The 412,241-nt window shown below is 51.1% G+C and overlaps 124 protein-coding genes across 124 annotated transcripts; 52 read left to right on the top strand and 72 right to left on the bottom strand.

Annotated features, from left to right (window-relative positions):
• Positions 1-12,654: 12,654 nt before the first annotated feature.
• Positions 12,655-14,208, top strand: N7539_006005 (uncharacterized protein; the record flags this gene model as incomplete). The annotated part of the gene is made up of 2 exons (XM_056935607.1): positions 12,655-12,848; positions 12,939-14,208. The coding sequence occupies 2 exons, from the start codon at positions 12,655-12,657 to the stop codon at positions 14,206-14,208; spliced, it is 1,464 nt and encodes a 487-aa protein (XP_056789479.1).
• Positions 14,209-14,985: 777 nt separating this feature from the next.
• On the bottom strand, positions 14,986-16,713 carry N7539_006004 (IQ calmodulin-binding motif protein; the record flags this gene model as incomplete). The annotated part of the gene is made up of 5 exons (XM_056935606.1): positions 14,986-15,226; positions 15,288-15,433; positions 15,497-16,342; positions 16,424-16,498; positions 16,588-16,713. The coding sequence occupies 5 exons, from the start codon at positions 16,711-16,713 to the stop codon at positions 14,986-14,988; spliced, it is 1,434 nt and encodes a 477-aa protein (XP_056789478.1).
• Positions 16,714-17,809: 1,096 nt separating this feature from the next.
• On the top strand, positions 17,810-21,061 carry optF (uncharacterized protein; the record flags this gene model as incomplete). Its single annotated transcript, XM_056935605.1, has 6 exons — positions 17,810-18,190; positions 18,503-18,700; positions 18,784-20,111; positions 20,182-20,396; positions 20,493-20,762; positions 20,862-21,061. The coding sequence occupies 6 exons, from the start codon at positions 17,810-17,812 to the stop codon at positions 21,059-21,061; spliced, it is 2,592 nt and encodes an 863-aa protein (XP_056789477.1).
• A 172-nt stretch (positions 21,062-21,233) lies between these two features.
• N7539_006002 (putative guanine deaminase) lies at positions 21,234-22,625 on the bottom strand (the record flags this gene model as incomplete). The annotated part of the gene is made up of 1 exon (XM_056935604.1): positions 21,234-22,625. The coding sequence occupies one exon, from the start codon at positions 22,623-22,625 to the stop codon at positions 21,234-21,236; it is 1,392 nt and encodes a 463-aa protein (XP_056789476.1).
• A 1,141-nt stretch (positions 22,626-23,766) lies between these two features.
• Positions 23,767-24,285, bottom strand: N7539_006001 (DUF1993 domain-containing protein; the record flags this gene model as incomplete). Its single annotated transcript, XM_056935603.1, has 1 exon — positions 23,767-24,285. One exon carries the CDS (start codon positions 24,283-24,285, stop codon positions 23,767-23,769), a length of 519 nt encoding a protein of 172 aa, XP_056789475.1.
• Positions 24,286-26,098: 1,813 nt separating this feature from the next.
• On the bottom strand, positions 26,099-28,564 carry N7539_006000 (putative C6 transcription factor; the record flags this gene model as incomplete). The annotated part of the gene is made up of 3 exons (XM_056935602.1): positions 26,099-26,328; positions 26,565-27,083; positions 27,139-28,564. 3 exons carry the CDS (start codon positions 28,562-28,564, stop codon positions 26,099-26,101), a joined length of 2,175 nt encoding a protein of 724 aa, XP_056789474.1.
• Positions 28,565-30,583: 2,019 nt separating this feature from the next.
• Positions 30,584-31,349, top strand: N7539_005999 (lysozyme; the record flags this gene model as incomplete). Its single annotated transcript, XM_056935601.1, has 2 exons — positions 30,584-30,708; positions 30,767-31,349. The coding sequence occupies 2 exons, from the start codon at positions 30,584-30,586 to the stop codon at positions 31,347-31,349; spliced, it is 708 nt and encodes a 235-aa protein (XP_056789473.1).
• Positions 31,350-32,933: 1,584 nt separating this feature from the next.
• Positions 32,934-33,550, top strand: N7539_005998 (CFEM domain-containing protein; the record flags this gene model as incomplete). The annotated part of the gene is made up of 3 exons (XM_056935600.1): positions 32,934-33,014; positions 33,118-33,253; positions 33,312-33,550. Coding segments are annotated over 3 exons (456 nt in total), but the record flags the coding sequence as incomplete, so codon positions are not given.
• A 2,118-nt stretch (positions 33,551-35,668) lies between these two features.
• On the top strand, positions 35,669-36,644 carry N7539_005997 (Cutinase; the record flags this gene model as incomplete). Its single annotated transcript, XM_056935599.1, has 4 exons — positions 35,669-35,974; positions 36,040-36,185; positions 36,256-36,413; positions 36,487-36,644. The coding sequence occupies 4 exons, from the start codon at positions 35,669-35,671 to the stop codon at positions 36,642-36,644; spliced, it is 768 nt and encodes a 255-aa protein (XP_056789471.1).
• Positions 36,645-39,015: 2,371 nt separating this feature from the next.
• N7539_005996 (FAD-binding oxidoreductase) lies at positions 39,016-40,710 on the bottom strand (the record flags this gene model as incomplete). Its single annotated transcript, XM_056935598.1, has 5 exons — positions 39,016-39,339; positions 39,396-39,568; positions 39,621-39,974; positions 40,041-40,247; positions 40,302-40,710. 5 exons carry the CDS (start codon positions 40,708-40,710, stop codon positions 39,016-39,018), a joined length of 1,467 nt encoding a protein of 488 aa, XP_056789470.1.
• Positions 40,711-41,592: 882 nt separating this feature from the next.
• On the bottom strand, positions 41,593-42,766 carry N7539_005995 (uncharacterized protein; the record flags this gene model as incomplete). Its single annotated transcript, XM_056935597.1, has 4 exons — positions 41,593-41,761; positions 41,804-42,017; positions 42,068-42,429; positions 42,642-42,766. The coding sequence occupies 4 exons, from the start codon at positions 42,764-42,766 to the stop codon at positions 41,593-41,595; spliced, it is 870 nt and encodes a 289-aa protein (XP_056789469.1).
• Positions 42,767-44,173: 1,407 nt separating this feature from the next.
• Positions 44,174-45,763, top strand: N7539_005994 (uncharacterized protein; the record flags this gene model as incomplete). The annotated part of the gene is made up of 2 exons (XM_056935596.1): positions 44,174-44,752; positions 44,984-45,763. 2 exons carry the CDS (start codon positions 44,174-44,176, stop codon positions 45,761-45,763), a joined length of 1,359 nt encoding a protein of 452 aa, XP_056789468.1.
• A 198-nt stretch (positions 45,764-45,961) lies between these two features.
• Positions 45,962-46,838, bottom strand: N7539_005993 (uncharacterized protein; the record flags this gene model as incomplete). The annotated part of the gene is made up of 2 exons (XM_056935595.1): positions 45,962-46,708; positions 46,773-46,838. The coding sequence occupies 2 exons, from the start codon at positions 46,836-46,838 to the stop codon at positions 45,962-45,964; spliced, it is 813 nt and encodes a 270-aa protein (XP_056789467.1).
• Positions 46,839-48,753: 1,915 nt separating this feature from the next.
• N7539_005992 (uncharacterized protein) lies at positions 48,754-50,580 on the top strand (the record flags this gene model as incomplete). The annotated part of the gene is made up of 7 exons (XM_056935594.1): positions 48,754-49,066; positions 49,126-49,178; positions 49,255-49,334; positions 49,395-49,751; positions 49,826-50,099; positions 50,164-50,351; positions 50,421-50,580. The coding sequence occupies 7 exons, from the start codon at positions 48,754-48,756 to the stop codon at positions 50,578-50,580; spliced, it is 1,425 nt and encodes a 474-aa protein (XP_056789466.1).
• A 2,593-nt stretch (positions 50,581-53,173) lies between these two features.
• Positions 53,174-56,925, top strand: N7539_005991 (uncharacterized protein; the record flags this gene model as incomplete). The annotated part of the gene is made up of 14 exons (XM_056935593.1): positions 53,174-53,395; positions 53,500-53,940; positions 54,007-54,324; positions 54,392-54,439; positions 54,497-54,532; positions 54,583-54,667; positions 54,718-54,805; positions 54,861-55,378; positions 55,439-55,478; positions 55,534-55,670; positions 55,740-56,079; positions 56,140-56,246; positions 56,295-56,708; positions 56,783-56,925. The coding sequence occupies 14 exons, from the start codon at positions 53,174-53,176 to the stop codon at positions 56,923-56,925; spliced, it is 2,937 nt and encodes a 978-aa protein (XP_056789465.1).
• Positions 56,926-57,700: 775 nt separating this feature from the next.
• Positions 57,701-59,514, bottom strand: akr1 (putative aldehyde reductase (AKR1); the record flags this gene model as incomplete). Its single annotated transcript, XM_056935592.1, has 10 exons — positions 57,701-57,774; positions 57,836-58,115; positions 58,192-58,385; positions 58,472-58,601; positions 58,664-58,736; positions 58,817-58,836; positions 58,941-59,025; positions 59,166-59,179; positions 59,290-59,377; positions 59,468-59,514. 10 exons carry the CDS (start codon positions 59,512-59,514, stop codon positions 57,701-57,703), a joined length of 1,005 nt encoding a protein of 334 aa, XP_056789464.1.
• Positions 59,515-61,425: 1,911 nt separating this feature from the next.
• On the bottom strand, positions 61,426-63,678 carry N7539_005989 (S53 family peptidase; the record flags this gene model as incomplete). The annotated part of the gene is made up of 5 exons (XM_056935591.1): positions 61,426-62,548; positions 62,635-62,755; positions 62,826-63,058; positions 63,135-63,398; positions 63,464-63,678. The coding sequence occupies 5 exons, from the start codon at positions 63,676-63,678 to the stop codon at positions 61,426-61,428; spliced, it is 1,956 nt and encodes a 651-aa protein (XP_056789463.1).
• Positions 63,679-66,340: 2,662 nt separating this feature from the next.
• Positions 66,341-68,482, bottom strand: fos-1 (sensor histidine kinase/response regulator Fos-1/TcsA; the record flags this gene model as incomplete). Its single annotated transcript, XM_056935590.1, has 1 exon — positions 66,341-68,482. The coding sequence occupies one exon, from the start codon at positions 68,480-68,482 to the stop codon at positions 66,341-66,343; it is 2,142 nt and encodes a 713-aa protein (XP_056789462.1).
• A 608-nt stretch (positions 68,483-69,090) lies between these two features.
• Positions 69,091-69,276, top strand: N7539_005987 (uncharacterized protein; the record flags this gene model as incomplete). The annotated part of the gene is made up of 1 exon (XM_056935589.1): positions 69,091-69,276. One exon carries the CDS (start codon positions 69,091-69,093, stop codon positions 69,274-69,276), a length of 186 nt encoding a protein of 61 aa, XP_056789461.1.
• A 683-nt stretch (positions 69,277-69,959) lies between these two features.
• N7539_005986 (uncharacterized protein) lies at positions 69,960-71,099 on the bottom strand (the record flags this gene model as incomplete). Its single annotated transcript, XM_056935588.1, has 2 exons — positions 69,960-70,252; positions 70,994-71,099. 2 exons carry the CDS (start codon positions 71,097-71,099, stop codon positions 69,960-69,962), a joined length of 399 nt encoding a protein of 132 aa, XP_056789460.1.
• A 3,475-nt stretch (positions 71,100-74,574) lies between these two features.
• N7539_005985 (uncharacterized protein) lies at positions 74,575-75,385 on the top strand (the record flags this gene model as incomplete). Its single annotated transcript, XM_056935587.1, has 2 exons — positions 74,575-74,986; positions 75,105-75,385. 2 exons carry the CDS (start codon positions 74,575-74,577, stop codon positions 75,383-75,385), a joined length of 693 nt encoding a protein of 230 aa, XP_056789459.1.
• A 2,685-nt stretch (positions 75,386-78,070) lies between these two features.
• N7539_005984 (D-2-hydroxyacid dehydrogenase family protein) lies at positions 78,071-79,219 on the top strand (the record flags this gene model as incomplete). The annotated part of the gene is made up of 2 exons (XM_056935586.1): positions 78,071-79,000; positions 79,115-79,219. 2 exons carry the CDS (start codon positions 78,071-78,073, stop codon positions 79,217-79,219), a joined length of 1,035 nt encoding a protein of 344 aa, XP_056789458.1.
• A 958-nt stretch (positions 79,220-80,177) lies between these two features.
• On the bottom strand, positions 80,178-80,435 carry N7539_005983 (uncharacterized protein; the record flags this gene model as incomplete). Its single annotated transcript, XM_056935585.1, has 1 exon — positions 80,178-80,435. The coding sequence occupies one exon, from the start codon at positions 80,433-80,435 to the stop codon at positions 80,178-80,180; it is 258 nt and encodes an 85-aa protein (XP_056789457.1).
• Positions 80,436-80,869: 434 nt separating this feature from the next.
• Positions 80,870-81,373, top strand: N7539_005982 (uncharacterized protein; the record flags this gene model as incomplete). The annotated part of the gene is made up of 1 exon (XM_056935584.1): positions 80,870-81,373. The coding sequence occupies one exon, from the start codon at positions 80,870-80,872 to the stop codon at positions 81,371-81,373; it is 504 nt and encodes a 167-aa protein (XP_056789456.1).
• Positions 81,374-82,066: 693 nt separating this feature from the next.
• Positions 82,067-83,999, bottom strand: N7539_005981 (PEX11 domain protein; the record flags this gene model as incomplete). Its single annotated transcript, XM_056935583.1, is given in 5 exon segments — positions 82,067-82,333; positions 83,214-83,567; positions 83,622-83,712; positions 83,728-83,776; positions 83,849-83,999. Coding segments are annotated over 5 exon segments (912 nt in total), but the record flags the coding sequence as incomplete, so codon positions are not given.
• A 660-nt stretch (positions 84,000-84,659) lies between these two features.
• Positions 84,660-86,070, bottom strand: N7539_005980 (F-actin-capping protein subunit alpha; the record flags this gene model as incomplete). Its single annotated transcript, XM_056935582.1, has 6 exons — positions 84,660-85,011; positions 85,119-85,256; positions 85,313-85,365; positions 85,440-85,529; positions 85,618-85,752; positions 86,014-86,070. The coding sequence occupies 6 exons, from the start codon at positions 86,068-86,070 to the stop codon at positions 84,660-84,662; spliced, it is 825 nt and encodes a 274-aa protein (XP_056789454.1).
• Positions 86,071-86,752: 682 nt separating this feature from the next.
• On the bottom strand, positions 86,753-88,800 carry N7539_005979 (uncharacterized protein; the record flags this gene model as incomplete). Its single annotated transcript, XM_056935581.1, has 2 exons — positions 86,753-87,562; positions 87,649-88,800. Coding segments are annotated over 2 exons (1,962 nt in total), but the record flags the coding sequence as incomplete, so codon positions are not given.
• Positions 88,801-89,854: 1,054 nt separating this feature from the next.
• Positions 89,855-91,513, bottom strand: N7539_005978 (Zn(II)2Cys6 transcription factor; the record flags this gene model as incomplete). The annotated part of the gene is made up of 1 exon (XM_056935580.1): positions 89,855-91,513. The coding sequence occupies one exon, from the start codon at positions 91,511-91,513 to the stop codon at positions 89,855-89,857; it is 1,659 nt and encodes a 552-aa protein (XP_056789452.1).
• Positions 91,514-92,300: 787 nt separating this feature from the next.
• On the bottom strand, positions 92,301-93,368 carry N7539_005977 (phosphatase PAP2 family protein; the record flags this gene model as incomplete). The annotated part of the gene is made up of 4 exons (XM_056935579.1): positions 92,301-92,601; positions 92,668-93,007; positions 93,068-93,161; positions 93,228-93,368. The coding sequence occupies 4 exons, from the start codon at positions 93,366-93,368 to the stop codon at positions 92,301-92,303; spliced, it is 876 nt and encodes a 291-aa protein (XP_056789451.1).
• Positions 93,369-93,771: 403 nt separating this feature from the next.
• On the top strand, positions 93,772-94,613 carry med7 (mediator complex subunit MED7; the record flags this gene model as incomplete). The annotated part of the gene is made up of 2 exons (XM_056935578.1): positions 93,772-94,035; positions 94,104-94,613. 2 exons carry the CDS (start codon positions 93,772-93,774, stop codon positions 94,611-94,613), a joined length of 774 nt encoding a protein of 257 aa, XP_056789450.1.
• Positions 94,614-96,140: 1,527 nt separating this feature from the next.
• N7539_005975 (putative C6 transcription factor) lies at positions 96,141-98,626 on the bottom strand (the record flags this gene model as incomplete). The annotated part of the gene is made up of 6 exons (XM_056935577.1): positions 96,141-96,435; positions 96,541-97,268; positions 97,399-98,048; positions 98,181-98,272; positions 98,346-98,455; positions 98,558-98,626. The coding sequence occupies 6 exons, from the start codon at positions 98,624-98,626 to the stop codon at positions 96,141-96,143; spliced, it is 1,944 nt and encodes a 647-aa protein (XP_056789449.1).
• A 1,734-nt stretch (positions 98,627-100,360) lies between these two features.
• Positions 100,361-104,028, bottom strand: N7539_005974 (putative importin beta-4 subunit; the record flags this gene model as incomplete). Its single annotated transcript, XM_056935576.1, has 4 exons — positions 100,361-100,539; positions 100,622-101,358; positions 101,592-103,914; positions 103,983-104,028. 4 exons carry the CDS (start codon positions 104,026-104,028, stop codon positions 100,361-100,363), a joined length of 3,285 nt encoding a protein of 1,094 aa, XP_056789448.1.
• Positions 104,029-105,082: 1,054 nt separating this feature from the next.
• Positions 105,083-109,051, bottom strand: ncr1 (sphingolipid transporter NCR1; the record flags this gene model as incomplete). The annotated part of the gene is made up of 3 exons (XM_056935575.1): positions 105,083-105,186; positions 105,242-108,686; positions 108,779-109,051. 3 exons carry the CDS (start codon positions 109,049-109,051, stop codon positions 105,083-105,085), a joined length of 3,822 nt encoding a protein of 1,273 aa, XP_056789447.1.
• Positions 109,052-109,464: 413 nt separating this feature from the next.
• On the bottom strand, positions 109,465-109,720 carry N7539_005972 (uncharacterized protein; the record flags this gene model as incomplete). Its single annotated transcript, XM_056935574.1, has 2 exons — positions 109,465-109,674; positions 109,712-109,720. The coding sequence occupies 2 exons, from the start codon at positions 109,718-109,720 to the stop codon at positions 109,465-109,467; spliced, it is 219 nt and encodes a 72-aa protein (XP_056789446.1).
• Positions 109,721-110,347: 627 nt separating this feature from the next.
• On the bottom strand, positions 110,348-111,426 carry N7539_005971 (tudor domain-containing protein; the record flags this gene model as incomplete). The annotated part of the gene is made up of 3 exons (XM_056935573.1): positions 110,348-110,436; positions 110,522-111,290; positions 111,376-111,426. 3 exons carry the CDS (start codon positions 111,424-111,426, stop codon positions 110,348-110,350), a joined length of 909 nt encoding a protein of 302 aa, XP_056789445.1.
• Positions 111,427-114,607: 3,181 nt separating this feature from the next.
• yap1 (putative bZIP transcription factor AP-1/Yap1) lies at positions 114,608-116,541 on the top strand (the record flags this gene model as incomplete). The annotated part of the gene is made up of 3 exons (XM_056935572.1): positions 114,608-115,078; positions 115,148-116,316; positions 116,391-116,541. 3 exons carry the CDS (start codon positions 114,608-114,610, stop codon positions 116,539-116,541), a joined length of 1,791 nt encoding a protein of 596 aa, XP_056789444.1.
• A 1,917-nt stretch (positions 116,542-118,458) lies between these two features.
• On the bottom strand, positions 118,459-120,864 carry N7539_005969 (uncharacterized protein; the record flags this gene model as incomplete). Its single annotated transcript, XM_056935571.1, has 4 exons — positions 118,459-120,265; positions 120,395-120,506; positions 120,565-120,718; positions 120,856-120,864. The coding sequence occupies 4 exons, from the start codon at positions 120,862-120,864 to the stop codon at positions 118,459-118,461; spliced, it is 2,082 nt and encodes a 693-aa protein (XP_056789443.1).
• Positions 120,865-121,956: 1,092 nt separating this feature from the next.
• N7539_005968 (putative glutaminase) lies at positions 121,957-124,170 on the bottom strand (the record flags this gene model as incomplete). The annotated part of the gene is made up of 2 exons (XM_056935570.1): positions 121,957-123,668; positions 123,735-124,170. 2 exons carry the CDS (start codon positions 124,168-124,170, stop codon positions 121,957-121,959), a joined length of 2,148 nt encoding a protein of 715 aa, XP_056789442.1.
• An 891-nt stretch (positions 124,171-125,061) lies between these two features.
• N7539_005967 (AATF family protein) lies at positions 125,062-126,791 on the bottom strand (the record flags this gene model as incomplete). The annotated part of the gene is made up of 3 exons (XM_056935569.1): positions 125,062-126,475; positions 126,534-126,639; positions 126,716-126,791. The coding sequence occupies 3 exons, from the start codon at positions 126,789-126,791 to the stop codon at positions 125,062-125,064; spliced, it is 1,596 nt and encodes a 531-aa protein (XP_056789441.1).
• A 256-nt stretch (positions 126,792-127,047) lies between these two features.
• N7539_005966 (Mrp/NBP35 family ATP-binding protein) lies at positions 127,048-128,384 on the top strand (the record flags this gene model as incomplete). The annotated part of the gene is made up of 4 exons (XM_056935568.1): positions 127,048-127,122; positions 127,284-127,479; positions 127,535-127,654; positions 127,726-128,384. 4 exons carry the CDS (start codon positions 127,048-127,050, stop codon positions 128,382-128,384), a joined length of 1,050 nt encoding a protein of 349 aa, XP_056789440.1.
• A 641-nt stretch (positions 128,385-129,025) lies between these two features.
• On the bottom strand, positions 129,026-132,010 carry N7539_005965 (uncharacterized protein; the record flags this gene model as incomplete). The annotated part of the gene is made up of 1 exon (XM_056935567.1): positions 129,026-132,010. The coding sequence occupies one exon, from the start codon at positions 132,008-132,010 to the stop codon at positions 129,026-129,028; it is 2,985 nt and encodes a 994-aa protein (XP_056789439.1).
• A 1,189-nt stretch (positions 132,011-133,199) lies between these two features.
• N7539_005964 (cytochrome and DOMON domain-containing protein) lies at positions 133,200-134,354 on the bottom strand (the record flags this gene model as incomplete). Its single annotated transcript, XM_056935566.1, has 1 exon — positions 133,200-134,354. One exon carries the CDS (start codon positions 134,352-134,354, stop codon positions 133,200-133,202), a length of 1,155 nt encoding a protein of 384 aa, XP_056789438.1.
• Positions 134,355-135,202: 848 nt separating this feature from the next.
• On the bottom strand, positions 135,203-136,590 carry gprD (the record flags this gene model as incomplete). Its single annotated transcript, XM_056935565.1, has 2 exons — positions 135,203-135,919; positions 136,012-136,590. The coding sequence occupies 2 exons, from the start codon at positions 136,588-136,590 to the stop codon at positions 135,203-135,205; spliced, it is 1,296 nt and encodes a 431-aa protein (XP_056789437.1).
• Positions 136,591-140,299: 3,709 nt separating this feature from the next.
• N7539_005962 (uncharacterized protein) lies at positions 140,300-140,761 on the bottom strand (the record flags this gene model as incomplete). Its single annotated transcript, XM_056935564.1, has 1 exon — positions 140,300-140,761. One exon carries the CDS (start codon positions 140,759-140,761, stop codon positions 140,300-140,302), a length of 462 nt encoding a protein of 153 aa, XP_056789436.1.
• Positions 140,762-142,333: 1,572 nt separating this feature from the next.
• N7539_005961 (anion exchange family protein) lies at positions 142,334-144,565 on the top strand (the record flags this gene model as incomplete). The annotated part of the gene is made up of 7 exons (XM_056935563.1): positions 142,334-142,569; positions 142,629-142,984; positions 143,085-143,260; positions 143,343-143,546; positions 143,608-143,751; positions 143,812-144,235; positions 144,318-144,565. 7 exons carry the CDS (start codon positions 142,334-142,336, stop codon positions 144,563-144,565), a joined length of 1,788 nt encoding a protein of 595 aa, XP_056789435.1.
• A 645-nt stretch (positions 144,566-145,210) lies between these two features.
• On the top strand, positions 145,211-147,484 carry N7539_005960 (SET domain-containing protein; the record flags this gene model as incomplete). The annotated part of the gene is made up of 7 exons (XM_056935562.1): positions 145,211-145,411; positions 145,483-145,560; positions 145,631-145,999; positions 146,058-146,102; positions 146,169-146,395; positions 146,578-147,043; positions 147,140-147,484. 7 exons carry the CDS (start codon positions 145,211-145,213, stop codon positions 147,482-147,484), a joined length of 1,731 nt encoding a protein of 576 aa, XP_056789434.1.
• A 3,445-nt stretch (positions 147,485-150,929) lies between these two features.
• On the top strand, positions 150,930-151,385 carry aspf13 (allergenic cerato-platanin Asp F13; the record flags this gene model as incomplete). Its single annotated transcript, XM_056935561.1, has 1 exon — positions 150,930-151,385. The coding sequence occupies one exon, from the start codon at positions 150,930-150,932 to the stop codon at positions 151,383-151,385; it is 456 nt and encodes a 151-aa protein (XP_056789433.1).
• Positions 151,386-151,662: 277 nt separating this feature from the next.
• Positions 151,663-153,424, bottom strand: N7539_005958 (NADPH-adrenodoxin reductase; the record flags this gene model as incomplete). Its single annotated transcript, XM_056935560.1, has 3 exons — positions 151,663-152,520; positions 152,585-153,019; positions 153,119-153,424. The coding sequence occupies 3 exons, from the start codon at positions 153,422-153,424 to the stop codon at positions 151,663-151,665; spliced, it is 1,599 nt and encodes a 532-aa protein (XP_056789432.1).
• A 357-nt stretch (positions 153,425-153,781) lies between these two features.
• N7539_005957 (uncharacterized protein) lies at positions 153,782-156,056 on the top strand (the record flags this gene model as incomplete). Its single annotated transcript, XM_056935559.1, has 3 exons — positions 153,782-153,949; positions 154,004-154,192; positions 154,251-156,056. 3 exons carry the CDS (start codon positions 153,782-153,784, stop codon positions 156,054-156,056), a joined length of 2,163 nt encoding a protein of 720 aa, XP_056789431.1.
• Positions 156,057-156,542: 486 nt separating this feature from the next.
• N7539_005956 (Lectin C-type domain protein) lies at positions 156,543-158,467 on the bottom strand (the record flags this gene model as incomplete). Its single annotated transcript, XM_056935558.1, has 2 exons — positions 156,543-158,321; positions 158,405-158,467. 2 exons carry the CDS (start codon positions 158,465-158,467, stop codon positions 156,543-156,545), a joined length of 1,842 nt encoding a protein of 613 aa, XP_056789430.1.
• Positions 158,468-158,919: 452 nt separating this feature from the next.
• N7539_005955 (Sec62 family protein translocation protein) lies at positions 158,920-160,312 on the top strand (the record flags this gene model as incomplete). Its single annotated transcript, XM_056935557.1, has 3 exons — positions 158,920-159,409; positions 159,509-160,065; positions 160,130-160,312. 3 exons carry the CDS (start codon positions 158,920-158,922, stop codon positions 160,310-160,312), a joined length of 1,230 nt encoding a protein of 409 aa, XP_056789429.1.
• Positions 160,313-161,506: 1,194 nt separating this feature from the next.
• Positions 161,507-163,801, bottom strand: N7539_005954 (peptidase family M20/M25/M40 protein; the record flags this gene model as incomplete). Its single annotated transcript, XM_056935556.1, has 1 exon — positions 161,507-163,801. One exon carries the CDS (start codon positions 163,799-163,801, stop codon positions 161,507-161,509), a length of 2,295 nt encoding a protein of 764 aa, XP_056789428.1.
• A 2,903-nt stretch (positions 163,802-166,704) lies between these two features.
• On the bottom strand, positions 166,705-167,533 carry N7539_005953 (4a-hydroxytetrahydrobiopterin dehydratase; the record flags this gene model as incomplete). Its single annotated transcript, XM_056935555.1, has 3 exons — positions 166,705-166,857; positions 166,945-167,007; positions 167,237-167,533. 3 exons carry the CDS (start codon positions 167,531-167,533, stop codon positions 166,705-166,707), a joined length of 513 nt encoding a protein of 170 aa, XP_056789427.1.
• Positions 167,534-168,949: 1,416 nt separating this feature from the next.
• Positions 168,950-170,851, bottom strand: N7539_005952 (uncharacterized protein; the record flags this gene model as incomplete). Its single annotated transcript, XM_056935554.1, has 3 exons — positions 168,950-169,245; positions 169,313-169,357; positions 169,426-170,851. The coding sequence occupies 3 exons, from the start codon at positions 170,849-170,851 to the stop codon at positions 168,950-168,952; spliced, it is 1,767 nt and encodes a 588-aa protein (XP_056789426.1).
• A 6,042-nt stretch (positions 170,852-176,893) lies between these two features.
• Positions 176,894-178,193, top strand: N7539_005951 (uncharacterized protein; the record flags this gene model as incomplete). Its single annotated transcript, XM_056935553.1, has 3 exons — positions 176,894-177,322; positions 177,479-177,917; positions 178,045-178,193. The coding sequence occupies 3 exons, from the start codon at positions 176,894-176,896 to the stop codon at positions 178,191-178,193; spliced, it is 1,017 nt and encodes a 338-aa protein (XP_056789425.1).
• Positions 178,194-179,343: 1,150 nt separating this feature from the next.
• N7539_005950 (carnitine O-acetyltransferase CAT2) lies at positions 179,344-181,704 on the bottom strand (the record flags this gene model as incomplete). The annotated part of the gene is made up of 4 exons (XM_056935552.1): positions 179,344-179,476; positions 179,595-181,257; positions 181,428-181,467; positions 181,624-181,704. The coding sequence occupies 4 exons, from the start codon at positions 181,702-181,704 to the stop codon at positions 179,344-179,346; spliced, it is 1,917 nt and encodes a 638-aa protein (XP_056789424.1).
• Positions 181,705-183,714: 2,010 nt separating this feature from the next.
• On the bottom strand, positions 183,715-187,791 carry N7539_005949 (uncharacterized protein; the record flags this gene model as incomplete). The annotated part of the gene is made up of 4 exons (XM_056935551.1): positions 183,715-184,706; positions 184,853-186,158; positions 186,247-186,527; positions 187,398-187,791. The coding sequence occupies 4 exons, from the start codon at positions 187,789-187,791 to the stop codon at positions 183,715-183,717; spliced, it is 2,973 nt and encodes a 990-aa protein (XP_056789423.1).
• Positions 187,792-189,144: 1,353 nt separating this feature from the next.
• N7539_005948 (uncharacterized protein) lies at positions 189,145-189,941 on the top strand (the record flags this gene model as incomplete). The annotated part of the gene is made up of 3 exons (XM_056935550.1): positions 189,145-189,525; positions 189,608-189,645; positions 189,695-189,941. The coding sequence occupies 3 exons, from the start codon at positions 189,145-189,147 to the stop codon at positions 189,939-189,941; spliced, it is 666 nt and encodes a 221-aa protein (XP_056789422.1).
• Positions 189,942-192,423: 2,482 nt separating this feature from the next.
• On the top strand, positions 192,424-194,811 carry N7539_005947 (putative MFS transporter; the record flags this gene model as incomplete). Its single annotated transcript, XM_056935549.1, has 7 exons — positions 192,424-192,447; positions 192,640-192,807; positions 192,918-193,108; positions 193,230-193,383; positions 193,465-193,560; positions 193,675-194,415; positions 194,497-194,811. 7 exons carry the CDS (start codon positions 192,424-192,426, stop codon positions 194,809-194,811), a joined length of 1,689 nt encoding a protein of 562 aa, XP_056789421.1.
• Positions 194,812-195,338: 527 nt separating this feature from the next.
• Positions 195,339-199,973, bottom strand: N7539_005946 (uncharacterized protein; the record flags this gene model as incomplete). Its single annotated transcript, XM_056935548.1, has 5 exons — positions 195,339-197,705; positions 197,783-197,867; positions 198,473-198,976; positions 199,049-199,796; positions 199,886-199,973. 5 exons carry the CDS (start codon positions 199,971-199,973, stop codon positions 195,339-195,341), a joined length of 3,792 nt encoding a protein of 1,263 aa, XP_056789420.1.
• Positions 199,974-200,647: 674 nt separating this feature from the next.
• On the bottom strand, positions 200,648-202,258 carry N7539_005945 (acetylornithine transaminase; the record flags this gene model as incomplete). The annotated part of the gene is made up of 3 exons (XM_056935547.1): positions 200,648-201,715; positions 201,792-202,031; positions 202,118-202,258. The coding sequence occupies 3 exons, from the start codon at positions 202,256-202,258 to the stop codon at positions 200,648-200,650; spliced, it is 1,449 nt and encodes a 482-aa protein (XP_056789419.1).
• A 420-nt stretch (positions 202,259-202,678) lies between these two features.
• Positions 202,679-203,116, top strand: N7539_005944 (succinate dehydrogenase assembly factor 4; the record flags this gene model as incomplete). The annotated part of the gene is made up of 1 exon (XM_056935546.1): positions 202,679-203,116. One exon carries the CDS (start codon positions 202,679-202,681, stop codon positions 203,114-203,116), a length of 438 nt encoding a protein of 145 aa, XP_056789418.1.
• Positions 203,117-203,696: 580 nt separating this feature from the next.
• On the bottom strand, positions 203,697-204,863 carry N7539_005943 (hydroxymethylglutaryl-CoA lyase; the record flags this gene model as incomplete). The annotated part of the gene is made up of 2 exons (XM_056935545.1): positions 203,697-204,512; positions 204,612-204,863. 2 exons carry the CDS (start codon positions 204,861-204,863, stop codon positions 203,697-203,699), a joined length of 1,068 nt encoding a protein of 355 aa, XP_056789417.1.
• Positions 204,864-205,275: 412 nt separating this feature from the next.
• dph1 (2-(3-amino-3-carboxypropyl)histidine synthase) lies at positions 205,276-206,638 on the top strand (the record flags this gene model as incomplete). The annotated part of the gene is made up of 2 exons (XM_056935544.1): positions 205,276-205,414; positions 205,482-206,638. The coding sequence occupies 2 exons, from the start codon at positions 205,276-205,278 to the stop codon at positions 206,636-206,638; spliced, it is 1,296 nt and encodes a 431-aa protein (XP_056789416.1).
• A 488-nt stretch (positions 206,639-207,126) lies between these two features.
• N7539_005941 (uncharacterized protein) lies at positions 207,127-209,565 on the bottom strand (the record flags this gene model as incomplete). The annotated part of the gene is made up of 1 exon (XM_056935543.1): positions 207,127-209,565. The coding sequence occupies one exon, from the start codon at positions 209,563-209,565 to the stop codon at positions 207,127-207,129; it is 2,439 nt and encodes an 812-aa protein (XP_056789415.1).
• A 3,626-nt stretch (positions 209,566-213,191) lies between these two features.
• N7539_005940 (uncharacterized protein) lies at positions 213,192-213,812 on the top strand (the record flags this gene model as incomplete). Its single annotated transcript, XM_056935542.1, has 4 exons — positions 213,192-213,256; positions 213,330-213,419; positions 213,528-213,676; positions 213,763-213,812. 4 exons carry the CDS (start codon positions 213,192-213,194, stop codon positions 213,810-213,812), a joined length of 354 nt encoding a protein of 117 aa, XP_056789414.1.
• Positions 213,813-213,867: 55 nt separating this feature from the next.
• On the bottom strand, positions 213,868-214,141 carry N7539_005939 (uncharacterized protein; the record flags this gene model as incomplete). The annotated part of the gene is given in 2 exon segments (XM_056935541.1): positions 213,868-213,994; positions 214,005-214,141. 2 exon segments carry the CDS (start codon positions 214,139-214,141, stop codon positions 213,868-213,870), a joined length of 264 nt encoding a protein of 87 aa, XP_056789413.1.
• A 2,465-nt stretch (positions 214,142-216,606) lies between these two features.
• Positions 216,607-220,484, top strand: N7539_005938 (uncharacterized protein; the record flags this gene model as incomplete). The annotated part of the gene is made up of 9 exons (XM_056935540.1): positions 216,607-216,730; positions 216,847-216,862; positions 217,035-217,057; positions 217,127-217,244; positions 217,340-217,439; positions 217,494-218,952; positions 219,032-219,131; positions 219,191-219,976; positions 220,070-220,484. The coding sequence occupies 9 exons, from the start codon at positions 216,607-216,609 to the stop codon at positions 220,482-220,484; spliced, it is 3,141 nt and encodes a 1,046-aa protein (XP_056789412.1).
• A 2,031-nt stretch (positions 220,485-222,515) lies between these two features.
• Positions 222,516-223,559, bottom strand: N7539_005937 (F1F0 ATP synthase subunit 5; the record flags this gene model as incomplete). The annotated part of the gene is made up of 3 exons (XM_056935539.1): positions 222,516-222,719; positions 222,800-223,114; positions 223,398-223,559. The coding sequence occupies 3 exons, from the start codon at positions 223,557-223,559 to the stop codon at positions 222,516-222,518; spliced, it is 681 nt and encodes a 226-aa protein (XP_056789411.1).
• A 687-nt stretch (positions 223,560-224,246) lies between these two features.
• On the bottom strand, positions 224,247-229,629 carry N7539_005936 (uncharacterized protein; the record flags this gene model as incomplete). The annotated part of the gene is made up of 7 exons (XM_056935538.1): positions 224,247-224,691; positions 224,757-224,850; positions 224,948-225,764; positions 226,035-226,232; positions 227,044-227,882; positions 227,956-229,026; positions 229,089-229,629. 7 exons carry the CDS (start codon positions 229,627-229,629, stop codon positions 224,247-224,249), a joined length of 4,005 nt encoding a protein of 1,334 aa, XP_056789410.1.
• A 657-nt stretch (positions 229,630-230,286) lies between these two features.
• rrg9 (mitochondrial ribosome assembly protein RRG9) lies at positions 230,287-230,958 on the bottom strand (the record flags this gene model as incomplete). Its single annotated transcript, XM_056935537.1, has 1 exon — positions 230,287-230,958. The coding sequence occupies one exon, from the start codon at positions 230,956-230,958 to the stop codon at positions 230,287-230,289; it is 672 nt and encodes a 223-aa protein (XP_056789409.1).
• Positions 230,959-232,980: 2,022 nt separating this feature from the next.
• Positions 232,981-236,238, top strand: N7539_005934 (WD40 repeat domain-containing protein; the record flags this gene model as incomplete). Its single annotated transcript, XM_056935536.1, has 1 exon — positions 232,981-236,238. One exon carries the CDS (start codon positions 232,981-232,983, stop codon positions 236,236-236,238), a length of 3,258 nt encoding a protein of 1,085 aa, XP_056789408.1.
• An 880-nt stretch (positions 236,239-237,118) lies between these two features.
• On the bottom strand, positions 237,119-239,979 carry N7539_005933 (uncharacterized protein; the record flags this gene model as incomplete). Its single annotated transcript, XM_056935535.1, has 10 exons — positions 237,119-237,625; positions 237,680-237,949; positions 238,001-238,239; positions 238,472-238,554; positions 238,604-238,767; positions 238,823-238,896; positions 238,953-239,199; positions 239,255-239,397; positions 239,560-239,613; positions 239,667-239,979. The coding sequence occupies 10 exons, from the start codon at positions 239,977-239,979 to the stop codon at positions 237,119-237,121; spliced, it is 2,094 nt and encodes a 697-aa protein (XP_056789407.1).
• A 487-nt stretch (positions 239,980-240,466) lies between these two features.
• acuM (gluconeogenesis transcription factor RDS2) lies at positions 240,467-242,429 on the bottom strand (the record flags this gene model as incomplete). Its single annotated transcript, XM_056935534.1, has 4 exons — positions 240,467-240,664; positions 240,732-241,483; positions 241,550-241,832; positions 242,115-242,429. 4 exons carry the CDS (start codon positions 242,427-242,429, stop codon positions 240,467-240,469), a joined length of 1,548 nt encoding a protein of 515 aa, XP_056789406.1.
• Positions 242,430-243,576: 1,147 nt separating this feature from the next.
• N7539_005931 (uncharacterized protein) lies at positions 243,577-244,668 on the bottom strand (the record flags this gene model as incomplete). Its single annotated transcript, XM_056935533.1, has 5 exons — positions 243,577-243,729; positions 243,808-243,915; positions 243,998-244,162; positions 244,222-244,306; positions 244,403-244,668. 5 exons carry the CDS (start codon positions 244,666-244,668, stop codon positions 243,577-243,579), a joined length of 777 nt encoding a protein of 258 aa, XP_056789405.1.
• Positions 244,669-245,763: 1,095 nt separating this feature from the next.
• N7539_005930 (basic helix-loop-helix domain-containing protein) lies at positions 245,764-247,112 on the bottom strand (the record flags this gene model as incomplete). The annotated part of the gene is made up of 2 exons (XM_056935532.1): positions 245,764-246,983; positions 247,046-247,112. The coding sequence occupies 2 exons, from the start codon at positions 247,110-247,112 to the stop codon at positions 245,764-245,766; spliced, it is 1,287 nt and encodes a 428-aa protein (XP_056789404.1).
• A 1,698-nt stretch (positions 247,113-248,810) lies between these two features.
• N7539_005929 (uncharacterized protein) lies at positions 248,811-250,654 on the top strand (the record flags this gene model as incomplete). Its single annotated transcript, XM_056935531.1, has 4 exons — positions 248,811-248,875; positions 248,980-249,091; positions 249,231-250,403; positions 250,457-250,654. The coding sequence occupies 4 exons, from the start codon at positions 248,811-248,813 to the stop codon at positions 250,652-250,654; spliced, it is 1,548 nt and encodes a 515-aa protein (XP_056789403.1).
• A 566-nt stretch (positions 250,655-251,220) lies between these two features.
• On the top strand, positions 251,221-252,077 carry N7539_005928 (cytochrome c oxidase assembly protein; the record flags this gene model as incomplete). The annotated part of the gene is made up of 4 exons (XM_056935530.1): positions 251,221-251,351; positions 251,388-251,484; positions 251,555-251,995; positions 252,018-252,077. 4 exons carry the CDS (start codon positions 251,221-251,223, stop codon positions 252,075-252,077), a joined length of 729 nt encoding a protein of 242 aa, XP_056789402.1.
• Positions 252,078-252,796: 719 nt separating this feature from the next.
• Positions 252,797-254,164, top strand: N7539_005927 (replication factor C subunit 5; the record flags this gene model as incomplete). Its single annotated transcript, XM_056935529.1, has 6 exons — positions 252,797-252,883; positions 252,945-253,567; positions 253,637-253,805; positions 253,863-253,961; positions 254,023-254,078; positions 254,137-254,164. The coding sequence occupies 6 exons, from the start codon at positions 252,797-252,799 to the stop codon at positions 254,162-254,164; spliced, it is 1,062 nt and encodes a 353-aa protein (XP_056789401.1).
• Positions 254,165-255,481: 1,317 nt separating this feature from the next.
• On the bottom strand, positions 255,482-255,979 carry N7539_005926 (mitochondrial 54S ribosomal protein uL16m; the record flags this gene model as incomplete). Its single annotated transcript, XM_056935528.1, has 2 exons — positions 255,482-255,654; positions 255,718-255,979. 2 exons carry the CDS (start codon positions 255,977-255,979, stop codon positions 255,482-255,484), a joined length of 435 nt encoding a protein of 144 aa, XP_056789400.1.
• A 632-nt stretch (positions 255,980-256,611) lies between these two features.
• Positions 256,612-260,077, top strand: N7539_005925 (replication factor C subunit 1; the record flags this gene model as incomplete). Its single annotated transcript, XM_056935527.1, has 5 exons — positions 256,612-256,689; positions 256,801-256,825; positions 256,874-256,967; positions 257,035-259,370; positions 259,470-260,077. 5 exons carry the CDS (start codon positions 256,612-256,614, stop codon positions 260,075-260,077), a joined length of 3,141 nt encoding a protein of 1,046 aa, XP_056789399.1.
• Positions 260,078-261,316: 1,239 nt separating this feature from the next.
• N7539_005924 (uncharacterized protein) lies at positions 261,317-261,769 on the top strand (the record flags this gene model as incomplete). The annotated part of the gene is made up of 1 exon (XM_056935526.1): positions 261,317-261,769. One exon carries the CDS (start codon positions 261,317-261,319, stop codon positions 261,767-261,769), a length of 453 nt encoding a protein of 150 aa, XP_056789398.1.
• Positions 261,770-262,506: 737 nt separating this feature from the next.
• On the top strand, positions 262,507-263,837 carry N7539_005923 (glycoside hydrolase family 28 protein; the record flags this gene model as incomplete). The annotated part of the gene is made up of 4 exons (XM_056935525.1): positions 262,507-262,767; positions 262,832-263,254; positions 263,313-263,442; positions 263,509-263,837. 4 exons carry the CDS (start codon positions 262,507-262,509, stop codon positions 263,835-263,837), a joined length of 1,143 nt encoding a protein of 380 aa, XP_056789397.1.
• Positions 263,838-265,147: 1,310 nt separating this feature from the next.
• Positions 265,148-267,843, top strand: N7539_005922 (Sin1 family protein; the record flags this gene model as incomplete). The annotated part of the gene is made up of 3 exons (XM_056935524.1): positions 265,148-265,154; positions 265,280-265,691; positions 265,770-267,843. The coding sequence occupies 3 exons, from the start codon at positions 265,148-265,150 to the stop codon at positions 267,841-267,843; spliced, it is 2,493 nt and encodes an 830-aa protein (XP_056789396.1).
• Positions 267,844-268,535: 692 nt separating this feature from the next.
• On the top strand, positions 268,536-269,900 carry N7539_005921 (uncharacterized protein; the record flags this gene model as incomplete). The annotated part of the gene is made up of 1 exon (XM_056935523.1): positions 268,536-269,900. One exon carries the CDS (start codon positions 268,536-268,538, stop codon positions 269,898-269,900), a length of 1,365 nt encoding a protein of 454 aa, XP_056789395.1.
• Positions 269,901-270,768: 868 nt separating this feature from the next.
• N7539_005920 (legume-like lectin family protein) lies at positions 270,769-272,150 on the bottom strand (the record flags this gene model as incomplete). Its single annotated transcript, XM_056935522.1, has 4 exons — positions 270,769-271,657; positions 271,738-271,808; positions 271,921-271,944; positions 272,049-272,150. 4 exons carry the CDS (start codon positions 272,148-272,150, stop codon positions 270,769-270,771), a joined length of 1,086 nt encoding a protein of 361 aa, XP_056789394.1.
• Positions 272,151-272,867: 717 nt separating this feature from the next.
• tim13 (protein translocase subunit TIM13) lies at positions 272,868-273,334 on the top strand (the record flags this gene model as incomplete). Its single annotated transcript, XM_056935521.1, has 2 exons — positions 272,868-272,984; positions 273,140-273,334. 2 exons carry the CDS (start codon positions 272,868-272,870, stop codon positions 273,332-273,334), a joined length of 312 nt encoding a protein of 103 aa, XP_056789393.1.
• A 696-nt stretch (positions 273,335-274,030) lies between these two features.
• Positions 274,031-275,785, bottom strand: pkaC (cAMP-dependent protein kinase catalytic subunit pkaC; the record flags this gene model as incomplete). The annotated part of the gene is made up of 4 exons (XM_056935520.1): positions 274,031-274,058; positions 274,112-274,486; positions 274,634-274,887; positions 275,051-275,785. 4 exons carry the CDS (start codon positions 275,783-275,785, stop codon positions 274,031-274,033), a joined length of 1,392 nt encoding a protein of 463 aa, XP_056789392.1.
• Positions 275,786-277,540: 1,755 nt separating this feature from the next.
• On the top strand, positions 277,541-278,402 carry N7539_005917 (uncharacterized protein; the record flags this gene model as incomplete). Its single annotated transcript, XM_056935519.1, has 4 exons — positions 277,541-277,822; positions 277,932-278,084; positions 278,180-278,190; positions 278,237-278,402. The coding sequence occupies 4 exons, from the start codon at positions 277,541-277,543 to the stop codon at positions 278,400-278,402; spliced, it is 612 nt and encodes a 203-aa protein (XP_056789391.1).
• An 806-nt stretch (positions 278,403-279,208) lies between these two features.
• Positions 279,209-280,519, top strand: N7539_005916 (PRCC domain-containing protein; the record flags this gene model as incomplete). Its single annotated transcript, XM_056935518.1, has 1 exon — positions 279,209-280,519. The coding sequence occupies one exon, from the start codon at positions 279,209-279,211 to the stop codon at positions 280,517-280,519; it is 1,311 nt and encodes a 436-aa protein (XP_056789390.1).
• Positions 280,520-280,896: 377 nt separating this feature from the next.
• On the bottom strand, positions 280,897-295,656 carry N7539_005915 (AAA family ATPase midasin; the record flags this gene model as incomplete). The annotated part of the gene is made up of 1 exon (XM_056935517.1): positions 280,897-295,656. The coding sequence occupies one exon, from the start codon at positions 295,654-295,656 to the stop codon at positions 280,897-280,899; it is 14,760 nt and encodes a 4,919-aa protein (XP_056789389.1).
• A 432-nt stretch (positions 295,657-296,088) lies between these two features.
• N7539_005914 (chloride channel protein) lies at positions 296,089-298,987 on the top strand (the record flags this gene model as incomplete). The annotated part of the gene is made up of 6 exons (XM_056935516.1): positions 296,089-296,216; positions 296,272-296,798; positions 296,883-296,986; positions 297,037-297,189; positions 297,244-297,450; positions 297,518-298,987. 6 exons carry the CDS (start codon positions 296,089-296,091, stop codon positions 298,985-298,987), a joined length of 2,589 nt encoding a protein of 862 aa, XP_056789388.1.
• A 718-nt stretch (positions 298,988-299,705) lies between these two features.
• On the top strand, positions 299,706-300,518 carry N7539_005913 (uncharacterized protein; the record flags this gene model as incomplete). Its single annotated transcript, XM_056935515.1, has 2 exons — positions 299,706-299,861; positions 299,937-300,518. 2 exons carry the CDS (start codon positions 299,706-299,708, stop codon positions 300,516-300,518), a joined length of 738 nt encoding a protein of 245 aa, XP_056789387.1.
• Positions 300,519-301,170: 652 nt separating this feature from the next.
• N7539_005912 (uncharacterized protein) lies at positions 301,171-302,288 on the top strand (the record flags this gene model as incomplete). The annotated part of the gene is made up of 2 exons (XM_056935514.1): positions 301,171-301,709; positions 301,781-302,288. The coding sequence occupies 2 exons, from the start codon at positions 301,171-301,173 to the stop codon at positions 302,286-302,288; spliced, it is 1,047 nt and encodes a 348-aa protein (XP_056789386.1).
• An 821-nt stretch (positions 302,289-303,109) lies between these two features.
• N7539_005911 (YagE family protein) lies at positions 303,110-304,642 on the top strand (the record flags this gene model as incomplete). The annotated part of the gene is made up of 1 exon (XM_056935513.1): positions 303,110-304,642. The coding sequence occupies one exon, from the start codon at positions 303,110-303,112 to the stop codon at positions 304,640-304,642; it is 1,533 nt and encodes a 510-aa protein (XP_056789385.1).
• Positions 304,643-305,857: 1,215 nt separating this feature from the next.
• Positions 305,858-306,791, bottom strand: N7539_005910 (uncharacterized protein; the record flags this gene model as incomplete). The annotated part of the gene is made up of 2 exons (XM_056935512.1): positions 305,858-306,193; positions 306,390-306,791. The coding sequence occupies 2 exons, from the start codon at positions 306,789-306,791 to the stop codon at positions 305,858-305,860; spliced, it is 738 nt and encodes a 245-aa protein (XP_056789384.1).
• A 774-nt stretch (positions 306,792-307,565) lies between these two features.
• Positions 307,566-308,851, bottom strand: N7539_005909 (putative mitochondrial phosphate transporter Pic2; the record flags this gene model as incomplete). The annotated part of the gene is made up of 4 exons (XM_056935511.1): positions 307,566-307,617; positions 307,701-307,824; positions 307,917-308,615; positions 308,761-308,851. The coding sequence occupies 4 exons, from the start codon at positions 308,849-308,851 to the stop codon at positions 307,566-307,568; spliced, it is 966 nt and encodes a 321-aa protein (XP_056789383.1).
• Positions 308,852-310,509: 1,658 nt separating this feature from the next.
• N7539_005908 (putative C6 transcription factor) lies at positions 310,510-312,425 on the bottom strand (the record flags this gene model as incomplete). The annotated part of the gene is made up of 3 exons (XM_056935510.1): positions 310,510-311,310; positions 311,432-312,235; positions 312,366-312,425. The coding sequence occupies 3 exons, from the start codon at positions 312,423-312,425 to the stop codon at positions 310,510-310,512; spliced, it is 1,665 nt and encodes a 554-aa protein (XP_056789382.1).
• A 1,574-nt stretch (positions 312,426-313,999) lies between these two features.
• Positions 314,000-316,298, bottom strand: N7539_005907 (F-box/WD repeat-containing protein; the record flags this gene model as incomplete). The annotated part of the gene is made up of 4 exons (XM_056935509.1): positions 314,000-314,200; positions 314,301-315,012; positions 315,105-315,745; positions 315,846-316,298. The coding sequence occupies 4 exons, from the start codon at positions 316,296-316,298 to the stop codon at positions 314,000-314,002; spliced, it is 2,007 nt and encodes a 668-aa protein (XP_056789381.1).
• Positions 316,299-318,460: 2,162 nt separating this feature from the next.
• Positions 318,461-319,798, bottom strand: N7539_005906 (Mn(2+) transporter ATX2; the record flags this gene model as incomplete). The annotated part of the gene is made up of 3 exons (XM_056935508.1): positions 318,461-318,644; positions 318,701-319,672; positions 319,749-319,798. The coding sequence occupies 3 exons, from the start codon at positions 319,796-319,798 to the stop codon at positions 318,461-318,463; spliced, it is 1,206 nt and encodes a 401-aa protein (XP_056789380.1).
• Positions 319,799-322,996: 3,198 nt separating this feature from the next.
• N7539_005905 (uncharacterized protein) lies at positions 322,997-324,658 on the bottom strand (the record flags this gene model as incomplete). Its single annotated transcript, XM_056935507.1, has 7 exons — positions 322,997-323,348; positions 323,424-323,806; positions 323,863-323,930; positions 324,001-324,037; positions 324,102-324,286; positions 324,342-324,477; positions 324,557-324,658. The coding sequence occupies 7 exons, from the start codon at positions 324,656-324,658 to the stop codon at positions 322,997-322,999; spliced, it is 1,263 nt and encodes a 420-aa protein (XP_056789379.1).
• Positions 324,659-329,546: 4,888 nt separating this feature from the next.
• On the bottom strand, positions 329,547-330,773 carry N7539_005904 (uncharacterized protein; the record flags this gene model as incomplete). Its single annotated transcript, XM_056935506.1, has 4 exons — positions 329,547-329,752; positions 329,788-330,085; positions 330,141-330,505; positions 330,590-330,773. 4 exons carry the CDS (start codon positions 330,771-330,773, stop codon positions 329,547-329,549), a joined length of 1,053 nt encoding a protein of 350 aa, XP_056789378.1.
• Positions 330,774-333,549: 2,776 nt separating this feature from the next.
• Positions 333,550-335,235, top strand: hat1 (histone acetyltransferase catalytic subunit HAT1; the record flags this gene model as incomplete). Its single annotated transcript, XM_056935505.1, has 5 exons — positions 333,550-333,568; positions 333,636-333,911; positions 333,982-334,246; positions 334,306-335,073; positions 335,136-335,235. 5 exons carry the CDS (start codon positions 333,550-333,552, stop codon positions 335,233-335,235), a joined length of 1,428 nt encoding a protein of 475 aa, XP_056789377.1.
• Positions 335,236-336,689: 1,454 nt separating this feature from the next.
• Positions 336,690-338,808, top strand: N7539_005902 (pentatricopeptide repeat protein; the record flags this gene model as incomplete). The annotated part of the gene is made up of 2 exons (XM_056935504.1): positions 336,690-337,346; positions 337,417-338,808. 2 exons carry the CDS (start codon positions 336,690-336,692, stop codon positions 338,806-338,808), a joined length of 2,049 nt encoding a protein of 682 aa, XP_056789376.1.
• A 2,325-nt stretch (positions 338,809-341,133) lies between these two features.
• N7539_005901 (uncharacterized protein) lies at positions 341,134-341,544 on the top strand (the record flags this gene model as incomplete). The annotated part of the gene is made up of 1 exon (XM_056935503.1): positions 341,134-341,544. The coding sequence occupies one exon, from the start codon at positions 341,134-341,136 to the stop codon at positions 341,542-341,544; it is 411 nt and encodes a 136-aa protein (XP_056789375.1).
• Positions 341,545-342,398: 854 nt separating this feature from the next.
• Positions 342,399-344,312, top strand: N7539_005900 (putative phosphatidylinositol-3,4,5-trisphosphate 3-phosphatase; the record flags this gene model as incomplete). Its single annotated transcript, XM_056935502.1, has 3 exons — positions 342,399-342,401; positions 342,483-342,567; positions 342,703-344,312. 3 exons carry the CDS (start codon positions 342,399-342,401, stop codon positions 344,310-344,312), a joined length of 1,698 nt encoding a protein of 565 aa, XP_056789374.1.
• A 648-nt stretch (positions 344,313-344,960) lies between these two features.
• On the bottom strand, positions 344,961-347,354 carry N7539_005899 (putative phospholipase A2 (PlaA); the record flags this gene model as incomplete). Its single annotated transcript, XM_056935501.1, has 1 exon — positions 344,961-347,354. The coding sequence occupies one exon, from the start codon at positions 347,352-347,354 to the stop codon at positions 344,961-344,963; it is 2,394 nt and encodes a 797-aa protein (XP_056789373.1).
• A 369-nt stretch (positions 347,355-347,723) lies between these two features.
• Positions 347,724-349,761, top strand: N7539_005898 (EXO70 family protein; the record flags this gene model as incomplete). The annotated part of the gene is made up of 3 exons (XM_056935500.1): positions 347,724-348,007; positions 348,083-348,300; positions 348,380-349,761. 3 exons carry the CDS (start codon positions 347,724-347,726, stop codon positions 349,759-349,761), a joined length of 1,884 nt encoding a protein of 627 aa, XP_056789372.1.
• A 431-nt stretch (positions 349,762-350,192) lies between these two features.
• ade13 (adenylosuccinase ADE13) lies at positions 350,193-352,327 on the top strand (the record flags this gene model as incomplete). Its single annotated transcript, XM_056935499.1, has 9 exons — positions 350,193-350,244; positions 350,346-350,432; positions 350,581-351,308; positions 351,371-351,487; positions 351,548-351,620; positions 351,710-351,788; positions 351,851-351,857; positions 351,923-351,980; positions 352,077-352,327. The coding sequence occupies 9 exons, from the start codon at positions 350,193-350,195 to the stop codon at positions 352,325-352,327; spliced, it is 1,452 nt and encodes a 483-aa protein (XP_056789371.1).
• Positions 352,328-354,947: 2,620 nt separating this feature from the next.
• On the bottom strand, positions 354,948-355,247 carry N7539_005896 (uncharacterized protein; the record flags this gene model as incomplete). The annotated part of the gene is made up of 1 exon (XM_056935498.1): positions 354,948-355,247. One exon carries the CDS (start codon positions 355,245-355,247, stop codon positions 354,948-354,950), a length of 300 nt encoding a protein of 99 aa, XP_056789370.1.
• A 719-nt stretch (positions 355,248-355,966) lies between these two features.
• On the bottom strand, positions 355,967-356,582 carry N7539_005895 (uncharacterized protein; the record flags this gene model as incomplete). The annotated part of the gene is made up of 2 exons (XM_056935497.1): positions 355,967-356,359; positions 356,496-356,582. The coding sequence occupies 2 exons, from the start codon at positions 356,580-356,582 to the stop codon at positions 355,967-355,969; spliced, it is 480 nt and encodes a 159-aa protein (XP_056789369.1).
• A 3,129-nt stretch (positions 356,583-359,711) lies between these two features.
• On the top strand, positions 359,712-362,141 carry N7539_005894 (PDK/BCKDK family protein kinase; the record flags this gene model as incomplete). The annotated part of the gene is made up of 5 exons (XM_056935496.1): positions 359,712-359,823; positions 359,983-360,131; positions 360,318-361,321; positions 361,604-361,819; positions 362,006-362,141. The coding sequence occupies 5 exons, from the start codon at positions 359,712-359,714 to the stop codon at positions 362,139-362,141; spliced, it is 1,617 nt and encodes a 538-aa protein (XP_056789368.1).
• Positions 362,142-362,751: 610 nt separating this feature from the next.
• N7539_005893 (uncharacterized protein) lies at positions 362,752-363,901 on the bottom strand (the record flags this gene model as incomplete). The annotated part of the gene is made up of 3 exons (XM_056935495.1): positions 362,752-363,162; positions 363,286-363,524; positions 363,646-363,901. The coding sequence occupies 3 exons, from the start codon at positions 363,899-363,901 to the stop codon at positions 362,752-362,754; spliced, it is 906 nt and encodes a 301-aa protein (XP_056789367.1).
• Positions 363,902-365,194: 1,293 nt separating this feature from the next.
• N7539_005892 (uncharacterized protein) lies at positions 365,195-366,351 on the bottom strand (the record flags this gene model as incomplete). Its single annotated transcript, XM_056935494.1, has 5 exons — positions 365,195-365,474; positions 365,552-365,675; positions 365,746-365,996; positions 366,096-366,203; positions 366,299-366,351. The coding sequence occupies 5 exons, from the start codon at positions 366,349-366,351 to the stop codon at positions 365,195-365,197; spliced, it is 816 nt and encodes a 271-aa protein (XP_056789366.1).
• Positions 366,352-368,426: 2,075 nt separating this feature from the next.
• On the top strand, positions 368,427-369,764 carry N7539_005891 (putative salicylate synthetase; the record flags this gene model as incomplete). Its single annotated transcript, XM_056935493.1, has 1 exon — positions 368,427-369,764. One exon carries the CDS (start codon positions 368,427-368,429, stop codon positions 369,762-369,764), a length of 1,338 nt encoding a protein of 445 aa, XP_056789365.1.
• A 754-nt stretch (positions 369,765-370,518) lies between these two features.
• Positions 370,519-372,714, bottom strand: N7539_005890 (SKN1/KRE6 family beta-glucan synthesis-associated protein; the record flags this gene model as incomplete). The annotated part of the gene is made up of 4 exons (XM_056935492.1): positions 370,519-371,601; positions 371,663-371,764; positions 371,830-372,007; positions 372,074-372,714. The coding sequence occupies 4 exons, from the start codon at positions 372,712-372,714 to the stop codon at positions 370,519-370,521; spliced, it is 2,004 nt and encodes a 667-aa protein (XP_056789364.1).
• Positions 372,715-374,397: 1,683 nt separating this feature from the next.
• On the bottom strand, positions 374,398-375,450 carry N7539_005889 (uncharacterized protein; the record flags this gene model as incomplete). Its single annotated transcript, XM_056935491.1, has 2 exons — positions 374,398-374,675; positions 374,904-375,450. The coding sequence occupies 2 exons, from the start codon at positions 375,448-375,450 to the stop codon at positions 374,398-374,400; spliced, it is 825 nt and encodes a 274-aa protein (XP_056789363.1).
• A 465-nt stretch (positions 375,451-375,915) lies between these two features.
• Positions 375,916-377,739, bottom strand: rpL3 (60S ribosomal protein uL3; the record flags this gene model as incomplete). Its single annotated transcript, XM_056935490.1, has 7 exons — positions 375,916-376,171; positions 376,255-376,928; positions 376,995-377,151; positions 377,242-377,299; positions 377,417-377,448; positions 377,520-377,528; positions 377,714-377,739. 7 exons carry the CDS (start codon positions 377,737-377,739, stop codon positions 375,916-375,918), a joined length of 1,212 nt encoding a protein of 403 aa, XP_056789362.1.
• Positions 377,740-379,281: 1,542 nt separating this feature from the next.
• cyc8 (putative transcriptional corepressor Cyc8) lies at positions 379,282-382,299 on the bottom strand (the record flags this gene model as incomplete). Its single annotated transcript, XM_056935489.1, has 5 exons — positions 379,282-381,020; positions 381,097-381,237; positions 381,500-381,680; positions 381,759-382,045; positions 382,113-382,299. The coding sequence occupies 5 exons, from the start codon at positions 382,297-382,299 to the stop codon at positions 379,282-379,284; spliced, it is 2,535 nt and encodes an 844-aa protein (XP_056789361.1).
• Positions 382,300-394,942: 12,643 nt separating this feature from the next.
• N7539_005886 (uncharacterized protein) lies at positions 394,943-395,971 on the top strand (the record flags this gene model as incomplete). The annotated part of the gene is made up of 2 exons (XM_056935488.1): positions 394,943-395,380; positions 395,462-395,971. 2 exons carry the CDS (start codon positions 394,943-394,945, stop codon positions 395,969-395,971), a joined length of 948 nt encoding a protein of 315 aa, XP_056789360.1.
• Positions 395,972-397,680: 1,709 nt separating this feature from the next.
• Positions 397,681-401,838, bottom strand: N7539_005885 (mRNA-binding protein RRP12; the record flags this gene model as incomplete). The annotated part of the gene is made up of 3 exons (XM_056935487.1): positions 397,681-399,690; positions 399,777-401,720; positions 401,776-401,838. The coding sequence occupies 3 exons, from the start codon at positions 401,836-401,838 to the stop codon at positions 397,681-397,683; spliced, it is 4,017 nt and encodes a 1,338-aa protein (XP_056789359.1).
• A 776-nt stretch (positions 401,839-402,614) lies between these two features.
• On the bottom strand, positions 402,615-403,537 carry N7539_005884 (U6 snRNA-associated Sm-like protein LSm1; the record flags this gene model as incomplete). The annotated part of the gene is made up of 4 exons (XM_056935486.1): positions 402,615-402,788; positions 402,933-403,048; positions 403,171-403,239; positions 403,324-403,537. 4 exons carry the CDS (start codon positions 403,535-403,537, stop codon positions 402,615-402,617), a joined length of 573 nt encoding a protein of 190 aa, XP_056789358.1.
• A 1,591-nt stretch (positions 403,538-405,128) lies between these two features.
• N7539_005883 (uncharacterized protein) lies at positions 405,129-406,112 on the bottom strand (the record flags this gene model as incomplete). The annotated part of the gene is made up of 1 exon (XM_056935485.1): positions 405,129-406,112. One exon carries the CDS (start codon positions 406,110-406,112, stop codon positions 405,129-405,131), a length of 984 nt encoding a protein of 327 aa, XP_056789357.1.
• A 2,184-nt stretch (positions 406,113-408,296) lies between these two features.
• Positions 408,297-409,547, bottom strand: N7539_005882 (C2H2-type zinc finger protein; the record flags this gene model as incomplete). The annotated part of the gene is made up of 1 exon (XM_056935484.1): positions 408,297-409,547. The coding sequence occupies one exon, from the start codon at positions 409,545-409,547 to the stop codon at positions 408,297-408,299; it is 1,251 nt and encodes a 416-aa protein (XP_056789356.1).
• Between the last annotated feature and the right edge of the window lie 2,694 nt (positions 409,548-412,241).

The raw sequence follows: 412,241 nt of genomic DNA, 5'->3' as shown, positions 1-412,241 counted from the left end.
TAACCCTAAACCCTAAACCCTAAACCCTAACCCTAAAAACCTAAACCCTAACCCTAACCCTAAACCCTAAAAACCCTAACCCTAAACCCTAAAGATAGACCCTTTACGGGTTAAGTTAATCCGAGAATAGCTACTACTATCTATAATTAAGAAGATCTAATCCTTCCTTAGATTTTATAACTTCTACCGCCGCTTTATCTATAACTACTCGACTATCGTAAAACCCTTTATAAACCTTACGAAAGGCCTCGAAAAAGGAAAACGACTAGGTAGGATTAAACTTAGTACCTATACGACCTAGGCTTTTTATAATTTACTCTACGCTTTCGAGTTAGTACCGATTCTACGATATTTTAATCCCGATCGTACTATCCGACTAGAAACAGATACCTTATAATAGGGAATAGCTAGGATACTATCCTAACCTGACGACGAAGGAATCTAGTATCCGGTTATATTTTAGTCTCGTAAGTTCTCTAATACCGAATCCTACTATACTACTAGAGATTAAGAGCTATATATAATTATATATAGTTTTAAGATTTAGTAGTATTATCTTAAAGGATCTCGGTACCGAATCGAAGTCTTTTCGGACTATAATAACTTAAGATCCTTTATATAAAACCCGCGATTATAAGGGCGTTAAGTATAATAGTATATAACCCTCTCTATATTTAATTTTATAATTTTATACCGCGTAGGGAAGAAAAACCCGGCGGATATATCCTTAAGGATAATAGAGCTAGCTTCGAGGAATATCTTAAATACTACTCTATTAAATCTATTATAGGCCCGAATAGTAACCGAAGAGATACCGGAATAGAGCTAGGCGGTAGTATAGTTAGTACTAACCGATCTATATTAATTTAAAAAGGAATTATTACCGGATTCGGGGATTTAAGAGCTAGATAGTACCTTAGATACCTAGAGGTAAGAGCTAGATCGTATCCGTTACTCCTACTATAAAAAAGTAGTAGCTTATTATCTTAGGTAATATATCTATATCTCGAATATAACTAGTAATCTACGAAGTATAATCCTCGAGGCCTAGCGAGATAACCCCGATACGGGAAAGATTCGTTTATTAATTAACCAGAATATCCTAACGTTAGGGTACTAGTTAGTCGATCCTAATAAATTAGTATAGTTTAAAGGACGACTATATATTCTAACTAATAAGAAACTAAAGTAAGAGCTAATAAAGCTATATTATAATAATCTAGTAATAGGGGACTATTTTAGCTAGTTACGAACGATTAAATCGATTAGTCGAAAATTCTACTAGAAAAATCTCTATAAACGAGTAGAGGAATATATAAAGTTCTACCCTATATACTAAAGAGCTATACTACCGAGATATAAGAAGTACGGCTTATTAAAGCCTCTTCTAATTCTAACCCGACCGTAGTAAGAAACCTCGATAGACTTTATTATAGGCCTCCTACCTATAATTTATAAGGGAAATAAGATCGACTCGATCCTAGTTATCGTAGATAGATTTACTAAATTCGTGAAATTTTTCCTAGTATATATAATAATTAACGCTATATAACTAGCTAAGCTATATTATAATAAGATCGAATTAGTCTACGGACTATAAGAAGGAATCGTATCCGACCGGGGTCCGGTATTTACTAGTAAATTCTAGCTTTTGCTATTTAATACCTTAAAAATAAAGCTTAGGTTTTTAACCGCGTTTTACCTATAAACCGATAGCTAAATAGAATAAATAAACTAAACCCTCGAATATTACCTAAGATACTTTATAGGGGAAGAATAAACTATATAGCTAAATTTACTATAAATAGCAGAATTCTATTATAATCTATACCAAAATAATATAACAAAATTCAGCCCCTATAAAGTACTATTCGGATATAATATATCCTTCTATATATATAACGAGGCCGCCGTAGAAAAAGAAAGGCTACTAGGAGTATAAACTAGGATCAAGAAACTATAGAGTTTATATAAGAAGTTAACGACTTACTAGCGAAAGGCTAACGAATCGATAACAAAATACTATAATACAAAAAGAACCCCTATTATATTTAAGCGTAATAATCTTATAATACTTTCTACGCAAAACTTACGAATTAAAGAGTCTAGGAAGCTCGCTCCTAGGAGAATTAGCCTATTCCGAATCCTATAAGTAATCGGAACTTAGGTATATAGACTAATACTACCCTAAAAGTATATATACCTCTATAACGTTTTCTACGTCTCCCTTCTAGAAAAATAGTATAATAATCTATCGCGAAGCGCTCCTAGAATACTCCCGCTTCCTAACCTTATCGAAGATAACTAAGAATACGAAGTCGAAGAAGTTAAAGGGAAGGCGAAGATTAATAGATAACTTTATTTCCTAGTTAAATAGAAGGACTAGCCCTCTGAATATAATAAATAGGTACCTAAAGAGAATATATAAAATATAAAATAATCTATCGCGAAGTTTAAAAATATATAGAAACGTATAAGACGAAACTAGACCGAACCCGCTATAATTTATCTTAGAAATACTCTATAAACTCTAATACTATATTCTTTATCGTAGTCGCTTCTACCCTAAGTATACTATTTATAGTTATTATAGTCTCTAAGCGCTCGGTAAAGTTAACTAGCCTAGTCTACTATAATATAAACCTAGCGTCCCCTTCTTTAAGACCGAGATACTAGTCTATACGTATTAAGAGAGGACCGAAAGCCGTAATTAGGTTCTAGTAACGTAACGCTATCTTTTCTAAATAGAAATAATAGTACCTCTATAAAGAGAATTTATTAGAATAAATTATTAAAGAATCACAGGCGATCTATACCTTTTATATATACTTCAGACCTTCGAATATATACTCTTTCTTATAGGCCTATATAACCCCTAAGAAAGTTATAGTAAGGTCCTTACTTATCTAGAATAGATCGGAATAAATACCGACCGGCTAAACCGGAATATATAATAGCCTAGGCGCTATAGTAATCTCCTAGGTACTATTAAAGATTACCTAGTAAATCTTTAAAAGAAAATAGAATATCTATATATCCTAGATTATTAATACGGGAGTCTTACGACCTATTAGTAATTCGGAAGTATTTCGGAAAAGAGTAGAAAACTTATAGTCTTATATATATTATAGTTACCCTTATAGCTATTACAGAGTACCGACCCTAAGCGATTAAACTCGTACTCTATAGCGAAAGAGACTATCGTAACTAGATAGTTATACTCTACCTTAGCCCTACCGAAATACTTTAGATACTAGAGAAAATCGGGGCTTACGGTCACGAAGTTTAGTATAGGAGACATATAGCCTATTCCGCTAGTAGCCTCGTAGCGATAACAATTCCGATAACGACGGGATATTCTAGAACTAAGCTTAAATAAGGGAAGTAGATTAAAATTAAAAATCTCCTTATCTATAGGGAAAATCGATTCTATAAATCTTCGGGGACGAATCGTTAATAAAATATCCTATCGCGAATAGATTCCTAGCTCCCCGACCGATATTAATTAGGTAAATAGGGATTAAGCGCCCTACCGCGATTTCTTTTAAATAGTATCGCCGATAGTAGTAGGAGATTACGGCTATATAATATAGTAATCCTTTATTTATATCTATATCTCCTAAATTTAAGGATATAGCGTTCCGTATACGATATACCTACGATTCCTTCCCTTAGTACCACGATAAAGTCCGGACTACGGTATTCCCTAGATAAGAATATCCCTAGTCGGGATAACTAGTATAGAAAGGGATAATAGTTATTACGGCGTACTTATACGTAGTAACTTAGGATAATTCACGATCGAATCGACCCTACGTCGCCTTAGGATAACAACCCTAAAGGCTCTATATAGGGCTATAGGGACTTAGTACACGGAATCCCTATATATATATTATATAAACTAGTAAAGTCTACTATACCCTAAGATTTAGTCTTTGAAAATCATAACCATAGACTTAGACTCTCTGCCTAGCTAATAGGTTCTCTATCCTACGATACAGACCTCCTAATATATATATATACGTAAGACTTCTATTAATAACGCGTAGGTAAATATCTGATCTTATAAACGTAAATATCGATTATATAATCTCCTCCTTAACTCCCTAAGTCTATATCTATTAACTAGCTAACTAATCTACTAGTTAATACTAACTCGCTAGTCAGCTAACTAACTAGTTAGTAAACTTACTAGTTTATAGTAACTAACTAGTTAACTTATCTAACTAACTCTATACTCTAAGTCTATTCCCGAACTAGTTAACTAACTAGCTAGTTAACTATTAACTTATTACCTATATATTATATTACCCCCTATTTAGACTCGCGACTATTCTTAGGTATAGTAATATTATAGTATATTATCGTCTAGGCGTACTAGTAGCTCCTTATTAAGAGTCTTATACTCTAACTAATAGTTAAGGTTTACTAGAGGTCTAGGACGGGATAGGTAGGTTTTATAATATTCCCGGAGTTTCGAAGCTATAGTCCGGAAATTACTAATATTATACTATATTATATTATTCTCGAATCCTATCTACTTTACTCGATACTAAAGCTTCGACTAGTTAATTCGCGAAGTAAGGATTATCTCTATATTATACTCCGGCTCTAGTATAACCTATATCGCCGGTTTAGGGATAGGCTATCCTAGAAGTAGATCTATACTTATTATACGGCGTAACTTCTTCGGATTAAAGATATTATATCGTAATAATCCTTCTAGTAGTTATAGTCGAAAAGTATACCCTATCTTCTCGATAATCCGGAAAGGCCCCTCTACTTTCGGACGGAGTTTACCTAACGGCTCTTTTACGATCTACCGATTATCCTTTATCGTAATTATAATAAGATCTCTAATATCGAAGTTTAGCTTCCTACGATATTAATTCGCCTAGATACGCTAATATTCCTACGCTTTAGCTATATTATCCTATATAAACTCGTAAACTTAGCGAATTTTATCTATCTAGTCTCGAGCTACCTCTCGGTCTAGCCTATAGAGATCCTATCCGCTACTACTAAGTTACTAATTAACTATTATTCTTAGCTTATATCTACGTTTAGTATAGTATAGTAAGATCCTAGTCGACTTATAAGGTAAAATCGCCTAAGTAAAGTCTATTATTAGTAGTAGGCTAGACTAGTTATCGGCGAACTTATCTACGAAGACGCGTAGTTATTAAGATAGTAACTAGATTATATTTTCCGACTATCTATCTATTTAAGGGTAATATAGAGTAGATAACTTCTGCTTAATCTCTATTAACTTATATAGGGTCTTCTAGAATAATATAATAAACTATAGTCCTCTATCCGATATAATTAAGTCCGGAAGTCCTATCTATCTATAATAGTATATTAACTATAACTTTACTAGATCCCTAGCTATAGTATTCTTAAATAAGGGTATATAAACTATCTACTTCGTTAATCTATAGACTACTATTAAGATATTATTATATCTATATCGGTCTTTTAGTAGATATATAAAGTCTATAGAGATATACTACTAGGGTCTATCCGGTATCGGTAATAGGTTTAGGAGTCCTAGAGTCTTTATTCGCTAGGTTTTAGTATACTTATATATTATATAGTTATCCGAAAACTAAATAATATTCTAGCGGAGAGTCTTCTACTAAAAATAGCTTACTAGGAACTTCTAAAGCTTCTTAGTACTTAGGTAGACTAAAGATAGTTAATTATAGGCTTCGGAGATTAACCGGGTTTATAGCTATCTATATACTAGGACTATAAGCTTCTTATTATAGATTAGTACCTCTTCTTATAAGTCGAATCTACTTAAGGAATTCTCCTATTTAGCTTCCTAATACTATACTTCTAGCTCTAGGTTATCCCGGTTTACTAAGAGTAACTATTTAATTAAGTTACTACTAATATAGAGTTAGTTAATTCGAATAGCCTTATACTTATTTACGATCTAGAGATCTAAGTAGGATTCCGGTAGTAATATCTAGCTCTCTGGTTCCCTTTATTATTTAACCTAGAAGTAGGATAATATATCCGTAAGAGTATTTTATTATCTTAGTCGGTAGCGGATAACGAAATAGTACTAAGAAAGTTTTAAACCCTAGCGAGCTTAATAAGTATTTAGAAGTTTTAATAATATAAAGTACTCTAACGCCCGGTAATCTATTAGGACTTTAAATCTTTCTTTATATTATAGTCCCGATAGCTTAGTCCGCTAATTATCTATACTCTCTATAATCGCTAGTATCTCCCGGTCGTAGATATCCTACTTCTACTTCCTAAGTAATATAGTCTTAGAGAAGAACCTAATAGGGTACTATAACCTATCCTACTTCTAGGATAGTACTCCTATAATAATATCCTTCGAGATATCTATTTCTAGTCTTATCTCCCTCTCCGGATAGTAGTATACTAAGATAGGCGCCGAAGAAAGAGTAGTTTTTAGTTACTAGAAGGTATTTATATAGTTCTCGCTCTATATAAATATATAGTCCTTTTTTATAAGTTAGTAAAGTAGCTTCGCGATATAATTATAGATAGTAATAAAACGACGATAGAAGTTATAGAACCTAAGGAAGGACTAAACTCCTTTAACTATTATAGGAGTTTACTACTTATAAATAGCCTTAATCTTCTTAGGGTTAGTCCTTACTCTATCTACTCCTATAATAAAACCTAAGAACTTAGTCTTAGTTCAGTCGAACTTATACTTATAGATTACTACCTAAAGTCCTATAGCTTATAATCGTTAGATTATAGCCCGAATATATTTAATATACTTCTCGGGGTTCTTACTAAAGATTAGGATATTATCTACGAATATAATAGTAACTATATCTAAGAGATCCCTAAATACCTAGTTAATATACTATTAGAAGGAGATAGATCTACTATATAACCTAAATAGTATAATCTTATACTTAAAGATCCTATATTAAGTTATAAATATTATTAGATCTTCTAAGTCCGCCGCTATTCTAAGTCGATAGAATCCCTACTATATATTAAGTTTAGTAAAGCGTCTTATATAGGCTAACCGGTCTATTATCTCGTTAATAAGTAGTAATAGGTAGATATCTTTTTCTATAACTACGTTTAGTTATCGGTAGTCTATATAGAAGCGTAGTCCGCTATCTATCTTCTTCGCTATTAGGATTAGAGAAGCGAAGGGATACCTCGACGGAATAATAAAGCCCTTTTATAAGTTCTCGAAAAGGTACTTTTAAACTATTTTAAGCTCCTTCTAGTTTATCTTATAGAGAGGATAATAGCCTAGTCTCTACTCTCTATTAAGAAGGATCTTATAGTCGAATAGGCCCTAATATAGTAGTAGAACGTCGGACTTATATTATAAGAAGAACTTCTATAGATTATAGTATATCTTAGGAATTTACTATTAAATAGACTTCTTCTCTATAACTACTTTATTCCTAGGAGCTAGTTCCGTAATTACCGCGTTAATCTTATTAAGAGTAGTAATAAATACTTCGGTATCCTTAGCCTATATATAGCGTTTAAACCCTACTCGACTAATAAAAGCTCGAGCGGGACTTAGAAATATAGTATTTAATTCTACGCGAGATAGTTAAGAAGCTAGGACTACTAGTTCTCTATTCCTAGCTATTATATAGCTAAATACCTTATAGGCTTATATATAATTACTTAAGAACTCTTTAGGAAGTTAATATTCGGCGTTATATATAGTTAAAGTAACCCGAGATCTATCGATCCGCTCCTACTCGATTAGTTACTCTATTTCCCGGTTATAGACTTCGGTATATACCTAATATTTCTAATTTATAACCCGCGGACGCGTTAATACCGGTAGGAGGATCTCTAGAGTTAGTTTCCCGACTATCTTATCTACTAGAATAACTTTAGTAGGCTACTAGATTCGGTAATTTATATAATCTAATAATACTTAATAATATATAAACTAGGCTTATCCGATAATTATATAGTAATAATCTAAACCGGTAATAAGGAATAGTATCTAATAAAACTATTATCTATCGATCTAGAGAGTTAGAACGATTATATAGGTAATAGCGTTTCTATCTTTCCTATTATATCCCTCTATTTTTACTAACTAGGGTAAAGGTATCTATAGAATATTCTAAATATCTTAGATAGTATAGGCTAATCCTTTATTAATAGCTATATAGGATATTACTCTAGTATCGAGTAAAGTAGTTATATAGATTAACTAACTATTAGATATAAGTATAATTAGAAAAGTAAATTATTCGTTATTTCCTAATACTATATATAAATCTAAAGATATAACTACTTTTATAATACTTATACCTAGAAGAGAGACTTATTCTAGGCTTAGGCTTTTCCCGTCTTAGAGGGTTTAGAGATCTCTTCTATATAACTAGGATTAGGTACTAATATCTTAGCTACTAAAGTAGTATATTTCTTACTAGGATACTTAGAAGATATATATCCGGTCTATCTATATCTAAAGTATCGTCCTTTCTTTATATAGCGGGTACGGGTCTCTCTATCTAGACTCTTAGCGTTAAGTACTAGGATTACCTTTATCCCGCGAGGCGTAGTACTAGATAATACCGGAGTTATAGTAGTAGTCTTATTATTAGACTTCTTAGAGAAATATACCTTCGACGCTCTAGATAGATCGGTACTTTTATTATTAGTAGTCTAGCTATATCGCTAAGCGGAGATCTAGCTACTTAGGTAAAGAGCGTTATACTTCTTTCTAATCTTATAGCTAAACTCGGTAAAGGATATAAGGGACTTATCGATTAAGTTAATATCGATAATCTTCCGAAGTCGGGGAGTTAAGCGGTTCTAGAGGGCGTACTTCTTCTAGCGCTTACCTATAATAAGTTCGCTAGCGTCGAAGAGATAAGAGAACTAAGATAGGAAGTCGCTAAATAACTAGCTACCCTATATCTCTAAGTTCTAGAAATCCTATTTAGAGTATATAGCTTTATTATAGTCGCCGAAGATAGATCTAAGATACTTAAAGAGGTCGTTATAGTTCTAGTATCGCTCGGAGGCTATATCTATTATATATTAATTAATATTCTATTCGGCTATACCTCTATATCGAGAGTAAGTATAGTCTAAAGCTAAGGAATCGGTAAGATCTAGTCCTATACTATATAGCTTACGCTCTATCGCGATCTTCTAGTTTTCCTAAGTTATTTTCTTTCTATTAGTAAGTAAGGATAGATTAGGGATCTTAAATTTATATATAGTATATATAGAATTAGAATAGCCTATTATAGTAATATCTATAGTAGCTTTATACTATTTATATTAGTTAGTAGGAGATATAAGGTAGCTTATTTTAATTCGATCGGCGGAGATATAGATCTACTAGAGGATTATCTATAAAAGCTTAATAGTAGTAGTATTAAGATCGGTATATTCCTCGGACTTACGGAGAAGCTTATTATTTATTATCTTCTAGTTTATTAGTTTAACTATCTTAGCGGTAGCTATAGCGAGCTATCCGCGTTATTCCTCTACTTCGTTATTAAGATAATATAAGTAGTCGACCGTTACTCGCTATATATCCCGTATTAAGTCGAATATAAACCTAGGTTTATTATATACTAAGTCGATAAAGTTCTTACGGCTAAGTTTTCTATCGCGTAAATACTCGAGTAGATTATCTAGCTAAGGCGTAATCTAAATAAAATATATATTATAGTTTTTATAGGGAAGATCGTTAGGTCTAGCTAAGAAGCTCTATCGATATATACTACGCGACTCTTCCTAACCGGGTTCTTTATTAATACCTAGGCGTACTATATTAATAGATACTATTATATCGATCGTTTAAAGGGAAAAGAGAAAAATAAGGGAAGGTAATATATAAAGACTTAATAACTTATAGTAAGCGCCGGTCTATCGTATAAAGGCAAAAAGAATATTAAAGGTCTTAGTTTTTATATATCTCCTAGGTAGTATAGCTACGAGAACCTATATATAGAAGAAGGAAGATAAAGTAACTATATCCTATATAATAAAGAAAACTAAGACGAAGGGGAAAAAGGAAAGAAAGAAATAAGAAAGATAAAGTACTACCTTAAATACCTATCGTAGGCGGGGCTATAGTAAGATAGTAGAATCCTTATAGAAAGTCCTAGATAGAAGATTCCTCTATAGAAGTAAACCGAAAGGTAAATAATCCTTAGGCTCTAGCGTATATATACGCGTAAGGCTTCTATTAATAACGTATAGGTAAATATCTGATCTTATAAACGTAAATATCGATTATATAATCTCCTCCTTAACTCCCTAAGTCTATATCTATTAACTAGCTAACTAACCTACTAGTTAATACTAACTCGCTAGTCGGCTAACTAACTAATTAGTAAACTTACTAGTTCACGGTAACTAACTAGTTAACTTATCTAACTAACTCTATACTCTAAGTCTGTTCCCGAACTAGTTAACCGACTAGCTAGTTAACTATTAACTTATTACCTATATATCATAGCTTCTGCTATATATAATCTTTAAGGATAAAGTTACTATTATAGGTTAGTTTAAGAACCTACTAAAAGACTAGCGGATTAAGGTCTTAAATAACGGCTAGACTACCGATAATATAGGCCTTCGCTAGCTATAAAAGTACTTTATCCTATATATAAATTTATATATACGAGGCCGGTTTTAGCTATTAATTCTTAATAGCTATAGGAGCTATCTTATACTATAATTCGACCGAATCTATATAGAAAATAATATTATTCCTCTTTATATACCTTTATATTCTTCGTATCTACTATAACCGCTTAATATTAGGTACTTTATAGTCCTTAAGTATATATATAGTCGCTTTATAAGTAATCTTATACGTAGAGGATATAACTATATCGATAAGTTTAATTTCTTAGATAATTACTAACGTACGCGGCTAGAGACCTTCTAATAGCTAGCTATTATTTAGAATAGCTTTATAGCTAGTAGTCTAGTACTAGTCGATATAGAAAGAGTACTTTCGAAGCTTAATATCTCTCTACGAATACCTATATTACTAAGTAGCTAGCTAATAAGTAGATCTAGCTAATTTATACTAAAAATACCTAGAACCGTAATTTAGCTATAAAAGTAAGCTTCGATACTTAAAGATCTACTAAAGTAGCGGTCGAATAGCCCTCCGAGCCTATTAAAGACTATACTAGATTAGATTATTAAGGGCTACTATATAGCGCTATATAATACCGCGCTACTAGCGTAAGAAAACGCGAATCTACGCGTAGCGAATAAGAAGATAGTAAAGAAGCGTAATCGTTTAACTAGATATATACCTTACGAAGAGGGTTTAACTATCGAAGAGGGCCTATAGCTAGTTACGTAGCTAGATTTACTAGCAGAAGTACCTACGGTAGAATCGTATAGGCAGGGCGAATTACCTATTCAGGCAGACTAACCAGCGAAGAGAGCCCCGCCTAGGTGTAGTAGGTGTAGAGAGATTAGCCACAGGATTAATTCATGTAAAAATCGCTATATTTAGCTAGATTAATAGGTGTTGGTTGAGAGAATCGATTTTGAAATTTTCTAATAAGTTTGGGTATCTCGCCTGGCCGGGTGTCTCGCTTGGCCGGGAATTACGTTACTATCTAAGATCCAAATTCTGTATCGTTAACGTGCTCTATATATTATATATACTTTATTAACCGAAAGATATAGGAGTAACGTACTATTTTGTTTTCCTTATTTATCATTATCGCTTTTACTAGCATTAGCTTTATTTATGCCCAAGTTGTTAGTGTGAAGGGCTGTAGCAGAATTGATTCAATTGTACTAGGCCAACATGCTGTTTTCAACAGTCTTAAGGAAGGAAAGAAGAAAGGATAGGAGTCGGTCGCGGTCCTCAACAGCGTCGATCCTATCTCGGGTAGGACCCCGCTCAGACCCCTTCTACCTAGGTGGTATCCGGAAGGCCATAGCATATGGTCAACCACCGGGCTCTGGCCCGTCACAGGCTCATAGACTTTTATTCAAACTTAACTGCGTGGTATCAAGAATCCTAAGAGCTGGAGAAAAGAGAACGAAGAAGAAGCTACAGTAATATCCCAAGTTTTGAGGTGGTGCGCGTGGTGTGCGTGGCACACTTGGTGGGCGTGTCCCTGTCCTCCCATGTCCTATCCTCTCTTTCATCCTGAGTCCGTCCAGTCCTGTCGTATTCGCAACAACTCTTACTATTACTCTTAGCTCTATTGGGCGCTCCGGACCTTCTAGCCTTAGCTTTACCTTACTTGTTGACAACCAGAATGTTACATCCATTTGAGTACGTTGATGCGTTTTTGGATGACCAAGGATACACTTCTTATGTATATTGCGCTACGAAAACCTTCCACTTCGTCTCGTCGGTTTTTGCGAGGATCTTGAATCTGACGATAGAAAGGCGATTGCCTTGTCGCCTCAGGTGCCGCTTGTGTGGGGATGGATGGAAGAGGCTGGGCCGTGCATTAAACCCACCCGAAAATGCGGGGTTTATACTTAGCTTATATGTGTAGGTACATCAATCGATTAGATTATCCCGTCACCTCCAAATTGTCGTGCCTCGGCCTTTCGGCAAGAGTACAATATGAGATTTGATGCTCCTTCTTCATCTTCACGTTATATTGAATTTCACCGTTGCCATACTAGCCAAGATCAAGAATTTCAAGTTCCAGAATGTCCGCCCAAGCTTCACCCAGCGATGCCTATATCCTCGGAGTGGGGCTGACTCAGTTCCTCAAGCCCCGTCGAACCAGAGAGTATCCCGAACTGGGTTATGAAGCCGCCGTGAAAGCGCTGATTGACGCCAAAGTGAATTACGATCAAGTGCAGCAAGTAATTGCATGCTATTGCTACGGCGACACGACCTGGTATGAAACCATACCGCTCTTATGACAACCATATACACTTCACAACCGTTCGAAGCGTTTCATCTAATTAGCTTTGACTTTGATTCCTAGTGGTCAGCGAATTGCCTATAGCTTGGGAATGACAGGATGTCCCGTGTTGAATGTCAACAATGCGTGTGCCACAGGCAGTACTGGTCTACACACGGCCCGCCGTCTCATCCAAGGGGGACTCGTGGACTGTGCTCTGATTGTCGGATTTGAACAAATGCGACCGGGTTCGATCAAAAGTGTATGGGATGATCGTCCCAGTCCCCTCGGACCCTCAACCAAGCTGATGGAAGATACATTTGGGAAACATGACGCACCACGAAATGCGCAATACTTCGGAAACGCCGGCCAAGAGTACACGCAAAAGTATGCCCTTTCTTCCGATCAAGCCCGCGTGAAGAATCTCATGCTTCACAGGTGGCTGACTCTTCCTTCTGCTGTTCCTAGATACGGGGCCCAACCGGACGATTTTGCCGAGATTGCTCGCATTTCCCACGAGCACTCTCAAAAGAACCCTTACGCCCAGTTCAGGCAAGCGTATTCGCTCGACGAAATCTTGAAATCGACTCCGGTGTACGGACCGCTCACCAAACTGCAGTGCTCCCCAACCAGTGACGGAGCTGCGGCGGCGGTAATGGTCTCCCAGCGCTTTCTAGACGCACGGCCATCCTTGAAATCCCAAGCAATCTTGATCGCGGGCCAGGCATTACTGACAGATGGACCCGAAGTCTATTCGGGCAGTGCAATCGACTTAGTCGGTTTTCAGATGTCGCGAGAGGCAGCGAGACTGGCGTTGCAGGAGGCGGGTGTCTGCATTCAAGACATCAAGGTCTGCGAGCTCCACGACTGCTTCTCGACGAATGAACTCCTTCTTCTAGATGCGCTCGGATTTTCCGAGCCCGGAAAGGCGCATGAGATGGTTCGCCGAGGAGACATCACATACGGAGGTAAAGGTCCTGTGGTCAATCCCTCGGGTGGGTTGATCTCGAAGGGGCACCCGCTTGGTGCTACAGGAATCGCTCAGTGTGCCGAGCTAACTTGGCAGCTTCGTGGCTGGGCCAACAACCGGCTGGTACCTGGTGTACATGTCGCACTTCAACACAACCTGGGCCTAGGAGGTGCTGTGGTAGTGACGATCTACAAGCGAGCGGACGGGAAAGTTAGTAATTCCGTTTCAGACGAGGAAGTGAAGCATGTCTCGGGACTGGGCTATAATCCGGCAGTAGAGGCACACTATATACGTCCACAGGACGGAGAGCGTGTGAGAAGTAAAAGTAAGTCTCACGACTACCCCTTGCGTGGAGTGAATGACAAGCTCGCGTCACGGCTCTGAGGGAGGAAAGAGATCAATATCTGCAGCGACTGCTTGCTTGTCATTTATTATTTGTGAAGGCACCTTTGGAATGGATACTCCATGAAATAATACACATATTGACCTAGGCAATTGCTGTAATGTTTGGTAAATCTATGGCAGCAACCAGAATGAACCGGGGGAATTTTGCCGAATCTCAATTTGAAACATTGAGATGCTGCAGATTACAGTAATCCCCCAGCGAATTCAGATTCGGTAGACATCACTTCACCTCTTGCAAGTAAGATACTGACAGCGGCGACCCTGGGAGCCGAAAACCTTCGGTGCAAATGACTTTTCAGCTGTCCATTTCTTTTGCCCATCAGTTAGAGTCGGCTTCTTTGGTGGAGTAAATGGATGCAGCAGAGACACGGGCGAGAGAACGATTCGCGGGCTTGATCGCGCACGCCGCACGTGGGTCAGTCATGCACCCGTTTTTTGTGAACGCGAGCATGCTTCTTCTCCAGCCACCGAATCCTTGCAAGATACTCATGTGGGTGACCGAAAAGCACCTTGCCGACAGGAACCAACAGGCATCGGCAATGACAGGTTTGAATAGCATAGTGATCATCCACCAACAAGGTCAAGAGGTCAAAAGCCTCCAGGACCCTGGATCATGAGCCCCTTAAACACGACCGAAAGGTATGTGCGGGTACAGGCTAGGCGGCAGATGAGCGAACAGTGGATCTGAATACCGTTTGCGTCTCCCGCCTCGAAAGGCTTCCTTGGCTTGTGATGATATCTATTCGTTTCTGGCAATCACCGAGCAGGCTCGTCCGTGGGCTTGTCCGAGCGAGCATGGGTGAGGTTTATTTTTTGCTTGGCTTCCCCCAGCTTCCTTTTCGCACCCTTGACCTTTCGTTTGGTCCGTGTCCATCCTTCGACTCCAGCTAGGATGGCATAGGATTTGGTCATCGACACTCGCGACAGATCGGCACCACGTTCGTGAAGCGAACGGTGGAACGCGCGAAAGTTGGAAAGATGAGGACGATAATGACCGCTGGATACAGTCAGATCAAATTCCCTACCACGCGTTGCAGGGTTCGGGGATATTCATTTACCTCAACGGTGCAAAGCCACGGATCTGTCCATTCCGGGTCTTGATCAAACCCGCGGCAGATATCCTTCCTCCTCGTAAAAATGAGCTGTGCTGGAAGGCTCCTGGCGCCTTAATTCCAATGTAAATTCGGAAAGAGGTATCTGCCACCTACAAATTATAACCGGTCAATAACGGGCCTTGAAAGCTGATCGAAGGGAATTAATGACTCACAAAAATCCACATGCCGTTCTTGATAGACAGTCCGCCAGCAAAATGGTCATAAACCACAGCGGGTCGGATTTTTGAGAAATTCTTCACAGCCTTGTCCAGTTCGTAATCTTCCTTGGCGGATACATTCGGGTTCTTGGTGTCTGTGTTGCTGATGACCACATCGGAGGGCGGTACGTCCGCAGAGGCTGGAGCGGGTACTGCTAGCTCGTTAGTGTGCTGAGTAGAATCCTCTTGATTGCTGGCCTCATGTTCTTCGATTCGAACCACCCCATGTAAGCTATCCTGAAACCGGCTACTGTCCGTTTCAACAAGCTCACCATTCTTCGCCCACCTCAACAAACCTGCGTCGTCGATCTCGACCAAGTAATTGAATCGCTCGCTTGGAGTCAAATAACGAACTTGGTCCTTTTCCAGTTGCTCCCGGGTGCACTGTGGAAGCTCTACATTCTTGCCCTCCCCGTGATCCAGCCAGTAGAAGAAATTTTGGTTGGATGGCGATTCCTTCCATGCGGCGTGGTAAGCTCGCAAGTTGCTGCCATGACGGTGCTTGGAATCGACCATTTCCAGGAAGTATTCCAGGCCCATCATTTTGTGCGGGCAAGCCGAGGCCTTTGCGCCTGAACGATGGGAGGCCCCATCATCTGTACCATCCGCTGCGGATTCTTCGCTTCCTGTTGCTTGTTTTGCGATGCTGATTGCCCGCTGCCAATTTTTTTGTGCGGTATTGAGATTGCCGTCGAGATCTTCGTCGGATTCAGTTTCGTCATCCTTTGTCAATCCCTCGTCTGAACTGATTTCGGGTGGTGTCGCATTATCAATGCGCTGCTGACGGGCAATATCTAGGGTCTAATGGCACATGTAATCAGTAAGATAGACAAATATTCCCCACCGGTGCAAAAGCAGGAGGATGGGGGTTTTCACACGCACCTGGAGCCATCGAGAGGGGGCAGCAATCCCACAGCCACCGAGTTCGCGACGAGTGCGGTACCCACGGTAAGTTCTCTGAAGGCACACGATAATCGATGAGTATTGCCGAGACACATATCAGAGGTATTGGGCCTTTGGTGAGAACTTCGAGGACTAGGTCGTACCTGAATCGTACGCGCTGCTTGCTCTGGGTTAGAAGCGGGCGTGACGTCAGTCGTGGCATTTTGATGCGTAGCGGGCGAGTTGTGTGGCTCTTGCTCTACTGAAGCTGGCATCATAGCTGCAGTCATGGTCGATGTGACGAGTCAGAAAGGGTTCTCGAGAAGGCTGCGACCGTAGAACCATAGGCACCTGCCATGTTAGTGCTAGAATCTGGGAGCCTACTGTTGGAGTCTAATCACCACGACGTGGGGGCCTCCTGCCGATGGAGTCATTATGCTTATCGATAACCACGGTCCTGGATAGTATTAGATCCGAGCTATGCATGTGGGCGATGACGCACAGCCACTTGTGGCGACGCATGACTTGATAGTATTGCCTTATGCACAAGGCAATCAACTCATGGCCAGGGACTATGTCAGCCTGCCAGGCGGACTACATTTGCTAGACGGTAGCTTATCTTGTTGACCCGCGATAGCGACAACAGTAAACAAGGCCTCCTCAATAAACGCACGCTCCAAATTAGGACCCGTATCAACACCCGCAATCGGACAAAAGGTTCACTGGAAGGACTGTGTAGTTATTATGTTGTTGCAGCGTGAACCTCAAGTCTTCCAATACCTGTCAAGACGCTGTACCTTGATCTCTGCTCTTGATCTGGGAGTGGTTCATTAGCAATGCCAGTGCCCCTGTACTGCAACAGATTTCGAGATTTTATCGCTCCGCTTTTTATACCCGACTAGTTCCATCCTTTTCCTGAAGACGGCCAATCCCACAGTCTGCTTCTATTCTGCTCCGTCAATCATTCCAATCTTGGCTCTCACCTGGGAGCGTGTACAACCTACATCAGCCTCATTACTTCCATGTTGGGAATTATTCGTCATATGCCACTGGTCTAGCAGACTTGCATTGCCTGTGAGCTCCGATTGATCATCCCCAGTCGGTCGCATTGCTCTTTCCACGTCCGACTGCACTCTTTGAGGGAATTATCGCCGGGCACCCGACTTGCCGGAATTGGCAGGGTTGAAGCTCCATAGCTCCATCGTGCCTTATCTTTCAGCACTCCGACTGGAGCCTTCGAGGTACAAGTGACACCAACGGGCACAAGCTTACCAGGTACCAGTGAGTCGTGACTGTACCGGAATGGCGGGACTTGGATGCACCACGTCACCGATCGGGGTTAAGCCCGGATGTCGCTGCTCCACTCCGTCACAGCTGGTGCGGCACATGCCGACAGGTGGTGCGATCCGAATGTTCTCGTGTCTCATCTTGCTACAACGTCGTGTCTGTGCTGTGCTGCGATCTTCAGCCTCCCAACCCCTCCCATACTCCCACGAGTGGTCGAGTACCACAGTCGTACCGCCTGACTCCGCGGGTCGATGCGCTCGACAGCAGCCCAAGTCGACGGTGATCGGCTTGACCCGCACGCAGACGACTGTCGCGGACGTTCTCGACGCGCGGGGGTTCCAGCGTGTTCATGCACGGAAAGCGATCGGTCGCGGGGGGATCCCTGTGGATGGGCCACAGGAGAGCCCCCATCCTACTGATCTTCAGGTGCTGTCAATCGGTCGCGAAGACAAGCCGGGAGGTGGTGCCTCACCCGTCCAGGTACGTTGGTGACATGACCGAGTCACACCTCACCGCTGCATTCTCTGGTCAAATGTGTTCTTCCGAGTCCCTCGTTGCCGTCGCCCGGCATCATGATTCATCCGGCGTAGAGCGTCTCTACTCTCGAGAGACTTTCTCGAGGAGGCACGGGTATTCCGAGCGAAGGCTTGGCAATATCGGAGATGGGACGCATGGCTCATCCCAGACGGTCGGCATGATGTCGGAATTGGCACACCGTTTCTGTTCTCCGTCCGGGTTCATATCCCCCATGCCCACCTGCACTGGTTGACTCAACATGCCTTCACATTCCAGATTCCCACCTCACACGCTGATCTCAAAGGCGAGGACGACATCACGATCTTGCGCGACGGTGATGCCGAGCGTGTTCTCCCCTACAGTGCAGATGACTCCCCGTTTCCCGAGGTTCGAGCAGTCGTCCGGCCCAAGGACGATGCCTCTGTCCCGGTCAATACTGTCCGGATGTGGGTCATTGGACTGTTATTCACGATCGTAGGTAGCCAGAGAACCTCGTTGCCCGTGGAGGAGGTCTTTCTCGGAGACCTCATCATACCTTAACTGATGCATCTCCTCAGATCGGATCCGGATTGAATCAGTTTTTCAGTCTCCGTCAGCCAAGCGTGTCCATCAATTCGTTGGTCGCCCAACTGCTGGCCTTTCCCGTCGGACGTCTCTGGGCCCGGTGGATGCCCATCGGCATCTTGAATCCGGATCGACATTTCAACATCAAAGAGCATGCCCTCATCGCCATCATGGCTAATGTCTCCTTCGGCTCGGCTGCCGCGACCCAGGTCATACAGGCCGCCGTCAAGTTCTACGGCATGCGCTCCGACGGCGGCTTTGAAGTCCTCCTCTGTGTGACAACCCAGCTGTTCGGCTTCGGACTGGCGGGACTAGCTGCACGTTGGCTGATCACCCCGGCCTCGATGATTTGGCCGCAAGTGCTGTCCAACGCGGCCCTCCTGGCCACCTTGCATTCGCGAGAGAATCTCTTGGCGGATGGGTGGCGCATCACTCGTCTTCGCTTCTTTCTCGTGGTCTTTCTCGGGGGTGCGCTCTGGTATTTTGCCCCCGGATACCTCTTCACCGGTCTCAGTACTTTCAGTTTCGTATGCTGGATTGTCCCCTCCAATGTCGTGGTCAACCAACTATTCGGCCAGGTCACTGGCCTCGGCATGTCCATCTTGACCTTTGACTGGGCGCAAATTGTGTATGCGAATGGCAGCCCACTCTTGGTGCCCTTCTGGGCAGGGCTGAATGTCATGGGCTCGTTTGCTATATTCTACTGGTTGATTTGTCCGATTCTGTACTACACCAATACCTGGTATTCGGCCTATCTACCCTTGCTCAACTCCAACACGTTCGACAACACAGGTCACGCCTACAACACTTCCCGGATCATGGGCCCTGATGGCACGGTGAACCAAACGGCATATCAAGCGTACTCGCCCATGTTTTTACCGGTGGGCTACGCCATGACCTTTGGGGTAGCCTTTGCCAACCTCACGGGGATCTTTGTGCACATCATTCTCTACCACGGCCACGACCTCTGGCGACAGTGGAAGGGAACCAACGAACGCGATATTCATGCCCGCATTATGGCCACCTATCGAAGAGTGCCCTGGTGGTGGTTTGGCGTCGTCACCGTGGTCATGTTTGTGCTGAGCGTGGTCACAAATGAAGTGTGGCGCACAGAACTTCCCATCTGGGCCGTGTTCCTGGCATTCGTACTACCCACCATCTATTTCATCCCGGTGGGAGTCATCAAAGCTTTGACCAACATTAGTAGCAACCAGCTCAATCTATTGTCCGAGTTCATAGGGGGATATGCGATGCGCGGCCATCCCATGGCGAACATGATTTTCAAATTTTACGGCTACGTTGCCATTCAACAGGGAATTGAGTATGTTACAGCTTCCCCCCTCATTCCGAGTGAAGCTCTTGTTCGGCGGCGAGTCCTGATCATGTTCCAGATTTGTTGCGGATATGAAGCTTGCTCATTACATGCACATATCTCCCCGCACCGTCTTCGCTGCTCAAGGTATCGCAGCTCTTTTGGGTGCCATTGTACAGTGTGGTGTCACCGTGTTCATGATCACGACATTCGACGAGGTCTGTACACCTGATGCCGATGGTAATTTCACTTGTCCGCACGGTCGCGTGACGTATTCGTCATCCTTGATTTGGGGTAAGTCATTCCTCCAGGGCATGAACAAGTCACGCTTGAGGCTTCTCCACATGTTCAATTGACTGACCTTGGCTTGCATTCTTTGTTTGTCTGTAGGTGCCATTGGACCAGGCCGGTTGTTCTCGCCAGGTGAGATCTACGGGAAACTCTTGTGGTTCTTTCTGGTCGGCCCTGTCCTGGTGATCATCACGTTTTGTTTGGGTCGACGGTGGACAAACGTCAACTATCTTTCGTGGCCTGTCGCTTTTGGAGCCATGAGTCTTGTGCCTCCTGCGACTGGGGTCAATTTCTCCTCTTGGTGGGCGACTAATGTGCTCTTCAACTGGTTCATTCGACGTCGCAGACCAGCTTGGTGGTCAAAATACAGTACGTCTAGACTCTTCAAAGAAAGCTGGAAGTTGACGAGAAGAAGATTCTGGCAGTGTACAATTATGTTGGCCAATTTGACTAATACAACTTGTCTAGATTACGTCTTGTCTGCCGCACTGGATTGTGGTGTCGCCGTCTCTACCGTCATCATCTTTTTTTGCATTTCACTGCCCGCTGGACCACTCAAGTGGTGGGGTAATACTGTATATACTCATACTGCCGATGGGCAAGGCACGCCGTACAAACGTCTTCCCAGTGCAGGCTACTTTGGGCCAGAAAAGGGGTCATGGAGTTGAACATGGTTTGGACGACATAATGATCACGCAAGAATGCAATCTTCTTTCCTCCACTGACTTGGCACGATTGGAGCCAAATATTGGGATCACTGCGTAACACATCTGCTCTCAGGTGAGCAGCTAGGTAACGATTTTCTATTAGCGTAAGGTAGAGAGTCGCGATGTTTCATTGTCACAGCTTCACCGAACGTCCCTGAACGTACACCTTGGCGATATTCCGATCATCGCCCGTCATCAAGAACTTCTCAAATATCACCAAGGTTGAGTCCTCCTCTTCAATGGGAGAGCTGACACTCGGAATATCCAGGTCGACCATGTGCACCTCCAGCGCGTCAAATTCTTTGCCCACCTCAAATGTGCCAATCTTGTCTTCTAGCCCACAGACCTGAGCCCCTCCTCTTGTCGCAAGGTAAAAGCCCTCCTCCAGGGACAATGGCTCATCTTCCCCCTCGGTTTGGGTGTATCGGGCAAGAGACACCACAAATGCTTGCTTCATTGCTTCAAGCATGGAGGAGGAGTGTCCACCGCCGCTATCGGTGCCGAGACCAACGTTGATACCACGACGAAGATACTCTCGGATCGGCGCGATCATGAAGTTGAGCATGGTCGTATTGGCAATGGGACAATGTGCGACACCGCAACCGAGCTGACGAAGTTGATCTATCTCGCCCTCTGCTAGATAGATGCAGTGAGCCAGAATAGTCTGGTCGGTAAGCAGGCCGAAATGTTGATACAGATCGGCTTCTGTACGGAACTGGGGAAATAATTCACGCGTGAAGCGAATCTCTCCATCCTCCTCATTGAAATGAGTCTGGATAGGCACTTTGGGATTTGCGCGGGCGATGGAACCCAGTCCGGAAAGCAGCTCGTCGTCGCACGAAATGGCGAAACGGGGCGTGATCACCGGTTTTACTAGTTGGCCCTCGGGATCCAAACGGGCGACATGTTGAATAAATGCACGCGTTGCCTCCAGGGACTCTTTCGTCGAAGCTTCCCGGTACCAGTCGGGCGCATTGCGATTCATGTTACATTTGCCGACCAACGCCCGCTGGCCTTTCTCGAGGCAGATTTCGGCGAGGACACTGGTGGCGTCACCATGGTGAGATCCATAGTACGATGCGGTTGTGATCCCCTGCTGCAGGAAACCCGAGACACACGCAGCGTATGTTCGCTTCGCATACTCGATGTCCGCAAACTTAGCTTCATGAGGAAAAGTGACTTGATTTAGCCAGTCATTCAGGGAGCGACCACGACCCACGCCGCGCTGCGTCCACTGCGGGGCGTGGTTATGTGTGTCGACAAATCCAGGACAGAGGAATTGACCCCGACGCATATGCTTGACGGGAAATACCTCGGGTGCGTAGCCTTGGTCTGCGAGAATGGTATTTATCTGGCTTGCGTCGACATTTTGCTGCAGAGCTTGAATTTTGCCAGCCTGGTCTACCACGATCAAGCAATTTTCCAAGAACTCCAGTTCCGTGAGGGTACGAGAGTGAACTGCAGTCCCGTAGAAGGCCAAGGGAAGGCCTGATGCCGGGATCGATGTGAGGTGTAAGTCATCCATGGTTGACGGCAGAAATAGCTGTAGACTCGCGGCAAAGTCGACGTGTGCCGGAATGCAAAAAATGAGACGTGTTTCACCTTTTGACGAAGCGGCGACCGATCGGATCTTGTGAACGCAGTACAGTTGTGACAAGCGTGGACCTTGGGGTTCTGCGATGTGAGTCAGGTAAACCTCAATCAAGTGCAGAAGTTGTTCCACATAGGCAACTGAAGGTGGGTGATCGCTTTCGAAACGAGTGTATTGAAGTGTTCCCAACGCTCGACTGTCGTCATGAGGGGCGATCGTTCGACCGGCTCATGCAGATCATCTTGTTTTGCAGCGGGACAGATTGATAGCCACACCTCCATTTGGTAAGACAAAAATGAGGGGTATGTTTGTTATGCACCTGCCGCCGCCGATCAAGACGACTACCTAGGTCTATTCACGTATCGCTGCTGCTTATCGTAGGGTGACTCTTTCGGTGGTTTTGTTTTCTGCTTTGATCTCGTCGCAGGAAGGTTGTCCATGGAAAGCAGATCAGTAGTTTGGATAATCCGTGTTGAGGCCCGAGGTTACGGCTACCGAGTGGAGTCAACTGAGGAGAGAACGAAGGAATTGAGCTTGTCCTTCATGCTAGACCAGCACCATCGTCCATTTGGACGGATGCAGATGGGTGTAAATCGCAGCCCTTGTAGAAATCTACGACGGCTGATACATTCTGATGGACGATGTACCGGGACGATGGGAAGAGGAGAGATTGGGGAACCAGATCGCTTGCAGAGGGCGGAATCGATCATTCTGTCACCCACGTGATCCCCGGTCTGGCGTGAATGCTTGACTGTTTACTCCGGGCATATTTACACACCACGGTGATGAAACCAGTGGCTACGTTGGAAAAAGACAGAACGGTCTGCTTCATCACTGCCAGGTGCTGGACTAGATCGCTGCGCAGGGCAGGGCACGTACGTTTGGTCAAAATTTACTTATCGAGTGACGCTTGTGGTCATTCCACTTTCCATTTTGTTGGACCAACAGTATATACATAGAAGGTATGAAGAATGCAACATGTCCGGTTCGCGGTGCAAAGAGGGACATTGTAACCGGTTTCATCATCGTCATCGCCATCATCACCGTCGTCATCACCAATCCAATTGTGTTTCAACTACTGCATGAAAGGCACCAGGTAGTCGAACTTGCCCAGCTGCACACCCTTGGCACGGAAGATGGCGTAGGCGGTGGTGATGTGGAAGTAAAAGTTGGGCAGAGCAAAGTTGGTCAAGTAATCCTGGACCTTGAATTCCAACTCGCGAGGACCAGCCATCATCTTGAACTCGTTCTTCTCCTTGCCGACGAACTGGCTGGGCTCAGCCTTCTGCAACAACTCGATGGTGCTGGCGATGCGAGCCTGCAGCTCGGCGACGGTCTTCTCCTTGTCCTCGACGGGCTGCTGCTCGTAACCGGCGATACGGGGGAGGGAGTTCTTGGCGAGGTTGCAGGCCGTCTGGACCTGGAAGGTGACAGGGAGCATGTCCTCGGTGAGCTTCCAGCCGGCGACCTCATCGACGGGGGTGCCCTGCTGCTGAGCGAAGTCGGCGGCCTTTTGGATGATGTTGGACAGGGTGCGCAGTCCCTTGATGAAGGTGGGGACGCTGTAGTCGAAGAGAGGAGCAGGAGCAGACATGATGACGGTAGTGTTCTTGAGTTGTAAACGTGTGAGAGCGTGGAGGTTATGGAAGGGGGAAGGAGAGGGAGGATATGATGTCGATGTGAGAAAGCGACGGAGTGGGTGGTTGGATGATTTTTGAAGTCTTAATCGGCAATGGACGAGGAGGGTCGTCGGCTTTAAATCACACCTGCGTCCATTACTCTTCCCACTCCCACTCTGTTCCAGACGGTCTGAAGGGTGTGGGGTTGTTCCGTTGGCTGCAGGAGCGGGCCATCTGCGAGGTTCTGTCGGTGAAGGGGGTCAGTGGCCGCGGTCCGAATGGGTCAACAAACTGCGGCCGTCGATGATGCTCCGCCAGACAAGGGGACAATCCCTCCCTGACAGCTAATCATGGGAGCCATTGGGACCCGTGCACGTCTCCGTTGTGGTGAGCAATTGTTTGATTACCAATTGGATGCAGAGAGACACTGGTAGAAGGTGTGGTCCGACTCCGATGCAGAATGCAGTAAAACACGATGAGAGAATCGGGAGTGGATACACTCTGGATAGACGGGGTCCGCTCTTCACCTGACTTACCACTACAGGTAGCAACCTTCCAGGTTCCACTATACTTGGATGACTAAGAAACCATCTCTGCGCCCAATGATGTTGATAACTTGATACTACTAGGCTGTAGCCCATAAGAGATGCTTAGGTGGGTAAACAGTATCCACCAGGCGGCAATGTATGTACATTGTAACAAGTATACATCAAGGACAGTCCAACTTAGTCACTCCACTATCAAGCCTGCTGAGTAATGCATCAAATCCTCCCCCGCAGCAGGATCCCCGAGGTGTAATCAGATTCTATCCGATTCTCCAGGGCTCTTCAAGTCTCTGTTGTTCGCTGGGGTTCGATGCTGGTGATTGGAGACACGTATACTGAAACAAACGAGGCCTTCCAAGGTGAAGTTGCCATGCTTCCATGACAGAAAGGATGACTAAGGTAAATTGCTCACCTCAGGCCATGACACTACCTGAATTTCATTGGGTGCAATTATGTGGTTCTTCCATTGAGTTGAAGCAAATTTGGACAATAATAATAATGCCTCTCAAACATCTACACGTACTTTATTACCTTTTACGTATGAACTTACGACCTAGTTCTACCTACCCACCACTTACCAACCGAACCGTCTCGGATCGACTATCTAATCACTGATAAAGATATTGATCCGGAAGAGTCAAGTTCAATCCAATTCCAGACCTCCAGATCCAACAGATAATCCTGTGCGCGGGCCGGGCATTCGCGACTCTGATCCACGTCAATTGATTCCATCCACTACTCGAGTGTCCGCTCTCTGCGTCATCCATGCAGCCGGTCTTACGCTGACCAAGCTAGGTCTTTGTTCAGGCGCTGTTCTCGATCAACGGAACGCCAAGCTCCGAAATCATGGAGGCAGTGGAATGTGAGGTGGCCGCAGGTACTTCATGGACAGATACTCAAGGCTGGATGGAGTATATTTTACTAGATAATGAAACGATAGAGAATAAAGTGAGATGGATGGATCCATGTTGAAGCGGGTTTGACTTGATCCCACGCGCACGTGCCGGTTTGGAGGCTCAGTCTCACTAGTCACAAAGGGGACAATGTCCTCCCGATTTCAGTCCGGTTGGGCGTCAGGCGCCCGTATTTTGATCCCTCAACGTCCGCCCGTCATGAGGACAATGATCGAAAAGAAAGAAAGATTGAGAACCGATGCGAAAAAAGAATAAGGAATAATTGGTCCATACATTATCATAACATATCAACAGGATCCGTGGAACTAAAAATCAAGAGACGCCAACGCTTAAAGGGTATAGTAACTCGCCATCTCCTCTTGAAACCAATTGTAAGAATAATACAGTTGCTCGGCCATTTGCGGGTCGATCATGGGCATTGCGCCACTGCCATCCACCAGCAACACATCGTCCAAGACCGGCGCCAACGGCACCGGTGGCGGTGGAGGGGGTGCCAGGGTCACGGCAAGTTGGGGGGCAGAAGCGGTGGTGGCATGTGCGGGGTGTGTCGCGGAGTTTGCTGCGAAAGATATGGTAGTTGAAGCGATGGGTGCTGCTGCTGCTGCTGTTGCTGTTGCTGTTGCTGTTGCTGTTGCTGTTGCTGTTCTTGCTGTTGTTGCTGCTGTTGCTGTTGTTGCTGCTGTTGTTGTTGTTGCTGCTGCTGCTGCTGCTGCTGCTGCCGTTGTTGTTGTTGTTGTTGTTGCTGCTGTTGTTGCTGTTGCTGTTGCTGCTGCTGCTGGCGATATGCCATCTGACTGAAGATGGTGGTGCTCTGGTGTCGAAAGGTCTCCGCCAATCGATCCACCCCGGGCCGTCGCTTGCCAAATTGCTCCAACAAAACCACAACGGCTTGAATGGCCCGGCGCATCATCTGCTCATCTGGTTGCCACATAGGGGGACGAGAATCGCGCAAACACCGCGCATTCTGCTCCAAGCACCACAGGATGGTGATTCCCGCAAAGTAGACTTGACTCAAAGTCAACCAGATCCACTTGAGTTTGCCGACGGAGTAACTGTCCCAGTACGACCGAATCACCTGGATACTGGAATCGCCGCAGCTGATGACACTGATCGTGTCGGGGTGGGGATTACGAGGACTTGGGCGGTACATCAACAGCAGGGTCGTGTAGTACAGATAGTCATAGTAGGAGGTCGAATACAGGAGAGCTGACGGGTAGACTGGCGCCGAAAAGCGCCAGTCATCGACCTCTCGACGAAACTCGGCCAGCGTGGCTGCGGCCTCTTCGGGCGGTAGCTGTGGGAGATTGCTGTATACTGAGGCGGGGTCAGCGGCCAAGCCAACTCCAGCACCACTGGACACAACACTTACAGTAGTGGTAGATCCGAGAGAAGATCCGTCGAAGTCGAATGACCTGAAGCGGGATGGTCATGATGCTGGCCCCCGGTGCCTCCATCCCATCCTCATTCAGTTCCCGGGGTAAGCCAACACTGATATCGTCATCGGAGATGCCTAATGGCCGGCCCAACGTACTGGCGATCAGACGATCCAGGTTGTACAAACTCCAAAAAGCCCGTTTAGCCATCTCTTCCTCCATGGGGGTGGGATATGGCCGAGCTTTGTGGAGGCCCATGCTGATGGCCAGTCGTAAGGTGGCTCCCAAGACATGCCAGATACTCGGACCGGACGTGGCAAACATGGAATACAGAGCCAAGCCGAGAAGTGCTCGAATCGAGGGTAGGTCTTCATTCTGGAGTGCATGCGACAGAGTTTCTTGGCTCGCCTGATAGAAGTCCGTTGCCTGGGCCGGCTCGGCCGACCCTATCAAGAGAGCAATGGCAATGATGATGTGGTAGGTATTGTGTACCTCCGGCGCGGGCACGCCGCCCTTGTAGATGTGTCGCAGATGGCCGAAGAATTCTGAACGAGGCAGGAATGGATATTGGTAACCCAGACTGTCAAAGTATTGCCCGGCAACCCGTTCGGCCTCTTCCAGTGAGGACAGACGCAGCACTCGCGGTGCCACAGCAGGTCGTGCTACCGATGGACGACGGTTCTCCAGCTGATCGCGCAGGATCTCGCCGACGTTGGGCAATTCCACCCCCACGCCCGTAGGAGGTTCTGTCGCGATCGCTGCCAGGCCCGGTGGGGTCGAAGTCGAGCTGTTCGCAAAGGGACTGAGCATGGTGGTAGGGGTCGTCGACAAGGGATGCGGCGTCGGCAGCGCAAGGGACGACCGAGTCGCGCTCGAGGCGATCATCGCAGGCACCCGACACCACCAGTCCGGGTCCGACCCTCCATCCACGCTGGAGCCTGTGGCCATGTTGGCCACGGCGATGCCCACCTTCCGGTGAACAATCTCCTCCAACCATCGCACTCGATTCTGGAGCGTCTCTAGTTGATCTCGCGGCACGGAGGCACTGGCGACCTGTGGTCCCGGCGGAGGGACGGTACATCGCACCCCTGCGCGGGTGCACGCCGAGCAGTTGGGGTAACGAAAGTCACATTTCTTCTTGCGTTTCCGGCAAAAGTCGCAGGCCGTGGAGACACGCTTGCTTCGCGTGGCCGTGGCCGTGGCCGTGGCCGTCGTCGAGTCGAGGGGCGAGAGCGAGTCGGACGGCGGTGGGGGTTGCGGTGTTGAGGAGGGCGGACGTGCCAGCGGGGAAGGAGATGGCTGGGCACGAGGGGAGGCTTTAGAGAAGGAGGTCGTGGTGGGGGACGACCAAGTCACGGGCAGCAAGGCAGGGGCCTCGAGGCGGAATTTGCCAAGCTGATCGCGAAAGTCCTTGCTCGTCATGGTGAGGGAAGAAGGGAAAGGCGGCTGGGGCCGCAAGCCATTGTTGGGTTTGGGGGGGGAGGGGGGTGGGAGGCTCCGATCCCGGCAGCAGCAGCAGAAGAACGTGTGTGTTGGAAGTTGGGGAGAAAGACAAGTGGGGGTCACTCCTCTGCGGTTGAGGCAGTGAGAACGGAGACGTCGGAGAGGGAGGCAGAGGCAGGAGCAGGACTGAAGCGCAGTTCTGGTCAACCCAGTCGCGCTTGCCCGCTTGCACGCTTGATGTCACGGACTTTCTCCGCGCGACGGAACGGAGAAGGTGACCCAGGCACCGGAATCGCAGCCTGGTCAAGTCTCGTCGTCTCTCTTTTGCTCTCGCTTCGGCCACAGAGTGTCGGCCTCATTGAACATCAGGCATTTGTTCAATGATGGGAAAGGAAGAGTGAAATGAACGTGGTCGAGGCGTAAAGCGGCAAGGTTAGTCTCGGCGATGCGGCCACGAACGGAGACGTCTCGTGATTTTCTCCCGGGTTTTGGCTACTCTCCTGTCTCCAGGCGTTGTACCTCGACTAAGTCTCTCTCTCTCTCTCTCTCTCTCTCTCTCTCCCGATGTGTCTGTCGGCACTCTGCACTCTCCACTCTCCGCTCTAACTTGTAGTGTAGCGATGACCAAACAGTAGTAGAAGGTAGGATTGCCTGATCGCCTTGTGCTGTACAAGCTGGATGGGCCATAGCCAACGTACATGAATGTACTATTTGAGTTGGGTCACGACTCACGACTCACCACTGCAGCCCTGTGGGGAGAACGGATACTGTAGTGGTACGACCAGGTACCTGAGGTACCTTACCTAAGATACCTGTACGCTCTAACAGTAAGGTACTTCGAAGTCTTCGAGTACCTGATTTGCTGCTGCTGCTGCTGCTGCTGCTACGATTGAGGACTGCCCAAGACGGACCGGGCTGGAGGGCCTTGTTACGATAGTCTTCGTACCGCCTCCCTGTTTAAAGCTTCTTCCAAAGGCCTTCGATGAGTCTTCGATGCACCGACGCTGCGGCACACTCTATCAGCCGGTCCATGCATTGTTCTGCTACACAATAAAGGTCTCCCGTCGGGGCTGGTTGCCCGGGTGGTGTCAGTGGCGGTCATTCTTCAGCGTGGATAAGCTCTGAAACGTCCGTAACGTCCGTCTGCGATCCTTCAAACTGCTCGTTGTAACTTTCCACGGACAAGAGCTCCAATCGTAGCGGGCATCTCTCTGCATATGGTTATACATCATGCACTCTCTGCAGTGGTGGGATTCGCATTTGGGGTCGGGTCAACACAGAGACAAATCTCTCTCCAGATTCCCCTCCCATGGACCGTGTACAAGTGAACATACACCACTGCCCGTTGATCCTCCGAGGCGCACCCACGATCTCAATTTCACCTTCATCGTCATCGTGGCGACATCCGTGACCACCGTGACAACCGAACATCATTCCCATGAGATTGACCCCGGCGTCATGGTGAACCGTGCGACCACGATCCTACTTTACCCAGGAGAAAGAACGAATTAGAAAGGATGACTGCATCCAACTAATCTGATCCGAGCGAAGCATCACCACGAGTGACAGGGGCCGACAGCGAGGATGTGAACAAATAACCTCCTCTGGTTCAACCGCCCAGAGCTTAGGTTCGATTCCTCTGCAGAACCACCACCCCCACCCATGGGGCGCATGGATCGGGATCAGCCTCGAGGATTACCCAAATTGGCTGCCCTCGCTCGTATCGCTTCCCTCGTGGATACCACCTTGAGGTGCACGGAGACAACAATCCCCCTCACGGTGGTCGCAAAATGGTGCAGGTTGGAGTATGATTTTGCGAGACTCGTCGACAAGCCATGTCCGTGACGAATGGTAGTAGGAAGTCGCTTGCTTCCAACGTCTACCCGTGGAGTGACAGCCTGGACAGACATATAAGAGAAGCGATTCCCCCGTCTCAACCCATTGCTCTCAGTGCCCACTGCCAACTACCGAGATACAACTTCAATTCAAACTTCAAACATGAAAGCATCTCTGCTATCTCTTCTCGTGGCCGTTGGGGTTGCGCAGGCCAGCGTGCAGGGGTTTGACATTTCCGGATATCAAAGTAATGTCGACTTTGCCGGTGCCTATTCTTCCGGGGCTCGGTTTGTCATTATCAAGGCGAGTACCGAGTCAAGTCCGGACGTTGAAAGGGACTGAAAGCATCCAAATGGACGGAACGCACGAGCTGACGACCATTGTTGTTCGACAGGCCACCGAAGGTACGACTTTCACCGACAGCACTTTCTCCAGCCACTACACCGGCGCAACGTCTGCCGGTCTCATTCGCGGGGGGTATCACTTTGCCCGTCCGGACACCAGCTCCGGGGCCACCCAGGCCAGTTTCTTCCTGGCCCACGGTGGAGGCTGGTCCAGTGATGGCATCACCCTGCCGGGCATGCTGGATATCGAGTACAACCCGTATGGGGCCACCTGCTACGGCCTCAGCGCCTCGTCCATGGTAGCCTGGATCCGAGACTTTGGGGAGACCTACAAGAGTGCAACGGGTCGCTACCCCATGATCTACACCACGGCCGACTGGTGGAACACGTGCACCGGGGGCAGCACGGCTTTCAGCCAGGACTATCCGCTGGTCCTGGCTCGGTACTCGAGCTCTGTCGGCACCATCCCTGGCGGTTGGCCATATCAGAGCTTCTGGCAGAATGCCGACTCGTACGCATATGGTGGTGACTCTGATCTCTGGAATGGAAGTGAGGCTGCCCTTCAGACTTTTGCTCGGGGTTAAGACGTGATATTGGACGGGGTTTGGGGGCTATCTGTGCTTGTTTTGTCTCCGGCAGGGGCATATCCCTCAAAGAAGCATGCTTGATCCTGTATATAAGCCGATGCCCATCTAGCTGGGTGCATGCACCCCCGTCACGATGTGCCCGAAACTCAGGTTATCGGTGGCTTGTACAAAACGCAGTGCACATTCTGCAAATATTTGACCAGGCATTGTGGTTCTCCGAGTATCTAGGATTGATGGAATGCCGTCAGGCTTGGCGAATATGGTTGATTAGCTGGCGATCTACCATAAAGCCCCCGATCACTACAAAAGTAGCCACTAGCCAGGCACTTCCAATGATGTGCCACCTCATCAACCCGACCATACACGTGCAGCTAGTAGACACGTTCAATACAATATACGGTCCAGTTTCCAAGTAAGGGACGAGCATTCGGCACAACCCTACCACACGGGAAGCTCCAGTTGTTCGGCCCCTAACGGCCTCGTATGTCCGAAAGGCCGACCGGAGCCGGACTTCTAGAACATCGCGGATTTTGCGACTTTCAAAAGCCGAGACCAAGTGTATCTTTAGGTAGTGTTAGTGTTTGATCTCTGTCCCCTACAGAAGTGTGAGCCTCTCATAGTAAAATGACGGAGTGAGGTCAACCCTGACGAATACTCTAGGCCGTAAGCACTGTAGAAGTGTGGACTGTAGAAGTGTGGACTGTAGAAGTGTGGACTGTAGAAGTGTGGACTGTGAACTGATGGGATACGGCTACTGTAGGGGCAGCAGTATCGATGTGTGAGAGGGATGAGGAGTGAGATTGCTATGGGGGAGAGATTCTACCTAAGCTATGGACTGTGGTGAGTGGCAGAATCACATGTCATACGAACACGAACTATGGACGATAGACCGTAGAGTGTAGACTACTAGACTGTAATGACGCCGGGTTTTCCTCGTCCGGAATACCAGCGGACATCTTACCCTACCTCTTGCATGGATTTAGCTGGATCAGATCTGCTTCAATCCAGATAAGCGAATCAGACGACTTGCAAGCGGGAATCCCCACGATCGGTCCTCGGCGCCGTGGTGAGATCTGAGCAGATGACGTCGTCCAAGCGGATGCTGTTGCGGATCGAGAGATCCAGTTCCCTGCTGAACCACGATCGCCGCAGATATCAAAGCCTATCAGCAGCCACCGAGCCAGCTAATGATCTGACGGGACCCGATTTTGTTAAGCCATGATTTGCTGCCCGTCGCCTTTGGCTCATCGACTTTCACACCGATGGAAATCGGTATGGAGCTTTCGGACCGGACCAATTCGTCCGTTGGCAATGCGCCGCCCCCCCCCCCCCCCCGTTGACGGTCTTTCATGCCGGAACATGATCCAATGTCCGACAGATCAGTCATTGGAAGATTTGCGGAATCAAGGGATTCCTGATATGGGCTGCTAGCCCGGACTGGCCCAGATTCTTTAATAATCGCGGCTTATCCCTTGCGAATCATTTTACTGGAGAGAAACATTCTCTACAGTGCAAATTCTACAACGCTAAACCCCGAGGCAAAAGAGGACTTATCAACAATCAACCCCTATCGAGCTCAAAATGAAGTTTTCAATCTTGGCTGCGATATCTGTTGTCGAATTCGCCCTGGCGCAGAATCTCACCCAGCTTCCGTTCTGCGCAGTACGCATTTCTCCTCTTTACGCGCAGCTATCGAAATGCAAACGCCGATGACGACCCGGCCTTTGCACTTCATAACATGGCGCTGACTTGACTTTGCCCACAGATTTCCTGCGCATTTCGAGCAATCGCTTCAGCTGGATGTAGCGTGACCGACGCAAAGTGTATATGCACCAAAGACTCGTTCTTCACAGACATCAACTCCTGTCTGACAACTTCGTGCAGTGGAGACAACAAACAAAGTGCGTCGACTTTTGGCTGATCGTAGAGGGGTATCGACTAATCACCTTTCTCACATAGAAACCATCGACTTTGCTCGCTCGTTCTGCGGCTCAGCAGGTGTCTCCATTCCAACTCCTCCGAGGTCATCCGCACCAGTGGCTGCCCCAACGAGAGCTGCTTCATCGACGACCGTCTTTTCGTCGACGGCCGTCGCGACGACCATCTCTAGTGCCACTGTCTCCGTCATTAGCAACGGCCATCCCAACGATCAATATGTCACAAACAACGTCCGGCTTCCGATCACCCATGTGCTCGTTGTGAGATCATAGTGGAGGAGGCCTGGTGGCTTGGCATTGTTGAACTCGGAATGCGACAGTCTGAGACTTCAAAGCCTCAATATACGCCGACCAAAGATTCCAGGACGAAGCCAAGTCGCAGCATCTGTCAGAACGTATGCCGGATGAGGTGGCGATGGAAGGACGAAGGGCTGCATGGGATAATCCGGATCGGCCACCGAACACTTTCTTGGGATCAGCACATCATTGTGTTTGTTTGATGGCATGCAGGATCCGCTCTACCTATGAGCCCCTGGCGGTTTGTTCTGCCATAGAGAGTTGCAGATCTCCCCGCGCGCGGGTCGCCTGGCAAGCTGAGTCACAGAATACCCTCGGGCTGTCAAGATGGGACTTCTTCACATCTACTGATTCCTTGTGCATCACCAGCGCCAATATTGCTTCTCCTCAAAGGTGCTTACACTGTGAAACTTAATAAGGTGGTTGAGCGTGCACTACGACAATCGTGTCCATAGGTGGGGATGCGAGAGGCATGGGATAGCGGTTCAGAGTTGGGCAACGCTAGATGTTCGAAAGGCAAAATGTCTTGACATCTGCGAAGGTGCACACTCTCTAGAGCAGTTCTCATTGCCACTGAATTGGATGCTTGGCCGGCCTGGCCTAGGAGGTAGTCACCTAAGCTTTCAAGTTCGTTGGTCTGGTCGTGAGACGCGCACAGCTCGCACGCAGCATGATCTCCTCACACGTGTCCCAAAAGAAGGATCTCTTCGTCCTGACGTTTGCTGGGCCGGATCTTTCACTCTCAAATCTCTTCCCACGAGTATACGTATGAAAGGGTTCTTCTTTGTCTTCGTACGTTTTGAAGATACCTGATATCGCTCAAATCATGTGAAATGAAACAAGTAAATAGTGAACACTGTCTGTCCAAGTCACGATTGTCCCCAATCGTTGCTCCACTCCGGAGTGTTGCGAATCTGGGAGGTCCGAATTCACAGATCTGGTGCTCGGGAGGTTCTCAAAGACACACACCTGGACACTTTGAACTAAGGTTCCTTATTCTCCCGAGGTTGAGATATTCTTGCCCCGTGCTCACTTTTCACTTTGAGTCATCTGCTTCAATCAGACCAGGTCAGCTTGAAAAGCATAGCACGCATCTTCTGATCCCGACCAACTGAAAAGTATGGCACGGCCTCCGAATCCTTTCATGTTCCCATGAATTCACTGAAATAATTCTGCGGGCTACTTGCCCAGTGCAGACTCTTCACGTAAATGGCATCGTGTAAAGCCTGGTCGCCGCTTTGATCACCTGAAGGTGGGGACCGCCTCATCTGTGTCCGTGTAGCCGAAATGATCGAGCTGCCGAACTGCCGAACTTTGACAATAATGACCATGTTCCTGTTTGTTTTCGGTGTCAAAGCACCTTCTGAAAGTTAAAAAAAAAATCCCACGAGCCGAATGAAACCGCGTGTTGTAGAACCACCGAGGCACAAAGGTCGGGGATTCAAGGTTCAAGAATGTCCGACAGATGACAACTCAAGGTGCGAGTAAAGACGAAGCAAGCTACTCTAGGTGCATTCCCCACGGCTCTTTGGTCGGTCTCGCATAGAACGCATCAACGGTAGTTGCAACAAATCTCCAGCGACTAACTTGATATGGGTTCTGCTCCCGTGAGAGTTTGCATGCCGCAGTGGCATCGACGCAACTCCAATGGAACCATCGACCAAATGCCGCAACCAAAACTTCAAGTGGATTCGAAAATTGGTCGAAGCATCGGAATTATCCAAATTCGTCACATTTGTCCGGGCTTTCATCAGGGAACCGACAGGCACACCACCCCCGCATTTGACCAACGAGACGAATGGCGGGGGGACATTAAGGTTGGCGGGGAAGTGGAGATGGTGACTGTTGACTTTGCGGCCTGATGAGTTTGCTCGCTTGGCGCCAAAGCCACGATAACGATTGGTCCACACAGTTTCTGCAAGCCTGGGGGTGAACTGAATGACCTCGGTGTTTTCTGGAGCACTTGAGAAACATTTGTTACATGTGAATCATGAAGAACGACTATAAGAAGAGGTGATAGTGGTAGGAAATCTCAGTAGACACTCAAGAACTTGCCTTTCAAATATCAGAGACTTGACCAAGATGAGATTCAACATTGATCGTTTGTTCTTCCTTTCTCTTGGGGTAGCAGTTTCTGCTGCCCCAGTGCAGGAATTGAATGAAAGGGATCTCGTTGAGCGAGGAGCTGGATTCAATACCTTCTTGAGCATTCTCCTCAGCAACCTTCCGGTGATCGACACGACGATCACCGAAGGTACTTCGTTGATCACCGACTTTGACAGTGTTCTCGCAGCTTTGACTGGGGCTCAAACCACCTACAATGAGCTGGGGGGGGCATGCAGAAAATACACCGTGATCTTCGCTCGTGGTACAGCAGAACCGGGCAACGTATGCATTCCAGAGATTCCATATTCGGCTATCCTGATGGACATTAACTGATCAACTCTGCTCAGGTTGGCGTTCTCGTTGGCCCTCCGCTGTTTGATGCGATGGATGACCAGTTTGGCTCCTCGGCAATCACTGTGCAAGGTGTCAATGACTATTCTGCCTCGGTTCAAGGCTATCTGGATGGTGGAGACCCTAATGGAAGTGCCGAAATGTAAGGTTTCGGATCATTATCTCAAAGACTGAAATTATAGTCCCGCTAACAAATTAACTTCATCCCATAGGGCCCGTCAGATCAAGGCGGCAAAGGCGCAATGCCCCGGTACCAAACTGATTGCATCAGGATACTCCCAAGGCTGCCAGATCGTCCACAACGCAATCAACCAACTCGACAGTGTTACTGCTAGCTGGATTTCGAGTGTCCTGCTTTTCGGAGACCCCCGTAAGTCTTTGAACAGAGATGTCTCTCATTCTTGATGGTAGATTTCGTGAACTAACTGCGGTGATAATAATAGTCAAAGGACAAGCGATGAACAGTGTCCCAGCTTCGCGCGTCTTCACTGCGTGCCATGCTGCGGATGATATCTGCAAGGATGGGATTCTTATTGGGCCTTCGCATCTCACCTATGCTGTGGACGTAGTCAACGCTGTCAATTTTGCAGCCTCCGTTTAGGCGTCACAAGTCGGATTAATGGTTCAGTGGCTTATGGCTGAAGAGTCACAAATATACCACTTCAATATTCTTCCTCTTTATCTTCTCATCGCAGTGACCTTCCAGAGGATGGAAAAGTTTGGCGTCTGATTAAGGTAGCCGTATAAGTAACATTTGAATGGATCATAAGCACCGGTTAGGCGACGGTTCAATATCGGCGGGCTGAAAGGTTTTCGTGACCGGCCACTTTTTGGCTGGCACCTCCAGCTGTAGGTGGATCGAGGGCAACCCGATCGGCTGCCATCTATAGATCCTGTGGATTTCAATTACGCGTCTCCACTGCTAATCCACCCGGACACCCGCCGTCGGCCAGGGGACGGCTCTGGCGTGAAACAGCCGGAGCCTCGGGTCAATGTTCAGAACATGCCTCATTCCCATGTCTGAGTATCGCAGCACCACAAATTCTCCCTTACAATAGTGAAACTAGACCAGGCTTTTAGCATATTCCTCCCCCTGAATGCAAGTGACCATTGCAACTTCTAGACTACAGGAACACCTAGAGAGCACTTACGGAGTTTTTCGCTCTTTCTCCATCGAGTCCCCTATTGATATTCTATCTCTGCCATTCCGCAGCGTAGAGCCTACTATCTGAGGGACGGTCTCGCTACCATTTTATTAGATGATGGCACCGTATTTTCAATAGTCACGGCTAGGTGAGTATGTTTTTAAAAATACGGTTTCGCAACTGTTTTTGAAAAGCAACAGTCTCACTTCTCATGCTGTTTTTTTAATCATAGCCGAATTATAACTATGATTTTTCAAAAATGATTTTGGCCCGCAACTTAGGAAAAATATGATGACTATCAAAATTCAAAAATGTTTAGTTTTCAAATATAGTTATCACACAGTTTGCTACGATCATATTATTATACTTATATAGGAATAATATAATTAACTCTCCGATACCGTATATAAAATAAAATCGATGATACAATAGATCATTCGAAAGGGGCTCCCTGATAAATTCGTCTGCGTCGGTGGGTTTGTGGGTCCCCGGGTGGTGAGTCGGCATAGACCTTGCCAACGAGCCAAGCGGGCCGGACTTTTAGGCTCGCGCCCGCGCGCGAGCCGAGAATTTAAGCTCGTACCCGCGAGCCTTCAAACCACGAGCTTAGAGCTCGCGGGCTCCGAGCTAATACTTACAGACTTAAGCTCGTGCTCGCGAGCTTTCGCAAGGTCTACAAACACTAACACTGAGTCTGCCTCGACAACCGCTTTTCCCGGATCAACCAGACGCAGTCCGGGTATTCTGGGGCTACGCTATATTCCGAGGGAACGAGGGGAATTTCATGAACATCAGCTTGATCTCCCCGTTGAAGAAACAATGTCCCAGTCAATCACAATCCCCTCCGTGATGCCGCGCATGACGGCAGCCCTGCAACCTAGAAATCATAGCGATCGGCCCAAGGTAGTTCCGCAGGGAATGGCGAATATGGCGCTCATCGGTCAGTTTGTGGATATTCCCGGGGAGATAGTGACAGTTGGCTACATGGTGCGTAAGGCGAAAATGGCAGTGCATCAGCTTATGGGGTCAGAGAGGCAACTTAAGAAGTCGTGGCGGCGATCGGCTGCAAAATGCCATAGCATTAAACTCCTGACGGAAGTTCTCTAACTTCTTAGTGCTATTCAATTTGTCTTTTGAGCACAGGTCACGCCGGTAGATTAGTGGCCGATTCCCGCGTCCACACAGTGATAAGCGGGTCTGACCTGTTACAGTGATAACTTCTTAACGTACAAGGAAGATTGTCGTATGGGAAGGGCTACAGCAGAATTGGATTCAATTCCACTAGGCCAACATGCCGTTTACGACAATCTTGAGGGAAGAAAGGAGGAAAGGTCAGAGTCGGTTTCAGTCCTTAAGTGCTGGTCCTGTTCGGGATAGAATCCTCTAGCACCTCGTTCTGCCAAGACGCTATTTCGAAAGGCAATGGCATACGGTTTACCGCCGGGTTTTGTCCCGTCACAATCATCACTTCAACACGCCCTGGTCATTATTGTTGAAGCTTATAGTTTCGCAACCAGGACGCACACTATGACTTGCTACGCCCACGTTTTATCACATGGACACACTACTGTCATTAAGTATTTATGAGATTTTGCAAATACAACATGCGTTGATCGATCGAAGCAAGGGACGATGGTCTTAAGTGCAGAGTACATGAAGAGATGAGAGGCTGATTACACGCTAGAGCAATGTAAAGACATCAGAGTGGTTCGACGTCTCTTGCAATGGTCACGAGCGCATTTGGATAGTCCTAGGTGGGAATAGAAGCGCAAGTATTTCAAGGATTTATGAGAGCCTTGAACTTGAGTTTGGGGTCGTATGCCTTTCTCAGTTCGACAAGTTTGTCCCAATGCTTGCCGTACGTCTGCAGGGGTGAGAAGAAATGTTAGTTGAAATCATAAGCACGGCGTTCGAAGACATGCTACTCGCCTTCTTGGGATCATGGAGCTCGTCGAGCCCTGCAGGCAGAATGGTGTAGTCCTGGTTGGATTCGCCGAAAATTTCTTCAGGGGTTTTGATTGCAACTTCACGGGCCTTTTGTTCCTGTTCGGCCGTTCCATCTGCGGGGCTTCCTGTGAGGACTAGCAGATAGTGCTTGTCATCGAGCCGGCGAGGCCAGGCGAGCCCCGCTTGACCACCAATTGGTGGACTCTACAGGCTTGTCAGCTTATCCTGTTACCACAATGTTAAATATGCGTGTGGCTTACCAGGACAAAAAACTCAAAGATCATCATAGTCCGGTCATGAATCGCTTCGTCGACAGATTTGATCTTTTCTTGCCATTTCAGCGCACGGATGATATGATCGGCGCTCACGTCAGGTATACTCATTGGTACGGCGCGGAAATTCTTCATGGTGCCTTTCAGGAACGCCGCGTTCTCTTTGAGGAATCTGTTAGCCTCTTTCCCCTATAGATCAGGTTGATCACATACGCTGCATATCGACCACACCCTTCATGTCGACTACCGTGGTCCGATCGATGGCTCCTGGAATATCGAGCGCCCAGCTAAACGCTTCCCGTCCGTGGCGCTCACCGCAGGCGTCGTAAACATGAATTGCAATCATGTCACCGTTCACAGCCTTCAGATCATGCTCATTCAGGATTGTATGCAGTAGCTGATATCGGACCGAGTACATCATCACGCTAATCTTTGGGTGCTGGGGTTTTGAGACGAACTCAGCAATTTGCTGAGCGACGGCTACCAACTCCTCCTTAGGAACCAAAATCATGCCAGTCCAAATCTTCGTCGGGTAGTAGTGGGCTCGGAGGAAGACCTTCGTCATGACTAGGGAGATATGTCATTAGTCGGTTCGCAATGTGATGTCAAAAGCAGATGGGCGACAGGACTCACTGCCAAAACCACCACCACTTCCTCGAAGAGCCCACAATAGAGAGGGCTCTTCGGATGCTTTAACTACACGGCCATCATATTTGACCACCTCTGCGTCGAGAAAGTTGATAGGGTCAGCTATGCACCCGAACTCCGAGGCCATCCAGGAATAGCCGCCATGGAGTATAGCTCCGCCGACGCCAACGCTTGGGGTTCGCGCTCCATTTACTAGACAATAACGGTCAGAGGAGTGTCCATATCCCAGAAAAGTGATTCACTCACGGACAAAGTGCGGATCAGCCTCGCGCATCTTGTGGGCGACCTCAGCCCACGTCGCCCCAACACCAACAACGGCAAGCTTGTTGACGGGATCATATTCAAAGGATTTGAACTTGAGAAGGCTGATTAAGACATCACTGGAAGATGCGGACTTGAAACCTTGGCCTCGCACGTGGAAGTCCAACTCGGAGGCATACAGGAAATTCACCATCTTTGCCAGTGATTGCGTCGAGGTAGGAACAAATACAACAGCCGGGTGAAGTTCCCTCTCCACGGAGAAGGTCATAGAATGCAGCTTATAATCGTCAGCTGTCGTAGCTAAGACTTCATCAGAGCCAAGTTCCCTGATAAGGGGTTCAAGGGCAACGAGGACCTTCTTGGCCCTATCCGTCTGGTTTTGCTCAATCGCCATTTCAAAGTTTTAGAGGACAGAGATGACCCAATTGAGAGAACGATGTTGAGGAAGTTTTGTGTAGATACAATTCACTCAAGCCTGGTAATTACGTACTTGGCCACTGATTTTATATTTTAGATTCGTTACCCACGCGGACTTAACGCACTTAAAGATACGCGCCGCGAAGCATTATCCACGCTGTCGGCCTTCATGAGTAGCGGGGCCGCGCCACAGTTCAACTCTAGTTCGGCTTCCGAGCAGACCGAGTGCCGGAAGGACAACCTCATACTCACCCTCCCGAATCCTTTTACGTAGCAAATTATGGGCCTAGAGACTAGCAAGCAACGAGCACTCATTGGGTTTCTGGTTCCACATAGAAAGATATGTACGCCTGTAGAAAAAGAGACCTTCTCTTCTCCAATCAGAGCCTGTCACAAAAATAATCCTTTCGCAAGGAGCTTGCATTATTTTTGATGCTTCCGACGATTCAAAAAGCCAGGCTAAAACTCGGTATGATGGTCCCAAAGCGGAACCAAAGAGGTAAAGACTGAATAGACAGTGTTTCAGGATGCTGTTTAGTGGGATTTCTCCCACTCCCACAATTGAGTATAACGAGCCGAGAAAAGGTTGAGGTCTAACGACCGAAGCCGAAAGCGTTTGAATGGGATTCTGAAGGTGGTGGAGGCTGTTATGACCCTGGGCATCCTGGGGCGTACTCAAAGCAAATGTCTTTCCTCATAGCCCATAGAATAAAGGCTTTTTCCAGGCCCCAGATTAACGGCGGGCAGTAGCATTCCCCTATGGTTTGGTACCCTTTCTTCAACCAATATTGACTGTTGATCTCCCTGACTACCCGAAGCATAATTCTCACTTGAGCTGACTTACCGGCAAACTTGCGCTTTAGCGCTTGCTCACACGTTCTTTAGAGTCTTTCTGAAATTCCAATTGAGTACCAGGCTTTACGGCAACCATGAAAATCTCGTGGCCTCCGTCGCAAGGAATGGATTCCGGCACGGACAAATTTCCCTTAGAGCTATGAGCATCCACGAGCGAGGCCTCGTCGGCATTCCTCCCGGCGTAGTAGCCGCTCGGTTTCCAAACGATGCCTTACACATTGGCCTTCCAGTCCTTGATACTTGCTGTGCCCACAATCTCGTCCAAGGTAGACATCTCAACTGTGAAGCCGTTTGTGCCGATCTGATCGACGATTTGAGCGTCACAATGGATCCTCTCCCCAATTTCACCAAAGGGATTGATGCCCTGGTCTTGGTAGGCACCCTTGATTACAGAGCGCAGCTCGTGCAAGATCGAGTGTGAAAAAGCCTCTGGTCCAAGGTATGGCCTGAGCTGGTAATGAGAGCCGAGGAATCCGCACCGTCCTCAACTTTATTCTTTTTGCCGACTTGTGGTGGAGTAACAAAGGACGGGGTCGCTTCGAGCTCCTTTCTCTCATTGATGAATATTTGGAGCATCTGCGCTCCCAGATAGAGATGTGCCCCGCTATTTTTGCTTGAGAAAAATGAAAATCGTGTCAAATTATTCTGCTGCACCTGATCTCGAAGGACATCTTTGGCTGAGCCGAAGATATCATGGCGCAGAAGTCGGAATGTTGAGTCAATGTATCTTTGCGAAGGATCGGGGAGAAAGTGCGGCTGAAGGAATTTCGTAGAGGGTAGATATTCTGGATTGTCGCTGACAATCTCTCCATGGGTAGGAGGATCTGGATTTGAGAGATCTCTGCAAGGTCGTTATCGTGTCTCCTACCAGTTGTTTGCATATCAGGGAAAAAGTCCAAAGTGCTGATCCAATCTCATGTGGATTTTCCTCATGCGGTCCGGGTGTAAAAGTCTGCGGTTTACGCTAGAGATAAGGCTCTGTATGATTTCTAGTCTACTTTCAAGTCCATAAGTGTCGGCCTTCGAGCATTTTTCAGTGATTTGGGAGCACACTTCGCAAATTCGGGAGATCGGTAAGGGAATTCCATCGTGGAATCAAGTGCGTCGGACTCTTGAGAAAGGTTAGTACTGGTGTACTGTTGTGAAGGTGAGCTGAGATTTCGGTTGTCCAGTGGCATTCAATTCCATGTTCCGAGGGCTGCGGCTGTTAAGAGATCGGGACGATGAAGCCTCCTTCTGTTCGAATGACCGGTGCTTCATCTCTAGTACCTCCTACGAGCCATACGGGTCCCCACAAAATTTCGAGATCTTGAACAGTACAGGAAAACTTCATGCCCGGTTTTCTCTGGCGATGTTGCTCATAGCGCAGCATGGAAGTCCCGTCATCAGTTGTTTCTTGTGTCTCATATGGCACTTCCATACTCTCTTGCATGGACGATCCATCGCTTCCATTTCCCTGATGGGGTTGGTCATTCATCTCGGCTGGCGTATGAGCCTTGCTTAGGACCCAAGCAGGTCCGCCAATGAAGTCGTTCAGACAAGCTAGCTTCCAAGGTCTGAATGCATAATCATAGGAACCGATACAGATATTTCCCATCTCTCGATTCCATAAAGTCACATCCAATCGGCACACATGAGAGCCAGAGAAAGCCAAGAGACAAATTGACAGGATCACACATAGGATACGCAACGACGCCATCCAATCATCAGCAAAAGCTCAATCCTGAGTATTCAGAATATTTTGGGTCCATGTCTTCGTCAACTCCATAATTGGTTGTTCATAGGGCGGCTCCATAATGCCTCGGAATTGATCTGAGAAAGTCTTGACCTGGTCCAAGGATATATGGCAGGCACATACGATGGCACTCTGGTCTTTATCTTCGACCAAAAAAACTCATCATAAATCCGCAAAAGCATTGAGACTGGAGATACACAAGCGCATCCTGCCAGTTTCTCAAGCATTGTAGACAGTCATCCAGAGACTCAAGTATGTGATATGATTCGTCTTTCAAGTCAAGAATCTGCGCAATCTTCAACTCCAGCTGATCTAGTTCACTGAAGTAACGAGCCGAGTCCAAGAGATGGCACATGTCCTTGGCACTCGCTATCCCAGAATCGATCGAGCAGTTTAAGTGCCATAGACTAAGTTGATACTGGTTTTTGGGTGGTTTTACAGGAATAATTAGGGTTTGCGTCATATAGCAGAAATGTCATGTGGTTTTTGACCTGTTATATAGAAACGGGTCAGTTCCAGTCGAGTATTGCAGACGTTGTTTACGTATGTTACGTTTTCAAATCGAAGATGTTATTCAATTTAATGAGGTCAGATGTGTCTCTTTTTTCGGAAACTATGACGATAGGGAAACCGTTTTCATCCCGTTACATAACCGTGACCTTACTCCATAGGGGCTCAGGTAGGTTGAGAGGGGAGGGGATTACATCGGCGGATTAGGCCCCCTATCCACGTGATGTATGATGGTCCGACACATTCAAGGCTTACAGCAGACAAACGTCAGACACAGACACAAACTTTCGTCCGTCAAATTTCAACCTCGAAAGACAGTCATCTGAAACTCTGATTCACGATGGTTCATCAGGCCCATAACATACCATGGAATGTGTTCGTCTCCAATCTCTCCTGGGGCTCGACCAAAATCAAAGGCGACAGAATCATCAACCTACATCCTCGTGGCAGAAAAGACCAAGGAAAGGAGCTCACATATTTCCTGAGAGCTTTCATTCGGACCATCCAGGAGCACACCAAATCTGAGCGTGCAAAGTATCCATCTCACATAGGCGCAAAAGAACCACATGATATCGTTCTCAATCCGGCGACAGTTCACAATATCACACCTACCGTACGCAGATGGCGAAGTTACGGGTTCCGGGGGGATTGTCCAAGCGGTGTTTGCAACACTTTTGCCGAAAAAGAATGCCGCTGCGTTCCCATTCCAGATGAGGAGAGGAGAGCTGCTGCTTTTCTCCGACCGTACGGTCAGCGGAGATGCTACGTGTTTTTACGAGACAACAAGGATGCTTTCTTCAACATTGAGATTGTAAAGACTCTTATACTGCATGGTGAAATGGAGGCCCTTCTCCAGGCCTGCGCCCTCCCAGGTGTGGAGCTCGCAAAGTGGTGGGAGGATTCTGAATGCCAATGTGAGGTGAGTCCAAAGAGATCTCCTTCGGCGTACAAGATGCACAGCAGAGGCGGGTATGAGTGGCGCTCAAGAAGGCTGCAACCCTTCTTGGTAGGTACGAGCCTGACTTTGATAAGTCGGTGTCCCAGGATCTACCTGTCTGTCGCTGTGCGCAGGGAACGTGGGGTTATGTAATTTCTTAATGGACCAAACGACGTCCACTATTGGGAAGAAGAGGATCACTAACATCAACAGTACGCCGTTCTTGGATGGGACCAAGTGTGCATCAAAGCTTTGAGAGCCTACATATGTCTCAACACAATTGACTCCCTTCCTGAACTGTGGGATAAGGCATCTGGAAGCACCGAAGAGACAGACTACCGCCGCAGCAGGTTCTATCAGTACACATTGCGAACATGTACTGGCGAAGAAGACCACATCTCAGAAGTCACCACATATCCGCATAGAGCGTTTTTTGGCATCGGTGACAACCAGTTCCGAGGCGAATATACTGTCCCTCAAATCAGACGATCTCATTGGCTTCGGTGGGAACCACAACCAAGGCTACTCTATATAAAAATGTATGATTGGCCGCGATCTAACCACTATGGTAAGGTTCCCATCGAGGAGTTCCTCACATTGGAAAATCCTGCCTATATGGGACATCCGCCGAGTCAGTCCGGCGTCGCGCTTATCCAAAGCTATCTTTTTGAGAAAGGATTACCTGCCGAATTAGTCCTAATGGTCATGGACCTGGCGGATTATAAACCGATCGGACGGTTGAGTGAGCCCCATGACCCTTTTCATCCTTCCAATCGCATGGAATTGGATCAGTACGTCACCTACTGCTGGCAGCTCCTGGTTCGTTGTGAGATGCTAGCTAGTGCTCTCGATATGAGGATTCCGTGGGAGAAACTTATTGCAGACTGTCTTGTTGAATTTTTCGCCAGTGATCGAGATGGGCAAGGTCGATTCTACTGGAATGCACGAGATGAAGAAGGTGCGATCACCCACAGAGTCTTTATTAAACCTTGAGCACCCAGCTATCCTAAGGTTGAGGAGTTTCGTTGCATGCACATAAGAAAATACCACAGAGAGATTCAAACCTCCTTCAACCCACAAATCCCCATACGAAGATGCAGTGGATTCAACAAAGACCACCAATACATTAAGAGCCCTTGAATCACGAAAAAATAAACACTCAATTAAGACCTCATACCTGACTGCCTCACTTCACTGAAACAGATAATACATGCTCAACGCATTTGCGCCTCCACAGATCTCAGCCGAGTTTCCGGGACAGGCAGTTCCACAGGCAGAAGTCAGGGAAGCCCCATTGTCAATGCTGTTTCCACAGAAGCACTGCGTACCATACTCCATACCTGCGTAGATATAGCCGTTCTGCTGGCAAATTGCCTGGCACTTCTCGACTGTGTTTCCCGCAATGTTGAAGGATTGAGCAAGAGTGCGTTTGAGAGTGGTATCAGAGTAACAGCCGACGCTTTGCCAAACAGGCACGGCCGCGTACATGCTGATGGCGTTCGATCCACCGCATACTTCGGCGGCATTCTGAGGGCAGGCAATGTTGCAATTGGACGGATCAATTACAGCGGCATTGTTCAAGATGGCGGTTCCGCAGAAGCACTGGGCACCGTACTCCATACCGGAATAGGTGAAGCCCTGAGCCTCGCAGGTAGACTGGCATGTCTCGACGGTGCCGCCCGGGTTGAGGACGGAAGTATTCAGTGCGCGCGCTGAGGTGCTATCAGAGTAACAGCCCACACTCTTCCAGGCAAGTGTGGTTGAAACTCCACAAGTCCCGTAGTTGGACTGACAGCCACTGCCGCAGTAAGCAGTGCTGCTACCGCACCAGCCAAACTGGGAACAGCAGTTGCCGAAAGCACTACCGGCACAAGTGGCAGTACCGTTGAAGGCTCCGCAGATACCGTTGGTAGATATCAAGGATCGAGGAACAAGAGCCTGGTATCAAAAGATTAAGTACGTTACTGCTGGGCAGACGCATGATGGTGGATCTTGAACATACATTCAGCCCTGTGGGAGTTGCCGATGCGAGGGCTAGACCAGCGAGAAGTATCTGGACTGATAGCATTTTGAATGAAGATACGATAAAGCCGAGTGACGGAGGCTCCAGATACGGTAATTTCTCACCTATCAAGAGGATGGGAGAGATGGTGACAAAATAAGATCTATCTCCTCACACTACTTGTCTCGATGGGATGGCTTTATAATCTTCTCAAGCTGTACCAAGGAGGTATTCAGTCAGCCACTGCTCATGGGTTTCGGCCGCAACATAGAACACGAGAACCCGAAATATTGGGCATCTTCTACCGAGTAGTGGGTGAGTCAGGAGTCAGGAGTCTCATGAGGCCGTGGAAAAGCAGTCATGCTGGATTCGATTCCTCTACTCGGAAGCAAATGCCATAAAGCGCGCCTCATTGAATCTAGAGCTCTCCAGCTCTCCCCCACACAATGATGCATTGACCGCCAGAGATGTCTTGTTGAAGGTAGGGACCAGCTTTGGGGTCTAATTGACGCTCGCGGACATCACCGACAATCACAGTAAGGCCAGTGTCGGTTTGGTTGGGCCTATGGGAAGGGTCGATTAGCGAGCTGCTCAGGATACAATCAAGCCACAACACCTGCTGGGCGTTCTTTTAGACAAAGCGAGAGTCTATTCGGGCCAGCTTTTCCCACGAGAGAAGCTTTCAGCCTCATCAGCGCTTTTCTCTGCCTTCGGAGTGTCCGAATGGGCATCAAGTCCCGAGAATTCGTCGTTAAAAAATACCGTCAGGCACACTTGAATTGTGGCTTTTAGAAATGGCCCAGGTATTACCTCACCCTCATAGAATTACATATGCATTGAATAAAATATGGATGCAGGGCAGGGTCAAATGAGGTCGTTCTGGACCGTGCAGGTTCCAGTGGCGCTCTATGCAAATTCAGACAATTTCTCCTTCGAAATGGAAGGCTTGCCAATTTGGGTAAGGCATAAGACATGCAGGGACCGCAAGACCATGTCAATTGTAGCAGCAAAATAGTGACGCGATGCGGTTACGAATTGAGATGCAGCCGCACGATGTGAGAGAGGGATGACGGTGAGATTGCTACGGAGGAGAGGTTTTATCTACTAGGCTATGGACTGTGGTGAGCGGCAGAATTGCATGCTACACAAACAAATGGGAAAGACGATTCACGTCTCGGAACACTATATCTTCATCAAGAAGGCGTTTGCTTGGATCCCAGCTGTTGGCAGACAAGATATTTCTAGTGAAAGTGCGTTTTCCGACTAAGAATCAACCAGTTCCTCCTCCGTCGGACATGTTCACCAACGGATGCGTGGCGTGGCCAATAAAGGCACGCCGCGTCATGACACAAATGACCAAGATAGCTGAAAAGAAAAACGAAAAGGGCAATGAAAAAAAAATAAACAAAAAAAAAATAAAATCCTCATGACTGGAAGAAAATAGATGTACGCCCTGGTCGACTTGCCGATGGTTTACACTTTGTTGGCCCACTTGGTGTCGGATCCTTGTCTCCCATCTGGATTGGGACATCAACAACGAAATCGGCTTCTCCAAGTCCGAGATTATCGCGAGACGCAAGTGGTGTGGCCAGATCTTTCATTGAGACCGCACCCAGTCTGGGTGTTCTCGCCTAGATTGCACTGTAAAATCAAAACCCCTGTACCATTTGCAACCTGCATGAGGAATGATCTCTTCAGCTCACTGGTTGTTCGGTGAAAAGCTTCGGAAGACAGTCAGAGCGAGGATAAACACCCAACCTTAATGGCGATACCGCTCGCTTATCTCTGATAGAGCACTACTGTTTAAGGCTCTAGGAGGTGGTTTAGTATAGTAGTGGAGAGAACCAGATCTAAGAAATCGCATTTCCCATCTTATAACCAGAATCGCATTGAAAGATTTCGCAGAATCCGGTTTCAGTCTTTGGTGATTCTACTGTGCAAAGAACCCTCAAGTTTCTCCATACTATATTAGAGACTCATCATGGAACACATCAGTAGCTCGCACAATCCATTTGCGACACCACTGGTTGCAACACCAGCTGAATCGATTCGTTCGAGGAGGCTACATTCGGGGTTGGAAGATGCGACAGGTGAGATTGACATCAAACCAACTTCGGGTATTCACTTCAATTCTCTAACCACTGTTACAGTCACCGTGACCCCAACTCGCCCGCGACGCCGGTTTAAAAGCTCTCGACTAGTTGGAGAATTTGAAAAGCCTTGGCTCCTTGAGAAGAAAAGGCAATGGAATTGGGATAGCATCATATTCTACACGTGTGTAGGAATTGCACTAGGTAAACACCAGGTCCGAACCTACTCGTCGCGGTATCGGAATACTAACGGTGGAATGAAGCCATCTCCGGCTACATTTGTTGGTCGGCCTACGCGGAAGTTCCCAAACACGAGGTGAGTTTCAGTCGGCACGTGGATGATACCTCCTCGTGAACTGTACGGTTGCTGATTTGGATCTCCGCCTCATCAGTGGTGTATGGTCCTGGATGAAGATTTTGCCACGCTTGACACCAAGATCTGGAATCATGAGGTACAGCTGAATGGGTTTGGGTATGGCTTCACAACACGCCCCTAATGTGGTGACCTGCACTGATTATTCTCCCCGTCAAGAACCGGCTCCTTCGACTGGACCACAACAGACCCGAGAAATTCCTACGTTGACGCCGAAGGACTTCACATTGTTCCCACACTCACTCTTGATGACACTCACTACACAGAAGCACAACTTTTGAACAACACCTGGCTGAATCTCACCGCTGACGGAACTTGCACATATTCCGTGCAGCGTACGTCTACACTGGCCGATTGGAGTCCATGCGAAGTGTACAGCAATACGACCTCTGGACAGATTCTCCCCCCGGTTCGCTCGGCCCGTCTCACCACGAAGGGAAAGAAGACTATCAAGTATGGTCGAGTTGAAGTGGTTGCCAAATTGGCCAAGGGGGATTGGCTGTGGCCTGCGATCTGGTAACCGCTTAGCCTCTGTCTATGGAACCGATTGAGGAACAATTCCCGAATGATACTGACAAGTCGTTCGGCAGGATGATGCCTGAAGACTCGGTCTACGGAGAATGGCCCAAAAGTGGAGAGATCGATATCATTGAGTCGCGTGGAAATGACGCACAGACCTATTCACTTGGTAACAATATTGTGACTTCGACCCTGCACTGGGGAACGACCTATCTCAACGACGCTTACTTGAAAAGTACATCCGATTGGGGCGCCCAGCGAACCAAGTATGGTGAAGGTTATCACACATACGGTCTCGAATGGACTGAGGACTATCTCTTCACTTGGTTGGATGGTCGGCTCCGAGTATGTGTCCCGCGTCCGTTCTCGTGACAAGGAATGATTATTGACCAAATTGTCAATTTTCCAGCAAGTGCTCTACTTTGACTTCACCAAGAACGTGGACATGTGGACCTACGGTGGCTTTGCCGGAAGCACTGTCAACAAGACAGTCCCCAGCAACCCATGGAGTGGTAGCACTCGCAAGAATACTCCTTTCGACCAGGAATTCTACCTGATCCTCAATGTGGCCGTTGGTGGTACAAACAACTACTTCCCGTAAGTTGGATTCTTACCTGCCTTGGACGCCGTCGCCAAGCTGGCCGCTAATGTACGGACCACGATCAGTGATAATCTCGGTGGGAAGCCTTGGGTGGATGCCAGTTCCAGCGCGATGAAAGAGTTCTACTTGGCTCAGAACGCATGGTTACCTTCGTGGGGCACCCCGGAAGAACGTGGTATGATTGTCAAGTCGGTCAAAATGTGGCAGCTCGGTCGTTGCGGGTGAAGATGGGTCATGACTTGTTCGAGGGCCTCACAGGGTCGACCTAATTTTCTTTTTTTTTTGGTGTTCTGCATTTTTCCCCATTAGCTGCGTTCTCCAGGGGACCCATCAACCCTGAGAAGCAAACCCGCATTGAGTAGTATTATAAATGTGTTGATTGATACAAAACACGCAGACTCAACCATTCTCAATTGGGAATTAGCTAGTCTATCTAAGAGCTCGGACTTGGAGACTTGCAGGGTTTGACGCCGGGGTGATCTATAGTCTAGACCTTCCGCGTCTTGCGCCACGGCCGACCCTGGTCAACAGCACCCTGGTCAACAGCACCCTGGTGATACAGTCTCCGTTAGGAGGCACCCTGACTGGATAATAGATCAGTGGATAGTAGGGTCTATATTGCATGGTCACAATATCCACATCATCATCAACTCCGCGTTGCCCATGATCACCAGTATTGGCCCTCCCGGTGGTTGAAGAAAATCAATGTTCCGGGAATCAGGGCTGAGTGGCTGGCTGGAGAGAGGTTCGATCGGCCGCTTTGTGAGCTCGAAGACGAGTACAGCCCTACTGATTGAAAGAGACGATCTAGGCTGCCGATTCCAATTCCCAATGAATACTGATGTTTCGGAGCCTCTTCCCGCATCAGCCGCCGCGTTCGTTGATGACTGTCGTTCTGGGGTCTCAAACCTGAGGTAGTCACTGGTTGGGATCAGAATCTTCCCATTTTAAGTTCGATAAATCATGTCGATACGAAGTCCTGCGACCCGAGAAGAGAATGCAGGACTTTGATTATAGTACTTCGAGGTCCATCCACGACATCACTCAGTCATGGGCTCAACTTCGCTGCGATACCTTCCTAGGGATCCATAGCCGATAGGTACTATTTTCAGCCTGTCTACCTGAGATACCTGGTCCCCTGCTGGGCGCTACTATCCCCGGCTCTACTACCTTTCACGGAAGCTTGGTCAATATGCTCTCGCCAGCCCTGGCCGCACGGTATTGCTCGAGAGGCTCATGTAGGTAGCCCCGGACGACATGTTCAATGCGAGCACGATCGCCCTCTTTCCCGAGTGCGGACTCGTGTGCGATGGTCTGAGTCATACAGGGAATGATCAAGCTGAATAACCTGTAGACGCTGTAACTGACTACTTGGAGGGAACACACTACACACTATACACTCTACAGTGATACACTGGTGAGCGTCAACTTGCAGCCAACGCTTCGCCAAGCCGGCTGCAATCAATGACGGACGGGGAAACAAAAGCTAAACACCGGTTCAATTACCCGCCCACAGGCGTAGCGAATCGGGCAGGTGCAACGTGGTCGGGTAGAAAGACTCTCCTCGGGCCTTCCCGGACACGAACCGGAGCACAGCACCTGAGCACGAGAATCTGACAGATCTGACAGCGCACGGTTGACCTCAATAACTTTAACCGTCAACACGCTACATGACTCGCACGATAAGACCGTTTGACACAGTGACCCCTCACCGAACATAAGCATGGCTAGCCCAAGTGACCGAACTTCCTCTGATGATCGACCCATATGCACCTCTCACGCTTTGCCAATGAGCTGACGCACGAGGAGGCGCCCACCGGATCCCTGGGTCCTGAGTTCTGACCCTCTTGGGTTCCTGTGAACTGGTTGAGTCTATTGACACTATGTGGCCCCTTCTCGACCCGCCCGGACTCGCCGAGCGTGCCTGAAGGACCGCACGGGGGCCTTGCTGGTCGATCCAATGGAGAAGACCAGGCTTCTGCGGCGTGCGCTTTATCTCCATATCTTCAGTCTGAAGCTTTAGCGTCGCCAGGAACTGCAGTGGCTGAATTGTCAGCGCGATGACCCTGACGGCCCAATCCCATCGCCAGCCCCAGAGCCCTAATCATTCGGTCTGGCCACCGGTTTGGGCGACTCTGAGACGTACTGGTGCCGATGGACTTCGCGACAGCGGCATAGTCTGGACTCCGAGCGGAGGCACAACGCAGGAAAGGGATTGCAGCTGGGAACAGCGTGAGCCCAGTGCTGCCGGTAGTTATCGGTGTCCCAGACTTATTCCACTCCATGAGGACCAATAATGCCAACGCCTACCAGCTGGATCCACACAGTCCTGGACATCGCCTTGAGACAACAGGGTTTAGCTCTCGCTTCAGCTGGTAGCCCCAGTATGTATTCGCGCATCGATCTAGATATCCTGTGTGAACGACTGACACTAAAGAACAATCCTTGCTCTGCTCGCGTCTTACATCTGTCTTGATCTCACAATCGCTGGTAGTGCCCACGTTCTACACTACATGCGTCGGCGATAGCCGTGCTCGGTAACTCTTACCATCGGCATTGAGATCTGGTCCATCATTCCATGTTTTCCCCCTTAGTAGTTCCTGGGGTCTCTTATCGCTTTCAGCAGGCCAGGTCTGGGCAGCGAAACGACGTGGCGATCGGTGATTTCAATACCTTCTAAACTCTCTTTTCTTTGATCCTTACGTCGACCGTGAAGCGACGACCTGCTCATTAAACCGATCCCTGCCCTTGGAAGGCACCTCTAGCAGCATTCTCGTGGGCAATCATAGATCACCACTACAACGACAGACCGGCCAAAATGGAGGAGTGTGGGCGCCGTACAGAAGACTCCCAAGAATTGGCCTCGTTACCATCGAGATCGTCCACTCCCCATCTTGACAAGGCGGAGATAGGTAGGGTTCTCTCGCCGACTATTCGGCCAGAAAGCAACCATCGGTCACGACGCAATCCTCCTTCGATTGCTCAGTCATTGGTATCTCCCTCTATATCAGAGTCAGGTGAAGCGGAGGATCCGAGCTCTGTAAGTGCCCATTTCTTTCGACTAGATGATAAGAGGGATCAATCACAAAGGGAAAAAAATGAAAAAGAAGAACAACAAGTGGTGACATCTGACAAACCGATTAGATCGCAAGATATCTCGCTCGGCGAGCCACTTTGCTTGGCTGGTTCGATGAAATTGATGAGGAAGATGGCCGAAACAGCTGGGCGTCAACGTGCATTTCTGTGCGCCAGGCAGACAATGACTACACTTTCGTTCCATATAATGTGAACCCGTCGTTGGCAGATGCAATTACTCGACTTGGCGAGACTGCAGCCATTGCCATGGCCTCTCGCTTCACATGCACTGTCATTGACTCCATAGTGCCTGGACAGAAGAGTCTTGTCGTGGAGAGTACCAGTGCCCGCATACCGGTTGTCTTCAGTCTCAGGGACGTGGGCGCCGATCTAGTCCACTACGCGCGTGCCTGTATTGTTGTACAGGAGAGGCTCGTCCTAGTGTGGTCTCACAATGCGGGTAGCATCTTGCACGTAGCGCACGATGTCGAGCGACAACTGGGCAAAAAGGTAACGTCTGGAGCTCTGCGAGTTGACTATCGAAGATCGGGTGCTGATACTCGGCTTGTCGATTAGAGCCCACGAATCTCCACTGCGACAACTCCACGCGCTTCGGGACGATCATCACCTTTCGATACGGATGTTGACCTGCCCACAGCAACGCAGATCTCGATCAAGCCTAAACTGGAAGACTTCCAAGTCCGCGGAGCCCTTGACGAGAAACATGAGATTTACAGCAAAGCTATTGCACTGGAAGAGGGCACCGCAGAGGATGACGCTCAACTAGATCTAGAGGGAAAGGTGGCGCCGAGACCAGTTCATCGAATTCACGCTGTGAAGATTAGTCTTGCTATCATGTTGGTTATTTTGACCCAGTCACTGGGTGTCTCTCGCGTGAGTGCTAGATCGGCGAACTTCCTCGTTCTTCGTTTTTGCAAATCTCCGCTAACGGTACATTCAGTTGGTCAATGAATTTGCTTGGGATGGAAGCTTTATTCGATTTGCATTGGTGAGTTCATTTACTCTCAGAGATGAGATTTGCTCGAAACATGCTGATATATCACAGGTGGTGACCATTCCGCCTCTCGCACTTTTCTCCTTGGTCAGTGATAACCCAATTGACTTACTGTGCTGTCGATTGACCGATATCAGTTCTTTTTCATCGTCCTTGTCACCAGCGCCTTCCAGCTGTTCTTGCCTGCGAGTTTCTGCCTTAAAAACTCCAAATTTCACTCTGGTTTGTTTTGCTCCCTCAACAACACTTTAAGAATACTAAGATCAAAGCAGCGATTAAGCCAAACCCGAGGCTCCACCGCGACTACGAGCTGCCTCACATCACTATACAAATGCCTGTCTATAAGGAGGGATTGAAGGGGTACGGACGTATCCTCCTTGGTTGTCTGTTGATCAGCGTCACTGATTTTAGTTAGCGTGATTGTTCCCACCATGATGAGTGTCTTAGCCGCCGTCCAGTACTACGAGGAGCAAGGCGGCACAGCTTCCGTTTTCATTAATGACGACGGTATGCAGTGCATTCAACCTGAGTTGGCAGAAGCACGCAAACAATACTATCGTGAGAACGGCATCGGCTATACTGCGCGTCTTCCGAACAGAAAGACCTCCTCTCAAAAGAAGCGTGGGTTTGGATGGTTCCGAAAGTCAAAGTCGCCCGAAGCAAAGGCCGAACCGGAGACTGAAGAAGCCTCGAACAGCCCTCAGGCTATTGCGAACAGAATCGGGTTCGAGCGAAAGGGAAAATTCAAGAAAGCTAGCAACATGAATTATGGACTAGCTTTCTCCAATAGAGTAGAAGATGAGGTGATGCGGCTAACCGACTTGGAGTGTAAGCAGCGTGGATGCTCCAATGCGGACCTGACGGTCGAAGATGACGACCGGATCTACCAGCAAGCCCTTGCAAATATGCTTGCCGAGGATGAAGGCCACACCTGTGAGTGTCATCGGGAAAATATATCTTTTGCCTTGACGAAGGACCACTGACACGCGATAGGGGCCGAGGGAAACATTCGTATTGGGGAGATAATTCTCATGTATGTGGCGTCTCATCGACATGACAACAGAAAGCTAATCATTGTTCATACGTAGTATCGACTGCGATACTCGGGTTCCAGTTGACTGTCTTCTCTATGGTGCATTGGAGATGCATGAGAGTCCCGAAGTTGCCATCATCCAACACGGGTCTGGCGTTATGCAGGTGGTGCACAACATGTTTGAGAACGGAAGTCAGTTGAAAATCTTCGATCCCAAGCACATACACCGATAGGGCACACTGGCTGACCGGCTTTCTCAAGTTACCTACTTCACTGATGTGGTTTACACCGCCATCAAATACGGTGTCGGGTCCGGCGATGTGTCACCTTTTGTTGGTCACAACGCCTTCCTCCGGTGGAAGGCCCTGCAGAGCATTCAATTCGTAGACCCTGTGGATGGACAGACCAAATGGTGGTCGGACGCGCACGTGTCGGAGGATTTTGACATCAGTCTTCGCTTGCAGATGCAGGGCATGACTGTCCGGTTGGCTACTTACCACAATGGAGGTTTTAAAGAAGGCGTGTCTCTTACGCTGTACGATGAGCTGACACGATGGGAGAAGTACGCCTACGGGTGTAACGAGCTGGTCTTTAACCCATTGTGAGTGATGAGCTGTGCCAGCCCAACGGCCTTGAGTCTCGATACTGACCAAATTGCTAGTTACCAATGGCCCTATAAGGGTCCAGTGACCAGACTTTTCCTCCGCTTCTTGTGGAGCAACATGCCCGTAACCAGCAAAGTGACAATCATTGCATATATTTTCACCTGTGAGTCTCTAATCGTTCAGTAGCCATTTCCTTTGCTAATGCCAACAGACTATGCAATTGCTTCCGGCATGTTTCTGTCGGTCGTCAATTATGTTATCGTCGGTCTCTTCAACTCTGAGATTGATCATATCTACTTGCGGTCGTGGGGAATCTGGATCTCCCTGGTGGTGGTTTTCAACGGAGTCGCCTCGGTCGCGTTTAGCATGGCTCGACACCAACTGAAAGAGATGGTGTTTTGGAAAGCCCTTGCTAAATCAGCTTTGTGGCTCCCATTCCTTGTTGTCTTCTTCGGTGGCATTTCATTGAACTGTGCAAAGGCCATTCTCTGTCATGCGTTTAGCATCAACATTGAGTGGGCATCTACTGCCAAGGAGCCTGGTCCGTCGGGTTTCTTCATTGGCCTTGATAAAATGGTCAAGCAGTTCAAGTATACTTGGGCCATTTGCTTTTTCCTGGCAGCCGGTACAGTCTCTTTCCTCTTCCGCTCTTCTTTTTCTATGCCAGAGAAACTACTAATCGATGGTTTTCAATTTCAGCGATGATTGTCATGGCTCTCGCTACTCCATGGGGCTGGCAGATCAAGCCAGGAGAGTACTCGACGGCTTCAATTGCCATTGGACCTCTTGCGATCCAAATTTGCAATGCCGCCATTCTTCCATTAATCCTGGGTCTTAATTGATTGACAATGAACAGTCTAGAGCAACAAAGCATTCCTCTCCTCATATGGGTTTTTTTTTTCGGATTCTCCTTCCTTCACTTGTCAATTTGCGATCTGCAACCTATTTTGTGATCACTCACCGTTTTTGCTGCTCATTTTCTTTGTTCGTTTCTCTTTTTTTTTTTTTTTTTTAAATACCGCGATTCTCATGCAAGATAATTTTTGATTTCCTTGTGAGCGGCTCCAATCTTTAACACGAATCGACTCATATGATTTTTTTTTCTTCGATAGCATCCAGTTGTTCTAAGTAATTCCGAAGGAAACATTCTCGATTGCACTGTAGGGCATTCCAGGTCGATTCTCACCTCAGCGATACTAGCATTCTCAGCAATTTTACGGGGAAGCTCTCTCTACATTGACCACGGGCATGCAGTTTTTTTCGACATTGCCAGTGTCAGGTACTTGATAGGTACCTGGTCGAGAATATTACGAGGTCCCACTGGCAGGGTACTAGGTCGGCCTGGTTTGGCAGGGTTCCACAACATCTATGAATTGAATTAAATACAGGCCCATGTAACCTTCACCATGTTCGTTCCTAAAGGCGAGAGAATGCTTCGATCGGTGCAACTAAAGGGCCTCATGCTTAGGCCGCTCTGACTGGCGGACTTGAAAGCAGTTGCTAGGATAGAGTCTTTTGTTCATGGCATTCTGTCAATAATCCATTATATTCTCTGTATACTCGAACTGAATGAGCACCGGAATAATTTACGTGTATATTACAGGTCCAGTCCCACGTTCACAGCTTGACCTTGTAGGTAGCAGGCGCCTCCTCGGGCTCGCCGAAGATGTTGATGTTCCAGCGAGGCTTATCTATTGAGAAAGGTCAGTCTCCCCGCGTCGAGAAAGGATCGAAGGACCGAGGAACACTTACAGTTAGGGAAAGGAAGGTTGTAACGCTTCCGGTCCTTGCCCAGGGCACTGACTTTCTCGGCCTCTTCGGAGGTGAGCTCAATTTCCTTGAAGTTGTCGCGAATGCGCGACGGAGTGACGGACTTGGGAATCACGCTGTGACCGCCAATCTGCGACCAGGCGAGGATGACATGAGCGCCAGTCACCTCCTGGCCGGTTCGCTTGGCGACGGCGTCGGCAACTTCCTTGATCTCGGGGCGGGTGATGAGCAGAGGCACTCCGACATTGTTGTTTCCAAAGGCCTGTTTAGAAGGATCGATTAGTCCGTATGATCGGAGCGAATTTCGAATATCAGGGTGAGGGTATCAGTCAGCGTACAGAATAGGCAGTGATGTGAATGCCCTTGTTCTGGCAGTATTCGACCAAGTCCTTGCTCTGAAGGACGGGATGACGTTCAATTTGATTGGCAGCGGGCACCACGCCGGTGCCTTGGATGATCGCTTCGAGGTGTTCAATGGTGTGGTTGGAGACACCCACGGCGCGAGCCTTGCTCTTGGGAAGCTTGGTCATTGCTGCAGGAATCCTTATTAGCATCAAATTCACTTGGATTGGGAGAGGATTTCCTCATCTAGCCCTTAGTTGGAAAACATGTACTTACCCTTCCAGGTATCGACAATGGAAACTTCATTGTCAATGACGACATCGCCACCTTCGACCGTGCTGCCCTCCACGCGGGGGAAATATTCATTACCCTGCTTGAATGCGACGGGCCAGTGCACCAGGTAGAGCTTGAATGTTGTTAGTCCTGGTTTCGACCCCTCCAATGGTCACATGTTGACTCGGGACGTACATCCAAGTAATCAAGCTCCAACTCGGCAAGGCATGCATCGAGTGATGCCTCGACGATTTCCGGTCGGTGTTGGCTAACTCGTGTTAGCAATGAACTGCGTTCCGAGGGATTTTGGGGGTTTGCGAGCAAGGCGAAGAAGGGAGCTGTACGTACCTGTTCCACAACTTGGAAGTCTAACATTTCAAGATGCACCCGTCAGCGTTCGAAGAGTCCTCATGACGACGAAGCCAATTATAACCTAATCACCGGTCCGATTCGCGCGTGGGCAGTAACTCACAATGAAGAGATCCTCGCGCTTCAGGCCGGGAATCTCCTTGAAAGCGCGCTTGATTCCGGTTGCAACTTCGCGCTGGTTTTGGTAGCTGCAACACCACACACACAACACCAAGTTAGCCTCGATTCCAAGCGCGCGCGTGGTTACTGACTCCCCGCGAAGGGGAGTGTTGCTCCAGGCGGGAGCATCTTGCTCTTGTATTAAGGACCGGGGGGGTGGCGTTCGTACATGGTAGCCAGATCCTGTGATATATGTTAGTGACGGGTTCTCATGTGGTGCTGTATCTATCAAGGCTGTCTTTGGAAGGCTAGGCTAGCAGGAGATCAATGTGGCCACAGTGGGAAGAGCTTACCAAATGACGATAACCGGCCTTGAGAGCCTCGTAGACTGCATTGCCGACTTCACCGGGGGCAGATTGCCAAGTACCAAAGCCCAATTGACTGGGTAGAAGAATTGATTTAGTTTCACGTTGAGTTCATGACCTCGGCGAGCATGGGCAAAGAGCAGAAATCAAGTGTACGACTACTTACGGGATCGGAGCCCCAGTGTTCAAGGTGACCTTCTTGCCGAGAGACATGATTGTAGAGTGGAGGAAGCGTGCCGAAATGGGAAGGACGATGGAAGGAGAAACGGAGACTTTGGAAAACAACGTTAACTTCGTCGCAGGGCGGAGGAATGATGGTTTGAACATTTGCAGAACCGTGCAAGTGGGCGGCGACCTGGACAGTTTAATACCAAGTGAGACGAGGTTAAAGACGACGGTGCAGTGGGCTCGGGGCCTCGAGTTCCAAGCAAAAGGGGCAATTGACTTCGTTGCAGGGTGAATTGCCCCCCACTCCAGCACTCCAGCACTCTGGACGAGCCATGATTTGACCCAGCGTTGTCATCAATAAGCAGTTTTGGGAAGAGTCTCTGTGAGGGACTACAATGACAACATTTTCCCCTCATGTGGAGCTCACACGCTTTGTCGGGTGCTTTTTCGGCATCAAAGACTCCGAGTTTGGTGGGGAAGATACCCCACCATCTTGATTATGTCATGGCCCAGTTCTGGATGGAGATTAGTTCGGTCACTTCTTACATTCGACCGACGTTTTGCATGGTCTCGAGAAGAGAAAAGGTCAGTACGGGGGTTGTATGAGTATGTGCCACTGACTCTGCGGCTGGACCTTCTCTCGGAATTCCCCATCGTCAACGTCTTCAGAGTTTCAGACCGATTCGAGCCCTCGACCGGATCACTGCGTCCGGCCGCGATGGAGCAAAGAGCTCCGTCCGGTGGCTTCCAACTGCAAAAGGTCTCGCCTCGTCTGCTACTCACTTACAGTAGGTAAGTTCTAAGTTTCTTAACTCCTTCTAGTAGTCTACCCATTCCATCCCACCAATTGTCCAAACGTGTCGGCTGGGACAGTGCTCCACTCGTGCCGGAATGGATGGCAGGAGATCGGTGATGTCAGCACTCAGCACCCATCGGGGGAGGTTTTGCCCCGGTTGGAATGCATCCTCTGAACGAATACGACGATGGCGCGTTGGGATCTGCTGCTGCTACTACTACTACTACTACTACTACTACTACTACTACTACTACTACTACTACTACTACTACTACTACTACTACTACTACTACTACTACTACTACTACTACTACTACTACTACTACTACTACTACTACTACTACTACTACTACTACTACTACTACTACGACGACGACGACGACGACGACGACGACGACGACGACGACGACGACGACGACGACGACGACGACGAAGTCAGTACTCACTACTTTGTTTGACATTCAACCTACCTAGTGTAGTAGGGAATCCGGTTGCATGTACATAGAGCAGATAGTCTGCTGAGGTGCGTGTGCCTGATGGTGGCCTTACAGTCGGGAGAGCCCGTTTGGACATGACGAGAGGGAGTCAATCAACCTGACCACCCAAGGAAGACAACAAGCAACCAAGGGATTGAACGGCTTCATGGGATCCGGGAGACCCATCGGAGAAGGGAATTAAGAGTTCAGTACAGTCTTTACAGTCGGGCTCTCTTGCATTGCAATGATACACTCCTTTTGATCTTCACCTGTGCCTCTTGACATCCTACGGATAGGTGTTGTACGGTCGGGCTGGGAGATCTCTGGACGTGCGTGCTGGTGGTTGTGGTTTGGTTCCTCTATGACTCGACCTGTCTGGTGAGATCAGACTGCCTTGAGCATTCCCCTCTATACTAGATAGCTACTCGTTTTAAGGTTGATAATAGTAGAGTACTGCCCTAACTGCCCCTCCTCTCTATGCTACCAGTAGCCTCTTCCAGTTGAATTGATAGTTGGTTCAGGTTACTATGTCTGATTTGAAGTGATCGATCGACCGTCACTTCCATGTGCCTGTTTTAGAATGCAGAAAGTTTCATCAATAGTCATCCATTTCCGTAGCATCTGCAGGTCATACTACATACATTGACCATACTCACTTTACTCAGCTCTCCTTGTATATCAGACTTACCAACCATATCCCATAAACACCTTCAATAAAGCTGGATAATTAGGGGTCCCCAGACCCGTCAACGGATCCCAGCCCTTGGCGGCACTAAATCCACTCGTTCCACAGCCCGGATTGGTGCCCTGAGTCACATCATAAAAGGCCTCTGGATGGGCATACAGCACCGGGTTGACGAATCCCACCGGCGGCCTTCCGGCGGCTAGACGCTCCTCGTTGATGCGGGTTAGGATCGCCGCGAAAACAGGGGCCGACGCCGAGGTGCCCCCGATCAAGACGGCCTTTTCCTGGTTGTAGATGACCACGTTGTCGCCAATGGCCGACACGTCCGGGTACCCACGGCCGATGCGATTGTAAATGCCTCCGTGGGCACCGAAGCTCCTGTTGTTGACAGTCTCGTAGAACGGGTAGCCCGGGTCTGCCTTGGCAAAGTACTCTGCAACCGCCAAAGCCTGGTACGAGGCGCGTGCGTAGATGTTGCTGAAGCCACCGCCGGACGGGAATCGCGACACGGCCACCTCGTGGTGCGATTGAGCCGTGGCTCCCTTGGGGATCACCGTGGCTCCCACGGTCGTGATATACGGGCAGGTGGCAGGGAATTGGGGTGCGAAGATCTTGCCGGTGTCGCCGAGACAATTGTTGGGAGTGGGATCACCACCCCGACCTTCAACGCCCGAGTCGCCGGACGAGACGACCACTGACATGCCCTGCAGACCAAGCTTCAAGAACTCATAACATTGGCGTCGCTGATAAGCAATGGGCAGATCTGCCTCCGCTCCACCGTAGGAGATGGAAAGGACGTTCGGTCTCTTATAGATACCGCACTCCAGCGAGCCCTTGTAGCCACCGGGGTTGGGATCAGGGTAGGGAGGGTCCAGTGGAGAGACCTGACTGCAGTAGGAGCCGTCGATGGAGTCGAGAAGGGTGTTGAGGAAGCCGTCGTAGGTGTAATTGTTCTCGTAGACCATATCATCCGTTTGGAACAGAATGGAGTTCTGCGGCCAGATGATCGGGTACGAGATTTGGAAATCCAGGTCGGACTCGGCGCCGGCATTTGCAGGGGTAATGGGGGCTACACCACCGTCGACCGAGTCAAGCTTCGGATGAGTTCCAACGGGGATTTCCCTTGAAATCAACACACGTCGGTCAGTATCTGAGCGAGTCGCACTTCTGGAATCGATAGGGGGGGGGGGGGGGGGAGAGAAGCGTACGGTGCAAAGGTACTGAAGAACAGATTCAGATCCTCTTGGGCATAAACATCCCCTAAGTCCTCAAAAATGGCCAATTCGTTGCCGGGAGTTGCCGAATGTCCCTTGGGGATGTTGTACATCTCTATCAGGAAAACATGGGTGGGTGAGTGAGTCTGCTCAACCGATTACTTTATCCAACAGATATTACTTACGTCTGATACACTCTGGAGTCACTGCAGTATCACACGCCTCTGGTGGTGTCTGCTTTCCTCGATATTTATCCATCAACCCCGCTTCAACAGGCTGAACTTCGATTGGAGAGCCTTGAATGCGACGCTTTTTGAGCTTCTCTTTGTTGATGGGGGTGACTCCAGTCACCTCTCGAGGTGAAATCCCCGGAGTGATGAAGTCGATATGCTCCCGGACAGAGCGAGGGACATGGTATCTGGATGGATGCTTGACGTCAGTTCGAGGTTCTCTCCTCAACAGCTCGAGTGCTTATCATCGAGGTCTTCACTGACTCGCGGCAGGCAATATGAGATCGACCGGTCTGGGGGTTGTCGTAGAGATGATACTCGGTGCGCAGAAGCTTCTCGAGCTCCTCGGTACTCGCGTCAAACTGCAGCCATTGTTTATTCACCGATTGACTGATGCGGTCTGCAGAGATTCCAGAGGACTCGAGCCAAGCCCGTAAGTCCCCAACGGCTTTGGCCCCAGGCGCGAAAAAGTCATGGACCTCGGCCTCGGTCATGTATTTGCCGTAGCTGCTAGACGACGGAGAAGACCTGGAAAAGAGAGATGACCGTCAGTTCGGAACTCGGGACAGTGGCATTTCGATGAGGCGACAGACATCTTCATCAGAAGATCATGGCCACGGTCCAGATTGGACTGGGTCAATCCAATTCGGACCGGCAGCATCATCGAGCCGTCGAGTTTCTTGCTGCTGGTCCAAGACTCGGGCTCCAGATGACGGCGCTCATGGACCTCGTACTCGTGAGTTACGGGCATGGCCATGACGGCCATTGCTGCTCCCAAGAGCAGCAATGTCGAAGATTTGACCATCATTCCAGAGACTTCCGTGAGTCTGGTAGGTGACCAGGTGTCTTCTTGGGTTGCCGAACTGGAAGACAAGCTCTGACAGGAGCTTGATGAATGGAATGGGTCTACTGTAGAGAGACCACCCCGGTAAATGACCTGCAACAATTGCAAGCAAGCCTATTCGCCTAGTATCGAAGAATCCATTTGCCTTTCTTCGGTGAATATTATCTTTATATATCGGCTGGTCTTCGACCGGAGCTCCGTCGCACATCATCCCCCCTTCCCCTCATGACAAGACCCCGGTTCGTTATTCCAGGCTACGATTCGGCCGGTGCTTTCGCATCAATTCAGTGCTTATCGTGCAAAGGAGGGGGAGGGAGGATTCAGAGTTCGGCAGCTACCGGCACTCTGGGGCTCTCGAACACTCAATTTCTTGAACTGGCATTGTTCAGCCGCGCAGCCAGACTTCCCAAGCAAATAGCTAGCGTGACGCTAGACAGCAGTGTTCGACAGAATTCTGCTCATTTACAGACGAGCGAGTGCAACCACGATCGGCGTGGCGCGCGGAGTTGAGACGGAGCAGATTGCACTCTCGCGCGTGAGGGGGAAAGAAACAGGTGCATTGGCTACGATGCCGCCGAGCGATGACCTCCCTAGCTAAGCAATTCTGCTTGCCGATCCGTGATGCTTGGGTCTCGTGATAAACGATCAGGCAGAGAAGCGTTAAGCGAGCTGATAAGACAAGGTATGTGTATCGGCAGCCCCTTCGATCTTCAGAGATCATGCCCGCGCAGAGAATTGGGGGCTAGATCGATGGACAGGAACCATGCGTGCGCCTTGGTTGTCCTGGTGGAGGAGAAGGAGAAGGACACCTTCCTCATTGGGAGAAGTGTGTCAATCTGCACACAGTTCGGTGGGGTATCGCGAGCTCGACCACCCTGCGAGTTTGCATAATGATCATGGAATCTCTAGATAGAATGTGCCAAGCTGACCTGCCACGGTGCGAACCAATGAATCCCTTCATCGGGAGGTCTGTCAATATGCAGCCAAGGCTCTCATGGGTCAAGCATCGCTTGGGACTTCACGAGGTACTTGTCAGATCTGTGAAATTGCCTCGTCTCGATGAATGAATGTCCTCTGGGACTGCGCCATCCACAACCTGGGCACATTTGAGTTTGCGCTTCGGTAGTAGTTGAACTGGCATCCTGTGTGACGAGAGTGACGATCAGTGACACTGATGATGACCAGGACAATCGGGTTTCCCCGTCTCCTGATGGTTGAAATACTGTACGTTGGGTGAAGAAAGGTGGGGAAATGTCAAGAAGACGGGTAACAACAGGTTATGGGGTCAATTCTGCCACCACCACTGGGCCCGGCTCATGACTTTATTCCTGCCGCCAAACGTCTGCAAACTTTTGGTCATGTTTGATTCGAGAACTGCCTTGAAAACACAAGACCAACAAGGTCAAAGACAGGCACGTGAGAGAAACCGGCCACTACGCATGCATGTACGAGAACGAGAGATTGACGGTAGCCCGATCTAGAGACAAGACTTGGCCGCCAGAAGCCAGGCATCCCGTATTTGCATGGCATATAATGGCACATAGTAATTTAGGGTCACTAGGGTCCGAGTATGGTAACTACCGAGTGGATGCACTGTGGTTCATCAAGTGTCCATTTCACCCAACGGGAGTGTACCTGTGGAACCAGACCCTGGCACCCATCCGCCAGGTACGGATCCAGATCCTCACGTCAAGCATAAAAAGCGATCAATTTGAGAGGCCACTTGGACCGGGTAGTCTGTGGAAATCCAAGGGGCTACATTACCGGAGTGCTCTCATCGTCTACAGCTAGTGCATAAGTACTACTAAGATGGTCTATGCAAAACAGCCGAGGCCGAGCTGAGAGCTGACGGGATATAGTAGTTTTGTTCATTCGTGACTAGCGCGGAAGATACACTCCATCGGAAGTCTTGATCGATCGGCTTCTTCTCCACGCTGGAGAGGCGACGCCCCTCGAAGCCGACTCGGATACATCGTCAAGGGAGCCATAGGAGAAGCCCGCAGGGCATATCTGAACGAGTCAGTCTCCTTCTACTTTCACTTGGCCCTCAGCACGTGGCATGTGGCATGGTCTGGTCAAGAGTGGTAGACGAATTGGTCCAAATGGCTGAATTTCGTCCAAAGCAATAGTCCCCCCCCCCCCCCCAATATGCCAAAGAGGACATTCTCCGGCAGTGGAAAAAAGCATGCTTCTTCTCGTTCCGGCACATATCAACTTGAGTCGTGAGACCCTCGTTCGGTGTCCCGAACACGGCGGGACCAGCTTTCCAGTCCAACTAGTGTCCTAGTTCAGAACGAAGCTCGCTCGGCTCAGCGCTCATCACCAGCTACGGGGTTGAGACGCGCGCGCGTCTGTCGGCGAGCGAGGGTGCGCAAGGGGGATACACGCGACCTTGCACACCCAAACGTCAAGCAGGGGCAGGGACGTCGGGTCCGAGTCGGCTCAGTGCAACGGCACAATCACCCTCGTGCTCGCAATGGGCTCAGAGGACACCATGGAAAGCAGAGACATCATCGAGAACGTAGCAGGGACGTCATTTTCCTGACCAAATTCGGTGATAATGACCGGGTTGGCAGACCAAACAAGATTGGAAATTTCGAGTTCATCAGGAAAGGGGGAGCGCGTATCAACTACCGCGACTGTTCGACCCGCACCATTTCCACAGCACATCGATGATTTGCTGGCGATGGAGCGGTTTGGCAATGTAATCGTCCATCCCCTTGGACAGGTAGTTCTCCGCGTCTCCTTTCAAAGCATGCCCGGTCAGTGCGATAATGGGCACTTTGACGTTCAATCCCCGGATCTGCTCCGTCGCAGTCAGACCATCCATCACAGGCATACTGATGTCCATGAGAATGACATGGTAGGCCAGCGGCTTCTGTTTGACCATCCTCACAGCCTCTGCACCGTCCCACGCGGCCTCCACCTTCTGGAATCCGAGAGTACCGAGCAATTTGAGCATGATGGTCTGGTTGACTTTGTTGTCTTCAACCAGTAGAATCTGCTTTTGTGCGGCGACTTTCTGCAGCAATGCTCCGGTATCCACAACGGGCGACTCGTCTGCAGATTGAAGGCTTCGGAAAATGCGTGCCACGGGTCGCTCTACGCGGCCCATCTTCGCTGTCAGCCAAAACACACTGCCCGGTCGCTCAGGATTGTTGTGGAAGCCCACAGCGCCATCCATCAGCTCGGCAAGACTCTTGCAAATCGACAGACCGAGCCCAGTGCCTTGGTACCGTCGAGTCGCCGAGTCGGCAAATCGGGTAAACGGTGTGAAGAGAGTGTTGGCGGCAGTCTCAGGCACGCCAATCCCACTGTCCTCCACTTGAATAGAGATCAGGTACGCTTGGGGGTCGCTGCTGTGGACTGTGAAGGATGCCTTCACGCGAACATACCCTTTCTCGGTAAATTTGACCGCATTCCCCACCAGATTCTGCAGGACCTGACGGAAGCGCAACGGGTCACCCTTGGTGTGTTCGGGGAATCCGGGGGCAATCACGCTCTCGAGTACGACGCCGGGTTTCAATGAGGGCTGGCAGTTGCGAATGACTGCATTGACGATGCTCGGCACGTTCAACACATCAGTTGTCAAGGAAAAAGAGCCCGACGAGAGCTTTGAATAGTCCAGAACGTCGTTGATCACCTGCAACAATATCGTGGTGGAGTCCTCCAAAATCGAGGCGTATTCTTGCTGATCTCGTGTCAGAGGGGTTTTCATCAAGGTGGTCAGGGCCAATAGCATCCCGTTCATCGGCGTGCGTAATTCGTGGGACATGTTTGCCAAGAACTCCATCTTCATCCTGGACGATTCTTCGAAGGCTTCAATGAGTCTGGCTTCCGCGCTACGGCGTTCGGTGAGGTCGCGTGTGACTTTGGCAAAGCCCAGCAGCCGATCCTGCTGGTAGACCGGAGATATCAACACATTCGCCCAAAAGCGGCTCCCGTCCTTACGGTAACGCCACCCTTCATCTTCCACTTTGCCAGTCTGCATACAAACCTCGAGTTCACGGGCGGGTTTTTGAGCTGCGCATTCATCGGCCCCGTAAAAAATGGAGAAATGTTGACCGAGAATCTCATCTGCCGTGTAACCATTAAGCCTCGCGGCACCTTCATTCCACGTGACGACACGACCCTGGGTGTCGAGCATGAAAATACCGCAAACCTTCACTGCGTCCACAAGCACTTTGTATGTCTCATTCAGATATTGCTGCTCGGTCATCTTAGGTTTGGGTTGAGAAATGCGACTCGGGTGCATCTCGAGCAGCACATAGATCAAGGAGTCTTTTTCGAAGATGGGTGTGACCCGAAGTGGGCAATCTGGCTGGTAATTCGCGATGGGGATGCCCTGCAGGACCTGGGGGGTGCGGGCTGTGATGGCGGCGGCCAGCACGCCACTAAGGGACGCTGTGTCGGGAGCGGACACCAAATGCGGGGATACATCGTAGATGCTCATGGCGAGCAAGTCCTCGCGAAGACGGTTCGCTGAAGCGAGATAACTCTCCGACACTTCCAGGATCTGCAGCGACTCGTTCAATACAATCGTCGGGGTGGGTGTGTAGCGATAGATGCGACTCATGGGTTCGACGACAGGACGAGGGTCGCTCGGACTGGGCGGCGTGTGGACGGTGCCTGGCTCGAAGCGAGACGGTTTGATCATCTTGTCGTGCGAGTCGAGTTCATTCTCCGACGGCGGCGTGATGGCCATGTCGTAGTCTTGGGGCCGACGGTCCTGTATGTTGAAGCGTACCATTTGCTGTTCGAGTACCATCTTGCTGGGGATGACCCTGCCGTGTGGCAGGGCGACGAATCGTCAAACGGAAGCGTCGAATCGAAAGGTCTCTGTTTTCTCGGTATCACCACTGGTTGACAACAGTGTAATCCCCTGGACATTGGGTGAACGGATGCGGGGGGGGGAAAGGATGGGTTGATGATTTGTTTCGTTTCTCTACTCCGGGGCGTGATCCTGTTCTTTTCTCTTCCCTTGCTCTTTTCGCGTGGCTTGGGGAGAGCGACAAAATTGCTGAGGTCTTGCAGGTCAGCGCCAGTTTTTTTTGGGTATTCGTTCACGAGTGCGGGACCGCTTCGATCGCACGACTTTGCACCCGTTGCGGAGTCGAACTGAGCACGCGGAGGGCTTTACGTCCACGTTGGGAGGCTATGTGAAAGGGCTCGCCCGTCAGCAGGGATCGGTATGGTCACGATGTAGAAAAGGCGTTCATGCGACCGTTGGTTGGATTTCTGGGGAGGGAGGAGGAGAGAGCAAAAACGCCAAACGGGCGTAATGGCGATCGGTAGAAGAGGGTCTCGAGTCTGGCCGCGTGCCGGGATTTGCAGTTTGCACCAGTGTCTTGTTCCCACCTGAAACTGCTGGCCAACATGCCAAAACCGGGCAGCAGTAAGGGAATGATGAAGTTCGTCCAAACGCCGCGTCGGGTCAGCTCAAGCGATTGGGTGGACGTCACTTCCAGCGGGCGGGTGGAGTTGCAAGGTGCAAGTCGCAACTGGGAACGCTTCTTTGGGCGGACGCCCGTGTTCAACGACAGGGCGAACAAAGGGGGCTAGACCCGATTGAGCGTCTTTGCTTGTTGGACGGGCTGGACACCGTCGATTCGATTGTTCAGGGGAACAATGCGCGGTGAGGTCAGTGTTGGGGGGAGTTGATCATATACCGCCCTGGTGATACGGAGGCTGGGAAAAGGAGAATACAGAGATACGTAAGGAGACGAGCAGGCCCTGGGCACGGTGGGCACGGTGGGCAGTAGAAAAAGGGATTGCTCAGTATCCGGTGTCTGGTTTCTGGTGCCCACCACCGCCAGCGAGTTACGAAGCAGTCGAGACCCGAAGGGCAGAACCTCCGGGGGAGGGAACCAGGGAAACTATAACCACCGGGTTGGGATCAGGACAAGAGAGGTGGAACCGAGGACAACAAGAAAGTGAAAAGGGAAACCCTGAAAACATGAAAAAAAAAAGAAAGAAAGACAGAAAGAAAGGACCGGGACAGTTGCCACGGATGAGGAACTCGGATACTTGAGACGATTTTGAATACTACTCCTCCCAGACTACCAGCGTCCCAGAACGCACGCATAGCCAGAGCACAGGCAACATCACAGTGCACGGTCATCCACACGAAGGTTGCCGAGGACGAGGGGCACGACGGTGAGGCGTGGGGAAAAAGAAAATATTAGCGAGTATCGAGTCCCAGGGACGATAAAGTTACTCGGCTGGAAATGGTGAACATCCTCCCATCAAGCTTTGTGGGACGCCTCCGCCAATTTGATTTTCCAGTCATGACGGGGCGTGCAATACTGCAATTCCATGCATCGTCCTGTACCTTTTTCCCGATCTACGGCCGGAACACCGACATCGACGACGGTGACATCCGGAACCTCGGATGGCAAGTTCAGGTCAACTGCCACTGTCCATAGTCCTGACGCATCCGCGTCAACCAAGGCCCTCTCCGTCAAAGGCATCATCTTTTGGTTGTCCTCGTCAGGGATCACACCGATCGGGGACCGATCCAGTCGTCGATCATAAACCACTACGCGCCGCAGGTTGTTGTCCAGACTCCAGACCTTTCCGGCGAATGTTGATGAGGAGTGATAAGTATGGGCCCGAGTCAAGAGGCTTCCGAAAGGACAATATCGTTGGACAAGGACGAGGGGGAGTTTCAATTGATCCGAACGTGGACAAGACAATGACCGTGTTGGAGCTCCACCGGTGGCTAAGTCGACAAGCTACTCCCTGACAATTGGACGCTGATGGGAAGATGGAGGGATGGACACTCTGTAGTTCGTAGTTCGTCCGGCATATCGGTCAACTTAAAAAAAGGTGACTTAGGTACCGTCCCTCGCATGGAAAATACTATATACTACTACATAGCAGGTCTGTGGGACGAACAAAACACCTCCTCATGTCCTCCCACATCAGGGGGTACCTGAAGTGGTGAACACCTCCGTACTCGATTTCGACCGTAGATCAAGTGATCAACACCTGTCTGACCGGGTGCATCATTGCCGGTCGGCCATATGTCGCGGAAATAGTTTGTTGATCAGCAGCAACCCTAGGCCCGGCTCGCGAGAGTCGGATTGTCCATGAATGTCGGTGACTGCTAAGTTCTACTGTAACTATCTAAGTTCTAATAGTTAATCGGTGCCAAGGTGGTACGAGGTTAGTAGGTAGTAGGTACCCTTTCTAGGAGGAAGAGTCCAAGGCTCCAAGCTACTGTACCTTGGTATGTATGCCGGTACATGCAAACCATCAATGAATTCAGAATACGCACCGAGTACTTTGACCGGTCGGATGGCCGCAATGGCGTCATATACGGGGTCTCGAGTGCTCGTATCCAGAACTGCGACTCCAGTGGTAGGGATAGCAAAGGTACACATGGTCCGCTAGATGATCATTTGCTGCTCGTAGCCTACCTCATCGATGTTGTTCTAATCCTCCGTCTGTCTGGCCTTGATCCTCGTGTTCGTTGTTCTTGAAAGTGAATGCAGTAGAGGAGACCGATCGTGGTGACCATCTTCCGATCCAAGTGGTGCTTCAAAGGTTGGCTCGAATCCCAAATCAGTCGTTTGAACGTGTGGAGAATCCCTTTATTTGTTTTTGTTTTTTTTTTTGGAGTTTGATGGGTGGAGCTGAGAGGACCCTGACGTCATTTGGAACTCGACGCGATTGGGTCAGGTGTGACAGTCCCACACAGTCCACCGGTGCAGCCTCGACTGCATCTGAATTGGATGGAAGGAATCTCCGTTAGCGACTGACTGCGTGGAGTGCTGAGTGCAGGTCCCACACACCTAAGGATTCTTGTCGTGATTCAATCATGTGATGCTGGAAGGGTACACGCTTCACGCTTCACTACTACACTACTGAACACTCAACAATCAACAGTCAACAGTCGTGGAGTCTTGACTCGTCAGTCGTGACTGTCGTCGTACGGAGACAGACACTTTTTAAAGTTTGAGTCTGCTCCACCGTAGAGTTGCACGGGCTCTGGCGGTATTTCGGGACGGAAAACATCACCAGTCGTATGAATCCCTGGAAGTGGCATGACGGACGTGGAGGTTTGATCAATCATGCGCATGAGCTACGATACCATGCCTTTGTAAAAGTCATCCTAGGATCCTACGACAGCATGTAGAAGACAGACCACCCCGCCACGTGTGGATCATTCTCGATGAACAAGCTCACCAATACAGTAGTCAAGTTGTAAACGGGAGGGCCAGACCATCGACGCGCCCGTAGCTGAGGACAAACGATCAAGCTGCATCGATTTTACCCCTTAGGTAGTCCTCCGACCGGAGGGGCTGGTAACTTAGTACATACATACCTTACACAACCGTACGTTACATGCCAGATGCAGTTGGGGACGAGCCGGGGACCATTTGAACACGGAACACTACGAACACTAACACTACTGTACTCTGTACTCTGTACTCTGTAGTGAGTCAGTATCAGCCTCCAGCTCATTCCGTTCGGGGTCAAACACGGGGCCGCGGAGGAATCAATTATGGGGATATTCATCGGCGCCGATGGGGACGAAAGGGGGGGGGGGGGGGGGGAGAGGAACCATCAACTCTCGACTGTCGTCATCCGTGGAATCAGCTCGACAAGCTCGGAAGAGTGACACGACTGACAGATCTCCCCATGAGTCCTGAGGGAGTTCTCAGTAGATTGACATTCAGGACAGTACTGACTACTGCGTAGTGAGTACTGTCCCTTGACACATTTGACACAATTGACAGCCCGTTCCTGAGACCGGGAGGTTCTGGAGGCTCGGTGGAGACTCTGGTGGCGGGGGAGCCAAGCCTTGTCCAAGGGATCAGGACTCAGGACTCCAGACTCCAGGAGTGTAGTATTGGTAATACGGTATTTTGTTTCCTCCCTCAGGAAAGCCACCGACAGCCCGCAGCCATACAGCGTCGGAATGGCAAGACCCGTCCCCGTCCGTTCCGCGCCGAGCGAAGGAATGGAATGGAATGGATGCAACAGACGGTCATCGTCATCCCCCTGACTTTTGGTCCGATTGTGATGCGATGGTGCGGTCTCCAACGGGGACCCAGGAGAATGACACCGGTGTCTCCAGCGGATGTCTCAGCTGGCGGAGATCGAAGTGATCGAGACGACCGTTGGAAAAAAATAAAATAAAAACAAACCAAAACAAACCGTGCCGAGTCCAGCCATCTATCTCCTGGTTTAGCCGAATCCGACCCGTCTGTCAATACTTAACATTAAGTAATGTATGTACTACCGATTCAATGCTGACTCGATAGCTTTCTCCGTATCCTCATGGCAAAGCTTCACTTTCCACGGCCATTTCACAGGAGTCTTTCTCTGCATCACCATGCACTTGAGATCGTCGAGGCTGGAAAATCTGGCGTGTTGATGTACTGTAGATCAACCGGTCAAATGGACAACGGCAAAGCAACCCCCCTCCTCAAGACCGCGTTGTTCCACCCGCGTTCCAAAGCACAGGTCCTCCCGTTCGAAGGCGTCTCAATCGAGAAGATCTCTCGATCGCCAGCTGAACGACCCAAGAGCTGATCCTTCGTGATGGTCTGTCATTGCGTAATGCGACAGGACCGTAGTGCCTACTTTAGCGGACGATCATAAATGTTGGTCAGCTCCACCGAGCCGAAATGTCTTACTCTTGTTTTTTCGGCAGCTTTGATCGTCTAGGTTGCCGTTCCTAGGGCGTTGCGGAGGCTCAATGCAATGACGCCAACCAGATGAATAGGCTGACTCGGAGTTCGTTACGTATCGATCGATGTGGATGCAAAGCTGGCTGCACGGGGCACATAAATCCAATTGAACGCGAGAGTCCGTTAAGTTTTGAGGTATATACCAACTTGCCGTCCGACAGTTCGTAGTCGGCACGGGAAAATCGGAGTCAGGCAAAGGTGATTTCTTTTTGCTTATCGCTGAGGTAACAGAATTGAACGGGGTGCTGGAGTGACTACTGTGTCGCCCAATGTCCACTGTCCACTGTCCAGTCTAAGCAGGTAGTCAGTAGTGACCTAATTGCCTATTGACCTCGGCATGGTCTCGATAGAGTGGTGGGGCGCCCGTCGAGAGGTGTCTTTCGGATCAACATGTCATTTGTTTGGCTCCAAACATCAACATTCTTCACCACTTCTAGCTCTTCAGACAGCTTGTGCCCGTACCTCTTGAACGTGGCTTTGAATCTAGTGGTTCTCAGGATGCAAACATGTCATGTTGGCCAGCCTGGCAGATTTGATGTCCCGCAAGATGCTCGGAACCCTTGAGCCTCGCCTCGGCTAGCCGATTGGCTTGTTCGGTAGTGGCTCATGAAGTACTTACCTATCTTCCAGGGCTGCTTGGAAAAGGAAATGCTACTAGGTAGGTGCTCAACACCCCTTCTTTGCGCAGTATTCAACTGGGCAGTACCGATTTGTAGGAACCCTTGTACCTTGGACAAAGCAGGCAGATATGTCCGATTTTTGCAGCATTGGCTCACACTTCCCACTTCCTAATAGGCAGCTGACAGCCCGACACTGCGTCGACGCGGTCAAGCGGCAGCCTTGCCGGATCCGTTCCCCGCACTCCCTCGTGGCTCCAGAGTCCAGAGCCTCAAAACATTCCACGTGTTGCTTACCCCCGGGAGCTGTCCATTCGGTCCCCCGCTATTTTGATTTGGTCTGTGTCCGACAGTGCCAACAGGTAACTAGTAGGTATTCACTACGTTCATCATGTAGACGAGGAGGGTTAGATTAGGTTGATCTATATGAGGCCCTGTTCTTGTGAGCGTTCTGACTCGAAATCTTACTTCCTCCAGACTTTCTCTCCCCCTCTCGACCCTGAATTGCAATTGAAACAAGGGCGATCCTTCTCTCCGCGATCATGGCCTTCCAGATACAGTATGCCGAGGAACACGACGCGCCAGCCCTGGCCCGAATCAACATCCTCAGCTTCGAAACGCAGGGTCTACTACAAGCCCTTTTCCCTGGAGCCGAAACTCCGGCCCTGGAATTACACAAAGCCAACAATTACATGAAGCATCTCGCCAACCGGCAGATGCACGTGGTCAAGGTCACGGATCCACTCACGGGGGAGTTGGTGGGAAATGCGCGGTGGCAGCTCCCCGAAGCGATCTGGCCGCGAGATCAAACTCCGGCTCTCAGTGAGAAGGCGCAGGAAATTGCACAGGACCCGATGCGTCTGGCACCGCGTCCGAGGAACGAGGCGCTCTTGGCGGGCTTTCGGACCATGCTTGAACATCACCGCAAGAAGTACCTAGGAGAGACAGATCTGTGTAAGTCACGAACCTAGCACTCTTCAAGGCGGGTACGCGGACGGGTACGGAGACGGGTACACCTGATCACCTCTACTACAGTGCACTGACGATGGCCAAATTTTCCCTCCTGGAGTAGTGTTGGACTTTCTCGCCACGACACCCTCCTATCAAGGTCGGGGAGTCGGCTCGGCCCTCTTACGCTGGGGCACTGCCAAAGCGGACGAGAAGCAGTTGCGCATCTACCTGGAGGCCACCGAGGCTGGTTATCCAGTCTATGTCAAGCACGGGTGGAAAGTCGTCGAGGAGGTGTTTTTTGACCGGGAACAGTTTGGTGGTCATGGTCGCGATCGATTCATTCTGATGATGAGAGATCCAAAGCCTCTTGCACAGTCAGCCACCGAGCCAGGTCGAACCTGACCTTCCGGGCTTCAATGTGCTGGCCACTCGCTAGGGGGCTGCGTGACCTCCACTGGTACATGACACTTATCGACCTTGACCGGATGTACTTAGCGGTCATGCGAGCAGGAATAAGGATATCAAATGGACAGGTCTATGACCAGGCTCGTTCGTGCTAGGAGATGTGACCGTCCCGCGCCACCTGGCCCATCACTCTGCGATGATGCGATCACCATCGCACCACGTGACCGTGTAGCGTAGGTGTACCTAGGCAGCTGACATGAGATGACAATGATACTACCCGACGAATGGGTAAGGATGGGGTTAGACCGTCAGATAGATTCATATCTAGCACATCCATCGCCGCCTCCACCTTTTCTGTTGGCCTCAATGTCCGTGACTTCCTGTCGCTAAGAGCACTCGAGCCCAGGTATCTCTTCAAAATGAGAACATGCTATATCGCTTTGTTGTTGCTTTACTCCATGTCACTGTTAGGTGCTTTTTAAATGAATGTTCCCGCGACATTTGCGATGAGTGCCTTTCGACGCAGATTCACGATGCTCCCGGCACTGGTTTTGATCTGACTCCGTCTTACGGGTGAGCGAGCGATGACATTCTTAGAAGGAATTACTCAATCAACATTCAATAAGAACGGCTCTAGTACAAGACTACAATAGGATTGTCGTCGATACTGCTTATATCCAGGGATATGCCAGATACCTGGATCTTATGAAGCGACTGTCCAGAAGTGCCCGGTCATCTACATCACGAACTAGGGAATCTCTTCATTGGCTGAATTTCTTCCCATTCTCCCTCCTCGACACGACTTCCCGGAGGGTTGCTTGGTGGCGTTGGCTTAACAAAGTACTTGGTCGCCCCGTCAAAGCTCCAAAGGACATCGAGATCATGAGCGCGTTCCTCTGTAAAATGTAGCTCTCTACCGAAATAGCAATCTCTCAGCCACTTAATAGCGTTGCATTGACAACTCCTGATATTGGTTCCATCAGATTCATGGTCAATGCCGCCCTTGAGCACTTAAATTTTGACTCTTGGGTCGGCAATAGCATTCACTACCCGAATCGCCTGCCCGAGGCCAATACTCTGTATGCAGTAAATGGCCTATTACCAAGATCTATGGATTTCCGGTGAAGTTCCTGTCGAGACCTTACCCAGTCCTTGTATTTTCTTTACCTTTTTCAGTCAACATGCCCTCTACACGAGTATTGTATTCCCGATCGGGGGCCAGGCTCTGACTTGGTTTAACTGGTTACGAGTTTGGACTGGACCATCTTCTTTAGGCAAATGGCAGCCGAGAAGATGCACTATGGCTTCGTATTCGTTCGCAGCTGTCGAGACTTCCTCAAGAGTACTCGACCGGTCTGAATCATATCCTCTCGGCTAGTGAGATTGCAATGCATCTACGCTTTCTAGACAACTTCAACGAAGTCATGGCTGAAATTATACCTATGCCGCGGGTCAATTTCGAGAACATTCCTCATCACATGGATTATGCTCCGAGGTTCAATTCCAACGAATGTAATCGCGCTGCATACCCAGAGAAGACAGGAGGTTCAAGATCACACTGTACTGAGTCTCCTCGGTGCGAAGCGCTCAAAAAGAAAGAGCGGGCGTCTTTGTCTTCAAAGGTTGACCTACGTTGAAAATGAATCGGGAGAGCAAATATTCTCTTCCCAATGGGGCAATCTGAGATCCCTCATGTGCCTGATGACTCCGTCGAGTTACAAAGACAAGTCCAAAGACTGATTATCGGAGGAGAATCGTCTCAATGCCAAAATATCGGGATGTCGTTTACAACCCTAAAGCAATTGTCACCTTGGGACGAATCCAATCCTCAAAGGACGCAGCTGATCAATGCGGAATCTTTCCCACTGGCTACTTTTGCCATGTATCTAGACTTTGTTTAGATCTTCTGCACTCGATTTCCCTGGCAGCAACCTAGGTAGTGGACAAATCAAGTACTCAAAGTGCTTTATACGACGCTATCACAGGAGCAGCGTCCCGTGAGATCCTGAGACTGTAAATTGATCGGAAGCGGGCGATATCTGGGGGAAGCAATGGAGATCCACGGAGATAGAGGCACAGACTCGTGGACGCTCAAAGAGAGTTCTAGGGAGCATTTCTTTTTTTTTTCACAAATGATGTTCAGGGATATACACATGCACTTGATGTTTTGCCGCTGTTCTGTTAATCTTCCCCCTAAACGCAGCAAGAGTCGCCATAGACAATCGTTCCGCGGCTGGAGACCGGTGGGCTGGATTCGAGAACAGGATGAGCACAGAGAATAATAAGAGTGTCAAAAAACGCTGTTGACTGATATCTCTGCTTTTCTCGAGCCGGATGTTCAGTTCACTGGAACGGGCGTATTACAATGTTGGGGTATAGTCTTTTCCCCTTCCACCCCCGCAGTTTCTTCGGATCCTCTTCTCGGCAACTATAGCCGCTGACCACTCGTCTCTCCGTTAGCATCGAGTCAGAACATAGATATTTCCGCCATCTCAGAAACTGGATTCTTGAACTTTGGAGCTTGGATCTCAAGGGTTTTCTTTTTTTTGTCCCCTTGAAGTAGAGAGCCTTGTTGTCCCCGCTGGTCTGCACCCTTTCTTTTCTCAGATCTATTGGAATTTGCCGGCTGTTGTTACAGCACAAAGTCATTCGAACGAAACAAGAGGTACCGTGAGCTTCACCATGTCGCTCAGACCCAAATTTGCCATTTTGGACGATTATCAAGGCATCGCTCGTTCACATTTCACACATCTTGACGACCGAGTCGAAATGGTCTGTTTCCCCGAGACACTGGACCCGCGTGATCCCGTTCAACAGGAGGCCCTCATCAAACGCCTAGAATCGTTCGATATCATTCTTGCCATGCGAGAGCGAACTCCATTCTCCGCATCCACCATTGCCGCTCTACCAAAATTGAAGCTTTTACTGACAACCGGCACCCGCAATCTCGCGCTCGATCTTGACGCATTCACGAAGCAAGGCGTTACAGTGGCCGGCACAGAGGGACGACCGCCGGGCGTCAACTCTACCGTTCAGCATACGTGGGCACTAATCCTCGCACTGGCACGCCATATCGCTCGAGATGACGCGGCCATCAAAGCCGGTGGATGGCAGGGATCGCTGGGTATGGGTCTTTCAGGAAAGACGCTGGGCCTCCTAGGTTTGGGGAAATTGGGCTCTCAGGTCGGCAAGATTGCGGTTCAGGCATTTGGCATGCGGGTGCTTGCCTGGTCGACGAATTTGACTCAACAGAGGGCCGATGAACTAGCACTCGCCCAAGATCTACCATCGGGCAGTTTCATCGTGGCTTCCTCCAAGGCTGAGTTCTTCACAGAATCAGATCTGATCTCGATTCATAGCGTTCTGTCAGATCGTAGTCGGGGTATCGTTGGAGCCGGGGAGCTGGCACAGATGAAGCCTCACTCGTTGATCATCAATACGTCGCGGGGACCCTTGATCGACGAGCAAGCTTTACTCGAGACTCTTCAAATGGGCGGAATTCGAGGCGCTGCGCTGGACGTGTTTGACCAGGAGCCGTTGCCCTTGAATAGTGTCTGGCGCACCACGCCCTGGGGACAGCAGGGGCGCAGCGAGGTGCTCCTATCTCCACATGTAAGTTATTGTCTGCGTCGGTTGATGGCACGGGTTTGGACTGGAGATATTTGAGAGGGGTGCGGTGTGTTGATCATATGCTTACCAATTTCTGTTTTTGAATCATGCGTACAGATGGGCTACGGAGAGGAAGACCTTTTGCATGGCTGGTATAAGGAGGTGGCCGAAAATGTGGAACGATGGCTAAACGGACAAGAGCCCTTGCGGAGGTTGAATTGAGGATTGATCCAGCAGCTCATTGATGGGGCTTGTTTTTGATGAAGGGAGGGGGGCTAATAGCCTACGTAGGCCCGACGAGGCTCGAAAGGGATGGTGAGGTTGTGGGGTGTGGGAGATTTCACCTTTGTTGGAGACTGTCAAGAATCACATGCTATCGAGCACCTAGGCATTTCGATATGCCCAAGAATTTGGGGCGACTCATTATCGATCCAAGGATGACTAGAAGATACTTTTGCGGGTCGTCGCGGACTACCTTATCACCCTTCGCTGCAGGCCAGTATGACAGAAAATGGAAGTGATAGCGATCTGGTCGGTGCTCTGTTCGAGTGTGCCTCCCGTGGGTCTCTATATCTAGGTAGTCAAGCTGGTCACTTTGGCTCTTTACACTGTACTTTCAGATGCTTTATCATAGCCTATACACTTAGACAGTGATACCGTAGCACTCGTAGTGATTTGTGTACGTACTATAGCACATAGTACATACCGACTAACTACATAGCATACCCCTGCGTACTTGTAATCGGATATCGATCAGCTTCATCGAGCCCATTCTGGAGGAGGACCGGGGGAGAAAGGCCATCACATGCTGGTTGTTGTGCAAGTGAACTGGTGACCGTCCCCTTCCCACGTGTCCCTCTTCTCATCGCCCTTTCTATCCTCTGACGTGAGTGATGAAATCATCTGCTCTAAATTCTCAATCACTACAAAACACACGAATCGTTACAGGCGGTTACTCAGTCAGCCGATGAGAATGTCATCATCTTTTCACTTCTTATTATTATTGTATCCATGCCGGTGTCCGTTGAGAGCTTCTTCGGATCTTAGATCTGATTCCCTCTCTATCCGGTTAAGTAGTTCCGGCCCACTCCTGGCCAATCACGTGCATCATGTCAACTTTCCCCTGCTTCTGTACGCTAGCGGCCGTTGTGCCTCGGTCGATCGGAGGCTCCTTGCAAGATCAGCCTCCGACCAAGGGTTGAAAGTTCTGACTTGCTGGGCATTGTCCAGGACTGTCCGAGGTCAATGTGGTGCCAATGAGCAATGGGACATCGTTCATGAAGGAGGTGATGTGTTTTGTGGTGCCTGCGTCTGTCAGAAAGAAGAGCGGAAAGCTGGCAGTGGCATGTGAAGATGTGTACATTCCATTGAGTTCGTGTACATGGTAGTAGTAGTAGTAGTAGTAGTAGTAGTAGTAGTAGTAGTAGTATGTACTCATTCTAGTAATGTACATGCATCGAGTATTTGTCGGAGGCAATGATTGACCGTACAGGCATGGGCATCATTTCCACCCCACCAGCTCCAGCCTCCCGCAGAGTCAAATCATCCCTCCTCGGTCCAACGGGGCGCAGAGACGGAAATTGACTGGAGATTGCATGAGAGTTGGAAAGGAGGCTAAGCCGAATTGCCCGTGCCAAGTCGCATGAAGAGGAAAGGTATGCTTGCTGAAACCGGCGGGGATCCCCAATTGGGACCATGTCGCCCGCGGTGACAGCATCTTTCTTTCTTTCTTTGATTTCTCCGTCCCTCGTAGTAGTATATTAAAGAACTTGACATCTCTGTCCCTTGGTTTCCCTTTCACTACTCTCCTGACCATCGACCTCTGCTTTAGTCGACGCGATCATCCACCATCGAACCCAATTTCAGTCCACAATGCCTTCGGTCGTGGAAACCACCTCCCCGGCGGAGCCCGTGCCCTCTCATCCAGACCGCATCCGCGTCAATCGCAGCACCAAAGCCTTTGGCAGCGGCGCATACTCCCTCATTGACCTGCCCGCCGGCGCAGTATTTGCCCCCATCACCGGAATCACCCCGGGAACCAAGGCCTACACCACCGTTCAAACCGGACCCGACACTCACATCGAGCTCAATTCCGACCTCGTCTACTGCAACCACTCCTGCGACCCATCCTTGGTCTTCGACATGAGTCGCATGGAGGTGCGCGTGGTGGATGACAAGCCGCTGCGGGCGGGAGACGCCCTCACTTTCTTTTACCCCAGCACCGAGTGGGAGATGGATCAACCGTTTCAGTGTACCTGCGGGGCTAGCGAGTGTCGTGGGTGGATTTCCGGAGCAAAGACCATGTCGGCGGAGGAATTGGAGGGCTACTGGCTGAATGGGTTTATTGTGGAATTGCTGAATGAGCGTCAGTCATGATCACACTAGGCCATTCAATTCAGCTCCCTTGGATAAGGTTGCTGGGAATGTAAATAGTCCGCGGGGCAGGTTCCCCGCGCGTCAACGTTTGTTTACACATCGATGGACGGGAAGGGTCCTTGTACTTGTAGTATGACAATAAATTTCATACTTCACTCCCATCTATTCCAATGCTCTGGTGATAACTCAAGAAGAAACCCTGGAATGGCATAATCCAACGTGAGTCCAATTTGAGCTTTGATCGGAAGCAACCCTTTCGGAATCTCCATGGCCTATTGAATGAGGTACGCTTCACATTGACAGGTCGTGATCAAGTCCCCGCGGGTTTGTAGGAAACAGTCCGCGGGGAAACAAGAGATCATCGACGGGCGCAACTACCCGACGCACGAGAACACCGCGTGGTCGAATAGACGGGATGCAGAAATAGCAAGATGCGTTACTTGAAGCCCACCCCGCTCTCTCGACTTCACTGAGGGAGATTTTAGTTTTCTATCACAAAGTACGGACCGAAAATACCAGATCCGAGACTACCGGATTTCCAATCCGTGACATATTTTGGATGGGATGGTCAAAGGCATACCATAGGTATTTCGGAGTCAGGGCTTGCACTCACCACCTCTCAGGTTAACTCTCCGCTTGCAAAGCAACAAGTGGCTCAATCGAGGACAACAAAGTGAAGAATAGTGAAGAAACCCTGTGAGCGGCCACCTCAAGGGAACTCCCGGAACGATCAATGCGTGCGGCTGGCAAGATCGACGTTTGTTTCTCTGCTGATCTGCGCCATATCTGCAATCCATCTTCAAGGTCCTCGAGGACCTGGGGGAGACCGATGCCACCATTGCAAACAGGTCTATGTAACCAAAAAGCCACACATCCAATATGTGCCAGGGCTTGTGGTTTAGTGGTATAATACTCCCTTAGCATGGGAGTGGTCCGGGGTTCGATTCCCCGCGAGTCCAGCTTTTTGTTGATGCGGAAAGTCAAGGAGGGTTGGAGAGCGGATCATCGAGACGTTTCAGTTGTCGACCAAATTTCATTTTGTTTTAAAGTCCGGGCCACTTTATGTCAATCAAGTTCAGCTGCGTCGGCGGATGTTCCTGGGGAAAACATGATATAGGCCAAGTCTCCCCAAGAGCGGAGGAACTGTGAAGATATGGCTTCATAACTATTGCCCAGGTAAGAATCGATGCCATGGCAAAGAGAGTGATGCTTGCGGCGTGTATGTATCTTTCAAGATGCATTCTGTCTCCTTCCAAGTGCCCGTCGAATATTATTCGAAAGCTAATCGCGATTATGTGAGGGCATGAGGGAATTCGGAGCGCAGTCTTGGTAAGGACTTGGGACCATGGGTTTGTTTGATATTGACACGAGAATGTGGATGGAACTTTACGATCATTCGAAAGGGCCCAAATTTGCTGCAAATGGGCATTGATGCAAGATTCTGGGCCCCAAGCTTTTATACCTTCCACTTCTCATCACTTCACACGGCGGAAATCGATATTGCGGTCGTGGTCCCCCGTGATTTCTTTTTGGGGAGGCTCTGCTTTGCCTGATCCAATCCTTCGACCGCTTTACCAAAGTGTAGCGTCGTTTCCCGTCAGTTGTCTTAACTTTTCCCGCAAAGACCCGCGACCGTGTAAAGGCCAGCCTCGTTCGCCAACGTGGTCGTTCACTGGACCGTTGTCCACGGTCTCAATCTGAACAGGCGGGAAAATTTTCGCTGGCCAGTAGTGTCTCACTCCAAATAGCTTTCGCTGAGGTACCGCGCCCGAGGCAAGACATTGTCTTCCACCGTTCACAGTCTTCTCCAGATCTCCACACTGGTGAGAAGGGTGCTCACGACCATGGTCAATCCCACAGTAAGGTCTCCAGTAGGATACCAACCCAAAAGCGTCACCGGCAGTATCACATCGCAGCTTTCTGCAATGATTTGGCGCACTAGCTTCGATGATCCAACGTAATTCGTTTTGGCATGAGTAGTTAGCTTCTTGTCTTGATGGCCTGGCTTCGGCTCGAGCTTGCGCTTCTCTGACTCTGAAGACTTGATCTCCGAGACCGGCTTCGCAGGTGAAGAGGAAAGCAGAGCCCATACAGCTCCAGCGATTGAAAAGGCCAAGGCGCAAAACCAGAACGTATTGGCTTCCTGCATGACTCGCGGCTCCCAGGGAACCAGGTAGACACCCATGGCATGAAGCTGTAGTTATTAGCTCCGTTCTCACTGCGTGTGAAACCAGGTAGCATCACGTACAATAGTCAAGTCTTCAAGGATAAAGTACAGTCCGAAGCACGTGTACTTGGCTAGGTCTAGAATTCCCGCCACGGTTCCCATGCCATCTTTGCTCAGCAAGTCAGACACTTGCTGAAATGAGCCGATAAAGCCAAAGAATCGAAAGAACCGACGAGCTGGATTTCTAAATGTCAGTACAGGAGCCTGATCACTTGGTTGAGGCAAGCATTGGAAATGCTTTCACCTACTCAGCGCTAGTTGTGCCTTGGCCGTGGTGAAGCGCACAGCCGAGCTGCCCACCGTAAATGCGGCCGCAATCTGCGACAATGACTGGATCAACCGAAGTGTCTTTTCCAGCCCATTGCCCGAGTTCAAGAATCGACTCAGTTGAGAGACCATGATTGAGAACGAGTCGACTATATGTGGTGAGGTCCTGTTCCGGTCTAGTCCACCTTTCTGGCTGTGGAACAGTAGTAGTAGTGTTTAACTAAATGGAAAAGGGTCAATTGCTCCACTAGTCCAGTTGACCCAATTCCCCGCGGGGCGAATGTTTGCTTATTCATCTCGGCATCTGCTTCAAAAGCCCTGTGAATATTAGGGAGATGATACTAGTACCGCCCCGCCTTTTATATTTTAGAGGAGTAGTAGACAGGTGGCAGATGAGGCGGCATGTGCAATGTGACACTTTGCGCTCTGTGTGTTGTCTCACCTTGTGCTGGGCAAAGAAGGATGCACATCGACACTGGAACCTGAACGCCTTACCCATCACGACGGGCGTCGGACCGGCGTCTCTGGACGTTCGTTAGAGTCTCATCAGCGAACACCAAGCGCTATCATTCCATGATTCTCTCTGCCCCTACGCGGCCGCATTAAAACGTAGAGGAATAGATCGAGCACCGAGTTTCACATCCAGTTTCTCGCTTTGAGGAATCGTGCGACAGTAGTATTGCAAATGAGAAAGTGGCTGGAGAAATAAAAGGGAAAAACATCTCGCAATTTATGTGCAAACGAACGGGGCCATAGAATATGTCGAATCTAAATCCACAATGCGCTCGCCCGCTATCGTCCCTTTCCTCCAGAGATATCTTGTCCCAATCGGTATCCTCCAACCTTCTCCCATTCCACCTTCTGACGGGTGATGGGCAGCTGTCGTCGGAGCCCCTTGAATGCACCCTCCGCCATCTGCACGAAGGCCCGGTTCAACTCCTCCTGGTAGTCGCGCTCGGCAGTGGCAATGCGAGAGATGATGGATTCCGCGGTGACAGAGTTGATTGACAGGTTGACAGGCTTGGTAGTGTTCATTGCAACGTTGCCATCCTCGTAGTAGTGTACATCCACGTGGATCTTGCCGGTCACGGAGGAGGACGAGTCGGAAACAGGGACTTGATAGATAGCGCGGAATCGACCGTTCCTACCAAAGAAGATGAATAATTAGATCAATGGAAAGCATGTACCCAGTCGTCTGCATCGCTTGCATGAATTCTGGATAGCCGAAGTATTGTGGTACGAGAGACGTACCAGAAATTGTTGGGGGAGTATCGGTTAGCAACCAGAAGAATAGCAACAGCAGAGTCATTCTCAATGGGATACACGCCATAGGAGCAGTTGGGATAGTGTTCCTTTGCGTGGACAGCGAGGGATTTAAGCAGTGATTTACTGGGAAATCGGTCAGCAAGAGCGAGATACCCATGGGGTATCATTGAAAAACATACATCAAATCGGCATTTTGTGACTCAAGAGGTGAAGATTGCGCATTAGAGGCGGTCTATGTACATCTGTTAGCCCGGGCTTTCCGTTGGATGAGAACTGGTTGATCGGTCAGACAAGGCGCAGGCTTACCTGGGTTGTGTGATCCATCTCAAACGAGGTTTGACTTTCTGTATCGAAATACCGATTGTCTTCCAACCGGTTGAATTCACTGACAATGACCTGATCATAAACGCCTTGTCAGTATTCCACCGCGCTTTTGAATCCATCATGCACCGCTTGTTCATCATAGGTATTCCACACCGCGCACCTCTTGACTTGACCCAGGAAGCTTCACAGTGGCAAGCTGACCCTCGTTGTATCGAGCAAAGGCGGGAGCAAGAGAGGGCAGAATGTCGTCGCCATCAGAGGTCAAAGCTTGCACATCTATAGTCAAGTATGGAGGCTCAGTACGTGTCCAGCAATGGAGATGGTTTCACGACTCTGTTCTGGAGGCGCAGTCGCAACAATTCGAACATGATCGAGACGGGGGACAAGGTTCATACCAGTGACTACATCGGCAAGCTAGAGAGATATTCCATTAGTACAAAGCAAGTACAAGTTCTGAGCATCCGCTCCAAGTCAAAGGTTCAGGGTACGATTGTCAGAGGGAAATGACAATGGAGGGGTAATGTTGAAGCTTTCTGCACGAGGATAAAGACCATACCTCGCCGGGAGGAGCACCCTCAATGAATGATGATACGAGTTCAATGGTTGAAGCCATGTTATATCAACACAGATGACGGACACTGGAAAGTTGCAGGAGATACGGGGTTGTTCGGAGGACAGTCGGATGTTTACTTGGAGCGGAGGACCCGTTGGAGCTGTCGGGAGCGGAGGGGATCCGCACGTGTTTCTGGCGGCTGGGATTTCTCCGCGTGGCTTGGCACGGCGTGCTTATCTGGCACTGCTGAACAGCATCATACTTGACAACATTCGCAAATAAGAGGCCACTTTGTAGTACACACGAAGATCGTGCAATACTTGCGAGACTATCTGAAAGATCATTAATGTGGTGGCTCAGGCACATCCTCTCAACGACTGCCTCGAAGACTGTTACAGAGTCTGTCGGCTGGGGTCCATCTGGTGTTCCACATGAAGTTGCGGTGGTCGTAGGAATAAGACTTGCTCGAAATACCCGAGTCGATTCAGAATAATTCATCACTCCGCAGCCGCGAAGAAAGAGTAAACAATGATAAGCTAATGTATCATAAGAGGTGATGAGTGATGAAATGTACACCCTTGACATTTCCGAACACTCCAACACCATGCAGAAAGAATACCAAGTCCAGCCCGGAAACTAACACTAATCTCACAAATGATGCCGCTCATACTTCATCAACAATGACGTGTAACAAATATGAAGACGCCATTTTCCAATTACTCGGGTGCGTCATGCCCTTAACTCACTCAATGCTCATGTTCATAAATCCATCACTGGCTTCAGTCATGCCCTGCAAGCCCACACGCTTCGTCGACCCTGCATGGAAGCTGGTTCGATTGGCATTGGGCGTGGTTGCAGTACCTGCCACGCCGCTGTTGCCGTTGCCATTGACTTGGTCCCCGATTGAACGTTCTGAAAAGGGCGGGCCAAGCTTAGTCGGAGGACCCCAGATATTGGGAGCGTTGGTGTCAATCGTTGACGAGTGTGTCAAGACAGGACTTCCTTGTGCGCTCACGCTGGGCGAGACCGCCCGTCTTTTGAAGAGGTTTGGATCCAGATCATCATCTCGGCGGCGTTTGCGACAGATCTCGCCAATCGCAGTCACTCCCGAGGCATACGGGGTTGAAGATTGGGAACGCTGCTTGGAGTCGGCTGCGGAGCCTAAGGTGGTGGAGGGCGTCATGTCCATTGGGATGTCATCATCCGCAGGGAACGCCGATTGTCGGCTAGGGGGCGGGGTGCGATAACGTCCATCCATGGAGTTCCAAAAATCGACTCCACCAGAGTTTTGACTCGCATGCTTACTGAAACTGTTGGCCGGCGCCGTTGACGTGCCGGGCTTCGCGGCGGCATCGATAGTGTCCATATCGAACGCGCCCGCTCCTGGCTGCGGGGGACCAGGCGATGGGACCGCACGCAACGTAGGGGAGGTGTCGGGTTCAGTGTCACGGACCTGCCGGATAACCTCTGCTTCGCGCTTCATATCACTATCGACTGGGGCGCCTTCTTCCATCAAGGCAGCCCGAATCCGTGCAAAGGTCTTTGTTTTAGGCTAGTAGATATAGCGAACATTAGTGAGCATAAGCGGGTGGATTGGAGTGCATATGTCCGAGGGCTTAGCATAGGGAATTGACTCACCAAAAGACTCCCACGACGTGTCACTGCTCTTCGAATCACGCCTAACGGGCCACCCTCCGGATGTGAGCCGCTAAGAGGACTGCCGCCTCGAAGCCCACGGTTCTCGCCATCATCGCTGAGATCCGACAGTCGCAGATCCCGAGTGCCCAGACTAAGAGACTCCCGACGAGCATTGATAGAGTGCCGGGGTGCAAAATACCCAGCTCCCGGGTTTTCCACGCTTTTCATCACCGGAGGAGAATGAGGCCCAGGACTGGGCTTGGAGCTGTTCCCACTGGCACTGCTTGAACTGTGGCGACTGCGGCCCTTGTGAATGCGGGCGCGCTGGAAGCTCATGAGACTTGCCGTGGCCTGTGAGTAATTGCCCATCCATTCGTTGCCCGGGCTGTGAGTAGGTCCGGTTGCAAAAAGGCTAGACGCGGCGCTCATCCTCGCCGCCTGCGGCGTGCTCAGCATCATGTCGTCGCGATCCCCCATCATGGCATCCTCGTCGTCCTCACTACTACTGGTGTCCGATTCCAACATGTTCACACTTGAGACCGAACTTGAGATTCCGGTGCGGTCTGCGGGGCCCGAGGCCGAGAAAGGCGGCCCAGAAGTCAAACCTGGGGAGCTGCGCCGCTGCGGAATCATCATACCTCGCCCCCCAACAGTAGGGGAGGACTCAGGAGATGATTGTGCAAGAGTTGAGTGGTGTAGGTTGGTACACGCGCGTGAGAAATCAAGGCCGCGCGAGCGGCGTGGCAGGACCGAGCCAGGCGATCCATATGCAGCCTGGGTAGGGTCGAGTTTGGGCGAAAGGGGTGCACGACTTGCAACGGTTGGGGACACGCCAGCTCTGGAGTTGAGATGCAATGAGAAGTTTGGCTGGTGCATTGTCGACCTACTCGGCGTTGCTGGTACCGATGGGATGGCGCTGTCGTCCTTACTCGGAGGTCGATTTAAGTCCCCCGAAGAGGGTTGCGCCAGAGCTGTCGGACGAGAGACATCGGAGAGAGAGCGTGCTTTAGGTGACCGTGGCATATATTCGTGTGATATTGTGACATTGTCTGGTTGACTTTGGGATTGCGATAGTTGCTGGCTGAGCTTGCTTTCGAACGCGCGCGCAGAGAGGAGCGGCGCCCGGGAACCGTAGGCCGTACTTGCGCCATTCTCCCAGACTTAGTTTGTTGTTTGCTTGGGGGAGCGCATTTTCAGCACGGATACAGCTTCAGCAATCACAATGAGATAGAAAGAAAGAGACGCGAGCACCACCAATGTCAAGTGGGGAAAGTCTGCTTGAGCAAGATGGTTGAATCTTCCTGTCGATGGATCTACGCTTGGGGCCCGACTGTTGGCGCTGTGCTAATCCGGAAGCGGAGAAAGGGCCCCCGCCCGTTGCGTCAAGGCTGGAATTCCCGCTGAAGGCTGGGAGACTGCCTTATCGTGTCATTGTCACCGTAGTCAAAGACTTTGGAGCACAGACCTGAGCTTTACTACAGGATTGTATGTTAGGTTCAGGTTTGGACATAGCACGGTCAATTAACAAGATGGCAATTCTAGAAGAGAGCTGGCTAAGGACGTGCCGTCGTATAATAGCTGATCATTCCTGGATCAATAGATCAAACGCAAGCAAACGGTGCGATTGTGGATCTTTAAGCTCCCTGTAGATTTGATCAATGTCGGGCAGTAGGTGGTCCACCACGGTATCTTAAAATCAGTATAAGCTCATTCGCCAAATTGTTGATTGCACAGGACACACTACATCTGGCGTTTATTATTGCGGCGTCTAATGTTTGAATCCACGTTCGATGGTCAGACAGACCTCACAAGGTCCCGTGGCACACACTACCTACCAGGTAGGTAAGTAGAACCATGTAGTTAACTACTTGAGGAGTGTAGCTGAGAACATCCATGGCAGAAATTCCGGGACCATAACCTTGTTGGAGGACTATGATAAATATGTAGGGAATGGCAGTTCTCGTAGAATGTAGATGATGGTATAGAAGCCACATAGACCCATGGGTCAGAGGTCACTCCATAGTCCATTGTATATCTCGGCTTGTAGTGTTCCCTGCTCACACAGAGAATGGACTTTGAAGCAACGCTCGCACAAAGGCTCTGCCTAGGAGAATGTACAGGGAACGTGGATATTATCAAGATGTCAGACTAGCCCTCCCCCAAACAAATCCATCATTGAGGGCTCTCGATCAGCAAAGGGACAAGGCTAAGCTAGACTCATAGACGAACTAACTGGAGCCACATATCTGTCCCAATCGTTCACTTCAGACTTGGGAGGTTTTAGAAGATCCTGATCACGAGCCTGCCAAACTTCAATGATGACACCCCGGGTTCGGGACACATTCGATATGCTTGAATCGGCCATCGCATCCAACGCCCGCAGAATAACAGAGCGCCCAGACACGCCCGGACCGTCGGATTCCAGATAGAGCTCATCCCGGGAAGGATCGAGTTCTACGCCCGCCACAAATATTGGCCACATCACATTCGCCATGGACCCGAAGTCGAGTAGACTCGAGACCAGGCAGAGGATCTGGTGGACATAGTCAACCACAACGGCGGTTGACGGGGCTGCTCCATGCAGAGCACAGTGTAAATACAGCAACGCAGCAAGTCGCTTCGCTTCGGCTACACAGCTCAGTATATTATCATCTCCGCCCTCAACCTCCTGCACAAGATGCTCCAGTTGACGCTGAAGCGATGCTGCACGGCTCAAAAAGAGCGGCGTCGTCTGAATGGACCCAGACAGTCGCCTTGCCCGACTCATTTCTGTGATCATGGAGAGAATGCCGGCTAGTTCAGTGCTACAGCCCATCCAGAGATCAATCTTCTGGTCCCGGGAGCTCCAATAGTCATTCCCAAACACGATCGCTTCGCCACAGGCAGTGCGGCCCATAACATCCTGGAACGCAAAGAAGCGCTCTGCGAGACGAGTCACGGGGTCAGAAGGCGTACCCACTCGCTCCCTACGCAAGCGAATCAGATCCTTGGCACCTTTCAGATGGACGGTCCACCGCTCGTCACATTTGTCCATGATTTCATACAGACAAAGCATCATCATGATCAACAAAATTTCTGGGTCGGTGTAGCTCTTGACAAGCTCCTGGGAAGCCAGACGCCGCCGCAGATCACGCAGAGTTTCCGTTTTCAGGCGAAGTCCAACCGTGCTGTATTTGGGATCGCGCTGGGCCCAATGACAGGCAGAGAGTGCCTCAATGGCCTTGAACAAGGTGGGTGTTGCTGACGTGCTGAAAGGCAAAACCACCGAGGCGAAGGGCGAGGACGAGGAGGGGCTAGCTGTCGCACGGGGGCACAGTTGACGAAAAAAGTAATCAAAGAGCTCTGGATTTTCGAGGCCCAACCGTCCCGGGAAAGCTGAGGGTGCGCTGCTAGGGCCAAGATTCCACGCACCAACGGGCATTACCTTCGCACGGCTTTTGATGCGAGGGTCAATGGCACGCTGCCGATTCAGATTGACGTCAAATCGGCGTCGATCTTCAAATGAAGCCATTCCAGTGTTGATAAAGGCCCACGACTCCACGCCAGGCAAGGAACACCATTGCCGCGTATCGTCCACCGATGAGCCAGGGGAGGAACCGGCGGAGGTAGCGGTCGAGCTCGGCGACGAGTCGCTTCGATTCTTACTCCATACTCCAGTGCGACCAAAGGCCATCCCACGGCTGACAAACTCGGATTCCCATTTCAGGACAAGGTTGGTCGAACATGGTAGGCCTTTCTCCCGACAGCGCGTGCAGATGGGCCTTTGGGCATCGCATCTGACACGACTCGCTCGGCATTCTCGACAGCCGCTGCGCGACCGGGTTTTCACCTGGCCCGCACGGTCGGCGGCTTTTCTGCGTGGCATATAGGAATAGTGCGCTGGTCAAGCGTCGTCACATCGTCTGCTCAGAGGACCCTATTCGAGGATCCATTGGATGGTGTTGAATGATCTAGGAATGTCGTGCTAGATTGCGTTCAGGAAGCCCACTATGCGGCCGATCTGTGGAATACGTAAGAATAGGTGATTCGAGTCGATAGCGCGTCAATTCCCGTACGAGATAATGGGTGGAAAAATGAATTTAGGTGGCGTCGCATTGCGGACCGTTAAAATTATTGCGACCCCGCAACCTGCCGTTCGGGCGGGAGAAATCAGCCCGGGGGGGGGGGGGGGGGGAGGCTATGATGTGGAATGTGTGGATTTGTCAGAAAACCGCGGGCTCCCATCCCATCTTGAACTTTGGATCGGACCCTCTCCGATGCGTTGGAGGCAACATTCTCGTTGATAACCGTAAGCTAAGGGCAAGGGCCGTTGAGGCTGACTGGCCCTTGGAATGAGAAACGCTTCGTGGACATAGCTGTTCGAAAGGACTCCCGAGATCGTAAGAAGACAAGGAGTGAGACGCGCGGTGCCTATTAACTCATCAAAAATCCTACAAAAGAAATCTCGAAACATGTTCAGGCAGATCGTTCAAAGCCAACCTGAAAATGACGACTATGACGGTTTGATATGATACAAAGAGGAGATATGAACAAGAAATGGGCCAACCAGCGTCGCAGGCTATCGAAGAGCTCTTGGGCAATGCTCTTCCTGCGAGGCAAGGCACGTGGCGTGGCGCGTTTGCAGTACTTAGATCAGCATGATATACAACGCTTCAGCTCGATGCCTGCTCTTCATCATTCAGCTTGCTGAATCCATCAGACCCGGGAAGATCAGCTTTGTCGTGAGGGCAGTCGCATTGTGTCGAGCGTAGAGGTGGGTAGTAACGACGATACGAGAACCAGCTGATCAGCATTCCTAAAGAGCCTCCACACGTTACATCCCAAACGTCATGACGATAGTCATCCAGACGCGATATGGCAATAAGAGCGGCACACAGAAGTGGAAAGAAGGCCACGAGACATCGGGCAAGATCGGTTCGTGGTCGAAGAACATGCATCTGGCCACATAGGAAGCTTTGGATAGAATCATAGTCAGCGGATGAACTGATTTGAATCCATAGCAATGCGATGTGATCTCACAGTGTAAGGAAGCCTAGGCCACTAAAAGCAAAGCTGCTATGACCACTGGGAAAGCTACGCCAGCCTTCTTGGAGGATGTGTTCATTCGACTCCGTACAAACAGTCCATGCGACCAGCGTATTGGCTGCCGTCCCTCGAGACGGTTTACATCGCGAGAGGAGGTCAGGGCGAGGTCGACCCGCCGCATTCTTGATCACATCGGTTAGAAAGCAAGTGAGCATCAGTGCGACCAAGAGTCCCAGCATAGTGACCTGTGTTTTATGAACTCCAGGTTGCAGTGTTGCCGACCAAATCAGAATGACGAGGAAGGGAATCACGCCAGCGTACAGGACGCACATGCCTGTAAGTATTCGATGAGCATTCTCCTTGTCAAATTGTCGGGAGAGATGGGACTACGCACCAACCGGTACCCGTTCGTGAACTGCGAATGGGTATTGTATGGCTCGATTGTCAAGCGAGAACATGCGATGGAACGGATGAATGAAGATTTGAATCTAGACGAGCAAAACTGGTCAGCCAGGTTCTTGCGAGATACGTCATGAAGATATCAATCGCCTGACCATAAGCCATCCTGTCGCCAGAAATGCCAGGGCCATATAGTCGGCCGCATAGGAGCGATGGTAGAAGCGAGCGGCCGCTCCTACTAAGCCGACACGATGGAGTATGGGCTGCGATGAAGCAGATGAGCGGCTAGAAGGCATCCTGTCCACACGATTCTACCTCAAACCCTCGGTTGCTATAGCTCAAGTGCCTATCATGAGGCTGAATCGGATCAGTGACAGCGTGAAAGGAGCAGGGGAGAGCAGAGATGTGTCTGTGAGAAAGCATTCAGGATAGCCAAAAGCATGACGGGCTACACACCCCAAAGATACCCGGCGCGGTAGGCGATTGCCCGCAAAGCACGGACCCGCTCGCGTGGGTCCGCTTGTCTTAAACATCTTCATCACCTTTCTCCGCGCCTCTTTGCTGAATACAACGCTGAGTTCTAGCGTCCGTCTTTCCTCCTTCACCATCCCTACACTATTCTCATTTCCTACAGCCTTTGAATCCCCAGGCTGTTACTACCGAGGGACTTCTGCGACTTGTGACACACCTCTAAGAGCCATGGCGGAGGCACCCGAGCAACGGGCTGTTGCGACTGCATTCGCGCCTCCACCGCCCCTGTGGAAGTACTTCACCCAAGACAATATTGACGCACTCGAGACTATCAAGAAAGAAGCGTTGAAGAAGAACGGGGATGAGGCTAGAATAGGCAAGCACTGGTTGCCCGCAGAGTTGCGCTCTCTTGACGTCCCGCCAGAGCTGCGCTTCTTGATACCCCCCGAGCTTCCCACTGAGGAATATACCGTGTTTGGGGAATCACAAACCGTAGGTTCCATGCTGCCCTGATTATGTCTCTCTTATTCTAAGCAACTCTGACACGGGAATCCTCAAAGCTTTCAACTACACTACCGTCATTGAAGGAACAAGGAATCGAGCAGCTGTACCCCGAGCCCGGAAGTGACACCGACCAAGCTTCTTCCCAACCCAATCAACCCCTGAACCATGCCTATTATCTACTCAAGATCAGCAAATCTCTATTGCTGAATTTTCTCGAATTCGTCGGCATTCTCTCAGTATCCCCCGAACAATACGAATCCAAGGTCGAGGATTTACGGAATCTCTTTATCAATGCACATCACCTGTTGAATCTGTACCGCCCTCATCAAGCACGTGAATCACTCATCATGATGATGGAAGAGCAGCTCAAACGCACAAGAGAGGAGATCACAAAAATGGATGAGGTCAAATCGGATATAGAGAATCTGATGGATCAACTGGAGGCGGAGGGCCAACAGCTCAATCGCAAAGAGAGGCTTGAAGATACTGCCGAATCGACGCCAAAGCCTGACACAATATCCGACGATACAAAATTGGTATGGCGTCTTCTGGGAAGGGTGGATTGAGCAGGCTGTGGAGGAAGATCTTCTCAACTGTATCCAATCCCGAGCTAAGATTGGCCCTGATACCCACCAAAGCTCTTCCTTTTGTGGAGAGTCGTCTTAAGACGTATACAAAACTCGCCGATAGGGCTCGATTCTTGCATGTGATGCTGCTCAGTTTACCCTTGGCGAGGCTGCACTAGGCTTGCTATATCTGACACCGGCACAAAGTTGAGAGGTCTTTAGGATGACGCCGGCCAGGTAACAGCATGATACAACAGCAGACGACATGCGGGATGTGGCCTTTGTCAAAACGACCACTCTTCATACAGGATTACCAAGCGATAAGCTCACCTCACGCTTCATGGCAACCAAACCTCGGTGCTTCGCGAAATCACAATGCAGGTCCTGAAAGCCAAGGTAATCCTAAATGTCGATACTCTTATGCCCTGACAGACTTGGATGTCTTCTACGGACTAGCTTATTGTTGAGTTCAATTCTTTACAGGGGTTGCAAGTTCATGATCATTCAGCTCTGCAATCTCGCAAGCCCATATTTAATTCAACTGAATTTCCGCCCCCGGGTCAACAAAAATACCAGACTATTAGTTCTCATTACTCACAGGTTGAACTGTTGTTCGACTCCCGAGTCAGATCCGACTCGCTCATCTAAGATCGGCGGACCGGCCCGTCTCTTTACCCGAGTCACATGATCCACGGCTTTTTAAGGCGGAATTTCATCGCAACCTGCAGGTTCGGTTATTAACTTCCAGGTGCCTCAGCACCGGCGACATCATGCGCAAACTCCGTAGACGGTAAGTCCACTTTGAATCCCTCGTCGAGCATATCTCTATCCATCTTCGAAGATGATCGATGCTTTATTTTATGTTTCAACCCCATCTGAAAGCACTATTCTTACCTCTTGTGCTCTCTGATGACAACGCGCATCTACAATCTGAGACAAGCATTCACATATAATTCAGCCCCAAGCTGAATTCGTGTCATGCTCTTATCTTATTGTCATGGCTTTTGCTCTCCGTTTCTATTGACCCAGAGAATGATGCTAATTATGACTTGAAGACTCTATTAGCCCGATCAACCCGACGCTTATGAGACCTGCAGATTGGATCCGGGGGTTACAATTTCAGACAGAGTAGATGTAAACTCAAATGTCTAGCTCAAAGAACATGATGCTTGTTTTGAAATCTCTTGGGCTTACATGCCCCAGTTTAAAAGAGTAGTTGTAATTTTCTCCTACGAGTAAATCAAAGTACCTTGGTGCGAGCTCTCTACTCCACTGGGAATGATAGCAAAATAGTATCTCACCCGGGCAGAGCATGTGTTGTCTGAGCGCTTCCATGAGGTGATTGGATGGTATGTCTTGACTCCTTGAGTATTGTCCGAGGTCTGCGCACATTGAGTGGCATGATCATTCTCAGTATCTAGTCTACTTCAACCATCCAACGGGGGCATACACTATGTACATACTGCGCGCTCACCAAATGGGCAGACAAGTCTGCTTTCATTGCGTGTCCATTGAAATGGTCGAAGTTCAACGTGCTCTTTCTTGCAGTGTCAGGTTTCCCAGCCGCGGTGTAGAGACGTGTTCCTGCCATGCCTTCTCAATGGCGCACTCTGCTAATCGCTTTAGCTCCCCTACATAGTCAGCGATCAATTTCATATGCTCAATGTCATTTTCAGAGTTGGCGTTGGAGAAAAGACGCGCCAGCATAGATGTCGCCGTCTTCAGGTGGTCCAAATCACCCCGTGAGCGAGGATCGAGTGGATTCTGAAGGATGCTGCAGAAGATGGTGAGAAGGGCGGAAAGAGGATAGAAGATCAGTATCCTAAGGTTCCACCAAGTCTCAGTCAGTCGTTTTGGAAGACTAATTGAAACTTCCTTTTCCATGGAAAAACGGTCAGGGCTGTCTGCCAGCCGAGGAAGTGCTTACCAGATGGCTTCTTGAGACAGGACATGCTCAGCCGCTTCCATATAACAGAGTGTAGATCGACTCGCTTCGACAGAGAGCGCAAGGCTGGAGCTCACACCCTCTATCAACCCGCTACCTTGCATCCAGGCTTTACAGCGACTGCTCGCTTGATGTATGATACTCATGCACAAGTAATAGTTTACTCGCAACATGACCGAGTGCATACTCATGTTGGAATCGGACGTCTCTTGAGAAAAGGACATTGTCGGGCGCCATTCAGACGGGATGGATAAGCGCCATGCCTCGAGATCGTCATCCAATTCACGAATGGACTTGAGTAGTTCGGCATCCGTCTTCTGCAAGGCGCTGAAAGAGTACAGCTCGTTGTAAGCCCGGGATTTGATGAGACTCAATCGAAGTTCATATGGAAAGACGGGTTCCACGTCGAAACTGTCATCTCGTTCGGGATTCAGGGCTGCGCGATTCATGTACCCTTCTGGCAAGGTCAAGTCGCAATTCTGGTCGGTAAGCACGGGCGGTTCACCTGTGCGAAGGGCGATGTCCTTGTCAACGGCGTAGCAAACCCAAAATACATTTCGTAATTGCTTGTGACGTTTCTCACTGCGATCGGATGACGGTGTAAGGTGGTCCTGGGAAAGGTGTGCACCAAGCATGAATATTTGTCTTGACGCGAGTGCCGTCAAGAAACTGGCGAGACGCATGTTGCCAGAGCAGAGCTCGTAAAGGATCTACGGAATGAATTGCGAGTAAGACCGCCATCAGCCTCTGACGGGCCAACGGGAAAGAAGCTCCCATGCGCTCACAAGACACATCGAAAAGCAAAATCAGGGTGGAAAGGATGTTTGCGGTGAATCTCACCAGAATGGTCGTCGCCTGCAGCGAGTCCAATGTGGCAGCGGCGTGCAAGATTTGAGTTATGAGAGATCGAGCCTTGAAGGTCAATATCTCATGGTCTACTGGAATTTCCAGTCTCAAGTCGTTGATCATGGGGACGCGACTGATGAAGGCGAGGAATGCTAAGACACACGCCCGACTGCCCATCTGCCGGGAACTGTTCTGATAATCTTGATATGCGATGTGCATAGTGACCTCGAAGAAGTCAGGATCAATCACTGGAAAGACACGTCGCATAACAGCGGTCTTCTTGTACGCCTCGAGATACGTCCGTACGATTCGTCTCTCAGGCAGCTCGAGCAGGTTTTGGTTCGTCAAACTCGTCAACAAGACCCCATTGATCTGATCGCGTTCCCGCTCCCAGGGTGGGTGCGCAGAACTGAGCTTTTCGTGTGCAAGGACCTGTCCGGTGCGCGATTGAATCCAATCCTGACCTTCCGGCAGAAGAAAGGGGATGCCCGTGAGCAGACTGATTACCCCAAGCTCTCGGCCTGCAAAATGGACACCCACGGAATGGGAGAACTGAGGGCCATTCGTGCCAGAGTTGCTCGGAGAGGGACTCGGTGTGATCATATCATCCAGAGCTTCCCCCAATTCGGCTCTGTGGTCGTCGTCTGGTTCACTGTCAGTTCATAGACCAGGACGGTCGACTTGTCCAAGCAATCCATGTCGTCAACGAGAGACTGTGTCCGGAACGGACAGTCGAAAGAGTCCCCCGACTCCAATCTCATCTTCAAAGAGCTTACCCGGGCGGTCTGAGCCTCCTAACAGATTGTTGCTGGCAAGAAGCTGTTCAATGCGGCTGATACGCTCGGATAGTCGAGCGGCTCGTGGCCGACTGAGTGGGGTTCCATTAGTCGAACGGGGCCATGGAGCCTACGTAATGAAGCAACCAGATAGAATCGACTTACCCGGCCTCGTCCTGAATTTTGCGCTTGCGCTGAGTTACTCGGTCGAATGTGCAGGGGAGACCATGGTGGCCACACCAGTTGCACTTGGGTTTGGCGGCATCGCATTTGATCTAGAGCATGCAGGGGATTAATGGCCACGTTCAAGATGCCATCGTAGCTGTACCTTCTACGAGACAGCGAAGGCTAGCCATGCGGTGGGAAGGTATCGATACCTTGCGCTTGTAGCAGGAATCACAGGCACGCGCTGTACGCTTGGAGGTGCCATCGTTTGAGGACTGCATGGCCTGCGTGGGTGGCCTGCGAGGGTGGTCGGACTTCTCTGGGCTCTCACCCGGGAAAAGGCTTGAGTGCGGGAGCTGAATACTTCTCCGGAGGAGATTCAGTGGGTCGACCGTTGCCAGTCACCTTCGAGTCAAGTACCTTTTGCAGACGAATCTCCCATTCGATTGACTTCCATCATCTCATCTGCTCCGCGGGCATCACGGCCCGGGGCAGCCTGGCGCTGAGTAAGCGATCTGGAACCGCGCCCACCTCGGGCTCCGCTTAATCCGACCGGCGACCGTCGATCTGCGCCGGTCAGTCATGGACGCTGTGAGGTCTCGAGCAGGCGATTGATAACGTTATTGTCATCACAGATTTACCTGAATCGTCTGTGACCCGTGTTCGAGACTTCACCCGAGATACCACCTATTGAACGCGGGTGAAGGAAATATTTATCAGCTACCGGGGCCTTGTATTACCTCCAATCAAAACGATTATATTCGGCAAGCTCAAATGCGCAATGATCAAGTACTGGAACCACAAACAAGGAGACAATGAGAAGAGCGACAGGGGCTGCTGGACCAGGTATCCTCAACAGCTATATGTATATGATAGCGCCACCGGTAGTCTGGCAGATGCTGCAAAAATGGATAGCATGTCAGGTCGTAGAAGAGCAAAGGCAACCGAAAACAGTACCAAGGTTGCCCCAACTAGGCGATCGCGACAGTTCAAGAATGATCTACATCACTGTGCAGATGCAGCAGTCACACTCTTCACCACCACAGTCGCACCCAAAGCATGGCTTCGTCACTGGCTTGATCGGCTTCTTGATGGAACTGCTCGAGCTGGACGAGTCGAGGACCCAATTGACGGGCGAGACGGCAGAATTACGCGAGAGCATGTCGAGAGATTCGAGAGTGAAGGTAATCGAATGGTGAGTAGGAAGCTGAAGGTTATGATTTGGATAGAGAGTTGGAGTGTCCTAGGCTACGCACGAGATCAATTAAAGGGCTCTGAGTTCCGTGGTTTGTCCATAATCTGAATTTGGTCCAACACGGTGAGGTGAACCACAAATCTTACCTTGAGCTGGACAGCTTCAGCTTGTGATGGAGCTGTGAGCCTTTTGGGAGACAAAAGCAAAGATTGATACGGTCGAAGTGGCTCTGAGGTGCACGGAAATGTAAAGGAGAGATGCTTGGGCTTCGATGCAAAGCTCAATTGAGTGCACTACTTCATCAACCGAGGAGGACAGGACTCCAAAGACGTGTTTGGGGAGAGAGTCCATGGCCGCCGATGACGCAATGGGCAGGGAGCGGTCGCAGAAGCCGCAGCAGGTTAGGCAGCCAACCAGCCCTCCACAGTTCCTGGCGGGACTGTCTTATCAGATCAACTTCCGCCATCCTGTCAGTAGCTTTGATCATAGCACCGGCCAGATTGTCTGTATAGGGGTCTACATTCCACGTTGAGTGGCGCTATCCCCAACAAGAATCCGGTTTCACTGCCCACCAGGAATTTACAAGAAGCAACGGGATTGTAGAAATGGTGAATCACAGAGATTCGTCGTCAGTCAATTCGAAGTATATACACAGCAACAACTTTTGGTAGATTCATCACTCATCGCAAGGGAGGTCTTCGCCAAGACGGGGGTATCTTCTAGTCATCTTGGGGCGAGTCCAGGTCATCGATCTATCACATTACGCATTCTCTGGCTCAAGAGAGGTCATCAAAAATTTTTTCTCCATCACCGAGCAGCCTCACAGCTGCTCGGCCCAAGGAGCAGCGCCAGGCTGCATCTGGTTCAACCACTTGACCAGCTCAATGAGCTCAGCGCGACGTTCATCATCAAGCTGGTCATCATCGCCAGTCAGGACGGCCTGGAACACAGGGAGCAGACGCGGGGTCAGTTCCCGAATGGTAGGGTCCTCAGCCTTGTCTATAAGAGAGGGCGACATGTCAGTATTATATTATCTTGGAAAAATTGAAAGGCGAGACTTCAGGGAGGAGCGGACACGTACACATTTGGCAGATCATACGGTAGAGGGGGTCGTTCTCCTCAAAGTCGTTCTTCAGCGGCAGAATGTTCACCAGAACAGGCAGAACATCCTTAGTAGGAACGTGCTCACGATGACGCAAAATCATGCGAGACACACACCCAGTAGCATTATCCTGTAGACGAGAGACGTTCATCTGGAGGCAGGACTCAAGGTGTCCGAAGATGGTGGGGAAGGCCTTCACGATCTCAGCATCTGCGTTGGACCGCTCAACAAGACGACCGACAGCATAGGCGGCGTTGGAGCGAGTCTGAGTATCCTCATCACCCAGACGGTGCAGGAGGAGCTTGAGGAAAGATCCAGTGAATGGAGTCACAGCGGCACCCATACCGTTGGTGCACTCGGCGAGAACACCGACGGCTGTGGCACGCTCCAGAGACTCGGTGCTGCTGGCATAACGAAGGATGGTCTTCTCAAAGACCTTCCAAAGCTCGGCGAAGCTTTCTCCGAGAGCGGCAGCCATGCCAGACACAACGTCCAAGGCGGTGTCGACCACAACCCAGTCAAACTCAGAGGTTTCTTCACCGGCCTCCAGGGTCTCTTCCTCAGGTCCAAACTCCATCTGGCAAGGGTGCTGCTTGGTGATGATGTCGGTCACCATCTGGATGACATTGTGCAAGACAGTCTCGTTGGCGATCAAGGAGGGACCGCAGTAGCGAAGGTTCTCAGCCATGTTGCGGTTGATATCGGCGACGGTAGCACTGTGGGGAGTTCCAGTTAGTTATTTGAACATTCGAAGCATGGTAAGATTTCAAGCGAGTGCTCAAAGCCCCAGGCAATGGTGGTTGCCATTTGTCAGATACAGAATCGCCGTTCACATCAATCACACTCTTTGGTGTGTCAAAGTGAGCTGGGTTAAGCGGATAATATCATCATGTAATGGGCAAACCAACGAGAGGCACAAAACACGAGTGGCAAAACAGAAGGTACATACCGGTCATCTTCCTCCGCCCACATCTTAATGGTGGCGGTCATCAGGATCTCACCAAACTTCTGAACCTCCTTCGCAGGCTGCACCTGGAGGGGCAAGCCAGGCTGCCACTTGGGCATCTGACCGCTCTCTTCCGCGATAGCGAAGAGCATCGCGTAGGAGCGGTGGAGAGTGCTGATGGTGCTTCGACGAACGCCCTCATAAGGATGCTCAGCGAGAGGCATCACGGTCTCAATGGTCTTCTCGAAGTAGGGTAAGAAAGAGCTGCGAGTGTGGGTGACCAGGTCACCAATTACCTCGATAGCAATTTCCTTTTCAAGGGACAAAGGAGTGGTGGCAGTGATGTCGTCCCAGGCATCATCGTCATCCTCATCAAAGTCGACATCCTCAATGTCACCATCAAGCTCGTCGTCGTCATCAGCACTGGCGACCTTGACCTTGCGACCAGCAACGGTGACTTCCTGTCCGATGAGATCCTTGGCAGCAGCACCAAGGTCAAGCTCCAGGTCGTCCTCATCCTGTTCGATGCAGTCGAAGAGACCCTTGACGACACCATCGAGGAATGGAGAGAACTGTTCGGAGTATACCTTGGCCATAGCACCCCAGAAGATATAGGTGCTCTCCTTCAGACGGGAGTGGCCAAGGTGGAGGGCTTCCTCCGTGGCGCGCATCAGAGGCTCGACATAGGGCTGGTAACGCTCAGGACCAGCGGCAGCCGCCATCTCACCCATGGCGTCAGTCACACTGGCGCGGAGGTCAAGCTCTTCCTCACTATCCTTGACGGCAGCAAACTCCTGGAGAAGATGCATAGACTCGTCGAAGAAAGAGAGGAAGGAATCACCGGCGGAAGAAGCGAGCGAGCCGAGGGCACCAGCCGCCAGACCCTTGATCTTGAAGTCGGGGTGCTTGAAGAGCTCGTGCAGAATAGGCACAAGCTCAGCCTGGTAGGGGGCAACGTCTTTCTCATCAAGGCCGTCGACGACGGCGTCGATGGCACTGATACCGGCCTTCATAATGTCCATGATGGGGCCATCCTCCTCACCCTTGTATTCCTGCATAGCGCTGGCCAGGTTCTTGAAGAGCAAGGGCATAAGACGCTCGTGCTCGGCGGTGAGATCCTCAGCGAGGTCATCAGCCAAGCGGGCGACTGCGTGCAGAGATGCCTGACGGACCTTAGGCTCGGGATCCGCAAGAAGCTGGAGAACCATGGGGAATATCTCCCTCATTTGGGTGCTAATGAAGTCAGGAGCACCCTCAACGCACATACCGAGGGCCATGATACCCGCACGGCGGTAGTTGGGGTCGGGGTTGTTGAAGTATTGGCCAAGAGTTTGAAGCAGGGGCACAACAACCTGGCTGGGAGGAAGACTCTGGGCAAGGATGTCCAGAAGGCCAAGAGCAGACCGAGGAGGGGTAATATCGTCATCGTCGGCAGGGGCCTCATCGAGCTCTGTGACAATTTGCAGAGCGGTGCGAGTCAGCTGCTCACCCAGACGCATGCCTTGAATCTTCAGCTTGCGATACTGGACACACTGCATCAAGAAGCTGATGGCCTGTGTGCGAACATCCTCGTCAGCCTGAGTGTTGGCGGCGATCTCGTTCATGAAGATGACGAGGTCTTTCAGGTGGATGGTCAGAAGGGCCGGGTCCAAGCTGAGCACGGTCTGGAAGACCTCGAAGGCCTGCATGATGCGGTCCTCCTCTGACTGATCAATGGCATCTTTGAGGACAGCAACCATGGAGGGAACCATCTCTTGGAAGGCCTTGACGGGCGCTGGGTTTTCCTCGGAATCGAGGTGGTAGGCGAGCTTGCTGAGAGCCAGCAAGGTGTTGATGCGAACCTCGGCGCTCTCAGGATCCTGAATCGTCTTGCGGAACAAGGTGAACAGGTCTTGAAACTTCTCCTCGAAACTCTCGCCGAGGGTCTCCAGGATGGTGAACAGGATGTAGATGGCAACTGCCCTCTCGTCCTGGTTACCGCCCGCGGCAGCCTGCAGAAGAATGTTCGGCAACTCCGGCCAGTCCCCGTCTTGCAAATCGATCTTAGCAATAGCGGAGATGATCCGAGCAACGGAGTGACGGACGAGAGCCGAGCTCTCGCCCATGGTAGAATGAAGCAGCTGCTCACGGACCTGGGGCTTCTGAGCCGCGGGAACCTTCAGCCAGTGCTTTTGCACAAGAGAACGAGCCTCGACAGCGGCCAGCTGACGGAGGTTGGGGTCCTCATGGCCAGTCGCAACCTGGGTCAAGATGACCAGAGATTGCGGCTTGCTATAAAACTCTTTCTGCAGAATGCCAGTGGCCTCCTTGACGTTTCCCTGGGAAGCTATACGACAAAAAAAAGTTAGAAAGGGAAGACATGGGCAGTCATAGATGCTCGAGGTGCCCACATACGATCAAGGACAATCTGCAATTGCTGCAGAAAGCGTTGCTGATCCATGGCTATGGAAATGTGATGAAAAACGTGTACAAAAAGAAAGTAAGGTAGATTCTTCTCTCCCCAAGGCAAGTGACAATATCCAGTCACCAGCCGCTGTCCCTATCTCCGGCGAGCTGGAGCGAAGGGTAGCAAATCGAGAATAAGCAACTCGTCAACACAGACAAGTGGCTTAAGGGGTATCACAAGAGCAACGAAAGCACAGAAAGAGAGTAGAAAAAGGAAAGGAAAAGAAAAATAAAAGTAGGGAGGGGATTGAGGGGTGATGAGAAGACGAAAAAAATTTTGAGGAACACGGCAGAAAAAAAAGTTTAGGGGGAGTGGGTTGGTGAGCTGCCCGATGCGGTTTAGCGCCCAATCCACCACACTCACGTAGATGGTTGCTGTTCACGAAAATCCATGATTCACATAAATTATTCATATGAATACCATTCGAGGCCGGTCAAAAAAGCATATACTACAACAAAGCTGGCATCATAATACTACCTTATTTCGTTAGGTATGAACCGTGCAGACATGCGTAGGGGCTATGGATTGTGCTCCAGCTCTGTAGATGTGCGGCTATTACCGAGGCCGGTTCAGTTCGGCATAAAACTTGAAAAAGTGTGGAACGCGATTCGATGGACCGCGTCCTGAATTCGGGTCATAGATAGTGAACACCGGGAGCTACCCCATGTCAACATACGAGTGATGTATTTGCCATTGGTGCCTTTCTAAGAGAGGGAAGCAGGTCCTATCCTCCATAATATTGATTCTTCGACAACAGCACAGACTATGGACCTACAACACAGCCCGGGCCTCTCATCTTACTTAACAGAGGCAACAATAGCCTGTCCCAAACGTCAGGGATCCCGAGCATAAAGAATGGGTGGATCTCGAGAATCTCGTGAAGACTCGATTTCCCACAAGAGCCCCGGAGCGCAGATATGATTCAAGGGTCCAAGGCTTGCCTATTCGAGGGAGTCTTCGTCAGGCACGACATCCGGTGTCAGATTATCAATAGCTACCTGAGTCAAGTTATCGTAGAAAAATTGGAAGCAGACAAGGAACAAGGAATTCAGTATTCATCAGAGTCGTAGCCATCATCGACCAGTAAGGAACGATAGCTTCGGGAAGCAAGATTTGCCTCGAGGCCACCATCGGCAGCAGGATCGAGATATCCTGTAAATGCTGTGTTAGTCTCGGCTTTGTCATGGAGAAGAAGACTCAATCATACCAGCTCCACCAAAGTAGCTTAGCGCCACTGGCAGGAAGATAAGCGCGTGTGCGGCAGCAAAGATGACCAAAGCTAACCACACGCGGAAATAATAGATCTCGAAGATCTTGCTTCGGGTGAAAGCCAGAACACAGACACCAAGAAGCTTTGTCATGGTAATGCCGGTGAAGACACTGCCGCCTACATTGACAAGTGCTGCCCAGGCGCGTGCATCCTTTCCACGAAATTTGGCAGGTGCCTTTTCAAGCAATGTCTGCGGAGGGAACATGAACGCGCGAGCGATGTGAGCGCAAAATTCGACACTGATTCCGACACAGATCACCAAATTGACAAGTGAAACAGCGTTTAGAGAGACTCCGGCAATGGCCATGGTGCCAATGATATCAACAACAGTCATCACAACAGTTGTGGTAATGACGGCACCTGTGGCGACGGACCCGAGAATGGTGGAGGTCAGAACAAAAATGATAGCAACGGCTGATCCCAGCAGGGTCCCCGTCAGTTGAACTATGGAGGTATATTGATCGAAGAAGATATAAAATTTGGAGTAAGGGAACACGTCGATTTTGTGCTCTCGAGAGATGTCATTAGCAATGCGGCGAGCTGCAATATAAGATTGGATGAAATCGCGTTGGTTCCGCAAAGGAGTATGACTGGTTCGAAAATGGCTGGCATTGACCATGGAGCTTGCCTTGTCGATTACCACTGCAGAGCTATAAGGCGCCTTACCCCCGAGAGGACATGAAGCGTCCGTTGGAGCATTGAGCCACTTCTCTGCGTAATGAATGAACTCGGGTCCGGTTGGCATTCCATGAAGAGTGATATTCCAAGGTGGAATGCGATCTTCGAAGCAAATCTTGTCGTTCTCTTTGCAGCAATCTTGTTGGGGATTGAGCCAGTAGAAAAAGTCGTCCACCCAGCTGGCTGCAGAGCCAGACAAGTAAGATACATTTGGTCGCCTGGATTCCTGCTCCAGGATGAATGGAAGAGAGAATTCTTCGCATGATGTGAAACGACCGCAGAGTTGTTGCTGATGAATTCGCTCGGTGACATTGACATTACGAGTCACAAAGTAGACAGGCGGACCGGTTCGAAAGTATGAATCAAGGTCGTCAAAATAGGGAATCAGATACGAATCACTAGGGAGTGCGAACCGCTGGTCTAGACCAAGAGCAACCTCCGGGATCAAGGCTATACCTGCCGTCAGAAGTCCCAGGAAAGCAATGACAATGGTCGCCTTCACGCGGCGGTCCAAGATAAAAGGAGCGTAGATGCAACGGATAAAGCTTTGCAAGGAGCTTTCGGCCTCGTGATCATCGAAGACTTGGTCCTCCGGCAGACCAAAGGAGTTTGCCTTTTGAACAGTCAAACAGGGGAAGCAGTCTGCACGCAAACTCTCAACTCGTCGCTGGTTGAGAGCTAGAACTGAAATGAACATGGTCACTTGTAAGATTGCATTGACGAAAACCGCGCCCGCTGCATACGCCGCGAAATTCTTTACAGCAGGCATCCCAACGAATGCACCTAGTGAGAAGGCAACAGTCTCGGTCAAGGCTGATAGGAAGACGCTGGGTCCAATCCGCCCAACTGCCCGAGCGACTCGTTCATCGATCTCTGCGTCCGGGTGACTAAAGTTCACACGCTCGAATTCGTGAACGATCAGGAAGATATTGTCGACGCCAACTGCCAAAACCAGGAAAGGGATGACCTCTGCAATGATCAAAGTGACTTTGACACCGGCAGCTGAGAATAGTCCCACCGAAGCAGAGACGGACATTAAGACAATCAAGATGCCCACAATTCCAAGGGTGAATTTTGACTGCACAAGAGCATTGGCTGGGTTTCTGAGAAGAGACCGCCATGTCACAGTCACAGATCCTAATGCCAAGGAGGCGTAGACAAACATGATGATGTAGCTGATGACAACGATTTTGGCATCTGTATTCGTGGACTTGTTGAGCTCCTGTTCCAAGCTCACTTCAGCATTGAACGAGACACGAAGACCACGTTCAGCAGCTTCTTCTTGCACAGACTCCATCGCGCGCTTGAAACTGTTCTCCCAGTCGACCGCCTTCTCTTCATCTGCCGTGCCCTGGGCGAAATTGTTGACAACCCAGGTGACGACTAATGCTTTTGCGTCCAGTACATCTCCGGTGCTTTCATAGCCACCCAGGATCATCTCCGGTCTCAACGGCTGTTGGAAATCGGGGAGGCAACTAGGGTCACCAGGTGACTCGGTACAATGACGAATTCTATCTCGCCATGTGTTTGGGTCAAGATTCGAGAAGGAGCTACCAAAGTATCCGGTCAAAGACTGAACCACACAAGCATCTCCGGTGGGTCTAAAACAAACGTCGTCCAAGCCAAGACCCTTGTCGGACGACATCATGTGTCGAATGCGGGACTCCACGTCAAACCACCAGGCGAGAGTATCGTATTCCAAAACAGGGCCGCTTTCGTTCACCAAGAATGCTTGTTCCGCTCTGAAAAATGGACCGAAATTCTCGTCGAAGAAGACCTTTTCTTGCGCAGCTGGAGACGACGGACTAACCCACAAGCGCACCGGGTCCGTTTCAATTGCGAATCGTAGCCAGCCCACGCTCAGCAAGATTACAAATATGAAACTGGTACCAATCGTGATTGCGGGAAAACGGGCACAGGCTCCTCCAATGCGGCTGAACAGTGATGACAAAACCGAGTTGGGCTTGTAGATTCCTTGTGGCTGCTCAAAGTATCCTGCACGATGAACCATTTCTCCTTCGTCCTCGTCGTCGCTTGGCGTTGGATCTTGAAGGAGACGCACACGCTCCGGTTTGCGGAAACGACGTTCTCTGACGGTTACGTAACTTGCGACACCCATCACCAGAAGAAGAAATACAGAGTAGATAACAATGACTGCAAATGATAGACATGGCAGTAGTCCGACGTGGCAGAAATCTTGAGTGGACACGGCAGGCAGCTCTGGACAGACCTCCGGACAATCAACACACGAGCATCGATATGCCTTGTCTGGATCATTGCAGGCCTTTGGTAGCATCGGGAGTGGTTTCATGCTTCTAGAACCGGGACCACTGGGTGTCGTGCGATAATTGATCTGGAACGGACTTCCGAGGAATTTCTTGTCTCCTAAGAATTTCAGGAATTGCGAGTAATTCTTGGCGCCACCTCCAATGAAATCAATGGCCTTTCCGCCAGAAGCGCCATTTTTCACATTTTTGCAGCTGTCATAGAAGCCACTCTGATATTCTTCAGACCAGATGTTCGTGATCTCGGTGACCAGTGTCTTACCAGAGCGATTCTCTTCGGTCTGCGTAACGTTGACAAAGAGCGACTGGTCTGGGGAACATGTAAAGGTACAGAATATATCAAAGAAGTTGTGTCGGCAAGCAGGACACGAGGCAATAATGCCTTCGGCTAGCTTTAAATTACTAGACAGTGCATCGATCTAGAGCAAAGGCGTCAAGACAGAATCAGCAACAGCCGCCAAAGGGCTCCCACTCAGAAGTCACCCATGGAACTCGAACCGCTCTTTCTCACCTGTTCCTCGAGACAGCAAACGGGACCCTCGTTCCACTTCGGACCGCAAAGGCCCACCAGTTTCTGGCGGACCTCATCCTCTGGCTCACGAGCTAGCCCGTTATCAGGACAGGGAAGTTCGCCGCCGAAGAACGATTGCTTTCCGCAGTGGCCTCGTATGGCACAACGGCCCTTTTCATGAATCTTCGTGGCACCTTGGGCGCCGGCGGTTTCCGGTAATGTGACAAGCGCGCCGACGCCAACGAGCGCTTTCAGTAAGCCCGCTCGTCGCATGGTGTTCGCACAACGAATTGAGCAGGAGTGACTGTCTTTGTCCGATAACGTGTTTAAGACGTCCGCCCGATCAGTTGAGAATGTCGTGGAGCTCAGCCTGCGATGGTGGGTATACTAGGTTAGTGGGCAATAGAAACGCCTTGTCAGGACCAGAGACGGAACGACGTTGACGATCGCAGTGCCCGAGCTCTGATCACTCAAAGCACCTCGGCAATCACAGGGCGGTGTGTGGCCGTTTCGTTGATAAGCGATGCCGTATCACCCACGAGAGCAGAAGCTGATTGACTCAAGCTTGCATGAGAAGACCTCGACGGTGTTTGGATATGGACTCTGGTCGGGCTTGCAGAAGGACGGCTGGGTGGAAGTTGGAGACCGCCTAGACCGGGAAATCGGAGAAGCTGTGGAAAGCAAGGTCAAGGCCGCATGACGTGAGCGGGACGGGCGGGACTGGTTGGGGCTGAGGAGAAGCGGGTCAACCCCAGGGATTCCTTCGAAGCATGCAAGATTTCAAGCCAGATCTGATTGTCCCGCTTTGGTGACGAACCACCGTTGCGCCCCTTCTCAAATCGACCTTGATGTGGAGCCTTGGGTGTAGAAGGTTTCTGAGGTGAAGCAGCCAGACGCTCGACCGTGATTGACGGATGCATTCCACTTACTTACCACCGGCATCAGCTCCACGCGAGATAGCCAGCTACGATGATTGACACAATCGTGACGAGGAATAAAGAGAACGCGGAATCAGAACCTTAGGAATAGTATGAACGCGCTGCTCTCAAGTTGACAAGGAGCCTTTAAAGTACGGTCGGTAAGGTAACTCCTTCCGAAGTACTTAGGATTTTGATGACTCAACCTTTCGTATTGCTCCATAGGGGCGCGAAGGATATGATGTTTTCAGCATTGGTCGAACTCATGTCAGGTTTGACCGACTGCAGACATAATCTTCGACTACCACGGGCAATTTGTACTTTGGAACACACATCTAGAAAGCTACTTGAAAGACGAGAACACGAGAAGGCAGAACCAGATCAGGGGTATAGATTTTTATAGACAGTGAACATCGAGAGGTTGCTGAAAGCATTGTGATCTGCGTACACAGGCTTTCCGGGGGCAACGAGAGAAAGAATGAGATGCGCGTGATCTGCATCGCTGATCCAGTTAGCGATGCAATCACAAAACAGAACGACAGCGGGAAGTGATAAATCAGGAGAGATAATCAGAAAAGAAAGAAACCCATGGTTCTTCAGCCAGTTGTTCCTGAACCCCGCTAGACCAACCGGACGCCCAGTTCTTCGACAATTAATAGCCTTCGTCCTCAGCTTGTTGATAGACGTGGCGTGTTCGCGTGGGATCTCTGCGCATTTGCTGACCCGAACCCGTAAACCCAACTATGAGGTGCAATTAGCCTTGATGCTCTGAATGTATGCCCATGCGGTGGTCGTGATGATCTCAAGTTCGATGCCAAGTACCTACCTCGAGCGCTCACCGAGTCCCCTGTACGGAACATACTGTCCTTCTTCCCGTATTTCCCCTTGGTCTTTGCTGCAAAGTTTTGCCATTTATTTTTGCCCTCTTCCAGTTCCTTGTTGGCCTTCACCTTGCGCGCGGCTTTGGCGGGCCGACCAGAGCCGTCTCCTGCTTTGCCAGGATCCTGACGGGCCTGGCTGGCAAGATTGGGATCAATATCAGCCGCTGCAGAAATCACATTGGTGTGCGACGTCGAGGGTGGAGCGGGCGACGGAGATGCTGAACTGCCTGAAGTTCCATCAGCCTTGCGCTTGCGAGTGTCACTGCCCGCGATGGGGCGGATGTCCTTGGCCGTTAAATTTTCAACAGTCCCGTAGGATTTAAATGAAACCAGATACACCGGGTTGCTCGAGGAGCCGGTGATGGAAGTGATGCGGGCCGGGTAGAATGCATTGTCGCCGGAGACCCAGCGGGCGAGGACCTGGTCGTTGACGGAGAAGGTGATGACGGGCGATGGCGCCGTGACGGTGGTGTCTTCCGCACGGGTGGAATGAGGTTGTCCCGAGCGAGCACTCGAATCTTTCGATGACCATGTATCGCGGGATGGTGCGGGGGTAGATTGAGACTTGGTTGCCGGTGCCGATGTGGATGCGGGGGGTTGAAGCTCGGCGATCGCCGTTTCGGTGAGGGTTATGAGTTCTTCAAGTTCAGTCTTGAGACTTTGCAACTCGGCATTATCGGGTTCTACTTGCAAGCCTGTTTGAACTGTCTCAAGCTGATGGAGAGAAGCAGGACAGCCGATAGTTAGTCGATCTTTCCAAGTGGGAGAGCTCTCCGTCAAGATGGAGGAAGAGACGTACCTGGACCTTGAATTCTTTGACCTCGGCCTCTAAAGACGCAACATCAGACATCGTGAATTATGGCTCGGGGGCTCTCCGGTGGTGCGAAGCAGCAGTATAGAGAAAGACAGAAACACCGGGCAAGGGCAACAAAATCACGTTCCATTTATTTGACGTCGAAGCCGACAGCGGATGCACCACATGCGGAGAACTTTTAGGGTCTTGCGGACTAGCTGGTCATGTGATCTGAGCCCTGTGGGCCAGAACGTTCACAGTCCACACGCTCATCCCATCGATGTTCGATCTCATCCGTACCTAAGAATGGGTTGACTGAAATTTATATTCGGTTGCATGGGCGTTGGGTATCGCTACGAGCTCGCCTGTCGAATTCGTACACTAATAGAATATTTGAAACGAGAGTCTCCTTCTATTTGACATCTGTACTACTCGAAGCCAGCCAGCGACTCCAGGATGTACTGTTGTTATCAGATCCGGATTCAACTCCCCAGGTGCTTCAAACCTAACTACCTGTTGAGACTGTTGCTGCAGAGATACCTGCACACACACACCAACACGCTCTGCGTCTGCCCGAATAGTCGCCCATGTGCATTGGTCATGTATAGCGAGATTTGCTGATAGGAATCTATCTCTCGCTAAAAATGATCCATACGGTCATCGCGGTGTTCCTGCAACTTCGGCACCGCGTTGTAAAAGGCACTGTAGGTTGCCTTTCTAGCCTGGTTATCTTATGTCACCGAGTGACCATGGAAATGATTTATTGCTGTCGGTCCACGACGTCATCGTGATACCACGGTAGTGGGTTGTTAATCAGTGTTCTAGGTAGGACAGTCCAGATCTGACCCAGAGACCCGTTATCTTGAGGGAAGCGAGGTTGTTCTCCAGAGTGGAAATGATGAAGACAGTTTCGGAAATTTCAAAGATTTGTACTCGCAATGCTGAACGAGCATACATAATCGTAGGAGCCTCACCCAAGGTAATTCGGCGGAGCTTGAGGGAACCGAGACTGAGAGCACCTCAAGGGAGGATCAAATGACGCGGCAATGATAGGCATCCCACGGTTTCTACAAGGTAGTATAATCAATGAGAGGACATAAAATTGGAAGGTAGACGGGATGACCACTTTAGCTCATCTAACGAAATTGGCTTTGAGTGAACTGCAACATATTACAGTGATATTATCTACCCTTCGTGTTGAATGACAGCTGTTGCCTGCGCAGGAAGGGATATGACTTCGGGTCTGCATCACGGATCCTGGAATATAAGTCGGCCTTTCGCCCAAACCGGAATGTTAGGTAAGATGCCAAGGTCTTCGTTGATTCTTGGTATGTACTTCTCGTGGAGCCGAGACAGGATCTGGTTTCTAATACAGATACCAGATACCTATCCTTTGGAAGAGCGAATCCAAATTACACTGAAAGTAAGTGCGACTCTCAGTTGACTGCTAGGTAATAGGTATGAAGGTAATAACCCCGGAATATAGAGTTTAAGTCGCTGTTACAGGAGCGCATATCAAACGACCAATTACTTGTAATAGGCGGAGGCGTTCGCATTCACATAGCATGAGTACATATTGAGTCGGTACCTAGTAGTGACTCGTGAGTAGTCGAGTACATTTCCGTCAGTATTCAATCAACTTAAGTCGCGGAACCTCCGGGGCGGAAGAAAACAACAGCCTTCGGCCAGACAGCGATCCGGTACCAGGAATAGGAGGACGGTCCTCATTTTTCTCTCTCCCTAGCGCCACGGCCTACTCGTCCAAGACACGGTGGTGCGTGATGGCGAAACTGGATCTTCCGAGCATGTCTCGGGCACCGAAAGAGGCTTACCAAAGACTCTGAACCAGGTTTCGTGCCACAACTTCCTCCCGTTGAACGATCCTGAGACGGATCCAGACGTCCACGGCCCAAAATCCGTCCGACAGCAAATCACGGTACAATCCACCGAAGAGAATCGAAGAGGTGGAGAACCTTCACGTCGTTTGATTTCTAAGCAGTTGGGGGTGGCCGTGGGTGACTGACTGACTGTCCGCCGTCTGACGGTACCGCCAGTCTGGACGAGCGGACGGGGCTCAACTGGGCGAAAGACGTGCAAAGCTGCCTGCGACATAAGGCATCACTGCTAGTGCTGCCTGAGTCACCCGCTGCCCCTCCACCGAGTCATTCTTGAACAATCTTCACGTGGGTCTGATTGGATGTGCCGGACCCGTGATCGTCTATCGCCGGATCTCGGCCCAATGAAGCAGCCGGTCGTGACCAGTGGTCCACCGCTTCCTGGTCGCCTTCTCTTTCATCATCTCCCCTCCTCCACCTCCTCCTCATTGCAACAGCCTCTGAGCCTCTCAGCCTGGTCCTACAGCCACTCAGCCCGCACTGAGCCTTCAGCCTAGTCCTACAGCCGTCTGCCTGGTCGATACTACGGGCCTGCAGCGGGGACGGCAGTGAGGAACCCTTGTATTTTGTACTTCTCCATCATCATAATCTGCAGCACTTTCTACATACTCCGTATCAAAACCTCCTGTATCGGACTACATCTTCTTCATCATTCTCTGAGATTGAGGGAGCGATCTCATCGCGACTCAAGTCGGACGATCAATTCAAGATCGTATCATCATTCTTATTCTTGTCCAGTTCTCCGCCAAGCAGCGACGCCCCCAGCCAGAACCTCAATCCGGGTGTGGTCAAACGGACCAATTGAGCTTCCATCCCCCCATTCTTAGCCTCAGGCCAGTTCTGCCTCTTTTTTTCCCTTTCGCATCCCCCTCCACCTCCGACCTCCACTTCTCACCTGCTGTTCCGTGTGCACCCACGAGGATCTTTTTCCCCTGGCTTGCTTCTCGAGGCCAGAACATCACGCCAGGTCTTCAGTGTTGTCAAGACCGAACCGAGCCCTCCGATCAGATACTACAGTATTCTCCCCATCATCAAGACTTTTCGCCACCGTCCGACATTCGACACCAGTGATACTTCGCTGTTCTCCCGCTCCCTCAAAACCACATTGCGGGCGGACGGCCCGCTCATCGCTCCCTTTGTGAGCTCTTCTCAAAATCGATCCTCTACCATTGTTCTACCTTCCAACGAAAGATTTACCCCGCCTCTTCCTCCTCAATTCTTTCGAATCAATTACACTGCGTGTTCATCATCTACTTGCTTGACTTGAGCAGTCATCAAGCCCCTTCTCCCTGCCTACCCGACGTATCAAAAAGTTCGATCTTCTTACGATATTCCCCGTCACCATGAGTGATTTCAGTCAACTCTATCAGCAGGGGCTTTATCTCTCCCCCGACCAGCAGGACCTTTTGCTGGCGGCCCTCTCCTCAAACAATCCCGCACCCAAGCAACAGTCTCAAATCATTCAGACACCCGCGGTCAAGCCCAATCACAGCCCGGACCGGTCATCGTCGTACGGCGCAAGCGCTCCGCCCTCTGGAGGCTTCGAAAGCGCCCAGCTCGGTGCATTGGCTTTTACGGAAGATGAAAGCCCCTTCCTAGATTTCAACCCTGAATTGGATTTTGAATTCCCGGACTCTGCAAACCTCATCGGTGAACTTCCTGGTACCGCTGCTTCAAATGAGTATGATGTTGGCGAGAAGCGCAAGTCGATGGATGGCAAGTCTGAGGTGGACGGGGATGAAAATGGCAAGAAGCGGCGCGAGAGCGAGGCGAAGAAGCCCGGTCGGAAGCCATTGACCTCAGAACCAACTACGGTTTGTTGCTCGTCTCTTGATTCACACTTCCCACTTGGTCGGCATGGAGATTGCTGATGAAGTACACAGAAACGCAAAGCTCAGAATCGGGCCGCTCAACGTGCCTTCCGCGAGCGAAAGGAAAAACATCTCAAGGATCTCGAAGCCAAGGTGGAAGAATTGCAGAAGACATCCGATAATGCGAACCAGGAAAATGGTCTCCTCCGTGCCCAGGTGGAGAGGCTACAAGTCGAACTGCGGGAGTATCGCAAGCGTTTGTCTTGGATGACTAGCAGTAATGGCTTGTCCGCCATGAGTGCAATTCCCAGCGCTCACTCCCAAGGTGCATACGGTCTGCAGAATAACGAATTCCTGTTCGATTTCCCCAAGTTTGGTGACCTCCCCGGATCCCACCTGTTCAATGGCCAGTCGAATAAGAATGATCAGACCCCGAACAAAAACCAGTCTGTTCGGGCGCCGGGAGTTATGGCTCGCGATACCCTCAATGGCGTGTCGACTGCCCCCACAGCCAAGTCCACCACCGATACCGAGACGACTGGACCGGGAAGCGTCAACTCCTATTATGCTGGCTCTTCTAGCACTACTCCCAGCAGCGTGCACTCGAGTAGGAACGCGTACAACAACTACTCAACTCCATCCGCCACACACCGGGAAGCCTCGAACTCAGATTCACCTTCATCTTCCTCAGACTCCCACCAGAGCCAGTTGCTCTCATCCAACGGCACCTCGCCTGAGCCTAGTTTGAGCTCTCCGCTTCAAACTAAACCCAGTGATAATGTCAACAGCTGTGAAATCCATGGCTCCACCAACGGTGAGGAAACCTTCTGTGCGAAGCTTGGCATGGCCTGCGGCAACATCAATAACCCTGTGCCAGCTGCTCGAGATCCGGCCAAGGCCCAAAGCGTCTCCCGCGAACAGTCGGAGCCTGCCCACAATAGCGACCAGGCCGCCTTTGACTGGTTGGCGCAACAGAACGGCGGTCAGTTTGATCCCGTTCTCTTCGGTGACTGGCGAGAGCCCCAGGATGCTGTGCTGTCTCAGGACTTTGGGTCATTCTTCAACGATGCTTTCCCGTTGCCTGATCTAGGTAGCCCCTCCCACAACATTACCGAGGCGGCTACGCAAGCATCACAGCAGCCCCAGAAGAGGGACCTTATCGCTCAAATCGATAGCAAGTTGGAGGAGGAAGTCGTGCCTGGAGAGGACAAGTCGCAGATGCTGAGCTGCACTAAGATTTGGTATGTCTTGCGATTAATTACCAAGGGTCATTTTTGTCTTCCGTGCCAGTTGTGTCTGACTTATCACTCTGCAGGGATCGTCTTCAATCCATGGAGAAATTCCGTAATGGTGAGATTGACGTGGACAACCTCTGCTCGGAACTTCGCACCAAAGCTCGCTGCTCGGAAGGCGGCGTCGTTGTCAATCAGCGCGATGTGGACGACATCATGGGACGTGCGAATTGATCGTGAAAAATCCTCCTCCCGTCACAAGACAAGCTCACACACCTCTTGTCTTGGCCGACCTGTCTCTTCATGATTTACGCATGCCTGCTATCATTCATTGAGCTTCGACTCGAATCTTTTTACCCTTCTTCTGCTTGGTCTTGTTTTTCATGCTTCTAAACCGCTATCATACCCAATTCCGAAATCTATCAGGAGGCCCACGGCGTCATGAAATACAAATTTGGGCCATGTCCTAAACATATGTTGGAACATGCCGTCTCTTTCGCGAGTGATCTGAAATACTCTCTGGCGCGATGTGTTTGCTCAGGCTGCCATTTATCTTTGTTTGTATGGCATTTGCTCTTCTTTTTCCTCTTCAACTTTTAAGTATATCACTCAGGTCTAAGCATTCACGTGATTTTTACCTGTTTCTGGGTTCGTGCATGTCATTGCACTGCGAACGATGGATGGCGACAGGTGCTCTGGTATGCTTCGATTGAAGGCTTTAGGGTTGTCGGCATCGAGGTCGTTGTTCAGGTCATTGGGTCCTGGCGTCCATCAGCTTTTCTGGTCTCTCCCACAGCACATCGCTCCCTCGATCTCGCTTGGCTGAAACCGTGAACCCTGTTACAAGCGGTATTTGGGATCTGTGAACGCTGGATGACTGGCGTCGAAGCGGTCTTTGATGCAAGGTCTGAGTTGCCTTTTGGTGTTTCAAGGTGGAAAAGATTGTTTGATGATCCATACACTTGTACACAATTTCCCTGGCCAAGAATGAATATTCACCAACATGGATACGTTCTTCCTTTTAGAGTCGATGACAACAACTCGCGTAAAATGTACATCCACCTGCGGGAAAAGAACGCCTCGTAGTGAATGATTATTGAAAATTTGTACCACATACACTTCACCGGTGCATTGGCGCAAGGCAAAGCAGGTTGACCCGCTAGGCCCCTGTCCATTGCTCTCGACATGCTGTCTATCTGGAGAGTATTAGGTTTGGGAGCAAGTCCATCCACGAACAAATCCTTTGGATGGGATCCGTATTTAGTCTGCGGACAGAAACATCGTGGATGACGTTCTATTGCACTCGCTTCATGGTCGAGAAGTTTCACAGACCGGCGGCATCTGTATCATCTTGAACAACTGGGCACGTTTCGGACTGCCCGCCTGGGCCAAATTCCTTTCGTCGGTCATTTTAAGACATCTGAGCTGTGGTCAAGATATGAGGTCTTATCAACATCTGCCTACACAACCACGCGAAGCAATACCGCACGTGTACTCGTTTACGGTTTGCTAATATGGAGGGCATGTTCACACCCGGAGAAGTATCAGTAGATCGAAGCTGTTAGGGTATCGATGGGCAGACCTCTCGCAAAATGTCAAGGAAACGAAAGTAAAGTACAAGATGATAGAAGCAAATCAGTAAGGGTTATGATGGTTCTTTTTCCTTTCTTTTCTCCTTTGCTCAAAGTTGTCCTTCGCTCAGGCATAGCATTGTCGGGACGTCCGGCACTGGTTTCGTCAATAAAACACCGAGTTTCGGCCTCCCAACTCCGCAAATTACCCGAAGAAGAAAGAATCACAAACAAAACAGTATGAGCTGTGTTTGCCCGAACCCCTCGAAAAATTCCGGGTACATGACGGAAGAAATTTTCAACTAAGGTTGAGAAGGCACAATGCTCAGTGTATTCCGTTCTGCTGAGAGCACAGCAACAAAAAAGGGAAGGGCGTGGAGATAAATGAGATGAGGCCACTCTGTTGGAATGTGGAATATTTTAATCTCGAATGCAAGTGACGGGGGTAGATAGTGTAGGGAAAAGAAGAGATATGACGGTGTAGAGGTCCACATGCCACGTGAAACTGGGTGAAGAAGTCAAAGCGCATTCCAAGACCAAGTGGATGGCGGGAAACAATGAAAGTGTTCAGCTCGACATCTCAAGCGTCACCACCGGACGGAGCAGGTTTGTCCCCAGAAGGCGTTGAAGCATCTGTCGAGCCGGCCTTGAAGCTACCGCCACGACCTCCTCGACCGCCACGGCCCCGGTCACCACGACCACGTCCGCGACCACCGAATCCACCACGGCGAGCTCCCTCGCCATCGCTAGCACTTTGATAGCCACGCTGGCCGGAGTTAGCGCCACCTCGAGTGCTGCTCTGCCAAGTGCCAGCATTGCCCTGTACACGAGGACGTTCCTCGAAGTACTTGAAGTTAGGCTTACGAGGACCAGAGCCAGCAGTAGGTTTCTTGTGCTCGATAGGCTGACGCTCAAGAGCAGCAGTAGCATCTTCAACGGTTGGGAAAGTCACGACGTAGTTGAACTTGCCGTACTTTTCGATCTTTATCGCTTTCGCTCTGTCCTCTTCGGGGAGGAGATCGCGAACCTTTTGCTCACTGTCGACGTTGGAGACAAATAGCCCATTGCTGGGCGTCTTCTCGCCCCGCGGAGCAGCGGACTCAACAGCCTTGTCGTGCTGGATGTGTCCGTTGGCGCCAACACCGGCAGCCTTCTCCTCACCAACGGGCTGAGCAGAGGTATTGGCTGGAGGCTGTGGGGTGGCAGCCTTAGGAATGACGGGGACTGGCGAGCCGCGAGCTGGCTGGGCCTTTGCAGGAGGCTGCTGCTGGCCGGCGGCTGCGCCACTCGTTACAGGGGGAGCCTGGCCGAATTGGGGAGCAGAGGCAGGGGGACGGCCACCAGCCCCAGTAGGAGCGGGAGAAGCGGTCGTCACAGGCAGACCTCCTGGAACAGGCTGAGCACCTCCAGGCGCAGGCTTGCCGCTGCGGTGCGCAAAGTTGAAGCCCTGAGCTCGCATCTCTGTGGCGATGCGTCCAGCTTCAATTTCCAGAACCAAGTAACCAAATGCGGCATCGGCAAGATTGAAGTTCCACATGTTCTTGAAAGCGCTCTCATCAACTTGGCCGGCGGCATTACCAGCGGCAACGGGACCACCGAAGGGGTTACCGCCATTGGCAATAGAAGGCATCTTCTGCACAACATCCAGGGCATTGTCCAAGAGAGTCTTCTGGGCTTCATTGGAGGAGATAGCTGACTCCACCTCTCCCCGAACGGTCTCCCATACGTCAGTGAATGAGGCCTTTGAGGCTGCCAGCTTGCCACGGTAGTGGTCAAGGGAAGGGTTGACGGAGAATTCGTTGTAGGATGAGCCGTAGCGGAAATGCAGACCGGCCGAAATGGAGAAGTCAGCCTTGAGGGTGACAGAGAGCTGGTTCAACATGCCTTCACGGGCAGGCGAGGCGTGCGTCACGAAGACTCGGGTCTCCGAGGGGTCGTAGACACGGTGGGCGGTGTCGATGAGCTCACCCATTTGCAAGAGAGTAGTCCACATGGTACCTTGTCCGCCTGCAATGGTTGTCTTGCCCTCGCCGTTGTCGAACAGCTTGTGCATGACTACTGCACCACCCAAGCCAAGCAGACGCAGCTTAACACCGCCAATGTCGAGCAGTCGCGAGTTCGCCTCGTCAATGATGTGGAGGTTGTTCACCTTGTATTCTCCCGAGCGGAACTTTTCCAGCACACGCACATCTTCACAGGCGCCCCAGACCGTGTAGACAGGAATGTCAAGTGTGATGCGCTTGTCCAGGAGCATGGGCAACTCCGAAAGTGGTAGTTGATCGGGTGTGAAGCGCTGCTTAATAGATTGCTGGGGAGGGACCTGTGCGATAGCTCGCTTCACGTTCTCGGGGAGAAGGGGAGAGTATTGCGCTACATGCTTAAGAGTCCTGTTCGATGGCAAATGATTGAAAAGTCAGATGAGCCCCATTGAATGACAGCGTTTTCAAATCCCAAGGGCGTTGAAGACATAGCCAAAGACCTCCGCAGGGGTATCATAACACAGAAAGTGGACTTACTTGTCTGCAATTCGCTCCAAGGAAGTATCATCGTAAAACCCAAAGTCGCCAGTGTGGATGATGTGGTCTGCACGAGCTTGCTTGGCAAGCTCATTCAGGGACTTCAGATTACCTATCCACCAGATGAATTAGCTTTTGTAGGTGTGCAAGCTCCAGCAGCTCTACCTTACCTCGGACATCAGCAATGCATAGGATGCGAGTTGGTCCATTCTGGATTAGTCGGCCGTTGTTGGGAAGTAGTGGCACAGCTCCAGGCGCGGGACCGGACGGGGCTGAACCGTTGGAGAGAGGATAGCCTTGAGCGCCGAAGTTGTGAGGGCGGGGCTTGATGTAGAAGGTCAGATGTTAGCTCAAGAAAAAAGAAAGCTTGGAGTGGGGGCTCATAGCGACCAGCAGCTAGCTGGAATCTGAGGCCGATTTGCAGGAGGGGAGATCGAAGCGCGGAGACAGGAGCGACTTACGGAAGCCATGGGATGTCAAGGTTTGTTGAACGAGAGACGTATCCAAAGCAAATTCCAGATATGAAGATGGAGGAGATGATGAGGGAAAGAGAGGTGTAGGGGGAGAAAAGTGAGGGCAGAGTGGTGAGGCGAAAGAAGATTGCTTAACTGCGCATCGATGAAGCAACCGGCAGGCGGCAGGCGTGCCCGACAATCAGATTAGGTAAGCACCCCTGGGATCGTTCCCGCTACCTTCAAACTACTGTCCTTAGTCTTACTATGTAAGGTACTAGTCGTAGGCACAAACACCCTTCCTTTCTGAGTAACTCAGGTGTTTGACAATTGTTTGTTAAGTCTCCTCTGATTATAAACACTCTGAATGCTAAACTCAGTCGTTATGTACACAACCAGTCAATTTGGATGTAGACTATGCTTTACTGGAAGGACGGATTCTCGCTTCATTTCAGTTTCAATTCTTCAGCAACTACCCTACCACGATAGCACGACTCAACTTAAGCTTATCTCAAAAATGAACAGCTCCACAGATGAATTTCTGCCCTGGTCTCTTTGATATGAGTATTGATGCCTTCTTGAACGTCATTGATATGCTTTGTGTCAATGTCGAGGAGCTGCGAATACGGAGAGAGAGAGAGAGAGAGAGAGAGAGACTGAGCCGGGCACGCGATGACCACTTGCCCCGTCTTTTCCTTGTGCATTGAGTTTGGATTTACTTCTAGCCCGCGCATGAAAGCAACCACACCTCAGCTTCCCACATGTAACATGCTATCCTTTGACATGTATGCTCGACCTACAAGTAATATCTACTGAGAAGCGCTAGGAAACGTCTACTATAGGCGACGGCTGTGCGAGGCAGTCAGCTCTCACTGGTGACCGATAGTGACGAAGGAACTGGATTTGGTAACCTGAAAAGCAGTTTCCTGATTCAAGGATTTCAGGCCAGTGCAAAAACCAGACTGATCAATCAGATCGACGAGTCCCACAACTTGTTTTCTTTAATGTAAATGTATAGCGGAGTCTAGGAGCTTTCGCCTTCGAGGGACTTGCTGGCCTCAAAGCTATAGAGAAGATTTCGAGCCTGAGCAGCGGACTCGGTTGTTCTCATCACAGCTCCTCCTGGAAGCCTGGTTCTCTGCTTCGTTGAAGTTTCTTGATTGAGTCACCTCCTGACAATGACTGAATTGTCCGCGGACCCTTCAGCGCCAGGAGAGCATAGTGGCCACCAACGGTGGGCCGAGCACGACATAGTATCGGGACCCCTGCTTCACCTCCATGAGAAGCAGTTGAGATATAGCGATCTGAAAAAGGCCAGTGGTGTTTGCCATTGGTCATGAAAGCCCACAGATCATCCACAAACTCGTCTCGCGTGTTCGGCTCAAAAGTTCCGGCAAGCCACATATTCCAGTCGGACTTTGCCCAGTCTTGTCGATTGTCTAGAGGAACCCCATACTCCCCACGCACACTGTTGAAGAATCTGCTGCCCATCAAGAATGCCTCTTCAGGGAATGTTTGTAAGTCCAAAAGAAGGTCCGGATACAGGTTGTACGGGGTCTTCCATGTACCGGAGTGACCAGGGTACTGCAGTGTGAAATGGGTCTGGTTTTCGTTCGTACCCAAACTCTGGCGGAAGAGGAGGTCTGCGTGATCATTCCCAATTTGAGAGTATGTCTGATTCCCACTTAATATCCCATACGCCTTGATGCCAATCGCGGCTTTGATCGCCAGATTGGTCTCGTTGGCGAGAGGCCCAGCAGCGTCATTGGATGAAAGTTGTTCGGCAATATCAATGCCATTGGTGACCAAATAGTCGGCGTATTTTTGGAAAACGGTCAAGTAGCGATGACTCCAGCTGTGATCTCCCGTTGCACGAACATAAGCGAGTGCCAATATGAGCAAGTTGCCACATTCTTCAATTGGCATTGGCTCGGCTCGCTGGTCATCATGACCGATTGCGTAAGGGTAGCGGGACCCGAGGTCATGTATCATGTACGGAAGCTTCCAGCGACCAGATTCCAAGTAAAGCATCACAGGATCGAGTAGCAGACGGATCCATTCGGGATCCATGACCCAATATATGGGAAAGGCGGGCATGATGACATCTATTGTATTGACATTGCCATCGCTGGACAGTTCTTTGATGAAAGCCATCACACCACTGATCGCTCGCGACTTGTCAGGTATAGTCAAGTCAATACCCCCCCACGCTTGACGAAGAGACAGAGCCACGATATCTGCGTACTTGGGTCCAGCAGCGGCTGTTGCAAAGGACGAGAGTTCTGTATCCAGCTTCTCAGATTCATGCTTGGAACCGTCAAAGTCGTCAAAAAAAAAAGAGAGCGCCTTGCCCGTCGTTGAAAATTCTGATCTGTAGAAGCCCGTGTATGGCTGATCAAGATAGTTAATGGCTTGCTCTCTTTCATAGCCAATCGCGAAGGTCACATCGACAGACTCGGAGACCTTTCCTAGGTCATGTGCAAGGGCGACAATATGACGCGGGGACCAAGAAGATTTGCTTTGATTCAGCCAGCCAGTCTCGGCAAAGGCAGTCCTCACAGCATGCGCGTCTCCAGCAAGTGCAGAAAGTTTGCTCAAGGACTGAGGCCGAGAGGCAAGAATCGCTTTGCCCCAGAGCGCCATATCGTTAGCTTCCTCGTATTTGGGGGCATCTTTCACGGACAGGGCATGGAAGATGAGCTCTCCGTTCACCTCGAGATCATGGACCGAGGCATCACTCTGTCCCGTCCATCTGCCGTCGATGTCTGAATAAACTTGAATCTCACGGCCCCATGCATTCTTCAAGCGCACGGTCATATAACCTGAGCACTATCAGTTGAGTATAGCTGAGGAGGCATGTGTCCTTAGATGTCCTAAGGTAGACTTACTAAAAGGGAGGGACTGCCGGACATAATTCGGAGGGGATACAGGGGAAAAGAAGTCCAAAGTAAGACCGACTGGGCCAGCCAAGAAATCAAAAATTGTATGGGTCGAGGTAAACTCTGCACGGAGTACTCTCGCAGGAAGAATGTGTTTAGCGTCCAAATCCGGGACTCCCATTAGGCTCCACGCTTGGCCATCAATGCGTATTATCACCGACCAACCGAGCTCTTGACCGGCCCAAAACTGTGGTTCGGCAAACGGCAGCTGCTGCACTTGATCAGACGGCATCCATGTTGAAAGGTATGGATTCCGGACTGCCAACGGATACGACGGTGGCCGAACTGGATGGTGGCTGACGGGGCCTGCCTGACGGCACAATGCAGGCAAAAGTGTCGAACAGAGCGAGCTCAGACTGAACGTCTTCTGAATGTCCAAATACATTGCTGGCTCTCTCGTGACAGACTGTCTGAAAAGCGTAACTTCAATCCTCTCCTGCTGTGTCTCGTCTTTTGAAACTGAATGTAGGAATGCTTGCAAAGGACGAGGGCAAGACAGTCGTCACGGTCTTGATTCGAAACAAAAGAGACTTACACTCGCGCTGGTGCAGCTCTTCTTGTAAAAGTGAATGGTTGAGAGATATCCCCTGGCAAAGTGCCAATCCCAGTTGCAAAAGCTGTGGCGTTGAGGGGGGTGATCGACACGAGGTGACATTCCCCGCAACTGATCTCCACCTTTTCATCTGGGGGAGGCCGAATCTGGTTCAGCGTAACAAGTCAGGTCGAGTGCTCACGAATTTGGTCTTCAAGATGAATCATACTTCTAACTGGTCATCGCCTCATCTTGAGTTGTGCAGTCTGTGAATCAGCATACTCGGCAAGCTTGAGATCCTGTGTTTGCGCAGACGATATCACTGCGTCCGGGCGAAGTTGCGACAAGGTTGGATGGCTTTGTCGTCACTCCCCCGAGTGATAAATTCATCATGTATCCGTAATTGAATTCTGACCAGCTTGCTTAATGGCATGAGCATGGAGCAACATGGGGAACAAGCTGCCCCAATAGTGGATTCCGCCCACCGCGGATTGGTTTGGGTCGGTATTAGGACACTTGCAGAGTTTTTGTACTGGAGTTATTCTACATCAAGATCAGCAGAAGGCGGCAATGCAAATCCGAGGAGTTCTGTCGCCACGGCCAAATCGTCCACTAAAATACCAGTCTCCCGGAGCAATGTCATGCCGAATCGAAGCATTTTGATTTGTAAAGGCCGACGGGCCCTATACAAGATCTCAATATAGTACAGGAGAAAGCGCGTGATTATATCCATAGACGCAAACTTCAGCCTCGGAAGAGACGCAATCCGCCTTCTTCCCGATCCTCATCCGACTCAGCCTCGCTAGCACTGTCGTCGCCTTCGCCCAATAGACCACTCGCCGATTTGCCAAGCAAGGAAGCAAAGAATTCGTCTCGGGCACGAACAGTCCACGAGCCTCGGTCTTCTGGAGCCATGAAATTCTGCAGCTTTTCGTGGACATTGAACCGCATCTTGCGGCCCTTGGAGGCCCGAGTATCCACCTCTTTGCGGTTCTTGTCGTTACGCATGCCAGTGATAGGATGGATTGGCAGACGAGATGGCATCTGCTGAAGAGTGTCGAGTCCACCAGTCATAGCCTCCGATGCCATGCGTTGCTCAACGAGGTCGCGAAGTAAAGATTGATAGAAGACAGTGTCATCATAGACAGCCTCCTGAGATTCGTCTGGGGAGTTTCCAGTTGGGGCAGTCCCCGGACGAGCACGCTTACTCGCCCTGTCGCCCATTTCGGTTGCAACGTGGGCATCGAGGACGGCCGTAATGGTCTGAGTGCCAGAAGCCGATCCCAGCAACTTGCCACGGGCGTTAGGCAGGGAGGCCGCAGGACCACGAACTTTGGAGGACCACTTGTCAAGGACAGCTCGCCGATGCAGTACGGAATCGGCCTCGAGGTCGGACATGCGTTGCCAAAGAGATTGGGCAGAAGTGGAATTTGAAACAGGATCCAAGCGCTTGCGCTTTCTGACCCCATCTTTATTGTGAGCATCAGCAAGCGCAATACGCAACCCCTCCAATGTAGACCACAGAGCAAGCGCAGCCTCCTCGGCCGACTTGATGGCTTCGGAATTTGTCTTGTCCGCATTCTCGCTTCCATTCGCCTCTTTGGTCTCCGCCACTGCGCCGGCCATCTGATTGATCGCACCCATACCCTTTTGGAGCTTGATTCTGGTGTTCAGAAGAGCATCGAACGTAGAGCGCTGCTGCTTGACTGCCTTGCCTTTCGCAGCGTCTGCTTTGGCGGCTTGAGAGATCGTCGCAGCAATAGTCTTCTGGTCAGAAGCCATGAGTCGTCGTAGCTCATCGCGATCGTCGTTAGAAGCAGCCGGGCGCTCCGCGCCATTTATTTTAGGTTTGACTGAACTGGGGCCTCTGGTGTGCGTGTCGGAGCCCTCTTCCTCACTGTCATAATCTTCGTCATCATCGTCATCCTCCTCCTCCTCATCTGAAAGCTCTTCCTGCTCATCCCCGTCAATCTCAGAATTACTGGTCTCCGCGATTGATCCAAAGTCATCCTCGTCGCTTGCGGAAGCCGATTCGTCCCCGGAATGAGCGGCAAAGGGATCGTCGTCACTCTCGGCTTCCAATTGATCTCGGCTTACTCGGGCGCCGGCATACTGTTTGCCCAAGTCGGCGGGTTCTGATTTTCGAAGCTTGCCCTTTCTACTTGAGGTCAGTCCCTGTCGCGACAGATCTGCACCATGATGATAGATTGACGAACCCAACTGATTGATAGTGTTCCCGGCCTGCAGTCACGTCTGAGGGATTTTTTGGGCCGTCATCACCGATTGAATCTACATCACGTTCAATGTCCTCGGGATCAAAGTCTAAAACGAAGTCGAGGCGTCTTGATTAGCTGCCCGCCAGCTGATGCCATAATCGGTTGCAGAACTTGGAACATACCCTTTGGTGTTGGATCCTCGAGGTCAGCTAACTGGTCTGCGAGTGACCGCGCCGGACGAGCTTTTTCAGGCGCCATGATATGTTGAGATGCGATTATGGAAACAGGACTTGTCCGATACCTTTTTTTTTGATGATCCGGATAACGGAATAACCTACTGCTTTGGGGTTAGACGAACGGGTCTCTTATCGGGGGCGGTAGCAATCAAGTCCGGCAGAATGATCGTTTACAATCAGTGTTCATGATAGGATTGGGCTTGTTGGTCTTGTTCTTTCGTCTGGTTTAACTTTTGGTATATTCCTCTTTTGCTTTTGGTATTGGTGTGGCGTGGACCATGCATCACAACTTCAGTGTTTTTAGGCGATTGTTCACAACTTCGCGTTCTTGCCTGAGCCATGACAATCCTTTAGTAAGTTGTACACTATCGCCCGTCTCCGGCTCGAAGTACATTTGCCGCAGAGATATTCCGATTTCAGCGTCGAATTCGGCCAGGGGCAGGTCTTGTTGCACTTTAATAGGTTGAATTATTTGTGTCCGAAAAGATCTCGAGACTGACGCTGTGGGTCTCAGGGTCTCCCTCGCTCCGGCACACCTCCAAGTTTTCCTCGCCGTCGTGGCTTGCCCGAAAAGCGGAGGATTCGAGATGTCAAGAAGGTAGTAGCGGTCTCCTCTGCGAAAGGTGGCGTGGGGAAATCAACCGTTGCCGGTTCGTATCATCCGAATCATCCATGCGATCAAGATAGATCAGACAAGCACTTGGTCTCTTGTACTGCTTTCTTTCCCTGAATCAGTGCTGAGTAAAGGAATTTTGATATCTGCAGTAAACCTTGCGCTTTCATTTGCTCGCCGGGGAATCAAAACAGGAATTTTGGACACTGATATTTTCGGCCCATCAATTCCAACATTACTCAATCTATCTGGCGAGCCGCGTCTTGATGAACGTAAGATGCACACCTTTCCTTCGGAGTTGATGCTGTACGTTGGCGGTTGGGCTGAACCTTCACAAACGCAGACAATTGCCTTGTCCCTCTCACAAATTATGGACTCAAGTCAATGTCCATGGGCTATCTTCTTCCTCAAACGCAAACAGATAGCACCACAGGTGAAGTACCCATGGACACAACGCCGATCACCTGGCGCGGTCTCATGGTCACCAAGGCCATGCACCAGCTCCTCCATTCGGTCTCCTGGGGGCCTCTGGATGTCCTTGTGATGGACCTTCCGCCAGGCACTGGTGACGTTCAGCTCACTATCAATCAAGAGATCATCATTGACGGAGCCGTCATCGTAACGACCCCGCAGGATATTGCTCTTCGAGACGCGGTGCGCGGTTTCGGCATGTTTGAGCGCATGAACGTCCCTGTCCTTGGCATGGTGCGGAATATGGCCTACTTTGCATGCCCCAACTGCGGCCATCAAACTCGCATTTTTTCTCACGGGGAAGACCACCATCCCCATTCGCATAGAGTGGACCGAGGAGTGTTGGCCGAGTGTAAGCGACTTGGAGTCGACTTCCTAGGCGATATTCCTCTGGATGCTCAAGTTTGTGAGGACGCGGATCGTGGAAAGCCGACTGTGGTAGCTGAGGAATCTGCTGAGCAAAGTGCTCGTCGCCAAGCTTTCCTTGATGTCGCCGAGCAAGTCGCTGGAAAGATTGGGTTGAAATGGTAGTGGTCAACTGCTGTACCGAAATACTAATTCTGTTCTGTATTTAAAATTGTACCAATATGAGCGACTACCCTGCTATTCGCGTGAACGATGTTATTGTTACTCTTTTTCCCCTAGTGACGATTGGTCTCCAAAGGTGCTTGTGATGTAAGGTGGTCCTTTCTTCTGCACTACAAATCGAAATATCTCGCAATGATGAAGGCCTTCAAAGCTCGTAGGAAAGTCACCGTGATACCGGACGCAATGGTCTAAGTGGGCTTTTAATCGACAGCGGTGTTGACTAAACTAGCAGGGTACCTAAGGTTATGATACTCGAATGTCCATGCTGAACATGATGCCGGACTGAAAGCACATATACACTCAAAGTGGGAATCCACATGGTAGACGCTATTGGGGCAGTTCAGGGGTATGAACGACGTAAATCATTGGAAAAGTTGAAGAAACTGGCGATGTGCGGAATATCACCACAAACACAAATAAAAATCACCAACACGGGCCTTCACAAGCCACTGCCGTCATGATACTTGCTTGGAGTTGACGGTGGCCTCAAGCGACAGTAAGAGGGGCTGACCTAAATCACCCAGAAGCAACGACACAGAAAGTGGACCAGTGATGGTGACGGTGGAGAGGGGGAAAGAACATGGCTAAATTGTCTCCTGGGCTGTTTTAAATACCTCTCTGTCGGGCATCTCAGGGCGCTCAGACGACCAAGGGGCACTTTCATCACCAGCAGTAGGCATGGCATCTCTGCTCAATTGACTTGTGCGTAAAGAAGTCGTTTCCCCTGATCGGCGTGGGCCATCCGCATTTCCAATCGGGTCCGCTACACCTCTAACCCCCAAAACGGCGCGGATGCTTGTATCTTCTCCAAGCTCTGACAAGAATTCGCTTTGACCAGCAACAGAGTTACCGACCGACGACGGGCGGTCCTGCACGTAAGGTAACGATGTATCCGAAGACATTGGTAAGGTCCCTGAAGCACCGAACAGCGCTCGAGTGCTAGCATTCTCCTCCATGAACTTGCGATTATCGACGCCTGGGAGAATTAGAAAAGAGCCTCCATTATTCTCTGGTATCGGACGCAAGGAGGTAGACTCGGAAGGACGGCCAACGGTGTTATCTTCGCTTCCTTCCGCTGTGTTCTCTGCGTTTGTGTCTGGATTGCGTCCAACAAAAGCAGCACCATTAGCGAAACTCGACTTGGCAGCACCAAGACGCTCATCTTGCTTGGAGTTGACCTGCTGAGAGGTCCTGAGTGGCAAGCTTGAACATGAACCCGCCTGACCAACGTCAATGGCCTTGCTGGTTGTCTTCTGGCCAGTCTTCTTGGCGTCTGTGACCTTCTCCATTGTTCGCTCGTCATGCTTGCTGCCCCAGCCACTCCATAATGCAAGGCCATGATTCTTTTTAGTGTGACGTTTAGGCAAGACTTCTGGAGCTGCTCGTCGGGCAGCCAGAGAACTGGGAGGAGGGCACTCTCCATCAAAATCTTGGAAGCCATGAGCCATTTCCTTGATGCGTTGGGTCTGAACGCGAACCTTTTCCTTAGCAAACCTGATGTCCCATTCGTTCTTGGCCTTGAGCCATTTACTGATCAAATCAGGGTTTATGGCGCCGACTTTTTCTGGGGGTATAGCCAATACAGGGTAGGCAGAAGGGGGATCCAGATGGTATAAGTGGCCCCTCTTGTCAACCCTTTGCCGAATCATGTAGTTCTCAAAGGCGGGTAAGGGATCCCCAGCTATACCAACTGAGACGCCCGCGGGGAAGGTTGGCTGACGGCCATCTAAGGAGGCTTTGGGGCTAACTGATCCATCTTCGTCACTCGATGACGTTGGAGACAGCAGATTGTGATCCATAATATCCACGTCCGTCTTTTGTGCACGAGCAAGTGCCCAAGCTCCAAATTGAGATATAGAGCGGAACATGTACTTCGCCGGCCGTGTGAAACTGAGAGTAGGGGCAACATGACACAAATCATCCCATACTTGAAGCTGGACATGCGTTGGCTCGTACTTATTCAGGACTTCACGATTTGGATCAAATTCATCAAGATAGATGTCAGCTGGAGGATATGCGGTCGGGTTCGCGGCTTTGTGAGCCACATAGAATTGCTCATCCCGAAGCATCTCACCACTGCCGCTCAGAATCTGCAGGGGCGGAAGTCCACCAAGAGAGGGCTGCAGAATGGGTGACACGAGCGGGTGGGACATTAGCTGATTTGTGGCATAAAGCTGGATCTGGTCTTTCAACTCTACTGTCTCGCCAGACAACATGACACGAATGTTGTCAGGCTCTGCATGCAGATTGTTCGGATCGGGGCTCTGTTGCATCCCCGGGTACGCGTGATTCTCCGTCCCATGCTTCTTGCCATGGCGTGTAAATCCTCGAACAGCCGTCTCCATTGTGTCTCTGTCGGCTGTGGGACCAGCAGCCTCGAGTTCATCTGCTGTGACTGTCTTTTTCTGGGAAAGTTTCTTGATTCTGAGAAGTTCATCGGCGTTCGGCGGAGGCCAGGCGACGGATGGCTTGTGTCTGAAGCCATAGGGCGGAATGTAATCGCCGGGGTTGTCTGCGACAATACTCGGGAAGGAGTGAGTAAGGTCTACCCACGGTGAGATTAGAATTGCACCGGCAGGCAGTGGGATTCCTTGGTCGCGCATGATGACCAGTAGCGACAGTGACATCCCACCACCCGCCGAATCACCAGCCAAGATAATTTCCTTTGAACTGTAGCTTTCCAACAGCCACAGGTATGCTGCCAGACAGTCTTGCAGCGCGCACGGGAATGGGTATTGGGGGGCCAGACGATAGTCGGGGGCGAATACACGCCCTTTAAGCTTGCGAGCATGCCTCTGTAACATGTAGCGATGGGTATCAATGCTGCCAAAGAAGTAAGCACCGCCATGTATATACAGCATGATTTTGTTGCAGCGCTCGTTGGCTTTTTCCCGCTCGGTATAGTGATTGCGCATCTCGATCCATTCGCCCTTGAGTTCTTCACTTGGCCCACGCCATTGCCACCATTTCTCGCCGCCCACCCGCACCAGTCCCCGTGGACCTAGTTGGTGGGCGAGAGCCGTTGCTGCCCTCGACAAGAAGTCATTGGGAATCGTGATTGCCTCCGTTCTCACCCAATGTGGACTGGGGACCCATTGGCGTGAGAACGCCTGCAGGTCCTCCACGGGGTGCTTGGAGGCATAGTAGAGAAATTGCCGAACGATTTGAATTCCCTCGTCATATGTTAAATGCACCTGGGGATGTGTGTGTCGTGCCTTGCGATGGATATACTGCCAAGAAGGAACGTAGATGTTAGCGCATGTAATTATCTCGCGACGAACCGCTAGGTCCTCGCCAAAGGAAAGCTGCTCAACAGCAGAAAGAGACCCACATGATCGATGAGAGCCTGGAGAACGGTAGGCGTGAGAGCCGCGCCTAATGCGACCGTATGCAAAGTCATGATTGTTCCATTCTCTTGAGAGAAAGGGTGTGTCGCAGGCGAACTTGGGGGAAGAAGACGATCCTTGTGTACCAATTTGGAGAAGTAGATCGATCTTCCCCCCTGGACAATGATTCGGTAGGATTGGCTGGCTGGACAGGACACCAAGGGGCTTGTGTTTTGACGTCATTTCAAAGAGTTCATGGTTCGTTTGATGTTTTCGCTCAGCCACCCCGAAACCATTGCGGCCGCTGAATGGGGGCACGGGCTAGACGAAGCGGAGCATGCCCTCCAGGGTCCAGATTGCCCCGATCTCTTCAAATTGTCGTGAGTTCTTCTGCAACTTGGCACAAAGGGAAGTGATTCATCGACATTGCGTATTCGTACGGAACACTCGAACTGAGGCTGAAGCACTAGTTCAATGTCTGGGGTAGGTTGGTAACCTTTGACATTGTTAGGTATGGACGACTCCATAGTCCATACTCACCTCCCAGTCCTAGAACCCAAGCAAAGACGTTGCGAGTGAACATTTTCAATCCTAGCAACGTGCCGATTGAGTTGATGAGCTTGTGGCTGACCGTGTATTTGCAGCATCAGTGGATCCAGGCCAGAAATTCAGTAATTGATGGGGCTGACCCGGGTGATCCGGTCAAATCGCAAACAAAGAGTGATTTGCAAGTGGCAATTGCAGGTTGACCATTACAACACGTGAGCATGTATCGCATGTCAGGAAGGCCGAGATCTCGGACGGGCGGGAACAGTTGAAAGAACCATAGCCGTCAAGTCATGGATGACTTGTGTGAGCAGTCATAGGTGCATTGCGAGGTGCTTCTGCTATTTTTTTCCTTGATTGCGGCCAACAATAAGCTTATACCTTGGTCATTGGGGCCATTCGTGCAGTATATATTAATCGGTTGAGAGGTTACGGGCTGTATGTCTCTGTCGTGTGACTCTTCGTCGATTGTTTGACGAGCCCGCCAAGTTTCTTTTTCCTTGAGATGGGCTCCAGGGGCAGTTGAAAAGAATTTCCCTTGAGATACAAGTCAAGCCATGCAATACGCGACAGGTACCTCTCGAGCACTCCTGGTCATTTTCATGATATGGATTCAGCCCGAGTAACGAATCTCTTCTTCAACCACGGGCGCTGATGGATCAAGGCTCTTCCTCGGCCACTCTTCCTTCAACGGGTTCCCAGCGAAGGGCAATCAGTCTTCAACCAATATTCGAAATAGCGACCTTATGTATAATCGCGGACACATGGGAAACAGTGTGAGATGAATTCAAGTCTGACTCCTCAGCTCTCTCCGTGACACAAGCCAATCATGCACATTCCGTGAGTCCATACTCACCTCGTTCATCCACTCACAGCTACTATAGAACTAAGAGCAGCCTCGGCGTGCTGCCTTCCCGACAATGACCACTATGTACATCAGCCCCAGCACCCCGGCGACAGTCCCATATGCAATGACCGCTCCCCTGGGTACAGCAGAAGACCCGATACCTGTCAACTCAAAGCCTAGCCCTACATTAATCACTCCCAGGATGATCATGGCTCGCCCGAGCCATCGATGAAAATAGGCAAAGGGACCCTTGCCTCCGCTTTTCTTGAAGTGGCGATGTTGCAATAGGCCCATCAGAGGCTGGAAGAGCACGAGGCAGCAGACGACCACAAAGCCGACGATGGCATGATGATGTTTGAGAATATGAACATCCTTGGCCATGGAGACTCCCAGTCCGAATCCAGCGACTGTCATTGCCAAGGTGAACAGTTGGATCGAGGCATGGATTCTCACTGTCTGGGGCGATTTGAGAAGGTGAAGTGTTAGCGCGGCAAGTGGGAAGAAGAGGACGAACGCCAGCGTCATCAGTACTGCATGGGCAGTTCTTTTCCGATCAAAGCCATTGTGATCAAAGGGTTGAGTCCACGCCTTGGTGATGGATCTTCGATCAATATTCAACAGTGGGTTGTCGTTGTCGGGGCCCGTGGCCTTGGTGAGATTGACATAAAAGACACCAAAAGCATCGTGCTCGGCAATCTTGGCCGTCAAGCTTAGTGTGCCCAACGATGCACCGAACTTGATTGCCCAGATCCAAGGACTGAACGCGTAATTGAGATTGGTGGCGCGACTCGGCGAAAGTTTGCAATTGTCACACCGGACATTGGCAGTGAGGGTACCATCATGGACTCCGGTTCCACTGATGAGCGAGGCACGGAGAGTCTTGTCATACAGCGGTTCATAGTGGCCTTTGCCTGCTCGGGGAGAAAGCGTTACATTGTCCCCCGAGGTATACACCACGAACATGCGAGAGTCGTGCATCGCTGCTCCTTGTCCCAGAGCAAACCATTCGATTGGTCGAGATGTATTCATTTGGAAATAGAGGGGACCATCACCTGAATGGGCGGTGCTTTCAGGAACTCGGATTGTATACGTGAGCTCGTCATGCTTGAAGGGGGCAAAGCCCTGATATTGGGCCTGGGTATGCAGAACCCATGAGAATGAGGAGAACAGGGCGAGAAAGTCTCTCTTGGGCATTTCGACCTTGTTGGAAATTGTCATGTGCTTTGTGGTCTCTTGGATCTGGGGTGTAATGGTAGATAAGTAATTCGAGTCTAGGGCTTCACTTCCTTTACTTGGTTACACAACCACAAATCCCCTCTGAGCAGGCATGTTCCCATTTGATAATGTCGACATCAAGACACGGAACGTCGCCTAGGACTGCAACTCTTGTCAGCCATCCGCAAATACCCAAACATGTACGGAACATGGCTGTGGCCAGGCCTAGAAATCATAGGTTCGGACCAGGTAAGTCCCAGACTCCGACACTCAATCTTCTAGACCTATCTCTGAGGCAAATAACGAGAAATGCCATGTATCGAGACAGCATGGTAGGGTTCAATGTCTAGTCCAGTGGGTTTTGCTGCACCCCTTCCATTTCAAGCGAGCCGCCTGTGGTACAGCAGCAAACTCCTCCATTTCTGATAGCAGTAGTCTTGGCCCTGTCGCAGGGGTCGGGCATAAGGTCATGGATTTGGCAGTATGTGGCGGTCCATATTAGACTCTGACAGGTTGTCAATATGTAAGAGGCTAAGAAGAGAGGTATTAATTGATGGAATTTTTGTCAATTGGATTTATCCTGGCGGTCTCCCACTCATCCGCTATGAAACCCGTCGTTGGATTGGAAGAATACTATGAGTCGTTGGTTGCCTTGTGTACTAAGGCAGACGGAAGGCAATAGAGGAGTGCCGATAACTACGGCCATGGACGTCTAATGTGTTCAAATAGCGTTAGTTCATTCATGTAAATTTTCTTTGCTATCAAGACGGCAATTTCCTACATCTGTACAGGGGAAAGCATGTTTCCACTTGACGTTCATCTCAGAATCATGACTTGATCCGTCGCAAGCCCCGGGACGTCAAATCTGTGGGAGTTGCAGGCTCGTGAGAAATCTCTATGGTGGTCTCCTGGTACACAACAGTAAAAGTGGAGAGTTCCACGTCACTTTTCGGCACAATGTCGTCTGTCGAGTCATCGAACAGATTCTTTCGACTGACCTCCTCTTGCTCCACCTCATGATTCTCCGAGCGTCGGAGCTTTGAGCTGATCTTCGAGACTAACCGAGACTGCTTTCGAGGTCGATCCTCTGGTACGGCGGTGGTGGTGATCTGGGTGTGCCATTCAGAAATTGTATTGTCATAGATCCGATCCGTCGTGTGATGCTCAGTATCGAGTAGCAGATGACGGCGGGTGAGAGCATAAACTGCCACGTCCACCACACCTGAAAGGGCCATGAAAGATCCAGCAACAGCGAAATAGGTCTTTCCAGGAGGGTGACCGCGAGCCGTGGCCATGCGGCCCGCTGCCAGAGGTAGCGACAGGACGAGATAAATGAAGGGGTAAATGACCATGTAGATGACGACACGGTTGAGTCGATGGAGACTCTCCTGTTGACCGATTCGTAGCGTCTTTGCCTGAGCCATACGACGTCGAAGACGAATGAACAGGATGGTGTAAAGGAAGACGGTGCCGAACTCGGCACTGAAAATCCAAAAGTAATGGCCCCAAAACCGGCCATGTTCATTCGCGGGGCTAAGCCAGCACTGCAGCTCGGACAAGTGGTCGTCAGATTATCTGCTCCTTCATCTTTTTTTCGCCGATATTGAGACGGAGGTTATGGATTATGATTGCTTACCCAGTTGGCTTCTGTGATGACAAACGACTGACTCCCGTGAATGCTCACGGGGATGACTCCCAGAATGAGAATAAAAGCCCACAGTCCGATCAAGAAGCATATAAACACTTTGAAAGGTAGTTGACGACCCCGTAAGACCACGGCACTGGTATGCAGCGCAATCGAGAGGACAAATAACCCACTGCCCGGGTCGGCGGTTTGAATCCACCATCCCTGCAAGTAGCACGCTATTTCTCCAAAGTGCACTCTACCTTGGCCAACCCAATATAGACAGATCACAAAGGCTATGGCTTGCTGTAGGTCGACGAGCAAAAGATTGTAGATGAGTACGACGTATTGGTTGTGCGCCAACGGGTGCTTATAGTATTGCTGCCAGAAGATGAATCGATGGGTAAGGAACGTTAAGAGGCCAATGGTCGACACTAATGAGAGAAGTGCCACGACCCCCATCATGATGAAGAGCGAACGTTCCAGACCCGTGAGCGGCGTCTCCTCGGTGAACTCCCATCGGCGGGTTACCGATGGCTGACCAGCGCCATCGAGATACAGAGCACCCAGCAGGTGCATCAGCACGACCATGGCAGGCCGGGCAGGAAAGGTGAATGCGGAAGCACTCAGGGCCGTGTCCGGACGAAAGGTGGAAGTCCTTCCATTGGAAGCCGATGAGAAAGTTCTGGAAAACCAAGTATCTCCTTTGGCGCAGTCGTGCACTTTAAGGTTATTTTCTCCCTCAACCCAAGCTCCGTCTGCGTGCTTGACAGGAGATGGGGCTGATTATTTCAAAGCCCACTAGATCCGGGATCGTCCCTGCGGTGCAAAAGTAAAAAAAGACTGGCTCAAACAGCGACGGGATGACTGGCGTCCAGAATCCTCCCGAGCACAGACGCTGATCAGTCCCCGCGGGGCGAAGGTTTTTACGAGAGTGGTCTCTCGCAAATTTCTAGATCGGTCAGAGAGCCACTTGTGAGTCGTGCGGTTCACGTGGTCTGTCAGGTCCAGTCCAGTACAGCAAAAGGTCGGAAGTCGGAGGATTCAGATCGGTGCCCCAGGGAGACGTAGAAGCCGAGCCGCTTCTCTCGCATCTCCACCGATTGTACCGCTCAAATTTGAGCAGTTGCCCGTACCACTTCTGTACGGACTAACTGGGACTACTGGTGTTTCAAGGCAAAGGAGAAGCGCAACGAGGGCTCCCTGGTGGTTTGTCCACTGTCGCCGGCATGCACCAGTCGCTCACTTTCATCGGGTAGTATACTGACATCGTCTGTCACTGTGCTGCCCAGTGAAGAGTCTAGGCCGCTCAATCCGTTCAACCTCCACCATATGAAGACCAGGGCTGTCGTGTGCGTATTTGCGAAGTTCAGCGAAAGAACACAAACGGAAAAGGAAGGTAAGTGTAAGCTGGTGATTTGCGGATGAGATAACCGCCGATGAGACATACTCCACCGGCGCTTGACACGTCTCTCCGCAACCCAAAGTACATATTTTAGTACTAAGTTAGTGACTTACTACTTGCAGTAGTATATTTCAGATCGGAGATGCCGCAGCTGAGCATACCTAGTGCATACAGCAGTACAGCAGCTGAGCGCACTGCACAGTAGTAATATGTAACTTACAGACTGGTTAACGTACAGATTATTGTACTCTAAACTCTATTCCACATTGGGGCAAGCGGATGCCCCCTTCTGGACGTGGAAATCGTGAAATGGTGGGTCTCAGCCTCGTATTCGACCCACCGGGAAATTGAGATGAGCGCCACAGCACTACTGCGCAAGCACTGAAGCAGTCCCTTGTCTCTCGGAAGATCAAACGAGCCGAGGGGTCGACGTACCGACTTGCGGTTCTCCTATCACGAGAGACAATCGCCTCTTCTACGAGAGTTCACATGATCACATCCATAAGATCGATGAGATACGGCGCTGAATTCTCCGGATTCTCCCATCTCCATCCCAGCTGCCTCAACTGACGTTCAACCCGAAATTGAATGATGATAAGGATGGTTGTGAGGATGATGAATGTGACGAGCAACAACAGCAAAGGTCGTCTTCGAGTCTCAGGCTTTGATGATGTTCATATTTGTCTTGAACTTCCAATGGGAGATCGTTTTGCACATGGTCTCGCAGATCAGGCGCAGAACTCTCAATTGACGGCAAGTGAGGGCGCTATATCACGTGTCTTCGTTGCTTCCTTGCTTGCTGTCAATGGCCGACGCGCTTTCCCCCTTCTACTTACCTGAAGCAGGTTCAACTAGACAGTTAAAGGGTGTCTATCCTGCGCCGGAAGGATTCGCCTTCTTGCTTTCCCAAACTCCTCCCTTTTGGTCTCTATTGCTTCTTTCTGCGCTTGTAGTGATTTAGGGTTGTGGGGGTTGTCTGATATAGTTTTCTGACATGGGATTCATTCTGCCACTCACCACACATCAGCTACGTCAGTGGGCTCCCAAGTACTCTATACTCTTTAGCTCTCTTCTGTTCCGTCATTGACCAATTCAGTGCGTTTTCTCCTTCTTTTCTGACTTATGCAGGCGGGGCCATATCAACATAAGTAAGAATGACTGATGTAGAAGTGCATGGATCATGTTCCGAATGTGACCAGTGATAAATCTCAATTGCGGAACATCTACAACGACTAAGAGGAAGAAAATGAGATCTATATGTCTCAGACTCTCAGTTCCCTCGTAACTGATACAATATATGATTCATTGTATCGACTAGACTTGACCCCCAATGGATAGATGCACCGTCAGTATGAGCTCGACTTCTATTCAATAAGACGGGAGAGGGTTAGATTAGTCACGCGTAAGTCACTGCCCCTTATACTCGAGTTGTTCCCATATTTCAAGCATGAGACTAACAAAGGACTGATATCTACTCAACAGGATGGCGAGGTGCCAGCCATCTGGCTAGGAGCTTTGAGAATTCCGCATCAGCTCAGCTTTTCAGAACATCTCGCAAGCGACAAGATTAGTTTCGTCTCATCTCATAACTTCTGTAACGATAATGGTTAATAATCTGGCTGTCTTGCTGGATGTCTTGCTGGATGTCTTGCTGGCTTGTTTGTCCATATCTTCTGGATTTACTTCAAAGCTCAGGTCACAGAAGAGAAATAGGCAAAGATGAAAGACAGAGGTCGTAATCGCCCGTCCGCCAACCTCAGTGTTCAACAACACGAAAGACGGCAACCAAGATTTCCGGTGAATCTTTGGTCTACTCACCCATAGTACCTCCACGGTCAAGAGGTTCAACTAAAAGGTTGCTACGGCCGTGCTTCTGGAGAGATTAGCAATGCAGCGCGTGACAGACGCTCTATTTTGAGCCGCGAGTCGAAATTGGAGAGATGCGAGAGGTCTCTTCGCGAAATCGGCTCGGTGGAACCTAGAGAGGACTTCGGTCTATTCGAAGACCTTTTGTGCGTATGAGTATTACCGCATTCAGACTTCCTTTGCCTTTAATTCCGTTGAATGAGGTTACCTCATGCTAAGCTACTTGCCTGCTCTGCTTACCTCCTACCAAACGCCTGTAGCCCCACGGATCCTGACTGCATCCCCGAAGTCCGTGGCCGCATGCGCATGATAATCGCATCACGTCGCCTCCAGCACGTTTTGGTAAAACTTTCATCAGTCATGACAACGTAAACTCCCTTTCATGTGCGCCTGGACCACTAGCCTTCGAATATGACTGGGTGAAAACGCAAAGGCGGATCGAAAAAACACCAAAGTCCACCCCGAGAGGTTACAATGAGGACTACGAGCACTTGATCCGTCGTAGTCATGAATCATATCTCTGATTTAGCGTTGGTTATTGGATTTTCTATAAAGACCCAGTGGACGGAAGCCTCGAACCGACGATGGAGTTTTGATACGGGAGTTACCCAACAAATTTCTATCTAGACTGGAGCTAGCTGTGTTGATGGCGAAGCCTAGCGAAGCTGTATACAGTACGCATCAATGATAGTGGAAAATTAGAGATCGGCCTATGATTAATTAGACGTAGACCAGCAAATTCCGCCGCTTAACTTGCTATTGAACCGACACGGACGAGCAGAATACAAACCAATTATAACGGCGCTAGAGTAAATACCTTGTAGTCTAATAGTATAGGAATAAGTGCTTTTTGCATACTTATTTCTGTCATGATACAAGTACGTTTATATTCCCGTAAATTATGGTTGCATCCAAGCAGTCTGTCCGGTGATTTTGGATCGGAACTATCCCACCTACCTACCCATGACCAAGGAGAATAGTTCGTGGTAAAAGGTCACACCCGACTCTGTGAAAGAACACTTCCCTGTGCTAGATGTGTCGTGAGTGCTCTGGATCCCAAATGATCAGTTTTAGTGGTGGTTTCGAAGGCACTAGGACACGGCGTGCTCGTGCTCGTGCTCGAAACGGTCTAATCCTGAGTCTTTGCGAGAGTCCGAGCTGGCGAGGTGCAATACGGTAGGCTATCCCGTTGTATAGGTCATTCAAGATGTACACATACAGATCATCCGACCAGTAGTAAGGTCTTTTGTTGTCTCTCGTCCACCTGAGGCCTGTCTCGGAATCAAGATCCCACAGTGCAGTTCGATAGTCTCTGACATCTTCAATAGCTACTTCTTTAAGCTCGCCATTCTTGTCTTCCACCTTCAAACTGCCCTTTTTTTCAGGATGCAAGGCCGTATCAGTTCGCTTCAACTTTACAAGCCATGCATCGTCGCAGAACAGGCGTGGGGGTTTAGCCATACTCTTGCCATCAAGATGTCCTTCGACCATTTCCAGGACACCTTCTGTTGTATGTAATGTGTAGATATATCAGCGGCTGTTCCGGTCAGGATTGGCAAGATGCACTTCATAGGTGAATTGGTCTTGCCCTGCACTCTAGCAATAGACTCGTCATTCTCAACCCTACAGTAAGTGAAGAGGTACCGTTTAGCAATGCGAGACTTCTTCGCTAAAGGATCCCTTGCATCTGCGATTGCTTGTAGACCGGCTGCAACGGGCAGTCCTCTAGACTCGGCTAGGAGGTAGCCCAGGTTTCAAGGGCGCGCCGGTGTTGGTGACAGCCGCCTTTTGTATCCGTGTTCTTGATCAGTGTTCGTATGGCATGTGATACTGCCGTCTCACCGCAGTCCATAGCCTCGATGAAATCTCTCCTGGCTACTACCGGAGGTAGTCAATCTCCCCCTCATGGCCTCATCCTCTCTCTTACATCATGTAGCTGCATCTCATCGAGAACCTTGGCCACACAATTAATGCACGCCTTCGGCTTGACTCGAGCCGCCACCAAGCCGCCTGGTCCAATCGCAAGTCACGACTGAATGTCTGCAAATCAGCTGAACTGTGTTCCAGCTCGCTTTGGCGGGGTCCGTAATACATGGTCATTTACCAAAGGGCTCGTTATCACTCCCCAAAGAGCGCAATGCTTGGTTGTATTTATATTCAAACTAATCAAGCGAGGCATGAGACGGCCGTCATGCGAGAATGCAGTCGGAATGGAGGGCAGGTTTCGCGAACCGCCATTTCACGGGAAGGTCTGGCTCCCAGAAATAATTTTTTTTTTTTTTTTTTTATTTTTTTCTCACAACACACTGTCCGATGTAGATTCATCGAAAGGTCAAGGTGAGGGCGCCCTCCCGATGACCGTACAAAAAGGAGGCTCAGGTGGCGTCGTTCGACTTCCTCCGTATCTTCTCGTGCGTCCTATTCAAGAAGCTTTCTCAGCGCTACTGAATGTCTCCCTCGCGCCGAGTCTTGTGAGTCCGGTAAGTTGAAGGTCCTACAGATGTTGAAGATGTCATGACGCCGGGGCACTTGCAATCAGCCACCTCCGTTCTCGGGTCTTCAGCGCGGGAGGGTTCTTGTTCTGCCCGGGCAGAATCACCAGCGGACCCACTCATGGCTCCGAGGGCTTATTGGCTCGATAACCATGTCTCCAAACGACTTCCCTTCCCTCAATATCATCCACGAGGTATCCCGCACTCGAAGGAAATTCAGAAATGTGAGATCAGTTTCTCTGGCGACATCGAAGCGTAAACTCCATCTGAAGTTGGCCTCGTAAGAGTCCAGGATTCGATCCTCGATTTCGGAAAATGTATGTACAGTAAAGGCTGCAAAGCGGCCCGGGGGTAAGTGAAACCAAAATTCTTCCCTCCATGAATCGAGGGCGTTCCAAGAGATTTGCGTCATAGGCCGCTGGGCCTCTGGATTCCTCTATAAATGATGCCCACTCCTTTGGTAGAACCCTAAGAAGCTCGCTGTCTCTCTCGTCTTTCTTCACGGCTTTCACCTTGTTTCCTCTTCCCTCCGGTCCTCCGGTTCTCCGGACACTCATTGCCATCCGTTACTATGTCGTCAGCGACTCCTAGTATTCCTGATGGAGACTCGCCACCTTTGACGAGAGAGAAATCCTCCATGTCCTATACGTACGACAATCTCACCGGGTGGAAGAGCGTGCGTGTTCTTCGAATCGGGAGGGGCATGTTTCATGATGTCAAGAGGCGTCTCCCTTACTATTGGAGTGACATTCGTGATGCGTGGACCTACCGGACTATTGCCAGCATCATACGAATGTATTTCGTGAAGTAAGTCACGACGAAGCCTCACGGTCGGCTCGAATAGCTCACGACTCTATCTTCTTAAGTATGCTTCCGGCTATCGCATACACGCTGGACATGAATCGCCGGACTGGCCAGTTCTATGGAATCAACGAAGCGCTCTTTTCGTCTGCGCTGGCGGCGATGGTGTTCAGTCTTCTTGCCGCACAGCCGCTGACCATTGTTGGCATCACCGGTTTGATTTCTCTCTTCAACTACACCATCTACGACATCATCATAATCTACAACCCATCTATTTATCCGCAATTCATGTGCTGGGTGGGGATCTGGGGGGCGATCTTCCACTGGATCGTTGCGTTATGCAACATGTGCGATTATATGCGTTACGTGACAGATTTCTCCAGTGAAGCATTCGGCTTTTATGTTGGCACTATCTACATCAGTAAGTCTCCCCTCAGCTGGCCCCCTCCCATCATGCTAGACTGTCCGTCGCTATGGATCTTCCCCAATCCATTAAACAAGGCCACTGACTCGGACACCAGGCAAGGGCATCGAGGAGTTGATCAGTGAGTTCACCAGCAGAGGACCTACTGCTGGATACATGAGTACTATGATTGCGATCCTCTACTTCTTGACCATCTGGGCACTGGAGGGCATTGGATCGAGCACGATCTGGCGCCCTGGTTTCCGGGGATTGCTGGCGGACTATGCATATGTGGTAGGTAATTCCGCACGACCTCGATTCCAGCATTATACTGCTGGCACTCGAACATGGATTGACACTTCTGCCTTGCGTCTAGATCGCAACGATTTTCTGGGTCGGGTTCTCGCACATCCCTGGCCCGCTTAAAGCGGCAGATGTAACTCGCGTCCCCATCAGCAAAGCTTTCTACCCCACGCAGCCGCGAAGCTGGGTCGTTCCGTTCTGGGACCTGAGCGCCAAATGGGTGTTCGCAGCCCTGCCCTTTGGATTCCTGATCATGTTGCTCTTCTACTATGACCACGTACGAGACCAATCAAGTCCATCTTGCCTGGGCCGTGTCACTGACCTGTATCATTATCCAGAACGTCAGCAGCTTGACTGCACAGGCCCGCCAATTCCCACTCAAGAAGCCCGCTGGCTTCCATTGGGACTTTTTCCTCCTCGGTTGCACAACTTTCATTTCGGGGGTTGTCGGGATCCCGTTCCCTAACGGATTAGTTCCACAGGTAATGGCGGCACTCCCGGTCCATCGCTGAGTATTCCAAGCCACTGATCACAGAAGCCAGGCACCCGTACACACCGACTCCTTGACCGTCTATGAGACGGATGTCCGTGTGATCCCCTCCGAAGAAGGCGAAGGAGCCGAGATTCGACGTCCTATCGTGAATGCAACCGCGGTCGTAGAACAACGAGTATCGCACTTTGTGATGGGGTTAGCAATCATCGGGACCATGACTGGTCCTCTCCTGATCGTGCTCCATACCATGCCCTCGGCCGTTTTTGCAGGAGTCTTTTTCATCGTCGGGTGGGGTTCCATCGGCTCCAACGGTATCATGAACAAAGCCTTGCATGTCTTACAGGAAGATCGATTCATACAGCGTGCTGAACCTCTTATGAAAGTACGAAACCGCAAGATTCTGTTGTGGATCGCTTGTCAGCTTATTGGTGTCGCCGCCTGCGTTGCGATCTCTGAAACAATCGCCGCGATCGGTATGTGACTTGTCCGTCCTTTTTTTTTTTTTTTTTTTGGTTTTCCTGAAGCCAATTCTCTAACCCATCCGACAACGTCTAGGTTTCCCCGTGTTGATCATTGCGCTCATCCCATTCAGGGTCTGGATCATCCCTAAATGGTTCTCTCAGGATGAGATCAGCGTGCTCGATGACATGACGGCCGACAACGAAGCCGTACTGAGCAGTCTAGGTGGAGCGCCCCGCTTTCCTGGGGAAGGCAGGGAAGTCCGGGAGCACGGACTTGAACGCCGGTACTCAGAGCAGAAGAGGGGCGTCAGCAGGCAAAGAGCCGGCAGCATTCACCGTTGAGCATGCATCGACATGCACCAAAAAGAGATACTCGCGGCTTGGAAAGGTTGCCGGGCGAGTCGCAGGTGTAATCCTGTCCTTATTTGTATGAGCTTTGACGTACCGCGATTGTGAAGCTACACCCCGTGAGCGGGACTGTATTGCGTCGTTGACTACTACTGTGGCGGAAGCTAGGCGGGAGCTATCTTTTGGCGTCACCAGGAATCGCCCTTTTTGGGTCCATGACACAGTACTGCAGGTTCCAATAGAGAAACTATATCCACGAAATGCTGAATTCACGTCCAGACCATCAAGTAGGCTAAGTCGAGGCTGGGAAAACGATCTACTCCGGTCAACTCCGGTCGGGCCATGATGACTTTTCCGACATTCGGGATCTATCGCATACTTACGATGGGTCGGTCCGCTCTGGATCGGGGGTCTTCAACTTTGTGCTGCATCCGATGACGTGGAGGCTGGAGTTCAAATAGCAAGGAGGCCCAAGGTTGTAAACTATGAGTTCATGATCAACCTGACGAATCCAGTGGACTCGACAGTCATTGGCTGCGCTGAGTCAGAACGGTTTTTGCTCAGGCAGACCGGTGGAGTAGTGCGCCACAGGTTGAACTTGTGGCCGCGACCTTTCTATTCTTTCTCTACCCTTCAACCATGCATCCGATCGTGCACCATCCTGTTGTGACCAAAATATCAGAGCTTTTTGGCAATGGAGACTTTGAATCTCAGCTGGGTTCTGCTCTCAGTCCACTTGGGCCGGGTGATCGTGTCTGCGTACGTATTGACGCGGTGATTTGCGTCACGAATACATTCAGCTCGAATGCAGCTGCTGATGATGGCATGTCGCTGTCACTCGTAAGAATCACCAGAGACGCTTGGGGGACTAGACATTCGGCGGGCGTGTGAATAACTCAGCTCCTCCTTAGGGATGGTTGACCGTGGAAAACAAGCAACCCTTGACGATAACACCGAGACAGGCCGCACTGCTGAGGTCTTCACTATCAGTAAGGTCCAACACGTGAACGGTCTTTCCAATGCACTTGGACGCCAACGCTGAGATGTTGTTCGAGATAGCCGGACTCTCCTTCGCAACCGGGCTGTGATGGCGGCCCAGTGACTCCTCAGTCCATATCCAACGAGTATCACAATCCGAGGCGCAAGACTGTCAGTGGGCTTCGGCTGTCAAATCCATCAGCTTTGTCGGCGACGAAAGAAAAGCCAGAGTCGGATAGTGACACAAATGCGGGACCTGGTTCACAACCATACGACGTGAGGATTCAACCTTCCGTTCGTCAGTTCCACAGCGACGCCCGCTTCCCTCAGCGCAAGAGATCTACGAAGGATGGAAGCGCACCTCCGTTGCAACCGTCTTCTATAGATAAATTTATCTTGGGCATTTGGATGCAAGTACATTCGCCAATCACTTTGAGTGTATCATTCCCGGTGCGTCTCCTTCCAGATAGGGCTCATGGGTTTGCAGGACCCCCTGACCAGATTACAGGACCGCAGACCCGGAATCAATGTCGGGACTGGTGTCAGTCGAGAAGTCAGTTCCATCTCATTCCTTGTTGATAGCGCAACTTAGCTGAAAGTTCGCTCATTGGCGCTGCAGGTCTTTCGAGTGATCAGCAGTCTGTGCAAAGAATATAATAACCAAAGCAGGTCCTCACGGGCTCTAGAAATGGTGGTCCAGGCCCATTGGGTGGAATGCTACGAAGCCCGAATCGCCTCCATTCTTCTTGAACATCCAAGCTGTACGAAATCTGAGGCTCGAATCATGGCGCTGAAAGAAGCCTGCAGCACCTTGGGCTGGCAGGAGAAGGAACTCCGGAACCGACTGTACGTTTGGTCGTCCTACAGGACTTACTCGACGCTTTTACGCTTACCTTGGGGAAGACGGACACTGACACGTCTATCATGAGCCAGGGCGATCTGGCGTGGCTATAAGGAAATCAAGGATTGGGGGGCTGGGCTAGCCTTATCTTTGCTGGCTCGGGGGTCTATCGCCTCTGCAAATATAGGATTGGCTTCAACGATGGATTGGCTGCTCGCTTGCGTAGCAATGCGTCGAGTCTCGAAGTTGCCGCCGATACGCTGCACCCTGGATGGCGGGATCTTCTCCGAATCATTGATCAGAACGAGCAACCTCGATATTCTGGTCACCCCCACGAATGGGTCATGGTCGATAGCGGACCTGCATTGCCGCTCAAAAACACATACTCTCATCTTTCGTCGCCTGCCGAGTTCCAGTTCGAGTTTGTGAACGACTGTGTGATTGACCAGACCGTCTTCGGGGCAGAGGACCCTCGCCGTGAGCCCGGTATCGATCCAGATTTCTGCCAAATATGCAAGGAACAGCAGGCTGATGACATGGCTTCCAATCACTGTTCCTGCTTCCCGACATTATTTGGGAGTGTCCGGTACCCTCCGCCGGTCCAGATATTCCACACTGCGAGTGGGAAGAACAACGGGGTGGTCGCCCGCTGTGTATGTTGCTAAAGCCCCCTCCCCCCAACGGGCCTTTTTGGCACCACTAGGATTGAGGTTTGATGATGAAATCACTAACGTCTTACACTTTGAAAGCACTTTGAAAGAGGCACGGCTATTGCTGAGTTTGTCGGATTCATTACTCGCGGGATTGACGGGGTAGACGTGATGGTGGGTGGCAACGCCGAACGACCGTACCAGATCTTTCAGGGAAAGATGGGCAATTTCACACGGTTCATCAATCACTCTTGTCGCCCCAACAGTCAGTTCCAGAGGTTTTACTGGCGTGGAACAGAACGTGTGCTGGTCGTCTCTCGCGGAGTTTCAGCTGGCAGCGAAATCACGGTTGACTATTCGGATCTTTACTGGAGAAAGCTGAGAAAGAACTGCCTGTGTGGGGAGCCAGGTTGCCGCTATGCTCATCAGGCGGACCAAGGCTAGTAGTAGGTAGTAGGGACTCGACAGCATTCATACCACCAGTCATGGGTCACGTCTGTGCCGACTACCTAACCTAGTAACATTATGATTGTTGTCAGCTTATTCATCGAGAGGATGAACTCTGTCTGGCGATTTATACCGGGACGAGTCAAAGCAGTGATGCTAGGTCGAAAAGGTTTCTCAGACGCTAGTCAATGTCGAAAGAGCATGTAATCACCAGTGCCGTCCCTCACCTGGCATGCCATTACCAGGGCTAAAGGTTCTACGTCAAGTCATCCGACAGAGTGATCGGTCTTTGCAACGGTCTCATTCTTCCTCTCTCTCCCCTCTTTCGGTAGTGCTCACTGCATGTAGTCGCTGGCTTCTTTCTGGAGATCGTTCTCGCTAGCGCACTGGGCTCAAGGTTCAAAGTCCCCTTTTTGTCTATGTCGTCTCGAACAACGCTTACCATGTTGGTACACTAGCCCGAAAAGCTCAGTGGCAATCATTCCGATCCTCCATCGTAAGAGTACTGGTACGTCTTCTGGATAAACCTGGGAAATCGCCTGTGGAATGACGATGCCTTGCAACGCAGATGGAAGATCGAGAAGTCTGCCACAACGTGGTCGGTCGTTGTTCGAGTGACGATCTCTCCTCGTTTTTTAGAGTTCGTGCCGTGCCGCCGTTGACTTTAACCCGCTCCGCGCTTTGCCCATTGGTGGCGTTTTGTTTCACGTCTCTCGCCCGTCTCCATCTTCTTGAAGCTTATAGACCAGATGCCCTCCCCCCTCAACTGAGGAAATCTAACTACACCCTTCAAAATATGAGAAGAAAGGAAAGGAAAGGAACTGACTATGGCGTCACTTTGGTCCCTCATTGTAGTCTGGGAGCCGGGAACCCATGCCAGTGAACTTTGCTGGCCGATGAGAGTTAGAGACAACGCACTCGGTGCACCCGTCCAACTTGTATCGACGGTCACCGTAATCTTAGTACACTACTGAGTAGTGACTACCATTCAGTCGCTGCATGGGATCTCGCATTAGGGGTACAATGACCCAGCGACTATGTAGTTCCCGTCTTCTTACGCAGTGCCGATCTCCAAGTTGAAGGCCTGGCTTGGCATCACTCAAGTTTCAGCAAACTCTGCACCTGCCACCCACTAGTATTGGAACCTGGGTGGAAAGGTGGAACATGCTATATGCATGACAGGGGACTGACGGATTATTGGAGGGCGTATGTCACTCTAGTTCATCATTTGATCCATGTCCGAAGATTTTTGTAGGTATGCCGCCAACATCGGTACTACCAGACATGTACCAGGTACCTAGTAGTTCAGGCCGGGGCTCCCGCTGGGTTTTCGTGGAACGCTTTCATGTAGGGACTCCATCTTCAAAGCAATTAATTCACTTGAGGGTACGCAATGGAATCATTGGTTTGTCAAATGGAAGAGAATCGTTGTGATTGGGTGGTTCCTATTTCTGTCTCATTTGGAGATCTTTGGGATTTAAGACTGCTAGTAGTGGAGCATCATAGCATGTTGGGTTAACTACCCATCGTCCACACAAGTACTACATGTGTTTCCATTGGCTTGCACATATAGTTCGAAATATATCTCTGAAGCCCGGCCGAGCGGAGCCGCTCCGGCAGAGAGCCCCGGATGGGCCACCCCCAAGGTTGCTGATTGTTTGTATCATCAGATAGCTTTTCCTATAAATCTGTGCTTAATGACCTTGTATTCTCTCTGATTGATCCTTGTTAAGATCTGTATGTAGCACCGAAACACACATACCGTGGTCAAGTTCGATTGTTCCAACTGCCCGGTGGGCTCCGCCTGCATTGAATCCATTGGAGTACTGCAAGAATGCCACAAGGCTATTGTTGCCTATGACTCAAAGCACAAACAGGCAAACTGTTAAGCGGCCCCTTACATAAATAGTAGCGAGGGTCCGTAATAAATTGAAAAATTTGTAAAGGGCCAGTTAGTGCACTATCGTACGGGCGAGTTAAGACTTGGTTTATAATTCAGATACATTGCCGTCTATTCATCACAGCACGTCTCCGTGGCGCAATTGGTTAGCGCGTCTGACTGTTAATCAGGAGGTTGGAAGTTCGAGCCTTCCCGGGGACGTTCTTTTTTTGTTTTTGACGTCGTCTGTCCTGTCGAGGCGAGATCCTTTCCGCGGGGATAGCGGTGAGCCATTGACACTTTTATATCGGACGGGGACATTTTCCACTACTCTCTTCAGTGAGAATCTGTGGTGGAAAGCGGATCCGTCACAATCCACACTATGCACTGAAACTGGATATGGATGTTGTCGTGAGACTCGTGATTGACTTATGATCCGTACAGTCCCATCTACCCATTTGTATGTCGCCTGCCGCCACGAGTCTCATACCGGGCAATCCCAGGATGAGCTTGGAATTGCACAACAGTCGTGGCTGTCGGCCCAGCATTCCTCGGGCTGTCTCGCGGGGAAACACACATGACAGCGCCTTGATGTGACATTTGCAAGACCATGAGGGTGATCCACTCAGGCTCAGGTCGACCCCTTCAGCCCCAGCAGTCTGCTTCTAAATTGGGAGAAACAATCAAGACAACACGTGGAACAGAAGAAATCAAAATCCATTGAAGCTACGGCGACGTTACCTGCGTAGGATGACTTCATGTCACTTACCCGTTACCCACTACGCCGCAACATTGCAAATGTCTCATTAGTCAAGGTGGAATGAAGGTAGGGGTACTGGTACCTCTCGTCAATCTATCTGACCTGGGCTGCCTGAGACTCGATGCAATTCTGATTCCCATCCCACCAGTCGCACACAGTCCACAAGTCCACACCTTACTACCCGCATTCTTGGCTCATACATGCGGGAGGCCTGTTTCCTCAATACGTGCATGATCGCCGGTTTGCGACCATGGCATCCCCCCCATTATCAGCTGCCCTAATCCACGAATGCTCAGATGACCATCGAATGCCCGCTTCCCGGTATGTCCAAGACCTGCATAGGGTCGTATCAATGTGCCCGTGTCTAGATTGGTGCTCTACTTCCTCTCATCAGAAGGGGGGACCGTTGCCGTGCACCGTGGGAGGCAGTCTGGTTTCAAATGGGTGGCTGTGGGATGCTTGGTCTTAGTCAAGTAGATCTTGGCAGGCGAGCTATCAGTACGGTAATGGGATGGAGAGGAGTGATGCAAGAGTCCGGGGTAAATTCCTCTTGACTTGACTCTGCGGGTGGAGAGAAGAGATATAAATGAGCTCCAGATCCCCCGTGGAAGGCCCTTCCATACTGTATTGCAGAGTTACACAGCATTGACTTGAACCATTCAATTTTCGGACTTGAAGGCCACTCGAGATCGACAATTCAGATTGCTATATCTTTCATACCTCAGTATACAAGGTAGTCAATCAGCCTAATCCACCACTAATTTTGCGAGCTCCTCAGTCACCCAACCCTACTCGTGATCACCATGAAATCTTCCATCGCAAACTTGGCTACCATGTTGGCCTCCCTCAACATCGCCGCTGCAGCAATCATACCCATCAAGTATGTTGAACGAGGAGGCTCCGCTTCACTCTCCTACGACCCTGTCTACGACAACGCAGCTTCCTCCCTCAACATTGCAGCCTGTGGCAGTGTGCTGAGTCACAAGTATGCCACCTTTGGTGACTTACCTGGCTTCCCCCATGTCGGAGGTGCACTGACCATCTCGGGCACCGGCAGTGCCAAATGCGGAACCTGCTACCAGCTGCACTTCTCTGGCAATGGGGTCGACAATACGATCACGGTTTTGGGCATCGACACGGCTCCGGCGGGATTCAATATTGGCCTTCAGGCCATGAATGATCTCACTGGTGGACAGGCAGAGCAATTGGGAAGAGTCCAGGTCACTTGGACCGAGGTGGATGTCTCGGAATGTTCATGAGCCTTTCACTGCTGGTAAACGGTGGTGGTGGTGGTGGTGGTGGTGGTCTGAGAAATCCAAATTGAGAGGTGTATATATGTCTCAGGTCCAAGACATTCGAGGATGCTTGAGAACATGTGCGAGCAGGGCTGAGATATGTCGCGGTATGAGGATTGATGAATGAATGAATGACACCGCAAAGGTATCGAAGAAGATTAATACACATGATCCTATTTTCTGTGGACAACCATCTGGGATACAATATAATATACACACATTCTATATTCGCTTCATGCAATCAGCCAAGCACCTCTAGCATCTCTTCAACACGAGAAAACTTCTCGCGATTCTTTCCGCGTTCCTGACCTCGCTGTCGTTCAGCCGCGTCGATTCGTCGCCAATCCTGCCAAGACGTCGTTCGTAGACCTTGTCCCACCGCCTCCGACTTGATACCTTCCCAACCGAGGACGGTGCTTTTGGCTGATTGATCGACCTGTCGAGTCGTCAAATCCTGCAATATCGTATCGGCTGTAGTAAAAGCATCCGCCATGGTCGACGCAATCACGCCAGTCGGTCCACGCTTGACCCACCCTGCACAGTAAAGGCCAGGCAACAGGGCGATCATCGAGCCGTCTGGCAATTCCTGGGGAGCTCCCTTTCCGGAGGGGCTTCTCACGCGTCCAAAACCGTCGTTGGGGATGATTCCTCGCTGGGCATCGAATTCAATACCCAGGTCCTCCATGCCTGGTAATGGAAGAGACTTGTAGCCCACACTGCGGAAGAATACACTGGAGTGTAAATCGACCATAGCGCATTCGCCATCAGATGAATATTTGTTAGTCACTTTGGAGCTTGGACTATATGGATCGGCCGGATCGAGTTCGTTTCGCGCGAACCTGGCATGTGTCAGACGCGATGGGTGCGTGGAAGACCAGTGAAGCGAGTCGGGAGAGAGCAAGAAGTCCAACGACCAGGACTTCGGCGATGTTGTACGATCATTAGCAGAGCCTTTGGCGAAAAGTTGCATGAGTCGCTTTTGAGCCCGTGGCAGCCTCGAGACAAAATCTTCGGGAGGAAAGATATCTTGTGGAATTGGGTCAAAAGCCACATTAGGCAGCTGGAGAAGTTCTCGAATCTCCTTTATCGTGAAAGACGCCTAAAGAAAATCCAGTGAGTCAGACAGAAGGTGCTTATGATATATTCGGACAAGACAGATTTACCTGCAATGGCCCCCGACGGCCGACCACGCGGACACGCTTGATGCGGCTTCTAGATAGTGCTTCTAGAGCATGGTCTGCAATGTCGGTGTGTTTGAGAGCATCCACACCCGAGAGAAGGATGCGGGCCACATCTAGCGCGACGTTACCCTGACCCACGATGACAGCATCTTCACCGCTAGATAGGTCAGGTGCAAGATCACGATGTTCGGGTAATCCATTGTACCACCCAACAAAGGCCCGCGCCGAATAAACGCCTCGCTGAGCGTCTTCTCCAGGAATGCCCAGCTTTTTGTCTTGAGATGCACCATAGGCGAAAAGAATGGCATCGTAATGGGGTCTCAATGCAGCGAGAGGTAGGTCAGTGCCGAGATCAATGTTCCCCACGAAATTGAAGCGGGGAGATTCCGCGACTTCTTCAAATTTGTCCTCGCAATTCTTGAGATTTCGAAATGAGCTTCCAGTACTCAAAGAACAACAGATTGACCAGTAGATTGCACTAGGCCTTGGTGTAGCTCATCGAGAGCAGCAACACACCTTTACTTCAGGATGGTCCGGAGCCACGCCATATCTAGCCAATCCGAAAGGCACGGGGAGCTTCTCGAACATGTCCACACATGTGTCCGTTCTTTTGCTCAATAGTCGCGATGCTGCATAGAAGCCGGCAGGGCCAGACCCCACAACTGCAATTCGGAATGGCCGATCAATTTGAGCCGCATGGCTGTTTGAACGGCGGAATCCAATGACAGAGGATGAAGCTACCGGCTTTAGTACGGATCTAAGCCTGTGCGCCCGGGCTCGACTCGAGGTCAAGCCAGCACAAGTCGAGAACCGCTCGAGCATTTTGATTGATTGCTTGAAAGGAGCAGCTGACAGCTTGTTTCCCCCTGCTGCCCTTGGACAATGATTAACAATTCCACCCAAGTTGAGGTGCGCGCTTTGATCTTGACTCCATCGTTATCGCAAGATGCTTATCTGATTCCGGGTCCGCACGTGACATCATAATCTCGATAAGCGGTTGTCAGGTCAACTATCTTGTTGATCTAGGCATCTCTCCACATCCTGCTGGAGCTCGTCATTGTCAGATCGCACTCTCCATGGTTCCTTCATTCCTCATCCACATTCCTTTCCCGTTACTCAAATTCCATTACCCGTACTCCACGTCTCGCGTGGCTACCACGGGAGCCTCTAGTCGCTACCATGGGAAGATCGGAACCTCCATTCATTTATGATCGTCCAGCTACGAACAGCTTCTACGGTCCAACCGATTTCAACCCCAAGGCTGTGACAGAGGCAAGCCGCCGACCTCCACCACCCAGACCTATTGTCAAGGGCCCGTTGGTGAACATCAATCGCCACCCGGATACAGTATGAGCTCTTCATCGAAAGTCTCTTGGAACACCCCCTAACAAAAGTCAATAGTGGGGAAGCCCTGAACTAAGCTCAGAATGGACCCCCATGAGCTCTCGCACGAAGAACGCAGTCGTGTATATCCGACGTGTACAGCTGGTTCTTAGGATTTTTGCTTTTACTGGAGCTTTGGGATCTCTCTTTTGCTCCATCGTGATGACGAATGTCGCGACAACCATAATTTGGATTCTCCGAGTCGCGGTACGCATCACGATCCCGGTCAATGTCAGACATGAAGGTTCTAACGAGATGATGATAGCCCGGTGTCGCAATTTTACATACACTTTACGCGATTTACCACCTTTGCCGATCTCCTATCAACCGTCCTCCTGCTTCACAGGCAAGCTACGCAGTGTTTGCTTCAACTCTGGATGCGGGCTTGGTCCCATTCTACGTCTTCACGGCGTACATGGCCCACGGGGAATGGATCACCGGAACATATCGATGGGGTAATCTTTTCAATGACGCATCTTTGACTGTAAAGCTCGCCGAGGCTACGTTCATTTGTGCCGTTGTCAGTGGAGGCTTGCACCTCATCTCGCTTTCGATCTCGGTCTTCTTGGCTGTCATGTTCCACAAGATCTCCCAGCTACCACCGGACATGAACCCACTCGAGGACAATCTCACTGCGCGTCCTCGCAAAACTCGTAAAGAGCTTGAGATTGAGGAGAAGCATCTGAGCGCGTCTACCTTCAATTCCAGCCTCGAAGATCCGCTCATCGGTCCGCCCCGCTCGATGCCTTTCATGCATACCCGCGGAGAGTCTTTTGCTAGTGATCCAAATCGAGGCTCTGTGGATGGAGTGAACATGAAGCGCCAGTCTGTGATATCGGTGCATAGCCATCGTGTGCCTTACATGGAGCCGCCTAGCCCGCACATGTCCTTTCAGCATCCAGCTAATCAGTCGTACGATCTTCTCCCAGAAACCCATGTTGCTCCAGAATATCACCACGTGCCCATGGGATCTCCAGAGATTGTGGATGCTGCGATCGGCAATCGTCGTCTTGCATCTCGGACTGCAGAGAGATCGAACTCGGTTAGCCCCGTGTCTGGCAACTGGATCGTTTACCCCGAAGACACCGAGGAGACAAATAACGGCGCGGCACCTGATGTTCGACAATCTTCTTCTGTCTACAGCCAGCGTACAATCTCCACCACCACTTCAAAGGGCGTGAATAATTTCCGTGACTGGTTCGCTTATGGCCAGAAATCTCCGAACGTTGGAATCGCTATTCCAGAAGACACACGCGGCGAGTATTCGTCTCTGGCAACGCGTGAGTACTATGGAATCGAAGACGACGAAGACAAGCGGGAGCTCGATCTCGGTGATCGGCAATTCAACATCTTTCCTGACCCAGAGGAGTATGACCACGACCGTGACCAGGACGAGGCAACCTCGCGCGATCTCCCCTTCAACCCACTTATGCTCAATCCTCCTACCCCTCAACCGATTCTGACCAACAGCGTTGAAAACACCGACCCCGTCCGTCGAGACGCATTGGTGGACTCCTCGGCTGTGCCGAACCAGACCCAGACTCCCTCGACTACGAATCCTCAGGACTCGCCGAGATCACCACGCTCCCCGACTGCTCGTGCCAGATTCTATGGCAATCTGAACGAGGAAGGCAAGCCTGGTCTTGACATGTCCCGACACGTCAGTCACCAAGAGGCGGAGCTTACTCAGAAGCCTACAAAACTGGTGAAGAAGTCGCGCAGTAAGAAAGCAACCGCCTATCAGTCTTTGAAGAAAGATGATAGCGGGGACGAGGGACAAGGCAAATCCCCCAACCTCACCGAAGGAGACCGCAAGGGACGTGTTGTGAGCAACTCTGGCGCCGACATTGGCCGACCTGTTATGGGCAACAGTGGCGGAGCTCCAATGTCCTCGTACGGAAGCTACATCGCCGGCCTAGGCGTTGGTCGGCGCCGTGACGTGAGTGGAAAAGTGGCCGAAGAAGGTCGCAGTTTGAATATGATTGATGAGTCTACGAGCCAAGCCCAGAGCTCCGATCAGAAACCAGAGTCAGCACGAGCTGCAGGTTGGGCGCGCTTTGCAGGCCTGTAAACATAGTCTACAGGGATTGGCAATCTGGGGCCGGGAATGACTTTTTACGTTAAATATTGACGGGAGTTGTGGAGTTCATCTCTTTTGCAGATTGTCGGATGTTTGATTGGGGTTTTGTATCTTCACGCAGTACATATTGGGCCAGGTTGCGTCCGCATTTGTCGATATTACCTTGTCTTGAGACCAGTCTATCCCGTCTAGTGTGTCTATTATCGAAGCACTTCCTTTAGCCAAGAACTTTTATGATCAGACTACTTATTCCTGTTGCTCGTCGCTCGTAAAGCTGACAGGTATGGACCATCCAAGCTTCTCTACAGTCACATTACAGACCCGTCGCAAGCAACTGTTGTAGACCCCCGCCGGAAAAGTACAGGGCCAATATAAGATTGAGTCTGCATCTCGCCTCAGATAGACATGACATTGATTGCTAGATGATACAGATTCGTTTTTGACGGATATTCTGTCCTCGAATTGAGGAAGCACCGGCTATGAAGGCACGCCTTCATATTCCCAGCCTCCAATCACGCGCTTTCGCCGGCGTGTATTACGTCGGTTGGCGTTGCATTTCACGAACAACGTCAGTGCGGTGATGATGACGATGATAATACCAGCAATGGCGGCAACGAGAACTGTTCGATGCTCCAGCTGCTGAGGATCGGAAGCGTAGGGGCATTTCGCCGTTGGACCCCCCGAGACCCAACAGGATGTGATGTCGATGGAGTTGAAATCGAGAAATACCTCTCGATGGGCCGGATCCAGTGACGTGGGATCGATGATGTCTTTCGGTTGATTGAGAAGATATCTGTAGAGGTAGGTATTCTCCAAGCCAGTTCGAGGAACGGCAGGACTCGATTGAGGCGGACAATGATTGGCCGCATCGTTGTACTCTGCCGTAGCGTTCGATAAAGACCACGAAAAAGGACCTGTCCCAATGCGACAGGCAGCTCGTCGATGCTGAGAACAATTTGCTGTACGCCAGTGACCCTGACTCGACACATCTAACACAGCACACCGGTCAAAGCTGGGGACGTCGTTCGTGCCACCCCCGGTAGCTGCACCGTTTGGTTGCCCGTCCACCCATGCCCAGCTAGTAGACAGAAACACATTTCGATAGTTCGCGACATTTGCGTCGGCCGTTTCACCGAAAAGAGTAGAATTCAATACGATGGATAATCCACATCCACCAATATTGGAGGTAAGCCTTGTGACGGATGCCAACGTCTCATTGCCAGATGACATGGCAGGGATCGGGAGGCTAGCGGAGAATGCCCACGATGAATTGGCTTGGGAAATTTCAGTCGCACCGGGCTTGAACAGACAGCCAGAAGACACGCTTCCGTTCGAAGTGGTGGTGATATTAATCGTGGAAGTCAAATAGCCAGGCGGAAAGATGATATCTCCGTCCAATTTGTAGTCATAGGCAGCAAGTCGTGGGTCGATCGATCCATATCCAACGAACAATCGATCAGTTTTGGCAAGCTGAACGTAGCTTGATGATGGCCATCCATCCGGGGTGCTCTGAATCCCTGCGCTGTCTGTATGAAGGGTGAAGTAATCCACGATTGGTTTGTGCTTCTCATCCACCTGGAACCAGGAATTCCCCAGGTTGCTACGGTCTGAAGCCAGTTCAGAGGGAGTATAGAGATAGCTCGCCAGGGCCTGGTCCAGCGCCGAGCCAAGTCGTTCGGAATCCGAAGCGGGCAAATTCTCAGGTGCAAGTGGCCGAGTTGAATCCGCTGATTCCAGCCCATTGGATGCAACGCGAAGATTCAGAATCAGATAGTTGGTGGATATCAGAAGTTGGGACTTTGTGTTGGTGAAGAAGCCACGAAGAATGTCAGACAACGTAGTTAAGTCCAGGTCTCTGGAACATCTGTAAGACCCCAGCTGAAGAATAGTTTCTCCATTTGAGTTTTCATAGCCCGTGGAAGAAGCTGTAGCTAGACCCGAAATCCCAGTGGCTGTGGAATAAGTGCTGCTGGCGGTGGTGACAGTCGACTTGGTCAAGTCCGCAGTTGCGGCTGATGACATTACAACACTGTCTGCGTTTGGAATCTCTGCTGGACAGAATGTCCATTTTCTTCGAGAGGTCGACCAGTAAAGGTCTACATACAGTCGTCTGTAACCGACAGCAAGAAGATTGGATATGCAGTCTCCAGCCGCCTTGGTAGCATACAAGCCATTGCCGAAACAGGCAGATGAGAGTGCTACCGCAGGATTGATCACAAAATTGATAGGGATCTGGCCAGCCACGTCGCGTTCGCTCTGGATCAAATTATCAGACAAATGTGTTGCATGATAACTGCGCGCATCTACAATTGAGATCTGTAGGCCCGAGTCAGACTCACCAGAAGCGCAGTGATCCACGTCACATTAGTGATCTCATTTCCCGCATCGTAAGAGACCGACATGCTGAGGGACAAAGCATAGCGGACCCTGACTTAAGACCCAATCTGTGGAGGAAGGCTTCAGCATTCAACTGAAAAGTTGTCCGGGCCAGTAATTTTGTTGTTGGAAGGAACGCAAACTTGGATAAGTTCAAGTGAGATCAAACTCAAAGTAAACTGAGAACGACTTGCGCGGAGGAGCTCCATCGCGCCGGGACGGGTGGACCGAAGAAGCTGCAGGGCCGCAGATCACCTGAGAGCCCGAGACGAGTCGATCTGGCCACTTCGACTCTTTCATGACATCCTCCACCACTTTATTTACTTTTATCTTTCTTTGCCCCTCCCACCTCCCCGCGGCAGAAATTCATCAGGAATCAACGTTCTGAGTTGAGAAGAGACGCTGACACCGCTCAAGTCAGACGGCGCTCCCACGTCATCAAACCATTCAACTCTGTCAACGATCGCCGCCCGTCACCATGGCCGCGCCCGGTCAACCCTCCCCCCAGCAGATGGCACAGATGGCCGCGATGCAGCAACAATTCGCTGCAGAAGCCGCCAAGCGAGGTCTTACACCGGAACAATTCGCACAGCAGCAGCGAGACCAGCTTGCCGCTGATGCTGCCAAACAAGGACTCACTCCTGAGCAATACATTGCGCAACTACGCATGCGTGCGTTCCAGGCGCACCAGCAGCAAATGGAGGCTCAGCGTCAGGCCCAGGCTCAAGGCCAAGGGTCACCTCAACCAGGACAACCGCAGCAACCAGGGCAGCCCGGACAGCCAGGACCCCAAGCACAACCTCAAGCTCAGCAGCCAGCTCAGGCCCAGCAACAGACACATCAAGTGCCCGTCCAACCTGGACAGCCCGCCGATCCTAAGGCTGTAGCTCTGGCCAATTTCCTTCGTTCGCAGAACTTGAAGACTCGGACTTGCATTCTCGACGGCCAGCGCAAGGACATGTTCAAGGGTACGTAAAACGGATTGTTTTGAGGAAGTGACACTATGCGTTGAAAACCAATCTCCTGAGTGCCAGGCGCGATTCGCTAACATTGAGCACCATTGATAGTGAAGCGAGCCATCCGAGCCATCGAGTCACCCGCTTACGCCAAAGTTGCCTCCAAAAAGAACTCTATTCTTCCTCCTGTGACTGATCGTGCGTCGGCCGAGAACGTGTTCAAGCTGCTCCCTCTTTCTTTGTTGGCCCTTCGTGTCAGCAAGGTGGATCCCCACGAGGGACATAACCATGCAAAACCCAAGAATCGGGTCAAGGGACAATGGACTGTGAAGATTGAGCAGCACCAAGACGTGGATCCCATGATGCACTATGTGTGGCTCTACGAGGGTCCTCAGTGGAAGCAAAAGGCCATGGCCGCCGCCGTTGTGGCCGGTATCTTCGCTGTCGTCCTTTTCCCGCTGTGGCCAGTCATGCTGCGCCAGGGTGTCTGGTATCTGAGCGTGGGAATGATGGGCCTACTCGGTCTCTTCTTCGCCATGTCCATCTTCCGATTGATTCTCTTCTGTATCACCGTCTTCGCCGTTCCACCCGGTCTGTGGTTGTTCCCCAACCTCTTTGAGGATGTTGGTTTCTTTGACAGTTTCAAGCCTCTGTGGGGCTGGCAAGAGGTCAGTACAAGCAAGCAAACCGATGTTTGAAAATCACATACTAATGACCAGCACCTTGATGCAGACAAAGAAGAAGAAGAGCAAGAAGTCCAAGACCGCCGCCGACGCCACGGCTACTAAGTCTGCGGAAAAATCACTGGAGAGCCATCCTGCTGCCACCACAACCTCCGCCGAGACGACAGCTACGTCCACCGCAACACCCGTGAAGCGTGATCTGGCTCCTCGAGTGGAAGAAGTGGAAGAGTGAGAGGGTGCCTCTGTTTCTTGACAATTCTTGGATATCTTTCATCTTTATCTTTCCCCCATCTTTTCTGTCGAGGTCGCTTTGCGCTCAAAGAGACGCCGACAAAATCCGGAAGCAGGTTCTTTTTTGAAATCATGAGGATGCGGAGATTTGTATCACTTTTTTTTTCTCGCTTCCTCTTCTTCGTTTTTATACGCTGCGATGGGCGTTTGTTCTCTCGAGCCTTTCTTCCTTTGGGGATACAGAAATGAATACAAAACAGTTCAGGCGAGGGTTGACAAGTCACCTAGCCAACTTACGATGGAGTAGGCTATTCACTTCTCCTTGGGGGGCTCCTTGGGGGAACTTAGAAAATTTCGTAGACTGTGGAATCGTGCCTCGTGCAGTATGCTTTCCAAAATCGGGCTGGTCCCAAGTGTAGAATTACGTTTGTTTCTAAATGCCTTTTGATCGGCCGCCGTAATCCTTCAAGAATCTGGAGAATGGATTGTGGGGCTCTATTCTGATCTATACCAAAAAGGTCATATGTAATGTTGAAGGAAAGTCAATGTACACAACGCTTCAAGATAGTGTACATGCGTGCTAGCCAGCCATCGAAGGGTGAGATTGGTTGGGTATCAAAAAGACAAGGTAGAAGTGGAAGAGGTCTCCCCGATGGAAAAGTCAAGTGTCGAATGAGCAGATACAATGTCATCGCTCTGGGCTCAATCATGAATTGGGAATGTAGAGGCTGATTGAAAATCGCTTTGAAAATGCACATAGACAGGCCATGGTAGGTATACGCTGGAAAGTCTAGGAGATGACGACACTCCGGGCATGTGATGAGCACGGGCAAAGAGTCAAAAAGGTGAACAGGTAGTAAGACAGTAGTAAGCGAAGAAGATGAGCTTGGGGTATATTCTTTCTAGATGGAGTCGGTCAGGGCTGACGGTAATTGGAATGTCTATGTTGCAAGATTGGCAACGGAGTGGCGGAGGACAGCTTCAGAAGATAAGTCGACACTGCATGCCCAAGGAGTGGAACAAAATGAATGATCATGCGTAAGCTTTTGAAGTGGGAGAAAAGAAAACAAAAGACAGTGACAAACAAGATACGTCCCCGCAACGTGCGCTCATATCAACAGTGTTTGGCAATCACGGACGCTTGCGAAAAAGACCGCTTCGAAGGCGACCTTGAGCGTGCTCGCAATGAAGTTCCTCAGGCTGATCGCCCAGCTGTGGCTGCTTGAGACATCAGGGCGGGCGGAATCTGGGGTAGGGGACAATTCGGCGGGGGCGCCACGGGAGGTCCAGCGGAGAGCCCCGGCATACTTTTGCGTCGAGGTATCGGTTGGCTGCCCTGGGCGGGACTTGCTGCCGCTGTCCGCGGACAAGAAAGAGACACTGACTCGAGAGTAGGCATCTTCATCAGCGCAGGTTCTTGGCTGGCAATATGGATGCCCAGTCCAGACCGACCAACCAAGCTCTGAGGTCGAGATGAGGGTGAGCCAACCCCAGAAGAGGGATTGTACGGCAGTCGTAAAAGATGAGCTGCATTTGGTACAGGACGGACAGCTCGTGGGAGTGTGTCCTCCGAGTTGGAAGGACGAAGTACACGTCGCCCATGTGCTTCTTGCTGCATCATCGATGAATGCGTGGTATCTGTCGGTCTATAGCTGTTGATGCTGTACGTGGGCGAATGTGGGGGCGAAGAAATGCCGGAAACATCGACATCTCCGAAGCTCTCAACCCTTTGAAAACGGGCTCCGAGGGGTGCAGGCGGGGCGACGTTGGGAGGTGGCCCTGGTCGAGTGACGAATTTCTTGCTGAAAGAAGGAACGCTGAAGTTTGGTGCGGGCGGCGATGCACAGCGCGTGAAAGATTCTGGAAGGAGAGGAGGAGTTCGGTTGAAACTAGCGGCCTCGTTCAAAGGAGCGGGAGGGCAAGCTTGCAGTTGGGAAATTGCGAAATTCGATTGACGTTTCGCGATTCTTTGATTCAAATTCGACGCATCGAATGAAGGAGTGGAATAAGTGTTGTCACCACGGCCGCCAGCGGCCGGGTGGACGGGCTCCTCAGGTGGGCAACTGGGGGCACCAGCCGCGTCGAAAGGTGGCATTTGCGCGTCGGAGCTGTGACTCGGGGTCTCTGTCCAGCATGTGGATTCCGAGCCGCGTCGTGAGCCGATCAGGGAATGGCGTTTGGTGGAAACGTACGAACTTCGGCGAGATTGCCATGCCGTTGGCCCGGCGGACCTGTCGTCTCCTTCCTCCTCGGGCGAGACCAAGCCTTGCGATTGCATGAATAGACTTGAGATCCGATGGGGGTCTTTCTTCACGATACTACGCGTGCTGGACTTGCTGCGAAGTCGAGGCACTTGGTCATCGTCCAAATGCTTTTCTTCAGTCAACTTGGGGCCTCCACGGACCTCGATCTCTTGACGGACAGCTACGAGCCAAGCGATCATGGAGTCGGGATTGTCAAAGACCAGCAAGAAGCTGCGAGCCAGGCGTCTGGCGCTCGAACGATGAAACCCAAATCGAGAGAAGCGGCTTGACCTGGAGCGTTCAGGAATTGCGGAAGAACCTCCTGGTCCCGAACTCTGGGAGACTTGCAGCACCCAGTGTTTGCCCGGTATCGCATCGCTCGCGAATGCTACGGACTGAGCGCCCAATTGCAGCATCTTCTCCGGCAATCGGTCATTCTTTCCTTCGCCGGCGTACTGAAGGATATACCCTGCGGTGACGAGAACGTAGATCTTGTCGGTCCACTCCACCTTGTTCATCGTGCCTGATAAAGTTCGCAGGTGCTTGCGCTCTTTATCCTTCTTCTTTCGAGTCGCATCGGCAACATCTTCGTCCACAATTTGTTCAGCGCTTGCATTTCCCGTTGTCGCATGCAGACGGAGAATTGCGTCCGCGGACATGGAAGGTGTTGAGAGGCAGTCATGTTTGTAGGCCTGCGGGTAGGCCTGGAACAAAGGTGGCGGTTTCCATCCGTACTGCTCTTGCAGCGGTGTTTTTGACTCAACGGCGGCCGGTCTCGTTTTGACTGTTTTCAAGGTTGATCGTGGTCGCGGAGTGGTGGGAGAGGTTAACTCCGGAGGATAAACGGCTGTCAGAGGACTCGTCACTGACGGGGAGAATGGAGGTGCTTCCGCCACTGCTGCATGGGCGATCTGGGCCGAGACATTTGGATTGATTGACGATCGATTTTCGTCAATGCCGACTAGTTTCGCATTGGAATCGCCCGCAGCTGCACGGTGCGATCGATCTCGAGTGAACAGATTGCGCAAGCTCGGTTTGGACGACTGTCGCTTGACGGGGCCGAGAAGAGGAATTGGCTGCTCGGAACCTGGAGAAGTGAGGTAGTCGGTCGGTCGAGGCCGTTGGTGTCGCGCAATGGCTGATTTCGACTGGGCTGCGGTAGGCCGACTGAAATTTGTCTGCAATGGCGCCAGCTGATGACCTCTGCGCTCGCCAAAGGATGGCGAGGGCGGTGGATGTGGCTGCATTGCGGAGAATGAACTGGTGGGATCTGAGAGATGGTCTGCTCGAGCGACCATCCGCTCACCACATCATGGCTGACGGGAGCCGACTTTCTGACGCTGATTTGGGGAAAAGGGGAAGGATCATCGGCCAGGAACGAGGAACGTGGGCGCGGCTGCACGGCCGGTGGACAACGTCATACGACCGGGACAGCAAAAGATGATCCACGACGAGCTGCAATGGCACGATGCGGGGGTCGAAGTAGTTGCCAGGGCAAAGGCCAATTGGAAGGGTCAATTGGCGATGCTCGCGAGGGTGAGAAAATGTCAACAAGAATCGTGTAGAGAGTGTACGGTTGGTCTATCAAAAAAAAAAAAAAAAGGAATGGATAATTGACGGTCGGCTGGAAATTGGGACGGAAAGAAAGAAGGGAAGAAAGGAAAGAAAAGAGGAAGTCAAAAAAGTCCAGACAAGGACCAGGATCGAGTGCAGATCAAAAATTGAACAGCGAAGAGTCAGAGACGGAGACACCAAAAAAGAGAAAGACAAAATGAGACTAGGTTCCCTCGGGACTCGAGACTTGGGGCAAGTGAAACGATGTGATGCGTGATGCATGACAAGGTGAGGCCGCTAAGGACTCGAACCAGATGGCCGCCCAGCGCGTTGGGAACGAACGCCCCCTGAAAAGGAACGTCCGCTTTGCGCCTTTGGGTCCCTCTGAGATCCTTCAAGTGGGGAGTCACGAATTCACTTTCCGACCAATCCAGTCCGTCTTTGTCTCGTCCATGTCGCCCTTGAGGTTCGATAGCATATTTTAGCAATCCACCGTATACCGTGCCAGTTTGGCGAGCACTGACTGGATTGGAAGCCAAAGCGCCAGTGGACAGAGAGGGTTGAGATTCGTGCTGGGCAAAAGATCGCCGTAGGGCCAAGGATTTTGGGCCGTTGGTTCGCCGGGTATAGTGAGATAGCAAAAGAGCATTGCAGTACTTTTGCTATGCGGTGTCGATCTCTCGTACTCTTGACTTTCCAGTGGAAATTGGGGGCCTATGCCGTGGGTTGAGAAAGCGTCGATCATCATGAAGCAGACCTGTCAGATTCAGGGAAGATGGTATACAGGAGGAGTGAGCGATTCACCGTGCGATGAGTGTAATCATCCAGTCACATGAGGTTCATGTGACTGAAAGTTACTGTAGGTCGCGTCAGACTGAGTAGGAAGTACTACTAGTTAGTACCTGTTACTACTACTAAGGTTCTCTTCAGCCTCAGGTGATTATGTACCTGCATAAGAGTGAAACATGGGCTGAAGGTGCATTTCAACAGTGATCAATTCGAGGACACGTGCAGTACTCGGTCTGTGCCAGTCGACTTTTCAGAATGGCTGACCACTCTCGTTGAGATTGACTGGAAGGGTCTCGCTGAATCGTTGATACATCCATGTCCATAGATCGGGCTCCATATGCACCTACGGTGTGTCGTCGGTGTCGGATGCCTCAGATGCCTTCACAGTTCACACGCCTCCACGGTGGTAGGTCCCGGATATTTGTGCAAAAGTACCTTGGGTTCGAATCATTCGCATGTCGTCAGCTTGGTATAGCTCATCAGACCCATAGAGCTTGATAAAATACTACCGCTCCTGAGTTTGTTAGAAAACACCACCCACGTGCCGAGGACTTACCTGCCTAATCTGGTATATTGGTCGAGGGCGGCCTGGCCAAGCTGGGGGCCGAACCACACAAGGCAATAATGACAATCCATAAAAGACTGCCTATGCCCGACAGTCACGGGTCGATTGACTGGCTAGATAGCAAGGATCGTCAGTGTCAACTTCAGCCCCGACGATCTTCGCCTCCACTTGACCGAGCTAACGAGAAACTGTTTAACGATCCGCCGGAGCGAACCATCCGCCAAGAAGTGAACGTGTGGAGTGTTGACCGGCACTGGAGATTCGAGGAAAAGAGTAGGTACTTGATGTACGACTACTGTACTACCTCTGGTGGTACCTTACGTAGGTAACCACTATTTACTACCAGGTATCAATCTGCTCAAGATACCGAAAGTGTGAAGCCAGTCAAGGTACAGCATTAACTGTCGCATCTTGAAAATGACCAAATTTTTCCAGCCGTATGGGTCATTTTGATTTCAGACGCCATTAGAGTCACGGGACTACGGGACTTGGTGCTAGTGGTGGTGGTGGTGGTGGTGGTGGTACTTCTCTAGTAGTTCTTCCCAAGAAGTCCTTAGTGACCTCAGTACGTTGTCTATGACCAACAACTTAACTACCTACTCCTACTCATCGCTTAACAGGAACCAAGGAGTAGCTTTCGGCAGTTCTTTCCCCCTTTTACTTTCTTTTCCCCAATGATGCTCATGGCCTTTCTGGGACTGGTGCTTAGTCTGAGTTTGTCTGACGCCGTTCACCCTCGGCTATTTGAAGTTTCCCTAGTATATCACTAGTCGGTGGAGTAGAATCTTTGGATCTGACCGAATCATTCAACGGAGTGGAGTAATTTGCAAGTGTACCCGATCTGACTCTAAGTGAACTGAGGGACTACCCCCCTACTTTGGATATTAACTAGTATAACTTAGGAACTATAGGTAGTACTAGCCTAGTAGGTACCAATTTGATGTTTTGAGTCCACGCAAACTTACGACAGGTATCAGATTTCAATTGGGTAATGGTAGCACTACTCCAGGTTTACAGTTAGTCATTTACGAGTAGTGCTCAATGCTCAGTGCTCCCCCGCAGTATCGGGTCCTGAGCACTCTTATGGATCCCAGACATACGGTAGTGTCAATTTGATCGCATAGATTGTGGAATCATCCGCACTCGTCCAGAGCACACCGACTAAATCATAGCTCGAATGCATACCTATGAATACAAAGACAAGACCGCCCCCCCCCCCCAGGCACTCAGCATCGCTCAAGCTCAAGGCTTCGGTCCGCACTTTGCACCCTCTCCCGACTCCACCGCACCCATCAGGACAGCCCCCTGATCGCAATGCCGAGCCAACGTGACATCCTTGATCGTGAGACCACGAGGACGATGTGTAGTCCAGTGAACGTCCACCGAACCAATGCGCTGTGACGAGTGAGCAGGGAAGGAACTGGACTGGACCCCGTCGTGGACTCTCAGGTGTATGGAGGGGAGATGATGGGCCATTCTTACCACGGTCATGGTTGGGTGATGCTTCTTGGCGGCACTTTCAGAGGCGATGAGATTTAGAAAGGACTGTGAAAGACACGTGCGAATTGTTGCATTAGTAGAGAGTCTGTCAGGCTTTGGATTTGGGACAGACGCTTGAAAGGTCGCCCTCAGTAACCTAGAGCTTATTGAAATGCTCTCCTCCCGTTGAGGTGACACGCGCACAGGCCAGATGTTCACCATAAGATCAGCGTGTGGAAGTCTGCCTCTCATTGTAGATCTAGAGGAACTTTTTTCTCTTTCCGTTTTCACATACCACAGCTTTGAAATAAGTCTTAAAATGAAAGGTCTTGGTGATTCCCATTCCATCCGCATCGAGGGCCCACCCCTGCTGTTGAAGCAAGGATTGCACATCAGGACCCAAGTGTGCCGCATCTTCGCCCTCGGCAAATCGCGGTGCGGCGGGCATATTGGAAGACAGACGCTGCGATTTCTGGTGCAGTGTTACTGCTGCTGATCGATTTCCAAAGGTTGTTCTCGGAAGGGTAGTAGCTGGCCCCTGCAATGATGTGCTGAGTCTCGCGCAGGCACGAAGGGCAGAAAAAGTGGCCATTCCTCTTTCGATCTCAACGAATCCAAGATGATCTAACCTTGGAGGTACAATGACAAGGAGAAGACAGTTGAGGTGAGACGTGGGGAAATTTCGCTCGCAGAACCGAGGTTTATGAATCTCCCAGCTTTGATGTTCGTGCTTCAAATCATAGTGATGACCGAGTTCTTGGCTTCTTTGCCCGGGGAACACTTCCGGTGCACGTGCACGGACCAAGGGGGTTGGCCATGAGCTTTCCCTCCAACCAGTTGCCCTCCAACCAGTTGCGATGGGATAGTACAGGACCTTAGTAATCGCTATCACGTTTCATTGCAGTGCAGACAGTGCAGAGTGCAGGTACAAGACTTTATATTATGCGATCACAACTCAATTAGGCAGAATTCTGTAACACGTGCTCATAAACTTCAATCAGAATCCAAGCTGTAGTCAAGGCTCTCTCTTCCTCACATCCCGGACTGAGCTCACTGGTGACCGAAGTCGACGATTGATTACTTCGCGAGTCGCCTTCCGCGTGTTACCAGGTGTATACTATTATCTTGCTCGACTACACAATCCACATGCAGCATGCAGCTCCACGAACCAAGCTCACACCAACTTTCCAGTACCTGCACTTGATCATCCCAGCCCATTACACGATTGCAGAAGACATTGTCCCTCATGCGTATACAAACTGACGCGGTCAATCTGTGCATTGGATGTTTTTCCCCCACACAAAATTGACCACATAAACAGCTTGGCCGATGTTCTACATTGCTTACAATCAGCCCAGATTTTGGAAGAGTTCATCATGAATATTTCGTTTGACTGACCAACTCAGTCCAACAACAGCCATACCAGAATAACCCTTCACAACAATTTCAAACGTAAGCAGGGGTAATCAGCGAATCCGTGAAGCTCATCATCACAAATCATAGAATCGACGCCGCCGCCCAAAAACCGTACAATGATCTCCAAAAAAAAAGAGTTCAGCGTTGTCCTGACACCAAGCGACGAAGGGAGTAGAGGCAGTCGGACGCTGACTTGAAGACGACACCCCGAAGACCTCCTCCGCTTGTAGACAAGACGCAATGAACAATCAACGTATTGGATAAAAGCCGACAACGCCCAGCGCAAAAAAACAATCAACGCGGTTCGCAAGAAGATGCGTAAAGAATGGAATCCAGTAGTATAGTAAAAACATTATAAGGATTGGACTTGCTCCAGCAAGAGCAGACCCCATTCGGAAGAGGAGTACGCTTTTGTAATCAAGTCAATGAGTAAGAGCATCATGCTAGACCTGGGTCACCGCGGAGCAAAGGAAAACATAGTAGAGAGATCATATTAGCAATGTAAGAACCCCCCCAAGTCCTGTCGTAGTGGTCGGGTTCGTTGAGGCGGTGGTGGCGGAGGGGGAGAGGTGGAAATGAGATCAGAGTGCAATCAAGCGTCGTCCCCCGCCAGGCTGGTGCGGCGGGAATTGGCGCGTGAGTTGGCGCGCGAGTTGACTCGGGAGCCAGGACGGCTGCCCATTGTTTGCCGGATGCGGAGGTCCTGCTGGGAACGGGCAGCGGAGTTGACCCGAGAAGACTCGGGAACCTTGGACAGACGACGGCCCTGAATGGCGACGTCATTGCGGGCCTCCTCCAACTGCTGAGCGAATGGAGACCGTTTGCGTAGAACTGGTCCTTTCCAGTAGATCACATAGACGGCCACGACCAATGGCACTGAGATGGCGACTGGAAAAAAAAAATGTTAGAAAATGTGTAGTGGTATGAAACAACGGATGATGGGAAAGGGACTTACACAGAATAGTCGAGGCATACTCGAGATGGTGCTTGCCACCAATGTCTATCGCAGGGAAAATGAGCATTCACACGTTTCATAGGCATAGCTGCACGTGGACCGGGTTCACTTACTTGTGAAGAAGGGAGTTGCCGGGATGGTCAGAACACCAGCCAAAAAGTCGCGCGACCAGCCGTTACCGCCAGTGGCAGAAGCGGAGTATGGACCGTAGGCGCAGATCATATAGTCGATGGTGGCCATGTAAATGGCGTAGTTGGCGATACCAATGACGGCAGCAAAGATCATGGAAGCGATCCAGTGGACCTGAGGTAAGCTGGTCCACGCGAAGCCGATCAAGCCGATGGGCAAGCAGGGAACGGTATACAGTAGCCACCACAGACGAGACTCGTACTGAGCGCGCTCACTGTCGGGGTTTTCTTTACGCTCCTTGACATTGCGGCGAATGACCGGGAACCAGGACAACCAGGCGATGAAGTAACCCACCAAGATAGGGAGGAAGGCCAGGCCCTTCTCCCAAGTGTTGAAGCCATACTGATCGTAGACCAAGGACAGAGACTGCACGAACATGAAGATCAGAGCATCACTGAAACCACTGAGCAGTGACAGGGTCAAGACAATAGGCTCAGTGAGGAACATCTTGAAGGGACGAATCCAAGTCGCCATCAACTCTCGCGGGGGGAAGCGCTCCCGGAAGGACATGCCCTCGGTGGGACCGTAGATGTTGGGGTTCTCGCCGCTCTTGCGCATATTCTTGGCAATGCGGTCCATCATCACGGTGGTTCGGGTCTCTGGGACGAGCAGGAAGTGTGCAATTTGAACAAAGCCACCAAAGATCAGCTGAATCCAGATGCACCACCGCCAGGGGAGGAATGCCTCCACGAAGCCACCGACGACCGGGCCCAGCACGGAGCCACCAACGGAAGAGAAGACGACGGCGGCCACGGCGTATTGCTGGGTATCGGCCTCCCAAAGATCGGCAATCATGCCCAGGGTCACAGAGCCCCCTGCAGAGGATAGACCACCAAGGGCGCGGCCCACCATGACCGAGGTGAAGTTGGGCGCGAGGGCCACGGGCAACTGCCAGATGTTGACCAGAAAGAGAGAGGCCTGCAAGATGGGCTTTCGACCCAATTCCTCGCTCCAAGGAGCCCACAGCTCACAGCCAAAGGCATAGAGAACCAGGAAGATCATTGCACCACATCGGGCGGCTTGCATGGAGATACCGAATTCTTCGGACATGCCTCCCAGACCGTTTGAATACAGCGAAGTGTTGAAGTTCATCGAGGTTTGAACCAAGAAGATGACGGTGATAATCAGCCACTTGCGCTTCTCACTGAAGGAATAGCCGAGCTGATCGTAGCACATGTCCTCTGTGAGAATGGTTCGACCGGGATGATCAGGATGTTCGAGCTGGGCATCCTTTTCATTCATTTTCTCATTGAAGTTGGAATCAAAGATCTCTTGCTGGGTGGCACTCGAGGCTTCCGAGGGGAATACCGCATCGCGGCCCCCGGCTTTACTTTCTGGGGTGCTCGCCATGCTGCTGAAGTCTTTGAGAATGAACGAGAACAGTCAATTCGGGCTCACGCTATGGTCGACACGGGGAGGGGAGCAAATGAGGGGAGGGGAATGGGGCAGAGCAGGTGGAAGGACATACTCGTGAGAACTGTTGCAGACCAAGGCAAGTGGTGAGTTGTATAGTTGTGGAGTACCGAGAGCAGACGTTGCAGTTGGATGAGCAGGCAGCCACGCAGTCGAGGTGGGGGAGAATGAGAAAGATGAAGACGAGAGGGAGAAGAGTGAGGGAGAAGAAAGAGGAAAGAGTAAGATTTTGAATGAACGCACCAGCGAAGGTCAGTCACCAAGTGGGGGGAAGGGACGACGGACCCAAATGGCACGCGCCGCTTTGAGAAGGGGAGCGATGCAGTTCCTAAAGGGGAAAGTCGAGAGCCGAAATGGAAATCCTCAAAATACATCAGGACCTCGTAAGAGATTCGAAAATCTTCCCCAGGTGCAGTTCCCAAAGAGGAAATCGCGTAATACCACAGGACGGACCAGGTACGACGCAACGGGGCGTCCACCGTCGAATGCGTCGAACCCGGCGGATCATTCCTGGAAAGACAGCCATTGCTCCCTCACACAAGTCTTCCCTTTTTCATCTGGAGTGATTGAAGAAAGCGCTGGAATACAATTTTAGTGACTTGGATCGTCTAGGGTAAAATGGTAGTATTGTGTCCTCATGCATTGGAAAGACTACCCCATATTATTTTTCCCCTTCCTCCCCCCCTCCCCCTCCCCCTGGGACTACGACCCTGCGACTTCTCCAGACAGGGACTTGGCTCGTATCGGTGAAACGGTGGACTTCGCGGAAGGACTTTTCCCGGGATGCCGAATGATCGTTGGGGGTGGGGGGTCGGAAATGGCGACGCCTCGTGTGGTACATGCTGCAGTACTACATCATCTTTTGGACCCGGGTCTGCGTAGAGGGCAGGTGCTCAGATCGTGCGGTTTAGCGGGGAGGAACAGAAGATCCCATTAACGTCCCCCAGATTCTGGAGTCATCGCATCGTATCTGGATAGTAGTCCCCATTCTTCCGCCTTTTCCCTTCATCCATCACACACACGATCTGTATACACTATACTGAGATCAAAGCGTCTTGAAGTTTGTCTGTCTCCCTTCCATTGCATTGCACCTTTGCCTGGTGCGGACTGGGCTTATTGTGTGGCGCGCCGCCCTGTCCACATGCGATGATCGCCCAAGCCACCCGATCGCCGAACCTGAACGAGGACGACCCAACAGCCAATCACTGCCAGTCATCGGGGGGCTGAGACTCCACCCAAGGAATCACCATGACCGCAGTGCCGCTGCCAGCATTTTGTCGGTCTAGTACAGTAAGTACTACACTGGTAACTTACACTGAATGCCACAAGTTACAGTAGCAGATACTGTCCTTCGTAAGTTCGCATAGCCTGGAGTGTACGTACCTACTGTGTCTTTCTCTCTCCCCCTCCCAACAATCTCCATAGTTCACACATTCTGTAGAGATTATAAGTCGGAGTAACCGAGCCGGCGAGTGCAAAGGGAGTGGATCCTGCATGTACTGTAGTTCGATTTAATGTGATATTGAATTTAATTTTCAGATGGTCCGATCCCGCGGCGGCCGCTTTGGGGCGGCCAGGGATGCCTGCATCGGGAAAAAGAAATCGGCTGCGTGCGGTCACGGCGGTCTGTCCTGGCGGCTTGACCCTTTCTTGTGCTCTCATTTTGTGCTTTTCCCCTCGCTGGTCGCGCGATGCATGCAACGTCGAGGCGAGACGACAATTTCATCCAGTCCAGTCTCGGCTAGTCCAGGCCAGTCTGCCGCTGAATTCAGGTGTTGATTTCTGAAGTTAACTTTATTTAATAGAGTTTCCACTGCGGGAGTTTACCTGACCTACCAGGACACTTTGAGTCGTGAGTACACTGTTTACTGTCACTACAGGAGGCCGCTCTCCGTAGGGCAGATTCAACAATAAAAAGTCAGCCAAAACTTGGGAAATTCAAAAAGTTGTAAACTCCATCAAGACAAATCTGGGGAGGAAATAGGGGCCGAGCATATGGCGCCCCGCAACGTAAGGAGCGTAAACTGCGTTGCCCCATCTCATCTACCCCGGGATCGCATGGCTTATGGAGTGATCCGTCATCCATCACCGACGGCTTACTGCATTACTATCATACGCAGAAGAAGAGACAGTTGCAGGTTTCCGCCAATCTCTGCAGGAGATAGAAGAACAGCGTCAAGGAGTCAGCACCCAGTAGAATGTAGGAGGATAGTGCACACTGCACATTGCACCATCAGTTTGTGTGGCCCCCACTTCGCAAGCTCTCCACTCCAGGTTTCTTGATCTTGAGTCCCGTCAGCCGTGTCTACCGAGTCATGGAGAGTAGAATACGAGTACGATGAGGGAGACAGAGAGAGAGAAAGAGAGAGAGAGAGCAGTCGAGCACACAACCGTAAATAGTAAGTGCAGCAGGCGACTTGACAATCAGAAGGAAGACAGGGCTGGTTCCTATTGACTGAATAGATAGCCCGAGTCCACCACCGGAGACAAGAAATGGGAATCGTCCACGAGTGATCGCCAGCATGACGTCAATGCATTACCGCAGACAACAGGACAACAGGTTGAACAGGGGGTTCTCCAGTTTTTGACAGTACCAAATTGACATTGATGGAGTCGTGTTACTACTCATGTATGACAATGGCGTATGCACTATGCAGTGACAGTGATGCACATGATTGTTTACTGTATGTACAGATCGCGATTTGTCCGGGATCCTCAGACCTCCACCGTTCGAGAGATCGACCGTCTTTGACGGCCGTCACTTGGCGTCAACGGCTGTCGTTCGCTGGACTGGAACAAACAGAAACACGCAACCGTGAAAGGACCGACCGATCACAAGGGATTGACTCTCAGTTAAGCGTCAGCAACAGCACAAGCTCTCCTCCCGTCAGGCCCAGACCGACCGCGACCACGACTCTCGCTTGTTGGATGCTGACTGCCCGGAGGGTTGCTGCACGATGATGCCGGTCAAAGACAGGCCTCCTGTTTGGTGTTGACGGGCGTGGCGCTGCGGGCGTCAGCCCTGATCGTCATCCGTGCAGGTGCCGAAGCCTTGTTCCGACGCCACTCGGCGTACTAAGTTGTCAGTAGTTAGTCAGGACTCAGTAGTCAGTACTACTACTCAGTACTGTACAGTATGTAGTTGGTCGTTTACGTTGACCTCACAAGCTTATCGTAAGTAGTCTTGTCCCTGACTGATGGGTTGTCTCGAATGGACGCTTTTTCAAGACGTGGGTTCAGCCTCATGACTCTTCTCTGATGGTTCAGAGCAAACACATGGATGCTCTTATCGAGACACCGGGTTCCGGCTCTGCGTCGGTTCAGATCGGATGTGGAGATCCTTCGTAGCAAGGGGGGAAACAGTGTTGACGGCCGCCATGTGAGATGCGATCGTACTGTAGTCCCGCGCGGTCGGACACTATGATCTACAATCATGATAGACCCCCTTGCAGGATCAGGCTACCTTTCGCTCTTGGTGCCTGTCGCACTGGATCCCGAGTCGTTTGAGATGACACCCCAAACACACCGTGCACTTGCAGTCGTGCACGGCTCATGATTTTGACACTTTGGGACAGTCATGCGAGATATCTGATCCTCTCGGGGCTCGTGCACTCAGCCCGGATCCGTCCTCTGCCCAATGCCCACACCGTGGAAGACCCCCTCCCCGTGCCACTTCTTTCGTATAAGAGTCGTATCCACTGCCGCTTGATAGGCAGGGTGTTATCCACAATGCCACGGAGAGAGTGAAAGGCATGTCTTTGGCGGAGACAACGTGATCGAACTGCTGATGGCGGCTACTTGACTGTTCCGAAAACGTCCCTTCCCGATCAACCAGGCCTAGACCCCTTTCAGCCACGACTTACACTGGGTCAATACCTACCTTACTCAGTAGTCACTGGTCAGTAAGAGAGTCAGTAACTACCTATACTGACGACTGAGTAATAAGTGCCATGCCGGGATCCACGTGATACACTCCTTGACAGGCAGAAACGGGCATCTCAACCCCTTTCTTCCATCCACTTTCTCGAATGGCTTCAGGTGCATCCACGGATCAGGCAGATCGGGGGCCTTCCATGCGGCCTGTCACCCTTACATGCACATGGTCTCGAGTCTCGAGACTCTTTTAACTTTCCTGCACCGCCAATCCCCGAGGATACTCTCTTCCCGCCCCTTGGAATGATCGACACAATTGAATTGCCGACGCCACGCGCGGGCAAGGGGGGCAAAAGAAGACGGAAGATAGAAGTACTGCTTCTAGGAGTAGTAGTCTGAGCCGTATCTGAATGCTCTCGAATCTTGAACTATGGATCCCTGCCCGATCCCGCCGGTCGACGTGATCCGGGAACCTGGTCAGGGTAGGATTGGAGGTCGGCTCGGGTTGCCAGGCCACACTGAGTCTCAAGTGCAGAGGAATGTACATAGGACATAGGGGAGTACCCTGTATGCAGTCTGTTCTTTTCTGGGCGCTTGTTTTCGGGTTGCATCTTCTCCACTATGTCCCGTGCCGTCAAGAATAAAGAACTAGCCACGGAGGAATAGGTCAATGGAACCGACCCTCGCTGGCGCAATCACAACCTCATGTGTAACAGGGAGCCATTTCTATACTAGACTATATGAAGAGAGTCTGAATGGAAAATAGAAAGCCGATCCAGTTCGTTGACTCATGCCCCTCTCACCGGAAGAACCTGATCGGACGAGGCAAAAGGCACGAGTGAGTAGAAGACGCTTCCGTCAAGTCACGAGTTCCCCGTGGGGGGAGGAGTCACGCCCGTTGGAGGATGATCATACGATATATGGAGGAGGGTTGGGGTAGGGACCGCGGAATTCAGGCTCAGGGTGACATTGCCGGAATTGGTCATGAAAGAGTCAGATACCTACCCTTGGCGTATGCTGCAGAGGGAGATTCTCTCCAGGTCATGCAATACATATCAATGGATGAGGTGATGACCCGTACCGGGCTGATATGCCGAGTCGATAAAACCAGGGAGTTATTACCCAGTACCTGGTAATTCCAGGTGGTCAAGATTCTGACCTGTGATCTTCCATTGTATCAACGTAGCGATCATTCTGTCAAATTCAACCTTGGAGGGAGGCTCTAAACATCTCAAACAAACACCTTTCATCTATGGTGGCATCGTTTACTGCACATTAAGACTCACATACATTGCACAAAGCAACCCGCCACCAGATCAGACCGGCTGGAGAAAACGGTTTCAAGATAGTACAAGATTGAAGAAAGTACCATCATCTCAACATGGTCTTGAAGGAGAGCCCCGGGCGTAATGTTGATTTGCCTTCGCGTTGAGATCCAGTAAAGAGTGAAGATGGAAAGATGTGTGTCGAACTGCAGATGGGTCTAACCAAGATATGCAATCCAGAGCCGATGCAATCCAGAGCCGATGCAACCCAGAGCCGATGCAATCCATTGCCAGAAACCACCTCTGGCGAGGTGTTAATGAGCAAGCACAAGATTTGTTGAGATAGCTTGGTGGTCAGGCGCGCCACACCAGCGTGGTGCACGCCTACGCACACTCCACCATAATAGTTTAGATAGCACCTCTCACCATATTCAAGCTCACCATTCCTTACTCCCCTCTTTTGGGTGTGCTACGTGTCCCTGTAGCTCCCTGATAAGATTAAAGGTTGGAATGGAATTCATTCCCATCCCGCCATCCCCTTACCGCCCACTGCACGATGCTCACCACCGGAGGAACTTCGGAAGAGGTGGTAGCCCCCGGTTCGCAGGTGACCCGCTGAGTCAGCCACGAGGATCCCGCGCGGCCGAACGTTGAATCGCAGAGGGAGACCCCCGCTGGATGGGTCTCCGCTGGCCGCAGTAGAAAAGAAAGCTACGATAGTCAGCTATAGAGCAAACGGCAGAACCACCGGCGTGAAGACTGACATTGCTCCATCAATTCCATTCTACATCTCAGTTCTTCGTCATCTCAACAGCAAAGACCCTTTCAAAGCTCTTGCAACATGGCACCTGACTTGAACTCCCTTCCGCCGTCGCGATCCTCCTCGACCTCATCATCTCTTCCATTCCGCCCTGCATCCACCATATCTCCGGGCACGACTTCGCCGTCTCAAGCGGCATCCCAGCAGATGGTGACTCCTCCACGGCCATCCCGAGGATCCAGCAACGGCCGCCCGTCAGTGTCAGAAAGACGACGATCTGCCGCGGGCATGCATATCAACCTGAATGATCCCTCTGTCGCAGCTTCGGGCAACATGGGAGACGGAACCCGCTCCGAGCATCGTAGCTCGATGGGCCAAGCCTTTCGCACTGCCAGCCCTATCAGTCTTGCCGGAAGCCCCATCTTTACGACCGCCGACCCTCACCATCAGCGTGCTCCATCCCTCGGAGAGCTTCACCAGGAACTCGAGCAGGAACAGGAAGCTCAAGTGGTGAGTACTCAAAGCATCGTCTGTCTGCATCTGCACTGCCGGAGACTCCATGAGAATTCCTCGATCTCTCTCTCTCTCTCTCTCTCTCTCTCTCTCTCTCTCTCTCTCGATTGACTGCTTGGCTGACTGCTTGGCTGACCAAACCTTCCAAAACAGAACCGCTTGTTACAAACCATTCGCAGCCAGCAGGCCCAGCTTGACCAATTCTATCAACAGCACCAGCAATCCCAGTCGTCCGCTTCTGGAACAATGGCCATAGACGATACCCCAACACCAGCATCAGAGCGTTCCTTCAACTTCTTCTCGTCGGTCCCTCAGTCCACCACTGCCACCAACACCGCCAATGCGCCCACCAGTCGAGTGGCGCGATCGTCTTTCTCGCTTCGTCGACCATCTCAGTCAACCAGCCAGGCCACCTCGCCACATCTTTTCCCACGAGAGCCATCGCGAGGCGCGGAGGCTTCGGAAATAGTCCCGATCTTCAGAGATGGTCTGTCCCGCCGAAGCAGCCGAGATGACGGCGCATTCTACCAAGCGGAAGCGGCTATGCTCAACCGGGAGAACCTGATGCTACGGCAACGCATCCGCGAGCTAGGTGAGTAGACATCAGCCTGACATTCCACCAAACCTTCCCCCGCCCCGTGGCTTTGTTACTTCATGACTCGGTGGAGTGCGCATGCTTGTCTTGTCTGCTGAGCTAACCGTCCTTTCTTTACCCACAGAGCGACAGATCAGCGATTTAACCTCAAGCTCCACTTCCGGTCCCACTGCACCTGTCTCTGCCACGACCGAGACGATCTCAGCGTCCGCGCCCGAAGACAATCAGGAAGCGAGTGCGCAGGTCATGCATCCCACTGACGCCAAGGACTAAACGTCGTCCCTTCCGCGCAGGCGAAACACACCAAACACTGATTTTCAAACGGATACCACCCATCACAGCCCTCATGAGTTTCTCGGCGTTCGACCTCGGCATCGAATCGTAGCAATGGATAATGGATAATGAATCACAGGAAAAAAGCTGGCATGTTTTGCACGGCTGGCAAAAGACGAGTCCTCACCCCAAGTAGACAGCAACCTGTCCAGTGTTGGGCAAAAGATGGTCATGTGAAAGTGAGACAAAATTTCGGTGCAACACAGTAGGGTGGCGGCTGAGCCACACTATGTAAACACCCTCGCTCTCAATCAGGCCAAGGATCACGAGATTCACATGTTCTCCTAAGTCCGCGACACCTCGGGATGCCTGCGATGAACGAACAGAGCACACACAAGAAAGGGATGACGGGTCCTCGTCCACCATGTTCATGCGCCGGTCATGCCTGGGACACGATATCTCTGGCGAAAACCGCTGGGAGAAGGCAGCCTCAATCACAAGGTCGCGCGTTCAAGTGTGTCTAGGATCCAGCCCAACACTTGCTGTCGCTGTTCTGGAATCAAGGCCAGACGAATGGGTTATGCGTTATATCATTTATCAGCGTGTTGATGGGCTTTCCTAGGTGGCTAATGCGAGTGCTCCGGAAGTATTCGAGGGCTAGAAGACTTCGTTACTGGAGGGCTGTCCAGAACACAACGCGTGTAATTGACACGACCACTCCATGGAATTCTGCAATGGACAAAAAATACCATTCAAGTACTGTCTCATGTACATAGATTGGAAAGGCATCAGAGATGGAGGGTTCAAAAACAATATTGTATCTATACAGGTATACATATCCAGGAAAAAATAGATGCATGTCATGTCACCAACCGGCAATGTACCCACAAAATGAGGAACCTTCATCTATAGAAAGACGCTGAGTGTAAATATTGGATCAAGCTTCATGATCCCAAATAGGACAGGCATGTCCAATGACAAAGAAAACGAGGGGGTATGGAAAGCAAGGACGACACCATGATGGCGGCATGTCACGGATTTGTAACATCACAACCCACGATGCAATCCCCAGGTATATTTCTTTCGCTCCGAACTTTGGGAAAAAAAAAAAAAGGTAACAAGTTGCAGACTGTTGTGGAAGCAAGCTTCTTTACAGCTTGGACTTCTCGGGCTGAGCGGTCAGGTCGGGAAGGAGGACGTCGCGAAGTTCGGAGGCGGCTTCGTTCAAGTAGTAGCTCATGCGGTGAGCACCGATGCGCTTGCAAACGATGTTGAAGTTGAGACTGAAGAGGAGAAGGAGAGGGAATCGTTAGTTTTGAACAATCTTTTTCTTTCTTATACATGTATATGTATATATTTGAATGCATTGACGGGAGTAGGTTAGTCAAGGAAAATGCATACCTGTTCTCGTTGATCATATAGGCAATGCCAAATCCATCATCAATGACCTGGCTCCATCCGTATCCGTTGAAGAACTCGGAGCTCAGTTGCGAGGAGGAAATGTACCAAGAGCCAGAGTATGTGAAAGCGGGATCTTCATAGATGGCAGGGAGCTTCTCGCCGGGCTGGAGCAACTTCTTCAAGCCGAAGAGATGGCGGTCGACACCGTGGCCGTCGCTGGCCTCGAGAGTGTACTTGGTATGCTGAGACAACGCGGCGCGGAACAGCTTGACGACCTCCTCGCGAGGCACGCTGGGGTCGCAGAACGCGCGGGTGAAAGCCACACTCTCGTCAGAGACAGTGCGAGTAGTCTCAGTACGGCCCTCCTGGAACTTGCGGGTGGAAGCAGACTCGTAAGTGGGACGGTTCTTGCCGTACATCTTGTAGTAGGCCAATTGGATGACCATCTGAACGTAGGCGTCGGGGCTGCACTTAAACTTCTTAATCAGGCCCTTGCCATACCCTTGGTACGCCTGAACGACAAGCTCGTGGTTGCCGATCTGCTTGCGGTGATACTGAACAGCCACATCGATCGCCTCGTTGACCTCGTCATTCAAGGCGAATCGAATGGCCTTGGGGTCGGCCAGCTGGGAGCGGACAGACTTGGCAGACAAATCGATCTTACGGCCGAAGATGAGCGCGTTGACAAAGTCGTTCAGACGGTGAGTGGGGGTGCCGTCCATCATGGAGTGCTCGCCCATGAAGCCGGCGGCACCGTTGTCGTTGATGATGAACTGCAGAGGCTTATCGAACCAGCGGTTGCAGCCATCTCCGTGCCAGTACTGGTGAGCCCGCTCCTCCAGTGTCACGGGCTTGGCGTCATCCAGGCAGATGACAAACCCGGCAGACTCGATGTCCTGCAGCGCTTGCTCGTTGGCGGGATCCGCAGCAATGAGCTTCTCGCGGGCACTCGTCCAGTGATCACGATCGGCCACCGTCAGTGCACCGACCGGCGGTGCGGGTTGGGCAATCTCGTAGATCCGCTTGAATTGTTGCTCCAATTCCGACACGTTCAAAGGCTGGCCATCCACAACGAGCAGCACCTTGAAGAATTGGTTCTTGCGAACCACGACAATGTGCTGATTCTCGGCGGCGGAGTACTTGCGGGGGAAGTCCTCGGGCTTGGCAGGGATACGGCAGCAGTTGAACATGTACTCGTAGGAGCTCATGGCCATGGGCTGACCGCGCATGTACTCGGGCTCGAGAGAACCATCGTCGACCTGACGCTTGAACTCCAAGGCGGCCGAAGTGATGGCGGCGGCACGCTTGGCGGGATCACGACGCTCGCGGTCATCGCGGTAGGAGTAGAAGTACGAGACGTAGGGAATGACGGGGTCCCGGTACGCCAGATAAGCGGCGGAGTTCCACCACTCTGAGAGCCAATTCTTGACCTTGGGATTGGCGGCGCGGTCCAGCAGGCGCTTCTGCAGAAGCTCGCCCTCACCACCGGGGCGAATGAAGGCATCGACGGCCTTTTTGGTGCGCTCGAACTCGGCCTCGGAGACCAAGGGATGCACGGACTTGAGGTAGCGCTTGCCAGTTTCCTCCAAAGAGGGCACGGGAAGGCGGGGCAAGGAGTCTTCGAAGCGGAGCATCTTGCCCTTGGAGAGGTCCTCCTTGTACCCTGGAGAGCGACATTTCGTTAGCTTTTTTCCCTCTTCCTCCCCCCCCCCCCCCTCTCTCTCTCTCTCTCAATTTGCGCACTTGTGTGCGATAACACCGGGAAGAGAACAGTTCAAGCTGCACTGAGTCTCGCGTGGTGGTTTGTGCACAGCGGACGTTTGACACACTTACCCTCGGGGACGGAGGAAGCCTTGCGAGCCATGGCGGGAGTCTACACGCTCAGTCATTAGCTTCGCTCCTTCACACACCGTGTCCTTTGATCGGTATCCTGGGAGTATTCAATCCGCCAAGATGGCTGAATTCATCGCCATGGCCACCAACAGGGTAGCTAGCGCAAAATCCCCGATTGTGAGGGTGGTTATCTTACCGAGCGGGAGAGCAGTTGTGTAGGAGGAAGCCTAGGCCGTGACAAGGTGGAGAGACGGCTTCGCGCAGAAGCAGCAAACATCCCTCTCGATGATATGGGTATAGAAGGGGTGATGAGAAGGTTGTGAAATTGAGAGCAAGAAGAGGAAGTTTTAAAAAAAAAAAAACAAAGAGAGAGAAAAGGCTATGTGTTCGGAGTCTTGAGTTCGGTTGAAGGACACACGCTCACCAAGACCGGACTGGAGGAGGAGGAGAAATGCCTCGGCTGTATGCAAAGGCACCCCCGAAAGTCGACCACTCCGGGCGGTGTCACGTTAGGAAGGCGTATGGTCACTATGGTGACGGGCCTTTTACAGGTTACAATACGGCCACGCGATACAGTTTCGGTCCCGGCCGGAGGGAAAGGCTTGGGACTGGCGTTGAAGATGAGCGGGCCTCCAGAGCCCTGAGCGGTGGTGAATTGGTGAGAGGCTGTCCGAGGAAAAAGGTCACTTATGAAAATACCGTTATTTCATATTCTGATTCTGGTCGAGACTTTGGAGTTTGGACTTATGGAAATCTATAGGATTGGAGCGTTGGGCGAGTTGCACATTGGAAATAGTAAATACTAAATACTGGTGCGTTTCCATTACACTTACAGCGCGGGCCGTAAGGTGACCAAGGTCGGCCGCGGAGCCTCGGTTGAATGTTTTGCGTGAGGCCTCCATCACGATGAATTATGGAAGAGCGATCATACATAATCATGGGGCCAAGTCTGGGGCGCTCTGCACAACACCAAAGTGGACTCGTGGAAAATACGGGGTGAGTCGTGTTACCGTGTGGAATCCTGGCTCGGCTGACCGAAAAGGAGGACCGAGACTGTGGACTTCCAAGTGGAGAGCAAATTGATGTCATCGGACGCAACAGACTGGAAAGGGGAAAGTTCAAGTGTAGACGATTCGATTGAGGCCACGCGCCTCACCATACGGCACAGAGTATGTAGCTATGTATAGTTCTTTCCCTCAACCACGTGGGCTTTGCTGGATGGACCCTGATCTCGAATACAAAAGGAATCTTTCCAGCGGCCAGAGCATACATCACTGACCAGAGAGACGCTCTGTAATGGAGGTTCACGTGGAAGAATCGAAAATTAAATGCAATTCTCGTCACCACGTCAACTCACGTATACATGTGAGGGAGAATCACTCAAGTGAGTTAGGTAGTTACCTTTAAACCTCAGGTAGGAACCTTTCAACGTCTGAATGTACTACTACTGAGTCTTACTAGTCAAGTAATGATAGTACTCGGCATCTTCGGGTGACCGATTCTCGACGCAAAACCCATATGGTAGTAGATATTTACCACGTCGATCCAGAATTGTACCAGGTAATCATAGTGAGGTACTAGTGTGACCAGGTAGCGAGTATAAGGACAGGAAATACTGTAGTACCCGATCGTACGACCCATCGACACGACCGTGAAGAGTTACGAAGCTTCACACCCCACGAGAAATGCCTGGTCGAGACAGCTGCTTCACGACGGAGCAGCCAAGAGCAGGATAGTGCCAATCCCGTCACGTCAACCATCATTTCGTAAATATTAAGTTACTATCCACAAAGAACAAAATTCACTGTCAAAGAAATCGCACAGATCGAGGTCATCCTTGCCCGGACATCAACCCGAGACGCATCCATTTCCCCTTTCCCGCTGGTCCGAGTCACCCAGGAACAAGAACACCCAAGACAGAACGCTAACACGACAAGAACGGGGGGAGGTATAGTAGATGCCATAACCGAGAATCGCTATTCGCAGGGATCAACAGACAAAACAAAAACGGACAGAAAGTGGGAGAGGACGGGCAAAGGAACATCAGATAGCCGACGTCAGCGTCTCATCAACCCATCCAAGAAGAACAAAAAGAAAAAAAAAAAGAAGAAGAGGAAAAGCAAAAACAAAGAGAGCCAAGAGTGACGAGGCAAAAAAAAGAAGGAAAAGGAAAATCCACAGTCAAACCTATCGTGAGTGAGGATGCAAGATGCACATCAAATGTCCCCAACCAAGCGTTCCCGATGGACCATCTTGACTTTGGAAATGGTCAGGTGGTGGTAAAACCTTAAGAAACGGGTTGAACGGGCGTCGGCTGCTCGACACCTTCCATCGATCGAGGAACTTGGACGCCGCGGTGTCGAAGCTCATCCATCTTGGCCATGGCCGGTCCCGTACAGATGCGACCAGTCTGCATCAGTGTGCGCAGACGCTTCCGTCGGGCTTCGCCGCTTCGCTCTTCCCCGCGTCCGACCCCTTCGTCCACCCACTCAACACGGTGGACCTTGAAACTCAACCCATCGTGTCGCCCGGTCCACTCTCGAGACTTGAGCCCAAACATGACCGTGGATTCGTATCGGTCAACTCGGGGCAAAATGAGCAGGGTGACATGAAGATCTTTGTCTCCGGGTGGGACGGGCGGGAAACGTGGGGTGCGGCCCTCCTCCTCCGTGGAGGGCGGGGGTGCGTGTTGATAAGAATCTTTGATCTCGAGATCGAGCATACTCTCATCAACGTCGTCCCCCCAAGCTCCACGAATATAACCCGAGTGGATGGCCGCCGCGACAGGATCGGAGTCGTCCGTGTAGACACCTGTTCCCCACAGAGCACGACGGGCGCAGATCTCTTCGCGCCGAGCCGCATCAACGCGGAACCGGGGCACCCGAACGGTAAAGGTGCAATTCTCCTGCTGATCGAAGCGGGGAAGAGGACGAGGGGTGGTGGTGTAACCAAACTTGGAGCTTTCGGAGGATGCCTTCACACTGGGCACGTCAATCTGCGGTTTGTATAGCGTCGATCCGAGGTGATGCCGGGGAAGGTGCGCCACGCTGGCGAGAAGAGGCTCGAGGTTCACCGTCGTCCGCGGTTCTCGGAGCGGAGATGCAGGTACAGCGGCGGCTGATCGAGCTGCATGATGGTGGTGATGGTGATGATGGTGGTGGTGACCGACTGTATTCTCTGTGGGTGCGGAGGTGCGACCGGAGGAAACGTTTGTCGAAGGTCGATGAGAACTCCCTGTGGGGGGCTTCTTCGTCTCCCTTGTGACGGTGGTGATGGTGACTAGAAATAATCTGTGAGCCGTAATTTCAATAGTAGACAAGTAGACCTGTTCAAGTCCGTGACAGAGAGGAAGGGGAAATGAAAGGAGAAGGGAGGCGGGGGAAGGTCGTACTGGTGGTGGTGATGGTGTACATGTCGAGGCCGACGGCCTGGCTTAGACGATCCTGCACCGGCTTCCTCTCCTGGAGTTTCCTCTTCGCGAGACTTGCGTGACCGGCGCTGACTTGTGGCCGAGATTGGCCGGGCAATCTTTCCATCTTCATTTTCACCGTTAACCGAGCGACTCGTGAGACTGCCCCTTTTGAATGGACTGGCGATCAGAGGTGTTGACGGGCCACTTCCAGACGAGCCAGCGGTGACGCCGCCAACACCACTGCCAATGCCAGAGAAGACACGACCAAGCTCATTCTTGATCCCTGGTTCGCCTGACGGACCGATGAAGGGAGCTTGAGCACCTTGTACAGCTTGCGGCAGCGGCGATGCACGGCCACCACGCTTGACATCTGCAAAAAGAGAAAGAAGGTTGCGATGGTGGAGCAGATCTTCACTGCCTTTACGACGACCTGATTCCTCGACGGCAGGAAGTCCAAGAGAGGGCGCTGTCGTGGCAGGGGATGCAAATGTAGTAGGACCCAAACGCGCAAGGTGTGGCTGCGATTTCGTAGAGTAAGGCGGCTCGCGCTGTGTCGGAGACAATTGCCTGGGACCTGTTTGGACAGACAAGGATGGAACCCGTGAACCCCCCGGTTGCGACCCCAAGGACTTGGTATAGCTTTGGATTGCACCAAATCCGAAACCCGGGCCCGGCTCGGGCGCCGGGAAACGCTTCGTTTCAGGTGACGACGGCTGTGAGCGAGCTTGTTCCCACGCTGACGCGGTCGGATAACGCTCAGTCGGCTCCCGTTCTCCATATAGAGGCCCAAAGGACCCTCCGAGTGGACCCTTGGAGTCCCCTTCCTGGAAGAACCGATCCCTCTCCCGTTCTTTCCCACGCTCCCTCCCCCGATCTTGATCCCTCGCGGCAGTGTCTTCTGGGCGACGGTCTCCGGCTATGTTCCCATACCGTACCGAGTTATCACGCACATGCTGGTCAAGGCCCGCGTAGGTAGGGCCGAGCCGCGGTGCCGCCTCATACCGGTCGTGGGCGAGCGTCGATGGGCGCGAATGTGGGCTATAGCCTGGTGGATGCGGAGCAAAGTCGTTGTTGGGTGGTTGGCTACTTGTTCGCCCAATCGGCCCACTGAAGCTCATGCGTCGAGCCTCGTTGTACAGCGGCTCTGACGCCGAGATTTGGGGCGATGGGTGTGTAGAATGTGGTTTCTCGGGATATTGAGAAGAGGTCGCGCGCGGTGGCAGTCCCCCGAAAGGTGCTTGCTCCACACCTCCAACAATGCTCGCTCCACCGCTTGACCCAGACCGATATGGGCGACCCATCGACGGCCGTGAGAAAGACTTGTCTGGTGTATTTGACCGGCGATACGTGGAGTGATCTAAAGAAGGTGGTCGGGAGGGGCCTGAGGGGGGGCGACATGGCGGTCACGTTGGAGGGGGCCGGGTTGCCGAAGATGGATGCGCCAACCGGGCGTGAGAAGAGAGATGGTCCAGTTTCGCGCGCTGGACGCTCGGAGTCCGATCCTAGCATGGCAGAGATAGACATGCTGCTACCGGGGCGGTGAGGTGGGACGGTCGATGGCTCGCGGGAAAGTAGGGATGAAGCGGCCGCGTTGGCAGACTGCGATCGAGGACCGTAAGCGTGCGGAGGAGAGGGAGGAGGCATCTGGCGGCTACCAAACGCGGGAATCGTTGGATGATCTTGAGGACCTATACAATCGATCCAGACCGATTAGCCGGTGTCTTTGAAGCAGTGGCGGGCATTAACACGTGAGAAAAGACAGCAGAGGCGAAGGTCGCGACTTTATCCGCGTGTCTTGGCAGCGATCTGGGCCTACTATGCAGCGCAGGTTGCAGTGAACCTGCATGGCTTGCGTCGCTGTTGTCGTCGTACTCACCGGAGGTCACGGGGCTTCCACTACTGCCTTGGGATGCGCGACGCCCATAGCCAGAAGGTGGGTGGTTCATTTTGGATCTGAAAACTCTTGAAACGCGTTCTTGAGAGTGCAGCAAAATGATGGAATTGCATCCACCCAGGGTCGAGAAAACGACCCAGAACCCGTGACTCCGGGAAGCTCGACCGCTAATCCCAGAAAGAACTAGCTCTGCCAGCACCGATCGGGACTAGCGTTCCCGGTGGATCTGCGCCACCGGGGGAAGAAAAAGCACCAGGGCGAGGGGAGGGCTCGTGCAGCTGGACGCTGGAAGAGATCAATGGGTACAGAAAAGACATGGTGGAGGGAAGAACCAAGACGCGCCAGGTCACCAGTGTCTCGTCTTGCGGGGGAAAAGAAGTCTGAGAAGCTCCGTCTGGCGCCAGAACGATGTGCTGTATGATGCAGATGCGCCCTGACGCAAGATCTTTGCGAGGAAAAAAAGTGGAGCGAGGAACCGAACGGGGGTCAGAACCACGGGACAAGTCCGACCCCGACTCGACTTTGCGGGAATCCGGGGGGGGAAAGAGACAACGCGCAAACCAAACAAATCTCGGAATAGCATCGTGATGGGTGTTGGGATCAAAATCACAAGGAGATCACGGGACAATCGAGGGGAGGAAAGAAAATGACAACGAGTACCAACCTTCTCTTAATGGTGCACTATGCGGCTGAGACTGGTTTCGGCGGTGTCTGTGAGGATTGACTCGTGGTTCATGGCTGTGATCTCGCGGGTGTTGCTGGCGTGCAGGCGCAGGCTGATTCCGCGGCGGAGAGATCGCCGGCCCAGCATTCTCACCCCCAGTCCCTTGCGTCTCCCGCACCATGCCTGCAGAGTATAGATGTGATGTCGGACTGGTGTAATCGTAACGACCGGTTGGTCGCATGTTCTCGCTTTCGGCACGACGGCGGGAGTCGGCGGTGGTCGAGAAACCACCAACAGCTTGTCGGGCGCGATCCTCGCTCGCCTCCTGAGAGCCAGCAAGTGGTGATGGCCGGGAGGGATAGGAGCTTTGATGAAAGCGACGGAAGAGATCCATGTTGGGGACGCGCCTCACTCGCACGTGGCCGGGCGCTATACACTGTGTAGTGTACAGTAGTCGCGGTAAACGGCTCGTGTCGAGGATCGGCGTCGGGCGAGGGTCAATGAAAATCCTCAGTCAGAGATGTACCTGGTCGAGGTAGAGTCCGTGGCGGTCAGGTCAGGTCAAAAGGCTTCGTTTTTGCCATGCACTGTCGATGATAGCCAAGGTTCGAGGATCAACGGTTGGTCGCGCGATTCATTACCGGTCGCAGATCTCGCACCGCTCGGGTAGAGGAATGCGGGAGACAGGCACACCCGGCCGAAATGGAGACAAGTTGATATGAAGGATTGGGGACGACTTCCAAGATCAGGCTTATTGGAGGACGAGGTCGTCCGCTGGATGTGTTGAGAGTCCCAAAAACGATGGAGAAAGGAGAATGATCCTTGGGGTCGAAAGACAGGAACAAGTCGAGACCAACACGGGTGGGTTCAGAAACAGGAGTAGGCCGGAGAGAAAAACGGTGAGTGACTTAGCGCGCGGCGATGGATGGGGCCAGAGCCCCGAGAGCCAAGACTCGAGGATGTACACTTCAGAGTTTCAGACTGTACAGATCATGTGGAGTTTCAATAATGTGATCGCCCGCCAGGAAGCAGAAAAGAAGACTGAATTTCCTGATGGAGAATATTTGGGGTGCTCATAGACGGAATTGACAACGGAGCCTTCCGTTTTTGTGTTTGCATGCGACAGCAGTCTTGCCGGTCGCAAGGTCCCAACGACATGGAGTTCAACCTTCGCGAAGGATCTTCTCATGTCTTCAAAGGGCAATCATGGTCGGTTTAATCGGCGACGTCGAGGACCAGATGTATAGCTGCATCAGTGCATCCAAGCAGTGGGGTTACTGGGGTACATCAGAACATCTGACTGCCGCCAGAAGGATGTTGCTAGTACTACCTGCTACCTGGGTGTATTGGCAGAAATTTGGTGCCTGATACTCGAATTCTCTCACTAGCCACTACAGTACTACACTACGTAACTCCATAGGTTTGTAGGTACCTTTCGTACACGCGACCTTCTCGAGCCTCGTCCATCGTCCCAAAACTATGTTGATGTGATCGACGCGGCCCGCTCTTCTCAATTTCTCGGTCGCTGTCAACGTCATGCGAATCGCCGTTTCGAGCAAGGTCCGCAGAAAAAGATACTCCTTCCCACTCCACAGGACAAGCAAGCTAGGGAATCGAGACAAGAAGTGAAGTACTATCTGATTTTTGAGTGACTCTGCAGGTCACTGTTGGGTGGTTGGGTAGCTAGGCATGCCGTGAGAATCTGCTCCCGTTCACCGTTTCTTCACTACCCGAAAAGTGTTTCGACATGCAGAGCGGAAAAGCATCACTTCGCACGAGCCTCGTGGTTGCGGATCGGACTGCGTCTCTGCGAAAGCCCTATTTCGACTATGGCCGCCGAGGTGGTACACCTACTTTTGGTACGACATGGCGTGGTACCGCTAGTTTCGTCGAAATTGGACCTTGTCGGTTGAGCACGCGCCTATCCACGTTGTCTCTTCTGGATAGGGATCGGGAACGCTACTCGAGACTGCAAGGACGGAGTCAATGCATCTACATTGGACCGTCCACCCACTCATGTATCATGTATCAAACAGTGTACCTCCATGCATATCACAGCCGCCTTTCGGAAGGTAAAGCGAACTCCAACTGGCTCTCGATGGAGGAAGAGATGCAGGATGATGATAAGGTTCGCTGATCGCTCGATGTGGTCCCTCAGGCAGACTTTCCCGGCAGATTTAAGCATTTGATGCTCTCTATGTCCGAGGCAGGAGACGTGTCTGATCAACGACCTACAGCTTAAGGAAAGGTATGATGAGAGAGGATCCATGTCTGGAACTGCCTGCTGCTGCTGCTAGGCTTCAACGACCGACTGTCGCCGACCAGATTCTACTTCCCATTGTCTTCCAGCTCATGAACTTGAATGACCAGCTTCAACAGATGACACAGTCCAAGCTCGTAGAGATCCTTGGTGACTGGGATAAGCAGAGCATTCCTCACGGACGCAAATGGCTCACACCGCACCGCACAGCAGCGAACGGGCATTCTGGTCTTCTGCCTTCCGTCGCTGGGATCACGCTGATTCTGTGCTTACTCGGTCGGTGATGGGCTGAACGCAGCGGGTGAGCAACCCCAATTAGCCCTTGCACTCCTGCTCTTCCTGCGAGCTGATCGACAAGACCACCATAAGATATTGAAACAGATTATCCCCACTGCTCCTGCTACTCTGGACACTGGCTGGAATGCCACCCTACATGTATTCAGATGATCAATCACCTTTCGCATGTTTCCATTCGAAACCGGATTCGCAGTTTCCCATCATGGCTGCTTGTTGGCAATTTTTGATATACGTGACTAAGTACATGTCCGCGCAGTGAGGGCCCCGTTCTTTATCCCGAAAGCGAGGGAGCTGGACCGGTGCTTTTTGGAATAGGAATCTTCTCCCGTATAACACATCGCAGGCAGCACGTGTCTGCACAGACGAGCAGACAAGAATCGAGAATCCGGGCTGGAAAGGGCGAGGACAGCTCGAAGATGGTTGGAAAAAAGCCATCAGGACCGTAGAGTGAGTGACGCCCAGAGAAAGACACCAAAGCTACTATTTGATAGTCGGTAGTGCCTCATAACTACGGACTACTGACAGTGGTCGGAGGTAGCTTGTGGAGACTGGGGAGTGCTCAAATCCGGGGTCGACTTCCATCATTTTATGGTTAAGTTGGTCTATGACGGAACCCCCGTCTTCCATTCATGCGGAGATGTTCGACGGGCGTATTGTCCCCGTAAAACCTTGATCGCCCGGGAGATAACTCAGGGAGCAATTGCCGAAGCCCGTGAGGTACAACTCTAATCCAGGGACCTGGACAAGGTCCGCCCTTGAGAAGGTTGAGAAGGTGAACACTTGTCACTCGGCATCAGTATCTTGTACATCAAGGATCTGACATGCTGCGGGTGATTTAGCAGATCTTGTGCGAGACCTATCTGGCTCGCTGCGTCACGATGATCAGATGAAAGGTTCGCCTTTCCATGATGACTTGGATGAATCGATTAGTCATAGCTTGTCGCTTCAGTTCGCATCCCTGCCGTGCACCCCTGGCCATGGATGCCAAGACTGAGATATAATAACCGGTCACACCTTTTCAAGTCGCGAGAGCAGAGTGTTCACTGGGGCCAGATCCACGATACAATCGTTCCCATCTGCACCCTTTCCTGGAGCTGGTAGACTGGAGGAGTCGATGCTTTTCTCCGCGTCTCCGCGTCCCCACGTCCCCGCGTCTTCCCGTCCCCGCAAGAACCCCGGAATCTCCAAGTTTTCCTCTCCCAAAAACCCACTCTTGTGGTCATTCGCCGAGTACACCTTCAAGATTGGCTTTGCGATACATCGCAAATAGAGTTAATGACGGTGGCGAAGCTTGAGGGCATCAGAATGTGTCGAGCTCTGATGCCGACTCTAATTGCCGCAGTCTGGTAGACTCGATCCTAGGACAACTCTGAAGTCACGAAGTATCTGCTGGGTGTGTATTATGATTGGGGAGACGGGGGCAGGCACCGAACAGAACAGCTATCCTGGTTCGCTCTCCTTCCCACCTGGAGACCGTGCATCGGCAGTCATCCGTCAACTGAAGTCCCGATCATCAGCCCTTTGCGGTTCGAGACGACTCACCTGTCTTCAATAGTCCCGCCTTCGCTTGTCTGGTGGCGTATTGTAGGGATCTTCCCCGCAGCTCGTCCCGGAGAGTGCATGAGTATGCCAGGGTCAAGGAAGTGCAGGAAGAAACTTGGGCGTGAATGCGAATCCTGTTGAGAGAATCTCAGATTTTATCATGATCGGGCTGTTCTTGTCCCTTGGCAGATTCACTACTGCGTGGTGAAATGCGCAATCACTTAAAGGGGCGGAGCATGTCAAGTCCGGGGCCCAGTGATCAGCGATCAGGAGCCTCGTGCACAGCAACAACAAGATGAATCGTCTCGTAAGCTTCGGTAAGCTGCTGAGAAGTGGAGACCGTTGGTAGGTTAAGTCTCGAGCGCGTTTGGCCTTAATTGCGCGGGCGAGGCCGGTGGAATGGTGAGTGATAAGCTCTTCAGGTGAAAGTAGTAGGGACGTTGTAACAGACTCAAAGTACTGTGCTTGGAGTCTTTGTCCACATACAGTTCTGACCGTGGATCCGCATCGGGTGAAACTCGTGGACTCGTGGATCAGTAGCCAAGAGACCATTCCCCCTCTTCCCAACGTGGAGACCACGCAGAACAAACACCCAAACCGGCCCAATCCTTCTCATATACTTCCAGAGGCGATAAGACCGGTATCAAACCCTTTTTATTACGTGCCATTGATTCGTTGATGCACAGCGGGCCAAGACGAAGAAGCTTCCCTGCCTCGGTCACGGCGTTCCTCAAAAAGCCTCTCCCATCCCCGAGACATACCTTAGGGTATTCTTTCGTCTCTGCTGACAAGCGGTCATTGTCCAGGTTCAGAGCACGATCCACCGGCCAAAGACTTGCTTTCAAAAGGTCACTAAGTGCAGCGATCGGTCGCAAGAGTGCTACTTTGAACCAGAAGCCTGCATTGGGCTTCCTACCTCAATTCGCAATGGAGATGAATAATGATGAAGCGGTAGGTCCCTTCCCGAGCATCGTCGCCAAAGCGTGTATAGGGATCAGGCAGAATCGCTATACCAAACAACCAACAGGCATGAGGCACAAAAGACTGATCATCTCTCGTGATTCCCCCCGCTAGACTCTTCGCCAGTACGTCAACTACGAGCTTACTTTCCGTCAATGACGAGCAGCGTGTTCCCGTCGTGAGACTAACTTCCCCTCCGCAAACAACAGACTGGAGAATGAGCTCAATGTCAAAATCTACCCTGGGACGGAGATTATGACCGATGTAGGCTCGCATCATTTCGTGAGACAATCAGACACCTCGTCCAACGTCCTGGTGCCGCAGCCATCTAATCACCCTGATGATCCCCTGGTGAGTATGGAGACCTCCAAGCCCTACCGTGCCGACGATGTTCCTGTTCTCGCCCCTTTATATCGGGGTTGGTGTGAACTCGTCCACTGACTGAAGCCTGGCGGAAACAGAACTGGAATAAATGGTGGAAGTTCACCACTTTTTTCATTGCCATGGCAAGCAATGTTATCATGGGCATTGGGCCGCTGGCTCTGGCACCCATGTTTGGCGACTTGATTGAGGCTTTTCATTCCGACTTGGCTGGTGTTGTGCAGTTCACCGGGGTCTGCATTCTCCTGTTGGGCTTTAGTAATTTCTTCTGGTGAGTATCAGTGCTTACCAGATATTGGATGGAAGCAAGATTTCGTGGTCCAGACGGTCTTTTTCTGGGCATTGCCATCATGGACAGCAAAGAGAACTAACGGAAATGACGTTGCCAAAAGGGTCCCTATCGCAGACACTTTCGGACGAAGACCCGTTCTCATCTTTTCCTCCTTGGTCTGTCTAGCGTCCATGATCTGGCGTGCCAAAGCAACCACGTACCGCAGCTTCATGGGAGCTTGTGTCTTGAATGGATTTGGAGCTGGGCCTTGTGAGGTGAGACAAAAAACGGGAGAGAAAGACAGAGATTTATTTGACCTAACTTGAGCTGAGCTGATTACCTACGTGCATCTCCAGACTCTTTGTCCCCAAGTGATTACGGACATTTTCTTCCTCCATGAGCGAGGCTTCTACAACACCATGTATTTTGCCTTTTACTTTGGCTCCCTGATGGTAAGTTACATGTGTGTCTCGTTGGACAGGCTTCGACCCAGAACGCTCCCCATCAGAGTAGGACTCTCCATCCTTGGCGAATCATACTAATCTTGTTTATTCGAGCTACATTAGGTTGGCCCCATTATTGCTGGAGTCATGGCTCTCCATGTTGGGTGGCGTAACTTTTGGTGGCTGAACGTCGCTGCCTTCGCTTTTGTTATCATTGCCGGAGTGTTCGCCTTTCCCGAGACCAAATGGCATCGCGCTCTACCCAGCGAGTTCCATCAGACAGAGGCCTCCTTGGACTCGACAGCAGACTCGACCGATGGGAAGGAGAAGACCCAGACCACTGAAAATACCTCCAAGAGTATCCCCACCCAACTGGAATATCAACAGCCAGCGGTCGAGAGTGACGCCATGGATCCGTATCTCTACAAGGGCAATCCGTCAAAGAGCCAATTCCACATTTATCAGGCCAACTCCAAGTGGGCTCGAAGCCTTCTGTTCGCTTTCTGGACTCCCTGGCGTCTCCTCGCGTTCCCCATTGTCGAATATGCCGCGTTTGTGGTGTCATGGTCGGCGAGTTGCCTACTCACGGCCAATCTGACTCAAGCTCAAGCCTTTGGCGCCCCGCCCTATAACTGGTCCAGTCAATCGATCGGATTTACCAACTTTGCCTGTCTGGCTGGCGCGATGATCGGTCTTTTGACTAACGGCCCCCTTTCGGATTGGATCTCCATGCGAGCAACGAAGAAGAATGGCGGTATTCGAGAGCCGGAGATGCGTTTGCCAGCTTTGATCCCCTACTTGATCATTGCCATCATCGGCAACTTCATCATTGCGTTTGGATACGAGTATCACTGGGATTGGCGGGTGAGTTACTCCATGAATTTCCCAAATCTCAAAGCATTTCGTTTCAGAACGCTCTTAACACACCATTCTCATTACCCTCAGATCATCGTCATCATCGGATACACCTGCGCCGGAATGCAGGTCACCGCTCTCCCCGCCATCGCAAGCACATACGCCGTCGACAGCTACAAACCAGTCGTGGGCTCCGTCTTCGTCGCCATCACCGTCAACAAGAATGTCTGGGGCTATGGATTTAGCAAGTTCATCACGCCATGGACCGAGGAGAGCGGATATATCCCGTGCATCATGTTGAACATGTGTTTGACGGTTTTGTGGGTGTCCTTTGGAGTGGTGCTGTATTTCCGGGGTAAGCATTGCCGGAAGTGGACTGCCAAGTCGAGTATTTGGAATCTTTAGACGCGGATGAGTTGAGGCTGGACAGGGAGGGTTATTGAGTTCTGCATTTTTGAGACTTTCATCGGATCCGCTGGGAGCTTATAACGTGTTATACATACTGCAATCCATTGTTAGGATCAGCCTTGATATTCGCTGCAAGAGTACGAGATTCACTAGGTGCATTCGAGACGCCAAACAGGGCGGGCTTCTTAAGCATGAGAGGCTTGATCCGCAGTAACATAGGATAATACCCTTGGCAAGTGGAAGTTCATACGCGATATGCTTGAAAGTTGTCAAGGTTCAATTTGACGGTTTGTCTTCGTGGTCAGTCATGAATGTTTTCAATTTGAAACTATCTAAGTTGAAGTAGAGCAAACACAGTCTATTTCCCGTCCCTTTCTAGGCTCTATGTGATCATCAAAACAATAAAAAGACAGCCACAACAACGCTAAGATCGTGTATCTCTTGATAAATCCTCGACCACGATCAACGGTGCAAAATGTGCGTACTAGCCCGTTCCAAGTCCATATTCACGCTCACACTCACACTCATGATCCAGGCGTCTTCGCCCCGTCACCCATCCCCATCAATCCACTTGCAAGTCCATTCATCCTCCGATCCAGAATATCTTCTTCGCTATCCAGCGAGGTGATACTTCTACTTCGACCGCGCCCCAACCCCGATCTCATTGTCGCAGGGGTCTCCGGTACACTAGTAATCCCCTCGGGAAAATCAGATTGTTCACCGTGGCCGCGACTCATCTCCAATTGCTTCAACTTGGCGCGGAATTCACGCACGTTGCGAGATTCCTGGTGTCCGAGGGTAGTCAGACCTTGGAGATGAGAAGAGGCCAAGGAGGATTTGGATCTTCTGCGACGGAGGGGTACCTCCGATACTGTTGTTGATGCTGAGGGGGATCGAGACTTGGGCCGAGACCCGTTAGGTACCCCGGGCGGAGGCATTGGGGGCAGTACCGCTGCTGGAGCATTGATCTTGCTCATACTCATTTCCAATGGGCGATCTTCGTCGGCGGATGATTCTCCAGTCAGATTTCGGTGATGGTGGTGGGCTGTTGGACCACTATTGTTCTTGTCGATGCTGTTGCCGCTTCCGTGCCCGTTGATATGAAGGCCGCGTCTGGATAGCTTCGAGCTCGACATGTTGGAGAGCTGGAGAAGGCTGTATTCATCTCTTTGTAGGTTCGTGCTGTCCAGCAAGCCCTCAATCCACTGCGCACTACGGTTGATGTACTTCCACGCCTCGGGGAAGAACCCAGCCATCTGAATGAACCCATGCGACACCCCCGGAATGAGCGAAACTTCAACGTGGTCTTTTTCATTGAACTGGCGAGTCGATTTCTCTAATCCCAATTCTTGCCGCTCGTGGAAACGCTGGAGTTTGGCTTGTCTCAATCGTCCAGCAAAGATGACGGTATCGTCCACGAGTGGATCTCGTTCGCCAGTCAAGATATAAATCTTAGGGAATTGGGCCAACAGAGCGTCTGGCGCGAGAACAGGGGACAAGTAAAAATCCGTGTTGAAATCGGGCCTATGGTGCGGACCGATATAGAGTATAATCATGGCCCGCATCATCTCAGGCGTGAGAATTCGATCGTGAACGTATGAAATCATCGACGAGACGGCCAGTCGAGTCTTGAGCGGGTTGGCGTGACGGACTGGCTCGGGGGCAGTGTCACCAGCCACCCGGTCACTCTTCTGGAATTTGTCATGCAGAGCCTTGATGGTCTCGGTCGCGATGTCACTCTCTCTCACCTCTGATTGACTTGCATGTTCCTCGGCCGGTTTCTTGCTCCCATTCGCCGTGAGAGCCGTCAGGTTCTCGACAGAATGACCGGGAGAGGTGTATGGCGTGAGCTTGCGATACTGGTCTTGCTTTCGCTGCAAGACGCTATTGTTCGTCTGCCGACAACTCTTGTCTTGGATCAGCGACATTTGCTCATCTGTCATCCAGCTTTCAACCTTCACATTCAGAGCCGGGTAAGCCAGAACAACCCCGTCGGGACGAGGTAGGACGTTGTCCCCTTGCCAGCCCTGCGTCATTGCCGACTGCAAGACCATCAGGGTCATACCAACTGCCAGATTTCCTCCCGCACTCTCTCCAGTCACCACAACGCGAGGACGCGTGGAACCGTTCAGCCCCAAACAGCGACCGTTGGTGGCCATGATGGTGTGGTAAACGTCGAAACATTCATGAAGCGCGTAGGGATAGGCATACTCAGGAGCCTTTCGATAGTCGATACTCAGAATGGGAACCTTCAATTTGCCTGCCCACGAAAGTAATTTGTCCTCTGAATGACGGGGTCCCATCGCCACGAACCCTCCTCCGGGCACATCCAAGACAACACATGTCTGGCTTTTGAGAGCACTCAGCGGTCCGTCAAAATACATCCAAGCATTGACCGGCTCGGTATACGCCGATTGCTTGGGGCGCGGGATGCGAATAGCTCGCGGACCATAGTTAGTCAGGCGCGGGCGCAGTAAGTTGGCTAGAAACCAAAGATAGGGCGTCGTAGCTTTGTTCCACGATACCCGAAGATGCTCCAGGGTGAGCGTTCCCCTGACCCGGCGAACCTTTTCATCTGCCTGCTCCGCCGCGATCAAATAGTACACTGTAAATATGAGCGATGCCAAGTCACGCAGCCATTTGGGCTTGATTTTCATAGCCGTCCAGAATCCGGCATCGAGCCCCGTCGTGATCCATGTTGCTCGGAAAAACGATCGAGAGTAAAGATTTGCCAGAGGCTCGGGGCATTCAAGACCCACGATTTTGGCAAAATTGCGGCTCACGTAAAGCCACAGAAAGATGATCACGGTGGTTTGCCAACTGGTCAGCTTCCCTGACAAGCGAGATGAGATAGAACGAACAAAGGGCGGTCCATGCTTGTCGGCCCTAAACTCCAAAAGCAAATTGACCTCAATGTTAGTCTCCAGTCTCCTCCTCGGTGGGGGGTGCCGGCTGACACGAAACGCACTTGAGCAGATAGAGAGACCAGAACGAAACGACGGCAAAAACTTGGATCTTGCGAAATCGAGTCGACGGTCTTCCTAGAACGTGATCTATTTACCGTGAAAAGATGTATCAGCCTGGGGTTCTTTGAAATATTAGGTCTCTTCTTCGCTGATCGAGGGAACTCACCTATCATCTCCGCATGGGTAACCCCAACTTTTAAGCTTTCTGACCCGCGTTTCCAAACAAAGTCGTCGCCTGCCGGGGTGAGTAATTCAGTGTCAGATCCGCGTCACTGAGGGCTAGTCATTAACGAAAAAGGAGAGAGACCAGAAGGCCATATCTTGGAAATCAACTTTTACGAAAAGAAGTAAATGAATCGGCAAGGAGGTCAGGGAATCCATTACGGGGCACGTCAGCACTCCATGCCACACCACCCAGTCTTGTCGTGACCTTACAATCACATGCAAAATCACCTGTTCATGTTTTCCCCACGTCTTGGCTGCGATCACATGCTTGTGACGCAAAAGCCACGCGACGCCTATCCGGACGAGAGAGTGGAGAAAAGTACGATGTCTGGTCAAATTACATTCTCTCAACCTTGAGCCGGCCTTGCCTTCATGTTGGTAAGAACTACCGAGTCCGCCGAAATGCTAAATTTACACCATTCCCGTCGTCAAGGCGGCTACATGTGTGAGTTTTGTATTGATTTCACGTCTGTCGACAAAAGTCCCGTCCGTGACTCACTTGCCAGCGACACAGGAGAACCTCCCATGGCATACTCAAAAAGCCGGCAATACAGATACCCGCAGAATCACTCACTGTCGTGGCACCGAGTGAGAATTCGCGATCCTGTTTAGGGACTCGGTCGGCAATCTCTGCAAAGGTATTCACATAGACCAGTCCACCCAGCAAACCTTCCCAGAATATGATCACGAACACTACATAGACGTTAGGAATGAAATCGAACATTGCGTGGACAGTCAGCAAAACAAGGTTGACGATTTGGAGGAAAGAGGGTATGTATAGATGGTGCACGCGGAAGAACGGCGTCGAAGACCTCGAGATGAACACGCCGGCTTGGTAAATGGCATTGTAGGCTGGGTAGAAGGCGCGGAAGTTTTCAAATGGCGTACGGTCCAGTGGAAAGAGTAAGGTGGGGCTGACTCCTTGGTTGATCACGTATTCGGCGACATACACGAGAAGCAATGGCAGCATGCTGAGCAAATATGAAGAATGAGTCAGTTCATAGGTCTATTGCGTTCAGAACAGTCCCAGGGGTTCATCTTACAAGGGGATGAATAGTCCCTGAAGCAGTGCAAAGTTCAAGCGAAATTGACTCCACCATGTTGTCGATCCTCTGACGTGAACAGGCTTGTAAGCATCCACCGCATGGACAGGGTCTCTCAGTGGCCTTTCTTCCTCGTCAGAATCGGCCTCGCGACCGTCTGCATGCGGAGATTCGTCCATCGTGTCCTCCTCCTGCGCTGTGGAACGGTACCCATGTGCAGCAGAGGTATCCATCTGCATAGCGCCGCCAGGCAGGACCACGAAAAAGCTGAACGCCATAAGAGCCGGAAGAATGGCAGATGCTAACAATGTAGCTTGCACGGAGAAATTGAGCGTCGAGGTCGCCAGAGCATAAGCACCCGCCCCGATCAGACCAGCAGCTCCTGTACCACTTCCCCATGCTGCTAGACTAAATGGTCCATAGAAATGGGTCAATCCGACAAAACTGAGCTCGCCGCCACCTGCGGACAGACTCGCAAGCACGATGCCAGCAATTTTCATGCCGATTGTTCCTCCATTCGTATAGCTTGGGCTTGTCGCAACGACCAGCATTCCCAAAACTGATAAAAAGACGAACACGATCACCCGTATCGAGTAGGGCACGAAATGTATAAAGTATGGGGCGATGAGCTTGGTACCGAAGGAAGGGATGATGTCTGCCAAAAGGACAACGCCCTTAGGGACATCTGGGCCAACCAGGTCCAGCGCTGCAGAGAGAAGAATCACGTATAGAACATTGTTGATCAGGCCTGAAATGTCCCAGAAGTGCGGTTAGTGACGGTACAGGATGAGAGAATATCGCCTGTCAACACCGGTGAAATAGCCGGATCATACTGACCAAATAGCCAAAAAGCTACACACACACGAGCATCAGCGCCATGGAAGATCCCGCGGAGCCAGTCGGCAAATCGAACGCCAAAAGACATCGCGATTGCGGCTCACTGGGAATACCCCAGGATATTGGATGGAAGTGCTGGAGGCTCGCGTACGACAGTCGGGAGGCTGAGATTCAGATACAAGAATCAAGGTCAACCTAGATCTCGTGCTTGGGCTGCCGCATTCATTTGGATGACAGAGTACCCATGTATTGGAATTTGAGAGCTATACAGTCGAGATAGCGCACACGAGCATCCCACACACTCATTCCAAACAGCTTTGAATCAAGTGCGGAGGAGAAGGGAGAAAGGAGGAGGTTCCGATCGAAGATCCACATGGTGGGTTTCGCATTTACCCGCCGCGTCATCGTCTCCGCGACGCTGCTTTGGAGCAAATAGAGTTTGATGGCCTGGAGCTCTTCTGTTCAATAGATTGCAATGAGCATATCTACAGTACTGAAGCGATGACTACTTTAGTCCTGAGTATTTACTGAAAACCCAGAGACAGAGGAAAGACGACGGTCAATGACGAAAATTTGCTTTTCGCACCCGCGCAAACCAACGATCTATGAAGCAATGCAATCGGGTAAAGTCCAAAGAAAGAGACGAAAATCGCTCGAGAAAGACAAGTAACTTGTGTACCAGGCACATGAAATGGAGCTCGCAAACCGCAAGCAAGACCAAAGGGGGTTTGAAGGAAGTCTCGAGGAGAAATAAAAGGGTATTCAAGCATCGGAAACAACAGAAGCCATGGCCTGCTCCAGGATGTTCAAACCGGTCTGAATCTGCTCTTCCGTGATTGTCAATGGAGGGACAAAGCGAATGCATCCTTCACCGGCAGTGATGATTAATAGTCCGCGCTCGCGAGCAGCAGTGATGATGTCGGCGGCCTTGGAGGTAAACTCGGGGGAGAGTTGCAGTCCCAGGATCAAGCCGCGGCCACGGACCTCGGAGATCGCGTTGGGGAACTTCTCTCGCAGAGCCTGGAAGCCCGCAGTGAAGACAGCCGACTTCTTCTCAACGCCCCTCTGGAGTTCAGAGTCGGCCAGGCGGGCGACGATGTGGTAAGCCGCTCGACAGGCCAACGGGTTTCCGCCAAAGGTTGTGCCATGGTCACCGGTCTTGATGTGCGACGCAACAGTCTTGCTAGCAACGATAGTAGCACCAATGGGGATTCCATTACCCAAAGCCTTGGCAGTCGTCAAGATGTCAGGGTGCGCAGCCTCCCCAGAAGCCGGGGCGAGAGATGGGTGCCCATGCGCCCAGAAGCTCCCAGTACGAGAGAGACCGCACTGGATCTCATCAAAGATAAGAACAGCTCCAACCTCGTCGCAGCGCTTACGAAGGGCAACCAAGAATTCTGGCTCGGCGACATTCACGCCACCCTCGCCCTGGATAGGCTCCACAATCACACCGCAAGTGTTTTCAGTAATAAGGGTCTGCAGCTGTTCGACGTCGTTGTAATTGCCGTATTTGAAGCCCGGAATCATGGGGGCGAAGGGCGTCTGGTACTTAGGGTTGGGGGTAGCAGAAAGCGCGCCCATTGTACGACCGTGGAAGGAATTTTGGAAGGAAACGAGTTCGTGCTTGGCACCGGAAGGATCAATAGACCGACCGACCTTACGGGCAAACTTGATTGCTGCCTCGTTGGCCTCGGTGCCGGAGTTACAAATAAACACCTGGGAGGCATCGCGCATTGCGCCAGACTCGCGGGTCAGGTTGATGAGCATCTGGCTCAGAGCGCCGGTCCAGGGATTGTGGTAGAGATTCGAAGCGTGAACCAATGTCTCGGCCTGTAGAGAATTTGAAGAATAGATCATTAGCACGAGCCGCCGTCAATGCAGTCACGCTGAAAATGTGGCCTCGCACCTGTTCCGCGACAATTTGAGCGACCTCGGGATCACAGTGGCCCAAAGAGTTGACCGCAATACCGGAGGTAAAGTCCAAATAACGTCGGTTCTCCATATCCCATAAGTAACAACCCTGTCCCTTCATCATCATGGGCGCCGGGCGAACATAGGTCGGTACCATAAATGGAGTTCGCTCATTGATGAACGACGCCGTCAGCGAGTCCGGCGCAGGATCGGGGTTAGGCAAGGTTGACTCCTTCTGTAGATGACACATGACTCTGGTCAGTGGAATTTTTCTCCGATTGACAATTTCAGGAAATGGAGAACGTGGCCATGAGTGCATACCTGCACTTGTTGTCTCACATCTTGAGCAGCGTTGGATGTCGCGGCAAAGCGACGCTGGCTCACTGATACGAGGGAAGGAAACGAGGGAGATGACCGAGCTGCGCAAGGCAGACGACGAGCGGCGACACGGAGAGCAACCATTGCGAATATACGCCGGGTAAAAGCAATGCACAAAGATGTTGAGACCCCGAGAGAAGGGCAGGTATTCTGGAAGGGGGAAAAAAAGGTCCAAGTCTCACTCAACCAATCTCACACTCATCGAATCTCACCAGTCCGTATGACTCTGCAGCATGTGGGGGATCCACTCACAAAAAGTTCCAGCCAGCGATATCGGGCATCCACCATCTCGGTGAGTCTTAGTCATCTCGGCGGTGTTTTCCCCGCGGCGCCACCCGCGAATACGCCGATGGGCGAATTCATAATTGGAGACGATTTATTGCCTCGACACTTCTTGCAGCAGCTTCCTACATCTTCCTGCGCTAATCTTTTCGCGGTGCAAGCCTCGTGCCTCAACCAATACCCTCTCGTCATATGCGTATGAGCACATTTTCATCATCCAATATGAGTGTCTCTCTCCTTCGTCTTCGTGCTCGCGCCTCGACACATGTGAACCGACTGGCTACACGATCGCTCTCCACCTCCGCCGTTCTTCGCCAGACCAAAGACAACGGCAGGCCGACATTTGGATTCAAGGACGCGCCTGCCCCTCCACGTCTGCCCAAGGAAGAACAGGATATTTTCGAAGAGCTGCAGCGTCGCTCCACGGGAGCCTTCAGCACCCCACAGGTCAACCAGTCGCCGCAATCAGATTCTCAACCTACCATCAATGCCAAGGGCAATGGCGAGGAGCTCCATCCCGATGTGCCCAAGGGCTTGAAGCCCGAATTCGAAGGCGAGAAGAATCCGAAGACGGGTGAAGTGGGCGGTCCCAAGAACGAACCCTTGCGATGGGGTGCCGGTGGCGATTGGAGTTATGGAGGCCGAGTCACCGATTTTTGAGAACCAACAACTGAGAATTTGAAGCGAATTTTGCATCGGGGGCATCCTTGGGTTTGGAGTTTCATCCGCATCTCTACTATTCCAGTCGTTGGAGGGCTGTTAGCTGAGAAGCCAGCATCGTCCCGTCCGACCACCATGTATGAATATTCTTACCTAGCAAGGAAAAAAACAGACGTCTGCCGTGTCATGGACGTCTTAATATATCAACATGTTTATATATCATATATTCACCGTTGAACCCGCGATTCCTCTGTTGGTATTGTAGTACGTAGCCAGTATCACCAACCAGCCGAGCTTTCAAGCTACCTAGGAGATAAAGACTCGTGCGCGTAAAGCCATTGATATCCGACTCACTCTGGAGGATCAGGTAAGAATGAGCTTGTATTGAGTCGGTTCCGGCAGAATAAGAGGACCCAACTTCCAACGCCATTCTTTCAAGCAACTACACCTCTACCGTAATCTCCAGGGTAGAACATGCCAAAGATTCAACATGACTGGAGTTCGATCATTGTGCCCCGAAGGAATGAAAGCAACTCGAGGGCACACAAAATGTGAATTCAGTATTTTGGATCTGCAGGTTTTACTTTGATTCCATCAGCCGCGCCATAGTTGCCTTGCCAGCTCGACTATCGTTCGCTCGGCCCAGTTCCTCGCTGATCCAAGAACCAATCCGGGACATTTCTTCAAGACTGATCCCGGTGTGCATTCCAAGGCTGTGGACCGTGTGCACGAGATCCTCCGTGGAGACATTTCCAGTGGCGCCTTTAGAGTAAGGACAGCCACCGAGCCCGCCAACACTGCTGTCAAAGATTCGAATACCGTGCTCCAGTCCGACCAAAGTGTTCACCAGAGCCTGTCCATAGGTATCGTGGAAGTGGAGAGCCAGATCGGTGTTGGCAATTCCTGCCGCTTTGAGAGCTTTCAGAAGTTCCAGGGTGCGAGGCGCTGTACCCATCCCAGTGGTGTCAGCCACTGACACCTCATCCGCTCCCATCTCAAGTAGGGTTGCGGTGATGTCGGCCACCTTTGACGGATTCACTTCGGGCCCCTCGTAGGGGCAGCCGAGTGCAACCGAGACATAGCCTCGCACACGAATGTTTTTGTTCTTCGCTAGAGCAACAATGGGTTTGATGCGCTCCAGGGACTCGGCAATGGTGCAATTGGTGTTGGCCTTGGAGAAAGACTCTGTAGCTGCAGCGAACAGGGACACTTCCGTAGTGGTTGCTGATTGCGAATTGGAGCTTGATGATTCAGCCGATACTCCCTTAGCCTCCATGATCTTCACAAGACTCTCCAATCCCTTGATGTTGGGAACCAGGTAATTGTAGGCGATTGTGCTTTGCGAAGCTGGAGGTGACGTCAAGAGATGTTCGCAAATTTCAGCCGTGCTAGCCATCTACATTTCATGGTGACCTTAGTCTTGGTTCAAGTTGTACAAAACTTGCATCGCGTCAAGTTATGCGACCCTCCTCTGATTGAGGTAGGAATTTCATACCTGTGGTACCCATTTCGCGGGGACGAAAGAGCCCGCTTCGATAGTGGTGACACCAGTCTTTGCCAGTCTTCGTATCAACTCTAGCTTTGTCTCCATTGAAATGGACTTTTTCTCGTTCTGTAGTCCATCGCGTGCACCGACTTCGACGATGCGAACGTGGTCCGAGGCTAACCGCGATTCGGTAGAGTAGCAGCGTTTGGGAAGAGGTGCTCTGAAAGCTGAGAGCGTACGCAGACGGGCGCGAGTCGCCATACTGGTAGCTTGGAGTGTCGAGAGCTGGAACGTCAGAGAAACAGAGACTTCGAATACTTCTGAGAAGCTCGAGAGAGGAGATAATCGAAGCAAAAGCGGAGGTTAGTTACCTGTGTACAGGCGCGGGGATTGGAGAAGGACCAGCTGACAGCCTGACCGACATAACCGTACAGTACGGAACGGGTCCTCGGAGTGCGGAGAGCGCCATGCCTAACCCGGACTAGTGAGGAGTTGACTGATTCCCCCCCCCCCCCCCCCCCCCCCCCCCACTTGAGAAAAAAAAAGAAGAGAGCCACAGTTGCAGCCGATGTTATCGCCTCAGTCCGATAGTGGGGTGAGTGGTAGTTTTTTGTCCGATTTCTTTGGCCCGACTGCATGCCAGCAACAGCATCATACACAGTTTGTTAAAGAGATGGAGGACACAACCAACAATCCTAGCGCTCAGCTGCGGCAACCCAAGAAGAGGTTCGTCGGTCGGCGCACAGCCGAAGCTCAGTCTCAAAAGGATACCACCAGCCAAGCAGACGTCGAGTCAACGGCTGTACAGACAGGTATGTGTACATTGCGAAGGGTTCAGAGCGTGCGCGCGCAGACTGACATCCTCGACAAACTTCCCAGCCGCTCGAAGAAGAACACCTCGCACTCTCAATCAAGTTCCCCCCGAGATCCTGGACGACCCCGAGATTCAAGCCGCAATTGAACTTCTCCCCAAAAACTACTCTTTCGAGATCCCCAAAACTATCCACCGAGTCCGATCATCTGGCGCCAAACGTGTAGCGCTACAGTTCCCCGAAGGACTCTTGATTTTTGCCACAACCATTTCCGACATCTTGACACAATTCTGCCCGGGCATTGAGACCTTGATTATGGGTGATGTGACCTATGGAGCATGCTGCATCGACGACTATACCGCGCGGGCGTTGGGTTGCGACTTGCTCGTTCACTATGCACACAGCTGCTTGATTCCTGTGGATGTGACCAAGATCAAAACACTCTATATCTTCGTCGACATTAGTATCGACACCAGCCACTTGATCGCAACTCTCGAGCGAAACTTTAAACCCGGCCAAACTATTGCCACCGTCGGCACGATCCAGTTTAATGCTACTCTCCACGGTCTTAAACCTGTCCTAGAGCGTGCAGGCTTTCGCGTCGTCGTTCCGCAGATTATGCCTCTCTCCAAGGGAGAAATCCTCGGATGCACCTCACCCCAGCTGTCCGATTCCGAGATCGACGTTCTTCTTTACCTTGGCGATGGCCGTTTCCATCTCGAGTCTGCGATGATTCACAACCCTTCTATCCCGGCATACCGCTACGATCCTTATTCGCGCACACTCACGCGCGAATCATACGACCACGACGAGATGCACACTATCCGCCGGGGCGCCATTGCCACGGCCAAAACCGCCAAGAAATGGGGCATCATCCTGGGATCACTTGGACGACAAGGTAATCCGAACACAATGGCCATGATCGAACGCCATCTGGCCGAACGTGGGATACCAGTCGTCAATCTCCTGCTGAGTGAGATCTTCCCCGGTAAGCTGGCCTCCATGTCTGATGTCGAGTGTTGGGTGCAGATTGCCTGCCCGAGACTAAGCATTGACTGGGGCTATGCGTTCTCCCGACCGTTGCTGACCCCGTACGAGGCGCTCATTGCCCTCGATGTTCGGGAGAGTTGGGACAAGGCCAACAAGGGCGTCTATCCTATGGATTTCTATGCAAAGGAAGGTCTGGGCCGCACTAAGCCCGAGCAAGCCATTCGTGCTGCGTAACGACACAGTGACAAGCTATGAAGATCTTTCGAAAAGAAGAATGATGATACCAATTGTAGATAGCATAGCTGGCAGCAGGTCTGGCCTCTTTTTGCACATCAAATACAGGTTCGAAAGAAACCACGGACCCACGATCGTTATTCCCATGATCGTGAGCTTTTGTCGCCTCCTAGTCGCATCTAAGTTCAGACTGACAGACAAAAGCGGCCAGGAGTTCGCACTTGAGTCTTTCCAGACTGTCTATCTAATCAAAGCAGAGACTGCCATTTAGAGCAGTAAGCACTCAGCACTCAGCAGTAATTGCTTGAGAGTGTTTGATCCTACTGGACTTGGTTCCATGACACTATATCACGGCAGACTACGAAGTGCTGCGGCTTGTGCGAGTAATGAGTGGTGATATTAGGGCTTCATATTCATCTTGTCTTCTCGTTGATAGATATCGAGGCTCTACCAAATACCATGGATGTGTGCCAAGCATAGCGAACATTTCACCCTTTGAGATCATCCGCACTGTCGGTGTTGAAATCGCTCACACTGCCACGACGTAAGAAGAGGATGTTCTTATTTGTCATATCGTCCGCATTCCGCTCTGCGGTACGCTCGGCCTGGCGCCAATGGGTCACTGCTTGCTCAACGTCTTCAAACATCTCGAGAGAGTCTTGGATGATACCGCCCTCGTCACCCTCGCCGGACTGAGTACTCTCACGAGATCCACGCTCGTTCATCATGGGGAAGGCGGGTCCGAACCCTCGAGCGGGAATGGGATTGTACATAATTGCGTTGGCAAACATGCGAATCAGCTCCTTCTCCAGCTGTGCTGAATTGACGATAGCCTTCGGCGGGACGAGATCCTCCGTTTTCTGCAACATGAGCACGTTGTTTTTGGATGGTGTCCCCACACCCGGTGCCGGGGACTCCCCGTCGCCAGCGGGAGTACTGACAGCCTCGGTGGCCGCGGCCACGGATTTACTGCCTTGGTGCACCGCAGACTTGATAGACTTCAGGTCCTGAGGGCGGTAGATAAGATCATGGTAGCCTGGCGCATCACGCTCGCTAATAGGTTTGGCGAAGATAGACGCCAATTTGTGAGTCGTCACATCGTTCATGATGGGGGCCGCAGTTCGGTGAAAGCCACGTGTACAAAGAACGTACTTCGTGGTGTCGATTCTGGGTTGTTCAAAGACCACGGACTCATTCTCCAAGGACTCGCTGGCGCCGCGTTTTCTCTTCGGCCTGGCCTTTGGGGTCTGATCATCTGTGACTGTCGCGGGCTCTTTGCGGCGCGTCACTGAGCGAGCCCGCTCCCGTGAGACGTCCCTGGAAGCCACAGATCTTCCTCGGCTTTGAGTGGAGGCAGAACTGATTGCTCGATTCCTGCGGGTCGAAGATAAATTTTCGATCTTTATGCTCGGCGTGGCCTGTAATTCCACCGCCGTAGCGGCTTGGCTGCGTCGAGTCGCTTTCTTTTCGCGAGGAGGCGAAATCTGCATCGCGTCGGGAGAAGGTGCGCGTTCACTAATTGGGCTCACGTCTTCCGGCCGAGGTCGTGGCGGAGACGCCGGAGACTCGGGAATGCTGAATCTGGGCGTTCGCTTCCACGGGGTACACGATCCTGGTGTATCAATGGACAATCGAGGCCGTGAATCCTTCCGTTCTGCGTAGGCCGGAATCACCACGCTTGGAGTCTGTGAGCCGTGCGATAAGCCACCATGTGCTGGGGTGTGGACAAGCGGGGTGGAGGTACCAGGGGTGCTTGGGATAGTCGAGGAGTGAGAGACTCGTGACGGCGCCCTTACAGCCCCGAGGAGAGGCACAGAGGGTGGCTTAGTGACTGCGGGGACCGTGGCTGGTGCGGCAGTAGCAGGTGACACTGCCGAGTAAGGAGAGTGTGGAGACGCTTCAAGCTGCCATTGCTGAAAGCTTGATTGAGTGGGTGTAGGGTGTTGTGAGGTAGACAGGGGTAAGTTGGGTTTGACCGAGGCGGAAGGCGTGATGATGGGACCATGAGGTCGTGGTGCAACTTGCGAAGGATGGGACGGCACCACGCGTGTCGCAACGGGAGTGGAGGGATCTGGTAGTTGCGCTCTTGGCGCAATTGGTTGCTGATGAGGATGAGCGGAGACGTCGTGAACTTTGCTGCTTTGAACGGTCACATCCTGACTAGTCGGGGCTGTGGTAGTCTGGGTTTGCTGTCGAGTTTGTTGGATCTCAGGCACCGCAACTGGTGGGCTCGGCGCGCTGGGCGGGTGAGCCAATTCCTGAGATCGAGACGGGGCTGCAGGTATAGCTGCTGGAAGGGGCTGCCTTGACTCGGCTTGACCTGCGATCGGAATCTTTTGTTGAGGAGGTTCCTGGCGGGGCGGTTCCAGCTTCACATTAACATCCAAGGACTGTTTGCGCTCGATCTTCGGAGAAGTTGGTGGTACTTCCGTTTCGCGCCAAGCCGCTGTCGCTTGCTGTGCACTCTCTTTCTGTAATTGTTCGATTTCACCCTTGATTTCGTTGTACCGCTTCTCCTCATCCCGAATCTCTTGGGTCGCCAACTCCTTGTATCGAGCGTACAGACGGGCAACCAGATCTGGAATCAAAGTCGCTTGTGAAAGCCCATCCATTGTTCCTTCTGGTCGCGGGCTCGAAATTTTGCGTTTCTTGAGATTGTTCGAGCCATGGTTGTCGGGTGAACGACCATATGCGCCGGTAGGGCAGGCTTCGCGATCAAATCCGTCGCGAAGTAGTGTCGCATATAGATCCTCCAGAGCCTCCGGGCTGAGACGCTCAGCACTGAAGGCTACATTTTGGCGCACCAAGGGATTCTCGTTCAGAGATTTGGAAATTGACGTGAAATTGGCGGGCGGCTCTTTCGAGGCAGCGAGGGTTTGGAAAAAGAGTAAAGACTCAAACGGGGTGTACGCCGACAAGGGAGGCATCCCCCATTGCCCGCCAAACCGGCCACTGGTGGTGTTCACTTGGAGAATGGGGGCCAGGGTGTTGGTGGTGGTGGTGGTGGGGAGTGGGCGCGAAATTAGACGGGCAAGGAGAGTCGCGGAGAGCGCGTGTGCCGAATGTGGTGGGTGTCCAGAATCGCGCGGACCCCAAGAAGGAGAGAGGACCAGCAGAGACGGTCGGGGCGAGAAGAGCCGAACAGAGAGGGAAGGGCCGGATTCGGAGAACGAAAGTGTTCAGACGAGGTAGTAAAGAGGGTCTTTCAGATGATTCCGATGACGACTGTGCGAACCACACGACTGGGGCGATGATTGAGCCTGAGGGTCGGAGCGAGGATGATGAAAATGGTGTCTTTTCTTCCCCTTCCAAAGGCAGTGGACATTCCCGCGCCGGAGAACGGGAGGAGTTCTCAGAAGAGAGCCGTGGGCAGCGTATAGCCGTATCCTGCGGAAAGGGTGTAACTGTAATGTATGATTGTATGGTACGTAACCATACATACAATATCAGAGACAGGATTTGCCCCCGTTGCTGCCCTGCGAATGTTCACCATGAGTTATAATGCTTGGCGCTTCTGCCCTCGGGTCAACCTTTCTTCCGGAGCCACAATACAAGATCATACAAAGGCTGTTATTTCCCCACGTGACATATGTACCCATCGCCCATCAGGCACGACTGCTCTTAAGGCCATCGTCGCATTGAATGTCTCTACAGGGGACTCTAATGGACTCGTGAATCGTTTAGCCAGGCTCTTCTGCGGGGTAGCTCGAAGTCTGCCAGAGTAACAACAACACCCTGGGCATCTGGTGTCATTGTGAAGGCATTACAATTTGGTGAATTTACTAGTACCGCGCAGGTGTTAGTGGATCACGATAGAACCTAAAAGACCTTTGAGCCTCTTACATGCGGTTTGCGGCCCCAGAGACGGCGAAAGGTCGGGAAACGGGATAAGGTTGGACAATTACCGAGAGAGTCGTCCTGAATCTGATCACTCGAGGTGTCTAATACGCTGGCAGAGCATCTGGATCAGGTACTAACTGTATCTGCAGGTGACCGATGGAAACTAGGTAGCTGGACGGTCTCCCATGGCTTCTCTTCCACAAAGGTAGCCGAGTACTTATTCACGACCCAGTCACTCGGCAGACAGAAAGTACACCGGGTCATTCCCGAGTCCCGATCTATTCTATCATGCGCATACTCCATTGCACAGTATCAGGCAAGGTCGTCAGCACGCCGTGTGAGAAGGTCAGCCTATATAGGGCCACACCTCACCCGACTCGGTCAAATATTCAGGCACTTGCCGATTGACTAGATGTGGACTCCATGATGGAGTCATTCAGCGACTTGAAGATTGCACATGAAGAGATATCCCCGAATCATATCCAGTATGAGGGACCTCCGTTGATGTACTGTGACTCAATGATGGAAAATCAGAGCACCACCAGCCTCCAGGTAGTGGTACTGTGTAAGTGTGTATGCCCTACGGCGAGCGACCTTGAGTGTCTCGCTGTCTTCTACGCCGACCAGGCTGCGAGCTAGGAACACGTATGATGATTTGATCTCGGCCTTTTACTACTGCAACCTCCAAGCCTCGGAGGAGATATACTTACTGGCTAGTCAACTGCGACCACCCGACTGCCCGTCCCTGGAATCAATAACCCTCCACATGCAGTGGTGACCAGCGTGGTGTCAGAGATCCGGCATCTGGAATGATGTACATAATTACCTCTATCCTCACTCTTCGTACACCAGACCAGTAAACCAGCGAACCCATCCTCGGCTTCCAGCTGCGATCCGTGTCCACATCAGGGGCTGCTCTCACATCCCAGTAGTTGACCAGTGCCCCTTTTCCCTTGCAGTTTGACTGGATTCAGATCATGCTGGAAAGTTCATGGTCCCACTATCTCCATGCATATTAGTCAATGCTAGTGGCAACGTCCTTGAATAGTGCAGAGCGCGGGTCTCGTGGAGCGGGTGAGCCCCTGAAAGGTGGGCAGTGGGCAGTGGGCAGTGGGCAGTGGACAGCGGGCACTGGGCACTGGGCATCTGCCCCAACTGTGACTATTGCTACTACTGAGTCCTGAGTCCCTGACTATTCGTGACTCGTGAGTCGTTACTACTAAGTAGAGCTTACTCGTAGTAGAGGTAGTAACAGGTAGTCAGTCGTGAGACTCGTGACTAACTGACAACAGTTCAACCCTGCTGTCACTAGACTCACTAGACTCACTACTGTACTGCATGCCAAATTGGTAGCTTTAGTCCCAGAAATGACCCCCGGAGCCCGCTTTGGGACCCTTTTCGGGACCCAAAAGAAGCTTTAAAATGAATCTTGGAGATCCTCTTGATCCACAGTCACAAAGCTCGTTGCTCATTCGACGTTCTGTCCCTCCCCTCCCCCTCCCCCTGCCTGTCCCATTTGACGAGACGCAAAGTGCTGAACATCTGCGACAATCGACAAGTCATTGCGCTCCCTTGTAATACCGTGACACTCTCCTTGCAGCCAGCGAGGAGATTACAATGGCGTCGGACGATGCTGAATGACCACAATTCCACACGACGACGGTAGACGCCTCACAGTTCAGCCCTGGAGGGGAGACCCATCCAACCCGAGCAATATCAACACAGCGTTCCCGACCCCGGGGATTAGCAATTCGTGACTGTTCCCCAGTTCATCCACAACGCCTGGAGATTTCGATGAGGATCGAACACTAATGGATCTCTGGCCAATCTGTATTCTGGACAGTGAAGACTACCTTAGTGAGATCTCCCATCCTGGGAGAGGCCTTGATCTCTCAGCCCGTGAAGCACTCTCAATGACGAACATGGAAAGCCAGTGAGAGAGCAGTAGTAGTGTCACAACTGCCACATCCAGGGGCAACCCCACAATATCCATCCGAGCTGTAAGTTACTGTACAAAGGTACATGACATCTGAACTTTGTAAAGACGGGGCAGTCCAAAGTCCAAACTGGACCCCCAGCCTGTACCTTTGGAATTCGGTCAGGAAGCAAGCTGGTCAGCCCTCCAGTAGTAGTAGTAGACTAGTAGTGGTTTCGTTCTTTCTCATCAAATTTCCCTCGTAATTACCCCCCGTCCGTCCGCTTCACCTTTCCTTCCTCCTCTCCTTCCCACCCAGACCCTCTATCGTCCATTGCTTGTCCCTCCCCTACACACTTCATCCGCAAAAGTTCGTGGGAGATCTTCTTGGCTTTTCAATCGTACGTGCCTTGTATACATGGTTGCTTGGTTTCGCGACTCTGTGGATGGAAACCCTTGCTTTTCTTTTTTTCGCAATGGGCCCAATCTGCGCTTATCCGTTGGCCGTCGAAGTATACCTGCCACTATGAACGTTTGGGTTGACTCGAGCTTCCTCAACAGTCTACACTATCGGAAGAGCTCCTGATTTCGCCCTCCAACTATTCTTACTATACCCAAGCGAAGCCGAATATATCGACTTCGAACTTTTCTCCGTACCCGTTCACGTTGTTTGCGACCCGGCGGTGCTTCGGTGCCCCGCCCGAGACGATCGCATCTTCAGCTACATCCCTCGCTCCGGCTCCCCTTTTCGACCGCACGAAGTGTACTTCCGCCACGAGCAACCTGTGATATTTCACAATGACTCTGTCCGATATGGAAATGGATCGAGACTGGAAGCCCACGGGCAAGGTCCGGCCACAATCGTGCGTGCGGCGGCGCTCTCCCTTCAGCCCCCTTTCTCGAACTGAGAACGGTCCGTTGACCTTGTGTGAACAGAACCATGGCGCAAGCCTTCTCTTCGGCGCTGGACAGCGCATTCATGCTGGACAGTGATGTGAATCATCTGTCACTGACCATCGATCAGAAGTGAGTTTTGTGCAACACACAGCTCCCACTAGGCGACCTTGCCGCATTGGGGTTCCTTCGAGGATCAGCCAGACCACAGTTGGGGCTAACGAGAGGGCTCCATCGTAGGAAGCAGCAAATGGCCATTCAGACTCGAGAGCTTGAGAATCTGCAAGCGCGGATTCGTGAGGCCGAGGAACGCCTCAAGGCCCAGTCTCACCACTCCGTATCGGCCTCTTCAGCAGGCCCAACTCCCGGGGAGCACGACCGGCCAAGCGGTGAGTTTGAGTGGTTATGAGTCTCCATTATGATTACTTTCCTTCACCACCACCACACTACTATTACCACCTCGACCCGGTCCCAGCCCTCTCGATCCGGACCGGGTTCTTCGATCACCACTGGGACAGCGGCTGATGTGTGTTTCTTGATCCCACCTAGATAGCCGAGAGCAATCCGGCCGCAGCGTACATCAGTACAGCGAACCGGCCCAGGCCAGTCGCTCATGATCGGTCGACCCAAACTCTTCTGTTCCGTTGAACGATTCGAGGGTCTCTTTTACTCGGGTCACGTTTTCTCGTTGGCTTCTGATGCCTAATCTATACATACCTTAATTTTCTTTTTTTTTCTGTCATATTGGAGCTAGCCTCCGGGGAAGCTGGCGCATCCAGACCTGCGGGATGGCGAACAAAGGTCACACACATTGTCACATACCCCCCATTGAAGAGATATCCCGGTCGGCGCATTCTGGTTGTTTGTTTGAGATCCTTCGTGGCTTGGGTTCTCTGCTCTCTTTTTTATTTTCGTCGTGGACACATGCGCACATGCAATTGTTTCTCCCGTGTTCCATTGGATCATGTCCTTGTTTCACACGCGTCTGATTTGATGATGTAGTAGTAGTAGTAGTTGCTTCCCTCAGACTTGAAACCGGCTTCGCCAGATACCTGCAACTTTGGAATTACTTTCCCCTTGAGCTTTGCCACTCATAATTCGCTGCCTCACTCTCTATCTGCAGGGGGATGACGGGCGCTGATCGTTGGATGAAGAAGAGGGGAGTCATCTACGCCCTAGGTCCGTTGGTAGTGTTACCGACTCTACCGAGTAGGAGGTTGACAGGCCGGCGAGCTTTCGGAGGTGACTGTCGCGGCGGGATGTCGCTTGGCATGCACGAGAGTCGATGAGATCAGCGTTGATAGAGCTAGATTTCTATTTCTCTTAAGAGGGGATTGTCCAGGAATTACCTGGGTAACGCGGGCGATATATGCGACGAAGAACTCAAGTCAGTACCTGCTTACCTACCTGATCAACTACTTTTTAGCCAGTCAGGTAGTCAGTGGTCAGTGGTCAGTGATCACAGTAGAGTGAGTAGTCAGTAGACTCACTACTGATGTTGACCATAGCGCAATCTCCTACCATACTTGACGTTCCTTCACGTGCGCAACATAACGTGATCAAGGGGCCCCGCCGACCCTTCAATCTGGATGCGTCAAAGTTCTGGTCTTGCCTTCCACCCATCTAGATCTTCCAGGTCTATCCGACGGTGAAGGACTTTCTCAGGTTCTGTACCTCGCGTAGTCGACCGTCTGGGTGGTTTTTTTCTTTCTTCCCCTTGGTGATTCTCCGCAGAGCCACAGCAGTCGAGATCCTCATCGACTCATCGACTACCGTGCAGGGGCCAATCGCCCGCCCGCACCGACCGCAGCAACGCCGAGTCTCCACTCCGTGCCGTCATCGTGTCTGCTTTTGCCTTGGCCGACATCCGCCAGGTCGCGGTGTGTCTGAGTCTCTTGTCTGCAATGGCCATACGGACTCATGGAGGGTGTTTTTTTTTATTGGGTCGGGTTGAGACAGAATTGACAATTTGACACAGATTTACAGTTCTACACACATCAATCATCCATACATACCTACATTAGTGACCTACCTCGACGTGGCCACGGGATTGGAACATGGGCACCAACTTCCGCGATCCTCTTATCACTCGGCGCTTATCGATCCTCTCCAAAGTCTTCGCCGACGGATCATCGTCATCGCTGTCCCGAAGCAACCATCTGGTCAAACACCCGACAATTACGATAGTACCTTGGGTAGTCTCGACTCACGAGTACCAAGCGATTCAATCTGATTCTGATTCTGATCTCTGCTCATAGTACTCAATGCTCGTAGGTCAATGCTCACAACTCATAGCTCAATGCTCGCTCACCAAGTTCAAACTCCTCGGGATTGTGGATCTATCACTCGGACGTGCGTTCTCCGTCCTCTCGTCGCCGTCTAGAACCCCCCCCCCTCTGCAAATCGGGAATCCGCTGCCAATCGTGGGATTTGTCGTGCACTACTTTACTTGACGCTAAGCCTCCGCGCCGAGTTTCCTGGCCCCTGTTCCCCCCCCCCCCCCCCCGTGGAGGCAAGGTCCCGATGGAAAAACTTGGTTGACCGGATGTTGGGGCTGGAACCGGAACTTGGTTGATGAGTTCTATTCGGTCACTGGGGCTCCTGGGTCTAGTCTTGGTCTGGGTCCTGGTCTTGAAAGGTTCGTGGTACATCATCAGTGAGATACCTTACTGCTGTGATCCTGGATGAGGTGCACAACAACTACACCAGCAAACGCTAAAAGTCCACAGTATCGAGCAGTACCAGTAGTAGAGTAGTCCTGTCTCTAGACTCAGTACTAAGCACTACGGTAGACATCATTGTACTCCAGTCAACGGTCTAATCCACCAATGTCAGTTAGTCCATCATACTCCAGGCTCGAGACTTTTCGTCATCAATGCTGGGAGCTGTGACTCGGGCTGATAAGCAGGTACACCCAAAGAAAATGTCAAGACGAACAAGACTAGACTGGCCCAGTTCGGTCGACGCAGAGAGAGTGAGAGAGAGAACAGCCAACAACACAACCCTCCCCCCCCCCCTCCACTTGATTCTCTTCTGCCCCTCCGCACCTTTTTTTAGCTGCTGGCACCGTCATTCCACTTTTAATTGTTCTTGCTTTCTTCTCTTCTCGCTCTTCCTCCCTTCTCCCTTCTTCTCCTTCTTTCCTTCACCCAATTGCTGCAATTTGGGGCTCCCTTCTGAACCTCCTTTGCATTCAATCGTCCGCTGTTCCTGGGATCCTTGGTGAAGAGTCGTCTTTGTAGTCGTCCCTTTCTCTCTTCATTTTTACCCTGCTGCGCGGCCGATTTCCCCGGCTCCGCATCCCGGATCCACCTCTATCATGGTGCTCATCGACAAGCAGGAATACATCACACAGGAGGAGAAGCGTCTGCAAGAAGATCGCGAGCGCACCCGTTACTGGAAGAAATGGGGTCCCTACGTGGCGGAGCGTCAATGGGCAACTGGTAAGTGTTAACCGAGAGCGATCGCTATGTGAGAGTCACGGCGAAATCGTGGGGTTTGGGTGGTGGTTGCGATTGCGGACCGTGGGCTAATGACTTCATCAATGGGGGAAACACAGTGCGCGAAGATTACTCGTAAGTCACACCGAAAACTATCAATCACAACAGGGGCCGGCGAAAAAAAAGAAACCATAAAAAAGAAAAAAAAAAAACAGAAAAAAAAACCAACAATCTTTTTTTTTCAATGTCTGGTTCGAATCATCCTCGCATAGCAACGCTAATACTAAAATTTGTTTCTTGTTTACAGCGAGGACGGTGATGCCTGGAGCTGTAAGTTGTGAACTATTCCCGGGTCTCATGACCGCCGAGGAGATGAAGCTGACCTGAGGGGTGCGCTAGATTTCACTCACGACCATGCGCGGTCGCGAGTCTTCCGTTGGGGTGAAGATGGTATTGCCGGTGTCTCCGACACCCACGGTCTCCAGAACATTGCCTTTTCGTTCTGGAACGGAGAAGAGTAAGTTGCCAAGCCCGATTCATGAGGCAAACCTACCTGTCCCTCGAAAAGCCTTTTGGTCTGAACGATCTCTAACGATTCTCCAATTCGATCAGTGACTTCCTCAAGGAACGTCTGTTCGGTCTGTCCAACCCTCAGGGTAACCATGGTGAGAGTATCAAGGAGTGCCATTTCCACGTCGACAACACCCCGACGGTACATTCAACCCCCCGACGTCCCTCCCGTGTGAGACCGTGATTCTGACCACAGTATTCTGTACAGCATTCATACATGAAATTCTTGTACAAGTATCCCCAGCGAAAATTCCCCTACCAGGACTTGGTGGATGAAAATGCCAAGCGCACCCGCTTGGAGCGCGAATATCAGCTGCTGGATACTGGTATTTTCGAGGACAACCGATACTGGGACATCTTCATTGAGACTGCCAAAGAGAGCGATAACGAGGAAGAGTTGATCTTCCGAGTCATTGCATACAACCGTGGTCCTGACCCGGCCCCTCTGCACATCATTCCCCAGGTGTGGTTCAGGAATACCTGGTCCTGGGGTGGTGACAAGACCAAGGAGAAGCCCAGCATGAAGCAGGAAGGCGAGCGTGTTGCCAAGTCCGATCATCACAAGCTGGGTGAGCGATATGCTTGCTTTGCGCCTTCGCCTCCCGTGGGATCGAGCGACGAGGATATTCAGCCCCAGTTGCTCTTCACCGACAACGAGACGAACCACAAGAAACTGTGGGGGACAGAGAATGACTCGCCCTACGTCAAGGATGGTTTCCACCGCCACATTGTGGAAGAGGAGAAGGATGCCGTGAACCCCGCCAACGAGGGTACCAAGATGGCCGCCTGGTATTCCTTCGACAAAGGCGGGGGTGTTCCTCCCGGCGAATGTGCTGTCGTGCGTTTCCGTTTCTCCCGCAACAAGGTCGAGTTTGTCGACGAGGAAGTCCTGGACGACGTGATCGAACAGCGCCGGGCCGAAGCAGACGACTTCTATTACCGTATCAGTCCCCTCCCCATGAGCGATGACTTGCGCAACATTCAGCGTCAAGCCTTTTCGGGTATGATGTGGTGCAAGCAGTACTACAACTTCATCTGGGATCAATGGAGCAACGGCGACCCAGGCATGATTCCTCCTCCTTCAGGTCGCAAGGGCATTCGCAACGAGCAATGGCGTCACTTGCACATCGATGACATATTGTCAATGCCCGACTCGTGGGAATACCCCTTCTTCGCCGCATGGGACACTGCTTTCCACTGTATCCCCTTGGCCATGATCGACCCCGACTTTGCAAAGAAGCAGTTGGATCTCCTCACTCGCGAATGGTACATGCACCCCAACGGCCAGCTTCCGGCCTACGAATGGAACTTTGGCGATGTGAACCCGCCCGTCCACGCCTGGGCCGTCTTCCGTACCTTCAAGATTGAGCGTAAGATGTACGGTCGTCAGGACTTGGACTTCCTGGAGAGAGTCTTCCAGAAACTCCTGCTGAACTTCACTTGGTGGGTCAACCGCAAGGACTCAGACGGAAAGAACGTCTTTGAAGGTGGTTTCCTGGGTCTGGATAACATTGGTCTGTTCAATCGCTCAGAGCCTCTGCCAACGGGTGGTGTCCTGGAGCAAGCCGATAGTACCGGCTGGATGGCATTCTACTGCCTGACCATGATGAACATTGCTTTGGAGCTGGCTAAGCACCGCCGCACATACGAAGATAGTGAGTCTGACTGGATGCCATTACATGCGATCGTGTGACAGTTTCTTTGCTGACAGTTTTTGTCCCCACTTCTTCACAGTTGCGTCCAAGTTCTTCGAGCATTTCATCCTCATCAGCGATGCTTTGACCTACCGCTCCGGCGAGGACAGCATCAAGTCCCTCTGGAACGAGGAAGACAAGTAAGTGGTTCTCCTCGCTCGCGAAAATTCTCTTTGTTCAACGATCCTAACCTGTGAAGCTTCTATTATGATGCCATTTCCTACGGTGGTCCCTGGACGCAGCAATTGCCCGTGCGATCCCTGGTCGGTCTCATTCCCCTGTATGCTGTGCTCACACTTGAGCCCGAGATCATCAACAAGTTCCCGTCGTTCAAGCGTCGGGTCGACTGGTTCATTGAGCACAAGTCCGACGTAGCCGAGCGCAACATTGCCAGCATGAAGACTCGCGGTAAAGATGACCGCCTTCTTTTGTCACTGGTTAGCAAGGACCGTTTGGAGAAGATTCTTCGCCGTATGTTGGATGAGACCGAGTTCTTGGCCGAGCACGGTATTCGATCCATGTCGAAGTACCACGAAGAGCACCCGTACTCTATGGATGTGAACGGGCAGACCTTCAAGGTTGGCTACGTGCCAGGTGATTCGGACAGCGCCCTGTTTGGCGGTAACAGCAACTGGCGTGGTCCGATCTGGCTGTGTGTCAATTTCCTCCTTGTGGAGTCTCTGCTTCGTTTCTACATGTTCTACGGTGACTCCTTCAAGGTCGAGTGTCCCACTGGATCCGGTGATTACATGCATCTGGGCCACGTCGCCGAGGAGCTGCAGCACCGTATGCAGCATCTCTTTGCCCGTAACGACGAGGGACGTCGTGCCATCAACGGTCAATCCGACCTGCTGGACTTTGACGAGCACTGGAAGGACTACCTGTGGTTCAACGAGTTCTTTGACGGTGATACCGGACGTGGTCTTGGTACATCCCACCAGTGTGGTTGGACTGGATTGATTGCCAAGATTATTCATGACACCGGGTAAGTGCGACAGATGTCTTTCCAATCGAGGTGAAAGATGGCGTGTGATACAGGAAACACAGTTCCGCTAACAGCCTCCCTCACTTTCAACAGTCTCAATTGCCGCCTGCCCCAGACTCCCCGCTCTCCCTTTGACGCCGCTTCGCATTACTTCGACGATATGTTCTCCCGCAGTGGCCGTCGTCGCACCCCCGATCGTCCCTTCATTCGTCGATCATCGACCACCCGATCCATCGGCAATCGGTCTATAGGCAATCGAAGCGACTTCAACTCCACTATTGCCGGAGATGCGACCCCGGCGCCTTCAGGCTACGACGACGACGATGATAGCAGGCCGATCAGTCGTCAGGGCAGCACCGTGGGACTGTCACAGAACGGCCACGACGATGAACATCTGCAGAACTATGTGACCAGCCAGCTGCAGCGCGTCCGGAGCTCAGCGTCCATTGTTGAGAATTACGAGGACGAGCTTGAGACGCAGGCTGAGAAGCAAAATGGCGACTACTGAGATGTGGTGGGGTTTCTTTTTCTGCTTTTGTGGAATGAATGAGGATATGGTCTGATCCACTTATCTCTCGATAGAAGGAAGAAGGCAGTAATTGGAGACTGCTGGGAGCCAGTTTGTGGACACACCGCGAGAGTCTGTGTGATATTGCAGGGCTTTGATATCATGTCGAGTGTAATGGAGCTGACAATAGAAGATGAGATATACAGTACTTAATAGAATCAGACTTGTCGTTGTCTGAGATCACTGCTGAGTGTCCAGGTCCACTGCCCACTAGATAGGGTACCACGTCCTTCCAAGGTTATAGTAGTAGTCAACCGATCCGAGGGCTTGTCTCGTCTTGAGAGCGGGACAGGTGACAGCTGTCAGTATTCGAGCATACGAGTGGTCCCGATCTGAAGAAAGGATGCACATCTGAGGCAGTCCCGAGTCCCTTGGGAGACGATCAGTGGAGTGGACGGACATCCACTCCTGAGCGTAAGACAAGGTTGTCGACAAAGATTTGGTAGCCCTCCAGCTTAGATATCCTTCCATGAGCGACACCCGTCCTCTCTCAGACAGTGTTCTGGGAATTTCGAATGGCCTGCCGACCTTTGAAGGGGATTGATGAGTACCTTCGTAGCTCACATATATGTACTCGTAACTCGTTTAATTACTACGATAGTATCTCAGGCTCAATCTCGTCAATGTCCATTTCAATTTCTTCGCAAGTGGAGGGGACCCCTTAACCATGGCATTGATAGACGACACAATGAATTTCTTCCCGCTATTCGTCCCACGGGACCGGCCTTGTAGAAGTCAATTTCCAATCTCGCATTTTCTCAATCGTCTAGATGGTGACGCGTCGAACAACTTTACGGTGTACAGTGTACACTGTATAGTGTACACTACAGTACTTCCCAGCTCCCTGGGTTGAACACCGCACACAATAGATGCATCAATCTGGTCGACTTACCCTCTGCTACATTATAAAAAAAAAACACCCGTCCAAATTATTGACCTGGGGGTCACTCTCGTCGCCCCGGCCCTTCCCTTCCATCCAAGCTTGACTCAATCAATTCGTTCTCGCGACCAGGAGATGAAGAGGCTGAGGTCGGTGTCTACCTACGCCCTTCCAGCATTTCGTGAACCTAGGATCAATTACCCGGACGCCGAAGTCCTTCCAAGGTCCTTGTCTCTAGTCATGACTCGCCGCTTATTCACAGGTCAATGGCTCATGGGGTCCGAATCAACACGCCTCAAGGGTTCAATGTGAAGATCCAGAACCCTAGCGACGCGATCGAACTCGGCGTTTGTGCCCAAATGGCGAGCGACTGCGAGAAGTCGCGGCCTGAGGAAGAAATAGGTTTCGTGTTGAAATAGCTGGAATTCGGTCGAGAAGGGAAATACTGGATCAGGCGCGTAACAGGGCTGGTTGGTGAAGCTAGTGTGGAGCGGGATTCAGGTGGTCCTTTTCTTTATTGTACGGTTTATTGCCTGGACTAGGACGGGATGGGTATTTTGAAGGAGGATGATTGTGATTATCAAAGTCCATCTGCTGGATCTACTGGGGTTTCCCATGATCAATGATCGTCCATTGTAGGTCTGGGAAGGAGTAAGGATAAGTCAGAGCCAATTGGCGGCCTGATAGGGTATTGTAAAGAATTTATAGAAGGATAAAGAAGATGGTGTATTGTGCCCTTCCGGACTAATCGAATCAGGTGGAAGATAATGGGAAGACTTTGACAGAGACAGATAGCAGGATAGAACAAGCTTTAGAATAGTCCGGTGGCTCAACAATTAGAAACGAAATTTCCTAGTGCTTAACCCGAATAATTCATCAATGCTTGCGTTCTAATGCGAGAGAACGGGATGATCATGCCGAGTAATATAAATCGAACCCAACTTGAGACTTGTCCCGTTCCATATCTCAAACAGAGTCTGCCTCGGGTTCTCTCTCTCTCTCTCTCTCGTTGTATTCTCTCAAAATCTGACCGCTAGTGGATGGGTAAATAGAGGGAGGGAAAAAGGGGGGTGGTGGTGGTTATTTTACATTTAGAGAGCATCGGTCAAAGCCTTGTTCATCTTGGCAATCTTGGAAGACACGCTCAGGTCGATAGTGCGGTCACCGATCTCGACGACAAGTCCACCAACAAGGTCGGGGTTGACCTTGGTGATAACCTTGAGCTTCTTGCCCTGGCTGAACTCGGACTTGGCAACGGCCTTCTCGAGACGAGAGATGGTCTTGGCATCAAGCTCCTTGAAAATCGAGCAGTTAGCATGCCGAATTATGAATGCAAAGAAACGTTTCATTCTCATTCGAGCCTAGACGGACGTACCTGAGCAGAGGTGATGTTGAGCTCAACCTCACCGCGGTGAGCACCCATCAGGGTGCCAAACTTCTCGCAAACACCCTCGAGAGAGGCGAGGCGGTTGTTCTCAGCCAGGGTTTGGAGGAAGTTCTTGAGGATGTCAGCCTTGTCGGCACCGGCGATCTTCTGGAGCTCCTTGACAATCTCCTGCTTGTCGGACTGGGAGAGAGTAGGGGCGCCGAGGATGGTAACCAGCTTGGGGTCGGCCTTGAGGGTCTGGCCGAGGGAAGCCATGGCCTTGGCGGTCTGCTCGAGAGCAGAGGACTTGGAGGAAGCAGTGTACTGATTCAAGATAGCGGGTTAACAAAACGGTTTCTCCCTGTCAAAGTTGTCTCCTGTGTAAAGAGATCGGTCCGCTCGCTTTTCTCTAAACTCCACATCCTTCCCACTCATGGCACAATAGATCCCAGACTGCTATAGAAGACAAAGGATCCAGTAGCCGGCCTCATCACAGCGCGAGCAGAGGAGGAGAGGGGGGTGGCTTCCGGCACACGGAACCCTCCACGAGCGGACAAGATCTCCAACACAAATTGACAAATTGGTGCGAACAGAGTCGAGTGCATACCAGAGCAGTAGCGTAGGTGCCGTCAACGCCGAACAGGGCAACGGGAGGGCGAACGTCCTGGGCCGGGGTGGCATAGGTGCGCAGGCCGTTGAAGGCCGGGCGAGCGACCGAGAACTGCTGAGCGGCGCGCAGGCCGGAGCGGGCGACACGAGCGGACATCATCGTGCAATTGATTATGGAGAGATCCTCGGGGGAAAAGGCGGAGCGCAAGAGCTGGAGATGGTGCGAGATGCGAGCGTCAATCGGGTTTGCTGGCGTCGTGAGTGCAGGTTGAGAGTTGCAGGTCCGACTTCTTCCCGAGTCACGTGTGTAGATGGCTGAGGTAATCCGGCCTGTTTTCGCCCACTCAACTACTAACCTTCTTCCGTTCCTACATGCCGCTTCGGCCATTATAGACACTTGGACAACCCATCGCACTATTGCTCCAAAGCACACTGCTAACCATTCAATTTGAGGCCTGAATGAATACGATCAATGATACACTGATTCGAGATTACATGACTGCAGACGATCACTCCTCTGGTCTCTATACGCAGACAAAAATAATTTTGTCGTTCACACTCCCCCGCGCTATCTCCGCGCTTTGGAGACCTAGAATTCGATTCAAAACCACTCGATTGAGTTCATGTGTGACATTGAACAACCGAAATGACCGGGACGATTGTGCCGACCGAATAATAAAAAAACGCCAATGATTGCCCATCTAAAAAAAACCCCCCAGGTTGATACAAGCCCAACGCTATGAACGCCTTCGAACTCCACGAATCAGTGCAGACTGCATTGCCGACGAACAACAGTGGCAGTCAAGCACATTCCAGACTGTAGGTTTTGTCTCGAGAAGCTTGCATCCTAGTCGCTGCGTAGCATGCTATCCACGAGGTCGCCTAGAGGGCCCCAGTAATCTTTCCCGCTCGCCAGTTTGTGCTCGTCGATGAAGAGAACGTAATGCTTGAAACTAGTATTCAAGTGTGGCTCGAGGCCCAAGTGGACCACGACGGGGTAATGGTGGCAGTAGATGTGGGCGTATACGCGATAGAGACGCTTGAAAATCTGTCTTAGAAGGCTGTGGAACGTCTTGGGAAAGGGGACACCTGTTGAAGCGAAGAAATCAGTACGTCCATGCTTGTGGTCTTCGATCGCGTTCTGCGTGGCAGTCTCACCAATGCGACTGGGAAACATTTCCTCATTGTCGACGTTACCCTGCACCCAGCTCATGAGATGCTCGATATATTCCGGAGCTGACATTTTGGTCGGTCGCTTGAACTTGTCCGAGTCTTGCCACAAGTACTCGAATCTGAAATGATCAATGAGTATGGTAGGACGAGTTGGGAAGCTAGTCGCGCAGGAGGTTGTGCGTACTCATCTGTCGCCTTCATCTCGGGACATGATTGCGGGGAGCAGAACTCGGTGATAGAACCGTAGAGAAGATTGATCTGGTTGTAAAAGTCGACCACTAGAGATTGTTGACCGCATGTTAGTCTCTGCCATTGCAATTCGGATGGACTCTGCAGCCCGGGGAGAGCCGGGGGAGGGGGGGGCGTATTGCGCACCATTCACCGCGAGCCATTCATTCAGATCTTCGCCTTCGGGCAGCTTCACAGCCTTGCGCAGACTACCGCTACCGAGAGTGGCTTCGGCAAATTGTCTCAGTTGATAGCTGCTGGTGCCCTTGGCGGCGGAGCGGGGCTTGAAGGGCGCGCGCGTTCGAGCATTGCTGGGAGGTGTCAGTCCTAGTACGCCTTGTTTGAGTGCGCGCACTGCTGGTGACAAATATGAAGGGGGTTCGAGGCCCGGAATATGGGCAGTGCGGGTGGTGTGGTACATCCCCGAGGGACTCACACTCGTCGAGGGACTGCATGTCAACGAGGACGGAGCAGCGTGCTCAACGGATGGGAAAGTGGACAGAGGGTCTGGGGTAGGGGTAGCTGGAACGGACATGGTGTTGATGAAAGAAGACATGACTTCTTTCCCGTCGATCAGGAAGGAAGATCTTCTCGGTATCCCTTGGAAACACGCTGTGGCGGGGGTGAAGCGCTGATTGCGACGTGCCTGCATTCCACCGTTAGTACGGTCTGGCGCGCATGTAGGTATTTCTTCGGGGGCAGGCCCAAGCAGGCCTGGACTCGGCCTGGCTGCCTGATGTGCTATCACGTACAAGAATTGGCGAGCGATTTCAAGTGCAAAATGCCGGGTTGCGCAGAGCGGCGGCGAGATGAGCGCAATGAGAGGGGGAAGAGGTGACAGGAGGGGAAACAGTGGGAGTGTTGCGACGAGACGGTCGGCCGAGGGCACGGCCGATGGGAAGGTGCCTGGCAACGATAGTGTGTTGATGAGGCTTGGTGTGACCTGCTGGTAACTTCGAAGTGACTTGAGACCGGGTCGAAACACCACTCTCGAGCAGGAGTGCTACTTACTACTTGGGTAGGAACTTATACTACGTTATTAAGTGGATTGTTGTGTGCCACTCGACATCGGCGGCTCCCTCCAGTCCTCCACAGACCATACACCTGGGTGATACCTTATTCCCTTGGTATGAAAGTGTCATATCCTCCCAAGACAATCAAATTTAGGCATGCAATCAACACTGCGACTCCTTGTTCAATAGACCTCCATAGGCACAGGGCAATCGAGCAGTACCTCCCAGTGGGGGTGCTGATGTTTTACACTCCAAAACTGGGCAACTTCGTCAGTCACAACTTTCTCTGGGGCCGACTGTTTATCAGCAACTCCACCTTCTAACGTTATCCCGCCTTTGATTCCATGGAACTTGAGCCGGAGCTGAGCCAGCTGAACCGGCTGAACCAAGAAAGAGCCAGCACCTGTCTCGACAAGGAACTGAACGATCCATAGTTGTAAGTTTTTGTCGTAACTGGTATCATGAGTTCATATACAAGCACAGTTGGCACATACTACCGTCCTTTGATCGACGACCTCAGCTGGTCGCAGTACTATCATCCTCGCAGGAAGCAAGACTGTACTTTGCAGTCTGCAGTCTGCACTGGGAAGTGTGAAGTGTAAGCAATTGAATCCGCTCTCAGGTTGCGTTGCCCAGACAACCACACAGCCCGGATCAGCACTCCGATTGTCTCGGTAGTAGTCTTTGGTAACTAACTATCAGCCGCCTATATATTAGTTGTAGTAGCTAGCGCCACCGACTCAAGTGGCCAATTTCTGTGATTGACCTATGTATTGAAAGGACTCCTACACATGAGATGATGAGGCCACTCTTTCTCAGATTCGTGATGGTCCGCTTGAAACTGCGGTGAGCAGAGCGCAATCCATCGGGAGAAGAAACTGGAGTGAAAGTGGGTTCTTATGGATGAGATCATGGCAAAGGGCTAATCTTCATCGTAGACCAAAGTAGCTGAAGAATCCATAGGCAGGCCTCTCCTTAAGCTGGGTGCAATCTACTGTTGTCCTGAACCTCTAAGCCCTATGTTTACTAATGTGATAGGTATCACAACAGAATTGGGTGGTTGAATCAAGAGCAGGGCTAAGGTGAGGCGCAGACAGAAATCGTGCAAATTTCAAGCTTGAGCAAGCATCCATGTTTTTTTTGTGTACAACGCGCAGAATCCCCGTCTCGGTTGATTCAAGGCTCCTAAATACTGTATCCGATATTCTCATCTGGAAATTGTTCTCGCACCGTCTCCCCGTATACGGTCAGAGGAATCGAGATTTCAAAAGATTCACATCCCAGATGCTCCGACGCATTCAAAATCTGGCCACGATTATCAGCAGAGGTTGCCTCGAGAAGTCGAGTCCCCGCCATCCCGAGGCCCGCGTCGCCGTTCAACTTCGGCGTGACGAATTCAAAGCGCAGATCCCAGTCAAGAGTCACACCACTAGTAAGGATGGTGGGTGTGGCGGAGATGGGGATTGCAGGACTAAACACAACCCGCGTTGCGAAAAGAGTGTTCTCAAACAGAGATGCGTGGATCTTGCGCGTGGTGCGGTGGATGCTTGCACTCGAACGAACTGCTATCGTCGGCGTCACTTTCTCAGATGTCTCGAGCGAAGCTCGTATTGCATAGCACGGTATGGCAGTGTCGCCAAAGTCTACGGTAGCAATCACCGTCTCTCCCAGTCTATGGACGGGACGGTTCAAGACCACGACGGCAATTCGCCGACCATCACGAGCGATCTCGAATCGGTTGGGACATCGCCGCGACTGGACCGCCTGGTTGCTGCGTAGGATAGCATAATCAATAATGTCTTTGCAGGACAAGGCATGCGCTGGAGGTCCGTCGAAACTGGACCTCCTCTGGGGAGTGGCCCCAGGCGGATAAAGCGAGTTGGAGCGCGCACGCTGCTCAAGAATTTCATCCACAAAGGAAAGAAAGTCCCCTGCTGACTGCCACACACCACCAATGCTTTGCTTCTTGGTATGGACCGGTGTGTTGGGCCCGATCTTCTGGACTTTGGCTTCATCGCGAAGAATGACATATGGTGACATTAAGTCGTGGCCGAGGATGTCTCCTCTCTCTGTTCTTCCGTCAGATTGTTCGAGACGAACGGGGCAGGGCACTCGCGTCCATGTAGCGGGGATTCATCTTACCATTGACACCACTGTAGACGCGGAATGGAATGTTTATCCGATTCACTCGCTGGGCCTCATTAGGTCCGCTAGGCCGCTGAGTGCCGATGACCAGATTATACGAGATTTTGATAGCCTTGCCCTTGTGGCTCGCGGGAAGACCCTTGGGTAGCGTGAACGAGAATGAATATGACTGCTCCTCGCCAGGGGCTAGTCGCAGATCAACAAATAGCAGGGATTGTGGTGTGGACAGTAATGGAATCGACCGTGAAGACGCCACGCCTCGCATCTCTCGCAGACCGTCGAGCTCGTTGTTCGACAGAAGTCCATTGATTGACTCTTCGATCACGTTCCACTTCAAAGCCCCCCAGAATCCTCCACTTTTACGCGAACGGTCATCACTCGCAGAACCCGGCCGGCCGGGAACACCCCCGGTGCCTGTTTGACCTCCAACAACTCCCTTGCGCTTTGTCTCGTCAAATACTGACTGGTTGACGAGAGATCCATCGACAGTAAAGGATGCGTTAATCTGCGCGTAGCCCATGAGTAGTGCCTGGCTGTTAAACGCCTTTGTAGGAGAAACGACACTTGAATAATGCCGGGCATGTCTGACTGGAGGGACAGGTCTCGCTGCTTGAGCTTGCGTGGAATATTCGGACGCTAATGTCTCGCTGGAATGATCACTGACGGAGTAAAACTCTCCACTGCTCCGGCTGCTTCCATTGACACTGGTGGCCGATATGATTCGCGCGACCTGTTGATGCGATGGTGCAGCCAGCGATCCAGAATCTTTGCCTGCTGATTTTGCAGAAGAAGGAGGTTGGTCAGGCGATCGTGGAGACGGGGAGAGGGGCGGACGAGTGCTATTGGTATCAGTTGTTGGCGACGCTGGAGGAAACTTGAAGTCAAAAGCAGGGAGCTGTGCACGTCGTTGGGCGCCGCGCGCTGGCATTGTTGACGTGACGGGGCTCGCTGTATGAGGATCTGGCCGACTCCCCCTTCTGAGTTGTGCGGTATCGACTCTAGAGCTGGGTACTGCGGACTCATTCGGTGATTCAGCGAGCGAAGGACTTCGCAAAGGTGTTCTCCCCACTATTGTGAGACCTGTTAGAATTCTTCGAGGTGTCAGAGCGTAGACTTAGGGATAGGCTCACTTTTGCGCTGGGTTTCATCATAGCTCTCATTCCTTTTCGGAACTACTTGAAGACTCGCTGAACGACCATGTCCTCGAGCCGGCCGAGCCCGTCCATGACTTTGATTTGATTGAACGTTCTCCGCAAGGCCTTCACTATCGATGGACAGAATCGACACAGATCGCTTGTGACTGTGGCCCGGCTGCCAGTTTCTCGGTGTCGACGGCGTACTGATCGGGGGGAAGCTGTTCGACGGAGGAATTGCCGAGTTCAACGAGGACGCGGTACGATGGAATGGCTTCCTCTGAGAGCTGATTGAGTAAGATCGTCTCGACGAAAACAATGCCTGCGGTGACTTCAACGAGAAGAAGGAGTCCGACCCGGAATTGGTCGGGAGATTCGCGCTGCGAGAGAGCTTCCGCTGATGGCCAGCCTCTCCTCCGTGACCCGCCTCAGAGCCACTGTCTGCCACATTTTTGAACGTGATGGTGCATTCCACGTCCTCACCGGCGAAGATGTTTTGATCCTTCCACTTCACAAACACTTGGATGTTTGACGACATGGCAATGCGACGTCAGAGGTCCGGAGACGGCTCGGGATCGAGATCGGAGTTGGGATGACTCGGGGATGCAGGTTGCGGGGAAGACGTCGAGGGGAGTGATTGCGAATTTGCGTCCCGAGCAGCATGCTCACGATCGCATATTCTTAGAGCGAACAGCGCATAGTACTTGCAGTCAATCTTTGTCGGGATTCACCAGCTGGGCCACGAGGACGTGGAGGTGACTGGACAGATTGGAATGGCGCGCGCTCCATCGATGAGATGGTGAGGTAGCTTTCCTTGCACACTAGCAGCTGAGCGACCCCATCGCGATCCGCCGCCAGGAGTGGTATTTGTTGCGGACCCACCCATCTTCTCGTAAAGGGGGCTTGCACCTGAAGGATGGGTCTCGGAGCATTTTCAATTGTCGCGTGGATGCGTAGTTGCGTACATGTCAATAAAGACTACTTGTGAAGAGTGAAAAAAAGGCTGCCTGAAACACTTCATTTCTAATCTTACAATGGAAGACATCGTCCCCGATGAACAAAAACACGGAACAGAGGGCAGGTTATGTCCCGGGTAAACAACATTAATGATGCAACATATCCATGAGCAAACAGGCCCAATTCATATGGTTGATAAGCCTCAGACTTGAATTCTCCCACCCTGGATGCTGGAAATCTAAATTCCTCTCTCTCCAGACTTGTATAGTGTGTTGGCATCGGAGTATGGACGTGACGCTTTAGTCGTGGGCCGCAGACCCAGCTCGGCCATTCGACTCCAAATCCTTTCGTGACGTTTTTCCCATCGCTTCCGACGAGCCTCTGCCTCAGTCTCGGACGGTCTCCACCGACTCTTCAATATGCGGCGAATAGCCTCCGGGGAGACTTTGAATTCCTCTGCCAGGACGGAAGTCGTGAACTGCTCGGGAGCGGTTGCGTGTAGATGACGAATCCCTTCAAGCGCATCGGGCGAGAGCCTCTTGGGAGGGTTCCAGCCTTGCGGGAACTTTTTCTCCAGGGCATCCTTTTGAGTCCGCCACGGTTCGGCTTTCTCCTGGGTCTTTGGGGTGGCTTTTGGTTTATCGGTCTTTCTGCCTTTCACATTCGTCCGCTCCGGATCACGCTTCGTTTGTTTATTATCGGTTCTCCCTTTCCTCAAGGGTTGTTGTGACTTGGTCCAACGCGACTGGGTAGATTGTGACTCCGGAGTTGTACTCGCGCTCGCACTCGCACTCGCGCTCAACTCAGCCGGGGCCGATGAGGAAGTCGCAGGAGTTGATTCATGGGTGGCAGATGGGTTTGCTGATGTCATTGTCGTTCCGGGTGACCCATTCAGATGAAGCTCACGCATCAGGGATTTGGCAGTAAAAGGTCGACCCAAGAGCTGTCTGGAGGGACGAGAGCAGCCGCGAAACGGTCGAGGTACCTGACAAGATTTAAACTCGTAGTGAAAGACACTCCGGAGAAGTGACGGCAAAGCCAGTCTGGTCGAAGCCACACATTGATGCACCATATTGTGAGGATCAGGCATCGAACACCGTTCGGGAAGAAACGAGGACAGAGTCAGTCGTGGAGCGTTATACAAGTCAGTTTGTCTTCGGAGAAGGAGAAAGCCACAGAATAAATTCCGCGGTGGCGATAAGATAAGGCCGTGATGCCTCGGCTTTCAGGCATGAGGAATCATTTCCTCTCACGTTCTGCGGATGGCAGGTAGTTCAGAACTTCAGTTACACCAAGTTACTGATGCGATCCAAAAGTCACCCGCTGTTCTCGATCTTACAGAGAGCTCCATCACCCAGACGGGCTCGATAATGACAAATGTTGGCGCCATAGCGCCAGAGGTCATGGTATATGACTATCCACTAGGCTCTGTATGCAGTAATGGGTCATCGCGAGATCGAACTATACCTATATTTTGCTTTCAATCGTCGTCGATCAATCCCACCATAACTGCCTGGCAGCCTCCAGTTCAAATGTAGAAATTGACCGGCCAGGCCTTTTCAATTCAAGTCAATAAGCCTCGAGCCAAAAACGAAAAGTAAAAAACTTGTGCCCGAGAAGACCAAAAAAGCAAACCAACCCCAAAACTAGTGTGTTTCATTGGGTCCTCCAAGTCACCGCAAATCCGCTTTTCAAGCAGGTCAGTCAGAGTTATAGATCTTCCTACATGCATGGTTGTCATCTCATAACCAGGATTCAGTTTCTCGTGAAAAGCAACCTGGGAACCCGTATCTGGTAGCCTCGATGATCCATGAGCTTGATTGTCTTGAGACAAAACGGAAGGTTGGAGATAACTACCACATGTAGCCCTGGTACATTCATTCCCAACAATTTTGACAAGTCACGAGGCACTTTCCTTGATCAAGTTCTATGATGAATGTCCTGCGATTTTGGCTTGTCTTCTCTATACCACGACCGAGAGGTGGTTCTCTCTGGAACTGTTGCCCAACTAAAACTGCTCGCATTCTTGGCCGTTTACGCATTCCTTCCACTCCACTTGCCTCACTGAGGCGGAACTGGCTCGACATATGCCTTGCCACCTGGGCTGACATACTCAATGCAGTCTGTCGACACAAGTATTTTCTTCTTCTTCGTGGGAAAGGATCTCTTCTGTCCCCGGATCGAGATCGATTTCCAGCCACTGGTCTCGTCACATCTGGCGCATGCCCACTTCAACTGGGCCGTCAAACAGCGATCCGAGGTGAACCGCACCGACTGCTGTTGTGTAAATGAAGGTCAATGCTGCTGCCCTGCTGACATGTGATGGAGACCCTCTGGCAGACCTTGGCCAGTCTAGTACTCGCCGAGCCAAGGACTCTATGTACAAGGAGAGCTCCTCGAAACGAATTCGCATACTGCGTTGTGTTGTGTTTGGAATGATCAGCGCTAGTGGAGTCTCGTGGAATGGAGCTGGAACACCTCTTTATGGTTTTCCCGTTCCGCAGCCCGGGGATCGTCTTGGACATTGGATCCATCTCAAATCCGTTGGAACTTGTGGCTGAACACCTTTCTCAATTCCTGCACCATTTGTCTTCCTGGCCTCTCGTTCAATCGCTCGAGAGCTGGCTCACCTTCGATTTGTGTCACTCATCGGCCCTGCCAAGCTCCACCCATCATCAGCTCGAAGTGCAACTGAATCGCCCAGCTCTTGATTCTAACACGAGCTCCCCACTCTTAATCCCGTTATCGCAATCCGGCGAAGCTCCGCTACCAAAGACCCGGATTGAACGATTTTGCTGCAGGTCTTCTGCGGAATAGCATCAGAGCTCCCAAGCAGACGAATACTTGCTTTGAATGCGCGCACTGTGAAATGCCAGCATTTCGCACACTCCAGGGGACTCCGACCTTTCGCCTATCCTAGTCCCCCGAGGCGATGGCCAATACTGCGCCCCTCAGCACCAAATCGAAGCTCGTCGGCCCCGGATCCTCTCTTCGAATCACACCGTCCAACTCTCCTGTCCTTCGACCGGGCGCTCGATCGCCGAGTAAACCAGCTCATGTGTCGGTGCTATCTCTTCAGACGGTCCTAGGAACAACGAGTTCCACCCCCAATGGCTTCTCCAGCCATGAGCCGAGTCGAAGATTCGCGTTATGCGCGGGGTCCGCGGCCGTGCTAGCAGAAGTCGACAACGATGGCAATGTTTCCCAACGATTTTTTCGGGCCCGCCCATCAGCGTCGAGTGTCAATCCCACAACGTCCTTCTACAACCAGTCGGCACCGCCTGCGACACCAGACCCGCGCTCCCGTTCCCTCGCCCATATCCGCTCCAATCCTCATCTAACACTCACAAACGGCTCGCCTTCGAACGATGTCAGCGATAGTGGAAGCCCACGTGTCTGGTCATCACGCGAAAGGGTCAAGGCTGTCACTTGCGTCTCAATCAGTCCCAATGGCCGTTTCCTGGCGGTTGGAGAAACCGGATATAACCCACGGGTACTGATCTTCTCGACCGCTCTGGATTCGTCGCCGGATGTGCCTCTGTCCATCATCAATGAACATACGTTTGGGGTGTGCAGTTTGGCTTTTAGTCCGGACTCGCAGTACTTGGCAACTTTGGGAAACCCCAACGATGGATTCCTCTTCATTTGGTCCATCAATTTGAAAACCGGGCTAGCAAAGCTACATTCTACCAACAAGTGCACGTCGATAGTTCGTGAGATCCGATGGGTTGGCCAGGCATTGGTCACGGTTGGAGTCCGTCATGTCAAAGTGTGGAGGCTACCGGTCGTACGGCCCGCATCGCCGACAAAGACCAGGTTGGCTCTTGAAGGAGTCCCATCGTCTAACCCGGTGCCCAAGGCACTTTCCGGCCGGAACTGTATTCTGGGTCAAATGAACGATCATACATTCGCGTGCATCAGCAGCATCTCCGAACGGGAGGCGGTGCTGGGAACCGAGTCAGGGGCGGTCTGTTTACTAGACGATCGTGAAGGTTGCCAGCGATTGACGGTCGCTAAACAGGTGGAGTTTGCAATCACATCTGTGGCGGTAGACATCGACCGAGAGTCGATATGGTTGGGAGGCCGAGAAAAGCGTGTTCAACGGCTTACATTCGAGGACTTACGATCTTCCGCGCTCAATTCTTCCTCATTTACATTTCGGACGGAGAGATCTGCAATGATCAAGAATATCAAACCCCCTGCTCTCGTGTGCATGGGCTTGATCTCGTCATACCTAGTCACAGTGGAAGCAACGAGGGAAATTCAAGTATATCCCATTGGCAGCATTCCCGAGAACGGAGAACTCGATCGTGGGACGACTCGTGTATCGGCACATCAAGATCCCGTGTTGGGTATTCGCGCACTCAGGACGCCTAACATTCTAGGCGCGGACATTTTCTCGTGGTCCCGCAATGGCTCAGTGAATTTTTGGGATTTCAGCGGCAAATGCCTCCTCACAAGGACCGTGACAGTAGGGGAAAGTGTAGCGGGGGACGAGGACGTTCAAAACGAATTGAAAGTTCTCAGAGCGACAGATGACGCGGATTGGTTTGTGGCCGGGGATAGGTACGGCGTGGTCAGGTTCGTCTCATTTCTGCTCCCCTCTAATTTTTCGATTGCGCGAGAATCGTTTCGCTCACTCGTACACTACAGACTATATCTTGGCAAAACCTGGGACTGTGTTGAAGAGACCCGTGCTCACGGAGCTGAGATCACGGATGTCGCTGTTCAGAAAGTGGATAACTGCTGGCTAGTGGTCACTGCGGGTCGGGACAGAATGGTGCAGCTTTTTCTGAAATCGGAGTCGCATTTGCAATTGAAGCAAACAATGGACGAGCATGTCGGTGCAGTGGGACAGGTCTTATTTCTCAACGATGGCCAAAAACTTCTTTCAAGCTCTGCAGATCGCACAATCGTGATCCGGGAGCGAGCGACCAGAGAGGACGAGGGCATGACCTGTTTTGCCTACCTCATCACTAGGGTTATCACTTTGAAAGCGTCACCTGTGTCCATGGCCCTAAGTCCTGACGACTCGAACACTCTCTACGTCTCTAGCATGGACCGATGCATATTTAGATTCGACATCCCTTCTGGACGCCAAGTACACAGCTTTCGCGCATCAGACTCTGAAGCAAATGATGCTGTGGTAATGAGCTCCATGACAATCTTGGACGAGATCCCCGAAAAGAGCCCCAAGCTTCTCATCGGCGTTTCCAGCACTGACAAGTCAATTCGAGTCTACGATCTCGAAAAGGACTGTTTGCTGACTGGTGAGTTTGGACACACCGAGGGGGTCACTGATGTCCTACTATACGAACAACCCAGTCGTTCTGAGAATGATCGACCTGGCAGGCGGAATCTGATCACCAGTGGACTAGACGGCCTACTGATGATCTGGGACTTATCTGTGCAGCCGTATCTACCTATCGAGTACGGCCAAGGGACACGAGACGATGAAGGACCAGTTAAAGAGTCGGCCGCGGCTAGACCACCGTTGCGAAAGGTACTTTCGCGAAGCGAGTTGGCAGGTTTTCAGCGACCTGATAATCCTAGTCCGCTGGGCACGCCCACGCCGAGTCGCGCATATTCCCCGACACTGAGTAGAAAGACATCCCGACTTTCATTGAATCCGCCAAGCGCGCAAAGAACGTCGCACCATGAGACTCCCTCGCCACCAAACACTCGTACCTCGATTTCATTGACTTCGAACGAGAACCTGCGACGATCTCCATCGCCCATCAGTCCACGAGCAAAGCCTCACACGCCTACTCCAGCCCAGTCGAAGACTGTGAGAAGCACCAATAGGCGTTCCTCCACCGATTTCCGCTCCCGAGTCAAACCATCCAGTCGTAGTGAATTTGGCAGCTTGGATATGTCTACTGACCAGCTGTGCCGGGCTCTTCGAGCATATCGCAAAAAGCTACATTGTTCGAGAAAGCAACCCCATGCCCAAAATGAGCTTGAGCGTGAACTCTTGACTACATTGCGAGCCGTGGGCACTCGTTACCAAAGCAGCGACGAGAGTGGCGAGACAGAAACAGACAGTAGCGGTAAAGAACTGGAACGGCAACCGGCTAATCAGTCCGTCTCGTCGCGCCCGCATCAGCCGCGTCACATGCCGTCCACCCCTTTGCTTCGCCAGAGAGAGGTTCGCCCCGTGTCGCGTAGTCACTCTTACGACGCCAGCTAGTCATAGCTGAGCGTTTTCTATATTTCGATTTCTCAAACGTCTGTCATGGCAGGCAAGGTTGATAAGCCCAGCCCACGCTGACTCACAAGCCCCGCGATTTTGCAGCTCCAACAACTTCACCGAGACGGAGCACGTCAACTGTCTTTCTTCTATATCTTGTTTCCTTGGCATCAAATGCTCCATCTCTTGAGATCCGATTTGATTGCATTGCCATGCCGGTCGTTCCATTTTATTTCATTTGACAATTCTTCTTGCCCATGACGGAACAAACATGGAGCTTTTTCACATCCATGTTTCCTTCTCATCTTCAATCACCTCATCCCCAATTTCGATTCTGACGATACCCACATCATTTAGCGCCTCGTCTCATGCCCACTGAGTTTGGAAACTAGCATTTCTTTCAATCTCCTGGGTAGGTCTCGATCGGGCCTTTATACAGAAGTTACAATACATCGAGCGAATTTTATTATCGTCCTGACTTTAGAATCCAAGCGGTAAACTCATTTCTTCCTGGTATCTGCTCTCGTCAGATCTTTTATGATCATGAAATCTATAGACAGTCTAGAATTAGATTGGCGCACAACAGGTTAACGTCCGAGGAAGTCAAGAGGGTGGTTGTATCTAACTTTTCAAAAAACGTTCCATTGCTTCCTGCTGCGTCTCTTTCCCTTGCTAATGAATTCAACATGATCAAATGGAAATCGTCGAAGAATGTCAAAAATGATACTGAAATGGATTCTTTATCTCATTGCGTGTGGTAAACTGTTATTGTAAACCGATTCTCGCTGGTGGTCACCCCGGGTGATAGTAATATATTGAGCCGTCATGGCTTTGATGAAGAGTGTCATATAAGTGTCTCGATGGAATCTGTTGCCGAGAGCTAGGTCTGTAACAAAATCTTCAGTCGCTCTTCAAACAAGCACTTCAGATGATCGCCCTGTGGGGTGCCCATGCGCTTTGCCAATTGCCCGGCCTTTTCAGCCCAACGCATACAGGCTTCGTCATCCTCCGCTGAGTAGAAATCCATTGCCTGGTTGAAGGTGCAGGTTGCAAGGTATTCAAGCTGCTTGACTAGATGCGATTTTGGTCTGATCGCTCGGTGGGAGGGAGCTTCTGGGGATTCAAAGGAATGCATTCTTGGCTGTTGCTGTAGGCTATCAGCTTCAGAAGCATTGGTGACCGATACAGTGAGCATCTCATCAATCGCGAATTCGGCCATTTTGTGAAAGTCTGAGGAAGATCGCGCATCCACTTCATCACGCTGTGCGGGAGTTTCTGATTTGGCAGCAGCTAGTGCATGTTGAAATAAAGGTCTCAACCACTTAGGAAGTCCCTCGGCGTAGTCGTAGGTTGTCATCAAGCACTTCCTTCCCAATGTGAGAAGTTGCTGGGTTTCGTAATTATTAGCGTCCTTGGCCAGCCAGCAGTCAGTATGACTTACATGAAGAGTACTCGCCAGTACTGTGTCAGGCATGTCGGATCGAAGAACACAATTTGCGAGTTGTGTGAAAAGCGCCACATCGAGGTAGCGTTCATTCTCGTTCAGCATCGCAGGTAGATTGTTCCATTCCTTCAAGGCAACCGAGGCTTGGAATTCATTTATGCAGAGCTTGCTTGAAGCATCATCATCAATCAAGTACCAGGTACAGTCCCTTCGCGATAACTGACGAATTGACTGAATAGCTTTGAGAACCTTTTTGTGATGCTCATGCTAGAGAGGGTCAACGCTCTGTGAGGAGCCAAATACAGAATGGAATCTTACCTGAAGTTCAACGGCCCCGAGCGACTCAATAATCTGAGTACGTATACTGACCTCAAGAAACAGAAGTTGATAGGCCACGTAGTCGATCTGTGATTTGACTGGTTCCCAAAGCTGAATCTCATTGTCTTCCAAATTGGCGCCTTCGTGACTTTCCGCTCTCATGGACTCAAATCGTTGTCGGGCGAGCTTTTGAACCTTGAACAATCGATTTAGTGAGATATCAGCCATCATAGTCAGAGCTATGTTGTCATGGAACGAACCTCTTGTGATAGTTCAAGGATTTTTGCGGACTCGTTCTGATGAGCCAGGCGCGATGTAAATAGAACCAGATTGTAAGAATCCAGGCAGGCTCCTTCCAATGATAATATCGATTGTCGCACGTCCGATCTTTCTAGCCCTTGTCTTGCACAATGTAGGACTAGTCATTTTTTAGTCCGTCTGAGCTGTTTGAAAAATTGTTGGACATAGTACCTGCGCCGGCCAAGTTGAGGACGTTCTCTCCGGCCATGGGCTTTTGATCCTCCATTTCCGTTGCGAGCCACGTCAGCGGAATTCTGTGTGTATTAGTGCTGATCATCCCTTCGACATGGACTATAATCTTACAGGTAGTCAGCCTTGCGGGAGTAGCTTTCTGAAGAGCCTAGTAAAAGCCCGCTGACTCGCGCATACTCGGCGATATCCGCTAAACTTATTGATTGGACCTTTACTACCCTGCGACGAATAAATTCCAGTTCCAACAGCTGCACTGCAGATGAGAATTCGAATTTCTTGGGGACTGGTCAGTAATAGAGTACATTCAGCAAATTACTGAATGAGACTTACTGCTTTCAGTACGGCAATTTGGCATCTGAGCTTGTGGCATGTGTCTTGACTTAGGTTGCGCAAGTAGGCCCACGCTAAAACTTGTCAGCGAGCGCGCGATATTTCCAGCTAGCACACATCGTGAACCAACCAAGCGTGTGGCGAATATGCAATTCGAGACCTGAAGAAGTCAAATCCTCGGCATCCAGCTGTTTTGACAGGTGCCAGAGTGCAAGTTCAAGCCATTTGATTGCGGTCTCAACATTCCCAGCTTCAAGCGAAATTCGTCCAATGGAGAGGTGATCAGCTAGCATATTGCTTCGATCCCTTCCAATGTCCTCTGGTGAGATCTTGGTGATGAAGTGATCAGCAATGTCAATCTGGCCTTGTTTCCAAGCCTAGGTTAGGCAAATCGTTAGTCAACGTCATTATACCCGAAAGAAGACATTTTACCAAATGCGCTCGAAGCATGTGATAGTCTGCTGTGATTGAATCCCTTTGACTTTTGTGAAGAGTCGGACCAAGTTGTTCGATAGTGTCCAGTCGCTTAGCCAAAGATCTCGAAGCTCGAAGTGCGCCTTTGAACTGTCCGCGGTCTTCACCAAAGACTTAGTCATAGTTATCTCCTGCACTTCCAACAAGACAGCTCACCTATGCAGACCCATGCAGCTTCGATAGCTAGCTTACAAGCCCTGAGAAAGCCTTTCATTCCAGCTCAGTGCTGGCCTTGGTTCCGTGACGGGTCGGACCTTACTCACCACAACGAGTGAACGACGAAGAAATATCGAGCAATGTAGCCGCAGCAGCAAGCACTGGCGATCACCTTCAGCGACCATTAAATATCCTCGTCTTATGTCTGGCTTACCCCTGCAAGCGATTTTCATTGTGTCATCGTCGTCCGAGTGGGCTCCCTGGACTCGTGCCCGACAATCGTTCCACAGCGCTACGCCAACAGAATTCAGTCTTGATCTGTTAGACTTAGGTAACCTCAGTGAATTGGGTAATTTATCCAAAGCATATTCAAGCTTTCCAAGGCTGTCCTTGATTGAGGCTGAGAAGGCTTCTGTCGGCGTTTCGTCACGCCATTGTTGCAGTAGACTGACTGAAGCTTCTGCCCGCCCGAGTAAAGTAGCTCCAGTAGAGACAGTCGTCGGAGGAAGCTTATAAGGTTTCGTCATTGATGTCAGGGTCCAAATGGGGGTGCAAGATTAAATTGAAAATGGCACGCGGGGTATCGAGGTGGTGCTGGTAGGTAATTTCCACGAGGAAGGTTGGTTCTACCAGGTAGCTACTATGAGCCGTCACATGGTCATGAAGTCACGTTCCATAAGTCCGCGGAAGACCGTGAGTCTTGGTATTGGCACCTTGCTAATTCAACTAATTCCTAGAGACATTGGGTATCATCAGTCAAAGCTATGCTATCTTTTTTTTGAAGCCCAAGACTACATTTGGGTCAATGACCCCGGTGTCATGGGGTCATTGAGCGTTCTTTTCTTCGTTTGCTGTGAGATATCGTCAATCATGGCGCATTTTGAAGCGCAATACTTGCATAATCGTCACTTGTGCGCTCGTTGTATGGGTAGGAAGTTCCCGACAATCAGAGATGGTCTGGCGAGTGTATGGATTAGTCCTCTGCTGCATCGTAGCTCATCTGTAGTTTGGTTCTTACATATTGTGATTGTCTCTTCGAATGGTGAATGAGAAACAGCATGGTATGCCTTCGCCCGTTGGGTTGCCGGGACTCTTAAGAGTGCAGCTTGTAAGCATTGCTTTTTGGGTGTTGTCAAAAGCGATAGCGCCAAACTTTTCCCAATAGCTGACTAGCTGGTCTTCTACAAAGAACTCATGAATGGCCAATTTTCCCTGACACACCATGTCTATTAGCCACAAGTCGAGACCTGATACATTAGAAGACGAGATAAAAACTTACATCTCGCAAACTCTCTATAGGTACGTCAATCAGCTGTGCCATCTCGTTGTTGCCACGGAAAATCTCGCCAGTTCGCCGCCAGCAACAAGCTGGAATGGCCATACTGGCGAAAACGCGGTCATACTCCATCAGGCTTCTCTCAAACCACATTTCCACGAGAATGAGCTCAACGTCAGTCAAACTCTGCATTCGCTCGCGGAATTTAGGACGGAATTTGTCAAGCTGGCGTAAAATCTTCTGTCGAGACGCTTGATGCATGTTCTTTTCCATGTACTGATTCAGTTTGGCATAACCTTTCACGTAATTGAACGGCTTCAACAGTCCCGCATCGTACTTCGCTTTGAGGAGCTTGTTCATTCGCTCTTCGGGTGGGTCAGAGCCAGACGGGTCTGCAGCGGTCATATAATACGTCTCACGAGCTTTGTCATTCCCCACTGTCGTTGTCGAGCGTAGAATGGATTCTCCTTGTACATCTTGGCTCTGGGTCGCTTGTGGAGGTTGTGTTGGCGCAGACAGGCTATTGAGAACTCCGGTCTGATTTGCTGACCCCATAAGGGTTGGATCTGCGTACAGACCTTGCATGGTCTGATCTTGGAACAGCGTCCCATCGTCCAGGAGACTGTTACTGAGAAAGTCGCCTAGTAAGTTGTATTCATTCGTCACCTCTGGCGCGTTGAACATATATGACGGATGAAGTGGATGCATATCCTGAAACTGATTTTGCCCACCCAGCCACTCATTATAGGCCATCACTAGTTCTTCGAGTCAGTCCTAGCACCAGCGCTACATTACTTCGGTCCGCTCGGCTCTGCACTTACACTGCTGTTGGGTCTCCAAGCTTTGGCTAGACGAGATGATGTTTGGCGGTTGGACCGACGAGGGCGCAATGCCGATTGTACCATCCGAAAGGCTTTGAGGTTTTGCAGGATCCGAGAGGTCGACGCTTGCACGCATACTTTGTACGCTGGTCAGCTCATTGTTCGACGATCCTTCCTCATCCGCGGCTGAGTGATCCGTATCTCGTCGTTTTGTGGGCTCTCGCAGTTCGTCATGGCAAAGGTGGCCAATATTGCGTTTGATACAGCGAGTGCAAGGACGTTCCTGCAGAGACCGAGGTTTGTCAGCACGAGTTTCTCCTCCAGCAGATGGACAGACCATCGCAAAATCCAGCAAATATCGGAGTTGATACGGATGTCGTACCGAGTCGCAGGTCATGTGCTGTCAACAGAACATGAAATATATACTAGTCAGCAAGATCATTCTCCGAAGGCCGCTTGCGCCACTGAAACTCAGCCAGCCAGATACTGCAATCACCGGTCCATCGCACATTGTCGCAAACCGTACGCCAATTCCGTGCAGGCATGTAGTGAACAAGAGACTCACCGAGCGGCGACAATAGACACATGCTGAAAAAATCGAGACACGTAAGCTTTCAGTCTTAGCCGGGCGAGACTGTAATCGCAGAATCCGTGTCATGTGGATGGGACAAGCAACGGACTCACCGTGATTCACCTTGCGACGCTTCTTGGGACTGGCATGATTTCCAGCGCCAGTCGACTCAGACTTGTTTGCCGGTGCTACGGGTGATTCTTTTGGGCGCGCATCTTTCCTTGCATCCCCCGTCGTGGCTTTGGACCTGGCGGATGCGGCGTTATTCTCGGACATTGCGCCCGATGTCGGCGTTCGTTTTTCCGTCATGGGATGGAGTAGTGTCAATCAATATCGTTTCTCCTTTGTCGCTTTACACATGATCGCAGTGATGAACAAAACAGGCTAGCAAGCGGATTGTTGATCTCCAGGTTTTGAGAAGTGGGGTGGTTCTTGCATTAGAACATCACGAGGTTCTTGGAGACGAAAGCGGAGCCCGGGGCGTGTCAGTCGTCAAAATCTATGGGTCCTCCGATCTTCTCCGCACTAGACAACCTTGCAGGCCCAAGGCCCAAGGCACATGCTAGATAGCCGATTACGGCGGCCGATTTGCTACATAGTACATACCACTCTACGAAACATGTAGATTACCAACGACTCACCTTATGGACTCTAGGCAAGCTCTATCTTCAGTCCTTGGGGAGGCATGTCAATTGATTATGGACTGTATGACAGATACGCTCACCATACGCACACTATGGCCAACGACCGCTAGCCGAGGACTTGTATATCCAACTCCTTCCAGCAAAAAAAAACGGCCCCAGGTCTAACTGTTCTTTTCTTGCCCTTCCATTCGTACTTTTGGAGTAAGATTGTCATGATGCCAAGAAATATGAGCCTCGTTGCTTGGCCAGCAGACTAGGATGTCTCTATTTCGACCGTAGTGCTATCTGAAAGCCCATCTAAGAACTACCTAGACAGGACCTCTTCTAAGATTCACATTCTCAGAGAAGAATTCAGGCATGAGATGTTCCTATACCATCTTTCAAGTCGATATCAAGAGCACTTGCAGTGAGGTGCAGGGCGTTGATGATAGGTGCACGTTGAGAGCAAGCCGAGACGAAGACAACCCGATGGCCATAGGGGCATTCAATGACCGAACCTAACCTGCCACTGAAAACTTCTTTGTCGGTAGATCTGAATAGTTTAGTGTATGCACTTAGCCCTCGTTGGCGATCATGCCTCGTCACCCCCGAGCAAGAAGCCTGCTTGGAGCAAGGATGATCTTCGACAGGCGCTAGCTTTGGTCGGCAACCGAGGTCACTTGAAAGCGGCGAGGTCCATCCTATAATTGCTCATCCATAAAATTCATGGTTCGTTGTTTGAAGCCGACGGGCTTGAATTGAGTGCCGATTGGCTATGGAAGAGTTCGCAGCGCAATATGTTGTTTGCAGTTGCTCACATACTGCGGCCTCTCTCAGTCACTTGAAGTAAACAGAAGGTCCAATGCGGCTTGAGATCGCATGATTGCATCACTGAGCCCATCCAAAGGTGCTGTATTCGTCTGCATTGACTGCAGATGGCCTTGGAGCTGGAGCATCAGCTTGTGTACGTCGGGATCTCCATCAAGCTTCAAGAGTTTCAGGTTAGCATGTGATGGGAATTTGAGATGGCGACGGGCTCGAATAATAGCCCGGGGTCGTCCTACCTCATCCAGAGTGACTGAATTTTGAGTATGATTGAGCACTGCAAACTGCGCACACTCTTCGAATGAAGGCCTTTGCAAGTTATCAAGTTGGCGCAATATAGGGTGTTCCTGTCATGAGCAGTGTGAGCAGGCGAGACATGAATTGCAAGTGGAAGGTTATTGCAAAGGCAATGTACGTTGAGCAGATTACCTTTTTCAAGGAGCGCTTTCGCTCCGCTTCTGCGCCTTTCGCGTTCCTTTCCATTTCCTGCAAAGATTGCTTCTCCTGTTCAAGAAGCGATTCTTCTTTTGCAATTTCTGCACGAAGGAGGTCGGCACTGTCCTTCATCGTGGCAAGACTTGCCTCAAGTGATCGCTACAATTCGTCAGCGCAGTTACATCAGAGGCTCCCGTTGACATTTTGGGGCAACATACATGTTCGTCAATTGCAGATTCGTAGTCAAAATTCGAGTCCTTCGTTATTGGAGGAAATGGCATTCGAGGCAGACGTTTTGAAAGACTGGTATGAGTGCCTTGGGTCAGCGTACGTTTCCTTGAATGACCGCAACTGATTTGACTCCTGCCTGCAAACCGAGATCCAGTAAAGAGGACGTACTTGTTAACTACCGCTCGAACTGCGCTCTGGGCTTCGATACGCTTGCGTTCATTCTGCTGACGAACAATCACAGGACGTTCAAGGGCCAAAAACAAGTCCCGGACTTTCTCCTGAACAGGCTCGGGGAGTGTGGTCCATTTGGATTTAATTGTGTTCTCGTTAATACGGCGCACGCTCGACTTCAAATAGGCGAAGCGCTTTTGCTCGTTCTCGGTATTACCATCATCCACGTTCTCGACACTCGAATGTTTTCTTTTGGAGGGCATGATGCTTGAATGGCGACAAAGATACTACGGCCACAGCAGTGATGGCGATGTACGTATGTCAAGGCAAGGCGAGTCTGGCCCGACGCGTCGACCACAAACAGAGCGGTGGGGCGTTCATGCTCGGCAGGTGGCGCTGCCCATTCACACCCGCACGAGCAACGGCACGCAGGTATACCAACCACATTGGAATGAGGGCACCGATTGCGATCATAGCAAGGAAATGGTAAGGCTGTAGGTTTGTTAGGTAATCTCTTTACATACACTCTTCCGATGGATTTCTGTGGACAGTACCCCACTACCTATCAAGTGAAATGGAAGAGAACCGAGTAGACCTCTCAATTCGCCTTTGTTTACGACACATTTAAACAACGGACCAGGGTAACCTGGAGGTAAGGTTCTCTATGCATATTCTCTGACGCATAAGTTTCATATATAGATATTCCATTGCTTCCAGATTTGGGTCTCCACATTAAAATTGAATATAACAGGCTACTATGAACCATAAGGCAGCATCGAATAGGAAAACCATCAGGCACTATGGAGACGCTGTGAACCTTAGTTATATAGGTAAGGTAAATTTGGGCGAGAAACCACCCGGCCACAAGCCCCTGTTTGAAAAAAGATAGGGCTATCGCTTGGGCAGCGAGCTCTTGTGTGGAAAACCTCGAACGTTGTGAATGGAACTCAAGAGACAATATGTTGGCTGCCGAGGCCAGGGTAGCAAGCGCCAATTTCAATAAGGAGGTTCGACCAAGACAGCCAGGTAAATAATAGAATTTATATGCATGACAAAGCTGTTTGAATCGACAGGCATTGATTTGGTTGAATTCCACCCAGCTAAAGACAACAAATAAGAGAAATCTATGTCATGCTCTGCGCTTCCGCCAGAACAAGACTAGAGCAGAAGAAAAAACAGAATGGTATCATAAATGAGACGATGAGGGCAGTGGCTCATCAAGGCCACCTGACTCCTGGGCATTAGCTGCTTGACACAGGTTCGGATGGAAAAAACAAGACCGAGAACGAAAATGATCTGGGGGACGGGTATGCGAATCTGGAAGAAAGAATTCGTGGTCACATCACAGGGGCATAGCCTCATCGAGGCATTACGAGACCATTGATACTTTTCATGTCGGTGAGCTGGCTTCGCAGGAGCTCATTGCCACGGAGAAGGTCCTCCAACCAGTCTGCAGCTTGGGTGAGCATGGCGCTTTTGCTAAAGCCACCACCCCGTAGACTTGGAACCAGAGAGCAGAGGTCGTCAAAGCCTTGACGAATGAGATTGCGTCTTTTCTGCTCCGACAGAATATGGTTGGTTCGTTTCTGCTCCTCGGACAGATTCTCACGGGTAGCTTTAGCTCCTTGAATGACTCGCGCCTTTCGAGACCCGTCGGTCGATGCACGTCGACCCTTGGCAATGCTGGACGACCGGGATTTGTTGGGTTGTGAGCCGGGTTCTTCATCTTCGGATGGCGAATCACTCTTTCCTTTGATAGTACGCTGTCGTTTCCGAGGGTGCGAGTCGTTCTCGTCGCCCGTCGAATGATGAGCTGCGCTTGTATTGTTCGATTGAGTGGTACGCTCGGGACTGGGAGCACGGGTGGTGGCCGCACTGTCCTGAGGCTCGAAACAATCAAGTTGTCCTAGTAACTCTCTCGTACGGGTTTCCATATCAGGTTGATCAGGGGGCGCAACGTAGCCTTGGTCCATGAAGCTACCGTCTGAGCCCCAGTGAAGACCCCTGGCTTTGCGCGAGGGATGTTGGTCGACAGGAATGGGATCGCGCACATCGAAAAGCATCTCAGAGGTGTGAAACCCAGTTGGGACACGTGGCCTCGAGGATGAGGAACTCGAGGCTACTGCATGTACCGGGTTTCGAGAATCCCGTCGACCATGCGCAACGCCCAAATTTAGTGGTTGGCCTGTGAAGGTATGCTGTGCCAGCGCAGGACCTAGATGACCTCCATGCGTTTCGTTGGGAAAGAGCAAGGAAGCCGCGGCGTAAATGTCGGCGTTTGTGTCTCCTCCTCCTCCCACCACGTTGGCCTTCGAGTTCGGAGTCACAAATGAGGACTGAGATAGTGAAGTTGTAGAGCCCTCAAACGTGGGTGGAAGTTCCTGGTTCCAGCCAAAGTCGAGGCCAGGAGGTTTGTCATGATGGCCTCGCAACCAGAAGTCATTTGCCAGGTTGTTTGTGTTCATGGTGCTGAAGAAATTATCCAGCATACTCGATTCATTATCGTCAAGGAGGGGAAGCCCCGGAGGCAAAGCCGGAGGCTGTTCGAACGGTGTATCCATTGGTGAAAGAAATGCGTCTAAAAACGGTAAGCCATGGTGCAAGCAGAGAATCAGTGCCAAGAGATCGATTGGCACTCACAGCCAAAAGGTCCAGTAGGTACTGGAGGAGTTTGTTCAGGTCCAACTTCCGCGGCAGATCTCTCCATGATCGGAGAGATTTGTTCACTGCGTGGAGTTCACAGGCTGAGGGGCACGCCCAGAGTTCGACTCTAATCTTGAATTGCCGCCCTGAGGTTTCCAAGAGCAGCGCAGCACAGCCGAAAATTTCATGCCTGGGTCTAGTGAGTTCGGTGTCCGACTATCGCCCGGCCTAGGACTGAACAGGTGGGCTGACTCGAAGTAGAAATACTGCCGAGCGCAGTCGACAACAAACCGGAGCGGAAGGAGCGTAAGTTGACGATTAGATATTGTTCCCAAGGGCGATCACGTATTAAAGTCGACGCAGTGCTCGAGACGCAAGAAATGGCGTTCAAAAATGGCGAAAAGCAGCCTCGAGGGCGGAGCTGTAATCTATGTTGCGGTTCGCCGTGAGGCTGTCTGCCATCGCATCGTCGGACTGCTGCTCAGGATCACATGTGAATTTTGCTAGATTTGCTGGTCGCGTGACGTAACAGCTTGTATCGTATTTGAATTACAGTACATACATCACATGACATGATGACCCTGTCGACATCCCAGGACAATGGAACACACGCTCAGCCGCTCGCTGGCAAGTTAGCATTTTGCAAGGCACCCAAATCGCTCCGGTAATGTATGTACCCCAGCGTATTTTGGTCCACGACCGCCTGCCGTGTCCATCCTCTTGTCCGGGGAAGGCCGCCCGAAAAACATGAAACTCGGCATCGCGGAGAAGGGGACCAATCCATATGCCAATTCGGGTCTTTGTGGACTGTGAAAGTGTGGAGTAATTTCAGCCACGAAGTGCAGCCTTCGGCCTCAGAGATCAGTGAGTTAAATCTTAATGTTCAGTAGTGCAAGTCGGGCCCAGAAAAATTACATTGCAAACTCTGGAGTCTGGACGTCTAATTTCCCTGCTTAACATGATCTAGCTGCAGCCCGTGCTCTACAATCCTCCGACCCATCTCCCACTCCAGCCTGAAGCTTGAACCGCTTAACCCCTTAGCTGGCCCCACCGTGCCAGCTGGTGGGTTAAGTACATGCTCTACCTACTTCGCCTGGTCAGCGTCTGAAGTCTATGCGGCTGGCGGAACGAAAACCATTCCAAGGTCAGGTTGGCCCCTAGTAAGTTGTTGGAAGCCATTGGCAGCTGTCAAGCTTAGCAAGTTGTCACCCAGCATTTGCATGTACGATTTCCAGAAATCTAGTGTGACGCAACCGCCAACAGCTCACGAAGAAAACAGGCGCGACAGTTCGCTCCCCAGCGCGATTTCGTGCCTTGATCTCGGCGGGCGATTATTGCCGGATCAAGAACCGAGGTTCACTCTGATTAGACCACCCCACAGATCTTCTCTCTGGCATTTACCAGGACAAAGCTCACAGTCGATTCGGAAGAGCTTGTCAGACTTGTCTCAGGTCGAGCTTCGTGCAGAGGTCAGCCGGGGCAAGCTTCGAGAGGATTGACCTTCTCATCCCTGCTCAAGACAGTGGCGCCGCCCTACTACTGCGACTTGAACTGCGAAGGGTGTCAAGGCGACACTTAAGCGCTCGAGTGAGCCCAGCAGAGCCCGTGTCTGTCGGTCGGCAACTAGGAACGATCCATGGGTCGGGCCATTCAAGAACGTAGAGTCTGCTCAATATAGAATTGTGGACGCATTGCACAGTTTGACCGAGTGTGATCATTGCTAGCTGTTGTGGGAGGCAGTACTCAAGACATCTGCGATACGATGGCCGCTCCAGGCTATTTATCGAGTTCTTACAATAGGCGACTTCGCTTTCGCCTCTTAAAGCCGTGAGTATCTTCATCGTGCCGCTGAGACAAGCGTTAGCTCGTGCTGCCCATGAAGCTCTCTTCTCAACTGGGACAGCTCATGCTAATCAACTTTCGCATCAAAGGGTTTTGCGTGCATATGCCTTGAGCTATCTGTCATACGTGACGCCGAAGATTTTTGCTCGCGCAAAACAGCCGAGCCAGCGGGGTTGGACAATCAGGCAGAAGATTGAAGAGGTAAGTCGTCGCTTATTACTGTTTGCCTGCCTAGTCAGTAACTCATGGCATTGTTGCGCAACGAACGCCCGAGAGTCGATGATGGAACTGCGTTCGCGTCGTCAAGACAGTTGAGGAGTCCTCTGCTGATTCGATCTAGATTCTTCGGATTTTGCTCAAGTCGCTGCGGGTTGACAGCTTTCCAACCTTCTGTGCGATCGTGGTGGGGGGCTCAACCGTTTCACCGGTGTTGTTGCAAAGAATATGCGTCTTGGCCTTAGGAGATCAATCGAAGAGTGCTTCTCATATCACACGACGCATGAGGTCTTTCATTCAGTTCTCCACGGCCCTCTTGGCAGCATATCTAGGATTTGGCCTTCTCAACAAAAACCGTACAATCTCGCGAGCAGAAGCTGAAGCCCACTTGACTGCTAAATATGGAACCCTTGACCGAGAGTCAGGGAGCGCCGCAGCTCCTCCGCTGCCAGATCTTGCCGGCCGGACAATGGATTTGACCATCTTCTCTGCCGTTCGAGCTGCGGATGTGCTGGCATGTATGGCGTGGAACCACTGGGCCCGTCGGCGAAAAGCTCAGAATAGGTGGACAAGAGTCGAGGAACTATTTCCAGGCCTGGCTGACGCTGGTGTTTTTGCCATGAGCGCTGCAGTGGTCATGTGGGCTTGGTTTTATCTTCCAAAAAGACTTCCCCGAACTTACGAAAAATGGATTGGAGAGGTTGCCAAGGTGGACATGCGCCTGATCGAGGCACTTCGGCGAGCACGTCGTGGGATCTTCATCTATGGAAGAGATACCGGGCAGGCTCCGCTTCTAATGTCCATGTGTAGAGACTTTGGCTGGCCGGAACAATGGGGAGACCCGGCGAAAACTGCACCGATTCCCTGCGAGATGGTGCATATGGGCTGTGGACCCAACTGTGAGATACACGCTCTGACACGCTTCTTTAAAACCTTCAAAGTCGCCTGTACGACGTATGTTCCGCTGCAGATTGTTTTCCGTCTGCAGAAGATCAAGGATCCAGCTGTGCTGCGCCGTGCGGTTCTTGAGGGCGCTCGGTCATCGGCATTTCTCGCCGCTTTCGTGGGTATCTTCTATTATGCTGTGTGTCTGGCCCGAACGCGTCTTGGACCGAAAATGTTCGATGAAAAAACAGTGACGCCGCAGATGTGGGATTCTGGTCTTTGCGTGGGTGCTGGATGTCTGCTATGTGGATGGAGTGTCTTGGTCGAACAACCGCGAAAGAGACAAGAACTGGCTCTGTTTGTGGCACCAAGGGCTGCTGCGACGGTGCTGCCACGTCTGTACGACAAAAAGGTTCGTCTACAAGTCAGCACATGAACTTGAACATATCCCGGCCATTCCATTAGTTTTCGGAAGGGAACCGGATGTTCATTCACCGAAGCTCCCAAATGCTGACAATCTTCTTTTCCTTACTGCCACAGTTCCAGTACCGCGAGCGAATCGCATTTGCCATCAGTGCTGCTATTCTCATTACCACTCTACGTGATAGACCTAGATTGGTGCGAGGCGTCTTTGGGAAGATCGCTGCCCGAGTTTTGAATTAGGACGATGTCCGGATTTGAGACCATGATACCCGATGCTTCTATACCTGGCGAGGACTGGGTTTCTCTGATATCATAGAATCACCTCGATTTATGAGCGACTCGGTAGGTTGTAAGCCGTGCCACACGCTTGCTCGGTACGCCGCCGCCGCTCGCTGGAACTGTGCAATAGATAATGTTGTGCCATGTTACTCCCAGATCATTTCTTTTAGTACTAGTCCGCTACTAATGCCTCGCCTTCATTCGCAATGTAATAGAGACATGGAATGCAGCAAGTAAGTACGATGCAGTGGTACTTGTGTACAATCTAGCAGCTACTCATCTGGTTCGAGTCTCCATACATTAGTGTAGCAGTTCTTGGAGATCGGACTTACGGAACGTTTGCGGGCTGGTGGCGTGCGAAGATCGGTCTTATCGATACGGACATATGCATCACGTGATATATATCATCGCATCTCAGTCCCGAAATTCAACAACCAAGCTCTTCTACAGGCGAGCTCACAAAGATGATTACGAGGACAATGTTTTCAAGGGGCAGATGCCCCCCTAAATCCATTTTTGTTCCATCCATGAGCGCACAGAGGAGTGTTTTGGCTGCGGAAAACCGCTTTTTCTCGAGGAGTGCCTTCCAACATCAACAGCATGCCTCTGCAGCGCCCTTTAATTCACCGCAATCTCAACATCGCAATACGTCAACCATGTGTGTTTACTTGCCATTGAAATATACGGATTGAAGTCACAAATTGACAACGAAGGAACCTAGGTATTACACTCTTAGTCTCATTCTCGGCACTGTTGCACTTGCTTATGGTTCAGTGCCGCTGTACAAAATGGTCCGTCTCCCGTGTCTTCCCGTCAGCACGTCACTCAAGGTTGAGAACACAAGCTGATATCTACCCACAGATCTGTACTCAAACCGGTTGGGGTGGTCAGCCTATTCTAACTCATCGCACTGGTGACGGCGATACGGCATCCCGTGTAACGCCAGTTACCGACTCTCGACGCCTCCGAATCACCTTCAACGGGTCCGTATCTGACGTGCTCCCTTGGAAGTTCACACCGCAACAACGAGAAGTCCGAGTGCTGCCTGGGGAGACAGCTCTCGCTTTTTACACTGCGACCAATAAGGGTCCTCAAGATATCATCGGAATCGCAACATACAGTGTGACACCAGGCCAGGTGGCTCCATATTTCAGCAAGATCCAGTGTTTCTGTTTTGAAGAGCAGAAGTTGAATGCCGGGGAATCGGTAGACATGCCTGTGTTCTTCTACATCGACCCCGATTTCGCGACGGATCCCAACATGAAGGGAATTGATACAATTACCTTATCGTATACTTTTTCAGTAAGTTTTCCTATCTCTCGAGGATGAGAGGCTCTACGCTGACTGCTTACAGAAGCGAAATATGACGACAATGGGGTTTTGAAACCTATTTCATCTTGATCGAGCCGCCTGCTTGGCTATTTGATCTCACTTCGCTGGCACCAGGTGCAAGTCATTGCTTGCGCTTTGACTGTTCAACTTTGGTTCCCAAGCTGAAACTCCTCACTCTTCAAGTCGCCTAGGCTTCTGCGAGCTTCGAAACTTGTCCCTGTATTATAAACCTCTGGAGTCTTATTGGGGTAAAGCTATTTACTGATTATTCGCTTCGGCCTGTCCTGTACATACCAAAAATTGGGTGGCCAAAAAGCAAGTTCCCAGCGTGAATGTTGGATCCCACCTGTCTATAGCCTGATTCAATTCGATACAAAATTGGGTTATCGCGAGATAATAAATCCTGCAGCCGTACCTGGTTGCCAATCAAGGACGATTCGCTAAGGCTATGGGGCCAATTCGGACAGGAGGGCAAGAGATCAACGGCTTAAAATCATCCATGGAGATTGCTCAATTTATACCCCAGAGTATTTCGACGCAACGAAGTAGAGCAGGCATTTGAATTGGCGACCTATAAGCCTTGGCCGGGGTGTCCCACAACTCGATGCGGCCGGCCTTGGGACACTTCCACATGCCCTGCATAGATAAAAAGATAGTGCACGGACCATCACTTAATTGAGCGCGTCTTCCCGACGCGTTCCTTCGGCCCTGAGGCTTCCAAAGATCTTCACACCGAGATACATACGCTGATACTACGCCATTTCCGAAATCATGGCTCTGCTTGTTGACAAACTCCGTCCAAGGACGCTCGATGCGCTCACATACCACCCAGAGCTATCGGATCGACTTCAATCACTGGTACGTGTTGACCATGTCCTCTTGCTCAGCACCATGCTCACCGCGCTTTTTCGAACGTTAGGCCCAAAGCGGCGATTTCCCACATCTTCTGGTCTACGGGCCCTCTGGTGCTGGGAAGAAGACGCGAATCATTGCGACACTCAAAGAATTGTTTGGTCCTGGAGTGGAGAAAATCAAAATTGATGCGCGTGTCTTCCAAACAACCAGCAATCGCAAGCTCGAATTCAACATCGTGTCGTCCGTCTATCATCTCGAGATCACACCCGCCGATGTTGGGAACTATGATCGCGTTGTGGTCCAGGAATTGCTGAAAGAAGTTGCCCAGACACAGCAGGTGGACCTATCAGCGAAACAACGCTTCAAGGTCGTCGTTATCAATGAAGCCGACCATCTCACACGCGATGCTCAAGCAGCACTCAGACGTACGATGGAAAAGTACAGTCCAAACTTGCGTTTGATTCTTCTAGCAAACAGCACCTCCAATATCATAGCGCCCATCCGTTCCCGTACCCTACTAGTTAGGGTGGCAGCTCCGAGTGAAAGCGACATTTGTTCAGCGCTACGAATTGCTGCGAGAAGGGAAGGGTGGACGGAGGCACCTGGCCTGAACAAGCGGATTGCAAAAGAAAGCGGGCGCAATTTGCGACGCGCTCTTCTTATGTTTGAGTCGATCTATGCGCAAAAGTGAGTCAATTGATGGTTCAATTCCAACCAGATACACTCAAACTCGCTCTAATGCCTCTTCACACACAGTGAGCAAGTTACAGACGGCACAGTAATTCCCCCACCAGACTGGGAGGCTCTCATCTCAGTGACAGCAGATGATATCGTACGGGAGCGAAGTCCTGCCCAGCTTTTGCAAGTGCGCGCACGACTTTATGACTTATTAACGCATTGTATCCCACCGACCACCATTTTGAAAGTGCGTACCATGATGGTCTTTGCTTCTTGTGAAGTTGGCTGACTTGACTTGTACTAGACGTTGACATTCATGCTCGTTGCGAAGGTTGACGATGTGCTCAAGCCAGATGTCATTAAATGGTCAGCCTTCTATGAGCATCGTATCAAGCTGGGCAGTGTAAGTGTGACCTCTGAAATCATGTTTCGATTATCAATGACTGATGGAATTGCTGGTACAGAAAGTTATTTTCCACCTAGAGGCCTTTGTAGCGAAGTTTATGCGCATTTACGAGAGGTCAGCTCCCTCTCCACACGACTAACTCCTGATTGGTACTGACATGATGTCGAAACAGCTGGACAATGGGAATGGACTTCGACTAGGCTCTCTCTCCAGATGAAGCCTGGCCTTCGACTTCAAAAATCTGTCGAATATTTGTCTTTTCGACTTTCCCTTGCCGCCTGGTATACATTGTCGGACTGTCTCTAGGTGACCTCGATTTCCCTTGAGTATTGACAGACTTGGCTGGCGCATCATGAAAATTTACCTTCACCACAGGCGGTGTTTCATTACTGATCACATTATACATCATTGTCGAGACCAGCCATATGCCTTCTCTAACTGCTTATGACTTTGTAGTATGCAACTATGCATGCATACTGATAGACTGTGGCTGCGTATTGGTTGAAAAGAGTAATTGCGACTGGATCGATTGAACCATCTGATCATGTGCAACATAGACCAGGAACGACCACATAAATGTTAGTATAACCATCGCTTGAGGTTGCGTCAGTACACAATTACTCCCCAGCGGGGCGCTTGTAGATTGTTAAGGCCACCTGCAAGCCTGCTCCCGCGAATGATAGAGTTACGTCATAAAGTGATAAGACCGGACTACATAAAGTCGCCGACTGCAGACCAGACCTCGTTGGACAGATCAATACAACTCTTTCCGCGAAGACAGACTTTCAAACTCAACTTTTCTTTCTCGGGACAGATCTTCAATATCTTGATACGCACTTCACCTCCAATATGTCTGATACTAGACTAGTCGATATGGAGCCCGGCGGCGAAAACACACAGTAAGGGGGTCGTCCACGGCAGAAAGCCTCTACGTCTTGATTCTTCTTTTCAATTGACACTCTGATACAGATATGAATCTATTCGTGAACACACCATACCTCCTGCGAAGCAATCCGGCCAGCTTGGTGGTAGGTTAACTCATCCAGGACCACTATCTTAAACGTCAGTGCAAGAAAGCTCAAACTTAGACGAAAAGCCGACCTGCCCCACTCGAAAAGTGAGATGAAGACCACTCTAGACTCAGCTACGAACAATGATTCGAACGTCGAAGACGCGAAATTGGCGGAGCAACTGGGGATGGGCGAAGCAGCTGCGAACACGCGTAAAGGTGAATTATTTCCGTATATCCTTTGATTGGCAACTCCGGACACGCCGAATGGGTAGCAATCTATGACGCGCACGATAACTCGAAGGAAAAAATGACAAGTGTATAATGCTGACATATAATGTACAGAACAAGGGGGCTTTGGTACCCTAGTTGATGCGGATGCTGCGAAAAGCAGGAGAGAGCAGGGTTACGGGCCTGGCTCTGGGGTCGGAGCGTAGCTTGGGCTCGAAAGAATCGCGCCCGAAGGAAGTTGACAGGCCATAATGCGAAAGCAAAAGGCGTAACAAGATCATTGAGGGGCGTCAGGGCTCGAGGACGTGGTCTTGGGAGGATTCTCAAGGCTTTCAGTGCCGAGCGGTGGATTTCGGCGGGCTCGTTTGAGAGTTTCAAGCGTGACGCCGTTGCCGAGCTTTGTAATTCCAACAACGGGCGGATCATCCTTCTTCACGAACTCCCAGAGGCCTGGTGAATTTATCTACTTAGTATGAATCGTTTGAGACAACAACCCCAGGGTTAGTGACGTACCTGGCAGCTTGTGACCAGCCAACCTAAAAGCCTCCCGAGCGACCTTCTCGTGCAGGTCACCCTTCAACTCAAAGACGACTCGACTGACGGGCAGGCGGACGGTCCAGTAGTCAAATTTACCTTTACCCTTACCCATACGCTGCTCATTTCCCTTGGTGTAGACGCCAATGTTGGCGCTAACCCGCTTGTACAGCTTGTAGTTCATGCCCCTTAGCCGCCTCTTAATCGTCTCTTCAGCAATTTTCAGAGCTGAGGCTGGCATTCGGCGGTCATGATCCTTCATACGAAGGCCAAAGTCTCCCCACACCACCGTCGTTCCTCGGGTTGACCCTCCTGTGGCAACGTGTGGCCGACCTTTGGGAGACTTCGATCGTTCGGCAAATTTAGGTGTGAGCCAGTCAAGAGCAGGCGATGTAGTAGAGAAGCATCTTGTAGCAAAAAGTGAGGTGTTTGGTGTCGACAGATCTGTTTCCCCGAATGTCAATTGAAAGGCTTTTCCACAAAATTCGTGGCCCGGGGATTACCGGGGATTCGTACAGATTTGTCGGGCGCAGCCAAGTAAGGGCCGCGATGATAACAAAGTGTTAAAATTCATCTTGATTGTAATGGGTGGTTCTGAGTCGAACAGCCCGCAGCTTCGCGATGCTTTCCGCAGGGCTACGGCACTTTTCGATGCTCGAGTTCCCTTAAAGGCGCTAGTCTAGATTTGGTCTTAAGATGCGGCACGTGCTCAGCGTGTTCCTTAGTCATCAATCACGTCCACCGTCCGTGTCGAGCGCGTCACTTATCGTAGCCTGTACGAGCCGGAGAAGCATTTTTGAGCTTTAATTGTCAGTATTTGAAATTCAGACTTGCCAGTCAGTGCTTCAGAGCCGGCTCGCATCTGTGCAAAACATGCCAGCCGATATACGAAATTTTTTTGGTGGTAAACCTGCTCAAACGTCAACAAGCGCCGCAAAGCCCGCGAAAGAGGTAAGTTCAGGGACACCCAACAATACACATGCGACATGCAATGAGAAGCAATTGTGTCCTGCGAAACAGCGAATAGACTAACTGAGGTTTACTGATTATGTACTTTACCAGGATCCACAGAGCGTCCGCAAACGACGTAGGTCACTCAAGATTGCCCTTTGCGCCCCGTACTAAAGTCCGGCAGGTAGTAGAAAGGTCGTCGATGAAAGTGATGAAGAGGAGGAGGTGCAAGTACCAGCGAGCAAGCTAACCACAGACCAAAAGCCATCGCGTCAATCGTGAGTCTCATTCTCCCGTGGACTAATGGTGTCGTTCATAAGGTCCTGATCATCTTTTCTCCCAAAGCAGGAAGAAAGAGGAACCCAAGGGCGAGCCCACAACCAGCTCCGATTACTTTGCTTCTTCGAAAAAGCGAGGCTTCTCATCCAAACCCGGCGTCGAAGTTGAAGCCGACGTTGCTCCCGCCAAAGCTACGAGGACCACGCCACGCCAGTCGGTCAAGAAGACGACCCAGGTTGTTGACGACGAGGGCCTCGGCGCGGACGACATCTTTGCTGGAAACTATAGCAAGCAAAAGGAAGACGATTATGTGCCGGCGGACAGTGATGATGACAACGATTTCGAGGTGCTCGAAGTGAAACCAGCTACTGCGTCTTCCAGGAGAACACGAGCGAAGCCATCGCTTTTGGAGGAGGAGGGTGAGGATGACGATGTTGTGATGGAAGATCTTCCCAAGGCTGCTCCTGAAACAGCACGGGCATCAAGGAAACGCAAATCCGAGGCGGTCATTGATCAGGATGAAGATGATAATCCTCCAGCGACGAAGAAGAAGCCCGTGACCCGGGCCAAACCATCCGCTTCGCCAGCTGCCAAGAAAGCTAAGTCATCACCAAAGAAGAAAGATGCTGAATCAGAGAACCCCGAGATCCAAAAGATTTTCGACAGCATTCCGACCGTCAGACCTCCATCCCCACCTCCAGACAGCGGAGAACCGAAAAAATGGCAGTACGGTGCGCAGCGCTCTCGAACCCCTCCGACTGCTGGAACGAAGGATATTCCCGTGGGCGCCGAGAATTGTCTGGCTGGGCTCTCCTTCGTTTTTACTGGAATTCTCGATACCCTGGGGAGAGAAGAAGGCCAGGAATTGGTGAAGAAATACGGAGGGAAAATCACCACCGCGCCTAGTTCCAAGACCAGCTACGTTGTCCTCGGAGGTGATGCCGGACCCAAGAAACTTCAGACAATCGCGAAGTTCAACCTCAAGACTATCAACGAAGATGGTCTTTTCGAGTTGATTCGTCGATTGCCCGCAAATGGCGGGTCTGGACAGGCCGCGGAGAAATTTGCTGCCAAGAAGAAAGCAGAGGAAGATAAAGTCAAGAAGATGGCTGCTGAGATTGATGCTGAAGAGAAGAGAAAGGAGGCCGAGAAGGCTAAGGTTCAATCCAAAGCAACGGCAAACGGAGTTAGTGCTCGTCCATCCCAAGTACCCGTTGTGGACGATCAGCTATGGACGACCAAGTATGCGCCTACGTCTATTGGCATGATATGCGGCAACAAGACTGCAGTGGAAAAACTGCAAAGCTGGCTGAGGAATTGGCATCAAAGCGCCAAGTCGAATTTCAAAAAGGCAGGAAAGGACGGCTCGGGTGTGTACCGCGCCGTAATGATTCACGGGCCGCCAGGAATTGGCAAGACAACAGCTGCTCACCTGGTCGCAAAATTGGAAGGTTACGACATCGTCGAAACTAATGCAAGCGACACGAGAAGCAAAAAGCTTGTCGAGACAGGCACATTGGGCGTCCTTGACACGACCTCGTTGCAAGGGTACTTTGCGGGAGAGGGAAAGAAGGTCCAAAGTGAGAAGCGCAATCTGGTCCTCATCATGGATGAGGTCGATGGAATGTCAGCTGGTGACCGAGGAGGTGTTGGTGCAGTCGCAGCCATCGTTAAAAAGACTAATATTCCAATTATGCTCATTTGCAATGAGCGAAGATTGCCCAAAATGAAGCCTTTCGATCACATTACCTTCGACATCCCTTTCAGACGTCCGACTCCAGACCAGATTCGCGCGCGACTGTCAACAATTTGTTTCCGTGAGAAGATGAAGATCCCCCAGCCAGTTCTGGAAGCTCTGATTGAGGGTTCGCACGCAGACATTCGACAAATTATCAACATGCTCTCTGCAGTCAAAGTGGACCAATCTCTGTTGGATGAGAGTTCTACGATTGACTTTGACAAGGGAAGACAAATGGCTAAAGCGTGGGAGAAGCACATTATTTTGAAGCCTTGGGATATTACCAGCAAGATTCTCAGTGCACAAATGTTTGCACCAAGCTCAACTTCGACCCTGAATGACAAGACCGAGCTCTATTTCAACGACCATGAGTTCAGCTATTTGATGCTTCAGGAGAACTACCTGCGCACGAAACCTTCCCTCTCCGCCAGATTTGAAGATCCGAAGGAGAAAAATCTCAAAGAACTTGAGCTTTTCGACAAGGCAGCCTCGAGTATTAGCGATGGCGATCTGGTGGATCGTATGATCCATGGAACACAGCAACAATGGAGTTTGATGCCGACCCACGCGATATTCAGCTTTGTCCGCCCGGCCAGCTTCGCATATGGCAATATGCGAGAGCGCCCACAATTCACCACTTGGCTTGGCCAAAATAGTAAGCAAGGTAAGGGTCGGAATATTGTCTCACTGATGCCGCACACAAAAGTAAGCGTGTTATTCTTCGGCCACCATCACTGACTCCTTTTCTGCTCTATCATTATAGGCAAGTTGTCACGCTTTGTCAAGGAAATCCAGGGTCATATGCGCCTTCGGACCTCAGGCAATCGAGACGAGATTCGCCAGCAGTACATGCCCATGCTCTGGGACAAGTCAGTCAAGCGTCTACAGGACGAAGGTAAAGAATGTGTGGATGAAGTCATTGACTTCATGGATGCGTACTTCCTCACACGTGACGACTTCGACGCGATGGTTGAGCTCGGACTTGGCCCAATGGACCAATCCAATGTCAAGCTTGACACACAAACCAAGGCGACTTTCACACGGCTCTACAACTCGCGCTCCCACCCACTCCCGTTCATGAAAGCCAGCAATGTCGTCGCGCCGAAGAAAGAGTCCAAGGAGAAACCTGATGTGGAAGATGTCGTTGAAGAATCAGATGAAGAAGATGTCGTTGACGAGGTCAAAGATGAGGAAGAGGATGAACTGGACCTCAAGAAAGACAAATATGTCAGTTTGCCGAAGAAGAAGGCTGCATCGGCGAAAGGGAAAAAGGGCAAGAAAGCCGCGACTGCAGATACCGACGACTTCGTTGACGACAGTGAAGAGAAGCCCAAAAAGGGCCGCAAGACGAAGGTTAAGGCTAAGGCCTGAGCGTATTTATTGCATTGCCAGCATCCGCCTGTGCGCTGTTATGCACATTCTTTTCTCGAGAGCCACCAGAAGGATGCATTTGCCATGTCGGGGAAATACGTGCTCTCCAGTGGTACATTCTTCAACTCTTTGCATCGACATCCTGCAGATGACCACACAGTGTGTTTTGAACTTGGCACATTTTCCAATTCGCGGTCTGATTGAATCAGCATGCCTTAATTTCGACCAAATACAGGCAATCCGCCAGAGAACGACAAGGTCGTCTGATGTATCATATAAGAGTGTTTTGTGTGCGAACAGGACCAGGAAATTGTTGTTTAGTGCATCGATGCATCCATTGTATTTCCAAGCACTTGAATTTCCAGCCAAAACACTGTCCATCTCTATAAAATGACACGATTGCAAACTAGACAGCGTCGTGTAGGGGCCCTGTCGCTCATCCTAAACGCTTCTTCATTGCACTCACTGCGATGACGAAGCACCCGGCTTTCTTGAGCAGATCCACGATGACCGCCGCCCTCGCGCTTTAACCTCAAATGAGCGGTTGTAGATTGCGAAGAGGCATTCTTTTATGGCTGATCAAGTCAACCTCGTTGCTGAAGGGTGGCACCTAGATTAGCTTCAGACTTATTGTACAACTGGAATTCAACTGTCATACAACGATGTCATTGATGTATCGCGAGAGGCCTAGGGACCTCCGACCTACCGGTTAGGGTTGTAAGGAAGGCATGAGGCTCGTTTTCCAATTTCCAGTCGTATTCTAGACGGGAAGTTGGTGCCAAGATGCTTCGAAGAAGAGAATCATGCGCCTTTGGGACCTGTGGCAAGTCAAGTGACCAGGGCTGGGCATGCACCTACCTAAGATCTACCTAATTGCTGTGCCTTGGTCGACGGTTCATCAATTAAGTAGAACCTACCCGCGAAGCAGTGAGGATGGAAGTTTCATTTAGCGTGTTCGACATCATCACGATACAAGCTTTATCTGTTTCGAAGCGTCGGAGGCTTATCATGATGTTTAATTTAACTTCCTTCTACGACGTCAGCAATGAGCGTCAACTGATATTGGTGGAGACGTCGGAAAGGTATGTCAAGTCTAGGTGCATTCACGACGTCTGAATGCGCTTCTTATCTGGTTCTGCTGGCCATCCATCCACGTTCCAAGAGCAAGATAGCAACACAAGTGGAGATGCATCGAAATAATTTCCGTTGTCAACTTCTTACCTGGTAGGTGTCTGGCAAATGTTCCCTGATGGCTCGTTTGATGGCGGCGCCTCGCTTCAAATCAGTCACGCGGTTCCCAGTGGCGATCTCGCAGAGAGGACAAATCAGTTTCCGGGTCCGCATCTTTCCAAATATGATCATCGTGTGTCCAGACCAACGTACTCTATTGGAGGTGGACAGTCAACTGGCACTGGCGCTTTTCGCCCGCTCCAGGCATGGCGGCACATTGATGACTCTCCGCTTGTCTCGCTTTCAAACAGCCACCCCCTGGCAGACGTTGACTCGCGACGTGTTTGGCGTGAGCCTCGGGCCAGACGGGCCTCGCCGGTGGATGTCAAGTCTCGACTGTGGACATTAAGCAGCCTTGGCAGGAGGTTGGTTAATCGAGCTTATCTCCAAAACGAGTTTAGCGAGGACCACATCGTGAAGATTCTCGAGGGAAATTCCACCAATGGCCCAGATTGGGCTTAATACTGCACGGTTTCACTTTGCATCTCAGTGAACAACAAAGAGACCGAGAGCTGGCCGTCAACAATGCCCCTCCCCCACCCCAACCTTTCTCGGCGATGCCACTCTAGCCACCCGCTCTCTTCAGAAGAGCTACTTGGGAGTCCTACAGAGTTCTCTAGCCCTCCAACAAGGCTCTGAAGCAGAAGGTCGGAATGCCGAGCGTCTCCAAAAACGCAAACCGATACGCATCACAGGCGCTGGAATGAGCCTCGCGCATTACTGCCATGATTGTTTATTGAGGAGACTCCGCGTGAGTCCGAAGCTGAGACGGCGACGGAATATCTTACCCCGTGACAGACGGATGGACGAGATGGAGGATCCTATCCTCGTCTGACTAGCCCGTGGGTCAATCGGCCAGAGTCCCACTCGAAATTAAGCAATTTGGCCCGAACGACTTTCTGCAGAATCGAATCCCAAGAGTGCCGGCTGGTCTGGGCTTGTTCGTCGGCCTCTTTTTGTGGCCAGGTGCTGTATAGCCACCTCGTGAGAGTCGTATCTACATTGAGTATGAGGCCCGTCCAGGAGTATAAAACAAGGATGTTTCCCTCCTCGACGGATCGTACACTCCCCCCGTTCGTTCATTCATTTGTTGATCAAATATATTCATTCATTCTTCATTTTCTTTTCTCACTTCCAATTTTCTATAATCTACCCATTCATTCACTATTCTCGTACACACTCGGTGCCGATTCTCCATCATGGTTTTCAGCCTCAAACTCTGCCTTGTGGGCCTGGCCAGCGCTGCCGCCGTTCAAGCCATTCCCAACACTATGCCGGAGCTCGATGTGATTGCCACTTCCTCCCTGGAGGAGCGAGCCTCTTCTTGCACCTTCTCCGGTGCCAGCGGTGCCGCGGCAGCCATCAAGGCCAAGAATACCTGTTCGACGATTGTTTTGTCGTCAGTGGCTGTTCCCGCTGGAACTACTCTTGATTTGACCGGCCTGAGACAGGGAACCACGGTATGTGCAGTTCGAGTGTGATACGAAAAAGGGCCCTGGGCCGGTTGCTAAGCTGTGCACCTAGGTCATCTTCGAGGGCACCACCACCTTCGGCTACAAGGAATGGACTGGTCCCCTTGTCTCCATATCTGGAACCGACATCACCGTCACTGGTGCTTCTGGCTCCGTGCTCGATGGAGATGGTGCACGCTGGTGGGACACCAAGGGATCCAACGGTGGCAAGAAGAAGCCCAAGTTCTTCGCTGCCCACAACCTGATCAACTCCAAGATTCAGGGTCTCACCATCAAGAACTCGCCCGTGCAGGTCTTCAGCATCAATGGCGCGCAGGCTCTGCATCTCGATAACATCACTGTCGACAATGCCGATGGTGACTCTAAAGGTGGCCACAACACTGATGCCTTTGACGTCGGTTCCAGCACTGGTGTCTACATCACCAACCCCATCGTCCACAACCAGGATGACTGCCTGGCGGTCAACTCTGGCACGGTATGAATTTTTGAACACCAGGGACGTTCCCTAAGTAGAGCACTGACAACGATACCAGGACATCCACTTCACCGGAGCCCAGTGCGTTGGTGGTCACGGTATCTCCATTGGCTCTGTCGGTGGCCGCTCTGACAACATCGTCTCCAAGGTCACTGTTCAGGGATGTACCATCAAGGACTCTGAGAACGGTACGCTTTGGGAACAATACACTTCGATCGTTCCATCACTCGAAAGCTGACTTTGATTGATGACAGGTGTTCGCATCAAGACCGTCTACGGCGCAACCGGTGCGGTCAAGGACGTCACCTACCAGGACATCACCCTGTCCAACATTAGCAAGTATGGCATTGTCGTTGAGCAGGATTACGAGAATGGCAGCCCTACCGGCAAGCCCACTGCTGGCGTTCCCATCACCGGTCTGACCCTGAACAACGTAAAGGGCTCTGTGAGCAGCAAAGCCACCAACATCTACGTTCTCTGTGCTTCGGGCGCTTGTTCCGGTTGGAATTGGAGTGGGGTGAGCGTGACTGGTGGAAAGACCAGCGCCAAGTGTCTCAACGTCCCCGGCAGCGCCAAGTGCTAGATATCATGTCCAGGCCTGGTAGGACTTGTGGATGGGCTCGAGACTTGACGGTCTTAGGGCCTCGTTCCAGGTCGTCATTGCAGCCAAGCCAGCCTCCTTGACGGAGCTGCTTGGCAGGGTTATCTTTCTTTTTCTACCTACGTAATTGTTAATTCAAACTAAGAAAATAAAATAAAAAGCGTGCCTTCTGGTACACATGTCGACGCGATCATATTCGGAGCCCACCATGCAGTCTTTCGGCATTGTTCATCAGGTAATGGAAAGTACCTGACAACGAGCTCAAGACTCCTTAGGATTCCAATCAATGTAACCCAGCTTGTCCCAAACTTCACCTTCCATACATGGAAGGAACAGGCTGGAAGTCGCGGCTACATAAGTGCACCTCGAATAGCTTCCCTCCGTAGTCAGTCAAAATAGAATTCCATCAGAGGTGAACTCGTCTTAAAGAGGGCAGAGAAGTACTGGATCTTCCAATACATCAATAGAAGGAATGCATGAAATGGCTCCAGTCCTCCCATAAACTAACTACCTATGTGCACAGGGCATCTGCTCGGTAAAGTAAGGTTACTTATGAGATTGGCTGTGAAGGTGTTTTGCAATGATTTTCTCGAAGCCTTACCTACCGTACTCCTAGGCACTGAGATACTTATTAATAAATCGGATTCAGGGTATGCGTAACGATGAAGAGTGTTGACTACTGGTAGAGTCACATGCTGTAAAAGAGACAGTACAGATGCATTGGCTCCACTTAAATAAATGTACACGACTGATCATAGCCTCCGTAGAAACGACGAATATGGATAATTTAGTTGTCAGTTGGAGTTGTGTATAGTTTGAAGCCTGCATGAGCAGCAGAAGGGGCGGTGCGGGCGGGGAACTTGGCAATGATCTGCGGAGAGAGGATGGCCGACTAACAATCATCCTGTCGTATCGTCCCTCAGCCCTCCGTGTCAAGCCCCAGATTGGCTTCGTCTATGGTCTTTGCGAGTCAACCCAGCACGTCTTTACTTCCATTCTCCCCCCCCAGGCTGGTCCTGCACTCTCATATATCCTCTCCTTATTCAACGTTTCCTCAAACGAAGCAACTCACCCCCTCCCACCCCCCCCCGTTTACGACTCGAGATCGTCTCCCCGCGCACCGTGTCGAGCTGGCCCAGGCCTCGACCTCGTCGACCTTGAGGCACGACCCTCGCACGCTCTCCAGTGATAGAGTCGGTGTTTGCCTGACTGCCTGCCAGCGTGGGCCCTCTTTCCCTGTGAGAAGCCGCTTGCTGTCTCCAAGGTGAGCGCGAGCATGTCTCTCCTCCACAATGAAGAGTGAGTTTCGAGGGACATCTGTTTACAGCGGTTGCCCCGCCCACTGCCGGACACTAGAAGACTGACCATATACTGCAGCTTCACGATCTGGCAATTACGCTCAACCTATCTCTCCACGATAAAAGATGGGATCGGTGATCGCTTGATCAACGTGAATAATTCCATTTTGAATACCCCGGGATTCCGCGCCGCGGGCTGGTCCACCGCGTCGTCGACGAATCATCTCGTGAAGCGCACGCACTCTCCTCCGATCCCGACCACCGCCGCCGTCTCCTCGGAGTACTATCGCTTGGCAGTACGTGACGCCAATGCTGCGAGAAACGAGCTCCAGGGTCTGGGGCTCGAGGACGGGGACGACGAGGAAGGTGGCTTGGTGACTGGAAAGAACAATGTAGACGTTATCGCGCGACGCCATCCCGGACGAACAGGGAAGAAAAAGAGCAAACGAGAAAGACAACAAGAGCAATCGCGCCCGGCTGAGGTGGACGATGAAGACAGCAGTGACCTCAGTGACGAAAGCGACGATGATGTATCAAGGTAGGTTGTGAAAGATGGATAGAATTGCCCCCGATACGAAGATATGTGGAGAGTGATTTGATTGCTAATGATTTGCAGTGCCGTCGACCAGATCAAGTTCTCTCGAATGCCCGTACGCCGCGATCGCGCCGGCTCTTCGCCCATTCGTTCAGCGGAACGACGCGAACGGCCCGAGGTCATGATCACATCGCCGTCGACACATAGCCTTACGGGCCATTATCGAACGGGGTCCTTGGGGACGACCGTTTCAAACAAAGAGCGAAGACCGCGGCGTGATACAACTACAAGCAGTGATATGTCTACGGATAATGAGGTTGAGGCTCCTGGGTTTAGGCCTCCCCAAGTGCAGTTTTCCAAGACGGATCAGCTGGTAGATCGTCCGCGCAGACGCAGGGAACGTACAGGCAGCCGAGGAGCCGACAGTATCATGCTTGAAGATCTACATGAGCAGACGGAGGACTCGGGTGCGGAATCGGTCGATTCCGCAATGTCATCTGACTTTGATGCCACTGCCGGCTCTGGTTCGCTTCTGTTGACCGGTGTCGGCATGACAGGTCCTCTGAATTCATCGTCTCCCATGGCACTGATGCAAAAGCTTCCCAGCACGACGGGGCCGAGTGCAAGTGCTTCGCCGCGCAAGCCCAAGGCTGCACCCGCCAATTTGCAAGAAGACCTTCCACCGGCACGACCGATCAGTACACTCCAACCCGTCAGCTTGTTGACCTCGCAGCTCAAGTCTCGCAAACGGGCACCAAGTAACCCTGTGGAGAAATTCATGGTCCTCTCTGGGAAAGGGTTGGACGATCCATTGTTCTTGAAGATCTATCTGCCATTCTCGTCGGAGCCAGATGAGCCTATGGATCTGCCGGTCAGTCGCGAATCCAAGCTTAGCCTACATCCGGCCCCAATCACAGTGGCAGAGACGATTGGTCTAGCACTGTGGAAATATGCTGAAGACTCGCGGGAACCGGCCATCACCCGCACCAAGCTGACGGTGAATCGATGGGCACTGCGCATGGTTGACGATGGAGAGGTCGAGTATGATTTCCCTGCTCTGGGACGCAATCTTCCTGTGACAGACTTTACATCAAACAACAACCAGGCTATCAAGGCACGAGGGCGGTCTCGAGGCAAGACATACGATGAATTTGCCTTGGTCGAGGCGTCTAATGCAGAATTTGAGGAGAACGAGCGACTGTTCCCTCAGTACAGCCATGTGGTCGAGGGCGAAGATGGTGACGAAGCTGCAAGTCAGCCCGCAAGTCTGCCTGCTGCGGGAGCTCCTCCGGGCCAAACGGTCATGATGAAACGGATAATGGGTCGCATCAATCCCATATTGGGTCAACCATTCTCGTCTGCTCTCAATGATAGCTCGCTGACCCCGGCGGATCGGCCTGCCGTACCAACGTCGCACGCGACTCCTCGATTGGGCGTTTCTAAGACGCTAAAGATTCGGTTCGTCAATCGTGAAGCCTCCGCCCACGTCATGACCTACAACACATCTTCTGACAGCTATATTGCCGAGATCTTGGATTCGGTGTGTAAGCGGTGGGGTCTTGACAAGGGCAATTATCTGTTGAAGGTGATGGGGTCCAATACGATTGCGCCCTTGGACCGAACTGTGGAAGCCCTCGGAAATATTACCGAGCTGGACCTCGTTCGCCGTCGGTTTGGTGTTGGTCCTCTCGCCACGGGGGGTTCGCCAGGAAGTTCGTCTCCAAATGCTCCTCTTATGGTTGACAGTAGCAACGCGCCATCCGTCAAAAAGGGCAAGAAGACCCCTTTACCATCATCCTCTCAGAAACAAGATCTCATCGGCGGCTACTATCGGCGCTACCACGTTTTTCGCAAGCAATCCATGTCATTCACGGCTTCAAATCACTGCATTCTAACCTTTGACAACGACTACATGCATATCATGTCCGGCGACACGGGCAAGACCGCCTCAAATGCCAAGACGCGCTCGATCAGTTTCAATGAAGTTGTTGGCTCCAAAGTCAGCCATCGACATCCGAAGAGTTTCCGAGTTGTGGTTCTGCGAGGGAACGATGCTACAGAGCAGAAGCGCTATGATTTTGAGGCGCGAAACGCCCTCGAAGCGATTGAGATTGTGGACGAGATTAAGAAGAACATGCAGCAATATCGTACGTAATGTGCTATGCGTTGTATTGAATTCGATCATTGAATTGGCCCCTCGTGGTCTTGTAAAGGTGTAGCGAGGAGTTTCCGACTCGTGAGGTTATCTTATCCTCCTATCTTTAAGAAATGTCTTGTTCCAGTCCATAAGCTGCGTTCTTGGATAGCCGTCATACTCAATTACAATACCCTTTCAAGTCTGACCTGTGCATCATCTGAATGGACGTTCAATCACTCATGGCATGCTACCCTTAGAGCTTCGATTCCCCGATACGATATCACCTGCGAATCTCATACTAGTAGCGTCAACCTAGCCTTGAAATATACCCGCAGTATGCGACTGCCCAGTTCAACCCACCTTTTAGCCTGTCAGATAAGATTATCGATTAAGGTAGACCGCCGATAAGCGTAACCTTCCTTCTCCGACTAGCAACGGCAAGGTACCAAAGGTTATCGATAAGTAATCGATAAGTGTACCGAGGCTCCGTCAGCCCAAGCCATCGCCCCCAATCTAAGGAAGATAGACCGAGTACATTTTCAAGAGTCCATGTCTCCATTACCGGGTCCATCCTTTTTCACAGCGTGATCTCGACCTTGAAAGTCTGCTTGGTTTCTCTTGTTCCGAAACTAGAAGCTTTTGCTTAACACCCCTTATTGGAGCCGAATTGCATGTTCCCCACTCCAAATGAGCCAAGAATTCACGAGGCAATGAGTTCTCGCACAACAAACGGCGACGAGAACCCCTCCGGGCCTATTCCCTCAGACGAATATTCACACTTCAAGAGGAGTCATGGCCGATTCAGATTCAAGTCAAGCTCGTCGCGGGGCTTGAAGCGCCGCGATAAATCCGAAGAAGACGATCCTTTCCACACTTCTTCGGGTCATTCAAAACGTCATCGTACAAGATCAATGTCGCGCACTAGTGCGCGTTCTACTTCCTCGATGAAGGGGGCTTCTTCGACATTCGGCTTTGAACAAGAGAAAACTACGAGCACAACTGCGGATATCTCTGCGACTGCCGAGAACAATGGCGGTACGAGAGGACCAACATCCGACACATCACATACCGATGAGAAACCTCCAGAGCGAGACTCACCCTCTTATTCTCGTTCACCCGAACGTCACCATAAACACCGCCATCGACACAGTCACAGTCATCGAGATCGAGACCGAGACCGAGACCGAGTCCGAGACGACCGGCATCGCTCTCGAAGATCCAAACACAAATCATCCCCCGGGGACTCCCACCGAAAGCATACCAATGAACCCTTCCCCCAACGAGGGGCCCCGCTCTCCCCCAACGCCGCCTTCCGCGAATCCCTCTTCGACGCACTCGGCGACGACGAAGGTGCCGCATACTGGGAGACCGTCTACGGACAGCCAATCCACAACTACCCGATCCCCGAGATCCCGCGGGGTCCGGATGGAGAACTCGAACAAATGACCGATGAAGAGTACGCGGCGTATGTGCGGTCTCGAATGTGGGAGCGCACGCGGGAAGGAATGTTGGAAGAGCAGGAAAGGCTGCGAGAAGAGCGTCGGAGGGCGAAACACAGGGATCGTGGGGGTGACAAGGCGCGGGAACGAGATGCGTTCGAAAGGGCGATGGAGGAAAGTCTTCGACGGGGTGCGGAGAGGAAACGGAGGAAGAATTGGGAGGCTGTTTGGAAGGATTACGTGGCTCGATGGGAGGAGATTGCGAAAGTGGTTGAGAAAACAGCAGCGACAGCAGCAGCATCAGCATCAGCATCAGCATCGACTGATCCAACAGAATCAATAACAGAACAGCCGTCAAAAGACGTGCAACCCCCTCGACTACAAGATCTACTCTTCTGGCCCGTTGAGAGCGGCAAACGGCGTGACGTGAATCCAGACTCGGTTCGAGATTTTCTCCGCCACGCGCCCTCGGGAGATCTCCTGTCTTCATTGAAAGCAGAGCGAGTACGATGGCATCCCGATAAGATCCAGCATCGGTATAGTGTACTTGGACTGGACGACGACGTGATGAAGAGCGTCACCGAGGTGTTTCAAATCGTTGATCGAATGTGGAGCGAACAAAGAGGGCCAGCGTGAATGGAACTCCTTGTAAGGCGAAGCATCAAGTCGTTCATACACCTTGGCTTTTCATCTCTTCTTTGATCACCGCCTATACGAGCAAGAGGTTCGGATCAACAAGATCGTCCTCGGAACTGCAAGATCACACCACGTTTGACGCATCAACCGCATCCGTGTTTGGCTCTTTCCCCGTGTGGCATTTTGAAAAAAATAAAAATTAGAATAGTGTCCTTATTTATATAGATATGATACCCCCTTGACGTTTGACAGACTGAGATCGATCCTCAAATTTTCAATCTGCTCCTCGGCAGAAGAATAAATTGGCACCTCTGCTTGAATTTCATGTCGAGTCGCACTCGTAAATCGGACTCGACGCACCTGAAAAAGCAGCATTACTGTAGAAGAGGCTACAACCGAAAGCTGATACAAAGACATTTACACATAGTAATAGATCGAGTAATCATCGCTGAAATTCATTTCGAAAGAAAGACGGACAAGTCGTCGTCATAAATGTATAACAATCATGAGATAGAAAGACATTCAAAGGCTATGCAAGACTACTCGTTTGACTGGGCTGACCGTTGACAGTAGAGGGCGAGAGCGAGGACGAGGGCGAGGGCAAGGGCGGAGTGAATCACAAACAAGGGACAAGATTGGAGTGCCAGGGGCTGAAGAGGCTGGGAGAGCTGGAAAATAACAATTGATCACACATCGAGGCTAAGCCCATCATTCGACTTTTCCATCAAGTTCTACTTCTTTTTTTCAGGGATTCGTGGTGATTCACATAGACCATAGTCTTGAGGAGACGGGGTTTTAGCAAGCTTCCACGAACACGAATTTCAAATTGCGAGACGATTCAAGTAAGCACGCGAATGAACGTGCTCATCTAGAACCGTGAAGCGCGGACCTTGGTGCGATAGAATGTCCAGCCAAAGTACCCACCCACGCACACTCCGATGAAGAGGATGAACTTGACGAAGAACCATGACCAGCTGCCGGAATCGTGAGGAGTCGGGTAGCTGTTACCGCCAGAATTGCGGGACTTGGGGTCGGCCTTGCTGCCTCCAGGAGTGTGACGGTTGAGGGCATACAGATTCTCCGATTTGACGGAAATAATGTCGTGGTTGTCACTGAGCTCACCGGTCTCGGCAGAAAGACCGAGATAGGCGACAGAGGGAATGGCAATCTTGGTCTGCTCGGCGTTCAGATTGAAGCAATTGGTCCAGGTATCCTCCGTCTTGTACTGCAGGTCCAAAGACAAAGACTTGTCCTGGAAGTAAGTCAGGCGCAGCTTGGTGGGGACAGGTGCGTTGCGGAGGCCTCGAGCGGAACAACCAGCCAACTCATTGGCCTTGCCATCGTGCGCCTGATCATAGGTGGTCTCGCCGTCGCCCATCATGGCCATGACATACGGGAAGGAGACGCCGGGACGGTTGTTCTTGTACGTATCGATGAAGATCCCGAGACCCTCGAAGCGATCCGTTGAACCAAAGACCGGGCCTTGCGTGGCACGCTGCTTGGTCAGCCACAGTGCAAGGCCATCGCCATGGAGATTTCCATTGCCGTGAATTTCAAATTCCACTTCAATCTGGAGAGGACGAGATTGATTAGCTTGTGCCCTCAACTTTCGCATTTCTAATGCCAGCCTCTGAAGACGCAGCGGCCTGAATTGTGCTTTCTCTTCAGATCGTACCTCCCAATTGGTTGCCGTCAGGGGCACTCGAGAAAAGACCCAACCTTGCTGAGAGGGGCGGTCCGCGGTTAAGCGAACGTACCTAAATAGAGAAGAGACCGTTGATCAGGATCATATGTTTACAAGAACCTCGGTAATCGCCGATGGGAGTCAAATTCGTACTTATCGGCTCGAATAACAGTGTCTCCTCCGAAGTCGAACCAGCGGCTTTGGAAATCCGAGTCAAGGTAGGGCTATCCAGACAGTCAACAAACAGATCAAGCTTCCCCGCACTTTTCAAAACTGAAGCTTCGCGGAACGTCTGCGTCGGCGAGCTTCAAGAAGTGCGAATGGAGAAATTCATACCGGCGTGAGACTATGAGTTCGGAGCTAAAAGAAGGCACGCCAATGATTAGATTTGGCTTGGAAAATGATGTATACGCGCTAGAGGCTATAGGTGTATGTATGCGAGGGTACGTGGTGTTTTGACTTACCGGGATAGCTTTAATGTCGGGGTTGCTGCCACTGTAGGCATTGACAGGCACCGCAGACAGACCGGCCAGACACAGCAAAGATGAGATAATTGGGATATGCATATCGTGAAAAGTCGAGCCCAAGTCCGAGACAGCGCAACGAGAGAACAAGGGTTCAGCGTGGAGGGGCGGGGAAAGGCGGAGGAAAGTAACCAAGTGAATAGGCGAAAGAAGCTCGGTGTCGCCAGGACCCGGTGAGAAGTAAGGGTCGAAGAGGATTTGAAGAATCTCCCAGAGAGGTGGAGAAGGTTAGAGATGTGAACAGCGTGGAAAGAAGAGAGCGGCAGCCAAAACAGACACGGGAGGAATGAAAGAGGTGAGGAGCAACGGGCTTGAGGAATTGAGAGTATCAAATCAGAGGAAGAGAAAGAGAGGATGATGTCGTTTCGACAAGACGAGGGTCAGTAGTAGGTGACTAACTACTAGTGGTAGTGTCCTGGCAGTTGACTAAGGAAAGTCGTGTGTCTGGAGTTGGAAGTAAGTAGAGCATGTGTACACTTCGGCGATGCGCTGCCGGCCCTCAATTGTAAGGTGTCCACTTTGTCCACGGGAGCACGCGCCACAGATGCACCAGCCACGAGAAGGTCGGAGAGCGAGCACATGCACCAGCCACAGCTCTTCCTCCGCGGTCGGATTTCCGCCCAGCTCCGTTTCGTCCATCTGCAACTTCAAAAGGTATTCTATCATCATACACCACGACCTGCCATATACTTCGGTCTCCATACACCCTTCTTTCCACGCCTTTTTCCTCACGTCTATCTCATCACACCACCACTTACAATGTCTTTCCTTGGCGGCGGCTCTTCCTCCTCCAAGTCCAATGAGGACATCAAGACGGCTTTGCTGCAGCAAGTCCAACAAGAGCAGGCGATGAACAACGCCCGCGCTCTCATCGGCGTACGTCACTTTGTTCTTTTTCTTTCCTTCCTCTTGTATCGCGCGGTCCTCACCACCACAAATATGGCGAATGCTTCGAAGGGCACACGATTCGCTCAAGTTGGCTCATACAGGCTTTTTGGCACTTGACTGACCTGACGAATTGGCCTTGTTAGAAAATCAACGAGAACTGCTTCGACGCCTGTGTGCCTGCCCCCGGCGCCTCGCTTTCTGCTAAGGAGAACGCCTGCATGTCCAGCTGCATGCAAAAGTACATCAACATGTGGAACACAGTCAGCCGCAGCTACATGCACCGTATGAACGAGGAGAGGAAGAAGATGGGTGGTGACATTGCTGGCCTGTCTATGTAAGAGGCGCAGGGCAGAGTCGTGCTGGCGAGGTCTTTTGTCCACTGTTTCTTCTTCTTCTTTTTTCATCGTTCTCGAGTCCACCTGGGTGCCAGGCCTGGAATCGCATCGGAAATCGGCCATCACATGTGCCAATGACGCAGGTTGGCGGGAGATGAAAGTGACAAATGCTGCTGTCACGAAATATTATGTACGATTAGCACAGGTGCAATGCTCATGTATACCATACTACAATGAGCTGCGGAATCCGGGTCCAGCTCGGCAAACAAAGACGGCGCAGGACCCCGTGTATACTCAAAGAAAATGATCACCACCACAATTTCGACCTCTCGAGTCAGCTCAACTATATTCCAAGCCCGTCAACCGATCATCCGTAGTCTCCCGGGACGTTCAATGGTCCATAATACTGAAGCTCCGCGAGTCAAATCTCAGCTTCAACCCACAATCTAGGGAGACGTGCTACACTGTACTCCTGAAGAAATGGCTACGAAAAAGAGCTCGGCCGGCTGGCATTCAATTCAGTTACGGGGATTTACGGAGGGGTTCTCCGTCCCTGTTTTGCTTTATATTTTGAGGAAACAGTAATACATCGTTGCAGTTCTTGTGGGACGCCCTCTTGGCATCTCCCAGCGCAAAGTTCAGACATTGCACTCATCGCACGAGCGATTTTCGTCTCGTCGTAAATTATACAAGGTCGCTCTAGAAATCGGGGAACAGATGGCCGTATCTGAAAGGGGGAAGTTAGCACAATGCCACAGCTGAAGGAAAAGGGAAACATACGGGTCTTCTCCGGTCGCGCCATAGTGTTCTGTCTCTTCGGGATACTTGTCGTACTGGCTGGCATCACCCTGTCCACCCCGAATTGGGGGAATATAGGGCGCATCGATATCCTTCCGCGCCAGTCGATCCCAAGTGACTTCGGCGAACCACGGGTGGTTCTTGACATCTGCGGGACCTCCGTGCAAGTTGCCCAACCGCTTGGTTAGATCCGCTGTGATCAGCTGGGACAAGAGGTCCACTGCGTCGTCATGCAAGTACGGCGGGTACTTGACCTTTCCCCGAAGAATATTCTCGTAAATCTTGACGGGAGATCCGCTATCCCAGAAGGGCGTGAAACCGCAGAGCATCTCGAAGATGAGGATGCCCAATGACCACCTAGGGAAATGTCAGTGAATTCTCACGGAAAGGATAAAGAAAGAAAAGAGAAAGAGAGAGCGAGAGAGAAAGAAAAGCCAAAAGAGAACAGAATGGCAAAGTATGCTCAGGGCTCGAAAGACGCCAAATGAGCAGGGGTTATCGTACCAGTCGACCGACTTGTTATAACCCTTAGAAGAGACAACCTCGGGAGCCAGATAGTCGGGTGTTCCGCACAATGTCCATGTAATATCGGGCACCTCTTTGGCGAAACCGAAATCGGTGATCTTTAAGTGACCATGGCGGTCAAGCAGAAGATTCTCTGGTTTGAGATCACGGTAGATGATTTGGTGAGCGTGCAGGTACTCCAGAGCCAATGTCACCTCTGCGGCGTAGAATTTGGCGACGGGGTTGGGGAATCGCTATGAGCCGAAAACGAAATTCGAGGAAATGAGTAAGTAGGGTGTCCGAGCAGGGTAGATAACGCTTCGATTTCAGTGGACGCGCGTCATGTGACAGCCAAAGGAGACGAGAGTGAGCATGGCTGCTCTCTCATTCACCTCTCATATGGATCCTCCAACATACCTGTGATTTACGGAGCAAGCTGAAAAGCTCACCACCTTCGACAAAGTCCATCACCATGTACAAGTTCCGCGAGTCCTGCCAGGTCCCCCACAGGGTCACGAGGAATGGATGCCGTACACGATTCAGCATGCGACGCTCGTCATTGGTGTGCTCGATCTGCTTCATTTTAACGACCTGGGCCTTTTTGAGCACCTTCATGGCGTAGAAGCGATGATTATGTTTCGACTGCACCAGATGCACTCGTCCAAAGCTACCGGTGCCGAGGGTGCGCTGCAGCAGGAAATCCTCCTGCGAGTACTTGCCCTTGGTAGTCCGTTCAGGTCTCTGCTGACCTGCTTGGGACTGCTGCTGCTGCTGAGACTGCGAATGCGAATGCGACTGTGGCTGCGGCTGCGGCTGCGATTGGGCCTGCGCATGCGCTTGGGACGGATGCTGAGGCTGGCCTTGACTCAGAGTTGAGCCCTGCATTTGACTGGCATTGTGGGCCTGGGAGCCAACTTCCGAGGGATTGTTGATGATATTGTTAATGCTGGCGGCATTGGTGGAATGGTGGGGGGACGCCTGTGCGCTCCCGGCGGGCTGCATGGAGGCGCCTTCGGAAGAGTCGTGAGATGGATGGTCCGGGTGAGAGTTGTTGTTTGATTGCGCGTCCGTCGCAGCAGCCGGGATTTCGGACGCGAGGGTTTGGGAATCCTTCGTTCGCCGCTTCTTCAAAAGACCTCCTAAACTCGGCATGGAGGATACGACGAAGACGAGAAGGCAACGGCCATAGACAGTTGGGCGAGGGGGGGGGGAGAGATAGAGAGATAGAGAGAGTGTGGGGGGGGAGGGAGACGGAGAGAAAGAGAGAGAGAGAATGAGGATGAGGGGGAGGACGAAAGCGGACGGGGGAGGAGAAGGCAGAGAGGGAATCGGAGGAGACGGAGGAGGAGGAGGAGGAGGAGGAGGAGGAGGAGGAAGAGGCGATGAGGGCGTGAGGAAGCTTCAGGAAATTGGGAGTTGGAGGGGGCCGGGAGGGGGTGGTCACTCAGTGGATAAGTGTGGATAGAACCCGTGGATAACTGGATTTGGGCGGATTTGGCAAGTCTGGGACACGACCGGGGGATGACTGCAATGACTTGCAATGACACGTTGGGCCGGAGAGAGCCACCCGAGGGTTTGAGGACGTCGGTCTTGGGGGTGTTGAAAGAGGATGGGATGGTCTGTATCTATCTGGTCCTGAATCGATGGGGTCGACGGGTTTGACTTCTTGGGTGGAGGGAGGTGGGGGGGGGGGATGAAAGACTTGAGGGAACTATGGGAATTAGAGAGATTTAAGATTTGGATTTGGCTTGAAGAGTAATTGATTGTGCAGACTCAAACGCAATGGGACTGGGGAATGGATGGGGGAGGGGAGAGGGACGAGAGTTGAAGTGGACGGAGAGGATCGAAGGGAATCGTGAGGTGAGGGATGGAAGCAGAGACGAGGTCGGAGAGGAGGGGGCGGATGAGATGACGCATTGGATTTACAGTAAGGTTGCTGTTAGACCTGACTACCTTAGTCAGGCAAGTAGTCCGTACTACTAAGTACGGTACAACTGTACTTTAGACTTCACTACGACTCCAGACTAGAGAGTACCGACCTCCTTGGGATGGTTCTCGTGCCGGCGACGTTGAGCAGAGAGGCGGGATACGGGGTACTACAATTACTATGGACAAGACGTGGGGCACGGAGGTACTGGTAGTGAAGTGATCAATGTACTCGGAAGTTGCTGAATACTAACAGTACATGTATCACTCCTGGAGCGGTACCTCCGAACCTCGTCGGCGCATAGTTGTCAAGGAGTCAGGAAGTCCTGGAGTATATAGATATCTCAATATACTGGTAGAGCAAAAGAGTTGGTAGTCTCAAATCTAAGGGGCAATCGAACCCCCGAGACGAGCAATCCGAGCATCCCACATCCTCGATCTGCGTGGCTGGAAGGGTCCCTGATTGTCGATCGAAGAATCTTACATGTGAAACGAAACACCTCCCAAAAAAGCGACAAAAAGGGCGGGCTCATCGCCAGGATCACATTGCACGGGCTGCAACGGGCATTGATCGCGATCGAGGTGCCGTCAACCGGGAGAACAAGTAGTAGATAGTAAGTTAAGGTAGTTACTAGTTTTACTAATATCCTACTACTGTAGTTAACTAGCAAGTACCAACTTTCCACCAGTCTATCACTGCTGTGGTCGTGTAGATTCGAATAGACTCAATTAAGAGTATGCTGTTGAGGGTCGACACATTGACCGAATACTCAGTGCATAGATTACCTACTTACTTGACTCATATACTGTAGCACTAGCAACAGTGTCTGTTAGTCCGGTGCTACGGTCTCCAGTACAATCAGTACAAACTACCAACGAACGTACCCAGTGCAGTAGTACATAGGTAGTAGGTAGTGCGACTGGTGACTCGTGAGTAAGAGAGTAGTCGTACCTGATTACCCGTTGTCCATCGCCAAGTCAATGAACTTTGGATTCCCCGTATCAATCATCCGTCCAGCTGAGCGGTCCTCCGAGATCGTCATCATGGAATCATCAAGTCGACTCTCATCATCTCATCATCTCTTCCGGCGTGCCAATTCCTACAGCAACAGCCTCCCGCGGTCCCAGCACCGATGCCCACTTGGACGGCGGAAGCTTACCACAGACCCGCGAGAGCTCGAGTCTCGAGCTCGGGACATTCTAGAGCCAATGGACAGTGGACAGCCATCTCGTGCTGTGCATGGTCATCCTGCCCATGCAGTGGTATGCACTGATGCAGACATTCAGAGTTGGACACGAAGGATTGCGAGTACAGTAATGATTGAGCAGGGAGGACATCCGTACCAGTTGAACGACCCACCAAGGTTGAAAGGATGCAAAGGGAGCTCCGGTGCAGCCCAGCCCCCGGCTCCACTCGGCGACACTGGAGAAACCGGATGACGCCGATGACGTTACAAGACGGACTCGAACTGTGGACCCTCCAAAGATGCTTTTTGATCCACGTGATCCGACCCCGCTTCGGGAGGTCAGTACTGCTGACCGTGCAAGGTGCAGTTGCCTTAGTCGAGACTCGAGACTACGGGACTCGGGGTCTTGACAGAGTTACTAACTACGAACTAGTTAACTAACTAGTTAGTAGTAACTACTCAATATTAGTTCACTACTCACTTCACCAAGTCATGATGATGACGACGACGAGGATGAGGATGATGATGATGGTGATGTTGACGATTCAAAGCTTCTATTGCAGCCCAAACCACAGACACGCAAAGAGATGGACAGCAACAATGGTCGAGAGGAAGAGAAAAAGAAGTTCTATACTTCGACGCTCAACAAGACATGACATGGATGGGAGAATCAAATCAAAATCAACATCCTTCCTCCTTTGGGTATGCCAGGAGGAGCTGTCAACGTGCTGATGACGTTTGCCAGTCCAAGTCTATATGAATCCTGCGTGATGGATTTGTCTTTTCGGGACTCAGTACTATTAGGGAGAATCATTGCAATGAACTTGGGGAACTACTGCTTCCCCTAGGGTCTCCCAAGCCAATTCACAATGTAGCGGAGTCTGGAGATAGGTTTGGGTGCCCTGGATATGAGGCATTTATCATCTACAACACTAGTACCACTACTAGTATGAGTGAGTTGTATTGACCGAGTAGTGTAGTACTTAGTGAGTACTGAGTACCACTCAGTAAGAGTACATCAGTCACTCAATCGGTGGGATCATTCTAGGGGGCTGCACGGCTGCAGTCAGTAGTTCGTGGAGCGCATCTTGCAGTTAGACCCTACTTGTCCCACCGACAGCAGTAGTCACCTTCAACGTTGCTATGATGGCCGGGGCATCGCTGGGCGGGCTATCCAATACTCCATCATCATGAGTGCCAGGTTGCTCAGGCTCCCCAAGTTCTAATGGGAGTTTTCTGAATGCCTGATAAACAAGGCGTGTAAGCACATGGTCCAAGGCTGTTCATCCTTAGTTCCCGTTAGTTAATCAAAGTTCCCGTCCCCACTGATAAGTGGGCAGTGGGACGTCGGACGCTGTTCAGGTGGACAAGGTGATCCCGTGATAACAGACCCTTTTCTTACTCAATCTACCAACTTTTTCTGCAGAACATACAATCCCCACTTATCCACACTCTCCTCCCAATGGCTCTCGTGGCCTACTCAGATTCAGAAACCTCCGATGTCGAGTTAGACACCACTCCCGCCGCGCCGGCCGAAAAGCCCAAGAAGCTTGATTCGGTACCCGACTTTCACGTCGACCGCGGCAACCCGCGCAGGATCCGCGTGGCTCTGCCAGATCTCAAACCCGATCCCGTCGCTGGCGGCGATGGCGAGGACGGCCCTGCACGGAAAAGGACCAAGCTAGGAGGTGGTGCGAGTGGAGGGGGAGGAGCGGGCGCGTTCTCAGGCTTCAATTCATTCCTACCTCCGCCGAAGCGTCTGGCGGAGAAGAAGGCCCCGGCCACGTCGACGCGCAAAATATTCAGTTTGAAAACGGGAGCGGAGCCGGGCTTTGACCGTAGCGCCGACGCAGAGATGAGAAACACCTTTGCACAGGAGGCCAGCTCATCAAGCCGAGCGGGCGGTGGCGCAACGACGACGAGCGTTGATCCACCGTCTCATATGGCCCCGGAGCCGCAACCTCTGATCACAGAAGCCGGCGAGGTCAAGCTGCAGGGGAACCCGATGATGTTCCGACCATTATCGGTTGCACGCAACCAAAAGAAAAAGAAACCTTCCACGGCCGCCAGCCTTTCGTCGTCAACAGCTTCATCATCGTCGTCATTAGCAAGAACCACTACAACAACAACAACAACGACGACGACAGGAACACCAGCAGCTCCTAAAATCTCCAAGTCGGCAGTTCAAACAACGGCCGACGAATCTGCGACAGTGGCGCCGACGCCTGCACCTCCAAAACCCAAAGTCAGTCTTTTCTCACTTCCCTCATCAGAAGACAGAGCCACCACAGAAGCCACACCCTCGACCTCGACAACGGCAGGTCACTATGAACCCCTAGTATACAACACCACAGCCGAAGACGAGATCTCAGCAACATCACCACCGGAAGAGCCCCTACTCGCTCTGGACACAATGCCCACAGAGCCGTCGTATTACCCCAGCAACGCCTCCGTCTCCTCATCACTCGACACCATCGCCAACGACCTCAATCTATCCAAGGCGGAGCGCCGACAACTATTCGGCCGAAATGCGCCATCGGCAGACTCTCGCATTCTCACCTTCAATACGGACAAGGAGTACGCGTCCAACCAGGCGATCAGCGAGGCAGAGATGGCTGCCACCCAACACAACCCGGTGCGTGCTATCGCACCAGGCAAGCACACTTTACAGCAACTGGTCAATGCGGCCAGCAGTCAGAAGGATGCGCTCGAGGAGAGTTTTGCTACAGGAAGGAGAAACAAGAAAGAAGCAGGGTCCAAGTATGGTTGGTAATGTGGGCATGGTATTGGCTCTTGATTTAACCTTTCAAGTCGCTGGAAAATAAAATGTGCATCAGTGGTGTTGGTTCGCGGAGGGATCCTCGGTACTGTAAATTAGTCTTGCAACACACTTGAATGAGTTCACAACTACAACGGGTACAAATTGCCGCATAGCATCCGGCTACAGATGGATAACAGTAGTGATCAAGTAACAACGTTCGTCATAGGTTCTAAATGTACAATATTGACTTCATGTACAAAGTATAAAGTTGAAAAAGGAAATCAAAGCACGCACGCCTTCCGGATACACAAGAACGCCAAAATACATGATATAACAGAAAACCCGCAACTTTTGTGTCGCATCACCCTTTTCTTATCTTTTCATCATCGTCATGAAGACACGTCCACGACCTCCGCAAACCACTGCTTGAGCGCCGTTGCTAGAACAGACGGTAGTTCACGAACATCCCGAACAACCAAGTAATAAGGGAAGGGGAAGTTCTCAAGGTATCGTTTCATCCGCAACTTCATCTCACCACCGGAGAGGGGATCAGCCTCAAAGCTTGCCTGCGAGAGGTCGAGAATCGAGCTGCCCTTGACCGCATCCACGATGATGAAGACAATCATGATCCGCTCCTCAAGAGCCTGTCGCACCAACCGACGGATCGTATCATGGTCCTCGCAGATACCGTCTGAAATGATGAGCTGGAGCTGCCAGAGATCAGCTGAGCCAGAGCCCGGTGATCGCTTCCATCGGGCCTCGCGGAAGAGAGCGATGGAGTCGGCGATAAGTTTCCGCACATTGGTTCCAGTTTGCTGGTAGCTGAAGTGTTGGAAGACTTGCGACCCGGCCTCGGACGAGAATGGCTTGCCAAACTCGTGGGCGACACGAACGTGGTCTTCATTACCGAAGCCGAGCACGCAGAGATCGCCGACTTCCAACATGGATAGACTCTTTGCGACGAGTGCCAGCGTCTCAAAGGCAAGCTGACCGGACCCACTTTCGAGCATGGACTTGCTGTCATCGACAGCGAGCATGATTTGATAGTTGCGCTTGGAAGGAATTGATCGTCGCATCCAGATCTTGTCGCGTTTGTACTGAGAAGCGATGTACGGGATAATGCGCTTGATGTTGAGACGCTTACCGGTACGGAAGTCGCCACGGAGCTTGGTGGCCATAGTTGGGGCTAGAATGAGACGCAGTTGTTCGGTGAGAGACAAGGAGAGATCGTTGGTGGCATTCTCATAGTGAGACCAGAGACGACGAGCTTCGGACTCTGGAGTGAGAGGCGGAAGGGAGGACGAGAGATGAATCGCCGCAAGTTGCGAGTCGACTTCATCCAATTCCTCATTGACATCCTCGGTGCCGGGGGCCCCATCAGCGAGATTTCCCGATGGACGGTCCCCGGGAATGAAAGCCCCGGCAGTCTCGCCATTCGTTGGTTCGGCTGCACGATCAACTTGCATGCTGTCCTGCAGTTGATTTTCCAGAGTTTGCTGCTGTTCGTCCGTAACGTCTGGAAGCGCGTCCCGATCTCCAGGCTGATTGTCAGATTCGACACCCTTGTTCTGATCGAGACCTTGCGCCTGATCCTCATTTGCTTGACCAAGGGCCTGTGTGTCGGCGACGTCGTCATCGTCCTTAAGATGCTCAAAGTCCGCATCAGCCATGTCGGTGTCCTGAGGCAGAGGCTGAGAGTCCTCTTCATCCTGTGACGGGGTCAGGACTTCCTTCTGTCGTCGGTGCCACTGCTCAAGAATATCGCCGAGCTTCTTAAAGGCTTGCATCTGAGGCTCATTGGGTGCTGAGTCCTCGGCACCGCCGGCATCTCGACTGCGTTTGCTCTCTTCGCTCTCCTTGGCAGCGCCTGTCTGTTGCTCAGCATTAGCGGTTGGGTCGCTTGAACCACTTTCCTGCTGCGCGTCGCCTGAGGCTCCCTTGTCTTCGTTCTGATCCTGATCAGCGGCGAGGCCGCCATTGACAGCGTCGCTTGGCGCCACATCGTCTCCAGCCGCTTCATTCTCATCCCGCTGGGTGAGGAATTCTTCCTGCTCAGCCTCTTCGCCTCCGGCTTCATTCTCTTCTTCTTGGCCCTCGCCTTCGTTTGTCTCCTCGCCTTCTTCACCTTCTCCGTTCTCTTCGTCGGCACCTTCTGCTTGTTCATCGAGGTTCGTCTCCATATCGTCATCCCCATCTGCATCACCTTGCTGGTCTTCTTTCTGATCTTCTTCAGGAAGAGGGCCCATGTCCGAAAGGTCGTCCATGCCATCATCGTCCTCTCCTTCTTCACCTTCGCCCACATCATCGCCATCCAGCTGCATCTCATCGGGGAGTTCCAAAGTTTCTTCTTCCTTGGCATTGGGATCGGTGACATCCATGTCTTCACGACCGATAGCTTCTCCCTCGTCATCGGGGGCTTCTTCGTCTTCTTCCTCTTCGTCATCCTCTCCCTCTCCCTCTTCACCCTTGGGGCCTTCTTCGCCGTCTTTCTTTTGCTCTTGGGCGGCAGTCTGCTGATCGTCTTCGGCCTGGCCCTTTCCTTCCTCATTCTCCGTTTCCTTCTGCTGTTCATCATTGGTGCCGTCCCAGAGCTTCTCATCCACAGCTCCAGAATCAAGACCATCAACACTACCAACTTCTTCATCAATATCATCCTCCTGATCCTCGCCATCCTCGTCTTTGTCTTCGTCCTCGCCTTCCTCCTCCTTGTGATCACCAGTCTCTCCTTCGAGCTCTTCCTGATCCATGTTGACAGCCTCAGCAGAGTCCTGCATCTCGTCTTTCTCAGCGTCCTCCTTCTGGGCTTGTTGTGCGAGTTCTGAAAGGTCTTCATCGTCGCCGACATCCTTGCTAATGTCCTCTGCGCCTTCACCCTCGCCAAGACCTGTGCCGCTCTCCATTTTGCCCTCTTTACCTTCGTCTTGGGACGCCTCGGCGGGACTGCAGAACCCTTCTGACGCGACCTGTGTGAAAGTCTTGGTCAAAATGTAGGATGTCTTGCAGATCTCCCGATGGACCGAAGTGAAGCGAACGACGAGGTTTTGGCAAATTTCGTAGAATTTAGTGGCAATGGGCAGAATGCTGGCCACAAGAGCCGCTGCCAACGGAAGAGCATCTGAGGATGCATCTTGCACATTCTGCAGACGGTCCAGAACACCAGCCAGAGAGGTGGTGATCTCCTTCAGATGGAGTGCGCGGGATGCGCGTGAGAAGAATTCATCACTCCGAGACATCAGACCATCGAAAGCGATTCCGGTGGGAACGCTCGCGAGTTTCTGCAGACCCACCAACATCTTGTCGACAGCGGCCATGAGAGCTTCGTCAAAGCGTACAACTGACAGGCTCCCACCTTCATTCACGCCAGCAGTAGGAATATGCTCGTTCTTGACCCAAGGATAGATCTGCTCCAAAGCAAAGGAGAGGTCAGGACGCTCAGAGATCCATGTTTTCACGTCATGCTCGAGCTGAGCCAGCAAGTTTCTTGCACGTGACACGAGTTCCTTCTGGTCGGAGGAAGCTATGCCCACCGGAAGGGCAGGCTGGGACTTCAGAGCAAGGCAAAGATCGTCAAGGGCGGTTCTTCTGGACTTAAGTTCCTGGGAGAGCGATGCCACGGAGGCACCCGAGAACCGTGAATGCACCTCCACCACCCTCAGTGCTAAGGCAAGGATCGGGCTTAGCCAGGAAATAAGTCGTGTCAGGCCCTGAACTTCATCGTCGCCACAGTCACCATCTTTAACAAGCTTGGAAGAGTCAACGGTCCAGAGATTACTAGCTCTGTCTAGGGTTGAGCGCATCTCACCCAATTCTGAGAGGGCCGGAGAAAGCACGCCCCTCTGACGACGAATGATGAACAGCAAGTATTCAACGGAACCCATGCTGCGAGACACCTCGACGTTGCTGAGCTCCTCGGAATAGTTTCGCGAGGCCAAACGAGCGCGAGGCAAGAGATCCAGTAACCTATGGAAATAGGAGTCGGCACTGCGAACTAATCCCTGGCCCGCGAGGGCATTGTCGAGGTCGAAAGCAGCGCTTGTGGAAAGGATCTGCGACAAAGAGGCCTGGGCTTCGATCAAACTAGTACCAGCATTACGCTTGACGCCCATTTCGAAGAGACGCTTGAGGGTATCCGCGAAGAGACGGCGTTTCTGCACCTTGAGGTGTTGTACATCGTCCTTGTTGTCCTCTGTCAAAGTCTTGGGCGTTGCAGATTTGAACTCATTGACATTCTCGATTATGGAAGTTGTGAATTCCTCGAGATCTTTGGCGATATCGAACTCCGCGGGAATAGACGAATAGAGATTCATCATATTACGTGCTGTGCCATCCGGGTTCTGGAACCGTAGAGCCCGAGATGACCACAGCTCCGAACGTGATTGACAGACAGACACAACATCGGTGAGAGTTACATGTGTAAGGGCTGGCTGAGTTGGGATCGACTCGCCCACTGCGCCGCTAAAGTCTTGCAAGCCCTGCTCAAGTACCGCCTGGATGGGCTGAGCAAGAGCCTCGCGGTACTTGCGAACAAGCTTGAAGAGCTTGACATGCGATCTTCGGGCACTTTCCTTCAAAGCCACAATATTCGTATCTTTCCAGCTAGCCAGTTGAATTTGCTCCTTGATATCCTTCTCCAGGATTGCTCGTTTGTCGTGAAGAAGCTTGTCAACCAAAGGCTCGAATGGCCGGAAATGGGAAATGAAGTTAGCCAAAGCGTTGACCAGGGGTGTCAGACAGTCATAGTCACGCGTAAACGCAACCAAGAGGGCCTGGAAGTCTGACACAAGCTGGAGACGGCGGGAGAACTGGCCGAGGGACGTAGACTGGAAGAACTGCTCCAGAGTATATATAACACCTTGGATGTGTGCGCTCATGTCCTCCTCGCCATTCTCAGCCATTTGGAGCGGCACTGCGAGAAGTGCTTCATAGGCGATGAACCACCATGAGCTTACATTTTCATCGCAGCGTTCCTTTTCAAGATCGAGTAATTTAGCCCAAGTGGTCAACTCGAGCCGTCGCCAGCCCACGGTCGTAGCCGTGATCTCATCGTATAGGGCGGCTGCTGAATACTCTCGGCTCGCAACAAGCTGCCATTCGTGGACATAAGAATGGAGCTTCTCCAATTTCGTCAGGAACTTGGCGACAGGCTCCGTGTGCTTGAACTGGAGAATCTCCGAGCAACAGTTGATGACTTCTTGAAGCACAGCGTGTTCGGGCCAGGCGGTCTGAATCTGCGCGAACCGAGATTGTACAGACAGTGTAAGATCGACCAGTTTTCTGGCTTCTGCAAGGTTGCAGTCTGTGTAGAAGTTATAGTTCTTCTTAACTTGGACCTCAGACCCAGTCTGCATGGCATCTTCTAGAAGAAGCAGCACCGCGGGAAGATGACTCTGAGGCGAGACTGGCGTAAATGAATTCCGCTTTGTCGACCACATTGAGCCGAGAAGCTGACCAGATTCCTTGACAAACTGAGGGAGTGCATCGTCTGAACGTTGAGCATTGACAATCTTAGCGTGAAGAGATGAGAGGCGCACAGCAATCGCTCGCGGGTCAATCCGACCTTGACTTTCGACTTCGGTTTGACCGTCGTCGTAAGTCGGGAAAAGCTCGCGTAGCTCAGTGTCGTTGATCTCCTCTTCATCTTCCCATGACCCTCGATAACGGTAAAGTTCGTTCTTTTCAGCCTCCTTTTCTTGGTCTTCCCGGAGTTGTGTCTTCCACAAGTAGTGGAAATCAGAAAAGATGCGACGGAGAGACTCGCGGAAATGTTTCACATCGATGATGCTGGGATCAGCGTCCTTCACAGTCCATAAGGCAGTCATCTCGTGCAAGCGCATTTCTACTGCGTGTGCTTGGCTTTTTGGCGGAGGTGCGATGGAACTGGAAGAAAGAACAGGGTGGTGACAGCCTCCCATGAGAGGTGTGCACTGGCTCAGGGATTGAATGTCTTCCATTTCACCGGCCTCTGTGTGTTGGCTTGAGACCACGAATAAGCCAAGATCGAGAAGCTGGAGGAAGCGAACGATTGGGACAGTCATGTCGTCGTAAGATCGGTAGTTCGTAGAGAGGCGAGAGCATAGCTGAACGATGTTGTCGCGGAGAAGCTTGATCATTTCTCGTGATTCCGCAATCGTCTCGGGCGATGCGACCATCATCTCCGGGCTTCGTTTCACAACAGAGTGAATCAAATTGGTGAACTCGCCATGCAGTAAGCTGAGTTCAGATTGCTCAGGGCGGGTAACAGACGAAGGTGGCGGAGCAGATCCAAGTTCTTGAGATTCTTCACCTAGCAGGACTGAACGTAGAGTGGAAGACTGTCCAGAAAATCTGCGTTCGAAGGCAAGGATAGCATTCAACTTAGCAGTGATCTCATCGAGTCGTCGTTTATGTCGCTGTCTTTGAACGACAAGGTCAAGAGAGGGATCAAATGCTTTGTCTGGCACGAACAAACGGAGGAGAACCACAGCAAGCTGGACGGTGGCACGACCAGTGGTTTGAACAGTTTGTTCGCTTGTGGCAGCGGAGATCAAGGAAGAGATCAGAGCAGGCAGAGCGTTTTGTGCTATGCTCACAAAGTAATGGTCAGGAGGCAGAGCAGAATCAGTCACCACGGGAGAGAGTGTCCGCGGATGGTCAAAATTGCCAGATTCCAATTCTTGCAAAAGTGTGACCAGTTGATCGATCGAGGCGGGATCGAAGAGATCACTGTGACAGGATACAAGTTCCAGTGTCAGACCTGCTAGCATACGAGCGAGAACTCGAGCCTGATCCGTGGCAATACATGCAGTGCTCAGTGTGAGTGCCTCGGACAACGCCTTCTTCTCGGCTTGAAGCAAATCCATTTGTCCCAACGTCGTACTATTGACCGAAGTCAATCGATCCAAAAGGGACAAAGAGAGGACTCCTCCGATGGCCAACGCGCCATGATTTCCTGCACCTGAGAACAAAGTCAGACGATTGAGCATGTTTGGGACACGACTCCGTGCGATCGAAGCGTCTAATGAGCGTGCATGGCGACCCGCAAGCAGTGGCACCACAGAATTGAGCGGTTTCTCAGAGTGGATGATTTCGAGGTCATGATACTGGCAAATAGCCTCGAATTCGTTCGCGAAGTAGGGATATTGTGCTGCATTACTACGACGCACGGCTTTGTCAAGTGCAGTGACAGTCTGCTTGATGCCATCGAGAAGCATGGCGCCGTCCGCGCCGTTTTGCAAAATGAATTTGTGCGCGGTCATGAGCGAGTTCCAAATGGCGCTTAGCTGAGACACTTCAACACGCGTCTGCAGTGCCAAGTCGGTGAAATGACGCACAGTGGCTTCCAGATCAATCAGCGAAGTCAGCTGGTCCTGCGATGACGGCGTAACATGTCTCCACGAATCCCACATTCTTTGCATGCTAAGACCGGTACTCAATGCCCAGCCCGCCTGGAACCGGGAGAGGGCATTTGACAAGGCTCTTTCCAAAGGTCGTAAGGCCGGCGATGAGTCTAGCAGAGAAGCGCAGACGCTTCGTCCAATTTGTAGATACACCTGGAATTCGCCTTCGTCGAGCGAGGTCAAGTTTGTGACCCTGTAGATGTCGTAGCAGAGGCTGAGGACCATTCGCAAAGCAGACACAAGGTCGGTGGATTCGAGACTTTCCTCACCAAGTGCACTGAAACACTCAAACAAAGCTTGACCACAATCGGACAGGAAACTCCCAACAGGCTGTGTTGAATCCTTCATGAGTGAGTGCACACGATCAGAGGCCAAGGATCTTTCCAGCCGTGTCATCTGGCTCGGTTTCAGTTGAGATGCGGACTCGTGAGACTGTACCAAGTGCTGCTTCAGACGGTAAAGCTCGAGTTTGAACTGTTGCAGGTATGCTAGTACTATGGCTTTCGCGCGAGAGCGACTGCCTCCAATGACTGAAAGCAGAGGTTCATTGACGAGAGGGTGGACAGGCTGCAATTGCCCTTTCACAGCAAGCGAAATACCTGACATGGAAACTTGTTGATTGAGAGCGACGTGAGGCTTCCAGCCTTCATTCTCCTGAATCAGCAAAACGTGTCGCTGAAGATGAGTGGACACGAAATCTTTCAAGCCGCCTGCCGTTGTGATGGGCATAATTGCGACGGGAGACCGAGAGAGATATTCGATATCATTTGGGGACAAATGATCGAAACAGATTTCCATCATATCATCCTCGCCCATTGGCGATGAACCAGATGAGAATGCCTCCGAAGACTGCCAAGTATATCGGAGTCGGTAAAGTAGGGACTCGCACGTATATGAAGGAGTTAACCTTGTGGGCAATTCGAGCTGCTGATCGGGCAGGAAGCAAATCTCTGTGCATCGATTACGCATCGCGCGAGACAACTCACCGTGCCGAGGATCCATGGTCAAGAACAGACGAAAGTTAGGGTGAGGAACGATGACTCTCGCAGATCCATCCTGAGTCCGCTGCTCATTCAAAATCAGCGTGCCATTCGGCTCAGTCAACGAATTCAGCCTGTCCAAAACTGATGGATTACAAAGGTTGGCGTTGTCAAGGATTACCCATGATCCAGTCTGAACTGCTCGCGTGAGAGCGCCTTCTGTCCACTCAAAGCCAACCTTCATCTTATCCGAGTTCTGCATGGCGTGCGTCAAGTCTTGGGCGCGCTTGTAGAAACTCTCGAGGTTCGAATTAGGGAAAGACTGGCACAAGGAAGAGAGGGATGACAAGATCTCATCCAGCGGCAGCTCAGCCAACTGAAAGTGTTGACAGACTTGCAGTGCCAAGGCCACGGACTCGGAAACGCCTCCGGAAGCAAATGAGTTGATGACCTGTGCTTGCAAGAACGTTTGAACATCGTTGACTAGAGTTTGAATCTCTCTCCTATGATCAATTTGCTCAAATCCTCCAATCAAGTCCATGGTATCAGTGTCTGCGCTTAAAGCAAGCTCCTCGAGGCTGGCTCCATTGATCGCCGCTAACTTCTTGATTAATGTTGTTTTGCCGCAACCGGTAGGTCCAACAAGAATGCTGGGCCACGAGTTATCAATGCAGAGAATTAGCGACTCGAGAATCTGCAGATCGTTTGGAAGCACTTTCATATTCGGTCGAGAGGAGCGTTGCACAAGAGGATCTCGCCTCATTATACCCAGGCCCACTTGCATGTATTCAGGTGTCAAGTTGTGGAAGTAACTCTTGGCTTCAACTTCAGAGGTATCGAATACCCGGTCATAGATTGTGGAAACTTGCGCACGATCTTCGGCGCTTCTGAACCTCTGACTAATCACGACGTCCAGGAAATGTCTGGTTGAAATCTGGAGGTGGCCTCGATCGGCTAATTGCAACCAACGCTGAATATCACGCAAGTTAACTTCCCATGGACCTCCGACTGTGCCAAGTCTGCGTTCCGTTGCAATTGCGGTATTCAAAATGGAAATGAAGTCGACGAGCTTTTCGGTCTGGGTCGAAGGGCTTCCAGGGAAGAGCTTGCCGCAAATCGTCTTCAGGTCAGCATCAGTGAAGCTGTCCGCATATACAACTGTAAAGCGATTGACGAAGGAGGCAGGAAGGCCTTTTCTTCCACCGCCCTGGTGGTGAGGGTTCTGTGCTGCGAAGAGCACGAAATCAGGGTGGCGCTTGAATGTCTGGTCTAGTTCAGCGATGTAGACCTGCTGACGGTGATCTAAACATGAATTCAGGCCCTCAAGGACAGACTGCGAGGCCAAGTTCATTTCGTCAAGAAGAACCCAGTCACCGCGCTGCATGGCCCGCAAGAATGGGGCATCACGCCATGTGAACTGTCCAACATCTCCACCTTCGACGGGAACATCAGATCCAAAGAGATCTGTCAGGTCGGTTTGCTCTGAAAGATTTATCCGAGTAAGCGGTTTGCCAAGCGCTCTAGCCAGCGCCGTTACAAGGGTCGTTTTGCCAACACCCGGGCTGCCTTCCATGAGGATAGGTTTGGAAGACTGCAGGCCACGTGCAATTCGGACTGAATTCGAGATCGTGGTCGGTGCATCCATAGTGAACTGTGGATCGGGATCCGCATCGCCAATAATCGGCAATAAAAACGGGCCAACCTTCAGGTGACCAGGTTCGAGAGACACAGTCGAGTCTTGCCAATAGATATTTGATGCATCCACGCCAAATAGCTTGCCGAGTTTCACAAGACATTTTTGACGATTGTCATTCAGATCGCTCATGGAGATTGCAAGCATGGCAGCCGGGTTTGCACCCAGTGTATCAACAAAGACCATAGCGGCACCTTGCACCACAGCAAATCGCACGTCCTGATTCTCGCAAGTATTCACGAAATCCACCCACGCAAGAAGATCACGAAGGGAAAGTGATGTGGTGGACGTGTTCTGGAAGGTGGACTTGAACCATTTGGCGAATTGAAGCATAGACCTTGCAATTCTCTCATCTCTCAAGGTCAGTCTCATCTGGAGAATCGGTAGGATGTCCTCATCTTCAGACAGCTGTGGAGCCCATATCTCTGTCATACGGTTTCGCAGGGCCGCTGAGAGCTCACGCTTGCCATAATCACCACCAGGGTTCATGGTGGACATGAACTGGAACCCTGCATCAGCCACGACCATCGAGTCGATAGGACCTTTCTCCGCCAGAAGAATCGATCGGTGAGGTTCCAGCACACTGTTGAGTCGTTCGAGGACAGAATCATCTGCAAGAGAAATCTCATCTAGCAGGAAAAACTGGCCGGTCTTCATAGCCGTGATCAAGCTTCCATCCGACCACTCAAAGAGAGCGTTGCATCGAACTAAGTTTCGCTCGATGCGGTGCATGAGGCTTTGGTCCAGCTCCTGTTTCTGCTGGCTGTCGAGGGAGGAGAACTCCTGCTTCAGCTGCTCAAGTGAGAGATCTGCAGCTTGCTGTCCGGATGAAAGACATCGGAGATCTTGTAAAAGCTGCTTCTCAATAGCAGCGCGGTTTCGGATGGGTCTTTGTGCGCCTATTAAATCTCCAGTCTCCAGGTTTATATGCGCGTTCACAATGTAAAGCTCCCGCTTGAATGCTTCTGCAACGGCCTGGCACAGTTGTGTTTTGCCACATCCAGTTTCTCCGACAAGAAGAATTGGCTCGTTGTTTTTGATAGCTCGCGAGACGAGGACGAAAAGGCGGCGCATAGCTTTGGTCCATACGATCCCAGATGGCAATTCTGCCGTTTCTGGCACGCTCTGCTTCAACTGAGACTCGCTGTAGAGTAGGTCGTCATCCAGTTTGACTTTCATGACCTCTTCAATCACACTTTTCACTGCAGCTTTCTCCGCGGGATTACGGACGCGCTCGGCAAGAAGCATGTACCCATTCACGGCAAGCTGCTCTCGGTCATCAGCATCACGGAGGGCCCAGCGGAAAAGATCACGGAGGGTGGCAAAACTGTTCTTTTGCTCAAAGAGGCGGTTTGATTGACGAAGTAGAGAAAGTCTGCGATAGACTGAGACAATTCGACTGCAGAAAGAGGGCGCAATTTGAGAGCGCTCTTTGAGAATGAATTCAAGTTCACTTTCTGGGATATCATCAAAGTGAAGCTCAAGGAAGCGATTTCGGAATGCTCGAGAAAGAACCTTCCTGCCTCCGTAGAGACCAGCGGGATTTTGCGTTGCAAACAGCATGAAGTTCGGATGCGGGTGAACTACCTCCTGGGTCTCTGGAATGAAAAGCTCTCGATTGTCGTCAAGAAGACGATTGAGCGCCTCGAGGACATCGGATGGAGCCAGGTTCAGCTCGTCAAGAACAATCCAATATCCGTTTCTCAGCGCCTCAACTAAAACACCCTCTTGATATCGTAGGCTGCCGTCGTCGGATGATATATATGAGCCTAGGTACTCCTGCAAGTCCGTGTGTTCGTGGTTATTGATACGAACAAACTTGTTGCCGGAGACTTTGGCCAAATATTCAATCATACTTGTCTTTCCTGCTGACGTAGGACCCTGCAGCAAGACGGGAAAACGACGTGTTGAGCTAGCCCTGACAAGGTTCTTGAGATTCTTCTCAATAAAAGGCGTGATAATGTAATGAGGCTGCTCCTCTGGTCTCAATGGACCACGTCGCATCCAGTAGTGTTTGAATTGGACGTAATCTTGACCATCTTCTGGGGCGCGCGGAGTACGCCCTAGGAGCGACTTCGCATTCTTTGCGTTTTCGAACACATACTTCTCCAACAAAGGCACGACAGTTTTCTCTGATTCCAAGCTGAGTACTGTGAGGAAACTCATGCTGAAGCCTTCATAAATCGCTCGCCTCAACCCATATACGTGTGCATGATCAATTACATAGATCAGAGCTCGTACGAGTGTTCGAATGCTGAAATGCGGGCGCTGCCCAGCTCCATCTGTCAGTTTGTTACTGTTGCTGAGCTTTTTGGTCTCCAGGTACAGCTGTGCAAGATCTGGACCGGCTCTTTGGTCTCCAATTGTCAATGTGCCAAGATACTTCTCGATCAGAGCGAGTAGATCGTCAAGCTCAGTATCTGGTGAATGAACGTAGAACTCGGTGAATCGAGAACGCAAGCCGGGGGGCAAATCGCGCTTTCCAGCGTCTGTGGCAGGATTCATGGCCCCAAAGATGCGAAATTCGGGATGACCGAAGACACGTTCCACGTCTCCGGCTTCTGACAGAAGGACAGACGGCATGCCTTCACTGCCGTGATTCAGAAGACTCGCGATATTCTCGAGGGTGTCGGGGGACGCCAGGTTAACCTCGTCCAAAAGCACCCACTCGCCGTTTCTCAGAGCTCTGACAATTTTTCCCTGCACAAAGGCAAAGGCAAATTTGGCGTCACCCTGAGAGACTTGAGCTTCAAAGTCTGAAAGTTGAGACTCGAAAGTTTGCCATCGTTGTCTTAACTGCTGGTATTTTGGGGATTCCAGCTTTCGCTTCTTTGCTGGCTGCTGCTCATCGTTATCGGCATTGACATTGCGTGCAGGATTGAATACTCCGCTAGCCAGGCGGACAGCCTCATGCCAGAGTGTGACAAGGCGGACCCAATTTCCAGAGGCAACGCTTTTGGAAACAGACGCAAGGAACTTCTGGTTCTTCTTGGCGGAGAACGTCAATTCGAACAGCTGAGTGAACTCGTCGAGCATGGGTACAGCCATTGTACGAATGCTGACGGGCTTGAAGCCTCCGAGAAGATCTGTGCTCTCAGATTGCTGAGACAAATTGACGACGGTAAGCTTTTGACGCATCAGAGTTGCCAACTGTTGGATAACAGTGGTTTTGCCAATTCCTGTCTCTCCCACGAGCAATACGGGCTCTGCCATCTGCACAGAGGCAGCCACCTGCTCCATGATGGAAAGCGCTGATCTTGTTGAAGCAAATCTGGATGCAGCTGCCGCCAGTCGTTGTGCTGCACCACTAGGTACTCTGATCTTTTGCAGAACCTCCCTACCGAGCACCAAGGAGTTACTTTTGTCGTTGTAGGCCGGAGCACGCTCCTCGAGGCAGAATTGCGCACGCTGAGGTGAGATCTGAAGAGCTTCCGCGACAACACCAGCCAAAGACCTTTGCATTGATTTCTCAGGAAGGTATTTGAGGAATACGTCCACCATGTCTAGCAAAATCTCATCTTCGATACTTTCTGGCGCGGCTTCGAAACCGGTCTTTGCGCCAATGAGTTGAAGTCTTCGGTGCAGTCGGTTGCATAGCTTGATCAAATCACGAAAGCCCGGCGTTCGCCCTTGTGACCCTTTAATTGCTAAGCTTCCATGGAAAGCGAAACAAACACCTTTGTAGACTTCCATGATTGTTGGCACACGAGATTCCAGCAATGGGAACTTTCGCAAGATAACATCCCTCATCTCATCAACTGACAAGGATTGGATATGAACTCTCTGCCACAGGCGACTTCCGAGCATGGAATTGTTCGGCGCAATTTCCTCCCCGGAGATGCTGTAAGAGGACTTCATGGTCGCAATTATCTTGAAGCCTTCCGCACATTTGATACGCTCTCTTCGGCTGGCAATAGTGAGCTCCCCGCGCTCGATTATTGGAAGAATGAGACCAAGAACTTCGGACGGCGCTCTGTCCAAGTCTTCAATCAGCACCCAACGACCTTCCCGGGCTGCTTTTGTGAGAACACCGGGCTGCCAAGAGAACGAGCCAGTGGCAGAGGATGTTGCGTACATTCCGAGCAAGCTTTTGGCGTCAGTCTGCTCGTTCAAATGCAAAGTGATCATCGTTTCAGCTTGGCCCATGTTGCTGGCAACGTCGTTGATCAATGTCGTCTTGCCGGAGTTAGGCAAGCCCACCAGCAAGATAGGCTTGACATCTAGCAGTGCTCGCGCAATTCGGCGGATGTTTGCCACGGTTGTCGGAGTGTTGACGACTGATGATTCTCCGGCGACCACGTCTTTCGTTCGGGGTACCAAAACGCCGCAGATATTAGCAGATCGGGTTGTGAAAGCATGTCTCATTCGATCGACTAGTCCCGTCTCCCCATCTTCAGGGGAAGATTCAGCTCTGGGCCTCCTGCGATGTTCCAAAGTCTCCCATCTCCGCTCTTCCCAGAGTCCTAGAAGACGATAGTCGATTGTGATGCCTTCCCAAGGTCCTTCGACAGGGTCCACACCGGTATTGATGCGCAACATCTTCTCAGTTGCGGCATCAGCAGCATGCATATAGAGTGCGAAACACCGAATCGCGAGGTATCGGATGACGCGGTCCTCGTGAGGAAAGAGTGACTGAAGTTGAATTGGTGACACGACCTTGGCAAATGTTTCCAAGTCGAACGACATTAGGCGGAAAAGTGCGAGAAGTATCTTGCGAATTCGGCCCGTGTCTAGCTGTCGTAGTGTCAGCTCCTTGGAGCCTGCAAGGGCCGAGAGGCCACCAGTCTGCGAAGAGGCATGTTGGCTCGCGAATGGAAGAAGGTATGCCGCAATTGGTAAAATACGGGCAAAAGCTGCCAGAACATCAATTGGGTCAGCTCCTCCATCTGGCTGAAGCCATCGGGCTCCTAGCTCTACGATGAGTGGTTCGTAAAGCCGAAACACGCTTTCTGTAAATTGGCTATTGAGTGCGCTAATGGCGAGCGCGTGAAGTTGTTGAGTCTCCGAGGCCGACTGTATCAAGCCGGCCAGCTCGGTCGGGAGTTGCTCAAGCAGCTCCGACTCTGTGAGAATCCTCTCGTAGACGGGCCTTCCATTCATTCTGAGCCCGACTGCAAAGAGATTCTCTTTGCGTAGCCAATGCAAGTTGAGAATGAGGGTAAAAACTCTCCGCAACTTTTTTTTCTGCCGCCACAAGAGCACGCCCCACTGAGATGAGATCTCAGTCACCGCCTGGCACCGTACATCCTTCCAGGCCGGTAGGTAAAGGTCCAGCCTGGCGGGCGGGCTGCCAGCCTGCTTGAACTAGATGACTAAGAGACTGGAGCCTCCCGGAGCCTGAGCCCTCCTGTCTGAGGTCCAAAGTAGGCCGAGGATCCGTTCCGCCTGGTGCGGGACCTGCGGATGCCAAGCAGCGCCCGCTCCGATAAGGAACGATAGGAAACCCAGCTTGCCTGCGGCCACGGGATCATCGTGACTCTGTGCCCATGTAGGAGATGCTTACACCCTATGGCGCGCTAATTTTTACTCAAAATGTCGCCAATCGGCCGGTCGTCGAGTCGTGGAAACCAAACCTACCAGACTGATGAAGCACCACCAGGACACGAAGCAGGTGACCCGCGATCTCAGAACCAAAATGAGGACACGGATCGGTTTAAACCGTGAGTGCGGCGTCTTTACCACAATGCGCACACGCTGACAAAAGTTCTTGTGAAGCATCTCATTCAAGCGAAAACTGAAAACGTCGTCTTCTTTCAGCCTATCCAATCTGCTCTCAAATACCGCGGGCGGTTCGAGTCGTATATTTTCCTCCCAGAGAACACGCGATCAAGCCAATGGAGACACCTCGCCCCTAGAGTCTCAGGTTTTGATCGATCACAATGGAGATTCGAATTCGAAGGATGACGGTCCACGAGACTGGTATGTTGAAGGACCGGGTCGGCGGGTAGGCTACGATGATTTTACCGCTATCGACTGGATCTATGAGTACACAAAGGAACGGCAACGGAAGCGACTTCTATACTCAACCGGCCAGGGTATACTCGGTCATTTGAGACAAATCCTCGAAGCGAGTAATGTGTGGTTTGTCTTGATCGCGACCGGCATTGCAGTAGGTCTTCTCGCTGGCGCGATAGATATCACGACGGATTGGCTAGGGGACCTCAAGACCGGTTACTGTCGAAGTGGCAGCGGTGGTGGTAAATTCTACTTAAACCGGAGTTTCTGCTGTTGGGGTCTGGACGGTAAGCACGCACCTATACTGCTATATCGAAGCCCACTTCTTTTTGTTAGCCAGAGCTAATTCCTCCTCGTGTGTCACGCAACAGACCACTCCAAGTGCATTGGCTGGACGCCCTGGAGTTCTGCGCTAAAAATTACCTCCAACGCGGGCGCCTATATCACTGAATATACTTTCTATGTCTTTTTCTCGGTACACTTCCCCAATAATTTCAGCTATGAACCACGTGTTAATATCTTCAGGTTGTTTTTGCTCTTTGCGCTTGTATTCTGGTTCGACAATTCGCGATCTATGCAAGGCATAGCGGTATTCCTGAGATCAAGACCATTCTTGGGGGAACTCTCATCCGTCATTTCATGGGTCCATGGACGCTGGCTATCAAATCTCTCGGCTTGGTATGTCTTTGGGTTTCTTGAGTCAATCCAAACGCCGCTAATCTCTGTACCAAGTGTCTGGCCGTTTCGTCCGGTCTTTGGCTCGGAAAAGAAGGCCCCCTGGTACATGTTGCATGTTGCTGTGCGAACATTATGATGAGGCCATTTGACAGCCTCGCTGGAAATGAGGCAAGAAAACGTGAGGTCCTTTCGGCCGCCGCCGCGGCCGGAATCTCCGTAGCCTTCGGCGCTCCCATCGGAGGAGTTCTCTTTAGCCTGGAGGTAAGCGCCTGCTCTTGTAACCTCGAGAAGTTTTTTTTCCTCGATAAGTCTCACTCACTCGCTCCAGCAACTATCATACTATTTTCCGGACAAAACAATGTGGCGGAGTTTTGTCTGTGCCATGGTAGCTGCGGTCACCTTGCAAGCAGTAAACCCCTTTCGTACAGGAAAGATTGTGTTATACCAGGTCACATATACCCGTGGTTGGCACCGTTTTGAAGTCATACCATTCATCATTCTCGGTATCACTGGTGGACTTTTCGGCGCATTTCTCATCCGAGTCAACACTAAGATCGCTCGGTGGCGCCGAAGCCGTTCTGCTTCGCGACCCGTGTTAGAGGTCACGATCATAGCACTCATGACTGCTTTGATCAACTTTCCAAATCATTTCATGAGGGCCCAAAACACGGAGCTGGTTCAAGCACTATTTGCGGAGTGCACAAGCGACGCTTACGACCGCTTTGGACTTTGTGTCACCGGACCAAGCGCGTTTGGTATAGTGACCATGCTCCTCCTAGCTGCCATGCTGGCTTTCCTGCTTGCATCTATGACCTTTGGTCTTGAGATACCCGCTGGAATTATATTGCCTTCAGTTGCCATTGGTGCTCTATATGGTCGTGCACTTGGGATACTCGTTCGAATGTGGCAGGAGGCCTACCCAAACATATTCCTGTTCGCCGGATGTGAGCCTGACATACCATGCGTAACGCCAGGTCTCTATGCCATTATTGGTGCAGCATCTGCTTTGGGCGGTGCTACACGCATGACGCTTTCCATTGTGGTCATCATGTTCGAACTCACCGGCGCACTCACGTATGTCATTCCCATCATGATTGCTGTGATGCTATCCAAATGGTGCGGCGACATCTTCGGAAAACGAGGAATTTATGAATCCTGGATTCAATTGAACGAGTATCCATTCCTGGACCATCGCGACGATACCATTCCCCCCGATGTTCATGCTCGGCGGGTGATGACGCAATTTGATGACTTGACTGTGATCATGGCGACTGGGCACACCATAGGGTCACTACGCATGCTCGTGGCAAACACCACGTATCGTGGATTCCCTGTTGTCACAGAGTCTTCCAGTCCTGTCCTTCTAGGATACATCAGGCGAAATGAGCTCTCTTTCGCCTTGACGCACTCTGCCTCTCCTCAAAATCGTAACCTTGCCGAGGACACGCAGGTTTTCTTCGTTCACCAGCCGTTTGCGGATCCCGTTGAAACCTTAGATCTTCGGCCTTGGATGGACCAGACTCCAATCACCCTCAACGGTAATATTAGCTTTCTCATTGTGCTTCGGATGTTTCAGCGGCTGGGCCTGGGATACGTTCTCTTTGCCAACAAGGGGGTTCTTCAGGGTCTCCTGACCAAAAAGGATGTCTGGTCTGTGCTGAATGGAGCTGAATTTCGCCGTCAAGAGGCTCTACGTGAGAGGGACCATGACGACAGCCATGAATCCGAAGAAATCGGTCTTCTCCAGAGCCAGGCGAGAAGTAGTCTCAGTGACTCGGTGCCGCAGAACTCAAGATGATCCATTAGACACCTTCGGTGCTATTCTGGGTGAAAGTGCTCTTGTACACACTCTTGATAATTTGTTGAAACAGGATCAGCACTGCTGCGTGTTATGATCATTTTTTACAACTCTACTCACGAAGCCGTAAATAGATTGGTAAAAGTGATTTGATATTGGGTTTTCACTCATGTACCTATGAGCCGTGGATGTTCTGGTCGAGCTGTTTGAAGGGATGGCAACCTTACCCGATAGGTAGCAGGTACCTGAGGTCTAGCTACGACGCTTACCAATTAGGTTGTTGACGCAAGAAAACAGCAGGTGGATAATGATATAAATTTGAGTACATGTACGGCTATGCCGTGCTTTATTGCGAGATTCATCGACGGCGACAACACCCAGTTGACTTTCGATTCTGACCCATATTACTAGTAGTGAGCTTGAAACTGGATTTAGGTTATGTTTCAGGTCCATTCGGTTTGATAGTTCTCATGTTTCAAATACGTACTTGTCGTGCCGTCCATCCACACCAATCTTACCAATGTTTTCATGGGATTGCGTACTCAGTACTGTATGTTGCTGAGGCCCCCGCCTCGGCCAGGTTGTCACCGCCTTGATGACCGCTATTGAACAGTGACCCAAAAGACGTTTTCTGAGAGATCCGCCTGTGAGACCACCTTTGCCAGCTAATTCCCGATGCTCGATTCAGATCTGCTGACAAGATCACTCGGCTGTCAAGATGGTCGATCCATTTGAGGTGCGCATGCGCTTCACGCAGCAGCTTCAACACCTCAGCGCATCTGTGACCTCGTCTCAGAAAGCCGCTCAATATGCGCTCAAACATCGCGACTGGGACGAAGACCTCCATTCATGTATCCTGGAGCAATTGGAGCGGGTAAGACTATGCACAATGCACGGCCATCCTACGCTCAAGTCAGAGACCATCAGATCTAACCAAACGCGCTCCTAGAACAACATGAACAATCGGGCAAACATAATGTCCTTTATCGAACAGTTCTGCGACATGGCTACGAAAGAAAACCACTTGCCCTATGTCCGCATGATGCAGCGCGATATTCTCCGTGTCGTGGATGCGGTCGTCCCACCCGACGGATCCGGTGCAGCCAACGTCAAGCACGTGCGCCATGTACTCGAAACTTTGCGAGCCAGAGGGATGTTATCCGCCGAGAGTGTGGCTGAGATTGACGCAGCGCTCAAAGATCGGGATGCCAACGGCGAACATTATGACCTTGAGGATGAGGAAAAAGCGAGAGGGGGAAACGGCACTTTGTCGCGGAGTGGAAGCCCTCGGCACGTCCGGCCACCCGACATGCGCTTGGACAAAAGACAAATCGAGCAACGAATCGAAGAAGACCGCGAGCGAAACAAACGTCTCCGGGAGAGCATGTGGACCGTTGGTGGTGGTGAAAAAGACGAGTTGCAGAAGACCAAGGACGATCTCAGCGACCTTGATTCAGACGACTTTGACAACACTGAAGAAGAAAAGTCCGAACGAGATCACGCATCCGCTGGCATGCGCGGTGATCTCTGACTTCGTGCTGCATTATCTATGTAAATACAAGGCGTTTGGGCATGAACCTGGGTCAAAGGATACCATTGGGTAGCATATATTCGGCGTTGGAATGCGAAATGCAAACAAGGACTAATCATATTCGCGAACACTACAGAATCGGCATAGCATTCTGGAAGCCCCTGTAAAAGGGCAATACTCATGTCTCATTGTGAGCTTTAGAAATATCCTTACTAGGTTCAATTTGCCAAGTTCCAACAAGACCCCAGAACCGAGGATGACCCAGGATACTTACTAAACGCATTTTTGGGGGTTTTCTTTCGTCACAAGTCAATGTCAAATGTCGGCTACCTCAAGATATTTGGATACTAAATTGGATTCATAACGATTCTGGGTACTAGTGACAGGAGCATAGTATCTTTCAAATCTATGCACAGTCAGTCGAGTGCTAAATTGAGAAGCCCAGGTTTGATAATGCTGGAACGGCACATAGATCACCTCGACCCAATAAGGCGTGCCAAGAAACGTGTGGAGATAGCCGGGAAATTTTAAGGCCGAGCGAGTTTTTTTGGAATCGGTACATCATGATCTAACGATCATCCACCTGAACTCTGTACAGGATCTCATAACTTTGACTTCGCATTTGCTGATCTGCAATATTTCTGCGGATTCTATGTTCTCAAGTCTTGCGACAGCAGCCAAGGGTTTCTTCACACGACAAGACGCCGACGACGTACTAGCCGATCGAACCACTGCTTCATCCGCAAACACATCCGCCATGGTTGTCGCAACCCGAAAAGGGACAGTCGCGTCTCGAGAGAAAGAAAACTTGGCGTCAAACGACGCCTCTCAGCAAGGAAAACGTAAGGCTCAGCCGGTCGCTACAGAGAAGACGGAGGACAAGCAGAGCAAGCGCAGGAAGAGGAATGCGCAGGAACTTGAGGATGAAAGTGCCGAAGACACCGCCAGTGAAAGATCAGATGAGCCATTCATGAATGGCGGCGAAGCAGAGCCCAAGAAACATTTCCGGTTTGGAAGTGAAGATGCGGAACCATCAACGACAGCTACACAATTGGAGCCGATCTCATCCCAAGGCGACCAGGACGACGATGACAGTGATAGCGACGACGATGCGCCGGAGGCATTTGACAACGCAGCGGCTCTTTTGAGAATCAAGGAACAAGCTAGAAAGCAAGAGAAGGCAAAGCAACAGTATGTTCAGCAATCCTCCGTTGAAACCTTATATCTCATCGACATGCCTACTAACATAGTATCTCTTTCAGAGAGGATCAATTGCGAAAGGACAGGCGGCGAAAGCTCGATGAAATTCGCAAGCTGCAGGCCAAGTCTAAGCCCACCGAACGCACAGCATCTAGCGAAGATCTCTTGTCCGAAAGTACCACAACCTTACTGGGAGACAACACTGAAGACGCCCGACGACGTGCCTTGCCTGCATTGCTTCCAGATGACATTCTGAATGCCGAGCCAGTGGCTCGTCCCCCGACACCACCGGCCGACAACTTCGGCTTTGCCATCCCTCGGAGATCCAACAAACTTCGATTCCTGGAAAAGTCTGAGAAGCCCCCGAAAGACCTCCAAGTCGGCGATGTCACAATCCGAGTTCTGGATGCGCCGGCCACAAAACAAAGTTCCAAGCCTGCGCTGCCCCCCAAAGCCTCCAAGAGTGGACGAGGCACCAGAGAGGGATGGCTGAAGCAGGAAAAGAGCACGGCGCACGTCAATGGTCTGCGAAGGACAGCGGGCGGCTCCACAGGTTTCAAGCGCCGATGAATTCAATCATGGGCGATTTACACAACTTGGACAGATTATATTCTACGGCGCATCACGGTTCATGGGTAATGGCTGCATTTTTATATCAACCTTGTATGGAGAGGAATTTCAACCCTTCTGACTTGCACATATTGTCAAAAAAGCTCACTCGGGAAATGCATGATACCTATTGGCAACGTAAGATATTCTGTGGATCTCAAAGCGCCAGATTCTATACCAGGCTTCTCGGTATCATTGAGGCACCGAATTATCTAAGATTGAACTAGCCTCGTTCATGTACGTCCTTCCTGGAAGACTGATAGAGCGATTCGGTAGAGGCTTCCATGAAGCACCTTAGCAATGGATTGAGACTGAGCAGCCAAAGTCAACATGACCTGGAGGCCATTGCCTGCGTACAGTACATGCGCGTGAAACGTCTCCAGTAAGTTATTTGTGACAATCTCTGGGAGTACAATGTATTGCGTGTCTAAACTACCTGACCTTACCCACCATAGGTATTGCATGGTGACAGGGCGATCGAATAGAACCTCCTCATACATTAAACTCAATATGGATCGGAGTATTTGAAATCTGAAGGTTGTACATTACATGCAGTAGTACCTCTGGTTCTCTGCAGTCGAGACTCGGTAGTCCTGCCGAAAGTAGTACTTTCGGACTTCCTGGAGCGGCTGCCGTCACCTCCAGATGATCGAGAGTGGAGACCGTCCATTCCCTTCGCAATTCACGTGGGGAGCTCTGACCTTGGAAGCTTTGAACTTTTTCCCAACGTCACTGATCAATTCCTTCAGGCGTTGATCCGTACACTCCGCGAAACCATCAGCATGTCTCCGGCCGCAGAAGAAGCGCCTTTGCTGCCCCAAGTCAATCCGGAGTCACCCAAGTCCGCCAGGGTCTCCCGGTCCGTGACGTTTAATCCACTGACGACGATCAGCACCTACGGCGGAACCACCTCCTCCGACCCGACCTTTCGCCCTCTCCAAGCGAGTTCTCCGCCGGTTCAAAACATCAATGCCACTGGAGGTCCCAGTAAACCGGGCAGTCAGCCCATGCTGTCGGCATTGAACAGCAAACTTCGACGTCGCAACAGCCACGGCGCTCCCTTCACTGCGCCGTCCACTCCCGCCTCGAAGATCGGACCGCAGCGAACTACGAAAAATGCTCAAAAGCTCAAGCTACTTCCAGACCCGATCACGGCGGAAGAGGAGGAATACTTGGATGGAGACTTTCCACGAGATGTGTACTCGCAAATCACTCGCATCAAAGAGCCCGCAGCTCGCAGTCACGCCGCGCGGCTGGGGAAGGCTGACCGCGACCGCATCCCACGAGTGACAGCATACTGCACGGCCAACTCCTACCGACTAGAGGGGGTGGTGAAATTTCTCAAGTCGCGCGCAAAGACACGCGGTGCGAATCCCAAGTTGTTTGACGAATGTGTCTACTCTCCGTTCGATTACCAGTATGAGGAGAAGCAGAAGGGCACTCGGTTCTTCTCTAGTACAGGCGGAAACGGTCATCACGAGCGCCGAACCAGTGAACGGAGATACTCGGACAGCGTTGTGGAGGTGGAAGACAATACAAAATCCAGAAGAGAGGATCTCATCGACTTCCGTGAGGATGCCGGGCATGCCGGTGACACGACTTCAGAGCGCGCGGTGTCAACCCCTCAGTCAGACGAGCCTTTTGACATCGACACTACCATTCACACACCCGAGGTCTTCTTGTTCGACTACGGCACGGTCGTGATTTGGGGCATGACACCTGCACAAGAATCACGTTTCTTGTCTGACATCTCGAAATTTGCATCCTCGATTTTAAGCCCCGACGACACCCAGATCGAGAATTTTAATTTCTACTATGCGCGAGAATACCAAGCGAGGATATACAACGATTTCATCTCACTGCGGGATCCGCGGAACCACATGATCAAACTAGCAATTTCACATGCCTTGGCTCAATCGGTCAAAACATCGCTCTTCGAGGATCTGTTGTCAGAGACCATTGCCGACACCGCACCTCTACCAGCTCAGATTGCGCAGACTGGCAGTGTCAATTTGACGCGGAGACAGATCAACATGCAGATTGGAGAGCTGTTTATTCTGAGAATCAACATCCACTTACAGGGATCAGTTCTCGACAGCCCGGAACTCTTCTGGGCGGAGCCACAGTTAGAACCCGTTTATCAGGCTGTACGCAGTTATCTGGAAATGGACCAGCGGGTCAGTCTGTTGACGGAACGTTTGGATGTCATTGCCGATCTTTTGGCCGTGCTCAAGGACCAATTGACGCATCGTCATGGCGAGTACCTGGAATGGATTGGTAAGTCAATCAAGCGGCAGCTGGCCGGATTGGGATGAAATGGCAAAAAAAACAAACCGATAAGCTAACATGGACATTCACAGTCATTGTATTGATCGGCGCAGAGATTCTGGTCGCGGCCATTAACATTGTTGTCGACTTGTACGCTGGTGTGGACTGATTAGCGAACTCCGACAAAGTCGCCGCACTTTGAGCGTGCGGTAAACGACTTTATAGAGTGTGATTACATCCAACCTTCGAGGCGTCGGTGCTTTGCGTGAACCCGTACTCACGCACGCTTTACACGAGCCACACCGCAATCTGTAATCTGAAGAAAGTACTGGACCAGTGTAGTCTGTTGCCCGTCTTTTCATATGTGTTTGTTTGTTTGTTTGTTTGTTTTCTAGTCCATTGTCCCTATGTTACAGCGTTGGATTTTTACCGGGCTCAAAATGATCAAGGCATGGAGTTGAGGTGCTAGATATGACTCGTCCTGTTGATATGATAAATATTTCATTGCTGTCTCTTTAGGTTTACGTAGTCATCAGAATGTACCTTCTTGGGCCATCCTGCTGCAGTGGTTTTCAACAATCAATTTATTAGTCTTGAAGCAGCTAATGCTGTTACGGACCTCGTCTATTGCCAGATTCCACGCTACTGCACCTTATTCTGGGAGTGAACACAGTCAACACACAAAGGATGACCCCAACCCTACGTCTTTATCGGCCGTTTCAAATCTTCCCGGTGACCAGGTAACGATACTATCGATTACTGTCTCTACTGCTTGTAGACTAGGGGAGAGGGCAGACGAAGTTTCAACGGAAAGTTCGCGACGTACAACCATCGTCTGTGTCCTAGGACTGAAGCACACACGGCAACCTAGATGAAGCAATGTTTGATCAACATGTCGAGACCTGCGTCAACCATCCATTTCATGTGATCCATTCTGCTCTGTGTTTCTGGAAATGAAAGGTAAACTAAGCAGATACTGCCTTGAATACGGATATGATCCTGCAAATTGCCGAGGCTCAATCGAGTACCCAGTATTATGAGAGAACTCGAGATCAATAGCGAATATCCTCAGAAAAAGTGGGTAAGAAATAAATTACCAAAAGAGGATCAGACAGACATGTCTGTCAGAGAAGAGAGAGAGAGAAAAAAAAGAGAAGAGGTTCCCCGATATTGAATTCCACGATGACAAGACAACGACCCAAGAAAAAGGAGCAAATGAGAAAAGATAAAAGACAATCGCTAAACACAATCTTCCGTCCTTCTCACCCTTGCTCCTCCTTCGGCTCTTTATCGTCTACCTCCATCGGTGTAGCTTCGTCCTCGGCGGCATCACCGGCTTGTGCATCTGAGCCAGCATCACGATCATCTGCCTCTACGCCGTTCTCGCACTCTCGTGCTCCGCTGCCTTTTCGCACGCGGAATGAGGAGGTTAGGTCTTTTTGACTTGGAGCTGGAGCAAGTCGTGGTAGAGAAGAGGACTTCGTGTCTGCGTCACCTGCTTCTCCAGCGTTTTCTTGGGCGGCATCATCTGCGTCGCCGCCTTCGACGGGGAGGTTGGATTTTCGTGAGCGCTTGACGCGTAGTGGACGTTCCTCGGGCTGTTTAGTAGAAAGGAGGGACATGATTAGCAGGAATACTTCATGGCGATTGCTGCGAATTAAAGAAGGAAAGAAAAAAGATCGAGAGCATGCATAGGTGAAATCCGAGTACAAGAGGGCGTGGAGGACAAATTCTATAATAGGGCAACGAATATAAAAGAGAAAAAAGAATCGTAACATCAAATCACAAACATACAGTCGGAGGTTGTTCATCCGAACTACCTTCAGTTTCATCATCCAAATCCGCACCCTCTTCCCCCTGTGCACCAGCACCAGCACCAATGCCATTCAAAGCCGTCGCATTGGACATCATCGCGGTGGCACGGGCACGCAATTCCGGGTCGGCTTTACCTGCTGCCGCCTCGTCGGCCATGCCGGTGACCTTGGCTAGACGTTCCAGTAACATGCAGGACTCGAGGCGCATTTTCTGAATGTATTGGTATCCTCGAAGATTGCGGGTGCGCATGAGATCATTTTCTGCCTCGACTTCGGCAAGGCGCTTCTTGAGGGCGGCGCATTTGCGCTTGTATGCGATTTCCACGCTGGGCGGGTTGGTCGTGACGGTCGTGGTGGAAGTAGTTGCGGGTCGGGCGTCCATGATGAAAAAAGAGAAGATGGCGGAGGGTGGGGGAAAGGTGAGCTTGAGAGATGGAAGAAGTTGAGGCGATTGTGGGTGAGCGCAAGATGGAAGCTCTGTAATGAGGGGGTTTGGTGTGGGGGTTCGTTCAACTGAGCAATGAAGGGCGGTTTGGTTGATTCTCGGAGATCCGGGCGAAGTATGGGCAACGAGCGGAGATGCCAATGGGAAGGCAGGTGTGGATAGGCGTAGGGTGGATGAGCGGTGACAAAAGTGCAATGTAGAGGTTCAGCGGCAGACGGCAATTGAATGAGCTGTAGGTAAGGACCCGACTACACCGTGGCGTCTTACGAGGGAGTGTCGGGAGAGAGAAGTTACTGGGGAAGCTGGGATCCAAGGGGACGCGGAGCTTGGCTTTGCATCTCTCCGCCGATGCGATATTTCGGTTCTGCCGCGATACCCCAAAAGGCGGTGATTTCGGAGCTCGGAGGCCGCTTCATTGGAAGGATCCTATAATTAAGTGTTGAGTTGTCATTCATTGAATTCCACTCACGACTGAGTAGTGAGTAGAGACTCGGAAGTACAGTGACCCTTGGTTATATTTCGTCAGGCTTCAAGCTGGCCTCATTACTTAAGTCTATTGTCAAACATGTTTTGATCCTGTTCATTGACGGTATGATGGATTACTCTTTCATTTCATGACGGGCATCTAAAGAAAAAAGAAAAAAAATAATAATAATCCAACACCTGCGCTAGTAGACAGACGTGAAAAATCGATCAACAATGCACTATCAATTAGTGTCCACCGGTGGTGGGAAGGCCGAGGAAGACCTTGAACGAGTCATAGCTATAGCGATAGTTAGTGGCCGGCAATGAGAGGTCAAATGACCCATTCCTTGGGGTCTCGTAGTGAAGCAACAAAGAACTTACATCAACCATTGGCAGCCAGTCAAGGTTCCCAGCATCACGATACGCACGGGGAGTCCGTTCCACAGTCCGGAGAAGCCGATGTTGCCGTAGATGCGCGAGACAGCTTTCATGGCACCCTCGCCCGCTGTACCCGATGGTTAGCAAAAGAAAGACATTCAATGTTCCCCTGTTCAGAGAAACCTTTTCAGGGGAAACAGGCAATCGGTCTCAACTCACGCTTGCGATCGGCATTCAGCTTGCTAACCATGACATCAGCGGGATGGCTGACGATGGCGCAAAAGATCCCCGCAATGTAACCACCCAGGAAGCTCACACCCGTCTGGGTCAACTGTCCATAGCTCTCCTTGGGCTTGCCCAGATAGCGATAGATCTGATTGACCGTCTCCTCAAAGGTGGCGAACTTGGTCATGGTATATGGGATCTGACGTGCCCACAATGGGTACAGTCCCTTGTAGAGGCTGCTAATGCCCTCCTTGGCCACAACTCGACTCCAACCCTCGCGAAGGTTATTTGCGTAGGGCGGCAAGGTGGTCTGCATGCGGACTTTGATCGATTCAAGGGGGCAGAGTGCCATATCGGCAAAGAACTCGGCTGAGGCCGAGGCACCGAGGAAGACCAGGGTGCGATTGGTCTCGGGGAACATGGTATCGCCGTAGAGATGTTTGAAGTATTCGTAGAGACCGTATTTTCCGGCACCCTGGAAGGAGTAGCCGATGAAGGTGGGCGACCATCCGAAGAAGACACCGCGCAAGCCTTCTTTGGCAAAGATGGAGCGCCATGCAGAGATATTGGAGCTATAGATCTTGGGGTCGACTTGACGACGGCACTTGACCAGATCCAGAGGGGTCACAGCGGTATGTGTTGGTCCTGGAAGAAGTAGGTGAGCGATGGGAGTTGACAATCCCATGCATTGGTCTGTTGAAAGAGCAAGCACGCGGCTAGGATTCCATGTCGGGTTCGATAATCATACCACAAGCTGCAGCGCGTTTCGGTCAGTTTGGTTTCTTCCCCCTCGAAGATGGCAGGATATGGGCTAGAATTGGGCGGAGTGAGCACTTACCAATGATACCACCGAGGCCACAGCTGAGGAAGTATTTCATGGAATTGGGCTCGATCTTCCCAAAGGGGAGTTTACGCTCTTGTGTGGCCATCTTGACTCGGTAGAGGGACGATCAGGGTGGACGATCGGGTGTGACGTGGAAGGTTGAATTATGAAGGAGAAGTAGGTACTCAATGAGGCCAATGCAGAGTGGAAAGTCTGTATAGAATGTACAAGAGAAGTCGCCGACTCGAAAATAGTCACACCCGGGGTTTGGCGAAAGATAGAAAATCGAGGAACCTTCAAGCGCAAGGATGTCGCATCTTTTAGAGGAGTGCACGAGGGAGTCTAGTCACAACCCAACGATGGCGTCAGTAGTACCCACTGTCAAATGCCCCAGCCATGCCGGGTTTCCCCTCTCGAGCAGTCAAGCATAATGAAGAATATGCACAAGCTGCCGGGGAGAACGAGCTGAACATGTGCAGTCGAGCATTGTGCCAGTCAATCGCAGCACAGCACTCTTATCGGTTCCCCACTTTGGCCCATGCCCTGGACTGGCATGCGCGGCTATGACGGCTTGCCCTTCTTTGGAGGCGGATGTGAACAGGCATGATAACATTGAAGGTTAGCTAACTAGTAGCTGAACTATTAAGTGACACAGTGACCTAGAGTCGTAGTAAGAGAGCATGCACCAGTGCGCTCCACTATGATTGAATCATGCTACAATAGGGTTGACCCTGCGAACGGCTAATCCGGCACCACTCCGGGTCTAGCAAGCTGAGTAGCAACCTTCAACTGCCTTAGTGCCTTAATCCAAGTTGAGATCGACCGACAAGGCTGGCAGAGGGCGGAACTGCGCAGCCGAGCTGCGAAGTAGGGAGGTTCTCACCGCTGCGACCGGCCCATGATGTATAAGACGGCTACATTAGGAGTAGGGACGAGGTGGTCATACTACTACCTAGTACCTAACTACCTACTGATGTACAAGAAGGTCACAAGTCACAGACCCGCTACCATATCTGGTAGTTAGTTACGAAGTTGCGATAGCATGAAATCCATCCGTCAAGAAAACCATCAGCCGAAGCAACTGTGCTCATTCACCATAAGAATTCGAGGGTTGTAGAAATATTGCAACACGGTACTGGCGATCTCGTCTCCAGTAGCCCGACCAACAGCGCGTCCAACTGTGATGGCTACGTGTTGCGGTGATGAAACCTAAGGGAAACCCGTTGCAGCGAGTCCAGGCCTCGGCAGCCATGACGTCACGAGATCCGACGGTGCCGCCGGCTCCACCGAAGCCCCGGACCCGTGCGGCGGTTCGTTGCCCTTGGACGGAGGCGGAACCTCAGTCAATAAGGTATGCACTTTGTGCCGTAAATGGAAGTGCAGGGCAGGTACCCGTTGGTCCAGCAGTACAGAGCCGACCCGGTCATCTGTCATCCAAATGAGGTCCGAGTGTAACCTGAAAAATTCCATTAGTCCAACAGATACCGTCCATATTTTGGTAAAACACCCGTCAATGTAGCACCTTGTAGTTATCCTTCTCAGAAGACGTTCGAAACTACAGAGTGTGCAGTAGTTAGTAGTTACTCGTCAGCGGTCACATATACCGAATTGAACTAGAAATCTAATGACTTCTTCTATGATACACTTCAGCTGGATTACTCGCCAAAGGGGAGCCTTAGGCCTGTCCAGATGATAAGATTCTTGGCTGCAATATACACAAAGATGTCAAGCCCAGGTGAGGCGTTGAAAGCTCAGGACCTCTCTTCAAATGGCGATTAATTTCGATGCCGCTGCAAAGGGGGTTCCACACGGCCATCGATCGTCCCGTTGGCGTTCAGCTTCGCTCGCCAACATCAATGCGAGTTTGATTCCATGGGCGGACCCAATCTGCGACAGTACAGAGTACAATTGCTGCGTTTGGGACGGGGTGGGCATACCGCTGGACAGCATCAGCCATAACGGCCACATCATGACATATCCTTTTGCTGCACGGTATCGCTGCGACGGATTCTCCGAAAAGGCCTGTCGCCCGAGACTGTCGATCTCGGCCAAGGAGAAGGGAATACTGCGACAGGTGTCCGTGGTCATGTCTTGACAGATGGCGATCAGCCGGGTTTTGTCCATCTGGCCTTGTATCGTTTGCGCGTCCGGAGAACCGGCCTCCTTTTGTCGAATGGAAGTGTAAGTTTGATCCAGGGTGAGAAGAAACCGCTGTAACATGACGCGGATGGCGCGGTACCAGTACCAGATGGAGGCGTGGAGGTCGTGGTTGTAAGTCAAGAGGGATTCCCCGGACGTCGTGTAGACGGTGGTGGGCAGCCAGCGCGGTGGCAGATGCAAGGGCCATTGGCATAGTTTGGCATCGCACTCTTGGCTGATGGTGATCCACCCTTCCACGGTGGTTGGATCGGGTAGGCCGGTGGAAGCTTGCATCGAGTGAAATACTCGGCTCATCGTCGTGGCGATGAGCATGAGGCTCTCAATGGGATCGTTTTCATTGAAGAGCTCCGGGGCCCAGACATCCTCATCTTTGAGATTTTGTCCCAAAACCAGGATCTCGATATACTGCTCACAAGGCAGGGGGCATAAGCATTTGTGTCTCTCTCGATTTACTCCGGATCCCAGACAGGTGGCTGGCCGCAAGGCAAGACCAAAAAAAAAAAAAAAAGGAACAAACAAAACATACCTTGCGTGTCCAGCCAAAATTGAACATATCGCGTCCACATTGATTCCACGTTTGACGCTCGCCTCTTAATTTCATTAAAAAGTCAAGTCCTGCTGTGTGTGCACTAAACAATCCATTGCGTTCGCCCGTGATATCTTCATAGACAGAAAGGACCATGACGGCCGCAAAGGTTTCATCTCGGATTGCCTGCTCAGTTGATGCCAGGGCCGTCCGCACATTCCGAAGCGCCTTGCCATACGCCTGACGGGCCCTCGTCAGCAACGGCAATGAATGTCTCTGTTTGGCATTCATCATCAACCCGGTTGCATCCACCGCCCATCGCAGGCAAGCGGCCGATGGATTGGCGCCGAAGATACTAGCTTCCTGGGAGCGTGCATATAGGGCAGGCACATACTCCATATGGCCTCGACCATATTCGTGATCAGGGTCGAGAATATACTGGTCGAAGAAGAAACAAGATGCGCGCTGTTCCCAGGTAGCGTCTGCCATCTGATACAGACTCAATGATGGCTTCAAGGCCATCAAGGCTTGCTGACTCGTGCCGTTGAATCCCACTGTGGGTGTGAGTGCCTGGCTCATCTGACTAGGAGAGATTGAAACGAAGTCAGACACGGTGCTCGCACTGGCGCTGGAACTATCGCCGGAGTTGGAAATGGCGCTAGACTTGTCTCTCGGGCTGGCATCTTTCTTCAGCGGTTGCTCAACCTTCCCGGTCTCATTGCGAAAAACAGCACTGGGTCGGTAGCCAGGACATGGGCGCCCATAGATGGAGCAGTTGCGGCAGCCGGGACGTCCTTCATCACACTAGAGCAAGGTTAGTCATGCATGACTGCCGACCCCGGGAATAGCATCGATCTTATCGATTGTTGATCACGTCAAAAGACAGCGCCATCCTGCCGTATGAAAAGTTTAGAAATGAAAACTCATGACGAACCTTGATCTTTCTCTTACGACAGAGATGACACCCGGTACTGGGCTTCCCGCCATAGACCATTTTCTACCACCAATCGTCCTTGTTCGCGGAAAAGCCCATGGACCACGAATGTCACAGTACACACTACACGTCGTACACACTCGATGCTGCTGCTGCACCGGCGCTCGGGGCCACTATGACAGCCGCGCCTCAGGAGGAGAACCCGAGGTTCCTCAAAGGGGACTGGCCAAGCGCTTATCAGGGAGGGGGACCGGAAGACAGATGGAGGTACAAAGGTGATTAATCAAGTCGGCTGTCAGAGCTGAGTGGAGGGTGCCTCCCACTGCATTGCAAAAGATAGAGGATCAAATTGGCTTTTCTTTGGAACAGCCCGCTGACACAGTGACAATGCTTTAGATCGGGCGTTCAACAAAGTCAAAAGAAACAGGGCATTGTGTGAGAAGATCAGCTCGATCTTGCCTGGATCAGCTCATTCTTCGAATTAGCGGATCAGGGTAGGCGTGAGAAGTGCTGGATGAGAGAGCCCTGACGGTGGATCCAGGATTCACGGTCACTTGCAGTGAGCAATTGGTACCTCGGGGATTTGAAGTAATCCACAGCCTGCAGGGCCTCCATCGGTTTTTCCAGCCGCCCACCGTTGCCGGATGAGTCAGCCTTTTGCGGCCCTCGGCCGGACAAATCGGCCTACTGGATGGTGGATGCACCATGTACTGGTAGCTTACTACCTGGAGGTTACAGTGGTAACCTACCTAATTACAGTAATAGAGTAGTACGACTTCAAGAAAGCAGAGGTGCTTCGTCTCCTTACCGACCCAAGCTAATGCAGCAGTACTACTAAGCTATGAAATAGCGTGGTCAGAAAGTACCAGTACAAATCGTAAAGAAATATCTAGCTGTCTGCCATAATACTTGATGGATGTCACTTCGAGCTTGTGGGTAGTACAGGATAAGATTCCTGGAAATCGTAGGCTTTGCAACCCAAACTATCCTTTATTCTAATAGGGTCTCTCACTACGACGAAGACGCCAGAAGAGGCCTCGAGTGCCTTCATCGTCGAGTAGAGCCCCTCAGTTGCGGTTGATGCAAAGAGATTTTTATCTATGTTTAGGTGGATGGGAATTGGTAGCCACGATAAAAGATTTACTTGGAAGAAGGCCTAGTACGATTGGTCGCAAGTCGACGTAAGAAATTGATTATATCGCCTATCATGATCCGGAACACGATCTGACCTGGTACAAATTCCAACCGATTTCGTCAGGGCTCCCCTGCATCAGTGTCGATTGGGGCTGCCCGTAAACAAAACATCATATCAAGGCAACACCGGGTATGCAAGGCCCTCGCGCGATTCCCCTTGGCACGAGAGGCGACGAGAGGCGCAGACGCGAGGACGTGAGGTCCAACTGAAGATGGAGATTACCAATATCATCTGCAGGCACGAAGGAAGCTAAGAATGCTGAACGGAGGGGTAAAGGGGGAGAATATATTCAAGAACGAGGTCCAAACAAGACGGGTCGTCGTTCAGTGCTGCCCATTCGGATGTGGCAAGTCCATGGTCGTTAGATAGGTGGCGGATTATATCAACAACGAACTAGATTGAATGAGTGAGGGAGTTCATGATGGCAGAGTCTCAATCATCATGACGACGCGTCGTCCATAAGCTGATCATCATCTCCGGCGGATGGAATCATCAGCGAAGGATCTGCGAATAGACTGCGACGGCGGGTGTCAAAGGTAAGCTCACTGTCGTGGGCTGAACCAATATCCGGTGTGCTAGATGCGCTTTCAATGGCGACCCCGTCCTCAGCGTCTTCGGGTGGTGGAGAAAAGGACCAGACCTGCAATGACTCGTTAGGATTCAACAATAACAGAAATGAGAAAGACAAGACAAGAAGTCCCCGTAAACAGTAAGCAACAAAGATGCAGGGGGGAACGTACTTCCATAACGGTACGGCCAGATCGGCTTGCCATGATGACAGCCTTTTCCTCCTCAAATGCCACCCTCCATACAGCTTCGGCTGGACTGCTCAATTCTCGCAGCAACTGGCCGGTGGCCAGACTCCACACCTTGACACGACCGTCACTACCGCCACTCACGATTCTTGTGTTATCGAATTGAAGACTGGTTACACTGTTATCATGAGCGGCCAATCGATGAATGGGGGCCATCTTGGTTAAAGACCAGACACGGACGGATCCATCTGATCCACCAGTGACCAGAGTATCGCCGCGCATCTGTAACTGGCCGACGAGAGAGGTATGTCCCTGCAGAATCGCAAGGCACTGTCCGGAATGTGGGTCCCAGATACGCACGCTGGTGTCTAGGCTCCCGGTTGCGATACGCCGTCCGTCAAACGCAATGGCGTATATTTGACTGAAATGACCAGACAAGGTTCGCACACAGCGACCCTGAGGGATATTCCAGATCCGAGCCGTCGTGTCGTAACTACCAGAGACCACAAGGTCGCCGTGAATGGCCAGACATCGAACACTTGCCTGGTGCCCGACCAGGACGTTGCGGCATGTCCCCGTGGCCAGATCCCAGATCCGTAAAGTGGTGTCTCGAGAGCCCGAGATGGCGGTGTTGCGGTCGGACATTTTAAGGCAGCGCACTGTTGATGTGTGCCCGCGTAGCAAGTGAATTCCCGCTCTGTAACGACATAATGATATAGGTCAGTCATCTCGTGTCTCCAAAGTCGCGGCCAGACACAGAGCGAGGTGTCATAAGGTTCTCCGGCTTACCCAGTTGCCATATTCCACACGCGGACCTCACGATCGCATCCGCCGCTAACCAAAATGTCGTCCCACGGAACCATCGCCCACACGCCCATCACATGGCCCTCCAGCGTCTTTTGGTTATCACCATTTGTGTCGTAGACATGAATCTTGGCGTTATCCAAGGCGACCACGATATACTTGGACGTCAGATGCAGACTGGTGACGACCCCCTGATCCGGGGTGATATGGTGCTGGGTACACCGACCGCCCTTCTTCCAGGCTGATTCAACCATGTATTTCTGCTTGAACTGCGAGCGATACGAGATGGGCCGCACTCGACGTCGTCGCGAAGAGAGGGATGTCGGAGGTAACCATTCGCCCGACAGAGTGCGGGGTAGCGTAGGAGGCTGACGGGCGGCCGCGTGTTCGGTCGATGCCGTCAATCGACGTAAACTGGCCATGGCTCGTGTGTCCACGACCGGCTCGGTATAATGCACGGTGGTAAACGAGTCCAGCTCGCCGTCCCCTGAGTTGCGCCGTACCGAGTAAGCGTGCTTCACACAGAGATTCTTCCAGGTGATATCGTCGTTGAGCAGTTCCCTCCAGCGACGGGAGACCTGCGATGATCGGGCAAGGGTTTTTGGGTCATCGATAAAGGACAGGACCTAGAAGACGAGAGTGGAAAGAAAGGAAAAACATGGTCAATAATGTCCGCTTCTAACGACATGTCACCACTCTTCGATGTAGGCGCCTCGGCAATCTTACCCTCAAGCACAACTCGTTAGGAAACACCTGGAAGGGATCCTTCCGTAACCTGGGACCGACATAGCTGGACACGAAGCTCAGTTGTTGACTATCGCATCCGTCCAGAAGATACTCCAACAGCTTCTGTTTCCGGGAGTTGGTGAGGGTGCTGAAATGTATGCGTAGGTTGACGAGGAAGGCCGACTCCTCCTCGTCGCTCGATCGCCAATCTGCGAGGCGTTGATGCGGTGTAGGACTCGGCGCGGGGGTCGGGGGCGAAGCAGGAGCCGATGGTAAAAGGTTGGCAGGAATCGAGGTGACGGCCTTCTTGGATATGCTGAGAGAACGGGTCGGGCTGTGAGTAAAAGACGGGATCGGGTCGTGATTTGAGACCAGCGGGGACTCCAGCTGATGAGCCATCGACCGTGAGCTCATCGGCACATCGGTGTCGCTGTATGCTGGATCAGAGTCCATGGCGAGCGCTGGCCGTGTCCCGGGGGAGTGAAGACCGAGGGCCAGCCCGTCGTGGAATATGCGCCGATGTGTTGGATGCTCTGATGACAAGATCGACGGACAAGATGCGGTCGACACGCCTCGCGCTGAACGCACATATAGAGTCAACTGACGACTAAGGTAGATGTTACCAGTTCGGTCTCACGGTCACGAAACGATCGACAGTGCAGTCGCACCGAGCCAAAAAAAAAAAAAAATTCGTCGACGGGGCGCTGTGATCGGGTACAGACCACGAGGGGGTGTCGATATGGTTTTTGGGGGATCGGGAGAGCCTGGGCTGGCCACGGGGGTCGACCGAGGGAATCGCGGACGAAAAGTGGGCCTGAGTCGAGATGAGGCGCCTAATGGATAATAATCTGTTCCGACAAACGAACGGAGCAACGAGTGACGGGAGCGATCTAAAGCGGCTGCTTCCTGACCGATCGAAGCAGAGTGTGCCAAATATTGGGCGACTCTGGGTCTGCGGCTGATGAGATGGTCGAGGTGAATCCGATCCAATCTACAGTCCCGGAGGGGTGTGGTCCTTCGTGAGAGTATGCGCTGCTTGTCCCTTTGCCGGGTGTCTGAAAGTCTTCAGCTTGCTGCCCGAAGCTTGACGGAACGGTGACGGTCAGCAGTCGACGAACCCACGAAAAGCGTTATGAAGAAAAGGGTCACTTCCGGCGGAGTCGATGTCGTGACTAGTGGGGGCCTGCGACTGACAAAGCTGCCAAGCTCGCCCCGAAAGGACTCCACAAGCCGACCGGATGAAATCGATGGAGCTCCCGGTTCAGTTACAGTTATAGCGACGTAGCGATCAGTGACCCGCTCGCCAGTGGACAAAAGATCGAGGTCCAAGTGAGAAGCTGTGAGTTGCAGCTCCCGGGGGCTCTGAGACATGTGCGGAGGATGGACACAGCTGGATCGGAAAGAGACAGTTTCATCAAATCCGAGTCTGCAATTGCCCCTCCCTTGGAATTCCTCACGCCCGAGTGAGCGCGATGATGCGATATCGAGATGGCGAATCTTCGGCAGAGAGGCAAACGAGGCAACGCAGCCACCGAGCTGGCAACGGTGCACCTGACGAGGGCAGATCAGAGAAGCAGACGCTCTGGCGTCATGCGCTTCAAATGCGGTCTACCTGAGTTTGGCAACCAATCTACGAGGCCCAGCTGGCGCCCAGCCTTCACGCCCTTTTTACCGCGCGCTTGCGGGATCGCAGAGATCGAGAGGTCACGGGTCCTGGCAGCGAGGTACAGTGGATTTGCTTCGCTGAGTCAGGTTCATCACAATTCACAGGTACCTGGTAGGTTCTCCAAACACTCAGGAGATGGGGCAGACCGCGTCGGAGCCTCGGGCAAACCATACGGATCAATACAGAGTTCTGCAACTCAAACGGAACGGATGAGATGTGAGATTGATGGATGGTTAAACGTCCAACCATGTGGTCGGTGCCGTGGGTGACCGGACGGCTCACAAGGCGTCGACCGTGGAACGCTCTCCTGCAGGTCGCGATGATGCAAACTGACGAGATCGAATTGACGAATACTGTCATCAGTCTCCCCCCCCCCCCCCCGCCTTCCAGTGATTTAAAAATGAGCCGGGCCCGCGAGTCGAAAGGAGTTGACACTAGAATGCTGAGGGGTCTGACGCATTATATACCACAGTGATCCGCTCAAGGTGCTGACTCGCGCTCAACGTCACGCTACGTCGGTGTGATTTGTGCAAGAGAGGGAAAAAACCAACAGATGCGATAACTATGATCCCACCTGCCGCCCACCGTCCGTAGTATACAGCAAACCTAGACAATCTATAAGGTACTCCTGATCTCCTCGCAGGTGGTTGGGAGAGAAAAAAAAAAGAAGGGAGAGAAAAATTAGCCAAGCAATGCGAACGACACTTCTAGAAAGGACGGTGGAACGCTCAGACTTCCACCGCACTCGCTCAAGGTAGGGGAAAGCATCAAAGTCCAGGACATCGACTGGACCCGAGTAACATTATGGAGGTGGCGCAGTGGCTGACCACGGGGAGAGTATGTTAAGAACAGATGACGAAAAGATCCAAACAGTGGCACGTGAATCGCAATTGATAATCAACGTGGTCCAGCAAAAGTCGCTCAGTCAATTGGAGATAAAGTGGCAGGTTTAGTGTGCGTGGCCGACTTGTAGGAAGAGTGGCAGGATCATTCCCAGTACAGATGCCACGAGATCGCGCATCGACTTATCGGATTCTTTCGGCGAGTCACGCGACTCGGTGTACCCATTTTGCGGCAGCTCGCGCGATCCAGAAGAGTGTCCATTTTCTTGCATCGTGTGCACGGCGACGTACCTAGACTCCGGGTTAACATTGTTCACACGTCCCTGGTGAAATCGAGGCAGACTTACAAGAAAGTGCCACCAGAGAAAAGCAACAGCATCCCGGTCCGCCACAAGGACGCAGCCTCGTCACCCCCGGCAGTCCCAAGTAGATGGGCGAAGAGGAAGGTTACCAGGGCACCTACAGGGGCAGCCAGGCTGAAGACCAGTAGATGCGCTCGAGCGGTACGGGTCGAGAGCCCCTGCTTCAGGAGAATTGAAGTTAAACCGAAGGAGGCGGGGGCCTTGTGGACCATAATGGCAAAGAAAATGATGAAGCTAAGTCCCTTGTCCGTGCTCGAGGCACCTAATGCAATGCCATCTGCGGCGGCGTGAATGACCAAGCCCATGGTTGTCGCCATACTGTGGCTGTGCTGCTGCCGCGAAGGACCTGTTTCCAGGAGACCATCGGGTCGGGAGGGAGAGGAGCCACGCCGTAGGCCTGATCCTAGGTTGTCGAGGGAGATGTGATATGGCTGTCGATCGGACTTGGTCGGTGAAGCATATTCGGGGACCTTGTCTATGAGGTACATGAGGATGAAACCGCTGATAAGGGCGACACCAATCCAAGCATGTGGCGAACTCCCTTCTTTCTCTTCCTCCTTCCCATGCTGTTCTTTGGCGCTCGAGGTCTCGTCTTTGCGTACGCGCAGCGCATTTGAAGACTCGAAAGATTCGTGTCGGCGGGCAAGCGGTGATTTTTGCTGGGGTTCAATGTCCAGGAATGGCACCGGTATGCTGGAGGCCGAGGGAGAGGCATGAATATCGTCCTTCGCGATGACTTTTGAAATGGGACCTTCAGAGGACCACTCGACTGCGTTTGCGCGGGCGCCGACAGTCTTGCGACTGACAGCATTGGCGCTATATAAGGTCTCAACCCCTTCGGGGATGATAACGATCAAAGATGTACCGACTAGAACTCCCATGCCAATGGAAGATATCAATCTTAATTGCGATGCGGAGAGTGTCAATGCTAAAGGGAGAGAGCCGACAACGAATGACCTTCACACGAAAAGGGAATACAAGTCAGCGATCTTGGCCAAGAGGATGGTTTTTGGAGTTTGGATGAGTATCTCACGTCACCGCCATCACGATGCCCAGCGCGAGCAAGGTGAAGAGTCCCTCCATGCTGTCCGGTAGTGGTTGGTGATGTTGTCCTTTCGCCGCTCGTGTTGAGCTTTCAAATCGGTCACGTCAGCTTTACACCAATCCGATCATATCCCGATCATGGCGTTCTGAGTAGCTGCTAGACGTATTGATTTAGCACCAGCAAGGGTTCATTCTCGTGAAGCCCGTCCTGCGTGCAAATTGGATGATGAATTCACCAAGACGTGAGAGGGTGAGAGTTTGGAGGACCCACGCGGCCTGAGGTTCTCCGAACCCCAAACGGACGAGGGTGGATCTGCTTCTCAGGTACGGCACTGCGCCCGCCACATACAACGGGACATGGACTTTGTCAACGCATTGGAGCTTCTAACTTAACTACTTATTTGGCTGACTCAATACACCTCTGGTCTTACCCCCGCCCATGGATGAATGAACGCCGGCGAGCAACCGAAGGATGCCCACAGTCAACTCAGATATACCGTTGCCCACGTCATTTGGTTCGAAGCAGCCACTCTGAATCTGCGACCATAGCCGAACAGCCCGTGAGCGGACGACAGGTGAACATTGTATTCGCAATTTAGCATACAGTCCGCTGAGAGACTACGGGGCTTACTAACACTGTCCCTAGACCTATTAAATCCAGAGCTACCTACCCCATTTTTGTATGCCTATCTGAGTCGAGTTCAGGGCTCAGGATCATATGAAGACCAAAGTGTCATTGAATGGCGTTGCATGACCAGTTGGTCCATTCCAGCTAGGACGAAGCGCGGCCAACAGGAGCAGGGCAGCTGGCGAGGAGCAAATGCAGAGCTCAGGCTCAGCTACATATGCATGCATCGAACGCTGCAACCTCGATCCGCACGTAAGCATCTGCACGGATAATAGGAGAAGGGGCGTCTTCCATTGCACGTGGATGCTATCTACACTCGCATGTAGCACAGGCTGGCCCAACTATACACACTAGCATGAGATGTACGGATCTACCTAGGCTTTGGCCAGGCACATGCATATTTTATCTCCTGTCTCTAGATCTGCAAATGGTAAGGTTCACTTTATCAAAATTATGATTCAACATCTAAGCATAGTCATACTACCTTAAGTACGCTCAGCGTCGTCCGAACAATGCCAGAGCCGCTGCTACAATGTCAGGCGGAAACATGTTAAGGTAATAATCACTTCTATCTCGGTGCCTTTGCTTTTCATGGCCACAACGAGTCACTCAAGAGGTAAACATCAGGCACATCAACTGCCTGGATAAAGAGTGTCGAATCACGCACACCGTGCCGCCTGGAATTGTGCCTTTGAATAATGATTCCACCGCCAGCCTGACGCACACTACGCCCTTTCTTCATTTTTGCCCCCGATGGTGAAACTGGGTGGATAACCCAAAAACTGCCCTATCATTCCACTGGGCTTCAAGCCGAGGCCCACTGGGCATATTTTCTGCAACGTTGAAACAACTGATCCAGTGGGTTGATGGATGCACTAACTCATGTCACTTGGTTTTTTGTTTTGACTGACTTGACCTGACGTCGCCAAATTCTCCCAGCCAGTAGAGGCCGTAGAGGGAAGTTGGAACAGTAGTAGCGCACAACTCATGCACACTTGCACATTACCTTATCCTACTGTACTAGATTACTAATACCAAGTAGTTAACTTAACTAAGGATCGCCTGTCAGAGAGGTGAAAATTTCAAACAAGCATGAGATTCACAGAGCGACCCGTCCTCAATGAGACTTTTTTTAAGAAAGAAAATTGTCCTGCATGGAGATACCATGCTGCAATTTTTTGTCGCAGCCTCAAGAGTTCCCTTTACTAGAGATCTGCTCCCATCTGCCCAAGCATGCATAGAGTCTGGGTTGCAGACGAAGTCATGCATAATCATTGGCTTCGAAAGCGGCCCAAGCGATTCCTCGAACTCCACGACACTAGCGAGGGGGAGAAAAAAACTCTAACATTCAAGGTTGATGATCCCGGAGATTTTCCGGCACACAGAAATAGAACGCCGTTGCGACAATAGACTTTGGCGCTAACTGATATATCCGAAACGTAAGCCCTGAATCAGCGAGACGAGGGGTTCATCACGTCTCCTCACTCTTGGCGAGTCAACACCGGCAAGAACCCGTTTATGAAATTTTATGGTACCTCGTTTCCTGTACATTACTAGTTCCAAAAGATCGACAAGCGCACTATCTGCAGTCTGCAGTCTGTAGTCCTGTATGGCACCCGGCACACACTTCAGGGGCCAAGCAGGACGGCCTGGAATCGTGGCCAGGGTCGTCTAGTTATTTAGTTAGTGCCGCGGCTGGCTCTTCTCCCAGTAAACCAGGTTGTGCGCAAGAAATCACCCAGTCGTACGGCGTGGTTTATTTCAGTTGCCTCAGCCCCCCGGGACTTTTATTGTGGGGACGCTCGTGTGCCCGCCTGCCCGGTAATACGTGTAGCAGTCTGTCTTAGAATTCTAGCGTTGTGGCCAGAAGTTATCCATGCTGAGCTAGTTATGTACAAATGCACACTGAGTTGTGAACAACAAGTAAGCCGCATCTGCTTGGCGAGGTTGGCGCGGTCGAGACACATTGTTAGTCTCCAGGCAGAGGCGCGTTCTCCCGCAAGACCTGCATCGGCGACGGCGACTACGCCCAGAGAGACCATCATTGTCCTCGCGGGAGGTCTGGTTCGTGTGTCATTGGAGGACCGACTAAATGTCACGCTCCGAAATCTTACTTGTTTGCCCCTGAGCAGTCCCCTTCTCGGTGTGCCAAGCTGCAACCGTCGATCTTTTAATTTATAGTATATACTATATACTACATAGCCCCTCTGTGCCTCCCCATCGGTAGCTGAATAGATGAAACCAGGGACGATGGCGCGAGGGCGGGTTCTAGCCTTTGAACCTGGAAGCCAAGATATCTAGTGCATGGTCATTCATGACCAATGCTGCCAAGCACAAGACATGGCGGTCAGACACACGGGACTTGAAGCAGAGAACTAATGTCACAGGAAGGAAATTTGATATGATTCGTCAAAAGTGAAAAGCAAGATTCCGGGACGGTGTAGGGCTAACTGGGGAGTGAATGTGGAAAGGGTATATGGATATTGGTACACAAGAAAACGGAACAAAGGAGAGAAAAAACGACTGCCAAGGATTTTAAAGTCCCGTGTCAAGCGCGATTGGCGCCAGTCGAGGCAGAGAAAGATTCGAGTGGGCGTAATGCAAGCGTCTCAAACACGCTCCTTGCCGTTGACGTCCACCAGTTCAACCACACTGTGGGTCTCAGAGCGATTATGGTAGTTCACCGAGTAGCTGACAGACTTGTTGATATTGCTGGGGTGGCCGGTGTGTCTGCTGTAGCCTTCCATGGTGTGTGTAGCGTAGGTGCGGCGTTCAGAGCCAACCAAGGCAGGGAAGAAGCGTCCGATAAGAGCGCGGAAAGCAGGCAAACACGCACACATGACGGAGATCTCGACTTCAATCAGGGACCAGCGAAGGAGTGGGTACAGACCCTTGGTCTGGTTCACGCCCCAACGATTTCTCCAAAACACGACCGCGCGAATGATGGCAACAACAGTCAACCTGTAATGAAAGTCAGTATCACTGCGACCGAGTCTCCAAAGGGCATGCTTGTTAGCACAGAATTGAGACACGTACACTGAACCGACAGCGAACATGGTGGCAACAGCAATCTTCTTCTTCAGGGGCAACTGAAGTTTGACCACTTCAAAGACTGGCAGCAGGATCAGCACCGAGTCAACGGCGATGTTAGCCAGGCAGTTGACCAGGATCGAGACGATAAAGTTGATGCAACGTCCAGATTCCTCTCCCTGCCAGCCCAGCCAGGTCAGACGAGTGGGAATGCAACGAAAAGAGTCGACAAAGGCCCAGCAAAGGCCGATGGAAGCATTCGCCAGGATAAGAAGGTAGGCGGTATATCTGAACGGACGAGCGTGGAAGATGCGAAGGAGGAAAAGACACACGGAGATCTTGGCGAGAGAGATCTGAATCTTGTACATGATGGCGATAGCTTGGAAGGACTGTCAAAGAGACGTTAGATTTGTATTGGCCGCGATATATTTGTTGGTAAACTAACCTGGTAAAACTGGTTGATGTGGTCGAATGGAATATCCCAAATGTTCATCCCGGAACCGTGAACGATTGCTATCTTTGATCAGTGGTTGGGCTTGACCCGGGAGGACTGCAGACCTTTTCTGCAAGAAGCTGAACTCACTCAATGTATATCCGGCGTAAAAAGCAATTCCAAGAATCTGGAAAAAAGAAATGATGAGAGAGTGGCCTCAGTGGCATAAGAGTGTAATGAAGACGACTTACAAAGGAGACAATGATCGTATAGTCATCCCACCCCCATCCACCTCCGAGACCGATAGCCTTGGCATAGATCCTGGCGAAAAAGAAGAAGATGGCCAGGATGGTAGGGATCAAGGTTGAGGCGGAGACGAGGGGTGGGCCTTGCATTTTAGGGATATTGCACACATCCTCATACAATCTATAAGTGGCTGGAGACTGGATTAGTCGAGAAGCTATACAAGTCGCAGCTATCGCAGAACTTACTGAAATAGTCCTTCACGGAGCAGTGGGCTTCAGCGCAATCGAGTACCGACGACGCAATATCCGCATGTTGACAGAAGCATGATTCGTTGGTCGCAAGCGAGCAGTTAGATGTTGTTAATTGCGTGTCGCAAGTCAACTGTTTGTCAATGGTGAGTCAGAAACAGACCGATGGCACCCTCATATCGAGCAGTCACTTGCCGGCGGGGAATACTTACTGTGCAAGAAGGGAATGTGTTGGTCTCGAATTCAAAGTTCACGGCTTGGACGCCACAGACGAGCAGAGTCAAGCACACCAACAGACACTGTTGAGGCCTCATTGCGACCAGAAGACGAGGTTGAAGATTTGGCTGTACAACGGTCTCTGAAGGAAAACCTCTCCTCTGATACTTGATGGGGGAAATCGGTAGCTTTTGTTTCGAGTTTCGGCATTAATGACCCAGGCCAGCAGACGTGGAGTAATGTTTCGTGGGCATCAGCCCGTGTTCATAACTCCACACGCCTCCATGGCGCCGTATCTCGATATTCACGGCGTGTGGTGCCCCATTTCGCCCGATTGCCTCGATTTGTTTGGTCTGTGCATGAGTCCACTACTGAGTCCAGTGCACTTGGATTTCACAACCAGGTCCGGTCCAAAGTGGACCTTGCCCTAGACTGGCTGCTCTTCGGAGCGCTCTCAATCCGGAAGTTGACCGGGTCCACCGCGCTCCTGAGTCTGGGCGGTTTCTTCGCGGTTCTCCGAATTGAAGGTGCCGTATAAGGGAGTTTGCCCGCCCAGTACCTGGCCCCTGCAGCATGTTAGTAACAGTGGCATCGTTCAATGGAAGATTGGCCCGCTTGGTAGTAGTGCGGTGCATTATCAATCGCTATTGTCTTCTCCAGCCCTAGACCCATGGCTTCGCTTCAGCCTCATTGCGATTATTGCTGGCCCTGGCTCCCCGAACGACCAGATCTGGACATTGGACACGATGTAATGAGCTGGGTCATTCAAGCTGATCCGTGTTGACGGGTCCGAGCCCAACTAAACCCCCCAGAAACGAGTCATGCGTAGCTGATCCCAGAAACTTGGACTGTAGCTCTCCAGCGAGTGTGCTTTGACTGCACCACGACGGGAAGAATATGATTATTGTCAGGGTCAGCTGATGATCACAGGTCCTGCTTGCAAAACCGCCGGTCTGGTAAGCCAAGCGTATGGAGCCACCTCCTGGAAAATTTGCGCTGCACCATGGGCATCGGACACGGTGTATGACACAGTTGGCTTCCTATTGAGTTTTGTGCTTAATCGTAAGTTGAGCCAGGTGGGTACCGGTGGTCCGGTTAACATAAAGAGCCTACCGAATCACTAGTCTAGAATTTACAACATGGATACAAGGCTGTAGCTACTAGCTAGTAGATGACTAGATGCTCAACTTCTATAACTTCATTTTTGTCAAGTACAGCGCGATGAGTGTAGCGGAAGGATGAATTGGAGGTTCTTCATGTGATGACTCAACTGAAAGCCCTTCGAACCATGGAATACGGCTCCTGAATTTCAGTCATTGCAATGTTCGCACACATACATACTACCTACCTACCTAAGCCTTAGTAAGCTCAAATCCTAGGTACCGCTACGATACTGCGCGGTTGGCTAGCTGGTATGGCAGGCCTTGACTGATCTTGATCTTTTTGAGATGGAAGTGGTTCAACCTATTTCGCCCCTTTTTCACTGATCTATTCTCCCCACCGGTTCCCCCCCGATCTTAAGTACATCGACAATATCGGCAAACATATACGTAGACAGCCGATCGGTCGCTAAGCTACCCCAAGCGTGATCTAACACGTCAGAGATCGGGTCCATCTCCATCGCGTTGCTAGCATTCTTGTATGTGTTGCAGATCTTTCAAGCGCCATTCGATTCTTTTCCACGTTGCAGCAAGAGAATAGATCGACTGCACAGGTTTTTCGCCCGAAGATACCCTCTGTTGACCGACCCACTTGTTTCAAGCCCACCAGAGAAGTCGTGGCAATCCGATCTTTAGGAAATGGGGCACCTGGTGAGATTAGCAGGAGATCTTTCTCCGGCAGGCTTGATTTGACAGTTGAGGCTCTGACTCCCAAGAAATGGAGGGCTCGCGCGCGCGCCTCAACACGGAAAACTCTTTCAGAGCTGCTCATCACTTCTGGAGACGGTCTTCAACCGCGATTCAATTTTGAGTGTCAAGTCGCCCCTCCCACTTTGTATTATTCGGCACTTGAAAATCGGTAGACTTTTAACTTTAGCCACGTGCACTAGTGTCGCCATCGTGACAGCCGTCGAAAAAGACAAGATCGTAATCGTAGTGTTCATTGTTCAGTCATCAGTGTCACTGTCAGTGTCTAGTGGTCCACTACACAGCACACACTACACAGTGAATAGTGAGTAGTAGTAGACTAGTAGTACTACTCGGTGACTCAGTACACACTTCACAGTGCTTCGACCGTAAGACCCCCTTGAAATGAGAGTGGTTTGTCCAGCAAGTCAAGGTGGCTAACCTTGGGCAAGGTATTCACTTGGCTCTTGAGTCATGCAGTCAACCTCATGAACGCACCTGGTTAGCTTGGCCTGAGTAATTCATTTTCTCTTCCCATCGTTCCCAGGCAGAGAGTAAACCGTGTTAGTTCTTACGAATCATCCACCCTGCGACCGTTTTTCAAACGTCCAAGGACAGTACTGTAGTAGTTGTAATCAGTCCCGTTCCAATGGCCCCAGACATGCTATTATCATGAGTCTTATCATCCGTTTCATGATTATGCCCAGTTTTAGCTTTCTGCTACCTTGAGGGACCACCAATGGCTCATGTCAACCTAGTTCCATGAATCAAAATTTTGATGCCGAGGAAAGCTCCCAGTAGGGTGCCAAAGCCGCTTGACTCAAAAACGAGCTTTGAAGCTTGAAGCGGTCCGACCGAACTTTGGCTTTGTTCAACCCCAAGACTCCGATGTTGGCGTCCCGTATTACTCCTTTACCGGGTCGCCTGTGCAGGTCAGCATTGACCTCTGATTAGTTCGATGAACCATGTTTAAAGCTTGATGGTGAAAATTGCCGGAGGATTTGGCGGAGAGACCTGAAACACGAGAATATTTTTGGAAGCATGACGAATTGATTCGACTTCACGTTTGAGTGACCTTGTGTCAACTACTTTTCTTGATTGTCGTCAAGGGCCACCGTAATGGAAGTCTTCCCTAAGCTCTCGACATAATGGATGGATGGATGACGATGCGCAACCTAACCTTCGCTAAATGTCACAGACAAATCGCATCTTACCAGGCTTAAAGATAATGGCATCGAAGGACAAAAATGTCTTGAGATTGATCTGCGTGAACCAAGATCTTTGCATCTACGGCCTATCTTTTCCTGTAACCAATACCGCCCATCACTGAGGTACTTACCCGGATAGTACGTACTGGCTAGGTACTGGACTAAAAGATTCCGCTCGCGTCTGCTAAGAGAGAATAAAGGAGTGGGAGGATGCCTGTGCCAGATACTAGACAGTGAATAGTATCTTCCCAAATCTTATACTGATAGGAATGATGATCTGTCGACGAATTCGAGTTTAGGACGAGTGTCTGAGGTTGGGATACGTAGAGAGATCTCAACGAGCTGGCAATCCCACCTCATCTTCTAGCTGTCTACTTTAATAATCGGTTTCAGACTTCCGCACTACAGGACCTTAAGCTGGAGGTGCTTCTCTTGATCTGATCGACATCAGAGCAAAGGCCACAATGTTGATGGAGAAGACTTTGTGAAGGGTGAACAAAATCGACTGGTGAGTTTGAGTGAGGTGATAGACTCCATCATGCATGCAGTAGCGGCTGGCAGAATCGCCCTGTCACACTTATCTAAGACTGATCTGCAAGTTAGCTTGACCATTGGCTTCATTACCAGGAGTGAGCTAAGAGAATTGAGTTCTCATGAAGAAAATACGCAATGTTTATCAGAAATTCTCTGATAGGTGGATTACTATTTTGAAATTAAGAAAGTGTTATTGGGTTCTTTTTGAATTGGATGCTAATAAAGCACAGTCATTTCTCACCTTTATTAATTTTAATTCTGCAGCAGTTGACTCACCACACATGGAACCACCCGACCTGCATCGATTCAGTACCGCCTCGGGCGCAAGGGAATTTTCGCCCACGTTCATCATATGTACTACTAGTAGGTTAGTAGGTAATTACCTAATATTGCCGTTTCTACCTTCAGGCGAAATTCATGAGATCCTACTCCATACGTCGATGTCGAACCATAAGATGACCTTCTAGAAGCAAGCTGGAACTCGCCAGGTCTCAGTCGTCTCTGCATTGAACCACGGATCGAATCAAAGCTGAATTTTCGAGCTTTCGCCCTTCCGTCTTTTCTGCAATCATAGCCTCGGCAGTTTTGTCTACATGACCAACTTAGCCCCAGATCTAATGGATTGAAGAATCTGACCAGCCTGCCTGGGCCGGGCCCACGGAGCAAATCTTCACCCGGTCCTGTGGTAAGCTAATCACGCCAACGCTGCATCTGGTTCCGTGCCTTACGTGTGTCTTCACGTGTACCTGGCTAGCGCAGCAGAAGCTCGGTGTCGCCTGATGCTGAGTAAATACTAAATACGTAGACAGCCACAGTCGCTTGGGCATATTGTACAGGGCACTACGAGAACATAATGTGGTTTACCTGGCTGAAGGCTTAGGCACAATCTGCCCAATGCACTGAACGATTAGGCAAGGAAATTAGTCGCAGCGTTTATGAACGCATTATGAAGAGATTGGTTCTTGTTCACGAGGAGCGCCTTGAAATTTCGCAACTGCACGTGGCACGTTTAGGTTTGAGCTAAGGGCATTGCAGAGTCGATCTCCGCTTTGGGTGGATCGCATGACTCGAGAGGTGGTGAAAATTCGGCTCAACGTGGCAAACTCTCCGAGATGTCGGGACTCGGAAACACCAGCAGAGCCGGCGTGTGACCCGGAAATCAATCCAGGGACAAAATCAATGAATTTCCAAGAACATGAATTGATAGCAGAGTAAGTGCGTTCATTGGATACGTTTCTACACAAGTTGTCTCAGTATCACTATCAACATCATTCAATCAATTGTACACTCGCTTGTTTGAGCGATTACTCCGTCAAGCTCAGCGAAAGGCAACGGTTGATGGACAACCGATAAACAGACCACTCATTGTTTCCACCTCGGTGATTGCCATCTCATGTTCACAGCAGGTAGGGGGAGAAATCAAAGGCGGCTTCGGCATTGCCGGCAGCGAGACCAGCAGCCTTGAGAGCATCCCAGTTCACGTCGTTGATGCCAACCTCATAATCCCAGCCGTAGTGAGGGTCGGCGTTGGGCAGAATCTGCCAGTAGAACCAAGGAATACCAGCAGCGGTGATAGACGAGGCCCATTCTCTGATATTGGAGTCTCGGGTACCCGTGCTCAGGGGGTGCCACTCTGACAATTGTGGTTGGAGGTGTCGGTGTAGCATGATCCCCATTCCTCCATGATGAGCTTCTTGCCAGCATTCTGAGCCTTGGTGACATAGGGTTGCAAGGCGCTAGTGGCGAAATCCCCAACGCCGTATGCGTGGATGGAGAGAACATCGAGCGCGTCGCAGCTAAAGTAGGGGTCGAGAAGAGAGTTGGCCAACCAAGCACCGCCGCCGGTAGCGACCAGGATGTTTGAGTTTCCGTTCAGGTTGTCCTTAATAGATTGGGCAATGGTGCATTGCCACTTAGTCAAGGCATCCGGATTCTCCTGATACTGGTGTTAGCGGCGTATTCATCGTGACTCCTTCACAATTTGTTCTTACCTGATCGTGCATGGCCTCGTTCTGGGTCTCAAAGGCGAAAATGTACTCCGAGCTCTCGCTCCAAGCCTTACCAGTCTTTGAGTTGACGTGACTCAAGACGTGAGCGACTCGGTCCTTGTAGTACTGAATAGCGTTGGCATCGGTATAAAAGTAACCGGTGCCATACCACTTTCCGTAAAAGTCCACATTGTTCTCAAGGGCATTGTAGCTATGGATGGAGATCAAAAGCTTGATTCCGTAGTCATGAGCCTTGACCATGAGATCATCCAAGCGTTCCAGCACCGTATCATCGTAGGGAGTAGGGTTGTAACCCTGCAAACCAGGGAATGGATCGATGTTGGTACCCTTCTGACTATCCGATTGACCTTCATGACAAATTGCGTTAGCACACCGGGGCCGAGTCTCTTTGCATTCGGCGGTCGTGTCACTAGATCATGGGTGCACTCTACCATCAAGCCAAACACGCAGGACCTTGACGCCCGCGCTCTGAAGACCCTCCAGCAGGGTGGTCGACTGACTGTCGGTCAAGCCAGCAGCATAGTACAGGTTGGATGCTGAGAAGGATTTGGCAGCCAAGGCTCCAGTCAGGCTGGAGATGCCGTACAGAGCCGCAGCAAAAGAGAACAATTTCATCGTGACAGGAGTAGCGTTTTTCTCAGGATTCGAAATGAACAATTGCTGAGTTGGAATAATTCAAAGATGAGGCTGATGATTATATGTCTCTTCCAGGGCGGCTGGCACTATGACTTAAATAGCCTTGAGGCAGCTTGCAAGGTGTCTTGCAAGGTGTCTCGCAAGCCTGCGACATCAAGAAACAAGCAACAAGGTGTTATGATATGGCAATGTAACATCAAGTCGCCGGTTATGCAGAAGGTGACAGGTTCACGTCCAGAGAACCACCCCAAGCTACTGGCGATCTATAGGATTGAGAGGAATGATCGGCCGCTCTTGGCCCCCAGCTTTCAGGACTCTAAACCTAAAGGAGCCTAGCATGGGGCCACCACCGTCGATCACTGGCACTTTCGGACGGCGTTGTTCGAGGTCGAGGTCCAAGTCATTGTCGTGCATTGAACAAGTTCACCAAATTCCATTTCGGGTAATTTGATGGAATCCTTGACGCAAAAATTCCCACGAGTCATGCCTGAACACCGATGAGGTATCTGGACTTGTTCAAGCTGTATACCTTCGTTTACTAGACGAGTTTCCTAAACAGGAGACGGTGTCGGTTTCTGAGCCGGAGGTGGCTGGCACTTGGGGTTTGTCTCGAAACACCTGTATGACAACCACCTCCGATGTCTAGATGACAGGCTGACACGAGATGGCACCACTCCAGTAGACGTATAGCTCGGTCCGATCACAGTCTCGCCAAGCTGGTTGGCTACGAAGCCGCGCCAATGGCAAAGAGAGCTCATTGAGTACGAAGAACCATGATCGGAGGATCAAGTGGTACGAGCTTCGTAACTTCGAAGCGTCGTAGATTGTTTGTTTTGAAACCCGAAGGATATGGTGCAAGATCCAGTACACCAGCCTCAGGAGATTTGCGCATGTTACTGTATCCATTCCCCGATCCCATATAGATCATGGTCGATGTTGTCCTTCACTTGAAGCCATGATCCAACATCAAACCAGATGGAGGAAGTGGAGACATTGTCGAAAGTGGAAGGTTTGTCTTCCGCCCATCCCGTGCTCAATTTGGGGCAGTAGCTCTGCTAAACAACGGAGATGGTCATTCGCCAAGCACGCTCCACTTCTCGGCAGATAACAGCCTAAAAAGGTAAAACCACTCTTTGGACCAGGTGAACATCATCAGCTGGATGGAGCATCGAGAGTGCGCTTGGATCCCCCAGACTTGGCCCACCGGATGACAGATGGGCTAGACCAGAAAGGGGAATTGAGGAACTTCAGCAAGTATTATAGTACTACCGTGTCTCTAGTATCTACGTCCTGTATCAGGTCTCCTCCATTGCGATCTCAGCCCACTCGCCCGAGTTACTACAAGCTTGATATTCAAGGTGACATCGCTAGTGTTGCAGAACAGCTCATCAAGGAAGGTCGAAGGGATCATTTCTTCCTGGGAGCAAAATAGGATCCACATCTCCAATGCGGGATTTATCGTCCGGCGATGATATCGTTATGCATATCATCATGCCGCGTATATTTCTGTTGCTTTGTGGTGGCAACTTCGTGCAAGCAAGTCGTCAGTTGACAGCGCACCTTCAAAGAGGCAAGCCTGCGATAGGAAGGTTTCACATGGTATTCAATTTGGACGTACTCATATCAATCACGACTACGATTACTTGCGTGGGCAGCTGTGCAGGTTTTCAATGGCTAGCTCTACATTCCATCTCCACAGATTGGGGCTCAAGGTTGCCTGCTGAATCTTCCATTGTTCCTCGTTAGGTTGGACGAAGCTACTTGAGGCTACTGAATTTCAAGCAATACACTTGATCCATCAATGTTCACCATAAGGAATGATTGCAGTGACAAATCTGGAGGCGGAATCCAACTGCTTTCATCATCATGGCAAATCAAATGAGGTGCCGCATGGGAAGAAGATGCCTGTCACCTTTGATCTGCCAAAAGTTGATTTCGAAGGACTTGACAGACTTGAATATCTTGGTCCTGGTCGTAAATCCTGCCCATGGGCAAGCTCAGCTACTGGTCATTTCAGACCTATAAACTAGGCAGAGCCCTGTCATAACCATGTGTGATGTGATCTACCGGCGGAATGGCGCAGCGAAATCCATGCAATGCGCAACCTGAGACAAGTGAGTAAAAGACATTGCTCAGCCCAATGCCATACAACTGCCGGACGCGGCTCTCCTACGAGTCCATGGGTCAGGAGACTCTCGACAGCTCTCGAGTAGAGTGCTCGACTTCAGACACTCTGCAGTACTATCTATCTGAGCCACGTGTAATTGTTGCTGTCTTTCATGGCAGTTTCCAGGTTTTGCCCAGCGTTCACCAACAAGAATATCAAGGGTACGGACCGACATTCTAAGACCCTGCCCACATGGCCGCGCGAAAGTCCCAGAAAGAGTGATGGCTGCGTTCAATGAAAATAACCTGAAATCGATGGTCAAGAACTGCCAAGGATATGACCAACATAGCAGTATAGACTGGAGTTATGTCGATCGGGAATCTGATCGCTGCTTACTTTCTCCTATTGAGCTTGAGCTTGGCTCACGTAGTTGAAGGTTCTCAATCCCAATCGGCTGTTTCATGTTCGCCAATGCCGTTGCAGGCCCGCTTGCGCTAGTCCAGTTGAGGTAATACTGAAGTGGAGATTTCCAACGCGACCCAGACGCGCTTCCTTTCTGCCTTTACGTATCGCCCGTGTTGCTCACCCTGTCGAGCACCTAAGAAGGACCTTGTTTCTTTCCCCCTCTGCTAGTCAAACTTTCCAGAGATGGCGCTAGAAGACGAATGTATGAGAGAACCAGGTCCAAAAATACGCATTAAGTCCATTGCTTATCCATTCCATCTACTTCCCAGGGACCAGCGACGCCAACGATGCGCTCCACATCACGATGGTGCAGCCGGGCGAGACGAAGCCAAAAACTCTCTCAGCTTTTCACCCCCAGTTCACATATCCCATATTCGGCGACGAGGAGCAGATTTTCGGCTACAAAGGTCTCATAATACGCTTACGGTTTGCCGCCCACGATTTACGCCCTCATATCCATATTTCATACGAGGATCGATTCAAGGCTGTTGGTGAGGTGACTGCTGCGGATGTCCTTGGCATTCTGAAACAGTTTGCCCCAGAGGGTGAGAGCCCCAGCTTTTTGCCCTATACTAAGAGGCATTTTGCGCCGATACAGGACTAACTCGTCAATAGAAGCCTTCATAACACTTCCAGACTACGAGAAGGCCGTGCAAGATGACACCGATGCGAAGGACTTTACACCACCTGGCAAGCTTGTCTATGCCTATGACGCAGATGAACGATCATATGAAATCTGGGCAGGGTCCCTAGCAGATCCTGCAGTGCGACGTATTCTTGATCGCGCGCAAATTCTGGTGTCACTTTTTATCGAGGCTGGCACGCCTTTGGACACGGACGACCCGGAGTGGACTCTTGACCGGTGGATGATATACTTTGTGTATGGGAGTCTGGTACAACCCGCGTCGTGATTTCGACGTCGAAAGCTGACGGCCACAGGTATGAGAAAGTGAAGCCTCCAACACCAACGGCATCGTCATACTCGATTGTTGGATACGCGACGACCTACCGATACTGGCTCTACCGGCGCGATCGCTCCATTACCCCAACCGTGAAAAACGACCCCTTTCCACCCCCGGAGATCAAGCTTTCTGAACTTCCAGCACGACTCCGTATTGCGCAATTCCTCATCCTTCCTCCACATCACCGCGCCGGTCACGGTACTCACCTTTACACAACTATTCACGCATCATGCCTTGCGGATCCGACAATCATAGAATTGACAGTCGAGGACCCCAACGAAAGCTTCGACGCTCTTCGCGATACCGCCGATTTTTGTCTTCTGCAACCAGAGTTCGACAAGCGCGAAATTAACATCAACCCGGACCCACTTGGTGCTTACTCCCACAAGAAGCGTCTTCAAGATGTTCCTACCGCGGACCTCATTCCGAAGCAAACCTTGGATGAGATTCGGACAGCTTTCAAGATTCAGGAAACGCAATTCGACCATGTTGTGGAGATGTACCTCCTCAGCCAGATCCCCGAGAGCCACCGCTTGGCTGGAGGGGCTAACCTGGCCCGTTTGTTGATCAAGAAGGCTCGCGCGGACGACCCGAATGACCGGAGATACTATTGGTGGCGAACGCTTGTAAAACAGCGTCTCTTCCGGAAACACAAGGAATTGCTGCAAGAACTGGAGATGACAGACCGAGTAGAGAAACTCGATGATACGGTGCGCAATGTGGAGGAAGGATACGAGATCACATTGTCTGCTCTCCAAGAACGGCTATCAGGAGCTGCAGAGGGAGAGCAGGGGGCGTACCTTCCAGTTCCCGCCGCAAGCGCAAGCTTGCCATTGAAGATGAGGATGATGAGGAGGATGAGGATCCGAGCGAGGCCGAGTCAGCCAAGCGGTCCAAACCCAATTAATCCAAAACTGCAGCCTGCTTCTTTCGCATGCTGAGGGGTTCTAGATATATGTTCTGTTACTGCATAAGGCTAAGAACAGTATAAGTTCCAAAAGAGGCACAAGAGCCACATGTTTGCCACACACGTTAAATTGTGCGCATGCTTTTCCTGTAGCCAGCTAGATTGAACCTCGTGAATCCTCGTGACTGCCCGCTGCCCGCTGTGCCCAGTAGCGGTAGCATCCTGTGGACGCCGGAGGATATCTCGGAAGATCGATGTTCCGCAACCATCCCGCATCGAAGATGCGGCGGAGCTCAACCACCGCTTGTGGAAGCTTGACGATCTCCAATACACGATACTTTACGCTCCGGCGATTTGTATAAGAGCCATTAGCCTGTCGATTCTCACAGGCAATTGATACAGCCAGATCTTCCCCGCTTGCCCTTTTGTTCCAGCCTTGATCCCACGTCCACGCCTCGTGCACGTCAACATCATTGACAATGGTATTGCTCTACCCTCCAATGCGCCCATCAAGCTTCATGCGCTGACATAGTATCGAATAGCTTCCTTTGGGTCTTCTCACGGCCGCGCAAGGTCACCCAATGCTGGTAGAGCTCAAGAATGGCGAAACACTCAACGGCCACCTGGTCACCTGCGACAACTGGATGAACTTGATCCTCCGCGAAGTGGTACAGACTAGTCCTGAAGGCGACAAGTTCTTCAGACTACCTGAAGTCTATGTTCGCGGCAACAACGTATGTCACAGTCATCGCATGCGCGAGCCCGCCTGGAGCAAAATGAACTGTTTATTTTAAGGTCATCCGCTGACAAAGTCGATAGATCAAATACCTCCGCGTCCCCGATGAGATCATTGAAATCGTCAAGGAGCAGCAACAAAACCAACCACAAAATCGCCGCGGTGGCCGAGACAATGATCGTGGGAGAGGTCGCGGCCGAGGTGGCCGGGGTCAAGGTCGGGGCCGAGGTGGGCGTGGTGGTGGTGGTGATCGTGGCGATCGTGGCGATCGTGGCGGTCCTTGAAATGGGCTCTGAGAAGCGTGATTGTGCATCGCCTCCTCGAAGCAATGTGAATGAGATACCCTACAGCATAGATTGGCATGAAAATTGCCTTGCGAGAAAGCCCCGAGGGATTAGGTTGGATGAGCATTGCCCTGGCGTACCTGGCTTTGTATGTGTTCTACGACCTCGACTGAATTAAATAGTCCACGACAAACAAATTGAAAGTTTATGAATGCACATGTATTATGCTCGCATTCGATTCCCCTGCCACCACTTCACTATGTACCCTGGCCGGCGCAATTGCACCAAATACTGCTTAACCTACTACTGTAGCGTCAAGACTGGATATTCGAGGCGGCTCTGCGGGACAGTTAATCACATGACTTGAGCGGAATCGCGGCCGCCTGTCAGTCGCCGTAACTTGGGACTAACTTTGAGTTGTGAACAGCTCCGAAATGTCACGTCGGATGCTCGTTCTCGATGGGCTTTGGTACACATTATGCCCCTCATTCACTCCGTCCGCATTGCAACGACCCAACTCTCTATGGACCCGCCGACAGCCTTCATCATTGACCCCCCGTCGCACTAAGGCGCCGCCGCGGCAGCGCTGTCAAAGCACCTACGCATATCAACCCGACAATGAGCCCCGGAAACAAATCAAGGCTGCATCAAAAGCCTTGGAAGATATAGCAAAACCTGTCTCCGCATCCATCTCGCTATCAGATGAGGTCCTAGAGAATACACAAGCAAATCTCGCACCCAGGGACCGGTTCGACAAGATCGACCAGGAGTCAATACCTTCACGGCGGAAAAAGGAAGTCAACAAATGGCCAGGGATACCAGAATATATTGCTGGGAAGAGCAATGACAGTCTTGAGGCGCTCTTACAAACCGAAATGGGTAAGAGGCCCAACATTACTTCTGCCACTCATATCCTGAGGTTGTTGATAAGGGACCGTGGAATTCAACCATCCGCGCGTCATTACAAAGCTCTTATCGTGGCCAACTCAGACGGGATACATGGTTCACCGAATTTTGTCAGAAATCTCCTGGAGGAAATGGAGAGATACGGCGTTGCAGCGGATTCGGGGACGCTCCATGCTGCCTTACAGGTGAGTACAGCTAATTCTAAAGTAACGGATGTGCCCGAACCGATCTGACTCTGCCTTCTTCTCTGCGCAGGCCCTCGCGGTACACCCAGACTTTTCCCTCCGCCAGGAAGTCCTTCAGAAGTTGCGTGACCGGTGGCTCACCTTGAGCCCGAGTGGGTGGCATTTCGTTGTCGCCGGTCTTCTTCGAGAGCACAAATTCGAAATGGCGCTTGAGCAGATTTCGTTGATGCTCCAAAAAGATATTCATGTTGAAAGCTGGCTCCACAGCTCAATTATCTATAACCTTTGTGATATGGAAGAACTGGATGAGGTTCTCCGTTTGATGGAGGTTCGTGTGCACCAAGGCCACGACATGACATCAGCATTGTGGATGCACGTGCTTCGGACAGCAGTCGAAGCGCAACATTACCAGCTGGCGCGCTTTGTGTGGCGGCGTCAGGTCGAGCTTGGTTATCTTCGTCTTCCTAGTGCTGCATGTAGCGATGTTCTTCAACTTGCAGCGGAGAACAGTGACCTCGAAGTTGCCCAGTCAATTTTTCGCTATTGTGCTCAGCGAGCGCTAACACCTACTGTCGAGGATTTTGGACAGCTCGTACTGGCCTATGTTGGCGCAGACAATGTGTACGCTGCCTTTGAGACTCTCTGTACCATCAGGGAAGCTGGTCTTGAGGTGGATCAGTCGACCACCCTTCCCATTTTATCTTACATGATTCAAAACAAGACCGATCGTCGCGAGGCTTGGCAAATGCTCAAAAAGCTACACAATGATAAGCATGAAGTTCCCCTTGCAGGTATCCGGGTGATCGCCGAGCTGTGTGAGCATGATGCGCACCATGACCCGACGGTGGTCGACGATGCTGTTGGTTTCTATAATGAGATTCACACTCTCTATTCGCGAGGTGCCGACCTGGAGGTTTACAACATTCTGATTCGAATGTGTCGAATTGCTGGCAAACGGGAAGCTGGTATCTTCCTCGTCAAGGAGATGGCCAAACTGAATGTCATTCCCGACTCCGGTACCTTTGAAAGCATTATTCTGATGTGCCTGGACGCGGGAAACTACAAGTCTGCGTTGATGTACCTGCTGGATCTTTCTAAGCGAGAAGGAGCTGAGCTCAGCCCTGGGGCGAAGCAAGAGATTCGGAAGCTCTGTGCCGAGTCTGTCAACGAGTACGCATTGCGACTACAGTATCACCCATTACTTCAAGGTGCTGAAACATCAGTCTCGGACGCGGGCCCTGAAACAGGCTCGCCCTCTGACCCTACGCGGCCCTTGCGCCATAAGCTGGGTCGCGAGGAAAGAATCGCGTACAACAAGGAACGGCGACAAAGAAAGCGACGTCGACTTGCCTTGGAGAGAATCGCTGCCGAAGGTCAGGCGAGTGCGGAAAATTCACGCTGCGTCGCGGGTGAAGACGACGATGAATCCAGCGAGGCGAGACATCCGTCTTCTCAAGATTGAGGACATCTCACCGAGATCGAGGTCTTGCACCGCTTCCTGCTCGCATGCGGTGACAAAGAAGACAGGGGAGATACTGGACTGACGGCCGCCCATCATTTATGGTCAAGAAGCACCCCCACGGCCCCTTCTCAATTCGATGAGACGAAAGGGAAGAAGCTGTGGGACACATTCCATGCCGAAACAAACTATGAAACGGCGGATGGAACCTTTGTCTCAATTCTGGACTTTCTGAGCCGAAGCCTCTTCAGTCGAGACATGTATCATTCATTGGGAAAACCTCATCCTGTATTTCTATGTACCATATCCCGAGCATTGAATTGACATGATTGACATGATATTGCATTTCTAATTATTGCACGGGCCAAACAGTATGATATATGCTGAAGTAGAGTATGCTTGATCCCCGTCACTACTGCGCGCGTACGAGTGTCCCACGATTAGCTTCGCTCAAGAACTGCTTTGCGTGATGATCGAAGGACATAGTCGTTCCTGTGACATACTTTCAGTGTCAATTATTCCGTGCAATAGAAGGGTTGCAATTCGACCCCGGTGTACAGAGTAAATCGTCCCTGTGCAGCACGGAAACAAGAAGAACTCAGCACTGGCACGATCCTAACGTGGAAATTTCCATCGAAAAGACTGACTTTGACACTTTCAAGGATCTGCAAACCTGGCTGATTGGATCAACGGCTGGAGATTTCATTTTCCTGGGAAATACTAGCACCTTGGAGGTCGTCTACTAAGCTCGAATCCTATTTCGCTATCTTGTTTACCTTCATGTTCTTTACTCGTCCACCATTGTCTCTTTCATAGCGTGTCTTCCTTGTCCGCTTGTGTCTGCCACTTGATTTTGTCATTCAACCCTTCTTGTAGATACCCAGGAGCGGGCAGCGTAGGCCCTAGTCGCTGGGTATATGAAGAGGTCTTCCTTGGCGTTCGGCGAATTGGAGCACAAGCTCATGCGATGGTGTCAGCCGCAAACCATGGCGCTCACCGTGCGCATTCCTTTTCACATCTCGGCGGAGGCACGACCGCGCCGTTGCCGTCTATCTGGGCAACTGCAGCTTCCGCCTCCAGTTGCGGATGAAAGTCCCTTCAAGACCCACCTGGCTTTCCTAAAATTAGGACACTCGACGATCGTGAAACACGCGGGGCAGAAGAGATCGACCGGTTGAACAGGAGTTGAGTGGGTCCGTTTGACCGGTCGAGTATGGAGTATGGACCATGGGAGTGTATCAAGTTGTCAAGAATAATCAACAAGGTCGGTTTCTGGTCGAGCTCATGCCCGATTGTGCTCGGCGACTTTGTCTTCCCATGCTAGGCTTCTAGTGTTGGGCTACGAGATGCAGTCGAGGCACAACCCATATATCCGTATCTTCCACTTGCAGGTTGTGATCTGAAGGGAACGTCGAGTTGGTGGCGGACTGGGAAGAATAATCCTGATCACAGAGGCAGGTACACGACGACTACACGGAGCATGAGTGCACTTACACTCCCATGGATGGAGTCTATGGACTCCATCCATTGATCTCAGGTACCTTATGGCACCTGAGATTATGATAAAGACCCTGTCACATGATGGAACATGTGGTCCAAGTCCCTGCTACTGGTCATTTTGGGTGTTGCACCTGCGTCCAACACACAGTCCCGACTCCCTAGTACCTGATGACATGTTGTTGACAGGCGGGCGAACAAGGGCAATGCATCGACGGGGATGCCCAGTCTTCCCGGTGGAGGCGTCAGGGCAATGTAAAGGATGCCGTTCGAGACGATCCCTGAATTTCTGGTGCATACCGCAGAGCCAAGGGGCGATCTGACGACGATCTGACGAGACAGCGACCCGTTCCAGCCTCTCACAACCGAGACAGGGCGACCCCCTCGTCCACTGCAGCAACTGGTCCACCGCATGCGACCTGACGATCGGGCCAGTTGGTCCAGTTTGGGCACTGCGCCACTGCCATGCCCCCTCGACGGCCGGAATGGTCATCGTGTTTGGGATCTGTTCCGTTTCTTATTTGTGTGGTGAGCCGGTTTCTGTGACTTGGGGTGAGAAGATCATCACCGCCAACCGCTGACTCCCCAACGTCTACCAGTTAATATTGATGCCTCTGGGCTTCGGTTGATTTTCCATCTCCCACTACTTAATCCCGATCAATTCTCCCATTCATATCCGGTTCAGTTCAATTATCGTCTATCTCATCACCCGATACAGACTCCTCTGCCATATCTCCGGTCGTCTATCGACATTGAGGAACTCGTACGACCTCTCGCCTGTGGCAATTGCCTCGTCCGCCCATCCGCAAATTCATCATCACTACCACCGCCATGCAAATCTCCCTCTTTTCCGTCTTTCTCTCCGCCATCGGCTTGACCAGTGCCCTCCATAACGGTCTGGCCGCGACGTGGAACGCCACCAACTTTCAACTGGAGTGCTCGCCCGGCGGCTGTGCCTATCGCTTCAATATCTCTGCACCCCCGACAGATAATGCGCCGGGCTTTGACACATTCTGCGAGGGTCTTACCCCCAATGCCACGGTCTGTAACGACACTACGATCACCGCGTCAGTGAGCCCCTTGACAAATCCGCTCTGGAATGTCAAGGTACAGCACGAGTGGCACGAAGAGGAAACGGACTTTGACGCGGAGGCAACCTACTGGCAGGCAGGCTCCACCAATGTCACGGACACCAATTCGACCTTCCTCATCAAACCGAATGTCTTCTACGGAGTCGCCTAAGACGAGGCTGAACTCGCCAAGCCGACGTGATCACAAGCGTTCATCCGGCTCTGGATGCGCGCCCTACGGTGTGTCTGATAATGTTTGAAGTTTAATCTGCATGTATCTGGGCAAGGACATCGACTTGTCCCAACCGTTGCATATGAGGTGTCGCACCATATTTCCGTGCAAAGAGTTCTTATCCATGAATGTTTGCGATTCTGGTACCTGACGTGCCTTCGAGAAGATTGGCGTGAGTGCGCGTTGGAAGTGCCTGCGGCCCGGTTTCGGACAGCCCCTTGCTGCGAACCTCAGGAGTCTGACCAACAAGTGGTGGGAATCTTGCAACTGGAACTCGTCTTTTTGTGTGCAAAGAACTGTCAATTGGAAATCCCAGACGCGCCCACTCAGGTTTTAGTCAGAATACAAACTCTGTACATAGCAATCTCGCTTATTATACTCGTATAGCCATATGCATTCTCCGTGGTCAATTTGACACTTGCATAGTTCCAACTTCCGAGCGTTTTCGCGCTAATCGATAATTAAGCCTTCGGCCGCAACCGTCCAACAACAATGACATCATACGCTGCGCCCCCAGAATGGACGCCCAACGACCAACGACCAACGACCAACGACCAACATTGGATACCTTCCCCCAGTCGTTGTTGGTTGTATCGAACCTCTGGGACCAGGTACCACGGTCGCGGTCGTTGCAGATTATCGACTCTTGTGAATCACTAAAAAGACGCGACGAAAATACGCCGCTTCTGAGCTGTTCGAGGGCACAATTTCAGCGACTCGTGAACGTGACTGCATATTCGAGCTCTCCGAACAATCGGTGAGCTCGATTCGCTCGACTCACGTGCAACGTCAACATGGTATCATAACCCACATTCACAGCTGAACAACCTCCATTCTTCATAAATGACACCAATGCTCATAATTGCGGTGTTCTCTAGGCCTCCATTCTTCGCCAGATCGTTGCTGGCCCACGACTCAAGCATCCCGAAGCAGGACTAGATCTTTGCTATGTCACCGACGACAGTAATGTCTTACCCCTCTCCTGCGCCCACTAGCTTCACGGTCACTATTTTTCCCATTTGAACTGGCAGATAAACAAAAAAACGCGCTTCTTGTATGCATTGATCCACGTTATCTCTGACTCTGGATTTCTCGCAGTCATCGCAACGTCTGGTCCTTCCGGTACATACCCGCAACGCGCATACCGAAACCCGCTCGATGAGCTTGTCAAGTTTCTAGACTATAAACATGGTGCGAATTGGTGTATCTGGGAATTTCGAGCGGAAGGCACTGGGTATCCCGACTCGGAGGTTTACAATCGCATCCATCACTTCCCATGGCCAGACCACCATCCCCCACCATTTGCGCTTATTCCCAAAATCACGGCCAGTATACGGGAATGGTTGCGCCCGGAAGAGACTCAGCAGAAGGAACATGGGCCGATGGCGGATGCGAAACAAGAGTTCTCTGACAAAAGGGTTGCCGTGGTACACTGCAAAGCAGGGAAAGGTCGCAGCGGGACTATCGCCACATCTTACCTGATCAGTCAAGAGGGATGGGCCAAAGACGAGGCGTTGCAGCGTTTTACGCAGCGGCGCATGCGAGTCGGCTTCGGGAACGGAGTGAGCATTCCTAGTCAACTTCGGTACGTCGGGTACGTCGACCGCTGGACGAATCAGTTAGGGAAACGCTACGTCGACAGGCCAGTGGAGATCCTTGAGATCCATACTTGGGGACTGCGCGATGGTGTCAAGGTCATCGTGCAAGGATATGAAGAGGAAGGGCGGAAGATCAAAAGCTTCCATCTTTTCCACCGCCACGAACGCACTGTAGTCGAGGCAGGCGATGACGAAAGGCCCATCGAGACGGTGACGCTTCCAACATCAGGGCAAGCGGCCACGGACACCCAACCGTCTACGACTTCCCTTCCTGCTCAAGTCGGAGTACCCAGTTCAGCATCCGAACTCTCAACCCATACGACTGCTACATCGAATCTCTCGGCTATCATCTTCCGTCCACAGACGCGCATCATTATTCCCAATTCTGACGTGAACATTGACTTTGAACGTCGCAGCAAAGCGTCATATACCGGTTTTGCTATGGTCACTTCTGTTGCGCACGTCTGGTTCAATGCCTTCTTCGAGGGGGGCGACGAATTCGACTCGGGCGTGTTCGAAATGGAATGGGATGCGATGGACGGCATTAAAGGAAGCGCGAGAAAAGGAATTCGCTCCTTTCAGCGAATGAAGGTTGTATGGAAATATCCTAGTGATCATCCTGCGCAGGCCGAATCTCATCCTTCTGCAACCGAGCAACCGCTTAGCAATTCAAAGCCTCGTGACCCAGCAATGGATTCGCATGCTCCTTGGTTGCGCGGAAAAGGGGACGGTTCCTCAGCAAATAATGCACAAGGCTCCTCGCCGTCACAGACACAAGGTCAAGAAAAGGTAACTCCCTCGGAAGAAAATACTTCGAATCCCACAGATCGCATGTTGCTTGCTGTTAATGAGGGCTCGCTCCATGAGCTCCAGCGACAGCTGGGCCTACGAAAGCAAACCGATGAAAGCAAGGACGTCAGCCTAGCAGGCACTGATGACGAGACTCGAGCAATGTTGGAGGAGGAAGCTTTGCACAAGAAAAGGAATGTCGTCAGTGACCGTGATCACCCAGAAAGCGCTGCGAGGCACGAGGAAGATGAAGGTATACAGCCTTACCTTGGCCATGAAGGCGAGGAAGGCGGAGCTAAGACACTGAATTCTCGGGCGTAAGAGCACCACAGGGTTATTGGACGATTGAGCGTTGAGCATTGTACATATTTTCAATTCGTTGTGAAAGTTTTCAATTATCTTTACTCCACACACATACGGTATATAGTTCTTACGTGGTGCATTATTGAGCCACCAAATTTACTCTGCCCATGGACATGCATTTCTCAAGCAAGGCTACACTCGAGGCTGTTCTCATTTTGTATTGCCTGCTGCTTTGGTAGTTTCGACCTATGATAAAGTATGCCCGACGGAGGGCCTCGTGAAATTCAATCTTATGGAATGCCCGACCTGCATAGTATGCTCACGAATAAGCCGGGGGGTTCCTATTACTTTCAGGTAGTAGCACACGACACATGCACGCACAGAGTATCATTTTATCATCCTTCAATTACGGTTCATGGCCTGCCTTGAAATGAGCCTTCTAGTCGCCCGTTTGACAGGCCGGGCCCAGTTGTATCTGCTTGAATATCTATTACTGAGCTATTATACATTGTAAAAAAGTAGAAATCGGGACTGATAACCTCCAGCTCATCAGTACAGAATCGCAAGCACAAACCAGAAAGAAATCTAGCATATCACTTCCATGCAAGACCCCCCCTGCTCCCAAATGCCTTGTTCTCGAGCTCTGTGCCTCTGTCTATCTCAAAGTCACAAGAAGCCCTCCATGCGCTTGCGCGAGTCGCGAGCCTCGCGATCAAGTCGGTCCTTCTTTTTGCGTTCATATACAGCACGAACTACGCGACGAATCTGATCTTTGCCCTCGGCGAAGTTCGCTTTCGCAAGGCCAACAACGGAATCGACCTGGTCGGGTGTGTAGATGAAGTTCCAGGTAGAAAGGAAATCGTCGACATCCGGATTGATTGAATTCGGTTTTGGTTTTTCCACGTCGGTTGAGTAAGACGAGCTCTCGTTTTCAGCTTGTCGGAGCGACTCAGCTGCAGCGAGAGGTCGAGTGTTCTTCTGGGCGGGAGCAAGTTCGGGGGCGGAAGGATTGGGAAGGAACGGGAGATAAATGACGGCAACGCCAGCGTCGGGTCTCATTAGGTGGAATTCCGATTCGGTGGGATTCTCAGAGTGGCCGTCTTGAAAGAGACGCTTTGATGGAGGAGGCTCGTCCTCGGCAACAAGTTCCTGTTGGGTGCCCACCCAGACATTACAGTACCCGAGGTCGGTGTTTGGATTTGCGCCCGCGCTTTTGGCTTTTTTGTTTTGGTCCGATACGACGCTGTTGTCTTGCGCTTCGGCGACTTTCTGTTCGGCTTGCTCTGGGGTAATGTTTTCGGGCTCGCGTAGGATTTCCTCAGTCTTCTCGAGAGGTTCGGTCTCTGGAGGCCAGCCAGCGCCGATTGGCCATCCTTTGATTCCGCGTTGGCGCGCGTAGCCGTCCACGGCAGACAGCCAGTTTTCTTGCTTGATGTCGGCTGAAGCATCAAACGCGACGATGATATCCACGTCTCGACCGGGTCGGATCAGTGGATAAATGGGCAGATTGTTGCTCATGCCGGAGTCCATAAGACGTAAATGTTTGTCTTCAAAAATAGAATCTGGGCAGGAAGAAGGCAATTGATCCTTCATGCCCATCACAAAGTTGGGAATGGCGGCTGGATCAATTGGGTGTACTCGAATGAGATCTTCGTTCTTCCCTTGAATGAGGGAATCGATGCCACCGAAACCAGCAAGACCTTTTACCAAAGGTCGGATCTCCTTATAGTAATGGGATAGCGTTGCACAGAACGCGCTTCCCCATATCCCCATGAGTCCTGGAACACGGAGTTCGGGAATGTGGGAGTCTCGTTCATCAGTTACATTGAAGCCCTTGTCAAAATGACGGCCCAATGCCCATGTCGGAATTCCAGCATTTAGCTCTTCGCAGAAGAATTCGTATGGAGTGAACTCGAACCACTGGAACCATGACTCCTGTTTGGCTTCCTCGATCACGTCCTCCGAGGTCTTGTGTAGGTCCTCCGCGGATTTCTTTGCCGCAACGGGAATTTCATGACGCACAGCAGTGTAAATCGGCATCGGATGGGAACCGTCCAGCAGATTGGCCCGCTGGTTGGAAATTTTGAGGTCTCTGTTACAGACGCCCAACTCCCCTCTGGGAACAAGCAAACGTGCAGCCAACAGCATGCCATAAATGTCAACCAAGCCAAAATCCGCGTTGGGATCTGCCTTGAGCTTCTCCACTAAACCACTGAGGAGAAACTTGTTCGTTGGTGCGGTGGTGAGCAAGTCAAGAGCAGCGGGCGGGAAAGCGATATGCACTCCTAGCCTGTTCTTTAGATGATCCACGAGTCGATGAAAGTTCCCTTGCGCAAACGACGAATGGTACAGGGTCTGCAGCCAACAGCTACCACTTACACCAGCAGTGTATGTGATACAGTCCCATAATCCAGCTTCTTGTGCCGCGAGGTAGGATCCAGTTCCCGCAACGAGAGCTCGTAGACCACCGCCCGAGCCGCACATTGCCATGACTGGAATATCATCTGGATGAATTTCGTCTTCGGCAATGTCTAAATAAGATGCCAGTGCCTTTCGCACGCGTTGCTGACGTTTTTCCCTAAATTCAAGCTCTTCGTCACAAAGTCCCGCACTGACGCGGACGCGAGCGTCTCGTAAAATCTCCGGGTTGATCTCCGGGTCGTGGGCCTCCCTCCAAATCTCATCTGCAAGGGAACCAGGAGCCATTGACAGTTCTCGCTGTAGTTTCTGAGCCGTAGCTGGAAGATATTTTGCCCAGTCAGGTAGAATCAGCTCGGTGATGTTTCCTCCAAGCTCTCCCAGGGCTCCAACGCCCACGGTTTGCTTGACATTGTCAAGCTTTTGCGCAACTTTCAGCCAGACAGAATCGGGATTGTTGCTCTCCGACGTTCCCGTACCATCAAAAAGGCTGTTTCCTGACTTTGGTTCGTTCTTAGCCCAAGGAGATGAGGAGAAAGCGGAACCATTTGGTACTAGTCGATTGCGGTCTTTCGTAGAGTAGACCGCGAGTGCAGCGGGTGGCAGAAGCCAACCAAGCCGCGCAATCCTTGAGACACCCATCATGGACGTGCGCGGAGGAGGCGAAGATACTGCGCGGAACATGCAATGTAGAGAACAGTGAGGTGTGGCTTCCCAATGGCCAGTCACCCTCTGATGTGCTTACTACAATGTCCCACTTGCTTGGGACTCGCGATCGATGACGACATATCGTGTGAGTCTCATGTGATTCGGGAGCGATGCGCCGGGCTTGAGGTCGGTCCGAGTAGGGCCCATTCGAGTCAAGCGCCAACTAGCGTCCGGGGCGGAGCTTATCGAGATACAACATCGCTGTGCGGTCGCCGAGCATCCCTTGCGGTCCCCACACTCGGAGGTCGGGAGATATGACGGTTCCTGGTCACTTGGCCTGGTAGCTCTTGCGCGACTGAGATCATGGTGGCCCCGCGGAACACCGCATATGCGGAGGAGAGTGCCGAGGTGGAAGTGCTCTATGCGAATCTCGAGAAACTCAACCACCTCACCAAGAAGATCCAGGGCTCCCTAGTGCGTCTCGAAACAAGCGGCAAGGTCGTCAAAGAGGCCATTGGGCCAATCTACAGCAACACACAATCCCTTCAAATTACCAATAGCAACATCGACAAGGTGAACGATGCCATTGATCGGTTGCGTCAACCTCTTGACGCGAAGAGCCGCGAGGAGGGCATTATCCGCGCAGGGTATGTTTTGCTGGCCCTGGAGTCACGACCAGTGAGCTCGGGAAACCAATACTGACTGGATCATGCCCTGTATAGTCCGCAAAGTGCAGGTATCTCGCAGTACATTTCAGCGATGAAACGAGTTGAGAAAGCGCTGGTCGACCTCAACGCGACAAACCTTCGGTCGAATCAGAAAGCCATGTCCGACTTCAACGCCCTCCTGAGTACAGGCAGCAACATGCTGCAAGATACCTTCAGGGCTGAGCTGGGACAACATGCGACACCCATCGAGCCGCTACATTATCTCACAAAAGGTGCGCAGCACAATCAGACTGTTAACGTTGTACGGCTCGCAGCCGTGGCTTTGGATCACAACTAATACAGCTCACACAGACTTACCCTTTCCAAGCTTGGCCGAAGACACGGTGTCACACCTTACACAACTATGCTCCGCGATCAATTCAGCGGCAATGATTGGGCCACAGCGGGGAAATGGTGACAGTCCTGCTATAAAGATTTATGGAGACGTTCGCGGGCCGTACGTCACCGGTTCCCTTCACAATTTGTCCCTCGCATCCCTCAATACGGTTAAAAGACGACCAACGGACGGGCCTTACAAGCAGGGAACAAATGGTATCGGGATCTATTCGAATGCTTTGGAAGCTTTCATAGTCGCCGAGCATGGAATCATCATTCAGGTGTTTCCAGCGGACCAACAAGGACTCGTGCTTCAAGCGACGTTCCTCGGGGCAATGGGAGAGTATTCCAAGACGCTTCGGGAGTTGAACCAATACATCAAGGCGAACTTGATGACGGACTGCTTTCTGGCCTTTGAAATCATTGACATCGTGACGGCCATGTCCTACCGAATTGATTCTAAGACCGCCGAGCTGAAAGGCCTTTTGATCGAAGCTTTGCGGCCTGTGCGCGAGACTGCCAAGTTCTCACTGTCAGAACTGCTTGAAGAGATTAAACGCAAGGCCAGCAATGCGTCACTTCCCGCTGACGCTGGATCGGTCCCGCTGGTGGACGAGGTCATGAGTTCTCTGTCAACTTTGACCGGGTACTCGGGACCGCTTGCATCCATTCTGACTTCGCTGGGGGATGGCAATTGGCGAACCGATGCCAATGCCTCCGGGGCCGCAGTACTAGATGTTGGGCCCAATAGCGATACCCTACTTTCTCATTTCATCTTGGACATGATTGAGACCCTCATGAGCTCATTGGAGCAACGCGGTCGAGCTTTTCACCGATCCAAGGTCGCACTTGGTGTATTTCTGTCTAACGTGTTTTGCGTGGTTGATCGATCCATCCGGTCGAACTCTGACCTTGCGCGCTATCTGGGCGATTCGGAGTGTATCGCGCGAATTGACGCTTTCCGCAAACGAGCGACATCAACATATCTTGACGCCTGGAAAGACACCTCACAATGCCTTCTGGACGTACAGTACACGTCCCGGACTGGCGCGAGACCCAGTTCAGGCGGAGCCGTTGATTCCAGTGCTATTGTGAAAGGTCTATCTTCGCGCGACAAGGACGCAATCAAGGAAAAATTCAAATCCTTCAATGCTAATTTCGAGGACATGGTATCTCGCCACAAGAACATTCACATGGAACGCGAGGTGCGCTCTGTTCTTATCAGGGAACTCCAGGGTCTTCTGGAACCACTTTATTCTCGATTCTACGATCGCTATGTCGAGATTGACAAGGGCCGAGGGAAGTATATCAAGTACGACAAGGCAAGTCTGGCTGTGCAGTTGTCGCAACTGTCATGAGAGCTGGCTTGAACTCTCTGCCTGTGAACTTTCGAGGGCTCATCTTTCCGTGTCTACACTCTACAGTACTGAGGTCATATGAAGAATAACCGCCTTCTCATTGTCACCATGTCCAACTTGAAAATGTAACTTGTAATGTAATGGTCAAGGCTCAGTATATCATCCCCGCAATAGCATACGTAACTCCTTCGCGTGAGTATTGCAGACTCGACAACGGTAATACTCCCCCACTTATGGGCGCTCTTTCCCGCATTGCAATTCTCCTGTCACGGGATCTGCCCCACGCTCCGACTTTACGATAACGTGATAAGCCCCGCTAGGCCCGATGATCGCATGCAAAATTTCCGTGGTCTCTCATCCCACAACTCACATCTACATGCTTCGCGTGGCTTGTTCTTGTCTTGATTAGAATTCAATTCAGACCGGTCATCATGTCTGCCAGCAATGACATCTATCAGACTCCTCTCAACTCGCGCTATGCGAGTAAGTTGAATCTCCCGCTTTTCGCCCTCGAGAACGACCTGATTTGAGGAAGCAGACCGGGAAAACAAATCGCTGACCTCACTTGACTCACGATTGATCAGGCACTGAGATGAAGTATCTTTTCTCGCCTCGTATGCGCTTTTCTACGTGGCGCAAGCTTTGGATCTGGCTTGCCGAGTCCCAGAAAGGTACGATCATCTAGAAGGGAGGGATACTCAAATGGATGAGTCAGTCTATGAGACCAATGTACCGACATCGGATCTTCGAGTTGCGGAACTACGAGAGGCAGTGGGTGAATCAACTCAGTTGTTCAATTGACTCATTTGCAATGCTTAGAGCTCGGACTTCCCATCACCGACGAGGCAATTGAGCAAATGAAGGCTCATGCCACCATCCAAGATGAAGAGTTCAAGGTCGCCGCCGAGGAGGAGAAGCGTCGCCGCCACGACGTGATGGCCCACGTCCACGCCTTTGGTCAGGTTGCCCCTGCTGCTGCGGGAATCATTCATTGGGGTGCTACATCTTGCTACTGCACTGACAATGCCGACTTGATCTTGCTTCGCGATGGTCTGGATATCCTCATTCCCAAGTTGGCTGTTGTCGTCGACAAGCTTTCTCAGTTCGCGCAGCAGTACAAGGACCTGCCTTGCTTGGGCTTCACCCACGGTCAGCCTGCACAGCTTGTGACCGTTGGTAAGCGTGCCTGTCTCTGGATCCAGGATCTGCTCATGGATCTGCGTAACCTCGAGCGTGCCCGTGATGACCTGCGCTTCCGTGGTGTCAAGGGTACTACCGGTACCCAGGCTTCCTTTTTGCAGATCTTCGAGGGTGACCATGCCAAGGTTGAGAAGCTGGATGAGCTGGTAACCGAGAAGGCCGGATTCAGCTCTGCCTTTATCATTTCTTCCCAGACCTACTCTCGCAAGATTGACGTGGACGTCGGCAATGCCCTCGGCTCGTTTGGCTCCACTTGCGAACGCATTGGAATTGACATTCGTCATCTGGCTATGCTCAAGGAGGTTGAGGAGCCTTTTGAGAAGGATCAAATTGGTAGCAGTGCTATGGTGAGCTTCCCAACTGTGGTATGGGCATTTATGGGGGTGACCGTCTAATTGTTCCCTAATAGGCCTACAAGCGCAACCCCATGCGATCAGAGCGTCTCTGCTCCCTCGGTCGCCACCTCCAGAACCTGCCCAAGGATGCCCTGGACACCTACTCTGCTCAGTGGTTTGAGCGCTCATTGGTGAGTTTGCATGAAACCAAGTTGGCGATGATACGAGCCAAGATATTGACTCTGTTCTAGGACGACAGTGCCATTCGCCGAATCAGCATCCCCGAACTCTACCTGACCGCCGATGCTTGCCTTATTCTTCTGAGTATGTGAATCGAATCGGCAGTTCTTTCTTGTTTTTTCTCTCCTCCCCTGCCAACGTGAAACCATGAAATGGATATTAACACGTTACAGACAATGTCAGCTCCGGCTTTGTCGTCTACCCGGAGGTTATCAAGCGTCATGTCAACGATGAACTTCCATTCATGGCTACGTAAGTGGATCAATGACTCTTCAAATCTTGGCGAATGATCCTGAGCACTGACATCTTCTTAGTGAGAACGTAAGCAAGACCTCACATTTCAGCTGAGTTGCGACTATGATTGGAAGCAAACTAACACTTCTCAGATCATCATGGCCTGCGTGAAGAAGGGTCTGTCTCGTCAGGATGCCCACGAAGAAATCCGTACGTCACATTCTCCTGAAATCACATAGCTTTCAGCTTTCTCGTGACAAATGAGATGACCTCCACTAACACCCTACTTTTCCCATCTCTGTCTAGGTGTTCTCTCCCACCAAGCCGCCGACAACGTCAAGAAGCAAGGCAAGGACAACGACCTGCTCGACCGCATCCGCCGCACCCCCTTCTTCAACCCCATTCTCCCGGAGCTGGACGCCCTCCTGGACGCAACCACCTTTGTCGGCCGTGCCCCTCAACAGGTGGAAAAGTTCACCACCACCGAGGTTGCCGCTGCTCTCAAGCCCTATGCCTCTCAGATCGCCAAGGGCGAGACTTCTTCGCTCTATGTCTAGAATTGTCTCACGAAACACGCTGTCGCCCGGATGTCTTCAGGAACCACAGCATCATCATGCACCATGACAAGCGGGGACAACGGAGTCTAGGTTCAAGACTTCGGGACACGGGTCTCGTTCATCCGAGCATCGTCTGGGCCGTAGCTTCAATTTGACGGAATGTATATCACCGATCTTGGAAAGAAAAAAGATATTCGGGGGGGGGGGGGGGTTCGAGGGGGTTCGAGAAGAAAAAAGCGAGGGCCAAAAGCTAGAAGCAGGCTGTTGTCATTATGGAAAACAAAAAAGGTGTACTTTGAGAGTGGAACTCGGTGGGTTGTTTAAATGGACAGAAATACCCAAATAGAATATTTTTCATGAAGATCCCTGCTGGTGATTGTCAAAGTAGAAAAAAACGACGTATCGATTCGCCCCAAGCAATGGACCGAGGAAACATGTGTAGAAGACAAGAAGTCATCAATTAGAATATCATAGTCGGCCAAAGATCCCTGTAAACAGGAAAAGCGGATAAAAGAAAAAAGCAAAAGAAAAAAGCAGAGGTCCTCCCATCCATTTCTAATGAGAAGACACCAAAAAACCCCGCCAGAAAAACGTGATCAATATCAAGAGGTGAACTAAAGCTGACGGGGGTCTGAATCGGATCGGTCCACACCATCTTCGGTTTTATGGGCGCAGCCCAGAGGCAGAGGCGGGGGCGAGTAGGGGGCTTAGACTTTTGAATGTGTAGGTTCATCTCATATTTGCAAACAGGGAAGATGATGGGGGAATTTTGAGAAAGGGACCAAGAAATAGAGCGACTCCAGAATGAAGAGTACATATCAATTAGAGAGAAACAGTGGGCCAAGAGTCAAGAAAGTGAAATGGTCACATCATGAGAGTACTTTTCAAAAGGCATCATAGAGTCAGCTCAAAACGGGGGGGGGGGGGATAGTCTGAGAAGTTAAATTAGTGAAAAGGCTTGCCGTGGAGTCTTTTCTCATTGAAGGAGGCCAATGACAGACACGGAGAGTAAATTTGAGAATTTTGGGCAGAAGACGAATTGAAGGTGGGAAGAAGGGTGAATGGAAGAAGACAGAGAATAAGAATCATGGCAAAATCATTCGGTCAACCTTGTTGATTCGAGACCTGGCGTCGACGACTGAGAGATGGGGTCATGGAGGCATCGTAAAGCCACACGACAGTTCAAGGATCGCGGGTAAAAAGATCCAGGTACGGAAAGAGCTGCAGCATTTTGCCACGCCCTGGACTCCAGGACTGCGAGTCGAAACAACCATCGGTTGCGACATATACCCAGCCGGAATCACATATCGTAGCATTGCTTTCGGGGGTTTCGCAGTAACCGCTGAACAGATCCTCCGGTGTCGGCTCTTCTTTCTTACACGTTGGGAAAGCCCATGCGAAGCGGCGTTTCTACCATTCCAACCGTGAGAACGATGAATGATCGCTTCGGTCCAACAGTGTCACGCAGTAATGATGGCGAGACTGGCTTGGGTAGGCAGTTCTAATGTATGGTCCTCAACGACCGCCGAGAGAGCTGTTAGGTTAAAAAGGCGCCTGTCGGGACGGCAAGCATGGGCTTTTGATACTGCTCGTTTGAATCAGGGAATCACTCCAGTCGGTCCGATAGCGGCTTGGGAACAGCCAGCTGGTGAAGATTGTTGTCAATTCGACATGGACTTGATCCGGCCGAGGGGCGTTTCAACGCGGCCTGAGCATAGTCGTCTCAAATCCACCCTTGCGCGGGACTTCTGACTTCGGGGTCTTGGTCAGCATCATCGAGCTCTCAGCTGCATTGTCCGGCGCTGGAGACACCTTATGATCTTTGGGCATGGCCGATGTCAGATGATCATATATGATCCAGCTCCTCGAGCAAATCAGTCAAGCATGATGACGGCAAGCACAATGTGGGCAGGGCACGGATCTGAGAATCTCCTCTTGTCCCTGCAACGTGTGGCAGTAGTCGCACCCCATGGCTCGTCGGTCATCCTTCCCCCCCCCCCCCTCCAAATCGGGTCACGTTACCCAAGTCGCACATGTGCGCTGTCCACGTGAAGACCACGTGGGCAGTCACGAGCAGATCGTGTGATGTTGCTTGGCGAGTCGGACTGTGTGGCCCCGGAGAATCGTGTCGGGAGAGATTTGGCGATCTTCACGATCGGTCTCGTCCGTCTGGCTTCTGCTGTGCAATTGCGCATCGCTTGATGGATTCACTCTCGTTCTTCACCCACCTCCTTCCCGCCATGTTGTGAGGCCGAAGTCGCTCCCATCCACTACCACCTCTCGTCTCCCTCTTCTCCCTTTCTCCCCGGACTCGAACAGCCGCTATTTACCTCAAGGAACAACAACACAGAAATCGAAGCCAAACATACGTCGCAAACGGAGATCAAACTCCCCCCAAAACGAAACAAGGTTCTTTGAGACAGCGCTGTCGTTTCATCTTTCTCAATCATGCAAATCATGGGTGAGGGAAGTAAACAAAAAAGAAATCAAAACAGAAAAAGAGAAGGATTAGACAACCCCCCCCAAAAAAAAAAAAAAAAAAAAAAAAAGTTTCATGCATCCAAATGCTCAATTCGACAATTGAACCCAAAAAGATCACGCGAAATATCATGCGCAAGGCTCAAGCATCTCCCGCACCGGGGGGACCGGGCTCTGCAGGCGTAAACGGTAGATAGAACAGATCCCGAATCAGCCAGAGAATATACAAGACACCTAAAACCCATAGTGAAGCCATCAGCTTGTATGTAGATGAGCGCCAAGTGACGCGCCGAATGAGACGGCGGCCATCGGGGCCCTCGATGGGCCCTCGACGCGGTGCACTGGACGCCATTTGCGAGTGCGCATAGGCGGGAATATAAGATGCGGGAGGGTATGCGGCCTCACTCATGGGCTCGCTGTACGAGGTTCGACGGCGGGACATGATCAAAGGATTCGGAAAGAAGACCGCAAGGAGACCGCTGACGGATGATGATGAACGGGGAAAGGCGGTTTGTTTAGGTTTGACCAGGTTGGGTTAGGTTAGGGTAACTAACGGGGGGGGGAGGGGAGCCAGTTCTCTTTTTTTTTTTTGTGGTAGTTTTGGAGGTGTCCTTTTTTTTTCCTTCTCTTAAGTTGTGTCAACGGCCAAAGGCCAACCCGACGGGAAGAGAGACGATTTGGACACGAGACACACCAGGGATGCAAAGGAGAATCCGAGAGGCACGAGGCAGAAAAGAATGAAGGGGAAAGGAAAACAAAAGAAAAAGAGACAATTTCAGCACTCTTGAAGAAAGAATACTCGATGGTCAAAGAAGGAGGGTTGGGAAGATGAAGAAGAGAAAGAGGAGGAGAGAGAAAGGCGACAGAGTTGCGATGGTGTTCTTTAGTGGTGACAGAGTGGGGTTATGATGGTGGTGGTCACTGGAGGAGGGTGAGGTAGTTCAGGTTACTAAGTTAGTCCTGATGGTACAATTCTGGGGGCAGCAAGTCAATCGCACCGGCAATGATGAGGACTGATGATAAGAGCCGGGAAGGGACAGATTGATATCGACCGATCGTGCAGAAAGCGATCAACGCTCTGGAAAGGCCACGATGGTGCAACCTTACCCGATGGGTCTGGGCAGCATCCAATATCGGCTTGCGCGGTGGGCGACAGTCCGTCTACCACGGCCGTTTCAAGATGCGCTCGGAGAGGGAATAGTAGTAGTAGTAGTAGTAGTAGTAGTAGTAGTAGTAGTAGTAGTAGTAGTAGTAGTAGTAGTAGTAGTAGTAGTAGTAGTAGTAGTAGTAGTAGTAGTAGTAGTAGTAGTAGTAGTAGTAGTAGTAGTAGTAGTAGTAGTAGTAGTAGTAGTAGTAGTAGTAGTAGTAGTAGTAGTAGTAGTAGTAGTAGTAGTAGTAGTAGTAGTAGTAGTAGTAGTAGTAGTAGTAGTAGTAGTAGTAAGATAGCCGGCGGATTTGTGAATGATGCAGTGAATTACCCAAAATGGATGGAGGGACCAGGATGCGATCCCGATACTCGCGCCAACTGGTCAGGTGGAGGGGGGTAGACGCCGGCTGGGTGCGCTTAGGGCGTATGGTATGGAGTCATGGACTCATGGAGAGAGGGAGAGACACGGGCACGAAACTTGAACTGAGTGACAAGACAAGACAGATTGATGACTTCAAAGTTCGTGTTTACTTAGTTACTTACAGTGTGTCCGTACGGGTGGCAATGATTCTCTGCTGCCACCACGATCAGAGCGACAGGACAAGGAGAGAAGTGGTCACCTTGGCACATGACGAAAATGTAAGGTCAACAGACCGGCTTCGGGAGGTGGTGAGTGGGAGAACGCGCAGTCCCAAGTCTACATAACCGGAAAGAGATGGATCATGGAGCAGATACTGCTAGTACGACGATGGCGAGGAGCCAACAGTAGGATGGACCAAGGAAAACACTGCAGCAGGGAATAGCGCACCCTCAATGGATGGACTCAAACCCAGACCAAGAACGATAGAGACCATCAAGAGAAAAAAAAAGAATAAAAAGAAAAAAAAAAGAATGACATTCCCCTCCACACACTTGCCCCCCGCGGTGGGGGGAGTCGAACAGAAAATCAAACCCAGATGGAACAATCGGACAATGGACAGGATCACAAGCACGCAGCCGGAAGTTGCACGAGATTCGACTCGCAATCGAACCCGTCGCCGTGGTTCACTGAAGAGACCGAGTTGCCCACGAACAATGGGAGCCACCAGATGGCCCAAGATGGACCCAGACGGAGCCAGATGGACACACAGGAAGGGGTCCCACCACCAGACCAGCAGCAGAACGCCCAAAGGGGCAATTTGCTGGTCTCCGGACTCCACGGATCCGCTTGGGGGGGGGGGGGGGGGGGGCGCTGATAGACGCTGTCAATGGAGTCTAGTCCGACCGGTGTCGAGACGGACCGGGCCACACCAGATTGGAACCGGGAGAATTTGGGGTTGGGGATGATTGGGAGAGACTGTGGCAGAGCTGGAGTGAGATAGCGCGGTGGCCCAGTGGAGGACTGTCAATAAGTAGTCGAGTAGTCAAGTAGTCGAGTAGTCAAGTAGTCGAGTAGTCAAGTAGTCAAGTAGTCAAGTACGGTACCCACGAAGTTACGGTAGGAGATACTGAGAGTCATATGGAACAACCTTAAGCGGAGCCACCGCAATGGATCAGCGGGCAGATCGACACGAGACGGGAGACAAAGATGCCGAAGGAAGAGAGAGAGAGAGAGAGAGAGAGAGAGAGAGAGTAAGCAAGACAGAAGAGGAAAAGCGAACGGACGAGCGACCGATAGAGAGAACATCGGGCACTGTTGTTCAATGATGGGCCCCGGGGTAATGAAGATGCTACCCTTCCATGGAAAGAGCAGAGAAAGAGAAACGTGAAGGAGCGGTCAGAATGTTGAGATATCATTGCTGGAAACCGGACTTCTTCGTGGCAATGGGCAGCCTTCATGGTCTGGTCTTCCGTTCTAGCCGTTTGGACAATTCATAATTACGCCGAGCTGAAGATCCTGTTCGGTATCTACCTGAGTCCCTACTACCTACTAGGTAGTACCTAGTAGTCCAGTAGGTCGTAGAGGCTCAAGGAGTTGGATAATGATGGAAATAGCAGTAGTAGTACTAGTACTAGTAGTCCTCCTAGTCTCCTACTACTGCCTGGTATGATCAAAGCGACGATCACGATACTTCGACCGCTTGGAAAAGAATGTCACGAGTCTGGACTCCAGAGTCAACAGTTGCTATCTTTGACAGCTGGTGTTTTTGGGGCATCACCTTTCTCCGGGACCAATTAGCCGTGACAGATTCTCACCAACCCAGCATGCGGGATCGACCGACCCAAGCGTCCAGATGCAGCGCGAGCAAACCCATCTTCAGATGAGTAGGACTCGACGGAGTCTTGGAACTCTGGAGTCTCGACGGCCTCGGCGGCTGCTGAAGAGACCGCCCCACATCTCTCGGTCAAACGGGTACTTCCACATCGCGGAGAAGTACCACACGGGAATATGGGAATATGGGAATATGGGAGAACGGGACGTGGAAGAGAGCTGCTGACACGGTGACAAGGTGACAACCTTGTCATCCTACCTGTACGTATGCCGCATAAGACCTACAGCCTAGAGTATAGAGTATAGTATATACTCTACTATACTATACACCCAACATAGGTGATGGTACTTCTAGGTAGCAAGTAGGATTCAATGTGATGTGCCCCCCCCCGGGTCGGCAGATAGTAGTTCACGGACATTGCAAGGAGTACTGAGTCAGTACGCCTTGCAATGTCCTAATAGCTTCCTTACATCCTTGACTAGACGCGTGCAGTAGACTTGCCAGAAGACACCTCCAAGCTGCACACGAGATTTCGGGGCAATAGGCAGAGATTCAATCGGGTATGGATGCGAGTAACTTGCGGGTGTAGGGACTTTCGTGGGCCAAAGAGACGTGATATTCGATCAGAAAGGAGGATCGTAGATGGGGAAGAAATTGCAAACTACATCAACTGTACGAAAAGAAAATGTAGCAAGGCGAGCAAGAGAACAGCGGGGTGGTCAATGACTATGATCAATTGAAGTAGTATAGATGGAAGTACCTAGAGAATCGACACTCGACACTGACAGACCTTCTAGGTACTTAGTACTGACTCCTGGTACCGAAGTTATCTGGTCGGAGGTGACGAGGACAGGTAGATATCCACTGCGTTCGGTTCATCGGAGCGCATCACCATATCAATCAACATCTTCAGGAGTAGAAATTCAAAACAAGCAGACCCGCAATTCCATCGTCCTGAAGATATGTCATTGGGCGCTCCGAGAGTTTCCCTCCGACGCCGGAACTGGTGCAAGTGCGGGCAAGCCAGGGGAGCTTCATGTCGGAGCGTGACATCGGAGTTCCCCAGCTTCTCATGAGTCAATCGCTCTCGAGTCATCTCGGTAGGCTTGAAAGGTGTCGCCCATGCTGACTCGGGTGCACTGGATTCTTGTCTTCCACTTGTTCTCCCGATTCACCTCAATTCTTCACCAACCTCCTCATCCCTATCTTGTGGCTCACGAGATCGCCAGGAAAATCAAAATCATTCGGCCTTCTCCAGTCGCTCGGGACGCTTCCAAACCAGAAGCAAAGACGAGCCAAAGCCTAACCTCGGCAGATCCGTGCGGGTCTGCGCGACTCATCCGGTCTTCGTCACTGCCCCAAACTCTCTCTCCGCCAGCTCCGATCCGTCCTCGACTCTTTCCCTCTACCACGCGACACCACTTCGCATTCTCCCCCTTCACGAGAAGAGACCAGAAAAGAATCCCGTCTTCCACTTGGAGAAAAGTCCGAGAGTAAAGACTCTTTCCGATTCATCCTCTCTTGGAACGTCCTTCTCGGCGGCCGTTCGGCCTGAATTGCCCGCACCATGTGGAAGCCGTCAGAGAGTCTGATGGAAACCATCAGGCACTATGCGAGCTTCCCCGCAACCGGAGTCTCGCTCAGGCAGATGGTTCAATTTGGCGATCGACCCTCGACCGGTATGGTTCCCCTTCGTTCTGCTGTGCCATAAGCCCTTTCGTTCCTTTCGCTTGGGAAGAGCAAGGAAAAGAAAAGAAAAAAAAAAAAAAAAAAAAAAAATGGGAGAGAATCCATTCGTCATTGACGCCGCGGTTGACTGACCACATCGTCGGTCGCAGGCACTCTGTTCCGAGCCTCGCAGTTTCTCTCCGAGGAGCTCCCCATCCGACTGGCGCACCGCGTGCAAGATCTAGGCGAGCTTCCTGATGGTCTCAGTTCGATGCCCTCCATTAAGAAAGTGCAAGATTGGTATGCGCAATCATTCGAGGTATGTCATTTCCACTCGATGCTGCCGGGTCGGCTCTTCCTCCAAACTCCCAATTTACCTTCCCTCAATCGCTCCATCCTTCCCAATGTCCTCCATCTTTCGTCTTCGTCCTAGCCTCTCCCTCCCCCAAGCTTGGGCTCCCCCCACGGAGGACCGTTGACTCACTCGCGGTGGATCCGTATCTAGGAAATCATCACCCTCCCCCGACCATCTCTCACCCAAGAAGTCAAAACCCGCCTCCTGCGGCCCGGTCGCGCAAATGGTCCCTTTCAATCAAAAATTCTTTCCGAAGCCACACAAAACCCTAGTGTCCGAGAGGGCCAATACGCCTCAGCCACGACTGCGAATGGTTCTCTTAACGGCAATAGCAAGTTGACGGCCGCTGCCGCCGCTGGTCGGCGGTACTTCTTCCCCGCCGATGGGAACGCAGACTGGCCCCCAGAGCTCAATGACTACAATCAGAGATTCTCTCAAACCCTGCAACAGATCAAGCGACGACACGACAGTGTGGTCACAACGGTGGCGCAGGGCATCTTGGAGTGGAAGCGGGAGCGGCAACGCATGCAAATTGACCCAACTATCCAATCATTCCTCGACCGATTCTACATGTCGCGAATCGGCATTCGAATGCTCATTGGACAACATATTGCCCTCACCGAGCAAACGCATGTGAAGCATCCCAATTATGTCGGCATCATCTGTACCAAGACCAATGTTCGTGATATCGCTTTGGAAGCCATCGAAAATGCGCGGTTTGTATGTGAAGACTACTACGGCCTCTTTGAAGCGCCAAAGGTGCAGCTGGTCTGCAAGGACGACCTCAACTTTATGTATGTGCCGGGTCATCTGTCGCACATGCTCTTCGAGACCTTGAAGAATTCCTTGCGTGCGGTGGTGGAGCAGCATGGCGCCGATCGGGATGAGTTCCCCGTCACCAAGGTCATCGTGGCCGAAGGCAAAGAGGACATCACCATCAAAGTCTCGGACGAAGGAGGCGGCATTCCCCGCTCCTCGATTCCCCTGGTCTGGACCTATATGTATACGACCGTGGAGCAAACGCCTAGTCTGGACCCAGACTTTGACAAGAGTGATTTTAAGGCACCCATGGCTGGCTTTGGGTACGGTTTGCCCATCAGTCGCTTGTATGCGCGCTACTTTGGAGGTGATTTGAAGTTGATCAGTATGGAAGGGTAAGATAGAGTTTTTTTTTTCCCTTGAGCCTCCTTCGCCCAATGTTCTTTCTTTGTCTTAAATCTTCGAGCATGATGTAAAGAGTCTCGGCGCGACAGGTGGGGGTCGTGAGATTCACATGATTTTCCTTCACCAACGACTGAATCGCTACCTGATCATTGGGCCATCAGCTGACCATCGGACCTTACTTCCTTTCGCAGATATGGTACCGACGTCTATCTCCATCTCAACCGATTATCCTCCAGCTCGGAACCCTTACAATGACAACTACCCGTCATGAGAGACGGCCGGACCCGGTTCAATACCTCGCACCGCCTGCACCCAACCTATATCGAACCGGAACCCAAGTCCGCGTCTTCTCGAGGACTGACACTTATGAACGTTCAGGCACATCGGTCCCGCATGCGCAATCGTGAAGTTTCTGAGCGCAAACAAGTCGGTGACGCAGAAAGTCTATTCCATTCGGAGCAACGAAAGACCGACGACGAGGAGGACATGTAAGTAGCCCAATCGTCGACTTGTTCCTCACCATGTTTGAGATTCTTTTGGGGGGTTTCGTTCTCTTCTCCGTTTCTCAATTTGACCTACTCGCCGATGACAAGATCTGGCGTTCAGAATGCGTTTACATGGGCAAGAATTATCGACGAATTCATGCTAATCAATAACTATCTCCTTCTCAACAGCGGGCAATTTGCACGAGCCTCGCCCTTTCTACTTTTAGTCATTTCGCTGGTCGTGGTTCACATGGACAATGGCCGGTCCTATGAACGAAACACGGCGGCTGAATTCAACACGACATGGGGATGGAACCCAACTTGAGCTTCAATTCAGCAATCTATTCATTTAATGACCAGGCTGGACTCGGGGAGAATGAGATGAATGACTCTTACATGAAACTTGCATTGACAAGCTATCCAGGCACGATCAGGCCATTGCTTTATTCTTATTGACTTCACCAACATCATCGTGATTCATCGGTTGTACCTCTTTGCTTTTGGCGTGGAGTTGATGTGGCCGGCGAAGGATGGTCTCGAGGTGTGTCTTGGAATTCTGAAGTCTTCTTATTGTTCAAACTTTTTTTTGTTCAGCGACCTCCACCTCAATGCTTCTGCATTTGGGATGAATTCGTCGATGAGATCTCCCACTTCGGTCTACAGACCCACTGGTTCCTGTACAATATTACTGTCTGATGATGATGTGCCGGGAGATAAGGACAGAACCAAAGTGTATTACATCAAGCCACCCTGGGCGATTGAATGAAACTCGGATATACCACCCATCCCACGTTTTTCAATTATATCTATTGATTGCAGTCCGCCACAGGATTCAATGTCGCTCGAGGTAATTTCATAGATCCTTGAACACGAGACCACTCCGCTTGCAAGAGCTTTGATCTCGATTCACCCATTCCCCATTCCCCTCCAACTCATCAACCTCGTCCCACCGACCCAGCCCGACTAACAACCCTCGAACTCCCTTCACTCTCCACACTCAACGAACTCTTATTCCCGGCTCGATTCACCCCCAACCCACGATTACTCTTCCTCTTTTCGCGCGGCTTCCCCTGCGGCCACCACGATAGATCCCCATCCTCAATGACCTCGCGATACGAGCCCGAGATCAAAAACGCGATGGAATTATCCACGCCCGATGCTGTCTCATATGGCCGAGATACGCCGGTCCCGGTGCCTCCTGCGGTTGAGGCAGAGGTCATGGGTGGGAGGAACTCGGATTTGGAGGCGGGGATGACGAAGCGGGAGCCGTAGAGCTCGTTCTCGAGCGTGGGGTTGTCGGCGGCAAGGAGCTTGGCTTGGAAGCGTCGGCGGGTTTGGGGAATTGTCTGTAGACTGAAGGTTAGAGATTCGGAATGGGCCTCGCTCTCTCGCTCTCTCGCTCTTGGTACTTCGTTCATCGCTTCACTGTTCTACCCTCTCAGAGATGCATGAGTTTTGAAGTGACTTACGCGGTGATTGTTCAGCGCATGTGTAACGAGCAGCTCCCAATTAGACAGGACTGCCAGCGCGGCGTGCTGCTCCTCGGTGAGGTGGCCCTTTGTGCGAAGACGTCGGGGTTGCGGTCGAGGGCGATTCTGCTGAGCTGGGAAATGCCCGAAATAACCCCGATGTCCAGGCTGCGAAGGAGTATTGTGTGCGTTTGGAACAGATGAATGTGGGTTGACGGGCTGAGCAGTGAAGTCATTTTCTAGAAGATGTTGTTAAGTGTCTGTGTCAATTATCCTCTGGAGAGAATTGAGTGGTCGTGCCAGTGAAAATCTTCCAGACCAAGATGCTATTGACACGTTTGTTGGGGGATGAGAATGTACCATTGCGCTCTTCTTCTTCGAATTCATCGTCCTCCTCGTCATCCTCGTCGGTCACGTCATCGTCATCATCTCCTGAGTTGCTGCTTTCTTCGTCTTCCGATGCGTCAATGTGCATGCCATCTTCCATTTCCGCAAGAGGCATTTCTTGGTCGGCCACATCCAGTTGCATTCCCCCATCTTCAGAGTCAGAGTCAATGGAGATGTAGGTCCGATGACCCGTATGGGGACCAGCCTCGGATCCTGAATCTGTGTCCATGATAATGATGGGTGATGCTGGATGGGACGAATGAGTCACGGTGGTGAAAGAAGAACGAATTTATAGGTAGAATATGATCAAGCTGGTTCAAGCAAGAACGCAATATCGAGCGGCAAGAGAAGCGGTGGACCAGAACAAGACGATTGAATCCAAGTCCAGAGTATGGAAATTGCAAGCTCGCACAGTCAAGTGAATCTAAGAAAGGCGGTATCACTTGGTAGCAGCTGGGCTTGACCACGTGCAATCATTCAACCATCAATGAAATACACACGTTCTCTCGTTGTTTGCAGTCACACAGCGGAATCTGTTTGCTTTCCTAGGGGCTATACCATTACCTAGTGGAAATCTGCGTGTGAATTCTGATACTGGCCAGGCATCGTTTGTCGTGGCCGACTGGTTGATTGCGCAATCAGACTCAGGGGAAAATCCAAGTCAATGATGGATTGTTGCCGCGAGTTTTTTGACTCTTGAAGTTATGCAGCAAGTGTTCAGGTAGTGGTGAGCAAAGTCACGTAATCATCTAGTTTTAATGTCAATTATGCAGGTACTTGAGTTGAGGAAGCCCATCTTACAGAGACCAGTGGATAGCAGCTAGCTGGCTTTCAGTTATGCAGGCCTGTTAGACTGCCAGATCCTGCTATTGAGCTGTAGCTTCTAATATATGCAGCACTTATATGAGCGTTGTAGGTCGTATTGCCAAACTTGAGAGGATGAAGTAGACGTGAGTTCAGCGAAGAACTTGAGAGTATGAATGTTCGTGTCGGGGCTGATCTCCCACTCTTTGAATGCCTGAGGCCACGACTTCTCCCACTTTGTGGAGGCGGGGGGAACTTCCACTCCCAAATCTCCTAATTCTGCAACCGCGCTAAGCCGAAAAGAAGCATCGTGAGGCATTCAGGGTTGGTGCTATGAACGTGGGAAGTATGATCTGTAATTGTCCTTCTTCCTATACATGGTCTCCTAAATCACCAATGTAACTGATACTGGGATTATGTACCTTCTGAATACTCTTTTCACCTTTTTGAGAATTGTTCCAGACCATCTTGAGAGGCATTACAGAGAAGAATGCACAGAAGTTGGACACCGTTCCACTCCACGAGGGACTTATCTAGTATTGTCAAGATGTTCGGAGATGCATTGCTGTCTGAAGTGCCAGAACTCTATGCCTTATTATGGAATATAAGAAGCTTCACGGTGAAACAGTATACTGCTCGCAAGTCCACTGGTACTTATTACTATCAATCCTCAATTCTTCAATTTAGCATCAGTCCTCTACTGGACTTGCCGTTCGGCTCATTCATTCTTCTGCACCAACAGTGTCACCGGTGACCAATTGTAGATAATCCCATCCGCTCTTTCCAGCGTCAATTGGTGCAATTGAAGCTCTAGCTCCGTAACGGACAGAAGAGACTGACTTCCCAAAAGACGCTTGATTCCCTGGAGGATTTCCCGAAGAGCCAACAGATACGTGTTGGTGCAGAGATGTTTCAAGTCATGGTCGAAGGTCTTGCGCTCCGCTTCGATCATGCGGAAATTCACTTGACGCATTTGGTCTGCTAGACGAGATACCCAGCTATATTGACACAAGTACACACGTGCGTCTTGTTAGCAACCGTGGCCCATATGATTGTCATAGGCCCGGCTACATACCTGTAATCAAGGCCGACCTTTTCGAACACTTCGTTGATTTCACGTTCAAACGCTTCGGCCTTGGGCCCTTCGACATATTGGTGGACCAGGTCGGCTTCCTCCCACTGGATGAAGCCACCGGGTTCTTGGAAGCCAAGATCAGCATTGCACAAAGTAGGAGGAGCAGGCCTTACATCACTGAGGGCGTTCCATACTCAACAACGACTTGACATGGTTGATCAGAAGGATTGTATTCTTGCCCCGTAAGTTGCTTGCCCACATTCTCAGATGCACCACGTCAAATTGGCCGGCAAGTGACGCGGGCGGTTCAGTCAGAGAATCCAGTGTATCGAGAGTGACATTTTTCGGCCAGAGCTTTCGGATTGGGAATTGCGCATCGGAGATGTCGAATCCATAGAGGCGAATGGTGGATGGAAGTTTTCTTGCGAGATCGAAGATCCACACACTGGCGGAAAGTGTTACTGGGACATTGCTTTCAAGGCCGGATGGGAAAGACAACGAGGTTCTTCTTTTGTTTTATCGAAAGGAGAAGAGGCTAACTTACGCCGTTCCAGTTCCCACCTCGGCGATCTTCATGTCGTCTGTGACGGGAATTCCTGGGTGTAATTCATATCCCGTGTGCATTTTCCAAAGTAAATGCTGCGCATCTAGCCTGCTAGTTTGTTAGTAATCTGCGTGTCTCTTAGACAAACGAACTACAAACTGGACCCCCCAGTACTGAGAACTTCAAGTCAAGCAATGATTTACCGGATAGAGTCGGAGATGCTCCGTCCCAAAACATAATCGTCGTCTTTGGTCATGATTTGCTGCTTCTCAAAATTGCTTCGTAGTAGATCAACCAGACAGTTGTGGGTGAAACGAATTGCTTATTCGGAGAGGGCCGTTGGAATAATTGAAACCATTCGGACCGATACTATATTGAGATTTGATGAACTGCAAGGTGAGTGGTGATGTGAAGACCTTTATGTCCGCTACAGATATCCAATGATCCATTGGTGGCTTCAACCCAACATCAAGAATGACGACAACGAATTCGAGATCGAGAGAGCCGTGAGGCGTTCAACTCGATTTACGTGCATGAGGCAAAGAAGACGAGGAAACATGGAATAGACATGGAAAAAACATCCATCGGCAGACATACATTCCAATCAAGTTCGGGATAATCGCCTGACTCCATAGCGTTGAAAATCAGAGATAAGTGACCTGGAGTAGATCATCCAGGGCTTAACAAATCAGCAACGTGCTGCAGTAACTTTAGAACACTCCAATGGGATCTTTCTGCACGAGGCCTTCAGCTTTCTGGTGGCTTGCTCTCTGGTCATCGAGATCTCTCGCCCTCGTCAGGCATTCATGCGTCATGTACGTCATTCATTGAGACAGATAAGCTTTATCCAAGGAATGGTCTCAGTGTTTTCTTTTCAGACATCGAGTGCGACAGTCTCTGCAGTACTGGTGAGGACAGGGGCTCATGCACGAACGAGATCGGTCGGCAAGAATAGAACCTGAAAAGGAATGCTAATGCAAGCAACATGCAACTCTTCATGCATCACTCATGCACCACCCCCACTTCAGTCTTCTTCAATGGAAGCCTGATTCAGTCTTAGAGAGGAAGAACAAATAAAAGAGGTGGACGTGACGTGGTCGGGACGACTTCTTAATGACAATGATAGGTCCGGCAAAGGAGAACCGATGGGACGGGCGGTTATATTGGACATGCCTTTAGTCAGTGTAGCCTGACTTCTGTGGTAGTCTTGCATCGATCGTCAGCTGGAACATTCTCCATAAAAGGAAAAGGCTTATATGTACACAGAGATTCAGCAGACAGTGGCGTTGACAAGATGCATCTCAACAACTTCCAAGGGAACCTGGAAGCCTGAACGAGGTAGAAGGTCGAGAAGCAAGGCCAACCTTAAGCTATAGGTAATTTATGTAATGGTTTAGAGTTAAAGAGAGAGTCTTTTTGCTATACTAGCTGCCTGGTCCGAGTCCTGAATGACCGTACGTATCAACGTATCAATAACTCAGCGATCGTTTTGCAGAGTACTACATTGTAATGAACAGCTATTAGTATAATCATTACTCAGACAAATCTTAATATCAAGATCAAATGAGCAGAAATTGTAGATACAGATCACAAAGGGCTTGGTATTATTCTGAACTGTCAAGGCAATAATTCAAGGGAGCCGAAGAGAATCCATGAGAGCCGAGCAGCAAGCCCAGGCCAGACTATCTCAACGATCAAAAACTCAGATATGCTCACGCCCAGTAGCCATAAGGCGTTCAAGCCACGTAAAGGCTCACGGTGGGGTCAGTTGAACAGTTCAGGCGCATCTTGACGACAAGATCGCTTAGCAACGATGAGTTGTTCAAAACTTAGTTCTCTATCAGCCCGAAGACGGCCTCCTTACGGAGTGCTTCCGCTTTCTTCCCAGATCATCCTGGATCTTCGTCGGCCAAATGAGCCACAATCGTATCGCAAGCCAGAGTCTATGTTCGGTTCAGAAGAAGGGACATGAGGATATATCGATGATAACATCATCGGTTCCTCTCCTCCACACACTCTGTAAAATTTACTTTCTTCGAGCAGGTTATTCAGTGCAACAGTCCCTGTCCGATGGGTTCGAAAAAAGGCATCATTGGATAACGTGCCTATGCATGATGATGCAGCTCATGATCATACTCCTGCTCAATCGAGTTCGAGATGATGTGTAGTCTCGCAATAACCGATGACTTCGTGGCTCTCACCGACTGTGCCACAAGCATTGGGGATGGCTTAACAAAATGCTTTTATAGTTTGAAAGCCTACACATCAGTACGAGAATAGTCTCATTATACCATCATATTTCTTTTTCTCCGAGTCGGCCTATCTTCCAAGATGACTGTCGACCGGACATCTATCACTTTCACTTTCCGAGGTGATGCGCTTGAAAAAGTAGCTGCAGTGCTCGCTCAATTCTCCCATGAGGATTATTTCGCGTATGAACGCGAGGGAGAGTGGTTCATTGGCCTTGGAAACCGCTCAACGTTGCTTATTGACCCTCAAGGCAAGACTGTGACCACCATCACAGGGTCCCAGGAGAACTCACGCTCGATGGGTCAAACTTCAATCTCTGATCTTGCAAGAGAATTCGTTCGCACCAACCTGAAGGCCGGCGGCAAAATTTTCGGCCAGGCCGGGTTCAACTTTGCCTCTCGCTTGCGAGGGAAAGATTTCAAGGCTGGTCAATGGCCACTGCTGAGCCTTCTGGCTCCGACGACCGAGCTCACGTTTCGACGGGACGAGATCACCGTTGCTGGTGTTGATAATGGTCGAGCCAGACAGTTGCATGACTTGATTCAAAGTGATCAAGTGCATTTTGACAAGTCGTTGCTCGGCAGTACTGCTCAACCCAATACGGAAGAGAATCCGGAAGAGTACATGTCCAGGGTTGAGCAGGCTTTGCTCGAGATCAACGAGGGTTGCTATACAAAGGTGATTGTATCGCGAGCGGTGAATATCCAAAGTCGAATCAATATGCCAGCGACGCTTCTCCTAGGTCGACGGGCCAAAAATCCTGCCCGAAGCTTCTCACTGAATCATGCTGGATTCCAAGCAACCGGGTTCAGCCCAGAACTCGTCATGTCAGCCAAACAGGGAAGAGTCATCACCGAACCTTTAGCAGGTACTCGCTCTCGCAAAGGATCTCCAGCTGAGGTGGAAAAGCTCCGTCAGGAACTACTGAACGATCCAAAAGAAATCGTCGAGCATGTCATCTCCGTTCGAGAAGCAGTGGAAGAGCTCAACCGACTCTGCGTACCCGGGTCGATTAACATTGACGATTTTATGTCCGTTCGCCCACGAGGCGCCGTTCAGCATCTTGGCTCTCGAGTTGCAGGAAGGCTGTCGAACGACAAAGATATATGGGACGCCTTTGAAGTCCTGTTCCCTTCAATTACTGCATCAGGCATTCCAAAGGATGCAGCCATTCAGGCCATCCAGCGTCTTGAGCCTCAAACTAGAGAACTTTATTCTGGAGCCGTGATCATGATCGAGGATGAAGAATCTTTGGAAGCTGCACTCGTCTTACGCAGCGTGTTTCAGGATACAACGCGGCGATGGATTCAAGCTGGGGCTGGCGTCATTGCGCAATCAAATCCGGAACGCGAGCTGAGGGAGACTTGCGAGAAGCTGGCTAGTGTCGCACCATTTGTTGTCGTAGATTCCGAGCGTTGAGGAAAGCCGGGGCAGGAACTCAAACCCTAAGATAGGGTTGGACAATGTGTGCAAGATTTCCTGCGGCGTTTTTCTCCAAATCACATGTTTCAAGTTCCTTCGTTTCGTGCGCACACTGTCGCACGTGATACGTCGTAAGAAATTTAGGTCATCTGATAATTTTGACACCGGTTGAATCGAGGGCTCTCAAGTCGGCAGCGTATGTCGATTGACACAACCAGATCAGCCAACGGTGGTAGCCGCAGCAATGAGGTGATCTCCATCAAAAGACCGTTTCAAATCTATTCTAGCATCCAAATTCTTCATTCGAGCGCCGACTGTGGTCGTCTTGGTCCGAAAGACGTGAGCTGGAAGTTGCCCCCTCACTAGGTAGTTATCGCACTCGATGCTCCAAATGCCCTCCATCCAATGGACCCACGACTACATCAGAGATGGAGAGCTCAACTCAGTTGATCTTTTGAACTTGTATGACAGATATGAGTATAAAGGCAGAATATAACACTTCAGAATCCGAGATCGAGTGATGGATGTCCAACGCCAAAAGATAATGCCGCTAAACCCGACATGAGAAAATATAACAATGAAAGAGGCGGATATGCAGCAACGATTCTGCAGATGTAATTACGAGCAGGTATTCATGTAACTATTCTTGGGCCATTCATAGCCAGTATCCGCCCTAGAATATGAGAAGATGTGAGTCGGCGAATGTCACAGTGGCTGAAACAACATAGTAAAATTCAAGGCCGGTTTTGACTTACCAAATCGTCAAATTGTGGTTCTCGTACGCCTTGATATGTTCTTTGATATAGGCCGTAGTTTCATAACCAGGTGGGTCACAAGTCACACTGATGTCGTTGGGATCCTGATAGATGCGGACATAGTCAAACCGCAAAAAGGCCGGCATGTACTCGCGGATGCTTGAATTCTGAGGCGCAAAGTTGTCTGCCATACCCAAGTTCATGATCATACTCATCGGCTCCAGGGGAATCATTCTTTGGCCAATGTTGCCATTGGGGCCGATGGCACGGCCATCCAGTGTCCACGTCTTATTCTCCCCGATGAACCAGGTGACATTGCCGGTCGCTCCTGGGTGGTATTCAAAGCCAAAGCTTTGATATTCGGTGCCGTTATACCAGCGGCTGTTCAAGGTCGACATGCCCGACATGGCTTGCTGGTAGATACCACCACGATAGGCATTGATCTGAGTGATAGATGTATCGTAAACGGCAGTATAGTCTAGCCAAAGGAATATTGTTAGCCGCCGGGATCCCCAAAAGAACTGTGCCTGGACAAGGAAAGAATTGATCAAATACGCACCGTAGTCAGGCATGTACCACAGGTCAAATGGAGCTGCCTGTAAAGACTGGGAAGCTGTGCCGACAAAGGGTCCGTTTTCGTTGAGAGGGGCGGTGCTGCCTTCGATAACATCGATTTCAGGCGCGCTTCGAGCGCGACCCGGGGTCGGATGATCGGAACCAGGGCATGCACATCCCGGAAGTCTCATTCCAGGGAGGAAATTGATACCATCGAGAGAACTTTGGTTGGGAGTGATGCCGGCGTCGCATCCATCGTGATAACTGTACGGCCACATGCCATCGGTGGTCGCCGCATGGCCAGGACGACCCAGGTTGCCCATGGCCCAGAATCCAGGCCAGAATCCTTGAATATGACCGTCACCTGGAAGAGAAAGACTGGCTTCTAGACGACCTCCTTTGAAGCAGAGTTTGTTCCAACTTTGGACCATGCCAGATCGATACTGAAGGCCATGGTTCTTGAAGTTATCGAAGCGAATCTCCATGACTCCGTCATTTGTAGTAACCGCATCAGGGTCGTACCACTATGTCCAGTCAGATGGTTCTGTTCCTTCAATTGCTATAGCAGTAAGAGTGTGTACAAACCTCTTTGTCCATCGTCACGCCATACCAAAGGTCGACTGCTTGAAAGAAAGGATCATCTTCGTCGTAAAAGGAGCGACCGGGCATATTAAACTCGTCCGAAAACTTATCACGTCGTTAGAACTGATGCTCAGAAATCTCATCCTGGGTCTTTTTCCTCCTTCACTCACCACTAGCTTCCACTCCCTGCCGTCGGCATTCATCTTGGTCATTGCTTCCTTGGGAGTGTCAGGGTCGATCAATCCGCGCCGAATGTTGTTGAGTAAAGGCGTTTCCCCCACATCGAGGCAAAGATAGTCTCCATCTCTGCATACTGGAGCAGGTTTCGTCAAACCCTCGACCCAAGTGCTGTTATGGTGATAATCAGCATTGTCGGACTTTCTCGTACCTGACACGAAACAGAATGCCACTTACATGACTGGGTACCCGATAAATAACACCAAGATGCCCACGGTCAGTAAGACAAGCCCTCCGAGATTCACCATGCCCCTTCGATTCCAAATATCACAGTCCCGGTCCTTGTCGGCAGGATCGGGGTTATGCAGATAATCATCCTTCTCAACGTCTTCGGGAAACAATAGCAAGCCATCGGTAGGCATTATATTGAACTTCTCTGAAACAGTCTGCGTGTTCACGTCGTATTCTTCGCTGTCGGTACGACTTGGCGCCAATGAGTAGTCCTCGAAAGGGTTGAACTGGAACCGGCTTTCCCGACTCAGGGAGCTGACACTTGATTGTCCTCTTGATCGTGAGGACCACCTGTCCGGCGATCCTGATCGGTCCTGGCCATCACGCGGCGTCGGTCGCAATTTGGGCGGTAGAAGGAACTCGGAGGAATCCGGTGCAGGTGCACCTCCGTATGGAGAGACGCCTTGTGCGCCGAGAGGCAAATGCGCCTCGGGTCCATTCGAGCTGATAGTCCGATGCAAGCTTGACCCATTGAGCGGGCTTAAACTCTCGTCCAACTCGTCGAACGGATCATGGCACCCGGAATTAATGCGAATGTGAGGCGTCGCCTGGCTGACAATGGTCTGATCCGAGTCACTGCCGGGCATGTTGGCGTTATTGTGTGTACTCCCACGGCGTTGAGGTTGATTCTTCACACGATCCGAGATTGCTCTTCCCAGCCGAACCGAAATCCCTACAGACTTCTTCTTCTTCTCCACCACTTGGTCGTAGAAGTGCTGTGCCAAGCTTGCCAATTGCACCGAAATGTTGTGATATCGTCCGTTCAACTACGTCGAATCAGCCCCCGTTTCCTCTCGACGTTCCCAGCTACTGGCAAAGTGTCACAGCGTCACAGCGATAGAAACGCACAACCGATCCACCGATCAGAAAGCCGAGGCGTCCTTATTAGAGCCCTTCAATTTTTGGTGCAGGCGATAGGCGAAAGAGTGGACAGGATCACTTGGACTGTATCCAGAGTCCCAGGCGCAAGACGTTTGGACCAGCAGTGATGCAGAACGTGGACTTGACGCAGAAGAAAAGAAAACCACGAAAGCCACCAACAGTAAGCGACCGCCTAGACGGCACCCCTCCAAAAGGACTCTTGTTTTGAGTCGCCGAGGGTGTGGAATGCCTCGCCTTTTGAAGCCAAGGGATCAGCCTTGCCAAGGTATGCGCGGCAAGTACCTGTGAGGTGCTAGGTCTATACACTTTCACACGCCGTTTATTGACGAATGAATGATCATCTGTTTGATGAATTGATTGAAGTTGCAGACTCAGCTCGCTTTCTCTTTCCAGTGTACAGACTGTGGCAGTTGTTCAAGTAGTTCATAACGAGCTATCTGTGCCTCTCGCTCGAGTCGTCCCTTGGTGAGGGTGTAGCGTGCCCAGGGTGAGGTACATTCCGAAGACCTTCCCCGGGGGAGCGAGGAATGAGAGCATCGCGAATACTTGCCAGGAATCTGGCGATCTGCAAAGGACTCCCATGTTCTATACGGCTGTCTTCCAACGGTCAGCTGTGAACGGCCGGGGTTCCATAGGTGCATGATACCACTCATGAGCTGTGAAGAAGAGAGGGCGGGCAAAGCCAAATAAAGGCCATACGGACCGCACCGCAGTCTTGGCGCGAGTAGTCCTGTCAAGTGATCACGGCTCTAACACTACTCTCAGTCACCAATTTTAATCCTCGTAGAGGAGACTCGTCTCTTGAAAAGATTAGAGGAAGATACCATTTGATCTCTATGCTCTTGCTTACACTTGATGCATCGTGCGTCGCATCAAGTATCACAGCTCGGGTGCTTGAGCAGCAGCTAGTAGCTACTGGCCATTCCCTGCGACGCGTCCCTACTTCAACCCCCCTCCCGCCCTCGGCGGAATGTCTCCCGAGTCTCTCCAGGAAAAGACGCAGCTGTCAGAGGAGGCTCAGGCAGGATCTGAAGGGCTTGAATCAGGAATACAAAAATTCTGAGTTTACCTTGACTGTAGATCTCTCTCTTTCCAGTCAAGGCTAGACGTCGCGGAGATGGTCATTCCAATCCATGTCACAGTCGAAAACGTGGCCATGCGAGAGCTGGTAGTGAAGGCTGTGCAGAAGTACCCTATAAGATACGTGGATGCTATGATTATCTCTTCATCTTTAGCTTTTTGCAACCCTAGACGGGATCTGCGCCAACTGATATCGTGCAACCTCCGAAAGTCAGCTGTGTCCCACCGAGTGACAGTCAAGGCATTATGCTTTGTATTTCAGAAACTACAATCATTCCACATGAAGATTCGGGTTTTCCCATCTCGTCTTAAGACTCGACCGACTTGGCTCGAAGACCTACAAGACGGCCCTCAGCTCCGTCCAGCGCCACCACCCAGTACTCCAACTTGGTGCTGGTCAGCTCGACACGGTAGACCTTGACCTCGACCTTTGATTGATCGGCATCGGTGTCCTGTTCAACTGCCGCAGAGCGTACAGCATGAAGCACCGAGCTGTATTGATTCTTCGGGTCGAATGAAGATGGGCTGAGAGTGGAAATTGCCTTGGAAAGGTCAGTGTCGGGGGAGACCAGGCTCGAGAATTGTTCTAGATAACCAAAGGGCTGGTCAGCGACTCTCATATTCCAGGTAGGACACGCCTCCATGATATCGAAGAGGTTCGTCTATATGCCCAACTCCTTTTTCGCATGCAGGAAGTGTCTCCCATCTCGGGCGCACGGCAAAAGGCCGCAAGGAGAAAGGAAGCCAAGGCCCTGGATTTGGGGTGGGGGGACAAGGACTGAAATGTCAGATAGCATGAAGGTGTGAAGCGTACCTGCATTGGGCCAGTCGCCCTTCGATGCGCCCTCCCAGCGGAGGGCGACAGGCTCGAAAGGCTCATCGGCATCCGACACGTAGTATGCGTCCACGGACTTCAGAGGTGCAGGGACTTTGGTGTTGGCATCCACCGTCTCGGTCCGGGCGGTATCGCTCGTCCCTTGCTTCTGAGACTGGCCAGCATTGAGATCGGAATTGGCCTTGTCCAGGAAGGACATGTAGGCATCGTCGGAAGACATGGCGTTGGAAGTTGTAGAGAAAAGTGCTGCGGGGGTGGCAGTTGTGACTCGTTCGAGTGAGCTTTGCGCGCGATCAATACGGGGATGGAGTTCTCGTGGTAGTCTGTGGGCGAGTGAAGGCGAGTTGAATATGTTTCGGGCGGAGAACGGACGGTCGATGTGATAATTCCGAGCGTTTGCAGATCGAAGAGACGGTCGTAAACAGTTGCGTTTCGCGGGGAGCCGCACACCGGCCGTCACAGGCAGTGCAGCGGATATATTTCCAAGATACCGTGGGATGACGCAATGGATTCGAGACGGGCGCATGACTGCAGATCCAAACTCCGTTCTCAACGCGCCCGGTTTATAGTAAAGTGAAATGGAATACCAGGGCTGATAAGGCCACCGAAGCTTAGAATTATGCTTAAGCTAGTGTTCCGATATTGAGGTAGAGGCTCGGAGAATCACCTGATGGGTGCAAAATATATCCCTGAATCCTTAGACCGGAATTTGAGGAGGCAGCGAACCTAGAACCTAACTGGAATGCCATGGGCGGTAGAGGAGAAAAGTTGCAAACCTCCTACGTTCGGCCACCATATTCGGCCACGAAACTTTTTCCTACTGTGGCAGACAAGTGTGGTAAACATCATTGACAATTGAACCGAGCAGTTCATTGAGATACAAGTCTACTTCGGAGAGATAAAAGACACATTGAGAGATTCATCAGGATATTGTTCGCTTTTTTATTGAACTGAAAATACGTCACGGACACCGGCCATCCCACAAAACACCTTAAACAGTCTGGATAAGATCCTTCTTGAGAGTACCCATGAAGGCCTTCTTCTCCTCGGCGGTCTGGAAAGCACCGTGACCGAACTTGGAGGAGGTATCGATCCACTTGAGGGCGACCTTCTCGGTGGCACGGCGGGAGGTCTGGGGGTAGAGAGTCTTGCGGAGAGTCATGACACGCTTCTTGACACCAGGGACGGAACCCTTGAGGAGCAGGAAGTCGTTCTTGACCTCACCGTAGTGGACGAAACCGCCAAGACTATGGAGAGGAATATATTAGCAACCTGAAGTCGAATGACTGAAGTAAGACCTTTCAGAGGCAGGCAAGAGGGTGGGACATACGGAGTGATCTGCTTCTTGGAGATATCGAACTCAGTAGAGGCGTTACCCTCATCGGTACCCTTGCCAACACGGAAGACCTTGTGGTTGCAAGAGGTACGGTGGTGGTAACCCATCTGACCGGCACGGGCAACAGTCCACTGGACGTGGCTAGGGTGCCAGGCACCGATACAAGCGACCTTGCGGAGACCCTTGTGAGTCTTACGGGGAAGCTTGGTGGTACCCCAACGGGAGGTGACACCCTGGAAACCGTGACCCTTGGTGACGGCGATAACGTCGATCATCTCGTCCTGCTCGAAGATGGAGTCGATCTCGATGGTCTTCTCGAAGAGGTTGCGGGAGAAGTCAACCTTGTCGGCAATGGAGCCACCGTTGACCTGGATCTCCATAAGGTGGGCCTTCTTCTGCTTGATGGGGGTCTTGCGGATCTGAGTGTGGGCAAGGACACGAACAACAGTGCAGTACTTCTTGATGCGCTCCAACTCACGGGTGATGGAGGCACCGGAAGACTCAGCGTGCTGCTTGGCGTACTTGGTGAAGGCCTTCTTCTTGGACTTGTACCAGTTCTTGTAGAAGCGACGCTTGACCTCGTCACTCAGGTGCTCAGCCCAGACAGTGGTGAGGGAGCGGAGACCACGGGGAGTCTCGATGTAACCGACAACACCGACAGCAACGAGCTAGAAGAAGAATTGATGTTAGAAAACACGCGCAAAGAAAGGATCGAAATTTTCATAGTCACGTACAGGAGGGGTCTCGATGACGGTGGCGGCCTCAACGATCTCCTTCTTGTGCATCTTGGCACCGGGACGGTCAAGGTCACGGACGACGGTGGTCATACCGGCCTTGTAGCCCATGGAGGCAGTCAGGTGGACGGGCTTCTTGGGGTCATCCTTGGGGAAGCTGTTGCAAAGAAAAAAAGTCTTAGTACACGGTCCTCCCATGCGATCACCAAATTGAGAATTTGGCGTTAAGAAAGCTGGATTTACGCACCTCTTGACCTTTCCGCGGTGGCGGGCAGCGCGCTTGCGCGGGAGGTAGGCCAGCGAACCTGAAGTCCATGTTAGCACGGTCGAACACGGCGGTTTTATGGTGGTTTCGAAATTTGGTTTGGCGGATCGAAGTTTTCGACTCGGCGCAAAGGAGCAGATTTTGTGGGATCACGAACCGTGGCGGGGGGCTTCGAACTTCCGGTGACTCCTGAAATGGCAATTGATATCAGTATGTCGTTTTGCGATGTATTCTCATCATCATGGCGAGGTACAACTCACATCTTGACCCTGTTGTCGTTAGCGTGGTTAGGACGTCGAGAAAGTCACGATTGAAAGTGTGGAAAGCATTTTGCGCTTGCCGAGTTGTGGGCTGAGTCAGCCGGTAAGCGACCCCACCGCATGATCATGTTCCTGGTCTTTGATCACATGACTCTGAGTGACCACGTGATTGAAGAGCTCGCGGCCAGGCCCACCTCTTCTTCCGAGGCCCAAGTCGCATTCGGGTGTCTGACTCTTCCAGCAATGTGCATCATAAGTGAACCGAGAAAAAGTGTACAGATACAGGGTCTTCTAAAAAATTTCGATCAACGAAGATTCCCGGGCTGCACATCTACAAAATAACATGGTCTTTCGAGGACTTTACAGCTCATTTGGGCTACGTGTAGCAGTCCATGGTTCCAACTTCTAGTCGCTCGCTCACCTACCGATTTGAGTTCACGATCACACGACCTCTGAAGTAGTGTTGTTGGAAGCTCAAAATTTGTAACAAAACCATAAAATTGAAGATACACGCAAGTACGTAGGTCCGTCCGGACATGGGCCAGTATTCGCTCTTCTCAAGCGCCTAGCTCTACAACGTGGGTATCCTTGCTGGGGCCGGAGTATATGTTCCATCTGTCAAGAACTTAAGACAGGTTGCCGCTCGGATACCGCGAGGAAGGGTTCATATCCAGTCATGACAGTCAAGTGGAGGATAAGAGTATCTCTTTCCAGATCTCGAAGTGGAAACCTCCCGGACAAGAAACCGATCTTATACTGTTCAGTCTCACCACCTGCGAAGGTATTGGAGCGAGGTACTGACCTACTCGGTCTACACATGAATCGAGTCTACCTGACCTATGTGGTCTACTATACCCGTCGTTGCCTACAGACGTACATTCATTGAGAAACGACACTGGTAGAATCGATATACTTGGGCAATCGAATCAAGCACGAGCTTTACGCACGAATTATCTCACAATTCAAAGGTTGCACAAGCTACGGGCAATACTACGTCTAAGACGTCTAGAGTTCGTGAAATTGGGGAAGCATGCCACTGATCTGGAAATATATATTCTTGCGATATCATCATGATCATTAATCAGCCTCCAGCTGCGCGAATGAACGAACACGAAGTACCTTACTCTATGCACCTGAGACACTAACACGACCGGATACCTAGTAGACAGGAAACATGACGTTTGCCCAAAACTTCGCGACTGTGACCTCAAGACCTCGGGGCCTCTGTGCTAGCGCCTACATGCAGGAGGAGACGGAGTAACTTAGATGTCACTACCAGAGACTACAAAATATTTAACCTGATTTCATCCTCAGCATTGTCTACAGCGTGGAAAATGTACGTTCGAATTACAAACATGGCTGAATTGCTATCATGGAAAAGCCCCGGCACCAAATCCATATCAAAAAGACACATGTGAAGGGATAAAGTCATTTTCAGGTAAAGAGATCAAGGGAATTCATGAGGATTGTGGAAACGATTGGAGATGCAGCACCCGCACCAAACTGCGCAATAGATCTACCCCCGGATAAGGAAGAGTCACCCGTGGGATTAGTCCTGGTGTGGATGTGGAAGTTAAAAAGACAAAATATCCCGCCCTTGGCAAGGAGAAGGGAATTGAAAGAGGTGTAAAATGCAGGACTGGCCGACAGAGCGAACGTTGGTCTGGCTAACGTAGTGGAGACATTATGTTTTAGAGCATGTGGTTTACATCGCGTGGCTCACGCGAGAAACCACAGATGATACACATGCCTTTGAAGTACTTTAGGCAGTCTCGGTCTTGGAGGGAGTGCCCTGCCGACCATTACCCATCACGTTGGGACCGGCGCCGGCAGCGCTGCCGTTAGGGCTCGCCTTAGCCACACCGCCGACCTTCTTTTCATCATCGCCATCATCATCATAGTCCTCATCAACATCCATCTTTCGCGCAGCAGGCTCGTGGGACGCAGGCGCTTCGGGACGAGGAGCTTCCTCCTTGACAGGCGTGCGAGCAGCAGGTGGAGCTGAAGGAGGAGGACCATTGGATGCGGATGGGGGAGGTGCAGTGCCCTCTGCCATGGGAGGAAGTCCTGGACCACCAGCTGCGTGAGGAGGCATGCTTTGAATGGAAGGCAACGTAGGGGGGTGGTGAGCCGCCTCCGAGGGGTGGTAGTTATCATTAGCACGGCGAGTGTCTTCGCGACGAGCCTCGGAGGAACTGCGGCGCTGCATTTGCCCAGGAGAAGGCAAACGGGCCGGAGGACTGGGGCGGCGACTGTTCTGGTCATCGAGGCGGGCTCGTGTCTCATCGCTGGCTTGCTTCTTGATGGGACCAGCCTCACTCTCCCACTCACGACCACGCTTCATAGCAGACGGAGGACGGTCATCTACCCGATCACGGGCGGCAGCATCAGCAGCGTTCGACGCGGACGCAGGAGGGGGCGCGCCTGTCGCGATGCCAGTAGGAGCGCCGGGGGGAGCAGGGGCCAGGGGACCGTGGTGATACTGCTGGTGAGGATATCCCGCGCCCGGGGAAGAAGGCCGCTCGTCGCGAATCGGGCGAATTTCGGTGGGAGGAGTAAATGGACGGTGTGCGTAAGGAGGGGCGGGAGCACCAGGAGCCACACCAGCATTGGGGCCAGGGGCGGGAGCCCCAACAGGTGCAGGTGGCAAGTGTCCACGACCGGCAGACCCGAATGGAGGATTGCCGCCACTAGGACCCCGCTCATGGGTGGGAGCCGGGCCGTTTCCCAATTGTGGCAGAGTATGATGAGGAGGGTAAGCACCAGAGCCGGCCATCTTGGGCGAGCGAGTAGACGCCCCGGGGCGAGATGGGTCTGGGAATGCTCGGCCAGGATCCTGGCGAGGGCTGGCTTGGGAGACACCAGGACCACGCATGGCTTCGCGCTGATCAACACCATTGCCGGCAGCGAGTGGAGGAGCTTGCTGAGGGTGCAAGTCGCTGGCACCACGACTCCAGTCAATCTGACGTGGAGGGGCGGGGGCTTGGGGAGGAGGACCGACTGGCGCCGGGGCAGCAGCGGGTGCTGGACCACCCCATTGAGGAGCGGGAGGAGCTCCCACGCCTGGTGCTTGATAGGCCTGAGGGTGAACGTCCTGTGGCTGCGGAGCTGGAGCGTTATTCTGCTGGGCCGAACCCGACAGCTGGCTTTGCAGGAGCTGCAGACGTGCCTTGATGTGAACATTGGTCGGATCAAGGTCGGCGGCCCGGCCGTAGGCATCCAAAGCATCTGCGATCTGATTGTTGCACGACTCGTAGAGGGTACCGAGGTCATACCAGACCTCCGAGATGTAGGGGTTCAGTCGGATTGCACGAGAGTATGCGTCAAGGGCGTCACGGTACTGGTTGATTTGGTAGTAGAGCACGCCGATAGAGCACCAAAATGTAGGATTGCGACCGTCGCGATAGACGGCCTGCTGATAGGCTTCATACGCCTTGGGATACTTTGCCTGCGACATGTAGCACCGACCGAGAAGATACCAGCTTTGGGCGTCGTTGTTGTCTTTTGACAGAGCAACCATTGATTAGTCTTCTGGATTGCGCTGCACGAAGAGAGAGACGTTGGAGACTTCACTTACCAGCACTGACAGACTTCTCCAGGTACTCAATAGCCCTCTCTTGGCTCTCGTAGCTGTTGCTTTGCTGGTGATACAGCCAGCCAAGCTGTTGAAGGACCTTGGCATGGTTTGGGTCACGTTCCAGGACACGACGATACGCAGCTTGTGCCGAATCGAACTAGAGGCATGCTTTAGTGGGAAAAAAATTTAAAGCGGCGCAGACATGCCGGGCCAGTGTGAAGGTAAGAGACACGACTTACATCTTTCTGTTGTTCGTGAACATGGCCCACCTGGAACCAGATGTCCTCTTCAGTTAGAGGACGAGGAGGATCCTTCACAATGTATTTGAAGCACTAAGTATTGCCATGGTCAGCTGCAAAACTCACGAGTGGTATTTGGAAGGGTAATGTTCCCAGAAGCTCACTTACGTCGAGACTCTGGCTGAATTTCTGCTGCTGCTTGTATATTATACCAAGGCGGAAGTAGATCTCATTGGCCTTCTCGAACTCGGGCGCCATGCGCATGACCTGTGAGAAGGCCTCTTCGGCGTGGTCCAAGGACCCGTAGCGATCGTAAAGGATGCCAATACCGTACCACAGTTTGGGCTCCTAACAGAATTCATTTTGATGAGTTATCGCACTATTTTGCGGTGTGGTCAAGATAGGACATCGGCGCTCACTCACCTTGGGATCGCGCAGATGGTACAATGCCTGCTGATAAGAGGTGTACGCCTCTTGTAGGTTATCCATCATGAGGTGACAGTGGCCGAGGCTACCCCAGGTCTCACCGCTCGTAGGGTCAAGCTTGAGAATGTTTTGCAAGTATTCAATAGCTTTGGGGAACTGTTCCTTGGTGCGGAGAATGCATGAGATTGCGTTCATGGCCGGGATAGACCATTGATTGTGACGAAGCGCTTGTTCGTATGCATTCATCGCGCCATCAAGATCACCCATCAATTCAGTGAGACTACCTAGAATAGGCACGGCGTGTCAGTACAAGGTGGACATAAATGCTTGATGAAAGTGGACGCCGCTTACCAATTTGAAGCCACACTTGCTCGTTCAGAGCGGCGATTTTCTGAGGCGTCGTCAAGGGAACTCCCTTTTGGCCTTGCGCGGGAATCGCAGCGGGGGGCATGTGTCCATTGACTGGGGGATGCGCCACCATCACGCCCGGATGATGCTGCGCCGGCCCCGCGGTTGGGGATGGCTGGGTGTGCGACATGGCAACTACTATGAGGCCGTAGTCGAGAGCTTTCTTTCTTGAGGATGCTTTCGAATTGCTCTGAGGGGCCCAAGACCTAGAAATTTGCAATCAGGAGCGTAGACTGTGGATGTACAGCAATGGCCGAGGTTGGGAAAGCCAATGCCGTCAAAGAACAGGCGCCACGAGGTGATGGTCGCGTTGCCCGTGGAAAGCGCAGTGTGCACAACAAAGGTATTTCCGGCCGGCGGTGATTTTCGCCCCCAGTTGACGGCGCGAGGGGGGTGGAGAGGTTTAGTAATACGACGCGTGCGAAGCCAGTCGATGGAGACAGGCAGCGCGAAATTTGACGTGAACAGAGGTAGGAAGCCCACCCAAGATGTAGCCGGGAAGTTGATGATGGTTGAAATGAAGAGCACGAGGATAGAATCACGCAGAGGCTGAAGACGAGCGAGCAGATTCTGAACCACGAGAAAAAGAAAATTGGAAAATTGGGAAGGGGAGTATCACGGGAGGAAGGGTCACGGAACGGGAAGAGGATGAAGCCCGGGAAGAAAGAGAGAAGGGAGAAGTGTCGAGGGGCGGGTAAGAAGTGTGAAATTCGCCAAGCGGCGCTAGTGGTTGCGCAGTGGCTGCTGCGGCCGTCACCAGAAGAGATGAGCGGGCAGCGGCCCAGGCGGGCAGGGCCACGGCCGATGGGGTTGCTCCATGATGACACATCCTGGATGTCATCCACTGCCATACCACAGACTTGGGGGGTTGAGCAGGAGGGGACCGAGCTTGCATCGACCGCACCTCCTACCAAGTTACCAACATAGTGTACAACTGTGCAACTACACGGTACATTCTTACTGTACTTGACGCTCGGATGGACATCCAGATTTCTTCTTTTCTTATTGAAATTGTTATTCTTAAAGGTTTCTTGGTCGCAGATGAGAAGCTATCGTAGTCATCAGGTCTTTAGCAGTCGACTCGTGGGGACTGGGGAGTCGGAACAGTTCTCGCATTGTTGGGCCCTCTCAATAAGCTGCCTCCCGTCCGGTCGGCTCACTGACAAACTGTTTCTCTTGCGACTCAACCAAGGAAAAGAAAAGGAAAAAAAAATGGAACAAGCCGGACGCTGTGGGGAGCTCCCTCAGACGCTAAGTTTACCGTGTGCGAGTGAACGGAGTCGGCAGTGGGTCCTGCGCAACGCCAACATCACCATTACTCCACCAAGCTCAATTTCGGGAAAAGGGAAAACTATCAATGCTCCGTGTCATTCGCGAATCCCCAGGCGGGATCTTCCCCACTACTTCCTAAAAGAAGAAAAAAGGAAAATGCAGAAAAGCAGAAAATGCAGCATCCCAGCGGACTCCACCTACGTTGTCCCCTTCGCGGACTAGCTCAGTGGGGCCGATCTGAGGCGGTTAGGCCCTTTTTTCTAGGCTTTTTCCCCTTCCCCCTTCTTTGCAGAGCAAACCGCAAGGTCATTCCTCGGTCGCGTCATCAAAGCCAGATGGCAGCTGTCGGTTTGGAAGATCAATAGCAAAGAAATAGCATGTACATACATCAGACAACCCTTTGGGAGGTCAGTACTAGATGGCTCCATATCATACTGTATCTCAAAGCCTCTTTATTGGTGCTCGCAACATTCGACAGGCGCCCCCGACCCCTAACTGAACCTCCCCTCCCGCCTAGTGTTTGTAGTCTCGCTTGAAAAATGACATTTTCTCTCAGCGAGTGGCCCTCGTGACTTTGAGGGTTCTTCTTTTCTTCTATGGCTTGTTTCACATGCTCTACCACCAATCAGTCGGACTGGCTCCAGATGAACTCCAATTGAATCTCCGAGCTTGCTCTCATGCCCTCGACGAGTCCTTGAAATCCCTTCGACGTCAATCCGTGTTGTCGGCGTGCTCCCTCTTTTCGTTCATTTAGGGCGATCGACTGGAATTCTCTTTCCACCCAGATCTCCCCGACCGGATGTCGGTTCCTTTGAAACCCACCCACATGTCAAGAGATGACGAGCAGGCTTTGAGTCCACGCTGTGGACCTTTCTGCAGTCATCCGTCTTCGGTTCTGATCAACCATGTATGAGATGCGACAGATATGCCATATGACGGGCTTCATCTCCTGTCCACTTATCCTATATACAGTACATCGTATATCCTGAGCAGTACAGTCTGCTGTATGGGACTCCTTCCATACGATCGCAGTACAGGACCCAAGGTCACACAGTCTTCCAGCACCCGTGCGGAGCTTGGCTCGAAGGGAACACAAACTCCCCGGCGGCAAATGGCTCCCTTCTCCTTAGTCGCGCCGAAGTGGGTCTCATCCGGGTGGACACCGTCTTCCCGTGGTCGCCCGGGGGCTAGAGACCACGTGATGATGTGGTCACACCTTTCCGGCTAAGCTTGGGTTCCTTGAGGTTGCGGCGATTCCTCATCCCTGTGGCCTGTAGTGCCTCATTTCCGTCTGTCCCAGGTAGTGGCTGCAGCCAGCAGCCACTGCTGGCACTTTGTGGGCTGGCAGTGGACCAGGATCCAAGCTGACGTCTCATTGATTGATGGCGACGTCGATTTATATTCTGCAGAGCCTGATGGCCACCTAGAGTTGTCACCGACTCGACTGCACTATTGCCCACATGAGCAGCTCCAGTGGCTGAAATTATCACTCGAGGTACCTGCGCATACCTACTTAACACCTAGGTAGTTAGTAGTTAGTCACTTACTAGTTACTACTTACTACTACCGAGTCTACTACCATGACTACTGAGCTTCAGCCACCGAGATACAATCTACACGGTCTAGACGATATTCATCACCGATTTCCATAGGGCTCGCGAATATCCTGGACGTTTTGGGGGGTGGGAAGGCAAGACCAGTTGGACCACGAAAGAGGACTACGGGGGTGTCAGGCACATGTATTCTCCGGACCAGTCCGACTGGGAATGTGCTGGTTGCGTACGCCCCCCCTCATTTATACTTTCTCTCCTTCTCTTTTTCGGTAAACAGGCTGGACAAATGACAGCAGGCCTAACTAGGTTAACTGGGTTGGGTTGACTGGGTCTGCAGTTGGGCCGTGCAGCCCAGTCGACCCCGTGCGTGATCCTTACCCCTGGTCGGCTCCTCCCAGTGCCCACTGCCCACCCTTCAAGCCTGCCGTGCAGCCTCGGACTCCATCAACGGGCCGGCATGGGTTCAAAAAGGTCGTAGTGTACCATTGTTGTTGGAGAGGATGTCGTACTACAGCTTTGAACTTCACAGCACAGGCGATGGGCAGCAGTTACTTTGCATCATGACTGTACTACATGGAGCTTAGTACATAAGGATCTTTCCCCTGGTCCCAAACGCGGTCATGGCTTGGCATCGCTCTCGGCCTGTCTACATTGAGTCCACAGTCCAGTCCACACCTGTCCATAGACTGCACATTATATCTATTGTGCATCAGTACATAGTGTATACTGAAGAGTACATTAGTACTGTAGAAAATTGACTGTATTCAACTAGTCATTCCCTAGGACACATCACGGAGAGGAACCTCCTACCTCAGGAGAGGCATATGGCGCCTCTATCTTGAGAGACGTAAACTACCTAACCCGATGGCCAAGGATACTGCACGTTCTGCTGGAGACCTCTAGCTAGGGTTTCATACCACTAATATTGACGCCCAGTGCCCATGATCATACTATAGTCTATAACCTAAGTCCCATGTTACCTCGTCTATTCTAGTCAATTGCAGCACACCTGGTGGCAGCATACCTGGATCTCTCGGGCCTAGACCGAGGCCAGCAACTACTGTATATCTATCTAGACAGACTATTTCGGGGTCTATGGAAACTTCCTCTCAATCATCATGTTCCGTGATCACAGGCCAAGACTGATGTCCCCAAAATTCAACTAATGCCTGGTGAGGGTGGTGGGCAGTGGTGACGCTGAAAAAGGCTAACTCGCTCCATTAATGTACTTGAATCAGAATCAGTCCTGACTCGTGTGTCCTGACTCTTGACTCCTGACAGCCTAGGTAACAGTCAGAGAACCAGCACCTCAGAACAGCGGCTAGACGCCCGACAAACTCGGATCATTATTCCCCATCCTGACGAGCCAATGAGGTTAATCAAGCCAGACCAGAATTCGTGCGCTCACCGGCTATTAACAAGCGCCTCCTCCGGGACTTCCCCCGGACCCCAAGTAGAAGACTTGCGGACGGACGGGGCCTGCATGAGGCACAGTATGAGTACAGTAGTAGTACGCCCTGTCCGGTCGCTAGTGCCGCATCTGGTCGGGACCCGCGCTCGGACACAATGCTTCTGGACGGAAACGCGGAAAAGAGCATGATCGGAAGGGGCAAGGACATAGAGACAAACAACTTCACTCATACGACATGGTACATTGAGTATGTGAGGTACTAAGAGGAAGTACTAAGTATATCTACTGTACAAGAAGGAGCAAGACCTGAAAAGGAGAACAGAGCACGATCTTACCAAAGGTGGCCAAGGCCCTATCACGGTATCCCTGCTTCACCACTGCCCGACAACGGCACCCGTCGTGTGTGGCTAAACCCCCCACTTGCAAAGTTGCAAGACCTTCCAGCGCCAAGTCATGTTTACCCACCTTGGGTACCTTTGGTACTGCGTAGCGCGTTGTGCATGAATGAGTCTTGTGCTGCAACATAAGGTACCTAGTGTAGCTCATAACCTGCCCCTCCCGCAAGGTTCAGCGCAGGCAATTCTCGCTGCTAAATCCACACGGAGTAATTTATGCCGAGAGATTTCCTTGTTTGCAGCTGTGCTTCCGACTTCGACCGCCTGTCACTCTGGTCCTTTTTCAGCCGGGGAATCGCAACTGACCAGTTGATGGGGTTGTGTTGGTTTGTACGGTGATTCTGCCATTCACTCACCGCTCACCACAGCTCAGACAGAATCTCTCCTCAGCAGCAATCTCATATGCTTATCCCTCTCCCATTCGATACAGCTGCCGTAGCCGTATCTCATCGGGTTGAATTTACAGTAGGGAGATACACTGTCCTTGAAAAGTGTGTAGGAGTAAACATCAAGAATGGTTACAGATGTCATCAATGCTCCCTTTGCCCAAATGAATCATCTCAGGCAGGTTTCATTCAAGTACACCCGACCGTGGTTCACGGTGGGAAGACCCCTCCAATGCCCTCGGTTTTCTGAGCAGAGTAGGACTCGATGAAGAGTTTGTCTACACTCTACACTCCACACTGTGCTCAGTCTCGCTGCTCACTGCTCCCTACTCACTACTGTAGGTGACTGGGCCAATGGTGAAAGAGGTTTTCTCAATTATATCCCACCGGCCCCCAATTTCTCCAATTTCTCCGTCCAGTAACAGGTTATCTTGCCCATCACAAATAAGATGGTGACCCCAGTCATAGTCATCGGCTGCTTCCCGCCCGATTCCAGCGATCTTCCTACATCGACTCCGGAAGCGCTTGACTTGACTTGACCCTCCTCCGCTCCTCGGGAACACTTGCGCGTTGTGGATCCAAGAGAGGGGGCCAGTTCAAAGTGGACGCTTGGCCACGTGACAAAAGTGACATCAATCAAGATCGGCTCGTCCACAGAGCGGCAGAGCGGCAGAGCGGCAGAAAGCCATCACCCTTTCTCCTTTCGAGACTACGGATATGACCACGAGAGATTCACATCATTTACCGAGTCATGTCTCAAGTCAGCCTTTACTAATTCAGCCCTGCGTACCTGAAGCAGTCTGTCTGCATCCCCAAGAAAGCACGGATATTGGAACGCATCGTCCCCCCCTCCAGCTGCGGCATGGTAATGTCCGGGGGCTTGATCAAAAAGAAACGGGGAGTAGCCGGGTCATGGTTGGACCCTCTGCCGAACGAAGGTTTCGTATTTTGTCTCCACAGTCCCCAGTCTGCATTCCACAATCCACCGTGAGCAGGCCAAAAGTCAAAGAGGAAAAGAGACAAACCGCCTCGGTCGGCCGGGATGTCTGTCTCCATTTTCTGCCGTTCTGGCTTCTTGAATTCCCGTGCAGCCGCGCGCATACTAGGCCAAGTCTGACAGGTGTGGGTGTTTGGCAGGCCGCAGTAGTATGACTGTATACGCCATGTTCATGAATCATCCATGGTTCATTTGTCGTCCCTGGACTGCCTGGGTAGGACAGCAGAACGAACAACCATGATGGGCAAATGTTCGAGTCGGGGGAAGGCCGGGGAAAGTCGTGGGTAATATGTCCAGTCGACCGGCAGACGTGAGCTTCTCGCAGAACATGTTCCGATTCCCAAGCCCTAGGCGCAAAATGATACTGTACCGACGTACCTCAATTGGAATTCACTAGTACGGAGCACGTGACGAGCAGCGGCAGTATACTCGACAACCTTCAATTATCGAGCATGTATCAAATTGATACTCACGAGGAGCGAAAGCAGATAATATGGCAAACATCAGTCAACACAATATTTCATACACGCAATTTCTCTCTCGCCCCCGGGAGTCATGACGTCGCTGTGAGGCTGACAGAACTTGTAGAGACTCACGAGTCATGACTGACAATTGGCCTGGCTTCCGTGTCAAGACCATGTCCCTTGATCCCTTCATTGATGTCTTCGTTATTCAATTCCCATTCTAACCACCAATCCACGATCAGGTATCGTACGAAAGGGAGGTCCCGAAAAAGTACCTCTTTATACCCTCATCGTCAAACAGGAAGAAGCCATCCATGTCCATGACATATCATACTCGGTTTGATCCAGTATGTTCTCTCATTTACTTTTGATAACGGGTGAGGGTGACCCAGGTCAGCTCAGTCACACCCTCTCAACCACTAGCAGGTCCTTTAAACCACCATGATCAAGAACATGGAGGATGTATACATAGTACATAGTAACATACTGATGCTGGGATATGTTCCACGAGGCTTTCGAAATCTAGACTACCAGAGCCAGCCAAAAATGCCACCTTTGAAGTAGACTCTGGGTTCTGTGGTTGGAACCCATTTCGGCCGGCTACACACGGTAGGGATGGGGTCCAATCTCGGGATACTGCATAGAAGATCAATTTTAGATTACTGTCAACCGACTCCATCTCCCACAGGGCGACCCGTATCTATGGTCGCACCGTGCACGAATAACAGGGACCAGGAATGCATCTACCCGCGTTGCCGTTTAGAGGTAATGACACCTCGAAGAAGGTCGTGCTTATATAAATAGATTAAAAGGCTGGGCAGATGTTGGATGTGCTCAGCTGTGTGTACCCTTGACTTTCGACATTATGTACCTCCTCCAAATGAGTCTTTCAGTATTGATATGCAGGGACCATCCCTATATGCCATCACCTAGGTCATCTTCATTTGGAATAGACATTAGAGGTGAGACTCACAGCTCATGACATCATGGGCTTGGAATTACACGCGCGTATCCAATTCATCCAATCCGGCATGATACCGGAGGTAGCGAGGCACAGGGCATTCATCTTTGAAGAATCTTGCATGCCGAGAAAAGAGCCCGAGATCTATCCGCAGTCTTGTAAGCGATAGAAGGGTATTGATATAAATTCCTTGTGATATACATATCCGGTTAACCTCTCTTAATACATGGAAAGGAAAATGAAAATCACCCTAAATCACAAAATCCAGGGGAAGTTCCTGGATGATGTAGGGGGGCAATGGCTCGGCCGAGTCAGAACGGAAACTCCCCATACCGGGCTGAACCTTGTTGACGAAGCATGCTCGGAAACTGTGGAATTGGACGATTGATCGGGGGGGTTGCAGAGCCCCCCTTGCCGCGTGCATCCAGGTCGATCAGTCAAAGTTGAAGGATTTGTGTTTGTTTTTATGCAGACTCTCTCTATTTTTCTTCATGTGTATCCATTTTAAGGACGTCAGGTGCAGATTACTCTTGTTCGATCAAAGTTCCAATTACCGGGAATTTAAGCACGACTCGACTCGAGCTCAATCAGTCAATAATGCAATGTGGCAAATCCCATTGATCTAGGAAACCCGTTGTCCTCGAGTGAGATTTGTTGGCTGATAATTACTGAACAGCGTGATCCTGGCCTTGGTTTATCCAGGGTCGAATTGAATTAGTATAACAGTAGATGCAGATTGACCGCCGTACTGAGCCGTCGCAACTTGTACTATACGAACAGGGGGGGATCTTAACTCGTGCCGGATGTAGACTACATTTCAGTTGCTTTCACGGTATGAGGATTTGTCTCGCTGGTGCTTGTTGAGAGAAGAACAACTTGAAGGTAAGTAGCCCCAGAGGGAAGAAAGGGATGGTGAGATTTATTGTGGGTGAGAGGTTCACCTACTAAATAGACTGGAGACTGGCAAGGTCACATGCAAACATTAAACAAGTATTGATCCACGAACAACCTAGAGCTGATATCCATCATCTTCTCATCCTGCCTGGACATACATCCCAAAAAAAAAAACTCTTACGAAACTTAACCCGTCAAGCAGTGAGGTCAACCATATGCGACTCTGGGGTCTGTCCCAAGGTGCAGTGTATGTTATAATGACAAGACTTTCGAGTCAGAAGGCCTGTGATCGTGCATTAGCAGCTTGTTGAGAAGCCAGTCATACTTGGCTTTACCTCCAACTGTGCGAGATAATGCACGTTTGAGAGGAAGACCAGGGACTGCATTGGGTGTCCCTGACAGGCATGTCCCGGGGCCCGGCGGGAGTGGCTTGCGGCCGTTGATTTCACATGAACATTTGGGGGAGCACCTTCGTTTCGGCGCCCCGATACTGCTACTGCGATGCCTCATTGCCAACTACCTTGTTCCTAGTACCACTCTGTAGAGACTGAGTACTAGAAGTGGCCAATGATTTGTCATTGATATATACAATCTGAATCCGAGGAGCATCAAAGTTGTATTGAAAATCCTAAACCTAGTGTATCGACCCTATCTCAGCAACAGTCCGGCCATGGGAAGCGGTTGGCAAATCGATGCAGGGTGACATGATAAGCACAAGATTGGAGTCGAGTGACCATGTACTACTGTACATCATTCATTAAAGAACTGACGCTCCATCATTTTATTACTTGTTCCATAAATAAAAAGGGTGCTGACCATCGGACTCGCTGGGAAAATACCGCTAGCGGCCTACAGAAAGTCCCCTGGAAGTTAGTTCTCCAGAATCCAGACAGCTTCACTCTGCGCACTACTATTGTCCGGATAAATGGAGATGGACAGAACCCGTTCAGCCGAAAGCGCTGCAGGACCGAAGACCATACCACTTGGCTGTCTTTCTCTCATTCAGGAGGAAAACGGCCATGCCGTACGCAAGTCGCGTGCAACGACGCATTCCCTTGTGGGAGCTTGAGCGATCCACTACTATTTCTGACTCGATGCCATACGTTTGTAGGCCATGTAGCGTGCTCAGTGCTCAGTGCTCAGTGCTCAGTGCTCAGTGCTCAGTGCTCAGTGCTCAGTGCTCAGTGCTCAGTGCTGTATGACACACGAGGTCACTAGTACCTTAACCTGGGGGTAGATTCAAGGATGTTGGTAGAGCTTGCCCAGAGTCGGATGAGGAACCGGATCACGGGGGCCACGTAAGCAGCGGGTGTGACCGCCCAGTCCCAAAAAGCAAGCGAAACGAAACAGAACAACCGTAACCTTAAGACTAAGAATCAGTAACAGCGGGGAACATAGAGGAATAGCAAACGCCAAACACAGGGAGGATCACTTGTACGCCTGAGTAAAGGTCCAATTGATATTTGTAGATATCGATCTACAGGAAGGAAATGAGGAAGGTGAAACACAACTTGATTGGTGAGAAAGGAATGGGAAGGAAGAGGGGCTATCTAATATATGGGTTTATCGGTCCCTCGGTGATGCGTCGGCAGAGGCATCCAGACAGATTACAGGTGATATTGTACAGTGTACACAGTATGGTATAATGTCCTAGTAAGTAATGTACTACTGAGTCGCTGAGTGGTGAGTAGTGACTAGTGAGTACTGAGTACGGAGTCTTGACATTTATACTCACTGGTAGCGAGTACCAAGCCACCATCATAGTACATTAGTAGTTAAGTATAGTATACACTTCAACAAATGCAACAATTGCAGCCTAATAGCCTATTAGGTTGGGTGTACTACCTTGTGGCTACACTTTACATAGACGCTTCAATACAAGTATCGCACCTTGTAAGGCGGACGCCGGAAGCTAGGTTCGTATATTTCGGCGACACTGGATGACTAGAGTGTGAATCCTGTCAACAGCGTTACTTTAATAAGTGCACCAGATGCCTAGCATCGTCGAGACTCTAGGTCATGAATCCTGTACACAGTACGTACTACACCCAGCAGCCGATCTGCATCCAAAGTAGATGGATCATGCTTGCCTCCTCATCGAGTCCAGCCAGATTGCTAAACTGGGCAGCTCACAGCTGGGTAGATCCATGATCAACGAGCGGAACCCAGAAGCGGGATAAAATGGACTGCCAAGACCCCAATTCAGATTATCAGACGACGAACGAAGAATAGAGCCAATAATGAGAGGAGGAACTAGAACAGCCAAAGTCTGCGCTGTATCTCACAGACCCAGCATCGACCAGGTCGCCCAGATTGAACCCTTAAGGTGCACGTGAAGCCAGTGATGCGTGATTAGGCAGCTTCAAGGTTGGAATTCGCTCCAACTATGCCCTACACCGAAGGTCTACTGCTACGCCATTAGGTGAAGACAGGTTTCATGTGAGGGTGAGCCTTACCACTGAGCTCTCCATCCTGTCGACGGAGCATACTCCCGCCTCCTGGCCTCATCACGTATGCTCCTTAATAAGTCATGACCATGTTCATCTCCAGCTCAGATCATGGTTGGTCGTACTTCGGGGTAGCACGGGAAGCATGCATATGCCGAGCCCTGCTCGACGCTCGTCTCTCGGGAGGCTTTACCTAAGAGTAAAACAACATGTCTTCTCCAGACTCCGGCTTCTCCGGCTTGGTATGTCCTTTTTTTCTGACCATATCACGACTGGAATGGGTGCCAATTCCTGGGCGTCTCGGCACTGTCCTCCCCCCCAAGTGTGCATTGTTTCAGTGGCCCGCGCGGAGACGTCTGAAATTTGCGGGTGAAAATGACCGTCGAGGGGGAACGGCCGCTGGAAAAGGTGGACATCGCAATTTGGTTTGGGCGGATCGATAGCCCGGTGGAGTAGTACATATCTAAAGATAAAAGGATAGACTTCTCATATCCTGTCTGGAGCTCATTCGTGATTCCAGAATGCCTCGAGGTGCAGGAGCATGAAGGAGAACAAGTGACTGCCAGACTGGTACTCATCATAAGGGTTGATAAGTCAATGTCTGGACTACTAGTCCTAAAGTCTAATGCACCACTAAGCGCCCCAGCGCTGAACATGCCCAATGCCGAATGGGTGATGTTCCCATCTTCAGCACACTAGCACTCTAGCAGCCTAGCACAGTACAAATTTACACCTAACCTGTACAGTACATACGCACATGTAGTGGTAATGGTAAAATTCGGAGGTGTAATGGATGATACAACACGGGTCCAGATTCAGCACCGTCCGTCTGACTCCAATACTTTGACCCAATCACACCATGCCAAGCCACATGAAGAGAGGATCCCTTGGAACTTCAACCAATGAGTATGCTTACACTCAATCCGTCGCGCAACCCTACCTCTTGGCGGCTTGGCACTGACAAAAAATTCAACTGTGGAGACAATACCGGAAGGCAAAAAGAGGCCGCTAGACGCTCTGCAGGAGTGCTTCACTGCTAGTCTGCTACTTCTATGTTAGCCTGCCCGGCAGTGAAATCGCTAGCCCATGCAAGATACAGGACCAGTGTAACTTGTAAGTGTACGGTCTCGTCACATGTTGGCTTTCAACTTCGAACGCAATCTGAATCCACACATCGACTGCAGTACGATACTTGACATCACACTCACAGTCCCAGTACGACCTGAACCGAGTAACGGTATACTTTTACCAAGGCCTCGGCGATAAAGTCCGTCATGGTTCAACTTCAGACCAGTCTGCTCGATCATGGAGGAGCACCTCATGAAGTATATGGTCATATCACCCTACCGTGACTGAAACTCCAGAGAAGTTGAGCCACACATACGGCGATTGCAGAGGATTGTCGATGCTCGCTCACCGCAATCAACCCGCACATGCATGAAATTGCCCCCCTCCTCCCCGGTGTTACGAGACAAGACGACAAATCACCAGATGTGCCAGACTCGACCACCACCCTCATAATGCCAAGGTCTCGGCAGCTGGGCGTCTTGGCGCAGTCAACCTGCAAACAGCAGGAATCCCACCTCCGCCGTCATGGCACCTTTCCCCCTGCTCTTTTTCGCTGTGTGATCTCTTGCATTCACATAAATTCGACGGTTTCCGCTCCTCTCGTCTTGCTGTCCCATCCCTCTCGACCCCCGCCCCCCTGATTTTCCGCGGAGCACCGCATGTCAGCTCGGCCGTACTTCTCCCCTCCTTCTCCTCTCAACGCCCTTGACAAAGGTCACAAGAGAGTGACACTCTTTTGCTTACATGGGCCTTGGATCATGGAGTGAACCTTGTAAAGCCCCAGTCGCCATCTGTGCGCGCCTCTGTACGACCATCGGCACTCCCCTTCTCGATCTCTTGATCACTCGACCACATCTCACCTCGTCGTTAATTTTGTGATATCCCACCTCCTCTCCCACCTCCTCTCCCCCCCATTCAGATTATCATGCAGGCTCCGGAGATGACATATAGTCCCGCCTTCCTCCAAGGCCAGGGCCCCCTCAACACTGCCCCTCGCAGTTCAATACTGGGCCCACTGCCAGATCGCTCTGCAGATCCCTTGGATCAGAGTCGACCCGGTTCATGGCGCCCGTCAGTAGACGGAGGTCACTATGAGGGGAGTCTGCAATCCTCACACCCTCGGAGATCTCTCGCTCAATCGCCACAGACTTCAAGGCGCTCCTCTCGCGCCGAGAATGATGTTGCTGTGACTCGAGTAGTGGTTCCAGGAGGGGTGCTATACAAGGATGAACGGTCCCAAAGCAGCTGGGCTGACCATCCCTCATTGATGTCGGCCGACCAACCACCTCCGCCTCGAAAAGGAAAGCGAGGCGTTGCAACAGATATACCCGCCGTGCAAGGTCAGGATGCTTTGCTGATTCTGGTATGTGGATCACACATTGACAACGCTTGTCCCCTTCCAAGCACAAACTACGACCCCCAACTAAACTTTAGCTGCATATAGTTGCGCTTATCAGCCCCAGTACCGATGTACTCCCTTGGCGCATGTCTCTACACATTCTTTGCCCTCCTCTTCGTCATCCTGGTCTCCCCTCTCCGACTATGCCCCCCCACCCAATATCTCCGCAACGCCTCTTTCAAATCCCAGCTTTGTGACATGCTTGCTCCTGCCCTGCACATCCATGAGCGCCTCGTGCGCATGCGCCCATCAACCTCCCACCGTTCATCATCGACGCAGTGGATCCAAACCGAAACCGACTCGGATCACCCACTGGGAGAAGACGAGGATACGCGCTTCTACTCCGTTGGCATGGCCCTCGGAGTACTCTTGCTCTCGCCCTTTTTCAGCTTTGTGATTACCTTGTCTGCATGGACCGCTGGCTTCTTCTGGGTGTTCACCATGGTCATGGGGAACCCGGATGGAACAGAGCGCAAGGACGACGGCCGTGCCGCCGTCCTTGGAGTGTGCAAGTGGTGGCAGAAATGGCTCGCCAAGGCTCGCAAGCTTTCATAACAGGCTTTGCGCCCACTGTTTTTGGACAGTGACAACCCTAAATCAACCTCAAGCAATTGGCTTTTCCTCGACATCGAGGAGACTGAGCCCGACATGGAGCCAAGGCGGAAATTGGCTTTCTTCTTAGAAGCTCGAGGCCATCCCACGTTTGAACTACTTTCGAACCTTCTCTCCCTCCCATGATCATGCATGATGATTCTTTGACGAAGAAGATCCCAACATTACGCGACACATGACCTTCCCCACCAAACACTTCGGCGACCACCATGACTTACCATAGTCAGAATGTGATTTGCTGCTCCATCCGAATACGGGCTGTACATCCTTCGCACCTTGACCACTATACGTAGTGGAAGGTTTCCTGATTGAAACCTTTTACTTGAACTCATCGTGTATCTGTTCTACTCGATGACGTTTCCCGGTAGCTGAAACATCTCCACGTGCGATTCTGGCGACACTTCTCATCTCGCCTCTCCTCCGCTTCTCCCTCCCTCCCCCTTTGGCTCGTCCTCTCGATGATCAAGAGTCCGATGAGGACATTCATGCTCATCGAGACCAGCCACGAACAGAACCGAACATCTCGGTCCATCCGCTAAACAATCTCTCTATGCCATGAGGGTGTCCACTCACCATCTGCGTGCCATTCCCATTACCATCAAGACAAGGTGAAGGAACAGGAGGAGTAACACGAGGAGAATTGGCCCCCTTCTTTTTTGTTCAGTTTATACCCTTGCTCTTTCTTTATTGTTAATTGATACCCTATCATCTTTACCTTGTCAACTTGAATTCATAATAGTCTCTATCTATTATCGTTTCTCTCCATATCCCTTTCTGTAGACCCCCTTGAGAAAAACAGCCATATTCCTAGCAGGTGCCAGGCAGTAGTACGCAAGAAGATTCCATCTCTCCCTCATTCCGTCATCCACCATCCGTCATCAAACTCAACTGCCAAGGTTTTCGAGGAAGGAGGCCGATGCAAGTACACTCAAGACGTATGCCAATTAGTTCTCGTCTCTTTGGGGAGAGTCCTAATTCGGGCGTCGTGGATTCGCAGATTCTCTACTCTACACATGGCCTAAAAGCTTCACCGGTCTCTTTCTACGGATATACACGCCACACTCATTGTCTACATGGAAGAGTGTTGGTCCCATCTAAATCACGAAGGATGGATACCTTATAATTACTCCTCGTGGAACCCTCAATACGAACGAAACCTGTCGAAGTGAAAAGAGTAAGAAGTGGGGGAAAAAAAACAAAGAGTGCATAGAATCTATGTGCAAATACCCCCATAATAAACTCTTGCTCCGAGAAATCAAATCAAATCATGAACACAGGCATTAGCCCCACAAAAACAAAAAGGGAAAAGAATCCAAACATGTTTCGGAAGCTGAGAAATATCAGGGAAAATCGCCGTGTCAAGTCACCTTGGAACGGAAATTGTCAGTCAGTGGAGGGCGAGAGCAGGGGGGGGGGGTATTGATGAGGTATATCGTCAAGTCACCAAACTTGAAAGATATGGGATAAATGTAGGAGGATTTGCGGTCCGAATGATGTTGACCAGAGAATGCTCAATTCTGGAATATACCGATGGCCAGCTTGGGAGGTAATGCCAAGTTGCGGATGCAGGAGTGATGAGTGAAAAATGATGAAGCACGGTTGTCGTGGACAGGAAAAGAGAACAAATAGATCATGGCAGTGGTACAGATAATCTAGCGACGACCACGGCCACCGCCGCGACCACCACCACCACCACCACCTCCTCCTCCTCCTCCACGGCTGGAAAAGCCCCCACGACCAGGGCCACCACCTCGGCTCGAGAAACCACCACGACCAGGGCCACCACCTCGGCTCGAGAAACCACCACGACCGGGACCACCGCCTCGACTCGAGAAACCACCACGACCAGGACCACCGCCACGACCGGGGCGAGGACCTCCTCTGCCGGTCATACCACCAGGGTTGCGGCGCTTCTCGATACGGCCGCCATTAGACGAACCAGGAGTCTTGGGGGCACCAAGACCCCGACGAGCCTGACCTTGACCTCTGGCTCGCAGGTTCTGACCGATGGCAGCATCGTCCTCGTCATCCAGGTCCATGGCATCGTCACCGCCACGGTTCTTGGCCTGGCCCATCTTGACCTTGCCCTTTTGGCCGCGACGGACAGCATCAGGTCCACTGACAGCGGCGAGGTAGGCGTTGATGCCGCTACCGCTCTGGGCAGTTTCGCCCATTTCAGCATCGACAGCCTTTTCGTCGCCGAGGATCAGACGACCATCGGCATCGAACTTGGCAGCGTGCTTCCTCTTGGAGCCGGGCCCGGTGTTCAAGAAGCGCAGGCTGGGCTTGGTGGTAGAAATGTTTGCGAGAGCGTCAGGGGCGAGCAGATCGAGAGGATTGTCCTCAGGAGACATCTCGCGGATGTACTGGCTGCCCTGTGCAGACTTCTTCTTGTTTCCAGCACCACGACCCTTGACACGGGCCTGACCCTCAGTGTCGATGTCGATAACGCTGGCATCATCGTCATCATCCTCAGAATCTGATGAGTCGGATCCATAGACTGCTTTGTCAAAGGCATTGCTGGACTGCTGACCGCGGTCCTTGTCATTCTCTTCATCCTCCTCCTCGTCATCCTCACCGGCTGCGCCCTCCTTCTTCTTGCGCTTGCTGCGCTCACGCTGTTTCCTGATGTTGACCACGAGCTTGCGGTCCTCTTCGCCAACGAGGTTCTCCATCAAGGGTGCACCGAAACGACGCACAAGACGGTCGATGATGCCCTTTACCTTACTACGCAGACGTCCCTTGTGCTCCTTGTTCCAGGCCATGAGGTTGGGCACCAGAGCTTGAAGACGGGGACGCAGAATCTCATCCGGCAGGATGACAACAGCAACCTTGACGAAACCAAGCACAGATCGGACAATCTCGCGATTGTTACTGGTGAGGAAAAGCTCGACCGTCTGGACCAGATCGGAGACAACCTCGGGTCGGAGATCCTTGTAGAACTCGAAGAAGAGACGCGACAGAGCGGTGACGGACGCAGCCACCATGTGAGGCGAAGAACCAGCCAGACCAGCGGACACCATGGTGAAGAACTCTTCGATTGTAGCGGGTGCATCGGGCGAGTCATCGGGCATGTGAGGCACCTTGGAGTTGTGGATCACCGTGCCAGCAGGATTGAGTTCCGGGTCGATCGTGCGGCGGGCCAGGTGAATCAGCAGGTCAAAGGCAGCGGTACGGGCCTTCTCGTTGCTTTCCTTACAGCCAAGAACAACCTCGGACAAGATTGACGGGATGAAGTGAAGATCCGATGTGGGCAGATTTGTGATCAGCTCATCGATAGCAAGCATGCGGTCTCGTCGGCCAGATGCGGGTGTCTTGTCGGAAGTAGCAAGCATCAGGTTCTGCAACTCACCACTGCGTTCTTGCAAAGCAGCGCGGCCAGTTTCCATAGAAGCAAGACGAGGGATGAGCTTGTAAGCTTTCTTGATGAGTTGCTGGTCTGGGGTGGCAGAGGGACCATCGAGAATGGCAGCAGCCATGGCAAATAGCCCGCTGAAGCTGGACCGGGGCAAATAAATTGACATGGCAATGACCAAATCGATTAAGGTGTGAGAAGTTGGGGGCATCTTGTCAGATGAGGCTTGCTTGGCGGGGGCATTCTGCTCCTCTACCAGCGATGATTCAAGCATCGTGGTAACACGAGTGAATGTTTCATTCAGCTCCTAGATGAACATTAGAATTGAGAGGCAAAGAACAGTGGGGGTAACCAATTGTTTTCGTGCGAACAGGCTCTGTTCAGAAGACTAACATTTTCGGGGGTGATGCTCAGGTAGGCATTGATACACTGCAGGATATAGCCACGATGGTGGGGCAGAGTCTGGCTGTAAACGTTGAAAAGGACAGCGAGCAGGTTGCTGGCAAAACCGGCCAGATAGGAGAGGTTCTTAGTGGCAGCCGCCTTGGTGATGCGCCGCTGCAAGATCAGGTCATCCTCGTCCTTTTCGACAGACAAAATGGCTTGGTTTGACTCCACCAAGTTCTGAAGAGCCCGGCAAATATCAACACGAAGCTCTGTCTGCTTGTACAAGACGTTGGACAGAAGTTCCGCGAATGATTGATCAAAGGCCTCGGTCAGATCAAGTGGCAGCTCACAGTAGCCGGGGAGAATGCCCCAAGTCTGCTGAACCAGAGTCTCGAAGATCTTGGTCTCCACGGGCTTCTCGGAAGACTTATAGTCCATCATCTTCTGGTAGAGGGCCTCGCTCAGAGGAACCATCTCGGAGCGGAAGTGACCAAGGTTGGTATTTGTGACATGATCACGGAGGATTGGCAGCATCCAGACACGACCAGGTTGGCCATTCTTCTGCTGGATGATGTTCAAGGGCAACAACTCAAGAACAGCCTGGGGACCCATGGCCTCAATGGCAGCACCAAGGACACTGTCCGCCTCCTTCTTTCCGTGGAAGGCCTCATTGCTGCGCAACTCGCCGATCGTAGTAACCACGTCCACCAAGAATGGGTTTGAACGCCATTTGAAGCAATCGAACATGGCAGAGCAAACATTGAAGACTTCCTGCCAAGCAGCTTGGTACTTCACTGAAAGAAGATCACCAGCCATACTAGCCAGTTTTTCGAGGGTCTTCTCATCGTACACAGAGGCATCCAAGATGACGCTTTCAGGAATGCAGTTGTGCAGGAATGAGATCAGACACTCAGAGGATGAGACGCGAATGTTGTGAGATGGAGAGGCCAAGAACCCGGAAATCAATTGGAAGAGACTTGGCAGCTTGTCAAACGTGTCCTCCGGGTTGATCTGCGCAGAGACATCGTAACCCCGGGAAAGGACGGCAATCCACGGAGGTAGAAGCTGGGAATCGTTCTGGGCGGGCTTGAGCTCGGAGATGGCGTCCAGAAGGCGAGGAAGTTTGGAGGACGAAAACTCATCGGCCATGCCTTCAAAGATGACTTCGAAGACCTCGAATGCGCCCATAGTAATATATTCATTGGTCGATCGGGAGGCGTTCATGAGAAGCTCACAAAGGGCCTCGATCTTCTTGCTCGGCCAGCCTCCAGACGCGGTAGCAATGGTCTTCACAAGCTGGAGGGAGTGAATAATCAGGGGTTCATGATTCTCGCGGTTCGCGTCGTGCTTTCCCTTCTTTTGCTTAGAAGCGGCCTGAATGCTGTCGCTCAGGGTCTTCATAGCCGACTCTGCGCACATGTCCGCGGCAGGGTGATCGAGGGAGGGGCTTGGAGGAGGAGTCTTGAGGACTTGGATCAGCGCCTCCTGGGCACGCTTCCGGACCTTGGGGCGGTGGTCCACTGAAAGACTCAGCAGGCCCGCCGTCGCACGGCGAGGTCCGATTTGAGTGTGAGGCAAGTTCCACGCTGCGGCATCCTGAGCAATAAGGAGCGACTCAAGGCAGCCAATTGACGGGCGGAGGAGAGGAGCTTCGACTTCGGGAAGCGAGAGGGCGGGCGCGAGGCTAGTGAGAATCTGGGAGAACTTGGAGCGAAGGATCGGAGCCGGTACATAACTCGTGGTGATGTCGAGCAGGTACACGACAGATGTTGCTAGATCCTTGTTCACGATGCCTTGTTCGGCAGAAAGAGATTGAGAGAGAAGTGCGAGAAGTGCGGCGAAATACGCTGTCGCAGAAAAGTCGGCCTTTTGATCGCGAAGAGTATCCTCCACTGCAGAAAGTACCACAGCAGTCTGCGGGTTTTCAATTTTTTTTTTTGGGTTAGCGGTCTGTCTTTTCAAGTTCGAGGCAAATGCCTCTAGGTGCGGGGACTGAATAGCATACGTGGTGCTGATTCTGCAGCTTGGGAGACTTGATCTTCTCAAGCTTCTCCGCTAATGTCGCCATGGTGATTGTGGACGACGAGAGGGAGCATGTAACAGCGTGCGGGGGAGGCTGTTATGGCGGTGATGGAGAAAACTCGTGAGAAAAAAAAAGGTACAGCGGGCTCTTGGCGGGTTATCGATAAGCGTGGATGAACCCACTTTGATTTCTTCGCCGCCTGTTGGCCTGCGAATCTGCGATTTTTAGTTGCGCGATTGGAGCTGATTAATAGTATTAGCCAGTTAGGCACCTGTTGAGGCCGTTTGCAATGTTGAATCAGATGAGAAAAAGAAATTGGTCTATCATATTTGACTTTTTACTATCTTTCAGGTACCTGAGAAAGGTTACTCGGCTGAGTGAGTACCCATCTCAGCCGGTTTCTGCTAGATCGCGTGTGCATCAAAATTGTCATCCATTAGTTTCAAAGTTACCCAACGAGCTTGTTCTTTCGCTAAAGTAGAGCCATCTCGGGTATTTCTTCCAGGCTCGAATCTCTATGAGCAGTCACTGTGTTTGCCTTCATCATATCTGATTCCAGACGTGAACATCATTTCGAAGTGATGAAGAATCTTCAGAGCTACAAGTGTAGACCGGTGCCCAGATGCTAAACATGGTGACTGTCTTGTTCTTCGTGTATTATCACGAGGATATCGTGGGAGGGTATGAATCATGGTCATATCTGGAAACATAGAGCCCATCTCTTCAAAGGCCACAATGACCTGCGACTTACGCAAACTCATCGCTGGGTTTCTCGAGGCCGTGAAGAAAAAATGGCCCAGTGCATATGCGACAAGTGTTCCTTAGAACAAGATCTCCCCACTATGCTCAGGCTCGAAGCCAAGTGCCTGCAACTCGCCGTGTCGTTTCTTATCGGTTGTCTTGCGCTGGCTGTCTTCCTTCTTCTTTAATTCGAAGACTTCCTCGAATGGCGCCTTGGTCACGGAGGAAGGGATGTCGTCTTCACGGTCGAGGTCCTGAACACCCAAGCGTTAATTTCAGGCTGCAAGAAGAAGAGAGAAAGACAGATGCGAGACCAAGCATCTCTTAGAAAGACTCTTTGTTCTTTCACTCCGCTCTTGTTCCTCTCTAACGGTGTTCAGAGAGTGTCTTTTACGTACCACTTCACCCAACAGCAGCACGTTCTCACCTCGCACGAGGAAAATCCCGCGGGGTACATCCGCGTATAGATTGCCAGCATAGATCCTCTCAATGGTATCCTGAAGAACGAGATTTGCTGGAAAAGAAAGTTGCGCCACCAATGCGCACTTCTGGTAAGCTAGTCGTTCGTATTTCATTCGTGCCGTTCTTTTTTTCCTTCTTCTTAGGCCAAAGGAAAAGGTTGTGTGACACTCATACCGAATTGATCCCAGCTCCGTAGCACACCGATTAATTTTCTCCCGTCACGCAGAACCAGAACAAGCTTCTCTGTGGAAGAAAGGGGTCGGTGAGCCTATGTCCAGACTATACATTTCCAGAAACTGTCATGCACATGGTCTGCGCGGAACATACTATCAGTCAAATCGAGTAACTGGGCGGCAGTCGTGAACATTTGCGGGGGGAGCTGTGGCGGGCCGGATTGAGCTTGAGGCACCGCAGAGCCAAGGGCATTTTGCTGTCCAGGTCTCTGTTGTTGCTGCTGCTGTTGATGTTGTTGTTGTTGCGATTGTGACTGCTGCTGTTGCTGCGTATTGCCAGCCGTCTCGTTAAGTGATAGTCGCTCCATGCCGGCGGAACGTGGGATGTGGGGTAGAGATTGCAAAGGAAGGCGACCGGAGGAGCGATTGAGTGGACTTCAGTCGGGAGGAGTACTTGGTAAGGAAGGAGAGTGAAAAGGTCACAATCGCATTCTGCTGGGAGTATGTCGACTATGTTGAAGGGAGCGGCCAAATTTGCGATGATCATGGCGAATGCGCCGAGCCGGACACGGCCATCAAGGGTGGGTTGTGTTTGTCTCGTTTGCCTGTCTCCCCACTATGGGGACGGATCGACTCGAGTCTCGAGGAACCGAGTCCTGCCAATTCGTTCGATTTTGTATTGTTGAGTCAACGAGCTCGTGTTTATCTCAAACCATGAAAACTCAGTGCGTTGGAACGCAGTGATTGCTGATGAACATCTAGATAAAAGCCAGAGGCTCAGCTTCTGGGCCAACATAGGAAAGACGCCGCTTTGAAAGTGTAGTAGCCTTCGCCTCCGATCTGTTTCATTTACCTTCTTCCATCGCTGGTAGTTCACGTATGCATTAGGATATCTCGGGACTTGGCCTGGTTGAGGACTTGCTGAATCCACTGTGACCCGGTCCCTCAAAGATCCTGATCTCCTTTATTCAAAAGCGACTTCGTCTCTGATCTATTGGGGTTCCCATTGATGAATAAGGGTCAGTGGACCAGAGATACCACACAGTACATACATTATCAACTGTTGCTTTCATCCATTTCTATCCACATCGTCGCATGGCTCTCTTTGATTTATACTAACAATTGCACCCGGAAATAGGCAACACTTGAAATTTTCTCGGACCTGCGATAGACAGAGCCTCAATATCTCAATGTAGTCAGATCTCTCTTCACGTGTGAAATGATACTAGCGGTGAAGCCAGGCCAACAGGTTGGCATGCCAGTCGGATCCACCAGATGCTTGTTTGTAGATTACTAGAATCCGCCCGGTCATGGCAATTCAAATAACGCCGGAGATCCAGCAGTATTCGTCAATGCCCTGAGTTGTGTTTACTTACAGTCATGGATGCGTCTCAAAGTATTCCCCAGTATAAAAAAAAATGATCTGTCAATCTATATCGGTCATGTGATCTGATCGAGTCATGATTCTGTGTCACTGTATATCAGGTGACCTGTCCATGATGTTGTGTTGTGAAACTTACATGGGAGTTCCTGATTCCGTGATGGTAGAGGTGCTTAGATTGTCCAGACGAGGGGGGGGGATCCAGGCTTCACCTCGGAGATGGAGTTCCTCAGCTTCGAAGAATCGATACAATGGAGACGAGACCTTATCAACAGGGCAAAAGGAACGAATGCCAGCTCCAGGGAGACGCATTATTGAACCTCAAGCAGAACGAGGAGAGCCCAGACACTCATCCGACAGTCAGACGTTGCTCATATTGAAAATTTATCAACGGGGGAATCAACCACCACAACAATATTTACTTGATCATACACAATAATAGAAGGAAAACACGCCCAAGTCAGTCATCCTTTTCACACATCCTGGCGATGAAACATCTACATCGATTGGTGTCGGCGTCGGTTCATCGATCCTCAAAAAGGTCTTCCCCAAGCTGCGGAGAAGCCAGTCAGCTTCAATCAAAGCACAAGACTGACCCCCCTTTGTTGTCCACGCATTCTGTCCTCGCGTCGGCGACTATACGGCGCATAGTACGGCTCGTCTGCAGAGCCAATACTCGCCCGCACTCCGTCTTGTGAGCGGTGATATGCCGGACTCGACGGTGCTGGCGCAAGCTGAATCGCTTTGAACTGAGCATCGGTGATGATCCGCCGTCCATACATGTAGCGCATGAGCTCAAAGTCTGGTCTACTTCCGGCCAGCGTTTGGCCATGCTGATAATGCTCTGTGGCAACATGGCTGAGCATACGATCCCAGGCTGAGCAGACCCGTTCGCTGGTCGAGAACACGCTGGACTCATCTTGCTCCGTGGTCGAGCTCCAGCCGGACATGTCAGACGACCGGTCGGGAAGCAGGTCCTGGTCGACAAACTCGGTGTCGGGACAGATGGGACATCGTGCTGTTTTTGGTGTTGGATGAGTACGAAAATGACTCAGAACGTGAATCCGCCACTCTGTCTCGTCTTCAAAGACATCATGACAGTCCAGTGGATGAAAGAGGCAGATATACGTTCCGAACGAAGCAGTCTCCACTTCCTTCCTCCCATCGACCGAGCCACGCCGATTCGGTTCCTCCAAGGACGGATCCCCAGAGATCTGTGATGCCGCTGTCGTGCTCCACGAGGATGTCGATCTCTGAGACTGTGGTCTTCCCACGGTAGAACCTCCTGAGATAATCGGACTTCGTCCATGATCTCTCGCCAACTCCGGTACATGTGCGCTCCTCTCTGGAAAGTCGACGCCGGACATCTGTCTCCTTCTGAGTGCCGGGCCATACATCGCCACGGACTCGATATCCGACATGGTATCCACAGAAGAAGTTGACGGCGAATTCGACCCGCTGGTTAATTCTGGGAGTGCCGTTGGTAAAGCAGCGGAGGGTATCTGGTCTGTACGAATGACCACTCCGATTTGCCTTTTGCGCATCGACCTGTCAGCAGACATCCGGGTCGGGAATGGACGGGTATGCCCGAAATGCGACAACGAGGGGGCTCGAGACGGCCCTGTTGTGTCTCACAGGATACCAAGAAACGCAAGAGTTCCACAGGGCCAAAATTGGCGGTGATTCGATTTTTTTTCTCTCTGTCAGGCCTTTGTTGATCGATCAGGGTGATGGTGAGACCTTACAGGGAAGAAAAGAAGAATATGGCTCTCGCTGTTTAGGTTCCCGATGCGCTCCGTGATAGGCGCGCGGGGTGTCCCATGAGCAAAATATCTCACCGGCGTGTGGCTGCCTCTCGTGCTCTCTCTTCTTCTCCGATGACGAGGGACCTCTCCCGGGACTAAGAGTATCGCAGAGCTTACACGGTGACTCACACCAGCAATCACCTGGCTAAATCAAAAGGTGTCCCAGAGACACGACACATTATCCGGCCGTGGTCATGGCGCGGGGAGGTGACAGGAGAGAGAGAGAGAGAGAGAGAGAGAGAGAGAGAGGGAAAAGATCGACTAAAAACAACGTGGAGAAAACGGACAAGACGCGGCATAGTGTAAGAAGAAAGAAGAAAATATTTCTCACGATTTGATTGACAAGCAAGTCAAATGCCCAGACTTTGACACGAATACCCTACTATAACATCCAAGGAAGCCCTGTTTTTCTCTTTCTTTTCCGTGGCCCTTCCAGGTTCGCCCCTCCAGTCCGACGGCTCCCTCTCATCTCCAATCTCAATCGTTAGTTCGGAGTGTGTGGTGGTACCCCGCAACTGACCAGTTCACACTTCGTACTGCAGCAACGAGGCAGAAACCGTCTACTATTTAATATTTACAATGTACATTGTCCAGCGTACATGTGCCAGAGAATCAAGAATTTCAGACAAGCCCGACGGACAACGAATTTGCCCGATAGTCATCGTCTACATGATTTACTCACCTCCCTCTCCGCCCGACTCCAAGTATAAATCCACCGTCCCTCCACAATACCATCATAAAGTTGACCCATCCCATCGTCAAGCCCATGCACTATACGACGACATCTCCGTACCAGAAATACATGCATGACGCCGGATACTTCCAACCAGTAATACAACTGCAGCAGGCAGCAGCAGTAGGAGTTTCAATATGCAAACACCGTATGCAGAGCGGCAAATTCGACCAGGAGCTGGAGGGTCCAGACGCATGATCGGACTACTCTGCTGTGTTTGTTAAGATGTCGAGGTTCAATTTACACCCGAGAAAGCTGATCAAGTTCCATGTGGTGAGGTATGCAATCTCAGGCCATACCATAAACGGCTCATCTTGCTTGCATCGCTGTGGCGTGTTAAGTGACCATCCCTGAAGGTACGTACATTAAATTACGAGACGCTAGTTATGTTCCGTAGGGGGTACATAATAACCTAGGCTTGCGAAATTTACTCCTGTGCTCCCGTGGCGACGGACGTTAATAAGAATGACATCTCGAGATAAGTACACTGAGATAATGTTCATCTTCGAGTTGCAGAGAACAAGCACATGGAAGTGGTCTCCGGGGACGAGCCCGTACGGTATCTCTAATTTTCGGTTCGATTCCAGAAGAGTATGTGAAGAGTTTTGTTTCATGTTTTTTGCCCACTTTGGTCTGAAGCTAAGGGGAACAAGAGTAGGAGAGGGTGTGATGAGACATGGAAGTTTTCAACATCCACGGGCTAGTACATATGATGACGAGACCAGAGAGTGGATGGACATGATAAAAGGAAAAGTGTATTTTGGTAGTGAGGTCAAAGTCGGGGAGATATCATGAGAGGAAAGAGATAGTTCAGAAGCTATGGAGGGGGGGGGGGGGGGCCGCACCCGAGCCGGTCTATTGAATTAGAAGAATAAAACGCCTGATGAGGGACCAAAAAAAGAGGTAAGAGAAGAAGAATGGGGAAGAGATAGGTGAGGAACCCTAGGAGTGTCCTAGGGTGAAAGGGGGGGGGGGGGCAGAATAGAAAGAAAAGAAAAAGAGATGTAGAAAATGAGACACCGAATCCGTCCCAACCGACACCGTTGATGCCTGCAATCCCTGAGGGATGAAAATGCACAAGTCTATCGTTTCGTAGCGCGCATGGAAAGCAAAGAAGACATGACAATGAGGACAACTCAAAAGCGAGGCCACCATTTCTGTGAGCAACGAAAGACGAAAAAATTGAAAGGTGAAGAAGTGAAGATGCTCTAGAAACGATCCGCCAGATCATTACCAGCCACGGAATTATTCGTCGAGGAAGACATGGAGGAGAAACCAGTAGAAGGGTTCAACATGTCCTGTACGGCGACCTTGGGCACCTGTGGAACAGGCAATTTTCGCTGCGTGCCATCAGGTTTTGACATGATATCGCTGATACTGGGACCCATGTGACCTTGACCGGGGCTGTAATAGGTGGGACCCTCAGGCTGAGGTTCCATTGGCGCCAAAGCGGGCGTATGTTGAAGAGACAGATGACGGATCGAAGGAAGGTGCAATTCACTGGCGCCCAGTGGACGAAGACGAGGAGAATGGGCAGGAGTCGCCAGAGGCGTATGGTCGGGGGTGGGGGACAGAGAATCGTGAGAGAAAGTGGGCGAAGAAGGAGCGGTAGAGTTGGGTGAGTTAGGGCGCGAGCGCTTGACCCGATGCCCATAGGCGTCGTCATCCTCATTGGAATGCGATCGGGTCATGTTGTGCGAGATGGCATATGCCGAGAGCGAGGGCAGACCACGCGCGTGGTGACGCGATCCGAACATGTTGTGTCTTGAGCCGTGGAAGCCCAGGTGATCATCGCGCTCCACCTGCGACGCCGCGGTGGCCAGCAGGTTGATGTCCATACCGGATGAAGCGCGCTCGGAGGTGCGCGAATAAGGGCCGAGGTTGGAACGCATGTGGTTGGCATAGTTGGAGAAGGATTGAGGGGGAGACACGTCCGGCGATCCAATCTGAGAAACAGGCGCAGAGCGAGTGATGGGCTTGCTGGGAGGAGGCATCATGTTCGCCGCGGTGACCATGGCCGCATCCTGACCGGCCGCTGCCGCGGCGGCGGCGGCCGCGAGGTGCTGAGCCTTGTTGCTGCGACGAGAATTGGGGTTGTTGTGGATGCGGGAGTGGCGAGTCAACTCATCGGAGCGGCTGAAACGCTTCGTGCAGCCGGGGAATTGACAGGCGTGAGGCTTCTCCCCGGTGTGGGTGCGGATGTGACGGGTCTGGTGCTCCAGGCGGTGGAAGGCCCGATCGCATAGAGGACACTTGTAGGGGCGAGGCAAATCCTGACGGACTTCCTCGTTGGCCGGACGAGCACCCTTCATGAGCGGCGGGAGGAGGCTGACCGAAGAGGCCATCGAGGATTCTGAAGCGAGAGTGGTGGTCGGCGGAGCCGCGACGACGGGGGAGGTCGTTGTCGCTTCCTGGGGATTCAGTAGATTTGAAAAACCCACTGAGGTAGAGGGAGACATATGAAGATCTCCGGAGGAACAACGGCCGGAGACGAAGGACACCGGAGATGTAGCCCGAGAGTGAGACTTGCTATGGAGCTGTCCGTCTTTTCTTATTCGAGGGCGTTGGGATCCAGGCGGAGCACGTTTGGAAGGTGCCGGAGGTCCAAGGCGGGAAGTTGTCGAAGGAAAAATTTCCTTGAGAGGGTGTTGGCAGGGATGTATGCTCTCGAGGTTCTAGAGCTCAATCGTCCCGACAGGCCAGATCCGCGAGGGGTGGGAATCAGGGAACGTTTTTGGCTGATAGGTGACAATCCTCCGACGACAGAGGAAGGTGGTGATGTAAGAGAGGTGTTGCGCACGGGTCGATTGGGGGGCGCAGGGTTGTCGAGTATGGGGTGTTGTGGGAGTGATGTGTGTGTGTGTGGGATAGCTGGAAGAGCGAGTGAGTCGAATGGAAAATCTGGAGGCGGGCGATCTGGGGAGCAGGAGATAATAAAGGCAAGGGGGTTACGAAAAAAAAAAGAGGGGAGTATGAGGAATGGAGGGGAAAAATGAAGAAGGGAGAACTCGGGGTGCGCTCGGAATCGGCGCGAGTTGGGGGGGGGGGTTTTCTTTGGGAGAGAGGAACAGAAAAAAAAAAGAATTTGGTAAAAAGCACAAAAAGGGAACCAAGATGGAGTCGGATCTGTTTAGGGAGATGTCCTTTTTGAGGCTGTAGGGGGAAAGGAAAGGACGATAGGAAGTAGGAAATCTGCTGAGGCTACTGGGGAAAAAAGAAAAAGGGAAAATACAGAAAAGGGTCATCTGTAAGCCAAGAGGAAAAAGAAAATTCTGAAAATCCACTTTGTCTGCGACTCTGCCTTTTCACTTCCCCCAAGGTGACTTATCGGGATCGTGACAAGGTTCAGTGACGGTGTGGGGGAAAACTAGGGACTGGGGAGGCGAAAGGGGAAAAACTCGGTGAAAAAAAAAAAAAGAAGAAATGGGGGGGGGGGGGGGGTGAAAATCGCGAAAATGGAAGACCGAGCCGAATGGGGAGGTCAAACCAGGCCAAGAGTCAAGAACGAAATCTGCCATTTGATTCACCCACCTCAATTCTTCTCTGGGACACTCAGCCCAAGCCTAAAGAGGATAGGCGGGCAACGTGCACCGGGTCGATCGTCTTAGGCCAATTCGGCCAAGGAACTATAGTACTAAGTACAGCAGTATACTGAGTACAGCAAGTACTTCCATCCCTAGCACAACTCCGACCACGATCTAGAAAAAGATTCGTCAACTTGAAGAGCTCGACACTGCGCAAGCAGATGTTCCCAAGACCGACTTGGAAACAATTGTTTAGGAGAGGTTCCTGGGTGAATTCAGGAGATGTGCAATATGGATGACAGACTGTACATAGTACATACTACATAGTAATGGATCCCGGCACTGTACGCTTTAGGGTCGCGGGACGGGAATGATCTGATCAGTAGTGATGTGACTCAAAAACCGGGGAGTCTTGATATGGTCCGGATCAGTAGTATGCGACCTACACCGTAACACATCAGGAGGTCCTGATACGCGTTACAGAGGACAGTCCAACTCCAACCACGATAGGGGGAGAATACTGATCGTGGCGTCCTAAGGTACATGACCTACTCTGAACCTCCTTATGTCATGATAGTGCGCTCCCGCTTGAGAACCACTGTCGATACTGACAAGGGGAAAATTCTCGGGAGAATGAGGGAGAAATTATTACTTCTTCTTTGCTCGTTTCGTAGTCCGTACCACAGTCCGACTTCCGCTGCAGAAGAGGGTACCCGATGTCTCTAGACTCTGGAGTCTACGTATGTAATTACTCCATATCGCACAACGATCATGTGGGGACCAGGGCAACTTTCCGGATCACGAACAATCAAATGATAAAATGATGTGTGCGCCCCCAAGGTCCCCTTGGCAGGGTTTGCTTTCAGGGCCGAACGCAGGAGAGTGGGCTGATTCGGGGCGGCGGCCTTTCTTGTGGGCACCTTTCTGCAACAAGTCGTCCCTCAACCTTGACCGGGCGGGTGCGTGTCCAGAGAGGGTCGTACGTAAGTCTGGTCCCCTTGTTTCCACTGCCCTCCCTTTTGCTTCCCGCACGGGGTGTGCCTCGCTTCCGCCCGATAACGATCGCCTCCTCCATCTCTCCTGCCCAAATTCCCTTCCCCGGCTATCGCGCGTCCGGCAGAAAGCTGGGGATGGTCACACACATGGGCTTATCTCGGGCCATCTGGAGGCATCGTGACTAGAGTTCTTCCAGCACCTGCATCCCGTGGACGAGGTTACCATCTGCTGAGCTGTGATGCAAGCTCTGAAACTGGCTTTGTCTCCTATCATGATGTGTGAACCCTTTCTTTCATGTGATTCAGCTCCCGAGACTCGGACGGGGTTTCTGATTGATCGATTACATAGCATGATAGCACAGGCTACCTCGTACTTACGTACTACGCACTACTATTTTTAATTTGGGGCTGGCCCCGGTGTACAAAGAGTCAAACACAACAAATCGACCGGTACTCCGGTCAGGTAGCTATTTGTCCGCCGCTACCACAGTATTTGTCCAGCGTGGCCATGTGATCAAGGAGTACTACCCTCTGCCACTACATTTGGAATCAACAAAGTTGGCCTAGACATCTGTCCAGGCCCTAACCCCCACAGAGCAACTCCCCTCAAAAACAACAATGATGCGGGAGGATG

This window comes from Penicillium diatomitis (assembly GCF_028827545.1).
Source record: "Penicillium diatomitis strain IBT 30728 chromosome Unknown utg000006l_segment0_segment0, whole genome shotgun sequence".
NCBI classification, from domain to species: domain Eukaryota; kingdom Fungi; phylum Ascomycota; class Eurotiomycetes; order Eurotiales; family Aspergillaceae; genus Penicillium; species Penicillium diatomitis.
Note: the sequence above shows the minus strand (reverse complement) of the source record. Positions and strands in the feature narration are given on the sequence as shown.